The 533,461-nt window shown below is 45.8% G+C and overlaps 2 protein-coding genes, 1 non-coding gene and 1 pseudogene across 10 annotated transcripts; 3 read left to right on the top strand and 1 right to left on the bottom strand.

Annotated features, from left to right (window-relative positions):
• Nucleotides 1–79,675: 79,675 nt before the first annotated feature.
• On the top strand, nt 79,676–309,124 carry MICAL2 (microtubule associated monooxygenase, calponin and LIM domain containing 2). Of its 8 annotated transcripts, none has more exons than XM_058305719.2 (36): nt 79,676–79,877; nt 108,455–108,525; nt 131,679–132,013; nt 169,280–169,487; nt 174,032–174,148; nt 175,903–176,004; nt 178,255–178,410; nt 181,308–181,408; nt 189,634–189,891; nt 191,002–191,117; nt 191,969–192,095; nt 192,742–192,832; nt 193,909–194,056; nt 195,168–195,367; nt 195,737–195,840; nt 203,894–203,959; nt 207,093–207,242; nt 208,682–208,804; nt 209,836–210,054; nt 210,297–210,398; nt 211,634–211,759; nt 221,596–221,703; nt 222,703–222,889; nt 224,112–224,200; nt 225,369–225,471; nt 242,386–242,569; nt 245,948–246,108; nt 250,969–251,043; nt 255,538–255,689; nt 256,975–258,265; nt 280,395–280,510; nt 284,337–284,429; nt 286,739–286,832; nt 297,202–297,301; nt 301,901–301,974; nt 305,456–309,124. In XM_058305719.2, exons 3-36 carry the CDS (start codon nt 131,750–131,752, stop codon nt 305,638–305,640), a joined length of 5,790 nt encoding a protein of 1,929 aa, XP_058161702.1. In that variant the 5' UTR covers nt 79,676–79,877; nt 108,455–108,525; nt 131,679–131,749; the 3' UTR covers nt 305,641–309,124. The 8 variants fall into 8 exon arrangements, with proteins under 8 accessions (XP_058161702.1, XP_058161701.1, XP_071074311.1 ...); XM_058305718.2 differs by having other exon boundaries at nt 297,199–297,301; XM_058305717.2 differs by lacking the exon at nt 79,676–79,877 and adding an exon at nt 85,167–85,339 and having other exon boundaries at nt 297,199–297,301.
• A 10,192-nt stretch (nt 309,125–319,316) lies between these two features.
• On the top strand, nt 319,317–500,234 carry PARVA (parvin alpha). Its single transcript, XM_004452019.5, has 13 exons — nt 319,317–319,964; nt 442,617–442,706; nt 442,784–442,854; nt 446,400–446,502; nt 465,816–465,956; nt 472,188–472,303; nt 475,823–475,881; nt 478,458–478,477; nt 479,860–479,921; nt 481,294–481,362; nt 484,164–484,265; nt 484,863–484,935; nt 493,339–500,234. Exons 1-13 carry the CDS (start codon nt 319,829–319,831, stop codon nt 493,413–493,415), a joined length of 1,119 nt encoding a protein of 372 aa, XP_004452076.2. The 5' UTR covers nt 319,317–319,828; the 3' UTR covers nt 493,416–500,234.
• On the bottom strand, nt 391,040–398,662 carry LOC139439752 (ER membrane protein complex subunit 8 pseudogene; annotated as a pseudogene).
• Nucleotides 476,873–476,979, top strand: LOC111762654 (U6 spliceosomal RNA). The gene has a single exon (XR_002795718.1). It is a non-coding gene; the product is annotated as a U6 spliceosomal RNA (small nuclear RNA).
• Nucleotides 500,235–533,461: the final 33,227 nt, after the last annotated feature.

Below are 533,461 nucleotides of genomic sequence, written 5' to 3'. Positions count from 1 at the left end.
TTAAGATTTATTTTTTATTTATTTCTCTCCCCTTCCCACCCTCCCCCCCCCCCCCCCAGTTGTCTGTTCTCTGTGTCGATTTTTAAAACCACTCAGAATAGTTAGTCACGGGGAGGGTTTATCACCCATTTCCTTCTCTTTTATTCTCTCCCTTCCATCTTAAACAGACTATACTGAACATAAGTTGAAAAAAATGTCAAGTCAGAATTAGAGATAACATATCTACACAGCTGTTTCATGTCTGCTTTCTCTGCTAGAATGCAAGCCATGCGAGACTTTGCACGGTGCTTATCCCTGAAACCATCTCTGAGTCCAGCCCAGGGCCTGCAGAGTTGGCACTCAGTAAGGATTTGCTGCTGAATGCAAGATCCCTGTCCTCAAGGAATTCACAGAGCAAGGAAGCAACAGAGAGGTAAACAATGACAAGACAGTAAGGTGGAGGAAAAGGCAAAGAGAAACCAACAACTACAGGAAGAGAGGGCCATGAAATTAATAAAAGCTGGCTCTTTCCAAAACGCCCATAGAGGGTGTCTGTCCTGGTCCAAATAACTGTGGTGGGAAAGAGGAGTCATGTGATTTCAACAGCCATGACCTCCCCAAGCTTGGCTCACCAAATTATTTCGTGGATTTAAACTTGGAGACAACATTCAGCTGCTTGAGGACAAAAGCCAGCAGGGAGAGGGAGAGGGAGAGGGGGAGGGGGAGGGAGAGGGAGAGGGAGAGGAAAGGGGGAGGGGGAGGGGAAGGGGGAGGAGAAGGGGAAGAGGAAGATAGTTGCTGCTGATGCAGTGGAAAGGGAAGAGCTACTTCATTCCAAGATGTTATTCTGGTTCTTATTCTGGTTCTTGGTTCTAGTCATTCATGAGACTTTCTGGGGTCCAACTGCACCACCTACCCTTAGACTCTGTGAGATGCTTTTGTATTCTTCTCATTTATTTCCCTTTTGCTGGCTTTCTGATATTGGCCATCAAACTGCTTTAACCTAGGCATCAATCATCCCTACAAATGGCTGCCTATATTTTAATAAGGCAATTCTCTTCAAAGAACATTCAGATTAGAGGAGAATACCCCTCACTGAGTCCCAGCGAGTTAAAAACAGAGGGCCACCAAGTCCTGCAGAACAGGGAGAAGTCAGCCAGGAGCACCCTCGCTTTTGTTAGCCAACCCCTCATCCGCAGGGCCTGCCACCAATTTCATTGAGTCTTCCCAGGTCCTGCCTGTAACCTGCAATTGTTCCAAAGAAATTGGTGCCAAGCTTTTTCTGAATGGAAACACCATCTGGCTTGGAAAGAGTGTTCACGTGGATTCAGGGTTTCCATGAGTAACAGCCACTGAATATCCAAAACATATATATAATTTGCCAAGTTTCCGTGGGTGGGTGAACAAAAGAGACCCAGACGTCCATATTCCTGGCCATTGCCCTTGGAACATGGCGCAGGAGGGGTGAGCCGCAAGCCTGGCTGTCTTGCTTTTTGTTTTTAGCTAGTAGATCCTTGTGCTCTGTATATTCTTGCATATGTGTCTGAAGCAGAGAATGACTAAGGAGCAAGGGAATTTTAGTGGTCAGTGCCAAAATAGGAAAATCAAAGAATGGAGGTCATGAGGTAAGTATGGAGGAAAAATATTGATAGCGCCAAGAGGGTCTGTTTGCCCGATGTGCACAGAAGCCAATACTGAGTCATCAGGATTTAGAAAAAAGAGTTGATTGCATGGTCAGCCAGCAGGAGACTGGAGGCAAGCCTCAGATCAGTCTCCCCAAACGAAATGGGCACCAGGATTTTCTACTGTCAGGGAAGGTGGGCTTAAGAGAGTGGCTAAGGATGGGGTGAAATGACTTGGGCCAATCCAGTTTGGGAAAGGTGGGGTTAAACAGAGCATGCTCTGTTGCAATTATGCTTGGTCCTAAAATGGCATGCTCTGTGACTAGCATGTAACTTCTCACCAGAGAGCAAGCAGCCTATGAATAAACATGAAGGGGTGGGCATTTGAACAAAAGTTTCTAGAAACTTCTATAAACCAGTAAGGGAGAGACTACTCTGAAAATTGGGTTAGTAAGTGGTGCTTTCAAGACAGTTCTTAAGTGGCGGTTTCAGTCTCCTTTTTTTGGCACATTCCTCAATTTTGTGGGATTAGGGGCAACCATTGCTCTAGCTTCTTCCTGCTGATTCAGGGCACAGGTTGGGATTAAGGGATGGAGAGCCATTCTCAGGTCCTGGGCTGAGAAGGTAGCTCTGGGGTGTCTGTTTCCCCCACTTGGTCTGGTCATTCAGGCACAGGCTGGTACCCCTGTACTGTGAGAGTAGAAGAGTCCAGTTGACCACAGTCTCTGGGATACAAATTTGACAACAAGATTTAGAACTAAAAGTCGGAACATAAGAAGCATTGCTATTACTGTAGTTGGACTTAAAATGGGTAAGAGTCAAGACACCTTGACTCCTACAAGGTTTGTGCAGATGGATTATTAATCATATACAACCAGGTGGCCTGATGTAGTTTTTGCCTATTTAACTCAACCTGGCTGGAAGTATTTACCCAGGTACAATAGAAAGTGTATGCTACTGTGCCTATTCCTCCTTGTTCTGCTAAAAGAGAGTCTAAGTCTACCTGATTGCCCATGACAACATTTGCCAATAGAGCCAATAGAAACTTGAATGGCCTCAAGTGCTGTAGCCGTGGAGTTCCTCAACCACTGCAGTTAAATTGCATAAAGCTACTTCATGGTAAGCAAACACACCCCAAGGAGCTAATAGTCCAAGAGGTAATCCTAATCTAGCTATGACTATGCCTACTGCCTGTTCATGCTGGAAATGGTTATTCAAATATCCAGCGTCAAATACCCTAGAGCACACTTACCCAAACATTATTTACACATTGGAACATTCTGGCCTTCTTCAAAACCTTTAAAAGTTAAATGCTTCATTTGGTTCCCACAGATATTCAATGATTGTGGCCATGGAGACTGTTAAGTTTTCAATGATCAGAGTGAGGTTACATATAGTTAGTTTACGATAGGTAAATTTCCCCCATGGGGACATAAATCCCAAGGTAGCAAATATACAGACAAAAATTAAGCTAATGCACATTTTTGTCAGGGCTTGAAAGGCTAGGAGAAGAATAGGAGGAGTTAAAACCCAGTTATCTGTAATACCAATGTCTATACTATATTCTCTGGTTGTCCAAACCCAGAAAAATACATACCCTCGTGGGGTACAAACTTGGGTCCATTATTGAGTCCATGTAGCCATATGGCTGGGCTTTAGGGTCTAGATGTCCTTAGGATTTTTTTTTAAAGATTTATTTTTAATTTATTTCTCCCCTCCCCCCTGCCCCCAGTTGTCTGCTCTCTGTGTCTATTTGCTGTGTGACTGCTTCTATCCTTATCAGCGGCACCGGGAATCTGTGTTTCTTTTGTTGTTGTTGTTGTGTCATCTTGCTGTGTCAGCCTTCCGTATGTGTGGCACCATTCTTGGGCAGGCTGCACTTTCTTTCACGCTGGGCAGCTCTCCTTATGGGGCACACTCCTTGCGCATGGGCTCCCCTACGCAGGGACACCCTGGCGTGGCACGGCATTCCTTGCGCGCATCAGCACTGCGCATGGGCCAGCTCCACATGGGTCAAGGAGGCCCAGGGTTTGAACCATGATCTCTCATTTGGTAGGCGGACACCCCTATCCACTGGGCCAAGTCCGCTTCCCCTTAGGATTTTTAAGAGCATTGCTGCCCAAGGTCTTGCACACTGTAGCAGCCTGCAGTATCTGGTAAATACTCACATAAGAGCAACCTCCAGAATGACCTCCTGACCCCATTTGAAATCTCTTAGCCATAGAAACCCTATTTTGTTTTAACATTTCCCCATTTTGATCAAGATCTCTCTCCAAAAGCATCACTGACCAAGCTAGAGAGGCTCATCGCTGGGAGTCACATCCCACTTAGGTGGAAGGGTAGTAAGTTTAATTGCAGAGTTTGGCTTAGAGAGAGAGACCACAATTGATTAGGGGGTGACTCTTCAGGGGGTGACTCTTAGGTGTTAATTATAGTTTAGCTTAGTTTCATTGTTACAGAAATAAGTTTCAGGAGTGCAAGCTTCAGGGTCAAAGGCTTGGCTTGTCAGCATATTTCCTTTTATGAGGAGGACTCATATATTCCAGAGTTTATTTTCATAGATCTCCTTGTTCTAAGTTTGGCTGGGGGTACTTTCTTTTCCAGAAAGGAGTAGATCTTAGATCTGGACCTTCCAAATTTCCTTGTTTACAGTTTCAGTCCATTAAGAGCCCCTATCACAGGTGGGGAAGTTTAATAGTTGCATGCTTTCTGTCCCCAGTCCCAACCTTGCAAATCCTTTTTCATTTTATACCCCAAACACTCTGAAATGCACCAGGGTATTACATCAGCTTGTGCAGAATACCATGATCTTATTACCTAGTCTGTGTTCCATGTCAAATTAAGCTGAGTTATGTTGTCTAAGTAAACTGACCAGACCGGTTAAATCAGACAGTGTGCAATAAATCTCTCCTCCTTTGGTCACAGAAATTAAAGTTCTGAATTACAGGCAATATCATCCTTTACCCTGTATTTTGATTCACCTTAGTCCTAACCTGATCATCCCCATGCACATCCCCAGTTAAAGTCCGGTCCCTTTTTCAGCTTCTTTAATAATAACTGCCTGGAGCAATGCTGCTCCTTCAGCACCTCCAGAGCTGGAAAACTCCAACTCTGAGCCTCAGGGGTCACACAGACACCTGAAGTTCCAGGGAGCTACCAGCTCACACACACATGGAGCAAGGCATCCCCAGATTTAGACATAATAACCCAAACCCAGAACAAACGTTAATTGCTATAAGAGCTTACAATCAATGCTCTAATTTCCTTATTCACATTTTCCAAATGAAGCTATTTTCAGAAATAAAAGCATTTGACAATTAACATATTGAGGTCAACAATCGCAGACCACAGCAGAAGTTTTGATCTGTCTCAACTTTACACTTTTTATCAGGGTTCTGTTAATTTACAGGTAGAAGAGAATCTCTATATTAGACTCACTTCTCTTTCAAAGTCCCTCCTTGCTGAAGATGAAGCTCTGCTGTAGCTAACAGCATGTACTTTTAGAGAAGCATCAGTATAACAATGTCCCTGACAAGATTTGGTTGTTCTTGTGACATGTAACATTTTCAAAGAATAACTAAAATTATAACTAATAACATCATTCCGTTGTTTAATATCATGAAGATTAGGGTCATTCACAGTGGGAACATTGCCAAATCTCTAATAATTCTACATAATAAATATCCATATGATAACATTTTACCCACACAAATTCAACCTTCAGAAGGTTAGAAAATCCTTTTTGTTGTTGTTGTTGTTGTTTTTTCAAAGGTGTTATTTTAATGCAACCTAAGCAATTTGGGAAAGAAGGAAGAGAAAATCCTTTTTGATTTGACATTTCCCATAAAACCTGTAACATATCAAATGAATGTAACTCTGTCTGGTGCCTCCTGTTTTTTTACAAAGTGAAGAACAAATCCCCTGTGATTTTCCCAGGGCCCCTCAGAAAATATTTTTTAAAAATGTTCTTTAGGGTTGGCCTTGAGAAGACAATGTCAAAAGTCATCAGGGGGAAACGGACTTTGGCCCAGTGGTTAGGGCGTCCGTCTACCACATGGGAGGTCCGCGGTTCAAATCCCGGGCCTCCTTGACCCGTGTGGAGCTGGCCATGCGCAGCGCTGATGCGCGCAAGGAGTGCCGTGCCACGCAAGGGTGTCCCCCGCGTGGGGGAGCCCCACGCGCAAGGAGTGCGCCCGTGAGGAAAGCCGCCCAGCGTGAAAAGAAAGAGCAGCCTGCCCAGGAATGGCGCCGCCCACACTTCCCGTGCCACTGACGACAACAGAAGCGGACAAAGAAACAAGACACAGCAAATAAACACCAAGAACAGACAACCAGGGGAGGGGGGGAAATTAAATAAATAAATAAATCTTTAAAAAAAAAAAAAAAAAGTCATCAGGGTTGAATATATGTTTAAGAGGAAAGTGGGTCACTGTGAATCAACATTTGATTCCTTATTTACCCAAAGTTAGGGAAGAGATTTAGTTATTTTAAAAGTGAGCAGACCTGTTTTCTAAAAACAATAAAGGATAATAAGGCCAATATAACAATATAAGAATATTATTCTAAAAGGACAAAAGTTTTGTCTTCTAAATTCTAGACTCACCAAAATCAGTGTAGTAATCCAAGGAAACCTTATCATTTTAACAGAGAGAAAACCAAACTCTAGTTTTCGCATGAATTTACTGTTTGATATGACAGCACTTAAAAATTATGTATAAGTCTATCAACTTTTTTAGAATTAAAGTTAATAGATCACAAGGAATGTTACATTAAAAAACATAAAAAAACAAAAAATATAAGAGGTTCCCATATAACCCACTCCCCACCACATCATTTTTGTAAATTATATTTTTTTGAAGATATATACATCCCAAAAAAATGTTATATTAAAAAACATAAGGGCTTCTTGTATACCCCCTATCCCCCCACACCACTCCTCCCACACCAACAACCTTCCCCATTATTGTGGCACACTCATCACACTTGGTGAACACATTTTGGGGCACTGCTGCACCAAACAGATAATAGTTTACCCTGTAGTTCGCACTCTCCCCCCAGTACATTCAGTGGGTTATGGCAGGATATACAAAGTCCAGCATCTGACCCTGCAATATCATTAAGGATAACTCAAGATCCCAAAAATGCCCCTACATCACATCTCTTCTACCCTCTCCCTGCCCTCAGCAAGTACTGTGGCCACTTTCTCCACCTTGATGCTAAAATTTCTTCTATTACTTGTCACAATAGCTTTATAGTAGAATATCAGTAAGTCCACTCTAGTCCACATTTTATTTCTCCATTCTGTGGACCCTGGGATGGTGATGTCCCCTCCACCTCTAGATCAAGAGGGGGCTTAGATTCCACGTGGATGATGGATGCAATTCCTCTGCTTACAGTTGTAGGCATCCTTGATTCTCTGGTGTGGTGGTTGACCATCTTCACCTCCCTGTTAACCAACCTGGGTAACACCAACGAACCAGAGAGTAGGTGTCGCCACTCTGCTGAGGCTCAGGGCCCAGCTGGTACATGGACAGTCCAGAGATTCAAGTCCCCTGAGTATGCACCATCCCTACCACTAACCACAGGTTGAGTGAAAGTGACAGAAGAGGCACGTGTATAAAAGTCACATCTGATTCCAGCTCCATCACACTCAGGAGCACAAATTCCAAAGTAGGACCCTCTGACATGGCACAGAGCTCCAAATCCATCTGCCATGAATATATACCCTGTGGATCTCTGTAGCCTTCATGAGAACCAGTACCTAGGGTTGTATCTACTTAGGCTTTTTCTGGGGTCCTGCTGAAAGTCTATCAACTCTTAGCCAACACTGACTACAACAAATAAAAGTCATTTAGATTTTGTCCTGCACATTTCTGTTTTACATTTTGGGAGAACCAGTCATTTTGCTCTAGGACTAAACTATACCCCTTTTCTTTAACAAAGCACATCCTGCATACTTTAAATACCTCATACCTGCATAGCTTAAGTTACCAAAAGGATCTTTGAATCATTTTCAAACATCCTACATAAATATTCTTAAAATAAAGGTTGTCAAAATAACACTCAATTTTATTAAGCACAAATTTACTTTTTACCTCATTTTAAAGATCTAATAAAATGTAATTTTAGCTTAACTTTATTAGTTAACCTACGTAAATTTAGGGAGAACATACCCAAGTAGAACAAAATCATAGGTTTTTATTGCATTTAACACTGAGCTTAGAAGACAGTTGTTTTAGGGGATGGTTTTCAGAAGTATTGTTTTTCTTAGTTTACCATTTTATCAGTATTCCAGTGAGATATATTATGAATAATTTCCAAAGTAATTTTCTGGAGAAAAATAGGGAGGTCTGCCTTTTTATTATGACTCAGCTATGATTTAATTGCAGGCTTATACAAGCAGCCAGTGTTTTTCTATTTTTCCTCCATTTCAGGCTAAAACCCTCTTTGTTTTCATAGCATTTCAAAATTATGAACGATCAACCTCAAAAGTGTACCCGGGGATGGGAACGGATGTGGCTCAAGCAGTTGAGCTCCCACCTTCCACATGGGAGGTCCCAGGTTTGGTTCCCGGCGCCTCCTGAAAAAAACAGAAACACAATAGCAAGCAAAACAAAGGGAAAACTTGACTCAGGGAAGCCAATGAGGCTCAGTGGTTGAGTGCTGGCTTCCCACATATGAGGTCCTGGGTTCATTCCCCAGTTCCTGGTGCCTTAAAAAAACATACCAGGGGAGCAGATGTAGCTCAGGTCGAGGGGCTGAACACCTGCTTCCCATGTACGAGGTCTTGGGTTCAATCCCTGGTACCCTCTAAAAAGCAAACAAACACACAATCAAAAAAATGAACTCTTAGGGAAATGGATGTTGCTCAGTGACTGAGCAGCTGCTTCCCATGTGTGAGGTCCCAGGTTTAATCACTGGTACCTCCTAAAAAAAAAGCATAACAATTATCAGGCAATCAGAAATATACTACAATTATTTAACTTGTCTTAAGCATAATCCAGGGAAATTATTCTACAGTGTCAAGGACATTTTGTGTTACTTACTGAACCTTTTGAAATGTGGAAATTGTGTTCAATTACCCCCCTGCTACTGTGGCTACCATTGCAAAAATATTATTAGAGAAAAAATATAATACCAAATTGGGAAATTCCCTCAGAACTCCACAGTGAGGAAGATTTTTATAGGACAAATGCTATTTTGCAATATTTTCATTGTGCTTATCGCTTTCAACCCTCAGGATTAGTAGAAAGAGTTCCAAACCCAACCCATACTTCCCCCATAGCTGCCCTAACCTGCTTGGTTCATACAGCCACCATTTGAATTGTTTCTGTCACCTGAAAGGAGGGTTAATGAGGCCCGGGATTTAAGATAAATAAGATGGCCCCAATATCTCTTAGAGACCATGCGCCCCCATTTCTACTTGTTGCCAATTATCAGATCTAATTGCCTAAAGATGTGATATGGACAATAGGAGAAGCCTTTGTCACCTCCCACAGCAGCCTAAACAGTCACAGTGAAAGGCGCTTCCCTTTCTTGGAGGGCAAAGAGCATGGTGGTGGCATGGGGTGGGGGTGGGCATTGCTGTCGTTTCGGGAAGCTCCGGGAAGCCACCCTCCAATATCCAGGCTGTCCACAGCAGCCACAAGGACCAGCATCTCAAACGCTGGCTCCCAGATGGTCATAACCGTCAGGTGCAGGAGCTCCAAACAATCCCTCAAGTGTGATAGTGCACCTAGATGTTAAAAACATCTGGATTTAATTCTATGAAAACTCTTTACCTTGCAAGTTCAGTTTCTTTAAATTTTGGAACTCCAGGAATGTGTGTATGTGTATGTGTGTGTGTGGTTATTTATCTTTAAGCAATTTGTATAGAGCTCTTTTAAGAATTTTTTTATTTGTTAATTTGGTATGACCATCCAGAGGTAGGAAATATGTATATATTTTAACAATAGACAACACGAACAGAAAGCTTATAGCTTCAATTAAAAATCTTTAGTCATGAATCAGACACAAAACCACAGAAACAAAGAAATACAAACTTATTTGTTTAAACTATAATTTTGTACCTTTTCTGCAAATGCAAGGGAAGTTGGAATGTGGTGGACTAACAAAAGATCGTACAGCCAGATACCAGTAGGAGGAAGACCAGAGTGGGATGGGACCCACGAGCAGAACGTGAGCACTTCGGCAACTGACTCTCATATGCCTTGGGGCCTCTACCCAGTAATAACCTGGTTGGACTAAGGCGGGACTCAAACCCACAGTCTTAACCCAGGAACCAGAGTGGGGCTCAAACCCACCACCAGAGACCAGACAGGTTTTGTGTGAGAGCAGGCACCTTAACAAAGTTACTCACCAAGAAGATGTTTTTACCCAGAACTGTTTCATCTCTTGAAATTAAACTGTGCCGAAGGGCTAACGATGCCGATGGGCACAGGAGAGTGTCCCGGGCATCAAGCCTCTAGACTAACCGGTCTAGGTGGCCACTCAGGGTCTAGGATTAGAAAACTCCTGCCTTGGGCAGGAGTCTTTATGACCATCCCTTTGTGGTTGCCAACTGATACCACCAAGTGGGTCTGTTTGCCCAATGCACACAAAAGCCAATACTGAGTCACCAGGATTTCAGGGAAAGAGTTTATTGCATGGTTGGGCAGCAAGGAAACTGGAGGCAAGCCTCCGATGAGTTTCTCCAAACAAAATGGGCACCAGGATTTCCTTTTTTTTTTTCTTTTACTTTTTTTAAATCTTTTTTAAAAAAGATTCATAAATAACACAAAATGTTACAATAAAAAATAAGAGGTTCCCCTATACCCCATCCCCCTATACCCCCCACTCCTCCCACACTGACAACTTCTTTCATTAGTGTGGTACATTCATTGCATTTGATGAGTACATTTTGGAGGACTGCTGCACAGCATGGATTATAGTTTATGTTGTACTTTACACTCTCTCCCTGTCAGTTCAGTGGGTTATGGCAGGATGTATAATGCCCTGCATCTGTCCCTGCAATATCATTCAGGACAACTCCAAGTCCTGAAAATGCCCCAATATCACACCTCTTTTTCCCTCTCCATTGGGGAAGGTGGGCCTAAGGGAGTGGCTACGGTTGTAGTGAGGTGACATGGGCCTATTCATTTGGGAAAGGTGGCTGAGTGACATGCTCAAGGATGATGCGGGCCAGTCCAGTTTGGGAAAGGCAGGTTTAAACGGAGCATGCTTTGTTGCAATTGTGCTTGGTCCTAAAATGGAGGTCTTGTGTGCTGTGTGACTAGAACTGGTTAGAGCCAGCTTCAGAAACAGTAACCTTTCTCGAGGGCAGCAAGCCTCCTACGAATAAACATGAAGAGGTGGACGTTTGAACAAAAGTTTCTAGTAACGTCTACAAACCAGCAAGGGAGGGACTACTCTGGAAAGTGGGTTAGTAAGTGGCAGTTTCAAGGTGGCTGGTAAGTGGTGGTTTCAAAGGGATTGGTAGTAGTGGTTTCAGTATCTAGCAATGTGTTTCTAACCAATTCTCTCCACTGCTGGAGGACAGAAAGACATGTTTCGTTCTTCTCTGGAGCAGTTTTCAATGTTGGCTACCCATGACGCTTGCTAAAATGTAAGATGCTTGGGAGCCACCTTTGGTGATGCTGATTTGTAGTTATGAGGCCACAGGAAAGCTGGTTCTTCAGGCCACATTCTGGAAAGGTTCTTGTGAAAGATTCTGTCGTGATCAGGCCTCCCCAGGAAGCTCTTCTCCCATCCCATCAGCCTCTTCACCAACCTTCAGAGGAACATGGTCAGGGCTGGCAGTGCATGCCTTCCCATGGATGTGCTTGGAAGCTGCTGGAGTGGTGGAAAGAAGGCTGAACTTGGAGCTAGTTACTCCTGGATTCGAGTTCTGACTGACTCTAACTGCCAGGACCTGAATATCCTAGGTCCTAGCTTCTGTGGTTAGTGCCCAAGTCACAGGAGCTCTTAGCCCTCCCTGCTAAGAGGGAGCCACTGTACCCCAGCCCCTTCAGTAAATAATTTGGGAAGTTCCCAACGGTGTTTCTGCATCTGAGATTCAGTCCCGGTTTTCTTTCGCCTTTCCTCTTGAAGCTGGTTGCTAAGACTTCGCAGGCCTTGGCTGCTCCTACCAGCCTAGCAGGGTGCATCCTGTTAAATGAGCCAGCTACTGTCGGCTTCTGCTCCATTAAGAGCTTCTGGTCAGCAAAAAAAACAGACGACTCTACACAACACCAGGGACGAATCTTGACTGATTGTAAGTGAAAGGAGCCAGAGTCAAAAGACTGTATGAATCCATTTATATGATATTTTAGAAAAGGCAAAATGAAAGGGACTGAATATAGATCATTGGCTGCCTGAGGCTAGGGTGGAGGGGTGGGTCACAGGGAGATTTGGGGGGGTGCTGGAACTGTTCTTAATTGTGGGGGTTACATCACATTGTTGTATATTTCTCAAAACTCACAGAACTGTACACTAAAAAGAATGAATTTAATGTATGTAAATTATACCTAAATTAAAAGAAAATGTGGGAGAAAAGAGGTAAAGCAACTTGCCCAAAGTCAGAGCAAAAGATTCAAAGAGAGGTGTATTTAACTCTGAATCCAAACATTTGAGTGTGAGGCAATACGACTGCTCATAAAACCTGTCAGCTCTGAGGTGGAAGGGCGCCCTTCTCAGGAAATGCGGCTCTGTCTGTGGTCAGGTATGGCAGGCAAAGAAGCAGCAGTAGGGACATCATAGTGTGGGGGAAAGCACTGGATTAACAATCAAACGAATTGTCTTTTAGTCATGGTTTGGCTACCTTTTAGATTTGGAATCTTGGACAAGCTAATATCTCTCTCTAAAGTTTAGTTTTCTTGACTTTTAAATAATTTCTCTCTCTTTTTTTTAAAATTAACTTTACAGCATGAGCATTTTCCCATATGCTTTTTTTTTTTAAAGATTTATTTTATTTATTTCTCTCCCCTTCCCCCCAGTGTCTGCTCCCTGTGTCCATTCGCTGTGTGTTCTGCATCCACTTGCATTATCAGATGGCACTGTGAATCTGTGTCTCTTTTTGTTGTGTCATCTTGCTGCGTCAGTTCTCCATGTGTGCAGCACCACTCCTGGGTGGGCTGCGCTTTTTTCACAGGGGAGGCTCTCCTTGCAGGGTGCACTCCTTGCGTGTGGGGCACCCCTGTGCATGGGTGCCTCTATGTGGTACGGCACTCCTTGCACGCAGCAGCACTGCGCTTGGGCCAGCTTACCACACGGGTCAGGAGGCCCTGGGGATTGAATCCTGGACCCTCCATATGGTAGGTGGATGTTCTATCAGTTGAGCCACGTCCACTTCCCTAAATAATTTCTCTTATGTTAAAAGAGAGCAATAGTGAAGCGGATGTGGCCCAAGCAATTGAGCTCCTGCCACATGGGAGGTCCCTGGCTCAGTTCCCAGTGCCTCCTGAAGAAGACAGTGAGCAGGCATGACGGGCAGGCACGTTAAGATGATGCAACAAGCAACACAAGAAGAAACACATAATGAGAGATACAACAAAGCAGGGAATAGAGGTGGCTCGAGTGATTAGGCACCTCCTTTCTACATTGGAGGTTCAGGGTTCAGTTCCCAGTGCCTCTTAAAGAAACAAGGAAGATAAATAGACACAGCAAGTACAAACAATGAAGGGGTGAGGAGAAAAAATAAATCATTTAAAAAAAAGCAATGAAAACCTGCTTTAAAAAATAATTCTCTGCTAGGAGGTACTACAAATTAATGGTAAAGATCAGGGCCTCTGGAGCCAATGGGGCATTTCTTTGAATCCCAGCTCCACATTACTCACTAGCCAGGTGACTTAGAGAAGAGTCTTCACTTCTCTAAGCCCCATTCTCCTCACCTATTACAGGAAGACAGTAACTGTATGTATCTATCTAATGGGACTGTTGTGAGTCTCACAAGAAAAAGGCCCTTAAAGCATTTAGCAAAGTGCCTGGCACGTTGCACATTATCAATGAGTAGTAGCTATTATTGCATTATCATGGTCAACATCATCAGGCTTAGCCAGCAAAGCTCTTTCAACATGAGCAGAGAAACAGAGCTCCCTTTGTGTAAGCTCAGCAGGGAAGGCAGGGTAAGGGGAGTGTCCACAGCAATTCTGCTCAGATGAGGAAGGGTTATGTAGGGTCTCAGTGCAGACGGCTCTTTTTATTTCTGCAGGCAAAGCTCTTATCTGCCGCAATGCACAACACTGCCAGGATGGCTGGGTCAGGAGAAGTTCACGTAATAAGCGTGTTCTGTGCTCGGGTCACAACTCTCCTCTACTCGCAGGTCTCGTTGCTGAGGCTGTCTCACCACTTTCTTATCTCTCCCAGGGTCCCACAACCCTTTCCTGCAACATGATTTCCATCAAGCCCTGTGATGAAATGTGAACAAGATTCAAATAAAGGGACTTGTGCAAAGCCCCCTTGTTATTATAGTAAGGGAAAGCCTTCCTAGCATTGGAACAATTTGAGTAGGGACTGCTAAAATGTGTCTTCTTTTCATTCCTCTATCTATTTCATGTTCTTTCTATTCCTTCTTGATCTGAGGCACAGGATACTTGGCGTAGGAAGGTCTGTTTACTTAATATCTCTGCAAGATGATAGTCCCCGGTCAGTTGTGGGTGCTGCTTTGGAGATACACGCAGCGGAGATACCATGCTGGGCAGCACAAATCAGCATTGATAATCTTGTAAACAAGTTGTTCTCAAACTCTGGCATGCATCAGAGTCACCTGGGGTGAAGGGGGGTTGTTAAACACAGTTTTCCAGATGGCCCTAGACTTTGCAACTCTAATGAGTCCCCAGGTAATACTGTTGACACGGTCCGGCCTTCAGAACCTCTATTCTTGACTTTCCAGGAGATAGCAAGCTCCACCTGGTGACGAGAGGCACCGGCGTTGCTGGTAGCGTCCTAGTCCAAGCAAAAGAGAGATCGGAACTGTAGATAAGATCAAAAAGAAAATGGATGTGATTTTCTAGCCTTACCTTCTATTCCTGCCAGCAGTTACCCCTAAACACTGGTGATTGGGTTCAAATCATAGGACCAAAGGAGGAGGAATTGATAAAAATCTGATCAAGAAAACGGACCACCAGGTCCCAGAAACCAGTGGGATGAAGTGGGATGATGTTTAGAGAAAGCAGCTGATAGTCCAAGGACAGAGCTGAAAAAACAGTGCTGGGTCATGTCCAAGGCAAAGTGTCTTAGCTTCCTGGCTGCTAAGACAAATACCATATGGTGGGGTGGCTTAGACAATGGGAATATATTGGCTCACAGTGTTGGGGCTAGGAGAAGTCCAAAATGGAGGTGTCAGCAAGGCCATGCTTTTTAGTAAAGACGGTGGCATTCTGGAGATGGCTGCTGGCAATCCTTGGGTCCTTGGCCTGTCTGTCACATGTCGGTGCCCATGGAGATGTCCTCTCCTTTCTCTTCCAGGCTCTGGTGACTTCCAGCTTCTCTTCTTCCCTGGTGGTCTTCTCTATAAGGCCTCCAGAGACTGAATTAAAACCCATCCTGAGTCCGTTGGCCACACCTTCACCAAAAAGAACAACTTCGAAAGGTCCTGTTTACAATAGGTTCACACCCACAGGAGTGGATTAAGATTAGGAAGATGTCTTTTTCTGGGGTACATAATTCAACTTACCCCCCAAGGTGAGATCATGAACAGGAAGATAATAAAAAGCAAGCTGATTAGAAACATGTTCACCTGAGGTTGATTAGGGCAAGCAGTTCAGACCCGAATCTGTGAAGTATGTACAGGTGCCAAAAAGAAGACAATTTTTTTAGGAGGTACCAGGGATTAAACCCGGGACCTTGTATATGGGAAGCAGATACTCAACCACTGAGCTACACCCGCTTCTGAAGAGAAGCCTATCTTTATGAGCCATGGGAGGGTAGAGTGGGCTGCTGATCAGTTAAGGGGCCAGACAGGACTGAATGATTCTCTGGAAACTTAGAAGTGAGATGAGCAGAGAAATTGTGTCTTAAGACTCACAATTTAAAAGCTATGATATACTATTTTCACCTATAATATTGGCTAAAGAATGAGAGCTCTATTTATTCTCATTCATTCATTCACCACGTATTTATTAACTGCTTGCCATGTGCCAGACTCTGTTCTAGGTGCTGAAAATAGAGAGGAACAAAATAGCAAAGCCCCTGTTTTGATGGAGTTTACATTCTAATCCACTGCCCATCCCACATATACACACCCACAGAAATACATAATATTTCAGGTGGCAATCAATGCTAGGAAGAAAATAAAACAGAAAAGGGATTGAGAAGGTTAAGGAGGGTGGCTGTTTTATACGGGGTGCTCAGAAAAACTTCTCTAATAGACATTTGAGCAGACATGAAGAAAGGGAGGAATGGAATGATCCCCAAGATAAATTTTTAAGGCAAAATAAAAAAGGGAAGATATAAAACTGTGTGCAGTATACTGCCGTGCATCTATCAGCATGGATTATCTCTTATTTACTATTTACCTTTCTGTGCCCGATAAATTTGTAAAATATGCATACATTACCTATTCAAAAATGTAAATTAAATAGTTACTTTTAAAAACAGTGCTGACTGCAGAGCCAGCCCTAGGATGGAATCCCAGGTCTGCCACTCTCCCTGCCCTCTCCACCCCAGTCGATGACCCGTGTTCCTCTCAGCCGCAGGTTCCACATCTGTAATGAAATGATAATTGCACCTGCTCTCCAGAGTTGTCAAGTACATTAACAAAACTGTGTATGTGAAGGGCAGAGGGCTTTGGATATTGTGAGTGCTGAATAAATGGTTGCTATTAGCCAGATCCTTAGTAAAAAGAAAGCCAAGGGAAAGAGCAAGAAGAAACACAACTTAAACCTTGCTCCCTAAGTTTATGCATACTGTTCCACTTGTGCCCAATGCTCGTGATGGGAAAGTCCTGGATATTTAGCACGCTGCGGAGACACAGCTGTGATGTGCCCTGAGGCTGGAGAATTGGCCACAGCTGGTGTCCTGAAATAAAACCCAACTGTGACCAGATGGACATGGAATTCGTTTTAAGAAAGACTGAGACAGTCTTTCCTAAATTGCTTTAAAATCAGTATGTGGAGTGGACACAACCATTCTAAGGTCCACAGGATGGAGGAATAGAGTATGGATTAGAATGGACTTACTGATAATTTATTCATGAACTATTGTGATTAGTAATCGAAGAAAATGTGGCATTGGTGTGGAGAAAGTGACCATGGTGGCTGCTGGGGGTAGGGAGTGGGAGGAAGAGATGTGATGTGGGGGCATTTTTGGGGGTTGGAGTTGTCCTGGGTGGTGCTGCAGGGACAGTTCCCGGACATTGTATGTCCTCCCATGGCCCACTGGGTGGACTGTGGGAGAGTGTGGGCTATGGTGTGGACCATTGACCATGAGGTGCAGCGGTGCTCAGAGATGTATCCACCAACTGCAGTGAATGTCTCATGATGATGGAGAAGGTTGTTGTTATGGGGGGAGGAGTGGGGTGAGGGGGGTGGGGGATATATGGGACCTCATATTTTTTTAATGTAACATTAAAAAAAATAAAGACAAAAAAAAAAAATCAACCAGATTTTAAAGGCCTCGCCCTTCTGTGCTGCTCAGCTTGCAGAACTGGTGACGCCCGAGGGGGTGGAGCTCCACCGGCGGCCGGTGGGTAGGACCAGCTCGGTTGTGCAGGGAAAGGTTTCTGGAGGCTTCTGTCCTCTGACCAGAGGCCACGCATCTCCCTCTGCGGCCCATGACCAGCGTGAGACGCCCCAGTGGTGAGGCTCCCCCAGCTACCTGGGCTTTCGGCTTTGCTGCTCAGTTCAGTCACGCGGGAGTCACTTGAAAGAGAGTCCATCCTCCCCCTGGGCTGTGCAGGGGAATGGCCAGGATTCCCTCAGCCTTGAGCGGCTCAGATTCCTCCTGAGAGGGCTTGTTGGTGTCCTGCTGACCGCAGGCATGTCCTGCTCTTCCTCTGAGCAGAAACGCCACCCCCATTTTTACTCTCTGTTGCGGTGCGAGGTCTTTGTCCCTGTACCTCGCTGGGTCACGCCCTGGCAGCGAGCTCCTTGAGGGCAGAGTGCGTCCTCAGCACCGCAGTGTCATCCTGGGGAAGGGGCAGGAATGTCTTACTCTTTACCTATAAAGCACAGGTATACACAGAGCAGAGCACATAAACAGATGTATATCTGTGATATTGAAATTTCATGAGGGGGGAAACAGACTTGGCCCAGTGGTTAGGGCGTCCGTCTACCACATGGGAGGTCCACGGTTCAAACCCCGGGCCTCCTTGACCCGTGTGGAGCTGGCCCATGCGCAGTGCTGATGCGTGCAAGGAGTGCCCTGCCACGCAGGGGTGTCCCCTGCTTAGGGGAGCCCCATGCGCAAGAAGTGCGCCTGTAAGGAGAGCCCCCCAGCACGAAAGAAAGTGCAACCTCCCAGGAATGGAGCCACACACACAGAGAGCTGACACAACAAGGTGATGCAACAAAAGAAACACAGATTCCCGTGTCACTGACAACAACAGAAGCAGACAAAGAAGAAGACTCAGCAAATGGACAGAGAGAGCAGACAACGGGGGTTTGGGGGGAAGGGGAGAGAAATAAATAAAAATAAATATATCTTTAAAAAAAATTTCATGAGGGGATGGGGAGCGGGTGTAGCTCAGTGGTTGATTTAGTGTCTGCTTCCCATATATGAGGTCCCGGGTTCAATCCCCGGGACCTCAAAAAAAAAAAATTCATGATGGGAGCAGTAAGAAAAAAATGTCCACAGAGCTTCTTCAGAGGAGAAAAAAGACACATAACAAATTGAAGATCTCTTCCACTGTCGTCGCTCCCCTAGAACCTGCCCCTCCAGGTCCCTCTGACTGCTTTCAGTCGCTCGGCTGAGCCCCCGTCCCCTGGCTGCTGCAAGCACAGAAGGTCAGGGCGCTGGTCCTGCAGGCCTAGTGGGGTCACGTATTCACAGGGGCGGGGGGGCCACCCCAGCCTTCCACAGACTGCAGGCTCCATGGGGCCGGGACCACAGTAACCCCAGCAGCCCCTCTGGGGCCAGCCCCCCAGTCTCTTCTGTGTCCAGCCCCACAGCAGCCAGGAGAACATCTCTGACCAGAGCACCCTCATGAGGCCTCCTGTGCTCAAAAAGACAGACAATAACAAGTGTTGAGAGAGTGTTGCTGTGGGGGGAGTGGGGGGTGGGGGCGGTGGGGTTGAATGGGACCTCATATTTTTTTAATGTAATATTTAAAAAATAAAATAAAATAAAAGACACCAAAAAGACATTTTAACATTAAAAAAAAAACAAAAAAACAAGTGTTGGCGAGGATGAGGAACACTTGCCGCATTCATTCACTGCTGGTGGGAATGTAAAATGGTGCAGCGGTGTTGAAACAGGACGGCGATTCCTCAAACGGTTAACACAGAGTTACTCTTGCCCCAGCACTTCCACTCCTAGGTACATACCCAAGAGAAATGAAAACGGACATCCGTGCGAAAGCTTGGACGTGAGCGTTCCTAGCAGCATCATTTGGCTTGCCTGGCTGCTGGGCGGCTTAAACAACGAGCAATTACGAGCTCGGGGATTCAGGGCCTGGACGCATGTGGGCAAGGCCATCTCTCCCCCAGAGAAAGGAGCTTCTTGATGCCACCCTTGGGGCTCCTTGGCTTGGTCTCCGCCCCCCGTCACATGGGGCTCCCTCTCTCCTTGTGCCTACTCGTCCCCTTCTACCTACTTCCGGCTTCTGGCTCCTGCCTGTGGTTTTCTCTTGATAAGGCCTCCACGTGTTAACAGAGATGAAGACCCCTCCTGATTCAGTGGGCCGTTCCCTAACTAATAATTCTACCTTCAAAAGGTTCTATTTACAAATAAAGTCACACCCGCAGGAACAGGGATTCAGATTAAGGCCATTTCTTTGTTGGGGTATGTGATTCCATCTACCACATTCATAAGAGTCAAAAAGTGGAAACAACTCAAATGCCCATCAGGTGGTGAATGGATAAATAAAACTTAATTCAGCCTTACAATGGAATGCTACTCGGCAATAAAAATAAATGGAATACTAATATGTCTGTAAGATGAATGAACCTTGAAATTGTTATTCTAAGTAAAAGCAGCTCATCACAAAGGACCGCACTTTGTGTGATTCCATTTATATGAAGTGTCCAGGGGAGCAGCTGTAGCTCAGTGGTTGAGCACCTGCTTCCTGTGTATGAGATCCTGAGTTGGATCCCCAGTGCCTCCTAAAACTGAACAAGCAAACAAATGAAAGAAACAACTCTTGTAGGGGAGTGGTTGTAGCTCAGTGGTTAAGTGCCTGCTTCCCGTGTGTGAGGTCCAGGGTTCAAACCCAGTACCTCCTAAAAAAAGTATCCAGAATAGGCAAATTCATAGAAACAAAAAGTAGATTGGTGCTGGCCCGGGGCTGGAGGGGTTGAGGGAATGGGGAGCGATTGCTCATGGGTACTGAGTTTTTCATTTGGGTGATGAAAATGTTCTACAGCGATATTTGCGAATCTGTGAATATACTGAAAAACCATTGAACTGTAAACTTTAAATGGGTGAACGTATGACATGTGAATTATATCTCATAAAGTCATTATAAAAACACAAGAGGACTCCTGTGAAGCTGCTCTTAGCCTCTGGAAATGTAAAATGATTCTTGTTTGGACTTTAGGTCAGAACTCACCTCTTGGAGGGCCAATCCCTGGCTCTGGAGAGATTTGAAAGGCTTAATAGGAACCATTTCAGGGTGCCTGCGCTTCTGCAGGAGCTGCGCGCCTGCCTTTGAGCAGACTGGGGCCGGCCCTGGCAGCAGTGTTTGCTCTATCCGACCTTCCCTACCACGGCCTCCTGGGCCAGAGCTGGGTGCGGGTCCCGAGCCAGGCCCACCGCATGGTCTCGCTCTGGAATTTTGGGCACTGGAACCCAGGGACCCGGCTGTGTCTGGAACTATAACCTTGAACTCCGGAGCCTGAGGACCCGCATTTCACCGTGGGCTCAAAGACCCAGACCCAGAGAAAGCCAGTGCCGAGAGAGGAAGAAGGACTTCCTAGCATTGAGAGAAGCAGAGTGCAAACGCAGGGCCCCAGGCCCTGCTGCGGATCTGAATGATGCCCCAAAGCCTGGGGCTCTGTGTAGCACCCCTCCCTCCTTTTAATAAAGTCTCCCTTTTTGCTTAAACTAGTGCAGATAGGTTTATGCTATTTATAACTAAAGTCCTAGCTAATTCAGGGAGAAAATGTCTGGAGACTTCTTCTATGCACATTCCTAACTCTGCTTAACTAACAAATACAAGCTGGGATGGGGCGGGGGATGAAATGCTTCCAAAGACTTCCAAACAAGCAACTTTAGAAGTAGGGTGGGATGATAATGGCTTCCAAGTGCAATTCAAATAAAAATAATACCAAGCGATTTTAAAATAAAAACTCGAAAGTACAATAAAGTTCTGAGTCTTTCCAAAGACACCACTCCAAAGCTCTCCGAAAGCATTTTTCCTGGTTGGTTCTGTGCATGTCTGTGTGTGTCTGTGAGTGTGTGTGCTTGGTCAGCCCACTCAGTAATCCAGTCTTATACTTTTTTTTAAGGAGGTACTGGGGATCGAACCGGGTACTTCATACACGGGAAGCAGCTGCTCAACCACTGAGCTACGCCCACTCCCCGAGTAATCCAGCCTTGACCTTGAAGCCTCCCTGAACCTTCTTCCCCCTCCCTGACCTCCCAGCGTGGGTGTGCCCAGCAGTGGTGCCTCACCCGCAGGTCCAGGCAGGAGGAGCGGCAGCAGAAGGTGCCCCACGGGGCGCACAGTGCCTTCATCTCCAGGCCGGAGCGCCAGCTCTTAGGGAAGAAGCTGCAAAGCTGGGCCAGCCCTCAGAGGACCAGGCTGTAGGTGCGCTGCCCGCGAAGCGGCTCGGAGAGAGACAGCAAGGCAGAAGCCCAGCTACGCGGCCTGGAGAAACCATCTCAGAACTGGTTAAAAAAGTAAATAAAAGGCAGGTGGGCCCACCAGATGCCCAGCTCCTGGTGGCCGGCATGGCTTAGGCTTGTATGGCTTTGGGGGCAGGACTGGGTTTGGAAACTGGGAGAATGCCCAAGCCCTGCAGCTGGGGACAAGTGGCTTCTTCTTGAAGGAAGGGGCCAGGGGATGATATGGGGGAGGAGCATCGACAAAGAAGCAGAGTCTGACAGCCACCATCTCCCCGGGCACCGGGCCCCAAACCCCCTTTCCCCGCTGGTGTAGCCCCTCAGCCCCGCCCCAACCCAAGGCCTCTACTCCAAGGCTGACCTCATCATCTCCCTCCTTATCACTTCCAAAGCAGCATCCAATAGAAATATAACACGAGCTACAAATGCGAGCGACAAATGTGATTTTTAGTTTTCTGTTAGTCATATTCGATAAGAAACAAATACACAATACATCCAAAATATTACCATTTTAATATGTCATCAATATAAAAATGAAGATACTCTAGATGCTATTTTTTTTTCAGGCTAAGTCTTTGAAGTCTGGTGCATATTTTATGCTTATGACTCCTCTCAATTTGAGCTCATCCCATTTGAAGTGCTCCGCGGCCACGTGTGCCTGGGGTTTGCCGCTGTGGACAGTACAGCTCCAACCAGTTCCCAGAATGATCTCTCAACGATGCAAAACAGATCTTTTTATTTTCCCTCACTCATTTATGGGGCATTAAGAAAATTGTAAGGAGACTTGAATCTCTGGACCTCCCATGTGCCAGCTGGGCCCTGAGCCTCAGCAGAGTGGCGACTCCTACTCTCTGGTTTGTTGGTCTTACCCAGGTCAGCTAACAGGGAGGTGAAGATGGTCAGCCACCACACCAGGGAACTGAGAGTGCCTACAGCTGAAAGCAGGAGAATTGCATCCATCATCCATGTGGAATCTAAGCCCCCTCTTGATCTAGAGGTGGAGGGGACATCGCCATCCCAGGGTCCACAGAATGGAGGAATAAAATATGAATTAGAATAGACTTAGTGATATTCTACTATAAAACTATTGTGATGAGTAATAGAAGAAATTTTAGCATTGAGGTGGAGAAAGTGGCCACAGTAGTTGCTGAGGGCAGGGAGAGAGTAGAAGAGATGTGATGTGGGAGCATTTTTGGGATCTTGAGTTGTTCTTGAGTTGGGTTGGATGCTGGACTTTATATATCCTGCCTTAACCCACTGAATGTACTGGGGGAGAGTGCGAAGTACAGGGTAAACTATTATCTGTGTAATGCAGCAGTGCCCCAAAATGTGTTCACCTAGTACGATGAGTGTGCCACAATGATGAGGGAGGTTGGTGTGGGAGGAGTGGGGTGGGGGGATGGGGGATATACAGGAACCTCTTATTTTAATGTAACTTTTTTTGTGATGTATATATTTTCAAAAAATATATAATTTACAAAAATGATGTGGTGGGGGGTGGGGAGTGGGTTATATGGGAAAAAAGAAAGAAAGAAAAGAAAAAGGAATGGAATGGAATGGAATGGAATGGAATGGAATGGAATGGAATAGAATGGAATGGAATAGAATAGAATAGAATAGAATAATAGAGTAGAATAGAATAGAATAGATGGCACATAGGGCCTTCTTAGGACATTGGAATTGTTCTGAATAATCTTGCAATGACAGATATCAGTCATTTTAACTTTTGTCCAAACCTACAAAAGTGCATGATGCAAATGTAAATGATAACGTAAACCATTGACCATGGTTAGTAGCCATGCTTCAATATTTATACAACAATTGGCGACAAATATATCATTTTCACGAAAATTGTTATTAATAGGGGAATAGAGGAGAGGGGGAGGGTGTTGAATACATGGGAATCCCCTATATTTTATACATAGTTTTTCTATAACCAAAATCTTCTTTGAAGATAAAGAAAAAAAAAAAATATATATATATATAAGACACTGGGGAAGCATATGGAAGAAATCATCTCTATATATAATAAACCTTATGATGATGAAAGACAAGGAAAAAAATTGTATACCCTTTGACACACTAATTCCAATTCCAACAATCTACTCTTTGGGAATTCTCACAAAAATGTAAAAAGGGATGTGAACAAGTACATTCATTGTAACATTGATCCTTCTGGCGGGAGAGTCTGGTCTCTGGGGTCTTCATCCCAGCTCTGCCGTTTATTAGCTGCATGACCTTGAGTAATTGATTTAAGCTTTTATCCTCCATCTTCTTATCTATAAATAGGGATACTATAGAACCTACAGTGGCAGGAACTTACAAAGATTAAATGAAATAACATAAAGTGTTTCTCACAATTCCTGGTGCATGGTAGGTGTTCAATAAATATCACCATCATTATCATTACCAACAGAGAAAAAACACTACAACTGAAATGTCCAGCAGCAGTGCAGTGATTTACTAAATCACCATACCTCCAAATGGCTCAAGCTTCCTGAGGGCAGGAACCATGTTTTATTACCTATTACAGAACCTCTAGCATATGGTAAGCATTTGGGAAATATTTGAAGAATGAATAGCACAGAAAGTACTTAGAAGGAATGTATTAATATGGAAAGATTGTAGAAAATATGTATAGCATGGTCCCATTTTTTGTAGGAGAAAATGCACTATATATAAAGAGAATGTGTTAGATAATATAGCCACAGGGGAAAGATCTGGGACCTAGCAAACCATGGACGATTTTAAATGGGGAGGATACAATTTTTACTTTATTTTTATTTTTGGTTACTTTGTGTTGTGGTTATTTATGAGCTTGCCTTATCCCATCTATCTGGTGAGTTCCACTGACTCGTCTTACTTATCTCTGTTGCCCCACTTACCAGCACTTTTTCTTCGGTATATTAGGGCTTAGTAAATTGTTGCTGGATTGACTCGCTAATTGTTGCTTCTCCGAATCCCCATCTAGACTATGGAGCAGTACTTGTTCATGACCACATAGCTCTTTTCAAATGTTTTCATTTAAATTTAAGTCCAGGAATATGATATTATCAAATGTGCTATCTGATTTAGTGCAAAGCAATTCTTTGGGTAGACAACATTAACTAAATGGATGATTTGGAACAATGAAAATACCGCAGTTGTCCAGCTCTCTTTCAAGCCCACCTTTTCCCAGGGAGTTACTATTCAGGATAACAGGAGAGAAAGACAAAAAAAAAAAAAAATCCCCGTGGCTGTGAACTATTCTCTGCTCAAGACATCTGCCAAGGCGTTCTGCCCGTGAGGGTTATGGAAATGGAATTAAAATGTGCAGAATTAATATGTGCAAACATATCTATTTATGTGTACATGCCACATTCATTTATTCATTCAATGAATATTTAGAAGCCTACAATGTGCCAGTTATTTTGCCGGGCCCTGGAGATACAAAAATGAAGAAGGCAGAGTCTTGTTCTGCAGGAGCAGAGTCTTGGGCACCAATAATTATCAACCCCATAAAGCCCGGCATCAGTTTAACCCTAGACTGTGGTGTAGAACTGCCACTGGAGTCCTGAGGGCTAGTCTTTTATTTTTTTCAATCAAAAACATTTTTTTAATTTTATACGGGCACTGGGGATTGAACCTGGGACCTCGTACATACAAAGCAGGTGCTTGACCACTGAGCTACGTCTGCTCCCTCTTTTATTTTTTTTATTGTCTCTCACTGGGAGCAAGTCACGTCCCCTTTCCGTGCCCAGGTTTCTCCTTAGATATGTGGGGCATCTATTTGCCCTGCCTGCCTCTCAGGGACGTTGTGGGGATCGTTCTGGGCAATGGAGGCTGAAAGGGCCTTAGATAAGCAGAGCCAGGTAGAAACGGCGTGACTTAGCATCATTGGGCCTTGGCTGGTCGCCACAATTTTAAGAGAATCTGGACATAAATCAGAGAAAATAGAAATACTTTATTTCTTACTGGAAACACCTGCCTTTGAGGACTTAGATTTAAAATGAAAACATTTAAAAGTAGCTGAATGATCTTGGACAAGTCATCTTTCCTCTCTGGGTCTCAGTTTACTCTTCTATGAAATAAGCCCACAGGACTACATCAATGTTTTTCAAACTATACTCCCCCAAACGCTCCTCACTGTGAAGAGATTCTTCTACTCCCACCCCTGCAACCAGAGTATTTACATTATATGTTTTTGGCTTCAGTGTAAGGTTTTGTGGGCTTTTTTGTTTGTTCGTTTGTGTGTTTGGTTTATTTTTTTGGTTTGTATTTTGAATGAAAAACTCAAACCGAAACAAAAAGAAAAACAAATCCCACCACAAAATAACCCGCAAGGCCCTGCTGGCTCTGGCCTTTTGTGTTTACGCATGCGTGGATCTGAATGCTCTCGGTTTAACGTGTGAGCATTCCTCGCCTATGCGTTAGGCACCCTGAGGGCCTCTGGGCAGTGCATTCCTTTGTAGGGAGAATTGGCAGTGAGTCTGTAACCTGCTGGATTTTTATTTTTAAGTGTGCATTCAGAGGCCCATTTTTCATAGTAGAATTCCTGAGTCTGAACAATCTCTGGCAGCTGAAGGCTGAGAAAGAAATTCAACAACCAGTCCAAGGAGCAGTCTTCTTCCAAATGTTGGAATTTATTTGTTGGACGCAGAAGTGACCTGTGATGGGAGGGGGGGTGGGCAGTGGCTGGGGAGGGGGGAGGAGGTGGAGGGCTGTGGGGCAGCGCCACCTTGTGGCCAATCTCCAGAGCGCGCTCGGCTCATCCGGGAGGTAGGGGCATCCTCCCCGTGGTTGCCTCCCTGGCCCTGGGGCTCTGGTTTTGTTGGGAAAGACCCTGAGACCCGCTGAGATCGGAGCCCGCTCCCTGCCCAGCAGCAGACCCCAGTGCCTGACCCGGAGCTCCACACTGGTGAGGCCGCTCCCGGGCCGCTGTGTGGCTGTGGGGGAAGAGGGTCTGGATCCGGAAGAGGGGACGGAGCCTGAGAGGGGATGCGGACGTTTTCCAGTTGTGTCATTTGCTCCCCACATGGCTAAGGCCAAGCTTGGAAGACGGTGAGGCAGGAAGTACTTACAGGAAGTGCGGGAGGGTTCGGCTCCCTGTAAGAAACCAGGACGAGGCAGGACGAGCCCCTACCCCTCCCCTCAACCCTGCTCCTGAGGCCACTAATCCTAACCCCCAGCACTGGGCTGCCGGGAAGACTAAATGAGCTGGAGGGATTTAGCACAGCCGCAGAATCCTCAGAGCTTCCCCGGTCGTCCCCCCACTCTGGACGCTGCACTGGACCTGGCAAAACAAGGAGCCATCGCAGAACCCACAGCCGCTGCAGCACTGTCCAATAAAAACCTAACGTGAGCCACAGATGCGAAACGCTTACGCGATTTTAAATTTCCTGCTCGCCACGTTAAAGGACGTAAAAAGAAACAGATGAAATTAAATGTAATAAGGTATGTTATTAACCCAACGTATCCAAAATATTGTCATTTCCAAGTTCTTTGGTGGAAGAGACTGACTTGGCCTGGCAGAGTCGGAAAAGGCTCCCTGGTAGATGGTGTTTAAGCTGGGGAAGTGATGGGGCAGGGGTACAGGGTGGGGAGCAGCTGGAGGGGTCGCAGAGGGTGGGGCATGTCCACGGAGGTCCCAGTAGGAAGGGCGGAGGCAACTAAGGCCCTCAAGCCAAATCCAGTCTGCTGCCTCTTCCTGTACGGCTGGAACGATAAGAATGGTATCTACATTTCTAAATGACAAAAGAAGGATGCTATTACTTGACACGTGAGAATTATATGATAGTCACATTTCAGTGTCCATAAATAGAGTTTTATTGGAACACAGCCTTTCATTTATTTGCTGTCTATGGCTGCTTTTGAAGCAGAGTTGAGCAGTTGCGATAGTGACCAAATGGCCCACAAGGCTTAAAATATGTACCACCTGGCTTTTTACAGAAAAGGTTTTCTGAGCCCTGCCGTAGATCCTGATGGTTTGGGAGGCCAGTCTGAGCCCTCGCGTGCCAAGGTGGGAAGTGGGCATGAGGAGGAACCAGGGAGGTTTACAAGCAGGTGCACAGGAGGGGGTCCAGGGAAGGAGGCAGATGAGGAAGGCCTGAAGGCTTGAGGCTGGAGGCCAAAGGCAGGCCGTGAACCTGGGCCCAGAGCAGCCTTGGGAGAAGGGTGGAGCCAGTCAGAACCAAGAGGACCAGGCCGGGGTTGGACTCAGGGAGAAGGAGGAGCCCATGGTCACCGGAAAGCTACTGACAGGCTTTTTCTAGAATTCAGACCCTCAGAGCTGGAGGCCTCAAACTCACCCCCTCACTACACGGTCGAGGAAGTCAGGGGAAGTGGCTTGTTGAAGCCGCACAGCGACTCGGGGCACTGTCAGCCGGGAGCCCTGCCTCGGGCCTCCAGGGGGCTGGTGGCTGTGCCTAGAGACTTTGCTAGGGCAGGGTCAGTGGGCCCAGAGCGGGGGCAGGGCATCTCCATCCGTCCCTCGTTAGGCCTGCTGGGGCCTAGTGGAGGCTGATTAGAGCCTGATGAGGACCGCGGCCCTCGGGAGAGCTGGATTTACCTTTGCCACTAAGGCACCAATTTACTGCGTGGCTTTGTGCAAGACCCTCGCTAGTGCGGCCCTGTTTTCCTTTTCCAGGAAATGCAGGGCTGGACTGCTGACCTCTGAGGCTTCTTCCGGAAGTTTTGTGATCATAAAATGGGGTCTGACTCTGCCCTGCCCTGCCTCCCTCCATCTGTCCTTAAAAGGCTCGAAGTGCCTACCAATGGGAGAGGCTTAAATGAGTCCGTTGGTGTTTGTTGACTGGGGTCCAGCCTCCCACGCGCGGCTTTCCAATGATTACCAGAAGGCGGTCCTGTCTTGTGTCCCCAAGACTCCAGGGCTAAAGGGGCGACAACTAGAAAAGAAAGAGGCCTCTGTCCTCTTTCCTAGTACCAGGAATCTCTTGGGAAGAAGCTTGCAGTGGGCTCCTCTGACATGTGGAGTTGCCTGGCAGAAGCAGCCGGCAGAAGGCCTGACTTTGTGCCATAGAGTGTGTGAGGCTGATGTGTACATTCAAGAGACCCCTGGTGCCGTGTGCTTCTGTGGTGTCCCAACCACACTCCCACCCAACCCTCCAACTTCGAGAAGTCAAGACTCGGCCAGTTCAGGAAGCCCTGTGGATTGGCTGCAGCCACCAGAGCCTGGCTGGACCGCCCCTGGCCACACACTTCTCGCCAGGGCCACACAGCAAGTCGGTGGCGTGTCTCCCCTCCTAGGGCGGTCCCTTCCCCATCCCCTGCTACACCGAGCAACCTGAAGGCTCCATGCCCATCTGCTGCCTTTGCCGGCTGCTCCGGATCTGACATGGGCAGCCGTGGATAAAGTCACCGAATCCAGGGTTCCACTCTGGGGTCTGATGGACAGTGTCGGGGGTGTAAAGAAAAATAAGGCCCTCGGGGGACTGCACTCTGCTGCCCCTTTAGCTTTGTCTCTGCTGCTTCACCCCACTGCTGCCCCACCCATGGATCCTCTACCTTCTGGCCACCCTGGACCACATCCCTCTCCCAATGGACCAGCCTCTCTCTCCCCTCCAGGGCTTGCCCAAGCTGCTCCCTCCACCTGGAGCATCTTTTCCTTTCTCCTGCTTGTGGCTGGCTCATCTCCGGCATCAGAGGCCAGCCTCGGCATGGCTTCCTGCACCCTGCTTCCTCCAGCCACCCTGTGACCACCATGTCAAAGGATGGGGCTGGGTTCTCTCGGTATAGCCCAGCACCGATAATGTCTGAGGACTGAACCGGGTGCTGGGGGTCCCAGTCCAGGCGTGCCCAGGACTTGAGCTGCCTCCCCGCCCCTCCCAGTCCTGCCCGCTGGCCAGTCTCCCTTCCTGCATCCATCCCTGCAGGAAAGGGGGCCACCCTGTGCTGTGCCCCAGTCGGGCCTTCTTGCTTGCCCATGTGGGCGGGACCTGGCAGGCCCCTGACGGTCCTCGTGTCTTCCCTGCTCACGTGGTTCTTAGCAGGGGGCCACAAGAGAATTTGCACCCACTGGCACTCAGCAAGGTGCCCAGGAGGTGGCGCCAAAGTGCCACCAGGAAGAACGGCCTTGGGAGCCTGGGTCACACCGCCTGGGCGGCTCTGACCAGGGCGCTTGCCCTCCGACAACGACTGGCCGTGGGCTCCTGGACGGCGAAGGCCGCGAAGGGTCCATTCACCACGGCTGCCCCGAGTCCAGTGATGGCCGGGCCGCGTCAGGCTGGAGCCTCAGCCCCTGCCCAGGGACTGACACCTTAGTGCGGGGAATGGGGAGGGGCAAGGATGCCACGCAAGAGCGGCAAGGTCCTATGCACTTTCTGGGCTGGGAGTATCTTAGTCACGTTAATTTGGGCGTTCTAGGCTCAGACACTGGGGGCAGGCAGGGAACTTGGCGATCACTAAGCACTTTCTGAGGTGCTCAGATTGGACTGCAGGTTTATTGAGAGGCTGATGCTCGAACTCACAGTGTAGCCGGGCAGGGCCAGTTGCCTCTGGCAGCAAGCAGCCTCCCTCATTGTACTATGAGTGTCATTTCCTACATTTGCTAGGTGTGAGCAGGGCTAGGAAGCTTTTAGCTAGAGCTGTACCGGCTAGATGGTAGCCACAAGCCCCGTGAGACTATCTAAATTTAAATTAATTAAGATGGAATACAATTACACATTCGGTTCCCAGTTGTACTAGCCCCATTTCAGCTGCTCAAGAGCCACACATGGCTCCTGGCTACCACATTGGACAGCACAGAAAAGAATATCCCCATCATCGCAGAAAGTTCTATCGGACATCCCTGACCTAACGCCAACCCTAACCTCTCCTGGGTATTTCAGCACACTGCCTCTCGCTGCTGTGGTTGTTGCCAGGTTGTAGGGAGATGGAGTCAGACCTAGGATGAAACTCCGACTTTGCTAATTACCAGTCCTGGGACCGCTGGTCTCTTACCCATGGAATGGGGATAATATTTCCCACTGCCTATGGTTATTGGGAAGATTAAATGAGGCAAGGCATATGAATCACCTAGCCCGCCCGGCGTGCCATTGTCCAGCCTTACCTCCCACCACCTGGATTCGTCGTGCCCCGCGAGCCTGACCACTGGCCTATGCTGGATGGGCCGTTCCCCAGCTCATTCCGAGCAAGCAGAGGGCTTGATTCCTGCCTGGAAGGGGATTGCAATCTGACTGGGCAAGTGAGATAAAGGCGATGAAGCAACCTGAAAGCAAGTCTTAGGCAATAGATAGGGCAGTGTCACCAAGTGCCCTGGGCAGGATCGATAGGGGACAGCATTTCTGGGCTGGAGGTTAATCTGAGAAGGCACCCTGGAGGGGATGACAGTAGATCAGGTGTTATAGGTATAGGGCTTGCACTGGCAGAATCCATGGGAGGGAAGTGGCAGCAGGGAATGGTATTGTGGCAGAGGGAACAGTGTGAGCAAAGCAAGGTTCAGAGGTAGGTAAGAGAGGGTCTTGCACCAGCTAGTAAGGGAGAAACCGAGCAGTTTGCTGAGAACACCATGCAGATCTTGGCAGTCAGGCTGAGGAGCTTGAGTTTGATGAGGCAGGTGATCACCGACAGGTGAGGGCTTGAGCTGAGAATTAGAGTCTGGGGAAGCACGAGGCAGCACGAGGAGGAGGAGGGTCTGGGAGGGAGAACCTGCAGTCGGGGCAAGGGTCAGGGAGGAGTGCGAGCAGAGGCCTTGCTGGCTGTGTGTGTGTGTGCGCACGCATGGTGCCACTTACAGAGAGTTTTACCATACTATGGGCTCAAATAACAGGGCCCTGCCTGGTAACTAGAAACTAGACTCAAGGGGCCTGCACAACAGCCCACATTTAATTAGGAATGGGAAGGGGGGCACAGGGCGGAATTGGGGTAGAGGGAAGTGTATTTTACAGTCTATCAAGATCTGAGCCACAGCCTCATTCACTGGGGAAGACGAACCCACAGAGGCTGAGACTACAGGTAGCAGTGAGGAGAGGAGAGAAGGGGTACAGAGAGGCGTGGGCATCTGATAAGCAGGGCAGGGAGTAAACCTGTCTGGAGTGCACCCCTGTGCACACACCTGTATACACACACACAGGCACATGCATAACTCCCCCATTACACACCCGTGTGCACACACAGCCAGGGACGCTTGAGGATACATGCATGCACACACCTGTGCAAATGCAGGCACACGTGTGTGCAGGTACAAGTCCATGCACGTGTGCACGTCCACGTGTTCTCCCTCAGCCCAGCCCCTCCCTCCAGGGCCAGGCTGTGGCTGGCGCTGGGTTCACAGCCTTCGAGCCAGGAGGCATCTGTCCTGCCTGGGCCCTGGGTCCGTTTCTGGTGGCGGCTTCTCCAGACTTTGCTTGTAAACACTACTTTGGAAAGCAACTTCTCTGCTTTCAAATAAAAAGTTGGGACATGCGGTATCCGATTTCCCTGATCTGACACTGACCTAAAAAAATGTGCTGGCAGGAACAGAAAATGCAGGGCCCCGCTGTGCTGGCAGGTTCCCCTTGGCTTGGCTGGAAAGGTTAAGGTACAAGTGAGGGGCAGCGCTGCCTCCCTGCAGAGCTGGGGGGAAGCTGAGGCCAGGTTCGGGGCTTCCTCGCAGGCCTGTGTGCCCGTGACCTCAGAACGCAGGCTGGGCAGGGGAGCGGCGGGGGCCCGGGAAGTCAGGGCAGCTGGGGAGGGGCTTCTTAAGGAACAGCGCCCATGGGTGTCTCAGACAGCGAGCAGCTCCGGGATGTGCGCGGCAGGGGTGAGGCCCAGCCACGGGGATCCCCACGGTTCTCGCCAGGGAAATGGGCAGCACGACTTCAGCTGGTTTCTGTCTCTTGGAGGAAGACAAATGTCTGTGAGGCAGAGCTGCCAGGCCTGGCTCCAGGCGAAGGCTGTGGGCTCTGAGGGGTGGGGGCCAGCACTGGGCAGCAGGGTCTGAGTCAGGGGTCCAGGACTGCTGAGAACACGGATGGCTGCCGTCCCCTGGGGGGCACTGGGACCAGAGAAAGAACTCAAAGAGCAACGTTCAACCCATTGTGTCCATGGGGCCATAGAATCCCCAGAACCCCTCAGCTGAGTGGGGGGCTTATTCGGTGCCTGTTAAGCCCTGGGTGGGATCCACCCACAGACCTCAGGGTCCTCTTCTAAGGATGAAATGTGCCTAGAGAGGTCACGAGCCCAGCCTGGGCCTGGCACATAAGAAGTGCACAAGAGGTTTGAGATCATACTCACAGCCTTGGGGAGGCTATTCACTCTGTAAAATGCAGATAAGAAAATGTACCTTATGGCATGGCTGGGGATCCAGTGGGCTAAAAGATGTAAAGCACTTCACATGATGCCTGACATTCAGTCAGCTCTATAACCGTTTGCCCTGACATGCCATATTATTCTTCATGGGTTATTCATGTACCCGTTCATTTAACAAGTGTTGATTGAATGCCTGCTATGTGCCAGGCCCTGTTCTAGGCACTGGAGATACAGCCATGACCAAGAGACGATAAGCCCAGCAGGCAGAATAAAGGCCCTGAAGATGGCGCTAATCCCTGGGGCCTGTGGGCGTGTGAGGTCACACGGCAAGCGGGGTGGAGGGTTCCCCGAAGATAGCAGCTCTCCTGGACCAGCGGTGGGCCCCGTGTGATCACAGCGTCTTCGGAGTGAAAGAGGGAGGCAGCAGGGCCTGGCAGGAGCTGTGACGTGGAAGCAGGGGTCTACGTGAGGCGGTGGCTGGCCTTGAAGATGGAGGGCCCTGAGCCCAGGCTCGCAGGCAGCCTCTAGAAGCGGGAAGGGCCCGGGGTCCGACTCCCCTAGAGCCTCCAGCAGGAGCGCAGGCCTGTGGACACCCTCATTCTGGCCCAGTGAGACTTCTGACCTCTGGCACTGGACAATAATAAATTTGTGTTGTTTTCAGCCCCTCAGTTTGTGGTAATTTGTTAGAGAAGCAAAAGGAAACTAACACAAACCCTTTCCTAGGGGAACTTCGGTTCTTACAGAGGTGGATAGACAAATAGAAAATAAATGCCTGGTATATGGGAGGGCACATTTCCTTCTCCTCCCTACAGGCTAGTGGAACCCAGGCTACGAGCACAGACGGCACAGCAGGGCGCAGGGCTCAGAGGGGCTGCGTGGCGCGTCCACGAGGGTGCCCCTCCATTCCCACAGGGCTAAGTGGGGGGCTGCTCTGTCCATGCCTCAGGCTCGCACCGCTGAGGCTCCTGGGCTGGGGGGCAAGCCTTCAGGGTCTGGTCCAGGAGCAGGCGGGCCTCCTGCCCAGAGTCTGGGGCAATTAGCATGCTCCGAAGATGCCTGAGGGCGGGGAGGTGAGAAACTGTGATTTGTCAAAGTGAGTTGGAGAGTGAAAGCCGAGACCAGGTACCACATCTATGAGAGTCTCCCCAGATTTCTGTAATTACAAGCTCTTGATTAAGCATAATGAGTGCTCCCAGAATCCTCCCATTAGGAGACAGTAAAACACCACTTGGGCTTGGCTTTCATCTGCCCGGCTACTTCCCAAAGCCTTCCTCTTTCATCTCTGGGGCTTTTAATTGGCAGGTCTGAGTCTGGTGAGTTACCTCAGGAAATGACTGAGGCTGAGTTGAATTCTGCCTCCCCACCTCACCCTGCTCAATCCCTGAAGCCTCTGCCCTTTCCCTGAGCTTAGGCCTGGAGATCTTGAGGAACTCTAGCCGCACCAGCAGGCGGGGCCTGCAAGGCAGCGCAGTTCAAAGACCTTGAGCGGGTGGGGCTTTGCAACCCATGTTCAGGAATTCAGGTTGTGCACTGCTCAAGGGTATTTCATCTGACTGGGTTCATTCATGTCATAGACACACCCTGATACATAGGGGAGCACATTGGCTGGCAGAGAGATTCTGGGCTTCCAGGCAGGAGTAAGGGAGAGTCCCTCTTTGGCCTAAATTCAAGATGGCACCCAGGGCTGGGCAGTAACTCCCTGGCATACGTGTGCATCCTGTCCTGCCTGCACGCCAGCTAACCTTTATGGTCTGGCCTCCTGGTGACCCTTAAGACCTGATTCCCAGGCCCCCAAGACTCTGAACCTGGCATGACGGTCTCACTGCGGGGAGGGGGCTGGTGTGGATGGGGGAGGCTGGCACTTAGAGTGCGTGTGGGCCGTGAACGTGTCCTGTGGTGTGTGCATGCACGGAGCCCGGCTGCTGCCTATTAGGCTGAGCTATTTAGGTTATGCAATAATATACTACCTTGAACTTTCTTTATTACCCCGCGGAAGCAAAGTCTTTCCCTAATTTGTGCAAAGTTGCCGTAGGAGCCAGCTGGGCCCTGCACTGACTCACTGAGACAGCCTGGCAGTCACTATCTGTGTGCTGAGGCCTCACCCTCAGTTCCCTGGAGTAGAGTTTTGGTTCTCTTGTAGCCAGAGCTTGCTCTAGGGTCAGCCTTGACCTGGGCCTTGACCCCTATTCATCCTTACTGGCCTCTTAACCCTGGGGCTGGGCCAGGCCTGTGCCCCTACCTGGGTCCACCCTGAACTCACTGACTACCTGCAGCATGTAGCCCACCTGCCTTTCAGAGAGCCAGGGCAAAGGCAGTGTTTCTACAGCCTCAGGGTGAGTGGGGAAGTGAGTTGAGAAAACACTCTGAATCTAGGGCTAGTGATGGTGTTGGAGAAGAAATTGGAACATTCGGGAGAGCAATTTGGCAATATGGAAGCACACCCTTTGACACAGTGATCCCACTTGGGAATTTGGGCTTAAGAGAAAATCAAGGGTGTGTGCAAAGATTTTGCCAAAAAAGATGTTCATTACATCATTGTTTGTGCCAGCAACAACTGAAAATAAATCAACTGTCCATCAATAGAATAGCAAGTGACTGACTCATAAACAGTCCTCTGCTTTGCCACATAATCAGTGTTCCTAGAAATCTGTCCAAAAGGCGGATGTTTACAAGTTAGACAGATAGCTTATTTTTTAAATTAATGATAATTTTTTTTTTTAGATTTATTTTTCATTTATTTCTCTCCTCTTCCCCCCCAATCCCCCCGTTGTCTGCTCTCTGTGTCCATTTGCTGCGTGTTCTTTGTCCGCTCCTGTTGTTGTCAGCGGCACGGGAATCTGTGTTTCTTTTTGTTGCGTCATCTTGTTGTGTCAGCTCTCCCTGTGTGTGGTGCCATTCCTGGGCAGGCTGCACTTTCTTTCGCGCTGGGCGGCTCTCCTTATGGGGCGCACTCCTTGCGCATGGGGCTCCCCTACGCGGGGAACACCCCTGCATGGCAGGGCACTCCTTGCGCGCATCAGCACTGCGCATGGGCCAACTGCACACGGGTCAAGGAGGCCCAGGGTTTGAAACACAGACTTCCCATGTGGTGGGCGGACGCCCTAACCACTGGGCCAAGTCCGCTTCCCTAATGATAACTTTTAAAGTATAAGACTTGTTTCTCTTCCCTCAAAGTAAAACATTTACAAAATCACTAATTGTACCTAACCTTTCATACACAATCTTTGATAATATGTGCCTTAGTTTGGGTTTCCCCAGAAGAATCACCCGAAGCAAAAATTCGAATGCAGGTAGTTTACTTGGAAGGTGATCCCAGGATATGCTGGTGGAAAATAGGGAAATGAGAAAGGGAAGGAAAGAACGCTGGTACAGGGTGATTTGTCAAGCAAGTTACCCCTGGGGGCAATCAGAGCTTAATTCTACTGGGAACTCAGGGAAGTAGTGAGGAGCATGCCCTGCCTGAGGAGCAAGGGAGCTGGGGTACCTACTCACCAGCTCCCGTGGGCCACTGGATGCGCACGGCTCCTGAAGGAGGCACACGCTTCCCAGCACTTCCTGCCTGGCCTGCACATGCAGGCAGAGCAGACTCCAGGGGCCAGAGAAGGCCCTGAGATAGAGTTTTACGTGCTAGTCGTTGAAAGTCAGGGTGGCATGCAGGTCAACAGCACGTGCCAAGGCGATACGGTGGGGTACTGAGAGTGTTAGTTACAATTTGTCTCTAGAATTTTGTATGCTTTTCTTTAATCTTGTTCTTTTCTGTAATAATTGAACCTACAGGTAGCAGACTTAAATCCAAAGGGTATTCTTTTGAGAATGAAGATTTCCTGGCATGCACAATTCCCGTCTTTGCCACAATTTAATTATCATTAGCATCAACACTTTTTTGTTTCTGTTTTCTGCTGGATTTTATGAAATAATAAGGATGAGTTCCATTCCCCAAGTAAATGCATGAAGAATAACAGCAACAGCTGCCACTTATAAACAGGTGTTGGGGGCCATGCTTATTCATCCTTTGAGCAATGCAACAGGCTAATACTACTACTGTTATTGCTATTTTATTCTTAAAGAGGCTCAAGAAGGCTAAGTAATTGGCCAAGGGGACACAGCCCTTAGGTGGCACAGCCTGGAGTCAAGGCAGGCAGTCTAGCTCCAGGGCCCCTGCTCCTAAGCAGCCCGACAGAAAAACCTGCCACTTGTGTTTGCCTGAAACGATCTCTCCACTGACTGATGAAAGCCTGAGCGTGGCATATGGGAGGGAATTTAAGGCTGTCAGTAATGCACAGAAACATAGCTTTTCAACTGTGATATGTCAGCAACAGTGTGGCTATATCAGCAACAGCAATAGAATGGCTTGTGGCCATAGCGGGTACAAATTTTAATCTATTAACTCGAGTTGGGCGAGAAACGTTAAGTTTCACATTTTCCATGATCTGGAATGAGTTTTTCTTTTAACATACACCCCAACTAATGAAGGAACTTAATCTCGATCCATGCAGGGTCTGCACTGACCTTTCCCCTCGGTCGAGGAGGGTGTCCTCTGCCAGGCACTTGCCATCTGTTCTCGGTCACCTGTCCACACTATCACCCCATCCAGACCCCAAGTGCTCTTTGGGTCCCCCGCTTTGTAGCAGGATTACCACACCCTCTTAGCGAGCAGGAACAGCACCCTACTTGCCCTCACCCGCCGAAAGCAAAGGCCCGGCTTCCTTCTGCTTTCTGAGCGCAACCGCTGCCTCTGGGTGTAACAAGCAAGCAATGACTGCCGGCCCGTCCCCCAGCTCACCCCACACAAAAGGACTCGCCCGGGGAAGTACGCGGAGCCCAGAGCAACGCAGCTCGTATTCTACCTTCTTTATCTCTCCTCTTCTCTCATAAAGGAAGACTTTTTCTTTTCTGCTTTTGAGGATGAGAAAAATGGCCTATCTGGTATATTATCCACTGCAGATTTCTTTCTTTTCTTCACTGTTCTGGGTATTGCTGCATGATAAACCACCCAGAACTCAATGATATACAACATATATTCTATTTTGATCCAGGTTTGACAAATAAAGCATAGGACACATAGTTAAATTTGAATTTCAGATATGCAATGTATAACATAGTATAGTTATGTCCAGTGCAATATTTGGAACATACTTAAGCTAAAATTTTCAGTTTATCTGAAATTCAGATTTAACTGTCCTATAGTTTTATTTACTAAATTTAGCAACCCTATTTTGGCCCTTTTTGTTTGTCTTTAGGAGGCACCAGGAACCAAACCTGGGACCTCCCACATGGGAGGTGGGTGCTCAACTGCTTGAGCCACATCTATTCCTTATTTTGGCCCTTTTGTGGGTTGGGAATTTGGGGAGGGCTTGGCGGATCCTGAAGGCTCTGTTTCCAAGATGACTTCTTCACTCGCAGGTCTGGCACCTCGATGCTCCTTGGCCTCAAGCTCTCTTTTAGTGTGAAGTCTCATCCTTCCCAGGCAGCACAGGATTCTTATAACATGGCGGCCTCAGGGTGGTCAGATATCTTATATGGAGGCTCTAGGACCAGCTGCCAGTCTAGTAAGTCTTGAGCTTGGAAATGGTCAATGCATCACTTCCGCCTTATCCTGCTGGTCAAGCAATCACAGATTCGACAGGAAGGACACAGACCCCCACCTCTTAATGGGAGCAGTGGCAAAGAATTTGCAGCCATCTTTAATATATCACAGCCACAGAGAAGGAGTAGATTTTCTGCTACCCCAAAGCTGGAAAGTTGACTGTGAGTCTCTTGCATCATCCCGTTCCTGAGGCAAGGGCAGCAGCTCCGTCCAGCTGCCATCTGGTGGGGCGAAGTGCCCTAGAGAAAGAGGAAACTCAGAAGAGGAAGGGGACTCTGGTTACCATTTCAAAGAGTTATTCCACTATGCCACGAAAAAAATTGACATTGTAAAATAATCTATAGTGACTCAGAAAGATATTCATAAAATGCTAAATGTAAACCTCAGATCACAAAATTGTGTTTATAGTATGATGTTATTTTAAAAACACAAATGCATAAATATTGGTTAGCTGTATGCAAAAATATTAGCAGTGGTTTATCTGTGAACCATGTGATTCCAGCACCTTTTTTATGTTCTTTTTGCTTGCTTGTGTGTGTTGTTTTTTTTTAAGATTTATTTTTAATTTATTTCTCTCCCCTTGCCCCCCACCCCCAGTTGTCTGCCCTCTGTGTCCATTCACTGTGTGTTCTTCTGTGTCTGCTGGCATTCTTGTCAGCGGCACCGGGAATCTGTGTCTCGTTTCGTTGCATCATCTTGCTGGGTCAGCTCTCCATGTGTGCAGTGCCACTCCTGGGCAGGCTGCACTTTCTTCACGCTGGGCGGCTCTCCTTACAGGGCGCACTCCTTGAACATGGGGCTCCCCTATGCGGGGAACACCCCTGTGTGGCATGGCACTCCTTGCACGCATCAGCACTGTACATGGGCGAGCTCATCACACAGGTCAGGAGGCCCTGGGTTTGAACCCTGGACCTCTCATGTGGTAGATGGATGCTCTATCTGTTTAACGAAATCCATTTCCCTTTGCTATTTTATAAAGTGGATATATGTCACTTTTATTTCACAGAAAAAGAAATAATCACAAAATAAGCCAAAATGAATACACTGTCCTCGATAGTATTAACCAGTTCGTTTTTTGTACGAATTCTCTCCTGCATCTACCACGCTTTATTCATCAGTGGGATGGCAATGCACAAGCTGGACAAGGCCCCAGTGCTTGCAGAGCTTATGGCACCCAAAGCCAGGTCCCAGAGGAGGCTGTGCGGAGCCTTGTGCTGTGGAGGAGGCAGCCCCAAAGCCTTCCCAGGGCTCTGGCCCACTCCCTGCCTCCAAGCAGTCTGCCTCTTCCAATGGGTTCTTGTCCTGGGATCCCAGAGATTTCATTTCCTTCCTTAAATTTTCCTTCCAAGAGCTCAGCAGAGGGTTCCCCTCTTCGAAGCCTAGTAGCAGATCTTTCTGGCAGTGATACGTCTGGATCTCAAGCCTGGGGCTGGAAACCCCCCACTCAGTCTTGTGGTGCTTGTGCCCCTTCCCTTCTTCCTGCAGCCAACGCTTGCACCATAGGGCAGAAGCCTCTGGATAAGAGAGGGAGCGTCAGGGGCACGGCTCCAACTCTGGACGCTTGCCTGCTGGGGAGGAAGGGAGATTTGCGGTGCATCTACAGTGTGTCCACCATTCTGTTAGTTATGTTCACGGAAGTCATTGATTCCTCTCCCACCTACCCTGTATGCTGGCCAGGCTCTCCCCAGCACTGTCAGATGTTAGTGGCTTCTGTGTTCAAGTTTGGAAACTACTGCACTAAACAAGATGACCTGAGGGTCTTTGCTGCAGGATGGCTCAGTGTCTTTAATATAGTATTGTACATTGTAAAACTCAAAGGGGAGGTTATAACATGTCCTTTTCCCCAAAATTATTTCATCCCAATACCCCTTATTTCCTTGAACACTATTAACCAGTGATGTCGAAACTACTTTGGAAATGCTGGTGTAGGCAAGCTAATCGTCTCCGCTTTACAGAGGGGGAAACTGAGATTCTGCGAGGGTCAGTAGGTTGTCTCAGGTCCCACAGGGTGGGACTTCAACAGCAGAGCCAGCTTTCAAACCCCATTCTCCCTTCCCCGAAGCTTAGGCTCTCTCCATCACACCACAACTTCCATCCCGTAGACCTGGGCTTCCTGCGGCTTCTATGATTCTCATGCATCTATTTCCAAGGTCAGTGACACAGAATCCAACCCCGAAGGTGTCTTGTGGCAGGAGCCCCTTCCTCCTCTTGCATCCAGACACACCCAGTTCCTGTGTCTCTGATGGCCTGGGCCCAGGCTGGGATGAAGGGCCTCAGACAGCTGTTTCAGGTGTGCTCACTGCCATGCACGTCTCCCATGGCAGCTGCTGGTAGGCCTGCGACGTCATTTCCCTGGGTATGGCAGCCCCTCACATGGCACACTGTCAGGAGAGGAGGGAGCTTGCCATCGTTTTGCTTTCCCTAGACAAAATTTTTTTCTATTTTTAAAATTAAGATAAGCTTTAAAAAAAAAAATCAGAAAATGGAGGACAAAGAAGAAAACGGCAATTACTTGTACAGTCATTAGCAGAGTTTACTATTAATAAACATCCAGAAGGAAAAAAACCTATGTTCATATATTCATCTGGTTTACTGTATATAGAGAAAGATATACATACATCCCATTCCCAACACAAATTCAGCTGCATTTAAAAATGAACATCTTTCTATACTCTCTTTTTACTCTTGGAGAAATATGACCATAAGAATAATTTTGGATTCTACCAAGAGCATACCTTCAGATCATAAAAATTCTTTGTAAATACCACTTTTAATGGCTGCATACCATTCTATCAAGTGGGTCACCACTTATCAATTGTGCATTAATCTATTACTAGGCATTCACGTTGTTTCCAATTTTTCAGTAACTCAGGAAAAAACACCGTTATGAGCACAGTTGACAAAAGTCCTTAGTACATTTCTGATGATGCCCTTAGCATGAAATTACCAAGTCCAAGATTATGAACAAAACGCTTGTACAGCTTTTTTGAGCTATAATTTACATATCACAAAACTCACCTATTGTAAGTGTATAGTTCAATGACTTCTAGGTAGTTTATAGAGTTGTGCAACCGTCCCCACAATCCTGGTTTAGAGCATTCTCATCATCCTAAAATGTTCCCTCATGCTTGTTTGCAGTCGGTCCCCTCCCCCACCTGCCCCAGCAGCTCACTCCCCAGTCATCTATTTTCTGTTCTATAGATTTACCTTTTCTGGTCATTTCACAGAAATAAAATCATATAACATGTGCCTTGTTCGTCTCCTTCTCTCACTTAGCATAACGTTTTTGAGGTTCAGTGATGTTGTAGCATGAATCAGCTTTTCATTCCTTTTTATTGCTGAGTAGTAGTCTTTGTACAGATATACTACATTTATCTGTTCACCTTTTGATGGAAATTTGGATTGTTTCTGTTTTTACCTATTAAGAATAATGCTGCTATGACTTTTCATACATAAATTTTATGTGGACATACATTTTCATTTTTTTTGAAGATTTATTTTATTTATTCCTCTCCCCTCCAGTCCACTCACATTGTCCGCTCTCGTGTCCATTCTCTGTGTGTTCTTCTGTGTCTGCTTACATTCTCAGCGGCACCAGAAATCTATGTCTCTTTTTGTTGTGTCATTCTGCTGCGTCAGCTCTACCGTGTGTGCAGCGCCATTCCTGGGCTGGCTGTGCTTTCTTCATATCGGGTGGCTCTCCTTGCAAGGTGCACTACTTGCACGTGGGGCTCCCCTACATAGGGACATCCCTGCATGGCATGGCACTCCTTGCGCATGGCAGCACTGCACATGGGCCAGTTCACCACATGGGCCAGGAGGCCCTGGGTTCGAACCCTGGACCCTCCATATGGTAGGCAGACACTCTATCAGTTGAGCCACATCTGCTTCCTGACATGTATTTTTATTTTTCTTGGGTAGATAGCTAGGAGTAGAATTGTTGGGTCATATGTTAAATTTATGTTTAACTTTTTAAGAAGCAGACAAGCTGTGTTCCAAAGTGACTGGACTATTTTACATTCCCATGTAACTTTTCCCATTTCCATAGCAATGTAGGAAGGGTCCACTTCATTCACATCTTTGCCAACACTTGTGTTTTTGATTATATCCTTTTTTATAGGTGTGTAGTGGTATCTCTTTGTAGTTTCAATTTGTATTTCCATAATGGATAATGATGTTGAGCAGCTTTTCATGTGCTTTTTATCCATTTGTATATCATCTCTGGAAAAATAGTCAATCTTTTGCCCATTTTTCAGTTGGGTTGTTTGTTTTCTTATTATTACGTTATAAAGCTTCTCAGCATTCTGGAAACAAGTCTTTTGTCAGATATATGATTTGCAAGTATTTTCTCCCAGTCTGTGGCTTTTCTTTTCATATTCTTAACCGTATCTTTTGATGAGCAAAAGTTTTTAATTTTGATAAAGTCTAATTTCTTTTCAGATCATTCTCTTTGGTGGCTTGTCTAAGAAAGCTTTGCCTAACATAAAGTCACAATGATTTTCTCCTATGTTTTCCTCTATAAGTTTTACTGAAAATAATTTTTATTTACTTTCAATTTGAACATAATCCATGGTCATATAGAAAAATTTAGAAAGTATAAATGAACAAAAGGAGGAAAATACAGATCATTCATATTTCCACTACCCAGACACTAGCCACTATGAAAATTCTTTCACACGTGTCTCTATTGGTTAGCTATTGCTGCATAACAAATTATCCCCAAAATGTAAAAGCGTAAAAGAACAAACATTTATTATCTCATAGTTTCTGTGGATTAGGAATTTTGGAGTGTTGAGCTGGTGCCTGTGGTTCACAATCACCCAAGAGGCAGCAATCAAGGTGTTGGTTGGTGCTGCAGTCGTCTCAGTGCTTGACTCAGAGAGACTGTTTTCCAAGCTCACTCAAACCTCACTGGCTATTGACAGGAGACAATGATTCTTTGCCACATGGTCTCTCCATTGACAGCTCATAACATGGCCAACTTCCCTGAGAGCTAGCGAGCGAAAGGCGAAGAGAGGGTCCAAGACAGCCACAGTTTCTTGTAACCTGATCTTGAAAGTGATATCCGCCATTTTTGCCATATTCTATTCAAAGAAGCAAGTCACTAGGTCTAGCCCAAAGTCAAGAGGAGGGATTACAAAGCTGTGTAAAGACACCTGTGCAAGCTGGCCATAATAGGGTACTGAATGGGAATCCTGTATTTTATGCATAATTTTTCACTGAAATCACAACTTCTCTGACAAAGAAAAAAAATTGAAGTCATGATAAAAAAAAAAAAGAGTGTGAATACCAGGAGGTGGGGATCACGGGCAGCGGTTTTAGAAGACTGCCTACCACAACGTTCTTCTTGCTTTTGTTTGCTTTTGTTTTCCTGTGATTTAGAGAGTTTCTAACTGTGGAACTTTACACAGATGCGGGGGACCCTTTTCTGAAATACTGAATCAGAACCCCCAAGGGTAAGCACTGTACTTTTCTGTATATAAATCTTTTTAAAACTTCACAGGTCATTCTAAGGAAAGCCAGAATTTAGAGCCACTGGCAAATAGAAATGGATGTTTTCCCAAGTGTATCACAACTGTGCATATTGCTTGAAATATGCTTTTCCCCCTCTGATAGTCTCAAAACTGTGTTCAAGGTCCTTGGTTCACTGCCTGGGGCTGCATTTCTGTCCTGGTGCTCTTTGGACAACTGGGCCTGGCGACCCCCACCTTTCACTCTTGGGGACCGCGGAGAAGCCCCGTCTCCAGGGTGGGCGGTGGAGGCTGCCCGCCCCGGCTCTTGGCTCCAGAGCAGCTCTGAAATCAATCTGTCAGTCCGGAGGCCACTTTTAGATGCAAATCTGCTGCTGTGGGGACTTTATGAGAACAGGAATCCCTGGCTGTGAAATTGCTGGCATTTCATGATGTGAGAGAAGATTTACAAGCTCTGTGCTGCTCTGGGCTCTGAATGCCAAGCGGTTACACAATCCAGCCCGTGTGGCAGGCAGAAGGTGAGGGGGAGGCAGGTGGAAGGACGGGAAGCCATCGCCCCCATTGCAGCTGTGACCCGGGCCCCATCCACACACCCACCGGGGACTGAGGTCGTGGTAACTTCAGCCACTGTCACCTTCTGGGGAGCGTCGACCCAGACCAGAAGTCACTTGTCAGTGAAACAGCAAGACGGACTAAGTAAGGTCCTAACTCAAAACGACTCAAAAGAAAGAGATTTCAAAGGTCACCCCCTCCCCTCCCCGCCACACCCCGTGTGCCTTTAACCCCTTCCTTGCCAGAGGTCATTCTGCCTTAGCTGGACATTCATCCCTGATCATCCAATCTGAAGGCAACATCCAGGCTTGCCCTCTCCTATAACATTATTTAATTCTTTTTTTTGGCATAACCCTATTTATATTGGCTGTATTTTAAAAATTTTTATTAGTTGTTTTGTGGTTTCTCTCCCCTTCTAGAATGTAAGCTCTCTGAGAGTAGGAACCTTGCCTGTCTCTTTTGCCTCTGGCACCCAAAGCTGGTCCTCAGGAACTCTATGTTAGCAGAGTGCGTGGGTGCACGGAGGCCGGGCTGCCCGGCGCGGAGGGGGCCTCCTGACCTTACGGGCCAGCCATGCTCTGCCTCGATGGGTCTTGACTACTGGCCCTTCCCGAGGTGGCACTGCCCTCTCCCTCCTCTGCCGCCCCTGGAGGGCTACCCCAACAGGCCCCCTCGTCTCCCCCAGAGGGCCGTCCAGAGATGGGAGACCAGAGGCCACAGGCTTGCCAAGGGGAACGTGCCGTGTCTTTTGGCAATGGCTCGTGTGTCGTCGTCATCCTAGGCCCCCGCCTCGCCTCAGGAGGGTGCGGGGGGGCCACTGTCCCTCAGTAAGTTAGGAAGGTCCTTTGAGAGCCTTAGGAAGGTCTTGGCAGTGCGCAGATTTTGAGGACGCTCGCCTCTTCCCAAACGTTAGATACTTCATGCTCAGATAGTTCAGCTAGAAATTGGAGTCAGGGGACTTGACTGAGGACTGACACTCTTTTTTTTTTTTTTTAATTATTTATTTATTTATTTTTTTAAATTACATTATGAAAAATATGAGGTCCCATTCAACCCCACCGCTCCCGCCCCCCACTCCCCCCACAGCAACACTCTCTCCCATCATCATGACACATCCATTGCACCTGGTAAGTTCATCTCTGAGCATCACTGCACCCCATAGTCAATGGTCCACATCATAGCCCAGACTCTCTCACGTTCCATCCAGTGGGCCCTGGGGGGATCTATAATGTCCCGTAATTGTCCGTGAAGCACTATCCAGGACAACTCCACGTCCCGAAAACGCCTCCACATCTCATCTCTTCCTCCCGTTCCCCACACCCAGCAGCCACCATGGCTACCGTTTGAGGACTGACACTCTTAACCAGGACTCCCTCTGGCCTTTGCCTTAAAGTTCCAGTGAACAGCAGGCACGAGCAGGGGCCCTTGGTCCGGGAGGTCAAATGGCCCTCCTGAGGCCAGCTCCCTGGCCCTCCCCACGCTCCTTGGGACAGCGATGAGGGATGTGGAACTGAGGGCAGAGGGCATGGTCCGTCCTGCCCGACAGAGGAGAAGGGCCAGCCCCTCTCATTCAAGAGCAGTGCTTCTCACCTGCGGGGGCACGGGGGTTGGGACCCCTGGGGTTGCTACCACACGATGTGATGAAATCACTTGAAAATGAGTATATGATATTCTAATTATTTTCCTATTTTAAACTAAAAGTTTAACTTCGATGCAATTTTTTTTGTCTGGTGGGGAAAGAAAATGAAATATGCAAGTACTGTAGCAGGGAATTAGTTTATATAAAGGTTAAGACACTGCACCTGCAAAGCTCCCCTAAGCCTGGGGTCAGCCTCACGATGTTTGGGGCATCTGGCACATGCCGCCGGTGCTCTGGGCCCCCGGTAGTCCCCAGACCCTCAGGGTGGGCCTCAGGCCTGGACAGGTGAGTGTTTGGGTGAATGAAGCACATAAGGTTTCTGGATGTTATTTTGCAGGTGACAGGGAGGGAAGGAAAAAGATCATTTAGATCCACGGTTTGATATATACTTATTCATTCCTTCCTTCGTTCATTCACTTGCTCATACATAGCGTGGACTCTGGCACCACTGTATATCAGACCCTCACTGGTCCCTTCTCTCCCCTTTCCCCATCTAGCAGCCTGACTTCCCTTCTCAAGGCAGTTTGTGTAAGTTTTTAAATTAAACCTTCAACTATGAAAAACCAAAAGCCTAAGAAAATCCAATCAAGTGTGAATCCTCTTTCATTTTCAAGATTTTTTAAAAAATTTGGAGTCTTGTAGAAAAGCCCCCATTTCTATCCATTTCTGTTCTAAAAATTTGCCCCTGAAACATTTCTCCTTGCAAGTCTGTACACTTTAGTCTCATTCTGAAAATAATCACGGCTTGCCGCATTTTATAGTGGAGAGTTGAGGGGAGCGGGGTTTGGACAACAGCTTTATTAAGGAAAGAGCAAAATAGGTTTCATCATCAGTGAACCCTGTTTGGGCTACTGAGACTCAAATAACTGTCAATGGTATTTGGAAGAAAAAGGTGCATTACAACCGCATACAGTCACAAGACAGTGAAAAATGTGAAAGCCTGGTTGTTCGGGGGTTTCTGAGGCCCTATGTCTGCTTCCCGGGAAGAGAGAAGCCCTGATTTAGGTGCATGGCTGGCCTCGTGGGTGTGTGTGTGTGTGTGTGTGTGTGCATCCTGCCAGCAGAGCAGCTGGGTTTGGGGAATGGTCGAGAGTGGTTTTTTCCACCTGTGCATCCCCTGGCCTTGGAACTCTGAGCACTCTCTGTCCACACTGTCACTGCTCACCTGTCCACAACTGGCAGGGGCCACCCAGAGATAAAATCGAAGTTTTACTTGGAAGGTGTTTCCTACTGTTCCTACTCTCATTGCTATTTTAGAGCCCACCATCAGGGCATCACACCCTTCGCAGACATGCTCGGGGACCACTGCCCACCAGCGCATCAGCCGCAGCCAGTTTCTGAACCCCAGTTTAGGCGCATGCCTCTTGGTGCCCCAGTCTCCCGGTTTCTATCCTGAGCGGTGTGGAGTGATGGGCCCTGAGTTGCTCACAGCAGTCTTGTTGTGTAAACAATGAGAGGTTCACCGTGTTCCGAGGGCCCCCGTGCTGTCCAGAAGGTCCGTGTCCCTGGGCCTGTGAAACCTGAGGACCGAAAGGCTGACGGAGAGGGGAGCACATTGTGCCCCGCCGCCCTGGTGCCCGCAGCGAGCGCCGCCACTGCACACCGTGTACCCTGGCTCCGCGGCTCCGCGGGCACGTCGCTCGTCCCAGCCAACGCCCCTGGTAACCTTCGCGGCTCATTGTGGTCCTCAGGGCCTCATCGCCTCCCTCCCCTGGCCTCTTTCCCTCCGAGCGGAGTCGAGAGGGAAGGGATCAGAGCCCAGTCCTGGCGCCGGAGCAGCCGGAAGGCTGCGGCCTGGAGCCCCGCGAGGCAGGTGTCTGAGCTCCGGATTCCAGCCAGGGCAGTGCTGGGCTCTGCCCTCTTGGGGCCAAGAGCCGACCTCCCTAATCCCGCGGAGATTCTGGTCTCTCCCTTCTAAAATGGGGATTAAGAGCATCGACCACAGAGGGTTGTGGTTCAAACTGGATTAGATACAGTACATGTCAAGGTCTTTGTCCAGCGTCTGGCACAGACTAGGTGCTGGGGCGGGGGGCGCCCTTCCTCCCCCGCGGGGCTCGCTCCGGGCCGGCCAGAGGCTTGGCAGTGGGCAGGCTGCCCAGGCCAGCGGAGGAAGCTGTCTGCTCAAGTCCAGGGTTCCTCAGCCCTGTCCCTTCTCCTCGCCTTATCCTCGCTATTGGCAGGGCTTCCAGAACCTTCTACCTCTTCTCATGCCAAGGGAACTGACGTCCCCCCAGACCTCCCCCTCCACCCAGTGCCCTTGTGGGCCCCAGAGCCCATCTCCTATATAGCTTCACAGGTGTCAATGCCTGTGGCTGCCTGGAAGTAGCTGCTCTGGTCTCCCAGGTTTCCCCAGCCTCTTTCGGTCTTCCTGTGCACCAGTTCTGGGGGTCCCGGGCTCTGTTTGCTGACAGACAGTTGAAGGGACCTTTGGCTCTCACTCTAGATAAGCACTTGGACATCCAAGCCCGCAGCCCTGGGAGCATTCACTTAGGACCATTTGGAAAACAGGTCCTGTGTTTCTAAGATCATGGGATCACTCTGCCCATCCCTCCCCTTCCCCAACACACACACACACCCACGGGCAGATGTGCACACGCACAGCCCCCACTGCCCTGCTTCTAGGCCCATGAAATTCCCAACTCCTGTAGCTTGACAACTGGGCTCTTATCTTGTTGTTCTTGTTTGCCTGGTTTTGGTTTTACTTGACCTGCAGGTTTTTGCATAAATTGTCTTTGATCTTTTTGAAAGTAGGTGGTATATAAATAAAGCCACGTAGGAGCACTCCAGAGCATTAATTTGTGTGGCCCATTTAATTGGTTTCTGTGCTGACCTCAGAATACAGCTTTCCTGATTCTATTTATTGAAGTATTTCTTGAGATTATAACACAGTAACAATATACCTGTTACTATTTGCAGTAATTTGCTATGTTAGGACTTCCTTAATATCGCGCAACCAGTCAATACAAAATGCAGAAAATAAATTAGATGCAGAGGACTGACTGCAGCTGAACAGCATCTTCCCTGAAATTCTTGTGTGTATCAACTAACCTCAATGTTCCTACAGAATCTGTCGTAGACCAACTTTATTACCATAATAAGTAAATTTTATATTTGCTTATTAAATTGAATACAATATAAAATTATGAATTATATTTATATGAATCTTTTTAGAATACACTTCCTTTGTTGTATATTGTATCAGTCATTACAGACTAACCACTGTAACAAACAGCCCTCAAATTTCAATGTCTTAATTTCTTTCTCATTTGTGTCAAAATCCGGAGTAGGTCTGCAGGAAGATTCTGTTCTACTGCTCTTCAGGTGCCCTGGGTTCTTCTACTTATGGTTCTTCCTTCTTCTGGGTCCTCAGACTCCTCTTGCCTCAGCTCATGGATGGGAGGAGCGAGGAGTCTATATGAAGGGATTTCAAGGTCAGGCCTTTAGGTGGATTTGTCTGGGCCACCTGATGGCTGTCATTTCTGCCCACACCCCACTGACCTGAACTCAGACACATGGCCACACCTGACTGCAAGGAAGGTGTGTCCAGGAAAAGGAGAAGATGAATATTGTTGAGGAATGGCAGTTTCAGCCAAGTGTGAGCTCCATCAAAGAGCGGAGTGATGGTCCTCAAAGATGTCCACATCTAATTCCCAAAACTGTGAATGTTACCATGCATGGCAAATGGGACTTTGCAGGTGTGATTAAGTTAATAATCTTGAGATGAAGCGATTATCCTGGATTATCCAGGTGGGTCTAATGTAATTACAAGGGTCCTTGTAAGAGAAAGAGGGAGGCAGGAGTGTCAAAGAGAGACATCGGAAACTGCTACACTGCTGGATTTGAAGATGGAGGCCAAGGGATGAGCCAAGGGATGCAGGTAGCTTCTGGAAATTGCAAAAGGTAAGAAAATATATTCTTGGAACCTACAAAAGGAAGGCAGCCCAGCTGACAACGCAATTTTAGTCTAGTCAAACCCACTTCAGACATCAAAACTCCAGAACAGCAGGCTAATACATTTGTGTTTTTTTAAGCCACCATGTTTGAAATTTGTTACAGCAGCAATAGGATACTAATACAGAGTTCATTCTACTTTGTTTCCCTACCATGTGCCTGATATCTAGGAGGGTCACATAATGGTTCATATTCCACCTGGAGTTCAATTGGGAGCAAAGAGCAAACCTGTGAAACAGGAACCAAAATCAGTAAGGAAGATGGACAGTGTCCTGAAGGTGCGAGAGTCTTGTCATGGAGCCATGATAAGACTGAACTTCCAAAAAGGAGGGATCGTGGAGAGTGGTGGCCTGGAAGCAAGAATAAGAAGCATCCTTATTCCTTTCCTCCTTGCCCTCTGGGCCCAGAGTGCAGGGAATGGCTTGGTAGTGGTGGTTTCAGGGGGAGACAATCTTCTATTCTGTTGAGGAAGCTGAGGAAGCATGGAGGTGAAGAGAGGCTGAGGGGTTAGTGGTTAAGAGCTCAGGCTCTAGAGTCAGACTGCTAGGGTTCAAAGTCTGGCCCCTTCTTGTTATCTAGCTGTGCAACCCTAGGGGTTCCATTATTATTGCTGTGTAACAAACCACCCCAAAATATAGTGGTGTGAACCAACCATTTTTTGTGCTCATGCATTCTTTGAGTTGGACCAGGCATGGTGGGGATGATGTGTCTCTGTTACATGGTATCTGGGCCTCAAGAGTGACAACTCAAAGTCTGGGTGACTTAACAGCTGGGAGCTAGAATCATCCGGAAGTTGCTGCTGCCTGAGAGTTGGACTTCAGCTGGAGTCTTCAGCTGGAACACTCCCAAGCAGCCTCTCTGTGTGTCCTAGGATTCCTCACATCATGGCGGCCTCAGCACAGTTAGACTTCATACATGAAAGCTCAGGACTCGGAAGGCAAATGACCCAGCTCATAAAATAGAAGTTGTAGCATATTTTATGACTTAGCCGAAGAAGTCATGTGGCTCCACATCTGCCACATTCTATTAGTTGCAATCAATCACCAGGCCCTATCCTCCAGATTTATGGAAAGGGAATTAGTTTCCTTCTCTTGATGAGGGCATAGCAAGGTTTTAGTAGAGCATATCACACAGGAGATCTTGTTGTAACCATCATTAGAAAATATAATCTACCACATTTGGCAATTTCTTTACTTTCTCTGAGACTCAGTTTCTTCATCAGGAAGATAGTGGTACTAGTTTTAACACTCTTACTTGAGTTAATGCACCTAAAGCCCTTGGCACAGTGCCTGGCAAAAGGTAACAGTGTAAGTGCCCCTAAGAGAGCATAGTACGTCTGCTCTTGTGGTTGTAGCCACAGTGCCTTATGCAGTGCTTGGCACTGAATGAACCCAAGAGGATTGTGTCAGATTGGCAATTGTCTGTCAGTGTATTAGATAGCTGTTGCTTTGTAGCAAAACACCCCAAAATGTAGTGGCTTAAAACAACAGCCATTTTATTTGCTTGTGATGCTGTGTGTCAGCAATTCAGGCAGAGCTCATCTCTATAGAGCTTCTTCTCGTCCCACTTGAGATCATTCCTGTGACTTCTGCTATCTGGTGGCTCCACTAAAGCCAGATGATCTAAGGTGGTTTTACTTGCATTCTGGCTGTCAGGGTGTTCCTTGGTTCTCTCTGTGACCTTTCTGGCAGGCTAGCTCAGGCCCTTGTGCATCAAGTCCTAGTATACAAGTGCTTTTTAAGCCTCTGCTTGTGTTTCCTTTGCTAATTTCCCATTGGCCAAGGCAAGTCACATGGCCAAACCTAGGTTTGAGGGATGGAGGAAAAAACCCTGCCCCCAATGGGAGAAGGAGCAAAACAATATTGAAAGTGTACAGGGAAAGGAGGAATTAATGCGCCCATCTTTGTGAAAAGTCCACCACGCGCAGTAACTGAGATGTAGAATAGAGATCGGAAGGGGTTGGAGGCTCAACTAGCATGAGAAAGAGGAGGCAGAGAGAAGTGCTGAGCACACACGACAGTCAGTCCACACATGGCCCACACGTGTGTCAGTAGGAGGCTTTACTTCACCTTCTGGAAACGTATGACCTCAACAACATAAAGAGTGGCAGGGCAAGTGCCAGATTAGCTGAAATAGCAGCTCAACAAGATTGCCTGTGGTCGAGTTCTTTCCATCTGCTTGGTGCCCTCGGCAGCAAGGGCTTTGCCCTTTAAGCTCACAGTAAGATGACCGCTGTAGTTTCCAGAGTCATATCCAGGCACATGTAGAGAAAAAGAGGACTGTCACCTCCTGGGCCTCTTTCTTAGAGCAAGGAAATCTTTCTCAGAGTCTAGGCCAGCACACCTCCCTTTAGAGCTCTTTGACCAGCCAGGATTGGGCCAGCAGGATGGAATTACCGTGGTTGGCTTAGAAGACTAATCACCTGAAGTGGAATAAATGCTGGGAGCAAACCACAATGTCCCCTAGAGCTCTCAAATGGAGGGAGGGAGGGAGGGAGGGAGGGAGGGAAGGAAGGAAGGAAGGAAGGAAGGAAGGAAGGAAGGAAGGAAGGAAGGAAGGAAGGAAGGAAGGAAGGAAGGAAGGAAGGAAGGAAGGAGTATGGTCCGTGGGACCTCACATGAAGTCAAGTGCTGGCTTTGTGGTGGGGCTTAGATGGTAATTTTAGTCCTGAGACTCATTGAAGCTCTTTGGGCCCTCATGCCTGCTGTTTATGACAGATTGTTGATCTCAGCTATGATTTATCTGCAACTGCGTCTTTAGCCAGGAATGCAACCTCTCAAGGAGAACAAATGTTCTTCCTCTGGAAAACTGTGATGATGCACATGATGACATGGTTTCAAGGAATGAATGGCCGTTAAAAAGTCCAGCCTGCTTATACAGACACTCACAAGTAAACCACTCAGCACCCTCCTCATCCACAAAAACCATCATCACCATGGCAACCCCAGGACAGCAGCCAGCTACCTAGCAACACTGCCTCCTTCTCCGCCATGTGGGGCCTCTGGGAAGGTCTCTCCCCTTTGAGGCAGCTCTCTGTGGGCAGAACAATTAGATTTCACTGGGGAAGTGAGGGGGCATTCATGGAGACCTGCTTTCAAAGCTTATTGAACTAGGTTTGCTGTTTTGTTTTGTTTTTAGACATATTTAGGTCTACCCTATTTCCTATTCCCAAACATGCTGCACACTTCTTAGGAATCAGACTTAAAAGTCATCCCCACCATTGATAATAAGTAATATATAATGCTAGTAATATATAATGCTAGATGAGAGGTTGCCAGCACTTTAGAGAAGGCACTCTGAGTTGTTTACCTGTGTTCTTTTGAGGAAATGGGGGACTGGGTTGATTGAGGTTTATGAATGCCCTGGGAATGTGCAGACTTAAAAAAAAAGTCTTTTCTCATAGTCTATTAATTAAAGATTCATCCAATAGATACTTTCTAAATACATCGTTACAGCCACAGAGAGAAAACAATTAGTCATTTTTTATTGCAACTTGTTTTCCTTTGAGGACGGGTTTTTCACTAGTGGAAAGGGATGGAAGTGGAGACAGAGAAATCATTTTGCAGTCTGGGCAGTTTGAGGAGATCAGGCCAGTGCCAAAGTGGGTGTTTGGGGGCTGCTAAGTGGTAGGGAAAAGGGCACAGAAATGAAAGGAAAGGGAAGGCAGAAACCATTGTAATTCTGCCCAGAGCAGGAACACAGGAGGCCATCTGTCTTGTCCTTCCACCACATTTGCCCACGAGGCTAGAAAGGGTGATTTTTTTCTCCAGTAAGAACACCTTTGCCTAGACTTGCTCCCTCCTGCCACCACCCACCCAGATACCCAGGCTATGCGAGGCTCCTCCTTTGTTCTTTGTCCTTGTCAACAGGTCCTGACTACTCTTCCTTCTTAAGGCTACTTGAATCTTTCTCTCCCTCCCCATCTCCATGACTGATGCTTAGTTCAGATGCTCATACTCTTTTCCTCTCCCCATTCCCTCTGTCTCTAATTCATTCTCCATTCTGCCCAAATTGATCTTGCTGAACAGCTCACCTGATCCTACTATTCTCGGGCTGGACGTCTTCCCTTTGCCCCCCCAAATCCACTTCCCACCTTCCCTGTCTCGCTCTCTGCCCCTGGAGGCTGACCTCTATGGACCACAGACATGCCTTCCCCTCTGGCTTCTGGTTGTGTGCAGCCAATGGGGAGCATCAGCAGGAGGTCAGAGGAAGGAGCAGAGTGAGGCTGGAGTGTTTATGCCCTATCTCCCTCACTGTGGAGTTGCCTCAACCAAAGGCCACAGCTCCTCTCAAGTGGACTTCATGGGAGTATATGGTAAATGCTCAGAAAATATATATGATGGATGAACAAATTAGAATTTTTAAGAGCCTCCCACTCTCCTTCTATAGTCATGTCTGAGGACACAGATAACTTGATGCTTAAAGAAAAGGATTTCAGGCTAAAGTAAACTGCAGGCAGCATACAGTGTTTCCTCAGTCCTGGGAACAAGTGGCAAGGGGGAAGTAAGGCTGTAAGTACAAATCAGCACAAGGTTCTATAACCCTGATCAGAGCTTGGGAAGGAACAATGGCAGCTTTCCCATCAGGCTGTCTCTGATGATCCCTAGTGAATCACTGTTGGAAAAAATGTATAAAGAAGACATCCTTAAATGCCAGGTGTAATCTGTGGGAAAATCCTTTTCTTTGGGACAATTCTTATTAAGTAAATATTCCCCTGTTGTAAACTTCACCACAAGGGAATGCCCTGGAGAGCTGGGAGATGGGGGGCAGTGGGGGTGGGGCCAGTGCAGGCTGACCCCAGCGGTGAGGTCTCACCTGCAGCCAGGGCAGGGGCACCTGCTGGGGAGGATATCAGAGGGCCTGGAATAATTTGGGTTCCCCCTCCTTTACATGGGATTTTTAATAACATGTTAGTTTTTTTCAAAATACTGACAAAAGTAGCCCCAAATCCCACTGTTGAGATAATTTCTTTGACATTTTTAAAAAATAACTCCTGCACAGTTTACTTATACAGAACAGTATAAAATGAAAAAAGCTAAGTCCTCTTTCTTAGGATTCCTCCACTTAGGGACCCGCTAGTGAAACTTTCTTATGCATCTTTCCCAAAAGATATTTTCTCCATAGCCAGATCCAGGGTAAAAAAGGATTAGAGAGCTGCTCTGTTAGCTGTTCCACTTAAATGAGGGGGAACCCATATTATCCCAGGCCCTCTGGTCCCCAATTTCTGTTATATGAAAATATATTAAAATTTTTCATATTGAGTAAGAACATTCATTTTTACCCCTTTCTCTCCGGGAATTCCCCTCTCAGATGTCCAGAAAATAAATGGATTAATATATTTCATGAATTCTGAGACTGTGTGTGTCTGCCAATCCCCAGGTTTAAGAGCGAGGTTTGATTGGCACTAGGAGTACCTGGGATGGAACCCAATGTGTCCTGGCCCAGGGTCACTCCCTGAGTTGTCCCTTGTTACAGATCCTGCCAAAGCCCTCCTTCAGCCCCTACACTGCTAGTTTCCATTCCTGGACGAGAATCTTATCTTTCTATAGGAACTCACCTTACTCGTTAAGAACAGCTGATTCTCCAGAGTTCTTCTTGCAATGGACACCTATGTTTAATCAGTATTCAGTTCTCCCTGCCCAGCCTGGTGTCTGAATCCTGAATTTCTTTGGAAAACCATCCTTCCCCAATTCTCCACCATGTAGTGATTCATTGGGGGAGCTCTGATACCACTTCTGCTGCATGGAGCCATCAGCTTGTCACATCTTTCCTCACCCACTCCACCCCTTTCCCCAGGCACAATGGTTGACTCAGGAACATGGCTATAACCTAGTCAGAGCCCATGAGACCTGAAAGGAGTAACATAGTCTTTTTCACCGGATCCTTGGTGGTATGAGGCTGGAGGGGCTGACCCTGAAGAGAATGCCGGCAGTGCTGTAAAGCAGGGACAAGATGTGCCAGGAACTTGTAATGTCATTTGAGCTTCTGGATCAAGTTTCTCCTGAAGGCCAAACTATACTTTGTTACAGGTCAGTAAATTCTTGGTTTTATTTAAGGCTATTCAAGTTGGGCTGTCACAATATAAAAATACATAAGTGATGCTTGAGTTGGTCTCTGGGCCAAACGCGAGTCCTAATCTCTCCTCTCTAGTCGTCCCAGGCTGCCACGAGGACTATCATACCTCAGGTTCCAGACATGAAGCACCATCCTACCAACGGCCCTGTTCAATCCCCATTCCAGGAAGCCCCTCCTGACTTCCTGCTGGTGGCTAGGGTCCCTTCAACTAAGCTTCAGATGACACCTGCCCACCATGTCCTTGACCGCACTAGTCTGGGAACCAGGGTGAACTGAGCCTGAGGTAAGGGTAGTAATGGGCCCGCCTAGTGGGCGCTGCAATAGCAGAGGCTGGGATGATGAGGCAGAGCTGACCGGCCCCACAAATGAGATAAAGGAGCAAAGGCACACGCGGGCTTGGTTCCTCCACAGAAGGTCTTCCTCCTGAAGCGTCTCTGTGGGACCAGCGTTTCTGGGTCCTCTGTCTCCATAGCTGCTGCAATTGTCCAACAGAAAGGGCAAGACTCAGTGCAACTGCTTGTAAAACCCGTTTGTCATTATCTAGTAAAGATGTTCACATGCATACCCTATGGCCTTACAATTTCGCCCTTAGGTATAACACTTGGGGAAGTCTGGGCATATTTGTGCATCAGGATATGCATGCCAAGAATGCTCACTTCAGCATTGCTCATAATAGCCCAAACCTGGAAACAAATGAATGCTCATCAACAGTAGTGTGGGTAAATAAGATGGGATATTCATGCAGCTGAACACTACGTAGCCATGAAAATGTATGTACTACACTAAACACAACAACATGGATGAATCTCATGAACGTAATTGAGCAAAAGAAGCAAGACATCAGAAAAGTACACCATGATTCTATTCATGCGGAACTCAAAAACAGGCAAAATTAAACTGTTTTCTTAGGGATGCACACTTCAGTGGTAAAACTAAAAGAAAAGGAAGTGGATGCTGTAAAAGTTTAGAGGAGAGGGAAGAGAGTATGATCAGGTCAGGAGAGCCAGGGAGGTCCCTTCTGGACTGCTCACAACGTTTTTGTTTGTGACCTGAGTGCTGATTACACGGGCGTTTGCTTTAGAACTATCTATTCTAATGTATCATGCTCTACACATTTTCAGTATGTGTGTTAATCTTCCTCATCCAAAAGTGGGACGAATGAGAGAACCTCATTTTAAGAAGACCTTGAAGTAAGGGTCTCACCCTCAGGTGCTCTCTGAGGCGGATCCTGGAAGAGGGAAAACCCCTGCCCGGTCCTCGTGTCCCAGCTCTGCTCCGGGATCACCCACCCCCTGGGAGGCAGTTCTGCGGACTCCAGTGCTGCAGACGCAAGCGCATCCTTGACTAAAGCCCGACGCAGCTGTCTTGACCGTGTCTTCCTGGCTTTTGCAGCCCCAAGGATGTAATTGCGTGTGCTCTATGGGAAGACAGTCTGTGATGAATTTCCTAGGATGGAAACTGAACGGAAATAAAAACAATTGTGCCAGATGGTGGGTGTGCACCACAGCTCAGGAAAGCCCTGGGATGCTCGGGCCTGGGCTGGTGCCTGGCAGACGAGCCGCATGCCCCATTTCCTCGGCATCCTCCGCTTGGGGCGCTGGTGTGCATGCTGGCGCTCCGAGTGCGACAGGAGGGTTGCATTGAGCCCAGGCACCTTCTAGCCAACCCCGTTTCTTTTTTTTTATTATCATTTTTTTGTTCTTTTTTTTATTTTCCAACACCTTTTCTGAGCACTCAGCTTGTTCTCCATCTCCACAGCACGCAGCAGGCAGCGGGTGCTCGGTGACTGGCTGGTATGGGGTGGCCCTGCTGCTCTGAGTCATACAACCCTGAGGCTGGGACAGAGAAGGCCACTGCCCCTCAGGAGAGCCTGGATTTGGCCATCTCTTTGGTCTGCGGGAGCTGTGTCCAAGGCACGTGAGAATCCTTATTTGGAGCTCTGGGAATAGTGAGGCTACAATTTGGAAAGATCTTAGACTGTCCACGTAGGCCACTGGATGACTAGCAGATGGAGCCTCAGACTTCTTTCCAAGGATGTTGGGCGAGATTGGTGCCTGCTGAAGACCTCTGGAAATAGCTCCTATCCAAAGCATGCACTGCAGGCCCAGGGACAGCGTGAGCCAAGGCCCAGGGACAGTGTGGACAAAGACATAGGGACAGTGTGGACAAAGGCACAGGGAGAGCGTGAGTGAAGGCACAGGGACAGTGTGGACAAAGACACAGGGACAGCGTGAGCCAAGGCCCAGGGACAGTGTGGACAAAGACACAGGGACAGTGTGGACAAAGACACAGGGACAGTGTGGACAAAGACACAGGGACAGCGTGAGCGAAGGCCCAGGGACAGCATGAAGGAAGACACAGGAAGTAGGAAGGCAGGAGTGTGCGCCACGTGAGCGCAGGCCTTGTTGTTGCCCCTTCATCCTCTCCTCTCGGCCTCAGAGGTCTGCTCCCGGGGCCTGTGGCTACAGAAGCTCAGCCCAGACCGGGACCCTCCACTTGGAGGAAGCTGCTGAGTCCCTGGCACCAGCCGTGCGTGGAGAGAACCCGTCCTGGAGCAGGGAGCAGCCTAGGCAGGCCATGGGCAGCAGGAGCGAGTCAGGAGGGAGCCTCTATCACAGGCTGCAAATAGAAGCCTCAGTTTGTGGTGCAGTGAAATCACCTTATATGGCTTGGGAGGAAATTCTCTGCAAGGAACTGCATGCAACTAGGTCATCAAGTAATGGCAAAAATATGCTGCCGAATGGAGGTGCCTCTGCAGAGGTTCTGTGTCTCCAAGGGCTGAGTAAACTCCAGGAAGCCTTGAGGACTCAGGGCTTCAGGCCACGGAAGATGCTTCCACTTGGCTTCCCTGCCCAGTCTCCCGCCTCCCCTCCTCCTAACCCCCGCTGGGATCCACCGAGCCTGAGCAGCAGCCCTGAGTACCCTGGTGCTGGGACCAGGCAGGGCCCGGAGACCGCCTGAGCCACTCTCTGGTGACTAATGGAGCCCTTGAACAGGAAACAGACTGAAAAGGGTTTAGGAGGAGCTATAAATAGCCCTTGTCCCGAAAAAACCAACTGGGAAAGAAATGGAATTAACACACTGGGAGGAGAACAAGGAGATCACAGGCTCCAAGCAAGATCAGACTTCCCCTAGGGGAATGAATTTTTGCTTCCAGATGGCCATTTCATTTTAGGAGTCAGCTCCACCAGGAGTTGACCAGCCAGCCCAGCCCAGGGGGCCTGCCATACGAGGCCCTGAAGTGTCTGAGGTTCTGGGGATCAAGCTTTGTGGGGCATGTGAGGGCTGAGTGTGTGTATGTGTGTGTGTGTGTGTGTAATGGGTTCACTGAGGCTCAGGACTCAAGAAAATAGGAATGGTCTCGCTTGCTAAGGAAGTGGACAAAGCAGTAACATGTCAGAAATATTCCTTCTGGTTGCCCTGTTTTTCCGCTCTCCACCAGGCTACAGCACTCCTCTACCATCCTGAAATCACCGTGGGTGGAGGGAAGCAGGGTAGGGCACCAGCTTTGGGTTGAGCAGTGGGTTAGCAGGCTGGGGTTCGAACGTCAGCCAAGACATTTGCTAATTAACTTGGCGTGGACATTCTACTTCATTAAGACTGCTTTTCTGTGAAATAAAGAGATGGATCTAGTTCAAATCTTTTTGTACTATTTCCTCAAAGCTGCATAACATTTCTCCAAGGGGGCCCTGGTTAATGTGGGGGCCCCGAGTTCCTCATGCTCCTACACTCCCACTTCCCTTATGACAGACGCTGAGAAGCTGCCACACGACTCCAGGCTTCACAGACCCTGTGTGAAACCATAGGACTAGGGCACTTTACCAACGTGGCCACCCAAAAGCTACTCACAGCCCCTTTCCTTCCTTACCTTACTCTCCATAGAGGCTGGAAACCAAAAATAATGAAAAGTAATACTGAGCAAGGAAGATTTAACTAAAGATGTCAGTGAAAACAGAGGAGGGGATTTAGATCTCATCCCCCTTCCCAGCAAATTTCTTCCTTCCCAGCAAATTTCTTCCCCCCTTGTTTGTCTGCTTGTTGTCTACCTGCTATGTCTGTTCATTGTCTCTGCTCACTGTGTTCACTCGTCCTCTCTGGAGGCACTGGGAACCAAACCCAGGACCTCCCATGTAGGAGGCAGGTGCCAAACTGCTGGAGCCACAAACACTCCCTGTTCGTTGTATCTGCTTGTTGTGCCTGCTCATGCATCAGCTTGTTGCATTAGCTCATCTTCTTTAGGAGGCACTGGGAACCAAACCCGGGACCTCCCATGTGGGTGGCGGGTGCCCAACTGCTTGAGCCACATCTGGTCCCCAGCAAACTTCTTTATATCTTTAGATATTGTGACAAACTAATTGCAAAAACAGCCTCAATTCTCCACCCCTTCCCACCCACACCCTCTGCAATGTGACTTTGTAGCCCCTCCCACCAAGAGATGGAGTCTATCTTCCCATCCTTTGAATCTAGGCTGGCCCTGGCATCTGCTTTGGACAATATTTTGTGGCCAGTTTCCAGCCAAAGTCTTAAAAGACCGTGCGTCTTGCATTCCCTCTTGTACTCCCACTACAGCCATAAGAACAAGCCTGGGTTATCTTGTTGGGGCATCAGAGACCACATAGCACAAAGTTCTCCCAGCTGAGGCTACCCCAGACCAGCCAGCCCCCAGCCAACCCACCAGCTGACCAAAGACACGTGAGCAACCAGGCCCATGAGAAATAACAAAAAGGTGGTTGTTTTAAAACTTATATTTTGGGTTCATTTCTCTTCCAGCAGCTATTGCCGTATGAGCCCAGAGTTAGTGACTTAAAGCAGTTAATTATATTCCACTTTATCATCATCACCCGTAGTTCCGTGAACTGACTAACTGCGGCTGGGCAGGCCTCCCCCGGGGTCTCTCGTGCAATGGCAGCCAGATGCCAGCGAGGGCTGCCGTCGGAAGTTCCGGTGGGCTGGGCGTCCACGATTGCCTCTCGGTGCTGGCGCTTGACGCGCTGTCGGCTGGGAGCCCAGCTGAGGCCACTGACCAGACCATCCGCATGTGACCTCTCTGTGGGGGGTGGATTTCTCATGACACGACGACCGGGTTCCCAGGGGCAGGAGGAGGAAGTTGCCAGCTATGCCAGCCTTAACCTATCAATCAAAACAGTCAAGGGGCCCCCCGGATGCAGAGGGGTACAGAAATCGATGCCAGCTCCTGGTGGGGAGTGGCAAGGCCACGTTTCGAAGGGAGTGTCCGATGGGAGATATTGTCGTGACCACCTTGGGAAAACAAAACCTGCCGCAGTTACGCAGCATCGCAGGGAAAACCAAGGACGACAGACGCAGACTTTATCTTCTACGGTTCCTTCCCTCCTGCAGCACTGCTTTCTAGCCATCCTCTCTGGCTCCTCGCTTTACACAGAAAATGGCAAAGGCTGAGCAGCTGGAGAGGAAGGCCTGCAGGAGGTCCTTGCTCTCTGGGCTCAGCAGTAAGAGTGCAGAGACTGAATATCGATCACTACCTGCCACAGGCCAGGTACCCTTGACCCCTTTTGGCATCATTTTCCTTCCTTTCCATTTTCCTGGGCATGAGGAAATGCAATTATCTATTTTCAAAAGGTAGCTGACGCAGTCAAGTGCTTTGCTAACACCAAGTGCTACAGAGGGAAAAATCACTCTACCAGGTTCACGTGGAGATGGTCACCGTGTAACGCAGGCAGGGAGACTGACGGGGTCTGTCTACACCTGCCTCCTCAGGCCCGTCTGCAGCTCTGGAGACCCTCAGCGCTCCTGGGTCACCCAGGCCCTCGAGCCAGTGCACCCAGCCAGACCCAGCGGTGGGAGCCCCTCGAGCCAGGGGGATAGGAAGGGCTAAGATCTGCTGTCCTGATCAAGTGTTTCTGAGGAAGTCCCCTCCCGGAGCCCCCACCTGCTTTCCCCTACCCATTCTGCGTGACTGAGCTTCTGCCCCAGTTCCCACAGATTTTCCCAGGAGCGTGGGAGTCGTGAGCCCCCTTTGGCTGGGATTCTAAGGTCTCACCAGCTTTCCCCAGCTCTCCGCTGGCAGGCTGGACCTTGTTCCTGCATCCGGAGGCACTCCCTGGGGTCCTGTTTTCAAAGAGGACCCCTTGGAAGCAAGAGGCTGCTGCCCACCTTGGACAAGCATCCTTAGCAAATGCCAGACCTTTCCTGCCAGAGCTCTGCCCACCCACCCCAGAGCCCCTGCCACGTCTACAGCCGGCCGGTCAGCTCCCCTGGGATGCAGGGCCCTGCCCCTCCTGTGACGGAGTCCAGTGGTTACCACAGGAAGCTCGTGGATGCTTCCCATGCTGACTTGGTGTTTGGCTCACTTTGGCACTAACATCCTGTCTGCCCTGTTTCCTATAGGGGGCAAACTGGACTGGCTTTTAATTAAATCCACACCTCAGAGGTGGGGGGAGACCTGGCCTTATAGAACTTCCCCCTCAGCAGCCATCTGGAAAAGGAGGAGCTGTGGTGAGTCGAGAGCCGGAAAGAGGGAGGTGAGGGTAAAGTCAAAAGTCTAGAGTCGCTCCTTGCCGGCTGAGTAACGCCCTCGCAATGCACCTTAGGTCACGGGCAGCTCACCTGAGCGGCTGGCACCACGCAGCCCCTCCCTGCCGCGGTCTCCCCTTGTCACAGCTGCACCCTCTAAACACACCTACCCCTTCCCAGCCATCCCTTGAGACAGGGAGCTGATCTTGGAGCAACGTTGTGTGCAAATTAAGTAAAAAAAAGGAGAAAAATCTTTCAGAGTTCCACCCCTAGTGAGAAATGGTTTCTGTATTCTGGAGAAGTGGTTTTGTTTGTTAGTTTGTTTTAATGGGTAGCCAAATCATAGTCTTCGAGTCGTCCATCCGTGCTCTCTTTGGTCCTCAGCTAACCCCGCTGCCTGGTCCTGAGGATGCTGCAGGCTTTCTGGCCCCACATAAAGCGCTGAGCTGCCGCAGTAACTGGCCCCAGGCGCCCCCGCGAGAGGAGCCCAGCTGGAAGTCTGCCCTCTCTCTCCTCTACTCCTTCCTCCGAGAGACAAACAAGACCACCGAGGACAGGCTGCTTCCACACTCGCACCCTGGGAAAGGAGGGAGGGTTGGCTGGAATTTCAGAAAAGGAGGAAATGGCCTTGGAGCTTCTGCCACCGCCAGCCTGCCTCCCCCCTCCTCCCCGCAGCTTTCTCCTGCCTTCTCTTCTTCCTGCCACCTTTCCCTGCTCCTTTCTCCTCTCTCCCTCCTTCCCTTCCTCCTCTCTTCCTGTGACTGGAAGGAGTGGGTCCCTGGACTTTGGTTCCACAGCCCTGGGTCAACAGAATTTGGATCCCAGTTCTGTTATTGCCAGCCATGTGACCCTCATTAGGTGAGTCATGTTAGCTCCCTTGGCCTTCATTTCCTCATCTGTGAAATGGAAATTACCTGCCTCCCGCTGTGAAGAGGACAGGATGGTTTCATATCGGTTAAGCACTTAGCCCAGTGCCTACCACAGGGCAGATACTCAATGAATATTGACTGACTCTAATCTACATCAGGATATGGTAAAGACCTACTGTGCGCCGGGTGCAAAGGGTACAGAAGGGAGCAAGGCACAGATCCTTATATGGATCTCTGTAGTCATGGTTGTCACAGTAGATTGGGATGATATGTTCCAAGTCTATCTCCCACACAGAGGGGTAAGGAGCCAGAAGCCGCTCTTGCTTAAGCAGTCAGGGACCAGGTTTCCTGAATATTTAAAAACATAGATGCAATGAAGAGACACAATACGGAAACACAACAAGAAACAGAACAAGCAGGGGCAGAGTTGGCTCAAGGGATTAGATGCCTCCCTCCCACTTAGGAGGTCCCAGATTCGGTTCCCAGTGTTTCCTAAAAAGACAAGCAGACACAGAGAGCAGACAGCAAGTGCAAACAATGAGGGGTGGGGAAGAAATAAATAAAATAAATGTTCAAAAAATAAAAATTAAAAAAAAAAAAATAGAAACACAGAGTATCCTAGTGGCCAGAATGAAAACTCAAAACCAGATCCTGCAACAAAGTATTTCTCCATTCATCCTATTCAGTTAAATGCCTTGCCTATAATCTACATTTTTTTTCCAGAGGGAAGCAATCTTTAAACCTGGAGGAGAGGGTGTAGCTCAGTGGTTGAGTGCCTGCTTCCCATGTATGAGTCCCAGGTTCAATCCACCATACCTCCTAAAATATATATAAACCTGGAGGAGGTTAATGCATCTGATGTGGCCACACTTCTGTCTATGCAGGTCTGTGACATGGCTCAGAGCCACTCACTTTGGGTTGTGGCAGGGCTCCAGCAAATGCCTGTCTGCTTGAGTGGTTCTGGCTGAAAGGCACTTTGGTTTCACTTGGTGCCCCAACTCTGACTAATCTGTGGGGGCTGCCAAAAGCTCCAGGTTGAGAAGGACGCTGACAGCCTCAGGTTCAGAGGAAGAGAATACTACGATGGATTAGCAACACCTGCCATAAGTGGGCTTAGGCAGTGGTAGCATTCAGGCATTCCAGTGTGTCACCCCTGCTTAGCCATGCCTTGTCAATCAGTTTGAACAACCTGCTTTCACTTCCTTCTAACTGGGCTCTTCTCAGGCCCAGTGATGGCTCTCTTCAGATGCTCTTTACTCTACTGGTGGAGATTCCTTTGGGAATGATGCTCTGAGTTTGTTACTATATTCCACACAAATGACAATCTGAATAGATGAAGATCTTTAGTGTGTTCATAGATGTGAAGGCTCACCACCAGAGAGATGAACATTTCTCTCAATATATAAATTCATCGAAATGTTGATCAAAATATTCATAAGGATTTTCAAAGACCTTTACAAGATGATCTTAAAATTAATGTTGAAGAGGGTAACCCAAGAAAAGCTAAAATAATTTTGAAGAGGAACAAGGAGGAGAGACTTACCTTGCCAGCTACTAAGGCTCTCTAAATCAAATTCAGCATGTAATGCATTACCTTCCCCCCAGTGTGGGACATGACTCCCAGGGATGAGCCTCCCTGCTGCTGAGGGATTACTACCAATCACCAGGTGGTAATGCAACTAGAAAAAGACCTTGAATAAAAGGGGGAAATGGTAAAGACAAATGAATTTATATGGTTAAAAGACTTCAAAATGAGTCGGGATGTCATCAGAGGGGTTTCGCTTATGCACATCTCAGCAGGATCCCAGAGACAGCCAAAGTAGATACAACCCCAGGTACTGGTATTCCTGAGGGCTACAGAGACACACAGGTTCTACAGTCATGGTGGATAGCTCTGGAGTTCAGTGCCTTGCCAGTGGGCCCTACTTTGGAATTTGTGCTCCTGAGTGTGATAGAGTTGGACTCAGATGAGACCTCTCTACACATGCCTCTTCTGTCACTTTTACTGAACCTGTCGTTGGCACTGGGGTTAGTGTATGCTCAGGAGACTTGAATCTCTGGACAGTCCATGTGCCAGCTGGGCCCTGAGCCTCAGCAGAATTATACCACCTTGTCTCTGGTTCGTTGGATTTACCCAGATCAGCTGTCAGGGAGGTAAGGATGGTCAACCACCACACCAGGGAACCGAGAGCATCTACAACTGCAAGCAGGAGAATCATATCCATCAGCTATGGATCTAAGCTCTCTCTCAATTTAGAGGTGGAGTGGACATCACCATCCCAGGGTCCACAGGATGGAGGAATGAAATATAGACTAGAGTAAACTTACTGGTATTCTACTATAGAACTTTTGTGACTCTAGCAATGAAAGAAATTATGCCATTGATGTGAAATTATGCCACAGTGGCCACAGGAGTTGCTGAGGGCAGGGAGAGGGAAGAAGAGGTGTGATATGGGGGCATTTTCAGGACTTGGAGTTGTCCTGAATGAAATTACAGGGACAGATGCAGGACATTATATATCCTGCCATAACCCACTGAATGGACTGGGAGAGAGTGTAAACTACAATGTAAACTATAATCCATGTGGTGCAGCAGTGCTCCAAAATGTTTTCACCGAATGCAATGAATATGCCACAATGATGAAAGAGATTGTTGATGTAGGGGGAGTGGGGCGGGGGGAGGTGTATGGGGTATATGTGAACCTCTTATATTTTTTAATGTAACATTTTTTATGATCTATATATCTTTAAAAAAAAAAAAAAGACCTATTATAAAGCTCCTTAAAATAGGAGCTTCCTGGCAGTCAGTCAGAAGAGACAGACAGTTAAGCTATCATACCGTGATAAATGGTAAAACTGAGGTGTGTTTAAACATGATCAACCAGTAGGAGAGAGCAAGTCATTCTGCCAAGGGTAAAGCAATGAAAAATATGAAAATTTGCAAGACGTAGAGGATGGATGGGCACAGCATGAGTAAATAAAACAAGGCCTGAAAGTGCCTGTCATAGGGCTGGAGGGCAGGACCCAGATTGGACACAAGTTTTGCTAACACTAGGAAAACGCAGTATAGTTTCTGTATTGAGGCATTGTACTGAACCTTTGTAACCAAGGGTTAAGAATTATACAGATGCCTTTATATTATAAAAATAGCAAAAATTAATATTTGAAATTGCTGTAACAGGCTGCTCTTCTGATGGCCATTCTTAGCAGGTCTCACCCTTGTTCATGGTTATGCAAAACTTAGCCTCTCCCTTGTGTATACTTACCATTGTGATGGTAATTCTAGACTGGACTTACTTGTTTATGGCTAACCACTCCACTCTCCTGTTTGATATCCATCTGGAAAACCTTGTGACTGACCTCTACCCTAGACTTTCCTATCCCAGAACCTTGATCTCTGATAATGATTGTACCCACCCCACCATGTTCAACCCCTTAATGTTTATTAATGAAGGAAGCTATGTCTAGCTTCACCCCAATTATTCATTAGAATTTCTGCTGTTGGGAGAGGCTGACTTGAGATTGTACATCTCTGGTCTCCCGCGGAGAATAAATCCTCTTTTCCTTCCTAGCCTACTTTGGTGTGTCTGTCTGATCTGTGGCACCAAGCAAATGGAGTCAGCTGAGGATCACCCCCGCCCTTCTTCAGGTTCAAAAAGTTCCTTCTGGCAGGAGTGGATTGCTTAAAAACTGCAAGAAGGCAAGGAGGTTGGCCAGGAGGCAATTAAAAGTATGGAAATGAGAGATGATGGAAGCCTAAACAGCAGAAGAGTGATATTGGTTAAGTTTCCCTGCAAAACCGTAGATTAAATGAGGGTAGAAGCAAAAGATTAATCTATATATACCCCTAGAGCAGGACCCTGCAGATGGTAGGAGCTTAATAAATAAATATTGATGGAAGGGAAGCCGGCCAGCCCCTCCTTTGGCAGAGAAGATAATTGAGAGCTAGAGTGAGAGGGAGTGATGCATGCAAGGACTTGGTTAGCTGGAAGTTTACTGCCTCTCTATGAAACAGCAAAAAGCCTTGAGATGAGCCTCCCCTACCGTTCTGTTGACAAATTTATGCACATAGGTTTTGTTTTGTTTTAATATGCTTTTATTACAGAAATTGTGAATTTATAAAATATGTACACAGGTTTTTAAAGACAAAGACTCTACAGATAAAGTTCCATAACAAATCCTGTCAAAGAGATGTGTTCTTCAGAAAGAGGTGCTTTTTCTTCCCCTCAGGCAGAAAAAGAGCTCCTTTAAAATATACTGAATTCTCTGAGATGAATAATACAACACAATAAGCTTTGTTTGGCTTTGGTTCAAATAACAGGCCCTATTCAGGTGACTCTGAAAGCACCTGATTGTGTGCTGTTGGCATTGAGGGCAGGGCAGCCCAGTAATAGCGGAGAACTTTACAAGTCTTTTGTTCAGTCAAGCTGTAATTGGTTCTCCACCCCAACACAACAAACTTCCAACCACCTTGACAAAAACCACTTCTATTAACAAATTGCACACAAAGCAAAACAACCCCAGAATTGTCTCCAGGTGTGACTGCCTCTGCACTCGCCTTCCCTGCCATTCCTCTGTCGCAGGAGGCCTGGCCCCTCTAGTGCAGGCTCCTCCTCCCACCTGTTGCCCAGGCCGGTCTCCCCCCTTCCTCCATAGGATCTTGTCTGTGAAGTGTTGAAACTGCCCCTCTTGACACATGCACTTCTCTCTCTCACCTGGCTCCTTCTCTCAGCATATAAACCTGTTCCAGGCTTTCAGCCTGAAAATGAAACCACCAGAAACCCCCCTCTAATGTGCTTCTTCCCACACTGTGTGTCCCCTTGCAGTCATCTGAGATTCTAGAATGAGTTGTCTCAACCCACTGTCTCCATCACCGCACCTTCCATTATTTCTTAGCCCTCCCAGGGAGTATATACAACCTTCCTCATGGTTCACTGGTTCCATACTTGTGGAATTGCCCACTCACTAACATTTATTTGTAACTCCCAAATCAATATCAGTGACACTTTTTTGGGGGGGAACTTCAACAAATGACTTTAATCAATAGATAGAACTTCTAGACAGAAGATCAAGAAGAAAACAGAGAATTGAATAATATGATAAATGAGCTAGATCTAAGAGACCTATACAGAATATTGTATCCTCAACAGCAGGATATACATTCTTCCTTATTACATAGAGATCATTCACCAGGATAAACCACATGCTGGCTCATGAAACAAGTCTCAATAAATAAAAAAAAAATCAGTGGCACTTTTGAGGTCATTGGTGCATGTGCAAAGAACTATTAAAAATTTAAGTTGCTCCACGTGCATGGTCTCTGCTGAGGTGGAAAAAGGCAATGCTCTCAAACGATAAACAGTATTTTTTATCTTTTCACAGTATTTTTAGTGCCACACTTTTTGCGTTTTTGTGCTTTTTCTTGGTGACTTGCTGCTTCACATGGCCTCCAAGCATAGTGCTGAAGTGCTGTCTAGTGTCCCTAAGCACAAAAAGCCTATGATGTGCCTTATAAAGAAAGACATGTGCTACATAAGTGTCCTTCAGCATGAGTTACAGTGCGGCTGGATGTGAGTTCAATGTCAATGAATCAACACCTCATTAAACGAGCTCCAGTTATGATGAAACTTGCTTACATTTATGTTCAAAGTCTTTGTTTAAATGTTCTGAAGGCAATGATCCTGCTTCTAGAAGGAGTTCAATGAGAGTCTCTAAAAGGCTGATGAAACAAAAAGCTTCCTAGGGAATCTTTTATGCAAATTTAAAGAGGAAGCAAAAGATAGATGGTATCTTTAAGCAGAAGCACACATAAAACAACAAGTCTGTATTATCATTTGATGAAATGTTGTGACCAAAGGCTTGCAGGAACCTAGTCCTCCATTTCCCCTGGGCGCAGTGGTCCAGTATTTGTTAATTCATTGTTCACTGAGACTTTCTAGAACATAACTACTGTGAATAACCAGATCAACTGTACTTAATATTCATCTATGAGTGAATGAATGAAAGCAGAGGCCGACATTTACTGTTCACCATGCACCAAATTATGCTGTAACAATTTATGTGTATTAAGTGTATTAACTTATTAAGTGCTGACAATATCCCTGTGATGTAAGTGTTAGAATTATTTACATTTTATAGGTGAGGAAACAGAGGCATTCAGCAGTTGAGAACATGCCCTTGGTCTCATCAAGCCAGGATTTGGGAAAGGCATTCTGGCCCCAGAGCCTGCCCCTGCACTCTCTCATGCCTTGTACCCAGCGTTGTCCAAGATGCCTTGAAGGGAAGACATGCAAGAGGATGGCCCGGGTCTTTCCCGCTCATTCATTTGGTGGTTCGTTATTTAAAACTTACTGAGTGCTTACCACATATAAGTCAGAGGAGATAGAGATGCAAATCTGTCACCAAAATGCTGAGAGTCCAAAGCGGGGGCAGGCCAGTAATATGTTGTGAAAAAAGTTCTGGTCAGTTGATGGGCAGGAGGCTGTGGGAGCACAGAGGGAGTAGCTTATTTTGCTTCCTAAACTTTGCTCTACAGTGGAATTGCCTAAGATCTTTTAAAAATACTGATGAATACTCTTATCCCCAGGCATTATGATTTAATTGGTACTGCAAATTTTAAAAATTCCCCAGGTGATTCTAATGCAAAATTTGGAAACCACTGGTTTAAATGTTAGTAAGTAGGAAGTTTTGGCCACAAATAATAGAAAACCTAACTCAGACTATCCTAAGCAAAGAAAAGAAAAGGGGCGGGGGGAGGTGGAGAGGGGGCATAGATTGGCTTACATTAAAAAAAAGTAGATGAAGGGTATATATATCTTTGGGTATGGTTTTGTTACGGGATTTTATTTAGGTTCTTGGCTATGCTGCAGGAATGAATTTCAAGAGCACGACAGGTGAGTAAGGCCAGTAATTTATTCAGGTAGGGAGGGAAGAGAAATGGGAGACAATAACAAAGCAGGGGTCCCAGATAGAGAGGAAGGGGTTGAAAAGTGATAAAGCGGGCTGATTTACAGGCTACAATTCCCCATTATAGGTTATAAATCCCCAGGTTTATTGCCTGGCCACATGGCAGAAGAAAAATGGGGAGAGTGGAAAGTAGAGGGCAGAAACATGTCCAGAGGCAAGAGAGCAGAACACACACACGTGCTCAGCCTGTGCCTGGCTTTTAAACTGTTCATTATTCCACCCCCGTGCTAATGGCAGGGGAGGGGTTCCAGCTGTTTGCTCTTTTGCTTGATTACCCCACCCACCAATCCCCCAGTGAGGACCCAATGATAAAGGCCTTGGGGAATATCCCGGGCTTTTCCTTGCTCTCAGAAGAAGTCTTTGTTCTGGTTAACAGAATCCTGGGGGTGAGGGTCTTCCAGCAGCCGTCCTGGGGGTTACTGATGGTCACAAGGACTCTCTGCCAGGTTCCAGACCCATCTATTGAGTTCCTATTTTACTACCCTGCTTCAGTTTCATTTAGTTCTCAAGAGATTTCACCAGAATGAGGTTTTTCTCTTTCTACTGCTAGGCCTTGCTTCTCTTGTGATGGCTCCCTTGTCAGTTCAAATCTTTATGTCTTTCTTTGTTCTGATTTCTTTATAGCTCAAATACAAACCCAGAATTACACTCCACTGGCTCGTAACTTGGACATGAACCCATTACTGGGACCCAGGAAGTGGAGATGGCTGATTGGCTTGGCCCAGATCACGTGTTCTACCACAGAGGCCAAGAAGCTGAGGTAGCTCCACCTAAAAGTCCATGGTAAGGAGTGGAGAAGTTGTGGCAGTTTCTGGCATGTTCTGGGAGATTAGGTGAGAAGGTAGCCTAGGGTCAGCTACAGTAAGAGTTTAACTGTGCTTTCCAGGAAGCAGAGATATTTAAACAGGAAAATGACATGATCACTTTTGTATTTAAGAATATAACTCTGACAATTAAGGAAAAGGATATATACAAAGAAGAGGTTATTGTAGTTATCCAGAGAAGAGATAATGGGTACCTGAACTAAGACAGTGGAAATAGCAGTAGATAAGATGGAGGAGATTCAAGAGATGGACTATAATTGGCTGGATATATTATCCAGTTAGAAAAGAAGATTTAGAAAAAGGGAGGAATCATAGGTAACGCTGAAGATTCTAGCTTATGAAACTGGCTGGATCATGATACCATTATGAGATTAGAAATATAGCTCATAAACAGATTTTGGGGAAAGGGTGGAAAATTCAGTGTTAGACATGTTGGATTTGAGATGGAAGCAATGTCTAACAGGTGGTTGAATATATGAATCTGGAATTCAGGAGAGAGCTGGAAGTCATCAGTGTCTGTAGGATAGCTGACACAGGAGAAGGGAAGTGTCACCCAAGAAAAGACATAAAGGGAGAAGAACAGGGAGAAGACCACTTGCCAGCACAGGAAACTGAGGTGGAGGATCTGGAGAGATCCGGCAAGTGGTGTTTTGGAAACAAAGGAAAGAGGAAGTGGGGGTGTTTCAAGAAGGAGAGTGGTCAACTGTGTTATGTGGTATAAAGAAATTAAGGAGGGTGAAGGCCAAAAATAGAAGATGGATTTTACAACTGGGAGGGCGCTGTCATCCTAACGAGTCAAATTATGGGGTTTACAGTGAGTGACACTTGAGGAGGCAGAAAGAGAATGTATGATGGTGAGATACAGAGTTAGGCTCAAGGAGTGGTGTCAAATAATGTTTTATATGTATGTTTTGTTTTGTAGCCTCTTGGTTTTTGTTTTGTTTGTGGGTTTTTTTTTTTTTTTTCTTTCCTTTTATAGTTTGATTTATTTTGTTTGGTGAGAGTGGTGGTTTGACTATGATTACAGCTGTCAGGAAAAAACTAAGAGTGAGAGACTGAAGAGAGAAGATTGTGATTATATATACTATACTTGGTGGGTTTTACATGGATCATCTCATTTAATCCTCTTGGCAACTGCATGAAGTGGGTACTATCCCCATTTTTACCCAAGAGAAAACTGAAGTTCAGAGTGACTAATTTATCCAAAGTCACACAGCTAGATTTGAGATTCCAACCTAAGCTGATTTAAGTACAAAGTCCAAACTCTAACCATTCCCTTATACGGCCTCTTCAGTTTCAAGATTTTATAGTACAGGTACTGATAATGTGAATAGATCCATATCCACCCAGGAGTTGGTCCATACCTCTAGGTGATGACATTACCTATAATTTATATATTATTCTTTTTGATTTCTGATTTTCTGGTATTACTTTGATATTTTTTAAAAAATAAGCTTATTTTTTAATATAAGGAAGAAAAAGCTTTTAGAGATGGGACGCTTCCCTGAAGGAGATGTGACAGGCCTGTGAGAGACCACGAAAGCAGATGTGAAACTTCTCTGTGACACGGGTGTGTCTATTTGCAGATGTGGAAGGGGCCTGGACCAAGGCAATAAGGAAGGTGACCTTAGAGCAGAGACTGAAAGGGAATGGCAGACATAACTGTTTAGAGAGGAAGAGAGAGGAGCCCTTGGAGGGGCTGGCAAGCACCCCAGGAGGGATGGGGAGGTGTACCCCAGCTGGGATGAGGTGTCATGAGTGCTTCCCGGTCCTCCCTCTGCCCCTCTTCCAGGCCCCACCCCTCCTTCTCTGCCCCCAGGAAACCTGGCAGCATAGGTCTGCTTTGTTTCATGCTGTCCACAGGGGCAGCTATAGCCTTACTGGAGGAGGCTCCCCTCAGTCCTCAGGGGAAATAGAAAACCTCGAGGGCTGGCCTCTCAGGCATTCTTAGAAGGCCGCTGTGCACTCGCTCGTGCCTTCCCACTTTGTTCTGGGATCCTGTGACTCTCGGGCACAAACCCAGGGCAGCGTTCACTCAATTGCTTCTTTGATTTTCTCCCAGTTGGACTGTCAGTGATGTCGGCCAGTGGGAGGGTGCTTTGTGGTGAACCGTGTGGAGAAACAACAGTGACACTTCTTTCTGCCAGAAGTCAGATTTCTTCTCAGACCTGTCTGTACATAGAGGGGTCAGCCCTCTTCACTTAAGACATGGCCTAAACCAATTTATTTGCCTAATGAGCAAATAATGATGTCTGGTAGGCTACAATCCATACCCTCTTTTCAGTGGTTTTGCATCTTTTGGGGGATGTCATACTAATTTTTTTTACCATTTCTTTGGCATTTTAAACTTTTTTTCCCCACTAACCAAGATCTATAGTTTACGATTTGGTTTACACTTTATGCTGTACAATTTTATAGGTTTTGACAAATGTATAATGCCTTGTATCCATCATTGCAATATCATACAAAACAATTCCAGTGCCCAAAAAGTGCCCTGTGTTCCACATATTCATCCCTCCCTCTCTTCTTGGAACCCCTGGCAACCACTATCTTTACAACAATGTTACAAAGTTCTGTTATCACATTATAATAACTACAATAAATCTACTTTGGTCCATGGTTACACTCCCTCCTTATGTTTGTTCATTCCTCAATATTGAGGAATTTGCTCTGACTGCTTCAGATTGAGAGGAGGCTTAAATATGATGGGGCTGATGGAAGGAACTGTTTTGCTTGCAGCTGTAGGTACTCCTTGTTTTTTTGGGATGAGACTTGTCCATCATCATTTTGTTAGTTGTCCAGGGCAAGTCCAAAGAACTGGAAAGTAGGATTTGGCTGCAACTCTGCTGGGATTCAGGGCTCAACCAGCATATGAAAAGTCCAAAGATTTAAATCTCTGAGATATATATTTAATGGGTATAGTGATAATTGTAGGGTCAAATAAAAGAAGAATTGTGAGTAGGGACATTATAAATGAGTATAACTGTATTATATTGGGGAAATAGATTATCATATATTCCCAAATGGGGCCTGCCAAGGGGATGTTGATTTCATGAGGTTCTGTGCCTTGCCTATAGTGTCTGGATGTTCCTTGAGTCCCTCAGGAGCTCTTTTGCTTGAGGCTTCATTTACTACGGCAGTTAGTGAAATCTGCCTGAAACCTGTATAAGCAAAACCTCCAGAATGACCTCTTAACTCACTTTGAAATCTCCTAGCGGTAAAAACTCTATTTTATTTAATGTTTCCCCCTTTTGGTCAAGGTCTTTTTCCAAATGCACTGCTGGTTGATACTTGGTAATAATTCCTTGGTATCAGGGAGGCTCACCCCTGGGAGTCATATCTCATGTCTGAGAGAAAGAAGGAAGTGTATTTGCTGAGTTTGGCTTAGAGAGAGGCCACATTTGAGTAACAAGAAGGTTTTCAGGAGGTAATTTTTAGACTTTAATTATAATTAGGCCAAGTTTCATTTTTACAGGAATAAGGTTCCTGCCTGACATTTAGTAGGCCTACAATCCATCCCTCTTTTTCAGTATTTTTGCATCATTTGGGGAAAGTCCTACTAATTTTTTGCTGTCTCTTTGGCATCTTAAACTTTTCACATTAATGTATCTAAATGTCCTTCCTTTTTCTTAGAAGTAAACTCTTTGTCACACTTGCAATACTTTTATAATTAATGGGATATATGCTTGTGGTAAGTTTCAGAGTAATTAACTGGCAAGAACATAGATTCAGGAGCTAGGGTTGAATCCTGGTTCTGCCAGTTATTAGGGAATGTTATTTAACCTCCTCAACCTTTGGTTACCCCCAGTGTAAAGTGGGATTAATAATCCCAGTTTCCTATATGAACATTGTGAAGATTAATGAGGTAATGTGTGGGTGTCTGCCAATCAAAGGCCTTCAAGAAGTGGTAGCTTTTACCTACCTATTATATCAGTTAGGGTCTGCTCAGGGAAGCAGGGCCATTAACATGATATGGAATAATTAGTTATAGGAATTGGAGTTTATCCAGTGGTGGGTGCTGTGTAGAAGAAGTCTAAGAAGGCTGTTGCCTTGGTGTCTACTGATGGAACTGAAGGATTGGCAGGTAAGAAGAAAACTTGGATGTGAAGTGGGGGCTAGCTGCTCTTTGGAGGGTTTGGGAGCAGAAGTTGAAAGCTGTTTCCCTCAATCTATTGAATTACAGCACTTTGTTTCAGAATAGACTTCAGGTTTGTGTGGACAGGAGTCTGCCTAGGCTCTGGGTATGGCCTGTCCCACCATGAGGGTGAACTGGATTTATGGCATGGTTTGGTCTGTTGAGTCTGTAGGCACCAGACTTATTGTTCTTGGATTTCACAGTTGGCTTTAAGCCAAATATCAATATCAATATATTTACTTATAGCCAGTTTATTTGAGGATGATCTACATGACCCCATGTCTCTCCTTCCCTTTCTACACACCCACTCTGTGCCTCTCCTTTTGCTTTGGTTGGCGCATCCCTAGACTCACCTCCTGCCCATTGCCACAGCTCTCAGCAATCCAGCACTCACTGACAACATGCACACATTCCCAAAATTGTACCTCTGAGGGCATTACTAACTCTGGCAGTCCCAGACAGCAAATGTTATTTCTTCCCAAACTGTCTCTTGACATCATGAGTTCCTAGTGATCTCGAAAACATTGATAGACCTCATCTGTGAAAAATATTGTGTTCTGAGGCCTGTCAGGATGATATGGGCTAGAATGAGGCCCCACTGATCTTCTCACACTCCTAAGTCTCTTTGAGGTAGGTACAAATGTTTCTAATTTTTGGTTCACAAGGTCCTTCTACAAAGTCAGCTCCCAAGGTGCCTTGGGGCCAATCAGCCTTTTCCTATCATTTAGCAAGGTCACTATACTCTGTAGGGCTTTCAGGCTTCCTTTTCTTTCTGAAAGACCAAGTCCCTTGAATGGCAGCATAGGGAAGAAGTCAGTGAGAACCACACCCCCTATTTTACCTCTTCCCGGAACATGTGGACATATGGAAGAGGTTCAAGAGCATGGGCCATTTCTATTTAGAGGTCACAACAGGTGACAACTCTGTTTCCTGCCATTTCAAAGCTGTGAGAGGTACCCTGGCATCTCTATAGATAATCTCTGCCTTGAGAATTCACTTAGTTCAATTCTGGCTTTTCTTCAAGTAAATTGCTGTAATGGAAACAAAAGGAAGCCAGGTCTAACAACCCTAGGGCCATCTTGGAGCACCATCAGGTTGTGTTATGGGTTCAACTGCATTCCCAAAAAACATGTTCAAGTACTAATCCTGTGAATGAAAATTTATTTGTAAATAGGATCTTTGAAAGTGTTATTAGTTAACATGAAGCCAAACTGGGGTAAAGTGAGCTCTTATCCAACATGACTAGTATCCTTATAAGGAAAGGAAATTTGAACATATGGAGAGAAAGACAGAGCCACGTGGTGGAGGCAGAGATTGAGTTATGCCACCACAAGCCAAGGAATGCCAGGGATGGCTGGGTACCCACCAGAAGCCAGTGGAGAGGCATGGAACAGATCTTCCCCTTTAAGAGGAAGCATGGTCCTGTTGACACCTTGATTTTTGATTTTTGACTCTAGCCTCCAGACTGGAGACAATAAACTTCCATTATTTAAGCCAATTAGTCTTAGTACTTTGTTACAGCAGCCCTGGCAAACAAAGGCAGGTGGCTAACCCACAATGACAGAGACCACCAGCGATATTTCTTTCAGAGGAAGGGATGCCTGGTCCCATGGAGATCCATTGCTTCCAGTCTGAGATAAAGATATTTTTAGGGATGAATCTGGGTCTTCCTTCTCTTCCTCCCTCTAATGCTAATGTGGCCATCTGCCTCTCCCAGACAACCTCCACAAGCACATTTGCCATCCTGGAGAGTAGGACGGGGAAGAGATTGTTAATAAATACAGAAGGCTGAGCTGTTACATAAGGAGGCTGACATGCTAAGAGACAGAAAGGGGGCACTGGAGACTTGGAACCTGCCAACTCACTCTGTGATCCAAACAAGTGCCTTCCCCTCTCTGGACCTCTGTTTATTATTTATTTATTTTTTCATTTTCTGGTTTGTTTAATTTGTTAAGGGAGGTGCTTAGATAATATTTCCTTGAATGTCCACCCAACATAGCATGACCTTTTCTTTGAAGAGCTTAGATAAATGAACTCTCAGATACAATCACAGTCCATTAGGACATCCCATAGTTGCTTCCAAAAGCTTGTGTTTTGTTCAAAGGAGGAGGGATTCTTACATTTTTCTCCATTCCTCTCTGCCCTTCAACTGATGTCGGATAGTGATCAGGGAGGTGGCCAGCAAGGACAGTTTATGTGTCGTGGTGAGGGACTCTGACTGCTGACTCAAGAAGACCCAAGACTCATCTCTCTCTATGCAATTAGCCCTGATTAGCAACTAATCTGCCCTACACTGAAGGAAAAACTCACCTGTCAGCCCTCAGACCCATTTAGCCTGTGTCTTTCTTTCCTGAGCAACCTAAATTGGGGTTGGGGTAGTGAAGAGGAGATAGAGGTCATGGGAAAGCATTGATAAAAATTCATTCTTTGAGTTGCTAGAGCATCTATGCTAAGCAGTGCTATCTCTGTTAAACTTGGCTGGCCTATGGTGTTCCTGAAATAGTGATAGATTTGTTTTAATTTGAAGGGAAAACATTGTGCTACAGATAATATGATAGGAATTATATTTTTTAAAAAGTAATAAAGAATACAACTCCCATAGCACTGTGTCTTTCTGATTAATCATCTGCTCACTCTAAGGAACCATATCTAGCTCACAGTAGGGTTTGTTGAATGAACGGATGACTCATCTCCATCTCCCTCCCCAACACGGGTGCCTCAGGTCCAGGCCAGTAACAAGAGGCCTTGGGTCCACTAAAGTCAAGCTTGGGCATAGGTAACACTGTTTACTGAAGCCTCTCTCGATCTTGGGTTTCCTATATTGTGCAAATTAGGTAAGGCCAGGCCAGTCAGCTGTCTTTTCCCCAAAGGTTCCCAGATCTGAGCTCAACAGAATGTTTGGATGGGCTGGGGATGGGTCTGTCCCCAGCAGTTCCATCAGGGATGGACCTGGGCTGTCTAGCATTCCAGAGGAATGGCTGTAGTGGTTATGTGTGCAGATTCTAGAATCAGACAGATCTCGGTTCTAATCCAGACTGATAATTACTAGTCTTGTGACCCTGATAAACTGCTGTCCCTCACTAAGTCTGTTTCCACATCTGTAAAAGGAGATGATAATAAAAATACTTACCTTAGAGGGCTGTTGTCAGGACTAAACAAAAGTATGTACATAGAGAGCTCTCCATCAACTAGTATCCAAGGCAGAGTTTCATTAGAATGGAGTCAGTACTAACTGAGCCTTGCAAACCCAGCAGGGGCGACTTTTGCCAGAAAGTTTATCAGTAGGAAGTTGGACTCAGTGCTAAGAGGGCTTCCAGTTAGGACAATCCCTGGGAAAACCCAATAGGCCAGGGGGAGGATGACAGAGTAAGGAGTAGAGAAAAAATAAACTCAGGTTGGAGGGCGAGGGCTGGCCTTTTGCACTTGCCTGGAGAGGGAGCATGGAAAGGCCAACTGCCCCAGCCACCATAGTGTTCTCGCTCTGCCCAAGCCTGACTGATCTCCTCCCTGTAGGTCTCCAGGCCAACCTGGAGCTCAGATCAAAGAACGCTTATTGATACCTACTTTGGGCCTGTGAGGGGCACTTGGCCCCTGAGGTGAGACACTGTTCCTGCCCCTGGGGATCCTGGGTTCATGGTCTTCTGCTACCAGAGTAGTCTGTACAAGGTGCTGTGCAGTATTTGCAGTTTGCAAAGCTGCTTCACCTCCCTTACTGGGCCTTGCACTGTCCACAGTGTTCTTTTCTGTGAATGGTGTGGGTCTACCATTTTGGGAGAGGGGGTGGTATGGACAGATTATGCTAGCCATTTGACACCAAGAAGAGAGGCTGTTTGGGCGATCCAGCCAAGGTAATATAGGCCATCCGCACCGCTGTCCCTCTTCCCAACCGCTTATCCTAAGCACCGCCAGCCCCAGAAGAGCTACAAGCCTCTTAGCAGGGCGTTTGCTGAATCCGAGCGTGGTCAAGGAGCATAGCAAGGAGGGATGTCCTTAGGGCATACAAAGCTAGTACTGCAAGCGCTAATGTGCTCCTCAGGTCCACAGGGAACGCTGAGGACTGCCTCCCAGTGCTTAGGACCCGGAGCACAAGGCCCAGTCCTTCCCTCTCCCTTGACATCGAGACACCAGAACCGGGGTTTTCATCTCACCGCACCACCACCCTCGCTCCCATCGGGTCTCGGGTGGCAGCGCCTGACCGCTCCCGGTGCTGGGGGCTAGGCTGCAGCCCACGTGCGCCCGCAGCAGCTGCGGTGACAGTCAGCCCCGTGGGGGCGGGGCGGGGCGTGGGCGGGAGGTAGGCTCCGCGCCGCGCTACCATTGGCCACACGACCAGGGATGGGGGCGGGGCTACGCCCCCGGGCTGCCCTGTCATTGGCCGCGACGCCGATGGAGGCTGTTCCCCGCCCAGGTTGCCGCGCCGCGCACAGCTGCAGGCGCTCGCCGGGCAGAGCTTGCGCCAGGCCTCCGCGCTCGCTCCCAGCTCGCAGGCGCCGGCGGGTCCCGGCAGCTGCGCCCGCCGCCCGCTGTGGAGGCAGGCGCTGGCTCGAGGCCGGGCGGCCAGCGCGGCTCTCGGTAAGGCGGGGACGGCGCGGGACTCGAGGGAGGGAAGGAGGGCAGGCGTGGGTGGGGACCGTCCCGGCGCCGGCTGGACTCTGCGCCCTGCCCCGCGCTCGGGTGGGTCAGGTGCGGCGGGAGCATCTTCCGCCTCAAGGCCACCCCGCGGGACCCCCGGCGAGCAGGTGTCGCTGCCCGGGAGCGCGGGGCTGCCCCGGCCGGTCGCTGAGCCGGTTAACACCCACCCAGCCCTCCTCGGAAATATCCCTTACTTCGCTCCCCAGCACCCAAACCCTGTAATTCTAAGCCTAAAATATCCCCAAACGTCACCACGGAGCGGGCGCGATGCGCCAGCGGTTCCGCCTGATACCAGTGGCTAAAACCATCCCCAAACGTCGCTTTCCATGGTTTGGGCCCCGCGCCTTTCATGTCCCTTCCCTGGGCGCTTTTTGTCCCCTCCCTCCTTAATAACAGGAAGTTAAGTTGGGTCAATTGTCAGTGGCCTCGCAGGCTGCGGACTGGGGCCGGGTCCCGGGCGGGGGTCGTGACCAGAAGAGCCGCGGAGCTGTCCTTTCTGCGCTGCGCGCCCCCTCGGCAGCCCCGCGCACCCCAGGCCCGGGGGCATCCTCTCGGGCGCCCGCCCGGCTGTTCCACCGCTGACGGTGGGGAGCGGCGGGGTCTTGCCCGCGTCTCCTCTGCCGCGGTGGCAGGTGGTGGTGGCAGGTGGCGGTGGCAGGTGGGGTTAACTTTGCGGGGGTCATCCTCTCGGGCAGAGCTGGGAACGGCATTTGCTGGATGGGGAAGAGGCGTGTTGAAACCGGAGTAAACGTGGGTCTCTTTCCACATTGTTTATTCTGAAGTCTGGGTTCTTAAAGTGGAAAGAACTTTTATCTGGAAGGTGTAGGGCCCTGCGGAGCCTGAAGGCGGTGTACGTGCCCTCTGCTGTCAGTCTGACTTGTTCTCCAGAGTCTTCCGTAGTTTCTGTGAGGGATAAAGTCACTCATCTGCCCCTTTGTGGACACGTCCTGCGGGAAGAAAGCCTGAGGCAAGTGGGCCTTCTGACGTGTCCCTGCCCTGCCACCCTGGCACCTGTGCCTCTCTGTGCTGTCCCTTCCCAGGGGCAGCGGAAGCCACAGGTTTACCTCCAGTCTCCAAGGCAACCCCATCCCGTGTCCTAGAGGCTCTAATCCAGTCCTTTAGGCAGAGGAAAGACAGAATGTTAAGTACCTACTGGGTTCCCAGCTCTGCCCTCTGGCTCTGCTCTAGTGGATTTCATGGTTACTCTCCAAAAACTCTGAGAGGTGGGTGTTGCCCTCCACAGTTTAGGGATGGGGAAAGAGATGCAGGCTGAGTGCCTGAGGTCACCTAGAAAGTGAGCCAGGATTGGAACCCTGCTCTGTCAGCTCTAAGCCCAGTGCTTTCCTGCTGCCCCGTAGCTATGGAAAGTGGTGTCCTGCACTGTGGGAGGATGGCCCCAAAGTGTGCTGACTGGAGGCTCCTGGCCTCAGAGATCCTGTCCACCAGGATTTCAATGGATGCTGCTTTGGGAAAGCACTTGAGCTAACCAGGTTAGCCCGGTTGTCAACCTGCCAATCCCCTGCCCACCCTGCCCTCCAGCCAGGGGCCATGGATGGTGCTGGCCATGATGAGATGGGAAAGGACTGACTGCTCGCCCTGGGTGCTCTTTTTGGGAGGAAGCCTGACCCCTTCATTGACTTGGCCTCACCTCAGAGCCTTGGGATGGTCTAGGACTGTGTTAGCTGAAATAAGCTTTATCTTAGGACTGATTCTAGTTTTGATTTTGGTGATGAGGTACGGTGGTTATGGTTCTGGGGTGATTGAGATCCATGGTTTGAGTATTCCTTTATAAAAATTGACATCACTTTTATCCCTGCCTCCTTTCTTCAGTCTCAGGTCTCTGGCTTCCTGCTCATCCCCCTTTTCCAAGGGAAAAATCAAGGCTACCCAGATAATAACCAGTTATACTTTAGTAGAAATCAGCTTAAGGGCTAAGGCTGGTTGTGTCTGGCCGTTGGAGGCCCATTCCCTGGAGCTGCAGGGAGCAGAGCTGCAGCCAGATAATCCCTGGTTCCCTCACTGCCCCTGATTAGGCTGTGTCTTGATCCCCCTGCCACCATGTCCATATGCCCCTACCTGAGTTTGCCTCCCAGCCCCGTGCCTGCCCCCTTCACTCCCCACTGCTGAAGAGTGGAAGTCCTGCATTTGGGGGGAGGGAGGGCTGATGGGGTGGGTATAAGAACTTTGGGGCTGAGTATTGCTAATCTTAGAAGCTCTCCCAGGGCTAAGGGTCAGTTTTAAAGAGCAGGGAAAGATTAGTGTTCATCATGCTGAGGCTTTTTTAGATCCCTACATTATTAGCTCTCTAAAGAAGTAGGTGTGTTAGTCCCATTTTACAGATGTTGAAACTGAGACTTGGAAAGGTTAAAACTTGCCCCCAACACACAGTTGGTGAGTGACCCGGGTAGGATCCTGGCTCTGTCTCTATGAGTGAGGTCTGTGTTTGGTGAATTAAATGATATGGTAACTAGGAAAATCCTGTGCTGTCCTCTGAACTCAGGAGGCTTGGTGTGTGCAGCTCTCTGCTACTTACTATTTTCCACCTTATATTGTAATTAATTATGAATGTATCTTCTCACCCCATGTGAAATGACATATAAAACACTCATAAACTTCAGTTTTTACTTTCTGGTTCCTACAAGACCTACTTGCTCTTTGTTCTTTATTCTCTTAGCTTTTGATACCTATCTCCATTAAGGTATCCTTTATGACGTGTTGCAGTCCTATTAAAAATTAGTATGGACATTTTCAGACATATAAAAATAGAATAATGAGTCTCCGTATACTCATTATATCCAGCTTCAACAAAGTCATCAAGTTTAAACTAGGCTGGCTACATCTATCTCTTTTCTCCCCCTTTCCCTCCCTTCCCTTATAAAGTTCTTTGGTATCATATGTCCATATTCAGATTTCCTTTATTGTCTCAGAAACGACCTTTATAGTGGGTTTGTTAAAATTGGCATCCAAGCAAGGTCTTTAAGTTGCATTCAGTTGTTTGTCCTTTTATACTTATTTTAATCTGAAGCAGCAAACACTCTCCCTTTAAACCAGCCATTACTCTCCATTTTCAGTGCCCATCTCCCCTGCTAGAGAGCGTCCCCTTGACCCTGGAGTCAGCTTCTTGTGCAGTGCTGGATCCCCAGTGCCAGTGTCTGGGACATGGCTGTGTGCAGTTACCACCTGCCAAATGTGTTATAGTAGTCGTTCAGGAAATGTGTTCTGAATGAATGAACCCTATTGTGGGTATGTGGGACTCCTCCTGTGTGTTTAGAAAAGAGGTTAGGGGAAACAGATGTGGCTCAAATGATAGGGCTTCTGCCTACCATGTGGGAGGGCCCGGGTTTGATCCCTGGGGCCTCCTGGTGAAAAAGAAGAAGATAAAGCATGCCTGCACAGTGAGCCAGTGCCCGCATGGAAAGCCAAGTGCCTGTGTGGTGAGCCAGTGCCTGTGTACTGTGAACGCAACAAAATGATGATGCAGCAAACAGAAATGAAGGGGAGAGTCAAGGTGAAGCACAGTAGAAACCAGGAACTGAAGTGGCACAGCTGACAGGGAACCTCTCTCCACATCAGAGGTCCCCAGGATCAAATCCCAGTGAACCCAGAGGAGAAAAAGTAAGAAAGAGAAGACAAAAAGAAATAGATACAGAAGATCACACAGCGAATGGACACAGACAGCAAAAAAAAAAAAGCAGGGCAAGGGGAGGGAGAGAGGGGAAGGGGGAAAAATAAATCTTAAAAAAAAAAAAAAAGAGGTTAGAAAAAAGGATGACTTGCTCACGTGTGGAAGTTTTCTCAGCAAGTGTCAGTTTGTAAACATCCTGAAATAATAGGAGAACTATTCGCTGTGCTCACCCCCACCACTCTGGTTTGTGGTGGGGATCCCAGACAGCTGCTTTTATGCTCTGATCAGCAACTGGCCTCCCCACATCACACGTGGGGCTGACGGGGACTGAGGTCATTTTTGCCCACACTTTGAATTCTGACTTATTCAGCCACAGATATTGCCACATTATGACCCAGACACTTGGCGTCTGGCCTCTGTGGAGAACTTGGTACACCTTCTAGAGTCTTCCGTCTCTTGCCAGGCAGCGCTTCTTCCCCTGTGCCTGCCGAGATTCAGAGCCGTCTCTAACTGCCTTCCCCTGGTTGAGTTGTGGAGTCTTTCACAAATCATTATTCATCTGCAACTGGGATGGGTCACCACAGAAAATTAGCATTTTATGGGTTTTGTCTGCATTTGTTCTGAAGAGATAGTATCACCACTGGCACATTGAGACATCCTAATAAAGGAGACCAGAGCTTCTGGAGGGGAAGAAAAGATATGCTTGCTTTTCTTAACGATGCCCTTAAGACTTCGTCAAATCTCTTTAAGGGTGTTGGGCCCTTTGATAGATGTCTTTTTACTCACCTAGTAAAGAGCCCCCGGCAAACAAAACAGACCCTCAAAAGGATTTCTTTTAAAAACATAGCCTTTTCTACTAGGAAGAAATACAAAATTTTAAGTTTCTCTCTAGGTGGCAGTGCTAGAGTTGTATTTTTCCCCATCCTTTTATCTTTTATTTTTCAGTACTTTTCCGAAAGTTTGTAGAAGATATTTAACATTTGTAATGGAAAATCCAAATATTTTTTTCTCCCTAAAATAAAAAGGAGCACTTCCTTCACCTGATTTGGAGTGGGTAGACAAAATTATCTGTGTTTGGTACAGTTCTACATGTGACTAAGGCCACCGAGCAATCGGGATTTTGATATTTGGTGGATCATTATTTTAAAGAATGTAGCCCAGACCTGCTAAAGGTTAGAAAAGACAGAAAGACAGCTGGAGTTTGGGAGGAGTAAGATATAAAACCCATGTAGTTCTACTCTCTTTCCCATTCTACCGCCTCCCGTTCGTTTCTGAAGATTTCATTTTGGTATCTCCAAAATGAAACCTTTCTAATGTTAGGCCCTTGATTTGATTTTTTTAAATAAGGGGAGGTAGAGACTGATATTAGAGGAAAACAAAAATGGCACAGTGTGTTAAGACAGGCAGGGACGAAATTTCCAGACTCCAGTTGTTGGTTTTGCCCTCTGGGCAAGTGTCTCGCAGAGGAAAACCCCACTTACCTGCCTTTGTGGAACGCTCCCTTCGCCCTGTTCTGTTTTCACCCTATTCTAGAGGTAGAAAGCATGGCTGGGCCGTGCTGATAAAGCTCCTCCTCCCTAAAGCACTGATCACTGGGACTCAGAAATTCAGAGCTGGTAGGAGTGATAGGGGAGGTTTGTCGTCAGTCACAAACAAACCTCCTTTGCTGGATTTTGTAACCACCGAGTCTGAATTTCAGATGCTTTCCTCTTCTCTGGTAGCTGTTGGTGAAGTGTCCATCCTTGTGTCCCAAATGAAAGTCTTTTGTAATTACCAGGTATGGAATAATTTCTTAAATGTATTTGCTCTCCGCCTGTCTCTGCATCTAAATATTACTACAGTTCATCACAGGAAAAGCTGTTTTGTCTTAGTGGTCCCCGGCAAGGGCATGTGTCTGTGGATAGCTCTGGTTGTTTTTAGGGAAGGACTTTTAATTTATTGTGTTCTTTATTTAGACTAGTATCTCTCTCCCCTGAGGGTCAGGGTAATTTCCCTGCCTCCTCCCCTTGCCTCAAGTCTCCTCCTCCCCATGGCTGGCCAGATACCTTGCAGCACCTGCATTCCTTCCAAGATGTGGTCAGATTTCTTTTGGGGGAACCCAGAGGTAAGGGCAGTTCCAAGAAAATGGGACTGTGTTTCCTGTTGGTTTGGGGCTCAGATTTTTTTCGCTCTTTGGGTAATGGGAGATGTTCAGTGAAGATCCCTTTTCTGCTGACAGCAAGGAGTTGGATGGTGGGCCCTGGTCCCTGAGCTCGTGCAATAGCAGGTTTGTGGGACATTTGTAGACCTGAGTCCTGACTCCCCAGTCCAGAAGCCCAGCATAAGCCAGAGATGGGAGGGGGAGTCTAGAAATACTCGGTTCTGGCCTTGACACTGTTGTGTCAATATGTTTAAGATCTTCAAGCTTTGAGATGCAGAAACTACTTCCTTACTCTTGGCCACTTATTGGAGTACTGATCTTATCTAGTAAAGATTTTCAGGATCTCAGGTTTTAGCATGTGCTGGGAACCAGGATTAGGTGGTATGGAAGAGGATGAAGAAGAGCCTGGAAACAAGTCATTTGGGAAAGAGAGACTTGGACTTCATGACTGTTTAAATAGATCTGCTCCCTGAGCACAGTGGGCTCAGGGTCTGTCTGGGGCCCGGCAGAGTGACGGGTCCCACTGTTGGACAACTGGGCATCCCCGGAGGACCATAATGGAGGGCCCAGGTGGCTGCTGTAAAGTCCGGGCCTGATTGCACCACTTGTCACGTCAGCTAGGCTTTTGTACAACTTGATACAAAGGTGTTAAAAGTAGAAACTCTCTGCATGGAAGGGACGCTGGTAGCCCAATGAAAGGGAAAACAGAAGAGAGGAATAAGCAGATGGTTCAGGTAGAATCTTTCCAGACCTTTGGGGAGAGGATTCATTTGGTCTCTTTTCTTATGGAATGACACATGGGCTCCTGTGGTTGGGGTCTTGGGGATTCCATTCCAGGAATTGAGAATTCTCTGAGTGCATGGTAGGAGAGCTTCATGATTAGGCTCCCAGCCGTCTCCAGAGATATTGTAGGCATATCCTTGTGCCTTTTCTCTGCTTTGCTCCTCTTTGGACCTGCTGGGGAGCCACCAGGATATGAGGTTACAGGATCCATGGGGCTGCCCAGGCTTGGCGGTTATTTGGGTCAGATCTAACTATTTCTTCCTCTACTCTACTTTGTCCCCTCTGTCTTTTGGGAACCCCTTATGTTAGATTTGTGGGGGCAGCGAGCCTGGGTACTGAGATGAAGCCTCAAGGGCAGGTGATATAGTAGAGAAGACATGCCTGCAGACCTAGGTTTGAATCCTAGTTCCATGATTTAACAGCCACATGACCTTGGGCAAGTCGGTTAATCCCACTGAATCTCAATATTCTAGTTTAATAAAAAGGAGCTAGTAATATCTATCCCAAGGGATTGATGGCATAGAATAAAGTAGAATATTTGTGAAGCATCTTGCATAGGTAGGCACTCAAAAAATGCCAGTTTTAAGGAGTGACCTGTTTTCAGAATGAATGACAGTTGGCATGCAATGCATCCTCTGGTTGGGTTCCAGGAAATCCTCTGGGTGGATTCTGAGCTTTTATTTTCCTGAAGCAGCAGCCAGTTCTTCATTTTCTTCCAATCTGAGCTCTCTCCCCACCTCTTCCTGCTTGTGGTGAGCCCATCTTTCAACCTCCCAGCCACTCAATACCACCTCCTTCTCTGTTCCCCACCAAACTTTCTCCCCCTGTTCCCCTGGGCTCTGCCTCCCCCAGCTATCTTCCCCCTCTTCCAACCCCCCTCCCCCCCGCCCCGTGGTGAACAGACAGTGAGCAGGATTCTCTTGCAGCTTAAAGAAGGCTGTTTATGGCTGCTCTCTGAGCTGTTTATGATGTATCTCTTCAGACGCTCCTAGCAGATGTCTGTTTATTGCTGAAACCTCATCTTTATCTTCAGCATTAGAGAAGAGAGAGGCTATTTTTAACCCTCTTTAACTGGCATGGCTACACAATACAGCTTAGATTGCCTCCAAGTTTAATTCTTCATTGCTCTTGCTCTCTGCCCACTTTGAAACCTTTCAGATCCAGGCTGAGAGTCCTTATATGTCCTGATTTTAGAGCAACACTTAAATTTAGCCGGCAGTTGCAATCTCTTAAAAAGGTATGCCAGGGAAACGAAGACAACCAGCTGACAGCCTTTTTCCGGGTGGGTTAAGACAGATGGCGTGAATGAGCGTAGCTTTTCTGTACCCATAGAAACCAACACCTTCCCCCCCTCTGCCCCTTCCTTTCCACCTTGGTGGCACTCTCACATGCCGCTTGCTGATTGGCTGGGAGACCTTTAGCATTACCATTCCCTTTGGACCCAGGTGGGGCTAGAGGTCAGGAGGGAGTGGAACTGGGGTGGTTCCAAATGATACTGACCTCCCAGGAAGAAGAGGCAGAGACTGTGAGTCATAGAGTCTTGGGGTGTCAGGGTTGGAAGGGCGCTCTGAGATTATCTAATTCTCAGCCTGCCACCTTGTTTTACCTGTGGGGAAACTGAGGTACAGGGGCTTCTTGGTACTGGGCAGAGGACGGAGAGGTGCGGCCCCTTGCTTAGCATCACACAGTTGGGTCAGGGGCAACTCTCCTCCATCCACCTGTCCAGCCCTGATCCTGTTTGAGGAGTAGAGCCTCACACATGCTGCTCCTCAACCCCCCTTTCTTTTTTTTTTTTAAAGATTTATTATTTTTTTATTTAATTTCCCCCCCCCCCCCCCCGGTTGTCTGTTCTTGGTGTCTATTTGCTGCGTCTTGTTTCTTTGTCCGCTTCTGTTGTCGTCAGCGGCACGGGAAGTGTGGGCGGCGCCATTCCTGGGCAGGCTGCTCTTTCTTTTCACGCTGGGCGGCTCTCCTTACGGGGCGCACTCCTTGCGTGTGGGGCTCTCACGCGGGGGACACCCTTGCGTGGCACGGCACTCCTTGCGCGCATCAGCACTGCGCATGGCCAGCTCCACACGGGTCAAGGAGGCCCGGGGTTTGAACCGCGGACCTCCCATATGGTAGACGGACGCCCTAACTACTGGGCCAAAGTCCGTTTCCCTCTTTTTTAATTTTAAAAAATTAAAAAAAAATTTTTTTCAACCCCCCTTTCTAACAGCTCTTGGCATTTTTAAAACTTAGGATGTGTATACTTATAGCACTGATGAGATCTTTCCTTATCAAAAACACTTCCCCCAGAGCTTTGGAGCTTAAAATTCCCCCCTTGGTTTTCAGTCCTTGTCTCTAGAGGACCTTTGTTAAAAATATAGAATTTAATTGCGAAGAACAACATGTCAATAGAGATTAGTTTATTGCTGATTAGCTGTCTGCTGAGAGCTGAACCTTGAGAGAATGGGGTGTGCGATGAGTCAGCTGGGCATAGGTGGAGGAGGGAATCCAGAAAGGACTGTAAACAGGGTGCTGTGGGGAGGCCCTTGGACCGTACGGCCATGCTGGTCCCAGTGTGCCATGCCCGGGGCTCTGGGAGGCACAGACCGGAGTACAGTGTGCAGCTCACACTGGAGGCAGGTGCACTAGACAAGCCCACTGATGCCCACGCTCCGAGGCAGGAGCTGGAATGTGCTTTGGAGAGTCACACGTTGTGGGGGAACTGGGAGGACTTCCTGGGGAGGTGGTTCTCCGAGGTTGAAATGGGCCTTGGAAGACAGGATTTTCATAGGCAGAGATGAACCAAGGCAATAGGGGAGAGAGATGTGGAAAAGTGAGGGCACATTTGGGGTGCCACATGGTGGAAACCCAGGCTAGGAGAGCCGAGGAAGCCAAAGCTGAGATCAGGCTGGCTCAGAGGAGTGGAGCAGGTGGAGTAAGGTGGGGTGGGGAGGAATGGAGCAGGCAAGGGGAAGCCGCTGGAGAGGGGTGGCCAGAGCCGACCCCTGGGCAGGCAGGATGGGGTGTGGGGCTGCTGGGGTGGGGTGCTGGGAGGCCTGCCCTGCCCTCCAAGCCCTGAGATGCCAATGGGGTGGATTGGGGCAGTTAAGGTGGGGCCCAAGGAGGGCCTTAGCTCTTAGCTCCTGGCTTTTGCCCTCTGGTCTTCTGTGTGAGGGGGATCAGCGTGGGCAGCCTTTTCTTTCACTGTGAGGAAGGTACCATTTTGGAACTCCTCAGTGAGAGTCTTAGTGCCCGGGGCGCTGGTCGCCATCTGCTGGTGCCGCCGGCTGAGCCTGCCCTGGGCTGTGCGGGCTCTGCTCAGTGGAAGACAGTACCCTGTCCCCTCATCAGTGCCTGGCTGCAGAGCAGTGCACAGTCAGTTTGTGCGGGCTGTTCCCCTCCTTCAAGGTCAGTTGAGGGGGTGAGCCCCTCGGGGTGGGGAGCCAGAGATCAGGGCCTGGGCTCCTGTGGGGGAGGCAGCATAGCTGAACGGGGCAAGAAAGACCACGGGCAGGGCCCCCCTCCAAGGAAGAGCTGTGTAAGAATTGTTGATGGAGTGTTGCGGTCGTCCCGTGGGCTTGGGAGGCTCTGTCCTTTGAAATGATGCTGATTTCCCCCTTCTGGGGACCACCAGGCACCTGAAAGCCCCTTCAGGCGGGTCCCTTCCTGGATTTCTGATGCCCCAGTAGAGGGCAAGCTCAGGACCCGTGGGGCTGGGCTGGGCAGGGCTGGTGGACTTGATGGTGCTAAGCCTCTGTAAGAGGTGGGGGTGGTCGACGCTGGGCACCCCGGCTGTGGGGAGGGGTACAGGCTGAGCTCAGCTTCCTTCTGCTGCCCAGTGATAACCTGGCAGGTGGGAGCATAGTGACCTACAATTCTGACATTTGAGCAGGACTCCTGGCACCTGTTCTCTGCTGTGTATGTCTCAGAGACCCCCTTCCTATATGTGATATAATAAAACTGCTCCTGCATGCAGCAAATGGCATGAGTTCAGCGGGAGCTCTTGGTGGGTGTGGGGAAGCACTGAAATGACTTGCTTTCTTATTTCATTCCTCCTAGCCCTAGCGCTCCTAGTGTGACTAAGTTGGTCTATTGGCTGATCGTTCAATTGATTGATCATTCATTAAGCCAACTGAGTCTTCCGGTTGGCTCCCTCTATCTGTCACAGACAAACCATGGGTTTTTAGAAGCGCTGTGAAATCTTGTGCAAGCCACTTACTTACTCTGTGGCTAAGGTTTCTCTTCTGTGAAATTGGCATGGTGGCGGGGATGAGACGGTGATGTGCACAAGATACCTGTCATGGTGCCTGGCCCCAGAGCAGGCACCCAGGTGGCCTCTGCCCCTCTGTCCCACTCCTGAGTTGGCCCAGAGCCCAGATGGGGGCAGACAGTTCAGTTCCATTCCCAAAGCAGCCCCTTCCCTTCAGACATGGCTTTTGAAGAGATTGGTCCACCCAGAGGCCCTGTGCCCTGAGCAGAGATGGGAGGCCTTGCCCATCGTGGTAAGAAGCCTTCTCAGTAAGGCCATGGAACTCTGGGGCTGGAAGAGCCTTGCATTCAGCACACAGGCAGCTTGCTTTGTCCCCTGTGGCCGTCCAGCCTGGGTGTGCAGAGGGGCGGTGCCCCATTCCATCTTTGGACACTCCTCCTGTCACTTTCCTGATGGCTCCTTTTTTTTTTTTTTAAAGATTTATTTTATTTATTTCCCTCCCCTCCCACCTCGTTGTCTGCTCTGTGTCCATTCACTGTGTTCTGTGTCCGCTTGCATTATCAGGCAGCACTGGGAAAATGCATCTCTTTTTTATTGCATCATCTTGCTGTGTCAGCTCTTGGTGTATGTGGCACCACTCCTGGGCGGGCTGCACTTTTTTCACGGAGGACAGGTCTCCTTGCAGGGCACACACCTTGCACGTGGGCACCCCTGCACAGGGGCACCCCTGCATGGCATGGCACTCCTTGCACGCGGCAACATTGCACATGGGCCAGCTCACCACACAGGTCAGGAGGCCCTGGGAATTGAACCCTGGACCCTCCATATGGTAGACAGACGCTCTATCAGTTGAGCCACGTCTGCTTTCCCCTGATGGCTCCTTATAGCTCCTGGCATTTGGTCTCAGTTCTTCCTTCTTGATTCCACAGAGAACAAGTCTAATCTCTCCTCCACCAGGCAGCTGTTCAGATAATTGTTTTTGTTTTTAAATCAAAACTATGATACCATCGATTATAAGATGCACCATTATTTTAAGTACCTTCAAGAAAGAAATAATGCTGCCAGTTAAATGGTGACACTTGGTTTATCACTTAAAACTTTCATATTTACTGAACTCTTTCAGATCTTAGACATAGGTTTTTATCCCGTATCATACTTGCATGTACATAAAAAGGAAAATAAATTGGTTAAGGCATTTCTCAAACATCTTTACTTTCAGAATCCAACTCTTCTGAATCACTTTTTGATTCAGAGTTATCAATACCATGTTTTTTGTTTTTGTTTTCATTTTTTTGACACATTATAATCTGTCATTACATGACAGATTGAAAGACACAGGTGATGTCTTTTTTTTAATCTCCGTTATCTTGGGAAATTTTCCAGATGCCATTCTGTAAGTTTTGATCATTTTGTTTCCTTGATTTTACCAGAAGGTGCCAAATGGAAGGGTTTTAGTCAACAACTAGGACTCATATTCCTTCCTCAAGTGCTGCTTAACTGTTTCAGCTCCTGAAGAGTCTAGATACACCACTAGGCCACTAGCAGCCAAATTTCTACACAGGCAGGCAATGACATCTGCCTCCTGGCCCAGAGTGATCGTTAGATGTTGGAGATTATAAGGTACATTCTGTTTTTCAGATATTTTATAATTGGAAAAAGTATGCGTTTTCTAATCAATGAACGATGGTATTTAAAGACAGCCCTTTTGTTCTCTTCTGAGTCTTATCCCCTATTAACAACCCGTGATGTGGGTTCAAGCCTTTTTACCTTCCCTGCCTTTTTTTCCTAAACAATCTCCCTTTTAATTTTAAAAGCCATATACTGAGGGAAGCGTATTTGGCTCAACAGATAGCACATCCGCCTACCACATGGGACATCCAAGGTTCAAACCCAAGGCCTCCTAACCCATGTGATGAGCTGGCCCACACACAGTGGCCCACACACAGCTGATGGGCACAAGGAGTGCCGTGCCAAGCAGGGATGTCCCCCATGTAGAGGAGCCCCACGCGCAAGGTGTGTGCCCCATAAGGAGAGCCGCCCCGTATGAAAAAAGTGCAGCCTGCACAGGGTGGCACCGCACACATGGAGAACTGATGCAGCAAGATGACGCAACAAAAAGAGACACAGGTTCCTGGTGCTGCTGACAAGAATACAAGTAGACACAGAAGAACACACATCGAATGGACAGAGAAAGCAGACAGTTGGAGAGGGGTGGGGAGGGAGAGAGAAATAAAATAAAAAACAAATTAAAAACAACAACAACAAAAAGCATATACTGAGTGCAGTGCCCAGAGCCATATACCATATTCATAGTATGGTGAGATCACAACAGAAGGTAGCTATCGTCTCCCTAGTTCAGGACATCATATTCTTATTAATGCAGCCCAAGGCTGAATCAGCTTTTCTGGCAGCCACACATCACACCATGGACATTACTGCTGACCAGGTCTGTTTTTTATCATTGCTGTTGCTAAGCTGCTTCTCTCTTAAACTTGTGTGACTGGGCTTTAGCATTTAAATGTGGAGTCTCCTGTTTAGTTCCTGTCTGATTCAGAAACATCATTCCTGTTAAATATCAACTTATTAAATTCAGCCTGACTATTCTATTGAGCCCTTTCAGGATCTTATTTAAGTATGCCTTACATAACATCACCCAAGTTGCTGGCAGCATGCTTATCAGGAGAGAGCCCTGTGGCTCACTGCTAGAGACCTCCCCTTAGGTGACATCAGCTCTTTAATTGGCTTGCTTTGGAAATGGGTGTTCACACTTTCCCATGCCTACATCTCTACCCTTTTGCTTCCCTGATCTATGGCAGAATGCCTTCTTGGATATAGATATGCCACATCTATTGCTGTTCTCCATTTAGTGATCAGATATCTCATCAAAGAAAGAAAGGAACTCATCTTGACATCACTTGTTCTCAGTTCCCAGGGTCTCTAAGATTATTTTCAGGGGTTCCCAGGCTGCCCCACAAAAAGTGCAGCTGGCAGCTCAGTGATCTCATCTGCACATTTTCCCAGTGTTCTGAGAGTAATTTCCTTGAAAGTATTTAAATACCTTTTGTTGTTGTTAAAAACCAGGCTCCTCCCCATCTCAGCTCTCTTTCTCCTCTCAGCCTTAGTTCCTTTCTTGAACAGAGTGGGAGCCGAGGGCCAATTTCCTGTGGCTCCTTCATGCCTCTGGACCTCTTAGCTCAGTACGACACCCCACCCCCACCACCTCCTGCCCTCTGGGTGTATGTGCAGCCTCCACTTCCCATCCGGCCGTCTGGGACTGGCCCTGCATCACTGGGGCAGGATCTGCCTTGGTTCGCACCCTTCTTCCAGTCACGGTTCACGGACTTTGAAGCAACGGACTCTGTCAGAGGGTTCCCTATGCAACCACATGGCTTATCTTCTATGACACTTAGAGAGCAGCTGTGATGGGCCAAGTGCTAGGGGAAGGGCCATATAAACATTACCTCATGTAATTCTTATAACAAGCCTATGAGGTAGAGATTGTTAGTATCCTCATTTGCCCATGAGGAAATTGAGACGCAGAGGGATAATAAACTTGCCCAAGATCTCACAGCCACAGGGGAATTTGAACCTAGACAGCTTGGCTTTGAAGTCCAAGCTCCCAACCATTATGGTGTGCTGCTTGCTTTCTAAAGGCTCCTTTTCCATCCTCCTGTTCCTTCCGCCCCCATGTCCTCCCTCCTTCCGCTCCCCTGGCTCTTCTCCTCATCTTCTCCCCCATCCTCTCCTGCCTTCCTCAGGTTCTCCATCCTCCTTCCCCTCTCCTCTCCTTCTGCCCCCCTATTCCTCTTCCTCCTCCCCTATGCTCCCCATCCTCCCTCCAGCTCTCCTCCTTCCCCTCCTATTGCTTCCACCATCCTCTTTCTGTTCCTTTCTCCCCCATGTCCCCCTGCTCCTCTCTTTCTCCATTCCCCCTCCTTCCCTCTTCCCCCCTCCCACCTGTTCTCCATCCTCCCCTCCATTTCTCCCCCCTCCTCCTGTCCTCTCCCTCTTCCCTCAGGTGCCCCTTCGTCCTCCTCCGTCCTTATCTTTTCTCCCCCTTCCTCCTCCACTGCCAAGTTGGAATTGTGTTTCAGAGAGTCTGAGCATTTGATTGCCTCATCTCATGTCTTAGAGCCTTTCTGTTCTCCCAGACACTTGAAGTCTGTTTACTTAGAGTCTGAGGCACTCATCTCACCCTGCCCAACTTCCCCTTCTAGATCTCTCCCAAATTTCAGAGGAAATGATTGTTCTTTTCCTCCAGGGTTCCTGAGTCCTCCTGGTCACTAACCCATTTCATCATTGTCCTGGAAACTAGGTTAGTCTCAGTACCTATGGATGCTTCCTTTCTTAGTGTTTTAATTTGCTAAAAGTTGCTGGGAGCAATAAACCAGAAGTGCAACAATCCAACCCAGGCAGACCTAATGGTGGTCCAGAAACTTCAGGAATGCAGGTTTGGTCACCCCAGGCAAAGAACCAGGGCCACCTGAAGTGCTTGCTGAGGGCAAAGGGAACATGGAATGGGTAATGGAAGAAGGTAATGATAAATTCGATTCTTCCCTATCGGATCCCCTTATCAGATGACATAAGCTATATTAGTTTCATGTCATAGTATTTAAGGATGTCAAGTTTAAGAGTGTAGATTATTCAAGGACTTGCACCCTATTCTGGAGGGATTTAGTGCATTTCTCATTGTACACAGGACGGTTGGGTATTATTGAGTGAAAAAATATGTCTGTCATAGTTTTTATTTAAAGATTAAGTATGGTTTAAGGTGATGTGTATGGCTGCCAATTGACAAGGGGTGGACTGTGATGGTTAGGCTCATATATCACCTTGGCCAGGTAGTGGTGCCCAGTTGTTTGGTCAAGCAAGCACCAGCCTAATTGTACTGCGAGGACATTTCAGGGATTTAAGTCATCAGTGGCTGATTACATCTACATTCAACTGAGGAGAATGCCTTCAGCCATGAGGCAGTCTCATCTGATCTCCTCTAATCATTGGAAGGCCTTAAAAGGAAGTGATCTCAGCAGTCAGAGAAAGAATTCCCATCTTTACTTCAAACAGACAGCTACATGCTGCGGAACTGCCTGCTGAAGGGAACTCGGTTGTGTGAGACAATTTTATAAACTTATGGACCTTCGCCTGACAGTTCTGCTTCTCTAGAGAACTTTGACTGATACCATCAGTGAGGCCTGTCAGCTCCTCAGGTATGGAGCTTTTAGCTGGTGGGGCTTCCAGCACTGTCAGGTGGTTCTTCTCTCCTCACCCCTTCACCCCCCACCACCTCCCCTCACCCCAGAGCTCATCTGGGATCTGTATTAGCAATGGGACCTATTGATTTCCATGGTGAATTCACCTTCATACTTCAGTTCTCTCTTCACCCATGTGTTCTCCAGAATTTTTCCCTCTTTTTGTTTCATGGGCTTTTCACACAGACATACATCATTTTTTGTTATGAAGAGATACTCTATCTCCCTGCCTCATTCCAAGTCCATTTCCCTAAAATATGGCATAATTATTAACTGAGAAAAGCTGGATGAAGGAAAATGCATATAGTCTGCTACCATTTATGTACAGAAAAGAATATATATTTGCTTGTATATGTATAAAAATTGTCAGGAGCCAAATACGAGCAACTAATAACAGTAGCTACCTATTTCAGAGTGGGGACAACCTGGGCAGGTGGGGTGAGGAGACGGAGGGAGATCCTTTCTGTGTACTTCTGAGCTTTTGGTTTTTGAACCTGGTAAATGTATTACCAATTCAGAATAAAAAATGATAGATTGGGAATCCTGCCTTGGCCACACCTCCTGGCATGGCCCGCCTGGTCCACAGGGACCTCAGCTCCCGGGTGTGACTCAGGCCAGTCACGGCCTACTCACCTTGCAGGGTGGCTCCAACCGGCGGCTCCTCACTGAGAGTCTGGCTCAGGTCCAGCACACTAGGGTCTGCAATAAACAGGGCTTCCGCCTGCTTCCTGACTCATCGCACCAAGGCCTAGACGTCCCTTATGAGTTCACTACCACTTGCTGTCATCTCAGGGTACTTGAAGTTGGTGCTCAGTGTGGTGCTCCTGAGCCCGTAAGTGTCGCTTTTCTGGTGGGAATCACCTAAAACATATACCATGCGCCCCTCCCCCAAAACTTATACCATGTGCCTCGCCCCGGTGAGCTCCAGCATCTGAGGAAATGGAAGACCTGGAAATCTCTGGGTTTGCAGGAGGAAGTATGTACTTTCCTTTTCCAGACCTATGGTTCTTCACAAACTCTCTCTTTTCTAGTCACGCCCTGTCTGCCCAGCACAGTGGAGAGAGATTAGAATGGATCTAACACCTTTTAAACACACAAGCCCGTAACTAGATTTGTAGATAACCAAGGTCAGAGCGGGTCCTGAGGATAAAATTCTGGGCCTTGGGAGAGGCCAGTCCAGGGACCCATAATTGAGGAAGTGACCTGATTGGGAATTGTGACTTGTTTACCTTGGGTAGTTGAGAAACATTTATTAGGCGCCTACTATATACCTAGGCTCTGTGCTATGGAGATGACAAGATGGTTAAGGCGTAGCTTCTCTCCGCAAAGCATTTATAGTATACTTGAGAAAACAAGACTACGTGTGTAAAAAATTACATTAATAGAAGATTTTTTTTTGCTATCAGTTCAACCCAGACGTAGAAGGTAAATCACAAAGTAGTTCATGACTAAATTCTTTATGACAGAGACAGCAGTGGATGGGAGAATGTTTTCAGTGGGCTAGAAAGGACCTGAATGGCTTCCTGGAGGAGGAGGCATTTGAGTAGGAGCTTGAAGGGTAGGTGGAGTGCAGTTGGCTAAGTGGGAGAAAGAAGAGAGCATCTCTAGAGGGCATCAAGGCTGGGGGTGGCAAGTTTAGGGGCATGGTAAAGGGCCCAGTTTGAAGGTGAGCAGAGATGAGGCTGGAAGGGTGGGTTTAGGACAGATGCAAAGGGAATTCAGTGTGAGAGGGAGAAAAGAGGACGGGAGGAAGATTGCGAGAGAGCGTGTATTTGGATGTGTGCAAGGCAGGCATGGGAGGATGAGGGCGGGAGCCTCATAGGGAACTCTTGTAAATCCAAGAGAGGAGGGGCAAGACAGGGTTTGGCCTCCAGACGTTTACATCTAGGCTCCTCCAGCTTTTGCCTGTCCTCCAGAAATGTCCTTGGGAGAAGCAGGGAGGCCAGCAGCATGCTAGCCATTCCCCACCATTGCTCTGCTGTGTCTGCACATGTAGGTATTTATGCGCTCTTACTCTGTGCCAGACACTGTTCTGGGTGCTTGGGTTGCAGCAGGGGAAAGAGAACCCAGAGTAAAATCCTTTGCCACATGGAATTTATATTCTAATAGAGACAATGAACAAGTAATTTAAATGTATGGGAGGCCAGATGATGAGAGCTGGTATGGAGAAAACTGAAGCAGGGAAGGAGGGTGTGCTGGGTGGGGGTGGAGGGGAGAAGTTGGGGCAAGGACTGTCATTTTAAATGGCAGGGTGGTTAGGGAAGGTCTCACTGACTTACCCTGTTTCTGGGACTTGCCAGCCAGCAAGTGAAATGTCTTGGGCCATAGGGAGGGAGGCAAGGCCAGACCCTGCAGGGAAGCTGAGTCCACAGTGGCTCCCCTCTACCCTATCGGGAGCTTCAGTTCCAGTAGCAGGGAGCCTTTCAATGTTGAGCAGAGGAGTGCTGTTATAGGAAGAGCTCCCTAGTGGCCTTGTGGAGGATGAGATGTCGGGGGACTGAGGCTGAGTTCCCAGGAGGAGCTGAGCAGAGTCTAATCTACTAGATTGACTTCCTGCCCAGGTAGAGTGGGGCAAAGATGGGGAGTGAGAGCAGCAAGACCTGGTCAGGATCCATCCGTGGTTGATGCTAGCAGAAGGGGAGTCGTGGTAGAGCCAGAGTTGGGAGAGTTGACAAGCAATGCACTGAGGTTCTAAGAACTGGGGTCTTGGGGGTCGCTTAAATATCACCTCTGTGACTTTTCTTTCATTATTTCAGTACAGCATAGAGTTTAGGAAGTTGGGCTCTGGGTTTAATACTGACTAAGTGGCCTTGGGCAAGTTACTTAACCTCTCTGTGCCTCAGGCTTCTCATCTGTAAAATGGGAATAAAATAGTATCCACATTATTGGCTTGTTCTTGAGAAGAGGAAATGGGTTGCTATATATAGAATACTTAGAACAGTACCTGGCATATAGTAAATGCCCAATAAATATTAGCTTGCTTGACCATCCGTCTCAACATATATGTGCGTATGTAAGTAAAACGAAAGTGTTGCGCTCGTCCTTTCTTGTTGTCCTGAAGCTAAGTCAAATGAAGACAGTCATGATGCTTGTGAGGATGAAATGGGGTAACACATGGATGGATTTAGCTTGGTGGCAAATGCGTACGAGATGAATAGTAGTTAAAAGTACTGTTATTTCCACCGAATATTATCATGAAGAAAATGATTTTCCCGTGAAAATCCTTCATAAGTGTTCATTATTTAAGCCAGGTGCTTCACTTGACACATTATCTCCTTTCCTCTTTGCAAAAACTTTCTGAAATAAGCATTGTTAACCCCTTCCAGATGAGGAAACTGAGAATCCGAGAGGCTAAGACATCCCCAAGGTTGCACAGCCTGTAAGTGGCAGAGCCAGGGTCTGAACTCCCCCCCTCAACGCTCAACTACCTTTTAAAAATAAGAATGTGTGAATGTAGACATTGACATATAGTTCCTTAAATCATCCTCCATTAGTGGTAGGTGCCTCTAAGGAGCCTTGGGGAGTGCAGAGGTGTGGCCTGCTTCTGAGAGAGACCAGAGGCTTGGTAGCAGAGGAGTGGCCTAGGCAGGAGTCAGGAGCTGTCTCTGGGTGGGAGAGGCTGTGAGTGAGTCAGCACCTTCCCTCAGTAGTGCGGCCTGCAGGCCTTATCAGAGCCTTTCAGCCACATACGGGAGCTTGTTTGGACCTGTCTTGTTTGATTCAGCCCAGGAGGCAGCTACCTGTCCTTTCCTGGCCCTGGGAGGAGCAAAGCTGATTGGGTTCAAATCCCAGCTCCACCACTTACCAGCCATGTAATGCCAAGATAGTAGTCAGTTGTTCTGTGCCTCAGTATGCTTGTCTGTGAGCCCACTTCACAGGGTTGTTATAAGAATTAAAGGAGACGAGACATGCAAACACTTAGAACAGTGCCTGGCACATAGCAAGAAATAACTCTCAGAAGGAGTTCTTATTATGCTGCAAAGTCTCCTTGGCCTCTGAGGTCAGTAAAAAAAATGTCGCATCCTTTAAAATCTCCTTTATCACATTTTTTTGTTGTGCAATGTAGATGCGGGTGTAGCGCTCCTCTTCACTTGGCTGGGAGTGCTTAAGACCTGGAAATAGGTAGCAACCAGTGTTTTGTTTTGTTTTAAAATCCCTGGAGACTTGTGCCTGGGATTTTTGGCTTGGACGCTCAGGTTGAACGTCCCCTCAAACCTCCTCGTTATTTCCCCTTTAGCACTCTTTCTGAAGACGCTTGGGAGGAGGCCATGTGAGCAACAGACCTTTATCCAGTTCTGCTTTTGTCTTCCTGCCTCCTCCAGGACCTGTGCCTTCATAACTGAGCTCTTGGTGATGCGTTTGACCTGAGCCAACGATCAGAGTTGCTTCAACAACCTCCACTCCCTTTTTCCCTCTTCTGGGGCCAGGGTTCTGGGCTTCGTGGGGAGCAGAGGGCACTGCAGCTTCAGGCAAGAGGAAGAGTCTGAGCACACCTGTGCCCTGTGGGAACCTGCAGGAGGGGGGGGTGGCGGGAGGAATCGGGGCTTTGCCCAGGAGAGGGGCAGAGGCTTCTGGGTGGAGGAGCACTTCCTCCCTAGGGGACCGACAGGCACATGGTCCTTCCAGCTCACCAGGGACTACCCTCAGGCTCAAGGGCAGACTTTAATCAGACTTCTCCAACTCCAGAGCTGCTCATCCTCGAGCAGAAGAATCTTGGGCTTGTTGAAGGAGTACCTATGGTGTCCCAGCAGGTGTGAGGAATGTAAAGTCCAGTAAGATGGGGTCCCTGCCACAGGAGCTCTTGTCCCTGGGTTTTGCCTGCTTCTCCCTCCTGGAAACCTTTTCGGTGGCTGGGAAGTGATACTTCTTTGCCTGTGGCAGCATTTCAGATTCTTTGCATCCTGTGACTTGGGCTAGAGTTTGGACCTGGCAGGTCAGTGCAGCAGTGCACTGTGCTAGCTGGGAGCTGGCAAAAGACCACATGCTCAGAGTCGGGTTTTGAGTCTGCTGTGGAAAGGAAGGGGTCATTGTGCTTTATATTTGTGCTTTTTTTTTTTTTTTTAAGATTTTTTAATTTTTTATTTATTTCTTTCCCTTTCCCCCGGTTGTCTGCTCTCTCTGTCCATTCGCTGTGTGTTCTTCTGTGACCACTCCTATCCTTATCAGCAGCACCGGGAATATGTGTTTCTTTTTGTTGCGTCATCTTGTTGTGTCAGCTCTCCATGTGCGCGGTGCCATTCCTGGGCAGGTTGCACTTTCTTTCATGCTGGGCAGCTCTCCTTATGGGTTGCACTCCTTGTGCGTGGGGCTTCCTTACGCGGGGGACACCCCTGCGTGGCAGGGCACTCCTTGTGTGCATCAGCACTGCACATGGGCCAGCTCCACACAGGTCAAGGAGGCCCAGGGTTTGAACCACAGACCTCCCATGTGATAGGCGGATGCCCTAACCACTTCTCCTTATTCGTGCTTCTTGATACCTCTACTGATTATTGTGTGATCACAGGAGCAGATGCAGGTGCATCCCTGGGGTGTGGGTGAAAAAATCCCCAGGTAGAATTGTCCCCAGGTAAAGGCTCAGGCTGCCCTCCCCTCTCTAAGGCCAGTCTCCCCTTCTGCCTTCCTCAGGGCTGGCCAGTCTCTGCAGTTCTCTGTCATGCTTGCTCCCAGGTCTTGGCTTTGGTTCTTCCTGTCTGTAGGCTTTCCTTTTTCCTCTTTTGCCTTTCTCCAGTCCTGCTCTCTAAGGCCTAGCTGCGGCCCTGCACATTTCAGAAAGCCTTTCTAAACTCTCTCAGCCTGGACTCTTCTTCTCCATACCCCTCCTAGGTGGAGAGCAGCAGCCCCTGTTTCAGCACCTCCTCATTTCCTGAGGTTTTCCTTCACCATCTCTGCATCTTGAAGGGAAGATGTGTAGTGTGTACTGCACACCCGAAATGCACCAGGCGGGAGAGCAGAGACTAGGACTTCAGAGTTAGCCTGGCCTGGGTTTATGTTCTAGCACTGTTTCTTAGGGCTGTGCAACTTTGGGTAGGTGCTTTAATTTCTCTGAGTCTCAGTTTCCTCATCTGAAATTGAGGATATGGTACCCACTTCCTAGGGAAGTTGTAAGGGTTGGGTGGAATAAACTATGCAAAGCACTTCGCATCCAGTTCCTGGCTCATAGTAAGCGGCTCACATATGGCAGCTCTTAGTATTCTTGGGCATGTATTTTACTTAGTGCTCACCCTAGCTTTTTAAGGCAGACATTATCTTGCAAAGAGAGGAAATGAGCCTCAAAGCCCACGTGACTTACCCAAGGTCTCATGACTTTCAAGCAGTGAGGCTGGACATCGAGCCCAGGTGCTGGCTGGCTTTGAGGTAGTTCTCCGCCTTCCACCACCTCTGCGTCCCAAATCTGGGTCCCAGTTCCCCGTGCCTGGTTGTAGTCTTCATACTCCCAGCCAGGGAACTCAGTCAACGTTATTTGAACCATCTTTCCAGGCTGTTTATGGGGAACCAAGTGGGGAAAGGGTTAGGAAATGGGCATCCTTGAGCATCCCATCCCCTTTCAGATTTCTAGCTGTTCCAATTTGCACAAAGAGCCCTGCCAGCCTACTGTATACCTCTCCAACTCCAGACAGTGCTGGGCCATCTACATCTGCATGGCCAGGGGCACTGAAACCAAATCATGCCGTGAGGGAAACTCAGCCAGTTCTCTTTTATTTTAGATTTTAAACAGCAGAGAATAAAGCTCTACGAATAAAAAGAAAAGTAAGGGAAGTACCTGTGTGGATAATCCTTGCCTGACCCTGGCTGCTGGTAAACAGAGAAGAGCCCTAGCTTGGCAGGCTGTGAAGCAATGGGTGGCAGTGTGGCCTTGGACGGCTCATCAAAATCCCCACACCTGCGGGAACAGCCTGTGCCCTTCCGAGGGCTGCTCTTCTTGACATTATTGTGGTCAGGAAGATTTTCATCTCGTTCGAGATAATGGTTTAATTATCCAGCAAACGTTGGACGCTACTGCTTCCTTCTGTGGCAGAGCTTTATTTTGCACCTGCTGGTGTTGTGTCGGGATCGTCCTTGCTCACTGCTCATGGAGGTTAGGCTTGTGCAGACCTTGGCGTCGGAACCTGCGGAAGAAGGCAGCTGTGTGCGTCCGTTTATGTGTCTGCTCTGTGGCTAATACTGCAGGAGGGCTGGGAGGCCGGGAGGCCTGGAGGCCATCCATGTTTTTATTACCAGGCCAGAGTTGGTTCCTTCCTTCCTTCCTTCCTCCCTCCCTCCTTCCTTCCTTCTTTCTTTCCTTCCTTCCTTCCCTTTCTTTTTTCCTATTTCTCTAAAACTCCTTAAGAACACATCTGAAAATGGAGCTTCTTTTCCCTGAGGAAATTAGGAGAGTGTTATTAGAAGTCCTGGAGCTACAGGCATAGACCATTTTTGGTGGCCTGGGAGGTAGCAAGAAAATGAGACACAATGAAGATAATGTTGTTTGGCACAGTGTTAGGTATTGCAGTCAACCACTGAGTCAGAGTCCCTTGGGATAGGTCACTGAGTGATATTTTTGGGGGAAAATCCCCAAACACAAAATCTAAAACAGGCATGTACCCTGGTTAAATCCTACTGGTAAATGTCATCTTATTAAAACCACTCTGGAACTCTTTGAGATGAAAATGAAAAGAAAAAAAAAAAGGGAGCCCTGTTTTTACGCATGAGGAAACTAAGCCAGAAAAAGAAACTTGCCAGGAATGTGCTCAGGGATCCAAAGATGCTGATTCTCCCACCCGTGCCCTCTGGCGGGCCCTCCTCTCCGAGGGGTCGGGGTGGGGTGGACAGCGCTGAGGACTGAGTCGTAGGTGCCGGCCCAGCTGAACGCTGCCATCGCCCTCTGGGAGCCTGAGCCCAGGTGTCAGTGCAGGAGGCCTGGTTAGAATTCAGGCTGCGTGGAGGAGGCAGCACAGCGGCCCGGCCTTACCAAGTGGAGTAACCACAGCCTAGTGTTGTGACCTTGGTGAGGGAGTTACTGAAACTCTGAGCCTCAGTCCCCAGCTGGAAAATGGATTGGACGATCGTCCAGCTCCCGTGGTTTGGTCGAAGTTTAGATTAGATCACCGGGTGAGAGGATCTGACCAGCTATGCTTAGCACAGTTGTGTGCCCAAACAAGGTTGTTTCTTTTCTTTTTTCTTTCCTTCCCCTGCTCTCCCCTATTTCTTCCTCAAAAAAAAAAAATGTTGTAAGTAGTGTCCTAGTTTCTTCCTGCGCCACTTTGAAGTCAGTGACCATCAGCTCCAGTCTCCTCGTTTCCCTTCTGCCCCTTTCCTAGTGCACATGGCAGAGGGGCCGGCTCTGATGCTGGTTTCTCTGCCAGGGACCCGCAGGACTGCCCTGCTCACGTTTTGGTTTCAGCTTCTTCCTCTACCAGGGAGGGCCTGGGTCCAGGGGCTTGAGGGGCCTCCTCTCACTTAGCTTCGCCGAGGCACCTCGCCGCACGTGTTTGATTTTCCCTGGCCGCCTGGGTTTCACTGAGGGGGCCAGCTGGCTTTTCTTCCTGGGTGGGATTTAGTGATGATGAAGCAGCCATTTGTTGAGGGCCGTTGTTAGTCGGGACTCTTGGTTTCAAACCCAACTTGAACAAGCCTAAGTAAAAATGGATACGTTGGATGGATCTGGGGAAGCTCAAAGAATCAAAGAAGGTGCTGAAGGATCCAGCCCCAGGAAGGGAGTGGGGGGCCTCCAGGGTCCTGGACCAGCCTCCCTGCGCTGTGGGCCATGGCTGCGGGCAGCTCCCGGCTGAGCCCATGCAGCCCTCCAGCCACGCGGCAGACCAGTTCTTCCCTAGGATTTTCAGACTAGAACTTGGTCCCACTGGGAGCATGCACACACCCTTTGTGCCAATGAATGTGCCCAAAGAGGAAAGATACTCTGATGAACCTAGTTTGAGTTCCACGCTCAACTTTTTGATAGGGGAGTGGGAGACAAATGTAGAATCTGTTAACAGGAGAAAGGGAGAAGGATACTAGCAATATTAATCATTGAGAATGGCATTGACTCACCTTTATTGAGTGCTTACCTTGCGCTAGACACAATTCGGAGCTTTCCTGGCACAACTCATTTAATCTTCACAACCCTAAGAGAGCAGATATCATTATTATCCCCATTTTACATACCAGGAAACTGGGGCATGGAGAGGTTAAGCGGTTTGGCCAAGGTCACATAGCTAGTTAGTAGGAGAGCTAGAATTGAACCTGAGCAGAGGGCCCCAGGGACTGTGCTCTAAACCATCCCTCTAATGCAGACACGAAAACTGATGGCAACCCAAGCACTCCCTCTGATCTACACACCGGGCTAAGTCTTTCTCAGCATGAACTCATTTAATCTTCAGAACGGCCCTATGAAATACGAACTCACATTCCCCCCATTTTCAGATAGGAGACTGAGGTTTACAGAGATTATGCAACTTGCCCAGGGCCACCCTGCTATTAAAGGTCAGAGCCAGTAGGAACTGGGTTTGTCCAATTTCAGGACCTGAGTGAAGGGCAGTCCTGGCTCAGCGCCCCATGCCCTTGCCCTCTGTCCTGGGGCTGGCATATGAAGATGTCTGTGTGGTCGTTGTGCCCCAAGGCTGGGTTTGTGCTTCTGAGCTGGTATGGGTGTATCTCACACTAAATCACACCAAATCATTCCTGAAAAGCCTTTAGTGCATCTAAGCTCTGACTGTATTTAATCATTCATTCAGCAAATATTTGTTGAGTGCTAGGCCCTGTTCCAAGGGCTCAGGATGCTCGGCGGAGGTCCCTGCCTCGGTGGAGCTGGGCTTGGAGAGCACCACAGAGGAAGCTTTCTCTGAGTTCCTCTCTCCTGGGACCCTCCAGTCTCTCACATCCCTTGGCATCCACGAAGCCACTAACACACACAGGAAACCTTTCCTTTGCCACCCAAGTCAGGCCACAGGGGACCAAAGACCCTGTGCTTGGGCTAGGCATGACAGCAAAACCGAGAGGAGATATCACTTCATCATTCTGCTTGATAAAAGGGGAACACTGTGTCATTGTGTTGGGGTGAGCATGGGTGTGGCCTCAGGCCCGCTCAGCCGGCATTCCCAAGGCTGCTCCCGTCTGTGGGCAAGGGGCGTGGCTGTGCCATGCCTCAGTTTCTCAGTTTCCTCCTGTGTAAGGTGGTGAGAGTATTACCTGCCTCGCGGGGCTGCTGGGATGATTAGCTAAGTAGTTTGTGTTAAGCACTTGACACATGCCTGGTGCACAAGTCAATCGCTCCCCTCCTTGTAACAACTAACTAGTTTTGTAGATGTCTTCGGAAAGGCAGGGTCCGTGGAAAGGAGAGCTAAAAGGGATCCTTGGGGAGGAAATCACCAATTAGGCCAAGCTCCTCATCTCACAGATGAGGACTCTGAGGCCCCTTGAGGGGAAGGGCGGTGCTGGACCCGGCCTGCCTTTGTGGTCAGCTCCAGGGAGCTCTCAGTGTGCTGGGCTGTTTGTCAGACAGAAGGTTCAGGAGTTGGTGTTTGAGGGGCTGGGTCATCGTGTGCCCAGGCATCTGTGGGAATCCGACTGATGGCCTTTTGGAATGGTCTGGTCACTCCCTCCTCCATCTCACTGTGGAGCCAACCCAAGCTGAACCCCAGAAAGCCCCCATTTCCCTGCTGCTGGTCTCAGTACGATCCCAGGGTGCAGAGGGTCTCCATATCCTGAGACCCAGGGAAAACAAGAGTTTCTCAAAACCTGGGTAGACTGGAATTCTGTGCCAGGATGTCCAGCTCCCCCACCGCTGCACCGGCTGCCTTCCTTAGAGAAGCAGGATAATGGTTTGAGGCCTCCAGCCTCTGACTTCTGCCTTGAGGCAGCAGCGTGGGGCCTCCAGCTCAGGCTGACAGAATGTGGCTGAGGCAGGCCAGCCTGTTTGTCAGCTGGCACCGGCCCGTGGGGCGTGGGCTCCCTAAAGATGATGATGGGGATGATTTCAGCTTCTGCCCAAGTGGCTGCCCTCAGAGCTTGCCAGGCAGCTCCCCATGTGGGCGGGCCCAGCACAGCTGCCCTAGGTGTTGGCATCCAGGATACCTGCTTGGTGCCAAAGACCGTGAGCGCTGGGTCAGCAGGCCTGGGGTTGAATCCCACCCCGCAGTGGGACGTGGGCAAGTGCCGCTGCTCTCCAAGCCTCCATCTCCTCATGTGTGAGGACTCGCTGAGATAAAGAATGTCAAGTCTCTCACCGTGCTGGATCCACAGTCAGCACTCAGTAAACAGGAGGTTCTCTCCCATTAATGCTCTGAAAATTGCTGAGCAGAGATTCCCATCTCCCTGGCATTCTAAACGTGGCTCTTTGTGTACTTGCAACAATAAATATGCCTGTGTGTTTCCGTAGATGAGGGGACCTGCCGCCCTGGTGAGCAAAGTATGTGTTCTTCTGTGGAGTTATGGGGATTGCCTCTTTTACATCTAGTTGTCACATCTGTGTTAGTTTTTGTCCTTGTGATGCTACCTCTTAGAAATTTGGATTTTTAAGAAAATGTGAAAGAGAGTGGTTAGAAATGCTTTGTAACTCTGAGATCCATTTTCCAAACAGGTATAGAGGCATTTTCTGCAAAAGCAGTAGAATATAACTAAATAATTTGTGGTACACTGGAAGCCAAAATGATTTGTCTCGGAAACTTGGCCATGACCACTTTTTAAAAAAAAATTAATTAATTTATTTCTCTCCCCTTTCCCCCTGCCCCAGTTGTCTGTTCTCTGTGTCTATTTGCTGCATCTTCTTTGTCTGCTTCTGTTGTTGTCAGCAGCACGGGAATCTGTGTGTCTTTTTGTTGCGTCATCTTGTTTTGTCAGCTCTCCGTGTGTGCAGCACCATTCCTGGGCAGGCTGCACTTTCTTTCATGCTGGGCGGCTCTCCTTACGGGCGCACTCCTTGCGCGTGGGGCTCCCCTACGCGGGGGACACCTCTGTGTGACATAGCACTCCTTGCGCGCATCAGCACTGTGCATGGGCCAGCTCCATACGGGTCAAGGAGGCCCGGGGTTTGAACTGCGGACCTCCCATGTGGTAGACAGATGCCCTATCCACTGGGCCAAGTCCGCTTCCCATGACCACTTTTATAGTTCCCTAGTTTACTTAGCATTTTCGACCTTTCCCTTTGGAAAATATGACAAATCTCACCTTGGTGACTTGTTAAAAATTTGCTATAACATTTTACACCAATTTGATTTGCTTTCATTATTTCTTAATTGTGGCACTTTCTCTTTTGACTAAAGCAGCTAAAAAAGCATTCTTTTCAAATCCATCTTACTCTCTCAGCAAAGCCCTTGCTTGGAGACCTGATCAGCCCAGACAGTGGCAGATATTAGAGTTTACTTAGCAGTCCCCTGTGCCTTTCTTCATACGCAAAACTTGTTGGCTGTAGAGAGAAGTTATCTGTCGTTTACTCTTACTAGCTAAAGTGTCCCTACTGGGCAAAGTACACAGCACGGGACTTCTTGAAGGGAAAAAGAAGTGAGGCTGAAATGTACGGTGATGTAATTGTCGGCTCTTGTTTTACAGGAATATGGCAGCCCATGCGTGGCTTGTCCTAGAAGGCGGTGACTTCGGCCATCACGAGGCCTGAGAAGCCTGTGAGTAACTCACACTTTTATGCCGTTGAGTAGCTCAGGGGGGGCTGGTTTCAGGCTTAGAAAAGTGTAGGGGTACTCTTTCTTCAAGCCCAAGGGAACGTGGCCCCCTTAGAAGAAACCACCACTGGTGAAAGCGTTGTGCTCCCTCCGCGGCCCTCTGGCTTGGCCTGCGCCCTCCAAGGCAGCACAGCCCTCTCCCGCGCCACGAGAGGAGGGGGCGGGGACGGGCTGAGGCTGAGATTCGTTTGGGGAGGTAGAGAGCCTCCGATCCGCTGGTGGAATCTCTGCCCCCTCTTCCCCGAGCATGGCCAACAGCTCAGCTCAGCCCTCCTGACCCAGGCCCAGGCCTTGCCAGCCCAGATCTGTGCCAAGACAAGTATCCGGCCAGGTGTTTTACTGGATGGGGGACTTGAGAGCATTGCAGACCATCCGTCCAAGCTTTGAACATGAGATTTCAGTGCCCTCATTTGCTTGGGGTCCACCCCGAGGAGAACAAACCTGTTTAAGTCTTTCTGTGGATTTGGTTGGTCATTGGAGGCTTAGGGTCTGGAAGGGTTGGTGTTGGCAAAAACCAATAATGGACTTGGTTTTCCATAGACATCCTCGCGAGCTATCTTATCAGCCTTCCCACTGTTCTCCCCAGCTCTGCTCTCTGCCCGCTCTGCTCTGTCCTCTCCGGTGCTGCCAGAGAGACCTTCCTCAGATATATACCTGACCTATCTGCTGTTTGCATTCAAGGCACCCTCCAATCCCACCTCTGCCTCACTTGCCAGCCTCATTTTTGGCCTCTCTTCTCTGCCTGGCTCCAGCTCCCACAGCTCCTGGAACAAGGCACCAGACCAGAACACACTGTTCCCTCTGAGAAGCCTCCCTCGCTTCCTTAGACAAAGTTGGCGGCCCCTTCTCTGTATCCCATGGTGCTTTGTTCATGCCTCACATCACCATGGGCTGCAGTTAAGGTTTGTTCACTGGTTCTGTCTCACTGGGAGCCTCAGTGCCAAGGAGCTGTCCTCTCACCTTCCTGTCTGAGCCGCAGCCCCCTCCCAGCCAGCACCTGCTGTTTATTGGCTGAAGGAGTCTAACCCTGAGGTTTGTTTGGGGCTTTCTGGTTCACACTCCTGTGTCACATGCAGTGTCTCATGAGAGCCTGGCACCCTGGGAGGGCAGTCGTGTTATCCTCACTTACCTTACAGACGTCGAGACAGGAGTCTGAGCAGTCAGGTGACTGCCCCAGGTTGTAGGCTAATAAGGACCAAGACTCATGTCTTCTGTGTCCCAGTGTAGTTTGGTTTCTGTAATGCCCAACTTTATAATTAGAGGGGACCCAAGAGATTATTGAGCACGAAGCCCTCATTATGAGATAGGGAAATTGGCGCCTGGCCTCAAGATACTTTCTCAGGGTTACATAACTCACTGTGTCAGCGCAGAATTGGAATGCAGGAGGATCCTTGGCTTTCTGCTCCTCCTCCCTCCTCTGCCTTTCTCCTGTGTACAGCAGTTAGAGAACAATTTGGGATGAGAAATCTGCATTCGCAGAAGGGTGAAGAATTTAATAAATAAATAAAACCAGCCCTGAACCCAGGAGCTTCCCCGGGGATGTGTGAGGGGAGAGCAGGAGGGTCCCGTCCAGGGTGGAGCGTGAGTGGAGGTCCTGCCGGAAGGACAGCGGGTGGTGTGACTGGGCACTTGGAGGCTGGCCTGCTGGACACCAAGGACCCATGTGGAGATGAGGTGCTGAAGTTAAGAGGTGTCCATGTTGAGTCCTGAGCAGAAGGAAAGGAGGGTCTGAATGGACCGAGGGGTAAGCTGCTCTGGCAGTCATAACTCTTAGCAACTGGAGAGAGACCCAGGCAAGGAGGTCCTGCTGAACCAGCCTGCAAGAATCCCTCCCCTTTCCTGGAGAAACACAGAGTGCATAGTATGTCCACAGAGCTGGCTGGGCAGGCAACAGTGAATTCCATCATGGTCTGAAATGTGATCAGAGAGGGAAGTGTCTGCATTTCTGACCCATTCCTGCTGTACCCAAATGAATTTTGTTTTGTTTTGTTTCTGATTGGCCACACATCTAGTGGGTCTCTTTCCCCACTTTGAATCTTGAGTTCCTTCTGGGCATTCATTCCCTCAAGGCTTGGCACAGGGCCAGGTGGGTTCTGTACCTCGCAGCAACTCTTTTGATTTCCATTCTGCCCCTTCTTGCAGTTTTTTGGGTACACAGTCTGGAGACCCGAACTGACCACTGGGTCCATGTCCATTGGTAGATTGAAACATACAGTTTGCCCACATTACAGAGAATATGTTGTTTGCCAAATAGGTATCCTGGATTGTTTTCCAAAACATTAGCAGATTATAACTTCTTTGGGTAGGGAAAGTGTGTCATGTTATATCATTATTGTTTATACCTCACATTTACATTGCACTTTACATTTGGCAGAGATCATTTCATATTCATAATAATGCAGGTGGATTTACTTCCATTTTACAGATGAGAAATTTGATTTGATGAGTTCTAAACTGCCCAAAGTAATGTAATTGTTTAAGGGCTGAGCTAAGACTTAGCTCAGACCTCCTGTTTATAAAATTCCCTGATCTCTCTGCGCCACTAAGCTCCAACCATATGTAAATCCCTGGAGTTCCTAGGACATAAGAGGAGCTCAGTCAATATTTGTTGAATGAGTAAACTTTGGCTTTTTTTTCCCTCTACTCTTAACTATAAACGGATCCTCTGGCAGCGAAGGGAACTCTACCCTGTGAAGTATTTGCATTTCTTGCCATGATAAGAAACTGGTGAGTTCTCTTCTCACCCAGCCTCACCTCCAGGAACTGGGTCATGAACACTGAATAATTAATTCCTTAAAGCTTTTACTCAGGCTTCCTCCCCCTGACACTGAGGTGATGCGTCAAACATTGATCTTTGAAAGGTCCCCTAGCAGAGACAGAGTCTGTTGTTTGCTCTCATAAATGTTCAAATTACCCGCTTAATTGCCCATGAATTTTACCCTTGACCTAAACAGATCAGACTTCCCCTCCTACCACTCTTCACCCATCAACCTTCTAGACCCAGGAAGCAGGCCTAGTTGTGGGTTATCTTAGACACTTAGGGTTCTGCAAGGAGAGGGAGGCCTCCTTTTCCTCTGTCACTGACCTCTGAACTTACTATGATTTTGTGACCGAGGGCTGGACAAAGAACAAGGAAACAGTGTTAGCTTGGGAAGGAACACACCACGTGGGAGAGGAAGCTATCACAATACCTGCTGGGCCTGCTCTTTCCTAAGTGACACTTGGATCATGTTTCTTAGCATCTTCAGGGGACCCAGCTGGCCTCATTAGAGTAACCTAATTAGAACCTTATGGTCAACAGAGTGGGGCGGTGGTGGTGTGGAAACGTGGGTTGGACCCAAAAGACCCACGTTATTAGTATGTATGACCTTGGACAAATCACAAAACTTCGCCTGCCTTTGGATTTCTCATCAAGGAAATAAATGAGGTGTGAAGGGTCGGACAACATTTTAAGGGAGCCTCCTAGACGTCTGTGGTTGTCAGTGCTCATTCCATCAGGGAGATTAGCAACCTCTTCCCTTCCAGGCTGCCTGCCCTTCCCTGGCCTCAGCTTGCCTCTGTAAGCACTTTTCTTCTGGCCTTTGTACCTTTGCCACCACTCCTGGCTCCGCCCTGAGATATGCCAGAACACAGATAAGCACTGCCTGCTGCTGCCTCAGTCTCCTGCCAAGCAGCATGGGAGAAACACCTAGCTTTATGGAATTGGGTTGGTCTGGATAGGAGGGTGCAGGATAGCACTGGGGGAAAGGTGGTGAGAAAAATCCTAGAGTGGAAAGAAATCAACCCAGGGGTTAAAGAATATTGGGTACTGTTGAGATGCCCAAGCTCCTGATTCCCCAAGACCTGGACTCTGCTGAGAACAGTAAATATGTTCTCAAGAATATGGCCCCAAGTGTATCCCCTTCTTCTCTAGCCAGGCTTTGTGGTTCGGGGTGACCATCCACTTGGGGCTCTGGAACAATAAAGGTAGTAGCATTGGTTGAAATCTCCTCAGTGCTAAGAAATGTCTCAGACAGTCAACTAATGAAATAAAGGGGAAGGGCTAAGGAAGGTGAGTTTGCATCTAGAATATACAGTCTTAGAGTGTTAAAGCTGGAAAGAACTTGCAGATCATTTAATCCAATTCTCCCAATTTTGGGATAAACTGAGGCCCAGAGACAACGCCTTGACCAAACTGATAAAGCAAGCTGGTGGTAGAATTGAGGTGGGAGCCAGGCCTCCTGACAACCTGTCAAGAGGTTCTTCCCACCCCCCCCCCCACTCCCCAAAAAAAGAGGCTCTTTCCCCAGTGGGTCCAACCACCACACTTTCCTCTTCTCACTTTGACCTTGAGCTTGAGTGTCTGTGGACTTAAGGGCCCCACTCCTTTTACGTCACTGTTTATTGAGGCACAATAAAATGTCTTGGTGCTGCTGAGGCGTCTTCTTGTGTGCAGGCTATTTGACTTGTGTGTAGTGACTTAACACAGTTGAGTCAGTGTTACTCTGCTTTATGATGTGTCTCAGGGTGAATGATTAATTTAAGACAGGAAATAAGGGATATGATGGCCCAGCCTCTGCAGCAGTGCCCCTCGCGGGTCTGTGGTTAAGATAACACTCACATGGGCTTTGTTGCTAAGCAGGCCTTGTTCTGAGATCCTCAGCCCAGGACATGGATTGAGTGCAGCCCATGCTGCCCCTTGGTCTGGAAGAGAGCTCTTGGGGTTAGCGGCTGACAATCCTGTCCCCGCCTTGATGGCGTGTGAACCTGAGTGGCAGCTGTTGGCTTTTTCCCATGGGCTCCACTGGATACTGGGCTATGTGTTTCCTATTGAGGAAAGGGAAGGAAACGTATCCTGTGCCTCAGTCTCCTGCCAAGCAGCATGGGAGAAACGCCTAGCTTTATGGAATTGGTCTGGATAGGAGGGTGCAGGATAGCACTGGGGGAAAGGCGGTGAGAAAATGAGCATGCTTTAGCCTGCTCATTCCTCACAGCAGCCTGTGAGATGTGGCTCTGACTGTTTGTTGCCTTGAAGAGACCATCGAGGCAGAGACAGGTTAAATAACCTGCCCACCTCCCACCAGGCCCAGGGCCTAAGGCAAGCTGCCTGTCTCATGGCCTTGGGAAAGGACTGGGCCAGATGGGCCGGGCCTGGATTAGGCACCAGGCATTTATTATGAGGCTCCCCACTGCCTGCCCTGGCTGGGTTCTGGAGTGCAAAGGTGAGTAAGGCCTAGTTCCTTCACTCTCAGGAGTTGGTGGCAAGACAGATGAGTACACAGTCACAGCCACTGCTCCAGCCTTATCTAGAGAGAGCTCCAGGAACTAAAGAGGTGCTGTTGGACTTGGGTGTTGAAGGATGAATAGGAGATTGCCTAGCAGAGAAGGAGGTAGAGGGTTTTCCAGTAAAAGGTTGGATGGTATGATAGGGCTTCCATATTTGGAAGTAAGGAGGAGTTATGTGCATGTTTTCTTTTTAAGCTGAAAGTGGAGGGAGTGGCGCCCTCAGTCCAGAGATAAGCTGGAAGGGTGGTTTGAAACCAGACTGTGAAGGACTTTGTAAAACTCTTGTTACTTATGTAGGATTAGTTGAAAGAAACATTGGTAGAGACCAGCAAAGATTCTCCAGATAGGAATGCTCTGATCATCTGAAGTATCTTTCTCCACAGAAATGTGTGAGAGGCTCATTTTTAGATTATTTGTGTCCATTTTCTATGTGTTGTAGCTCATGCATCAGTGGAGGTGATTTTTGATGGAGCAAAGGAAATGGGTGGGGCTGGCCACGCTGACAGTTCATAGTTAAGATATCACAAATTCTTCTCCCCAGTAAGCTGATAGCAAATACCCTGAAGAGTTTGTGTGCAGACTATCTCTCCAGGGGCTCTTTTGCATTCCAGACAGGGCCACATAATTCTGCAGGAGCTGGGGGTGTGGGATGAGAAGGCTACTTAAAAACAAAGATAAACAAAAATATATAGCTGCGTTTAAGGATATATATATATATATATATATATATATATATATATATATTTTTTTTTTTTTTTTTTTTTGCAAGGCAAAATGTATTAAGGAAGTAGATTATTTACCAGGAAGGTGAATTCCTTGGGGCTTTATAGTCAGAAAATTTTAAATATCAGATCTTTAGGATGGCGAGAGTAATGGTGAAGAGAGCAAGCCCTCCAGGGACTGTTGCCCCTTAAGGAACTCCTTGCTGAGTTCTGCCTCTGGAAGTCAGTTTTGGAAACTGAACCTTGAGTCTGAACTGTCCCTGGTGGAGAGGAGTGGGGGAATGTAAGCTGGAAGGTGATTTTGGAGTCAAGGACTTATTGGTCTGTATCACAATCCTTCTTCTGTAACCTCTGACTTTAGCTATGTCCATTTTGGGACATTTGCTACTTATTTTAGTGAACATGTTTTTTAGAGCATAAGCCCAAGTGCCAAGAGAAGAATCCAGCATCTTCATTCAGCCCATGAACATTTATTGTATTGGGATTGTGGGAGACTGTCTTGCTAACCACCAGGGAAGAGTCACCAGGTTGGTCGGACCTTCTGTGGTCCCTCCCTGGGACTGCCGTGTGCTGGGGGTGGGAGCCAGTGAGGAACATCTTGACCCACCAAATAGTAAAGGCACTTGCTGGGTCCTGAAGGTCTTGTCACAGCCCCTCCAAGCTCATATGAACGTGACCTCTGTGTGTTACCAGGACAGTCAAGCATCCTTTCCCTCAAACCTCGGCTATCCTCCTTCTCCATGAAAGCACCTGCATTGCTCTCTGCAGCAGCCTCATCACATTGCCAACTAGGACATGTTAAAGGACTTTCAAAATACATAGCTGCATTTCATCTCAGAAGTCGGTCCAGCACTGACTATACTTTAGCAACCATTTCAACCCTATTTTATCAGAGGCCTTCTGTATGTACTATCTGGAACTTTAATTGGTTTTTACAGCTCTTTTGGGAAAATAGTTTCCAGGAGACTTGAGTTCCTCTGTGCGCTAAGGTAGCAGACATCTGTAATATCTCCTGATGGCAGCAGGGGAGACCCTGTTGGGCTGTGTACTGGTGAAGTGAAGAAATGCTTTCTTAGAGCTCTTTGACCCCATCAGTTTCTGGTCTGCTCACTCTTCCTGAGGATTGTTAAGCTGTGTTCATTTAACACATTGCCCGGCACACAGAAATCAGTATCTGCTGGCTGAATAGATGAATGAATGAATGACCAGCAATTAATCCTTCCATTTTCTATCAGCAGCAAAAAGGGAGGTGACCAGCTCTCAGATGGTGTTACCTGTGTGCCATCCTCAGTCCAGCATGCAGGCCAGAAAAGAGCCTCGGGTTCTTGGCACCAAGCAGTCACCAGGTGAAGATCTCGCTGAGGCTGCAGCCTGAGGGGAGGCCAGATGGTCTTAATACACATTCAGAAATCCCCCACCTCTCAGCTATGGGGCCTGTTTTCAGGGCTTAAGACAAATTCATTATGGTGGCAAATCCCTGGAAGCCTGGCCTGGAGAAAGTTGGGGCACAGTCCATTCTCTGGGCCACCTCTGCTTGGTTCTGCAAGAAACTCTTGATGGGCGTCCTTGCTTTGGTTAGGCTGCTCCTCTGAAGTGTCAGGGATTTTACATTTCAATCACAGGTCTTGCCTCCCCAAGTACGTTGACTTGTCGGTTGGCTTTGAACAGCCCACTAGTCTTTTCTGACTCAGGCAGGGCTCACCTGTCCGTGCAGGTGCACGTACCTGCTCATTAAGGCTGAATGCAGTTTACAGGCCTTTATTCACCAATGGAATGAAGGGTGTGGACATCTGGGCAGCTGGTTGAGTGGACAGCTTAATGGAAGGAATAGGCATACATCTACCTCTTCCCCTGCCCTGGGCACATCCACACAAAGGCCACCAGACTGCCTGATAGAGGGAGTTAATAACATTATTAATAACATTAATAACCATATAAACAACAAAGTCCAGGCAGTTGTATGCAAGGAAATTAATCTTGAAATTAAAGATCTGCAATGCAAATAAAAAAATGTTATGAGTCTTTAATGTGAACTCTGAAGGTGGCACCATGTAAGCAGTTCTATCCCTCCTGAAATAGGTTTTTACTGGTAAATGTTTATTCATTCAACACACATACTGTCTGGGGCCAGGCACCACGCTGGCACTGAAATTACAAAGATAAAAATGGGTAGACAACTCGTTAATGGATGAATTTGTTGTAAAGGGATGTAGTTAAAGAGTCGAGTGTTAAATATTGGGTGCCAACTGTATCCAGAACTAAAGTGGGCTCTCTGGGAAACAGAAGAAACAAAAGGTAGTATGCTTTTCCTTAAGAAGCTTATAAATTAGTTGTCTGGACAAGATAAATACACAAAAGATAGGAGGAGTACAAGGCTAAATAAAGTGCCATGTGGAACCCTGTATTATACCCTGTATTATAATTGTTTGTCTCCCCCACCAATCGCTCAGGAGTTGGGGAGATAGTACCTTACTCATTTGTGTCCTGAGTGCCTAGCAGGACCCTGGGCAGAAAGTAGGTTCTTAGGAAATGGAATGAATCGAACTGAATGTGGTATAACTGAGTGGTTTGCAACCTGGCTAGTCAACACAAAATCCTGGGAAGTTAAAAAATATTTTTCCCCTTGGGCCACAGGCTACAGAGATTGTATTCAGGAGTAGGCCCAGGAAGCTGTGTTTTTGGACATGTACTGGCACATCTGCTCTAGAGCTGGGTTTGGTGAGATCTAACACAGACTGCAGGTGTTAGAAGAATGCACAGAAAAGTAAGGTTGGTAAGGGACTGGGAAGTTTTTGTGCCTGAGAACTCCAGCTGATTCCTTAAGATCCAACTCTGAAACACCTCCTCTGTGAATCTTTCCTCCAAGCTGTCGGTCATTCCATCTCTCCGTCTTTGCTTCCATCTTACCAATAATTATTAGAGGAGTTTGATTCCTTGACTTGCCTGTGAAGCTTCTATGGGGGGCAGGGCCACATAGTGGGTCTTCAAACAGTACTGTGAGGCCCACTTTGCTTCAGAGGATGAGTGAGATCTGAACAGGGGTGGACAGGTGAGACGGAGACCTGATTTGGAGCCCGGAGGAGGCCAGCTCCTCCGAGGCAGCCACCAGGCAGGCGCTGATGCCTTTGGGAACTGAGTCTAGCAAGGAGGAGGCCATCTGCCGAGGGGGGAGGCCTGAGAGTCCAGCAGCGGAGTTTGGACGTGGACAGTAGGGTGTCGGGAGCCATGAGGGCTTTGTGAACGGGGGGAAGGTGGTACCTGCTGGAGGGAAGGGGGAGGAGAGAAAGGGAGACTGCTTGGGAGGCTCATGCGATTCAGGTCAGAGTGGACAAGGGCCTGAGCAGAGTTGAAGACAAAGGGCAGGCATGATTGAAGCCCCCACATGTCCTGGGTTCTGTGTGATGGTCTTGATTTCCTTTTTTCCGCAAGCAGGTGTTAACTGAGCATCTCCCACGTGCCAGGGGCAGAATTGCCAGGGTCTGGGATGTGCAGCCTCTGGTATCAGAGAGCTCACAGTTCGGTGAGGCAGGCAGACTTACAAAACAGATCAATCAGTAGTAAGTATGGGGGAAGCAGATACAGCTCAAGTGGTTGGGTGCTTGCTTCCCATGTATGAGGTCCTGGGTTCAATCCCTGGTACCTCCTATTAAAAAAAAAGGAAGTATGAAACCGAAATACAAACCTCCACAGAGTGAGGGGTGGGGCCCTGGGGCAAAGAGAGAGCAAGGAAGGCTTCAAAGAAGTCTATGCAGCTAAGAATATTGTCTGGCCAGGCATCATTGCATTGAATCCTCAAATAATCTGATAAAGTCAGGACTATTATTATCCCTTTTTTATGGATGTGGAAACTGAGGTTCAAAGAGCTTTGGTAGCTTGCCCAAGCTCACACATCGATTAAGTGATGGGTCGGGGTTTGCCTCCTGCCTGTCTGACTCCAGACTCCAAACTCATACCCACCTGCTCTGCTGCCTTTGACCTTTCAGCCAACCCTAAAAATGATGGTTTTTTGCCAAGGGCTTTCCAGACAGAGGGACCAGCTTCAGCAAAGCCGTAGGAATGGGATCAGGGGAGAGTTTGGCTTATCCAGGAGTACAGGTGGCTGGGCAAGTCCAGAGTACGAGGGCGAGGGGACACGAGGACGGGGAAGCTGGGGAGGCCGGCGTGGGGCTAGATCACGAATGTCTTTCCGTTTTGCTCCACTGAAGTGTTGGGGCTTCGCCTGAAGACCGTGAGGGAGCTGCTGAAGGATTTTAAACAGGAAGGGTACCTGACAAAGCGTGCATTTTTGATAGAAAGCTCTCTCTGGCAGCAGTTTGAGGACTAGGTTGATGGATTGGAGGGAGGTGAACCTGCAGTAGGAAAGGTGGTTCTGAGGCCCAGGTGAGGGTGGGTGGAGACATGCACCACAGTGAGGGAGGGAGGGGGCCGGGCTGCGGGGTCCTGCTGAGCGGCTCCGCAGGGTGGGGGTGCCGATGGTGCTGTCCACCAGCCTGGGACTGAGGAGGTGGGACCGGCGGGGTGGGCGGGAACTAGGTTGGTGGGAGAGAGTCAGGGGAGATTTCTAACAGGCAGGTCACCCTTCGGCCCAGGATGCAGTGGGGAGGTCTGCCTTGGAGGGAGAGTTCGGTGGGTCACCAGGGTGCACTGAAGGATGAGAGGGACTGGGCAAGTGGGAGTCGCTTGTGGGGCTCTGCTGTTCTATTGGGAGCCCAGGCTGTGAAGGGAAACAAGAAGAGTGGTTTTTGGTTTCTTGGTTTGTTTTTGTTTTTCTGGTAAAAGTAAATGTACATCTAATTGGGATTGAATTTGTACATAATTTTGGGAATTCATATTGTTAAAATTCACAACTCAGAAAAAAAACAAAAAACTTTTGTCAGGCAATGAATACTTTTTTGGGTGGGTTGGTCTGAAAACTGGGTCACAGCACAATTCTTCAGAATGAGGGGACCTTTGGAAGACAAACTCCATCAGGCGCAGCTGGGCTGTGAGCGTCTCGGGGCAGGGACAGCTCTGCGGTCCCCCTGGGCCCCCGGCGCACTACCACTCGCGCAGTGAGCATGCATCGGCAAAGAATCCTTTCCCGTGGCTTTGATGTCTCTTCCCCAGCATCCCTCTCTGTCCTTCAGACCAGTTGCTAGGATTCAAGTCCCTGAGGCTTAATTGTGGACAGTCGGGTGCTGTAGTGCCTTAGAGTCGGAGGGTCACACAGGGAGAGCCTTTATGTGCTGGGCAGAGCCTCAGTAGAAAATAAGCTTTTAGGCGTCCCACCCAAAAAGAAGGTAAGTTAAGGTATGAATGAGCCTCCTTCTTGTGAAATGCTCTGATTTGTTCCTTGGATTAGCCTGGGATGCCTTGAGCTCGAGGGGGTGGTACTTACCCCAGGGCCGTGTGCCAGGAACTTAATGAGCCCAGCACTGTGAGAGGCACCTGCGTTTAGTTTTCACAGAAACTCTATGATGCTTATGACTCGCTCAAGGGAGTGCTTGGTGACTCAGAAGTCCACGCTCTTTCCACCACAGCGCATCCGCTCCCAGGGCCTCTGGAGCGTTCATGAACCAAGGCGATAGGCTGGCTTCTCTGTCTTATTCCCCTATCTTATACCATTTGAAAATAGGGGGAAGCGGACTTGGCCCAGTGGATAGGGCGTCCGTCTACCACATAGGAAGTCCACGGTTCAAACCCCAGGCCTCCTTTTTTTTTTTTTTTTTTTTTTTAAAATAAGCTGACTGAATGACAATATATTTCCCTGCACTGTGTTAGATATTACCTCATTTATTTATTTATTTATTTTTTTAAGATTTATTTTTTTAAGATTTATTCAACCCGGGGCTTGAACCGCGGATGCCCTAACCACTGGGCCAAAGTCCGTTTCCCACCCCAGGCCTCCTTGACCCGTGTGCAGCTGGCCCATGTGCGGTGCTGTGTGCACAAGGAGTGCTGTGCCACACAGGGGTGTCCCCGCATAGGGGAGCCCCATGCGCAAGGAGTGCACCCTGTAAGGAGAGCCACCCAGCATGAAAGAAAGTGCAGCCTGCCCAGGAATGGTGCCACACATACTGAGCTGACGCAGCAAGACGTGACAAAAAAAGAAACATAGATTCCCATGCTGCTGACAACAACAGAAGTGGACATAAAGAAGAACACGCAGTGAATGGACACAGAGAACAGACAGCTGGGGTGGGGAGGGAGAGAAATAAATAAAATCTTAAAAAAAAAAAAGGAAGTAGGGCAGAGATGTATTTTTCCAGCATCAGATATGTGGCAGGTGTCGGGGTGTCTCGGCAGAAGGGCGGGCAGGCGTATTTCTGGGGATCAGGCCTTTTCAGGATATTGAGGTTCTAGTGGATGGTTAGATATAGAACAACTAAACTGGTTGTTTTGGGACTTGGCCTACAACTGTGGCGATGGTGAAAGGAAGGTTAATTTCCATGTGGTCGATCTTACTGGGAGAGAGTGCATTCTGGCTCAGGCCAAACTCGGCAAGTTCGCCACCCTCCAGTTTACCTGTTGTATTAGCTAAGGTGATGTTTCCTGGCTAAAAGATCAACCCTGAATTTTGGTGACTTCACATACAACAGGTTTATTTCTCACTCTGTAGTCTAAAACGTGCTCCTGGTCAGTAGACTCTCCTCCAAGTGGGCTTCCAGGGGATCGGACCGCTTCCTTCTTGTGTCTCTGTCCTCTCTCAGGCTGCTGTGCTGTGGGAGCATGGGAGATCACATGTGGGGTTCCCACGGGGCCATCCTAGTAGTGGCATACATCACTGCCTGGAACTTGATCACATGGGCCACAAAGCTCAAGGAAGATAAGGATGGAGCTTGACTGAGGGCCCCGGAAGAAGGAGCAGTGAGTCTGGCGATCAGACAGCCTATCTCTGCCACACCCACCAAGGCTCAAAAGTCACTTCTCAGCTGTGCTTTTATGGGGATATTACTACTACCTTTATTTCATACTGCACTGAGATTTCATTACTACAGATTCCAGCATTCTGGCATTGGATGAAGGAAAGATAAGGAAGTGTCATGAGTTAAAGTGTCTAGAACCAGGAACCATGTTCTTGCCCACGTGCAAGGCAACACTTGGCATACCTTTGGCCTCATCCATTCTTTTTTTAAATGTACTTTATTTATTTTTCCTTCCCTGCCCCTGCCCTGCTGTTTTTGCTGTCTGTGTCCATTCGTTGTGTGATCTTCTGTTTCTATTTCTCTTTTTGTCTTCTCTTCTTGTCATTCTTCTTTAGGATACATCGGGATTTGATCCTGGGGACCTCTGATGTGGAGAGAGGTTCCCTGTCAATTGTGCCACCTCAGTTCCTGGTTTCTGCTGTGCTTCACCTTGACTCTCCCCTTCATCTCGCTTTTGTTGCGTCATCATCTTGCTGCGTGACTCACTTGCATGGGTTCTCAGCTCACTGCGTGGGCACTGGCTTGCCGTGTGGGCACTGACTCACCACACAGGCACTCACGTGGGGCACTCGGCTTGCCATGTGGGCACTCGGCTTGCCATGTGGGCACTTGGCTCTCCGTGTGGGCACCCACATGGGCACTTGGCTCACCACATGGGCACTTGGCTCAACGTATGGGGCACTCGGCTCACCACGCGGGCACTGGCTCACCGTGCAGGCACGCTTTCTCTTCTTTTTCACCAGGAGGCCCCAGGGATCAAACCCCGGTTCTTCCATATGGTAGGTGGAGGCCTTATCACTTGAGCCACATCCGCTTCCCCTCATCCATTTTTTGGGGAAGGGGGGAGCAGTATGGGTATGGTGGTTAAGGAAGTGGGCTTCAAATCACAGGTTCACCACTTCTGGTCATGGGACCTTGGGCAAGTTGCTAATGTTTCTAATTCTTTGAAAAATGGGAGTTATAATAGTATCTAATAATTCCTGTGGTTTTTTATGATGATTAACAGCTTTAATACAGATAAAACATTTTTGACACATTGCTTGAGACTTCATAGATGCTCTCTAAATATCAACAGTTATTATGTTCCCAAGGATTGACCCTTCATATACTCATTTGGCATATAATATATAGAGAGGGTCTTGTGCTATGAACTGAAAGTAGGGAAGTAAAAAATTAATTTCAGGCCAGAATCATTATTTTTTTTTAGGTACCAGGGCTGGGGATTGAACCCTGGACCTTGTATGTGGGAAGCCAGTGCTCAACCACTGAGCCACATTGGCTCTTTGAGTTGGTTTTTTTGTTTTTGTTTTTGCTGTTGTTGTTTTTAGGAGGTGCTGGGGACCGAACCTGGGACCTCCCATGTGGGAAGCCGGTGCTCAACCACTTGAGCCACATCTGCTCCCCAGAATCATTCTTCTTCCACTTAAGTTCAGATACCATGGGAACACTGTGGGAGTGAGCCAGTCCATTCTGGGAAGGAGTCAAGGGTAGAGTGCCAAGAAGTATCTTGAAATAGGACAAGGAATGAATACAGTAAAGATTTGCTGGCACTTATGTGCCCTGATTAAGAAAAATAAATATAGTTTATTCATATTGTTAAATTCAAAACTCAGATAAATGATGTACTGGACTTATTGTTTTTTAAATGGGAAAAGCTCCTTTGCATTACAATCGGACTTTCCTAACATCAAAAGGATTCATAGGCAGTGTCCCTTAAATTGATTTTGGTACAGGAAAAATAGGCCAAACCATGACTTAGGGGGACAGAGTTTCGTCCAGTTGCACAGCTGTTGTTTCTGCTTATTCAAGTCTGGTGGCATGCCTGGTACTGCTGATCTGACCTGCTGTTCTCGGGGAGCTTTTAGGGAGACAGGTACTGCAGGAAAGGATGCTCCCAGCTCTCAAGGGGCAGCGGTCTGGTGGCAGCACCACCCGGAGGCCGTCAGAATCCAGGGTTCTCTCGGACTGATGCTCTGGCAGCTGAGACAGAGGCCGGTGATGTTTCCCTGAAGTGTTAAAGGAGATTTCACAGGTGACAAGTTCCAGGGTGGGGGTCGAGGGAGACACATTAGTGGTGGGGGGTCTGGACTGGGGAAGGCAGAACAGAGATTTTAAAAAAACCCGGGCAGAGCTGGACTTGCATAGGCTTCCTCAGGTCAAATGAGGTTTGGAAGGAAGAATGAGAGAAATTTTTTTTAAATGGTTAAAAATAATTTTATTGTGTGGAAAAAAACCCAGCAAGTTTCTTTAATTATCCTAATGATTTATTTTGCTGATTGCATTTTAACTCAAAACATAGTTTAGAAAATTAACTTCACCGTTATTTAGGCCACAAAACAAGCTGTCCTCTAGCCCTTGGCAGGTCCCGCTTAGTTTTGAGACAGGCTGGCCCTCTGGAAAATGGCCTTCAGCCTTCACTGTTTTCCTGGGCTGCCAGTGTGTGATGGAGAAGATTCGGGGCACGTGCAAAGTAGTCTTCCAGGGTTTTGTTGGTAAGCTGGGCTCCGGGTGTGTGTGCAGATGTGTATGGTTTTGTCGACTCCTCCCTGTAACGGGTGTCCAGGTGTTCCTCTTGGGCTGGCAGGGATGGTCCCAAAGGCCCATCGGATACTGGGTCAGAGGTATCCCTTAGACAGGAGCCTGCTGCCTGGACTTGAGGACACTGTGGTTCAGAAAGTTGAGCTGCTGGGGGGAACGCAGCCTTGAGGGCCTCATCCTCGACCTGCTGGAGTTGAAGGCTTTTTGTTAAGTTAGCACGATTTCAGGACTGCACGTGGGATGACGCTTCCTTTTCTGGAAAAATGGCACCACTAGTGTCATGAAGCCTTGCAGGGCCTTGCTGAGTCCCGGGGAGCGCTAAGGACTCTTAGGCCTGTGGGAAGGAAGACACGTGAACCCTACCCCCTGTTGCAGAGAATGAAAGTCTAGTCAGGGAAAGAAGATTCCTGGACTTGGCATATGTATGTATATAGAAGGGGCTTATGAGAGTAGTACATGCTTTTGGTAGAAAACTTGGGAAATACAGAAAAGTATGAAGCTAAAAATAACCATCATCTGAAATGCCGTCACACACACATAGCCACTGTTAACTTACAGCTTATTTCCTTTCTCTTGTACATCTCATTTTATGTAGTTGAAATCACATACACCCTGCTCTTTTTGCTCTACATTATGTCATTTCCCGCCCCAGATTAAATGTTTTTATAAACATTATTTTAAAATAACTGCCTGATACTTTGGTTACACCATAACTTATAAAACCATGCCCTGTTGTTTCTTTTTTTTTCATGCCTTGTTGTTGACACTCATAGAACCTTTGAGCCTGAAAGGACTTGAGAGATTACAGAATTTACCCCACTTAATTTACACAGGAGCTTCAGAAAAGGAAGTCCATACTATTTACAATACATTGCTCATATTGATTAGTGGCTAAGAGCTTGAATTTCAAAGTGAGATAGCTCTGGGCTCATTTCGCAGCATCTCCATTCACTAGATGAGTGTTACTGAGGAGGTTGCTTCCGTTTCCTGAGATACTTCATGGAAAGGATCTAGGACCGTGTGGAACACACAGTGAGCAGCTAAGCGGAGCTGGCTCTCAGAGCCCTGAGGAGGGCGGTGGGACTGGCAGGCCATGGGTTGAACTCAGGTCTCCTCATGCCCAGGTCAGAGTCCTGTCCACCACGAAAGCTTTGCTTCTCCTAGAAGGTCCTTTTTTTTTTAAAGATATGTCTATTTCTATTTCTTTTCCCTCCCCCTCCCCCCTCCCCATTGTCTACTCTCTGTCCATTCACTGTGTGTTCTTCTGTGTCCGCTTGTATTCTCATCAGGCGGCGCTGGAGATCTGTGTCTTTTTTTGTTGCGTCATCTTGCTGCATCAGCTCTCCGTGTATGTGGCACCACAGGCTGCGGTTTCATGCGGGGCGGTTCTCCTTGCTCAGGGGCCACTCCTTGAGCGGGGGGCACCCTTACGCGGGGGCATCCCTACATGGGCTGGCACTCCTTGCGTGCAGCAGCACTGAGCATGGGCCAGCTCACCACATGAGCCAGGAGGCCCTGGGTATCGAACTCTTGGACCTCCTATATGGTAGGCAGATGCCCTATCTGTTGAGCCATATCTGCTTCCCCCTAGGTGATCCTATAAGAGAGGCTTAGCAATACAGCCAAAGATGTGGAGCACTAGCTAGAAATTCTTGTGTATGCGTAGATATACAATAAGGAATTGCATATGGCAAATTTGTACTAGCGTTGCAGGGAATGGGCAAATTCTGGAATTGCTTTTTTTTTAAAATTTCTTTTAAGGCCCTCTCATTTTAGAAAGCAGAAACAGAAAGAGAGAAAGAAAATCACCTCCACCTCACAGACCTATTAGAAGATCACTTAGAGTACTGCAGATGAAAGAGCCTGGCGCACAGTGGCGCCGGGTGACTTCTTTCCCTCCTTCCTGGCACTGTGATTGGTCAGTCTACAGCCCTCTCCCGATTCTGGGCAGGCTGAGATGGACTCACATCCCCCAGGTCATCCTGGGGTCTGGCACTGGGAATGATTCCAAGAGGGAACGGCTGGAGATGAGGAAGTAGGAATATGTGGAGCCACCACAAAGCCAAACCAGGAGTCAGCTCACCCCTGAAAAAGGGTGGGAGGAGGACTGGGTGGGCTCCGAGAGGGGAGCGGGCAGAGAAGGCCTGCAGTGGACCCGGGAGTCTTCTCCTGTAGCTCCCTGCCAGGGCGCAGCAGTAGCCAGAGGGGATTGCCCTTCCTGGTGGGGTCTGGGGCGGCACACTAAGAGGACTCTGCACCTGTGGATCCGGCCCTACATGGAAAAGGGCTTTGACTACCTCTGGGTGATCTCAAGGGGTAGAACTAGGAACAGAGGCGAAACCTTTGGCGAGTAATCGTTGATGTCCTGGGGGAATGACTAAAGCAGAATTTGTCTCCCTGAGGCTCTCACAGTTAGAAGAGGCAAGTGTGGAATAGGTTGCCCAAGGAGGCAGGGACATCTCTATTAGAGAGACTAAGTGCAGGTGACCAAGTGCGGGCTGGGGACACCTGGCTGGAAGGAGATTGTGAGGGGGACGCGGTGGACCTTTCCGTCCTTTTCTAACCCTGGGAGTCATTCTTTTAGGTTCAAATTGGCTGCCATGTGCCCTGGTAGTTGGGAAGCCGTGTCTGCCTGGTCCAGGTGAGAGGATGGGGCTGCAGGCCCCACCTGTGGCCCAGGTGTTCCTGCCTGTAGTAGGCTCTTCGGGGACACAGCATGTGGGAGAGGCATTTCCCACTGAAGTCCTGAACTAACTCCCGCCTCTCCTCAGAAACTGAATTTAGGTAGCTCTGACTTAGAAACTTTTGTGTGCAAAGCTGGGACTTTTAGTTCTTCCTTGGTGAGACAGACTTGGGAGACTCTACATGCAAATAGCAGGGGGGCTTTGTTTTTAAATTGTGTTTACCTTGAAACCTATCTTATCTTTGAACCCTGAGGGTGGGGTAGAGAGTGGAGCTTTTCTCCTGGGTCAAAGTGCTGCTTTGATTGAAAGGTCCTACCCTGTATCCCTCCTTCCCAGCCCTCCTTAAGTATTTATAGAATGGTAATTTACCAAAGGCCTGGTCATAAGGTTTGATCCCATTTGGTAGGTAATGAGGCTTAGGGAAAGTGAAGATATGGAAGTCTTAAAATGTGAGCAAACAGGAAACTCTTGGGACTGGAGCCTTCTCTCATTTCTAGAGAGGTGGTCAGTAAATCTGGGCAAATATTGAGCTTGCCTTCAGATGCCCTGGGCTGGGCCAGTCGTTACCAGTGCTGTTGCCTGCCATCCTAGACCCTGAATTTTAATTTGTAGCAGCCAGAGCAGGGAAGGAGAATCGCTTTGTGACTCATGAAGTCACACAGATAGGAGAGCAGAAGAACCACAAATAAGGGACTCCAGCCGGCAAAAACCAAATTGCTTCAAGGCTATTCTTGGAAACTGAAGCATCATGTCTTGTTTCTTCCAGAAAATGCAGAAACCGTTCAAATTTATGGGCAGTTGGTTTTATTTATATTTCATATCAAACACCAAAAAGGCAACAGCTGGGTAGTGGTTGACAAAGAAGACTTTAGCAAATTAGTCATCAGTTTCCTGTGATTTAAAAAATACTTGACTCTCTTCTTTAGTGAAGTATTAAACCCCAGTTCTTGAGAAGAAAAAACTTGGAAGTCCAACTCACTGAGTCCTTCTAAGTTCTATATGGGCATTCTACACACATGTTTTCAGCTCATTACCAAAACATCCCATATGATAATGTCCATTGTCCCACTTTACATATGGAGAAATTGGAACTCAAGTTAAGTAACTTGTTCAAGGCTACACAGCTAGGAAATGGGTTTGAACTCAGATCTCCTGAATTAAAAGACCTTGTCCTTAGTTTGGGTTTTTGTTTGTTTGTTTATTTGACTTTTTTGACTTGTGGTAACATATATTCAACATAAAATTCCCCATTTTAACCACTTTCGCATATATAATTCAGTGGTCTTACTTACAGTCACCGTGTTGTGATACCATTACCACTATCCATTACCAAATTTTTTCCATCAACACAAATAGAAACACAGTACCCATCAAGCATTAACTCCCCATTCTCCCTCTAGTTTTTTGTTTTTTGAATTTTGGGCTGGCAGAACCAACTGAGACTTTATTTTGGAAAAGATAGAAAGGGCTTCTGGTTGGGGACATGTATATATAATTCCTTGACCTGGGAAGCTAGTAGTCATTTTGACTAAGAATTATGTTGTCTTTCCCCTTTCCTTTTGACTTGATGGCATTTGGGCCATTTAAACGGTAGTATTAAGTGCTGGATGTCATGTGGCCACCAGGTGCTAAATAAGTCCCATAGATGATCTCATTTTTTTATTGCAACCCTGTGAACTGCGTGTGATTATCCCCATTTTACAGATGAGGGAATTGAGGCTGAGCTAGATGAGATAACTTGCCTAGGGTCACACAGCTGGCAAGTGTTTGAGACCAGATTCACACGCAGGTTGGCTTGACTCTTAAGTATTCTGATATTCTTCTGCAAGGAAACCTACCCTCCATGGGTGCTGCAGTAATTTTGAAGACTTTTGACTTAAATTAGAAAGGTGATTTTAAAGGTTGAAACTAGAAGGTTTACATCCAAGGAGGCAAGTCTGAGCCTGGTACTGGTTGCTGGGGTACATGTCCAAGGCTGTGCTGAGCGGCTCCTTTCTGGCCATCTCCCCCCACTTCCCCTTATCTCACCCCAGATAACAGTTCCTGGAGCTCCCACACCCATCCGCTCCCTCAGCACCACCTCTGGCACTTTCTCCACTGGGGCCCTCAGATTAAGTTGCTCATTTTTCTTGTGGAGGAGAAGGGGAGGCAACTTGGGCTGGGAGGAGACGGGTTCTTCCAGTTTGTAAATCATTTCCTAGGAGTCAAGTTTGGCCTGGACACCTCCATGTAGTTCACCATTTTAGACAAGGAAGAGTTGGCAACACTGGAGAATTGATTTATAAAACTATTTCTCAAACTGGTGCTTTCCCCAAACACAAATCTCCCGCACATGATGGATGCAGCCCGCCTTACCCCGCCCCCTGCCTGCCTCCCAGAGCCACGTTCTGCTCCTGGTCATGCATCTCACTGTCTCAGCCACCCTGCCAGGCAGAGATTACCATCAGTTTTTAAGAAAGAAGAAACTGAGGCTTGGAGCTTCAGAGGCTTGTGTGAGGCCATATGGGCAGAAGGGGCCACGCTTGGCTTTCTTCAGACTCAGGAAACCTTGCGGTTTCCTCTGCACCACCTGCCCACTCTCAGGAAGGACTGCAGGATGCCACTCGAATTCAATCAGACTTGGATGTGCCAGACAGCTACTGCATGCTTTGGTCAATGCCGGGCACAGAAGTGATTCCAAAGACAGAGACGCAAGTGGGCCCTACTTTCTGTTTGTGCTCTCTGGGTGGCTAGGCATGCACGTGGGGGGAAGTGGAAAGACAGTAGGAGGCAGTGTTTATGTGAGCGAGGCCAAAGTGAGAGCTGTGGACATGAAAGGAGTGAGAGAGCGTCTCAGAGCATGAGTCCTTGTCTTATCCATGCCAGGCAAAGCCCAGAGCCGGCTTTCCAAGTTCGCTGAAGTCGTTGAATTGTGTGGACTGGAGGAGCCAGGTAAGCAGGACGGAGGCCTGGCTGAAGAGTGGAATTTGGCTAGGGCTGGAGCAAGGAATGTGTGCTATGCTCCCTTGGGCCCAGCGCAGTGCCAGTCTCGCTGGAAGCTCAGTGGGGGAGGGAGGAAGGTAAGGCTCCTACATGCGTTGCTGGTGCTCTTTACCCTTCAGTATTCCGGTGCCCACTGTCTGGAGAGCTTGTCTGCCTCCAACAGTCTGCTCTCCTGGGTGGTACCCAGCCAGGCATCCATACTCCTTTGGGTATGCTGTTCTTTTCCCAAATAGAAACACGCATTTTCCCTTTGCTACGCCAGTTTCTTTCTGCATCTTTTTCCGCTGCTGCCTGGGCTGCCCCTTCTCTTCCTCCCTACCTCCAGCCTCAGTGTCTCCAGTCCACCCTCTGCCGTCTGATCTTCCCAGAGTCTCACTCTGCCATTCCTCCACTGTTTCCACCACCCACTGCAGGAGACAGGTGCCTCTCCTTGGCATGGCATGGGCAGACTCTAAGATCAGACTGAGACAGCCCGATACGCCTTATCGTGAATCTTGTACACCTGGCCCATTGACTGTGCTCCCAGGCCTCAGATGTGCTGACACTTTCCAGACTCTTCCCTTTGAATGGTGTTTCCTATGACGGAATGGCTGTCCTCCAGTCTTCTAGTAACATTGAACTTGTTCCTAAAATTTTAGCTTTTTTGGTATTTCCTTGCTGTGGCCTCTCTGGATTCCTCCAGGCCCCCATGCACTTTGTCCATCTTCTGCAAACACTTGCCTGTTGTCTTGTAAGCATCTCCATTTGCCTGTCTCCTCACTAGGCTGAGCCTGGTGTATAGCAGTCATCTCCTTGTCCCCAGCCCCTAGCAAGGTGTCTGGCTCTTGGCTGGGGTATCACTAACTGTTCCTGAATGAATGAGTAAGGAATTAAAGAAGAAGAAGAAAAGCACCATTCTGTGTTATTCATTATTGTAAAGCAACCCTCAAGCCAAATGCATCCCCTGCAAATGTCTCCATCTACCCCACCTGCGGGGCTTGTGCTTGTACGTTTGAGGACCCGTTCGTGCCAGGTCTCTGTCTGCAGAAGTTCAATTTGCTATGCCATCCTGTTACAGACACCCCCAAATCCTCCTGAGAGCTGGGTCAATCCCAGCTCCTTCACATTTGTCTTGTTGCACTAGGCTTTGGATTCAGGAAAAATAGCTCTTGCTTTGGAAAATCAGTTCTAATGTATTTTTGTTCCTTTGCAACTGAAATGACTTTCCTAAGAAATGCCTGAGGTTAGAGTGGTACAGAGAGAAAGGACCATGGCCCATACCCAGGCAAGCTATTTTTGTGATGTGAATGAACACCCTTCACATTTTTCCCTCCCATTGCTCTGAGCACTTGTTCCAAACAGCTCACGGTTGGAGCTTACAAAGCCCAGACTCCTTTTGCGCACTGGGAGGGGGATGCCTGTGTGTCTCTCTGTCTTTCTGTATAGACGTCCGACTGAGGTAGGTGGTGCACTTCTGGCAGATACCAGGAATAGAGAGAAGTTTTGAGAAGGCACCATTTGTCCTGTGTAGGAGAAAGGCTTACCCTCTGGGAACTAAGGAAGAAAGACTTTCAACTTTGGCTGTCTAAAGATAGGTGGGATAGCCAGGAAACCTAGAGAGGAATGTGCTCTGGGTGTTTGTGTCTGTGCACTGATTAATGTTACTCAACCAATTTGCAGCACCAAGAACGACAGGTTTTCAGTGCTGCTAGGTCCAGTGCACTTTTCTGTTTTTCCTTGTGTTAGTGACTATTCCCAGAACCATGTAGCTGATACCATGTTCAGGTAATGCTGATATCAGCTAGAGTATAGCTTTGAGTCAGCTGTAATTCTTTTCAACTGGTGAGAGGAGTGGGGTTTTGGGTAGAAAGGGATTTCCAGGTCAGAGGGTGCAATTAGACATTTTCTACGGATGGTTTATGCTTTTAGTGTCTGAAAATAATTTTTTACTTTTGAGCCTTCGTTTTCCATTTGCTCGTATTGCCTTTTAAGCTCACCTGTGCCTCCACCTGCCTTTCCAGGTGTTTCTCCAGGTACTTCATGGTATTCTCCTCAGCCTGTCCACACCTCTGCTCAGCACAGCTCCTGAACCATGGGGGAGAATGAGGATGAGAAGCAGAGCCAGGCTGGGCAGGTTTTTGAGAACTTCGTCCAGGCTTCCACGTGCAAAGGCACGCTCCACGCCTTCAACATCCTTACGCGACACTTGGACCTAGATCCTTTGGACCACAGAAACTTTTACTCCAAGCTGAAGTCCAAGGTGACCACCTGGAAGGCCAAAGCCCTGTGGTACAAATTGGACAAGCGTGGATCCCACAAAGAGTACAAGCGAGGGAAGTCGTGTTTGAACACTAAGGTAAGGGCAGCTCCCATGTGGACAGTAGCCACCTGGTGGGGTATGCGGGTGGGCTTGCTGGGAGGTTAGGAAGCGGTTGCCATTTTGCCGCTCTTTGGTCCTTAATGGATGTGGGTGTGAGTGTTGCATTATTTTGTTCAGTGGATGGTTTCCTTTGTCTAATGCAATGACAGCTTCTCCTGGCTGGGAACTTCCATCTTGTCACAAGGGCCTCAGCAGCTGTTCTTGTGCCTTTTTCAAGGCAGAGAAAGCAAAGGCGAGGTTGAGGGAGTGAAGCAAATGCTTGACATTGTCCTACTTACACTACCATTACTACTCCCACAACTACATCTGATGACCGTTATTTAGCAACTAGTATGTGCTAGATACTTTATGTGCATGATCTCACTGAATAACTGCTCTAGCTCTTTGGGCCATTTTAGAGAGGTGGAAACTGAGAGGTTAATCGGCTTGCTCAAGATCATGTAACTAGAAGGTAACCAACCTTATTCCTGAGCATATGCCCTAAATCCCATGGAGAGGCATAATTAGAGTCATGTTCTCCTGGGAACAAATATTTTAGCCGGACCCCCTGCCTTTTCATTAATTGCCTAAGTCATCTTTGGTGCCTACTGCCGCTGCCTCCCTCTCTCTCCTCCTCCCCACACCCCTGCGTTCTCTACCTTCCCACACCTAGGATGCAGTCCTCAGCTCAGGGTCACAAGTGGAGTTAACCGTCTACAAGCTGATTCCTTCCCTATGTTGTTTGGCCATAGGCACATCATTCAACACAGGGCTGACCAACGCATCCCATCCCTGAAATCTCTGACCCTCCCACTGCCAAGTCGGGAGCCAGAAGTCAAACCTTCCCGACCAGCCCTTGGGGGCTGCCAGCCCTGGGCACTGGCCCAGGCTGTGTGTTTAGGTTAAAAGCAAGTGTTCTGTATTTAGACCTCACAGGAGGTAGCTCAGCGGAGCCTTTGGAATTCCAGTCAGTGCCAATCCCAGGACAAGAGGATTGAATTCTCCATGGCAATGGGGACTGTTGTGTTTTTGTTTTGGTGATGGGGAGCTGTTGAGTCCACCGTGGGATACAGCTGCTTTCCATTGCCCTGGGGAGACAGCTACCATGCTCTTGCAAGCCTGCGTGCACCGACTATATGGGGCGTAGGAGGAGTGTTCCATTAGGCCAAGACAGACCCATTTTTCAGCAGAGCTACCAGTCGTCCAGGCACTGCCTGGATATCACCTGCCGAGCGTCAACCTTAGGCAGAGGAAGTGGGAGTGTTAGAGGGGCAAGTGTGGCACTGGTACCCGGATGCCACTCAGCCCAGGACCTCCCTTCCTAACTTGTAGCTTACTGGACAGCTCTTCAGATTGAGAGGAAGGGGAAACATCTAGCTTTCAAAGTGTGTCCCCCTTCTCAGTAATGGTAGAGGGCGGCTTTCTTCTGAAAGCTTGATTCCAGGGTTCTGTAGAAGCCAAGCAGCCGGGCTGCATTATGTTCTCTCGTAAAGGGCTTTTGGAACTCCTGTTCTACATGAAATGCCATTACCCTGTATGCCAAACACTTTGTGGTGATCTGAAGACAGACCTTTATGGGCATCCAGTAGAGAGGGCTGGAATGGAGGGTTGATCGCCATGAAGATGTCTTTCAAAACCCACCAGCTGGTTGCCTTGCCTGTCTAGCCAACCCCCCATTTTACAAGCTTTCACTGCTTGAAATTCAAGATTTTCTATGTTTGTGGTTGACAGGTCACCACTGGCCCCTGAAATACAAGAGAAAGGAAACATCTTTAGTTAGCGCTGCTGAGTAAGAGTGGGTTTTGCCCAGGAATTTTTTTGCCTTTCTTATGAAGGGGCACTGAGATATTTTGAATGTATAGAAGCCGATCTCATAAAAACTGCTAGATTCCGAGGAGTGGAGGATGTATTTGACAATGTATTGAAAGTATGGATTCTGATGTATTAGGCCGCTGTAGCTGCACATTTCAGAAACCGAACTCAAACTAGCTTAAACAAAACAGGGACGTTATTAACTCATATAAACGGGAAGGGCCGGACACTCAGTTGTTGCCGTTCTCCCTCCTTTCAGCCAGCCCTTGGATGTATGCTCTGCATTGGCCCCATTCTTCCCTACTGCAAACAGATTTTCTCTACCTTTCCCTTCTAATTTGTGTCTTGATTGCATCATGACCCAAAAGGCTAGAATCTTTCTCTTCCAGCTTAATATTAGAAGAAAAAAATTCTCAGAGAAGGATTCTGATTGACCCACTTCTGGACCAATTTTGTGTCCAAGGGGAAGGGAATGGCTCCTGTGATTGGCAGCCCTTTGAAACACGATGTGATTGATGTGAGGGAGGACCCAGTCCCCAGGGGCATGGGTGCAGGACTGACCAGCAGCAGGACTCCTCTACAGTGACTGTTTATTTGTGTTCCTGTGACAGTATAGGGCCTCTCCATATTGGATTCATGTGTGAATGGTTAATAACCAGCTCTCAGAGGCCAGTGCTAGTCAAGAGGTTTTGCTAGTCAAGCAAAACACAGAACATGGGTCCTCCCTCTTCAGGTGGGAACAGACTGTCTTGCTCACACACCTCTTTCAGGTATGCTTTGGTGTAGTTGTTTACCCTGAGCATTAGAAAACAAGAAATGCTGGGATTAGGGTGCATCGGGCTGATCATTAATGCTAAATCGTAGACACACAGGTTGTCAGGTCCCAGGCACATGGCCAAGCTCCAGATTAGCCACAGGCAGAGCGTGAATAAATGAAATTTAGCCAGAATCCTTACTTTTGCACTGATGTGGACATGTCTCCGTACCATTTAGAGAGGATCCAGGCTTCAGCATTTAACAAGCATTAGTCAACCCTGTACCTTGTGCTAAGCATTGTGCGGCCTCCTTGAAGGCCACTGGAAGACCTGGAGGGCTGTTGACAGTGAGTCCTGTTTCCCAATATAGAGTTCTCTCTACTGCCCTCAGTGGTTACTCCATCATGGGTAACCATTGCAGACCAGAAAGCATTTGTATGTCATTGCCGTAAAAACATGTTTGCAGGAAATGACTCATGCACTCTTTTGTCATCAGCAGATGTAGGGCCAGCCTACATAACGAAGACTTTCATGTTATCTTGATATAGAGACATGTCTGTGTTTTGTTAAGTGTCCAGTAGAGTCACCCCACATCTTTGCTCTGGAGTGTGACCCTTGTCCATCTTTGTCCCTGCAATGACTCCCCCGTGGTGGGGAGCACAGCCCTGGGCTTATGGATGGGGCCCAATTTCATAAGCAAAGCTCAGGGGGGATGGGGGAGACAGAGAGGTGGGTTAAGAGTGTGGCAAGGGCTGGAAGGGGTGAAGCTGGGAACAGAAGGCTGCTATCTCTTGGCCTGGATAAGCTATCTGACATTCCAGACCTCTGAAATCACCCAGCCCCGGCCCTCAAAGTCGGCTCTGCTGTGCTGTTGGGGCATGTCAAGTACCACTTTGCCAAATATGGCTAGTTGCAGTCATAACCGATAAAACGGAGGCTGGTTTCTGGGGTGTGAAATTGTGTATTAGTTGGACAGAAAGCTTGGATGAACTCTGAATTTGTCCACTTCCCTGACAATGGATTGCTGGTATTGCCACATCAGACAAATTTTCAAGCCTGGATTACCAGCTGGTTTATGTTAGTTACTTCACTTACATCACAAGTTCAGGTGGTATATGTGGAGTTTTGTATGTGTGCATGCATTGGACAGAATACTTGAGGTTTAGGAAATTCAGTTTCTGGCAATATTAAACTGAGATGAAAAAAAAAGCCCCCTCTTTTGGCCATCTTCATAGAAAATGGTTACTCCACTATGGTTCATTTTTATAAATACACTTAAAAACAAAGACAAAGATTTATTTTTGTCTTTTTAAGAAAAAACTAATTTTCTTTAATTAAAACACATACAAACACAAAAGGAAAAAAATACCAAAAAAAAAAAAGACATACGCATACTTAAGGTAAAAAAAAAAATCCAATAGGACAAAAAGTATACCATGCAAGGAAATCTGATTTCCCCAGACCTGCGTTTCCCCTCCTTAGAGGCAACTTTGTACCATTTGCTGTGCCCTTCCTGGAAGCCCCCACAAATATGAGCCTGTGGAATGTATGTGTACATCCCCCTATTTTTTTTTAGTAGAAAAAAATTTATACACATTTGGTCTGTCCCTTGCTGTTTTCACTCAAAAATATATCTTGGAGACTATTTCGTATCAGTATGTACAGATCTTACCCTTTTGTCTTTTCATGTTTTCTTATACTTCCCCATTTTATGGCTGTATTAAAATCTATTTAATTGATTAGATCGGTTCCAGTCGACTGCCATTTTAAACAGTGCTGCAGTACACATCCTTAGACATCCTTCTTTTTACACACGTGAAAGCATATCTTTTGTGGGAGTTTCTGAGTCAAAGGGTTGGCACATTACACTAAAAAAACGATGGGCATTGTCAAATTCTCATCCCTGGAGGTTCTTCCCGTCGACACCCCACCAACCGTTCGCGGGAGCGCCAACAGGAGTCCTTTTAAAGGGCGATGCCACAGCAGGACCTTGCCCACTGCGGTTCCTGGCCTTGCCTCTGGGTCCTGGAGTCTACGCTTTCTCCGTTGGTGGTGTGAATTTAGGGAAGAGCGGTCTAACAGGAGTAGGATGGGGATTGCCCTGTCCCTATAACAACAACAATAATCACTTTATTACTATTATTATCACCTATTTGGATAGTTTGACAAAATAGTTTCATATACATAGTTTCAAGAAGTTTGCTTTATCAATGAAGGTGAATGTTCTTGAAGAGAAGGAATAGATACAAGTGTATGTTTTCCTCTTCAAAATTTCATCAAATGAGAGGTTTTAGAGCCTTGGCTCATTGAGCCTCTGGGTCATTTGTGCTGAACGAGGGCCTGTTTCTGGCCTGGCTAACTTATTCTCCTTATGACTTAGCTCAAGCAAGCATCACCTCCTCCTGGAAGTCCTCCCTGACCTCCACCCCAATCCCCTCGTCTCTTATTCCATCCTTAATCTGGGTTTGGTGCCCCCTGTGGGCCACAAGACACCCTGGTCCTACCGCTATCTGGCTGATCAGTGTCTTGTGTCAGATGCTTTGTTTGTCTCTTTCCCTTTCAACTATGAGCTGCCTGAGGGTAGGGGCCAAATCTGTTCATCCTTCCTTTTGAGCACCAAACACAGGCTTGCCACAAGGAAGCTGCTCAGGACTATGAATGCACTCTGCAGCTCAAGGGCCTTCTTTCTGGAGCCCCACTGGGCGTGAGACCGGGTATTTTCCAGGCCTTGGTAGTGGGTTTGCAGGAGCCAGTACCAGCCAAGCCCTTCCTTTCCTTATTTAAGTGCCTGTCCAGATTTGCCTCTGAGCGCTCGCCCTGTGCATCCTCGCCCCGTGCATCCTCGCCCCATGGTACAGGGTCATGGCCACGGTCTTGTCTGGGACCCGACTGGCCTCTGGCTGCTCTTGCAGTTTTCAGGGGAGACCAGGGAATTAGCCAGCTGGCTCGTGGGGCTGAAGGGCTGGGCCTCCTTTTGCTCAGATTAAAAAGAAAACCCTCTTGCAGCTCCTGGCCCACCCAGGATTGCAGAAGGCCTTAGGGAATCTCTGGCCAGAATTATCCAAATAAATACAGGCTGCTGGGCAGGGCGGAATGAAACCATGGAGCAGTTAGCACTCTCCTTCCTGGACTGGAAGGTTTATCCTGGCTTCTCTCTTTCCTACTCATCTGTTTTGCTTTTTTTTTTTCACTCTAAAAATTATCTTGGAGATTAGTATATTCCCTGGCCAGGGAAATTTTCCACTTGCTATGCATGTATCTGTCTGTATCCTACCTGACTGGGTGGAGTACCAGGTTGAGTTCAGCCTCCTGCCACAGAATGGGTCCTGGACAGTTCTTGGGCCTGACTGTCAAGTTGTACCCCCCCCACACACACAACCTGAACCAATAGGCATTGCATTCAGCTGCAAGTAACCGAAAGCCCTTTTAGAGATATAAACAAATAGAGGCTTGTTTTTAATGAGATGTCTGGAGAGAGGTGGGAGCATTGAAATATAATGTGAGCCACATATGTAATTTAAAGATTTTAGCAGTCACATAAAAAAGTATAAAAAATGGTGAAATTTATTTTAGTAATGTATTTTATTTAGCCAGATCTATCAAAAATATTATTTCAACATTAGTCAAAGAAATGTAGTCATATGAAGGAATGATTCTTGAAATAGTTTGCTTTTGTATTTTACACATGCAGCTCATCTCAATTCAGACTTGCCATGTTTCAAGTGCTCAGTTGTCACATGTGACTAGTGGCTGCTGTATTGGATAGTGCAGTTCTAGACATTTCCCTCATACCTGTCACCTTGCAGTCTCAAGATGGCTGCTGACACTCCAGCCGTCATAATCTGCTTTCAAGGCAAAAGGTAGAAGGGTCTGCTCTAGGTACATATATATTCTATCATGTACATAAAAGCATTCTCAAATGACATATTAAAATATAAGCGCCATGGGGCAGGGGTTTTTGTTTTTCCTGGCTGATTCCCTAGCACCTAGAATAATGTCTGACATATAGTAGGTATTTGTTACAGATTGAGTTCTTCAAAAGTAGATGCTGAGGGGGAAGCGGATTTGGCCCAATGGCTAGGGCGTCCGCCTACCACATGGGAGGTCCGCGGTTCAAACCCCGGGCCTCCTTGACCTGTGTGCAGCTGGCCCATGTGCAGTGCTGATGCACGCAAGGAGTGCCCTGCCACTCAGGGGTGTCCCCTGCTTAGGGGAGCCCCACGTGCAAGGAGTGCGCCCCGTAAGGAGAGCCGCCCAGCGCGAAAGAAAGTGCAGCCTGCCCAGGAATGGCGCCGCACACATGGAGAGCTGACACAACAAAATGATGCAACAAAAAGAAACACAGATTCTTGGTGCCACTGATAAGGATAGACGCGGTCACAGAAGAACACACAGCAAATGGACACAGAGAGCAGACAACTGGGGTGGGGGGGGAATAAATTTAAAAAATTAATCTTAAAAAATAAAAAGGGGGGGATCTGAAAAAAATATATTAAAAAAAAAAGTAGATGCTGAGTGTGAGTTTGGAGTTTTTTAGGGATCAACACCTGTGAAAGGATCGGGCAAAAGGAAGAAGTCAGACTGATAAAGAGCTGACAGAGCCTTAGCCAGGCTGGTGCCGAGCTCAGCAGTGAGATTGTTGGTCAGAGACCCTGTGTCAAAACAAAATGGCAAAGCCTGAATACCCACTACCTCATTGCGTTCCTGGTTGCAAGCTGTGCCCAGCAAAGAGGTGACCCAGGAGGCCTTCACATCGGAGGCTGACCCTGCAGGAGCTGACCGATGGAGGCTGTGTGCTCCCCACACGCCCTGCAGCTGGGCCTCAAATCCTTCCTGAAGGGGCATCTGGGTGCCGTAGCTCCATATCAATGACAATATTGAAAATATAATTGTGGAATGAATGCATGAGTAGAACTCCAGTGACAGTCAAATGTGTCTCATTGGCTAGCACAGTGGCACATGGGCACCTTCCCTGCAGAGCTGACTGAGATAGTGGGGGTTTCGCCAGTTTCTGCTTCAAAGGAGCAAGGGGGAAGGTAGCTACCGGCCGGCCACTGGGAGTCTGGGCATACTCTGTGCTCTTGGCCATACTGGGCTCTGGACAGCAGCACAGCAGCAGCGCTCGCTTTATTAGTTCAGACAAAGAGCATTCACTGACCCCTAGATTTTTTATTTTTAATCACAGAAATACATCTGACTACTTTGTCTTCCCTTTAGCAGATTTTAGCTCCTATATCATTTGTGCTAAATTATTTAAATAGTTTGTGTTTTGGCTATGGGATACTCTGGCGGAGTGCCGCTCCCTCCCCCACACCCCGTCTTGGGGCCCCTTCAGCTCAGCAGAACACCTGACCTTTCTATTCTTACTAAAGCAGCCTCTGGAGACAGGAGCCTTCCCCAGAAGGCACCGCCTCTGCCAGAGTTGCAGCAGTGGCTTCAGAGAAAATTCCTCAGGGGCACAGAGGGCCCTGGAAATAGCAAGGTCTCCTGATCTTTGGGGTCATCCTCAAACCCCAGTTTGGGCTTGGTGCACCACGTGGACGGGGAAGGAAGGAGCCAGGAGGCTCACACCAGGAGGTCCCTGGCAGCCCAGCCTCTTCCCTTGGGGAGGCCTGTCCCCACCTCGCCTCTCTCCTTGGAGGAACGTACCATACAGGCTGGATGGCTGTGCAGCTGCAGCCCACCTCTAAGGGAGGTGGAGGGCGCTGGGGTGGAGTTGGCATTGGCTGGCATCCTTCCTGAGCCAGCCCGACCGCAGTGAAAGGACCGCTCTCTCTCAGAAAAGAAGAGCTCCGGGTGCCTCGGGATCGTGGCCGGAAAGGCCCGTCCAAGCCCTTAGCCACAGGGAACCTGTTACAGGGCCTGACCAGACTGGGCTGTCCTCAGCCTCCCCGTGAACAAGTTTCAGGGGCTCCGGGAGTCCCCGGGGAGGGACTGGAGTCCCATGGCTTGTTTCCCAAACGCCTGCAGAGGCATGGATGGGGAAAACCCCCCTGGGAGCAGACCCGCCTCTGATCACATTTTGGCCTGTTATTCTTTGCCTGGCCTGCTGGGCGCTCCACCTACTCCTGCCCAGAATCCACGTAATTGGGGCCTTTCTACAGGAATACCACTGCCGCGTCACAGTGTGCTGCTGTCCACGAGGCACGCGGCCATCGCACCGTGCTCTTCTAGCTTAGTGCCCCCAGTTCTCCAGGTGTTCTTTCTGCCCCTCTCTAAGGCTGCCTGGTCCTTGGTGCCTCCTTTCTCTCTTCCTAAATTCACGGGGTGTCGGTGTCGGCTGGGAGGGTAGCTTTTCCCTCCTGGGGCGCTCTCGTGGCAGGCCCCCAGGTGGTATGGGGCTCCAGTGCCAGCTGGCCCAGGTGAGCATGGACAGCTCCTTTCATTCCCTCTTCCTCAGTTCCAGCCCCTGAAAGTGTGGGAATAATAATACCTAGTCCTAGGGTTGCCGTGAGGATTAGATGGGGTGATCGTCAGCCCTTAGGGTAGTGCTCGGCCCCAGACGCGTGCAGTGAGGGTTCCCCGGTGTTGCCCTGCTTCTGCGGGCGCCACCCCGCGGTGGCGCAGCCCTCCTCCCGCCTGCCCGGCCCACCCTTAGCGAGCCCCGCCCCTCCGCAGGAGGCGACCTCGAGCCAGACACTTCTGGGACCTGTTGGGCCTCCATGGGTGTCGCTGGTGGGCCGAGTGTGGCCCTGGGAATTGGTGAAGGTGGAGTCTTTGGCCCTTCCGTTCCATCTCCAGGCTTAGAGGCATTTAGGGCTCCATTTTTTCTTAATCATTTCTAGGTTTGGGAGCCAAGTTTTTACCAACGAAAATCCTCCTCCCTTTGAGTTTGGCGGACAGATAAGACTGACAAGACCCTGACCCTCTAGTCCTTCTCTTCCTTTTCAACACCATCAGTGTTCTAGAAAGCCCAGTTTCAAGTAATCGGGACTCTTTACCTCGCCTTTGAGCAGCTGATGGACAAGACAGGGTGGGAGGCCACACAGACCTCAGTAGTTACCGGATGATCTGATACGAGCTACTGTTTCTCTATGTAACATGTATTAGCATAAACATAGATGGTTATAGAAGCGTATATTTTAGGGGACTATGTCATAAATAGCATCTACGTACATTCTTTACATATTGTACATAAATCTTATTGCTCTAAATGTCCAGGCAGCTTCTTGGGAACAGAAAGCCAGCCTGCTCTAACGTCCATAGTGCCCAGAGCCTTCAGCCATGTGCAATGTGTCGCCTACAACCTGGTGCCCTCCAAGCCTCCTGCACTGCAGCACAGGTCGTGAGAGAGGGAAATACAGGGTGGCAAGCAATTGCCGCAAAGCTCGTCCGGGAGGATTCTGCAGTGGGGAATCCTTTCTTCTTAGCTGCTTTCCCAAGGGGACACTCTCTAAATCTAAAGAACACACTCAGGCAAATTCCTTTATGTCCAGATCTGCGGGAGAAGTCCAGAAGGAGTTTCATTACTACTGCCGGCCAAGAAGCTAGGTAGTATTACCGATGTTTAATAGTCAGCTGCTTGTTGCTCCTTTCTAGCTTTAAAAAAGTGATCCCTTCCATTTACTCTTATTTTTGAAACTGCCATTCCTGAGTTAAACTTCTCACATTTATTAATTCATTTGGCAATTTTTTTTTTAGTATCTATCCATGTTGGGCACTGGGGATACAGCAGTGAAGAAAACAGGTAAAAATCCCTGTCCTCTAGTTAGACTGTAACTTGAACAGTATACATTCTAGTTAGTGAGAGACAGACACTAAACAAAGGTGTGCCATCTGTGTGTGTGCATGTGTGTGGCAGGTGGTGATAAGCACCAGGGAGAAAATAAAAAAGGGTGGGGGAAAAACATGGGTGCAATGAACAGAGGCAGATTTTTTGTAGGATGTTCTGGGAAAGCTTCTCTGAGATGGTGACATTTAAGCAGAGACCTAAAGGAAGTGGGGACATATGGCTGTCAGAGGGAAGAGAATTCTAGCAAAGGGAACAACAGCAGGTGCAGAGATGCTGACAAGCAAGTGTGCTCAGTACAGTCTGGAAAAAACCAGGAGACTGATGTAGCTGGAGCAGAAGGGGTGGGTCCAGAGAAGGAGTGAGGTGCCTGGACCATGTGGGGTCGTGAGTCCATTGGGAGGACTTTGGTTTTCCCCTGGAATGAGATGCACACCCACAAGAGGCTTTGCGCACAGAGCAACATGGTCTGACTTCCTTATGGAAGGAAATGTGAAACCTTAGGGATGAAAAAGTGGGGGTGGACTAGGGTCCCTCCCATTTATGAGGATGTATCTAGGCCTGAAGAAGTTATTGCATCCTGGGCCCATGATGTCTTAGAAGAGCTTGTCCCTTCACCCTATTTACCAGTCGATTAGAGGAGGCTGAAACGAGCTTTGCTGCCCAAAGTTGGAGCAGACCTTGCCATTAGGATTTAAAGTCTTCTTGGAAGAAGAAAATCCTTTTGAATGTCCGTAGCAGTTAACACTACAGAAGTATAGCAGTAGTGTCCCACGGTAGTGTAGAAGGAGTGGATGTAATGTTCATTCAGTCTTTTATTGACTGCTGAGTGCCAGTTCCCTGTGCTAGGCAGCAGAGGAGAGGACAAAGACAGCGGACAAAGGCCCTACCCTCAGGGAGCTTTCCATCTGGTGGGGAGCAACAAAATCACACAAAGGTAACTTTATAATGGTTTTCCAAGAAGGAAATAAACAGGCGGCTGTGAGAGAGGCATCCCAGGGAGGGGAGTCAATTCTAGAGCTGACATTTAAGCTGAGATCTCTAGGTGAGAAGCAGCCAGCCACGCAAAAAGCCGACTGTTCTGAGCGGTCTGCCGTGTAAAGGCCCTGAGGCAGGAAGGCCAGTTGGAGGGAGCAGCAGGGCAGCTAAGAGGGGAGCAGTGGGTGTGAGCAAAGGAGAGGGCGGTGTGAAGTGAGGTTGAGGAGGAAGGAGTGGGCAGGAGCTAGCAGGTGCTAGCAGGGCCTTTTATGGAGGCCATTGTAAAGAGTTTAGGTTTATTCTAAGAACTCTTTTTGAATGCCAGCTCCATTGCTTTCTGTGTGACTTTGTCTCTTAGAGCCTCTGTCTCTTCATCTATGTGATGGGAATACTATTAATAGTTACTACCTCATAGGTTTGGGGTGAAGGTTGTTTAAGAAAACGCATGTAAAACATTTAAAGTGCCTGGTATGGAAAGCAGATTTGGCTAACCTGATAGAGTGTCCGCCTACCATATGGGAGGTCCAGGGTTCAAACCCAGGGCCTCTTTGACCCGTGTGGAGCTGGCCCGTGTGCAGTCTGATGCACACAAGGAGTGCCCTGCCACGCCGGGGTGACCCCACGTAGGGGACCCCCATGCGCAAGGAGTGTACCCCGTAAGGAGAGCCGCCCAGCATGAAAAAAAGCTCAGCCCACCCAGGAGTGGTTCCATACACACAGAGAGCTGATGCAGCAAGATAACACAACAAAAAGAGATACAGATTCCCGGTGCCACTGACAAGAATACAGGTAGACACAGAAGAACACACAGCGAATGGACACAGAGAGCAGACAATGGGTGGGAGGGAAAGGAGAGAAATAAAATTAAAAATTAAAAAAAATAAAAAAATAAAGCGCCTCGTAGATTAACCATTTCCTTCTCCTTCTGGAAACTATCCTTTTGGCTTTCGTGACACAACTTTTTTGATCCATTTTTTAAAAAATCATCTTCTTGCTCCTTCTCCTCTTCCTTGGTGTCCTATAAGGATTTGTATCTCAGTGACTTTTTTTTTTTTCCCCTTTGTTTATTTTCTCTTTTTTTACATTTAGAGTGGCTTCTTTTGCTTCTTCTGGACATACTTTCTCAGGGCAAATCTTAACTGCACTCAGCTGTCACCTCTGTCAAGATGGATTTCCACATTTGTGTCTCTGGCCCGTCTGTCCCTGGTGACCCCAGGTCCCACCTAGGTACCTTCTTCAGGATGCTCCTCTGATACCATCTTCTTTTCAAAACCCACTTCTCTTCCCAAGTTTCTGCAAGTCCTAACGACTCAAAACCATACAATCTCGGGGAGTGGCTGCAGCTCGGGTGGTTGAGCACCTGCTTCCCATGTACAAGGTCCTGGGATCAATCCCTGGTTCCTCTTTAAAAATAAAACAAACAAACAAAAAACCATACAGTCTTAGATTCCACCTCCTTTCTGTCACCTGCATCGGCTGTCAAGTCCTGTTGCCGCTTTCTTGACAATTTTATCATCAGTCCCCTTCTCTCCACTCCAACCGCCCCTACTTTGGTTTAGGTGCTGCTCTGTTACCCGAGTTTTCGCAGTTGCCAGTCTCTGAACTTTCTTGTGGCCTTTTATCGCCTGCAGCCCAGCTGATGACACCTGCAGAGGCACCCTTCAAAGCACCCCCTCTGATTATAATTCTCAGCTCAAATTCAGTGGCTCCCCAGTGCCTGTCGATTAAAGTTCCAGCTCCAGCCTGGGCTGCTCCCTGCCTCATCTGCCAGTCCCCTGCCTTGCCAAGCTGGATTTCCACACCTTCCTCTCACACGCTGCGGTCTAGCCACACTCCTCTCCTCGCTGTCAGTCCCTTCCCTCCCCTGCCCCTGGTCAGCATCCAGTGGCCAGTGCTTTCAGTGTCCAACCCCTTGAACAGCTCAGAGATCCTCGACCTCGGACTCGGCCGCTTCCACGTCACCTTCACCTCGGCACCCCATTCCCAGGGCCACACCTAGGAGCTTGCCACCGCCCAGAACTGCCCCGCGTAGATTCTCAGTGTGAAATGCCCTCTGCAACCACAACTCTGAGTGGCTGTCACTGTCACCCTGTCACCCCCACAGAACCTGCTACACATTCAGATTTTCATCCCCAGAGAAACTCGACTCCTCCCTTTTGGACTCATCTTTCAGCCCCCACCCCTTTGGCTTCTTTTCTTGCCCATGTCGGAGCTCGTGCTCGGTCTTGGCAGTCATTTTCAGCAGCTTTTCGATGCCCTTGCCTACAGGCTGGCCCACCTAGGAGACTGGGTCCCTAACTCTCCATGCCCTCCCTTTGAGCCTGCCTGGCCCTGTCAAATGAGGTAGTGGAGCCCGACTGGAAGATTTCATTACCAGGGTATGAGCACTTAGTGGTGCTAGACAGCCTTTAAAGGAAATCCAGTCAGTGGAGCAGATGTAGCTCAAGTGGTTGAGCTCCTGCTTCCCATGTACAAGGTCCTGGGTTCAACCCCTGGTACTTCCTAAAAATAAAAATAAAAAAGGAACATCTAGCCAGTTTGTTCTCCATCCCAATTCCCATCCCTTATGCCTCCAGCCTCTTCCCTTTATGCAGCCATCCTACTTCCCACAAAAACAGACATCTCTGTTTCTTTTCCCCTTTTTAACCAAATTCCTGGAAAAGACCGTCCCTGTGCTCCTTGCTCCCATCTCTTTGCTTCTCACTTGTTCCCCAACCCACTGTAGCCCCGGCCCCACTGGAAGTGCTCACCACAGGCCTCTGAACTGCCAAAGCCCATGATCATCATTGTGTCCTTTTCCATTTGGCCTCTTTCAGGTCACCTTCTCCAAACTCTTCTCCTGCGATGGATGCCCAGGTGTAGACTGCGGTCCGCAGTCCAGGCGATGGACGCCCAGGTGTAGACTTCAGTCTGCAATCCACACAATGGACGCCCAGGTGTAGACTGTGGTCTGCAGTCCAGGCGATGGACGCCCAGGTGTAGACTGTGGTCCACAGTCCAGGCGATGGACGCCCAGGTGTAGACTGCGGTCCACAGTCCAGGCGATGGACGCCCAGGTGTAGACTGCGGTCCACAGTCCAGGCGATGGACGCCCAGGTGTAGACTGCGGTCCACAGTCCAGGCGATGGACGCCCAGGTGTAGACTGCGGTCCTCAGTCCAGGCGATAGATGCCCAGGTGTAGACTGCGGTCCGCAGTCCAGGCGATGGACGCCCAGGTGTAGACTGCGGTCCTCAGTCCACGCGATGGACGCCCAGGTGTAGACTGCGGTCCGCAGTCCAGGCGATGGACGCCCAGGTGTAGACTGCGGTCCGCAGTCCAGGCAATGGACGCCCAGGTGTAGACTGCGGTCCGCAGTCCAGGCGATGGACACCCAGGTGTAGACTGCGGTCCGCAGTCCAGGCGATGGACGCCCAGGTGTAGACTGCGGTCCTCAGTCCATGCAATGGACGCCCAGGTGTAGACTGTGGTCCTCAGTCCAGGCGATGGACGCCCAGGTGTAGACTGCGGTCCTCAGTCCACGCGATGGATGCCCAGGTGTAGACTGCGGTCCTCAGTCCAGACGATGGATGCCCAGGTGTAGACTGCGGTCCTCAGTCCACGCGATGGACACCCAGGTGTAGACTGCGGTCCTCAGTCCAGGCGATGGACACCCAGGTGTAGACTGCGGTCCTCAGTCCACACGATGGACGCCCAGGTGTAGACTGTGGTCCGCAGTCCACGCGATGGACGCCCAGGTGTAGACTGCGGTCCTCAGTCCACGCAATGGACGCCCAGGTGTAGACTGCGGTCCGCAGTTCGTGGGGAGGGGTGACCGCGGTTGTCTGCCTGCGCAGGGACTTGTGAACCTGAGTAGCAGCGGGTCCAAACTCTTCCAGTGTTTTCAAGTTTTCTTGGCAGGAAGGTTTTCAGTAATGAGCACTGCCCTTCAACAGCAGGTGTGGGTGACGTTGATTTATGATTGCCTCTTGTGCCAGGCACCCCTCTTGTATTTTCCCCCCTCACATTTACTCTGGGGCTCTTAATCATTCAGAAGGACTTATCAGCATTAAAGTTCAACAACACATCACAAATGTATAAAGCTTTTCAGCTTACAAAGCAATTTTACACCAAGTGTCTTAGCTGACACTCCTAATAACTGTCTGAGGTAATAAGGGCTGGGAGTGTTTTTCCCATTTTATAGGTGAGAAAACTGGGGCTTAATAAAGGTTAAGGACTTGCCTAGAATTTTATGGGGTAAGTTGCAGAACGTTAAAATGCTCAAACTAGGGGCCTCAGACTGTAACGCTCAGTTGATTGACCTTGGTCTGAGGACTTCTTTGCAGACAGTGAGTCTCAGAAGTATATGAAATCCATCCTCTCTCCATCCACATCATTTCTTGAACATTTAGTGTTGGGTGGTAAGGATACAGAGAGGACTCAGACATTATTCTTACTTTTATTTTCAAAGGGAATTCTGCTTGAAATGTGGGCAGACATCATTATTTTGCATTTACAAATGTACTGTTTTAGGATTTCACATTTGAGTGTTTGCTTATTAGAGACTTTCATATGGTACCATGAGGCTGTTTTGATGGATTTAGTAGTTTGAAATTTTGGGCTAGGGATAGCATTTGCAGTTTTATATTAGCTTCAGCGTGTAATTTATTTTGTTTATGTATACAGATTCAAAATTCACACAAACAAGCTGGTAGTTTCAAATGAAATGGTTAAGAGTTCGCCTTGCAATCTCCTTCATTATAATAATCCAGAAACTTAAACATGTAATAGGTAGTAGGCAGGCAGATTCAACTCTGAAACCCAAATGTTCCGATCTGTAAAATGAAGATAATATCACCTACTTCAAAGAGTTGTAAGTAGGAAATGAGTGAGCTTAGCAGGGGCCTGCAACAATGTCGTGTTCACGAAACCGTAGGGGTCATTATTCTGCTCTGCTCTGCTCTGCATGCTTAAGGAGAGGGTCGGCAACTGCCCCCATCTCAGTGCTGGGCTAGTATTGAGATTTTTAACCTTCAGGGTCTGTGAACTTGGATGGGAAAAAAAAAATCCTTCTTTTCACTAGCCTGTAACTGAAGTTTAGCATTTCCTTCCCTTATGTATACAGGCAGTAAGCCTGCATTAGGACCTGTGACTTTCTCGCCACTAGAGGCCACAGGCATTGTCGTTTAGTCCTGCAGCTGTTGCAGGTATCTCGGTCTACGGGTACACGTGTAACGATTTGGAAAGTAATTAGACCTGCAGCTAGATCTTATTTAATGTACTTCTGGATATGCTAAGTGTGTTAAACATTTTTTTGTATGCATTTAAGGACATTATTCTGAGGAGGTGTCCATTGGCCTCATCTGGTGGCCAAAGTGGCATGGCATCAGAATGGCTGAGGACCCCAGTCTAATGGGCTAGAGCTAGCAGCTAGGGGTCAAGAGCTGCGTGGGGCCTCACGAGGCGAGGCAGTGGGTGTCCTGCAAGGAGCCTGTGTGGACCTGGTGTCAAATTTCTACTCCTTCACCTACTAGCTTTGCCACCATCAGCCAGTTATATCATTGGCTTGAGACCCAGCCTGCTTACTATTTAAAAAAAAAAAAAGCAATATGTAAAACATAACTTATTGGCTTTAGCACATAGAAAGTCCTCAAAAAAGTGAATTTGTCCTTCTGTTCCTTCCTACTCTGTCGTCTCCTCTTGTGTAAATTTAGAGGTTTCCGTAGGCGGTCCCACCCCATCTCTCGCATGGTTCCAGCCCATCTTGCCCCTCAGTAAGGCCAAGCCCTGCAGCCCGTCCTTTGAGTCAGAGCTGGTGTCTAACTGCCTCCCCGGCTTGCCACCTTCTGGTGCTGGAGCAGCCGGGAGAGTCAGGGGCTCCAGACCCCTGCGGCCCCCTCCGCTGTCCACCTTGGCTCTCCCTGCCTCACCTCCAGGCTGTGCTCCTGTGTCAGGAATGCTAAGGCCCACCTCCTGCTCCCTGGAGTGCTTGCGAGAGGACCTTTGGGGTAACATTCTAAGAGCAGTTCCCAAACCCCACGTCCGGACCAGCTGGTGGGAGTCTTGGGGAGCCCGTTCATCACTGTGCGCCAGAGCCCTGCAGTCCCACAGCTACTCACGCTGCTTCTCCATCTGTTGTTTCAAGACTTCCTACATGGAAAAAATGTAGCCTATTGTTATCTTGGGGAAAAGGTGCTAAAATGACAGAATGCTTTTTTTTTTGTTCAGGAAGTTAGGAGTAGGAGGGAAAATGGCTCAGTGCCATCATGAAACCATATCTTGACTCTGTTTTGTTTTTCTTATTTAAGCTCTGAATGAAAAGGGGGCTTTGTGTGACTGAGTACAGGATGACGTGTGTTGTGCTTTTGGTTTTTGGCTAACTGTCCTGGGCCTGGGAACCATGCTCTATTTCACCCCAGTTTCAGAGGAGATGAAACTGGTGTGCCCAGCTGCCACTGCACTCCTCATTCAAATGATTACTAGAGTCTTGGCCGAAGGGGCAAACTTTTGGGATGCAGCAGAAAGGGTCATGCATCCATCTTCTGTGCGTGCCGCTCCTGTCCCAGCCTGCACACAGCGCCTTCACTCCGTCTCGGAGCCCAGAGTCTACCCATCTGTGCTCCTCTTGGGCCTGATAGAACTAAGGTTGACAAGCATCTCTTTCTGAGACTGAGCTGAGCCAAGAAGGCTTGATGGTGTGTCTTAAATCTTTAATATCACTGCTAGGATGATGTCTAGGGACTGTCTAGGTGTGGGACCTGCCTGCCCCAGGACAGAAGAGAGGTAGGTGCATAAGGCTCCACTGCTGCCTCCAGGTTCTCACGTCTTATGCCAAGGGGTAGACGGTGGTGTGCCTAGGGGCTGTGGCTAAGAGGATGGCCCTGTGCATGTCACTTTTAGCTGTGTGACCTTGGGCATGTTACATGACCTCTCTGTGCTTCAATTTCCTCAATTATAAACATGGATTTTTATCTAACAGAATGCTAGTGAAGACTTATTAAATTAATATACATAAAGCACTTAGAAAAGTGCCCGGCACGGAGTAAAGGAGGGATCTAAATAACGGGACTCTATCTCTGAGTCCTCTCCCCATGAACTACTGCTTGTTCACATTCCCCTCGTGGTTAAGCAGGGGAGTCTGTGTCTCAGGGGAGGGAAGTCAAGCCGTGGAGGCTGCGTGCCATACCCTAACCACTGAACTAACCCGCCTGCCGGGCCTGCAGAGTTGGTAACCGGCAGCTGCTCTGCCTGCACTGTGGTCTGTCCCAGAGAGCGCCGTCTGACATTCGGGTTTGCTGATGAAACTGTCTGGGCTCTTCTGAGTGATTTCATAAATGGTTTCCAGATATGGTATTAAGCCAAGCCCACCACCGAGCCTTTCCATGTTTTTACTGACACAAGATTGAGGTCAGGGAAATGACTTGAGGAATCTATCCCTTCAGTCTGCCAGGGAGAGGGCAGCTGAAGAGGAGTTTAATGTGGTTAATAACAAACCCGTTCTGAGCCCCGCAGTCTACACCCAGCCCCCCCCCCGTTTCGAACACTCCCCAGTCAAGCCTCAGGGGTGGGCGAGTTTCTCCCCATTGTACAGATTGGCTAAAGGGACCATCGCCTCTACCTTCGTGTGCTCAGAATCTCCAGTTAGCTGGGTCTTCTACCTTAGACACTTTCGCAGCGAGGGGAGAGGAAGCAAGGCTTCATGGGGCCGAGAAAGTAAGAAATGACAGGTAGAAAAAGACTCCCCCTCCTCTTGCCAGCTGCCTCTTGTTTAAACGAGGCGTTCAGTCAAGCGCTTAGACTAAGAGCTTTCATTCAAGAAGGCATCACTGAGGCTCACGGTTGTGCTGTTCCAGGTGCTTAGGTAAAGCCGTGGGCACTCGGTAAATGTAGCTGCTAGAGTGAAAAACATCGCTATCATTTAGTGCCGGAGGGAATAGTAAGGACACCAGCCAGCTGGTTTTCTTATTATATTTATTCCACATTTTACCCATTCCAAGAGTGCTTTCCCACAGAAGACCTTCCTTGCTTGCATTCTTTCCTTCCTAGTCCAAGCAATTCGTGCTTCCTTCCAGTTCCATGACAGAATCTAGCCCTCTCCTGCTGTAGGGCTGGAGCTGGAGTCGGAGCCTCCTGACGACGCTCCGATGTGTGGCAGTGTTCCTGCGACCTTTCACAACGAGCAGGCTAAGGCTGGAGGAGACCGTGTGGGCGGAGGTGGCGGAGCCTCTGGTTCTTGGTGTCCTTTTCCCTGCAGGGCTCAGCTCTCCCTGCCTGGGATGCAGGGACAGTGTCCAAGCCCACAGACCCTAGGACCACTGGAAGCCTGGAGGAAATGTAGGTGACACCCCCATACCTGGCACGCTTCCTGTCCCTGGCACCACCCCTATCAGACACAGCCTTCATTGTGTTTGCAAAATACTGCCAAAGACTGAAATTCTCCATCTTCCTCTCTGTATACTGTATGCCTCCCAGACACATAGTAGGTGCTCAGCAAAGGAGCCACAGAACTAGAAGGCTGGCCCAGGTGCTGTGAGCAGAGGGTTGCCCCTCGGGCAGGGCGGTGGAAGTCGTCCAGCAGCTGCAGAGCCAGGCCCTCCTTTAAGACCTTTATGAGGGGAACTGGGGCTGCGCGTTTGCCGGGAACTTGTGGGAAGCAGCTGAGAGCTCTTCGTTGCTTAAGAAGTAGGTTTTGAAAAACAAACAAGACCGTGCCCACGCAGGGATGAAGCAGAGGTTAGACATAGCTTTTGGGAGCACTTTTTTTTTTGGCTTAGTGTATAATAGAATAGAAAGAACTGTGTAAGGTGGCCTTAGCCCCTTTGAAAGTAGGCCCATAAGCATGACTAGAGGACAGTGTGTTCCCTATATTGAGAATAAATTTAATAATAACAATAACAACTAGCATTTATAAAAGCTTTACAAATGTAAAGCCTTTTTCACATGCTTTGTGTGTGTGAGAATTTTATGTAATCTTCCCCCTTAAGGTTTTCATATTAGAAAAGAAAACAGATACTGCCTGTTGTGCAGTGGAAAGAACACCGGCTGGCTTTCTGTTTCTGGGCCTCAGTTTACCCATCTGCACAATAAGGATGAGGGAAACGGACTTTGGCCCAGTGGTTAGGGCGTCCGTCTACCACATGGGAGGCCCGCGGTTCAAGCCCCGGGCCTCCTTGACCCGTGTGGAGCTGGCCCATGTGCAGTGCTGATGCGCGCAAGGAGTGCCCTGCCACACAAGGGGTGTCCCCCGCATAGGGGAGCCCCACGCGCAAGGAGTGCACCCATAAGGAGAGCCGCCCAGCGCGAAGGAGGGAGCAGCCTGCCGAGGAATGGCGCCACCCACACTTCCCGTGCCGTGCCGCTGACGACAACAGAAGCGGACAAAGAAACAAGACGCAGCAAAAAGACACAGAAAACAGACAACCCGGGGAGGGGAGGGGAATTAAATAAATAAAAATAAATCTTTAAAAAAATAAATAAATAAGGATGAGCGCTTTGCTAAGGGGAGTGTGCCTCGCACAGGCTCATGGAATGCAGTGAGCAGAGGCTGTGTTGGCGCTGAGGGGGTTGGGAGGTTCAGGGGTGCCTAGGACACCAGCTGATGGGAAAGGCCCCTCTGCGGCCACCAGTCAGAGGGATGGGCATTGCCTCCTGCAGGAGCCAGGCCCGGGAGGCTCAGGCCCCCAGAGCCCTCGGCCAGCTGGGCTGTGCACTCGGGCCACTCTCTTACACTTGATTCTCAGGGTGCAGTGGCTGGGCCCAGGGCTGCCGCTGAGCTAGTGCTCATCACAGCACAGCCTCTGAGCCGTGAATTGCACTTCTCTGCAGTGAACCAGCACATGGGAGAACAGAATCTGCAGAATCCAGATTCCAGAGAGCAGTGAGGTGGACGGGCACTGCCCCTTCTTACTGCCGGATGCTAGAACGAGGGCCCCACCATGCTCTTTCCATCTGCTCTGGGCTGTCGCCTCTGCCTCTCTTCCCCTTGGGTATCTGCCACTCCTCCTTTTCCTTTTTGTTGTCTTTCTCTCTCCTCCTCATCTCATTTGTCTTTCCTGTATCTTCTTTCCTCCCTTTAATTCTATGGAACTGATTTTTTTTTTAGGAGTTACTGGGAATTGAACCTGGGACCTTGTACATGGCAAGTTGGTGCTCAACCACTGAGCCACACCTGCTCCCCATGATTTTTTTCTTTATGTTTTCCTGTATCAAACACTGAGTAGTTAAATGATTTTATATACAAGGTGTATTGGGGGTCAGGACTCTTGAGATTGTTTTACATTTTTTTTCTTTAAATAAGTGGTTATACACTTTAAATTAAAAGTGTAGCACTTTCCAGCTGTGTGGTCCTGTGTCTCCATCTGTGCAATGGAGAGAGTAATACTTCCCTCTCCCAGGGGTAGAGGAATGGGTGAACGAATCAAGTGTAGACAGCGGCGAGCCCCCGGGGCCCTTCCATGTGAATTTCCCCCGCCCATGTGCAGGCTGTGCGTCCCAGGCAAGGGCCTCCAGGTTTCTGGATCCAACTTGAGACTGATTCAGCCGCTGTGGTTTTGAAGGCGGTAACTCCGGCTGGAAAGAGCCCCTGTGTCAGCAGCTGCTGGTCGAGGAGATGGGTGTTTGCTGAGCCTGGAGGTGTTGTCTGTGTCTGCTGTGCCCCTCGGCTCTCTTTGGCTGTCATCTGACAGCTGCCTCCCTGGAAACCCTCAGCTGCTCCCCACTGCCCACAGGGGCACGTCTGCCTGCGTGGGTGGGCTTCCCAGGGCCCCTTCCTCTGGGCAACTCCTGGTTGCCCTTTACCTCTCCTTACCGGGTTCCTTTCTTTGCTCTCCTCCTCCCCACTCCATCCCCCATTGGCAGCGAGGAGCCTCCCACAACAATTGACTATCCAGCCCCAATTGCCCATTGTTCTGAGGCTGAGAAATCTGGACCTAAGGGACAGCACTGCTCCACCGTCATCTTGGGGGCAAGGCTTCTCTGTGGTCAGATAAATCCCAGCATCAGTGGCTAAGTCCTATGCAGATTTGTTTCTCCTGTAAAATCGGATGTGGACGAGGTGACCCGACCTGATTCTATCTCACAGCCACATCTCCTAGAGTTCATGGCCTCCGGGGTCACCTCGGAAGAAGAGAGGACTGGAGAGGCACACGGGCTCGTGCCTGCTCAGCCACGCAGTTCCACGGGTGACGTCCACGTAGTCACACGGAGGCGCACAGCTTCAACCCAACTGCAGAGATGATTAGGACATGTAGTAGGACCAGTGGATATTTCACAAGCATTTGCTGTCTCTGTCTCAGATCCTAAGTTCTTCCTCCTATAATTAGGTTACTTTGCTGAGGGAAATAGCATCTTTCCCTCTTCTGCTCACCTGGCCCAGGCTTGGGAATGCAGTGGGAGAATTTCTCCCCACTTCTAGGAGGCATCTGATAGATTTGTGATGGGGAATCATGAAGAAACGTCCACCCCTCTCTGGTCACCCATCCACTTCCAATCCGTTCATTTCACAAATGTTATTTCCACATATTAGCATTCAGTCTAGCCCTGAAAAAACTTGAAGTCAGGTGGAAGAACAAAATATTTTTAGTTCAATTTGAAAAGTTGTCTATCAGTGGTATCCTCAAAGTGTGGCAGAAACCTAATTCTACCTAGTGACGTCTGGGAGGGAATCAGACTGTGTCCAGAATGCTATATACACAGGCTGTATGCAAGAGTGTACATATGCCCCAGCTTACATCCTAGTTGTGGCTTAGGAAAAATATCTTTACCTCTTTTAGCCTCAATTTCCCTTTTTTAGAAATTGAAAATGCTGTGCATGCTCATTGTTAAAAAATCCTAATAATGCAGATGTATATTGAATAAAACTCCCTTGGAAGGAAAAAAGGAAGGAAAAGAGGGAGGGAGAACTCTTTGTTACAAAAGAATTCAAATTATTACATGTGGAAGAAATGAGGGAAATAGGAAATTTCCCTTATTAGTTCATTAAATACTGTTATTCTGTATATAACCTTCCAATCTTTTTACTCTGGAAACACAAACATACCACACAAATACACTCACACTCAGCTATATATACATGTATGCACATACAAAGGTCCCATGGAGTTTTTGATTGTTTTTAACAAAGATGAGCTAATTTTATACATAATGTTACACGGCCTTCCAGCCCTACCCCACTTAATAAACCATGGTCATCCTTCTGTGTTAGTACATACAGATTTACCTCATGACTTTTAATAGCTGCTAAATATGCCATGATATGATGATGTCATAATTTATGTATCCAGTCTCCTACTGTTCTTCTGCAAAAAATCCAGAAGTGTTTTTAAAGTAGTACAGAAAATTTTTGTATACCTTTCACCCAGCTTCCCTAATGTTAAAATCTTACGTAATCACAGAACAATTTCAAAACTAAGAAATGAATCATGGTACAGTAATATTAACCACATCACAGAATTTCTTTGGATTTCACCCATTTTCCATTAGTGTCCTTTTTCTGTTCTAGGATGCAATCTAGAATACTTTGTGGCCTTTAGTCATTATATCTCCGTAGTCTCCTCTAATCTGTGACAGTTCTTCAGTCTTTCCTTGTCTTCTATGAGCTTGACATTTTTTGAAGAATAGTGGTCTGCAATTTTGTATAAAGCCCCTCAGTTTGGGTTTGTGATGATTAAATAGAAGTTAGGAATTAAAGGGAAGGATGCCCATCTCATCACCTAGTATCAGGAGGTGTGGTGTCGACAGGTACTGCTGGTGATGTCAGCCTTGATCACTCACTTAATGTGTCTGCCTGGTTTCTCCACTGTGAAGTTACTATTTTTCCTTTTGTAATTACTAAACATTTTGGGGAGACACTTAGAGACTCTGCAAATACGTTGTTTCTCCTTAAACTTTCTCCCACTAATATTAGCATTCATCAGCAGATCTTGCCATAGCCTTAGTAGAAGTAGTAGAATTTTAATGACCATTTTCTATTTTCCTCATTCCTTCTACATTTATTCATTTGATTTCTTTTGTAACAAAGGGTTGTCCTTCCTTTCCTTCCTCCCTTCTTCCCTTCTTCCTTTAATTTATATCTATATGGACTCATAGGTATTTATTTGTTGCTCAAGTTTTAACTCTAGCCATTAGGTGCTTTCAGGTTAAGCGTGCCCTTCTGATATGTCCCAGTTTTTGGAGCCACTTCCCTTACTTTCTGGCAACACAAGATGCTGGGATCACCTTGCATTTTGCTAGTCCCTTTTATTGTAGTATGATGTCTAGAAATCAAAATCTAGGTGCTGAATATGCTTAGTGATGCTGTGGTTAGAACTAGGAAATATATATAGTACATATATAGTATGTATATAGTATATATATACATGCACACTAACTTGTGCTACATGCACATCTGTATATAGTTCTATATCTTTCTAGCTATATATATATATAGTTATAAAAAAATGGTCCATATCAATACCTCCAGCTCCAATTCAGCACCACAGAGATCATTCTAGCCTTCCCTCTTTTCTTATTTGTAACTAAGGTAGTGAGGAGTCTAGCTTTTGTAAAGTGCCTTATTATTTTATTTTCCCATTAGTAGTTCAGCAAAGCATAAACCATGCCCTCACCTACTTTATCAGCACCACCACTACCCCAGATTTGATCTGGGGGAGCAGTTGATTTGTTCTCCCTGGAGAGCTCAGCCCAGCAGCTGCTCCCAGGGTTACAGGGATGACACAGTAGACCCGCATCTGGAACTTGCCCTTGCTGCGGTGGACTTCCAGGAGCCAGCCCAGCGCCGCCTCCAGCCAGCAGGTGCCCCAGATGCCCAGGCATGCCTTGATCTTGGTGGAAGAAAGAATTCCCAAGCACTTCCCAGTGGCCTGAGAGGAGAGGCTTTCCAGAAATTGCGCCTAAAGATGCTCTAATGAATAAAGAAAAAGTAACGTGATCTTTGGCAGTTGCAGGCCGCTCTCGTAGAAATCCCGGGCGGGCGGCAGGGCGGGAGACGCCTCCCTACGTCTAGACACCATCATCTATTCTGAAAGCATTTTGGTTACAAGCCACTTTAGAGTGCAGGATGACCCACTTGGAAGTTATCAAGGGCGTCTCAGTGAATGTGCTCACTTCTTACGTGACACTACAAATTGAATTAAAACTATATTCCACTGGTGAGTTTGGGTGCTCTGGCCAGGGAGGGCATGTGTGAGCTGCTCAAAGGGACTCACCTTTCTCTGGTTTTCTGCAAGGCCTTGAGGCTTCTTCTTGGATAAAGCATCTCCTATGTAAACACGCTGTGTGGTTAGCCTTCTGGAGCTTGTGAGCGGCATCAGGATTTGGAGCTTTGCTATGCAGCCATCTCCTTTGGGTTGGATACTGGATATATCTCCCCAGCCCCAGAAGATGAATCAAGGTGTGATTGATCACATGGCTTTTCCCTTGGAAAATTTCAGGGTTTTCTGTCACCTTCAGCTGGTTTTGTGTCATCTAAACTCATTTCCCCTACCTGAACCTAATTATTTCTTTGGTAAAAGATGAGAAAATCCTGACCTATTGCAACTTTGATTCTTTTTCTTTCCCCCAGAATCCTGTTTTGAAGCAAATTGCTTAACAAACTTGCATGTATTAGGTAATAATATCCACTCTCCATTTTTGTAAAGTCCAAAGGCACATCACTGTCCTTCAGCACTTCTGATCAGCCATGGATAATCTGTGTTCACACTAAATTGATGTAATCCCAAGCAAAGTTAAGCAAAGGTGGTGGTGAAGAATTTAGACTCTAAAGTTGGACGGATCTGGGTTTGAAATTTAGCTCTATCTCTTACCAGGTAAGTGACTTTGAGTTGTGGGGCCTTAACTTCAGTATCCTCTCCTGAAACATGGAGATAAAATAGTTCCTAACTCATAAATCAGTTTCCTCCTCATTTAATAATATATGTAAAGCCCAAAGACAGTGCCTGACATATAGTAAATAGTAAGTAGTTATTTCAATTTGCCTCTGTCTGAGTCCTGGTTTGGGGTAGAGGTGTGACTTGATTTCATTCTTTCAGATGCTTACTGGGCACCAGCTGTGGGTCAAGAAATAGTCTGGCCTCTGGGGATCCAGCCATGAATGAGAAAGTGAAGGCCCCTGCTTGAGTGCAGTTTACACCTAAAGGGAAAGGCATACAGTAAACTAGTTAAATAAAAGAATTAGTGTAGCAATAAGCAGGAGATGAACAGGGAAATGTGATAGAGTAATGGTGTGGGTCAGGAAGGTATCTCTGAGGAATGTGATGCTTGAGCCGAGACCAACTGGAATGGTGAGAAGGAGCCACCACTGAAAGGTCTGGAGGAAACGATCTTCCAGGTAGCAGGAGTAGCCAGTGAAATCCATTAGCCATTAAGTTCCTACAAATACCTCCTTGGACCCCTAAGAGCCAGGGGTCAGTGGGAGGGAAGTATTAGGATGATCTAAGGCAGGGATTGGCAAAGAGTCTAAAATATTTATTGCCTGGCCCTTTACAGAAAAAGTCTGTTGAGCCCTGATCTAAGGTTCCTTCCAGCTCAAGCAGTCCAGCCACCTGCAAGTTCAGGGTGGACAGGGCAGCCCACTGGAGCAGGAGGAGTGCAGCAGCCCCCTGAGGGCACGGCACCTCTGGTCCTGGGTGCCCAGGCTGCAGTTGGGGCTTGTGGGTCACGTTAAGGCTGCTCTGATAAAGACATTAAGTCTGCCCCAAGGAATGCAAACCACTCCCAGTCTTTTGTTGTTGTTGTTAATATATTTTTTATTTCTTTTTAAAAGATACATAGATCACACAAAATGTTACATTAAAAAAATATAGGGGATTCCCATATGCCCCACTCCCTGCACGCCCCACTTTTCCCATATCAACAACTTTCATTCGTGTGGTGCATTCATTGCAAACGATGAACACATTTAGAGCATTGCCACACAGCTTGGATTATAGTTTACATTGTAGTTTACACTCTCTCGCACTCAATTCTGTAGGTTATGGCAGGATTTAAAATGTCCTGCATCTGTCCCTGAATTGTCATTCAGGACAACTCCAAGTCCCAGAAATTCTCCCATATTACACCTCTTTTTCTCTCTCCTTGCCTTCTCCTGAGGACTCTGGGATGGTGATGCCCACTCCACCTCTTAAATGAGAGGGGGCTTCTATCCCACATGGTTGATGGATGGAACTTTCCTGCTTGCAGTTGTAGACTTTCTTGGTTCCTTGGTATGGTGGTTGTCCATCTTCACCTTGTTAGCTGTCCTGGGTGAGTCCAATGAACTGGAGAGTAGGTATTGCAACTCTGCTGAGGCTCAGGGCCCAGCTGGCACATGGACAGCCCAGAGATTCAAGTCTCCTGGACTTACACCCACCAACCCCAGCACCAATCACAGGTTCAGAAAAAGGGACAGAAGAGGCATGTGTCGACAAGTCACATCTGAGTCCAACTCCATCATACCTGGGAGCATAAACTCCAAAGTAGGGCCCACTGGCGAGGCACCAAACTTTGAAGTACTGAGATCACAGTATCCATGTCCTCAGAATGGATGGGACCATGAGTTCTTAGAAGTCAAAATTTCTTGATATCACTTAAAGGATTCCAAATCAGGAGGAAGGGAAGGTGGGAGTGAGGAGCTGTTGTTCACTGCTGCCATTTATTGACTGCTCACCTTGTCCAGGACTAAGCTCTTCCATGAACAACTGTGTAGTTTATCGACTCTATTCCCATAACTATCCTCGTTGCTAGGAACTTCCATTATTCTACTTTTGTAGTTGAGAAAATGGAAGTTAAGTAACTTAGGTATAATAAGCTGCTGTGCTCAAAAGTCATAAGCTGACCAGTGGTCCACCTGTTTCAGACATGAATTCTTTACTTCAGCACTGAATACCCTGTTTCTCTGGTGGTGTCCAGTCCTGGGCTGATGAGTCTTCACCTGTCTGCATCCCTGAATTAAGATGTGTATAAGCTTCTATGCTGTTCATTTAGCTAGGGCCAGAGACCCTATAAAAGAGGATGAAGGAGGGCAGCATATTCCCACTGAATGCCAGTGGAGGGTCCTCGTAGCATATTCTTCCCTACATAGTCACCTCCTTGAGAAATATTCCTGGCAGGGTGGTTGACTCTGGATGTGACAGCTGGGCTAGATCCAGCCCTAGAAGGGGAGGGGTGGCCTTGTGCACCCTATGCCTTTGGTCACTGGACTCAGGTAAATATTTTTCCTTTGGTGACCTCAGAACAATAGGAACCATTGAGCAATGAGGGAAGGCCTGGCCTTTTTCATTTAGATCCCTTATCAAGCCCCATAGCTATAGTGCCTTTTCGATAAAGGCCAGCCTGGGACAAACAAGGCTGTTGTCCACTGATAGGGTCTGTTTTGCCTGTGGCCATGAGTGGTCATGGGAAACTGGTGTCAGTGGAGGATTCACAGTCACAATGAAGGAAGAGAGAGGAGAGGAAAGGAGTCAGGATGGGGTAGTGGTCAGTAACATTTTGGAGAAAGGTGGTAGAGAAGGCAGTGCGGGAGAAAGAGTCAAATGTTGGACTCACTGGAACCTGGTGTGACTCCTAGCTCTGCCTTTTATTAGCTCTGTGATCCTAGGCAAGTGTAATGTGGAGAATATGAGCTTGTGCTTTGTAGCTGGATTGCTTGGGTTCCATCCCAGTTCCTCTGCTACTGTGTGATGTGACCTTGGGCATGTCACATAGCCATTTTGTGCCTTGGTTTCCTAATCTTGTGAGGTTTGAATGAGTTGATACATGTGAAGCATTTAGGAGTGCATGATGCAGAGTTGGATCTCAATAAACATTGGCTACATTAAGTCATTTCACGACTGGTCTCGGTTTCCCAACTGTAAAGTAGGAAAAGCACTGGCATTTTCACAGTGATTCCTGTAAGGACTAAATGGGTTCATATATTTAATTGTCTGGGGCAGGTCTGGCATTTGTAAGATATGCAATAGTTGCTTCTCTTGACCTCAAATGGCCCTTGGTCCTGGCACCTGTTGAATGGAAATGCATGTCATAGGGCACATTGACAGCTGTTTGTCACTGCTCTGGCTGGGGTTCTTTGGGCTGGGAAAGTGTAGGTCAGTGGATGCTCAGCCTGTATTGGATTAAAGTTTCCATGATGTTGGCCCCTTCCTGAAGTCCCTAAGTCCTGGCAGGGAAGGGTCATCCTGCCATTGCAGTGGTTTTTCTATTGGAACCGGCCACAACCTGCTGCACTCACAGCCACTCCCTCTTTTCTATTATCATTGAGCACCTCCCCTGTGCCAGGCTGGTTGTTTGGGATGCAAAGGTGAACCAGATGTGCCTCTGCCTTTGAAGAGGTCGCACAGAGTCAGCTAGACAGACTTGAAAAGTATTTACAATTCATTGAGAGAAATGGTGCAGGGGCGGGTGGCATGGGTTCCCAGCCTGCCACCTCCCTCTCGCTGGCCGCCCACGGTGGTGTCTGTGGCCCAGTGTTTAAAAGTCAGATGCCCATGATTGAATCTTGACCCTGCCACTTAATAGCCACTGCTGCAAAATTGGAATGATGGGTTCGAGATGTGAAGGAAGGGCTCAGAACAGACCAGGCACAGCTTTAGCTCTTATTATTGTCATGCGGGGGCCCTACTTGACTGAACTTGTGGGTATTTAAAGAGTTTCCAAGTGACTGGAAAAAAAAAGAGAAAGGGTAAAAATGAGCTGTTCTATCTATTTCTGGATGCTCGATTGTTTACGTAACTTAGCTTTGCTTTTTTCCCCACTTATGGATTATAACTGGCCCTAGATGCTGTGGTGCTGAATAAACCTGGACTCAGCCCATCTCGGAGCACTCCTCCCCGTTCCTTCCGGATGTCTGCGAGATTCCCCCAAGACCCCTTTATGGTTCTTGGAAGGACCAGTGACTTCCGCTCTTCCTAAGGGAGGAAAGGCAGCCAGCTGGCCCTAGGCTCCATCCCTTGACTGGAAGCTCCTTGCTTAAAGCAGCACATACACATCAGGCACCATCTCCAGGGCCCAAGGGACAAGAATTCATAGGGTCATTTGGGAAAAAAGGCCATGGAGGCCTGGAAGAGTAAATTAGGAGTGTGGTTTAGAGCACGGGTCTGCACCACGGTCAAGTCGTTTAACCCTCCCGAGCTCCGGTTTCCTCATCTGCCACATGGTGATGACTGCCTAGTGCAGGGTTATTATAAGAAAGAGATGAGGTGCATTTCTTATAAAGTACTTCGCACATTCTTGGCACATCATACGCAGGCAATAAAAGGTAGCTCTGATTTTTATTATGGTTACTATTAATACTGCTCTGACTGTTGCTGTTCCCAAAAGGGATGCGCTGCCATCCGCAAAGGTGGGCCAGGCTCGGGCCCATCGAGTGCGGCTTGAGCGCTGAGGTGTGGCAGGGGCCACGGGCTTGCCAGCTGCTGCTTGCTGGTTCTCCTGCTGGCCCTGGCTGGGGCGGCTTTCGCAGCCTGACTGCAAGGAGCTCCTGCTGTAGGTGGGACAGTGGCGTGTCGAGCAGCACTGAGAGGCAGGAAGCAGAGCCGTGAGGATTGGTCTCATATTTTCTAAACTGAGGGTCCAAAATGAGCAGACTTATGAAGCCAAGGGGAGAATATCTGCCACCGAAACTGTCCCTGAAAAGCCAGGCCTTGTCACTGCTGGTAAGAAAGGGAGAGCACCACCTTACACTGTCAGGGAAGGTGGAGCGGGAGGGACTGTCTCCCAGAGGAGTTAGTATTATTTTTTTGGAGGGCAGGCAGGGGGAAGAGGATATCTTTTTCCATTTCCTTTCTGTAAATCTCTGAAGTTAATAAGTGGTGTGTAACTGTTACTCAGGAACAGCTGGGCGTGACTGAGGCCAGGGGAGAGGCAGAACCAGGGCAGGGCTGTCCAGGCAGATGAGACTCAGTGCCCTGCCAGGGAGGCCCGTGCAGCCCCCTCAAGAGCCCCTGCCTGGCCAGCCTCCTCCCTGACAGAGAGTTCCTCCTGGCTAGAACCCTCAGGGGCTGCATCTCTCGCGAGCCCCCCTCGGCTCTGCCCCGAGGGCTGGGCCCTGCGGCCCCCACACCGGCATATGGATGGTACCTTAGATTTGAAAACTCAGTCCTGCGATTCTGCAGTGAGCTGTTTTAACTCGTGGTGACTGCTCAGTCAGGGGCTTCCTGCCTGGGCTGAAGTGAGCAACTCTTCTCAGTGGGACTGTGGAGCCACGCCAGGAAATACGGCAGCATGTCCCTGGAACCAGAGCTCTGCCCCAGAATCAGCAGGCCGGGCGGGCTGCTGCATCCAGGGAGATGGCACCTTGCCTGGCCTCCGGTCACTTGGCTCGTGTCCAGGACAGTCAGCTCTCAGAGGCCCTGGAGAGGCTCGCGCTGACCATGCCCAAACTCCTCTTGCCGTGGCACCTGCTTGCGTGACTTCTCAGGACTTGCACTGGCTCAAGCTTCGTCCTGCCTCCCAACTTCCACCGCAGGGAGGGCACACGAAGCCCGGCCTGGACATGCGGGTGGTCATTCCATGCAGAAGCCCCGTGAACTGAGCCTGAGCTCCAGCTCCACTCACGGGACCACCACGAGCTCCCTCAGAGGAGTGAAATTGTCCTATTTCACGAGGCAGCAGACTGAGCACTTCCGTGTGTTATCTCCTTACTTCTGACCTGGCACTGAGATTAGCCGTAACTGTGGACGAGCACTATGATGTGGTGGTTGAGAGCACAGACCTTGGACCCACCCTGCTGGGTTCTAATTCAGACTCAACCATTTACTCGTTCTGTGACCTTGGGTAAGAATTGTTTGCCTCAGTTTCTTCAGCTTAAAGTGGGGATAATAAGAGTACCTTAAGAAAGGTTTTTAACATTTCTCTGCCTAGTTTTCTCCCTTATAAAGTAGGGATGTTAACACCTACTTCATAGGGTATTGTGAGAAGGAATTCAGCATAAAGTGCTTCGGACAGTGCCTGGCACGTAGAAATTGCCAGGCACGGTAGCTTTAGACACTGTAATCGCCGTCTTCAGATGAGGGACCGAGTGGGCCCGGCAGCGGCAGACCCCTCCTGCTGGCCGCCTCCGCGTGCGTGAGGGGCTCCCAGGGAAGGCGGAGGCAGAATTCAGCAGCGGAAACGAGGCCTGCAGACGGCCAGCCCTGGCTTAACCTCGTCCCCCCGCGTCTTCCTCTGGGATGGGATCCCTTTAGCATTCTTGGCTCAGCCTCAGCACTCCTGCTCCCTCGTGGGCCGGGGAGGGGGCTGCCCGGAAGATGCGGGTGTCGTCCAGAAGTGGGCAGGCTTGTGAGGCGCCTCTGGGATGCAGAGGGGTCCTGTGGGAGCTGGGACCACTGCCGCCCCTGCGCCGTCATCTTCCCCTGTCCGGCTCCTGGGTAAATAAAGAACTGGTTTTTCCATGTGGTGTTTGTCTCTCCTCTCCACCAACGTGGAGGCGCGAACACTGCGAGCTTATCTACACAAGGGATTTCCTGCTGGTGCTGGATCTGCCCCGCTCCCCATTGGGTAATAAATTTAGGTGGCCCCAGTGCACAGATACGATGACGTCCCTGATGCTGGTGGCCTTGGCAGACCCCAGCTCCCCCAGTCTGGGTGGGAATCTGCAGGCATGAACCCGGGTTGACATGAACCCAAACATCCTGGCGGTCAGGGGTGGAGAGCCACACCGGGTGGGCGGAGAGGGCGGGGAGCGCGCACTCATCCATCGGCTGTTTATCAAGATGCTGGGCGCTGAGCATTCAGCGATGCAGAGGACACCGGGTGGCTTTCGAAGAGCACGAAATCTAGCTGGTAGTTGGACGCTGAGGGTTGTAAAGTGCAGCAACTAGTTCTAGGACAGCACTGAAGACGAGCCTTTGGGAGCAAGGGGAGAAGCTTATAATTTAATCTGAAGACCCGAAGAAAGTCTCAGAGCTGAGTCTAGATGGAAACTTTTCCTTCCTTGAACATGAGGGCTCAGGAGCGACAGGCTGGATGGGCCTGGGATGATAGGGGGCTTCTTTGGGTTGTCCTAACCCTTGGTACCCACGGTCTGCTGGGCCAGCCAATGCCCAGAGCCTTTGGGCCCGCTGGGAAAGCCCTCCACTCCCTGCTTCTCCTCCCAGGGTGCAGCAGCCGTGGCATTTGGCCTCTTGTCAGAACAGAGTTCCCATGTTCATCGAAACGAGTGTGCTTAGAGGGAGCTGGCCTGGCCCCTGCCAACAAGCCCTCTCTCTGGCCTTGATAACATCTGCACCGAATTTTCTCCCTTTATGTAATTAGTCCCGTTGGTATTTTCTTTGACTTTAGATTACAGTATGACTGATGTCTCTGAAATTTCAGGCTCGAAGTAAGTGTTGGGACTCAGGATGGTGAGAAAACTGAGCTTTTTCGGATGGGATTTCAGGATTAGCCTGCAGGGTCAGAAACAGGACACCGGCTACTGTGTGCAGAAAAAATGCGCGGCAGCCCCTGACTGGTGGGACAGGGATCTCCTGCCTGGTTCTTGGCGCAGCGCTGGCCCGGGCCGGTGGATGGGAGGACGCAGGAGGACGCCCCTCCTTCCCTTCCTGACCCCTTCCCTTCCTGCCCTTCCCCACCCCACAGCCTCCCCGCCCCCTGCATCCCTGGCCCGGAGTGGCGGAGCCCTGCCAACAGGAAAAGGCGCACTAACTGCAAAGAAATGCAGCGAATCCAGACGTAACCCCCAAGCAAACCTCACAGATGCCAGAAGTTTGAGTCTTGCTTTGAAATGACCATGATTGTCTGACTCTGTCAGAGCTGGAGGAGCTGTTTGGGATGTGAGATAAGGGGGGGAGCTGGGGTTGGGGAGTGCTGGTTCTCCCCAGTCCGGCTCCAGTCAGAAAGGAAGCAGGTGGGCTTGTACACCCACTCCTTGGCATCTCTGCAGGGAGTTCTATCTCAGAGATGACTTCATTTCCCCTAATTGGGTTTCCATAAACTCTCTGGAAGGTTCCCACCAGTAAGCCACACTGGTTGTGGTGTGGGAGCTTCTGATATGCTTATTTGCACTTTCCTTTTGGGACTCTGGAAGCCTCAGATGAGTGATAGCTGGATGATGGAATATTTGCTAGGGGATGGGGAATGTGTTTTTTTAAGATAAGGTTTGATTGCAAGCGGAGGGGAGGTTTCCAGATGCCTCTGCTGTGTCAAGGAGTGAGGTGTGGTGCGGATTCTTCTTTCCTTACTGCCCGGCTAGTAGCTGCAGGTATTTCCACCCTTAGGTGAAGTCTTGCCTCAGGGAGGTGCTGCAGGGTCTGCGTGGGGAGTGGTGCGGGCCAAGTAGGGGTACCCTGCCTCTCTCAGTCAGAACCCACCATTTTCTTCGTTTTTATACAGTATTGATGCTCCTCATAAGACTGTTGGAACAGAAGGGCTTTTGCCCAGTATAATTAGCTGGGAAATTCCGTGTCTTATAGGCTGAACTTTCCTTGGTGCTTGCTCAGCTTCGCAGTGTGTCAAGGCCAGCACGGGCCTGGTACAGAATCCTGTTTTGTCCCTGGGCCCACCACGTCCCGAAGCCTGCAGGACGGGGCACGGCTGCTCTTCTCCGCCTGTGAGACTTTCGGCCTCTCGCTCCAGGCTAACGCTCGTCTCTTCTCTTTCTCCTCTTTCCCAAAGTGTCCTTCTGTCCATCCACCTTGTACTACTTTCTCTTTTTCTTTGAGTGGATTATCCCCTCTGCTGAAACGTTCTCACTTCTTTCTCTTCCTGGCAAAGGAGAAGCAGTACAGCATGGTGGGGTCTGGAGTGAGACTGTCCAGATGAATCCTGGCTCTGCCTCTTAAATCAGTGAAACCAAGGACCAATTACTTGGCCTCTTGGTGCCTCAGTTTCCCCATCTATGAAATGGGGATAATAATAGTTCCTTCCTCATAGATTTGTTGTGAGGATTTAAAAAACACACTAAACACTTAAACCAGAGTCTGGCACATAGTAATTTTTCAACAAATGTAAGCTACTATAATAATTAATAATGAAAAAAAAATGATTTTTTTTTTTAAGATTTATTTTTTTATTTATTTCTCTTCCCTTCCCTGCCCCCCCCCCCCCCCCCCAGTTGTCTGGTCTCTGTGTCCATTCACTGGGTGTTCTTCTGTGTCTTCTTTATTCTTGTCAGTGGCACCGGGAATCTGTGCCTCTTTTGTTGTGTCATCTAGCTGCATCAGCTCTCCATGTATGTGGTGCCACTCCTGGACAGGCTGTCCTTTTTTTGCACTGGGCAGCTCTCCTCACTGAGCGCACTCCTTGCACATGGGTCTGCGTGGGGCTCCCCTACATGGGGGACACCCCTGCGTGGCACAGCACTCCTTGCATGCATCAGCACTGCGCATGGGCCAGCTCACCACATGTGTCAGGAGGCCCTGGGTTTGAACCCTGGACCTCCCATGTGGTAGGTGGATGCTCTATCCATTGAGCCAAATCTACTTCCCAATAAATGATAATTTTTAAAAGACCCTCCTCATTAACGATTTTTTCAGCCTTCCAGTCAGGATTAGCTTTTCCTCCTCTGGGCTCCAAATAGAACAAACCACCTGGGGTTCTAGTTATTTATGTCACAAGTCGGAATTACCCCTGGACTAAGAGTTCCTAGAGGACAGGGCTTGGTCTCAGCAATGCGAATTATAGCATCTGCACTAGACTGTGCCAAGCTCTCTACGTGTGCTTCTTATTTTTCATACAATGTTTAAGTTAAGATATAAATCACATTCCATAACATTCACCCTTTTATAGTATAGAATACTATGTTTTTAGTGTGTTCACAAAGTTGTATAATCACTACCATTATCTAATTCCAGAACATTTTCATCACCCCAAAAAGGCAGTCTGTGCCCTGTTCCATCCTGCCCTGATTCTGGGCATTTCATTTAAATGGAATCATTCAGTGTGTGGCCTTCTTTCACTTAGCATGGTGTTTTCAAAGTTAATCTGTATATCAGTACTTCGTTCCTTTTTAGAGCTGAGTAATACTCCATTGTTTATCCCTTTCTCAATTGATGGGCAATTCCTGTTCCCCCTTTTGGGCTCTTCTGAATAATGCTGCTATGAACATTCGTGTAAAGGTTTTTGTGTGGACAAATGCTTTCATTTCTTTTGGGTGCACCTAGGAGTGGTTATCATATGATAACTAAAACTTTTGAGGAACTGCCAAACTGTTCCAGAGCTACTGCCCCATTTTACATTCCCACCAGCAATGCAGGAAAGTTCCATTTCTCCAGTCCTCACCAGTCCTCACCAGTCCTCGCTGTCGTCTGTCTTCCTGAGAGGAGCCGTCCCACTGAATGTGAAGTGGTATCTTACTGCCGTTTTGATTTTCATTTTCCTGTTGCCTAATGATGTCTAGCATCTTTTCATCTGCTTTTGGGCCATTTGTATACCTTCTCTGGAGAAATGTCTATTCAAATCTTTTGCCCATATTTTAATTGGATTATTTGTCTTTTTATTGTTGAGTGGTAAAAATCCTTTATATATTTTAGATACTAGTCCCAGACCAGATATATAATTTATAGATTTTTCCCTCCATCTGTGATTTGTCATTTCACTTTCTTAATGTCCTTTGAAGTGTCCTTTGTGACTCCAAAGTACCAGTGTTTAATTTTGATGAAGTACAACGCATATCTATTTTTTCTTTTGTTGATTGTGCTTTCAGTGCTATATCTAAGAAAACCATTGCCTAATCCAGGGTCACGAAGATGTACCGTATGCTTTTTAAAAGCAATCTTATTTGCATAACCCTCTGAGGATACAGTAGTCAACCTCTGTCACCGATAAGGAAATTAAGAGGTCAAATGCCAGAGTGGGATTTGAACCCAGATCAGTTTGACGGTGAACCTCAGGCCCGTCCGACTGTGCCCCCTCAAGTCCTTTCAGGAGGTGCACCGCAGGTGCACGGGGTGGGCGACTGGCAGGCCCTCCCGGGTGCCCAGCTCCCCCTGTGGCCTGGTTTGGAGGACGGGGCTGCTCCCAGCTGTGCCATTGACTGGGATTCGCACCCGCAGTGCTGGAGGTCACGGGTGTCTGTCACTCTGTCCCTCTCTCCCCTTCGCAGTGTCTCATCATCGGGGGAGGACCCTGTGGCCTCCGCACTGCCATTGAACTTGCCTACCTGGGGGCTAAGGTGGTCGTGGTGGAGAAGAGGGACACCTTCTCCCGGAACAACGTGCTGCACCTCTGGCCTTTCACCATCCATGACCTGCGGGGCCTGGGCGCCAAGAAGTTCTACGGGAAGTTCTGCGCCGGCTCCATCGACCACATCAGTGAGTGGAACGGATGGGAACTCGGTGCTGGTGCGGGAGTGGGGCTGCGCGGGGCGGGCCGCTTCGCTCCGCGTCAGGGAGTCCCCAGGGGAGGCTCCGCGCGTCCAGGCGGCAGATGTTCATGAAGGCCTTGCCCTGTGCCAGGCCCCGGGCTCTACCCCGCTAGCTGTGAGCACCGTGAGGCCAGGGACTGCGGCATATTTTGTTCACCAGCATATCTCCAGAGCATAAAAGAGTGTCTGGCACATTGTAGGAGCTCAGTAGGCATCTACTGAAAGAATGAAATATTGAAAACAGACAGAGGTAAGTAACACATCTGCCCTCTCAGGGAGCTTACCGTGATTTTGTCAGAAATAAATATGCTTTACTAGAGTGAGACTTCCTAGGGGAGTTCGGAGGAGGGAGCCACACAAAACCATTCAATGGGCCAGGTGCATTCAAGGGGCTCTTGTGCAAAGGAGTCTGGATAGTGGGCTGCGGGTGCTGGGAAACCACGGCAGATTTTAACAGAGAAATGGCACAATCCAGTTCATGATCCCTGGCAGAGCCTGTCCCAAAGTTTCCTTAGGCTTTAAGAGATGGCACCTCAGCCAGAAGAGGAGGGGAGGTAAAGAGTTCAGATTCCAGGTCCTGGGCCATCCCTGAGTGCTTAGGGTGGCGGGGCGAATGCCAAGGGCCCCTGCCTTGACGTTCCTCCAGCCCGGGTCTCTTGGGGTGGGATCTGTGCAAACGAGCTTTGCAAGTGACAGCGTCTCTCCTCGCAGCTCAGCAAGGAGAAGGTCTTGGGCATTTTATAGAAAAGAAGTGACCCGTGAAACTCAGGGCAATAAATACTGTGGGGTGAGTTCAAAGGTCCAAACAGATATAGGTTCAGAATCTGTGTCTTCTACTTTCTGGGTAACTTGGATCAAATTCCTTAATTTCTTCAAGTTTCAGTTTTACCTCCTATAAAACACAGTTTATGCCTGCCTCCCATTATGCCTGAGAGAATTAAACGAGCTCACATTTGTAAAGCACTTGCATTACTGGAAGCGGATGTGGCCCAAGTGATTGGGCTTCTGTCTACCATATGGGAGGCCCCAGGGCCTCCTAGTAAAGGTGTGCCCACGAGGCCAGCCAGGTGAGCGACACAGCAACATGATGATACAACAAAAGAGAGATGCAGGGGAGAGTCAAGGTGACATGCAACAGAAAACAGGAACTGAGGTGGCACGCTGACAGGTTGCCTCTCTCCCACATGGGAGACCCCCAGGATCGAATCCTGGTGGAGCCTAGAGGAGAAAAACGAGAAGAGAAGACAAAAAAGAAACAGACACAGAAGATCACATAGCAAATGGACACAGACAGCAGGAAATAAACTCAAAAAAAAAAAAAAATGGGTGGGGGTAAATTTTTAAAATAAAAATAAAATGAAGTTTAAATCACACACACACACACAAATAAAGTGCTTTGTACTACACCTGGCACATAGTAGATGTTCAGTAAATTCTTCACATCCAGTGAATGATACACAGTAAACAAGAAACAGCTGTGATCTCCAAACCTAAGAATTCAGGTCTAAGAATTCAGGTCTGCATTCTTTCAACCAGTGCCTTTCCACAGTGGTGGGAGGGAAGAGAACACTGAGAGCCATGCTCTTACGAGAATTGATGGGAAAAGGGAGGGAGCTGAGGCAGGAATGATGGAAAGAAATTTGGATCTGTTCAGAAAGATGAAGAGTCTGCTTTCAGGATGTTCTCTACCACCCACAGAAGGATATTTGTCAGTTACCATTTAGAACTGTGGCACTGCACGTACTTTCTCGTGGGGCTGCTGGGCTGGCTTCCCCGCCAGCAGCTCTTCTCTGCTGCCCATGGACGGGGCTCCCATTAAAGTTTTAGTCCTTGGAAATATCCCAGTGTGCAGATGCGCTGGCAGGGCTTTTGTACCTGGGATTGAAACCTTCAGCATAATCATTGTCAAGGGCCACTTAGTGCCTGTGAAAAGGGGGGCAGAGAGAATTTCTTGAGCACCCACTGCATGCAGGAACCAGATAGATTAGGAACTTGAAACTAAGAGGGGAAGCCAGGCCTCCCTGGAAGGACAGTTTCAGAGACCAAGGGGAGGACTGGCTCTTTTAATCCCCAGCTGACTGGCCTCCTTTCAGACCACAGTCTTCGGCCCCAGCTGCCTCTTTGACCTCAGCTTTGCTCTGAAGTTCTCCCCTTGTCCCTGGGTCAGCAGCCTCCTTCAGTTCCCACGGTGATTGCTCCAAACCTGCATCTCAGCCTCCTCATCCCTAGCAAATGATCTCCATCTGAAGCTTGGAGGAGGAAAACTCATCTGGTGACAAATCCTTGTTCTGTCCCTCTTCTCCTCTCTTCCTCCACTGTTCTCCACCCAAGGAGCCATTCTTTCCTTTTACTCCTAGATGTTGGAGGAAACACTGACTACGCCCTTTCCAATGCTCATCACTTTGGGTTCCATCCCTCTGTCCTTCCTTTTCACCTGCCCCTTCATTTAGGCTTCTTGTTCCTCACCTCACACTGCCCCTGCAGCCATCTGTTGCTATCCCATTACTTTTCTTCACTTTAAAGAATTTTTTTCTAGGGAATTGGATGTGTCTCAGGTGACTGGGCTCCCACATGGGAGGTTGTCGGTTTGGATCCCAGTGCCTGCTGAAGAAGGCAGTGAGCTGACGCAATGGGCAGGCACAGTGAGCTGGACAAGAGACACAGGAGGAAGGAGCGTAGTGGGAGACATGACAAAAGCAGGGAATGGAGGTTTCCAGTGCCTCCTAAAGAAGACAGCAAGCTGGTGCAATGGACTGACATAGCAAGATAACACAAGAGTCACAGGGAGGAAAAACAGAATGAGAGACCCAACAAGGGAGGGAACAGAGGTGGCTCAAGCAATTAGGCACCTCCCTCCCATATCAGAGGTCCCGGGTTCTGTTCCCAGTGCCTCCTAAAGAAACAAGGAAGACAAACAGACATAGCAGGTGAAAACAAGGGAGTAGAGAGAAATAAATAAATAAACTCTTTTAAAAAGAAACAAAGATGGGAAACGGACTTTGGCCCAGTGGTTAAGGCGTCCGTCTACCATATGGGAGGTCCGCGGTTCAAACCCCGGGCCTCCTTGACCCGTGTGGAGCTGGCCGTGTGGAGCTGGCCATGCGCAGCGCTGATGCGCGCAAGGAGTGCCGTGCCACGCAAGGGTGTCCCCCGCGTGGGGGAGCCCCACGCGCAAGGAGTGCGCCCCATAAGGAGAGCCGCCCAGCGTGAAAAGAAAGAGCAGCCTGCCCAGGAATGGCGCCGCCCACACTTCCCGTGCCGCTGACGACAACAGAAGTGGACAAAGAAACAAGACGCAGCAAATAGACACCAAGAACAGACAACCAGGGGAGGGGGGGAAATTAAATAAATAAATAAATCTTTAAAAAAAATAAAAATAAAAAAAAAATAAAAAGAAACAAAGAGGAGGTCTAGACTGTGTCTACACTTCCAATTCATACCTCCTTCCACTGCAGTCTGACCTCTCCCCACCCCAACCCTCTCAAGTGATTTTTCACCGAGGTCTGCAGTAGCTTCCTGCTTCAAGTCTCCTGTCCTCTTGTAGTCTTCATACTCCTTAATCTCTCTGTGGGATTTGATATTCTTTGTCTCTCCTCACTGGGCTTCTAGGACCATAGCTCAGGCCCTGTTCTTACTTCCTGATGCCCTAACCAGTAAGCTCTGCCTCATTCTGTTTGCCTGTGTTTCCTCCATGAGGATGCTTTCCAGGTCTTCTGTGCCTGGCACAGAACCTAGTACAGTGTAGATGTTTAATGAGGGTTAAATGAGCTAAGCCAACTAAGTACAGAGGAACATATAGAAAGTTTAAAACTTCTGTCTTCTGCAGAAAAATATTTGGAGACATACTCACTTGTGCTGAATGGGGGGACAGGAAGGGGGAAACAAAGTTGTACCCATTGGGAAAGTCTAGGAGAGTTGGTTGAAGGTGGAAAACCATGAGCTCAGCTTTCTGAGGAGAATTTCACATTATAGCCCCCTCCCCTCTTACTATGGGATGGCTAAGTCCTCTACATAATGAGCCATTTGGTCACTGACTACTTTTGGCCTCCTCCGTTCCCTTTGTCTACTCCTTTTGCCATCTTGATCTTGTCAAACCCAAGCCCAGCTCAGGAAGAAGGCAGGAGAAAGAGCTTCTCTTACTCCAGCAGTATCTAATGGGTACAGCATGGTCTTGGAATCAAACAGACATGGCTCCACATTCTGGTTCTATTGCTCTGCAACCTTGAGCAAATCATTTAGCCTTGTTGAGCCTCAATTTTTTGTCTATAAAATGAGAATAATAATTATCTCAAAGGGATACTCTGAGAGTTCAATGAGAAAACATGTGAAATGCTTGGCAGAGTGCCTGGCATATAATTAGAGCTCAGTAGTGATCTCTTGGTATATTGCTATGCTCAGAGATCATTGAGAAGTGATCATGAGCATTCGGCATACAGGAGGCACTCAGCTATCGCTAATGACAGTTCATCTCTCCTGCTTTCTTCCTAACAGGTATTCGTCAGCTGCAGCTCATCCTATTCAAGGTGGCCTTGATGTTGGGAGTTGAAATTCATGTGAATGTGGAGTTTGTGAAGGTTTTAGAGCCTCCTGAAGATCAAGAAAACCAAAGTACAGTATATTTTCCTTTTCTGTCCGAAGTCAGATATTGTAAAATGTAAATCACATTTGCAGCTCTAATATGTTTCTGTAAGAGTTCTTCTTCTTCTTTTTTTAATTTCTCTCCCCTTTCCCACCCTTCCCTCCCCAGTTGTCTGCTCTCTGTGTCCATTTGCTGTGTGCTCTTCTGCGTTTGCATGTATTCTTGTCAGTGGCACCTGGAATCTGTGTCGCATTTTGTTGCATCATCTTGCTGCATCAGCTCTCCATGTGTGCGGCTCCATTCCTGGGTAGGCTGCACTTTTTTTGCACTGGGCGGCTCTCCTTACGGGGCACACTCCTTGTGCATGGGGCTTCCCTATGCGGGGGACACCCCGTGTGGCAGGGCACTCCTTGCGCGCATCAGCACTGCACATGGGCCAGCGCCACACGGGTCAAGGAGGCCCGGGGTTTGAACCGCGTACCTCCCATGTGGTAGGTGAACACCCTATTCATTGGGCTCTTATTGGGAGCCTTTTTGCATAAGTCCATTGAACAATTTTTTTACCTTTTTAGCCACTGCTATCACTTCAGGTTTGCTCTTCAGTTACCAGGGAATTTCTTTTTGAGCCATTACATCTGCAATTTGGTTACCCTGTCAGTAGGCAGTACTTTGGAAAATGAAGTTTGACCAGTAAGGACAAAAGACATAGATTTGTTTGCTTCATAAAGCACATGTATTTACTTTTCAAGCTCTGTGAATGTGTGGGTACACATAGAAGGATGCACTCTTGTGTTTATGCATACAATATTTTAGAATTGAGTAAAAACAGTAAAACTTTTAGAGCAAATATGAAATAAATGCTCAAAATATTATTTGATGTATCATCTGTTTAAGCTATAATGAGATATGATTTATATACCATAAAACTCACCCTTGTAAGTATATCTTACTTAGTAATTTTTCTCTTTTTTCCTTTTTGTGTGTGTATTTGAATTATAATCTTTCACACACAACATGATCAGAGAGTTTGTTCACAAAGCTCCGGCATCTTACTCATTGTCAAAATCTTCTAGTGCCTAGGCAGCGTTTTACGTTTTCGGCCAGCTTAGTGTAACAGACCTTGCAGCTTCCTCCACAGGTTACCATTGATTTCTCCTGTACCCTGCCTAGAATAGTTGACAATTTAGGGGGAGTCTTTAGATGACTTTGGTGGTAGGACAGCATCTGGGAACTTGTGTGCTCTTAGCCTTTCCCAGACCTCTAGTGGATATTAAATCCTGATTATGGGTATCCAGCAAGATTTCACCAGAAAATGTTTTCCTAAAAAACAATGCACTGTACAACAGAACATTCTAAGCCTAATGCAGTAGAAATTCAAACTATTTTCAGTACAACCTACACATCCTTTTGGCCTTGTTTAGCAATGGGAAGGCACTAAGTAACATGGGAGGTAGGGATGAAGAGAAGGTGGTAGAATCTGTTGAGAAAAATAAGATGCATGTGAGACTGGCTTGAGAATCATTGAAGATAGACTCCCAGCCTTTATAGAAACCAGTCAAGACAGGCATGGAATCTAAGTTGCTGGTTGAATGATACTAAAGGCACAAGGACTCCAGAGCACAGTGTGAATATGGACTTCTCTAGACCTTTCCTATGGAGGCTCTGCCTGGGGGGCAGGTACCTGGTTGTATTGTCCGTTTTTTAACGACCAACATAAAGAGGTATAATCGCTCTCTCCTCCCTCCTTTCTTGGCCAACTCATCTCCTTTTTCTGTCTTGGTAGAAATTGGATGGCGGGCAGAATATCTCCCTGCAGACCACATTCTGTCGGAGTTTGAGTTTGACGTCATCATTGGCGCTGATGGCCGCAAGAACACCCTGGAAGGTGAAGACACTTCTTGAGGGTGGGGTGTGAGGGTTAGGAGGAAGGTGTGGGGGGTGTGCTGGGGAGGGCATGGGAAAGGGTGGGCCAGATGGCAAGTGCCAAAGCTGGATGGGGGCTCGTGACAGGGTATACTGTCCTGTCAACCCTGAGATCGAGTGTGCCCCAAGCTCCTGTGACTGGAGAGTTCAGAGGACAGTCTTTTAATTCTCATCTGTAAAACATGTGGCTAATAGAGCCCATTCATAGCATTGTTATGACAACTGAGAAAGGACTGGTATGTAAAACTATTAATACCTTATAAAGTGTTATGCAAATTAAAAGGAAAAAATCAACCATACATTTATTGAGTGCCTGCTCATAAATACAAAGCCACTGTGCTAAAGCACTTATTTCATCTACGATGATCATTTTTATAGTATTGATAGTATTAGTTTACTTTCAAGCATAATCCTCTAGGAGGACCCTTGCTTCTTTTCATAACTATTAAGCACAATCACTACCGGCCAATAAGCTGCTCTTGGGGTTCTAAAACTGGAGGTAGAAGTGTTTCTTGGGGTGTATCTGGTCAGGCTGAGATAGAGACCCCTTTATCAGGAGATGCCTGTAATCACTTTCACCCCAGCCTTGACATAAATAGGTACCTGTAGCAATTTGAGACCATGGCTTGTGGACTAAGTGATCCCAACTTCTGCTTTTTGAGCTTGCCCTGCTCAGGGGCTGCAGGTCCAGATGTTTGACAGGGAGGGCACATCTTCTGTGGAGAGAACACAGGTCCCTGAAATAGGACCTCAGTCTAGCCGAGGCCCTTCCCCTCTGCCATGCCACCTGTGCTGTTTTCTCACTCCCTTTCTTCTCTTCTGTTCCATCATTCACCCTAGTAAATAACCGATATCTGAAAAGACATTTTAAGCTGCCAGTCTGGATGCTGTACTGTTAGGATTTATGGACCATTTTGGTGGTTTGGTGGGACTGTAAATTTGAATATTTGAAAATCCAGGTTCCACACTCATCTTGAGTATAATCTGTGTTTTATGAATATGAAAAGAAGGGTGGAAAAGAGTAGAGCCATTTGAGCAACTTAGGACCAAATAAGTAGACCAGACCAAGGTTTCTCATCCTCGGCTACTGATACTTTAGGGCCAGATGATTCTTTGCTGTGTTGGCATTGTAGGATGTTTAGCAGCAACCCTGGCCTCTGCTCATTTGACCAGTAGCACCCCTTGCCCCATATGTGGTAACCAAAGCTGTCTCCAGGCATTGCCAAATGTTCCCAGGCAAAATTACCCCTGGTTGAGAACCACTGGCCTAGAGAATTATGGCCTTTTCTGACCGTTTTGAAAAAGGTCTAGTGAAGAACAACTTAAAGAAAAGGTTATTGAAAATAGAAACCCAAGATTTTCCATCAAAGGGATTTTTAACAAGACGTTTGGGAATCAGCATGAGGCTTATGTTTGCAGTGAATGAATGTGAGGGGAATTCCCGAAAGTGACTGAAGAAAAATGTATGATGAATGCTTAGAGTTAAGCCAAGTAAACAACAGTGTCTGGGCAGAGGGAAAATGCATTAATACAGGAATAGTCAGGTGCTAAAAAGAAAGGTAAGGGATTAGGAGGAGAGTAACTCCACTAAAATGTCACCCCTTTGCTTGTGATCCTCTGTGTAATCATCGTTGAAAAGCAATTTAGTGTAAATGATTGAAAACTGTAAAGACCCTTAGGAGTTAGAGTACTAAATTAATTGGAAATTAGAAACACATTTATTCATTGTACATTCGTTGAGTGTATACAAGTGCTTGTCACTGAGAATTGGAGATAGAAAATTTGTTGAAATCCCTGTCTGCAGCAATTCAATCTAGTAATTCCACTTTTCAAAATGCAAAAACAAAATAATTTGAACTGTGTATGTTCAAAGTGTGTGTGAGTCCTTCATGAGTATATCTAGCAACAATGCCTGAAAAACTTTAAAAGGAGCTCTGTGATAGCTTTAGCTCTTTGTTGAAGTCTAACCAGGATATTGGTCCTATAGATTTTAGAAAAAGTAAAAGTGTCTCTGACTTTATAAAGGCCATTAGGAACCTATTTCTTCCTTGGGCACAAACCTCACCACTTCTCCTTGCTCTGGTCTCTAGAGAGCCAGAATTCTGATTTTACTTGTCTGTGAGGCATCTGAGAACAGCATTCTCAGAAATCTTTTTCAGTTTTCACACCAAATCCAAAAGAAAGACCTACTTTTTCCTTTCTCCTCATGCAGGGTTCAGAAGAAAAGAATTCCGTGGGAAGTTGGCTATTGCAATCACAGCCAACTTCATAAACAGAAACAGTACAGCTGAGGCCAAGGTTGAAGAGATTAGCGGCGTGGCTTTCATCTTCAATCAGAAATTTTTTCAGGACCTTAAAGAAGAGACAGGTGGGATTTTCACCTTGTTCCAAGCCAGGACATTACCTGTGGTTTCTAAAGGGTTCAGGGGAGCATGCTGGCTTCTGGGGTCCTTTGGACTGGGGAAACTCTCTCTGATAAAGTGAAAGCAGAGATTTCTTCTTGGGATAATAAATGGGCAGGATCTTTTCAAGCACAAAAGGAATTCTTGATGGAAAATTCTGGATGTATATGAAAATAGATAAAAAATTTACTTACTCAGTAGACATTTACTGAGTGCCCATTATGAGGATTCATCATAAGATAAAAAGTCAAGGTTGACACATCCCCTCTCAAATTGTCTCCTTGCCCAAAGAGGAATACCCAGATAAACCATCCTAATGCAAGTGGTTGGATGCTGTGGCCCAGGTCAGCATGTGATTCCAGAGGAGGGATTCCTCAGAGGAGGGATACCTTGGAGGAGAAGGGAGCCAGTAGCCTGGGGGTGGTGTCTGAAGAAGCCTAGCTCCTTTTGTACAGTGTACCAGCTGCCCTTCCCATGATGGATGTGCAAGGATGTTCAAAGTGTGTAATGCTCATTGGTATCAGTTGTCATCCAGCCATAGGCCAAGTAGAAAGAAGTTATTCATCCATTCACTCAACAAATGTTTATTGAATTCCTACTATGTGCCAGTTACTCTTTGGGGGCCTGCAAGAGAAAAATGAACAAAAGAAACAAAATCCTTCTTTCCTGCAGCTTATATTCTATGGGGAAAGAGAGTCAAATAATGCATCAGGTGGTGATAAAGATGGTGGAGAAAAATAAATCAGGGTGAGGGGAAAGAGAGAGATGAAATGCCTGCTCCTACTTAAGTAAATGCCAGGCTTTTTTCTTCCTTTTTAACTAGATTTTAAACATTTAAAAATGTGTATTTCTCCTTGAAAAGGCAGTATAGCAACATTAAATAAAATCTTTAAACTAAAAATAAGTCGTCCACAATCTGACTGCCCACACAGGAATAGTGATCATTCTCATATTCTCCTTTTCAGCATCTTTCCACCTGCATACTTATTTTTTACATGGCTTTAGCTCTAATTATAGTGCCAATACTCTTTGTTATTCTGCTCTTCTCTTTCAGCATCACATAATTAACATTGTCTGTGCCCTCCATAGCCCTCCTGATGATCTGTTTTGGGAGTTATAGACTAGCTCATGAAGAGGACATACTATTACTCTTTACAGATATTGGCAAACTATGGCCAGCTGCAGGTTTTGTTATTGCCTTCAAGCTAAGCATGGTTTCATATTTTTAAATGGCAGAAGAAAGATCAAAAGAAGAAGACTGTTTTGTGACCCATGAAAATCATATGCAATACAGATTTCAAGGTTCATAGATGAAGTTTTAGTGTCACACAGCCACTACCTTGGTTTGCATGCCCAAAGCTGCTTCTGGCTTTGCCTCCACCTTCACCTTCACCTACAAGGGCAGAGAGCTGAGTAGCTGCGACAGAGACCATGCAGCTTGCAAAACCACAAATATTTACTCCCTGAGAAAAAGTTTGCTGACCCCTGTTTTAGACCTTTCAGCTATTTACTGTTATAGATAAAACTACTTCGGTTGGAACTATTTCTTTTAGACGTTTTTATAGAAATGAGATTAATTGTTGGGCCAGGGCTGTGGCTCTCATTGGCTACAGTTATCTTTTCCTCCAAAGATATGTTCCCATTGCATGATCCTCTGACTTAACCACAGTTGCATATTTATTTTAAAAATCTTAGTATTTCCTTCCACCATATTATGTCCTTTTGAATGATTTAAGAATTCTCCATCCCACCTCCTCCCCCCCAAGAAAAACCAAGAAAATGAACTTTTAAATAAATCACCAAATAAATAAATGACAACAGGACATCGAGTGTGTTTTTCCAATTGTTTCAATGAACTTCCTTTAAACTTTGCTATGGTCGTCCCAGCAGTGTCCCTCACTCAGTGACAGTGATGAGTTTCCTCTGATTCTCTTGGGGGCCCTATGCTTTGGTGGCTGTTTCCTATTTAATGGTAATAAAGAGGTTCCCAGGCTACCCAGGATGCCTCTGTGCTGACTGCTGATAAGTCAGAATGTTTCTGTTTCTTTCTCTCCCTTAAAGTAAACAAAGCCAGTGGTGCTCAGACTTGAGCAGGATTCAGAATCAAGTGGCGTGCTGGTAGGGCTGAGGGCTCTAACCCCAGCGTTTCTGATTCAATAACTCTGGGTGTGACCCCAATAATTTGTATTCCTATTAAGTCCCATGTGAAGCTGATGCTGCTGGTTGGGGTACTATGCTTTGAGAACCACTGAGCTAATCTGCTATCTCACAGTGTTGTTTTAAATGCAGAAACCTAGCCTATATACTTATTATAGTGTTCTGTGATTGGGGGAAAATGAAGGAGATATAACCCAGCCTCTAACCTGTACTGCTTTACCATTGTACCTGGGCTTCCACACACAAGCAAAGAAAGCAAAGAAATGGTAGAAACATCCTTAACATAGTCTTCAGAGAGTTCACACGGCTCCCTTCAGCTGTGGCAGCTTGGAGGGCATAGCAGATTGGACTTGGGGCCAGGCAGGCTTTGGTCAATCCCAGCTTTGTAGTTGCTTAGCCGCCACTCCCGTGGCCTTTCTGTAGCACTTAACTCAGCTCTAACTTGGAAATGTTGCTTCACAGCCCCCAAGGACTTGGTGAGCTTTAAAGGAAATAATGTCTTTGTGGGACTGTAAAAGCCAGCTTTGATGACTTGGGTAATTTCTGGCACTCAGTTTTATCTCTTCCAGACTTTCATGTCTTAAAAATTTGTCTAAGCCGAATATTTTGCAGATAAACAATGAGAACTGTAATGAGTCAGATCATAGTTTCTAATACACAGTAGAGTTCAGAAGCAGTATTGAGTTTATGAACGCTTCTTTTTCAGGGATTGATCTTGAGAACATTGTTTACTACAAAGACTCCACCCACTATTTTGTGATGACAGCTAAGAAGCAGAGCCTGCTTGACAAAGGTGTCATCGTTAACGTGAGTATCTCTTGGGCCACGATTTCCTAAATGTCCCTTTGCATCCCGAGCTGGCGGCATCAGCAGATGTGGGAGCGGTCATCATCGTGCTAAGTCCTGAGCAAGGGGAGGGGAGGGAAGGGGCACTCACTTCCTTCTCCTTGGCCATGTGCTGGTGGTTGAATAGAGGAACCTGCACCGACACACGCAGAGGTGTTTCTGCTGAGAGCTGCGTGGTGATGTGAGACTCTTACCCAGGAGCCAGTGTGAATCTTTACCGCAGCAAGATTAGCTGAGTCTTCCCCTTCTCCAAGTCTCACTCAGCCCCAACCCCTTTGGGGGAGGTCACATGTCGTTTAGAGCCAGGTGGGGGCTCCTTGAACTGGTGGGACCCAGAGATGCTTTCACTTAGGAATTTCATACTGTGATCCCTTGTTGTGATATGGGGAATAACTCACTGTTCTTGCAGTCTGGAAGACTCAAGTTACATCTTGGCTCTGCCACGTACTATCTCAGGACCACGCATAAGCCACAGAACCATTCTGAGCCTTGGTCTTCTTGTTTACAAAACAGAAAAATAGTTTCTGTCTGAAAAGATTGTTGGGAGGACTAGATGAAAAAAATATATACAAAACACCTTGCAAAAGTGCCTGGCACAGAGTGGGTTTGCAGATTTTTTCTGAAACTTCTCAGGCTTGTCTGGATGCCTGCTTGATTGTCCTCTGGCTTCCTGGACTCCAGTGACGCTGCTTTGTGCCTTTGCATCCACTTACTTCAACAGAGAGCAGGGTTGGAAGGAAGAGGCTGAGAGAGTGGTTGTCTCTGGGCTGGAAGCTTCTTCGCTTGGGTTTTCAACCCTTCCAGGGCTCGTGTTCCTGCCACTGCTGCACCTCAAGATAAGGATCATGCGGGCCGAAGTCAGCTATTCTCTGGGTGTCGGCCTGTAGCCCAAGCAGCACGGTGTCCATTCATCACTGCTTGTCAGAGAAGAATGAGTGTCTGCTCTCGCCAGCTTGTGTTGGCCTTCGCCGGGTGACATTCGTAACTCGGCCCTCCCCAGGGCCACAGGTCTTTGCTGAGAGCCTGAGGTGCCGGGCAGGGGCTGTGTACTGGGGCTGCATGAAGCTGGCTGGAACACAGCTGTGGGGGTGATTGGCTTCAACATCTGGTGCCCCCCTGCTGACCTGCTCAGTTCAGGGAGGTAGTGTCCTCTTTTGCCATCTGCTCCACAGGCATCCCTCCCCAAGGTGGGATGACTAGGCTCCTCAGTCTAGGGGTGACCGTGTCAGATGGTGGAGGATCATTCCGAGGTTCACAAGTGCTGGCACAGGGGACATCTTCACATAGGGGGCTTGGGGAGGCTTTTGTCAGCCCATCTCAGGGGGGTTAGACAGTTCCACTTGGGTTTCCACAGAAATCCTTTCATATTCCACTTGCAGAGTACTCCAGCCTCCTGGAGCTCGAGGGCTCCCTTCAGATCACCCCACGGGATTTATCCAGGCAACAGGTGGCTCATAGTGACTCAATCTCTCGTGTGTCAGGAGCCACTAAACCACTTCCAGATGTGATGATTCAGAGGATGGCTGACAGGACTCAGCATACAGTCATACAGCTAAGATTTATTACAGCAAAGGAAAGATGCATGGGGCGAAGGCTGGGGGAAGTCAGGTGCAGCCTTCCAGGGGTCTCCTCCCAGTGGAGTCAGGCGGGATGCACTTAACTTCCCCAGCAGCTAGTCAGGACAACAGGAGTGAAAGGTTGCCAAGCAGTGAAGCACGCTAGAGGCTCAGAGCCTAGAGTTTTTACTGTGGGCTAGTCACACAGGCAGCCCCTGCCTGGCATGTAGCAAAATTCCTCATTCCAAGAAGGAAAGCAGGTGTACACCTAAACCATTTTGGCACAAACAGATTAGGCACAATGAGCCCCTCTTATCACTTGATGATGGAAACCGTCTCCAGATGGCCTCCCGCCAGCTGCGGGCCAGCCTTGCAAGCAGGCCTTTCAAGGATAGCAGGTTAGGCCTGTTACGTGTCTGTTTTCTGCACACTGGGCGGTTGCTAGAGCCCCTCCACACGCTTGTCTCATGCTGTCTGCTGGGGCCCAGGTGGGCGAGAACAACTTGCTCAGATCTATTGTGACTGGAGGAAGCTGGGAGCAGATCCCAGGGCTGAGGTTGTCCACATCAAGGCCCTTTCTTCTCCTTTAGGGGACTGGGAGTACCTCTTGCTCTGTTGCTAAGAGCCTCTAATACAAGACAGGAACTCTTGTCTAGAAACTGGAGGTCATGCAGCCAGAGGCTGGACAAAGTAGAACGAGACACCATTTGGTTCAGAAGCTGTGACCTGAGCCTCCGATGACTACCCGAGCTCTGTGGCCTTTGCATGAGCCTGTGGACCTGGCCTGTCTTCCCCAGCCACTTGATGTTACAATCTTGCTCCCCTGAGGAATGGCAATTCCTCTGTTTCCCAACCCTGTCTGCTTTAGGGTCTTCTTAGAGGCCCACAGAAGAGGCTGAGTGAATGTTTGTTGTATGAATGACTGACTTCTGGGCAGAAGACTTCACTTATCTATTCCTGCTAATCTCTGGGCTTTTTTTCATGGTTACTGAAGAGAAAGTAGACTTTATCCTCAAGAAAGCATGCCTCTAGGTTCCCACCTGTGTCCATCGTTGTACCCCCACAAGGGGTACAACGCCCCTGGGTCCTGCTCTGCTAGAGCACATTAGGGCTAGGATTCCAGGACCCTCACCCTGGTGGGAGGGAGCTTGGTTTCCAGGGTGAGAGGTGGATGCAGTCAAGCGGGTCTCCCATACTGAGTCCACCCTCATTTGAAGTATGGAGCAGGCATATCCTGTCCTCTTCCCTTCCATAGGCCCTTTCCAGCTCAGCGCTGGGGTTGAGTTTTCCTCTTACTTGATCTCCCACCCTCCATTCACCACCACCCCCTTCTCTGTCTGGGATCTAGTCTCTCTTCAGTCTCCTAGCCCTGGGGAAATGGGGCCCAGATTCATTACCCTGCTCCACCTTTATTATCTTCATTTAGAATTACTTCCCTGGGTGGGCCTGCTTTCCTTTGAACCCCACTTTCTGTCTCTAGCCTTGCTTTCCCTCTCTCTCATCCCCATGATTCTGTTTTTCTGTCATCCACCCACTCCCTGGGACCCTCCAGCCCCTGAAGGACCCCCATGGCTCCTCCAGCAGTCTCAGACCCGTGGACATCATCCCCGTCCAACCTGGGAGTCTGTTTCCTCTGCCAGAGCCCTGTACCCTGAAGCTCCTGCTTGGGGCATCAGCGCCAGTCCTCCCCTCCATAGGTAGAGACTTGACATTCATCAGCCACTGGTCCACTTCAGGGCTGTTCTGGGGCATGTTCTGAAGAGGGAGCATTTTTGAGACAAGTCCGTTCACTCTTGCCCTATCTTGTCCACACCTTCAAGGATGAAAAGTGTTTGTGTGGTTGTAGGAATGGGTGAGACAGGAAACCATATAACAGGGACTCCAATCTGAATGTGATCTGAAAACAGGCCCTTGGGCCAATGCTTAGATGGACTTGTATGATACTGTTTGAATGCGGAAATACTAGAATTTCTGGAAGAAGTTATTTGAAATCATGGCTATTTAAAAAATTGAGACAGATGGTTGCTCTGGTTATAGATGAAACTGTGCCTTTTAAGGCCTATTTAAATTCTCTTGCTGGTGCCCCGGATGAGTCCAGGATATGCTTCCCCATCTGCCTCATTTTGTACCCTCATGCATTATAGGAGACAGGATTTCCTAATCACTGAGAACCTCCCCTGTGCCAGGCACAGGGTGACCAATTTCACGTAGCCTGGGGGTTCTCTTTTTTCCCAAATTCTACTCAATTTATTCATTTTTTTAAAAGATATTACATTAAAAAAATATGAGGTCCCCATTCACCCCCACCGCCCCCACCCCACCACTCCCCCCACAGTAACACTGTCCCCTATCATCATGTCACATCCATTGCATCTGGTGAGTACATCTCTGGGCATCGCTGCACCCCATGTCCCGTGTTCCACACCATAGCCCACACTTTCCCACATTCCATCCAGTGGGCCATGGGAGGACATACAACATCTGGCAATTGTCCCTGGAGCACCACCCAGGACAACTCCAAGCCCCAAGAATGCCTCCACATCTCATCTCTTCCTCCCATTCCCCGCACCCAGCAGCTACCATGGCCACTTTTTCCACATCAATGCCACATTTTCTCGATTATTAACCACAATAGTTCATGAATAGGATATCATTAAGTCCACTCTGATCCTTACTGTATTCCTCCTTCCTGTGGACCTTGGCTTGGTTGTGTCCATTCCACATCTATGTCAAGAAGGGGTTTAGATTCCACGTGAATATTGGATGCAATCCTCCTGCTTTCAGTTGTAGGCACTCTAGGCTCCATGGTGTGGTGGTTGACATTCTTCAACTCCATGTTAGCTGAGTAGAGTAATCCAATAAATCAGAGTGTAGGAGCTGAAGTCTGTTGAGGTTCAGGGCATGGCTATCATATTGTCAGTCCAGAGATTCAAATCCCCTAGATATATCTTAAGCCCCAGTACCAACTACAATTCCAGTAAAGTAGCATGAAAGGCTTGTGAAAAGAGATCCCACCTGAGTCCAGCTCCATCACACAGAAACACCAGCTCCAAAGAAGGGCCAACTGGCATGGCAGTGAACCCCATCTGCCATGACCATAGAACCTGTGGGTCTCTTTAGCCCTCAAAAGGACCAATATCTGGGGTTGTATCTACTTTATCTGTCTCTGAGACTCTGCTCAGATGTGCATAAGGGCAATCCTTCTGACAACCTCCAGACTCTTTTTTAGAAACTCATAGCCATATGAACTCATTTGTCTTTTCCATTTCCCCCTTACTTTAGGTCAAACGGCATTTTTAACTCCTGTTATTATATGTAGACAGGGATATTCTGCTGGTTTGCGTTGAACCTTTAATTTAAGGTCATTTTCTAGTTACATCATCAGCTGGTACTTGGTAGTGATCCCTCAGTGCCAGGGAGGCTCATCCCCGGCTGTCATGTCCCATGCTGGGGGGAAGGCATTGCATTTACATGCTGAGTTTGGCTTCGAGACTGGCCATGTTTGAGTAACACGGAGGCTGTCAGGAGGGAACTCCTAGGCACAGTGCTGCTCTAGGCCTTGTTCTTATTTCAGGTGTATAGGCTCACAAGCATAGTCATTAGTATCAGGGGCTCACTGTTGGACCCCATTCCTTCCTGGTCCTTACCGTTACACCTGGGGGACTGCCGCTGCTCCCCTAGGGACCACGACAGAGCCCTACCCGGCCAGGAACCCAGTACCCCCCCCCCAGGTGTTGTTTTTAATTATTTCCACTATGAGTATATCCAAACATTTCCATGCACCCTGGACACATGCCCTGTATAACTCCCTGTCAACCATATATCACCTGTCAATAACATCCCATACCAATATTCCTCCACTGCCATTGTTGAACCACTCTGTGATCCAAAACTTTCTGAAAAGTGAAGCCCAATATAATGTCAGGTTCCCTTACTAGTAAAATGGAATATAGCGATGAGTTTAAAGGTTAAATATAGAATACATATTGATTTGGAAAAATTCTACATCCTATCTTTTTCTTTTCTTTTTTCCTAATTATTGAGCTTCTCTTCACAAGAGCCTTAGATCACAGTAATTCATATATACAATATACAGTACTCCCACACATCCACCATAAAACCTTTTCCCTTCCACAGCAATATTCTTTTAACTTATTCATATCATATTTACTGAAACTGATGTACAGACTCCGAGACAATAGCTTTCAAACACGGTGACATCTGTGCTTACATTGTGGTCCATACTTAGGCTATACAGTTTTCTAAATTTTTTAGTTAGCCTATGTTTTACATTATGGTTTACATTATTAGTCTGTCGTCCCTTATATGTTTTTGGTGTAATATTACATGTTTTATATCCATCCTTGTGTACTCTTGTGAAACTCCTCTCTTGCCCCCACATTTACCTTGGTTCCATCCATTCTACATCCATTTCCCCCTCCCCTTGGGGCCCACAGCGACAGCCAATCTCCATTTCCCGAGGAGCCGCGTCCAGAGATACTTCCAACAGTGTTGAGGGCCTGACTTGCTCAACTGCCCTAATGCCCTGGGAGCCACCCTTTCTCTCGAGAGATACAGTTCCCGCTATTTGATGGCATTAGTCCTCCCCAGGATGTGGGTCCACCCCCACTCTCACTACTTGGGTCTCTACCCAGTGGTATCACCCACTCTGGCAAAATGAGCATTCAGACATTCCCCAGGAGTGCGTCCCGCGTCAGACCATCCCCTCCGAGCATCCTAAACAGGTAACCCTCCTAATTATATTTTGATACAGTTTTCTCAGCATTTTACTCTCAACCAACACCTGACAATCTCCTATGTTCGTATGGTACCCCTCCCTCCCCTCAATTTTTTGGGCAATATTACCCATCTGCCCAGCCCCAGCCCCCCTCAAACCTGCAAAGCCCCACCCAAAGGCAGCCCCTGGGCGTTCTTAAACCTTTTTGTTCCACAGGCCCCTTTGCCAGTCAGGTGAAAACATGGACCCCTTACTAAGTCTACACTATATACTGTGTATTATTTAATAATATATGACAATTGCACAAGAATAATTTTTTTTTAAATTTCAATTTGAGCTTATGGACCCCTTGTTAAGAACTCCTGAAGAAGGCAGTTTTGTTTGATCCTCATAGCACCTCTAAGAAGTAAATTTTGCTATTCCTGTTTTACAAATGAGAAAACAGAGACTCAGAAAAGTTAAATAACTTGCCCAAACCCACACAGCTAGTAAACTGTAGCGGTGGAATTTGACCCAATGCTATGACTCACCCCAGAACCTGCGTTCACTGGACATGCTATTTCTCTCTCCTACTCCTCGTATGTGTACTTCTTATATTATCTTGGGAATGATGGTCTTTGAGGTACTTAGTTTCTTTAGCCACAGGGAGAGCAGGTCGGATTCTGGATCTCTAAACTTTCCTTCTTTCTTCATGTCCTGGCAGCCTACACCTGATGGCCAGTCACCCTCCAGTTCTCTAAGTGCAGGGTTCTCTGTTCCCCAGCAGGAAAGTATGGCAATTAATACTCTGCGAGCAAAGTAAAGCCCTGAGAGGCCCAAAGCCTGTTGAGAGAAGGCGTCACTGATTTTGGAGAGAAAATTTGAGGGTTATGTCCTGCACGTATTCTTTTTGGTCTTGTTGGACCATTAAGCACAGCTTACGTGGACTACATTAGCTTAGCTAAATCCATTATAAAATCACACCTACTGACTTACTTTTTTATCTTATAATTGTATTCAAAGTTATTGCAAGAACCATCCATTTGAAATGCACTTCTGTGTTTACTGCAAAACCATTATCGTGTGCAGTATTAAACAGATTCTTAACATTCTGTTTAAATTCCTATGTGAGGCAGTTCTTTTAGAATTTCGTGCCAGGAAAAATGACCACCCCTGAGGAATTTCTATGCTTCCTTCTTTTTCTGATAAAGAGTGCCCTGTAACATATCACATTTTCCTTTTGCCTTGGATGCCAGGAAGCTCGAAGCCAAATTTGATGCTTAATCATAACTGTGTTAGCCCTCTTGACTGGCAGATTTCCTCTATATTACCTTGGTCCTGATTTACTTTTTTTTTTTTAAAGATTTATTTTTTATTTATTTCTCTCCCCTTCTTTCCACCCCCCTCAGTTGTCTGCTCTCTGTGTCCATTCACTGTGTGTTCTTCTGTGACCACTTCTATCCTTATCAGCAGCACCGGGAATCTTATGTTTCTTTTTGTTGCATCATCTTGTGTCAGCTCTCAGTGTGTGCAGTGCCATTCTTGGGCAGGCTGCACTTCCTTTTGTGCTGGGCGGCTCTCCTTATGGGGCGCACTCCTTGCGCATGGGGCTCCCCTACGCGAGGGACACCCCTGCGTGGCAGGACACTCCTTGTGCACATTAGTACTGCACATGGGCCAGCTCCACATGGGTCAAGGAGGCCCGGGGTTTGAACCACGGACCTCCCATGTGGTAGGCAGACACCCTATCCATTGGGCCAAGTCCGCTTCCCCTGATTTACTATTTTTGTTTTGACTAGCCTCACTGCATAAACCCTTTCCAAATGCTCTTGCAAAGAAGTGGGTTTGAAGGCCCACCCTGTAGAGAGACAGGGGGCATGTCCTTGATGCAGCATGTCCTTGATCTTCCCCAGGACTACACTGACACAGAGATGCTGCTGTGTGCAGAGAATGTGAACCAGGAAAACCTGCTCTCCTATGCCCGAGAAGCCGCAGACTTTGCCACCAATTACCAGCTGCCGTCGTTAGACTTTGCCATGAACCATTACGGGCAGCCTGACGTGGCCATGTTTGACTTCACCTCCATGTACGCCTCTGAGAATGCAGCTCTGGTGCGCGAGCGGCAGTCCCACCATCTGCTCGTGGCCCTCGTGGGCGACAGCTTGCTTGAGGTACCGCCTGCGATGGGAGCCGCCTCATTCCTGCTACAAGACCGAGCCCTGCATTTCTGCTCTGGCTGGCAGCGTCTGCTGCCGTGCAGCTGGGGAGGACAGGCTCAGAGGAGCTCAGCCGTTGACAGGGCTCACTCAAGTGAGAGGAGACGGTCATGCCATTTGGTAGACCTGGGCGCTTTCCCCCCCTCTGGGTTCTCCTGGGCTGACCTCTTTGTTGAAGTGCAGGATTGAGGCGGCCCTGGGCCGTCCTCGGCGCATGCCGAACCTCCCTTCTTCGTGTGGGTGGCTCTCTTTGTGGCCTTTCAACACGGAAGCCATACGGGGTACAAGAAGGTGTGCGCCCCAAAGCTCCGCAGGCCTCCACACTCAAAATCTCTCCCAGAAAATCTGCAAATGGAAGGTGGATTAAAGTGAATGTTTTTAGAAGGGATAAATTTTTATCTTGAATGGAAGGACTCATCAAAAAAATTGTGTTTATCCCAAGTTGAGAGTCGGATTTCAAACCATGGTTTGGACTATCATGGAATAGTTTAATCAGAACTTAGCTTGGTTGAATTAATCCTTGCTCACCATTGACCATAAACTGTAGCCTAGGCTCCTTAGGTCAGCTGTCAATAGCCCAGCCCTGCTTCTGCCTCAGCCTCCCTTCCCAGCTTTAGATCTCACTTCACCTGTCCCTCACCCTCTGCTATACCCTGATTAGACCTTAGACCGGCTCTTCTTCCATCAGCCTCTCTATTTTCCAGCCACCCTGCCTCTGCCCTCGTTGTTTCCAAATGCATCAGATTCCTATCAGAATCCTGCCTGTTCTTTAGAACCACCTTAAATGGTATCTCTTTTATGAAACATTCTCTCATTTCTGTCTCCCTCCCCCGAAGTGGGAATTTGCCTCCACCTCCTCTCAGCCTTAAACCATCTTTTGCTGTACCCATGTCATAGAACACTTTACGTTTGACTCTGTGTGAATCCTGTGAGTAGTGGGAGCCCTGCCTGGTCCCCTCTCTGCCCCCAGTCCCTGACCCGGGGCTGGAAAGCAGCGAGTGCTGGTGATGGGATGGTGGGCTGGGAGTCGTTAGAATCCACTGGAATTTTTTATGTCTTTTGCAGCCATTTTGGCCCATGGGCACAGGCTGTGCCCGCGGCTTCCTGGCAGCTTTTGATACGGCCTGGATGGTGAAGAGCTGGGACCAGGGAACCCCTCCCTTGGAGCTGCTGGCTGAGAGGTGAATAGGGACCTCAGGGCTCCACCTGGGGCCGTTAGGAGAGGCGTCAAGCCCACCTGGCAGGTGACTCCTGTCTGCACCTGGAGCCTCTGCCCTTCTCTGGGCTGCCTCCCCGTAAATGGCCTGACTTCATCAGCGGGGTCCCTACGGAAGTGTTCTCCCTCGTCACCTGCCTGCTTCAGTGGCTTTCTCTGGTGCCAGGACTTGAGGCCTGGATGCCAAAGAGAAATCTTCATCTGCGTCTAGCCCTAAAGCTGGAGATCCCTGGATTGCTCAGTCACCCAAGAGCTGGAAGAGGTTTACTTAAGGGAGTTTATTTAAGAGGTTTATTTAAGGAAGCTTTCCAGGGCAGCGCTACAGGCCCTGCCCTGGCTGGGGGGTGGTTTCTCGGACCTCCGAGGCCTCTTCTTTTGCTGAGTTCCAGGGCTTTCCTCCCAGAAGCCCACTGCTGGCCACAGCTGCAGTGGCTGGGGGACCTGGGACAGTCAGAGCTGCTGGGTGGAGCCAGGCCCCCTGTGCTCGGGGCGGGGAGGCCTGTGGTCACAGGGCAGGCCACAGGAGCAGCGCGGCTGAGGAGCGGTTACAGCAAAGCCCCAGCTCATCGTGCTGCCAGCCCTGCGTCCCTGGCCTCTGCCGGGCACGGAGGCCAGCGCCCCTGCCGCCGGGACGCCCGCTTCCTCTCCGTGCCTTTGACTGTGCTGCCCCAGGACCGTGACTGCTGAGCCTGGCAGGGGAAGGGTGTATGCCAGCAGGCTCAAGAGTCTCTTGAACACATGGGAATGGGGGTGGGGGGACCAGAGGCCAGAGGTGGCGAGAGCAATCCCTGACCTCTTGGCTCTGCTTGCTGCCAGGGAGAGTCTTTACCGGCTGTTACCTCAAACAACCCCAGAGAATATCAACAAGAACTTTGAGCAGTACACCTTGGACCCAGGGACTCGGTACCCAAACCTCAACTCAAACTGTGTCAGGCCCCATCAGGTAAGTCGCCCTCCAGTGCCCTGTCTGGGTCACTGGGCCCTGAGCGTGTGGGAAGGGAAGGTCATGTAGAATCTTGGTACGTTCCTGGGACTGAGGCCACCAATGCTTTAGCCCAAATGTGGGAGCAGTTCCTCTCCCCGGGTCAGTCACAAGAGTAACACAGTCAGCATTCTGTCTAGGCCACAGTAGGGAAATAGACCACGTATGAGCGTATCTGCAGGCACGTGTCTGCGGTTACGTCTGTTTATCTGCCACTGTGCAGCGTGTGCCCTGCTGAGCAGACCTCTCTCAAATAGTCTTCTTGCCAATTGTCCTCTCTCCTTCCTACCCACCGTGTCAGAGTCCAGTTTTTCTCCCTTTGACTCGGAGCTACCCAACCCCTAAACTCTTCAGGCAGTAGAACAGAGCATGGTGTGACTTTTTAAAACGAGCCAGTTATGTGTATTCACACCTCAGTTGCCCCACGTTCGGGTGCAGAGTTGAGCTCCCCTGCTCTGTCTCAGGCTGCCTTGCTGAAAACTGTCGCAGCCAGTGTTAGGATAAAAGGGTAACAGGCATTGAGTGGGGACTGCACAGAGTACAGAGGCCTCGGGACTGTGGTTTGGGGAACTGGCGGGCCGCCACGTGAGGTCTCTCTTGCTTGTAGGTGAAGCATTTGTATGTCACCACGGAACTGCTCCACTTCCCTCTCGAGAGACTGGGCTCCATCAGAAGATCTGTTGGCCTCACCAGGCGGGGTAAGCGGCTCCTGGGGGCTTCTGGGGGGAGGAGGCTGCCTGGGTGGCCACGGTGGTGCAGGCTCTGCCACTGTCACCCGTGTGACCATGGGCAGCCACGTCTCCCACTATTCTTCACTTTCCTCACCTGTAAATGTGGGTAAACACCTGCCGTGGGATGGTTGCAAGGGTTAAAGGAGTTAATCTGTGCCCTGTGCTTAGCACAGTAAATATCACTGCAGAATTATTTCATTGGGACTTGCTTTCCTTTTCCTGACGTTGCTGGTACGGGGCCCTGTCTCCCCATCTAGATAACGAGTGCTGCGTGTTTCACTCTTTTCCCGATCTCCCTGGGCTGGCGTGGGGCTGGGTGAAGAAATGGTTAAATAACTCCCCAGCATCTGGCTCAGGCTTCTCACTGCCCACTCAGCTGTCGCCCCTCTCCTGCAGGAGGCCGCTCGCCTCCTTCCTTCCCTCCACACACCACATGCCCCGCCACTACACCGCAGTAAACCTTTCACTATTACACAAGCACAGCAGGTCTTCTAGCTTTTCTGCCATTGCACAGTCCTTTCTGTTTTCCTGGAATGCTTCTTCTAGCTAATGAATTCCTAGACACTCTTCAAGGACAGCTCAAATAAACTTGCGCTGGGACGATTTCTTCGGGGAGCGACCCTCCCCTGGCAGACTCAGTGCAAACCCGCCCCTGTGCCCCCGGCACCCCGCGTCTTCTCCCTGCTTTCTTCCTGCAGTGTGCCCATGTCACTTGCCTCCGTGTCCGGCCCTCACTGGGGGAGCATGCTGTTGGTGGAGGCCACATCGCATGGCCTCTGCGTTCCTGGGCCCTAGCCCCGGGCTGGCAGAGTGGGCCCTGGGGACTCTGCTGGAGAAGCGTGAGCCTCCTGTCCTAGCAGCCTGCCCTCCTGCCATGCATGGCAGGGCACTCGGAGAAGCCCTGGCCGGGAGGGGTTGCCCAGCCCTGCTGGATGGCCACTTCTCCTGGCCCCCGTTGAGGTGGCCGTCGAGGGCATCCCCAGGGTGAGCCACCTGAGATTCCCCTCCGAGCGCTTCCCCGCCTTCGCCTCCCCTCACTGCAGAGTCAGACATCCGGCCCAGCAAGCTCCTGACCTGGTGCCAGCAGCAGACTGAGGGCTACCAGCATGTCGCCGTCACCGACCTGACCACCTCCTGGCGGAGCGGCCTGGCCCTCTGCGCCATCATCCACCGCTTCCGGCCTGAGCTCATGTGAGTCTGGCATGCAGGCTGGACCTACTGAGCCTGTGCCAGCCCCAGGAGATCCGGGAGGGCTACCAGGGCTGTTCTGCTAGATGCCCAGTCCTCAGGGTTTGGCTCAATATTTCTCTTTGAGTATTTTTAATTTGTGTTTTCTCTTAAATTTGTTCTTTTCCCTTTACACTGATTGCTCTGCCAGCAAGATGTTAGGTCTGGGTCCCTGGTGTGAGTAGCAGAAGTGACTTAGGCTCAGTGACTGCACCCCCACCCCACCCCCTTTCTCACTCACCACCCTGGAAATTTGAACGTTCATACACACCTTCGTGCTCTAGCCTCAAGAGAGGAATTATGGACAAGATCTAATTCCTGGAACCTATTTGAGAGTTTTGCAGTGGAAGAATTAGATTTGAGACCAGATCTGATTAGCTGTATGTCATTGGACCAGCTACTTATCTTAGTTTTAGTTTCTTCATCTATAAATTGAGAATAATAGCAGGGTGATTAGAAAGATTGGGTTATGTTTCTGGAAATACTTTGTGATGTCCAAAGCGAGATAGGTCTATTGGAGTTGCTTTTAAATCAGCAGCAGTATCGCCTCACCCTCATGTATAAATTCATCACAAATGCCTTGAAGGAAAACTACCAAACTGTTATCAAATGGTACCTTTAGGAAGTGGACTTGCCTAGAGCAGAGGTGGGACTCTTACTTTCTACTTTCTGGATTTATAGAGTTTGATTTTTTTTTTTACAAGAAGCTCATATTACTTTTGTAATTTAAAAAAATGTGCAAAGGAAATAAATTAAAAAATAAAGTAGCTCGTACTGTTTTCCTAAGACGTGTAAACGATTTGCTGATTGTTTCAGTCTAGGCAGCAGTGACATCATGGCCCAAGCAGGGTTTCCTCTGTCTCTGGGCAGGAGAGAGTTAGAGCCTTCTGCTGGCTGAGCTGCCCTTGGCGCAGGGCCTGGGGTTCGGACTGGCTCGCTGCTCCTTTGCCTTCCCTCCATCCCTGCAGGGCCTGGCAGACGCCACCCAGCCAGGCTCCTCATGGGCTAGGTCGGCTTAGCTCGTCACACTCTGCCTCCCCTAGCTGAACTTCTCCACTTGGTTTTGATTCTCCAGCAACTTCGACTCTCTGAATGAAGACGACGCTGTGGAGAACAACCAGCTGGCCTTCGATGTGGCTGAGCGGGAGTTTGGGATCCCCCCGGTGACCACTGGCAAAGAGATGGCGTCCACACAGGAGCCCGACAAGCTCGGCATGGTCATGTACCTCTCCAAGTTCTACGAGCTCTTCCGGGGCACTCCGCTGCGGGCCGTCGGTAAGGCCCTTTGCCCAGCTCTGCTCAGCGCCTTCTGCCATCCCCGCCCCTGTGCTGGAGGCCGGCTGCCCGTGACACGGGTGTAACCGTCCTGGCGCCGAAGGACGCCTTCCTTTGACTTTGAGGCCAAACAGGGGCAGCCCCCACCTCAGCCCCCAGACCCTGTACATGCAAGTGGGAAGTGTCACGGGGGCTGAGGGCCGCTCCCTCCGTCATGGGGAGGTCACTGACAGAGCTGCCTCAACCCCCTCCCTTTTACATCTACAGCTTGGGGAGCGGGAATTATTTCGGAGGTCACAGGGACACCCCTGGGCTCTGACATAGCAGGGTGAGGACCCAAATCTCAATTATACTTTTATTTCCTCACAGATTCTTGGGGCAAAAACTATGGAAAAACTGACCTCAGCTTCACGAACTCATCCATTTCTAATAACTATCTCAACCTCACACTTCCAAGGAAGAGGACTCCACGAGTAAGAGACAGCTGGGCTTCTCTTTTATTTCTCACCGCACACAGATGGGGCAAGGGAGAAGGAGAATTTCATGCTGGCACTCCATTGATCTGTTCATGCTGAAAAATGTCAGTGACCTGAGTTTAGTAACCGAGGGGTCTCAGAAGTGCTCCCTGGCACCACGAGGCCAGTTTCAGTGACGTAAAAGTGGCTACAGGGAGGGCATGGTAGAGAGCTAAAAGGACATGCTGGTGAGTATTTTAAAAAGTCAATCAGATTAGCTCTGCCTCTTAAGGAATGAGGAAGAGATGATTTCTCACTTTGCCAAAAGTGTAGATGAGGAACACGATAGCTGTAGGTTAGCAGCAGAAGTGAATGGAGGTTATGCTACATTTACATGTTGTATTCTGTTAATTTTTAAGATTTATTCATTTATTCATCCATTCAACAAATGTTTATTGTGCCCTAATACATGCCAACTTTGGGGCTGTAATTTTTGTTCGTTTTAGATGAGGAGGCAGATATACAGAGATGAAAAATATGTGGTTCTTGCCTTTGAGGCCCTCAGAGCTTAATAAAGAGGTTCCCAAGCTTTCTCAATTTATGGCACCCTGAGTGTCCTAGTAACTTTTTTCCCAGTGCTCCTCAAACAAAAGGAATGCCTAACAGTTCCACCTACTATGGAGTGAAGTCCAAATGACTTCATAGGACTGGTTTGCAAGGTATCTGACGGATGCCATGTGCCCCTTCAACATGCTTCCTTCACCACTAAGTAGGTCATTCTTAGGTATTGCTCAAGTATCTTAGTGATAAGCCAGGCACAAGTAATGTGAGGCTTGACCGTAGAAGTGAGCTGGGAAGGTAAGATGCCAAGACCAAAACCCAGGTCAGAACCTGGGGAACAGAAGACCGCCTTGGGCTAGCAGAGGTGGAGCAGCCAGGAGAGGTGGAGCAGCAGGGAGAGGAGGAGCAGCTCTGAGAGGTGGAGCAGCCAGGAGAGACAGAGCAGCCGGGAGAGGTGGAAAAGGAACAGCCAGAAGACAGTTTCCGGAGGAAGGTCCTGGAGACAATGTCAGGCGGCAGAGCCAAACAGGGTGAGGATTGAAAGAAAGCTACGAAATTTGGAAGTGTTCAGAGGTGTTGGGGACAGGAGGCCAAAGGCAAATTTCAAGAGGAATGAGAGGGGAATGGAAGGTAGAAGCTGTATCATCCTTGGAGTCTTGGGAGGGAGGCTCCCTAATCTGAGTTGGGGCATGAGGAGGAACCAGAAGGCTTCAGATGAGTGACAGGAGACAAGGGGGAGAACCCCAAATGTATACCTTAAAGAAACCAAAGGAGTGGGGAGTGGGGTGGTCAGTGGAAGCAGAGGAGAGGGGTCAAGGAGAACGGAGCCAGAGCCGAGCCCACTGGCTGGAGCAGGGAAGGCCGGGAGGGCTGCTGTAAGTACCCAAGCAGAGCTCACCTTCCCACTCCAGAACCGCAGGGAATTCCTCCCCTAGCGCCACAGGGGCTGCTGGTCTCTGCAAGGTTTTGAGTCTCTCTAGGTAACTAACAGTCTCTTAACCCCTGCCTTGTCTTGCAGACTCTCTGCCCCAGAGTAGGGCTGTGACGCTGGGCTCCTTTCTTTGCCTCACCTGTGTGAGCAGCAGTCACTTTTTCCTCTGAGGTCTCTCCTCCCTGGAATGTTACAGCAGCTGTTTCGCTAACCCCAGGAGCGGGATGCTTTATGCTTCTGCCACACCCTGTCTATCAGAAGGAAGGGGCAAGCAAAGTAGGGGGACAGGGGATTAGGAGGTGCGGCCTGGGAGGGAGGATGTGCAGGTCAACTGGAGCAGCTGAAATGCTGAGCTGCACCCAACTCCCTTCTCGCCCTCTACCTCCCTAGCTGCCCCAGCTTAGAGGTTCCGCAAGGGCTACAGTTTCTACCCTCTTCCCACTGAGTGGAGGCTATCTTCTGGAGACCAGCATTCAGCTTGTGCCACCCCAGCCCAGCCCCTCTTTCTTCTGAAGCTCAAGAACCCCTGCTTTGTGCTACTCTGTCCCAAGCAAGCCAATGACAGTCTTTCCAGAAGCTCCCTGGGCCAAACATTTACCATCTTTCTCCATTCATCCTGTTTCTCCCATCGCTTAGCCCACAACCAGGAACTGTGGAGGGAACTGGAGAGGATTGTTCAGACCTTTCACTCACCACTGCTGTGTTTACAGAATAACCAAATTTGAGCAGCCTGGCTGGCTCTGGCTCAGAAGGGGCATGGTCAAGTCAGGAGTCGGCAAGACCAGCCCGGCCCTGCGTGGCTGCCAGGCCTCTCCCCACTTCCTGCTGGCTCTGCCTTGAAATGCAGTGGGAGCTCATGGGCTCTGCCTGCCCAGCCTCCCCTCATTTGGAACCATGTCCAATCTTATCCAGGGTGGGTACCCCTAGAGCAGCCACTCTGCCACCCATCTTAGGAGAGGAGACCCTCGGATCTGAGCCTTCTCTCAGCCCCATATAATGTCTAAAATTTGTCATGTTCTTTGGATAGGTAGAAAGACTTGGTTATTGAAGTAAAAGTAATGCCATGGCCTGGGCATCATTTGTTCTTCTCATTCTTTTCAAACCAAGCAAACACTTGTTCGAGGGCAGGTAGGCGAGTTAGGAAGGCCACTGGGTCACACTATGTCTTGGTCTTTACCAAAATGCCTTTAGAATATTGTCCACCACTCTATTACAACACAGGGACCAAGGCCACACACACATCTTCTCCCCTTTCTATCAGGTGTCTTCTTGTTGTATCTGGATCCTTTGTTGGTTTGGCAGACCTATATTGCAATGTTCTTTGGCCATAACATTTCCTATAAGCAAAGAGCATTATGTTTACTCTCGTCTGCTTCCACAGAGACCTGATAATGTCTGCAACAAGACTGAAAAACTGCACACACACAACTGTACATAGAGGCTCCATCACACACCCACAAAATGTCAGTCCAACTAGACAAACAACCCTTGATGCCCTAGCTCATGTCCCTCTCTAGAACTGAAATGTAGGCTAGTCAGGGTTACGTGATTCTCCACTAGAACACACACACACTTAATATCCCTATACGTAGGTTCATTGGCATTCCATGCCTGGAAAAAGAAGAGCTTTGGGAACTGTAGTTTCCCCTTAAAAAGTCCTTGGCCTGCTTTTGCAGATCTACAGCTGATCCTGGTCAGCATCTAAAAGACTTGTGGCATGGACCAGTTCTTGGGGACTCCAGTGCTCTTGTCACCATGTGAATATGACACCTGAGCGTAGTACATGCTTACTTGCCTTCTACACACATAGCCTCCTATGCATGTGAGTGTACATACACACATGCACACTCACAATATCTGACATTCACAGTCCTCTGTTAGACCTGCCACACATGGGGGGCGCCTGTCTTTATGGCCACTACTGTCACTACATAGATTACGTTACATTCATACATGGCACATCTGGTCTTGGTTGGCCCCATTCTGAGCCCAGTCCTTGGAGGACAACAGAAATGTTGTCACCCATCCCTGGAAAGGCCATCCCAGAAGCCAGGTCAGTGACCCCAGGACTCTCCCTGCCCCCAGGATCTCCTCTTCCTCCACACGGGTCCATTGCACAGTAAAGTTCACAAAGCATGAATCGTGTCAATCTCTTGTCTGAGCAGCCCAGGTCCCCCTCCTTGTCCTTCTCTCCCTGACTCTCCTGCACAAATACTTTCCAAAGAGCCAGGAGGCATCATTTAAGGAAGTGCTTCCTCCAGCTAGCCATTCATTCAACAAATGTCTACTGAGCAACTGTCCTATGCTGAGTCCTCTTCTAGGTGTTAGGGACAGAGCAGTGAACAAGACAAGCAGGGAGCCTGCCCTAGCTAGCTTACATTCAGGGTTCTTAGTAAGTTTCTTTTGCTCCCCTACTTCCACTCCTCTCACAGAGCCACCCACCCAGCAGCCAAAGGTCCACACAAGGTTTCTAGTAGTGTTCCACACAGAGGTTTGAAGAAGGCTTAAGGAAGTGGAGAGCACTGGGTTGTGATGCTGCTGGCCTTGTTTGGGACACCTTGGGAAGCAGAGCCTGGTGGCTTGCAGGTCCCAGGTGAGGCTGCTCTCTCTCCTGTCCTCTGTATGACGCAGCCTGTGCTTTGGAACTGATTTACAGAGTGGCAATGAAATTCGAATCTGAGCAGACAAAGATGTAGTTAGGTCTGCTGGGGGGTATGCAAATGTTTGAGCCTCTTGGAGAGCTCCTTTGCATGTCTGCAAAATAGGGGCAGTAACCTACATCATAGCATGATTGTGAAGATGACCGAGCAAGCACGCTGCAGGGCAGAGCCCTGTGAAGGCGCTCGGGAAGAGCTGGTCCCTTCCTTTAGGAACTTCAACTAAATGAAGAAGCTAGTTTTCCGAAAAGATGAGGAAAACCTGTTTGCACTGACCACATGGTTCTGTACTGCAACCATGACCAATCCAGCACTTTATAGCACGCAGAGCACTTTCATATAGATCTCATTTGCTCCTCATATTACCTTTTGAGGAAGGCAGGGAACTTATTCTCACCCTGATTTTATAGATGGGGGAACTTGGACTTAAGAAGATGAAGTCCTATAGCTGGTACATATCAAAATCACAACTAGAATTCAGGTTTTCTAATTCTGTTACTAAAGCTAAGGCTACTAACAGCGTCTTAACACTTGTACCACTCTTTATAGTTTACGAAGTGCCTTAAGTATATGAATTCATTTAACCTTGCAGCAACTAAGGAGGTAGAGAGAATAATATCCTTTCTTCTTGGTGAGTACACTGAGGTCAGAGCAATGAGGTGATTTTCTTGAGGTCACACGTGTAGGAGGGAAAAGTGTCAGAACTCGAACTCATGACTCCTTAAGCTCTGCCATTGAAGAAGAGGGTCCATCTTGCCAGTGTCACCAGGTGCCATTCTTTTTTTTTTTTTTTAAGATTTATTTTTTATTTATTTCTCTCTCCTTCCCGACCCCCCTGTTGTCTGCTCTCTGTGTACTTTTGCTGTGTGTTCTTCTGTGTCCACTGGTAGTCTTGTCAGCGGTGCCGGGAATCTGAGTCTCTTTGTTGTGTCATCTTGCTGTGTCAGCTCTGTGTGTGTGTAGTGCCACTCCTGGAAAGGCTGCACTTTTTTCACACTGGGCGGCTCTCCTTACAGGGTGCACTCCTTGTGCTTGGGACTCCCCTACACGGGGGACACCCCTGCGTGGCACAGCACTCCTTGCACATATCAGCCCTGCGTGTGGGCCAGCTCACCACATGGGTCAGGAGGCCCTGGGTTTGACCCCTGGACCTCCCATATGATAGGTGGATGCTCTATCCACTGAGCCAAATCTGCTTCCCGAGGTGCCATTCTTATCATAACTGGCCCCCTATTCAACCAGGCTTTTGCCTGCACGAGTCAATCTCTCTTCCTATGACCCAGATCTAAATTTCTTCAGGATTAAGCTGCACCAGCTAACTAAATATAAAGTTTCTTTGCTTTGAGCTAAAATCACATGAACTCAGGCAGTGTGGGAACATGGTTATCTTGTGCAGATCAAATGATCACACTAGCAGGTAGATTTTTTCTTTTTAATGGGGAAACTAATTAGTTTAATAAATGCCCTTTGGTATATAGAATCTTTCAAATCGTGGGGGAAATGTAAGAACGTGAGTGTTCTTAGGGTGGAAGGCTGGAAAACAATAGGAAAAGAGAGGTTTTGTTATTCTCATGCTCTTTCTGAGCACTGTATTTTCTTCCTCCTTATACCCCAATTCTTTGTAAAAGCAAAATAGAGTCCAAGAAGATGGGGTTACCGAGACAATTTTGGCTCCCAAATAGAGATATGAATAAAAAGATTAGGTAGATCTCTAGGTTTGAATTTCCTCAACCTTTTTGTTTTAACCTTGTCCTCAGTTGAGAATTAGTATTTCAGTGATAAATCCATGAGGAAATGTGGAAAGCCCTTGGGTCTGTATGTTGCTAACCTGTCCATATGGACTCCATTTTTCTGTCCCATGGGTCAGGATGGATCAGAGGAGCTGAGGTTGCCGCCATCCACTTCCTTTATCCTCCACCCCCTGCCCCGAGGGATTTGGGGTCTTCTTAGGAGCTGCTGCTGGGCAGTCTGTCCCCAGGATGCTTGGGTGGGCCTTTGGCTACCATGGCTGGGTTCGACTCTATACTGGTTCTCACGGTTTGAACAAACACTGGGCTGTTGAGTGCAAAAAGAGAGTAGGGTGTGTTGCTCTTTGGGGAAAAAGCCAAGTCCTCATTTAAGGTGGAAAGAGAAAAACAACAAAAAAACCTTAAAATTATGCTTGAAGTGTTCTTGTTGGGTAGGACACGCTGTACTTTCACAGGCTCCCGTCTCTGGGCCGGGCGGCATTCCCTGGCTGGAGCTGGGGGCCCAGACGGCCTGTGCCTCTAAGGCCAATTTGCTGTTGCAAATAAAGTCATCTATTTCTCTTGGTGTTTGCCCAAGCATTTGGGCTGCAATCATTTCCATTCACAGCATAATGATTTATTAGAAGAGGAAAATGTTGAAGGGAGGGCAGGATCTGATGTTTTGTGCTGCCCGGGCAAAGGGAGGGTCAATTTTTTAAATAAATATCAATGATTAAATTGTGGCCGATCCTCTATTTTAAAAAAAAAAGGGATGGTAACCATGAGGAGGGGAGAGGGGATAAGGAAGAGTGTAAGAGCAAGTAGGTGCTCTCCACTGGACACAGATGGGGACATAGTGTGTGCCAGGAGGGCTGCACTAGTTATTGCTGCTTCAGAACAACCAAGAGGTAAAAGAATCCTGTGGTTGGCTTGGACTAGGGTGGACAAGGCTGGCTGGACTGCACACCCGGTCTGAAGTGGCAGGGGTGGCCTATAGCCCTTCCTACTGCATCAAAAAATGGGACAAAGGTTGGGATTTAATCTGGGCCTGCTATGGAGGGTCCCTCAGAAGGTGTAGGAGGCTCCCAACAGAAGAGATACACATTGTGGGGCGTGGGTCCTGAGGGAGCTAGCCATTTGCAGCAGACTCCCACTGGATGGCAGGGAGTTCTAACCCCAGGGGCAGATGGGGAGAGCCTGGGTAGGCCCTAACCCAGTGTCAGTGATGGGCTTACCCAACAGAGAGCAGGGGAAGTACTAAGGTCAGCCCCTGTCCCCATGCCAGCCCACGACATCAACCTGTGCAGTTCTACTCAGTCCCTTGGAGAGACAAGCCTGACAATAGATGTGCCCTATGGTGGTGCTTGCAGGGGTGGTGCAGAGAGCTTGGGTAGAGTCAGGTTTTTTAGGCTTAAATGTCCAAATCCAGGCAGCAGAGAGCAGGCCATGACGGGTTATCAGTAGGGCAACCATGCAATGTGATATCCAAACCAGGACACTTTTGAGAGTGAAAGGGGATGCTGTTAATAATTATATTTGGAAGGGGGGGGGGGCTCTAAATCAGAACTATCCTGGGCAAACTGGACTATATGATCACCCTAGTTATCAGGTTATAGCCAATGCTTATTTGAGACTAATCAAATGCCATTTGCTTGCTGCTGTGGGGGGAGTGACTGAACTGCTGACTTAATTTGCCATCAAACACCTGTACAGCTAACTGAGTCCTGAGCATCCCTGCAAGGTGAACCGTGTCACCTCCTTGCCGGACGGCAGTGTGGTGTTCTCCATGAGGCTGTGCACTCGTGGCATCCACAGGCCAGGGAGTGACCTTGAGCGTCATTGAACGCCTCTGAGTCCAAGGTCATATTTACGGTGGAGACAAACTCTGCCTTGTCCATGTCGCAGGGATTCTCTGCATTGGGCTGTTTCATCACTATTCTCACCCCTTCTGACAGAACCCCTGGCTCTCTAGGTAGAGTAAGGCTCCCTCCACTGTGCCTGGACATAACTCTGTGATAACATTTGTCACGGAGCAGTGGAATTTACTTCTACATCTGCCAAACAAGCTGGTAGCTGTTCGGGGGCAGGGACACATCCCAGTGCTAGCTCAGAGCCAGCCTTCTGGCCTCAGGGCTTTTAGTGGATCTGAAGCCCTTGGCAGCGCTGAGCTCACGATGCTTTCTTGGCTCTTGCAGGTGGATGGCCAAACTGAGAACGATGTGAACAAACGGAGGCGGAAAGGCTTCAGTAATTTGGATGAGGTTTGTGTGCACAGCGTTAATTTAAACAAAGGTCTATCTCCTGGCACCCCTCGGGCACAGAGCTTCCTGACCAGGGCAGAGCCTGGCCCTCCTTTCTTTCCTCTCTCCTGAACCTCTGGCACAGAGGCTTGTACCAGCATGGCTCCAGGGAAGGACAGTCGTGGGCTCTGGGCCTCACTTCACCACTTCCCAGCTATGGAACCTTAACAGTCATAACCTCCATTTCATGTTGGTAAAAAGCAGATGATTAAAAAACAACCCATGACACAAAGTTGGCAGGATTTTTAAAGATTACATTTGGTGATGGTATATAGCATGCTGAACGTACTATTTAGCACGTATGGTAATCAATATGCAATCACTAGTATTAGTAATAGTTCAGAGGCATCAGAGTTCCCACATTTCTCCCAGTCATTGTACCCTTTTCTGCTTCCTGTGCTTGTACTGTTCCAGTGCCCACAAGTGCCACCTTCTGGTAAAAGCAGAAAATTACAGGCTACTTTGTCAAAGCAGAGGACTAATCTCCCTCCTGCTACTAAAAAATTGATCAGCAGAAAAAGAGAATATCAGTTCCTGTTTCTCCAGGTAGCTCTTTAAAGAGGCCTGAGATATGCACTTTCTTCAAAAAGGACTTTCTAATTCCACAAAGACAAGCATAAATATTGTTGGTGAAGTGTAGGATGCCAGCGTTAGCCTACTGACTTATGTCGAAATTATGACATCTTTTGTAGGACTTAGAGAAGACCTTTTCTATCTTCTAGGAGGAAAGTGTTTTATTGCTGTGTATTTTTATGACACTTTTGTTCATGTGCCATAACATTCATTTGACGTGGGTCCTTGACAGGCACCCGGACCCTCTATCTCCCAGCAGGGAACAGTATAGTAGAGCAGCTACCTGCTGCTCACTCTGGGATGGCCAAAGGGAAGCACTGACCAGTGAAACCTGGAGTTCAGTTCATGGCTTAAAATGTGAACAAACTCTTATCCAATGAGTTCATGTCGGCCTTGTGCAAACCTTTTCTTCTCTGGGTGATCCTTTGAGCACCGTTGCTTCCCCCCTTCTTGGCTCTGGCCATGGTGTGAGGAAGAAGCCAGCAAAGGGAGGTGACTTAGAGGAGGAAGCAGAGGCTGGTTAGCAGCGTTTCCCAGAGACAGGGTGTTGGCTCCCCGTCTCCCGTGCTGGGCCTTGCCCCTGCCTCTTCTGGAGAAGTTTCCCTTAGGTACATCTTGTCTCAGGCGAACAGCTTCTACCTTTCACCCTTGGTTTATTCTCTTGCGACTCATACGAGGGGATGTTTGTGGTGTTTGTGTTGGTGGCAACACAGAAATCAGAGCATGGGAAGAAATCTGGTTTGAATCTGGTCCTTTGGAGACGGCGCTTCCCGAGGCAGCCGTTTTGCCTTAAAATCAACTGTAACAAAACTATGATTCTTCCTGCGTTCTTGCTACTTGAAATGTGGTCCGAGAACCAGCAGCATCAGCAGCACCCAGGAGCGTGTTAGACCTGCCGAATCAGAACCTGCTTCCGAGCCAGTGCCCGGTGGTCCGTCTGCACACTGTAGCCTGGGGAACCCTGCCCGAGGACCCCTTCCCTGGCTGTGATATTGGTGTTGTACAAAGAGCGACCTCTCCAGTAAGCCCACTCTCTGCTCGCTCAAGCCTACCCTGTTTGCAGGGTGACAGTTCACGTTTTGAAGTTGGGCAGCCTTCTGTTTGTGTTTGTCAAACACTTGAGTGTGGCTTACAGGCAAGGTCTCCCGTGGGACTGCTGCACTTGGACCTCTGTAAAAGCCAGGTGACTATTGCCTGCCTCCTCCCGTGAGTTTCTTCTAAGTGAGTGCATCTTTGCTGTCTTGAGAATACCTTTTCCTGTGAGTTTCCTTCTTTTTGGGAAAGCATACTGCCTGCTTGACAAGACAATACCATTCACATTTCTGAGGCCTGTGAGAGCAGATCCTATGGTAAGAGGACCAGTAATTTTTAAATTTTTAACAGATGAGCTCAAGAAATCTCCTATGCAATTCCATTTTATAAAACAGCATGATAAGATGATAAGATCAACATCATCGGTCTTGAGTCATGGTGGTTTCGTGTATCCTTGACAGGATGTGATGAGAAGGCCGTCTCACCTCTGTGGTATCCTTCTCCGAAATCTGTAGTTGCAGCCTCCTAATCACGAGAAAACATCAAAGGAAACCAAAATGAGGGACTTTGTACAAATTAGCTGCAGGACCCTTCCGAAGTGTTAAGTCATGAAAAATGAGTAAAGACTGAACAGCTGTCCCGATTGGAAGAGGCTAAGGACTCGTGATGCTAAATGCAGTGTGAGATCCTAGATCAGATCCTGGAACAGAAAAAGGACATTAGTGAGAAAACAGATACAACCCAAATACAGCCTGTAGTTTAGTTAGTGGTATTATGGTAATAGTAACTTCTCAGCTTTGATACAAGTACCATGATTATTCCAGATGTTAGCATTAAGGCAGCTGGGTGAAGGGTATACAGGAGCTATATATCTTTGTGACTTTTCTATAAATCTAACTTTTTTTTCAAAATAAAAAACAGAGCAGTCTTGGTTGAAGTTGGGAATAGGGAGCAGAGGCAAGAGGAGAAGGCAGCTCTGGGCCTGGGTCTCCCCTGATCTGTGTCCCTCCCCAGGCCCCACCAGATCAGCACCCCACCCCATGCCCCACCTCCACCTGTGCCTCACCTGCTTCTTCCCCCACCTCCTTGCTCCCTTCATCCCATCACTATCTCATGGCAGCCACATGATGTATTTTGAAAATGATTTGGCATATCACTTTACTTTATTATATTAAATTCTTCAATAACCTTATGAGGTGGGTAACCACTTCCATTTTGCAGATGAGGAAACTTCAGAGAAGTTAAGCAGATTGCCAAGGTCACAAGGCTGGGATGTGGAAGTCAGGATTCAAACCCTAACTGGCTCATAAGCCCATCTTTTGGAAAGACACATCCCTCTACTGGGCAGCACCTGCTACTTCAGCCTCCCTGCCTCAGACCATGCAGGGGCTCCTTCAGGAGACTAGTGCTGGGAGCTTGTTCTCAGACTCCCTCCATGATATGTGGGTTCCAGGATCCAACAAGCAATGCACTCTTTTGACCTTTGCAGCCTTCAGACTTTTCCGGTCAGAGTTTGGGCTGTGATCTGGAGCATGGCAGCATTAAGGAAGGTGGAAGTCAGAACAAAGTCAAGTTCATGGCAAACCAGCTGCTGGCCAAGTTTGAGGAGAGCACTCGGAACCCTTCACTCCTGAAGCAGGTGAGTCACATCAGATGCTCAATGGACCTGCCTTCCTGGTTACCGGACCTGCAGGCTAGTGATGATTTCAGGTATGCCAGCCAGGCCTGGCTCAGAAGGACTCAGGTTTCTTACAGATCAGGAGCAGACAAACTTTTTCCGGAAAGGGCCAGATAGCAAATATCTTGGCTTTGCAGGCCATAAGAGCTCTGTTGCAACTACTCAACTCTGTTCTCCTAGCATGAAAGCAGTCATAGAAAATACATCAAAAATGAGTGTAGCTGTGTTCCAATACAATTTTATTTACAAACAACAAACAAGCAGGAGGCCAGATTTGGCCCATTTCTACATTGGAGGAGAAATCTATTCCCTGATTTGGTTTTGGTCTGCGACCATGATGTGGTTTACAGCCAGCTTTGAGGTGGCACAGCTTGAGGGAACTCTTGAGATGCTGACTGGCTGTGAGGGTACTATCTCAGCCCATGATGAGAAGACCCACCCAAATCAGGGAAATCCGAGCCTGAGGTCTTAGCTCCATATGGACCCACAGGAACTTGGACCACCCTTCCAAGTGTTCCCTGGCCCTCCCCTCTCTCCCTGTATCCTTGGGCCAGGCTGGCATGGCTGGCACCTCTCACCCAGGTGAGTGTGAGGCTAATGCAGGCTGTGGGTGAGGCTGCAGACCAAGCTGACTTCTCCCTGGCTTGGAGATCTGTTCCCCCGGCTCAATTCGCTCCCCTAGGTTTCCTTCGGAAGGCTGCAGTCATGTTACAAAAGTCTATGAAAAGGGGATTGGTTTTTTGTTTGTTTGTTGAGAATACCTAGTCGCATGACAGAATGAGGCTCCTCTCAAGAGGAGGACAGTTTCCATTAATGAGGTCTAGTGGCGATCATAATCTTGATCCTAATGTGAAATGTTTTCTCTTGGACTACATGATCTTCCGCAGGAAGCCAAGTGACTTTATTTTAAGGGCGTCATTTTCCTGAGATCTGTGGCCCTCTGAGATTTTTCTCTATTACCCTTTCTGGCAGCTTGGCCCCTTTCAGTTCCCAAGTGTTGATAAGCATTCTACCCCATGAGGAGGACAGTAATATCCCTGTTCCCTGGTAGCAGGAAGCTTTGGCATTTCCAGGAGGAACCTCTGGCTGGGCCCGGTATGGGCTCTAACAGTTCCTGCTCAGTGTCCTGTTTCTGAGCCAAAAGCAAAGCCTCCCTGGGATTCACATGTCCAAGAAGAGGGGACTCCAGGACTTGCCGTTCACATGGACAGGGAGCCAGGGGCTCAAGTTTCCCAGCTGGGCCCAGCTTGCAGGAGCTCAGCCCTGTGTCCTCTCTGCAGTTACAAACTGTATTTCCCTGCTTCTCTTCCGCAACTCCCTCCAAGTGTCCCTCTATCTGACTCACCTTTTCCTTCATGTTTCCTATGGCTGCTTTTTCGGACTCGTCTTTCTCCTCCCAGGAGCGCCGTGTCTCGGGGATAGGTAAGCCTGTTCGGTGCTTTTCCTCTGAGCCTCCTGTTAAGTCTCGCTGCCCCGAGCCGGAGAGCCCCACACCCCACCCATCACCTCCTCTGAAAAGGCAGGTAGGGCTTCTTCCAGTGGTGTTGTTAGTGAAGCTAAGGGGGGACTGTGTCCCAGAGGGGTGGGGCTCGCTGGCTCCGCCACACCCCAGATGGGGCTGACTGTAGATTCTCTGGTCAAGCAGACATAACTTGAGGTCACCACCTTTATGAGCAAGAATCACCAAGTGTGCAGTATTTTGAAATATATGCCATCGGTCCATCCTTCAGCCAGCCAGAGGTTTTGATCAACAACTATCATGCTCCTGATGTATTTGCTTATGGAGAAATAAACTGCACCATGTGGAACATTTAGCTTTATTTGCAGACCCCTCAAATAGGCTGATTTCCAAACTCTGATGAAAAGAATGGTGATGATGGTGGAATGGGGTCAGGTGGCCTGTTGGCTACACCCCAATGATTGTGTAAAGCTGAGATGTAAAGAAGGGCTCTCCCCAGCCCCCAAACTCCTCTGATGCCCGAGTAGATGAGGACCTGCCTTGGTGGGCAGAGAGACAGCTGGCAGCCCTCAGCTGTGCTTTTGGGGGTTGGAATTTGAACAGAGTCCCTGTTATTGACCACAGTATTTAAAGACATCTAGTCAGCATTAGGGATTTTGTACTGCCTCTGGGTAGTGGAGGTTGACTGAGGTTGGTATGGATATATTGCAGTGCTTCTTACATCTATGTGCGGAAGAATCACCTGCAGAACCTTTTTTAAAAAACAGTCTCTGGTGCCCAACACAGACCAATGAAATCAGAACCTCTGGGGGTTGGGTCCAGACTTGGGTGGGATTTATTTTTACGGGTCCTGGATGATTTCAGTGCACGCCCAGGACTGAGGGCCACTGTCATCCAGTTCTTGACTCAGTGAGCCTGGTGTGGGGAGGCCAGGTGATTCTGATGCAGGTGGTGGAAAGGCAGTGCCCAAGGCTAGTTCTGACTCTTGCTTACCCTAGCACCCAGTGTGCCCTTTGTCTGTCCTGGGGATTCCCACGGTGGGGTCTATGAATGGGCTACAGTAAGGAAAGAAGCTTGATTTTCCCTCTTTCCCAGTTCCCCTTAGAGGTTGTGACTGGGCATGTGCTCAGAGAGCTAAAGCAAATTTCTGCTGGCGGCGAGTGCCCAAGCAGGCCCTGGAGAGCCAGAGCCAAGTCTGATCTGCAGTTGGGTGGGCTAGAAAGTCGCACTGCCCCACCTCCTACCTGCCAGGGAGCGCTGGCCCTTTCTGGGGTGCTGCGGCGACTGCAGCAAGTGGAGGAGCAGATTCTCCAGGTGAGAGACACTCCTTACCCTTTCTCGGCCTATGTCTGGGATGACTTCCTCTCTCCCTCTCCTTCCTCCTGCCCGCAGTGGGTTCCTTGTCTTAATGTTGCTCCCTGTCTCCTGTCTCGCCATGAGTGGGAAGACAAGCCCACCTGACTGCCTCCCGTGCCTCTCTCTTGGAAGTAACTATCATAGTCTCTGTCACTAGCTCTCCTTTTATTTTTTCTCCTTTCTCACCTTGGCTAAAGCAGAAGAGGGCTCAGAACTTGGCCAACAGGGAATTTCACAAAAAGAACATCAAGGAGAAGGCAGCTCACCTTGCCTCCATGTTTGGACACGGGGATTTCCCACAGGTAAACACATGGCTTCCAGAGCTCCCAGGAACCCATATGTTGGACATTTAGCACCAGCCCCCTCCTTTTTGTTTTTTTAGGCGGTACCAGGAATTGAACCTGGGACCCTGTACATGCAATGCAGGCACTCAACCACTGAGCTACATCCACTACACCCTCCTCCTTTTGTCATATGAGGAGCTATTCATTCCTCAAGCCACTAAAGAATTTGAGCTGGCATTTCAAAAAGGCCAATGAAGAGATTCAAAATAAGTAGATAAATCAAGACAAAGGGAAAACCATGGCAGAAATGTAAGCTCAGGTCAAAGAAAAGTTTGCTGAACAGAAATATATGCTGTTAGATCCTAAACAGTTTCTAGATAGGCACTGAACTTCCTAATGGTCAATGCAAAGAGGTATGGCTGGTCAGTGTGCAAGAATGACGTGCCTATATGGTGAAAACAAACCAGTTGCTCATGACTTTTGGGGGACAATGTCTAAAAAAATTCCCCTGTGGCCCACATCAGGGAGACATTAAATGATGTGGGCAACCACATGCCATAACCTGGGCTCTGCTCCCAAAGGCAACATCAAGTCAAGAATAGTGACTTTACCTTAGAATAGAAAGTACAGTCCCCTCCAAGCCAGTTACTTACTTAGAAACTTGCAGCAACAATGAGATTAAAGAGTTCGTGATGAGATAATGAGATCATGTGCGTGTGTAAGGGCCCCCTTGCTTACAGCAAGAACACGTTTCTTCTGCTGCTTACACTCATTCTCCTCCAGACTCGTGTCCTCTGCTGGATGGCAGAGTCATTGGCAAGGGAAGGATGCTTTACACTGAGTTCATTTTTAGTGTTGCACATGACTGCACAGTTGTCTGCAGCCAAAGAGACCCCTGCTGTGGCCATCTGCCCGGAGTAGCCTGAGATTCTCCTTTCCTAACTCGCAGCTGCTACTTCATACCAAGCTCCGGAGCATGAGCCTCAGTAATTAATGCTCGTTTCTCGGGCAGTCGTAGGCAGGAGTAGAATGGAGCTATTTTGGTGTGACAAGGGAACTGGAATAGTTGTAGCAGAATGTAGTGTAAGCAGGAGCCAGAGAATCCTGCTTGGCTCCAAAGGCAGAGGCTTCTGTTCTGTCCTATATGGCTTGTCCCCTCGACTGCGTGGGCATGTGGCTGCATCCTGGAGGTGTGCAGCACTGTGCATTTTCCCTGGGACTATAATAATTTCCTCTCTTTCTGTTCTGTGCAGAATAAACTACTCTCTAAAGGCCTGTCTCATATTCCTCCTTCGTCTTCTCCCTCTTGCCCTCCATCTCCTGATCCGGCTGCTACTTCCTCTCCATCAACTGTTGACTCTGCTTCTCCTGCCAGAAAGGTAGTTGTCCTAAATAATTGCACCCCCTGGCCCCCTGCATGTCCTGAGATGTTCTCATGCTCTGCTTGACCTGCACGGGCAAACAACTAGAGCTTGGCTTGGCAGGGATGAGATTTTGTAAGATATTTTCCATCAGTGCTGGATTCTGTTTTGTTTTTGTGTTAGAGCAAGCAACATAGCAGAACAGATAGCATACAAAAAACTTGCCAAACAGTGCTCATACAATCAGCCAGCATTAATTGGGCGACTACCCTGTGCCAATCACTGCCCCACGTGCTGGGAAAGCAAAGAGGAGGGAGGGACAGTTCCTTTACTCACAGTTTACGTGGGGAATCAGCACATTAGCGTAGAAATAGATAATATTTTTTTCCTATATGGAGTTGCCTATGTTTGATTGCTTTTTTTTTTTTAAGAAGATACTAGGGATTGAGCCTGGGGTTTGGGAAGCAGGTGTTCAACTAACGTGGACACTGAGCTACAGCCACTCCCTGTTTGACTAGTTTTGACCTAACAAAATGGCAGCATCACATAGCATTGTTTCACTAATACAATACTATGCATAATTCTGTAGGAGGTGTGCAGGGCCAGATTGTAGGAACACAAGGAGAGAAACCTGGGAAGACTTCACAGAGGAAGTGATATGGGAGCCCAGTGTCGAAGGCAATACTAGAGGATTTTGCTGGAGAAAAGTTGTAGGATAGAGTGTTTTAGAGAGGGCCAGCATGTGCAGAGGAAGGCAAGCATGACTTGCTAACGTAGAAAGACAGAATGTCTGATGTGACTTGAATTGGGGGATAAGAGATTTTCTGGGGTGTGGAGAGTGGGAGTTAAAATGAGCTTGCCCTGAGAGCTAAGGAATTTCATCTTGCCTCTGGGGTGTCAGGAGTGCCTGAATGCTGTGCCCTGTGTTTTAGGAGACTCGGGGGCAGGGGGGGGGGTGGCGCACAGAGCTGACTTGGGCAGGGAGAGGTGGTGGGGTGCTAGCTTTGGCTAAGTAGATAGCGAAATGGACCCATGAGTGTTAAAACAATGAGAGGCCCCACGGGGTTCTGGAGGCACTCTTCATGTTTTCTACTTGTCCCTTATTATGCCAAGATCAATACCAGGCTGGGGTAGGTGAGGGAAGCCTCCTGGGAAGCTCAGCCTTGAATGAGTGAGCCTAAAAGTGGACACGAAGCCCACATCCTTAGCTGGTGCTCATGAGAATAGGTTTGGAATCTCTTTCCTACCCAGACCGTGCTCTTCTGAACACACCTAGCTCTCACCCAGCCTCGATGTGCGGGGCTGCTTGTCCACACTCGCATCCCTACAGAATTGTCCCCCATGCTGTTAGGCTGCTGCAGCAACCTACTTCCTGATGCTGCTTTAGGGGAAAACTAGAGGCTCCTCTTAGTTTGTAGCTATTGATCCCCACCTAGTGGGGAGGAGGCTACAAATAGCATCTCCAAGAAAGGAGCAAGGACTCTCATCAACCCCATCCTTTCGAGGTCCCCAACTTGGGTGTGAAGAGTCCCTGGAAGGGCAGCAGAAGGGGGACGTATAAGAAATAAACACTTTCAATCTTCAACCTCCCTCAGAATAGCCATGATTGAGATACCCAGCATCTTGTTCAAGTCCAGTCAGTTCTGCCATTTGACTTTAAGTCTCCTGACCTTCCGTGGCCTCCCTTTTCTTATCAGTGAGGTGGCTCTAAGGCTGTTGTGAGCTCTAGGGGTGGGGACAGGCATTTGTGTCATCACCATCACCATGGTCTCCGGTAGGCATCACTAGTACCAAGGTTCGCCCAGCTAGTGAGAAGAGCCTTACCCTGGGGGAGACTTCCTGCTGTAGAAAAAGGCCACTGGCATACTTGGCAGAATGATGAAAGGGGCAAGGGCCCCTGGGCACAGACCAGGCAGCAGCTCCTGGTCCTGGACTGGTCAGTCAGGCCCACACCTGGCTGCTCTGGCTGGCTGGCCCTTCAAGGAGGAGCCAGGGAAGACCTTCTCTATCCCCTGCATTTCTTCTGTGCACATTCCTCAGGAAGCTCGGGGTTGGTTGTATCCCTCTTAGGATTGAGGGCAGAGCTGAGGCAAGAAAAGCCATGACGGTTCCCAAGTTCCCTGACTTGGTTTCCAGGAGGTATTAATTCCTCTATAAAGCCCAGGCACAGAAGATGTCAGGGACAGCCTGTCTAGGGACACAGAGCCTGCTGGGATCTGGTAGAGATACTTCTTATCAGGGAGCATATCACCCTGTCAAATCATCCCTTACACTCCACTGAGGCCTTGGGGCCTTCTCCACTGGACCTTTCAAGCAGCAATGCTACTCGTTAAAGCGGTGAGTGAATATTTATTCATTCATTCAACAAATATTTATTCAATGACATTTCAGTGTCAGGCTGTTCTAGGCTCTGGGGCCGTACATCAATGAACAAAGGTAAATTTCTGTCCTGATGGAGCTTGCATTCTAGTTGGAGGAAATGAAATAATGATAAATATGATAAATAAGTTATATAATATGTTAGAAGATGATACCTCTTAATGGAAAAATTAAAGCAGGTGGCAGGAGTTCAGAATGCTGGGAAAGGGTGGTCATTTTAAAAGGAGTGGGAAGGATGGCCCTTCCTGAGAAAGTGAGAATTAAGTAGGGGCAAAGTCATACTAGATCAAGAAGCAAAGGCTCCGGGAGGATACTAATACCCAGGGCTCCTGACTCCCATCCAGTGTTCTTTCCTCTGTACCACAAGGGCCTAGTATGAATGGAGGCCTTGTTGCAGGAACCATCTCAGAGGCTTGTGTCCATGCAAAGTGTCACACCCAGAGGCAAGGATGGTCGACCTCAGGTCCTCCGGCCCTGCCTCAACAGCCTAGTTCCTTCTTTCTTCCGGGTTGTGGTTGAATAATCATTCCATGTCAATTCTTGTTCTATCCCCCAAACCAGCCTTGACCATTTTTCAGCAGCCTCCTACTTACTAATTAAAGGCTGATGTGTCTTTCTCAGTGTGGCTGGAATGATCAGGGAGCTCTGAGAAAGGCCCACCCTGGGACACTGTTAGGTTAATTAACCTCCCTAGGTAAAAAAATTCAGGTTGAACTTTATGCTCAGAGGCCCGTGAGCAGATCTGACTGTGTCAGTTGAAGGCAATTAGGAATGAAGGGCTGGATGTCCAGTTTCAACTGGTCTTGGAAAGCCCCACCATCACCAAACCACCTCTACTACCACCACCATCACCACAATCACCTCCACCACCATCACCACAGTCACCTCCACCACCATCACCACAGTCACCTCCACCACCATCACCACAGTCACCTCCACCACCATCACCATCCCCACCTCCATCACAACCACCAACACCCCCGTCACCATTGCCACCCCACCACCACCATCACAACCACCACCACCACCACTACTACCACATCACAACCACCACCACCATCACAACCGCCACCGCCACCAGCACCAGCACCAAAACCACAACCACCACCAGCACTACCACCATCGCCACCAACACCATCGCCACTATCACCACCACCACCATAGGCCTTCTCTATTGATTAGCCCTGGGCTTTGCACATACAGAATCTGGCAGAGTAAGGGCCTCCTCTGAGGAGGGAACTGGATGTCCATTAAAGTTGGCAATCAGTTGATGATAAACATCTTCAATCAACTTCTGATGGGGTGGAGGGAGCTGCCTTTCCCCTGGAGAGAGTGTGGAGCCTTAGTGTTTATGCCCGAAAGATTATGGGTTGCTTTGGTTTCCTAGTGACCCGAGTTTGCTGTCTGCAGGGGAGCCAGAGGAAGAAATATGCACTTGGAAACTGACACAGTCTTTATTAACCTCCTGGCAGGCCACATATCTTTGTTTCTTCCCTAGAGCTATGCACCCCAATTCTGAGGATCCAGGGATAAACACATATTCAAAGGAACAGACCTGGCCAAACTTGTAATGAGGAGCACTTGCTACTCTCAGGGATGCAAACTTTAGTCACCAACTCCAAGAGACGAAGCCTTCAGAATACACTTGACTGCCCTCTGAGGGAAGGCCAGATTGAGATTTTGCCTTGAAATTCAAAGTGATCCTTTTGGCTTTTTGGCCTGAACAGTTGCAAGGCATCTTGGCATCTTTACATTTAGGGCCCAAACGCTTCCTGGTGTCAGTCTTTGGGATCCATGTCCAGCCTTATGTCCCTAGCACCATTTGATTCATCCATCCCATCAAACTAGTTCTCCTGTGATGTTGTCATCCTCCATCAACCATCAGTTAATTTCCTTCTTCAACAAAAGCGGCAACTGTTGATTTGCCTATAGCATGCTGCTAGCCATTTGCTAAGGATGGAGCTCTCTTGCAAGAACAAGATGGAGTCTCGAGTGTTTGCACAGCTGAGCGATAGGGTGACTGCCTCCCTTGGTGGGAAACTGAAGTTGTCCTCCTGGGTCAAAAGAGCAATGTGCATTGCCAAAGGAGCTTTCTCTACACTTGGGGGTGTTTGTTTTAAAACTGGATTTGCAGGATTTGCTCTAGAGATTTGCATATTGGAGGAAAACACTGGGTGAGTCTTAGCTGGGAAATCTGCCTTTGTTTCATCTGGTACAAGAAGCCTATGGGATAGATCTGAAGGCTGCCCCCAACCTCATTATCCTTCTCTCTGTTCCAGGGACAGAGTTAGGGAGGCTCTTTGGGGGACTTCTCTGTGCATCCCTACCAAGGAGATTTTGATTTGCAGAGTTTTGGTTTGCCTCAGGAAGGAAGGGTGCTATAGAGAAAAGGTATGGACTTGGAGTCAGACTTGAATCCAGAGCACCAGTTACTCACTGGGTGACCTCCAGCAAGTTAGTGGACTTCTCAGAGGCTTAGTTTCCTAATCATAAAATGCAGATGACAACAGCTATTCTGGAAAGTGATGACTATACTGCAATTACCTAATGTATGCAAAATGCCCTAAGAATCCAGCAAATCTCCTTTTCCCGTGGAGAATTCCTTAAGAACGCTCCTTTACCTAAAATAGATGTTGACTCTTCTCTTTCTGAAGGAAAAGGAGCCACCTTCAGTCTTCTCCTTCCATCCCAGTCCCTTAAGAACAGTTTGACCTCAGGCGAGTTAGAGCTTCCCTGATCTCAGCTGTCTATGGTGAGGGGACTTAAAAGCCCCACCTTGCAGGGCTGTGAGGTTGAAATGAACACAACCCACAGCACAGTGCCTGGCACTAGGGGACGAAGGTGGGCAGACTTGGACTCCCACTGGAAGGTCTACATCTCAGCTCTGAGAGTATGATTTTCTGGAATCCCTCAAACAAGGCAGTTTCAGTTACTTGCCTTCCCCTTCCCTTGCCCTGGGCATATAGCTAAGAACTCAGGACAACAGCCCTACCCAGAGACTCTGGCGAGGAAGGTCCTTGCCCAGGTGGGCCCAGAAGACCTCTGACTTCCGGTCAAGACCTCCCTCACTCCTCCTCCTGTTTCTGCCTGCCCTTAGCTCTGAGGCCCTGGAAGTTCTGCTCAGCCCTGTCTGACCCTGAGTGGTGCTGTCTGGTGCTCACAGCAGGCCGGATGGCCACAGGTGACCCAGCTCTGTGGAGAAGGTCAGTCTGGACACCTGCTATGCTAGCTCAAGTCCCAAGGAAAGAAAAGTTTCCATTGCTCACAAACGGCCAAGGAGCCTCTTCTTCCTCCACTCAGAGTACCTGCTCTGCAGCAGGAATGCAGACATAACGAAGATGGGGTCCCTGGCACCAGGGAGCCAAGTTGGAGTGGAGATAGGGCAGCTGGGTGCAGTGTGAGGAATGCTCCCAGTCCAGGTGGGGGCCATGGAAGCACTCTGTGCTGGGAGTGCCAGGGGTGCCTTGGGAATATTCTAGGTGGAGGTACCCCATTTTTCACAGCCTCTGGCATCACTGCCTGTAACCACAGTTGTGCCACCATGTTTGAGTCTGGGGTGGCTTAAGAGAAAGAAGACAGTGTGTACACCCTGGATGGGCCACACTGTTTTACTCTTGCCAAGCAGGGAAGCCAAGCAACCAAGGGTTTCCCAGAGGGAGGGTCACAGGTCAAGATAAGTGGATCAGAGAGGAGAAAGGAAGTCCCAGAATGTGAGAATGTGAAGCTACACAAACAGCAGTGATTTGGACTCGTTAGCTGTATGCAGAGTACCTCCTGTGGGCCAAGCTCCGAGGCATGGTCCAGGCAATTTTAGGACTCCTTTGTGCAACCCTGTGAGGTTGGTTGTGATCTGTCCATTTTACAGATGAGCTTAATCTAATGTAATGTGAGATGATGGCCAACCCAAAATATCCATCCATTTTAGCTTGGTCTCAGTAATTGGCTGAAAGATAATTAGAATTTGAGGGAAAATGTACAGGGGGAAATGCCCAAATTCTTCAAAATTATAAGAATATTGAAAGACAAAAAATTTGCAAAAGCAGTCCTACTGGACTCCAGAATGACAAATTCTTAAACATCCAGTGGGTGAGACATGATCATTTTGGTCCAAATCATTATTTTGCCCAATTCCAATTTTTGACAAATTGTTTCCAGCCAAGTTGTAAGTTTCTTCTCGAGCAGTCCTCCTAAAGGATATAGGTGGCTGGCACTCCATTGCATAAAGTCTCTTGCCCCGAGGTCAACACCAGGATGTGTTCTCTGGACCTCTGCCTTTGGAAGTTTCTCCACAGGTTGAACATCCCTCTCTTTCTCAGGATTCTAGGAGCCTGATAATGGTCATAGCCATGCTACTCAGAGTGTGGTCCACAGGCAGGCACTGGTCTATGACTCAGTGAGAACAGAAAGTGAGAGGAAGCATTAGAGACTTTGAGAGCAATTTGCCCTTGCCACGTATTCCAGTGTGTGATCAGCTCTAGTATTTCATCTTTATTTTATCTGAAAGTTTCAGACCACAATGGATTAGAAATTTAAAAAGAAAAACCTGGTCTTCACTACAGATAGTTCAAGTCCAGCCAGCAGAAGTCTAACTAGCCAGTCGTATCCTTACTCTTACAGAATCAATGAGGTGGTTCTGCTGTGAGGAAACAGATATCCTAATCCCCAGGACAACTTTGGCCTTGACACTGATCTTTGGGGTGAGCTTCTCATCACTTGAGACAAGTTCTCCATCCCTTGCTTTTCTTGGGACCTCTTATGGAAGCATCCATGGTATTCTGGGCTGGTTTCCTTCAGGCTGGGAAGAGCGTGTGGGAAACCCCCTGCTGATTTTCTGAACAGTGCATTCGTTTCATTTTTCTTTAAAAAGTCACTCTCTCAGAACGGAAATATAGTTGCTATTGGGAGAAGCGAGCGTTTTCGGCCCCTAGTAAAGGGGCGACGGCTGTGGTCTTCATCCCAGATCCCCTGGCCGGGGGCCTGGACAGTACACCCTGTGCCAGTAGAACCACTGGAGCAGCCTGCAGCTGCACAGACACGTTCTGATGATGTCCCCTGCCATGCAGCGACCTCAGGGCCCTCTGCATGCTTCAGTAATTGTTGCCTAAGTCGGGATTGCTTGCAATCTCAGTGGCACAAAGTGCTTATTAGCTAAGTGGTTAATAAGGCCTCATTAGGGAGGAGCATGTAAAGCCCCAGAACACGGTCTCAATCTCTGCTAACTCAGGGGAGGCAATAATTGCGTGTGGGCATTGCACATGGCACAGCATGCCTTTCTGAGAGAGCACCTCAGAGGACGTTCCCACACTGGGCCAGCGGGGACAGCGGCCCCAGGGACAGTACCGAGAGTGAAGCTGACCTTCTCTCTTTCCCTCCCCTCTTTATGTTGAAACAAACCAGGAAGTACTTTGTACTCTCCAGCCCCCATCTGAGGGGGCCAGTGCTGGGGCCCTCCACGAGGGGAGAAAGGGGAGGAAGGGTGGAACGTCTGGCAAACAACAGCTTATTGTCCTGAGCCAGTGCACCTGAACCTTTCTTGAAAGCAGGGGCCAAGTTTCTTAGCATTTGTAACCTCCTGAAAATGGCAGCGCCTGTGCTGGGAAACAGAGTACTAATCTATCCGAGGCTGGGCCAGCTTGGGGCAGGGAGGAATGGGGGGCGCCTGGCCTGGCAGCTGTAGCCACTGAGAAGGGACAGGCTTTGTAGTCTGTTGAGACCCCACCTGCCGGAGCCTGAGGGGGCAGCCACACCCAGGCCTGCTGAGGCCCGCAGCCACCGTCTCCACGAGTGCTGTTTCCAAAGTTGCTTTTTAGAAAGCTGCCGGGGCTTCCTTCACGAGCAGTGGCGTGAGGGTCCCCCTGGTCTTGTCATGCTCATCCACCTGCTTGGCGTCCCAGTTCCTCTTGATCCTTTTCAGTGCCTGGGCTTTGCTGGAATCTGGCCGTTGGCCTGAGATGGACACCTCTACCACAAGTTGGGGAGCTGTGGCAAGGCTGGCGCCACTTGCTTTGCTGTTGCCTGAACTTTCTGCTTCGTGGCCTCCCCAGAGCAGTCTTGGGTTTAGATGGAGCGTTATTTTGTCCACATGTGAGTTACTGTTACCTCTTGTCAAGCTCACTGTCCCTTCTGCCTAAATTGCTGCTCTCTGGCCACACCTCCCCGAAGCTGGATTTGGAGGCCGGGAGGGTCTGGAGCCTCCTTCCGTGGTGGGATCAGGAGTGTTTATTCCTGGGGTGGGTTTGCAGAGGTGGTGGGAAAGTGGGGAGTAGCTGGGCTCCCTTCGGGCTGTCAGCTCCCACCCTTCACCAGCTCCTAGACAGGTTGGTGGGGATCCAGGCATTCGTAGGTGGGCCTCGCCATGCCACCCACTGTCCATCAGACAGTTATCCCCAGGGCCCCTGCTGCTTCCATCCCTCCGGCTGTCCTCAGCCAGCCCCAGCCTGGGCGTCCCTGGGTGCTGCGACCTGGAGCCTCCTGCAGAGCTTCCCATCCTGCTCCCCTCCCGTACCAGGCACTGCTGTTTTTGCAAGGTGGTCTGTAGCCCTTGACTGGAGAGGCTCAGGTTAGACATGAGCATCCCTCCTTAGGGACTCGGGGGTGCAGAGCAGGCTGGGGCAGGCTGATTTCAGAGGAAGGAAGGGCAGAGCAAAATGAATCTGCCCCAGCCCCTGCCAAGTGCCAGGCACTTTCACGTTATCTCATTCTGTCCTTACCCCGCATCCTTGAGGCAGAAACCGTTATCCCCATTTCCCTAAATGAGAAAGCCAAAATCAAAAGTCAGGGGCTCTGTGCAAGGCTGCAGAGCGGGGCGGGGTGGCACCGGGTCCAAGCCCTTCCTCGGTCCCTGTGTGTGGCCATGCTGCTCACTCAGAAGCACCGCCCTCCGAGGACGGGGTGCTGTGGGAAGACAGCAGTGATAGTGGCTTGGAGTCTGGCAGCTCTTGGTTCCTTGCTTTTCCTCTCCTCTGCTTGGTTTCTCTGCCTCGGGTTTTGGAGAGCTGTGGTAGCACAGTACGCGATACAGACATCTTGGATAGATAGCAACACGAGTCATCCCAGCCCCTGATGAGAGAGCTGGGGTGAAGGCTGGGGGTCGGGAGGCCTGAGTATCATCCTGAGTCTTGCATTTCTTTGCTAAGGGACCTTGGTGAGGCCCCTTCCTCTCCCAGGGATTCGTTTGCCCCATTTGTAAAACGTGAGGCTCGAGCAACCCCCAGTGCGTCGCATCCCCAATGGATGGAGTTTTTCGAGTCCTCTGGTTCACCCGGGCCCACAGGGTCCCCCACATCCTTCCTTTCCTCCACCTCCAGAATGCCCGTGGCCCACACCTGACTGGTTTGGGCTCTGCTGGGCCTTCGGGTGCTGCTTGCGCGTGTTTGCGGAGGCCTGTCCCGCGGCCGGCCTGTGCGCGTTCTCCTTCCCGGTGCTAACTGGCCTCTCCCTTTCTCTCTGTCTCCTCTGCCTCTGCTCTTGGGTAGCTGACGGTAGGGAAAGTGTCCAGCGGGATAGGGGCTGCCGCTGAAGTCCTGGTCAATCTGTACATGAACGATCACAGGCCTAAGGCCCAGGCCACCTCGCCAGACCTGGTAAGGACGTGCACCCTCCACCGGTCACCCACAGACACGGGCTCCGGCCTCGCAGGAGAATGCGTGAGGACCCGGAGAAGCTACCTCGGCCCTCAAAGGCTGAGAGTGGGCTGGACAAGAGCAGAGGTTAGAGGGAGGCTGGGTTTCCTAAAAGACAAAGCTCATTCAGGTCGTTTCACAAAACAGAGCGTCTTCCCTGCTGCTCGGGGCTCTGGAGGAGTGCTCTGTCAGAGGCCAGGTGAGGCCAGTTGGAGCAGGACATCCTTGACCTTCAGGGTTGAGCATTAAGTACCAGAAAAGGCATCCCCTTCCTTCGTGTTCTCCTCCTCTCCACCTAGGCCACGGCTGCCATCCCCAGCGACTTGAGAGGACAGTTCTGTGGGTTTCCTCTTGGCACCTCCCCCTCTAATGACCCTGCCCGGACCCTTGCCCTCCCCGCTTGCATTTAGGAATTCGACGGGCAGACGGACCACCCAGGGGTCTGGAGGACACAACCTCTCCCTCTGCTGCGGTTCTCTTGAACGGTTTTGATACCACAAGGTTTCCGTGCCTAAGTTACTGCAGGGAGGTGGAGGATGCAGAAAACATTCTCCATCCGTTTCAGTGACTTTACTCTGCACCCAGGCACCTCTTAGCCCCAGGGGCAGATTTCTGGAGAGAACGTCCCCGGGTCGGGGCCGGCGTGTTGGAGCTCAGTGCCCTGTCCAGCTCACCCAGGAGCATCGCTCCCAGCCCAGAACCAGAGCAGCCTCTGGGTGGGCAGGGCCGCCCCCAGCTCGCCTGGTGTCAGTGGCCTGCCTGGGAGTAAACGTAACCGCTGCCCCTGCAGGGGTGGGGTCTGTCTTGACAGCACAGCGTCCCACCCCTGCCTCTCTGCCGCCCGAGCAGCAAGGAGGAAGCCATGGGGTCGCAGGATTCCGTCGGGATTTCTAACTGCCTGGGCCGAGGATTTGAAGCAGAGGGCGCCAGCCCTGACACCTGGCTCTCCCGACCCCTTAGGAGTCTCTGCGGAAGGCGTTGCCCCTGAGCCTGGGCGGCAGCGACACCTGTTTCTTCTGTAAGAAGCGTGTGTATGTGATGGAGCGGCTGAGCGCCGAGGGCCACTTCTTCCACCGCGAGTGCTTCCGCTGCACCGTCTGCACCGCCACCCTGCGCCTGGCCGCCTATGCCTTCGACTGCGAGGAAGGTAGGAGCAGAGCCCAGGGACGGCGCTGGCCTCAGCCTCCGCACGGTTTCCGTCTGGGTCCCCAGCACGGCTCAGAGAGCGTGACCTTGTTGGAAAAGCTGCTTCGGGAAACGGAGAGCTGCTGCGAGAGAGAGTGGCCGTCTGTGGCAGGCCAGGGTCCTGAGGGGAAGGGGTAGAAGAAGCTCCTGGCCTCTGCAGACCAGGCCCCTGTGAGCACCTACTATGTGCTGGGTGCTCTGTATGCACTTTCTTAGCCTCACGTCCTTCCTTGACCCTGCGCGACCAAGAAAATCAGGCCTGATAACTGTGTAGTGTGCTCAGCACCACAGCTGGCATGTTATAAAGGATTCATAAATGGTTTATCTTCATTTCTAAAGTATACACTATAAACATAATCATCATAGTGTCACCTTCGGGTCGTGCACTGCCTACCTAGATTATGCGTGAAGGAATGGTGCTCATTGGAATGAGTGATTATTTTCTAATTTTCAACACTTTGTATTTGCACTTTCATATATAATGAGAGGTGGTGACCGGCTTAGTGGTTACAGTCACATACCCTCAAACTAAACTGGGTTCAAATCCAGACTGTACCACTTCCCCGCCATGTAGCCTTGGGCAAGTGCTCAGTTTCCTCTTCTGTAAAGGGAGGTGATAATCGCATTTGGCCCTCAGGCCGCTGTGAGGAATAGTGCTTTTCCTACCTAAGTTCTGCATTATTGTCATTGTTACCATCACTGTTGTTGAATTGTAACAGGGAGCCAGGAAGGCTTTTCTGTTTGTGCCCGGTGGTTCTGGGTAGTAGCCAGTTAGCCGGTGTGTGCCCTGCCGGGCCTTTTCGGCCCCCCTATTGCTACCATCTGATCCCCATCTCCCTCACCCTAGGGATCCCAGGAGGGAGAGGAGCTGGGAGGGACATCGCTGTGCAGAGCTGCCCGTTTGGCAGCTGGTCTCTTGAGGACGCCTGGCCTCCGTTGGTTTGGGGGTGGCCCCACCCCGAGTCCCCTGCTGCTGCCCGCCTTTCAGGCTGCCTCACCTCAGTGCCCCTTTTTTACAGCAGGTGGCAGAAACTGTTTCCCAAGTTTGAGACCGTCCTGGGCTTATTTCCGTCATTGGCACTTTTGGATCTAGTCAGTGGCACTTGGCTCATGTCTCCTGTGGCTCTGGTTTATGGAGCAAAACCAGCGTGTGTGTCTGTGTGTGTGTGTTTCCCTCTTTACAGGCAGATTTTACTGCAAGCCTCATTTCATTCACTGCAAAAACAACAATAAGCAGCGGAAGAGACGGGCAGAATTGAAGCAACAAAGAGAGGTATGTTTTATCTCAAAAGTGCTGGTGAAACAGGGAAGACTTCTTTAAAAGAGAAGGTCTTCAAGGTCCCTCAACAGAAAGACAATTTTTCTGGCCCTGAAAGAATTGAGACTCACAGATCAAGAGAAGGCCTGTACTTCCTGGTGCAGCGTTCTTTGCCTCAGTCTGTCCAGCCACTCTCTAGGGTTTGTCCCTCCCAGAGACCAGCTCCCAGGTGAGTGGCTGTTCTGGCTTCTGGTATGAAGCCAAGAAGAGCCTTCCCACCAGGTGCTCAGCTACAAGAAAGCCGCGTGGCACCCCTGTGGCTGGGATCCACCCGATCACAGGTGCTGTCTTCAGGGATCCCTGCTTTGGGGCAGCTTATGATCGCACCCCTTTCTGCCATGTCTTAGTCAATACCCTTCTTAGCTGCTTGATTGATCAACGCGCCACCAACCAAAGCCCACAACTTAAAACTTTTTTTCTGATTGTGCAAATGATATAGGTTCAGTGAAAAGGGGGTGGGGGGTTAATAAATGAAACTATATAAAGGAGGAAGGTGAACTCACCCATAATTGCTTTACCCTGAAAAAACCATAATTAACATTTTGTAACATTTCCTTCCAGAGTTTTTCCTGTGTGAATATATTTTAACCTATTTGGAATCCTCCTATGTCAACATTTTTATATCCTTATTTATTCACTCCCAGTTTACTAGGAACATATTAAAAATTCCTTTAGAGTATAGTTTCTAATACTTGTAGAAGATTCTATTTTATGGATGGTTGATGATTTATTTAACTCATACCATATTTATTGTTGGGCCTTTGTGTTTAATATCTTTACCTTATAACTATTTTTTGCAGTGAGCATCTTTACACTCATAGCTTTATCCGTATTTTAATGATTGACTTTGGAGACATCCCCAGAGGTGGGATTGCTCGGTCATGTGCCATGTATATTTTGAAGGCCCATGAACCCAATGATCAATTTGCGCACCAGAAAATTGTCTCCATGTTCAGCATCCCCTTCAACAGAAAATGGGGGACTGAGTTCATTTTGGGGGCTGGTTGATGAACGCAGGGCCCAGCGAGTTAGACTTTGGTTGGCTCTGTGGCAGTCTGTTTTGATGGAGGGGTCTTCTCTGAGAGTCATGGACTCAGTGCCCTTATTTTGATCTCTTTCTCAGGAGGACGAGAGGTGGAAAGAGCAGGAATCGCCTCCGCAAGACGCTCCCACCGAAAGCTCCTGCGCAGCTGCAGCCATTGGCACGCCCGAAGGCAGTCCCCCAGGTATCACCACTTCCTTCTTTAGGAAGTTGCTAAGCTGGCCTCTCAGGGTGCCGAGGGACCTGCTTGATACTCCCCGAAGGCTGCGTAACTGGATGCAGGGGCTCCTGCACAACGTGGGCCTCCATATCAGGGACAATGCTTACAACTACTGCTACACCTACGAGCTCCTGAGCCTCGGGCTGCCTCTCCTCTGGGCCTTCTCTGAGGTCCTGGCATCCATGTACCAGGAGTCCGGGGCTTCCCTTGACAGCATCCGCAACTGGGTGCTCAGGTGCTTCCCAGTCAAGCTCCACTGAAGCCCCTGGCCTGCCCCCTAATGCCTTAACCGTTTCAGGGTTGAGTCGGCAATGTGTCTGTAGCTTGCTGAGGCTCTGGCGTGGAAGCCTGGCCTTCTTTAACCGATTAGCTCAAAGCCAAAGAGATTCACATTGCCCACCTCTGCCTGGCCTTGTCAGCGTGACTTCTGCTCTCGATGCTAGGACCAGGGATGACATGAAGGATGTTTTTTATAGCTTTGTACTTTTTTTATACTAAAACGAGCCATATTTCTGGGTTTACATTTCAGTCTTTAACTTTTAATAAGCCAAGGGAAAGCATTTTTCTGTGAGTGTCAATTTTTCTAAGCATGGGTTTGAAGTTTACAACTGGTATTGCAAACCCCTTCAGCACTGCAGTGAGTTGTAGCGGTCACTGCCTGCGAGCTAACGACTCAGGATTGGGCCGCCCCCTGACCAGTGCCTTTATGTTTATGTAGCCTGATGCTACTTGTCAACAGGGGTCAGTTTTTGCAACATGAAAGCATAATTATTTCAGAAGAAAAGAGTAGAAAGGCAAAATGGAAGTAAGCCTACAAAAGCTCTTGGGAGTGTGTAGTGGACTATAATCTGTTCTCTCAGAGAGAAGATGACCGCTTTGCTCCCTTGGTTTGATGTAAAATCCTAACTTCAGTTGGTTTCCATAACAAATCCCAACCAAACGATACAGAACCACAGGGTCTGAACCAGATTGCTGCAGACATACATTTTCCCTTCCCACTAATGAGTAGTGCAGGGAAAGCCCCCGGGTACTTGGCCACACGGAGCCGGGTCAAGCTGATGCAATGCTGAAGAGGAGCTCTTTTGTCGGTTGTATGTTAACCGCTGGGCTCCCTGTCAGCGCCCCAGCCCTGGCTGCTGAGCAGAAGCATCTGCCTTCTCCTGCCTGTCCTTCGTAACTGAGGATGTTTGTCAGCGCTTCAGGGTATTGCCAGGAAGCTTGGCCTGCCCAGTGAGCATGGCCTGCAGGCATCCAGGCTGCTGTCATTCGGCTGCCATGAATATTTAGCCCAAACAGTCAGCAACCGTTTTCACACCATCTTAGGAAAGGAATGTGCCCCACCTCCAGGGGGAAGCTTGCTGTGTCTTGACTGGCAGGGGAGGTTGGGAGTTGAAGCTGCTTACTGACTGATTCAAAGGAAATATGCCCTATGAAGGGTAAAAACGGGCATTGGGCCTACCTGCATTCTTCCCTCTGGGTATCTGGAAGCGTCCTGGGCTCTCCCCACCCCACGCTGCCTGGACGTGCTCAACTGCAAGGTCCAACTGAAAAACCGAGAGGCTGATAGAAAAAGGCCTTCTACGGTGCTCAGTGCACCAGAGCTGCTGGGCCCAGGAGAGCTCTTTGCCACTGTCCTCACTCGAAAGGTCCTCTAGATTAAGTAAGAATGGAGCCTGATGTAGGTAGGAGCCAGAGCTCAGGAGAGCTTTGAGATGGTTTTATAGGGTGGGAAGAAGAAAGGGGTGAGGGGTTTGTCTACCAACACTTTCCTGAAGTTCTCGGGGCACGACCTAGCCAAGCCATGGGCACCGATGCCTCTGGCCTTGTTGGGACTATTCTCAGGCTGATGGCTTGCATTGCCTTTTTGCCCAATTTTGGTTGGGATTTTGATGTTCTGCACAGTGGGAGGAGCCCTTGACTCCTTTCATGTTTCATTATGGAAAGTAAATTCTTGAGGTTATGGTGTAACAACTCATCATGGTTATTGTTATGATCGTTAGTTCAGGGTGGGCTGCTCCATGTAAAAGCTTTGTGTCATGCTCTGTGAACCCAGCCTTAGTTTATCTAATAATGTCATTTATGGCCAGGAGGAGACTGGTTTCAATTACTATGGTGAAATGGGGTGTGCCTGTCAGAAGCCTGAGATGTTTGCGTACTCTGAGACCTTGAACCTTTCTGGTGAGCAGACCAAAACCCACGGGTGGATCCTGGAGGAGTGAGCTCCTCTCAGCCTCCACAACATATTCAAGAGTGAGTACGAGGCACTTGAGTAAAATTGGGGCAGAGAGGATATCGGGGGACAGGGCGCTCTGAAGGCATTTAGAGCTCTGAGTGGCATATCTGGACGGTCGGTCTGTGCAAACTGTGTTTATCTACTCCTTTGTAAATAAGGAGCTGGTCACTACCAGAAAGGTTCATCTCTCTTTAGCAAACAGTAAATTGTTGGGAGAAGTTTCCCTTTTTCAATGTTGGCTTATTTAGAACTCACGTGCCTTCCATGTTGTCAGTCATTTTCTTTTTTCTCCCAAGCTAAGTTCTCTTTTCTGCCTTTCTCTCTCTTTCCAACCTTGCACTGCGGCCGGCAGTTCATTTCAGCCTTCCAGTGCTCCACCCACTTCTTGGCTGACACACTTCTGCTCTGAGGTGACTGGTTTTCTTGCCAATTTTCAGAGAGTGGTACTAACCCCTAACTTGCTTTCTGCACCCCAGCCCCACTCCGGTGGCCCTGGTTGCGCTGGGAGTGTCTTGCATACTAATGGACTCGTTCGGTCGCATGGGCATTAACAACACGGGGTGGTGTTCAGCTTGAAGGTCAGGTCTGGGTCCCTCTCCCTCCCAGCGGGCATCGCCCCGTGCCACGTGCATGCCCCACCTCTGCTCGGTACTGCAGGCCGGCCCGCGTGCATGCTTTCCCCGTCGCATCTCCAAAGCTACTTACCTTCTTGGGAAGGCTAACTCCGCCTGCTTGCGAGACAGTTCCATAGAGAGGGCTCTGCCACTGTTGAAGTGTGTGCTTTTGTCTAGAGGCCTCTGAAAAAGCATAGTCAAGCCAGTCTTCTTAAATTGCTTCTAATATAAAGATTATTAACATCATTGATCAAATCCATAAGGGACACTTTTGGGGGGAGATTTTTTAAAAAGCATACTGCCAGGCTTTATCAAAAACTTGACCCATGCTCTTTAGATTGAAGATGTAATTCCAATTATTCTAGCAAATCCTTTCCTTGCCCTAGCCTACACGATGGCTCCAAGGTTTTGCTGTTGCTCCTCTCGTCTCCCTTGGCTCATAAAGCCCCAGATGATATGGCAGCTCCAGCTAGAGCAAACCTTGTCACGGGTGAGGGGTGAGGGGCTCAGCCCCAGGCCTGGAGTGGCCAATTTAAATGCCACTGTGCCTCTGCTCAGAGCATCCCCTGCTGGCGCCTTTATCTGGAGCAGCAGACAATCAAAGTGCTTTTCAAGAGAAACAGCACACCGAGCCGTAGAGCTGTCGTAGACCGGCCTCGCCTGTCGCAGGCTGCGGTGGTCCCTGTCCTGCATGCAGCCCAGGGCCGTCCTCCCCTCCCGGCCTCGTCTGCTCCACCCTGCATGCTGCGTCCTTGGCTGCGTGGGTGCAGAGCCACGCCAGTAAGAAGGCCTTGCTCTTGTCTTATCTTCTGTTGCAGAGCCTCCCTCCCTTTAGAGAATGTCAACCAAAGAGTGTCGCCCCCCTCCGCCTCCTCTTTAGCTAGCCGCCCCATCTCATAGCAACACATGTTTGTGACCCTTGGTGATCATTTACAGTGACACACAATACCCTGTATTTTGCACACAGCAAACAATGTTTAGCTTTATTTATGGTATTTGATGCTGTAAATGAAAATAAATATGATTCTTTATAAAGCTCATTGTTTCCTCTCTTCTTTGCCATGGAAGCTTCTAAAACCTCCAACACAGGGATTGGTTTAGGGTCAGTCTTCCCTAAACTGCTCGTGGGACTTGGACTTGTGGTGATCTGGGACTCTCTGGGGCTATGCTGGGGCACTTTGAAAGGAAATATTACCCAGGGGTAATATTTGAAAAATGCTACCAATGCTCCTGGGCCAGGCTTTGGGGTCTCTTTCTTGAAATCTCGTTTGTCCTTTTCTGCTGTAGGTGTGGGCATGGTTGGGTGCGCATCAGTGTGCCCTCAGCTGTTGGGAACAGGCTGTCGACAGCTACTTGCACCCATTTGCCCCTGTACATCCCAGTCATGGCCCTGTAGGAGAGCTTTACCTATAACCTTTACACTCATTTAGGTTCCCGAGTAGCAAAGGTTGTACTTGAATGTGTTGTGCGGGGGAGGGCAGCTGAGTGATGGGTGAAAGGGGAGGAGGTGGGACTGGACAACTGTTCCTGGATGTCTGTGAACATGGCCCATGTGTTCTTCTGGGTGCAGAACCGTTTTAGCTCCTCAGATATTCCCCCTCTCCCCAAAGGCCAGGCCATCAGGGTCTCACGCTGTGACACCCTGCCCACAGGCGCTGTGACTCGGCCCCTCAGCACCCCAGCCCAGCTGCGCCCTGTGTTCAAGGGAAGGGTTCGCAGTCTCACCTGACCACCCAGTGCAGGGCCTGCCCTCTCCTGCTGTCTCGCCCTGCCTAGGGTGGGCTGCCGGCTGTTGCCAGGCATTTCTGACACTGGTATGAAAAGTCACCTGTGAGCCTCATAAGGGCACTTGTACCTTCAGAGGGGTGTTTTGGGGGCCCTGAGCTCTGATCCCAGCTGCTGCCTCCCTGATCTGCCTTCAGAGCTGCCTCAAACCACGACAAAATCCTCTTTCCCTTCCCAGCAAAGAAGCATGTTAGGCTCTGGAAGTCAGGACCTCGGTTACGTAACACATTCCTTTATTCCTTCAGTCATTCAGGTAACACATTCCTTTATTCCGTTAGTCATTTACCCAGTATTTGTAGCATGCCTACATGTCCTGGATTATTCAAGGTCCTGGGTCACAGCAGTAAACCAGACAAAGCTCCTGCCCCTCCCTGCATCTTACACAGTGTCTGTCTCAGTGTGGCTGTACGAGGCTGGATTTTTTTTTTCATGTGTTCATTTATGCATACACACATACATTTATTCAACTAAGATTTTTTTTTTTTTTAAAGATTTATTTTTATTTATTTAATTCCCCTCCCCTCCCCCGGTTGTCTGTTCTCTGTGTCTGTTTGCTGCGTCTTGTTTCTTTGTCCGCTTCTGTTGTCGTCAGCGGCACAGGAAGTGTGGGCGGCGCCATTCCTCGGCAGGCTGCTCCCTCCTTCGCGCTGGGCGGCTCTTCTTCTGGGTGCACTCCTTGCGCGTGGGGCTCCCCTACGCGGGGGACACCCCTGTGTGGCACGGCACTCCTTGCGCGCATCAGCACTGCGCATGGGCCAGCTCCACGCGGGTCAAGGAGGCCCGGGGCTTGAACCGCGGACCTCCCATGTGGTAGACGGACGCCCTAACCACTGGGCCAAAGTCCGTTTCCCTCAACTAAGATTTACTGACTATCTACTATGTGCTGGGGATACAGATGGGAACAAAATAGATAAATACCCCCGCTTCCGTGAAGCTTTGATTTAAATATTTTTATTTGGTTAAAGCAACAAAGTATGGCAATGGAGCACTAGCCCCAAGAGGTGCTTTGTGAATGAAGGGTTCCATAGTCACAAAGTTTGAGAAATGTTTTATACCAGTCTTGCCAGTCCCTCCCAAGCCTTGGAAATTCTCAAGGTCCAGTAACATGTTAATGTCTTCAGTAAAGAAGCTTAATTAACTTTGTTCATAGCAGCTCTCCCATACCTATTCAGAGTATTTTTTTTTCTTTTTGCATAGTACATTCTACATACATAGTATTCAGTCTAATATTCTTTAATCTAGAAACACTGGATTAAATACTTAAAATTTAAGAAGTAAAATAATAGAATTAACTAATTATTAGATCATGGGGTGATAAACTCGCTAAGCATTAAAACTTTTTTAACAGAAAAAAATACATAGGAAAAACCTGACACCACTTGGCTCTATGCATTTTTAAAAATGTATGTATAATAATTTAAATGAAAATAAATAGGCAGTCAGACTGGGGTAAAATCTACATTAAATTTGATAACAAAGAAGTTCTTGCTGTGATATTTTTAAAACGTTCATTCAGATGAGGTATTCCTAGGCACCTGGCACAATGTAGGTGGTTAGTTAATATTTGTTGGTTAAAGACCCAATGATAGGGAAGTGGACTTGGCCCAATGGAAAGGGCATCTGCCTACCACATGGGAGGTCTGCGGTTCAAACCCCAGGCCTCCTTGACCTGTGTGGAGCTGGCCCATGCGCAGCGCTGATGCGCGCAAGGAGTGCTGTGCCATGCAAGGTTGTCCCCTGCGTAGGGGAGCTCCACACGCAAGGAGTGCGCCCCGTAAGGAGAGCCGCCTAGCGTGAAAGAAAGTGCAGCCTGCCCGGGAATGGCGCCACACACACGGAGATCTGACACAAGATGACGCAACAAAAAGAAACACAGATTCCCGGTGCCGCCGATAAGGATAGAAGTGGTCACAGAAGAACACACAGAGAATGGACACAGAGAGCAAACAACTGGGGGGGTGGGGAAGAGAGGAGAGAAATAAATAAAAAATAAATCTTTAAAAAAAAACCCCAATGATAAATGGACAAAGGCTATGAATAGACAGTTCACACTCAAATTTAAAAAGTAAATACTAAAAAATGTAAGCCCTACAAAAATGTTCTTGCTTGCCTTTCAAAGGAATATGAATTAATTATGCTCTATCTACTGATTTAGTAAAGCAAAAAAGGACTAGATGTAAAAAACATTTAAACTCAGTCATTAGTATTGAGTAAAATATAAGTTAGAGCTATGTTTTTGGAAAGCAGTATGGCAACAATGATTAAAATCCATAAAAGTGTTCTGACCTCTTGGCCCAGAAATCCTGCTCCAGGGATTTATCCTATGGAAATAATCCAGCAGAAGAAAGAAATCTCTGTGCAGCTTGAATATTAAGTAGAATAAGTGGGTTACCCAGAGTGGGCTATTCTCCTTTATATGTGTGAACGCACTCACTTTTACAGCTTTTGAAAAAATTCCTTAAACACGGAACAGAACTTACTGCTTCAGGAAGCCCCAGGACAGCTGCTATTTATCTAGCTTTTTCTCCGTGCGGGCACTGGGCCAAGCACTTCGCGTGTGGAACCCCATTACCCCCTCGTGGCAACCTTGCGGTTGGTCCTGATGCTACAGAAGTTCACTGATGAGGCAGGGCTAGAGCAGCATCTTCCCCTAGAAAAGAGCAGATTCGTGTAGGATGCTGGCTAGGCGTAGGCCTCGGTGTGTGGTGTGGTGAGAGGCCCGTCTTTGGCTCCCAGCACTTTGTACTGACTAAGCGGCCCTGGGCAAGTCCCTCCTGTGAACTTGGGGTCAAGACGCCTCTGCCTTAGGGTTTTGTGAGAGTGGACTCTGTTAACGTGCCCAGCAAGGCACCTGGCACCAATGGCAGCACGTGGCAATAAGATCTTTAGCCAAGTTCTCGATAGCACTTTCCTGATTTTGTGCAGCGGGCGTGCCCTGGCGACTTCCTAGATCAGCTGGGGCTCAGAGCCCCTGACAGGACATACTCAGGTTGGGGGTGAACACCCGCTGGGTGGCACCACCTGTCTTCCCCTTGTTTTCCGATTTCCCAGTCCTTCTGCCAGCAGCCACTGGCTGCCACTGGTCAGAGCCCCAGGCCTCAGCTCTGGAACTCCTGCCCTCCAGCCTGTCAGCAGGACTTTTGCTTTGCTTTAGTGAGTGCCCGAGTCTGAGCAAAGAGGCACCTCAGGCTCTAGGTCTGTTTGCAGCTGCCCACTCGGCATCTCTGCTTGGAAATGGGAACCTCATATTTCAATGTCCAACTCTAACTCCTGATCTTCAACCTGAAACAGATTCCTCCCTTGACCTGCCCCTTCCCTGGAAATGGCGAGTCCCTCCTGTTGCTCAGCCCAAAAGCCTTGGAGTCGGTCTCGACTCCTCTTTCTCCTGGCCCCATAGCCAGCCGACCAGGAATTCAGAGTCCACCCAGCATCTGCCCATTCTCACCACCTCCTCCTGGGGTACTGCAGTGGCTCCTGTCAGGTTTCCCTGCTTCTCTTTTGCTCCCCTCATCCTACTTTCAACACAAGAGCAGAGAGCTCCTTTTCAAACTTAAGTCACGTCCTCTGCTCAAAACCCTCCAGCTCACGCAGAGTAAAAACCGAAGGCTGACAGTGGACTCAAAGCCTCTGTGGTCTGGCCTCTGTCACTCTGACCTCCTCTCCTGCCCTGGCCACTGGCTCACTCTGTCCTGGCCACATGGTCCTCTCCAAACACCAGGACACTCCACCTTGGAGCCTTTCCTCTGGCCGTTGCCTCGGTCAAGAAAGCCTCCCCATCTCCGTGCGGCTGACCCTTCCTTCTCCTCGAGTCTGTCCACGTCTGCCCCTCAGTGAATCTGCCCTGACCACCTACCAATACTGCAGCCTGCGCCTCCAGCACGGCCAGTCCCCTTTCCTACCAGCCATTTTCCCTTCAATCCTGTTATGTAATTCACCTATTTATTGTTTGCTGATTATTTATGTATGTTTCCTCCCTTGCTAGACCATAAGTTCTGAGAGGGCAGGGTCTTTGGTTTGAACATTCACATAACCCCATCAGGTAGGGCAGTGCTTGGCACCGAGCAGGCCCTCAACGTAACATCTGTAGGATGAACTCATGAATGGTTGGCCTGGCTTCTCACTGGACCTCAGACTGGGGAGCAGCCCAGCCTCTCAGGCTGGGGACCGTCTTGCAGGGTTCGGGAGATGTGTCCTGTGACCTTGGACCGGCTGTGAGAAGGGAGTTTGGAGTTTTGATTTTGCCTCCGTTTGCCTTTCCGAGGGGCGTGATCACAGTCTCTTGGCAGAGCTGGGTCTGCACAGACAGCTGCGGTGGGGGGGGGGGGCCTTCAGGTGTCTTGGGGAGTGGGCTGGGGTGGGCAGTCAAGAGCAGTGCCTGTCGGCCCCGTGGGCTCTTGAGCGATGGGCCCAGGCAGTTGGGGAGCTCTCATCCGTGCCTTGCCTCCGAGCATCCTGTGCTCTCCCGGGGTCCTGACACAGGAATCAGGTGGCAGGTGTGAGCCAAGGGGTGGGGCCGGGGGCGGGGCTGAGGTTGCTGCTGGGGCAACTTGCCCTTGACCGCCTGAGTCTAGTGGCGCCTGCACAGGCCTGACACAGAGACCAAGAGAGGCTGCCTGCCGGGCTGCGGGGGGCCAGGGAAACGGGGTCCTGTGACCCCTGACTCTTCCGCCTTGTGGGGCCAAGAACTGTCCCTCTCTCCCCCCACTCTCAAGTCACGCCAGTCCCAGCAGGTCGAGCGTGTCCCCGAGCATGTCCCCGGCTGAGGGCACTCACGTCCACCCAGGATAACATCTCCTGCCCTGAGGCAGGCTGGAAGTGCAGTGTGTGCTCAGCATGCAGTGGGGCCTGCCCAGGAGGGACGGACAGTGGATCGTGGATCCCGAGGCTGCTTCCCTCCCTGCTTCACTGGGCTCCTGTTGGGCAGCTCAGAGTTCGCCCTCACCGCCACCTGCCTCCCCCCTTTCCTTCAGAGCAACGTGGATGTAGATCTGGCTATGCCCAGAGCTGGCAAGACCTCCTCCCTATCTGTGGCAGGGAGAAGCGGGGAGGAAAGACAGTCCCAGGACCAATACCCCAAACCTGCTGCTGTTAGCAAAAGAAGAGAAATCCAGCCCTCTTGCTGCTTGGGGACCCTCAGAGCTGTAGCAGAGAAACTGGTCCCTGACGCCACCCTGTCCCTGCGGGGGAGCAGAGGGAGCTGTGCTCTGAGGCCATGTGCCAGGACGTGGCCCTGCAGTGGCTGACGTCCCAGGCAGGCCTGGCCCTACGTCCAGGGTAAGGCTCTAGAAGGAGCCGGTCAGCTCTGCAAGGGCCAAGGGGAAGGGGACAGAACCAACACGGCGCAGGCTGTGCCTCCTCTGGCTTTCATTAGGTTTAATCTCGTTGTTCTGACCCCAAGGCTGCTGCAGCGGAACGCGCCTGCCCATGTGTATACTGTGTGAACGTGCATCTGCACACGGCTCTCGCTCGGCCTGGAAGCCTGGAGAGCGCAGCAGGGAGGGCAGCCAGGCCCCAGGGTGGAGGGGCCCAGAGGCCCAGGCTAGCCACCAATTTATTTGTCCCTTGAAGCTCCCTGGAAACCAGTGTCCCCATAGAACACCATGCAGAGTCCCTCCTAGAAGCGCCCAGGATGGCAGTGGCTGTCTGGTCCCTGTGCTTTTTTCTTCAATGGGCCACATACCGCAAAGGCCCTTGGCACGGGCATAGGCAAGTCCCTCTCCAGAGCAGTTTGGACACCCCTGAAAGGTGGAGGCACTGCCTGTCTTAGGCCCTTCCCAGGGTGCTCCCCGTGCCCCTGCGGCTAGTCAGTGTCCCCTCCCTCATCACCATCCACCTTACGAGAGAGTGGGGCGCTGCTTTATGCTCAGCTTCTTGGACTCTGCCTGCTTGCTCTCAGATACGTTCCGTGCCCTTCCCCTGCTCTGCTTCATGTTACAGAGGTGTCACCCCAGAAAACAACATTTCCCAGGCTCTCTTGCAACTGGTTTCCTACTAGGCTGGACCTTGGGAAGCTCTAGTGGGACACTGGAGGGCAGGACAAAGGCAGGGCCAGGGCATTCCTCCCAGCCCTGCCCCCGGGCAGGGGCCGTGTCTCGTCGGTGGTGCCTGTCCCTGCCCAGCCTGTGGGCCCACCTCCACTGGGCACGCTCCCTAGGGAACCCATACTTCTGGCCCTGGCATCACTGGCTCTTCCTGCTGTGGCTCCTCTCTGGGTAGAGCCTCATCCCCGTTTGCTTTTCAGCTCTTCAGTTAGTTTCTTGTGCTAAATTACCTCTGTTGCACTCCCTGGCCTGGGCTCTGTTTTCCTGACTGGATCCTGACACTCTTCATTTCTCTGTCTTCCTTTCCAAATGTTTGACCCCAGGGAGAACAGTGGGCAAGGCCACAGGGGAGACCAGCTCTGGCAGTTAGGAGCTGTGTGACCTAAGTCGAGGAAAAGAACCTCCCTGAACCTCCCTTTCCTTATCTGTAAAATGGGGTTAGAAACCATGCACAGGACGAGTTGCCTTTGCTTCCCTTGGGATGAGTGGAAGGGTCTCCATGCTTTGCTAGAAAGCAGGAACAGTGACACCACAGGACCGGCGCACAGACCCTCGCCCTGACCCAGCAGAGGGGCGTGCCAGCAAGGGGCCTGGGGATTGGCTGCTGGGCGTGGTGTGAGGCCATTCGTTTCCCAGACTGTGCCTGGCTCTGCCTTCCCGTGCGTGTGCACGGCTGGGCCTCAGCGCTCGGAATGCAGGGGGCAGTGGGCCTGGCCAGGCGGCTGAGAGGAGCCCGAGCTCTCAGCGTTGAGCAGAGCAGCTGCCCGGGAGTGGTGGGCCCTTCTCCCCTGGGGGTCCCACCCTCCACCATAGGCCTGCACCCTCCCTCTGCACACAGGTGACAAGGCAAAGTCCAGGGCAAAGAACAGCCAAGCCTGGGGGGGTGGTGCAGCTGGTGCTGTGGCATCTGTAGGTGGAGACCAAAGGGGACCTGTGGCTCAGGGGACATGGCCCGGGCACCTCCCCGTTGCTCGGGGTCCCAGCACTGTGCACTCACTGGGTGGCCTGCTGTGTTACCCCTGTGGACTCCACTCTCTTCCAATAGCGTCCCTGCAGGGTCATCGGGATGCTAGAGACGATGAACATAAGCTTCAGAGCGAGGGCACCCAGAGGCGCTGGCGCGGCTTCTGCTTTTGTCTTTAGAGTTATGTCTATTGCTCCTACCAGCACCAGTACTACTAGTACGACCATTACTAGTACAAGCACGCGGACAGGAGCCCTCGGGAATGGAAAGAGGTGTCTGGACATGGAGGCTGGGGGGAGACATTTCCTCCCGGGGGAGGTGCGCACCCCAGACCCCCAGCCAGAGCCTGAAGCGGGCCATGAGGGGAGGGGGGGCATGCCCTTCTGGGCCTCCCCGATTAGGTGAGGTGGGGGCTGCACAGGCCCGGAGCAAGCACCAGCTTCTTACCCACAAAGGTGCAGCCTCTCAGACCCCCGTGCCCCTCCACTGACATTCAGCGCCCACTGGGGGAGACGCTGGCCCTGGTCCTGCTGAGCAAGGGACGACCGTCCCAGGAGCCCAGGCAGCTGGGCTGCGCCCTTGCCCTGGCCATGCTCCAGCCCTGCCGGCAAAGCCAGAACTCTGGGAGGAAAAGGGAGCAAAGCAGGACACTGGGGTGTTCCTTGCAGGTTGGGGCTGGCCCCGGGGGATGGGGGCCTCGGGTCTCATACCAGCACAGCCTGGCTCAGCCCCACCTCCTGCAGCCCCCGCGTCCTGGCCAGGCTGCCTCCACCCTTCCTCTGACTCCCGCAGTGCACCTTCAGTTTTTAGGTCTCCTCCAAGTTATCTCAACAACTTCTCCCCGGCCTCTCACCCCTCCTTGTGGATGCTCTGGTCCACCTTCCACTCTGCAACCAGAGTGATCTTTCTAGGAGGCATAGCTGACAGTGCCAGTCCACAGGGCCTAAAACCCTTCAGTGATGGCCTTGGGGTAAAACCACCCTTGAACTTGCCATTCAAGGCCCTTCTTGGTTTGATGTCAATTCAGCCATGTTCCACTGGTTCCTTTCATATGCCCTCCTTCCTCCAGCACATGGACTGCTTTGTTTCCTGTACAGATAGTCATGCTTCCCACCTTGGTGCTTTTGCTCACAGAGGTTCATCCCTGGAGTGCCACCTCTCCCTACCCTGTAGGTTGAAATCCTACTCAACCTCAATGGCCCAGTTAAAGTGGCAGCCTGAAGTGTATACTGCACGGAGGTCCATCTCCCTGCTCTTCTTCACTTCTCTACCTCCCTCTTAGATGTTCTACCTTATAATGCAGATATTTGTGAACATGCACAATTAAATTAAATCTCAAACAACCCTTAGAACAGAACAAGAAGCTAGAAGACAGGGACTGTGGCCGAGTCATCTCCAAATCTCCTGCATGGGCCTGATTCAGAGGAGAGGCACAGGTAGCACCTGTTGAATAAATGATTATTTGGGCACACATGCCTATACCCAGATACACCCCAGGTAGAGCATCTGCTCTCTGCTATAATAATTCTAGGTAACAAACCTCTTGAAGCTCAGGGACTTATAGCATCTGTTTCTCTTGCTCACAGGTCACTGTTGGACAGGCTGGCTCAGCTCCAGGCTGCTGTGGGCTGGGCTGGGCTCTGGGTGGACTGGGCTCCAGGTCTGTTCCATGGGCCCCTGGTTGGGGTCCCAGTCTAAAGGGACAGCAGTCATCTGGGACAAGCTTTTCTCAAGGCAGACTGGCAGGAGTGTTAGTGGACAAGTCAACCCGGCAAGGACACTTAAAGCCTTTGCTCACGTCTTGTCATAGCCGCTAATTTTCTGCCAGTCAAAGCAAGTCTCATGGCCACCTCTCAGGTCAGTCGTGCAGGGAAGTATCCCCACTGACTCTAGAGGGAAGGGCTGCAAGTCACGGGACAAAGCATAGCTCTGCTATGGAGAGGACGTGAAAAACTGGGTTCATATTCCTGTCCATTCTCCCAGAATAAAGGCCATGCACAGTGTCCATTTGTGGTTCTATTGTGCTCACAGACATACAGGCTGATCCCCATCCTCTGATGAAATTTGTGACAGTGGGCCCAATGTCTTAAACTCCTGGTGCTTCAGTTTTCTCAACAGCAAACTGGAGTTAATAATTTCCTCTGAGGGTTGTGTGAGATTCAACTTAATACACGTAAAACACTTAAACAATTCTCTGTATATATTGCACACTCAATAAAAGTAAGTGTTTTTATTGTTATTGTTATTATTATATCTAGCCAGGTCTTTGGTTATAACACATACTTCACAAATACCTCCCATTCCTGGTCACACCATTATAGAGGTACCCACATACGTACACAAGTATGCCCAGACAGCAGGGGGTACAAACTGGCAGTCCACTGGCTGAATCTGCCAGAGACATGTTTTTAAAACTTGAGGCATTTCACCCAACCCCAAAAAATTCTTGAAATAGTCATATCTGCCAACGCTAAGCCTAGGGCCTGCAGGGTAATAGTTGATTGAAGTTCTTGCTTTGGGAAGAAGGATGGAGAGAGAGAGAGAAGTCAGAACTGACCCTGAGGTTTCTGACTTGAAAAGATCTTGACCAAGTGGTGGTATCAACTGATATAAGAAATGCTGGGAACGGGCAGAACCTTTGGAGCCAACTGAATTCTGAATGGGCATATTAAGTCCAAGGTGCCTGGAGGGTAAAAGGAGAGATTTTCAAAACAGACACATGGATCTAAAGCGTCAGAGAGAAATCTGGGCTGGAGGTACCTTGTGCATTATCTTTACAGATGCTAAGTATAGTCAGAGCATAGGTGACTCTCTCAGCAAGAGTGCATAGGGTGAGTAGATGCTAGGGCTCAGGGGAACCACGAAGGGCCTTAAGGGCAGGCTAGAAGACTGGATAGCTGAGGTGCAACAGCCAGAGAGGCAGGGGAGAGGAAGTGTCCCTAGGAACAGCCAGGGGTCAAATGATCACCTGCTGCTGGGCAAGGGACCCAAAGGCCCTTGAATTGGACTTTGCTTGGGGCTGTTTGGGAAAGTAGTGGAGACATAGGTAGGCTCATAGGGACTGAGGAGTGAGTGATGAGAAGCAAAGAAGTGACGAAAATAAATGTAGCCAACTCTTCCAGAAGATTATCTAGGAATGATGGTAGGATTGGGCTTAAAAAGAAGAGAGGCGTCAGCATATTTGAACAGTGATGGGAAAGATCCAGTAGACAAAGAAGACACAGGAAAGAAAAAAGATAATCACCCAGTGCAGGAGGCGGGAGGCAGCCAAGTTCAGGTAAGGTCTCGGACTTAGAAAGGAGGAAGGACATCTGCATGGCTTTGGCCAGAGAAGGGATTGCCCAGCTAGTTAGAGGCCAAGATGGATTTGGGACTTGGGCTACCTGTTTTGCTCATTCATTCATTCAACAGGTATTTACTGGAGATCTACTCTTTACCAGGCACAATTCTAGTAACAAACAAAACAGACAAAAATCACTGCTTACATTATAGCCATAGGAGACAGATAAACAAAATAAATAAGAAAATTTAATCATTTATTAGAAAGCAATATGTGCTATGAATAAACATAAAGCAGGAAAGGGAATGGATAGCTCTGAGAGTGTGGGTTGCAGTTTTAAATGGGATGATCATGGAAGGCATTGAGAAGGTGACATGTAATCAAAGCCTTGGGGGCAGTGAGTGTGCAAGCCCTGCATGCAAATATTTGGGGAAAACCAGATTCTAGGTAGACGCAAGAGCTTATGGAAGGGCCCTGGGATGGGAGCATACCCAGAGCATTGGAGGAACCAGTGATGGATGAGGTGATGGGAACCAACTGAGAGAGGATGTGATGAGAAGGACATCAGGGAGAACAGGTAGGAGACTATCTCTGTAATCCAGACAAGAGATGATGGCGGCTGGGACAGGGTGGTAGCAGAGAGGGTGGTGACAGGTGACTGGGTTCCTGATGTATTTTGAAGGTAGAGCCAACAGGAATTACTGATAGCTTGGAGCAAAGTATGAAAGAAAGAGAGAAGTCAAGATAGACACTAAGGTCTTTGACTAGAGTAACTGGAAGGCTCTTGCCATTGACTGATGCAGGTTTGGGGGCAGGCAAAGGCGAAGAGTTCATTTTCCACATGTTGAGTTTGATAGGCCTGTGGGACATCCTAGTGGACATGCCAAGTAAGTGGAGGTTTATATAGGTCTAGGTTCAGGGGACATGTCCAGGCTGGAGATGCAAACTTGAGAGTCATCAGAGTCTAAGGGAATATTTAAAGCCATGAGACTAGAAGAGTTTGAGTGTAGGCAGGGGAGAGGTTCAAAGACTGAGCTCTGGAGCTCTCCAGGGTTACAAGGCAGGGAGAAAAGGTGGAATCAGTGAAGGAGACAAAGAAGGAGGCAGCCAGAGAGGAGGAGACCAGGAGGCTGTGCTGTCCTAGAAACCAAGAAAAGAGCTGTTTCTAGACAGAAATCAGTGGGGAGTCATCAGCTGCATCAGATGCAGATGGGTAGCAATGTAAGATGAGAACTGAGAATTTCCCAGTAGATTTAGCAACATGTTGGTCATTGTAATTTTTTTTTTTTAGATTTTTCTATTTATTTATTTCTCCCCACTTGCCTCCCCCTTGCCCCATTGTTTGTGCTCACTGTCTGCTCTCTGTGTCTGTTCATTGTGTTCTTTCTGTGTCTGCTCCTCTTCTTTTTAGGAGACACCAGGAACTAAACCTGGAACCTCCCATGTGGGAGGGAGGTACCCAGTCACTTGAGCCATCTCTGTTCCTTATTTGTTGTGTCTTTCATCGTGTTTCCTTGTCGAATCTCCTTTTTGTGTCATCTCGTTGCATCAGCTCTCGGCACCAGCCCATTGCATCAGCTCGCTGTCTTGCTTGTCTTCTGTAGGAGGCACTGGGAACTGAACCCAGGACCTCCCATGTGGTAGGTAGGTGCCCAACTGCTTGAGCCACATCCACTTCCCTCATTGCAATTTTGATGACAGGGCCTGGGGTGGGCCCTCCCTAGGATGAAATAGGAGGATGTGTGTGTTCATGCCTGGCCCAGAGGCGTGTGCTGTCCAGTGCTGGGGCAGCCGGTGGGCTTCAGCAATGACACAGAGAACTAGAAGCTCAGTCTTGGAGGGTCCGTGTAGCCCCAGGCCTGCCGCCCACTCCCAGCAGCCTACCCAAACCCGTGCCAGAGCAGGTGCCCTGCTGGGGCCGTCCCTTCCCACCATCTCTCTAGGTCCTATTCTCCTCTCAGCAGATGAGCCGACCTCCCCAAAGAAGCCGAAGAGTGTCCCTGAGCCGGAGTCCAGCGGTGTGGAATGTGAAGCCACCTCTCCCCTGCCCTCCGAGTGGACCTCGGTGAGGATCAGCCCTGGGGAGGACGCGCTCGGGCAGGACGTGCTCGCCGTGCGTGTCCTGGTCACCAGCGACGACAGCAGGTATGCTCAGGCTCCCGGGGGGTGCCTAGTGGGTGTCACCTGTCACAGGGAGGGGGCTCTCGGGGTCCTCCCACTATGAGAGGGTGATGCATGGTAAGAGGGAGGCTACGATGGGGAAAGGACATAGGAAGTGAAGCTCTGCTGCCTTGGATCAGTATTTACGTGTCCACGCCACCTGCGTCAGAATCCCCTGGAGTGGCTGTTAGAAATACAGACTCAGGTCTCCCCCAGACATGCTGAATTCGTTCAGGAGGTCAATCAACAGTAGGAATCAATGGCTTATTACTTACCAGGCTCTGAGGATATAGCAGTGAGGAAGACAAGACAATGCCCTTGCTCGCTCACAGGGCTGTCATTCACATGGGGTAGACAATCAGTAAACAAGTAAATAGCTAAAAAGAAAAGTATCACACATGTGCCAGGTACGAAAACAAAATAGGGGCATGTGATAGAGATTGGCTGGTCGGCCAGTTTAGATTGGATGGCCAGGAAAGGCCTCTGTAGCAGTTACATATCCCCACCATAATGCTGAGTAACAAACCATCCCAACCAGCAGTTACTGCGCTCGTGATTCTGGAGGCCATCAGTTTAATCTAAACTCAGCTAGGCAGTTCTGTTCCCTGGTGGGCTCCCTTATGTGTTTGCATGAACTTCTGGAGGATGGCTTCTTGTCAGCTGGGCTGCTGAGGGCTAGTAGACCTGAGTACTTCATCCTCTATCAGACTTACTCACATGATCCTAAGAGAAAAAGTGGAATCATGCCTGGCCTCAGTGGCTCAGAACTGGCATGCTCTTATTTCCATTGCCTTCTGTTGGTCAAAGCAAGTCATGGAATTTAAGGGGTGGGGAAGTATATGCCACCCCTTTATGCAAGGAGCCACAAAGTCTTATTGCAAAAGAGTGTGGATAAAAAGATGAATGATTGCTGGCTATTTTGCAAACAATCTACCACAGCTTCCCTGAGGAGGTGGCATTTAAGCTGAGATCCAGTGTGCAAGAAAGAGTCAGGGGAATCCAAGCAGAGAGCGGCTCGTGCAAAGGCCCTGAGCGGGAGTGCCCCGGTGGATCTAAAATAATAACTAGAAAGACAGTGTGGCTGGCACGCCGTGAGTGGATAAAGGATAAGGGTTATGCCAGGGAGTAACGCAGAAGTAAGGCTCAGATAGATAGGCTAAGGAGTTTAAATGTGATTCTTAGACATTTAGAGAATAAGTCAAGGAGTGACATCTCATTTGTGATTTTCAAACACACCTCTGGCCTTGGTGTGGAGGATGGCTGCTGTAGTACTGGGTGAGACTGAAGGCAGGGGTCGGGTTAGGAACCCATGAGTCAGGTGAGAGGCAGGGTCTTGCACCAGGGCAGGAGCACTGGAGATGGATTTGCTGATGGACTGAATGAGAGGGGCAAGGGAAAGAGAGAATTCAAGGGTGACTCCCAGATTTTGACTTGAGATACTGAATAAACGGTGCAATCATTTCTAAAGTTGTCTTCAGTTGGGGAAGATTTCAGGGAAGAAGAAAATTTGTGGAGAAAGTCAATAGTTGGGATCTGCTGGGTTTGATGGGCCCATTAGATGTCTTTGTAGAGATATCATGAAAGCAGTTGACTATGTAAGTCTAAAGTTTCTGGGATGCATGGCTGGAGATGGCAATTTGAGAGGCATGGAAAGGCTAGTAAAGTCAAGGGACCGGTGAGTTTTTTATGGAATAAGAGCATCTTCTTATAGGTAAGGAAGAGCTGGAGCCCAGGAGAAAGCTCTAGGTGCTTCAACATTCAGTGGACAAACAGAACATTCTAGCAAACACCATTGGGAAGGAGAGAGATTCAGAGGGGAGGGTTGTAAAAGCTAAAAAAAGAAGGAGGGGAGGAGATGTGGCTCAAGCAGTTGAGCACCTGCTTCCCACATGGAAGGTCCTGGGTTCGATCTCCATTGCCTTCTAAAAGCAAAAAGCAAACAAAAAGCAAACAAATGAAAAACCAACTCAGGGGAGCCGATGTGGCTCAGTGGTTGAGCACCAACTTCCCACATACGAGGTTCTGGGTTCAATCCCTGGTACCTCAAAAAAAGGGGGGGTTTCACTGTCAGAGGCTACTGAAGAGTTGAGTCAGATAAGAATAGAGATGTGGCCTTTGGATTTTACAACTGGAGGATCATTGTTAAACTTAACAAAAGTGGTCTTAATAGAGTGATGGAATGGAAGCCTAGTTAGAGTGGGTATGGGGAGAAAGTGGAGACTAGTTATAGAAGACTGGATAATGGGGCCTGGGAACATGCATCTTAAGCCCCACTTGTGATTCTGATGCACATGATCTCATGAGAACCACTGCCTTGGACTGCCCTGAGCAGTCCCCAAGATGGGAAACCAGGGCCCAGAGAGGAGAAGGCACCTACCCAAGGTCACACAGCCTTCAGAGTCTTCTAGATCTCAATTAGGCAATTACAGACTCTTTCTGCTGTAGGAGGCAGAAGTCTAACTCAGACCAGCTTACATTTTTTTAAAAAGGACATGAACTGGTTCATCTACTCAGATGTCCAAAGGTGACTCTCACTTCAGACACGTTGGTTGCTCTGTCTTGCTGCCCCTCTGCATGCTGGGCTGGCAGCAACTTACAGAGGCTGCCTCCCCGGGGGGCTCTTAGCTACTGAGGGCAGCAGCCCATCTCCATCGATTCGTATCCTTGCACCAAGGTCTCAGGGTGACCTCCAGTTGGTACTACTCACATCGCATGCCCTCTGGGACGAGGCTGTGAACAGGCATGGGTGCCCCGGCCGCCCCCCTGGGCACTCTGGGGGATAGAGGCCATGGAAGCACACAATGACCAGGCCAGTGACCGAAGGGAAAGAGGGATGCTGGAGAGAGAGAGACAGAGATTTATAGAGATGTGTACATCTCGCTGCCTCCAGGTGCTGTCCTGCCCCCCCAGGCGGGGCCAGCGCTGTCCTGTCTGATAGGACCCCTGCCCCACTTCCCTGCCCCTTGAACACCTGCCGATTATTCAGACCCAGGCCACGTATCGCTTCCCCTACACACAGTCTTGTCTGTTCCCCTCCATGCCAGGAAAAGAGGAAAGCAGCATTTAATGCCTGAAATGTTAGGGTTGTCCTTAAGAATGAGTGTATCTAACCCCAAAGACGTTAGGAGCCTGGCGCGGAGGTGGGTGAAAGCAAAAGCTCCCAGCCTTCTCCAGATAGTTGGTCATGGATTTGCCGGGCTTCCTTCCTGTGTGACGCAAGCATGCGGCAGGCGCTGGGCACAGAGGTGAACAGCACATGCATTTGCCCCAGGTCCCCTGATGCGCCAGAGGCGGTGGTGGGAGGGGGCGCAGTGTGGGGGATCCCGGGCTGCCCCTTACCGGCTGTGTCCTTTCTCCTTCCAGCTCCGAAACAGAGTCTGACTGTGGCGGTGAGACCCCCAGTGCGGAGCCCTGTGAGGCGAGACCCCGGCGGCCAGAACCCCCCACCCTGCCGCAGTCCCCCACCCGGGACTCCTCGAGGGAGGCGGTCTCTCCACAGGGCCCGGAGCAGTCCAGCGAGCAAGGTGAGCGGAGAGCCTGCCTGGGTGGGACGCAGGCTTCCCTGATCCGGGCGCAGTGGGGGGGGGGGGAGCAGAGACCCCCCACCTGAAGGCCCAGCCCTGTGGGCAGCTTTCCCTCATGGAGGCCCGTGACATCAGGTCTCATCCTCAGGGTCAGAGGCTGGGGGCTGGGACCTCGGGGGTGGGGTGGCAGTGGGGGTGAAGGCCCGGGACCCAGTGGCCCGAAGCCGGGCATCGCCTCCAGGAGACACTTTGGAACCCCAAAGGGAAGATGGCAGAGGTGTCCGGCTGGCTCTTCCTGCCCCGGGCAGGCAGAGGAGGGCCGCAGGACCCCCTTGCCCAGAGCAATGCCCACTTTTCCTCCTCTGTGTGTCTTCCTAGGGGCTCTCTGGCCTTCCCTGGCCCCTGGGGGAAGGAAAGCTTCTATTGCTGTGGGAAGACACACAGCCCGGGCAGCATAGGGAGGTCTGTGGAGCCCTTAGCGGGGGCTTGTGGCTTGTGGATGCACTGAAATTTTATGTGCATGATAATAAACGCACTTTCACTGAGTGGGTCAGGGCTTTTCACACACATGTCTCCATTTACTCCTAGGATTCTCCCGTGAGGTAAGTGGCATTAAGCCCGTTTTGCAGTTGCACAAATGGAGTGAGTTTTTCCTGCGGTCTCCCAGCTCGTAAGCCGCCCGCTAACCTCAGGTCTACCTAGAAAGAGTTGTCTCTAGCAGCACGGCTTGTTTTTGCCAAAGGGGGCCTTGGGTCAGGGGTTTTGAGTCTGTCAGCAGCGACTTGGGACCAAATCATCTGACATCTGGGGTGGGAAGAAACAGGCTAACAGACGCGTCACCATCAGGACCAAGAGACTTAGCCAGCGGCCTGGGCCGCGGGTGTGGAGCCGGAGCGCGACGTGTCCTGCACCCCCCTCTGGTGGCCAGGAGGAGACTTTACGCCTGGTCCTTGAACCTTCGCGCCCGAATGACGGTTTTGAAGGAAACCAGAGTTGAGGTTTGAAACCTCAGATAGATGTTTCTAAATCCTGGACACTCTGGTTTCGCCCTCCCATGTAAGCCTTTTAAAATGAGGCCAACTTTTAATCAGAGCACGTTTGTTAAGTACCATTTGTGGGGCTGTTTGGAAAGGCTGGTGATGGGGTTAGCACATTTGGCACATACAGAGGGCAGCCCTGGACTCTTCCAGTGGGTCTCAGCCCTGCCTCTGGTTACTGCTTGACCTCAGCACATCCCTTGCCTACCGTGAGCTGCAGCCGCCTTATCTGTAAATACTTTCCTCTCCTCCCTCCATTTCTCCTTTCTCTTTCTCCAGTTGACGAGGGTTTTGAGACATCTTACAGGAAGGACACAAGACAAAACTGTATGACTATATATTTGAAAAATAAATTTTCCACGTTAAGGTTAACCAAACTACATCAGGAGTTCTCGGCCCCAGACAGGCAGAACAGAGTCAAAGCAGCCGCTGTGGTTGAATCACAAATTGGATTCTGAGTTCTCTAGCAGCCAGAGTGAAAATGGAAACTCAGACAATTATTAATCTTATTCATGGGGAACAAATATATTAGTTTTTCACAGCAGGCAAAGATTTTTCTGATGTTTAACTCTGTGGATGTTTCCAGCCATTTCAAATAGATGGTATCAAGAGATGTATTAGATCACGTCTTAAATAATGGCTCTTCAGAAAAAGCAGTCATCATCTTCCCAAGGCTGTTTCATGGAATATCCCTTGCTGGCAGGTGAGGGCACTGTAATAAAACCTGGTTCATTGAAACCATTTCTTCCAGGGGTGGGGGGTAGGTTGAGTTGAGAGACCAAGGCAATATAGCTGAAGCAAAATCCAGTTTAATCACAAGATAAAATACAAAGTAGATAGTGTGTGGATCAATTGTATCACTTTCAAACAAACCCCTGTTGGTTTTGTTTTTATTGGTCATGGTTTAATTATCAATGGGCAGATGATATTTTAGGTTAAAGTCTCTGGTATGGGTCCAGTGCCATGTTTTGTGGTGCTGGCTATGGGTAAATCCACTTGTTACCAAGTTGTAGGGTTGATGTCATGTGGATATAATGGGGCATCATTAGCTACGACTCTCACCTGGATAAATGGCTCAAAGGTGGGCTGGGGAAGGCCAGAGAAGATAGGACATTGCTTTAAAATGATTTCTGGGACCGCCTCAGTGCATAAAAAAATAGTCTATTGCCTCCTTAAAGTTCTTTAACCTAACGCATGCCCAAGACGATGGGCTGAAATATTCCTTAAACTCTGTGCTATCGAGGCCATAGGAAATGCTCAGTAATGCTCCCTAAAACATCTAATTGAAAAATCTTTGTTTAAAAGATGAATTCCCGGGTCCCTTCTTCAGACGTGCAGATTCAGAAGGTTTGGGGCAGGTCCAGGTATTTGCATTTTATATTAACACATCCTACACTTTGATAATCTCAGAAGAGCAGTTTCCTGGAGCACCTGCCTGGATGAATTAGCTGTAAAATGTGCCCCTAAGTAAATAAATGAATTACGTAATGGATTGGGTTCTTGGACATAAACTAATTAGAGTTTGGATGGCAATCTGCCCAAAAGAGATTCTGGTTTAGCAGAATTGATATTTATCCATTTTTTTCTAGCAATAATTTGATAACAGGTCTTTGGAGCCCCTATTAGTGTGTAACAGTAAAATGGTATCTGCACTTTGACAGAATACATACTCTCTTGTTCCTTCAGCAGAAAGCCCTGCACTAAGACCTCCAAAAGTGCTGCTAGAGTGCTAAAATTAAGATAAAAAGAAGGGAATTAGCAGCTTCTTTATACCACTTATAATTACTGCATCAAGTCATTACTTCCTCCCCTATTTTTCCTATCAAGGTTAAATGTGTGCACGTGTGCTTTGAAAACACCAGTGGTGGAAAATCTCTCATGGATGCTAGCCATTTCCAGTAGGTTCCATTCCACAAAGTTAAAAGAGGAGAAGCAAGGAGAACGTCTTCTTCTTGAGGCGTTTCTCCGTGAAGTGCTAAAGAGGCTGGTCAGCAGGTTCTGGCTGAGCTCGAGGCCAGCTGGCTTCTCATGCCAAGCTTGCAGCCTGGAGAACCCCAAGCCGGTCTGTGGGGGCAGGACGTGGCCCTAAAATGTGGGGCAGGGGTTCTTAACCAGGGGGCTGTGAGCTTCAATTGAAAGTCAAAAAACATTATTTTTATGGGGACGTGCTGGTGTGGTTGTTAACATTTTTAAAATAATACACAGTTTAGTTTGGACTTAGTAAGGGCTCCGTGGACTGGAAAAGGGGTCCATGAAGCAAAAAAGGTTGAGAGCCCCTGATGTAGGGGAACGTTCAGCCAGGGGGTTCCTGTGATGGGGAGACGGGCAGACTGCACTCTGCAGCCATGCGCCCAGGCCTTCTGTACGTTGCATACAGTTGCCTGTAAATGTGTTTCCACTGGAAACAGGCCTAGAAGCGGTCACAGCGATGCATGGTCTCGAGGTTCAGCTAAAAATGAACTCCAAAGGGTTTGGGGCTCGGTGTGGGGAGGGGAGGCGGAAGGTAGAGCTCTCCGCAGCTTCCTGGCTTGAATCAGAGCAACTCCAGTTTTTATCTATTACTTAGAGAGGACATTGATATGAAACCTCAACTTTAAAGGACTGTTCTACTAAGAAAAAATACAAAAATATATGCATTATATATATATATACACACACGTATATATTATGCATATACACACACACGTGTGTGTGTGCATATGTATACTTAGTCATGACCATGGAGTTAGAATGATGGTTCATAATTTGAGGCATTTTCTGAAACAGGATACTCCCTGTCCCTAAGCAGGTTCTTAAAATTTTTTTTTTAAGATTTACTTATTTCTCCCCCATCCCCATTCCCCCCGCTCCCCCCGTTGTCAGCTCTCTGTGTCCATTTGCTGTATGTTCTTCTGTGTCTGCTTGTATTCTCTTTAGGCAGCTCCAAGAACTGATCCTGGGAGCTTCCAGAGTGGGAGAGTGGCCATTACTGTCTTGTGCCACTCAACTCCCTGTTCTGCTATGTCTTCTTTTTTTTTTTTTTTTTTTTTTTTAAAGATTTATTTTTATTTATTTAATTCCCCTCCCCTTCCCCGGTTGTCTGTTTTCTGTGTCTTTTTGCTGCGTCTTGTTTCTTTGTCCGCTTCTGTTGTCGTCAGCGGCACGGGAAGTGTGGGCGGCGCCATTCCTTGGCAGGCTGCTCCCTCCTTCGCGCTGGGCGGCTCTCCTTATGGGTGCACTCCTTGCGCGTGGGGCTCCCCTACGCGGGGGACACCCCTGTGTAGCACGGCACTCCTTGCGCACATCAGCACTGCGCATGGGCCAGCTCCACACGGGTCAAGGAGGCCCGGGGCTTGAACCGCGGACCTCCCATATGGTAGACGGACGCCCTAACCGCTGGGCCAAAGTCCGTTTCCCTGCTATGTCTTCTTATTTTCTCTCCCCTGTGTCTCTTGTTGCGTCATCTTGCTGTGCCAGCTGTCCTCATCGGCCGGCACTCCTGCGTGGGGCGGCTTTCCCATGTGGGCCAGCACTCCGCGTGGGCCAGCTCACCCTCACCAGGAGGCCCTGGGCATCAAACCCTGGGCCTCCTATATGGTAGACAGAAGCCCAATTGGTTGAGCCACAGCCGCTTCCCTTAAATAATATTTGATGAATGAAGGTTTAGAGGTATGTGATGTGGAGAGGTGGGGTCTGAGAGAAGAAGGGGGCTCCGTCAATTACGATCATTAACCTATTAACTTACTGTGAATGGACTGAAGGAGAAAGTCTCCCATTTGTCCTGTACACTTGACGGACTCTTTCTCCCCCCACCTTCCCGGCCGCCTTCTGTCTTTGGCCACAGCTCTGCAACAGGCTAACAGCGTCCAGTCTCCAACTCCAAGCAAATACCAGAACTGGAGGAGAAAACTGCAGTCACGTGAGTCAAGAGCCCTGGGAGGGTGGGAGTGGGCAGAGCCCCTGGTTAATTGCCGGGGGCCACTGTGTGCACTCCTTACAAGGTCTTCTCTGACAGGGTCTCCCGGATGTGAGGGAAGGGCGAGAAAAGAAATAGAAGGTTGGCTCATTTCCGCTTTTGACTGGAAGAAACATGTTCTGAGGGATTTCCCACTGTCCCCTCAGTCCCCCACTCTGAATCGTGGAGCCTTAGAATTCCAGTGTTTCACCTAGAACAGGCCTCAGCAGTCATCTGCTCCGAGCTCTTAGAAGCACAAATGAGGAAACTGAGGCCCCAGGGCTCTATCTGTCCTGATTCGGTACCCTGCAGTTGGCAGAGGGTGTCAGCCTAACTGCCTCATCCAACTGTGGGCAAAGCTATGAAGAAGGCTAAAACCTACCTCTTTCACCCCCCTTTTCTCTGAGCAGGCCTTGGTCACAGCATCCTGGGGGAGGAGCAGGGGCTCAGTGGGGGCCAGGCCTGCGGCGGGTGCTGAAGCGGCAGGTGTCCACTAGGGGACGCAGTGACCACACTCACAGTTGCACAGCATCCCATGGTTTTCCCACATTCTCAGCCTTGCCACAGGTAGGAGGGATTCCTTGCCTGGACCAGGAGAGAATGCAGAGCACTCCATCCTATTCTAAGTTGCTAGCCTCCACTTCCCTGGGACCCATATGTCCTCTAGAGCCCTCTCCGGTGGGAGAAGTAGACCCAGGAAAGCCTTGGACTAGGCTCGGGTTTCTACAAAGAAATGTTTTTGCATTTGAATTAGAACCCTCCTTTCCTTCCTACTGAGGAAATGCTGACTCCCAGCCAGGGCCAGAGATTCACCTTGCAGCAGCCCCTAAGTGAGAGGCCCCTCTCATCTGCCTCTCCAGCACCCACCCGGGCGCCTTGGGTCAGGCTGGACAATGGGCACCTTTGGGGCTGGACTGAGGGCTGCACATCTGAGCAAGCCGTTTTGTTTGGGGATGGGGTGGAGTGGGGTCAAGCTGACTTGAATCATGTTAAAGCCCCAGGTAGCGGAGAGCGAGAAGGAGGGAATTAACAGTTACTGAGGCCCTGGCTAGGCTTTTGCCTTATGTTCTCTCATTCTCTACTTCACTGCCACCTCCACTCCCCCCCCCCCCCCCCGCCAAGTCACTGGCCTCCTGCTTCTCTGGGCAGGTCCAGTTGGGTGCAGATTCCCTCTCAATGCTTCTGGCGGTCTTTCCTGGGTGCTACCAGTTTTGGGGGCTCAGTCCTTGCCCTCAAGAAGTTCCCAGAATTAGACTAACAGGGGCAAGTGCAGGGAGAGTGGGGGGGGGTGGTCCTCCCAGCAGGGTGGGGGATGCTCGAGGAGGTGCAAGGAGAGCGCGTGGCTAAACAGTGGCATGATCCAGGGGTGCCCCTGCGGTCCTCAGCTGTGCCTGTGGGCCCGGCAGTGCTGGGTGCTGGTTCTCAAGTATATACAAAGCTGGTTGGAGGGCAAGGCCTTGAGTTTGAATCATTTCTATGGGCCTAGTGCCTAGCATGGGTCTGACCCACAGGAGGCATCCAGTCCACCTTTGCCAATTAAATGAATGATTGCACAAACGAACGAACAAATGAACAAAGACACTGGCAGGCCGGAGTGAGTTCACACCAAAACGGAGAAACTCGTGGGTCAGGCCTGTGCAGGCTGCGGCCACTAGAGGGCACTCCAGGACTTGGAGAAGGGGTTGAGCTCCCAGCTTCCAGGAAGCCCCGCCCTGGAATCCCAGTGCTGGTGAAAATCCTGAGATGAAAGCAACCAGAGCCATCCTTTCAGTCGCCTTCCTCTTGCCCAACAGGAGACACACCCCCATGCGCATGGCTGGCACACGGGGCGTCACCTGGGTCAAGGCTGGTTCTGGTCCCAAGCCCAGGTGAGAGGGTGGAGGGCACTGGGTGACGGCTGACACCTTCCCCAGCCTGCCGGGCTGCCAGAATAACCTCTAGGATTGAAGGGAAAGGTCACCACGGCTTCCTAAGGGCCTGGAGAGCCCGGAGAAGAGTTAGCCCCTGGCCAGGGTGGGCGTGGAGGCTGCAAGGCAGGCTCTGGTCTGCTCTTCAACCCCCTGTTCTAGGGGGCCCTCAGAGCAGGCAGCATCTGACTGAGACCCCTGCAGAGGCCAGGGCAGCCTGGCAGGGCCATACAGAGCAGGATCGCAGTGGCTAGTGAGGAGCTCCTGCCCCTAGAAATCCCGGCTAGGGGTGGGGGTGCCCCCTATCTGGAATGGGTCAGGGTTCAGTGAGTCTATATTGGATACCAGTTCTGCATATGAGTGGAAAGAAAGGGGATGGGATTCCTATATAGTGAGCATTTAGCATTTACTTTGTGTCCTGCACTGCTGGCCACCGCTTCTTCATCCCCTCTGTTTCCTCAATCAATCCTCAGATGGGGAAACCGAGGGGTGAGGGAACTTGCTCAGTGTCAAGCAGCTGGTGTGAAGGAGGTGGGTCCCCAAGTTCCCCTTTACCATCCTCTGAGGGAACCCAAAGACATCACCTACCTCAGACAGTGACGTTTCCTGTCAAGCTCTGCCTCGATGTCGCCGCGTGGGGACAATTGGAGAGGGACCGCACCAGCTGGGGGGAGGCGGGGCGCTAGCGAGAGGAGGAAGGCAACGTCCAGTCCGTGACCTTGTGAGCCCCCACGGTTTTCTGTCAGACCTAGTTCCGAAGATATCCCAGGCTCTTTGTCAAAAGGCCCCCTGAAAACGCCTCGGTAGAACAGAGAGGCCGTCCATTGAGCTGAGAGGACTTTGAGGCAAGTTTCAGTTTCGTTCAAGAGGTGGCAGAGAGGAGAAGGGGGGCGGTGAGGAAGAGGAGAAGGAATTTGACAGGAGTTTGGCAAGCTGAGGACAGGAAGCAAGGCAACATCTGACCCACAGCGTTTGACTTTCTAGGCTCGGAGCATCTAACTGTGGGCTGAGACGGGTGTGTGGGTGATGGGGGAGGCAGGCAGTCGGCTCCCCGCACCAGCGCCCGGCACCAGTGGCCTTTCTCCTCAGCAGCTCCTTCCTTCCCACCCTCAGATCCGGTCCCCTGAGTTGCCTTTTTCCTCTGCAGCATTTGGGGAGCGCTTCTCTTTGGAAGCTTGCTGGCCATATGTGGTAGTCATGTTTTGGAAACCAATAATCAGGTTATCTGCCGTGTCTGCATTTGTGCCTGTGGAAAGCAGGATAGAATATTGAAAATCCGTCTGTGTGGTTTTCCTGTATAAAGAAATGGGCCTTGGTGGAACTGTTCTCGAGGTAGGGCTTGGCTTCAGCTTGGCCTGAGTGCCTGAGGAAGAGCCTCTCACCCATGGCTTTGGGGAAACTGAGACCAAAGGATTGCGTTGAGCTAAGGAGCAAACTAAACTCTGACACCCAAAAGTCTTGGAGGGAAATCTGAATGGGTCAGTTGAGTGGCCAGAAGGAGATCCAGGGATTCAAATGGGTTCTTTAGGAAGAGTGGCCCCGGGCAGTTTCTGAGGTGCATCCCGTCTGTGCGGGGATGTGAGGGAGAGCTGGCTGGGCTGGAGGTGCAGACCCTGAGAGGGCAAATCTGAAGTAGTGCTTGGCATTTTCTGGACGCATTTGAGGACAAATTATCTGAAATGGTTCAATATGGACACAAAATGCTTAAGAGTTTACATTTAAGGGTACCACACAAGAGAGTGTGTGTGTACATGTGGGGGTGGTGGAGTGAGATTGATTCTTACAGGCTACAACTGTCAGGATTCTGCTATAATTGAAATGGATTTCAGCTCCCCAGATGGAAGTAGACTCATCCTCTGGGCCTTTGCACACTCCTTCCTTGTGTTGCTCTGAGCACATACGCTGAGAATTCCTGACCCACGGGAGTTGGGCGTGGACACGGCTCCCTGGTGCTTCAAATGATTTGATACTTACTGCAACCTTCCTCCCGGGCTCTTTTAAAATCTTCAACTGATCCTGTTGTTTGAGAGCGCCTCGTACACGTGTGATCAGGAAGAGAGCATTTCATTAGCCGTGAGTGTCTGTCCTGTTGGTGTCCACAGCTAGAGGTCCTGCATCTTGGGGGCGGAGACCTCAGATGGCTTACTGACCAAGTGACTTCACACAGTGCTCTGCCGCGCTGGCGGCCTGGCCCCCAAACCACCGCGGCTTTAACAGACACTAGCTGAGAGGTAGACGTCCATACCCAAGAACCGCTCTGGGGACTCCAGGTTCCAGCTCTCAGGAACGTCCTCCCCTGGGCCTGAATGTTCTTGGCCTTTTCATCCTGGGCCCACCTGCCCCCGCAGGCTCCTACCTCTCTTACACCTCTTCCTCCAGATCCCAAGCTGTGGGCACCGGGGCCTCCTAAGCAGTCTCTGCTGGTTGCTGGTGCCGTCTTCCTCTCTTTGGCTCAGTTTATAGAATTTGGGCTTCCTTAAAGCTTCCTCTTTTTATGATAAAATCAGGTAATTACAACTCTGTAATGGAGAGTATGTCCTTTCCTTGGTAGACGTGATGCCAGTGAACAACAAAAGAACTACGTTGCCTCCAAAGGAATTGTCTCCTTCTCTTTCTACCTCCTCATTGTCTTCTCCATCTTCCCCACCATTGTCATCAGCCAGTGTTCCGAGGAATGCTTCGGATTGTTACTCCTCTCCTCAGGTAAGTTTCACTGAGGCCCTGCCCAGGTGTTGGAAAGGCGAGCTGCCCCTCCTCCGCCCACCTCCCCCCTTGACTCTGGATCCTAAGCATTTGGAGGTTGCCCCAAGGGTAAAGCCAGGGCCAGAGAGATGCTCTGTCAAGGGCCCACCCAGGCCTCCTTCACTCGTGTCTTTGTGAAGGCTCATCCTGCTCCTTCTTGGCCGCTCCTGAGGGGACGTTACCTCTCTCACTCTGCAAAGGTTAAAGGGTATGGACTCTGAGCCAGGAATGGGGTTGGACTTTGGGGTGCAGAGAGGCTAGGACATATCCTCTGCCTTTGAGGAACTTACAGAGGGCACTGAGGAACTCACAGCTGAAGGAATCCCAGTGCTCGTGAAAATCCCCAGAGATGAAAGCAACCAGAGCAGGCACCTATGTGAGGGAGCCTTTGGTAGTATCTGTAGAATCTTAGAAGCAACAGCCCCTTAAATAGAAAATGGCATCTCTGAGATATGCAGGGCTGGGCTCATTCTTGCAATATGTATTTCTCAGGCTTCTATCACCTGCCAGACCCTGGTCTAGGCTCTGAGACGTAGAGTGCATAAAACAGAAGAGGTATGTGCTCCTGTGAAGCTCGCGTCCTTGGCAGGGCATAGGGAATCCTGCCAGAGTCCAGTCAAGGCTCTCCTTTGCTGAGGACCGAGTTCCCTCAGCATGGAGATGACTAGTGTCTCAGGGGTGCGAGGTGGGAGGTGGGTTTAGAAGGGTCGTTGGACGATCACAAAGGCTGTCCTTCTGCCACCACAGCTCCAGCTCAGAAGCATGACTTTTCTTTTCTCCTACTGTAACAGTCTCAAGGAAGAACAGTCTCAAGGAACATACCTGTGGGCAGGATATGCCCTTCAATAGGGGCCATCGCCGAGCAGGCCAGGGGATCTCCTCCTCCCCTGTGTCTGGGGCAGGCCAACCCTTCCTAGCCCAGGATGCGGTCAAGGGCAGTGCCCACGGCTTTGCCTTCCCTTCTGGCTTTCTACCCACCTAGTTCAGGATTTGGAAACCCCTTTGATCAGTGATGATTCCAGGGTTCCAAGGAGATCTGAGCAGATCCCAAGGCATCCATTCAGAACACAGAGCGGTCCTTTGAAACCCTCCCAAGCAGAATTCTTTTTAAGGTTGGGGTCTGAAATCTGAAGAAGGACTTGTGAGGAAGAGAAGGGAAGAGGATGTGGACTGAGATTTGCATTCCCCATGTAAATAAATACTGGAAATGTTACCAATAGCTGTTATTTTTGCTCATCTCCTCCAGGTGAGAGCTTCCAACCACCCCTCACAGGTTTCAAGAGATCCTTCCAGTCCCTCCACCCCAATCTTTTTGAGGCGAGCCAGAGCCCAAGGAGCCTGCAAGGAAGTTTCCTTATACCTGCCCCGTCACCAGGTCCTGGACCGAGCAGAATACTGCCCGGTGAGCCCTGATGAAGAAGGCCTTCCATGCCCCGGACCACCTCGACCTGGAGAGGTGGCATCTGCTGGGGGTAAGGAGGCCGAGGCCCCTTTCGGGGATACCAGAAGCATCCACAGAGGCCCCCACGCCATTCGAGGGAAGGACAGGTGCTCACCAGGCCAAGAGCTATGGGCTGGGGCTGCAGAGGACACGGGAAGAGGAGAGGAAGGGTCAGAGCTGGAAGAGGAGAAGAAGTCAGGCTTAAAGAAGTTAGTCCTCACTCACGAGCAGAAGACCCAGTTGCTGGATTGGAATGACTCCATCCCCAAGAGCTTGCACCTGGAAGCTGGAGAGCAACCTGCTGAGAATGGTATTGGAGGCTGTGTGCTGAATCCAGTCCACCCCGCGATGCCTCCTCGGGGGGCTAGAGAGACACTGCCAGCCCAGAGAGAGGCTCAGAAGTCGGGGAGCCCAGCCCACCAGGCTCCAGGGGAGCCAAGCGTGGCTCCGCCCAAGTCCCCCCTGAGGCTCATAGCAAATGCCATCCGAAGGTCCCTCCTCCCTGGCCTTGCAGGCGGGAAGAAGCCTTGGACCAAGACAGAATCCAAGACCTTGCCCGCCAGCCAGCCGCATGCCTGCGCTCGCTCATTCAGCCTGCGGAAAACCAGTTTCAGCAAAGACTGGGGTCAGCAGGCCAGAGACATGGCTAGCAGGTCCTCGGTCTTCTTCTCCCCGGGTTCCCCTGTTGCCAGGGCTGCCCAGAACTCGGACCCTAGCCCCGCCGACCCTGCCCTGCGCACCCATACTTTGCTCAACCGGTCATCCAAGATCTTTCCTGTGCTCGCGTCCCCTCGCTGCAGCAAGATTGAAGATGTCCCCACACTCCTCGAGAAAGTGAGTTTGCAAGAGACCTTGCCAGATGCTTCTAGGGTTCCAAGGAGAAGAGTCTCACTCTTCTCTTCCCTCAGATACAAAGACAAACCTTTTGAAAGTTTTATTCAAGAACCCAGACAAAGAAATGACCTCAGGGACCTCTTCAGCAGCCCCAAAGAGAAGGTGCTGCCCACAGACAACGCCCAGCCCCTGGAGAAGATGTTGCAGCCTCTCAGTGGCACATCCCTGGGCCAGGGGCCTCCTCCTTCAGCAGCAGACCGAAGTAAGTGGCTCTTTTCCTGATAAAAGTCTACAGTTAGTGGCCAGCAGTTTGTTATCATCCTTGGATTGACAAGCAGGCATCTTGAATTCATTTTGCCTCTCATATTAAATCCTGACAAAGTAGGAAAATTTGAATTTGGGGGGGCAGAAAAGTTAAAAATTTTAAATTATGTTATAGAAAGTTTTGAAAAGAGATAAAGATAAACCAAATTCCATCACCTTTCCACTCTTCAGGTGAATATTATTTACTGAGTTGTCTATAAAATTTTCTATCTTTTTTATCAACATTATGCCAAAGGTATTGTACCAATCCCCACATAATCTACATAAACGTATCTTAATGGTTGCAGAATATTCTATCTAGTGGATGTGTTATCATTTAATGAACTATTTTCTTATTGTTTAAGTTGTAGATATATGTATATATGTTATGTATGAATATATTTATATTATATATATGGTATTATGAACATTTTTATGCATATACATTTTTCTTTCCTTTGAATTCTTTCTTTGGGATAGATTCTAAGAAATGAGATAGTAGGATTAAAGATGTGAATATGTTTAAGATTCTTAACTCACACTGACAAATTGCTTTTTAAAAGGGAGAGTGCAGATAGAGAGTACTTGGGATCTCTCTGTACTATTTCTTACAACTGCATGTGAATCTACAATTATCTCAGTAAAAATTTCTTTTATAAACAGGTCAAGGTACCAATTCATATTTCCACCCCTTATGTCTAAGAATACCTTTTTCACTATGTTGTCACCAGCACTGAGTATCGTATTTTTTTAAATGTTGCTATTAGTCAGTGGATCCTCTTTTAAGTTTGAATTTTTTGTTACTATTTGAACACTGACTATAATATTTACATCATAAAATTAATTATTAATACATCAAAGAATCAGAACAGTCGAACAATTTAGAAGCATTAATTAAAAAGTAAATTGTATCCCATTGCCCTCTCCTTGTCAGAGTTTTAGTGGGTATCCTTAGAAATCATTAAACACACAATTTCTTTCTGTTCTTGATGTTTACTTGCTTAAAAAGAACTGGGACCCTACTATACATACTGTTGAGCAACTTGTTTTTCTCTATTTTTTTTAACTTTTATTTTATTTCACTTTTATTTTGGAACTTTAGTTTTCATGAAAGAAATATTTATCTTCTTTGGTATCTTAATCAAAAATCTATGTATATTAACAAAGAATCTATTTTCAGCCAAGATCAGGATGTGCAAGGACATACTGGAGAATAACTATACCTTTCATATCATGTCATAATATTTAATGCATTATGCATTTAATAGTACAGTCATATGGCTCAAAATGAAAAGTACAAAAGGTACAACATGAAACGTTCTTTCTCCCTTCCTTGTCCCTGAGCCATGTAAGTCCTATCCCTGATGATAACCAATATTGTCAGTTTCTTATGCATTCTTCCACAACATATGCACATAAAAGTAAATTACATATTTTATTCTCACAAATGGTACCATGGTCGCATATTGTACATTTTTGTGGGTACTCTTCATTTTATTTTGGAGAGCATTCTATATAAACACATAAAGAGTTTTCTCTTTTGTTTTATAGTTGCACAGTATCCCATTGTGTAGATGTACCATTATTTATTTAGCCAGTGCCCTATGATAGACAGTGTAGGTTGTTTCCAATCTTTTGTTTTTGTAAATAGTGCTACAATGAATAGCTGAGAAGTTTGACCATTTGGCTTAAGTGTGAATATATCTATAGATTAAATTCCTAGAAGTGGAGTTGCTGGAGCAAAGGGTATATGGATTGGGAATTTTCATAGATATTGCCAAATTGCCCTCCATCAAAGTTGTGCCAGTTCACACACTCAGCAGCCAAGTGTAAAAGTGACCACACCTGTCAAATCGGTTGACTTTAAGTTAATCAAGGTGAGATTACCCTGGGTAGACCTAACCTACTCATCTTTGAGTTAATCAAGGTGAGATTATCTGGTTGAACCCTGCCTGGACTTATGATCTATAGAACTGTGAGATAATAAATGGACATTGTCTTAAGCTTGTAAATTTGTTCTAATTTTTACACAATAATAGAAAACTAAAACTAATACAAGTATGTGCTCATTTATGCTGGCTTCTCTCCCTAAACATTATGTATGGGGGATTTATCCAGGCTGCTGTGTACAGCAGTGTTTGTTCTTTTCCATTGCTATATTTTATTTCACTATATGAATGTACCACAATTTATTTCTGTGTTCTTTTGTTGGGCATTTAGGTTGTTTTCAGGTTTTAAAAACTGAATAATGCTGCTCTGAGCATTCTTGTACCTGTCTATGGTCTACATACGTACTCATTTCTTTTGGGGATATCCCGAGGAGTGGAATTGCTAGCCGTGGGTAACGTATATAGTCAGTTTTAGTAGATACTGTCAAATACTCCTCCAAAGTGGTTGTACAAATGTATACATCCTGCAGCAGGTAATGAAAGCTCCACTTGCTCTGTGTCTTCACCAATACTTGGTAATTTGAGTTTTTGGTGTTTTTAATGCTGCCATATTTATGGGTGTGTAGTAGCTTCTTGTGGTTTTGATATGCATTAAACTTTTAATGGTGTTGTACAGCTTTTCACACACTTATTTGGATATTCTCCAGTGTGAGTCTCTATTCAGATATTTTCTCCCTACTTTTTTTTGTGTTGTCTGCCGTTTCCTTATTGTTTTTTAATTTGTGTGTATTCTGAATACAAGTCTTTTGTCAGATTTATGTATTGCGAATTTCTTCTTCCACTCTTTGGCTCACTTTTTCACTCTCTTCAGGTGTTTTTTGATAAATGGAAGTCCTTATTTTAATGAAAACAAACTAAGCATTTTCTCTTATGGTGGTTGGTTTTGGTATCCTGATTATGAAATCTTTGCCTACTCTGAGGTCACAACGATATTGTTTTGTTACCTTCTAGAACTGTGATGCCCAATATAATAGTCACTATTGTATACTCCAGATATGGCTAGTGTGAATGAGGAAAACTTTATTTTATTTTGATGATTTTAATGTTAAAAGCCAAAGCAATGTATACTATTTTCTAACTAAACAAAACTTTTTCCTTTTAATTGGATTATGTTTCACTTTTATCATTAAAAATTTAACACCTGAACTAAGATGTGCAGTAAGTATATAATACACATGAGATTCTGAAGACTTAGTATGAACAATGTAAAATATCTCATTAATAATTTTTATGTTAGTTACTTGCTGAAATGGTATTTTTGAAATTTGGGGTTAAATAAAATATATTTTTAAATTTAATTTCACTAGTTTCTTTTTACTTTTTTAATGTGGCCACAAAATTTATTAATTGTATGTTTCTGTTAAACAGCATCATTATAGTAGTTTTACTTTTTTACCTCTCACAATTAAGCCTACTATCAACCTAGGATAGATTTTGTATATTCTATTTTTTCCATATTGTCTCTAATTGACTCAGCAGGATTTATTAAAAAGTACATCTTTTCCCCCTTTGATGCTTTACAGGAACACTTTTGTCATAAATTACGTAAAGTATCCATGTGGGACTGGCTTGAGATCCTCTTTTCTGTTTCCCTCTTTGAGTTGTCTGAATCACACTGTTTTCATTTCATGATTTTACAATAAATCTCCAGAGTCTGGTATTACCCTCTACTTTGATCTTCTTCTTCAAGATTGTCTTGGCTATTCTTGATCTTTTGTATTTCCTGATGAGTTGCACAATCAATTTATCAATTTCCACAAGTATTTGCTGAGCATTTGTTTGGGATTTCATGACTCAATAGATAAATGTAGGTGAGGGATTTACTGTAGAATTACAAGAATTAACATTTTTGAAATATTGAATGTTCTAATCCATAGACATGACAGCATGATATATCCCTGGATTTATTTAGGTCATCTTCAATGTCTCTCAAAGTTTGTAGAAGACTTGCACAATTTTCATTAGATTTATTCCTAGGTATTTGGTGTTTTTTGATATGGTTCTAAATGACATGGTATTTAATTGAATAATTCAGAGACATTTGATAGCTGTAGAGTATTGAGTCTTCCCATTTCTAGTCCTCTATTTAGTCAGGTTTTTAAAAGTTCCTTAAGTTATAGAGTTTTTTTTTAAAGATTTATTTATTTATTTAATTTCCCCCCTTCCCCTGGTTGTCTGTTCTTGGTGTCTTTTTGCTGCGTCTTGTTTCTTTGTCCGCTTCTGTTGTCGTCAGCGGCACGGGAAGTGTGGGCGGCGCCATTCCTGGGCAGGTTGCACTTTCTTTTCACGCTGGGCGGCTCTCCTCACGGGCGCACTCCTTGCGCATGGGGCTCCCCCACGCGGGGGACACCCTTGCGTGGCACGGCACTCCTTGCGCGCATCAGCGCTGCACATGGCCAGCTCCACACGGGTCAAGGAGGCCCGGGGTTTGAACCGCGGACCTCCCATATGGTAGACGGACGCCCTAACCACTGGGCCAAAGTCCGTTTTCCCAAGTTATAGAGTATTATTCACATAGGTATCCTGCATTTCTGGAGGTTTTATAGTGGATAGTTTGTAGTTTTTCTTGCTTTGTGAATGAATGTTTTTTTTCTTTCTACAGTTTCTAATTTGTTATTGCTAATATGTAAGAAGAGAATTTTTAAGACTTTTTTGAAGTATAATATACAAGAGAAAAATACTTTTATTTTAAGTATAGAGCTTGATGACTTTTCACAGACTGAACACACCCATGCAACAGGATCTACATCAAGAAACAAAACATTATCAGAACCTCAGAACCCCTGGGTTTCCTTCCAGTCTCTACTCCCTACCAGCTTACCAACTGCCACATGGTAACACTGATTTGTAACAACATCCTTTAGATAAATGGAATCTTTTGTATCTGGTTTATTTCATTCAACATTATACTTATGAGATTCATCACATTATTCTCTGCAGCTGTATCATTCATTCTCATTGTGGTATATATTCCATTATGAGAATATACTGTGATTCACCCATTTCTCTGTTGATTGATATTTGCATAGCAAAGAAATTGAATTGCACTACCCTACCAAACTCCTAATTTTTTTTATTGAGGTATGATTTTCATACAATTAAATTTATCGTTATTAAATAAATGTAAGTTCCATGTGTTTTTAAAAATGTATCTAATCATCGAACTGCCTCCAGAACCAAGATTTCCATTGTTCCAGAATTTCTCTTATGCCTCTTTAGAATCAATCCCCTTCCCACAACTCCAGTTCCTGGCAACCACTGATTTGTTTTCTGTCCCAATAGTGTTGCCTTTCCTAGAATGCCATGTAAGTGGAATCATGCAATATGTTGTCTTTTGTGCCTGGCTTCTTTCACTTAACATAATGCTTTTGAGATTCGATTCATGTGTTGTTGCATGTATTAGTAATTCATTCTTTTTATTGATGAGTAGTATTCCACAGTATGTATGTACCACAACTTACCTATTTACTAGTTGATAGTGAAAAAGTTGGATTCAGTTTTGGGCTTTCTTTGCGCATATATATGTTTCCATATATCTTGGCTTAATATCTAGCAGTGAGATTGCTGAATCATATGGTAAGTTCTAGTTTAACTATATAAGACATTGCCAAACTGTTTTCCAAATTAGCCTCTCCAACAGTCATATTCTAGTTGCTGCATAGTTTTAGCTAATCTCGTGCAAATATATACTAGAATAGCTTTAGCTATATATATATATATAGTATATATAATTGTCTCTCACTAAGTATATATATATAATAGTATATATAATATATAAAATATATATAAGTATATATAATAGTCTCTCACTAAGATTTTAATTTGCATTTCCCTATTGACTAATGATATTGAGCATTATTTCATGAGCTAATTTTCCATTTGTATTTTTTCTTTGATAAAGTATCTGTCCAAATCTTTTGCCCATTTTTCTGAAAGATTTAGTTATTTATTGCCCCCCATTTATTTATTTATTTATTGCCCCCCCATTTTCTCTCCTCCCACCCTGCTTCTTTTGCTGTATTGTCTTCTCTTTCTCATTTTCTCTCCTCTAGTATTCACCCAGATTTGATCCTGGAGACCTCAGAAGGGGAGAGAGGTTGCCTGTCAACTGTGCCATCCCAGTTCCTGGTTTCTGCTGTGCTTCACCTTAACTCTCCCCTTGTCTCTCTTTTGATGCATCATCATCTTGCTACAGACTCACTTGTGTGGGGCACTGGCTCACCACACAGGCACTCAGTGGGCACTGGCTTGCTGTGCGGGCACGTTTTCTCTTCTTTTTTCACTAGGAGGCCCCAGGGATTGAACCCAGGTCCTCCCATATTATAGATGGAGGTTCTGTCACTTGAGCCATATCTGCTTCCCTCTTTCGCCCATTTTAATTGGGTTGTTTTTCTTTCTTATTATTGAGTTTTAAGTGTGATAAGATAGGTGTTGGCAACAATTTTCTCCAAGTTAGTGAGTTGTCTTTTCACTTTCTTCACTATATCTTCCAAAGAGCAGAAGTTTTTAATAAAGTCTAACTAAATGATTTTTCATTTATAATTTTATTTTTATTTCAGAAATATTTCCTAATCCCAAAGTCACTAGACAGTCTCCTATGTTTTTTTCCTAGAAGCTTTATTGCTTTTACCTCTCAATTCTAATCCAATTCTACTTCTTTTTTTATATTCAGTACAAGTGTGGGTCTATATTTGTACTTTTTAATCTGTTCCACTGATCTATATGCTTATTCTTACACTGAACAACACAACCTTGATTACTGTAGCTTTAGAGTAAGTCTTGAAAACAGGTAGTAGAAACCCTACAATTTTGTTCTTCCTTTTGAAAATTATTTTGTCTATTCTCAGTCTGTTGTGTTTCCATAAATATTTTAGAATTAACTTGTCAATTTCTACCAAAAAAAGAGGTGATGGAATTTTGATTAGAATTGCTTTGAATCTATAGATCAATTTGGGGATAATTGACGCCTTGATGATATTGAATCTTTCAGTCAATGAACATGGTATATTTCTCCATTTTTGAAAGATTTTCTTAAACTTCTCTCAGGTTTTTGCTTTTTATTTTATTTTTATTTTTTGGTGTATAGCTATTACACATATTTTGTTAAGTTTATTGCTATTTTGTGTTTTTGATGCTATTATAAATAGCATTGCATTCAGTTTTCAGTTGTTTATTGCTAATGTATAGACATACAATTAATTTTTATATTGACATTGCAAAACTAAATTATTAGCTTTTTTATAGAATTATGTAGGGTTTTATACATAGATAATCACATTGTATGAGGAAAAAGACAGTTTGACTTTTTCCTTTCCAGTTTTCTTTCCTGAGACCTTCTACATAGTGCTCAATGAAAGTGGTAATAGGGGCACTATTTTCCTTTTCCCAATATTAGAGGGATTATATTTAATCTTGTAAGACAGAACTGATAAGTGATGAACTTGGGTATGGGTATTTAGCTAAAGATATTTCCAAGAAAAGTATAGAAGATGTATCCTGGTTTTTCCTTGCTGTTTATAGTAAAACTCAAGAGGAAAGATATAAATTGAGGAATGGACCATTAAGCAAAAAGAACCATGATTGGATGATTTGGAAAATTCTTAACTTACCCAGATACTGTAATGTGCCCTAGAAACGGCCACGGATGTGACTGGGCAACCATTGCTAAAATGATTTGGCATGTGTCTCATGGATCCAATCACCCATCTCCAAAGAAGCCAGGCATAGAGATGTAGTTGTTCAGGGAAGATCTGTGGAAGACCCATTTGTCTGACAGCTCATACCCCATAAATTGCATGAAAAACCAACAAGGCTTTTAAGAATTTTATGTCAGCAGAAGCAGTGGCACCCTAGATTGAAAGAGATAGGAGGAAGGAAGAATGATTCCAAATCCTAGGACCAAGAAGACTGGGCCACCTCTCTGGTGCTCAGAGAGAGTGTAGCCACTCCCCCAGTTTTAAGGAGGTTGGGACCACTGCCCCAATATTTAGAGAAGGCAGGGCCATTGTTCTGATATTTGGCAAGGGCAGGTCACCAACTCCAATGTTTGGGGGGAGGGCTGGGCAGGGGCTGCTACTTCATTGGGCCCAGAAGGCAGATCATTGGACCACAGATGATTACTCTCAGGCCTTGAAATCTAATGTAGTTCACCCTGTTAGGTTTCATACTTGCTTGGAACCTGTGAGGTTTTTTTTTCCTTCTGATTACTACCTTTTAGAATGGGAATGTCTATCCTATCCCTGCTCCATTGTTGCATTTTTTAAAAAGATTTATTTATTTATTTATTTATTTATTTCTCCCCCCTCCCCCCACCCCAGTTGTCTGTTCTCTGTGTCTATTTGCTGCGTATTCGTCTTTGTCCACTTCTGTTGTTGTCAGCAGCACGGGAATCTGTGTTTCTTTTGTTGCGTCATCTTGTTGTGTCAGCTCTCTGTGTGTGCAGCGCTATTCTTGGGCAGGCTGCATTTTCTCTTGCGCTGGGCGGCTCTCCTTCAGGGGCGCACTCCTTGCGCGTGGGCTCCCCTATGCGGGCGACACCCCTGCATGGCACGGCACTCCTTGCGCGTATCAGCACTGCGCAAAGGCCAGCTGCACACGGGTCAAGGAGGCCTCGGGTTTGAACCGCGGACCTCTCGTGGTAGACGGATGCCCTAACCACTGGGCCAAGTCTGCTTCCCTCCATTGTTGCATTTTGGAAGCAGATAAATTGTTGTATCGTTTCATAGGTCCAAAGGAAGAGAATTATGTCCCACAGTGGATCATATTGACAGTCTCATCCATACCTGTTTTAGATGACTTAGAAAATGAGATTTTTGGACTTAGTATTGGTACTGGCTGGCTTAAGACTTTAGGGGAGGTTTAGGATAGGATGAATGCATTTTACATGCAGGAAGGACATGAATTGGGGTGTACAAGGCAGAAGATAGACTTTTATGGATTGAAATTTTTTCCCAGAAATATGTTCAAGCCCTAAGCCCTGTCTGTTAAATGTGATTATATTTAGAAATAGGATCTTTGAAGATGTTGTTAGTTAAGAGACCAAACTGGATAAGGGTGGTTTCTAATCCAATATGACTGTTGTCCTTATAAAAAGAAGAAATTGGGACACAGACAAATAAAGAGTGAAGACAATATATGATGGAACAGAGATTGATTTATGCTACACACCAAAGGACACCATGGACTGCTGACAAGCCACCACCAGAACTCTACAGGTTTCAGAGGAAGTATGACCCTGCCGAAACCATGATTTGGACTTCTAACCTCCAGAACTGTGAGACAAAAAATGCCTGTTGTTTTAAGGCATTTAGTTTGTCGTACTTTGTTACAGCAGTCCTAGCGAGCTAAGGTAGTACCCTTTGTCAGGTTAAGGATGTTCTTTACTGTTCCTAGTTTGTTTTTAGTTTTTATCATGAATAATGATATATTTAATCAAATATTTTTCTATATCCATTAAAATCATATGATTTTCATCTTTAATCAATAATGTGCTGAATTATAATGATTGATTTTTTTAATGGATTTTTAAATGTTTAAACCACTCTTATGTTCCTGGAATAAACTCAACTTGGTCATAAAGTGTTGCCATTTAATATATCACTGAATTGTTTTTACTAGTTATATTTAGGATTTTTGCACTTATGTGCATGAGATATATTGGCCTTAAATTTTCCTTTCTGAAATATCCTTGTTAGATTTTTGGTATCAAACTTATGCTAGCCTTATAACACAAGTTGGGAAGTGTTCCATCTCTTTTTTGTTCCTGGCAGAATTTTTGTTTTGTTTTGTTTTGTTTTTAGATTGGTATTGTGTCTTTCTTAAACATTTCGTTACCAATAAAATTATCTACCCTAGAATTTCTTTTATGTGGTGGTTTATGTATTCAGTTCTTTAAAGATATAGAACCATTCATATTTTCTATTTCTTCTTGTGTTCATTGTGTTGTCATGTTTTCAATGGATTTGTCCATTTTATCTAAAACTTTAATGTAATAGCATATGATAGTTTATGTAATATCTTCATTTTATAGTATGTAGTATTTCTCTTCCATGATATTAGTAATTTGTGTTTTCCATCCTTTTTTCATGATTTCTTAGTAGGAGTTTGATATTATTTATGAATCCCCAAAAAAGAGAAAAATTATGTTTGTAAACTGGTCTATTCTTCTGGATGTGATACCCTTTCATTGTATTAAAATAAAGGTTTTAAGTTAAGTTGATAAAAGATTAGGGCTTTTGATTTGACCATGTCAGTAGGACGTCACTCGGATTGAGTTCCTGCCTCTTTGGTGGGCTGATATAAATGAACACTCACTCAAGAAGACACACGGAAGAGGAGAGAACTTGGTCGTTTCAGTCCTGCCATGTGACAAAAAGGAGAAGGCTTAAACAGCTAAAGTCCTGGAAAGAAAGATGAGCCCTATGCCAGCCTATAGCTGAGATCGGAAGAAGCTGGGCTCATGGAGCCTTTAGAGGACGAAGGAAGGAGAGACCAGGCAGAGATCACCTGCCATCTTGCTTCAGTACTTGGCAACAGACTTTGGTGAGAAAGCAGCCTTAACTTAGACTCTTTGGGGCCTTGTAACTTTAATCTTTTACCCTTTATAAAAGCCGATAGATTTCTGTTACTTTGCATCGGCACCCCTTTGACTGACTGCTGCAGGGGTGTGAGGGTTAGGTTAATGTGTCAATCTGGCTAGATAATGGTGCCCAGTTTGGTCAAGTAAGCCCTGGGCTAATTGTAATACAAGGGCATTTCATGGACTTTAATCATCAGTGAGTGATTGCATATATAACTGCTTACACCTACAATCAACTGAGGAGATTACCATCAACAATCAGTGATGGCCTTAAAAGAGGAAATGATTTCAGTATTCAGAGAGAGAATTCCCATCTCTACCTCAGCCAGCCAGCCTCTCCTGGGGAACTCATTGAGGACCATCATTGGTGTCCCTGGCTTGCAACCTGTCCTGTACAGTTTGGACTTGTGCATCACCACAGTCACGTGGGACAATTTTATAAAATCTCATTTATAGATATCTCTTGTCAGTTTTGTTTCCCTGGAGAACCCTGACTATTACAGGGGCTTATCAATTATATTTGTCTTTTAAAGATTCACATTTTAACTTCGTAGATTGTCTATTTCATTTCTGTTCTTATCTTTATCTTTAATGACTTTCATAATTTGCCCTTATCTTGATTATTTTCTTCTTTCTACTTTCTTTAGGTTCAATTATGTTCTTTTTCTAGCTTCTTGTGATCGATCTTACATAACAAATTTTCAATCTTGCTTTTTTCCCCTAAGTGTGCATTTAAACATTCTCTGGTTATTGTGTGTGTTCTACATATACTTATCAATTAGGTCAATTTTATTAATAGGGTTCGTTCAAATCTTCTATATCCTTTTTTTGTCTTTTGTCTGATTGTTCTATCACCTGCTGAGAGAGCCATGCTTAAAATATCTATGATTGTGGAGTTTAATATTTCTCTTTTAAATTCATTAATTTTTTTTTAAAGATTTATTTTTATTTATTTAATTCCCCCCCTCCCCCAGTTGTCTGTTCTCTGTGTCTATTTGCTGCATCTTGTTTCTTTGTCCACTTCTGTTGTCATCAGCAGCACGGGAAGTGTGGGGGGCACCATTTCTGGGCAGGCTGCACTTTCTTTCGCGCTGGACGGCTCTCCTTATGGGGCACACTCCTTGCGCGTTGGGCTCCCCTATGCGGGGACACCCCTGCGTGGCAGGGCACTCCTTGCGCATCAGCACTGCACATGGGCCAGCTCCACACGGATCAAGGAGGCCCGGGGTTTGAACCGCAGACCTCCCATGTGGTAGACGGACACCCTAACCACTGGGCCAAGTCCGTTTCCCTTGCTTTATGTATTTGGAAGCTCTGCTATTATGTTGGTATAAATTTAGAATTGCTATAGTATATGTTTGAATTGATGCTATTATTATGATAAAATATCCCTTATTTTTTTGAAATATTTGTTTCCTTAATGCCTTTGTCTGATGTTTAGTGTAGATACAACACTTTTTCCTTCTTTTTACTGTAACCTTATTATATTCTTATAGTTGAAATATCTTTCCTATAAGCAGGATATGGATATATTTTTTTAAAATTCCATTTGATAGTCTTTGTCTTTTACTTTGAATAGTCTATATACAGTTAATATAATTACTGATATATTTGAATTTAAATCTACCAACTATTTGTTTTTCATTTCTCATCTGATCTTTGTTTCTTTTTCTTCTTTCCTGCATTTTTTTGATTAATCAAGTAGTGTCTATTACATTTTCCCTTCTATTAACACATTAGTTATGCTAAATAGAGTATATAGTACACTTAATTATTATAGTTTGTTTGTTTTATTTTAGTGTTTACCTATGAGAGTACAATATTAGTCTATGAGCTAAAATGAATCTATTTTAAATTAACTCTATCTTCTCCTGGCTTTAGAAAACTTTAAACTCTGTTTACCTTTTTCCTACTTTTGTACCACAGCTGTCATGTATTTTAATTCTACATATATTTTTAACACATAGTAATTTTATTATGGTTTTAAACAGTCCATATTCATTTGGATTTACTCACACGCTTTCTATTTTGGGGGTGCTTTTAATTCTTTTTTGAGTTACTGTGATTTCAACCTGCATTAGTTTTCTTCAGCTTCAAGTACTCTCTGTGGTATTTCTTTTCATGTGTGTCTGCTGAAGAATTCTCTCAGCCTTTGTCTGAATGCATTTAAATTTTGCCTTTATTTTTGAAGGATGTTTCTTCAGGGTATTGAAGAATCTTGCAACTTGTCCATTATTATTTTCTTTCAGCACTTTAAATATGTCATACCATTGCCTGTAGCTTCCATTGTTTCTGTTGAAAAGTCAGTTGACTGTTTTTTTCAGTGAGTACTTTGCACATGTTCTGTATTTTTAGCTAACTTTAAGATTTTTTTCATTATGTTTGTTTATTTATTAAGCATTTTGTTATGAAGTTTATTTGTATTTACCCTACTTGAAGGCCACAAATTCTTGAACCTGAAGCTTGATTTATTTCATCTGTTTTGGAAACTTCTTGGCTAGTATCTCTTCAAGTGTTGCTTCTGCTTCATTCTTACTCTTCTCTCTTTCTTATAGATCACCAATGACAAAGATGACAGTCCTTTTTTTCTGTTTCTCATATGTTTCTTCAACTCTTTTCTGCATTTTCCATCTCTTTTTTTTTGTTTGTTTGAATCTGTATATCTGCTTTTGACCTATCTTCCAGTTTACTAATTTACTCATTGTTATGTCTAATCTGCTATTAAACCCATCTATTTACTTATTTAATTTCAGTTATTGATTTTTTCATTTCTGAATTTCCATTTGTTTCTTTTTATCAATTCCAATTACTATCTTTTCATCTATTTTATTGAAAATACTAATTATCATAATTTTAAGTTGCTGTCTGATAATTCTAATATCTAGATCACCTGTAAATCTCTTCTATTGTGTGATTTTTCTCTTGACTTTCAGTCATTTGTTCCTTTTTCCTGGAGTGTCTGATAATATTTTATTGAATATCAGATATTAAGCAGAAAAAAATGGTATACTCTCCTCAGAGAAACCTTCCGTCAGTGTGCAAATAACTGTTTGAGTACTGCTTCCAATTTTAGGGGGTATATTGATTGTTATTTTAATCTTAAGCCAATCTTGCATTTCTAGGATAGTTCCTACTTGGTTACAATATATTGACTCTATTATATGTTTCAGGGTTTTTGCTTATATTTTGTTAATAACATTGGCTATGTTTATAATGGATATTGGTCTTTAATTTTCTTTTGTATAATGACTTTGGTTTAGTTATCAGGGTAATGTGGGTCTTATGAATTGAGTTGGGAATGGTTTCCTTCTCTTTTTTTCTGAAAGAGTTTTCATAGGATTGATGTTATTTCTTCCTTAAATCAGTGATAGCATTCATCATTAAAGCCATATAGGCTTGGATTTTCCTTTGTCGGATAATTTTATTTACAACTCCAAATTTCTTTAATACCTATAGAACTATTTCAATTTTTTTTCTTTCATCTTCTCTCATTCTTGGAGTTAGTGCCCTTCAGGAATTTTTTCCTTTTTATCTAAGTTATTAAATTTATTGATATAAAGCTGTTTGTAATAGTTCATTTTTATTTATTTAATGTTGTAAAATCTGAATTAATGTCTCCTCTTTAATTCTGATAATGAAAATATGTGCCTGATTTCTTTGATTTTTTTAGGAATCAGTCTTGTTAGCGATTTATCGATTTTTTTAGCGATTTATCAATTTTATTGTCCAGCTTTTGGGTTTGTTGGTTTTCTGTATTGATTTTCTGTTTTCTATTTTATTATTTTTGCTTTTATCTTTATTATTTCCTACTGTTTTCTTTATTTGAATTTAATTTGCTTCCCTTTTTCTAGCTTCTTAACAGTATAAGCATGTATAAGTTATTTTAGACCTTTGTTCTGTTCTAATATAAGCATTTGAAGCTATAAATTTCCCTCAAGCACTGCTTTAGCTGCATTCAACAAATTTTGATATGTTACATTTTCTTTACACTCAATTTTCTAATTTCCTTTGAGATTTCATCTTTGACCCATGGATTATTTAGAAGTATGTTGTTTATTTGCAAATATTTGGGGATTTTCCCAGGTTTCTTTCAGTTATTGATTTCTGATTTCTAATTTAATTCCCTTGTTGTCAGTAAACATACTCCTTATTCTTTCAGTCCTTTTAAATTTATTGACATTGTTTTATAGCCCAGCATATAGTTTATCTTAGTGAATGTTCCTTGTGCTCTTGAAAAGGATGTATGTTCTGTTGTTGGTTATTGGCATGTTCTATAAATACCAGCTGGGTCCAGTTGTTGTATAGTATATAGAAGTCAGATATTATTACTAATTTTTTTTTTGTATCAGAGCTGGGTATTGAACCTGGGATCTCATATGTGGGAAGCCAGAGCTCAACCACTGAGCCATATTGCCTTCCCTATTATTGATTTTTGTTTACTTTTTTACCAATTGCTGAGAAAGGATTGTTAATACTTCCATCAATAATTATTAGGTTGTCTATTTCTCCTTTCATTTCTATCAACTGGGGCTTCATATATTTTGAAGCTCTGCAATTAAGTACAAATATGTTTTAAATTGTTTTGTCTTAACAGATTTACCCCTTTTATTGTTTATTTATGTTAATATTCCTTGTCTAAAACTGTATTTTGTTTCATATGGCCACTCTAGCTTTTTTCTGATAAGCGTGTGCATGATATAGCTCTTCTATCTTTTTACTTTTAACTTCCAACTACTCTTCAACTTTATAGTTAAAGAGGACTTTCTGTAGACAATGTATGTTAAGGTCTTGCTTTTTAAAATCAAATCTGACAATCTCTGAATTTTAACTAGAGTGTTTATACTATAGATATTTAATGAAATTATTGAGATAGCTGTTTCAGTCTACCATCATGCTATATTTTTTCCTGTTAATGCCCTCTGTATTTTTCTTCTTTCCCTTCCTTTCTGTGGATTGAGCATTTTATTTCATTTAACATCTGATATTGGCTTATTAGCTATACTTTTTTGTTCTGGTTTTCTTTTAGTGGTTCCTTTGGGATTTATGACTTGAATCATTAACCCTTTATTTTATTTTTTAAAGAAGCTTTAGATTATGTAAATGCTATATTGAAAATATAGGGGATTCCCATATACCTTACACCCTCCCCCTCTGACACTTTTCCCCATTAACAACACTTTCATTAGTGTTGTACATTTGTTACAATTGATGAACACATACTGAAGCATTGCTACTAACATATGTCTACATTATGGTTTACGTTATGGTTTACACTTTGCACTGCACAATTTTATAGGTTTTGACAAAATGTATAATGGCCTATATCTGTCATTGCAATGTCATGCAGAACAATTCCAATGTCTCAGAAATATCCCATGTTATACCTACTCAATCATTAACTTTTAATAGCCTAACCTTGAAACCATGCTATAGCACTGCAGGTATGATATTACTCTTACAACAATATATTTTGATTTCCTTCCTCTGTGCTATTTCTGTCAAATACTTTATTTCAATACATGTTAAAAACCTACAATGAGTATATTTTGCATTTAACAATTATATATATTTAAAGATTTATTTTATGTATTTGTTTTTCCCCACCCCCTTGTTATTTGTGCTTGCTGTCTGTTCTCTGTGGCCATTCACTGTGTACTCGTCTTCTTTTTAGGAGGCACCAGGAACCAAACCTGGCCCCTCCCATGAGGGTGGAAGGAGCCAATCACTTGATCCACCTCTACTCCCTGCTCGTTGTGTCTCTCATTGTGTCTCTCATTTTGTCTCTTATCTTGCCAGCCCATTGCACCAACCTGTCACATCAGCTCACTGTCTTTCTCGTCTTATTTAGGAGGCACCTGGAACTGAACCTGGGACCTCCCATGTGGTAGGTGGGTGCCCATCTGCTTGAGCCATATCTACTTCCCTAAACAATTATATTTTAAAGAAGTTAAAAACCAAGCCCAAAACATTATTTTATGTTTACCATTTCTGGAGCATTTTATTTCATCTGCTATTATATTCCTTTTGTTCTGTAAACCCACAACAAAACAAAGGTTTTTTTGTTTCATTATTTTTTTAATAGAGAAGTTATGGGTTTACAGAAAAATCATGCATCACCTACAGGGTTTCCCTATACCAACTATTATTAACACCTTGCTTTAGGGTGGTACATTTGTTACATTTGATGATAACACATTTTTGTGATTGTACTATTACTATAGTCCATGGTTTACCTTAGAGTTCACTGAGTTGTATCATCCCATGGATTTTTTAAAAATCTTTATCCTAATAACGTAAAAATTCCCCCTTTTAGTCACATTCAAATATATCATTCAGTGCTGTTAGTTACATTCACATTGTTGTGATACTATCTCTACCAACCATTACTAAAACTTTTTTCTCATCCCAAATAGAAACTCTATGCAATTTAGGCGTTAACTCCCAATTCCCTCCCCTCCCCATCCCCTGGTAACCTATATTGTATATTGTGACTCTTTGAGTTTGCTTATTCTAATTGTTTTCAAATCAGTGAGATCATGCAATATTTGTCCTTTTGTGTCTGGCTTATTTCACTCAACATGATGCCCTCAGGGTTCACCCATGTTGTCACATGTATCAGAACTTCATTCTTTTTTGTGACTGAATAATATTCCATTGTGTGTATATACCACATTTTATTTATCCATTCATCAGTTGGTGGACATTTGGGTTGCTACCATCTTTCGTCAATTGTGAATAATGTCACTATGTATTTTAGTGTTCAAATACCTGTTTGAGTTCCTGCCAGGTCATATGGTCATTTTATCTTCAACTTTCTAACAAACTGCCAAACTGTTTTCCATAGTGGCTGCATCATTTTACATTCCCACCAGCCAAAAATAAGTGTTCTATTTCTCCACATCCTCTCCAACACTTGTAATTTTCTGTTTGTTTTTTTAAAAGTAGTGTAGCAATTTGATATAGTTATGAAGCCCAAACATAGATATTGGGTTATGTTATAAATTGGTCTGTACCTGGGTGTGATTAAATTATGATTAGGGCTTTGACTGGGCCACATCAGTAGGGCATTGAATCCCCGCCCCTTGGTGGGTGGGGACTCACAGGTAAAAGGCGTGGCAAAGGACAGAGTTAGAGGTTTTTTGATGTTGAAGTTTTGATGTTGGAGTTTGATGCTGAGGCCTTAAGCTGGAGCCCCAGGAAGTAAGCACACAAAGGAGAGAGAAGCAAGTCCCAGAAGAGAGGAACCCTGAAACCTGAGAGAAGCTAGACCCAGAAGAGAGGAACCCAGGAAGCCTGAACCCTGACAGATGTTGGCAGCCATCTTGCTCCAATACGTGAAAATAGACTTTGGTGAGGGAAGTAACTTATGCTTTATGGGCTAGTATCTGTAAGCTGCTACTCTAAATAAATACTCTTTATAAATGCCAACAGACTTCCAGTATTTTGCAATAGTACCCCTTTGGCTGACTAATACAAATAGTAGCCATTTTAGTGGGTGTAAATGGTATACAGAACTTTTAAACATTTTTATATGTATTTCTGCTGGTAACAAATTATCCCAGCTTTTTTTTTTTTTTTTTTTTTTGCTGAAAAAACCTTTATCTTTCCTTCATTTTGAGGGAAATTATAAGTTGTCAGCTTTTTTTTTCTTTCAGCATTTAGCAGTTGTTCTATCGTCTCTTGGCTTATATAGGTTTTGATGAAACATCTCTGGATGTTCCTATTTTTGCTCTCTGCATGTAATGTGTCATTTGTCTTCAACTGCCTTAAAAGTCTCTCTATATCTCTGGTGTTCAAGAATTTGATTATCATGACCCTTGCTATGTTTTTCTTTGCATTTAGCTTACCTGTGGTAGGTTCCTTGAATCTGTGGGTTTGTAGTTTTCATTAAATCTAGATGATTTTCAGAGGTTAATGTTTCAACTACTTTTTCTGTTCCTGTCTCCCCATAACTCCCTCTGGAGTTTCAATCACATGTGTTTTATTTTTATTTTTTATTTTATTTTATTTATTTATTTATTTATTTCTCTCCCCTCCCCACCCCACCACCCCAATTGTCTGTTCTCTGTGTCTATTTTGCTGCGTCTTTGTCCACTTCTGTTGTTGTCAGTGGCACTGGGAATCTGTGTTTCTTATTGTTGCGTCATCTTATTGTGTCAGCTCTCCGTGTGTGCGGCACCATTCCTGGGCAGGCTGCGCTTTCTTTCTCGCTGGGCGGCTCTCCTTACGGGGCGCACTCCTTGCGCGTGGGGCTCCCCTATGTGGGGGACACCCCTGCATGGCAGGGCACTCCTTGAGTGCATTAGCACTGCACATGGGCCAGCTCCATATGGGTCAAGGAGGCCCGGGGTTTGAACCACAGACCTCCCATGTGGTAGACGGACACCCTAACCACTGGGCCAAGTGCCCCCCCTCACATGTGTTTTAGACTCCTTGATATTGTCCCATAGGTCACTCAGACTCTATTCATTTTTTCAGTCTTTTTTTTCTCTCTGTGCTTCTTTTTGGGGAGTTTCTATTTTTATTCTTTAATTTCACTTATTTTTTTCCTCTGTACTATTTAATCTGCTACTAAGCTGATCCAGTGAAATTTTCATTTTCATTTCAAATTCTGTATTTTTCATCTTTTTTAATTCATTTTGTTCTTTTTCGATGTCTTCCATTTCTGTCCTCATTATGTCCATGTTTTTCTTTTTAAATTTTCGAGCATATTTATAACAACTATTTTTAAAATCTTAGTCTGCTAATTCTACTGTGCCTGTCCTTTCTGGATCTGTTTTCACAGACTGATTTTTCTCTTCATTACAGACTCACTGGCCTGCTGACTATTGCATGTCAAACTGATGGTTTACGGGATGCTAGACTTTGCGACTATTACATTGAAGAGTGTCAATATTTTGTTTCTTCATTTGAAGAATGTTAAATAGGGAGTAAAGGATGTTTGGCAGGAGTAAAGTAACTTGAAGTACAGTTTGTTCCTATCAAGGCTTGTTTCTAAGCTTTGTTCAGGTGAATCTAAAATAGCCTTCACTTTAGGCCTAATTTATTCCTCCTAGTAAAATATAGTTCTTCCATGGTCCCTCCTAATGTCCCCAATGTTTGTTCTACCCTGTCTGCGTGGACCTTGAACACGCCCAGTCCTATAAATGTTTCAGAAATTATTTTGTCCACATGTCCCCTGTATTTACTTGCCCAACTGCATAGGGTTTCACTCTATGTAATAACTCAAGGAAACTCCTATGCTTACTTCTTTTTCTGCAGAGCTTTCTCCTCTCCAGAGCTCTGGCCCACAAATTCCATCTGCCCCAGCCTCCCCAAACTCTAACTCTCTTTTCAACTCAGTGAATCTGCTGTGCTCTGTTTCTTCCTTCTGGCACTTTGGTCTGGAAAGTGCCTGCAGGCAGAAAGCTAGGGTGATTGTAAGACTTATCTCCTTTGCATCTGTTTTTTCCTTTATCACAGTTCTACACTGCCGGTTGTCTATTGCCTGGAAACAGATGCTTCATATGTTTTGTCCAAATTTCTAGTTCTTTGTGGTGGAAGATCAATTCTAGTATCAATCACTCCAACATGAGCAGAGCGGAACAATGCTGCAAAGTTTTTAAAACTTTGCAAACAAAAAGTGAACCACAGCTCCCAGAATAGATGGTTTCATGATGGAGAGGAGACTTAGAGGCAACTATTATAACTTCTTTCTTGCCAGAAGCTTAAGAAATACATTATATTTATCGAAGCATTTTCTCTTCGATTTCAAAATGAAATTCAGTGGATATACTAGATTTATTTGTTAGATAGTTAGAAATATTGTCAACTTGAAGTTATTATACTCCCATAAAATGAAAGTTAATTGTTCAGTTGGGCTAATGCCTCTGCTTTTTGAGAGAAAACTATAGTATTTTTAGTTTGGACTGATGGTGATGATGATGACAATGATGAAAGCAACATTTTATTAAGCACCTCCAGTGTATCAGGCACTGGGCTAGTTTCATTGCATTATCTTTGCTTCTTTATTGGTCGCAACAATGCAACAACTGTAACAGTTCAACAACCCCGTAAGTTAGAAATCATCATCGCCAGAAACCTAGGGAGGTAAGGTTAGTTCCTCAAGCTCACACAAGCTAAGAAGTACAGACTCAGTGACTAAATTGTCCGGTGGTGATTTAGGTAGGAGCTGAGAAACAATCTCAGCTCACTGCTAACAACTGCCTCCTCCCATTGTTGTACTGCTCTCTAATTCTCCTTTACCTGAGCTTTCCCATCTGGCAAATTAGAGTGGAAAACAGTTAACTGCCTCTCTAGGGAGGCTATGTTATTACATAGATGTTTCACATTATTTTGCTTTGAATAAATTTGTAACCGTGCTCCAAGTTGGTTTCTCCCACTTGGGTGAATAGTTGAAAATTATGGTGAGGAAAAGGCGGGCTGGGGAGGATGTTATTCCACTTGGAATTTTCCTTCTAGCCTGCTCGCTGCCCCTCACCCCGCCCAACACCCCACCCCCAAACACACATTTCGACTCAGATATAAACTGCCACGGCAGAGTAAAGATCAGCAAATCGCCTATCGTGGAGCCCTAGTTGCTTCTGATACTCAGTATTCAGAGTGGGTTAATCCAGACATTAATCACTAACACTGCATCAGGTTGATGTAGAGGCAGATGTTCTTGCTGAGAGGAATAAAAGCCTCCTGTGGTCCCTGGAAGACCATACCACACATGGCTCCCAGCCAGTTCGAAAGAGATTCTGGTTAAAGCAGTCACTTCGCTGCCGCTGACCGTCCACCTCTCTTGTCTGAGCCTTCAGCTGTCCTGTGGGCCCCGCATTGTTGAGCCATCCCTATCTTAAACTGCTTTTCCTGGCATTTGAATCATCACTTCGATGATGTGATAATATCTGCAAGTTGGGAAAATAAAAGTGGCATTTGTTTAGCCATAATTAATGAAATATTTATGTTGCATGAGACTATGTGATAAAACCTTGGGCTTAGAGTCCTTTTGCTTCTGATTACATTTGGGATTTTTTTTCTATGACCAGACATTCTGACGCCAGCTCTTTTTACACTGAGCAGATGTCATGTAGTAAAAATGGGTGCCAGATGCTGTGAGCCGCAGAAGGGCGATTTGTTTAAGAGCTGGCTCCGACTTTTTTGCATTCAATTACTTTGCAGAGCGAACCTACACAAGCATTTAGGTAACTCAGTTAACTTCAGACATGCATTTTAATAATAGATTTCATCTCTGAATGCATTCTTAGCAACATACCATATCAAGGGTGTTTAAGGAATTGATTTCTGCATAATACCTTGTGTTTTGTTGCTGTTTTTTAAAAATACATATGAAAAGACAGCTGCAAAGCTTTTGGCAGGGACCCAGAAATGTAATTAACGTGGAAAGCCACATTTCCAGTTGCCCTTAGGTACAGCCTCCACTTGCACACAGCAGGTGCAGTGAAGGCTAGGCAGGGAGGAAGGGGATGGGGCTTAGAGGGGAGGAGGGGGAGGCAACTTTGGTTCGTGAAAGAGGGAGGAAAGCAGTTCAGTGAGTTCTTCTGTTCCCATTTCAGGCCCCAAGCACATCCCCATCCACGCGCAGGTGACCGAGGCTGCCTCCTCGGCCTCTTCCACTCCCTCCTCCTCTGCAGATGAAGAATTCGATCCCCAGCCTTCCTTGCGGTCAAAGGTAACAGCACTTGGCAAACCAAAGAGACCCTTGGCTTGAGGGGCCGTTTACCATCCAGATTTCAGTCCCAATGTGGGCTCCAGCTGCAGTGGTTTCATTAGAGGCTCATGTTTCATTGCATACGGCAGCAGCTGTTCTTTTTTTTACCTGAAATGCCCCAAGAATTATCTGGGTTTTTGGGGGGTGGTTGGGGTAGGGTTTTGTTGTTGTTTTTTTCTTTTTTTGTTGTGTTTTTGTTTTGTTTTGTTTTGCTGCGCTTGCAGAAGTTTGCTTTTCTCAGAGACTCAAATTGGGAAGGAAAAAAAGACAAGTTACTTGAAACCATTTGGTGACTGCAACTCTTAAAGTGGGTTTAATATGTGGTCCAACAAGCAAACCATTGAAAAATTACAATAAGCAGATGCATATTTCCCAAGGGAAGGCATAGCTTCATTTAAGAAGCACTAGAGGCAGATTGCATGGAAAATGTTGTGTTTATTCTAATCAGAAATATGAAATGAACCAAGCAGTTGCATCTAGTCATGGACTCTTAGGATTCTGCTGTGTAAGGGACTTGCCGTGAGCCGACTGAGGGGATGGCCATTCTCCTCTTTGCATAGTGAACATTAATATTTCTGGAGAATGCTTTAAGCAACTCTCATACACACAGGCTTCATAAAAACACACATGCAAAGCACTCTAAGTCTGTAAATGTGTCTGTAGGTCACACACATGGAGACACACATCCCACGACCTAAGCCCCCTGTCATTTTCTTTCTCCATCCGGTCTAAAGCCTTTTCAGGGAACCGAGGAGCTGAACACCAGACCTAAAATGCTTCCTGGAAGGATAGTGAAGAGGGTTTCACTAGGAAGCAGTGTTTATTTGTTGAATCAGGATCTGGAGAGGAAGGGAGAGAACTCAACTTATTTACTTAGACTCAACTTTTCTATATCTGGCATTGCGAGCTTTGGTGTCATCTCAAGTCACCCGGGGGTTCCTGCTTCCCTTGGCTCAGCCTGGAGCAAGTCAGGAGGGGTCTAGGCTGGACCCTGAGTGAGTGGGTGAGTGAGAGATGAGAGAGGGACAGAAAAAGAGAGGGGGCCATGGGGAGAGAATTAAATAGCAGGTACCTGTGTGCAGGAAAGGCTATGTATGGATTTCTCATTTCTCAGTGTTGTTGTCTGATTAGTGCAGTCCTCACGTGAATGAATTCCGTGCTGTGTTGATTTCTGAAGTTTCCTTCTTGCCCTTCCCATTTCCCTGAGTGGATGACCCTGAACTAATTCTGTATTCAAATGCGACAGAGGCCCTAGCATTAGCCAGCCATTCCCTCGTGGAAAATGAAAGTGGCCCAAACCCCTCGGAAGAGCAAGGCCATGATATCCGGGGCCCATGTTGCAAATAGCTCCTTCTCATCCCGCAGGCTCAGAGCGGAGCCAGTGGCCACCCAGGCCTCCCTGGTGGGAAGGACGGCCGGCACCTGGCTTCTGAGGCGGCCGCTCATACAGGAAGGGAAGCTGGCAGAGGGCGACTCCTTTACCATGTCCTGAGGACTCACACTGACAGAATATGGAGAGTTTCTTCTTCGCTGGTCTTCATTTAGGGGCAGACTTTGACTTTTTACTTCTACATTTCTTCCCTGCTCCCATTACAGAGCAGGGGTCTTTGGAGTGCAGACACTGCCGTGGACACAGGAAAGGCAGGACAGGCGGGATGGAAAAGTGGAAACCGGAGTCAGGCTACCTGGGCTTAAACCCTGACTCTACCACTTACTAGCTGTGTCCTCTTGGGCAAGTTATTTAACCTCTCTGAGCTTTGATTTCCTTATCTATAACATGCATGCAGTTTGAGGAACAAGTGAGATTCCACACGTGAAGTCGTTAGTTCAGTATCTGGCACATAGCACTCAATAAATGCTGGGATTTATTATGTAGGCTAGTATACCGTAAGCTCCAGAGATGTTTGTTAAATAAATAAACTGACTCTTCATACAGCTCGAGTTAGACCATCTCTGGGCAACAACTCCCATTGATTTCCCCTTCCCAAGTCCTTTTGAAAGGTCCTGGCAGCCTAATGGCAGAGATCCCCCCACCTAAGAGACCCAGAACCTCCACTCTACAGTGGGGACAGTTCATCTGGAAGTCTTCCCCTAGAAACAGGGATAAGCATGATTTCTGAGTGCCAAAATTTTCTTCCAAGGACGAGAAAAATTCTTGGAATTCTAGATTCAAGGAGAATTCTAGAAAAAAAGTTTCTCATTGAGACTAATGACTTCACTGATGATCTGAGGAGGTTCGAAAGCTGCAAAACTGGGGCTTTCTAAGCACAGTGATGGTCTCTCCATCCACATCCATGGGATGGGCGACAGAATGATAAGGATCCATCGGGGCTAACACGTAGTGCTTTCCGTGCACAGTCTCTGACCTCTGCTGTGAACCTGGACCCCTCTGGCAGTGTCTGGGGTCCAGCGTGTTAGGTCTTCATTCCCCATTAGTAACTTTCAATGGGTAAACATACAATTCAACCACAACTATTGGATGGCAGGCATCCAGGTGCTTCTGCTGACATCTCTGGCATGCTCTAGTCCTCGTGCTACTTTGTAGAGAGCTGATGTGTGTGTGCTAGGGAAGGCAAACTCATAGCCCGGTTAGAATATTTATTTTATATACTAGGGATACATGTATATGTATACATATATATATATTATACATATTATATATACCCTTACGCATGTACACACATATACATGGCGGGGGCGGGTGGGGGGGAAATAATAGATCTTAGCTTTAAAACGGCAATAATATTAACAATGTAACATTTAATTATTGATCCTACAACTCTTTCAAGAATTCTGCAAAGGGTTTGACATGCATTGTCTCATTTAATCCTTGTTTAATCCCTACAAGGTAGGCATTAATTATTCACCTTTGCTTCAAAGAGGATACAGAAGTTCAGAGAATCGAGTGACGTGCCAAAGCTCACATAGGTCAGCCAGGCACCAGTGCTCAACCATGAGTCTCTGCTGCTTTTCCTATCAGACATGAACTTTCCAATAGGTTGAACTGGACACACTACTTCTTCTTTATCTGGTTCCTAAAGCCTGGAAGTGACACAATCAAGATCTAGATATCTAATTCACATGCCTCAATTTTGGATGCTTTTTTTTTTCATAAGCCAGGCACACACAAAACATTAATGCTTTATTTACACAAATAAAGTGAAGTGGGGCAGGTACGTTCATTTGAATTCTTTAGATATATTCCTCTATTTCCAGGTTTAATTAAGCAATGTAGACCCACCCTAAGGACTATTTAAGTTAGCTAGTTTTCATGTAGTGTGTGTGTGTGTTTGTGGGCCTCGTGGTAGCACCAATGTGGAATATAATTCAAGTATTATTCCTTCCCTCAAATGAACCAAGTCAGTTCTCTATAAGCCACTCCCACCTACCTATCTACATATACCCCTGCACACACAAACACACATATACCCGTATTCCGCTACGTGCCTACTAGCCACAACTGGCTATTTAGAGTAATTAAAATTAAATAGAATTTAGAGGTCAATTTCTTATTCACACTAGCCTCATTTCAAGTGCCCAATCAGCACATATGGCTAATGGCTTCTGTATTTTAAACAGCACAGATATCCCACATTTTAGACAGTATAGAACATTTCCTTCATTGAGGTCATTTCTATTGGATGGCAGTGCTTTAGAAGCTAAGCAGTGACTAGGAACCACATAGTTGGAGAAAGCAGAAGTCTGTGAAAGCATTTTGTGCATTTCAATCCCATTTTTCTCAGACACTTTTCCTTTCTTTTTATTTTCCGTCTATTGATTTTCTTAGGAGAGGAAGACACTTAAAAGAAGATGGAAGCTGGAGAAAGCAACAAAGCAATTGGTTAAGCAAGAAGAACTGAAAAGACTTTACAAAGCTCAGGTCAGAAACCAGGTTTAGGACCCCTGGCATCTATCACCGAAAGAACTTTGTGTAACACTGGGGGAGGCGGGGTGGGAGCAGCCCGCTCTGTCTTCTCCGATGGCCCCTGCTCCATCTCTGGTGGGGCTCTGGGCCTGGAGAATCCGGGGCTAAGCCGCCCCCTCTCTCGGCAGACGTGTCCTGCAAAGAGAGGCGGGAATGCAAGCTACGCAGTGGCCTTGGGAATCATCCTGAGTGCTGCAAAGCAAGGACTTTAGTCCTCTGTGGGGATGCAAACCTTCCACCAAACTTTCTGACCATGTTTTTGCCAAACTGACAAGTACTGGGGCTCTCGCCATTCCAGGGTTAATCAGAAACACAAGTATCCAGGATTCTAATATAGATATCCTAGCCTGACTGTTTACTTCAAAAACTTCAGCCCAAGTTGATCGCACACCTCTGTCACAGGCAGGCTAAAGGATGTGGCTAGTGAGGGCGCTCTCCATCTCCCAGAGGACTGAGCACCAGTCTTGAAGAGCAGTTGGGTTTTAGGACATAAAGACTTAGAATGACTGCTCCTATCAAGCCAGTGTGTACCCCTGCATCACTGTCTCTAATTAGTCCTTTATCTGGCCGTCCAGTCCTGTAAGTTGTTTCTGACAAGAAGAAAGTCGCTTAATGCAACCTCCTTTCCCCTGCATAGGAACTGACTCAGCAGCCCCCCTTTTCACTTAGTGGCCAGGGAGAATTCCCATAAACCCACCCTTGTCCACTCTCAATTTCCTAAAACAGGTGTCCTTGAAACATGTCAACTTTCCTTTCTAAGAACAAGACAAGTCTTCATTGCAAACTCAGCCATTTCCCCTCCATGTTTTAAAACTTCAGATGATAGGTGGTGATAAAAGAATTACAGTGGCCTTTTGAGTCCTCAGGTGCTAGCACCCATAACATCCTTTATTAATCTTTGAGAATTTCTTCCTTAGTTTCTAAAGAATGACCATCACTTCACAGTACTCAGTAATAAAATAGTTTAAAATTTTCCCTTCTTTTAGCAATTCTGCACCATGACAGCAAGAGATGGCTTATAGAGATATAATTTTCTTTACAAGAGAGAAAGAAAGGAAAAGGCCATGAAATTACAAGTAATCTTGGACAGACTGCCCTTTTAGTTCAGATTTCTTGTTTGTGGCTTCATCGCCCTTAGCTGGGATAAGAAGAGCCCAGCAGCTGCTCAGGCTCGGCCCCTACTTGGGTCTCTTCCCAGGGTTGGAGGTGCTCCTGCACTCGGACTCCTGGATTCAGGGAGACTTAGAAAGATGTGGACTTAAGGAGAAAGGGTGGGAGACAGAATTGGGGAAAAGTGAAGGATGCAGCACGCGTGCATTCTGCCTGCCCAAACAGCTGGCAGCCCCCTTCATACGCGTGTTCTGCCAGGTGTGAAGTCTGTTCTGCCAAAAGACTTACACACCTCTAGGTAGCACAGTGTTGGAAAGGAGAAACAATTGATGGGGCTGGGCAAACTTTACATGGGAAAGGCTTGCCCCCCAAATTTCTTTCCTAATATACATAAGAGAGAAGCAATTAGTACAGAAAATAAACATAAATGCCAACAGTCTCGTCCCAACCCTTAATAGGTGTCTTCGGTGAATGTAAGGCTGGTGTGAGGCTGTCCCTTGATGGGTTTAAGTGGCTTTTGTCGTACCTTAGTAGCCTGCTAGTAACCCCTCTACAGTAAAAGAGCCTTGGGTATCAGCCCAGTGGGGCAAAGAAAGAGTAAGTACAATCTACAGCTGCACATAGGAGCAGGACATTTCCAGAAAGGAACACCAACCCCAGGAAGTGGCTCCAGTTCTCGTGTCCAGACCCTCTTCTTGGGAGCTGTCTGCTGGTGGGGGCCCACTCTGTGTTTCCTCCAGAGCCCTTGCCCCCCTCTGAGTAGTGGCTACAGCTCCGGTCATGAGGCCAGAACCATAGTCAAAGGCTGTGGCCTCCAAGGAAACTAGGAGCTATTAGGGATAAAAACCGTGAGGACCGCTCAGTGCCTAACAGCCTCTGCCCTGAGCACTTCCATGTCACAGGGACCGTTATGACGTCTACTCGGGGGCAGAATGGACATGCACACTGATACCTAGTTTTATATTTTTGTACTAAAGCAGGAAAACCTCAGGTCTGGTTGTTGGGGAATTTGGAGGTGATTGCTCAGTAAATGAAGGAGGTAAAATCTCAGGGGAGAGGGCTCTGTCCTCTTGGGAGTAAATGGCACGCTCGGCCCCCTCGCATGACTCTGCATGTCCCTAGTGCCCCCGTGACGTGTGATGCTGGCATTGCAGGCCATCCAGAGGCAGCTGGAGGAGGTGGAGGAGTGGCAGAAGGCATACGAGACCCAGGGCGTGAGGCTGGAGAAGGCGCTGAGAGGAGAAGCAGGTACGGGCTGAGCACGGCTTGGGTCTGAAGGCAGTGGGCTAAGAATGGCTCTGTCCATCTGGGCAAAACAATGAGACCTGCGCTGGCTGCTTCAGTCTGTGAGGCTGCCCCAAAACAGATACCGTAAAATGTGTTGGCTTTCACTATGGGAATTTCTTAGCTTGCAAGCTTGTAGTTTTGAAGCCATGAAAATGTCCAAGTCAGAGCATCATCTAGATGGTGCTTTCTTCCCCAGAACTGGCTGCCATTGATCCTGGACCCCTCTGCCACGTGGCAATGCACGTGAAAGCATCTGCTGGTCTCTCCCTTCTCTTCTGAGTTTCACTGTTTTCGGCTTCTTGCTTCTGTAGCTTTTTCTCTCTTTGTCTGAATTTTATTATCTTATAAAGACTTTAGTAAAAGGATCAAGAACCACCCTGAATGAGGTGAGTCACATCTTAAGATCTAGGAACCAAAAGATCCTACTTACGATGGGTCCACACCCTCAGAAATGGATTGACTAAAGAGCATACTTTTCTGGGGTACATACAGCTTCAAACCACTGCTCCCACTGTGGACCTGTCAACAGGAACAGTGGTGGTAAATTCACAACCACTCCAAACTGGTGGTCCGATTGGGTATCTCCAGGGACCTTGGTTGGCCGTGGGCCTTGTCACTGAGTTTTTTCCGGTCTGTCCATCCTCTCTGCAGCTAGTGTGAATGTTTTTTGTAATTCAGCAATTGAGATAAATTCAGGAGAAATAGTTGGGTGTGAAAGCAACATTGATAGTAGTTGAAAGCCCAGATTTAGAGATAAAGTCCTGCGTTTCTTCCTTTTCTAACTGTGTCACCTTGGGCTAGTCATGTTATAAAACCTTTATAAACTTTAGTTTTTTTTCATTTAAAATGGGGATAATTGTGCTGATAAAGCTGACAAAGATTAAAGAAGAAAAATATATGTATATGCTGTTTAAATTAGTACATTGACTGGCACAAAGTACAACAACACATGATAACTATTTCACTGATAGATTCAGATTCAAACAGAATTCATTTGGTGAAGACCTACTATGTGCTAGACATTAAGACACTGGTCTCAAGTGATGAGTACAACATTTCCTGCCTTTGAGAAGCTTATAGTCCAACAGGGGATGCAGACATGTAAATAAACTACAATATAGAACTGTGTTAGAAACAAGCATTAGGGTGCAATGGGAGCAAAATCAAGAGGTTCCTGACTGAATTGGGGGGCGGGGGTCAGGCTAGGTTCCTGGGTTGGGGTGATGGTGAGATGAGAACCAGAGGAGGAATGGGAGTCAGCCAGGGAATGGGGAGGAGATTGTTTCAGTTCCTACAAAAATCAAATGTAAAGGAAAGAAAAAAAAAAAAAGGGGTGGGGCGGGAGGGGGGAAAGGAATTCCTTAGAGAATAGGAGCCAGTGGTGAGGGATTTTGAAGAGAGGAGTAACTTGGGAAATGGACACGTTTTTGGAAACCCTCTAGCAGCAGTGTAGCTAGTGATTGGGAGGCCCTTAAAGTTTGTTGGGGGCAATGACTCTAGTTTTGTGATGTGATGTCTTTAGCCTTTTGTAATTTGGAAATAAAGTGTGAAAGACCAAACACTGAAAATGCACATCTTCATGTGCAATGATGTGAACAGTATGTTTGCTTGTTAAACAACATAGAGAAAGGTTAGGATTTAAATGGTTTTGCAAGCTCAGTTGTTTGAGAGCAATGACACTAGCAGGGGCAGGTCCAGACTTTGTGAGGCCTGAAGCTCCAAGTCTTGCCTGCAAAATTGCGAGGGCTGCCTCCAGAGCCTTGCCGGGGGCCACGCCAGCCAGGGCCCTGAGGTTCGGCTTTGTCAGCTCCATCCTTGATTTGTCCCTGGAGGTGAGGGAAAGGCTAGAGTCAGCCTTTACTCCGCCGTGCCTCAGTTTCCTTTGGAAAGTGGGAGTCGTAATCCTAACTGTTTCTTAGCACTGAGGTGAGGCCATGAGAAAGCCCCCTGGGCCTGGCATGCACAAGATGACCCATAAATATCGATCTTTTTTTTTTTTTTTTTTGCTAGAATACACTGTAGATTTCTTTGGAAAGAAACCCCAAACCACTCGTCAGAGATAGGCTTCATTACAAAAATGGCAGTTGTGCCTTGCTGCTTGCCATGCAAATCACTGCTTGTCTCTTCTGCTGCTGCTGGAACTTGCAGTAGAAAGAACTGTCTTGCTTGGTATTTGGTGGTATTCCCCATCAAGACGGCCCAGGCCCTGGTCTTTTCAAATGATCTGATTTCTGTGAGAGCCTTGGAAAGGAGACAGATTAATCAACACAGCTAGGTCAGGCCTCAGTTTGCCATTAATGACACAGGAAGGCAGTCAGGCGTAGTGGAAAAACTAGAGTTGTAGGCATCAGAGGGTCCTGTGTTCAAATTCCATTAGGCTACCTTTATGCTGTGTGGTCCTGGGAACATCACCTAACCTCTCTGACCCCAGATACCTTTTTCTATAGTACGGGAGAAAATAATTCCCACATTGTTTTAACAATTAGGGATATCAGTAGACAAAGTGTCGACCAAGCGTCTCCTACCTTGTAGGCACTAAGTAAATGAGATTATTTTGTAAAATGCTGTTCAGCACACACACACATATACACATCACACTTTTAAAGTATTAGCTCCCTAATCTTTACTGCTTGAAGTTTAAATTATAGAGACCCAATTTTTAAAGCTGCTTTTCTCTCTCACCTCCAAATGTAAAGAAAGGCTATTTTGAGTTACCAGCAAAAGAAACGTAGCCAGCTTCTGGTGTTTTCAAAGGTGGGCCAACCCAACCAGAAGATGGATTCCATTCATTCCCTTTATATCCTTGGTAATTTAATTCCACTGCTAAGTTTATAGGCTTTTTTTTCTCCTTGATTGTCCTTGTGTGGGTGACAGATGCAGATGAACAAGAGACTGAAAGAGTTGAGTCATGGAGAGTGGCCCCAAAGGGAACCAAGTGGAAGATTTGCAAACCAGGCATCAAAATTAATACACTCTACCTCGTAATAACATTTGTGCAATAATAATATTCCTTTTCAGCTTAATATGCTATTCAGCCCCTTTAAGAGATTGCCCTATTGCTTAATGAATGACCGATGCTTATTAGGTTAAGTTGTATTTGAGCTGGCCTGTGCTGCTCTGGTTCAAGTGATTTAATGGGAATTATTTAATAGGTATTATTAGGATAATTAGAAAATGATCACAGTAAGGCAATAATATTGAGCTATAAAGGTTGTGAATAACCAAATTTAGAGACAGGCCTGAAAACATGAGTAGTCTGCAACAGTTGTGCAAGTCTCCTCTAATAATTATATGAGCCAGCCTGAAAGGGTCTTTTGTTCCTGGGAGTTATTCATTAGGAGGGCATTGAATTAGAGGAACACGCGGGGGTGCAGGACGGAGGGCAATGATGGCTGATGAGCAAAATGAGGCTTTGATGAGCTCCTAATTGTCGTGACAACAATTCCTGCTTTCTTTTTTCCCAACACTCAGAAATAAGCTCTCCTGCCCCCAGAAAGGGCTTTCCCCCGCTTTGTTAAGTAAAGGGAAATAAAGAAAAACAAAATCCAACCCTCCACCCCCAATGACAAATAATTATGTTCTGCAGGATGTGTGTGTGTGTGTAGCATGGATGGATGCCTCTGACAAAGGGAGTGGAATTGCATAGTGCTCCTGGCTGTGCCCAGTAAAGGACCAGGAGATGCAGTAGCCTGACTGGCCCTGGTAGCCTGACAGCCGCTCACACTCTTCTTGGTCAAGGGACAATTACCTTCTTGGTTGTCATTGTGGTGATCAGAGTGCCACGCTGGGGCCGTGGGCCACCTACTTTGGCAAGAGACCACCAATTTAAATTTGGATCATCTGGTAACAGAATCTGCCTTTAATTGTGCTTTCTTTCAGTATGCACAGAGAGGTGAAATCTGATGAAAACTGAGAGCAGTTTGGAAGGAGAAAGGATTTGTCCCAGGGGAAATGGGTGGGAATTATTCCTCCCTTACAGATTTACCAACTTTGTGGATGATTTTCGCAGCTTTACATCCAGCTTCTAGCCTTATTAGGAGCCATATGGCTTCTTCTTCCCGAAGATGAAGGGGTTTACAAAGAAAGATCAGGATATATTGGGCTGCCAGCAGGTGGCACCGGAAGCACACATGATAAGAGAAATGCCAAAGAAAACCTAGCCAGGAAGAAGGAAGTAGTTTGGTTTATACCCTGTGGTTTTGTTTTTGTTTTTTGTTTGTTTGTTTTCCTTGACTGCTTCTAAGGAACGGAGGGAATAATTATTTCCTGGATAATGTAACAGTGAGGTGTCCTGGAAAGTGCACAGATATTAGAATTAGACACTTCTGAGTTTGAAGTGCTGTGAATATATGACAGTTACCTACTTCTCTGCCAAAGTTTTCTCATCTGCAAAATGGTGTTAATAATACCAACCTCATAGGGTTGGGAGGAAGTAAATGGCATAATGTTACTGTAGCACCTAAAAGGGCCTGGTGCATAGTCAGTTTTCAAAAACATTAATTCCTTCCTTTTCTTTTTATCACTATCATTATAAAACAGCTAGATAAGATAAAGGACAGAAATAAATATATTAAGCATGAAAGGGTAGATATTACAACAGACTTAGCAAAGATTCAAAAGATAATAAGAGAATGTATTAAACATTTAATTAAATCAATTTTAAAATCTAAGGGTGATTGAACAAACATCATATTAAACAAATTAAAGAAGAAAACCATATGATTTTCTAAATTAAAAAATCATTTAGGATAAAAAAAACTGTTAGCAACACAGAAAGAGAACTTTGTTAACTAGAATGATATCTTCCAAAATCCTTGGAAAACATCATAGTTGAATAGTAAAATATTAGGAAGTTTCCTTTAAAATCAATAGTAAGATAAGGATGCCTACTATTACCTCTTCTTTTCAACCTTGTACAGGAGATCCTAGTCACTGCAGTAAGACAAGGGGAGAAAAGTATAAGGTTTGGAAAAGAAGAGACAACATTTTTATTATTCCCAGATGATAGTATTGTCCATATGGAAACCCCAAAAGAATGTACAATTAAATTATTAGAAATAAGAGCCTCTATCAGAGTGGCTAAATATAAGATCAAAATAGAAAAAAAAAATTGCATTTCTATTTCTCAGCATTATGTAGCTAGAAATGGCATAACAAAAAAGATTCCATTTGCATTAGTACCGAAAGTATAATGTATCCTGGAGTAAATCTACCAAATAATGGGTACAGCCTTTATGGAACCAATTTTAATACCTTACTGAAAGCCATGAAAGGACCCAAACATATGTGAAAACTTGATATAAGCCAGCAGAAGCATTTCAGATCACTGGGAAATGAGTGATCCTGGGACAGTTGCGTATCCATACAGGAAAAAATGAAATTGGGTCCTATCTTCCACCACGCCAAAAATCAATTTCATAATAGATTAGCAACTTTAATGTAAAAAATAAAACTTGAAAACTTAAGAAGAATCTTTTCTACCTCAAGTTGCTAGTCAAAAGATACCATAAAGGAAATTAAAAGATAAGCCACTTACTGAAAATATATATGCAACAAATATAACTAAAAAAGAATTCGGATCCAAGAGTATATAAAGAATTCTTACAAATGAGAAGTAGGCAAATAACCCAATATATAGAAGCAAATGATGTATACTTTTCATACTGAATGGCCAATAGACACATGATAAAGACACTCAACCTCATTAGTTATTAGGAAAATGCAAATTAAGACTACAATGAGAAACTTTTAAACTATTAAATTATCAAAATTTACAATGTCTGACAGTACCAGGTATTGTGCAAGGATGAGGAACAAGGGATACTCCTATTCGATGTCAGTGGGAATGTAAATTGCACAACACTTTGGAAAACAAGTTGGCTTTATATTGTCAAGCCAGACATTTGCCTCAAAGCCATGGCCTCTTTCACTATACTGCATCTACAATGAGGGACAATGTCAGGTTAGTCTTCACCAGGACCCCATCTGATGGGTGACAGTGAATTGATGGAAACTGTGGAAGAAAGCCTCTCGACATTGTTGGAGTGTGGAGCATGGCAAGGCCCAGGTAGGCACAGTCTTCCTGTACCAACACTTTGGGAAGGCAGATTTCTTCAAAATCTGCACATAATCTCATGTCCAAAGGTTCCCAGAAAGTGATTTTGACTACTGATGACAGGGACAATTTAAAAAATGAATTGTCGCCTGTAAAATTGTAAATTAGTTTGATTTAGTTCAACCTGATTATTGAGTACAGCATTAATAGAAATCAATGTGGCTGGTTTGAACCAGATTTTAGAGGGATTCAAAAGAAAGATTGAAAAAGGGATATGTAATCTAGGCTAAAAATGTAGCCAAAACCTGTGATATAATGCAGCAAAAAGAATCAGAGTTTTCTGAGTAAACCAAATTAAGCCCCTAGTATCAAAATAAGTTGTAGATATGATCTCGGTTGTTGAGAACTCATGGAGAACCAAGAACCAAAAGAAAGAGCGCATTTTCCTCTTTCATATGGGAAGGAAACATGAATTCTGATTCTTGTCACAATTCTAGAAAGGATTACTAAAGAAATTGTGAGCATTTAGAAATAAATTTTGACATTATTAGGAACCACTAGTATTTACTGAGAAGCTGTGTGGGAAAAAAAATGTCGTTTTCTTTTCTGGTGTGGTTGTAAGGTTTATAGCACCAAGGGATGTCACAGACATTGTGAAGCTTGATTTCAGCACGTGATTTTTATCAAAGTCTCCTGTCACAGCCTGTGGGCTAGATAGAAAAATGTTGACTGGATAGTACCAGTTTGGTGTACTTAGTGTCTGTAGAGCAGCCTCACCCAAACACTGGGAGAGGTCCCTATTGATGGGCCAAATGCTCTGTTGTTGGTCCAGTCCCATCTGACATTTTGTTTTTCAACATCACATAAAAGTACAGAATGCCCATTCATCAGTTCTGCAGACGGCCCGAAGCTGGGGGAAATATGTCAGTTGTTTAAAATATTAGAACGATTTCCTCATGATGGACTACCAGGAACAAAATAAACAAGATGATGTTTAACAAGATACATATAAATTCTCCAATTAGGTTACAAAAAAATCAATTCTGCAAATAGAGTAGGATGGCATCAGACGTAAATGTTGTTGGGGAAAGACCAGTCAGACTTCATTTACAAGTTAGTGGGAACCACAGTGAAGACATGGATGCTAAAACAGCTTCTGCTGCCCCAGAGCCCAGAGTAAAGAGGCAAGAGGGCTTCTGCACGCTTGGCTGTTGAAATTTTGTTTGATTCTAGGTTATCTTTAAAGTAATCCTGGGAAACTGGGGGGCAAAGAGAGGCAGGTAGCTCTCTTACGGCAAAATGATACATGACCTGGAGGTGCTGAGCCTGAGAAGAGAAAATTTCAGTGGATTGTGAGATCTGTCTTCAAATATCTGTAGGTCTTTCATGTAAAATATAAAGCTACAAGGTTTCTATTTTTCTCCAGAAGGCAAAACTGGGATCACTTACTAGTGACCAACCCTACCCACTGAAAGTCAATAGAAAGCAGCTCTTAGTTGTTAGCGTGTGCAGCCATGCAATGGACTCTCTGCATGCTGGAAGCTTCCCCATCACATGGAGAATCACAGTAGACAATGGAGCAGACACTTGTCAGGGAGTAAGTGGAGGAGATTCCTGTATTGACTCAGTGGCTGAACCAGATGACCCGTGAGGGTTCCTCCAGCACATTTATTATATGACTTGGATAATGATCATTGCTGTTTTTTGAGCTTTTACTATGTGCCAGGACTGGATTAAGGGTTTTGTGTGCATAATCTCCATGCATCTTCACAACAGATGAGGAAACTGAGTCTCAAGAAGGCTGTGTTCAGTGGTTTGATCCCAAGTCCAAGTTTAAAGTCGAGCTCTTAACGTCTCCGTTATGTATGATCTACGGTTTATACACATATTCTTACATTTGGAAGTAATGTTCTGGAACATCCTGTCCCTCCCCTCTCCCTAGCGAACCCTTACTTGTCCACTCAGACCGAGGTCACCTGCTGTCCCCTCTTTGAGGCCTTCCTTACTTCCTCCGCACAAGATTAATTGCTGCCCTCTGTCTTCTCACGGCAAGGGGCATGTCATATTCTATTTGGCTGTGCGGTGGTGGTTTTCCACACTGGTCTGCAAGCTCCCAACTCCCTGAAGAGCTGCAACCAATGCTTCTTCATTCCTGTCCCCACCACCACTCACAGCACTTAGACGGTGTTGGCGCTCAGTAGGTAAATAAATGTGTTCATTCATTCATTCAAAAAACTTTAAAAACAATAACATCTTGTCTCCACCCTCCTCTCTCTCCCTTAATCCTTCCTAAGTAAAAGTCCACGTATCATTCTCCTATTCAACCACAAGTATTGTCCCTTCGTATACTACAAAATAAAGTCTACACACCTTAGTGGGACTTTCAGAGGTCTCTGTTATGGGACTGTCACATGCTCCCATGTGAGCCTTATTGCTCACCCCTCCATGCCACCTCAGCCCTTCCCCTTCTCAGCCTCTGCCATCTTCTTTCCCACCTCCTTGTCTTAGTTCATATTATTCTCTCTTCCCGCAAATGCCTTCTTTCATCCTAACCATTTCCTCTCAGAAGTATTATCCATTCTTCAACATCCCAGTTCAAACTCCACCTTCCCCAGGAAGCCCAACCTCATGCCCCAGCCAGGAAACCTGCCCCCACTCTGAATTCCCAGAGTGCTTTGGTAGCTTTGTTGTCACCATTTTCCAATGTTCTCTTTTACTCTAGCTCTTTGAGTCCATCTGATCCAAAATATTATCTGTCAATACCCTTTTTGTCAGGTGCTATACCTTATGATCTCCAAATTTCTCGTGATACATAACATTGTTCATCACTGTATCCCCCGTACCTAAAGCAGTACCTGACACATTTCTAATAAATATGTTATTGAACGAATGATTGAATGGCTTGACTGGAAGTCAAGATCTATTTGTCCTTTAACTAACTATATAATTTGGGGCACTACATATAAATCTCTTTGAGCCCCAGTTTCTTTCTCAATAAAAAGGTGCTCAAGGCAACAGGGAGAAAAAAGGAACTAATGTTCATGGAGTACTTGCTACGTGCTAGGCAATGTGCTAGGGACATTGATTTGCCTTATATGCCTATGAGAAGAAAGGAAGGAGCAGTATATGAAGCAGCAAAATCTTAGGGTAAGTCACATTTGAGTTCATGTGCTGACTCTGCTACTTACTGTGATTTAAAAGTGACTTTAATCTTGTAAGCCTCCATTTCTTCAGCTATGAAATGGTGATAATAAGAGCACCTGCTGGTGAATTTGTTGTGACAATTAAATGAAATGCTGCATATAGAACACATAGCCTATCAACAGTCACATAATCATGGCATAATAAATGGTAGCTCATTATTAAATTAACTGTGTGTCTTAATATTCAAGTTAAATAGATGAAGAAGCAGAGGCTCAGAGAGGTTAAGTAACAGACTCACGGTCACACAAATCTTTAGTCTGCATTGCTTTCCCCTCTGCCTATGGGCCCTCCAGTATCAATCCTTCTAGAATGTCCATGAGCTTTGTCATATGGCCTTTGTTCTCATCTTGGGGTGAAATATTAGGAAGCCACCTCTGTGTTGCTATTTCTCAAATATACCCAGATTTTAACATTTTAGTACTAAACATTTAGCATCTAACACTGTTTAAAATGCAGTGCCAATTTTCTCCTGGTTGTTCTTCTGTTTAGCAAAGTTCATCATCCAAATTATAAAAATACGTGTATACAACTTTCTCTCTGTGGTACTCAAAGGTATTAGCATTTTGTTCACATCATTTGGGTTTTCTTTGTGCCAAAAACCAAAATGCCAATCACCACTACTCCATGACAAATACGGTGTGAGCTTCCCTGCCTCACCTGGGTGCCCAGTTGGCATGTCATCTGTGGAAGGAAAAGGAGCAAGAAGAGAAAGTAAGCAGCCGTTGGGGTTTTCCTTGGGGAAGGATGCAGTGCATCAACATAGGGAAGGCTTTACTACGGGCAGAGAAGCAGGCGGGAGAAGGGCCGTTTTTGGCAGGGCGCATCAAGGGTTTACGCGCCTTAGAGCTGAGTATCTCGCCCTAGATGTCCAGGAGGACCTCCCCTCAGCGCACGCACAGGTGGATTTTATTTGTCATGCCCATGACCTCAAGGCATCAACAGGGCATCGGGGAGCAGCTTCCTGCCGAGCCCTTCTTGCTACAAACATGGCCCAATAAAGTGGTTCCAAAGCAGTTTGATCATGGGGGGGAATCGCCAATCTAACCCATTTGCCATTGATTTCTTAAGCAGATTCAGGCACACAGGATGAAGCACAGCTCTTGCAGGAATGGTTTAAGCTGGTTCTGGAAAAGAATAAATTAATACGATATGAGTCGGAGCTACAGATCATGTAAGTAAGGCAACACAGATAACAATGAGTCCTTAAAGCAGAGGGGCGGGGGTGGGGTGGCTCACCCTCCCAGGTTGAAGACCCAGGATTTTTTCTCCTTATGCATACAGAATGGTGATTGAGCAAATTGATATTTTACAGCTTGCATATCATGCTGGCATTAGCGCAGAGAATCTTGCAGTTCGCCTGTTCTCTCTGTGGAGTCCTATGGCTAAAATAGACTTCAGGTAATGGGTCTGGAGCTGTAGGGCATTTGGATAAGGTATTTTCAATCTGCCCCTGTCCCCCAGACCCCTGTTAAAAAAGCAGTCACACCTGGGCAATGGGGAAGGCAGTGCCTGTCCTCTGAATGTGAACCGTGGGGCGGGCTCGGGAAGATCACGTCCTTGTGGCTCTAAGAGATGCAAGGACTGAGATGTGCCTGGGTGTCCCCTCTAAACGAGGCGGTTGTAGCCCAGGTGGGAGATTGGAAAGTAGAGATGGCTCTCACCTCACTCTGAAAAAGCTGAAGGTCAATTTACAATCCGAAGGGAAACTAACATTTATCATAAACCAAGCAAATACCATGCATGGTACTGGGTGCTTTCACTTATGCTTTGAAGGGATTTAATAAGTACACCCCTTTTCTCTGCCTGGGTTCTCCCCAGGTAAGAAATAAGACAACTGACTCAATAGATGGCACTTCAAAATAGCACCTTCATTACCAAGGGCGGCTTAAGTATGGGAGCCCAAGTGGGCTTGCTGTGCTCATTTCCTAGGAAACTCACAGCAAATGACCACACCTGGCTGGTTTACAACGATGGAACCGTATGGTCTCACAGTTCTAGAGGTCGGAAGTTTGAAATCAAAGTGTCATTCTCCCTTGGAAGGCTGCGGAGGGAGGGTCCTTCCTTGCCTCCTGCAGCTCCTGGTGGCTCCAGGCGGAGTTTGGCTCGTGGCTGATGGTACCATACTCTGCCTCTGTCTTCGCGTGGCTTTCTCTGTGTGTCTACCTTCTCCTCATCTGTCTCTTTCCAGGACACCTGTCATTGGATTTAGTGCCCACCTGGGTAATCCTGGATGAGCTCATCTCAAGGCTCTTAATTACACCTGCAAAGAACCTTTCCCAAGTACGGTCACGTTCACGGGCTCTGGGGGTTAGGATATGGAGCATTCTCACTGGGGACCACCATTCCACCCACTACACTAACCAGGCCCTAGTATTACATAGACTTATCTACCTAGTCTCAAAAGGCAGTGGGTCCACTTAAGACTTTCCTCTGTAGAAGCAGGGCCATACCCTAGACCTATGGGTCTCAACCAGGGGTAGTTTTGCCCTCCCACCCCCAGGGGATATTTGGCAAGGTCTGGAGACATTTTTGGTTGTCACAGTTGGGGAAGGGTTGCTACTGGCATGCAGAGGCCAAGGAAACTCCTAAACATCCTATAGTGCACCGAACAGTACCCTGCCCTCACTCCCCAGAAAAGAATTATCCAAAATGTCTGTAGTGTGCAGATTGAGAAACCTTGGCCTAAACCTGTGGCAAGGCTCCAAGTACCTGAGAGCATGTGCTTTTTGCAGGCAGTCTGCTCCCTGGATGAGAAGAGGACTAGCGAATGAGCTCACCCAGTTGGTCTGTTCTTCCCAAATTTCCCACTCCTGGGGTGGGAGCGAGAAAAGGTGGCGGCCCGAGGTCAGAAGTTCCACTGAGCTCCAGCTCCAGGAATAGGAATGTCAAGAATGTGGAAGAAGCCTTATTCTGTAGAAATATTTTTCCTGTGTTTTAAGTTGATGACTATATTGAGACTCAGAGCAATCAAGCAATTTGTCCACATCTATCTGACTACAAAGCCCTTTTTACACAACCACACTCTCTGTACTTGGGTCAGGTCTGAATTATAAAGCTCATTTCACAAAATGTATCAGCCACCTTCTATATGCCAGACACTGTGCTGAATAAAATGGAAATAAAAATGAATAAGGCCACGGTGCTGTCCTCTAGGAACGTGTAGTTCAGGAGGAGACAGAGCTGAAACACATAGCACAATAGTAATAACACAACATGGCAGGAGCTCCGTGGGGGATGGTAAGAGGAGCAGGTGTATAGGGTCTCCCAGTGGGCATCAGGGGGACAGTGGCTGCCGCTGCTGCTGCTCAGGGACTGTAGCTGCTGTAGCTGCCCTAGTTAGTACACTGCTGGGGTGAACATTCTCCTCCAAAGGCGGTCAGATAAGAGATCTCAGGCATGTGAGCTCAACAAAGGCAGGCGGGGGGCTCTGTTAAAAGATAGGTTTAAGTTTGGAGAAAGACCTGGATGAACTAGGAGAAACGTTTTATTTATTTATTTATTTTTAAAGATTTATTTATTTATTTAATTTCCCCCCCTCCCCTGGTTGTCTGTTCTTGGTGTCTATTTGTTGCATCTTGTTTCTTTGTCTGCTTTTGTTTCTTTGTCCGCTTCTGTTGTCGTCAGCGGCACGGGAAGTGTGGGTGGCGCCATTCCTGGGCAGGCTGCACTTTCTTTTCACGCTGGGCGGCTTTCCTCACGGGCGCACTCCTTGCGCGTGGGGCTCCCCCACGCGGAGGACACCCTTGCGTGGCACGGCACTCCTTGCGCGCATCAGCACTGCGCATGGCCAGCTCCACACGGGTCAAGGAGGCCCGGGGTTTGAACCGCGGACCTCCCATATGGTAGACGGACGCCCTAACCGCTGGGCCAAAGTCCGTTTCCCATAGGAGAAACGTTTTAGATGGATGTGTCAATTCAGGTCGTTTGGGAGCAGACCCCAAGATATAATTGCAATGTGGGGGATTTATTAGAGGACATGCCTGTGAAGGAGAGAGGGAGCAGAAGTAAGAGGGAAACCTTCAGACTACAATGCCGCTCTGATAGCTGTGAAAGGAGAGGCGCAAGGAAGGAGAACTGGGCAGGAGGAGCCTCAGACCTCAGTGCAGCCAAAACCATCTCAGCCATGTTGGTGGGGAGCACCAGAGCAGGGACTGCCCACCAGAGAAGCCCCTGCTGGGCAGGAGTGGCCCAGGCTCTAGGACCTCCACTGTGGTCAGCCGTGGGCTGGGAGCAGCCAGGGAGAGCAACAGCGGCAGTCAGTAACTATGCTGGCAGAAAGTTCTCTTTTGAAGGAAGATCTGAGTGGTACCACTTCCCCGATTGCCACAGTGGGCAAAGAGAAGTTCAGTGTTGACAACGAAAGAGAATATTGGACAAGGCAGAAGTAGTAAAAATAATGACAAGAGGGTATAGCAAAGTGACCCCGACACTCACAGGAGGTAACACGTGCAGACTGTGGGTGGGAGCTGGTGGGAAAGGCTCCCACTATGTCAAGCCCAGGCATGTTTTCCGCCCTCACCCTCTTCAATGTCTCTGTGGCAATCAAGACTCTTTTTTTAGGAGGTACCAGGGATTGAACCCATGACCTCTTAGGTGGGAAGCAGGCGCTCAACAACTGAGCTACTGAGCTATATCCACTCTCCCAGTCAAGATTCTTCAGCACTCTCTTCTCTCTCAAAACTTTCCTCTCTTGGTTTCTTTAATACTGTAGTTCTTGTTTTTTATCGTCTAACCTTTTGATTGCTTCTTCCCTGGCTCCACCTCTTTTGTTTGACTTCTAACTGTGAGCATTCCCAAACTTCTATCTTCAATCCTCTTCTATCCCTATAATCCCCTTTTAAGGAGGATTTCAACTATCACCTCTGTGACATCAACAACCCTCACATCTATTTGTGGTCCTTATTTGCCCAAAATCTCTAGCGCTGCATTCTTCCACATGACTACACGGGCTAGCAAAGGAGAGCTTATACGCACTCTGTGATATAAATAGGATATACCCGAGCCCTGCAGATTTAAGAAGTTCCAAATGGACCTTCACTGAGGTCTAACTTCACTTCTTGGCTTTGCTGTTCCTATTGGAGTGAGTTTCCAGCTCTCAGGCACAACTACTCCAAAGTGTCATTGACTCTCCTTTCTGCTGCCTGTGGACAGCCACCTGTTCAACCATAGTCTGCAGTCTGACACTCCTCCCACCCAGTTCTCCTTTCTTGCCTTTCTCCTTTCCCAGGGATCAGAACAGCCTGTGGTTTGAAGATCTGAAGGTCTGAAGATCTCCACTACCTGGACTCTACCTGAACAAAATCTTCCACTCCTGTTTCCTTTTTGTTCTCTTGTCACCACAATCAGGGATTTGGGAGTTGTCGGAGGTGGCGCTTGAAGTTGTGTTATCCCTAAAAAGACAGAAGGCGTTCAGGTCATCATTGCTTCTCCCCCTGGGTCATTCCAGTCATTTATTCACTATTCTATCCATCTCCAGCCCATCCCTGAAGGGTGGCCTGGCTGGCCTCCCCAAAGCCAGCTGAGATCGCACCACAGCCTTCAACTGCTCCCCAACACTTGTTGAGTTCAGCATATTTTAGCAATCTTTCCAGGAACCTTTGGTGATCCCAGCAGCAGGAGCAACAAGTTTTTCAGTTTAGGGATATATAAGAAGACCTAATTGTTACCAGGAAGGAAGAATGAAGTAGCTACTCTCAGTGGGCTTCTTATTCAATGTTTCTAAACAAACATCTAGTATTTACAGAGTCTGAACATTTTCCTCCATAACCAGGGCCCAGGAGCTAGAATTAGAAGACCACCAAAGCAGACTGGAGCAGAAATTAAGAGAGAAAATGCTCAAGGAGGGTGAGTATGATGATCGTGTTAAAGACATTCTTCTCCAGAAAGTCAAGCAGAACGTGCAGCAAATCCCAGAATGCTCTTCCTGCCTTGCAAACAGCCTGAGAATCAGAGGAAAGTGCTAAGCCTGCTTCCTACCCACACACCCCAGCACGGCCAGTCCTCAGCTTCATGCACCTGGGCTGTAAGAACAGCATTTTGTTTCATCACCTGTACCAACATCTGGCTGGAACAAAGGCATTTATTCATTTAGTCACTCATTGACTTATCCATCCATTCATCCAACAAACATTGAGAACCTAGTGTGGGCTTGGCCCATGGTGAAGAGCAACTTCAGGGGTTTGTGGTCTCACTGGGGAGACTGCCACCCAGGCCAGGAAAGATAGTACTGTGTAATGGGGGCCACAACATGCTTTGGGAGCATGGAGGAAGGCAGGGCTCACTAGAGATGGTCATGGGAACATGTAATGCCTGCGTGGGTTGGACCAAGACAACAAACATGGGAACATGTGTGAACATGAATGAAGGAGAGTTTAAGTAAACGCGATTGACATGAGATCCAGATTTACACATTCATTGGCTCACGCAAACTAGACAAATTTGCTCTGCCTTGCATCTCTGTGTCTGTGGACCTGTGTATGGCTTTCCTACATTAGACCTAGGTCGAAAAGAACAAGTAAAATATTTTCTTTGTGCTTCATGGACATAAGAGTTGTACTAACCTTATGGGGTTGCCTGGCGCATCATAAACAATATTAATGGTATTGTCATCCTCCTCCTCATCATCATCATTATTTTTGTGTAGGTATTTTTTTTTAAGATTTATTTTTTATTTATTTCCCTCCCCTCCCCTTCCCCCCCACCCCCCCGGTTGTCTGTTCTCTGTGTCCATTCACTGTGTGTTCTTCTGTGACCGCTTCTATCCTTATCGGTGGCACCGGGAATCTGTGTGTTTCTTTTTGTTGCATCATCTTGTTGTGTCAGCTCTCTGTGTGTGTGGTGCCATTCCTGGGCAGGCTGCACTTTCTTTCGCGCTGGGCAGTTCTCCTTACAGGGTGCACTCCTTGTGCGTGGGGCTCCCCTACGCAGGGGACACCCCTGCATGGCACGGCACTCCTTGCGCGCATCAGCGCTGCGCATGGGCCAGCTGCACATGGTTCGAGGAAGCCCGGAGTTTGAACCACGGGTCTCCCGTGTGGTAGGCGGACACCCTATCCATTGGGCCAAGTCCGCTTCCCTGTGTAGGTATTTTTATCACTACTTTACAGATTAGGAAACCGAGTCTCAGAGAGCTTAAATAACGTTTGTGTTAAATGGCAGAGCTAAGATTTAGGAACAGACCACTAACTTGGAGTCTCCTGTTCTTTTCTTTACAGTAGTGATTTGCAGACTGTTTGTACATAGCAACAGCATTCCATTTCTAATGAAATATTTATAGTGCTACAATGTATAAAACAGATAAAAGTGATATACGTCACCTTGTATTTGGTGGAAGGGGCCCAGATGGGTCCATCTATGACAAGCCAAAATTGAGAAAGGAATTCTTTTATGTTATCTGTGTTGTTCATCAAATAAGGAGAGCAAAAAATGAAATATACTTAAATTAGCAAACCTAAGTATATGTTTAATATCTGATTTATACATATGATAAAATTTTTATTTGCTGTCTTGTAGGTTGGTGAAATAAATGACACCAAATAATTCATTAGCTGCCTTTGATTCTTTAAAAAAAAATTCTTACTGAGGCATGAAGTCCATGAATTTTCTCACCACTCTTAGCTGTACAAAGAAAATGTAGCTTCTTCATTTTGTCTGTACCTCAGCTCATCTTCCACATAAGTGTACTCCCATTAGTTAGCAAGAAGAAAAAGAAAAAAACAACAACTTTATTTATCCTTCTCTCATAACCTTAGTCTGATGCAATAATTTAAATAGTCCCTATAGGAAGTGCTCAGTCTCTTTGGGATAAAAATGTTCAGTCTTACAGATGGTCACCTCTTCCTTCTGCTTTTCTGTCTGAGGCAAATGCTGGGTGATGGTGTGGCAGGTTTGTTGACCTTGTGATGCTAGGTGGTCCTTGCCTAGCAGCCTCCCGTCCCTCGGACCGCCACTCTCTCCCCTGGCATTGGCAGCAAGGGTGCGTGGCTGGCTTGAGTCAAGCCACTCTCTTCCCTGGCTCCACTGGCCCCACCTCAGCACATGTGCCCTTCACCATGGCTAGACAGTCCACCAGATAGTCCCTCCTATGGTGTTCCTTCGCTCCTCACAGGGAGCCTCATGGCAGCCACTCGCCAGCTACCTTGGGGCAAGTGGTGCTTCTAGGCTCCATCCATGCCACACAGAGCATATAGGGATGTGGGGAGGCCACAGTCGGGTCTTCCCTCTTTATCCCACCTCTAATCGCTGCCACCATGTTTAAACAAGGGGCACCCTTTGGTGGCCTCTCCCAGCACTCCAAAGGAGGGGCAGGGCAGGAGTCCTTCAGCCCCCAGTGTCCTCGTCAGATGGTGGAAGACATTTCCTGCCTTTTGGGGGCTTCCAAGCCCAAGAATGGAGGGACTGAAGCACAGGGCTCTCATTCCCCTCTCTCCCTTCTTTCTCCCAAAAAACAGGAGGCAGGAGGCAATCGTGCTTCTTTTACTTCTTTCACCTTAAATTCCTTCTTCTTCCTGACCTCAGCTTCAGATAGAAGCCAGATGAGAAAGAGTAACTCCTTCTCTACGCTGAGAGCTGGTTCCCAGCCTAGTCTTTGTCTTCCTAAATGGGAGGAGCTCAAGGAATTTAGAAAGCCTCTCCCAAGGCTGTAATCTGGTTTACAAGGCTTAAATCTGGCTTTCGAAGACCATTTTGAGTGTCAGAAATTCATTACTCCCTTTTTCTTACTCTTTTCCTTCCTTTTGTAACAATTCTAACTCCCCCAGGCAATTGGATGCTCCAGGCCAACTAGGAAAAGGTCATGGACTCAAAAAGGCAAAAGCTGTCTGGAAACATTGTCCTATTGGACAGCTCACTTTGCTTCCATGTGGTCTCTACTTAAATGGCTATATATTCTCATTGACTCCAAATGAAAATATAATTCTTATGACTGAAATAGTAACCATTGATGAGGACTGTTTACTAAGAAACTTTTCTCACAGGTTTCTTTGCTGTGGCTCATATATGTTTATGGAAAACAGCCTTTTCATGGTTTGCCGGTTTCATTTTGGACTTGGGGGGAGTTGGGGGACTTGGTAGGGCTTGGCTGGTACTACTTTTTCTCACAAAAGAGTTTTCCCCTGTTGCATTTTATACATATTTTCAAGACAAAAACTGAGCCAATGGTGGCATAAAGTATCCACCTTCCTTTTTGGGCAGTTCCTTGGTGTTAGATTTATTTCCTTGTTTACCCCCATTGAAATTAAAGGTCAGAACAAGACAGGGATGCCCGTGCCAAGAGCTCTCCCAGACCAAATCTTACTTAAGGTCCAATGTTTCTGTTTTTCTTTAGAGAGCCAGAAAGATGCGAATGATCTAAATGAGGAGCAAGAAATACTCAACGAGATGATGCAAGTGATTGAGCAAAGGGACAAACTGGTCGATTCCTTAGAGGAGCAACGCATCAGAGAAAAGGCTGAGGACCAGCACCTTGAGAGCGTCATGTTCTCCAGGGACTGTCCGCTGAGCAGGACGTGAGCAGACCCCAGGCCCTCTCCCTTGTGCTCTGCTGGTTTCCTTTGTGGGATTTATCATATTAGAACATAAATTGGACACCGACGGGATGTTTTTAAAGAAATTAAGCTTCTCTCAGATGTACTACAGCGGCCCAAGATCCTTCCAGAGATTATCATGAAGAAAACACAAAGACTCTTTTGAAATTGGCAACCAACTCAGCAGGTCTCTCAGACTGGAGTGTCCTTGGCAGATGACCAGCATTGTTTTCACAGCAAGTGACACAGAGGCCTGACTTTCCTGCTACTTTCATCATTTTTCCTCTCAATGCACTGAGTTATACATCTTGAGGCTTTTGAGATGCTGCTTTTTCATGAATATATCCCTATTTGCCTTTTTTGCACAGATGACTGGTTTCCAAATGTCAGAAAGAAGCAGCAGCAGTTTAAAGATTAGGTTAATATTTAAATTGTGTTTCCAGAGAAAGGGGAGAAACCTCGAGATTACTGATTACATAAAGCAAATAACCCATATAGCAGGTGTTAATTCAATCCAGGGTGAATTTAATTCACCAGGTGTATTTATAAGCCTTAATATAATACACATAAGCAATGAGAATTTAATAGAACATTTGAGCCTTAATTTTATTTTTTAAAAAAAGAAACAAATGAGAAAAGGAAACAAAACTTTAACTTCTTACCAGCAGGTTTGCTAGTTTTACCAAATACCGTTCACTTGGAAAAGCCTTTTGTTCCTGGAGCACTCTCCTTATGACCTTTGGAACATAATGAAGAACACTTTTAGAAAAATGAATAATTTCAAAGCGCTCCTCTGTAACTGTTGGCAAAAAGGGAAACTTGCCATGTGTTGATGAAATATTGACGAAGTTGGTGCTGCTACTGAAAACGAATACACTATGGTACAAGGTGAACAACTGCTTCTCAGTGCTGGTTTTCTTAGGCCCGGCAGAGGAGAAAGGTCTCTGCCACTCTCTCCCAGGACTGCCCAGGAACTGTATGTGACAAGGACAAAACCACTTTCAACTTCAAAGTAGAGCTGAGTGCAGCAACTCCATTTACCAAATCCCAAACTGGGTCATGTTCTGGGGTGTTTCACAGTTCACATGGAAACCGAAGACGAGAAGATTTTAAATGGTGACCTGTTGTCATAATATTTTATGGTTTTCCCCAGGAATGGGATTCTTTGAAGATTCAGTCTGTTGTTGATAAGAGAGAGACTAAAGAACCCTTTGTTGTATATTTGACTTCTCTCATGTCTGCAAGTGTTTAAATGTATAATTAGACAGGGTGCTTTGCAATGGTTGGCTCAGACTCTAGACCTCACTTTCCTCAATGTAAATTTACTTGTGAAACACTTCTGTCTGAGATGCTCTCTATGCATAATATCCTGGCCACCCAACAAGCCAGAAATTAGAAGTGCAACTGGAGTTTACCTGAGTCTGCCAACAGTTTGGATGATATTTAAACACAACCTTTCCATGGTATACCAAGTTCTGAAGGTTGTCGTTTTTTCTTTTCTTCTTTTCTCCTATCTTTTTTAAAATCTTTATTGTCTTCCTTCCTTCCTTCTTCCCTCCCTGTCTCCCTTCCTTCTAGAATCAAGTCTTCTAATGCCTAAATCATATACATATATCATATACATACTGTACCATTTCTGACTATTTTATTTATTTGTATATTTGGTGGAAATTGCTAATATGATTTCCTCATAATTCTGGTTTTTCTGTTATAATTTGGAGAAGACCTATTAGGGCTCAGATATCGGTATATAAGCTATTTAATATGCAAATAACCCAGATGTTTGGGGCAGTGAGTTTTATAGTATTAAAGATTTAACATTTAAAGATAAAGTGATGAATGCACAGGAATGTTAAGCCATTTTAAGAAAGAGATATATAGCTTTGGTTTTCATTCTAGAATATTCAGAAATATTCAAGCCAAGTACTTTCTGTCAGCTATATAAAAGTGCACCATTTGATGCTTGCATACATTTAACAGATGATGCTTAAATGCATAGTGTCTGGGTTGTTATTGTGCAAAAGAATTAATTGCCACTTATTTTAATTTGTTCTATTGCCATGTAAAAGGAAGAGTCTCCCTAGAGGATCAAGAAATAAGGTGGTTCTTGGCTCCTAGTATTCTGTTAATAAATGAGAGAAGCAATTTGCTTACATTCTGTTCCACGGACTATGTTCTGTGGTTTAAGGCTCAGTCTTATCTAGCCAGGGTAAAAACCTAAACGTTGTACTTAACAGTCTCCTATTTACTAGCTTTCTGATTAACCAGTTCATAAAAACCATTTCAACCATCATTTCCAAGAAGAAACAAATATTTAGTGGCTGTCGAACTATGATTCCATTCCTTATTTGCAACAGAGACTAAGACTCTCAGAATGGAAAACACTGTACATTTTGGAGATGATTTCTTTGTATTCGATAAGAGTAGTAGTATGATGAAAACAGATGTTGCTTTGACTGCACTCACGAATGAGATCACGGCTGAACAATTTAGGACTCTTGTACAGGACATAGAGCTCCAGACTCAGGTCTTACATCACAGTCTCATGCTGCTTCTGAGTTAAACGGCTTATAATGATCAGTTCCGGCTTCTGTGTAAGTTGGACCGAGAGAACGGTTCTTAGCTTGCTCACCGAAACCGCTCATGCATAGAGCTACGTGTTTAACAAGCATTCTCTGAATGCCCATGCTTGTCTGCCGCTCTGTGCTAGGCTCTGGGATACAGAGAGAATATCAGTTCTCCAATCCATTCCCAAATAAATGCAAAGCTAAAGAACTTCTTTAATTATAGCTGTCACCCTATTCTCTTCATGTTTATCTTAAGCATAAAGACTTATACTCCCAACTACTGCAATGCTTCTTAGCCAATGAAAGTGTGTTCTGATTTCTAAAACTGTGAAAAATAATATCAGATTATGCTGTTGCATTTAAACCTTGACTTCGGCAATGTTAGGCTGTTTGGAATCAATCAATTCTGAGATGTAGCATGTTAGTTGCAACTGAGAAAGGAAGTGGCAGGTGTTTCCAGCTCTGATGAGCTGCAATGAAATTGATGTTTTCTGCATTCTGGAGGCAATGACAATTCAGCAATCTCTCTTCCCAGGAAGCAGATTTACAGGCTTTTCCTTCTGAACTGAAAATGGCAGCATGCCCCACCCAGGTGGTTGATCAGAGCTCCCTCAGCTTGTAGGGGTGGCAGGGGACAGCTGGAGGCGCCACATGAACGGAGGGAGCAGCAGTCAGTGAATGGGGTGAGCTCAAGTACAGGAGTTTATTGAAATAAGAAGGTTCACATACAGGAGAAAGTGTACTATTTCACCTACTGTTTATCTTCTAGCCTAAATGCCGAGAAGCATGTAAAAGATTAATTTGCTCCCACAATTGAGAACTATTCACGTGGATGGAAATGTGTTCAGTGTGCACTGCTATAAAATACTGAAACAAACCAAAAATAAATGGTTTTGTGTCTAAGGAATCAAAACATTTTCATGTGGGCTTGGCCTGCACCTCTGAGGGCAGCGTCCATTTCATTTCTTTCTTTTCAGTGAAAAGACCTGGGCCAAATTTGGTTTCATATTGGAGTCTGTGAATTACCCTGGGACGCTTGAGTCCCACTGGGGCACCTGGAAGGATTTACCTGGCCTGAAAATTGGATTCAAATGGGAGGAAGAGTGAAGCAACTCACCTCAGGTGTACCCTCTCAACAAAGAAAGCCATTTTCAGGGCTGGGGAAAAAGGCGGGTGGGGCTACCGCAGCCCCAGCCCAACCAGTCCCTCTGGCCTTCTCGCCTGGGGAAACCTGGTTTTGTGTTTCACTCACTCGAAAGGATTGTTCCCTTCTGCACAACACTGGCCTCTTCCTCCACCTCACACTCCTTCAGAACTGAGTTTCTTCTTTTCTTCTTAACCCCACACATGCAAATTTGTGAAATGTGACGGCACAATACAGCAGCATTGCCACCTCAGGTTGCCCGAGTGGTCAGACCCACAAGTTCCCATCATCTCCCAAGAATTCCCCCCATTATTTTGTCTACGGACAAAATAGGTTCATTTTTCCATTTGGTATCAGTGAAGAATATATGTAACTGCAGACGAGAGGGCCTGCCTCGCCAGCATCAGAACACTGGGTGAAGAGCTCCAACGAGGGGAAGACGTGTAGCTCAGCTGTTGAGTGCCTGCTCTGCATATATGAGATCTCGGCTTCAGTGCCCTATATCCCTTTTTTAAAAAAGATCTCCAAGGAGCAGCCAGCCACCTTCGATGGCACTTTGCAGGTTTTCCAGGAACCCACTCTGGGGTTCATCTACCTGTATTCAGAGCCACAGCTCTCAGCCTTCCTTCACCATTAGCTGCAACTCACCGCCCCTAAGCCTTCAGGGCACACTCCCTCTCCCAGCTCATTTCTAGAAATTAAAAAAAAAAAAAAAAAATCAAAACTACTGCCACACAGCTTCCCCGAGGAGCCCCTCTGCCCATGATCAGTGCAGCAGATGCTGCACATTCAGCTCTCCTCATGGGCCAGGTGCAGTGGTAATTGCAAGTACATCATCCCATTTAGCTCCTATAGCAAAGTACCTAAGAGAAACACGACCTCAATTTTTAAATGATAAAACTGAGACACAAAAAGGCTGCGTAACCTACCTAAGATAGTCCAGCTGCAAAGCAGCGAAACTGGCATCTGACCTGGACGTCAGTCTCCAAGCCTGGGCCCTGATCACCAGGCAGCACAGCCTCACTTGGCAGCCCACCCAGACTTGTGCCTTGTGTTTGCCTGTCCCTTCCCTCCCTTTCCTAGATCTGTTCCCATCATCACCCGTCCCTGCTCAGAGGGAATCGGGGAGTGTAAACCCTACCTGCCATTTTGAGGTTTCCTTCTATGCTACATCTATATACACTCTTAGGTGAAAATAATTGTTTAAGACAGTTGACAATTATTTTCACATTTCCCCCACCCCTTGCAAAAATCTTTCAATAAATGTGATAGCTCTGGGAGGATGCCTCTTGTTTATCTTGGGTGATCAAGTACCCCTGACACACTGACATGGACCCCCAGGGGATTTTTCTTTGCCCCAAATTGAGAAGCATGAACAACATAATCAAATCCCCAGTCCCAAGGGCAGGGAGCCAAGAACTGAGGCTGAGGAGGTGGGAGAAGAGGGAAACTGAGGGAGTGTTTTGGAGACCAGTTGAGAGTTAGGTGGCTTTTGCAGGTCCTCAGGTCAACTGTGCAGAGGTGAGGGAGGGTCCTTCGGGCAGGGGCAGGAAGGGCAGGGTAACAGATCCTGGAAAATGCCATGTGATGTATTTGGCAGTATATGCAGTATAAACAAAACCTTAGGTGCATCATTTGAAAACAAATCAATAACTCAAAAAGGAGCCAGTGAGTACAATCATTCTAAACACAGGCTGAGTTCCTCATTCAGAGCTCTAATTCTAGCTCTTCCACTGGCAACGAGCAACTCAATTGTGCCTCAATGTCTTCATCTATGAATGAGACTAATAGTCCTTTTCTCCCTCCCTTTCTCCCTGTCTCCCTCCCTTCCTCCTTCTCTCCCTCCCAGATCTATTGCAAGAGTAGGTCTGCTATGCATAGGCTCCAGTTTTATAATGAGAATGGCTAGAATATAACTTTATGTTTGGAATAGCCATGGCAAATCTCAAGATGTTTGAATTCCAACAGCAGAAAAATAGCTAGATACTTAAAATTTCAGCAGAATGAATAAATATGAGTAGTTCCTACAAGAAAAAAGGTAAACTGTAAACGAGACTAGGAGATGAGTTTCTTGGATCGTCACCCTCTGGTTTCATCTTGACAGTCTGTGTATGGATCCCTTTTGGAGCCCTCTCTCTGAACTGACCTCTGCAAACCAAATACCCAGCTTTTTGCACACCCCTTTGGCCAACAGTTCCTATATTAAGTCATTTAGTGTTTCCAGAAGAGACCACCTGGCCCTGCTGGTTTGGCTCCATCTCATTGTTAGATATGATATTTCAGACCTCCTTCCATAAAAGGAAACTCATGAAGTATGAATAGCTTTAACAACTTGCCCAGCAAAGATGGAAGCAGAGACTCTTGCTCCTCCAGGCCATACAAGTCTGGAGTTGGGATGTGGGAGGAAGGTGGGTTACAGCAGTAACAAAGAAGACCATTGCCCCCCGGATCATGCTGACTTAGAAAGGGTCAAGGGAGGGGAAACTCAAGCCCTTGGATGTAATTTCAGAGGGCTTTAACATGGACCATACACCCAATAGAGTTACTGGAACCCCAGGCCTTCTCCCTTGCCAGGCTGGGTCTGCCAGGCTCACACCAGCTCCTTTCTGTCGTCAAAAGCTTTGTCCCTGCTGCTGTTCCCGTGTGGTGTTCCCCATTCTCCTGCTAGGTGATTCAAGTAGGAGCTCCTGATCTGGGGACTTCACCTTTGCAGTTGATACTCAGATAGCATGCCAAGGTGAGAAGAACCTTCTACCAACGTTTATGGTTCATTATTAGACTCCTGAAGGGCAGGTAAACAGGTCACCTTTTATAAAGTACTTGGGACAAATTCCCCCATAGCTGGATCACAGGCTATTTGAGTGATGCTATCCTGTGTGATCCTCAAAAACATCCTCACCCTCAGTCTGCCATACCGCAAACCAAGGCCAAGGTCTCCCGACTTCCTCCCTCCCAGATGCATTCTCTGCCCACCAAGAGAAGCCCTCGCTGCTCACTGCCCCACCCCTGCCATCTGGGCCTCCATGCCCAGACAAGAGACTGCTGGAAGACATGCTCATTTGACAGCCTGGCCTTCTAAGGCCCCCGGTAGGCTAATATCCCAGAGTTTCCAAGTCCACAAGGCTTCTCACTGAAGACCCTCAGTCTAGAGGTCATTTCCTCTCTCACACATTCCTTTTCTCCCGAATGCACACCTTACTTTCAGTGATCAAAGTGGTTCCCAAGAGGCTCTAGCTGGCTTCTCTCTTCCCCCTCCCCCTCTGATGTGTTTAAAGAACCTCCAACTATTGATCGTGCTCCAGTGCCTTTGTCAACCTGTCCTCGTGCTCTATATGACAAAAGTAACAAAGAAAAAAAAAGAAAGAAAATGAGAATAATTTGAATCATAATACTACCCCAGTATTTTTTAAAATGATCTGTTTTAAAATTCATAGAGATGGGAAGTAGATTAGTGGTTACAGGACTGGGGGGAGCAGAGGGAGTTTTTGCTTTAAAAAAGTAATAAAGCAAAATAGAAAATAAACAGAATGAGAAAAGAGTTGCCTTCAATATGATAGATACAGAGTTATGCATATAATTTATGAACTCTGTCTAAATGGAGTACGTAGACTCCAATTTTCTCTCCATTTCTTGGTCGTTGTAGTTACTTTTTTACTATGCTTTAATGGTTACCCTAGAGATTCCAACATGATTTCTTGATTAATCAAAGTCTGATATAAATTACTTTTACTTCTTCCCAGACAACGGCCAGAACTTAGAGCATTTGACTCCACTTAATGACTTCCCAATTTGAAAGCTTTTGTTTTTGTTTAATTTGATATATATATATTTAAAACTCTATAAGACATTATTATTGTTATTTTATATATTTGATAATCTTTTAGATATATTTGCACATTTACCTTTTATTTGTTCTGTATTCCTTCCTCTGTCACCAAGCTATCATCTGGAATCATTTTCTTTCTGACATCTCTTTAGTATTTCCTTTTGTCCAGGCCTTTGATAAACAATTTTTCTCAGTTGTTGTTTTTTTGTTGTTGTTTTTGTTGTTTAACTGAAAATGTCTTCATTTTCTCTTTGTTTCCTAGAGTGGGGACTTTTAAACTCCCAAACCAAAGCAAGGGAGGTTTACTTGGAGTTGCCCCAGTTCGGTGGCTCTGAACTCTTGTGTGCTTCTCCTTGTGAGGTTGGCAACTTCCCTGCTCAACTTCTCAGCTTCTCAGCAGCCTCTTCTGAAATGAGCAGCTAGGGGGAAAGTGGTTGCAAGTGATCGGCTCAACTCCCTGGAGTTTCTTCACCAAGATCTTGGCCCTCTATGTTTTGTTAGCTTTCCAATGCACTGAAGCAGATGTATTTTATATTTCATCCATCTTCTCCAGCTGTTCTCAGCAGGAGGGTTGGCCTGTTTTACATAGATAGTCTAATGTTATGAGAAGCTGAATGTCCATTTCCCATCTATCTTTTCTTGGAAAGATCCTGGAAGCTGCTGTGTAACACTTTGGCCTACATTCCATTGACCAGAACTTGGTCATGTGACTGTGCCTAACTGGGAAATACGGTCTTTTTCTGAGGGACCATAATCCCAGCTAAAAAGTGGGGAATCCAGTGCTATGGAAATTAGGGAGAATGGATTCTCAGGGGTAAATATGCTATCCTTAGCTTATAGTATTAGCCCTCTCACTTACTGGTTATGCGATCTGAAGGAAATTCTTTAAACTGTCTTAAGTTTTAAACTACTTATCTATAAAATTGGAGTGGTGATATCTTCTAGGTCTCCAATGAGATAATAATAACCAACATTTATTAAGCTAAGACTTACTTTCTGCCAGGCACTGGGCTTACTAGTTTATTTACTCTAACTTGCTTAGTCCTCCCAACAACCTTATGAGGTAAGTACTCATTTTACAGATGAGAAAACAGAGGCACAGGGAGGTCACATGACTGGCACAAGATTACACAGTTATTTGGATGCAGAATGGGAAACTCAACCCATGTCTTTGACCACTACATGATCCTGAGTTGTAAATCACCAAGCCCTGACTATGGGAAGTGTTGAAGAAAGATGGCAGTATCAGATTAAAAACCATGCTGGCTGGGGCAGCACAAACTTAGCTAGAAAAGTGGTCTCCCAAGGGAAGCCCTGGGGAGGGAGTTGGCTTAGTTTGGGACATAGGGATTTTGGAGTGATATAGGCCACTCAGGGATTTGGAGAAGACCATATAGATGAAAGGGACGCTAGAGAGCATGTAGTCCCATGGCTTCATTTTGAAAAATTAATTTTTATGATAAATTCATAAATTTTTGTTGAAGTTCAATGTACATGAAGAAAATTGCTCAAATTATTAAGTGTATGCTCAATTAATTTTCACGAAGTGAATACACCCATGTAACCAGTACCCATATCAGGAAACAGAACATTACCAGTTCCAGAAGCCTCCAGTGTTCCTGCCCCACCCCCAATTTCTAGTCACTACCTTTCCCAAGACTAAACACTATCCTGACTTCTAACATCATAAATCCATTTTTTTCCCCAAAGATACTTAAATTTCACAAAATGTTACAAAAAAAGTATAAGGTATTTCCATATGCCCCACTCCCCATACCTCCCACCCTTCCCCACATTAACGACTTCTTTCATTAGTGTGGTACATTCATTGCAATTGATGAACACTTTTGGAGGATTGCCACTAAGCACGGATTATACACTGTAGTTTACCCTCTCTCCCACTCAATTCTGTAGGTTATGGCAGGATATATAATGGCCTATATCTGTCGTTGCAATGTCATCCCGGACAATTCCAAGTCCCTAAAATGCCCCCATATTACATCCCTTTTTCCCTCTCTCTGCCTTCAGGACCTCTAGTGGCCACTGTCTCCACATCAATGATATAATTTCTTCCATTGCTAGAATCCCAATAAGTCTATTGTAGAATACGAGTTAAGTCCACTCTAGTCCATATTTTATTCCCCGATCCTGAGGATTATGGAAAGGTGATGCCCACTCCACCTCTAATCATAAATCAGTTTTGCCTGTTTTTGAATTCTATATGAATGGAATGATGTAGTATGTGCTCTTTCGTGTCTACATTTTTCACTCAACATTATGTTACTTGTGGTTGCAAATTGTTCATTCTTATTGCTGTGTAATATTTCACCATGTGACTACACAATTTTTTCATCAATTCAAATGTGAATAGGCATTTGAATGGTGCTATGAACTTTCTAGTACATGTATCTGGGTGCACACATGTACTCATTTCTGATGGGTATAAACCTAGAATTGTTACTGTTGGTTATGAAGAATATGTGATGTTCAGTTTTAGTAGGTACTGCCTTGGCTTTATTTTACAGTTGGTGGAAATGAAAGCACAGAAAATGAAGAGATTTCTAAAAAGTCACCCAGCTTCTGAGCCCAGACTAGAACTTGGGTCTTGCCTCTCCCAGTTCAGTTTTTCTAGGTCTAGAGTTCAAGAATTGGCTGGTCTAGAAATTCAGCAGTCTCAACAACACACATTTATTTTATGAACTGTCCTTATAATCTAATCCTTAGGTAAGAGGAAACCAGTGACCAAGCATGAAAGGGGCAGCTGTTCAGTCAGGCTATACTTGTAAGTACCAGTTTAGATCAGAGGGGTGCAGGTTTCCCTTTGGTTCTCATCAAAGAACAGTGTGTGTGTCTCTGAGGAAGCAAGATTTAGATTCAATCTATTTCAGTGCCAGGCCTTGAGCAAGGTGCTTTTACATATAACATTACATTTAAACTTCTAAACTAAAAACAGGTCTACTAACATCCATAAGGATTATAAATGCATAATATCTAAAGAAAGTATGTAAATCCTGTAAGCAAACAGGAGCTTCTCAAATGATCTGTGGTAAAAAAAAAAACCAATCCACTGCAGACCAATTGTAAAATACAATTTTAAAAAAATAAGTTACTAGGAAAAAGCAAAAAGACATTCAAAATATAAGCTCCCAATTTTTGTTATTAGACAAAAATTGCATTGCTAAATTGATATAAAAGTTTCTGAATGCTGTCAGTTTTTATATTTATTTTCATTGCAGAACATAGTTTATGGATCGACACTGGTTTGCAACTACACTCTACAGCTTTAGTAGCACCGTTTTATCATTTACCATCTATTCTGCGTTGGCCTTTCGAAAGAGATTGATAATTAACCTTAGAAGCAGAAAGGTTTGCTTAACCTGAAACCACTCACACCCATGCAGGTTACTGTCTATATATTATCTATAGGTTACTGGTCCACTATCTTCATTCACATGACATTCTAGTCCAAAAAACTCTTGCTCAGGAAATTAAATTTGCAAATAACTATCTTTCTTTTCAAGAACATTCCCCAAAATCCCAATGAAATGGACATAAAAGGGTTAGACTTTTCAAAGATAACCTTAAAAAGACTGTTGACTCTCCAAGGCTCTTTGAAAGCCTTGCCTCATTGTGCCTACAATCCTAAAATGTTACATCATGATCCTTAGCTAATCCTTATCGAGCACCATCTGGTTGAAAGAGCTGCCTTAAACAGATGCTAAGGCCTTAAAAATATCCCTACTTTGCCCTCCCCCACTCCTAGATATTAAGAAGCCTCTGTCAAGGTACCCCTTTCCCTTACTGTGGTGCGTGATAAACTCATCTTTGCCTTATTCATAGCTTATTTTGCCGCTATTTTCTGGAGCCAGCATTTGACAATTGGGACTTTCCTTTTGTTCCTCTGTTCAGTCTTGCTCAGTGTTTTTCACACTTTAGTGTGCATAAAAATTCCTAAAGAGGGTGGCATAAGTAAATGCATGCATGGGCAGTTCAAGGGATCTCCACTGATAATTTTGATGGTGCTGTACTCATGGTTTAGCCCTGCACACAGATAGGGGCAATTGGAAAAGAATAGAGAATGATAGAATGTTAGAGCCGGAAATATCTAAGTTCCCAAACATCAGTGTGTGGAGCAGCTACATCAGAATCACCTGATATAATCCCTGTTTAAAAATACCCATCCTTTGGTCCCTCTTCAAATGAATTGAATCAGAATTTCTGGGGACGGGGACTGTGAATGTTTGTAACAACCTCCCTAGGGGATTGTGAGTCATAATCAGGTTTGAGACCCACTATTCTGGTCCAACCATTGCATTTTGTATACAAGGAAATGGAGAATCAGAAAAGCGAGTAAATTTACCCTAGATTACAAACTCTTCTGAGCTATATGGTTTCAAGATTCCCTAACAAGTGTTCCAAGGGCTGGTAATGCAGATTTTGGAGACATCCTCATATATCCAGTATGCTGAATAAGAATGATTACTGATATAGCTAAAATCAACACAATTTTATTTTGGCTTCTCATCATCACTTTAAAATTTATCAGAGTGGTGACTGGGGAGGGCAGAGGGTTGTCCTGATTTGCTACTGGGTGAAAAATGCTAGCAGACCTCATCAGTCCTCTGCTTGCTGTCAGGTAAGAGGCACCATCTAGAGTATTAATTTTCAAAAAGGTAAAATTGTGATTCTCAAGCTAATACAAAATGGACATCTACTCTGCTGAGAATCTATTGACCATTCTGTGTGCTAAGTTTTGGTTTTAGTCAGGAATTGTTTGCCAATTAGCTCGAGTAAAGGCTGATGGTTTATTAAAAGGCTTTAGGCAAAGTGTTATGAGTGCAATTAACAGCACTGAAATTTATATCTGAACATGATTAAAAGGGAAAATGTTAGATTGTATGTATGTTAACAGAATAAAAATTTTATAAAAATCCATGGAATTTACACTACAAAGTGAACCCTAAGTTAAACCATGGATTTAATAGTACAATTATAAAAATGAGCTATCATCAGTTATAACAAATGTTCTTCAACGCAAGGTGTTGGTGGTGGGGTGGTGTATGGGAAACCTTATTTTATGCATGATTTTCTTGTAAGCCCACAACTTCTCTAATAAAAAAACACAATAATCTCTGCTTAAAGAAAGGCTTTAGGCGTGTCTCCTGGGAAGGAAGCACAGCTGGCCTGTAGAGGAACTGCAAGCGGAGGCTGGGGAGAGATTCAAGGTTCAGGCAGCTACTCTCCCCAGTTTTCCATTACTGAGACCACATGGCTTCTTAAGCACCCTCCTTCATGCCATGTCTAGTTTCTCTCTGACTTTCCTTACTCATCAGCATTCACGTGGCTAAAGGAGACACCCTCAGTCTTGACTGCCCAATCGCACAGCAAAGTGCTCCCATTTCTGACAACCGTCCCTCTAACTCAGTTCAAACCCTTGATTACTGGATTGGCTGCTCTCCAGCCAAGCATTAACTCCCTTTGGATCAGGTGTTCAGCCAGGTTCAGTCAACTGTAGGTAGAGGGCAGGGGCCACAGGGAGGAAAGATAGTTGCTAAGGTGCTGTATGAGTCTAGAAGGGGGTGGGGGTGGGGAGAGTGTTCAAGGCAGACAGATGGAAGAGCACGAGTCACAAGTTATAATTTGATGGGTGTGCACAATAAAATGTGCCTTTTAACAATTTCCAGTATGATTCCTTGTGGTTCCCGGGTTCCTGACTGCTAGCCGACATGAGCCCGGCTGTCCCTCCGTTGCTTTTATTTTGGCAGGGTAGGTCTGGGGGTGTCACAAGGAGCTCATGGTTGTGCCCTCCCTGTTCACGTCTACATCAACATTTCGGATCCTGCTTTGGACAAGCCACTGCGTGGCTAGAAACAGGAGTGATCTGTAAGAAGACGACGACTCAGCCCTGCCCTCAGGAACCTCCAACTTCTCAGAGGTCTTGGACGGGATTGGGGAAAAGGAAGTTGACAAGAACTGGAAACCAAGTTATAGCAACTGGTTTAGAGCAGTAGCCGTTGTATGTGCCGTTGTGGGGGGCCCGAAGCTTATACATTTTGGTTCACTCCAATTATTTCTTTCTGGGTCTGGCTCACTCTCTTCAGTGGGCACAAGATATGAGACTAAGTACTGTACAGGCAGAAATCTAGGGGGAAAGGGAGCTGCTCACTTAGTTGCAAGCAGCTGGGGTGGAGCCACTGGGAGATGGAGAAGCAAGTTGGTTTGTTCAGTAATCTCTGAACCCTTGATTTGTGCCAGGATCTGTGTTGGGTGCAGGGCCAGGGGAAATGCGGCTTCCAGGCTCGGGCGCTCCCAGCCCGGAGGGTTACCCATACACATAACAGATAAGGTCGCCTGTCCAGCAAGAGACAGATTTGGGGCATCCTCCTTGTTCTGTCCAGCACTCGGGCGCGGGCCGGGTTGGGGGGCAAGGCCCCGCGCACAGCTCCTTCCAGAGCGGAGGGAGGCGCGAGGGAGGGAGAGAGGGAAGGGAAAGGCGAGTGCGAGCTGCCTCAAATGCTTGGAATAATTCCGCTTCCGTTTGGAAAGCCGCAGACTCAGTCCCGCCGCCGCCGCCCGCCGCGTCCGCCCAGCGCCAGCTCCGCGTCGCGACCGGCCCGCGGCTGCCCGCTCCGCCGCCATGGCCACCTCCCCGCAGAAGTCGCCCTCCGTCCCCAAGTCCCCCACTCCCAAGTCGCCCCCGTCCAGGAAGAAAGATGACTCCTTCTTGGGGAAACTCGGAGGGACTCTGGCTCGGAGGAAGAAAGCCAAGGAGGGTGAGTGCTGCAAGGCCGGCAGGCTGAAGGGGAGCCAGGCCCAAAGGGGCTGGGGAGCCCCGGGCCGGGCCGCGCGCGCGCCGCGGGTGCCCGGTGCCGTGGGGCGCGCGGGAGCGCGTGCGCGCGCCTCCCGGGGAACGCCGCGCGGGAGCGATGGGCGTCCTGCTCTGCGGCCCCTCGTGGTGGGTGGGTGACGGTCGCCGCAGCCCCACCCGCGGTCGCCGCCTTCCTGGGCCTGGCGGCGCCCAGTTCGAGCAGCCGGGGCCTGGAATCAGTAGCCGCTGCTGGGCAGGGACCCGGCGCCGCACGGCCTGAGGACCGAGGAGGTGGCGGATTTTGGAGGAGGCTTGGGGACCGTGAGACCGGGCCAGGACCCAGCCCGGAGGCGGCGTTTTTCTGTAGGCCCAGGCTCCCGCCCTCTTCGCGCCAGAAGGCTGACATTTCCCAAGTTTCTCCTGAAACTTTTCTAGGCGCCGATACTCTCACTCTTTGCCTTCATTGGCCCTTGAGATCCTGTCGTTCCTAGACCCGCTGAGTCCGGGTGCAGCCCTGGCCTTTGGATCTTTTGTCCGTCCCCAGGGGCTAACATGTCTCTATTACTGGAGCTCAGTATCAAATATTTGTTGAATGAACGAGTGAAGAGCTGGCTGCCTTTTAGCTGTACCGCAGTGCAATTATTTATCGCAATTATTTAGTTCAAGAAGAAAACCTGGGATAGACACAGACTTAGCACCGTGGCTGGTGACCCTTCTGTGAACACCCTTCCCGCATTCTTGCAAAAATCTTTTCTTTTTCCCCTGCACCAAGGTGAACTGAGGGGGTCTTCTTTTTTTTCTAGGCCAGTTTGCATGTGCAGTATTTTGTCCCATGGGCAGATTTTGTATCCTGGTTTTTGATTTGGAAAGTGCCAGTGCTCAGGAAGAATTAATGATAGAAGTGTAAATAGAAGATGCTTGGTTAAAAAATTATTTACTAGACTGCTCAGTGGTTTGAGAATTAGGATGGAGTGCCCTTTTGAAAGCTGTGGTGCTGAAATGTAAAATAAGTTTTGTGCTCTTTAGTTATCTTAAAGGATGAAAAAGAACTCCCTTGTTGAGAATTAACCAATTTGATACAAAGACTAGACTTCTACTCTCAAAATGGAAGTGGGAAGTGTAACAAACAATATGCATCCCTAAAATTGTTTCCCCCTAATTTGGTTATTTTGGTAAACCATTGTCTGAGTAGTGTACAGTTGGTGGCAAAGAATGAAGTCCCAGCTTGGAAACGCCCCTTCTGCCCTATCCTTGTACCTCTTTCCTACAGCATTCCTAACCTGGGTTCATCTAGCCCGAGACCGGCAACTTGGCATTACTAAAACTCATGACCTACCAGGAGACTTATCCCACCTTAGCCACCTCTTTAGAAAAGTTTACTTTTGATTGAGCCAAAAGTTGGTCCCTCTGTAACTACTACTATTCTGTTCTTGAGGCCAGGAGAATGAGCCTGATGGTGACTGTTTTAGTTTGCTAAAGGCTGCTGATGCAAAGTACCAGAAGGGGGTTGGCACTTAAAATAGAGATTTATTAGGGTAGATGCGTACAGTGCCAAGGCTGTGAAAATGTCCAAATCAGGGCATCATCAAGAGATGTTGTCTCACCAAGTTGCAGCTGTGGGCAATCACGTACATGGTGGTGTCATCTAAAAATGCTTTCTCTCGGAGCTCAGCTGTGAGCAATCAAGCATATGGCTCCGCTGCTCGCTGATTCCTAAGAATACCTGCTGTACAGACCATAGAATGACTGTCTCACTTATAAGAATACATTAAAACTAGGGAAGTAGATGTGGCTCAAGCGGTTGGGCACCCGTCTACCACATGGTAGGTCCCAGGTTCAGTTCCCAGTGCCTCCTAAAGAACACGAGCAAGACAGTGAGCTGACGGGATGGGCTGGTGCAGTGAGATGATGGAATGAAGAGATACAATGAGGAAATACAATGAGAGACGCAACAACCAGGGAGTGGAGGTGGTCCAAGCGATTGGGTACCTCCCTCCCTCATGGGAGGTCCCAGATTTGGTTCCTGATACCTCCTTGGAAAAAAAAAAAAAAAAGACAAGCAGATACAGAGAGCACACAATGAACAGACACAGAGAGCAGACAGCAAGTACAAATGTCAAGGGGGGAGAAATAATAAAATAAATCTTAAAAAAAAAAGACTAGTAATCACTCCTGTATTTGTATTTTGATAAGAAAAATTAAACTTAGAAAGGCAAAAGAGAATAAGGGTTAAACGCATGGTCTTTGGGACCAGACACATTGGGGTTTGATTTCTGGTCTAGCTCCTTATTTATTGTTATGACTTAAGACAAGTGACTTAACCTTTTTAAGCCTTTGTTTCTTTTTCTGTAAAATGGGAATAGAAATTTCTTCTTTATATGTGGGTTGTGAGGTTTAAATGAGATAGGGTGTGCAATATGTGTAGCATGGCGCAAGTAGTAGTAGCTGCTGCTGTGAAAGATTCTGCAAGTTCTGTAGTAGCCTAGTAGCCCATGACTGTTTACAGCCCTATTTTTGGTACTTTTAGGAATTAAGGGGGTTTTACAAGTCAGATTCTCCTGTTTCCCAAGATGTCACATTTCAACATTTTGAAATATCTGGGTCCATATTCATGAGTTATAACTAAGTGACTCATTTTTTTCCCATGGCTCTTCTCTGTGGGTTCCAAGTGTCCAATTACTCTCTATATGGCCCTTCTGTGTAGGTTCTTAGACTAATCTTTCAGATTCTACCTACCAAAGGCACGCTTTTCATCCTTTCCCCTCAGATTTGTCCTCAAGACGTGCCCTTTCCAGGAATGCCATCTCGAATTATCTCTGCTGCAGATGCCCCAAATTAGGTCCACGGCTTTGGCCATTCCTATCACTCACCCATTTATTTGAGTTATTCTCCCCCAGAATTTTGCATTTCATCCCATGCCTGAGGTGCCCAATGAGGACTTTGACTTAGTATTTTTTATAATAGTATTAGTACTTACTTCTTTGGTTCTTTTTGGCCTTCCAGGGTCCCAAACTCTCTCATTGGTTTTGTGACAGATTTATGATTTCTAGAGTAGACTGAACCCTCAGAGTTGGTTTTCAATCCTTTTGTTTTTTGTAAACCAGCTTGCATTTTCATTTCCAAAGTGCTTGGTCCAAATCTTCAGCCCTCAAATCCTCCCCCAGACCTTTGAAAACGAGCTTTTACCCAGAGTATGATGGGGACACGTTGGAGGTTTTTGCACAGAGAAACAGCATGATCTCACTTTTGTTTTAACAGAACCTCTGGCTGGTGTGTTAATTGACTGAAGGGGACAGGGTTGGAAGCAGGGAGAGGAGTTAGGAGGCTGCACCAAGGATCCAGGCGAGATGGTGGAGTCAAAATCTGGATAGATTTTGAAGATATAGTTGATATGATTTACTAAAAATTTAGATGGAAGATGAGAGAGGAGACTCAAGATGACACCAGGACTTTTGGTTTGAACAAGTGGAAAAATGAAATTGATATTAACTAAGAGGGAGAATTGTGCAGAAAGCTGGTTGGGAGAAGGGCAGGAGCTCAGTGTTTGGCCTGTTAAGTTAGAGGTGACTACTAAACTTCCCAGTGGAGAGGCTGAGTCTGCGTTTGGTTTAGGGAGTGGTCTGGGCTGAAGACAGTTCAGTGTGTAGATGTATTTAAAGCCCTGAGACTGAAGGAGATCGTCAAGAGAGGGAGTATGGAGAGAAAACAGAAGAGGTCCAGGAACTGGGACCTAGGGCTTTCCAACATGTAGAAGTCGGGAGATGAGCAGGGAGCTGAGGAGGAACCAGCGGGAGAGACTGGACTTGAGCCTCTGGTGGGATAATGGAAAACCAGGGGAGTGTGGAGGCCTGGGAACCAAGTGGAGAGTTTGATTCTGTTCCCACTCTTCATCTCCAGGTGAGAACATGAAAATCCTCCCTTGTTTCCAATACTGATCCCACTTGGGCTCTTGGAGGCATTTAATAGTCTTCGGCCTTCCCTTTTCCTTAAAAAATTTAAAACTGGGTTTTCTCTTGACCTTGTTCTCACTGCATTTATCTCCTGTGCCCCAGACTACTTTTATTTGGACCTCTTTTCAGCCTTTACTGATTCTGTTTATCCTCTTGATAGTGTTTCCTGGGGCTTCTGACCGCATCATCTTTGCTGTTTTTCTTTTCCCTGGGTTATCTCACCTACTCCCAGGGATTTGACTACACCTGTCCATTGATAATTCGTAAAGCCTTACCTTAAATCCAGATCTTTCACCTTCAGTCCAGACTCATCTCTTCCATTGTCTCCTGGATTTGTCACAGGATCCCCCAATTCAACATGGACTCAATGGGATTACTATTTGTCCCACTTGCCCAAATCTGTTTCTACTCTTCTACCATCCCACCAGCTGCTTAAAGGGGAAGTGTTTGCAGGCATCTTCTATTTCATAGGCTGGGTAGCAAATATTTTAGGCTTTGTAGGCCCTACAGTCCCTGTCACAACTATTCAACTCTGCCCTTGTAGCTTAAAAGCAGCCATTATGACTACGTAAATAAATGAATGTGTTCCAATAAAACTTCATGGATGTTAAAATGTGCATTTCACAATGTTTTTCACGTGTCACAAAATATTCTCCTTCTTTGTTCTTTTTCAGCCATTTCAAAATATAAAAACTGTTCTTAGCTCAAGGGTTGTACAAAAATAGATGGCAGGTTGGATTTGGCCCACAGGCCATAGTTTGCCAAACCTTGTTCTATTTCATCCCTCATATTTCATCATCTCTCAGGAAGTCCTGCTGATTCTACCTTCTAAATATTTACTGCTTTATTAGGTCTCATAAATCGTCTTTTGTCTTGCTTTTGATTGCTTATTTTTAAAAATATACCCTCTTTATTTTCCACCTGAAATGTTGCATTAGTTATCCAACTAGTTTTCCTTTTTTGTTCAATCCTTCATTCAGCCAGTATGTTTTTTAAGCACAAAGATAACTAACTCCCTCCCCCATACCCCACCCCAGGATAGACTTCTTAGCATGGCATTCGAGGCCTTCCCAACTTTTCCTTAGTACCCTTTTGGTCCTTTTTTCTCTCCCTTCTAAGCAGCCTCCACTTCAGGTACACCAAACCACTCTTCATTCTCCAAATGCATCAAGTTCTTTAACCTGTTTTTACCTTTATACATGCTATTTTATATGTCTGGAATAACCTTCTTTTCATTGCTACACAACAAACTCCTATTCATTTGTTAAGACCCAACTCAAATATCCCCTTCTGCATGAAGCCTTCCATAGCTCCCCCAGATAGGGGAAATGCTTCCTTCTCTGTGATCCCACAGCACCTTGTCCATATCTCTGTGGTGGCACAGGCCACTTGCATCATAGCCATCTGTAGGTGTGCATGTCACACACTATGCTGACTGCCCTCCTGCTTAGCATAGTCATTAGCATACTGATATTGGAATTTCCTCTATTTACCTTGTGAAAATACTCCAGCACTAACTGGTGTGTGCTTTTAGACAAGCCTCTTCCCCTTTCTGATGTTCTTTGCCCATTTGTAAAATCAGGGGAGTAGGCTAAGTAGCCTCTTAGGGCCGTTGCTGCTCCGCTCTGCTGTGATTTCTGAGCTCTCATTTCATCCGGCTTTCCTCAAATTCAGTTTTATTGTCTGGATGGGGTGGTCTGGGAATTGCATCATCACAAAGACGTCTTTCTTTCCTCACTAATGAAGGCACCTTTGTGTGGGAGGCGGAGATGGATACGATAAGTGGGCTCCAGCCCAAGGACACCTCCATATTAGGCCTTGGTCTCCTCGTCTCACGGAATATCTTTAATTGGTTAACAAGCAGAGTTCGTAATTACGTCTTAGCCATTAGTACTGGAGGAGAGATGAAACCCTTACAGAAACATGCATAAGCACCTAAAATCTCCACTCCCTGTCATGGATAAAATAAAACATTTGGGGAAAGTCCTACAATGATATCAATTAAAAAATCATTTTAAAAATGAATTGAAAATGTTTCTTACAATGCAGACATTCTGTCAAAGTTTCGATATGTTCTGCAGCGTGAATTAGCAGGAAATCCAAATGAGGGCTGTGCCTGGGGCCTAGAGCCCCTGGACTGGCTGTGGCCCGCCCCGTGCCTTCCGTTTTCCCTGTCAGCTCTTGCAGCGCAGGTGTTGTTTGTTCTGCTGTATTTGTATTCCCAGGTGCCTAGCATGGTGCCAGGTACCAACAGGCTCGTCAGTGTTCCTTAACTAACTCCCTGAGTCATCCGTGGGCATCTTATTCCTGCTGAGGGAGGTCCGGGTTTCTCCAAATGCTGCTCTAACTACCCTTGGGTGGCTCTTCTGGCCCCCTGGCTCCGTCCAGGCCCCAGCTTCTGGCTGGTGTGCAGGTGCTTATGTGTGTCTGTGTCTTATAAACTTGCCCCCCACCCACAGGAATCAGTTTACCCTTCATGGGAAAATGTCATCAGTCAGTCCTCTTATTTGGCAAACACGCAAAGGCCCCCAGAGCAGAGGTTTGGTTCCTAGAATCTGTGGGCGGCCAGTTGTGCAGTGGCACAGTGAGCCTGCAGGGAGGACACCCACCGGACCAGGGACCTGTTTTCTTTGTTTTCATCTGGGGAAACAGCTATGCACATTTGGAGTGCATACATGAAGAAGTACTTAGGTGAAATATCCCATTTGCAAGATTTGGGGGAGACAGGAGAAACACGCAGACCCAAAACTCTGCAAGAGAGATTCAGAATTCCTTTCATTCCCCAACAGCTGTCCCATGTCTCCTGCCCCACCCACCCCTTCCTGCTTCATTTATTCACTTTGGGCCCAAAGCTAAGGACATCTAAAAATCAAACAGGGCCACGGCTGCTGTCATTACCTTTCAACAAGGGGGTCCCATAACTACCTAGCCCCCCCTTACCAAAAAGTACTTAACCAGGAAGAGAGACAGGATCAATGCCACCCCTTCGTTGAGCTTTGCATTTGTTCATTGCAGCTCCTTAATTTTTATTCAGACCCAGGACACGTATTTGCCTAGTGTGCCTATCACTGCAGCACTCACTCAAGATCTAGCTCCATAAGGATTTAGTAGCTATTCTGTTAGCTTGGAACAGGCCAGTCCGCAAAGGCTTGGTAAACCAACTTTGTGACTAGTGTCATCATCTTCACTTCAAACCAGCTTTAAGGAAACAATAGACCATGGATGGGGTGGTAGTGAACTTTCTCTGTTTGAACAGAAATATTCTTGCATCCTGTAGCAGTTTGATATTGATGAATTCCAAAAAGAAATATTGGATTATGTTTATAAACTGGTCTTTTCCTCTGGACATATTAGTTTATATTGGATTCGTTTATTTTGTGCCAGTAGGGCATTGAGTTCCTGCCCTTGGTAGGTGGGACTTACAGATAAAAGACATGACAAAGGACAGAATTGAGGGTTCTTTTTTTTTTAAAGATTTATTTATTTATTTATTTCTCTTCCCCCCGCCCCCCACCCCGGTTGTCTGTTCTTTGTGTCTATTTGCTGCGTCTTCTTTGTCCGCTTCTGTTGTTGTCAGCAGCACGGGAATCTGTGTTTCTTTTTGTTGTGTCATCTTGCTGCGTCAGCTCTCCGTGTGTGTGGCGCCATTCTTGGGCAGGCTGCACTTTCTTTTGTGCTGGGCGGCTCTCCTTACGTGGCACACTCCTTGCACGTGGGGCTCCCCTACACAGGGGACACCCCTGCGTGGCAGGGCACTCCTTACGCGCATCAGCACTGCGCATGGGCCAGCTCCACACAGGTCAAGGAGGCCCAGGGTTTGAACCGTGGACTGAGTTGAGGGTTCTTAATGTTGTAGTTTTGATGTTGGAGTTTGAGGCTCAAGCCTTAAGCTGGAGCTCTAGGAAGTAAGCTCACAGAGGAAGGAGAAGCAAGCCCAAGAAGAAAGGAACCCTGAGCCCAAGAAGAAGCAAGCCCTGGGAAGAAAGGAACCTTGAAACCCAGAGAGAAGCAAGACCCTGGAAGGGAGGAACCCAGGAAGCCTGAACCCTCACAGATGTTGGCAGCCATCTTGCTCCAACATGAAAATAGACTTTGGTGACGGAAGTAGCTTATGCTTTATGACCTGGTATCTGTAAGCTCCTACCCCAAATAAATCCCCTTTATAAAAACCAACATATTTCTGGCATTTTGCATCAGCACCCCTTTGGTTGACTAACACACATCCTCTCTTGGGAAAAAGAAGAATAGAAAGATAAAAAGAGTCATCCAACCTTCCAGCATCTTAGGGCAATCATTAAGAGCATTTTGGTGTATTTCTTTCTATTCATTTTCTTTATTATACCTTTTTCTTTTTTATAATTGTGAATGTGTATATTATAGAGGTAAAATTCTGTATCCTGATTTTTTTCATTTACTCTTATAAGGTAAACATTTTCATGTTATTGTACATCTTATTAAACACATTTTTAATGGTACATAATATTCCATTGAGTCAATGTCCCATTGTTAATCATTTCTCCTGATCCTTTTTGTTGTTTAGAAATAGTGCTGTATAAACTTTTTTAAAAATTCAGAATAATTGGGATAGAGCCCCAGAAGTGCAGTTATGGAGTTAACAGGTTTAACATCAGTAGTTTAGAATTGATAACCCGTAAGAAATTACTGCTCTTGGGTCTGGGTGGTCTTTCTGGTAGCTTGTTTAACAGTAAAACCAACGTTGTTAGACTGAAAGTTTCCATTCACTCCTTCCTGGTAATTTAAAGGATGGAGTGGGAGGGTAATGGGTCAGAAGAGAGCAGATTTCCAACCTGGCCTTTAGCCTGTTTAAAGTAAGACTCTAGTATAGACAGGTCTTTATTTCAGAACATCCTCTTTTTTTTTTTTTTTGAGGAAAACTGAACATCTATTAGTATCAGATGGTGTGAGATAATTATTAATTTCATTAGTTAATGGTATTTTTCAGAACATCCTCTTGTAACCATTCTTGTATCCATATGTACCGTAAGTATCACCCCTCCTGTCTGCTCACCTCTGACAGAGCCCAGGCCATGGCCACGTGGGAAGTAATCGTCCCCGTGGCTCCTGTGGGAGTCACAGCTACCACGTCTGAGGTGAGACCCAGTTGCGGTTTGGTCTGGGGTCCCTCCTGTTCTTCTGGAGTCTTCTTCCTCCCCACCTTCCCAACTTCTGCGCTCTTAGACTTTCCCCCACAGGTTGGAAAGAACAGAGAAGAGAGCAAGACCGTGGGCCGCGTGCTTCGGTGGAAGTGGTTGTTGAGGACCCTGTGGGAGAGACAGTGCTTTCAGGCTGGGTCTTGAGGCCCCAGGAGGACCCCGACCCCGCCCCCAGGCTGAGGAGAGGAGGGCCAGGTATCGGGTGCCTTTAGAGTTTCAGCGGCACTGTGACGGCGTGGAGCTGATGCCTCAGGCACTTAAGTTTACTCGGAGGATGTTAGGAATCAGTAGTCAGCTGTCTCATTTCATCTCTGAAGAATGGATCTGAGTCAGTTGAAGTATGTAATTATCACACCCAGAACCCCAGGGAGTATTTCCCGGGAGTCCCTGGTGGAGGCAGAGGCTCTCCCTGGGAGTGATGTGTCAAGGGCGTTTCCTTCGTCATGGACTCGTATGCCATCCCTCCACTCATGCCCTTGTCTCTATTGAAATCCAGAGCCGCTCCCCTCGTTTGTGTTGTGGAAAATGCAGCCTGGTGCTGGGGGGCCAGGAATGATGCACTTCATGAAAATGCAGGCAGGTCTCCTGACAGCGGGGACAAGGCTGCCTGCCTGTCGCTGCTCCCTCACTGGCACAACCCCTGGTCTCAGGGCTCCCGATTACACCGAGGGGCTCTGCGGAGCAGGCTCTGTGCTTGTCTCTTTCAAGATGCATTCATTGGTGGAGTAATTAATCAGCCAGTTGCAGTATTACTTTGACCTTTCAATTAAAAACATTTTTCCTGAAGTAGTTTTTGGCCTGTTGAATGCGGCTTTGGCTGTAGGGCACGCTGGGAATCCCAGGTGGGAGGTGGGATGAGAGGAGGGCGGGAAGGGGCTCTGCAATCCAAATCGTCACCAAATTTAGACGACAGGGCAGCCCAGGTCTCTTGAGGCAGGCTCCAAGGTGGCAGGGGGCAGAGATCCTGGGCAGAGAATTCTTGGCACCTGCTGGGTGCCTGGATCCTGAACTAGGGAGGCTCCTCCAAGTTGGGTGGAACCTCCAGTTCAGGGTACTGGGGCCAGGAGCTGGCAGGACCTCGCAGGTGGGGTCATGACTCCAGCCGAGCAGTGAGGTGCTGGGCCGGGCTCCAGTCTCCAAGCGGCATCAGAACCCGCTGCCCCCACAGACTGAAGCTCGGTGGGGAGGCTAATGGATGTTCGTAAAGGAACCCTGGTTCTCATTTTGCTCCCTCTCTCTCCCGACACCCCAGGCTTAGCAAGCAGCTTGCCTTGGGAGGAGGCTTTTCCTCCCTACCGTAACGCTGAGCTCTCTATGCACGACTCCCAGCACCGGTGGGGCAGGCCTGCAGATGGCAGGTAGTTAATAATGACAGCTGGGAGAGGCAGGGGCAGCGGGAACTGACAGTTTTTGTGCTGTTTGCAAAACACAGGAGGAGGGTAACACAATTCCATTTTAAAGCAACTCTCAGGGTACAAGCAAGTCTGGAAATAGCCCTTTGCAAGGAGTAGCAGCTGCCTCTTGGCTGGGAGTTACAAGACCTCTCTTGGTGGGCTCAGCACACTCCAGCTGTCCAGCACATACCCAAGTGCGCAGAACAGAATGATCCCTCCGCCTGCATTTCCTCCGTGGCTGTCATGATGGTAAATTACCAGGCTCTCATGATGACTACGGAGAGGCAGATTGATTTGTTCCTTCTGATTGTCGCCATGCTGAACTTGGCTGGAGTGATGAGCACCCAAATTTCACACCTTGTAATGGCCCTGCCAGGGGTGGATGTTAGCACAGTTGGGACCTGACACTGCGATAAATTTGAGACATTCTGCCACTGAGCTCTAAGTTCAGAATTGCTTAAATTGGTGTTGGAGCAGGTGGGAAACAGGAGTCCAGGACCACGAATTGCATAGATAGCAATTGCCCTTCTGTTTGTCAGGCCTGAATGTCAATTTTTCAAATGATGTGACATCAGTTTATGTAATTTAGCCTCCCAGCTACCTAGACCTTTCAGGATTACTGGTTTTGGAGGTGCAATTCACTGTGTAGCTTACATTCTTGTGTGAAAAAAAAAAATCTCTGCTGTATCTCTGGTGTCAGACAGTTGTGTCTTTGCAGGGTTGGTATCAATGGTTTGTCAGTTTTCATGGGAATGTGGGCAACAATTTCATCTCCTATCTGGATATGCTGGTAACTCCCGAAACTACACTTCCAACCAAGACCTCTCCGCTGTACTCCAGGCTCATTGGCATGTGTGTCATTACATTGTCTCTCATACCCAGAGATGAACCTGGATTTTAACACAGAGCACATAGTTGTCAAAGAATTCTGATGAGGAGCGAACCTGCTCTGGCTTCTGATGGAAGCACAAGTCCAGAGCAGAGGTGGTCTGACCTGCTCAGAGAAGTAGGTGCTTGGTTTTTTGGTTTTGTTTTTAAATATAACAAGTTTATTGAGGTATAATTCACAAACCATACAACTCGCCCATTTAAACGGTGTAGTTCATCGTTTTTAGTATATTCACAGCGCTGTGCAATCAACATCACAACCAATTTTGGAACATTTTCTTCATCCCCAAAAGAAACCCCTTACCCTTTAGCAATCACTTTCCATTTCCCCCCAGTGCACCCCCATAGTCAACCACTAATCTACTTTCTGTCTCTCTGGATTTGCCAGTTTTGGACATTTGATATAGATGGAATCATACAATATACAGTCTTTTTGACTGGCTTCGTTTGCTTAGCATGTTTTCAAAGTTCATCCATGTTGTAGCATGCATCAATACTTCATTCCTTTTCAGTGCTGAGTAATATTCCATGGCATGGGTAATACCACATTTTATATATCCATTCATCCTTTCTTGGATATGTGAGTTGTTTGGGAGTGGAATTGCTGAGTCACATGGTTACCCTGTGTTTAATCATTTGAAGAGCCACCTTGGCACTGGTTTTGTAAGTTTCGCAGGACTAAGTGTGCATCTCCTCAGACCTGCGTGTGATGAGAGGTCTGGCTGCTACCCAGAAAGGTACACCCAGGGGAAGTCTACTCCTCGCGTTTTTTAACATTGACTGGGAGCACCAGAGACATGCTGCATCTTGTTGTAGATGCATTTCATGTTGCAGAATATATCCTGTATGCGAATTGCCATCTACCAAATCTTAATATACCACTGACTTTCATTTTATATTGAAAATTGTTTGGCTGGAATACAAGATTGGCCCTAAATTGTGACAAAATCATACCGGGAAAATAGCAAAGCTTGCAAGTTTGCACATGTAAGTGAAATGGGTAAATTCTTGGCTTTTCAAGTAAGAGTACTATCAACAGTGACAACAGTAACCTGAGTATACCAGGGGCAGGCACTTATGTAATGCCGGGCACTGTGGTAGCAGCTTTACACATATCGATTTATTTGATCTTTGTTACAAATAGGTATCATTAGCGTCCTTGCCCTTTTACAGATGAGGAAACTGAGGTACAGAGAGGTCACCACTCTCTGTACAAGGCTCTCTTGCCCAAGGTCAAGGCTAACTTACTAGTTAACACTAGTTCCTTTAACAGATAAACCCCAAGTTTTCAGAAGCTTAACGTATGAAAATTTTATTCCTTGCTCATAGCAGAGTGCAGTGGGATGTTCTTCATTGGAGCCTTCCGTGTGCCCCTTTCATCTTATGACTCTGCCTTCCTCCAGATTATTCAAATTTTTGTCAGTCAGTGGTTGTGAAAGAGAGCAAGAACTATGGGGGGAGGGTTTTATGGGCCAGGTCTGGACATAGTACAAATCACTGCCCACTAATCACTGGCCAAAACTCAGTTATATGGACACATCTAAGTGCAAGGGAGGCTAACAACTATGGTTTAGTCGTCTGCCTGGAGGGAAAGAAAACGTGCATTGTTTCTACCATGACTAGCAAGAGGGAGACGTGGGTTCTGAACTCAGTTTGGCTCCAGAGACTTGCTCTTACTCAGTACCGTCTACTACCTTCCTGTGAACAGAGGTCTAAGAAAAATGGAAAGGGAAGTGGACTTGGCCCAGTGGATAGGGCATCCGCCTATCATATGGGAGGTCTGCAGTTCAAACCCTGGGCCTCCTTGACCCGTGTGGAGCTGGCCCATGTGCAGTGCTGATGTGCGCAAGGAGCGCCGTGCCATGCAGGGGTGTCCCCAGCGTAGGGGAGCCCCACGCGCAAGGAGTGTGCCCCGTAAGGAGAGCCGCCCAGCGCGAAGGAGGGAGCAGCTTGCCCAGGAATGATGCCGCACACACGGAGAGCTGACACAACAAGATGACGCAACAAAAAGAAACACAAATCCCAGTGCCGCTGATAAGGATAGAAGCGGTCACAGAAGAACACACAGCGAATGGACACAGAGAGCAGACAAATAGGGGGTGGGGGGGAGGGAAGAGAAATAAATAAAAAATAAATCTTAAATAAAAAAAAGAAAAGTTGCACAGGCTTTTAGGTTTTTACACAAAGTTTTCTCCTTACCTGTAACTGTACTTGGTTCCTGTAACCGTATTTGGTTACTGTGCCTGAGAATTCTGTGGGAAGTCGTCCGTCCTTCAGAAAAGAATAACAAAAAAACCTAACATTGTTTGCTCCATGCCTGGCACTGTACTAAGCATTTTACATGTTGTAGTCCATTTAATCCTCAAAGTAACCCCATGAAATAAGGAATTACTATTATTCCCATTTTCCAGGTGAGGAAGCTGAATCCAGGAGCTTGGTTATTTGCCCAAGACCCTGCAGTTAGTAAGAAGTGTTACTGGGCTTTAAATGCCCACACACTCAACAGCTCGGGTAAGTGGAATGAGGGGATGAGGAGAAGACTAGAGAGCCAAAGCTACAGAAAGTACAATTCAAAACATAGCCTTAACCCGGTTTGTATCCTGCTTCCAGCAAACCAGTTTCTACAAGTCTTTTATGAGACAGGAAAATATGATGTTAAGGAATCACTGTTAACTTGTAGGGTATGAGAATGTAGGTATGGTTATGTTTTGGTTTTTTTTAAGTCCTTATCTTTTAAAGATGTCTCCTGAAATTTTTATGGACATGGACCTGATGAAACATCTAGGATTTGCCTCAAAAACCCAGCATAGGGTATGTAGATAGCATGATTGGCTATGTGTGGCTTGTTGTGGCAGGATGATGGAGGCGTGGTGGAGGTTTGTTGAGGTATTTTCTTGACTTTTCGGTACATTTGAAATTTTCCGTATAATAATAAAAGACGACAGTGTTAATGAATCACAAGGAAAGTAGACTCTCTGTGGCCGACCCCCATGCTAAGTGACGTGACTGGGGGAGGGGGTGGCAGAGCACAGGGCAGGGAGCCTGTTTACTGCTCACAGCCTCGCAGCCTGGAGTGTTCTGTACAGCAAGCCTTCAGGGACTCTGTTCGGGAGTCATTGGTCAGGTTTTGAATTCAGATTCTGAGATATTCCTGGAGGCAGTGCCTGGTGCCTGGAGAAATGGGCTCCTAAAGGTGAGCCCCAGAGGCTTCAAAAGGCAGAAGCAAAGCCTTCCTGGGGGAGGGAGACTGGGCCAGAGTTTGGGCTCTGGCCCATCCACATGTGCTCAGAGCAGGCTAGTTGAGCAACCCATGACAAATTCCATGCCCAAAGGCACAGCACGGCCCCAGGCCCCAGCTGCACTTTAATTAAACAGTGAAAATCCATCAAAGACTCTGCCTCCTTGGCCAGCTAGTTCTCCTGAGTCCCAGGTAAAGCTGGCTTGCCTGCTGGCCCCAGGCCAAAAGAAAGGTGGACTGCAGATCTCTGGGGGTCCGCGCCTAAAATCAACAGCCAAGGCTAGGCAGCCCGCTCCCGACCCATGCAAATTAAGCCTGGCATTTGGAGATGGTATTAAATGTCCTAAATCAATAGTCTAGAGGCAGAATCAGAACAATTAAAAACCCTGCTTTCCCCCTCAGATTGTTGGAATATGTGTAAATAGTTTTTCAATTCACTTTTAAAGCTCAGTAGGTTGAGAAAGATAGTCTGCCTGGTGATGCTCCAGGCGTGGTTTATTCCATCCTCAGCATCTTTTCCTTTTATTTTCACTCGTACTCACCGTACTCACCATATGTCAGGTACCTAGAGGCTTTCATGTATGATGTCACATTTAATCTTGGACTGTCATTTTATTGATGAGGACACTGACGCTCAGAGAGGTGAAGTGACCTGCCCAAGGTCTCGCAGCTGCTAAATGGTAGAGTGGGGATTTGAATTGGTGTTTTCAGACTAAAGTCCAGTGCTTTTCCCACTTTAACATAGCTGTCTTTTCTGAGTGGTGATTATTTTTTATTCATCAATAGTAATCATTAACAAAGAGGAATAAACAGTGTCAACAGTAACTGTTTAATCATTTACAATTTGGCTCTAAAGGTGTTGGCAATTTTCCTCGCTTCTCCATTTGTTCAACCGACTTTTGCTGAGAGGCGGCTTTGCAGGGCAGTGTCTGGCCTCTGCAACCAGCCTGCCTTGGGGGCCCGCCCTGATTCCCGTCACGCTGGCTGGGGTGCCCGGGATGAGTTCACCCACTGTCTGGGCCAGGCCTCCTCCGCTGCAAATCAGGACATTACTAACACCCGCCTCACAGGGTTGTCTTGGCGGTATAAGTTGTGGGCACTTGAAAAGTGTTTAACATAGGACGGGGCTCTCCTGCCAGGCCCTGTCCAGCCTCTGGGGAAAGAGCTGGGTCTTTGCCCTGTGGAACTTACTTCTTGTTCACAGCATGAGTAGCCAGTTGATATGATCACTTCCATTTTTATCAAACTAGCAGGGAAATTTTCATGTTTATGGTAAAAATTCAAAGAGGACAGAAATAGAAACCGACAAGTAAGGGTTCCTTTCTACTCTCCCTCACTAGGCCCTAGGATAACCTACTAGCCTGCCAGGGGTGTTGTGTTGTGCAAGCATGTGTACTTGTTTGTTTTCTACAACTGGAATACTACTGGAAAGGGGTTGAGCAGTTTGCTCTTTTCCACTTACCTATTTGTCTTAGGTATCTATCCCATTGTGGATTTACTTCATTTTTTTAAACAGCTCTATGCCTTGCATGGAGTGTCATAGATAAATATAAAAGCTTAAATGAACATTTAAGTTTTTTCTAGGGTTTTGCTCTTCCAAACAATGCTACCTTAGACATGCTCGCAAACAAATAAAAACATTCTGTGCAAATTTATCCGTGTAGTAAATTCTTAGAAGTGGAATTACTGAGTCAAAATTTGCTAGGTTTGAATTTTGCTAGATCTTACCAATTTGCTTTCCAAAAAGGAAATACTATGGAAGGTGCCTAGCCAAATTTCAAAACTCTTCCTTCTTGTTAAGAATTCATTCTTGAAGAGTTGAAACTAAACATTATCCTGATCTCTCAATTTGCTGGAAGATCTTCTCCTTAACTACAGTTTTTTAAGCTTCAAATTCTCAGGCTCCTGTCCTCAGCTGTTGGTACAGACAGGATGCTCTGGATTTCAAGATGAAATCCTATGTGTTCTTAATTCTTTCTCCACTCCCAGGCCCCCTGCTTCTAATCTCTAGGGAAAGGACTTTTCTTTCTTCAGTTTTCAGTTGATAAATATTTGGAGATTTCACACTCTTCTGGAATGGACACTGCCACAGCGGGCCCAGATTTCTCACAGGAAAAGGAAAGCCTGGGAACGTATCTCCAAGGGATGTCTAGAGCCAGTATTGCAGTCAGTGCTCCTCTGGCCTAGGACAGGCCTCTCCGCTCCCTGGAATTTTCCTCTAGGCCAGGAACCGTTGGCCCCTCCAGGGTGCTTGCTTCTCCTGCCTTCAGCTGCTTTGGCAGGAGAAGTGGGACTTGTTAACCGACTGATTTCCTTTTAGGGAGGACTTCTCCACCAACTCCCAGCCAACCAGGAGCAGAGAAAGGAGCGAGGGAGGTGATGAATGATGTGCAGGGCCGCGGGGCGGAGGGGAGCCGTGACTCACTCACGAGGCAGCATCCTCCCCTCACATTCCAAGACTGCCTCCCTCCGGGCTTAGCTCACTCCCTGCGAGCAACTGCCTGGCCTGCAGCGGAGGGAGGCCGGCCAGGCCGGCGGGAGGACCAGGTGAGGACCCTGGCTGGAAACAAGCCCTGCCATCTCCTTTCACCTTGGTCTTTTGCACAGGCTGGCGACACTGACCCCCCCTGGAGTAAGACACGAGGCGTTGCAGCTCTCAAGGGGCTCCCAGTCTAGCCTTTAGGGACCGCCCCCCTGCCCCATACCTAGTCTTATGCCTGGGATGGAGACAGACTTAATAGTTTGGCGACCCTGGGCAAGTCATTTCATTTCTCTGAACTTCAGTTTCCCCATCTACAAAATGAAGATAAAAAGACTTTAGTACCAGTCTCTAGGGTTGTTAATAATCAAGGAGCTGGGAAGCAGATTTGGCTCAACGGATAGAGCATCTGCCTACCACATGGGAGGTCCAGGGTTCAAACCCAGGGCCTCCTGACCCATGTGGTGAGCTGGCCCACATGCAGTGATGTGCGCAAGGAGGGCCCTGCCACGCAGGGGTGTCCCCTGCATAGGGGAGCCCCACGCGCAAGGAGTGCGCCCCGTAAGGTGAGCCGCCCAGCAGTGGCGCCGCACACACAGAGAGCAGACACAGCAAGATGATGCAACAAGAAAAGAGACGCAGTTTCCCCGTGCCGCTGACAAGAATATAAGCGGACACAGAAAAACACACAGCAAATGGACACAGAGAGCAGACAACTGGGAGGGGAGATAAATAAATGAAAAATAAATCTTAAAAGAAAATCATGAGCTGAGTCATGTCAACTGCCTGGCATGGTATCTGGCACACACATGAAGCATGTATTATTCCTTGTTACTACAACTACTTCTACCACTCCTCCTGACCCATTTTGCAAATAAAAAACTGGTAAACATGGTCTGAGTGTGGATATCCCCCCCACCCCCAATGCCAATTTGTAATAATAATGATAGTGAACACCACTGCAAAGCTCACTGTGCTCATGGTCCAGGCACTCGTTTAATCCTGCCAAGCCCTGTGATTACCTACGTGATAGACCCTAATACTTTCCCCATTTTAAGAGCGAATGAACAGGCACAGAGAGATTGAGCACATAACCCATAGTCACTCAGTAAATGGAGGAGTCAGGATTTAAACCCAGTTTATTGGCTTGAGAATCATTTTCCTCAGCCTTCTGTTTCCTGCCTCAGCATATAGCAATACACTTTTATCAAAAAGTTTTCCAGAGCTATAACAATCAAGACGTTTATTTTTCTTTTTTTGCTTGTATTAAAAAAGAGGTTGGCTTTTCCTATAATAGCGATCTAGCATGATAAAAAAATTGGGAAAATACAGGAAGAAGAGGATAAATATATATACCTACAGTGCTACCACCTAAACCAGTGGTCTACTTGAAAGGCGAGTGCTTTTTTGTTTCCAATCCTTTGTGAACAGAAATGTCCTACTGGGTGTGACTGCTGTGCCACTCTTGTAACCTGTAATTCTATCCTCCAGTTTGACAACACTCAAGCTGGACTATACCCTGTTCAACTAGATGATTCCACAAAGTATGCACTTGGATGTCTCAGCAAGATAAAATTGCTCTAAGTTTCTAAATGCTTTCTCTAAAATGATCTACTTATTTTGTCATGGATAGGAAGGTAACAGTTCCCAGACTGGTGCTGGTCTGTGGATCACACTCTGAGGAGCACCGACCTAGACAAGCACTGTTTAGATTTTAGCATATTTATTTCCATTATTCTTTGATGTGTTTTGCCCCCCATTTTTAGTCTGTATATTCATTGTGTTTTTTCTAACATTTTCCGTTACCATGCTCCTCTAAATCATTCTTTTTTTCTTAAAGATTTATTTATTTCTCTCCCCTTCCCGCCTTCCGCACCCCTACCTCCCCCCCCCCCCGCCCCAGTTGTCCATTCTCTGTGTCTATTTGCTGCATCTTCTTTGTCTGCTTCCGCTTCTGTTGTTGTCAGTGGCACGGGAATCTGTGTTTCTTTTTGTTGTGTCATCTTGCGGTGTCAGCTCTCCGTGTCTGTGGCGCCATCCTTGGGCAGGCTGAACTGTCTATTTCGCGCTGGGCACCTCTCCTTACGGGAGGCACTCCTTGCACATGGGGCTCCCCTACGTGGGGACACCCTGTGTGGCACAGCACTCCTTGTGCGCATCAGCACTGCACATGGGCCAGCTCCACACGGGTCAAGGAGGCCCGGGGTTTGAACCGTGGACTTCCTATGTGGTAGATGGACGCTCTAACCACTGGACCAAGTCCACTTCCCCAAATAATTCTTAAGTATAAACTTGAATGACTTCATAATATTCTCTATAGAAAATGTACCATAGATTCCCTCTATGGTGAAGCATAGATTTGCTTTAATTTTTTGGCTCTTATTTAAAAAATACTATGACAAACAGTTTTTGCATAAAGATTTTTCCATATTGAATATTATTTATATAGGCAGATTCCCTAGATTGGAATTAGTGGTTCAAACAGTCTGTGGCCTTTTAAATTTCTTGATAAATATTATTAAAGTAGTTTCTAAGAGGAATGGGCCAATACAGATGTTTAATTACATCCTTTTGGCATTTATTATTTATTTAATGTGGACCATCTTAATTGCTTTTTTTCATTTCTTTTATTACTAGTGAACATTTTCTATGTAGCCATTTTTATTTCCTCTTTTGCTTTATATTAAATTGTGGGCTAGAATAAAATTTTATTACTTTGAACAGATTTCAAACTACTTCTGATGGGAAGCCAAGTATATCCATCCAGAAAGTCTGAATATTGACGTACATTATCCCCAGTCTAGGTCCTTCCCCTTTACTTGGCTGCCAGAATTGGGGGGTACTTTTACATGACTTGATGGTATGCATCTTGAGAAAAACCGCTCCTGAATTCATACCAAACACTGGCATCGGCAATGTGGCAAGTACCTGGGACTTTTCTTGAATACTTTCACTTATTTCCTCAGCCATATCTCTCTCTTTCTTTCTCTCTCCCTCTCCCTCTCTCTCTCTCCCCCCCCCCCCCAATTATTGGGTCCATTTTATAAGCATTGCACACCAACTTGAATTAATAAATTTTTAAAAATACTGTTTGATTAGAATTTCTAGTATATTCTGTTAACTGTGGAAAAAGTTGGGAAAACATTTCAAATTTGCACTCTTCTAGGAAATTCTGGATACCTGAACACACATATTTAATCATATTCCTGTGTGCTGTCCTAGCATTGTGGGCAAAGTGAGGCCTGAGGAGCAACGTGGCAATTGGGGTTGGGGTCTGGCAATCAGCATTGATTTATATTTTCCTTAATGAAATTTGCTGAGCGTTATATTGCTCTTTAATAACATTAGGTGAAATTTCTGAATAAGATAGTGATTGCTCAGTATGCCTCTAAGGGGATCCTCTCAAATTGTCTGCTGAAGGCGAGGTGTGGTGGTGGGACATGGGTATCTTGTTGCAGTTAATTCTCCCCTTAATAAACCTCGGGTCCCTTCCCTGGGGAGGTAGATGTGTTTAGCAACTCAGAAGATCCTAATTGGAAGCTATAGTGACCTTAAAGGCAAATAATTCTAATTGGCTAAAATATGTGACTATTAAGGAATTTAGAATAAAAGTTTATGTCTAATTTTATATTTAGGAAAGCCGTTAATTAGTGTCCATCAGAAAAGTACACTGTATTCCAATAAGTTTGGGGAAAACTAGTTAAAGGGGCTTCTTTTCCTGCTATTATGGCTTAATGTACTCCCTACATTTCCAAGGCAGGGTGAAAATGAGATAGCTTTTTTGTTGATAGAATTCTGTTTTTCAAGGAGCACCCACTAGCCTCTTGCAATGAAGTGTTCTGCAGCACACAACAGAATTTGAAAATACTAGGGCCAAACCAGCTTCTGGGGCACTGATATTCATTCACACTGGCCATGAATCTTGAGAAGCTGAGGGATCATTGTACTGAAGTATAGAATCACCCGTGAAATGCGAGTGACAGTCCCTCACTTTATAAGAGTTGGTGTTTGAAATTCAGCCCCATGCCACCAACTCTTATAGTAAGGTAATAACTTTTAGGGAGCAATAGGGTTGGAAACCCTGCTCGCAGGTGAGTCCCTGGTACTAAGAATGTTTTTTTTTTCTTTTCACTAAAGTAGAACAATCAAGCAGCTCAGTATGTTAAGGCATTTTACACAGCTTAGGCTAGAAAGGCCATATTGCATAGTAGTTAAGAGTTTAGGCTCGAGTTGACTGCCAGTGGCAAATCCAGACCTGGCCACCTAATTGGCTGCGTAATCTTGGGCAGTCAGTCAACCCATGGCAGTTCTCAAGTCCTGTTCCCTAGCTGTAGGATGAGGACACTTCCCCACTCCTAGGACTGATACAGGGATTGAGTGAGTTAATACATGTAAAGCACATTGTTCATCAGTCAAGGCCCTGGCAGAGAAGAGGTGACACACTCAATGGGGCCGTTTACAGAGGTGTGGATGGGGTTGAAGGAGACCAGTTGGGGGTGGTGAGGCACCCCAGGCTGATAGCAGCAGGGAGCGGTTACCACCTTTAGTCCTTAAGGAGTGTGGGAGGGTGCACTGGCCAGAGTGGGGAGAAACCTTGTAGCTATAGGAGCAGGTCCATGACAGGAGCTGCAGCCGCTGGAAGAAAAAAACAATCATTATAAACTCGTGGCCCAGCAGTGGCCAAACCCAACCAGAAGCCATGGAAGAGAATGGCTCGGGAGGGGTGAACTATTTAGCACAAATAGTAAGACCTCAGTAAGTGTTAACTAGTGCAGGTCTATGTAGTCGATTTCCACTTTCCCTCGGTTGCAGAAAGTTCTACAGGATTGCTGTTGTTTACTATCTGTGTAAATTTGGGAAAAGTAAAAATTACTTAACTTCATTGTGCTTCCTTTAAAGAAGATACCAATTTGTACTTTTCTCATGATGTAAGATATTGAGTACATATAAGGTACATAGAACAACGCCTACCACACAGGAAGCTCTCGATAAATATGTGATAAGCTATTTCTCTTTCTCACAGTTTGCAAGAGATGCCAACGTGTCATTTTGCCGTGTTGCAGATAAAATGCATAGATGCTAAAGGAGAGGTTTATTTTCCTGCTGGGTCTGGTCTTTCATCCACAAGTTTGAGGGCTTTCTGGTATTGCGATTGAGTTGCTGAGTCTCCATTCTGGGCCTCAGTTCAGTCCTGGAAACAAGAATTCATTTTTCTGGATGGGTCTGGTAACTTTGCTGCAGTCTGCCTGCACAGCTACACTATTCCTCGCTCCTCCCTGCGCTGTGGTTAGCTCTGCCCGTTACATCCTTGGGCTCCAGCACATGCCATCAGCCCTGCCAGCACCTGTGTGTGTATTCATCATAACAAGTGGCAGGACGTGGGGCCCTGTTGCTTCCCCAGTTTTGTGCTGAGACCTTTATTTTGCAGTCACCAGAATGGGGAGCAGGTCTCCAGATAGAATCCCCTAGTGGGAGTGGGATACTGCACAACCCTCAGGGGGCCTGATTCAGAGGCTTTCACCTGATGAGAGGAGTTTGCCAACAGGAACCTGCACTCCGTGCTCTGCAGACTCCGTCTGGAGGCTGTCAGGGCCCCCCTCGCCCCCTGCCCGCCCTGTGCCAGCCAGTGCTCTCAGCATTTAGCCTGTGAGTTTGAGGGACTGTGACGGGGCAGAGCCAGACAGTAAGTGTGAGACCAATATACTTGAAATGTGTGTTCAACGCTTATGTAATGGGGATGGGGAGAAACTGGTATTTATGTTAATAAAACTAGTAAGCCTGTTTCCTTAATATTCAAAGTAAAGGAGTACATGTATTTAGTTCATGAGATTTTTCTGAAATGGGCAACTTCTTGGAAAATATAGTAAAGGAGTTTAAATTTAGCTAATCAAATTTATCACTTATTCCCACTGGACAGCACTAATGTTTTAGCTTAATTTGGCTTTAACATTTCAGCTGACCTGGACCTGCAGCCTTCAGACTCCTTGTTCCTGGCTCGTTTGGGGGTTGTGTGGCCTCTAGTTATACCTTTCAGTTTAGACATTTGGCAAAGAAGTTCATCTGAGCTAGCTTTCAGAAAGGAGCATCCCGCCCCCTCCTCCCCTGCACCGCCCCCTGCACTCTCCCAGGCACGATTTTCTTTCACTGAAGTGGGACCAATTTACACTTGACCAGTTATGGAAGAAACAGTGTGTGGAAGCCTGGGCTGACTGGTACCATATTTCCAATTTATTCTCGGGATGTTTAGCAGTTCTTATAAACTTGCACCCCAGGCAGCTGCCCAGCTGGCTCACCCGTTAATATGGCTCTTTTTTTAATAATTGGGAAATGCTTGGATAGGAGGCTTGCCAGGACCTCAGAAATATGTTCTATGTGTGACCCATTTATTCATTTGCTCAGCAAGCACTGGATATTATTCCAGCCTACCTTACCATCAAGTCTTGGGGTTGTAGGTTTTAGCAGGATATTCCAGGGTGCTTGTGCTTGGGGGGGGTGAAGGGTTCGTGATTTGGGGAGATCAGCCCATTTGCAGCAGGGTGCTGGTGCAGTAGGGCCCAGCTCCCTGGGTATGGCAAGGAGCATGTCAAGGCCCCAGGAAAGGAATCCAGTCCTACGGGGAATCAAGAGTGCCAATGGGTAAAATGGGCAGGCCAGGAGGAGGGAAGAGGAAAAACTTTGGTGCTAGGGCTCAATTCATGTCTCCACAGGGAAGCAGGACTTGAAGCTGCTCACATTGGGAGTTGCTTTCGTATCCTGTCTGCAGTTGGGTCATCCCTTCATGGGCATGGGGATTGTAGCTGGCCAGGACCCTGTGCCAATAATTGGAGGGGCGGGGCACTGGAGAAGCTGCTGAGAATGGAAAGAAAGCGCTGAATTTGGCCCCGTTTGGGGCAGTGTGGGTGGCCCTACTGGCTTCCAGCTGTGGAGCTTGAGTCATCAGGGGCCGTGGCACGGGGACTTCAGACACGTGGCAGAGTCCATAGCGCTTTGGGTCCTGGCACCTGACCCTGGCCATCTTCATCTTTCATGGATCTTAATGAGCCATTGTCTGAAGTCACAAAGGAAGGCTATGAAGGCTGGGGCACGGGCTCTGAAATATAATTGCATGGTTCTCACACAGTCCATACGGAAACAGTAATGAAAATCACTCACATTTGTCTAGTTTTTCAGTTTACAAAGGAATGAATGTGGGCTGTGTCACTTACCAGCTGTGCACCTATGGGTAAGTCACTTAAACCCTCTGGGCTTCACTTTCCTCATTTATAAAATAGGAATAATAAGGGTAGCTGCCTTGCCCATCTAAGGGGTTTTTCATTTGAAAGAGTAGACTTTTCCCTTTTTGGCAAGAGGGAAGGGGCAAGAAGGAGAAGGGGACCAAAAAAAAAGTGGGGATGGGACAGGCTTGGAGGAAGGACCAAGAGTAAAATTTTTTGCTGTTATTTTTTTTTTGAGGTACCGGGGCCAGGATTGAACCTGGGACCTCCCATGTGAGAAGCAGGGGCTCAAGCTCAGTCGCTAGAGCCATATCCACTCCCCAAGAGTAAGATTCTTGACTTGGGTAGCAGGTGGGATGGTAAAGAAGGGTGTACTCTACTCCAGGCTGCCCAAAAAAGTACAACCTACATTTTAATGGACATTGAAACTTTCTGAATTACATTTTCCCTGATTACAAAAGCAACACATGCATATAGGGAAAAATGTAGAAAAAATACTAAGTATAAAATAAACCGATCTTTTTACTATTAATATTTGGATATGTTTTCTTCTCTCTTATTGTTCATATATCTAATATTTTAATAATAAAATTAAAATCACAATATGTAGTCAGTTATGGGACCCCTGTTTTTTTCAATGTAATTTATACAGATACATATTTTGGCTTTTGCTTTTATAAAATTCGGGTCATACTGTATATGCCAATTTTGTATTTTGATTTTTTCACTTTACATTTCATGAGCAAAATTTTTCTTCAGCATTAAACATTCTATTAGAACTTGATATTTAATGACTATATTGTTTTTTCTTCAAATGGATTTACCATGAATTTTGAAATTTCCATGATGTTAAATACTTAGACTGTATCCAGTTTTTACTATGGAAACAACACTGTGATAAGCATATTGTGCATCATCATTTTATGTATTCCTTATTATTCTCTAGAATATATTCATCAATGTGGTATTACTGGGTCAAAAGATCTGAAGGCTTTAAGGGCTCTTGAAATACATTGCTAAATTTTCTCTAGGTTATTGCTACTCAATTTGCAATCCTTGGACCCACCCGTATCATCTGGAAGATAGTGGGAAATGCAGACTTTGACTTCACCCTAGACCACTGAATCAGACACTGCATTTGAACAAGGTCCTCCACATGATTTCCTTACACATTAGAGAGGCCCTGCCCAAGAAAATTTGTACCAGTTTATAGTCCTACCAAAAGGACATAGAAATACTGGTTTTACTTCATTCTCATCAAAACTGAGCACTATTTTTTTCCATCTTTGCTAATTTACCAGTCCCAAAATGATATTCTGTTGTTGTTTTAATTTTTTATTTCATAACAAGTTGATCGAATAGGGCAAATGCCATAGGGATTCAATCAAAAAAGCTTGAGTTTTTTCCCCCCACGTACGGCCTTAAAACATGCCCTGTGACATCTCGGACAGATTGCACACTTTTCTAGTCTCTTTCTGCTATAAGAACAGTCTCCTTTAGCTAATTGTAACTCACGTACAGGTATGAAGTCCTAGTCCAGTCAGAAATCAAAACTTCAGTTTCCCGTCCACTTTCATGCTCTTTCCCTTCTCCTAGCTCAGCTTGTCCCACAACTTGTACTTGCAGTTGTCCAGGTGTGGTCTTTCATTCTTTCTCTGCTGCCTCCTCCTCCTGTTTCTAGTATCTATGGCTGAGGCATGAAGGAATATGATGAGAAGGGACAAAAGTCCTCCCACACTGGTTCCATTGCAACTTTCCTGGTTGTTGCAGACCCATTGCCAATGCCCCCTATTTGGAATCTCCAAAATATATGATGCAGGGGCCTCAGTCACACATTGAAATAATGGGACTCCAAGGCTGCTGTTGCTATCAACCTTAGAAAACAGGATGACATCTGTTTAAGTTTTCCACAAATGACAACAGAGTGGACTGAGAATTTTGATGTTTAAAATGTTGTATGTCGGATCTAAGCCCCCTCTCGACTTAGAGATGGAGTGGACATCACCATCCCAGGGTCCACAGGATGGAGGAATAAAATATGGATTAGGGTGGATTGACTAGTATTCTACTATAGAACTATTGTGACTCTAGCAGTGGAAGATATTGTATCACTGATGTGGAGACAGTGGCCATGGGAGTTGTTGAGGGCAGGGAGAGGGAAGAAGAGGTGATATGATGTCCTTTTTGGGACTTGGAGTTGTCCTGAATGATATTGCAGGGACAGATGCAGGACATTATATACCCTGCTATAATCCACTGAATGGACTGGGAGAGAGTGTGATCTACAATGTAAACTATAATCCGTACTGTGTAGCAGTGCTCCAAAATGTATTCACCACATGCAATGAATGTGCCACAATGATGAAAGAGGTTGTTGATGTGGGAGGAGAGTGGGGAGGTGGGGTATGGGGTATATGCGAACCTCTTATATTTCTGAATGTAACAGTTTTTGTCATCTATGTATCTTTAAAAAGAAAAAGACACCCCCCCAAAAAAAATGGAAAAAAAGTTATATGGATGGGGAGCGGTTGTGGCTCAAGCAAATGAGCACCTGCTTCCCACATGAGAGGTCCTGGGTTTGATCCCCTGTGCCTCCTAAGAACAAAAGCAGACAACAAACAAATAAATGAAACCACCAACTTAAGGGAACCAATGTAGCTCAGTGGTTTGTGCCAGCTTCCCACATAAAAGGTTCTGGGTTCGATTCCCAGCCCTGGTACCTTTAAAAAAAGTTATATGAGGGAGCAGGTGTAACTTAGTGGTTGAGCACCTGCCTCCCATGTACAAGGTCCCGGGTTCAATCCCTGGTATATCCTTAAAAAAAGGTAAAAATGTTATATGTCTACCTCATTATTACAGTATGAAAAGACTAATTCCTTGGAAAGCTGAAACTCACCCTTTGAAAAAAAAAAAATCTGAAAGCCTCAATTCTATTTTGGATATCTTCAGGAAAAATAGTATGTATGTTTAGTTTTCAACTGCAGTCATCCTGGGTAGAACTGATACTAGGTAAAGGCCATAGAAATATAGATTGTTATTCTTTGGAATTGAAGCGTGGAGAAGATAAGCCATGAAGAGGTATTTTTCAGTGTTTCATTTAAAACATGCCTAGTGGAATAAACAATTCCTTTCAGCTAGCTTTTCAAGTTTTCTGAAATCAGGAAGTCGTAAGTCCTCACTTGGGGTTTTGAGAGAGGAGGTGATTGCTTAGAGTCCAGTTACATTTCATATTTCTCCATTTTTACCCCCTTTGGCCTCTTACACCCTCCCAGGTGTTCCCATCTGCCCAAATGATCACCGCAGAGGAAAGCACTTTCAGGGCCTGGAAATGCTGAGTTCTCCCCACATTACCTGCAGGCACAAACCCGCAGCCCTTGAAGGCCGGTAGCCGGAGAGCGGTGCTTATCCCCAGGAAAGGGAGCTTTGAACGGCAAGCGTTTTGCAACCTAGAGGCATATATAGCATCTACTCTGCCTGGTTTTCCTGCCATCTAATCCATGCTTCCTTCCACTGCTAAAATAAATCTTCCCTAAAACACAGGCCTCTCTCCTGCTCATGAACCTGCCATGAGTCCCCATATTTTAAAAGATAAGATGCAAATTTCTCAGTCCAGCTTTCCCGACCTTCAGAGTCTGTCTCTAACCTTTTTTATTTCCTTTTGTTTCCTAATACGCACCTTTGGCTACCGTCTCCCACACACTGCTGCCAATTCTAGGGTCTGTGTCTTTGCTTTTAAGTTCCCCCGCCCCTCCCTATGCCCTGATAGCTAACCCCAGCCTCTGGCTCCCCTTGTGCTCTCACGTGTCTGGGCCCTGCAGCCCTTCCTGTCATGGCAGTGAACCCTGGATCATATGCCTCCTACCGCTCTCTGCTTGTTTCATGTTTTGGATTGGTTTCTCAACTTGATTGTGAATTCCTGGTTTGCAGTGACCATGCCCTCCCCTTCCCTCATAAACCCTTTCGACCCAGCACACAGACCATACTAGGTTATCCTTGCCGACTGGTGGCCAGGAGGCCTGGGCCAGCGTCTCACTGCACTCCGCCGTGCAGAGACTGCGCGAGAGCTGGTCCAGCGGCTTCCCCACTGCACCTCCCAGCCAGACCGTGGGGTTTCTCATCGGGAGCCCAGGGGATGGCTCCTGGAGAGGCTGGGGTTTAGACTACGTTCTTTTTTGGAATCCCAGCTGACTAGCTCTATGAACTTGGCCATATCACTGAGTATTTCTGAGCCTCAGCTTCCTCATTTAGATAATTCAGACTTGTTCAATTAACAAATGTTTATTGTGTGCCTACTATGTGCTAAGCCCCATTTTAGGAGTTGGAGATAGAGTGAATTAAGATAGACTAGGCCATTGGTTTCTCACAGACCTTACATTTTAATAGGGAAGATAGGTAAGAAAAAGCAAACAAGAAAATCTCATATAGTGGAAGTTTAATGGGGAGGAGGGTGCAGAAGGGGGGAGATGGACATTTCAGATAAGTTGGCTGGGAGAGGTCCCTCTGAGGATGGGCTGTTTGAGCGAAGAGCTGAATAATACGGTGGGACTGGTTATGTGACAATCTTGGGGATAGATGTTCAGGAAAGAAGGGTCAAAAGGGGGCCTACGTGACGGAAGCATAGAGACTGGGGAGAGGCTGGTGGAGTTGCGTGCAAAGGTTCTGTTTTGTTAAAGCAGCAATAGGAAGCAAATGCAGTTTTTACACCAAACATGCTTGACTCTGGTTTAGTAAACTCCAGTTTAGTACATACATGCCTATTGCCCATGACTTGTTAAATCTCTTAGTTTACCATCTGTCAATTGGTGCTTGTACATATGAGACTGTGTAAGATAGCATCTTTGTTTGGGGGAATTGACTGCTTAGGAGACTTGTTGATATTTTCAGTAACCACTTGGGGTACCAAATTCCGTATGTGCCCGTAGGTGGTACATAGTAGGCTCACGAGGATGCCCGTGGCATAGGAGTCCTCCTTGTAATTGGTCTGGGAGGGCAGAAGAGGCTGTGGAGCTCGCGGTAAGAGATTGGGCTCTCAGCCTGCCTGCCTGCCTGCAATCCAGCTCCAGCCGCAGAGCCCTCCAGGTGCGTTACAGGGCAAGGTGGGACGTGCCCTGTGCTGACCTGGGCGCTGCTTGAAGTCCCTCCTTCTGTCCTTTCCCAGTCTTCAGGTCCATTCTCTCCGGCCCTCCCTGTGAAGCCTCTGCTGACCCAACCCGAGTCTGCGGGAGGCGCTTTCCTCTGAGAACTGACAACACTGAAGCCCCCGCAAGGACTCGGGGCCAGCCTGCGCCGTCTCTTTGGCTGCAGGCCTTTTTCTTTTACCAACTGTTGGGGGCCTGTCTGTGGAGGCAGATGGGGAGCTACTGGAGGCAGGGCCGGGCCTGCACACAGGAGGGGCCCGGCAGTGTCTGTGGTTTGATTGGTTGGAGCGGGGCTGGGTCCTAAGGGTTTTTATGCGAAGACTTTCACTTTATCCTTTTAGGGAAGTTCATCTCCCCGGTCACCTCTCCTCCGTCTTTTGGAGACAACACTTGAAAATCCCAGCAGCAGAGCCCCTGTGCCTGCACCAGCCCATCCTTCAGCTGTGGCTGCTGTTCACTACAAACCCCAGCTCGGATCTAGTTCCTCCTCAACTGGAAAACTGCTGAGGACCCCCTTCTCCCACCCGCCCCCTCTATAGCTATGGTTTCAAACTTAGAAAAGATAAATAAAATCATTAGAAACTCCTTTTTCAATGAAGTGTCACATGGAACCTCAGGATATAAATCTGAATGTCAGGAGACAGAAGAGTTTTCATTAAGCATCTGGATGCTGGCATTAAATAGATCTGGGTTTGAATCCAAGCTCTACCCCTTTTTTGTATAAGCTCAGGCAAGTTGTCTGACCTGTTCGTGCTTTACTTTCTTCATATGTAAAGTGGAGAGTCTGATAATACCTACTTCCTGCAATGGTTGTGAAGATTAAATGTGATAATGTCGGTGAAATATTAGCAGAGTGCCCAGTATAGATATTCAGTCAATATTGGCTATTCTTATTAGAGTATAAATTAATGTTCAAAGTTCTCACTTATACCATTAAATTATCATAAAGCCCACCAGTGATTATAATTTAGCTCTTGGATGAATGCTGAAATTTTTAAAAAATAGACTTTTTTAAAAGAATAGTTTTAGATTTACAGAAAAATTGTGAAGATAATGCAAAGAATCCCCATATACCCCACCCCCAATTTCCTATATTAACACCTTACATTGATACATTTGTTACAATCAATGAACCAATATTGATATGTTATTGTTAAATTCATACTTTATTCACATTTCGTTAGTTTTCATCTAATATCATTTTTCTGCTCCCACCCAGGATACCATATTACATTTAGTTGTCAGGTCTCCTTAGGCTGCCCTTGGCTCTGACAATTTCTCAGGCTTTGCTTGTTGCTGATGATCTTGACAGTTTTGAAGAGTACTGGTTAGGCATTTTGCAGGATGCCACTTGCCTGGAATTTGTCCGATGTTTTTCCCATGCTTGTTAGACAGGATTGAACATAGATATCAGAAATCAGTGGATTTAGGGGTGGCTGCTATGGCTTTCTCTTAGCCCCAGGATCCATGAAATTAGAATTAAATGTCTGTGGGAAGCCTAAAGCAGTTTGAGAAATCGCTGATGGAGATGGAGTCCTTGTTGCTTAGTGTGACCTACAAGTCTTCCTCCACCCACCCCGCCCCCTCCACCAGCCTCACCTTCCTCTCCTCCTGGCTCTGGACACCTCAGGTTCTCCACACTCCCCCTCTCTGGGCCTTTGTGCACATTGATTCTTCTGCGTGGAACGTCTTCCCTCCTTTCTCTGCTCGCTCATTTCTGTTCATCCTCTGGGCTCCCTGAGGCCCTTTCCCTAAGGGGTCTGGCACTGTCCCCAGGGTTCCCACAACATCTGGCTCATCTCTGAATTGTCCTCAGTTCACATGCCTGCCTCTTCCTCTGGTCTGGGAGCCTCTTGAGAGCAGGGACTAAGTGATAATCCTCTGTGTTCCTCATGTCAAACATGGGCTCTGGCACACAGTAGGTGCTCAAGAGATGCTAACAAATGTCTGACATTAGAACGGGTCCAATTTCTATACCAGCCTTCCTACAGCATGCTGCCTTGGTCCTAAGAGAGTGGGGTGCCCCAGGAGGTGATGGATGCCTGTGGTTAACCCTTGGATGGATCTCTTAAAGACACCTTCTCCCTGTCCCAAAAGGCTATGAGAATGTGATGTCAGTATGGAAGGGGCCACCAGGGGGCTCCAGGAAGCAGTTCACCAGCCCAGCAGGAAAGGAAGGCTCAGTAGTGGCTGCAGCCACAAGCCTTGGGTCTCGTAGAATCCACAGCACAAAGAAAGTGTGTCAAAAGAGAAGTCTGTTTTGCTGCTGATGTGCCAGGCTCTGTAGCTGTAGCGAGGACAAGATGTACCAGCCTGTTCTGCAAACATGTGTGGGCCCATGACTGTCCCTTTTCCCCAGAGGTCTCTGCCTACAGAGAACAGGACAAAAGAAATAATATTTATGGGAGGAAATGATCTCGTTATATCCATGAGCAGACCTTCACTTCACTTGGACTTCCTAATTTCCCCTTCCACTTCAGCATTAGTAGTTCCCCTTGGGTCAGAAACTGAATGGATAGTCCTAAAGCCACAATAATCACTGAGAAGTTGGAACCAAAGTATCAGGGCTTGAAAAAAAAATTATATGAAGATAGGAAAAAAGAGCTGAGTTAATATGAAATAATGTAGTTTGAACTAGAAATTGCTCTCTGGGGTCAATAACAGCCATTATTTTGTTCTTGTTGCTGTTATTATGAACAGTAATCATCACAATAGCTCTTGTGTACTGGGTGCCTACTCTGTGCCAGGATTTGAGATGGAAATGTTTGCACGTGCCAGACATTTGGCTTCGGACACACATGGGGGATAAGACCAGCGTAATCACTGCCCATTTTGCTACGAAGATATTGTCTCCGTTTCATGGATGAGGAAACTGAGGCTCTGCAACATTAAGCAATTTGTCAAGGCTGGACTTCAAATTCTGTCTGGCTTCCAGGCTTTAACTCTTTTTCCATCATCCAAACACACCCCGAAAGGGAGTAAAATAGTTGCCAATTATAAAACATGACTGTCTCTCAGGGAAAGGGAAGGGAGTATCACGTGAGCTAGAAATGTATAGGCATTAACTGTAAATCCTAAATAATGAAGCAGTTCTGGGGCCGTGAGCTGCCTAGCACTCACTCATCAAGGACAAATGAAAACAAGAGGATGGATAGCTGTTAGAATTTAATACTGTCTGTATTCAAGGAACTTTCATAGTTCACTTTAAAAGCAAAGTTAAGGTGGAACCATTAAGCTCACACATTTTAAAGGTGGCCACCTCCTTCTAATGGTTTGAATCAGCTTTCCCCTCTCTGTTCTGACTCCCCAAATAAGGTTTGCTCAGGTGAGGTGCCCACCAGGCGGGCTCCAGGAAGCTGGCCCTGGCAGCCTCCTGCCCGAAGCCCTCTTGCCAGCGTTCCTGAGGATGAGAATTCAAAACACTGGAGCCCAGAACCAAACTTGGAGAGAACCCGAGCCCTAGCTGAACGACATTCATCGTCTGTGGACAGCCTGCTTAGACGGGAGAAGGTTTATAAGGAGAGACCAAAGCAATTGCGCAAAATCAAGACCTAAGTAGGACTTTCATGCCCGGCAGTAGCCTGGGTCCCTGTGCCCAAGGCGTCCTAGAGGTGCGGAGGTCCTCAGAGCCAGGGGTGCCCACTCCCGGCCCAGGCCCGGGATTGGCGGGCAGCCGGCAGCCGGGCCTGGTGCCCTTGGCCGAGCTCAGGGACCTGCCGTGGGCCAGGACGGAGCTAGCAGTTATTTTTCTTTGTCAAACCTTTGTCAGCAACTTTATCCCGAAAGAAGTGGTTTATTGTCCCTTCAGCAGTGTTTGTGACTCCAGTAAATAAAAGATAATTGCACTCCACTTTTAAAATTAAAAAAAATGAAAGAAAAAAGCTGGAGATGCCAGGGAGGAATTATTTACGTTTCATAAGAGCCCACTTCCCTAGTCAAAGACTCAACAGACTGAATTTGCTCTGTTTCACACAGACTCCAAGGAGTTTGGTTTAAATGTTAAATTTTTATTTTTACAAGACTGAAACGCCTTCTCTTTGGCCTCAAGATAGTATTAAACAATGCTTCAAATTATTGGATATTTTAGTACCACTGGAGAAATTTAAAACTACAATTAAACTGTGAACATTAAACAATTACAAGATTAAATGAGAGAATGTATCAGAGAACATTTGAAAATGTTTTTATTGCATTGTGTTCTTTAAATTTGTTTAATGGGCAGCATGTTCTTTATAGGAGTATAATACTGTGATTTGGCAGGAGAGAAAAAGTCATTCTTGTGGCTGAAAAACAACCACCAAAATTTTTTTTTGTCCCTTAGTTTGTGCCCGGAAAGTGAGCATATATTCAAACACACTCTTACAAACATTTGGTCTTATTTCCGTAAGAAGGGAAAGAATTGTGAAAAGTAATCTTAAATACCGATTGAGATTCTTAAGTCTTTTGGATGGTGAGCCCATCTGTAGTGACGGCGTTGTGGCTGGTCCTCCATAGATGTTAGCTTACCTTTCACTAGCAGGCCCTGTGGAGGCCAGCAAAGCTTTCCTTCCTGAAGGCTTGTGGGAGAAGACAGCTTCCCATTGTGCCAAAGGAACTCATACTGCAGATTAAAGGCCGTGTTCTTTTCAGGAAGTAAAGGCTGGGTGCGTAGTGCCTGCTGGCAGGAAATGCTGGGCAGGGTGGCTTCACCCCTTGCATTCTTCCTGCAGCGGGTGATGAAGCCAGGAGCCCAGGGCAGTGGCTGCAGCCCTGAGGACCTGAGGCTCGGGGAGAGTTTACTTCTGGCACATGTGCTGCTGGCTGTACATACTCCAGAGGAAGAGGCCCCTGCTTGCTTACTTCACTCACACATACAGGTGTTGGGGTGTGGGCAACCCATGAATACCTCAACAGACAATGCAGAGCTTAGGGGAGCAAAGATAGATGAGAAACGTGAAACCAAGATTCCAGCATGGCAGAGGGCAAGAGAATTAAGTTGCCGGTGCCATGTGCTGAACTCTCTCTTAGGCCTTTTATTTCTGTAAATCATAGGAGAAAACCGAATTTTGATAATCCTACATCCAAACATACCTACCACTGTGGCCATTAAGTGGCATTGCCTTGCTTTCCCTATCCCCCCCCTACCCCAGCTGTGCTTTGATGCCAAACAGCACTCCCTGTTGTCATCAACGCTAGATTTATTTGGAGGGAAGAAGAGAGAGTTAGCCAATGAAAAACAATGGCAAATGTTTACTCTCAAGGGGAATCAACCTTACATCATCTGAACCTAGGATATTTTCTGGACTGCAATATATATTATCACAGATCTTAATTTTGAGGTATAGATGTTAGACTAATTTCATCTTGAAATATGGTGGTAGTAAAATTTAGCATTAACATGAACAATCAATAATTGGAACTTTTATTTGCTCTGATATCAAAGGTCTATCTTTCTGCTCCCACCAGCCAGGAAAAAAACAGGAGCTTTAACATTTCACTGATAATAGTAATTTTTCAGACCTATTTTATTTTTTCCCTTAAGAAAGAAGTCTTGTAGTTTATTTGTTGGTGTCTGAAAGCCATAGTTGTCCTCCACAGCTCCCTGGGTCTTTCTTTGTGAAAAGGCACAGCACCTTCTCTTAGTATGCATGTCTTACTAGGGGCAGAAGGCTTAAAAACTTAAGGGAACTGTTTATAGTTTCAGTTTTTTCCCCTTTCAACATCAAAATGCCAAGGTGAACTGGCTGCTTTGGCAAAGACGACGAAAGGAGAATGTTTGAAGGGGAATTTTCCCCCTTGGTGAAACTGATTGCCTAGCCTGTGTGACGAGCTTTAGAAAAATTTTCATCTTTAAAATAATCTTGACCATTATGAATAAATGGCTTTGTCATCCTGTAGCAGGCAGATGGAGCATGTGCTTCACATTATTAATTTGAAGGAGCAGTAGGGCTGGTTGAAGCAACTTTTAAGAAAGCAGAAGCTACAAATCCTCATCTTCCAATTCCACTGCAAAAGGCAGTGTTGAAAATGCCCAAGGTTATAAAACAGCCCCTTCTGATGGAAATGCTGTGGGACATGAGCCCTGCCAAAAACTAATGGATCATTTACAGGAAATAAGAAGTTGAAGAGGAGGATGAGTCAGTAGACTTCAAAGCTAGCCCATTTCCACAGAACTTAAATAATGAATACCAAAAAATGAAGACTTCACAGACAGCTCCTACGGATCTCTGAGCAGCTGGGACTTTCGCCCAACTCCAGCACTTTCTGCCTTGAGGAAGGGTCCTTTCTGCTTTAGGAAGGAAAGGGAGATAGGAAGGGGAAGGAAAGAGAAGGGAGGGAATGGAAAAGAAAGGGGAAGGGGAGAGGAAGACAGGGAGAGAAAATGGGAAGAAGAACAGAGAAATGGGGACAGAGGATGAGAGAGCATGAGAAGGTGGGGAGTTACGGATAATTCTGCACAAATGTATTTTGTGTGGCAAATATCCTGGTACATCTGTCATGTGGGTCTCTGTTGAGTGGATTTTTAAAGTCAAAATAAAATCATGTATCTTTTAAATGCCACTGAGTCATTTATGAGCTCATAGATGAGGGGTTTAAGGAGGGTTATTTTGGAACTGCTCATAAGGGAGAACTGTGCTTGAGAAAACCGAGGGCTGTTTCAGATTATAAGCACAGTGCAAAGGTCTCTCACTTTAAAGAAACATGTTTATCAATGAAGTAGACTGATGAGGGAGATTTATGCATGTTACAAAAAGATTTTGATCCAGCAATTCCACCTTTCAAGGTTTAGTTTTAGGAAATAATTGGACACGGGCATAAAGCCCTGGATACCTAAGAACATTGTTCACACTTGAGGAAAACATGAAATAAACTATATTTCTGAAGGAAAAGTCTGATTAAAAAATGATGGCACATTATATAATAAAATACTATAGCATTGTTAAAAATACAATGCAGTTCTATGTTATTAACACGGAATGGCTTTCACAGTATATTAATTAAAGTGTTTCAAAAAGTATGTATATATGGTTATATGTGTATATATGTGAAAAAAGTGTATATATGTTGATATTTGCATTTTAAAAGTCTGGAAATGTATACCTAAAGTGCAAATGGTGATTAATTCTGGAAGGTAGAATTCAGGATGATTTAGATTTTTCTTTGTGAATTTCCTCATTTATTTCCCATAAGCCTATGTATTACTTGCCTAATATAAACAGCTATTGTTAGGAGAGGAGGATTTTTCACTTTGAGAGAGGATTTATTTAAGCTCTTTTCCCCCACAACAAAGGCCCCAAGGAGTGAAGTTTGTGTGACTTTTCCAAATGTCGCCATCCTGTTTCTGGCTCTCCTTCTGCCCAAGGGCCCCGTGGCACCAGCCTGCCTCCTTGCTGTGGCCCGCGCCCAGTGTTCTGGGACAGCAGGCGGGTGCTCTTCTGTGGGGCAGCTCTCGGGGAGGGGGGGCTTGGCGAGGGCCGCTGGCTGAGCTGCACCCTCTGTGAGGCACCCTCTACCCTGGGTTAGGCTCCCACCACTGCCAGGTGCTGATGGGAAGTGACCACAGGCCACCCGGAGCCCGCTTGGTGTTTTTAAAGACCTGGAGTCGGGTGGAGAGGACATCATTTATTTGAAAGAAAAAATTCAAAACCCAAACTGCCATCCGTGGAAGATTCCTGCTGGCACACGCCTTGGGCCCTGAGGGGGGGACTTGGGAACTGAATTCCGGCCCCTTTCTCAGAACCTTTCCCAAGAAATCTGCATGGGCCGAGGGGCCCAGGCAGGGTCCAGAGTGCAAGTGGGGGCCCGGGCTGGCGCTGCCCACGTGGGCCCGCGTTCTCCGTGCACGGGGCCCCCGGCTCTGGCTGGGCACCTTGGGCTTCGTTCCCTCCGTTTGGGATTGAGGAGGGTGCCCCGGCCCGCGTGCCCGCCGCGGCTTCTGGATCGCGCTCCTTCATCTTCTTGGGGCTGTGTGACCTCTTGGACCAGCTTCCCGCTCTCCGCTTGTGTTCTCTTTGTTAGATCCAGCTGGTCCCATCCCTGGGGCAGAACGGGTGTGGGAGGAGGATGGAGACAGTTGGGATTCTTTAGCTGGTGGGCTGTTGGCCTGGAGCAGAGCCCGAGTCCTCAGCCCTCCCCACAGCCTCCCCCACCGCCCAGCTCATGTTTGGGACAGGAGCTCCAGCTCTGCTGGATCTGGAGCTAGCATGAAGAGTGCTCACTTCTCTCTGAGGTAACGGGGCCTCACTGGGCGGGAATGAAAGCTTTATCCTGCCACCCACTGGCTTTGTGACCTCAGGCAGGTTGCTTAACCTCTCTGAACCAGAGGTTGAGGACTAAGTGCCATACCATAGCAAAGTGGTTAGAATAGTGCCTTGCACGTAGTAATAATTATTGTTGCTGTGATAACTAATATTTATTGAACAGTATTTTGTGCCAGGCAATCTAATCAACTCTTTATGTGGAGTGATTTTCTTAATCCTCACAATGGCCTATCAGGTAAATACTAACTAATCCCATTTTACAGATGAGCTGGCCCAAGTTAGGAAGTGATTGAATTAGTGAAGTAACCAGGCTGTGGCCAGGGAGTTCCTTTGAGGTGATTTTTAAAAAAGATTTATTTATTTATTTATTTTTCTCCCCTTCCCACCCCGCCCCAGTTGTCTGTTCTCTGTGTCTATCTGCTGTGTATTCTTCTTTGTCCACTTCTGTTGTTGTCAGCAGCACGGGAATCTGCATTCCTTTTTGTTGCATCACCTTATGTCAGCTCTCCGTGTGTGCGGCACCATTCCTGGGCAGGCTGCACTTTCTTTCGTGCTGAGCGGCTCTCCTTACGGGGCGCACTCCTTGCGCGTGGGGCTCCCCTATGCGGGGACACCCCTGCGTGGCAGGGCACTCCTTGCGCGCATCAGCACTGCACATGGGCCAGCGCCACACGGGTCAAGGAGGCCCGGGGTTTGAACCACGGACCTCCCATGTGGTAGACGGACGCCCTAACCACTGGGCCAAGTCCACTTCCCTGATCTATGGTTGATGTCAGGTGAGGAAAGAAGCAAATTATACCCATTTGGTTTGGAAAGTAAGACCTGAAGACAGAGGCTGCTACTCGACATGGGGTTTGAGCTATACTGAGAGCTTCATAAAAAAGATAAGCAAGTGTAACTAAGGGAAAGCAATTTGGAATTGGAGTCCAGCTGAAAATGAGAGGAAAAAAGAGTCTGAGAAGACTGTATTACCAGACGCCATTTGAGACAGCATAGGGAAAGCGTCCTAAAGGGCTGAGAACCAGAAAGTTTAAATAAGGTAAAAAATTAGGAGAAAATGGAGAAATGATGGACCCTTGATCTAAGGGGGAAGTGGAAGGGTGCGTGAGGGAAGAAATTGTTGGGTTGAAATTTGAGCAGAGAGCGTGATAATCCTCTTGGCTGTGGAAGAGGAGGTTCTACTGACTGGAGTGAAATGGCTTTCGCAATGGTCCAGGAGAAAAAGCCTGACCGGGAGGAAGCTGCGGCTCTAATTAAGAGAGAGGGAGGGCTTTTCAGAGACTCAAGGAAATGACTGCAGAGCTAAATTCTTAGTCCCTTTCAGCCTTCCCTGTAAGGGGCTCTGGTAACAATGCATCCAGCGCGGCCAGAACAGGCAGGGAACAGAACCACGAGCACTAAAGAGCAGGCAAGAAATATCCAAAGCCCTTGCATGTCTTTTCGTTTCTGTTATTTATTTTTAAAATGTAGAAAACTGCTCCCTGGCCGAGAAAACCCTGTCCAGGGTTGCAGCTACAAACCCCTGAAAGGTGGGGGAAGTCAGAAATGTCTGCCACCAGTGAACCCCAAATAGCAGCAACCTTGCCTGAAGACAAGTCACCAAGCCAGGAGGCAGGTCCCATAGAAAAGAGCACTGTTCCAGGAGTCCAGAGGCCTGGTGCAGGCCTGGCTTTGCCGTGAAGTTACTTTACTTCCGTGGCTCCCCATACCCTTGTATAGAAATAAAGGTTACCACTAGTTGACCTTGGTTTCAAAGAGGCTGTTCTGTGGCAAGGCACTGTTCTATCAATCATCTCTAATAGTGGGGGTATGTGGTAAGGATGTACACCGACAAGAACTCTGAGAAAGCGCAACAGTCAAGCCTCAGGGTGAGCAGGGCCCACGTTAGAACTGGACCTTAAGGAGGAAGGAACTCCAAAAGTGTTCAGAACGTAAGGCAAAGGAGTGGCCTTGACTCAGAAGTTTGTGGCGTTTCAGTCTGGGGTGCTGCTAGTAAAGGGACTGCTGTTTTCCGTGGCTCTTTTCTGTTTTCTTGCTACATGGTGGCTTTCTTGCCCTCCATCGAGATCTTTTCTCGCCGCCTTTGCTTCTGCTTGCCCATTGTTGCTGGTCTCATAACTTGGCTTGTGCATCGAGGCATCTCCAGCGTCCGTCGCTCTCAAGACATTTCATCAGTAACGCCCATTGCCAACCTCCTCGGGGGGTTGGTGTTTTTTGTCAAGTACCTCAGAGAGAGAATCTGATTGCCCCCTCAGATTGGTCATCTGATCCAGTCAGCTGAGGCCAAGTTAGGGGATTACATGGTACTAAACAAGACCACTCGAGGTTTCCTTCCTCAGCTGGAGGAGCTGGTCCTCTGAAGGACATAATCGTCATTGCTAGTGGAATTTCATAGGGTCTTTGCAGTTCTGTCAGTAAGTGGACAGTATTGGTGACCAACGACTATAAAGAATAAGGGTCAAGGATTCTGTGTTTTCATTCTTCAAATCCTGTCAGCCTAACTTGCTGAATACAGACCATGTATTTCTTTGGAGTGAGGAAAAACGCTGTTACCATGAATTCAACTGATATCCACAGAGCCCCCCAATTTTTCTGAACAGACCAGGGAAACTGACTAAATGTCTTTTTCAAGGTCATATGTAAACATGGTTACTAGGGAAAGGGAGAAGCCAGGGTTTAGCTCACCAAGGGAAGAGTTCCCCGCGCCACCTCTCCGTTAGGCTAGTGAGATGAGTAAAGTGCCACCCTAATAAGCAAGGGGAGCCGGACTGGACCTCTGGGCTCATTCCGGGGGAGCCAGGGGATAGAGTGGGAGAAGGAAACACTTTGCCATTCATGTATTCTCCTCTCCAGAATGTCTCCCATCAGTATGGGGGAAAGTACATTACTTTTTGCAAACATTAAATTGTTTGTATTCACTTTATTATCCAGCAGATGTTCCAAATATTTATGCAGCTAGTTTTTGCAAACTGCATCCATTGAAGTGTTTTTTTGAGTTTCCACTGGTAAAGAAATCAGAAATATATGGATCTTGGTAGGAATGAGAACTTTACCCCTGGGACTGAAAAGATTATTTCTGGGAGACTCACCTGCTAATGTGGACCCATTAAAAATGTACTTTATAAGCATTTTGTTTGTACCCACCTGCCATTCCTTTTCAAGAGATTGATTCCAGCAGGAAAGTATGGATTTATAGGTTTTTGAAGAGCACCAAGTCAAATATCTGTGTTGAATTAGAATGGGAAACCCATGAATGAAGTGTGTCTCAAAATACATCAAGCAAGAGTGAAGAAATGTAAGTGTAAGCCCTTTGTTCTATTTGAGGATATAGACGCTATATATTTGAATGATTAAATATAGAGAAAAGGTCTAGAGTAGAGGCATAATAAAGTCAATGCATCATGAGAGCTTGACACAGACACATGGAAAATAACTATACCAAAAAGTACATGGGATGTTTCCACCTAATAATAAAGAGTAAATCACCATAAGCCCTTTGAAGAAAGGATTGGTCTGTGTGCTAAGATCCAGAGCCCAGGACTTGCTCTTAGTGGGTGATGAGCAAGATAATAATAGCTAATGTTTATTGAATACTTACTATGTCCCAGGCACTGATCTAAGCACTTTATGGATTTTAAATCACTTAATATTTTCATCAATTCTGTGTGGCAGGTGATTCTATATTCCCAGTATATAGATTTAAAAACTAAGACCTACTGAAGTGAAACAATTTGCCTTTGGTCACAATCTCCTAAGTAATGTAACAGCATCCCAGTCCAGGCAGAAGGCCCCAGAGCCTGTGCTCTTCATACCACCCACATCCCAGCAAGGATTGGAAGGAGTTAGCTGCCATTTATGTGTTGCATTTGCTCCTGTTTCCTTCAATAACCAGTCAAGCATCTGTCAGCCATCTGTTCACATCAACCTAGTATTTTTTGTTTTTGTTTTGTTTTTTCAATCCATACCAGCTCTGAGAGATGGGACTACCATAAATCGACTGATTATTATATCTTGATAGACTCAGGTGCTTGGATTACCAATGGTATGGGCACGGAGGTGGGCTGGCAAGAGGGACGACTAAAGATCTGGCCCAGCTATAAAGAGCGGCACAGAGGCGGGCGACCAAGCCGCGTGGCCAAAGGATTACAACCATCTCAACTCTAATTGCAAGTGTTTACATTATCTCCACTTAGGAAGTGCAGGTAAATACATGGTCTAGGCTTTAGGTCGGGTAGTGATGGTGGTGGCCATTAAGCCCTGAGAATGGATGTACTTCCTAGGAAGAGTGTCTGAAACAGTGACCCTTTCTCTGGAAGTTTAAATACCAGAAGAATCCAAGCATCAGATTTTCCTTTTTCATCTGCCTTTTCAAAACTCCCACCTTTGTAGTAAGTGCAGAACACTTTTGCTGAAATGGACTTCATATGACCTTAGAATGACCCCCTGAGGCATATCTCAGCTGTCCACCTAGGGACGTCGTCACTGCCAGGCCGTACTCCATGAACAGGCTGGTCACAATAGTAATGGAAAAGGGCAGTTTCACACCAAGCTTTCCTTGGCAAATGCTCTGGTTTTAGTCATTTATGTGCTTCAGTGGAAAACCACAGCTTAAATTCTTGAACTGGAATTGTGTAGATATAGTTTGTCTACTTCATTCCTAAATCCACATAAGAAAAGGCAAAACCAAAGGATGCGTTCAAAAAATATTGAGGTGATAAAATCTATTTCTGATTATGTTCTTTTGGAATGGAAATATCTAAGCTCTAGAAATATTGTCAGCTTGAAACAGGTCAGGCCAGGACCATTCTTGATTGAGTAGTTCCAGATCTATTGGTAGAACTCAGTAGACTTGTGGCTGTCTGAGCCAGTTGCCATTACTTTAACTCGACTCCTCTACATATTTGGAGGGAATTCCAGCCCAGCAAGGGCTTTGACTCATAATCTGTCATCTTCTAAATTTAATTTGAAATGTTTGGCAGTGCTCGCCCATCTAGAGTTATACTTTTTTTCTTAACTTAAAATTATTCCATAATTACTTTTCTATTCAAAGATCAATTCACATGATCACTTACAGCTTTTAATAACTTCACAGAATCCCAGTGAATTGCTACCCTGGATTTACTTAGCCCATTCCTCTGTGGTTGGACATTTAAAGTGATTCAACTTTAGTTATTATCAATAATACTGTTAGAAACTTTGTTCACATTTCTTACTTTTCTTTCTGTCTGTCTCTTGGGATATAGTCCCCCAAAATGAGTTAAGGATCAAAAGTATGGGCAGATTTATAGATCTTGTTCCATATTGTCAAACAGCCTGAAACCCTGGTGCGATTTATAGTATCCCCAGCAACTGTTGAGTATGCTTTTCCCCCAACAGTTCTGATAGTCTTTTATCATTGTATCCTGGATTGCTTTTTTTTTTTTTAAGGTTTATTTTTTATTTATTTCTCCCCTCCCCAGTTGTCTGCTCTCTGTTTATTCACTGTGTGTTCTTCTGTGACTGCTTCTATCCTTATCAGCGGCACCGGGAATCTGTGTCTCTTTTTGTTGCGTCTTCTTGTTGTGTTAGCTCTCTGTGTGTGCAGCACCTCCTGGGCAGGCTGCACTTTCTTTCACACTGGGTGGCTCTCCTTATAGGGCTTACTCCTTGTGCATGGGGCTTCCCTACACTGGGGACACCCCTGCGTGGCAGGGCACTCCTTGTGCGCATCAGCACTGTGCATGGGCCAGCTCCACATGGGTCAAGGAGGCCCGGGGTTTGAACCTCAGACCTCCCATGTGGTAGGTGGATGCCCTAACCACTGGGCCAAGTCCGCTTCCCTCTTTAGCCATTTCTTAAATGGAGTCTCATTACTGATGATAATGTAAGTTTATCTCGCAATATATGTTTTTATTACTACTTTGGATAGTAAATGTTTATCCATTATATTCTTTAAAGCTTTCTTTTAAAAAAAAAAGATTTATTTTTTATTTATTACCCCCCCACACACACCCCGTTCCATTTGCTGTGTGTTCTTCTGTGTCTTCTTATATTCTCATTAGGAGGCTGTAGGGACCGAACCTGGGACCTTCTGGAGTGGGAGAGAGGCAATTACTCTCTTGCGCCACCTCAGCTCCCAGTTCTGCTATGTCTTCTTATGTTCTCTCCTCTGTGTCTCTTGTTGCATCATCTTGCTGCGCCAGCTCTCTGTGTTGGCTGGGACTCATGCATGGGGCCATATTCCCATGCAGGCTGGCACTCCGTGTGGGCCAGCTCACCGCTTGGGCCAGCTTGCCCTCACCAGGAGGCCCTGGGCATCTAACACTGAACCTCCTATATGGTAGACAAAGCCCAATTGGTTGAGCCATATCCATTTCCCCTTTAAACTTTCTTTTGCCTCTTTGTGTTTATTTTTTATTATGCAGACTTTAAATATACTTAAAAATATTTGAATCCTTCTTCCTTAAGTCTCATTATAGTTTTTTTTTTTTAAAGATTTATTTATTTATTTATTTAATTACCCCCCTCCCCCGTTGTCTGTTCTCTGTGTCTATTTGCTGCGTCTTGTTTCTTTTGTCCGCTTCTGTTGTCGTCAGCGGCACGGGAAGTGTGTGCGGCGCCCCGCCATTCCTGGGCAGGCTGCTCTTTCTTTCGCGCTGGGCGGCTCTCCTTCCGGGGCGCACTCCTTGCGCGTGGGGCTCCCCTACGCAGGGGACACCCCTGCGTGGCAGGGCACTCCTTGCGCACATCAGCACTGTGCTTGGGCCAGCTCCACAGGGGTCAAGGAGGCCCGGGGTTTGAACCGCAGACCTCCCATGTGGTAGACGGACGCCCTAACCACTGGGCCAAGTCCGTTTCCCTCATTATAGTTTTTTAGTAGTCATGAATTTCTCTCTTTGCTATAGCGGGATAAATATGCCATCTCCCCACTCCCCCTGTTTTAAGCTGTCTGAATTTAATTAGTTCATCGACCAACTTAGGAAAATTACCGTGTTTGGTGACGTAGGGATATAATCTAGTTTTCTTCATATTGATACCAGTTTGTTCCATGAGCGTTTATTAAATGGTGATTCTTTCATTCATTGTTGTGATTCTTAGGTTTTGGGTTTTTTTTGTTATTGTTGTTATATCCTTAGGACTTATAAGTCTTGAATCCATCTCTGGAATTGCTGTTTTATTAGATTCTTTGCCCTGGCTTTGATCCAGCAAAATTCAGTTTTGATGAAGGTCACTTTATAATATGTCTTAAAATTTGATTATTATATCCTCCTCCAATATTCTTTGGTCTTATTGCTTATTTATTTTTCCTTATTAATTTCACCAGTGATTTATCACCTTCTATAGAGTATTCTAGCAGGAATTTAATTGTTATTATGGTAACCTATTTTTTGTTTTATGGAATAATGCTACTGATCTTATTTTAAATTTTCTAAATCAGGAGCAATGGATGTAGCTGCACTTGTTTAGGTCTTTCTTTTTCCCACTATAATTTTATAATTTTTATTTCACTTGATATCTAATTTATCTAGATATATAAATTCTCAAATATTTTATATTTTTCCATATTGGGAATAGCACAAATTTTCATTGCTTTTTCTAGCTTTATATAATTGCTGTGCATATGGTTGATATTCTTGTGTTTTCTATTTACACTGTTATATAATCTGCAAAAGACTGAGATACCTAGTTCTGTCTTTCCTAAATTTATTTTCTAGTTCTTTTTCATCTTGTTCTGCAGTATTTTCTACTCTTGCCTCCTAGGAGCGCTGAGAGGGGCCCCTTGGGCTTCTGCCTGTGTTTATAAAGAAGCCTTCGGAGCCGTGCTGTCCAACATGGCAGCTACTAGCCACTCGGCTATTTAGATTTAGATTTAAAATTAAAATAAAATTCAGTTCCTCAGTCACATTAACCACATTTAAGTGCTCACTAACCACATGTGACCATTTGCTATTGTACTACACAATGCAGAAATAAATATTTCCACCATTGCAGAAGGTTCCCAATGAACAGTCGTGCTTTAGAGTTTCTACATGAACAATGATGTTATAGCTGAAGTTTAAGCTTCCTATTTTAAAGTGCTCTTATAAAGAATTAACGTTGAGAGGAACGGGTGTAGTTCAGTGGTTGAGAGTGTGCTTCACATGTATGAGGTCCTGGGTTCAATACCTAGTACCTCCTTAAAAAAAAATAAGTTGAACATAATTGATGGTCCATTCACATCTACCAAGATAATTCTTAGATTTAAAATATTTTTTTGCTATATCAAAGTGTTGAAATATGTTAACAATTTTCCCACTTGGCACTAGTTCTGTCTTTGTAGTACAGTTATATGACATAGTATAGTTTGTCGTGTGAAGCAGTTCCTTTTTCTGTTTGTAGGATATTATTTTTAATTTATTAAACTATGTTCCTGAATACGATAATTCTCTCTTTTGGTGGGGAGGAGAAGTTATCCTCATTAAGCGTTTTGGATCAAGATCTTATTTACCTCCTAATATTGTGTAACACGTGATCTTTATTTTGAAACTGTTTATGTGGCTAGCCTTTGAAAATTTGAAGATATTTTCCTCAGAATGCATTAGAGGCTTCTTTTATAAGTATATAAAGAGGGAAGAACTTTTTCTAATAGTTCCTCTGATGACTTTATTTGCATTTTTAAAAATTCAATATGATTAGGCCCACAAGCATTGTTGATCACCTGTAAAAGCTGAGGCAAAGTGCTAGATGTCAAGATCAACACCATATTTGGTCATCAAAAAGGAAGAACTGTCATATCCCCCTCTTGCTGGATTCTTCACAACTGCCTTCTACCCAATTTCCCCCCATTGTACTCTCCAATATGAGTCCTGCCCCCATGCCCATCTTCTGAGTACCCTTCCCCAACTCAAGTGTTCGTTGACGTCACTGCCTCTTCCTACTAATACCATGTTCTTCTCCCTGGAATGCCCTTTACTCTTCACCTCTCACTCTCCTCGAGGACCCACCCAAATTCCGTGTCTTGGTGATTATCCCTGAGTGATTGCTCTCTGCTCTGAAATTTTAGTGTTTTCCTTGAGTGTGTCATTTATTTTGGCAAATAATCATTTATAGCCTTGTTATATTGTCTAACATGACTATGTATGCCTCATAGCTCTCAAATCCCTGCAGGCATGGGAGTGGGGAGATGTCAGCTCTGCTGTTTCTTTTGTTTAACAGAGTCTAGGATATAGTGCTACGTATGTGGCAGACCTTTTAAAAGTGCTTATTGAATAAACTAATGATTCTCACTCATTACCAAGCAAAGTCAGTAAAATCTGTGACCAAGGGCAGGTTTTATTAGTGTTAGTAAACTGGCATAACTTATTTGGAGAAAAGGCAAAAGAGTTTCCTCAAGGGACCATACTCAGCTTTGGAGTTTATTAATTTAGGCATTCGTTCAACAGATAATTTTTACGTACCTCCTACCTCCTAGGTGTGGAAGGTGCAGAGTTGAACCAAAAAGACAATGTCTCTGGTTTCATGGTATTTGCGTTCTAGTAGGGGTGACATTAAGCAAGTAAACCAACAAATAAATATATAATTACAAATTTGGCTAAGAACCATAAAGAAAAGAGAACAACATGGGCAACTAAATTTAGCCTGAATGGTTGAGCAGGACATCTCTAAGACTGGGAAGTGACATTTAAGTTAAGAGCTGAAGGATGGCTCATTAGCTAAGTAAAGGTGGGGAAATAGCAGTCCAGAGAGAGGGAATAGTGTGTGAAAAGGTCCTGGGATGTGAAAGAGCTTAGTGGGTTTGAGAAACTGACCAAAGACTAGTATGTGGCTGAAGCATGGTGAGAAGATGAGGAGTGGCATGGGGTGAGGCAGGTCCACACACAGTCCTAAGGGCTCAGATGGGGTCGTTGGTTTTAAGCAATGGTGTGACCAATCTGATATAATTAGAAGAGATTTTTCTATGCCAGTCTATGTGCCTAGTACTGCTCCAAGCAATATATGGGTATTATTTCATACTCAGTGCATCCATGTGATGAAGGTACTTTTAACATGTCCATTTTCCAGTTGAAGAAACCAGGACCTCGAGATGTTAAGTCCCTTGCCTAAGATCATGTAGCTTATTCGTAAAGGGGCCGGGATTTAACCAGGATGTCTTGAGCCTCCTGAGCTGTGTGGCCTTGCCACAAGATCACTTGGCCACACAGCTGGTATGTGGAGTTGGCCAAGTATAGAAGCAGGTAGATAAATTAGGAGGCTCTTTCAGCTTCCTAGTTGATAGGCAATGGCTTGGACTGGAAATGGCTGAATAATTGAAAAGAAGTGGATATTCTTGGGGAAGGTGGAATGGCCAAGGAGAAGGAGAAACAGAGGATGTGGGAATAAACATGTATGCTTCATTTAGACTTAATAAAAGGCTTTAAAGTGTCTTTTAAAGAATTTAGAAAAGAAAGCCATAAGCTAAAGCACAGCAGGAAAAAAGGAAATAAAAATAAAAAAGGCAAGCAAATAGGAAATAAAAAAATATAGCATGAATAATAAAACTTTTGTTTTAATTAAATATACTGTTGATACAGTAGAAACAAAACACTAAATGAGAAAGGAAATATTATTTTAAGAGATTTGTATAGAATCTTATTTATAACTCTTTGCTAATTAATATGGTTAATCAAACTGAAACAGATAACTAAAGTTGAGTGAGATACTGGAATTGGTTGACAATTTGTCATTAAATCGGATCTGTGATCTACTGCCCTGTCCTTCTCCTCCCTTCCTTCCTTCCTCCCCTGCCTGCCTTAGAGAGTGAGCAGCCCTTTTAAAGAGTGCCAAGTGCTTTCTGTGGTAAGGAGATTGGGACATTTGCAGAGTAATGGCAGAAGGTGAGCAGGAACTCGGGCAAAGGTGGAGTCTCTGACCAGGTACGTTAGGCATTGCCAGGTCCAGACAAGTCTTAGGATGCAATCCTGGCTTTTATGACTCATGTTCAGGGCACTTTGGTTTCCATTTCCATCTAAAGTCCCTTGTATGAAAGGAAGGAAGGAAAGTTAGGAGGAAGGAATGAGAGAAGAAACAGAGAATAGGTAAATAGACACTAATATTAGGCCATTCATTCATCCATCATTACTAAGCCAGGACAGAGCTGGGTCCTGAGGAGCAAGGTGACCAAGGCTGGTCCTTGCCCATCATAGTCTCCAGGTACCTTCTTTTGACACTCAGCCACGTGTTCTCAGACACAGGTGTATCTAGATGGTCGTCACCATCACCACCATCATTACTAGGCTCGTGATGAATTGAGGGCAGAAGAGTTGATATTCATCTTGGGATACCCGTGCCTGGCGTGGCGTCTGGTGCAAGATTCAGACTCAGTGAGTGCTTGGTGGTCGACTGACTGAAGGAATACATTTTTTGAGTACCTATTCCTTTAAAAGGCACAGTGAACGTTTCAGAGACTGACCTTTGTCCGAAAAAAGAGGAAACATAATTAAAAATGCTCTAAATTGAAAAGCCAATACAAGGCAACATTTGCTAAGTATCAAGTGAATAAAAACAGAAGGAGCATCAGGAATTTGAGGAAGGGGTAAATCCTGTGCACCAGGATTGGCATCACATGTATTAATCCAGAAACTGTCCAGGTCCAGAGTTTTAAAGGACGTGTTAACCCTTTAACCTTTGGTAGTGGAAATGGGAGGAATAAACTTTCTCTGAGGTGTGAGTTTGTAGGTATTCTCATTACTCTCATTCAGTGGCATGATAGTAAATGTTTAACAACCTGTTCTCCAGGAAAGAGGTGTGGATATGAATGCACATATAAATTTATTGGAAATTTTACTGATGCAAAGGATGAGTAGTTCACAATTCATAAGTAATAATGAGATACCCATTATTCTTTATTGTAAATCGCATAGAGCCAATTCTCATAGACAGTTTTTGTCCATTTTTGTTGAGCTCTTGCATCCATCGCTAACCTATGTTTGCAATTCAACCATGGTTTGACAAGTGGAATTTTGTCCCAATTCACTAACTCCCAATAAATTTATTGTCATTAAATTTGGTAAATGATCTGCTAAACTGTTTCTTACTCTTGTGCATATTATATGCGTTAATGGAAATTTAATTCCATTTAATGAATATAATGATGAATGTCACTTATTCATCAGTGATGAGCAGTTTCTTTGCTGAATCAAATAATAGTTCCCAAATACTTGAAGAGTATTTTCCTCAGTTTGTAAAGGTGTTTACAATATAATGGCTACAGACAAGACACACTTTAAGTTTAATCTGCATTATTGACATTTCTTCCATTACTTTATTAAGTCTAGATAATCAACAAAACAATAAAATCAAGCCCTGACTTGTAGTGTTTGCTGATTTCCAAGGTGTAAACCACACCATGACAAATTTTTTGATGTCCTTGAATATGGTATGGGAAGAGATGGATGATACTACACCATTATGTGGTATTTCTATCATGTAGATACAGAAAATGTGAATAACTTCAAGCAATAATAAACTAAAATAAACAAGTTTTTATTACTTATCTTTGTTTTAAAATGTAACTTATTTAATTGTAAGTTTGTATAGTTTGATTCCTAATAATGTCTGGGCTTAACAACCAGCTCACTGAATTCCTGAAATTTTAGTAATCAAGAGCTGGTAGGGGGAAGCGGATTTGGCCCAATCGATAGGGCATCTGCCTACCACATGGACGGTCTGCAGTTCAAACCCTGGGCCTCCTTGACCCGTGTGGTGAGCTGGCCCACGCACAGTGCTGATGCACGCAAGGAGTGCCCTGCCACGCAGGGGTGTCCCCCACATAGGGGAGCCCCACGCGCAAGGAGCGTGTTCCGTAAGGAGAGCCGCCCAGCGCGAAAAAAGTGCAGCCTGCCCAGGAATGGCACCGCACACAAGAAGAGCTGACACAAGATGACGAAGTAAAGAAAACAAGACACAGGTACCGGGTGCCACTGATAAGGATGGAAGCGGACACAGAAGAACACACAGTGAATGGACACAGAAAACAGACAACCGGGGAAGGAGGGTAGAGAAGGGGAGAGAAATGAAATTTTAAAATAAAAAAATAAAAAAAGCTGGTAGGGAAGTAAAATTTTGTCAAGTGTATATTGATGATACGAGAACCTCATATTTTTTAATGTGACTTTTTTTGTGTGATATATATATCTTCAGAAAATACAATTTACAAAAATGTTGGGGTATATGGGAACCTCTTATGTTTTTTATTGTAACGTTCTTTGTGATCTACTAACTTTAATTTAAAAAGTGTAAAAAAAAATTTGTAATGTGGACATTATATACCCCACATATCACAGTCATGCTAATTCTTCCCTTCAATGTTCTTTCAAATTGGAACTCTCACAGTCACTTAATTCAAGTAATATCCTAAGAAAATTAACGTGGGCAATAAATAGTCTAAGAAAAAAAAGAAAGCTGGTAGGAACTGGCTCCAAGACACCGACTGCTCTCATTCCTAATGAGGGTAGATGTCTGCACTCTGGGTTAAGAGCGCCATGCCTCTCCTCGGTCTTGGTTGTTCATGCTGCCTAAAGCAGAAAATCTCACACGCAGAGTCTCATTTCATTCCCGAATCCGATACAGAACACACTGGGGTGTTTGCCGTGGATCTTGCCTAAGCCTTATTTCCCTAATCATGGTGTTTAACGCATTCTCTAATAACTTTGCATTTCACCCTTATTTCCGTAATATCTTTCTTTAAAGAAAAAAAAAGAAGACTCGTAGGGCTGCAATAGATGATGGTTATAAACGGATCACTTGGGGAGGCTGTCAAATCACTTACCCGAAAGTGTTCTCAAAAGCTCCCTCATGCCCTCCCCTCCTAAAAGAAACCCAAACCTGCCTGACAGGTTGAAGAAGTTTGCAGCCTTCTTTTCCAGGAACCACTGCCGGAGAACAAAGAGACACAATTCCTCATATCAAGAAAACAAACTTTTATCAGCTAGGCAAACTTTTATTGAGAAATGAGACAAAAACAAGCTCTCCCTTGCTCCACCCTCAGCCTTAATTTCCTTTCTTAGGCAATATCTCTTTCACACAGATGTAGAAACACTGCCAAGTGGGAGGCAGGAATAACCTGTCTGTCCTCTTTCCCAGGGCTGACTCACGAGCAGTTCTTTTTGTCTGGTTCTGGTTGGCAAATAGCTGATCCCTGAGCCACCTGCTAATTCCCCCTCACCCTCGGCAGGCAACCTTGCCCCACCTCGGGGCCCTCCTGGGCCCTCCCACAATCCAGCCACAGGCTGTGGTGCCCGACTGCACAGTGCCCGGTGCTACTGGGTTTTAAATATTTGCACCTTCCCACCTGCCTGCCTCCCCCCAACACAGAGTCTGAGCCACGTGACACCCAGAGTACTCAGCTCTGCCTTCGGAAGGCTTTGGGACCCATCCTATTTATAATAAAGAAGAATTTAGCAGCTTAGAATCAGGTGAAGGTCTCCAGAATCCAAAAAGCATGGTTCTGATGTGTCTGCCCCTCACTTCCCATCCTTCCCTGGCCCCCCGTTGATTTAAAACCTAAGCTGTGCATGCTCTCTCGCGCATGGGCAGGCCTGCCCGTCCCGTGGCCTGGGCTTCATCATCTACTATTAGACCTTCCAGACAGTGACCTTGTGCCTGGACCGACCTTGGCATGCCTGTGTCCGAGTTCTCCTGAGGCTGATGCCACCCTGCGCCCCACTGCACTCTTTATACCTCTCCCTTGTAGCCGTCAGTGCTCCAGGCACACTGCCTCACTTACCTACGAATCGAATAAATATATTAGGATTCCATGATTGGATATTGATCACATTACAGCTCCTCCGCAGAGCCCTTTACCTCTGGAGAAAGGTGTTTGTTCCGTCTCTTTTGTGACTTTGATCAGGTGGTCACTTTTCGATTAGCATGAACTCCTCCTACTTCATTACTGCAGTTGAGTGATGGTTAAGTCACAGTTGTAACCTTTTTTTTTTCCTTTATTGCCTGTCTCTTTAAAAATATTGCTCACAGATGTGTAAGTTTATATTAGAAGTGAATTCCAATAAGAAACTTATCAATTACACAATTATTTAGCCTGGTTACTAACTCTTTTTAATATAATGTACATGTTTAGGACTGGAATGTTTTCCAGTTGTCATTTTATGAAGTAAATGTGTTTGGAGAGAAATAGAATATAAATAGATGTGAATGTCATTTAATCTAATTGAAGATGAATGCTGAATTTGGGGAATGTAGTAGAATCCAGCCGTGGTTCAGACTTGCCTTGAATGAGATTTATGATCATGGGATGTGATGCTTTGTCCCACAAGGGCTCTGCTAATGACCATTAACTCCTTGGTATTGGGAAGAGATGGATGATACTACTCCATTACGTGGTATTTCTGCCATGCAGAAACAGTAAACATGAAGCGCTTCAAGAACATAGATAATAAGAAACTAAAATAAGCTAGGAGTTTTTATTATCTTTGTATGTCCAATACCGTCTTTGTATGTCCAGAAGAGGTCAGTTGCAAGGTGGATGAGTGAAGAAGGAAGGATATTGAAGTTTATTTGGCAAGTCAAAAAAATCCAAAAAAACAAAACTTGAATTCATCTGGGCCTGTGGAATTTAAAGTAGTTTGACAAGCTAAGAGGCCACATTTTATCAAGTGTATATTATGCCAGCTGGCCTTGCCTTGGGTTTTTATGTCTTCTTTTTCTGTTTACCCCAGAGATTTTCCAGAGTGTTCTTTTTTGGAGGAAGGGGGATTACTAGTAGTTTTAGCATAGTCAGTTTCAGACAGCATTGTTGAGGCCAGGCATATCCATTATATTTGAGCTTGTTTTCAACCATAACCTCCGAAAAATGTTCCCAGAAACTGGCCACTTAAGTCTGCCCTGTGGTTACACACAAAGGAAATCGCAGCTAGAAAGGAGGGCTCTGTTATAGCTCCGATACTTGAAGATACTTCCTTGATGTAATATTGCAGGGCACCATTTAAAAAATTAAAAGGTATATTAAATTGAATTGCTTTGATGGTTTTATTCCCATAGAGGGAGCTGGGGAAAGCTAGAGTTCCTAATGACTAACTTGGAGAATAAAACATACTTGAACTTCTAGGTCAAATGCTGAATTCCTTCTGCAGGTGGAAAAGCTGCACCTTCCAAGGGAGGCCGAGTTGCATTTTTGAGATGACCTTACCCATCTGAAACTTTCCTGGAATCTCTTTATCCTCAGCTCCCCACCCAGAGGATGAAAAGCACTATCTGATTTACAGTTTTTCCATCTCTTATTTGAGTTTGCAACTTTCTCGGGTAACAGATGGCCAGAAAATGTGTAAGCCCAAATAAAAGCAAAGCATAGCCTTCACTGTTTCTTCCCTGGTGTCACTTTCTTTTTAAAATTAAAATTATGTAAATGATCCCTCAGCTTTAAGTGGGAGATTCAGAAATGAAGGAAACAACCCAGCAGCACTTGAGAGTATTTTGGTTTGGGTTGTATATAGGACTTTTTTTTTTTTCAACCTTTCAATGTTTCCTTTTAAAGGGAAAGAGGAGAAAAGGCATTTGCTAGAAGCATTTTGTGCGTTGCTCATTCACAAAGCTCGCAGTTTCACCAGGCGGCCAGCCTAGAATCAGAGAGAATATTAGGGTTGGCAGAGGCCTCAGGGGTCATCGTTTTAATTGACTGGAAGCGGGAGGAAAAGGTTCTGGAATAAAAGAGCAGCAGAGGCCCAGGCCTCTCAGCTTTGGCATCTTTCTTACCTCAAGGAGTTAAAAGTCTGGGCCTGAGTGTGAGCAACCAGATGGTGTTTAACAGTAACTTGGTTCATATTGTTTAGATTATCCTGTTGCAAGTACCGTGCCTCGTTTACCTTTTATGGAATAAAGTGTGGAAAATTGACCACAGATGTAAGTAACCAAGAATGATGGGGAAGCTGTTGTTACCAGGCCTCTCCTTTTCTCTCGAACATGCCTGATCCCGCAGATAAAAATAGAGAAATGTGAAGCAGGCAGAGAAATAGCTTGCCCTACCTCCATACCTCGGGTCGGAGCACCATTAGTGCTCTGTTCAACATTTTCATAAATCCAAGGACAGCCTCGAGACTGGTGTGCAGGCTATCCTCAAATTCTGATTTTCCAAGTGCCCTCCAGTTAAAATATCATACCACTTAAGCAGTTTTCCATCCTGTTTTGAAAGGCAGTGAGGCAAGGCTAACGCACTGCCATGGAGCAATTTTGCAGCCCTAGTCACCCTGAAGGAGGGAAGTGAGTGCCATTTTGCAGCCTGAGAGCTTGGATAAATTCTGCATTCCCATTGATTTGATTGCTATCTCAGCTGCAGGCTGCGCCGGATTAATTAGAACTAGGCCCTCATTGTTCTGAGCCTTAAGAGTTGACTACCCAGAGCAGGCCCAGGATAGAAAGGGCTTGTCCAGACAGGCACAAGCTTCTCTTTACAGCATGCCTTTTAGGATTGCAAAGGCAGAAATGTCTTTTTAAACCCACAGGGGACTACTTCTCCGACCAAAGTACTATACTAGGTTTTATGTAGTCCCTTTGTTTCCACTCACATTCTCTTCTCTTTCTTCCTCAGTTCTGTCTACTGTGCCAAGGCCACACTGACTTTTTGCCTCTCGGTTTCTTTTGGGGGCAGTTGCTGCCTTTGCCTGTGGCAGAAACACAATGGGGTGACCACCTCCTGTCTGAAGGTTTGCTGGAGGCATCACGGGCCAAAAAGATCAACGCTGTCTGGGCCCCTGGAAAATGCATGCCGTTCCTCCTGCTGGACTGAGGGGTCGCCCTCCCTCTGCGGGGCTCACGAGGAGATGCCGCACACTCCTCTCTGGTCATTCGGTTTTCTGCCTTCTCATTCCCATCCACTTCAGCTCCTCCCTGACCACCCCTTTCTCGTGCCAGCCCGGATCCTAATCCCTTCCGCCAGGCTTTCTGGTGCCAATGGGCGTCCCAGTATCTGACATCCTTAACCCGTTCCTCACAGGCTCCCTCCACCACTTTTCTCAGAATCCTGGCCCTGTGTCCAGGACTCTGCATTCTTCCCAAGCTTTCCTGGTTTTCATGCCCACTCCCAGGTCGCTGTCCTCCGAGCCCTCTTTGAAACCCGTCTTTGAAGCGGAGGTGCCTGTTGGCCCACTCCCATCTGGTAACACACCTGGAGGCTGCTTCCCACTCACTGAGGACTTTGGCACTTGATTTAAAACTTTGGTCTCTATCAAAAGCTCCTGCCTTCTTCCCTGGCAAGTTCAATAGCCTCCTGACCGATCCACGGGAGTAAGCTCCTGGACCTTCTCTGCTCAGTAGCTATCATATCCGCTCAATCACGTGCACTGGCTCCCATGGCCCATGCCTGGAATCAGGTCCACGGCTGAACACTTGTCATCTGAACTTGCCCTCTCTGACCACAGCTGTGGATGCTGGTGAGGATGATGGAAATAAGGGACAAGGTACTTTCAGCCCACAGAGGAATATTTCTTCAACCAAAGTAATGCCCTAGGTTTTATGAAGTCCCTTGTTGCCGCTAACTTTCTCCTCTCCTTCTCTCTCAGTTCTGTCCATTCCACAGCCTCTACTCTTTAATTCCCTTGAAAACTTGCTCTTCAACCTCTAGCTCCTGACCCTTTTACTCCCAGGCCCCCTGGCCCTTCCCAACCCTGCCTGGTTGCTTGTCGGTTATTTCAGTCACCCTCACCAGCATCCTCAGCTTCCTTTCTCCTCTCCCCCAACTCCTTTTGTTCTTTCACTGCTCGCACTAGGTAATCTGCAGCCTGAATCACCTTGGAAGGCGTTCAGGTCTACGAGGGAGCACTGTTGGAGAGAATCGCTTATTCTGGATAAATGACTTGGGTATCAACCCCTGGCTTCAAACATGAGCACAGTCCTTCTCAGTCAGCTCCCTTCTCTTCCCTTATCCACCCAATGACTTCAACACTCACCTATGGTGCTGCTTTCTTACCTCTCATGTCATCAGATTGCAGCGTGGCTTCTGCTCCTATTGAAATTGCTCTGGCAGAGTTTTACCTGAGACCTCCCAATGCCCAAATTGCTCTCCATTCATCTTGCTTGATCTCTCATGAACTGTCTGCTTCTTGAGGCTCTCCTCATCCTCAGCTGTGACAGGCTTTCTTATTCTCCTCTCTTGACTGCTTGCCCTCCTTTCTTTCCTGCTGACTCTTCCTTCTCTCTCTGCTTCTTAAAAATTGTTATTCTTTAAGTTCCCATCCCCTTCCCACTTCTCCTCTCTCTCTGGCCAGGATTCAGGTCCTGAGGCACTGGGGGGTGGGGGTGGGAATGTAGAGGGTTGATCATACAAACGGCTATTTCTGAAAACATCCTCCTCATTTCATTCAATGCAGATGAGAAGTGAAACATCTCAGGATGCCTCATAGTGCCTAACATCCTTTAATGGTGATATCAAGCTCCCTGTCTGTGGGTTTTGGATAAGCAGACCCTTGGAATTAGGGGAGGGTTTGAGCTGCCATCTTGGGTGTTCAAAATCTTATAGGTTCTCCATGACAATGAATGAGTGGTTCCTAAAACCTGGAGAAGAGCTATCATTTCAAAAGCTGTGCAGTAGGGGCAGTGCAGCATTTGAAGTTAAGACATTATGTTGTTTTATATTGTTTTTTAAAAGATTTATCCATTTATCTCCCCTCCCTCATCGTTTGTGGACTCTGTCTGCTCTCTGTGTCCCTTTGCTATATGCTCTTTGCATCTGCTCATCTTCACTTTAGGAGGCATCAGGAACTGAACTCAGGACCTCCCATGTGGAAGAAAGGCGTTCAATCACCTGAGCCACCTCAGCTCCCTGGTTTGTTGTGTCATTGTCCTCTTTGTGTCTCTTTTGTTGCATCATCTTTTTGCATCAGCTTGCTGCATCTGCCCACCGTGCCAGCTTGCCCTCTCCAGGAGGCACTGGGAAGCGATCCTGGGACCCCCCCCCCCCGATGTGGTAGGCGGGAGCCCAATTACTTGAGCTACATCTGCTTCCCTTGTCTTGTTTTTTAAGATTTATTTTTTATTTTTTATTTCTACCGCCCCCCCCCAACCATGTTTGTACTCACTGTCTGCTTTCTGTTCATCTTTTTTTTTTTGGAGGAACCGAGAACCAAACTGGGACCTCCCATATGGGAGAGAGGCACCCAATCACTCAAGCCACCTCTACTCCCTGCTTGTTGAGTCTCTCATTATGTTTCTTCACTGTATCCTTTCATTGTGTCATCTTGTTGTGTCAGCTCACCGTACCAGCCTATCACATCAGCTCACTGTCTTGCTCATCTTTGGGGCACTGGGAACCAAACCTGGGTGGTAGGTGAGCGCTCACTGTTTGAGCCACATGCACTTCCCAGACATTGTTTTTTGTTGTTGTTTTTATTTATTTATTTCCCCCTATCCCTTTGTTGTTTGCATTTGCTGTGTCTGTTCATCTTCCTTATTTCTTTAGGAGGTACCAGGAGCCGAACCTGGGACCTCTGATGTGGGAAGGAGGGTGCCTAATTACTTGAACCACTTCTGCTCCCTGCTTAGTTGTGTCTCTCATTATGTTTTTCCTCCCTGTTTCTTGTCAAGTTATCTTATTGCATCAGCTTGCTGTCTTCTTTAGGAGGCACGAGGAACCTCCACCTCCTGCTTTTGTTGTGTGTCCGATTATGTTTTTTTCTTCTTGTGTCTCTTGTTGTGTCAGCTTGTTCTTCTTGTGTCAGCTTGCTGCACCTACCTGTCATGCCAGCTCGCTGTTTTCTTTAGGAGGCACTGGGATCCGAACCAGGGACCTCCCATGTGGTAGACGAGCGCCCAGTCACCTGAGCCACATTGCTTCCCCCAGACATTATGTTTTGAATCCAACTTCTCTTTTGTGATCTTGAGTAACTGACTTCTCCTGCTGTAGCTCAATGTTTTGATTTGCAAAATAGATTTCTTCTGAGGATTAAGGTTAATTTATGAGCAGTGTCTAGCATATAATAGGAAGAGACTATTTGCCAGACTTGATTCCATAGAATGATTGAGCTGATAGAGTGATATTCTCTTAGGTCAGCCTATAAACCTGACAAATCTTCCAACTCACCAAAAATTACTTATTAAACCCTTCCATAGCACTAGCATCAGGGTAGAGGGAAATTAGCCGAACTAGTCACTGCTCTAACACTGGTTGAAACGATGCCAGCATGATTAGAGTCCATTCAGTAACGATTTCTCATTAAGTTGTTGTTGGGTAGCGGGAATTCTTGAGATGGAGTGATCATTGAGGGCTGGAATAGATGGGAAAAGTGGCCTGGGAGAGACTTTGGCTGCCTGGTAGAAAAATGTCACGTTAGTATAAAGCAAGTAATGTGTAGTACAGTCACAAGTCTCCTGGAAAAGCCAGTTAGGGATTAAATTTATTCCAGAGACCCCAGGGAGCCATTGAATACTTTTGAGCAAAGGAGAACATGATGAAAACTTTATTTTAGGAAGATTAATTTAGTTTCCTACTATTTCAGATATTTTTATTTGGGATGTTAAGGGCAGGGAGAACCTTCAGGAGGCTGTTACAGGAACCAGAACCTGATCTGAAGAAGGGCAGAGTCATGCTGGGAAAGAAAAGATGAAATGCAAGCTGTTCCAGAAGAAAAAAACTATTAAAGGAATTGGTAATGAATTTGATATTGGAGATGAAAGCAAGAAATGACTTAAAGGTGAATCCACAGTTTCTACCGAAGATACTATAATAATTTGACATTGCTGCAACATCTGAGCACATGATCATTGAGCTGGTATTTTGTATTTTTTCTCTAATAATTAAAAAATATGTATTTTACAAAGTATCAGCTTGCAATGATTTGGAAACTTAAAAAAAGAATCTGGTTCTTTGCTTCCAATAGCTTGTGAAATACTGTCCTAGAGGAATAAGCAAGGTATGGGAGCTCTGGGACAGAAGAGAGGTATGGGAAGGATATGCTCTCCCTTCATCTGCTAGGCAAATTCCTATGCACTCTTCAGAACTCAACTCTTGGGTCCCTCCTTCGGAGAAGTCTTCCTTTCCCTACCTCATCCCAACCTCCTGAGCCTTATCACGTTGTATGAAGTAGCCACCTGGTGGTCTCTCCGACTTGAGTATGAGCTCTGCGAGTGGAGAGCATGGCTTTTCCATCTCTCCATATTACCTTGCACACAGCTGATGTTCAATGAAGGTTTGTTCACATGAATTGAATTTAGAGAGCAGACCTGAAGGATCGATGTCAGGATGGTGATATGTGGAGATAAAGATAAAGGAGCATCGAGGCCATGCTTGGTGTCCTAAGTCTCCTTCTGGAAGAGGAGACTGACCATTCATGTGCTACAAGTAAGGTGGTGTGGGGAACATTCTAAAGCTGAAGCGTGAAGAGTAGGTCGGGCAGCCTGTCTTGGGAATGTGCTGGGGAAGCAAAGAGAGAGGAATGAAAGGGAAAGACTGGGCAGCATGTATCTGCCTCCCATTTACTTTTTGATTTTGTACTTCTGTGAAAGCACTAATGAGTTTGTTCATTGATATTCAATCATCAAATATACTTTGAACCTTGTTATTCATTAATTTATTCACTTATTCAACAAATATGTACGAAGGGCCTACTTTGTGCTCGGCTTTGTGCTAGAGAACTTTATTACATTATCCCTAAACCCCTAAACAAAGTAGATCTTTTTTTATGTTTTCATGTTTTGTTTGTTTAATGCAGGATAGTGCTGAAAGGTGGAAAAACTACAGTTTAAACAGGGCCATGGGATCAGAAAAAGTCTGAGAGCTGCTGGGACCTAGTATGGTGCCTGGCATTTATATATGAAATTGCCATCACTCAACGATTTTGAGTGGCAGTTTCATAGAGTTCAAACTAATACCCTGTAGGCACTCAAAAATAACAATCCCAGTTAGTAAGAATTGTAGTAATATTCCCCCACCTTCTAAAAATGTGACAGCTGTTAAACAGAGAGGTGAAACCTTCCTAAAGAGCAGTGTTTAACAGAGTCAAAGCACCTGTGAGGGGGGACTTGCCTCTCTCCTTCAAAAGTGAGCAAGGACAGAGGAAGGGGCAAGGACAGGGTTCAAGGAACGAGCTTTACTGGTAGTAATAAGGTAGATCTCATTGTCCCTGTTTCATGGATGGGACTCTAGGAGGTTGAGGAATTTGCCTGTTGTAACACAACTAGTTCATGGCAGAATTAGATTTTGAACCAGAACTTGAATCCTGCCTGCCTTGTACAGTGTTTGTGGTGGGGCTGCTGCTCAATAAATCTTTGTTGGATCAATTCCAGGAGAATATTGGGTCAGGACTGGAAGAAAGGTGAAGGTAGAGGTGGTACAGGGTTGGGGATTGGACCCAGAAAGGTAAGCTGCGGGAGTAAGACTGCGTTCAGGATGGAAAACAGACAGGTTTGGGTTGAGGCAGAGGAGGTGGCTACTGCTGGTCCCAGAGGCACTTTTGGAGTCCTTAACCCGATCTCAGAGCTGAGTATTCCCAATGTACTGTTCTCCCTAGAGTCAAGAGAGTGAATGGGGAATGGGCTCTTTCCTTAGCCTATGGGTCTGCTGATTCTTCTCTAAAATTACAGGACAAGGCAGATGGGAAGAGGGTCTCATTATCTTTGGAGAAAGGAGTTTTGGTACAAACATTATCACTGTTTACCAGTGAGTATCCACCACTGCATATGAATGATCCCACCACCATTTTGTTTTTTTTTAACTTTTTATTTTGAAATACTTTCAAACTTACAGATCAGCTACAAAAGTAATACAGCCCACCCCCACACACACACACCCAGAGAACTCCAACATACCCTTATCCCTGCCCGATGCCCAGATCTGCCAGTTCTAACATTTTGCCACATTTAATATATCATTCTATTGATTTGTCTATCATCTATCTATCCATCCATCAGTCTATCAATCCATTTACCTATGTGTCTGTCTATTAATCCATTTTCTGCCTACCATTCAGTGGGATTAATCACATTCACTGTGCCGTGGTACCCTCACCACCTTCTGTTAGTCAAGTTTAAAAGTTTTAACTTTTCCATCTCCCCAAACAGAAACCTTTCACCATTTTGCATTAATGCCCTATTCCACTGCCCTCCACCTGTACTCTAATTTCTGTCTCTATGAGCTTACCTATTCTCCAATATTTTATTTGTAGTTAACATGGGGCTTAAATTTAGTATCCTAAATCTGTAATGATCTCATTTGCTTTGATACCAACTTAAATAGTGTATACAAACTATATTCATATACCCCTCCACCCCTTCACCTTTATGTAATTCTTGTCACAAATGACATGTTTACATATTATGTTTAAGCCACTTATTCCTTATTGCTTTTTATGCATTTGCCTTTTAGATCCTGTAAGAAGTGAAAATGGAGCTACAAACCGAGGATACACTACTACTGCCATTTAACCCATGTCATTACCCTAACCAGAGAGCTTTATCTCTTCTATTGTCTAGCGGTCCTTACCTTTCAACTTGCAGAACTGTTTGAGCATCTCTTGTGGGACCAATCTAGTGGTGAAGAGTCCCTCAGCTTTCATTTATCTGGGAATGTGTTAATATCCCTCTCATTTTTTGAAAGATAATTTTGCCAGATATTGAATTCTTGTTTGGTAGTTTGTTTTTTGTTTTTTTATTGGCGAAGTTGTGGGCTTATGGAACAATCATGCATAAAATACAGGGTTTCCATACACCATCCTACCACCAACACCTTACATTGGTGCAGAACATTTGTTACAATGATGAATGCAATTCTTTTAATAATTGTCCTTTTTTTTTTTTAACAGTATTTACCTTTGTTACACTTGATGAAAGATTATTATAATAGTTCTATTAACTATCATCCATAGTTTGCATTAGGTATATTTTTTCTCATATACCACCCTATCATTAACACCTTGTGTTAGTGTCGTGCATTCGTTATAATTCATGAAAGAACATTCTTATACTTGTTCTAATAACTATAGTCCTTCATTAATAATAAGGTTCACTGTGTTATAAAGTCCTATGTTTTATTTTTTATTCTAGTAACATATATGACCTAAAGTTTCCCATTTTTACCACATTCACCTATATACTTCAGTGCTGTTAATTACACTCATAATAATGTGCTACCATCCATTGCCAAACCTTTACAATCAACCTAAATAGAAATTCTGTACAAATTAATCATCAGCTCCTTATTTCCTACTCCCAGTCTATCCCTTGGTAACCTATATTCTAAATTCTAACTCTATGAGTTTGCTTGTAATAGTTCATATCAGTGAGATTATTCAATATTTGTGCTTTTTTGTCTGGCTTAATTTACTCAGCATAATGTTATCCTTGTTGTCTCATGCATCAGGACTTCATTTCTTTTTACAGCTGAATAATATTCTATTGTATTTATAAACCACATTTTGTTTATCCATCACTAGTAGATGAACACAAGGGTTGCTTCCATTTTTTGGCCATTGTGAATAATACCATAGTGAACATCGGTGTACAAGTATCTGTTTGAGTCCTTGCTTTCAATTCTTCTGGGTATATACCTAGTAGTGGAGTTGCCACGTCATATAATTCTATAATTAACTTCTTAAGCAACTGCCAAACTAACTTCTACAGTGGCTGTACCATTTTACATTCCCATTAGCAATAATGAGTGTTCCTATTTCTCTACATCCTCTCCAACACTTGTAACTTTCTGGTTTTTAAAAAATAGTAGCCATTCAAGTGGGTGTGAAATGATCTCTCATTGTGGTTTTGATTTGCATTTCCCTAATAACTATGATGAGCATCTTTTCATGTGTTTTTTAGCCATTTGTATATCCTCTGGAAAAATGTATATTCAAGTTTGTTGCCCATTTTTTAATTGGGTTGTTTGTGTTTTTGTTGTCGAGTTGTAGGATTTCATTATATATTGTGGATATTAAATTCTTATCAGAAATGTGGTTTCCAAATATTTGCTCCCTTTCAGTAGGTTATCTTTTCAATTCTGTGACAAAGTCCTTTGAGGTTCAAAAGTTTTTAATTTTGAGGAGATCCCATTTATCTATTTTTTTTTTCATTGCTTGTGCTTTGGGTGTAAGTCTAAGAAACACAAGATCTTGCAGATGCTTCCCTACATTTTCTTCTAGAAGTTTTATAGTCTTGGCTTTTATATTTATGTCTTTGATCAATTTTGAGTTAATTTTTAAATAGTGTGTGAAATAGGGATTTTTTTCATTCTTTGGCATGTGAATATCCAATTCTCCCAGCACCATTTGTTGAAGACAGTATTCTTTGCCAATTGAGTGAACTTCACAGTTTTGTCAAAAATCAATTGCCTGTACATAGGACTATATAACACAGTGAACCATGTGGTGGGAGATGGGCTGTGGTTAACAGTACAATATGAGTTCTCATGAACTATAATAAATGTACGATACTATACATAGTGTTAATAATAGGGGGTGTATGGAGAAATATACCAAGTGTACGCAATGGCCATAGTTAGGGGTACTGGTCTGATCATGTTCTTTCATAATCTGTAACCAATGTTCTATAGCAATGTAAGATATTGGTGGAGCGGTGATGTACTGGAATGCTGCACATCATGTATGATTGTTTTGCAAGCTCACAACTTCTTGAATTAAAAAAAAAATAATTAAATCAATTGGCAAGACAACCAGCAAGATGGCCGCAGAGTAAGGACACTCCTAGAGTCAGCCTGCTACAGGGCAGCTAGCAAATACCCAGAGCTCTCTGGAGCTGGCTGAAGCACCTGTTTGGGTCTCCAGGAGACCAGAAGAGCATCCTGCAACATCCTTGAAGGAGTAGAAAGAGGAGACCGCCCATCTGCAGAGAAGACTCATAAGTAGAGTGCTCTATGCCCTGGAGGCCAGTGCCCATCCTCCACTGGAGGCACAAGCCGCCTCGGGAGCTGTTCTGCGGCTGGAATCGAAAGCTCCACTTCCCCAGAATGGGGGAGGAAGAGACGGCTGGGCACCAGTTTCAGCACTGATGAGTAAATTCAGTGGCCTACAGTATAATCCTGAGAACAGCTAAAGCTTGAGCTTGTCTAAGTCAGAAAGAGGCCAGGAGCTGCCATCTTAACTCCGTGTCTGGCACGAGGGGAAGCGGAGCAGACTGAAAATTCCAGTGCTGGTGGGGACCAGCTTCTTCCCATCCAGATCATACTGCAGGTCTAGCCTAGGGCCCAGTGCCACCTCCAGCAGGGAGGAAACTGCGGGGACCTGCGCCAGCCTCTCTGGGAAATTACCGGCCAAGCCTCGGAGGCCAGTGATTGTCCTACTCTGGCAGCATGATCCATCCCAGGAGCTGTTCTGTGATGGGAATTGGAGGCTCCATTTCCCAGAAGCCGGTGGAGGAGATGGTTGGGGGCCGATTTTGACTACTGAATGGGAGACTTGGCTGGCTAAGAAATAACCCTGGGAACAGGGGGGGGTGAGAACCAGCCCAAGTCAGAAAGAGGCCAGTGGCTGCCATTCTGACTCTGCCCCCAGCCCGAGGGGAAACTGGACTGACTGAAACTCTCAGTGTCGGCAGGAACCAGTTTCCTTCACGCAGACCAGCCTGCAGCTGCCTAGGCTTCAGCCCCACCTCTGGCAGGGAGGAGGCTGAGGAGCCCTGCACCAACCTATATAGGTAACTGCAGGGAACTTTGGCTGGCATAGACTAAAAATCAGAAGTCTACCAGGGCAACTGCAGTCATCTTGGAGCCACACTGCATAGATTGCTGCCCACACCTGCAGCTCCATCCCTGCTCCAGGCAGGGGAGAAAGGAATATGAAGCTTCATCTGTCTCTCTGGGCAACTACAGTCTAGTCCTACATGGCTTGGATTATTCCACATAGCTGTGATGCTGTCCCTACCCCTGGCAAAGGAGAAAGTTGGAAGAAGCTTCACTGGTCCTTGGTGCAATGAGGGCAGCTTGAGCCTCCACAGCTTACAGCACCAACCACATGCTTGGCTCCTACTGTACAACCAGCAAGGGAGAAAGGGCAGGAAGCCCTAAACTAAAGAGAAAAACTGCCCCCAGAATAAATAGTCTAGTAAGCCACATGCCAAGACACCAACAAAAAATTACAATCCACACCAAGAAACAGGAAGCTATGGCCTAGTTAAAGGAACAAGATAAGCCTCCAGATGACATAAAGGTGGTTGAGACAACTAATTCCAGATGTTCAAACAAATCTCCTTAATAAATTCAATGAGATGGCTAAAGAGATTAAGGATGTTAAGAAGACATTGGATGAGCACAAAGAAGAATTTGAAAGCATACATAGAAAAATAGCAGATCTTATGGGAATGAAAGGTACAAAAATGAAATTAAAAAAACATTGGAATCATATAAAAGCAGATTTGAGGAGGCAGAAGAAAGATTTGATGAGCTTGAAGAAATGGTCTCTGAAAGTAAGCATACAAAAGAACAGATGAAGAAAAGAATGGAAAAAAATTGAACAAGATCTCAGGGAACTAAATGACAGCAAAATACATGCAAACATATGTGTCATGGGTGTCCCAGAAGGAGAAGAGAAGGGAAAAGGGGCAGAAGGAATATTTAAAGAAATAACGTTAGAAAATTTCCCAACCCTATTGAAGGACATAGATATCCCTGTCCAAGAAGCAAAATGTACTTCCACCCAAAAAATCCAAATAGACCAGCTCCAAGACACATACTCATTAGAATGTCAAAGGCCAAAGACAAAGAGAGAATTCTGAGAGCAGCAAGAGAAAAGCAATGCATAACATATAAGGGATATCCAATAAGATTAAGTGCTGATTTCTCACCAGAAAACATGGAGGCAAGAAGACAGTGGTCTGATGTATTTAAGATACTACAAAAGAAAAACTTCCAGCCAAGAATTTTATATCCAGCAAGACTGTCTTTCAAAAATGAGGGCGAATTTAGAATAGTCACAGATAAACAGAAACTGAGAGAATTTCTAAGCAGAGACCAGAATTTCAGGAACTACGAAAGGGGGTGTTAGAGCCTGAAAAGAAAAGACAGGAGAGAGGGGCCTGGAAGAGAGTCTAGAAATGAAGATTGTATCAATAAAAATAACTAAAGGTATCAAAAGAGTGGTGAAAATAAAATATGGCAGATAAAACTCAAATAGTCAGGAATAAACTTAACCAATGATATAAAGCACTTGTATTCAGAAAACTGTAACTCAGTGTTAAAACAAATCAAAAAAGACCTAAATAACTGGAAGAACATTCCATGCTCATGGATTAGAAGACTAAATATCATTAAGATGTTAATTCTACTCAAATTGATATATAGATTTAATGCAATCCCGATAAAAATTCCACCAGCATTAAAGAAAAAATTGAAAACACCATCATTAAATTTATTTGGAAGGATAAAGAGTCCTGAATAGCCAGAAACATCATAAAAAGGAAAAGTGAACCCTCATCTCCAGACTTTAAATCATAATACCTACCTATAGTGGTAAAAACAACATGGTACTGGCCTAAAGACAGATACAACAGACCAATGGAACCAAATTTATGGTTCAGAAACAGACCTTCACAGGTATGGTCAAGTAATTTTTGACTAGCCTGTCAAGCTCACACAGCTCAGGCAGAACAATCCATTCAACAAATGGTGCTGAAAAAATTGGACATCCATAGCTGAAAGAAGGAAAGAGGACCCCTCTCTCACACCTTATCCAGAAGTTAACTCAAAATGAATCAAAAAACTAAAAATAAAAGCAAGAACCATAAAACTTCTAGAAGAAATTATTGGAAAATATCTTCAAGACCTGGTGGTAAGTGGTGGATTCTTAAAGGAGATAAGAGAAGGACTGAGTGGACTACTGATATTTAATGTATGTAGATGTTTTAATTAGCTTTACTGTAAAATTGTGGAAATGTATAGAGTGGATGGTAACACACAGTGAGTTACAGCTAGTTTATAAATGTGAATGTGGCTGAAAATGGTAGTCTAGTTATGTAAGTGCCAATTGACAGAATGCTTGAAAATCTAGGAACTGGATAGCACAGTAAACCAAGAGGTGGGTGAGAATTGTGGTTGATGGTACAGATGTAAGAGTGTCCTTTGTTGGCTAGAACAAATGTATATCCCTACTGCAGGGTGATGGGAATGTGGAGAAGCATGGGAAAAATACAGCTGGAGTGACCTATAGACTGTGGTTAGTAGTAGTAACATATCCTTGCATCTATGTAAAAGGTGTCCTGTGTTGATACTGCACCAGTATGGAAAATGTGAGCCAAGTGTACACTATGGACATGGTAACAATCAGATGATAGTACCATCTGTAGCAAATGACTCACCACATTGTGGTGTGTTGATGGAGGGGTGTTGTTTGGGAGTTCTGCACATGTGCATGATTGTTTTGTAAATTTACAACTTCTGTCATTAAAAAATATATTAAAAAAAAATAATAGGGTGGGTTGGGGGAAAAACACATCAAATGTAAGATAAAGACTATGATTAGTAGTAAGATTTTGACAGTGTTCTTTCATAGTTTGTAACAAACCTCTCATGACAATGCAAGGTGTTGGTGGAGGGTTGATGTATGGGACCCCTGTATGATGATGTGCCTGTTTGCTTTGTAAGTTCTTAACTTTTACTATACACTTATTTGTTTATATATGTTCATATATAAATAATATAAAGATAATAACAATTGAATTGGTTAGGGGCAAACTACTTTGCTTAGTAGTAATATTTTGACAATGCTCTTTAATCATTAGTTAAAAAAAGTTTAAAATCAATGCAAGTTATTGGTGGTAGGGTGATGTTATATATGTTTGTTTGATGTTATATATGTTTGTTTTGTATGTTCACAATTATACACTTATTGTTTATGTATATTTATGTATGAGTGATATAGTTCAATAAATTTTTTTTTAAAATTTTAAATCAATTGGCCATAGATGTAAGGGTCTGTTTCTCAACTTTCAATTTCATTGGTTAATATATCTATCCATCTGCCAGTAGCAGGCTGTCTTGAACACTGTAGCTTTGTAATATGTTTTAATATCAGTAAGTATGAGTCCTCCAACTTCATTTTTCTTTTTCAAGATGTTTTTGGCTATTCAGGGCCCCTTACCCTTTCAAATAAATTCAATAATAGGCTTTTGCATTTCTGCAAAGTAGTCTATTGGAATTTTGATTGGCATTGCACTGAATCTGTAAATTATTTGGGCAGAGTTGACATCTTTATGATATTTAGTCTTCCACTCCATGAACACAAAATGTCTTTCCATTTATTTAGGTCTTCTTTGATTTCCTTTAATAATGTGGTATAGCTTTCTGTGTCCAAGTCCATTGTACCCTATGTTGAATTTATTCCTAGATATTTGATTCTCTTAGTTGCCATTGTAAATGGAATTTTTTCTTGATTTCCTCCTCAGCTTGCTCATTACAAGTATATAGAAACACTACTGATTTTTGCATTTTGATCTCGGATCCCCCCACTTTGCTGAATTCATTTATTAACTCTAGTAGCGTTTTTGTAAAATTTTCAGGATTTCTATACAGAGGATCATGTCATCTGCAAATACTGAAAGTTTTACTACGTCTTTCCATTTCATATGCCTTTTATTTCTTTTTCTTGCTTAACCACTCTAGCTAGAATTTCTAGTATAATGTTGAATTACAGGGGTGGCAGTAAGCATCCTTGATTTGTTCCAAATCTTAGAGGAAAAGTTTTCAGACTTTCACCATTGAGTACAATGTTAGCTGTAGGTTTTTCAAATATGCACTTTATCATGTTGAGGAAGTTTCCTTTTATTCCTATTTTTCTAAGTGTTTTTATCAAGAAAGAGTTCTGAATTTTGTCAAATGTCTTTTATGCATCAATGGACATGATAATGTGTTTTTATCTCACAGAATAAAACCCACTTGATCATGGTGTATAATTCTTTAAATGTGCTATTGGGGTTGATTTGCAAGTATATTGTTGAGGATTTTTGCAACTCTATTGATAAGAGAAATTGGTCTGTAATTTTCTTTTCTAGTGGTATCTTTAAATGGCTTTGGTATTAGGGTGATGTTGGCTTCATAGAATAGTGTTCTCTTGTGTTCAATTTTTTGGAAGAGTCTGAGCAGGATTAGAGTTAATTCTTCTTGAAAAAAATTGGTAAAATTCACCAGCAAAGCCAATTAGTCCTGGACATTATTTATTTGGGAGGCTTTTAATTACTGATTCAACCTCTTTTCTTGTTATTGGTTTGTTGAGATCTATTTCTTCTTGAGTTAGTATCGGTAGTTTATGTGTTTCTAGGAATTTGTCCATTTCATTAGATGATCTAATTTGCTGGCATGCAGTTGAACATAGTATCCTCTTACAATACTTTTTATTTAAGGGTTTGTCAATTTTATTGATCTTTTCAAAGAACCAACTTTTTGTGGTTTTGATGTTCTCTGTTGTTTTTTTTAATCTGAATTTCAATTTTTCTCCTTTACTCTTTGTTATTTCTTTCCTACTACTTGCTTTGGGATTAGTTTGTTGTTCTTTTTCTAATTCCTCCAGGTGTGCAGTAAGTTTTTGATTTTTTATTTTACTTCTCTTTTTTTTTTTTGCTTTTTTTTAACAAATCAATGTTATTAATAATATCATTAATAAAACATAAATCCATCCAAAGTGTACAGCATTCAGTGGTATTTGTATAATCACATAATTGTGCATTCATCAGTCAGTCATTTTTAGAGCATTTTCATTATTCAATAAAAAAAAAAAAACTCATCACCTCTTAATCTTTCTCTGCTTCCCCTGCCATGCATAACTGCTATTCTGTTTCTGTCTCTCTGGTTTATTTGTTAGAATAGTCTTATATATACATTATCACCCATATTCATATTTTACATGAGGTTTCACTATGTTATACAGTCCCATGTTACATTTTTAAACTTTCCTTCTAATAATATACATAACCTTAGACTTTCCCTTTCAACCACTGTCATCCCCATATAATAACTCTTTTAGTTACAAACACTAAGATGTGCTTTCACCATTTCTATTCATTTCCAAATATTTACCAACCTTTTTTTACCTCTTCTGCACAGATTAACCCTCAGCTTTCCATTCTCTACCCTTATTCTATTTTCTGGTGACCATACTCTAATTTTTTTTTTTTCCATTTAAAACTGTTTAATAGGAACAATCTTGGACACGCAGAAATAGCTTTGATTTGGAAGATTAGAGCAACATACAACTGGGAAAGATTCCACAGAGGCAGTCAGATTGAATAGTTGGTACCTCTTCTAGAGACCCTGCATTAAAAAGGTGACCACCTTCCTTCAGGGCACATGACACTTAAAACTGTCGGCTCTCCACACAGGGTGTGAGATTCACATTTAAAAATACGTTTTCTTCTTCAGGTAGTGGAAACGCCCAGAGACCAGTCCGTAAACCCCTCCCTAACACAGGTGTAGAACAGCTTTATTGATCTCTGCGTTGGTCCTGTCGTTCCGAATGTCATCCAGGTGGTTATCGAAATCCACAAGGGTCTCATAGGCCCGGCTGTCCAGGCGCGACGCTGAGATCCACTGGGCTTCTGGCCAGTCTTCGCAGTAATCATGAGGGTCTTTGCGCCGCCATTCGTGTCCATGGTGCTCGTACACGTGGATGGGAGGTACTGGCAGTCCACTGTGAACTTAGTGTTGTCTACCATGTGAGCGCCTGTCACCGAAGCCCTCAGCAGTCCTGGAAGCCACCTTTTCAGCAACCTGGTCTGGACTGGTATTAGCTTGATAATAACCAGCAATCACATAGCTGGTTATTATCTTTGCACCATGAATCAATCGGGGTGAGGGCCACCTCCAGCATGGGGGCGAGGGCCAGGGTGCCGTGGAAGAGGGGGATACAGTCCACAAAGAGGGTGTGGTGGGCGCCCGGGCCGCCCAGACAGAGGAGCTCCTTGTGCGGCTTCTGCTTCTCGGCCACCAGGAGTCCGTTGACGGCGCAGTGTGGGTACTTGGCGCCCTGCAGCACAATCTTGCATTAGGCCTGGGTGGTCAGTTTCACCCCGGGGCATGCTGAGCCCGGGAGGGCCGCCCTGGGCGCGCGCCTAAGGCCTGGCCCCGCTGCCCGGCCGCCGCCTCAGTGGAGAAAGAAGACAAGGTGGCAGCAGGGGCTCCCTGGGGCTGCCCTTTGGCCAGGGGAACCCCCCGCAGGCCCGGCTGCACTCTGGCCTTCGGCTCCTCAGAGACCCGCTCACGCTTCCCCATATACTAATTATTAACTCAATGAGTTTACATAATATATTTAGTTCATAATAGTGCAGTCATACAGTATTTCTCCTTTTGTGTCTTGCTCGAGTGAATTTCACTCAACATAATGTCCTCCAGGTTCATCCATACTGTCATATGCTTCCGGACTTCATTCCCTCTTACTGTTGCATAATATTCCATCATGTGCATACCATAATTTGTTTATCCATTCATTGGTTGATAGACACCTGGGTTGTTTCCATCTTCTAGCAATTGTGAATAATGCCCCTATGAACATCAGTGTGCAGATGTCTGTTCATGTCACTGCTCTCAGTTCTTCTGGGCATGTACCTAGTAATGGTATTGCCAGGCCACGTGGCTAGTCTATATTCAACTTCCTTAGGAACTGTCAAACAGTTCTCCACAGGGCCTGTACCATTCTACATTCCCACTAACAGGGAATAAGCATTCCTGTCTCTCTACATCTTCTCCAACACTTAAAGAGTTTTCTGGCTTTTTAGGAGTGGCCAGTCCCTAGGTGTGAAATGATATCTCATTGTAGTTTTGATTTGCATATCCCTAATTGCTAGTTATGTTGAACATTTTTTCATGGCTTTTTTTTTTTTTTGCCATTTATATTTCTTCTTTAGACAAATGTCTATTCTAGTCTTTTGCCCATTTTTTAATTGAGTAGTTTGCTTTTTTATTGTTGAATTGTATGGTCTCTTTATATATCATGGATATTAAACTCTTATCAGATATGTGCTTGCCAAGTATTTTCTCCCATTGAGTCAGCTGTCTTTTCAACATTTTGACAAAGTCCTTTGAGGTGCAAAAGTGTTTAATATTGAGGAGGTTCCATTTATCTATTTTTTTCTTTTGTTTGATCGCACTTCAGGTATAAGATTTAAGAAACTACTGCCCACCACAGGATCTTGAAGATGTTTCCCTACATTTTCTTCTAGAAATTTTATGATTGTCGCTTTTATATTCAGGTCCTTGTTCAATATATAGTTAATTTTTGTATAAGGTGTGAGATGGAGGTCCTCTTTCTTTCTTTTGGATATGGCTGTCCAGTTCTCCCAGCACCATTTGTTGAATAGAACTTTTCTGGCCCAGCTGGGTGGGCTTGACAGCCTTGTCAGAAATCATTTGACTATAGATGTGAGGGTCGATTTCTGAGTTCTCAATTGGTTCCATTGGTCACTTTGTGTGTCTTTATGCCAGTACAATACTGTTCTTACCACAGTAGCTAAGTAATATGCTTCTTCTTTCTTCTTTTTTAATACAAGCACTTAATAAATTTCCCCGCTTTATAAATTTCCCCCTCAGGACTGCCTTTGCTACATCCCATAAGTTTTGTTATGTTTTGTTCTCATTTTTATTCTTTTCAAGATATTTACTGATTTCCCTTGCAATTTCTTCTTTGACCCGCTGATTGTTTAAGAGTATGTTATTTAACTTCCATATATCTGTTGATTTTATAGTTATCCACCTGTTACTGATTTCCAGCTTCATTCCATTCCGGTCAGAGAAGAAGCTTTGTATTCAATCTTTTAAAACCTATCGAGACTTTGTTTTGTGACCCAACATGTTGTCTGTCATGGAGAATGATCCATGTGCACTTGAGAAGAATGTGTATCTTGCTATTTGGTGGTGCAATGTTCTATTATGTCTACTAGGTCTGGTTCATTTATCATATTTTTCAAGTTCCCTGTTTCCTTCTTGATCTTCTATCTAGATATTCTACCTAATTATGATAATGGTAAATTGAAGTCTCCAACTATTATTGTAGAAGTGTCTATTCCTCCCTTCAGTTTTGCCATTGTTTGCCTCATGTATTTTGGGGCACTATGGTTAAGTATATAAATATTTATGACTGTTTTTTCCTTCTTGAGAGGTTTCCCTCATTATTAATATAGAGTGTCCTTCTTTGTCCCTTATGAAAGCTTTTGACTTAAAGTCTATTTTGTCCAATGTTAGTATACCAACCCCAAGTCTTTTTTTGGGGGGGGAGGCGGGGAGGGGTTACTATTTGCATGGAATATCTTTTTCCAACCTTACACTTTCAACCTGTTTATGTCTTTGGGTCTAAGGTGAGTCTCTTGTAAACAACATATAGTTGGATCATGCTTTTTTATCCATTCTGCCAATCTATGTCTTTTGATTGGGGAGTTTAATCCAGGAACAGTCAGTGTTTTTACTATAAAGGCAGTACTTACTTCAATTATACAGCGTTTTCTGTAGAGTTGCTCTTTTATGATTTATCTGGCAGGTCCCTTTCTCATTTCTGTTTCTGTATATTTTTAAAATACTTTCTTTATGGTTGCCATATAATCTGTGTGCCTGGTGGTGAGGACCAGGGCTTCTGTCTCTGGAGAACTCCAAGCTTTGCATGGGACCCAGTGTCCAGAGGGAAAGAGCTCTGGCTGGTCCGGTGTGGAAGTTTCCTACCTGATATTTTTCTCTTTCATAGATTCAGCATTTGCTTGGACCATCACTTCCTGTTTCTTTGTATGTTTTATCAAAAGGACCTTTTCCTTTTTGTTCAGTTCTCAGGCTTCCACTTTAGGAGGTGGCTGAGACCGTACTGAATTAACCAAAGCTGGTATTAGCTATAACATGGACATTAAGTAGATGTCTGCCTGACTCATCCTGAGCTCCCTTTTTTGGGAATAATGTCACCCAGAGGCCCAGCCAAAGGGGGAGGATAGGGAGGCCATGTTTTAGATCTTGTTTGAATCTCTGATCTCTGACCTCAGCCCAGCCCATCCTTGTCACCACCCATCATTCAACTCCGTGGTGGTTTTCCAAAGCCTATACTATGGCCCGTTATGCCCTACTTGTTTCAGCCCCATGCTACTGCACCCACTTCGTTTCCTGTTACTCTCCCTTGCTTCCTCTGCTCCAGCTCAGTTGGCCTCCTTGCTGTTAGCTGTACACAACAAGTACATTTCCATGTATTCATTTGTTATTTCCTCTTCCTGAGTGTTCCTTGTCCATATATTTGCATAGCTGGCTCCCTCACTTTACTCAAATCTTTATTCAAATAGCCTCCACTGGCCCCCAGAGAGCTGTGACCAAGTATTTAAAAATACCACTTCCTGTTTCTCTTTATCCCATTGCCCTGCTCTATTTTCCTTTCTAACTTATCACTGCTGGCCCAGCATATGTAATTGTTTGTCTTTTCTTTGTCTCCCCCCCCCCCCATTAGAATGTAAACTTCCTGGAAGCAGGACTCTCTCTTGTTCATTGCTGTATCCCCAGCACCTGAAACAATTCTTATCACATTGTATATGCTCAGTAATATTTGCTGAGTGAACAAATGGTCAGTGACCAGCTTCTCTCCCAGGAATTTGAACTAAGGATGACATTTTGGTTGGTGATAGGTGCTGGCCCTGAGGTCAGTTAGGCTTGGGGCCCACAGCCATGTTTGGTCACATTAAGATTAGGAAATTGGACAAGAGAAGCTGAGGGGAGAGAGTCCAGGTGTCCCTGGAGAGCTGGAAAGGTTTTGCTGCCTGGTGGCCTCTCTCCTTCCCAGTGGGGCCTGATTATATTTGGGTGCCTGTGCCCATGGACTTGTCTTGGTATCTGTATAAGTTTTCTTTTTTTTTTTTTTTAAGATTTTTGTTGTTGTTTATTTCTCTCCCTTTCCCCGCCCTTCCACCCAGTTGTCTGCTCTGTGTCCATTTGCTGTGTGTTCTTCTGTGTCCGCCTGTGTTCTTGTCAGCGGCACCTGGAATCTGTGTCTTGTTTTGTTGCATCATATTGCTGCGTCAGCTCTCCATGTGTGCGGTGCATTCCTGGATAGGCTGCACTTTTTTCATGCGGGGCAGCTCTCCTTACGGGGCGCAGTCCTTGTGCGTGGGGCTCCCCTATGCGGGGGACACCCCTGTGTGGCACAGCACCCCTTGTGCGCATCAGCACTGTACATGGGCCAGCTTATCACATGGGTCAGGAGGCCCAGGGTTTGAACCCTGGACCTCCCATGTGGTAGGTGGACGCCCTATCCATTGAGCCAAATCTGCTTCCCTGTATAAGTTTTCTACCACTGCATAAAAATGAGCACTGATTTAGTGGCTTAAAACAACAGCCCTTTATTACCTCACCTTTCTGTGGATCAGAAGTCCAGGCAGGCTCTGCTGGGTTCTCTGCTTAGGGTCTCACAAGGCTAAAGTTAAGGTGTTGCCCATCTTGGCTCTAATGTGGAGGCTCTGGGAAAGAACATGCTTCTAAGCTCATTCAGGTTGTTGGCAGAATTCAGTTCCTTGCAGTTGCAGGACTAAGGATACTCTTTTTTTGCTGGCTTTTGGCCAGGGAGTGCTTTTAGCTCCTAGAGACCACTCTAGGGTCTTTACCCCCCGGCCCCCTCCATCTCAGCAACCAAGAGTCTCCCCTACACTGAACGCCTCTCACTTTGAGTCTCCTCAACTTCCTTTTCTGCCCCAGGCAGGAGAAAACGCTTTGCTTTTAAAAGGCGCCTGTGATTATATTAGGCTTACCCAGACAATCTTCCTTTTGATTAACTCAAAACCAGCTAACCAGTAACTTTAGTTACATCTGCAAAATTTCTTTTGCCATGTAACCTAACATAAACAGGGCATGGCATCTCTTCATATTTACAGTCTTTGAAGTAGGGCGGGAAATCCTGAAGGGTCTTTTTAGGATTTTGCCTTAAACAGTATCTGTTTTTTTAAAAATCTCCTTTAATTAGCTACTTTGGGGTACAAAAATCTGTTGCTTGCAACTAAAGAGCGTTGAGCATAATCCGCAGAGGCCCAGCCTTGATGGGTACAGGCGAGGGCTGAAGTAATAAACTCTGTCTTCTCGCTGTCTACGGAATTGTGGTTCTTTACTTTTCCTCTGGAATACAATTCAGAATATAGAGATGTGAAAGATTAGACCATCTGCTATGCTTCATAGACCAAAAATAATGAAAATAGCCCCTTGCCTCTAAACTCTGATAGAAAACGCTTTAAAAAATGCTTTTCCTTGCTGATCTCTCTCCAAGTGAGATCATTGGTGATCTGGGGCCGTTTCCCATGACTTAATTCACAGGGAGAGGACCGCCTAGCTAAATCTCACAGAATACTTTTGGGGGTAATTGGCCGAAAACCTCCAGACTTTGTTGAAATGAGTGGTTTTGGTTTAGCCACACCATGAAGCCGAAAAGCTATAATGTATGTATATTTTAGTCGTGAGGTATTATCAAGAAATTCCATATGGAAGGGAATAGGCTATGGTTTGGTAATGAAAAGCAAATATTAAAAGAAAAATGCAAGACGTAAACTCTGTTTCCTACAGATATAAATCAGAACAACTTTTAAAGCCTTTTGCGTGACTCAGAGAGAGGTCACTGACCAAATCTGCTGAGGGAGGCAAGATGAAACAAAAACGGTTACATTTTTATGATTTTTCCCCCTGCTGCTGCAAGCGCTTTCATTTGCCCGATGTCACACAATTTTCCAGAACGCTGTAGGAAATCTGAGATACAGAATTGCTATCCAGTTCACTGCCTAGCTTCAAAAAAATTGTATAGTAGTAGTTGAGTGTCAAAAAAATAGCATGTGGTAAATTGGAGGGAATTGGGGTGGGGGGACTTTGTGGAAAATTGCTGGCAGGTTGACGGATTGTGAGATTATAATAGAATCAGAGAGACTCGGAGTTGGAAGGGGCCTCGCCCCCTGGAGCCTAGTCCAAGCCTTATTTGATGCCTGGACTAACTCCATAGCACAGGGACAGGAAGTCATCCAGCTCTCCTTGATCTTACTCTTTGAATGAGAAGAAATAAGCAGGTAGAAACTGCGATAGAAGTTAAGGAGTCCTGGTCTTTGGAGTAGTGCCTGGGGCTGCTGCTATGGGACCTAGACAAGCTTTAAAATTTTTGGAGCCTCAGTGTAAAATGGAAATCACCATACCTACTTAGCATAGTTGTTACAGAATTAAATAAGATTCTCTGTAAACCATTGAACAAATGTAAGTTATTGTATGTGTATTAGTACCATTAATAAGGCAAAAATGAAACACTAACCTAGGATGGTAAGTGATCAGTGCCTGATGACAGGCACATAGAGCCTGAGACAAGTATTGGAAATGCGGGGGAAAGTGTTGCATTTTCAAGGTCAATAAATGTACTAGTAGGAGCTTCAGAGTTACTTTGAAGAGGGAAGAGGAGCCAGCCACTGTGCAGAGCAGGCGCCTCAGGCCCAGGAGAAGGCCCACACTGCTCATGGGCACGCAGCTCGGCCTGGGGAGCTCCCTCTAGCACAGCCTCAGAGCCGCCCTTCAGAGTTATTCACTGGGCCTTCGGAGAACCAGAGGTGAAAAGGGCCTTCAGGAGGGTAGAGGGCAGAAGACTGCCACAGTCCCTAAATTAAATTAAGGCAGTCTCCAAAAGCCTTAGGGCGACTTGGGAAACTATTCAGGTGTTTCATAATGCTTGTTGACTTGACTTCTGAACGGCATCCATCACACACTGTTTCCTCTCCTGGGGAGTGACCTTTACCCTCTGCAGATGCAGGGTTCAAAGGTAGAAAACTGAGCTCTTAGATTTTGGCAATAACAGCATTGAGTGTATCTCTTCATTTCTGTATACAACAAACATTTATTGACACCTGCTTCTTGCCCAAACCTGTTCTAGACACGACCCCCTACCCCTCACCCCCACCTCTAGGATTAAGAGATACAGCCTAGCAGGATGTCAGATGGAAACACCCTGGTGCCCTGATGGAGACAGGGGTGGCACGATTTTTGGTTTCCCTCACCTATGCCCTCAGTCAACAGTGATTTAATATAATCACCACTGCTAATTCCTGTTTCTGAGACCATGCTTCTGGACTGCTTCCTCTCCTCCACCTTCAAGTCCTAGGCTGAACCCTGCTTCCTCTCCAGAGCCTTACCAAATCCTCTCACCTATGTGGCTCACTACTTGCTGGCTGTCTGTGCCCCAGTTTTGCTGTCTCGTTATCTCATTCCTGTTTGTCTCATGTCCTCTTCAGCATGGTTTTATAGTACGGAGCGTGACTCAATGAATGCTTGTTGAGCTAAAACTTTGGAATACCTGCTCCCTCGGGGAAGGTTCTTCCTGGCTTTTCTTTGTTCATGTTTTCACATAGGTTTTATGTTCTTCATGTCAGTGTTGCACCCAGGGCATATGGACTTGGCAGAAGTGGAATCTGGGTTGCTAATAGGAACATGCAGTAGGTACAAGGCAGGGCTGTGAGTAAGAGCTAGGTCAGTAGAAAGAGGAGGCACTACGAGGTGTTCCAGAGTGTGCCATAAAATTCCAGAAGAAATGGGTAACCACTAAAGATGAATGTGGGGTCCTGAAATAGTCAGCTCAGCCGATTATCACCAAGTGCTGGTGGTAACTTCACCGATTTTTACGTTTGATGACACTCAGCCCAGTGTATCTTAAAGGCATTGCATAGTCTCTGGCCTCCTGGAGACCTGGCTGCCCCTGACTGTTGCCACATAGACGAATCCTGAGCATGCTGGGACCTTAGCAGCTGACTTGGGGAAAAGAAAGCAGCTGGGACAGGGAAGTACCAAGGTTGGAAATTCGGGATTTCAAGATAGGATAAGCAGCTAGATTGCAATATCTTGTGGTCTATCCAGAAAGCAATAGTCCTGCAGTCAGTGGGGGGAGTTGAGAAGTCCTGTTCTCCAAGGAAGGGGCTGGCAAAGTTGTCAGGTAGGCTATGTTCTAGGGGAAAGCTCTACTTCTAGGAGTAAACTCACCTTTCACCACTGTGAGCAAAGAAAACCAACTTAGAGTTGGGTTCTGGGGAAAACCTGAGGCAGGCTGAATACTGGGTCCTGGCACAAAATGATGAAACACTCAGGATTGTCTGATTTGAGTATGTTTTAACAAAGGATCTATCTGCAAAGCAGTGGGCAAATGTAGGGAAAACACAAGAGATGGTGCAGTATCCTGGGGCTAGTAACCATAGGGGGCTGCTGTCAGGCTGGGATGGAAGTGGTTACTGATTTCCAGAGGTAACTGGAATGGAGTGGAGAGGTGCAGAGAGGGCCATGCAACAAATGGGGCATGTGACCTTTCATCATGGTGATCCTACAATGAAGTCAGGAAATAAATACCCCAACCTCTTTTCTTCTCTCCGATCTCTTAGCGTACTTCCCATTGATCAAACTTATACTGAAGCTAGGAAGCAAGGAAGCCCATTGCCCATTGATGTAGCTATTCCTGGGAGCAGGATGGAGAAGGTGGAGAGTAAATCTAGAGGGGCAAACACTGAGATTTTTGCAGCATGACTAATTCCTTATCCCATCGTCCCTTGGGAATGATCCTACTAACCAGGATCCTCCCTGCCTAGTACAATTTGGCTCAGGACCAGCATGAGGCTGAGCCCCAGGCTGAAAATCTCTGTTGCTTAGAGTTTATACGAATAGAGGGAAGTAGGGCCTGGAAATGTACCTTTAAAATAACAACTTGTTCCATACATACGGGGGCCATATGTACTCAATTTTCCAGGACAGACTCAATTTCAAATATTCTATCCCATTTTACCCATAAGAACACTGGCACTGTCAGATCACATGTTCCAATTTTTTATTCAGAAAACATGGTCACTATATCCCTATGCCACAACAAATGCCAGATGGTTTAAAGAGCTAACTTTTTTTAATGGTATACTTATCCCAATTGTTGAGGAAAGACAATTTTCAGACTATTGTAGCAATTGAACAAATAATCGGTGACAAGTTTGAAGGATTCATTACATTACTAATAAAGAAAAATACCTTTTATGTATGAAGAAAATCAACAACACAAAAAAGGAAAAAAGATCGGGGAAATAGTCGCAGTAAAAGTGCTGAAAATCTAACATCTAGACTCTTTGGGGGAGTTTTATATAAATGTAAAAGGGTACAATCAAGTCGTCATGGGACAGATGGTCTAAGTATATGAGCAGACAATTCACACGAGGGAAACATTCACAGTAAACACATACTAGGAAGGTAATTTAATAAATTCAAGTTAAAACAGCCATGAGTTACCACATCATATCTATTACATTATCAAAAGTAAACAAAAGCTCTAAAATCTAACATGAGCAGGGCTTCGTGGAAACAGAAAGACTCATACATTGAAGAAAGCATTATGATTTTTTTTCCTCTGAGAGAACAGTATGATGATATGTAAAAAGAATCATAAAGTCAACTCTCTACTCTGACCCAAGAATTCCAGTTTGGCAAATATATCCCTAGGGGAGATATACATACATACATGTACACACTGAATTTTCCCTACATTGAAACAACCCAAATGACCAACAGTTGTGTGATGATTTAAATATATTATAATAGGTCAGGATAAGTGAGTATTTTCATTAAAATATTATGTACATTCACTTTGTCAATATATGGAAAAATGTATTTTAAAATACAACATGAAACTCTGTGATCATGATAATTACAAATATGTGAAAGCTAGTTTTGTCCAATTATAAGGATCAAATAAAAGTCTAAATTTTGCAGTTCATTGGTTTCCTATGTTAAAAATGTATTCTGGAGGGGAGCAGATGTAGTTCAGTGGTTGAGCACCTGCTTCCCATGTACAAAGTCCTGGGTTCAATCCCAAGTGCCTCCTAAAAAAGAAAAAAAGCATATTCTGAACTTCTAGGAAGATGGCATCAGAGTTGGCTGGCAAGGCTCAACTCTCTCACAAAAACAATGGACAAAGGGCCAAAAGCTGACTGAGGGACCTACTTTGGGGGTCAGAAGACCAGAACAGTGCTACACAACTTCCAGGAGTGCGAGGGACAGAGAGATGAAGAACCCAAAACAACAAACACGAGTTACCAAACCCTAACTGCAGCCAGAAAAGACTCCCATCCCCCATTTCCAAGATACAGAGTTGGGATAAAACCCCTGACTAACTGCAGCTGACCGAGAGGGGAACAGACATCTTCCTCCTTGTCAGTTATACAAGGGAAATATGGGGTGAGTCAGGGGGCCTCTTTTCAGTGGAATGGGCCAGCATAGCCCACTTTGGATTTTACTCTGGCCAGACCAAAACTCAGGAATTCAGAGATTGAAAGAAATACCTTCACTGAAAGGTGCGTTGATGAATGCCATCTGCTAGCTGGTCTGGGAATTGCATGGAGAAAATCTGCTTTTAGATCTCTCTTAACCCAAACTCCTGAGAGAAAATCTGCACCCTACTAGTGAGTCCCTGGCCCAATTTTGATAACTTAACCTGGGCCATTTTACAGACTTGAATAAGTTGAACCAAATATCAAAGAAGAGCTGAGTGGGGGAAAAACAATAGGCAAGAGAGAGAAATTGGCCATCAGAATAAATTCACCAACATATTCAGATGCCTAGACATCAGCAAAAAATTACAAGTCAACTAGGAAATAGGAAGAGATGGCCCAGCCAAAGGAACAAACCAAATATTTTGAAGAGATACAGGATTTAAGACAATTTATTAATGATAATCCTACAACTCTCCTAAATCAATTCAAAGAGTTGAAAGAAAAAGAGACTAAAAAGATAAAGGATATTAAGAAGATACTGGGTTAGCATAAAGAACAATTTGAAAGGCTGCAAAGAAAAGTAACAGAACTTATGGGAATGAAGGACATAATGGATGAGATTAAAAATACTTTAGAGGAAGTGGATATAGCTCAAGTGGTTGAGTGCCTGCTTCCCATGTACAAGGTTCATTCCCTGGCACCTCTTAAAAACAAACAAAAACCAACTCTCTCATTGGGGAGTAGATGTGACTCAGTAGTTGAACACCTGCTTCCTATGTATGAGGTCCTAGGTTCAATCCCCAGTGTTTTCTTAAAATAAAAATACATTAGAGGCACATAAGAACAGATTTGCTTGAAGACAGAATTAGTGGTTTTGAAGACAGAACATCTAAACTGGAGAAGAAAGGAGAACAGAAAGAAAAGAGAATGGAAAAAATGGAACAGGGTCTCAGGGAATTGAATGACAATGTGAAATGCAAAAACATACACATCATCAGTGTCCCAGAAGGAGAAGAGAATGAAAAAGAGGCAGAAAGAGTATTTGAGGAAATAATATCCAAAGACTTCCAAACTCCTAGGGAAGACATGAATAACAATATCCAAGAAGGACAACACACCCCAAACAGAATAAATCCAAATAAACCTACCCCAAGACACCTACTATTCAAAAATGACAAATATCAGAGATAAAGAGAGGATTCTGAAAGCAGAAAGAGAAAAGCAAAGCATAACATATAAGAGAATCTCATTAAGATTAAGTGCCAACTTCTCATCACAAACTATGCAGACAAGAAGAAAGTGGTTTAATGTATTTAAGGAACTGAAAGAGAAAAACTGCCAGCCAAGAATTCTGTGTCCAGTGAAACCATCCTTCAGAAATGAGGGTGAGTTCAAAGTCTTCACAAACAAAAACTGATAGACTCTGTTACCAAAAGACCAGATTTACAAGTGATACTAAAGGGAGTTCTACATCCTGAAAGAAAAAAAACAGGGGCAAGGGACTTGGAGAAAAATATAGAAATGATGATTATTAGGGAGGGTAAATTAAACGATAAAAGTGCGGACAATAGAAAGATATGACAACAGAAAGCCAAAATACAAAATTAATGAAGTAAGCAATGCATTTATAGTAATAGCATTGAATGTGAATGTCTTGAACACCCCAATCAAAAGACATAGACTGATAGAATGGATTTTATAAATGAGTCATCTATATCTATCTACAAGAGACTCACCTCAGATGTAAAGCCACAACCAACTTAAAAGTGAAAGGTTGGGGGAAGCAGACTTAGCCCAGTGGTTAGGGCGTCCGTCTACCACATGGGAGGTCCGTGGTTCAAGCCCCAGGCCTCCTTGACCCGTGTGGAGCTGGCCCACGTGCAGTGCTGATGCGTGCAAGGAGTGCCCTGCCACGCAGAGGTGTCCCTGAGTAGGGGAGCCCCTCGCGCAAGGAGTGCGCCCCATAAGGAGAGCCACCCAGCACGAAAGAAAGTGCAGCCTGCAGGAATGGCGCTGCACACACGGAGAGCTGACACAAGATGACGCAACAAAAAGAAACACAGATTCCTGTGCTGCTGACAACAACAAAAGCGGACAAAGCATAACATGCAGCAAATAGACACAGAGAACAGACAACTGGGGGGGAAGGGGAGAGACATTAAAAAAAAAAAATCAAAGGGATTCTTTAAAAAAAAGTGAAAGGTTGGAAAAGATATTACTATGCAAATAGTAAACAAAAAGGAGCCAGAGTAGCAAATACTGATATCAGACAAAAGAGATTTTAAATGCAAAACTGCGATAATGGATAAAGAAGGTCATTATATTTTAATAAAGGAGTGATTAACCAAGAAGAAATAACTATACTAAATATTTGTGCATCTAACCTGAGTACCCCAAGATACACGAGGCATATACCGGCAAAACTGAAGGTAGGAAAAGGTGCCTCTACAGTAATAGTTGGAGACTTCAATACCCCACACTCAGTATTGGATAGAACATCTGGACAGAGGGTAAATAAAGCAACAGAGAGCTTTAATTGTGTGATAAATGAACTAGACCTAACAGACATTTTGCACCCCAAAACAGCAGGATATACATTCTTTTCAAGTACTCATGGACCCTTATCCAGGATAGCCCATGAGAACACAACATATCAAAACTTATGGGACACTACAAAGGCAGTATGGAGAAGGAAATTTATAGCCCTCAATGCTCACATTAAAAAAGAAGAAATAGCTAAAATTGAAGATCTAACTGCACACCTGGAGGAACTAGAAAAAGAACAGCAAACTAATCCCAAACCAAGTCAAAGGAAAGAAATGATAAACATCAGAGCAGAAATAAGTGAAATCAAGAACAAAAAAACAGGGAAGCAGACTTGGCCCAATGGATAGGGCATCCAGCTACCACATGGGAGGCCCGCGGTTCAAACCCCGGGCTTCCTTGACCCATGTGGAACTGGCCCATGCACGGTGCTGATGCGCGCAAGGAGTGCCCTGCCACGCAGGGGTGTTCCCCGTGTAGGGGAGCCCCACGCGCAAGGAGTGGGCCCTATAAGGAGAGCTGCCCAGCGCGAAAGAAAGTGCAGCCTGCCCAGGAATGGCGCTGCACACACAGAGCTGACACAACAAGATGACGCAGCAAAAGGAAACACAGATTCCTAGTGCCGCTGATAAGAATAGGAACGGTCACAGAAGAACACATAGCGAATGGACACAGAGAGCAGACAGTTGGGGGGGGGGGAGGGAAGAGAAATAAATAAAAAATAAATCTTTAAAAAAACAACAAAAACCAAAAACCTCCCCAAAATGAAAAGCCCAGGACCAGATGGCTTCACAGGTTAATTCTGCCAGTCATTCAGAGGCAATCTATACTGATCTTGCTCAAGCTCTTCCAAAAATTTAAGAGGAAAGAATGCTACTAAACTCATTCTATGAAGCCAATATCACCCTGATACCAAAACCAGTTGAAGATGCTACGAAAAAAAGAAAATTACAGACCAATATCTGTAATCAATATAGGTGCAAAAATCCTCAACAAAATACTTGCTAACAGAATCCCAAAGAATTATACACCACAATCAAGTGGGTTTTATCCCAGCTATGCAAGGGGGAGGTTCAACACAAGAAGATCAATTAGTGTAATGAACCACATTGATAAATTGAAGAAAAATCACATGATCGTCTCACGTGATCCAGAAAAGGCATTTGACAAAATACAGCACCATTTCTTTTTTTTTTTAATTATTTATTTATTTTTAAAAATTACATTAAAAAAATATGAGGTCCCATTCAACCCCACCGCCCCCACCCCCCACTCCCCCCACAGCAACACTCTCTCCCATCATCATGACACATCCATTGCACCTGGTAAGTACATCTCTGAGCATCACTGCACCCCATAGTCAATGGTCCACATCATAGCCCACACTCTCCCACGTTCCATCCAATGGGCCCTGGGGGGATCTACAATGTCCCGTAATTGTCCGTGAAGCACCACCCAGGACATCTCCACGTCCCGAAAACACCTCCACATCTCATCTCTTCCTCCCATTCCCCAAACCCAGCAGCCACCATGGCTACCCTTCCCACACCCATTCCACATTTTCTCTGTGGACATTGGATTGGTTGTGTCCATTGCACATCTATGTCAAGTGGGGGCTTAGATTCCACATGGATACTGGATGCACTCCTCCTGCTTTCAGTTGTAGACACTCTAGGCTCCATGGTGTGGATACAGCACCATTTCTTGATTAAAATAACACTCCAAAAGATAGGAATAGAAGGAAGCTTTCTCAATATGTTAAAGTGCATATATGAAAAACATAGAGGTGGCATTGTAGTCAATGATAAAAGACTGAAAGCTTTCCCACTGAGATCAGGAACAAGACAAGTGCCCACTGTCACCACTGTTGTGCAATATTGTACTAGAAGTTGTAGTTAGAGCAATTAGGCTAGATAAAGAAATAAAAAGCACCCAAATAGGAAAGGAAGAAGTAAAACTTTCACTATTCACTGATGATATGATCCTATATCTAGAAAATCCTGAAAAATCTACAACAAAGCTACTAAAACTAATAGACAAGTTCAGCAAAGTGACAGATACAAGATTAATACACACAAAAAAAATAGCATTTCTATACACTACTGATGAGTAATCTGAGGGGGAAATCAGGAAAAAATCCATTATAATAGTGGCTAAAAAAATCAATTATTTAGGAGTAAACTTAACCGAGGACATAAAGAACCTGTATTCAGAAAACTGCCAAACATGGTTAAAAGAAACTGAAGAAGACTTAAATAAGTGGAAGGATATTCTGTGTTCATAGACTGGAAGACTAAATATCATTAAGATGTGAATTCTACTCAAACTGTTTTACAGATTCCATTGCAATCCCAATAAAAATCTCAACGGCCTTCTTTACGGAAGTGGAAAAGCCAATTATAAGATTTATTTGTAAGGGTAAGGGGCTCCAAATAGTCAATTATATCTTAAAAATGAGAAACAAATTTGGAAGACTCTTACTTCCTGACTTTAAAGCATATTACTTAGCTACAGTGGTAAAAAACAGCATAGTATTGGCATAAAGATAGACAGATTGACCAATGGAGTTGAATCAAGGACTCAGAGACAGACCCTCACATCTACAGACAAGTGATTTTTGACAAGGCTGTCAAGCCCTCCCAGCTGGGCCTGTACAGTCTATTCAACAAAAGGTGCCAGGAGAACTGGATGGTCACATACAAAGAAAGAAAGAAGACCTCTATCTCTCACCTTAAAAATAAACTCAAAATGGATCAAGGACCTAAATATAAAAGCAACAGCCATAAAACTCCTAGAAGAAAATGGTAAGCATCTTGTGGTAGGCAGTAGTTTCTTAAACCTTACATCTGAAGCACAGGCAACAAAGGCAAAAAACAATAAATAGGACCGCCTCAAAATTCAACATTTTTTGCTGATTTGGGAGGAGTGGGGTAAGGGGGATGGAGGGTATGTGGGGACCTCTTATATTTTTTGAATGTAACATTTTTTTAAAATAAAGAGAAAAAAAATTTTTTTTTAATTCAGCACTTTTGCACCCCAAAGGACATTGTCAAAAGGGTGAAAAGGCAGCTGATTTGATGGGAGCAAATATTTAGCAATCATATTTCTAATAAGGGTTTACTATCCATGATCTACAAAGAGGTTATACAACTCAACAATAAAAAGACAAACTACTCGATTAAAAAATGGTGAAAACTTGAATAGACATTTGTCCAAATAAAAAATACAAATGCAAAGAAACATGAAAAACTGTTCATCATCACAAGCAATTAGGGAAATGCAGATCAAATCTACAATGAGGTATCATTTCATACCTATTAGACTGGCCACTATTAAAAAGTTGGAAAACTGTAAGTTTTGGAGAGGAGTGGAGGTATAGGAATACCTATTCACTATTGGTGGGAATGTAAAATGCTGTAGCCACTGTGGGGGACTGTTCAGCAATTCCTAAGGAGGTTAAATATAAATTTGCCATGTGACCCATCAATACCACTACTAGATGTATACCCAGAAGAACTGAGGGCATTGACCCAAACAGTAAACGCACGATGGAATATTATGCAATGGTAAGAAGAAATGAAGTCCTGAAGCATATGACAACATCAATGAACCTTTAGGACATTATGTTGAATGAATTAAGCCAGACAAAAAAGGAAAAATACTGTATGATCATGCTATTATGAGCTAAATATATTATGTAAACTCTTGGAGTTAATAATTAGAATATAGGTTACCAGAAAATAGAATGAGGGTAGAGAATGGAAAACTGAGGGTTAATCTGTGCAGATTTGATAAAAAGTTGTCTGTAAATATTTGGAAATGAATAGAAATGGTGAAAGCACAGCACAGTGTTTGTAACTAGCAGAGCTATTATATGGGGATGACTGGTTGAAAGGGAAAGTCTAAGATCATGTACTTTACTAGAAGGAAAGCTAAAAAATGTGACATGGGATTGTATAACATAGTGAAACTTCATGTGAAAGATGAATATGTGTGGCCATGCATATATAAGACTTTTTACAAAATATAAATAAACTAGAGAAACAGAACAGCAGCTATGTATGGCAGGGTAAGCATAGAGAGATTGAGAGCTGATGAGTTATTTTTGTTTTTTGTTTTTTATTATTATTTTTGGAATAAAGAAAAAACTCTAAAAAATTATAAAAGGGAAAAAAAAGGAAAAGTTCTTCGTCTTGTAGGGTTTCAGTTACCCATTAAAGCGACCTCTCTTGGTGTCCGGGAATGAACACGAGCTTCGAAGTCAGTCAGGCGGGGTGCTCAGATCCCTCCTTGCTGCCTCACTGGCTCTTTGGACCCAGCCCCTCCTCCGTAAAATGATAATGACGACGCTTATCTCTTGGTGTTAGTTAAAACTAAATAATGGTCTGGTACAAAATAAGCTTGCAGTAAGCCTCCATTCTTGCCTCTTTCCCTCACCCGACTGGGTATCTAACATATGGCTGGAGCTCAGTCTCCAGGTCAGTCCAGTTAAGGCAAGGCAGCAGTCTCATTCCCGTACCACCTTAGGGATGAACAAAACACAGGAATGGGATTTGCTCTTAGTCCTGTTGGAGTATGGTCAGTCACCTACCACAGAGGGACAGGGAGGGAGGGGTGGCACTTGGGTTAGAATCTTCCTCCGTGACGGGACTGGGCAACGAAGGCTGTGTGGGCCGACAGGGAAAGTGCGTTCTGGCCAGCTCGAGCTCGCAGCAATCTCTGACCACGTCCGGGAAGATCAACGGCAGTGAAGAAAGGCCCCTAATGAAGTATTAGGATGTCCTGATGGGCAGACTGAGCACGGCAGCAGGAGCTTGGGGAGGACAATGCTTTAATGTCCGGAAAGACAGGCAGCATCAGGAGAGTCTGGTGTTTTAGCCCCAGGCCCTGGGAAGGGGCACTTGGGCAGGACCCTGGCATGGGGCGCCAAGCAGATTACTTGGGCAAGGACTCATCAACAGGGACCAAGGCAGAAGCTCAAGGCTAAGAACTGGGCACTCTGAAGGGGTGTCTGTTTTTGGAATGAGGCCCTATTTGGGATCAGATACTATGACGGTGTTGAGTCTGAGACAGCCTTAGGTCAAGTTGGATCTGGGAAAGAGGCAGGACTGAGTTGCGGATGAGGGTCAGGTGGTCCCAGTCACGGGACGGGGATAGGATGCATCGGCTGGGAGCCAGAGTGAGCCAGACATTGTCTATCTTGAAAGCAGACTCTGTTACTGCCACCTGATTAAAGTTTGGAATCGCCTCCAATGCCAGTGGACGTTGCTCCAAAGTCTAGGGGTGACCTTGAAGTTTCCCTTTCCCTGCTCCCTTCTCTTCTTTTCTCTCTCCCGATCTTACCTAAACCAGTATGGGACATCTTGGAGCTAAAGAGGCTTTATCAGAACCTTATTGAGAGGAAGGAAGTGTATGTAAAGGAAAATTAATTCTCTCTCTCTCTCTCTCTCTCTCTCTCTATATATATATATATATGTAGTTGCTTTAGTCACCTCTTAGGTTTTAGTAGTATATTTATGGCTTTAGTTATGGCTTTTTTATTTGTTTGGAAATTTCAAGTATCAGTAAAGGAGGGCATGAGACTTTTCTGTTTGTCAAAGGGGCACATGTTTAAAATGGTCATGAAGCACCACTGGAGGCCCGCCCTGCCCTGGCTTTCTGTAGCCAGCTCCTCTCTCTGCCCGACATTGTTCCTTTTCTCTTGACCACAGCATCTAGCTCCATGTTGTCCTCCCTTCTCTGTACATTACACTTTCCAACTAGATCATTGGTTTTCTATGGGGCCGATTTTGTCCTCCAGGGGGCACCTGCCAATGTCTGAAGACATTTTTGGTTTTCACGACTGAGGAAGAGGTTCTGCTGGCGCCTGGTGGGTAGAGGCCAAGGTTGCTGCTAAATGTCTTACAAGGCACGGAACAGCCCCACAACAAAGAATCCTCTGGTGCAAAAGTCAGCAATGCTTCTGTTGAGAAACCTGTGCTAGATGGTAAGCATATCATGAGTGACATGATGTCTTAAGATCCTCCCCAGGTTCTTGCGAAAGAATCATTTAACCATGCCCTTGCTGAGGTAGTGGAACTAATCCCCACATCTCCCCCCTTTCTTTTATGAGCAGGTGGTTCTATTTGAGTAGCTGCATATATGGCGGCCAGGTATTCATAGTGGTGTGTGGTACATTGCCATAGTTGGAAGAAGCATCAGGATCCTAGAAATATAATAAGACAGAGAGAAATTAATCCTCCTATTGTTTCCCACTATTTAAAATTTAGATTGGAAAACCATGTTGAAGGGTTCAGCCATTGCAACTGTTTGGCTAAGATTTTTAGTGTGGTTTGTTGAGTTTGATTTTTTAAGTTCCATAATTGCCGCTCTAATTTTAGATGGAGAGTCTCCACTTTATCCGATATATGAGTGGAGAAGGCACTTGAAGTGTTTTTTTATTTGGTTCCAATTTTGTTGAGTGTCATTCCATTTTAAAGGAATGATACAAATGCTAGAATGCCTACAGTTAACTTCATTTATTAGTGGCCCTGCAGGAGGAACCCAGTATCCTCCTGTCCATGTTGAATCGTTTGAGGATAGTGGGGGCTCAGGATCCCACCAGGAGGTGAGAACAAATAGGGGTGGATCTGTTATATGGTCCCAATAGGTGATTAGCAGTGCAGGGCTTAAAAGACATAAGGATGAGCAATGTGTACGTTTTCCATGTTCCCACTTTAGCAGAAGCAGTAGTGACTACTGCCAAATAAGCTTTAAAAAGTATTTTCAGGCATCTTAGGGCACCTAACTCATGCCATAAGAGCTTGTGCTTGGTTGCCCAACTTTTTAAGACTCCTCCGTGTAACTGGTTCAGCTCCTTAGGTAGTCCTCAGGGGGATGTTGGTCGATTGCAGTTTGAGTGCTTCCAGGCTCAGTATTGGGTTGTGCTGCCGATTCTACCATGCCATGGTATGGTTTTACGTGCTTTGCTGGAAGCCAAAGAGGTCCTCCTGGGGAGAGAATGCATGCATACCCTCTCCTTCATGTTAGAAAACTTACTGGACCATGCTGATTACCATTAGCTTCTTGTTCATCCACCACTTTGTATAAAACTTTAGGATAACATTTTACAAGTGGTATTTGAAAATGTCGTTCTGCTGCTGTATAACCATCCTCCTTGCGATTTTAAAAATTTAAAGTGTATAAGGCTATTTGTATGACATCCTTTGGACTGGTTAGACCTAACACCCTATTCCCCCTTTTTTGTTTTGTAAACATAGTTTTAAGGAAGAGTGAGATTACTGTGTAAAAATATATATATATTTGTTAACATAATATTATTAATATAATGAAATAGGGTTAAAACTACAGTTAGATGTTTGTTATTAGGCTAGGATAGATGATTGGGTTATGCACACAGCCTTGGGAGAGCACTGCAAAATTTACTTTTGGCTTGTTCACGTATGAATGCAGGCTGAATTGACTTGCCGAAGGAGATACTAGAGAAAGCTATAGCAAGTTTTAAAATAAATTGATAGTAACATAATTGGATATTAATTTTTGTAATAAACTAACAATATTTAGGATTGTTGCACACAGCAGTGGTATTACTTTAATTTATGATAGCTTACTATTATATATCACCCTGTGGTAGTTTTTAATGTGAATTGGACAAGTATGAGTTAAAGCATCTGCCTTGCGGCAGCTTTCAGTGTAAATCAGACCAGTATGAGTTAAAGCATTTGCTTTTTGATTTTTAGGTAGAGAGCTTGTTTTTATGATATATATTATTTTTAATAATTAAAACTATGATTAATGACATTATGTTTTTATTTAATATTATGTTGGAACATTATTAAATTTTTAGGAGTTTTATATACTCTATTCATATCAATCTTTTACTCATAAAACTTTAACAGAAGGTTAAAGAATCCCTTTTAATTTTATAATACTTTTGAATATTATTCATTCAACTTAAAACATATTAAATGAACTTACTATTTTATTATTTTACTTCTTTTAAGGTAAAAGAACAAATCTTTTGCAAAAACCTAAAATAAAAGATGTTTTTCAGGATTTGACTTTGAGAAAGCATATTTGAACGTTATGTTCCCCTCAAAGTGATAAGACTTGTTTTTTTTTTTAAACAGCCAAGGACATGATATGGTTAAAGTACAAGAAGCTATTTAATATTCTGATTATTCATGAGAAAAATCCTTTATAAATTTTTATTAAAGCAGACTAGTGACTTAAGAAACTTTGAGAGAGAACAAAATTTAATTTTACCTTAGTAGACTATTTGATACTAAAGCTTTTAAAACTTAATAGATAGACCCATCAAATTTTACTTAACTTTAGCCACAAAAATTCCTTTTCCACACACCTTCTGCACTTTCTGTATTCATTCAGGTTTTGTACTAAATTTTACTCTTTCTTAATAATTTTATCTTAGGACAAAATTATTTTCTGTTTCCTTAATAATAAAAGCACATTCTATATACCCTATATATATAAGTTACCAAAATGATTTTGGAAACTGTTTCCAAGCAAATTTCTTACAACATACAATTACCATCAACATTAAACAAATACCAAATTAATGATTCAATTTGGTTATATGCAAATATAACTGTCATTTTATTTTAAATACTTAGTAGCATGCAATCCTAGAAACAGTTTTTAGAAACAAGTTGGCAGGGAGAGGCTAGATGCTAATAAGTTTTCCTGTTATGAAGTTTCTTTTTGTTATTATTATTTCAGTTTCTGTTTAATAATGACATCTTGGAATTAGCTATGTAAACACTTTAATTTAAATCATGTTTTCATGAACTTCTTATAATTATTTATAACCATATAGACTATAATTACTTTGTCTTAAGACAAATTTTACCTTCACAGAACATATTCTCTCACTGAATGCTACCACAATACTTTTTACAACTTGCCATATGCATTTAGGTTTTGTCTTGCATATTTTCATTTTGATTTTATGAAATATAGCCATTTTATTTTAGGATAAAACATACTTTTTTGAACAAACATCAAGTTTCAGTTAGCATTCTCACAAATCTTTTACTTTTTTTAATATTCATTTAAGTTTTACATTCTTCATTTTATCTTGTAAAGAAAAATAAACTATTCATTTTAATTTAAGCAAGAACTATTTTTTATGAAGATACTTGTAGCAATTTCATTAATCAAAACACAATTTTTATCATTGTAGAGATCTTATTAGCATTTATACTTATGTATTAATATATACACTTATTTTTGGCCATTTGAATAGATCTTTTTTAGGAATTTTTATTTATTTATATTACCATCCGGAGATATTAAAATATACACTGAAATTGAACAGACAAACACAAAAACAATTATAACACACCAACAAAAACAAAGTTTCCAGTTTGACTCATAATTCTAGGACTAGAGTTCCCATAATTCAAAATCTAAGGTTCCCTCTTTGGGGAAGTACGGACAAAAGGTCTGTACTGTTTGAAGCAATGTAATAATTTGTTCTTCTTTCACTTTACAATTAGCTGCTTTCAATAAAGTTGTAAAGTGTGGAGATAGATCTCCCGTTGCTCTGATAATGTACTTCCCATGTTATGCTAGCGCCTGCGGTCAGCTTACCTCTCTCAGGGCAGCTGATGTCCTGTCTGTGCAGGATGTGTCGTCCAGACCAATCTCACTGCGTGGACATGTTCCTGGGGGCCGTCCCAAAAAGTCCCCCTCAGCTAGGGGGAAAATCAGCTGTCCCACGCCAATTGCCGCGGGAATGAAAGACTCACACACCAAAATTCATATGCAGGGAGTGCCCCATCTGGTTTGTTTCTCTTGCTTATATATCATGTATTTCTTGATTCAGCCATGGGCTGTGGTTAAAGTTAAATTTCCCAAGGATGTTTTGTCTTGGAACAAGAAACCTTGTCCCTAGACTCACATCCTATCTAGCGGCAGAAAGGGCAAGAGGATGCCATTTTCAGACTTCAACTGAAAAGCGATAGCTTGCGCAGAGATAAGCAAGGACAGAGCTATTTTTACTCTGAAGCAAGAACAGATGAGCTTTAACCATGCCCTTGCCCAGGTGGGGAACTAATCCCCACACATCATAACTAGCAACGACCATCTATCAGACTCTCTGTGCCCGGCACTGTTATAGTGGCCACTTACACACTCAGTAAATCTTTTTTGTTAGAAATTATCCCATTTTACGGATGGCAAAACTAAAATATGAGAAAACCAAGATACACCCAAGGTCAAACAGCTAGTAACTGGTAAAACCAGTCACTAGTTAAAAAGAATAGTCATAGTTATAGTATAGGAATAGTTGTAGTCGTAGCAGTAGAATTTGTATTATGTTTTAATAAGCCAAGAGCTTTATGTATATTGGCACTTTATCACACCTCATAGAATAGATATTCTGTAGTACCTACTTCAGACATGCAGAAACTAAGACTGATAGGAGTGTGACGTGTATTTATGAAGTTGTGTAATTTTAAAAATTAATGTCCATCTCCCCTGTGCACTGTAATCCCCAAAAGGCAGGCACCTCATGCTCTAGCTCTCTGCAGTGGCCCCACGGTTCAGCTCAATGTCTGGCAATAGCTCACACCCAGCAAGTGATTAGGGAGAAGGGAAGGAAGTGTCAGAGTGTGCGATGCTCGTGGATGGACCAGTTGAACGCTCGCGGTGGCCTATCCCCTGTGCCACGTTTTCTTTGCCCTGGTGCTTTGCTGTGGTTCCTTCCCTCCTCTAGGTCTCAAAACTGGCCCATGGAAGGATCTGGTTCTTATTGCCATCCAGAATCCAGGCAGTGGCCAGGGCTGGTTGAGCGCTTCCACTCACTGGCCTTTCCTTCTCGTGCTCTGTCTCTGAAGCTAAAAATCATCACCATTTTAAGCCCCACATTTTCCAGGACCTTTGAAAGCCTTTTGTGGCTGAAATATTTGTTTTCCTACCCAATGAAATTTGATGACACATGAAGCTAGGTAGAAATACTTTCTTTCCTTCTGATATCTGGATTTTTTCAGAACCTAGATAATTTTATCCTATTTACATCAAACACACAGGTAACTCTAGACTTCTATATCTGTATTATTTCTGGAGAGGCATAATAGGATTATGAATGACAGTAATTGACATTACATGCTTTAATTAAATTTCCTTTTCTGTGAATCAAAACCTTTTAGTCCAGTCCTGCAGTGCTATTTCTAGATTTCTCTTTTACATACTCTAATGTGTTAGACAGCAGGTAAGGCACAGATTCATTTTTGTAAATTCTGCATCCCATAGATAAAATGAGATAATGTGTGTGAGGCCCAGCTTAATGCCAGTCTCATAATGATTATTAATCAAAAACTGTTAGATGAAGTTACCTACTCGGTGCCTTTTAGGTGCTGGCTCTTTGAGGAGCACTGAGCTTCTTTGAACATTTAGGAAAAGACCACTTTTCTCGCATGATCATGGAGAGTATAGTAATTGCATCCCAGTATTTCTTCTTCTAGGGCCCTTCGGCAATCTGTGAGGCTTAGAGTTTTACCCTTTTCCAAAAAGGAGAAGCATCCCAGACCTTCTCCAGTTCCTGCATCATCTGGAGTCTGCCCAGCCTGCTGGGGAGGACTGGAAAGGCAGCTGTCAGTTCGCGGCTCCAGCCCCTCTCCCTGCATTCGTGGCACAAAAAGTACAATGTCAAGGCACAGGCGCCTGGGCCCTGCTTGGGTCCGGTAGCCATTTCCAGGTGTCTGGCTGCTCCCGGGGCCCCTGAGCACCCTTGAGCACCTCTGCAGCACTTCCAGAGCAATCCAGGCCTTGGTCTTTGGGGTGGGACGGAGCAGAGAGTAAGCACCCCCTGCTTGATTCTGCCCGAGGCTGCCTCCTCCAAGTCCAGAGGCTTTCCCTAGGACTCACTCTTTGCAAGGCCGTCTTCTCCGCTTTGCCTCTGCCCACCCCGAGGCACGGGGTCCTGCAGGACTGACCACAGTGGTGGGCATTCCTACTGAGTCCCCCAAGATCTGGCGTCTGGGGAATCAGTCCTAATTCCCAGCAAGGTTACTCCACCCGAGTGCAGATGAACTGGTCCCAGTGCCTGAGTAACCCACCTAGCCCCGTGCAGGGCGGGACACCTCCCTGCTTCATCTGCACCGACCAGGCCTCGCCCCACCCCCTCAGCAGGGCTTTGCCTTAAACAAACCAACAAGCCCAAAGGACCACAGCGACAAATCATCAACTATAAGCACTTTTTCTTTCTTCCCTAACACAGGCCTAAGACTATAATCTTGCCCATAGAAATATGTGTGCAGACGCCTTCTATCTTCATTATCTATGAGTTTAGCCTCCCTCTTCTGTTTGGGCAGATTATCCCCACAGCAATTTAAAGAAGGGGAGAGGACACTGCATGGCCACCCTGTATCCAGGACTGCCTGGGGACATGAAGCTGTGCCCTCGACTTGCCTCTGCCTAAGGAGAAGCATAAGACCTTGATTCGATGAGTGAACTCAGGAATTTCAAATCCTCCCCGATGAGATTCATTTCTCAGCAGCCCCCAGCCCAGCCACTACCCATGCCCTGCTCCGACGGTTGTTCCGACTGGGCGTAAACACGCAGGCACTCCAGATTTCAAGTTGCCAAGAGGCGAGAGGCAGAACCCTGCTTCCTTTGCAGCAAGTCTATGAGTCTCATGTGGCATCATATTAAATTATATAGGCAGCCACTTGTTCTAAACTGATGCACTGAGCTGAGGGTTGTAGCGAGCAGGCAGCGTTCTCTTCAGGAAACTGGTTGAAAAGATCATGTAGCTTCTCAGAGCTCCAGACCACTGAAAACTGGCCCGAAAGCGGAGCGGTGTGGGACACCGCCGGGAGAGGCCAGCGGTGGGCAGAAGATACCATGACCACGGTCGAAACCCCAGACCATGGGCTGTGGGTCTCTTTGCCCTAAAGGTAGGTCACAGCCTGGAGAAAGCTGAACATGCTATAGTGGGGTTGATTCTCTGTTGGGGGTACCCTGGTAGGTTTCTGGCTCACGTCTGCTGTTTGGGCTCCTGAGGTGGGAGGTGCCCTCCACTTCTTGTGTCTGAAGATTTTTTGTTTTGTTTTGTTTTAATAATAACCTGACCTGTGCTAGTCTAGCTCTTTGGTCAGATGTAGCTATAGAGGTGTGTGTGTGTGTGTGTGTGTGCGCGCGCGCGTAAGGTGTTTAGGAGTAAGGGAGGCGGTAAGGATGAACAAAGAAATAAAGGGGTGAAGGACTTGAGAAAAAAATCTCTACCTTCTTTTACTACCTGTAGTCCTCTGTTCCTATGTATTATAAATATCAGCATGGATTCTGAAACTGCAGAAAGCAGCTTTTGGCCTTTGGGAGCTAATAGCCTGCTAAATGCTTTTCCTAAGATCTAATAGCCAGCTCTACTCCATAACTGGAGCAGAGAGGGCGTTCTAATTCCCATTAATGACAGTATTATGAAAAGGACTGATATCTTTAAGAGCTCACCATCAGTAATGCCTAATGGGCCCTTCCAATTCTCCAAAATAGTTTGCAATAAATAGATCAAAACAGGAACTGAAACGGGATTGATTGACATGCATGTAAGTTCTTGGCAAGATTTTCCACTCAGTTCCCACCCATAGGTTTTGCCTGGTTTGAAAATACACGTTTGGTTTTAAGCTAGGTGGAAATGCGTCCCTGTGGATTTTGACAGGTGAGAGGTTACATCAGTCTGGACTCCTTGATCCAGGTTCTGAAAAGACCCCAAGTAATAAAAGCGTAAAGGGTGTCCATGGGCAGCTTTCACCCATTTGGGTGCCCAAGAGATGGCCAGGGTGAGTAAGTCGTCTTGGTTCCCGGAAGATGTGTAGGGGAGTTTTGGGGTCCACAGTGCTTTCATCACAGGTTAGCAGTCCCTTCCTATGTGATGAATGTGTGAACCCCAAATTCACTCATTTTCAGCCTCTGGAAAGACATTTGTCCTGGAGGTTCCAGCGAGAACAGAAACTCAGCAAGGAAAGCAGGAGACTTTGCTGGACAGAGACTTTACAACTAACCATTTGGAAGCTTCTAAGCAGCTGGTGCTTGTCCTTGGGGTAGGGAGATGAATGGAACAGACATTCAGGAGAGGGAGTTGGGGAGAGAATCCTAGGGTGCCAGTGACAGGAGGAAAGTAGCATTTCATTGTTTTTTCACTTACATTTCTGTGAGGACCAATAGAGAGGAATATTTCCCTCAATATTTACTAGTTTTCTCTTTGTAAATTGCTACTTAATGTATTTTGTTAACTTTCCTTAGGGGCTTTAATAGATTTTAGCATGGATTTATATAATGAACTCATCCTGTATTAAGGATATTAATCTGTACTTGCCACATTAGTTGCATTTTTTTCAGAATAACATTATTCTTAGTCTGCATAGTTGCTTGCCCTGATCTGCTTCCTTATTTCAAAGCAAATCAGTGATTTACTTCGCTCCCCTCACCCAGAATCCTCTTCTTAAGCTCCACTAAAGAGAACAAAAACAAAAGATATATCTAACATACACAGAGGGAGAAAAAAATAGTGAAATATGTTCCCAATGTACCCATCACCTGTGTCGACTCATGGCCCATCTTGTGTTGCATGTCCCTTCCATCTGCCCCTTGCCTACCATGGGAAGATTATTTTGAAGTGAATCCCAGTTATATCATTTTATCTGTAAATATGTCCGTGTATATCTTTAAAGATAAGGCTTCTTATTACATGTAGAAAAATTAATAATTCCCTAACATCTTCAGTTATCAGTCTCATGATTTTGATCGTTCTTTTTTTATAACCGTTTTTGTAATCATCATCAAAATAAGGCTCAAGCATTGCAACTGATTGCTATTCACTGAGGTCTCTTTTATTCCTTGCAATATATTTTTTGAAGAAACCTGTAGATTTTGCTAATTTTATCTTTGTGGCAGCACTTAACATATTCCTCTGCCTCTCGCATTTCCCAAATATTTGGCAGATAGATCTAGGATTGATAGTGAGGTATCTTTTTTGGAGGGGAGAAAGGGGTTGCTTCTGGTTATCTCTTCCTTTTTTTAATGTTAGGAGCCCTTGAATGTCATTGATTGCCTAGATATATTAATTCATTATGGGGTTCAAAATGGTGATATTCTAATTAATTCCTTCTTCATGTATTATAAACTTTATAAAGATAAATGAGACGAGAATTCATAAAGCATTTGGTTGGCCAGAGGTCCAGTTCGATTTAGAACAGTAAGATTTAAGTTTGATTATTTCCTTTCATTTACCAGTTTTTAAAAGAAATGGATTCCCCCAGCATCTCCAAAGGTGATTAGAGAGGTGTTTTGTTTTGTAGCACTATTAATTCATGGATCTAAACATATTTGATGTGTTTCAACCTTTATTGTCCTTATGAATGCTGAAATTTTTCTGTTGTTGGCCAGCAGAAGGCTCTTTGGAATGACCCCACCTAGTAGAAATTCACAGCTTATTGGTTTCTGGTAATGAGATATTCTGGGCTTATCTTGTATATTTGCAGTCTCAGAATCAGCCATTTCTCCGGGAACCCTGATTCCTTTTAGTAGGAAACAGCATTAATATTTAGAAATTATTTCAGGTGCTGGGAATATTGAGCACCACTTTTTCCACCTCTTTCCACCTTTGGAAATTTATTCAAACCACAGTCACCACTATTGGCTCCACATCCAGCCCAGTGTAAACCCCAGCGCCATCACCCACAGCCATCGCCTCACTGCCTTCATCTTTCTTCAAGTTTCACCTTCCAGAATCCATCACACCCATATTCCTTCTCCAACCTGCCTGGGTACTTTCACTGAGCCATTTGCTCCTAAATGTTTTCCTTGATTATAAAGTGTTTCCTGGGCCTTTGCTATTCTCTGCCTCTCTCTTTCACTATCCTGTTTCTTTTTATCTTTTTGGAGCCCAAGACAGAGGACAGATAATAATTTCTTAAAGTCTCTTCCAACTTTGCTTTTTTGCTCTGTTGGGTTGCCAGAGGCAATCTTGTTCCGTTAGATGATCCCTGAGTGGCCCTTCTGTCTCTCCCAGTGTTTTATACACTTTGCTAGGCACATACAGTATTTGTGAAAGGTGGGAGAAGGATAAACATTCACTGAATGCTTACCCAGGCAGGTACTACTATGCTGGGCATTTTTATGAATTATATCATCTAAACTTTGTTATGAACCTGTGAGGTATTATGATTCCCATTTTGAGAAGAAATAAGTTAAATAAGAGGCAGGCCTAGGATTAATCCAAGATCTACCTTTCTCCAGAGCCCAGACTCTGTAATAGATGTCCCGTGGACACTTTTGCTTAGTGAATCTCTAGGGAACCTTTTTCCCAACCATTGCAAACCTGCAAAACTTTGCTCTTCTTAGGCTTCAGTGGCTCCCTATTGTTTTCAGGATTAAACTCATGCTTTGTTCTGACTCCTTGGCTTCACTCTCTAACATTCCACAGATGCATCACCCTTCAGCCAATCTTCCCCCACATGTGCTTTGTTCTCACACCACTAGCCCTGCTGTATGCAGAGCACTCTCTTCATCTAGTGAACTCCTACTTCTCCATTAAGGATCTACTGATGTAGCTGCACCTCTGGGAAACCCTTACTGATTCCCACTCCCAGATGAGTCAAGTCATATTCCTTTGCCTCCCGTGGAAGACTATGCTATCTTCTGAGATATGTCTTATTCATCTCTTTGACCCCAGGACCCAGCACGGTGCTGGGGAAGTTGCTCAGCATTGCTCTTGAATGCGTATTTAAGTGAATGAATGTGCAGTACCAGCTCTCCATGCTTGCTCACCTGGGTAAACCCTCATCTTCTCTTTTAAATAGGTTTTACAGTTTATTGCAGCCTTTGCTACTCTCTGCTTCTGTTGTGCATGTTTATTTTTGTCTATAAGTTAAATTACGCTCTGAGGCCAGAAGATGTAACTGGAATGAGGCTTCAACAAGGCATTGCCTTGCACATAGTCAAGACTGAATAATTATGCATTGAATTGAATGGAATGGAAGGTTTTGCAAAAGGAAGCTTCGGTGGAAGTGTTGGGCATGCAATCAGCAGAATGCCAGGCAGACAGTTAAAGCATCTCCAATTTACTACAATTTCTTTTAATAGGTTCTCTGTACAGATTTGCTGTCAACATGGCTTGTTGGTTTAAAAAAGTGTGTGTGTCAGGGTGGGGGGTGACATTGAAATGGCTCTTGCGTTGCACAGCCGGCAGGATTTAGCCATTTCCAGTGTAATGGTCCGTGGTTTTCCAGCTTTAGAAAAGACTTAGTCATTAATGCAGAGGAGACCTCAATTAGAAGCAAAAATGCTTCAAACCAAGTGTCCCCACCCCCCGCCGTCAAAAACAGCACACATTTGCCCTGTCTGCTGTCTCCCTCACTGCCTCTAGCTCTTCACCCTTCCTCATTCCAGCTTCACTTCTTAAAGCCCAGACCCATCAGCAATGAATGTTTTGGCTCCGTTGTAGAAGGTTGTTTATGTGGCTCTTGGATTCTCTTGAAAGGGCGAGGCTGCTCAAGGACCAGCATTGCCATCCTAGTCATTCATTCAGCAAATATGTATTACGCACTTACAGCTTGTTGGTGCCAGCAGAACAGCGGTGGCAAGGCCGCGGCCCTCTTGGAGCACTCAAGGTCATGGCAGAGGCAGGTTCTTCAGCTGTGCACACAGATATATCGTTACAGACTGGTGAGGGCGATGGAGAGAAGAGCAGAGGTGCACCCACCACTGGGTGCTGGTCTTTCCTGGCAGTGCATGGCTCTCTGTGGTCTCCCCCACCTGCTGGAGCCATGCCTGTGTCAGTCCTGCGCCCACTGCGCTTCTGGGTATGCATGGCTCCCAGGGCAAGGGTCCATTTTATCCTAAAATGGTGCTAGGCATACAGCAGGTGCTCAATCATTGGTGAAGAGTGGAGGAAGAGAATGAACACATTTACAAGCCCCCATCCCATCAGATGACAGAGTCATAGACTTCTCTCAGGTGGCATGAAGATGCACTAGTTCCAGAACGTCAGCCCTGTCTCCAGGAAGAAGGCACTGTTCTCCAGAAGGGTCATAGAGGATGAAATAACAACGAAAGCCTTTGTCAGGGGACTTGGCCAGCAGGAGCTCGGCACAGGTTAGCTCCCTTTCCCCACTCCAGAACTTCGCCCTGGATGATGGTGGTGTGCTCTGATGAAAGCAGCCTGCCCACCCCAGTGCTGGTGTCCTCTCAGCCTAGAGCCTGAGCAAGGGTCAGGCAGGACTCATCCTGACCATCTCTGAACCCCCAGCATGGGCATGTCAGAGAGTCAGACTATGGGGATGTCTGGTTTTGAATGGCACTGGCCTAGTGTCACAAGACAAAGAACAGATTCTGTAGCCCATCCATTCTTGTTTTGATTTTTCCTTTGAGGTAAATGCACATTCCCCTCCCAGATTTTCCCTGGTTACTCTCTTAAGACCCTCCTGGCCTCATATGATTTCTCTCCTGGGGAGAGGGAAGGAAAGGCCCTGGCCCCTGAAACTTGAGGTGGGTGTCGCAGATGCTTTGTGCCTCCTGGTCCACCTTTGTCTCAGCTCAGCGGTGGTCTTTAGGGATGGCCTGCAGGGTCCTTCATCTCGCTCCTCCACCTTCCTGCCCTAGCATTCTAGAGTCTGACGCCTCCTCACCCTGCACCCACCACAGCCTGGAAGTGCAGAGAAGTAACGCTGTGGGGGTACCTCCACTAATGGGGAGAGTAGTCAGAGGACACGTGCCCCAGCTCTTGAAGGTTGCCCACAGGTCACCAGCCCAGTAACTCACCCTTTATTGCCTTTTCCTCACTCTCTGTCTCTCTCCTGATCCCTTACTTTTTTCCCAAATAAACTACCCACATTTAAAGGACTCCAAACTAAGACCTTGGGAGAGAAAGGAGACATTTAACTGTGTCAGCATCTCCTAGGTATCTTTCCAGGTCAGAAGAGTCACTTAAAAATTAGTTTTCTCGTCACTGAAAGAGAGAGAGCAATATCCCATGCCTTGACCTTCACCTTGGGCTGTGCATTGAGTTTCCTGGAGGCGCCATGTCCTATGCCAGCGAGCCCTTTGCGTGAGTGCCCACTCAGCTTCAAGGATGGGTATGTGTCTGACAATTATAGGATGGATAAGAAATGCACAGTGTGTGCCTTCAGTAGAGACTGAGGAAGCCATTTAAAGTGATATTTTTGATGACATAAGAAACTGTAACATAATATACCCTGTATGTTAAATGTGTGTATTTATGTGTGTGCAAAACAGAAAAGCTTGTGAGAAACTACATGTTAACAGAGTTTATCTGTAAACAGGATTATTTTCTTCCATAGCTTTTTTTCCATTTTCAAAGTTCTCATAAATGAGCTTGTTTCCTTTTACAGTCAGAAATAAGTCAATAAGTTAGTTAAAACAAACACGTTTGCTCAGATATCACCTCCTTTTTCATGTGGCCTCACAAAGGCCGAGCCTCCATTGAGTGGCCAGCCAACCCCTGGGGCTTGGCATATGCAAGATTGCTCCCCTTTACACTAGCTGTCGGTTCTACCTGGCAATGCAGAAGTGCCCGTGTTCCCACTCCAGGCACATAAATGTAGTTTGCAAACTTGGTGTGATATGTATTTTCAGACTTTATTAGGGATACATGTTGTGTTTGGAGAATATTTTGTCTGCCTACCCTAATGAAGTAGATATGTTCATATAAAGAAAAACTGTCATATAAAACTGGAACAACATATGGTATCTTGGTAAGGGTGTGAACTCTGGAGCCAAGTGGCCTGGGTTTTCAAATTGGGTTCTAATTTCCAGCTCTGTGCCTTAGTCAAGTTATGTAACCTCTCTGCGCCTCATTTTCCTCATCTGTAAAATGGGACTCATAAGTCGCTTCTCACTTGTGTGTTGTGAAAATTAGATGAGTTAATATATGTTTAGGAAAAAAAGTGCCACATCTAAGTGCCTGGCACATAGGAAGTGGGATGTAAGTGTTTAATCTTGCACCATCATCATCATTATTATAAGAGTTTCCACCAGCTGTGCTCTTTCAGGATAAACCATTGACTGGTGTTTCAGACAAACCCAGAACTAGCCCACAAGCATTTCAGCCAGGCAGAACACATTGGTGCCCGGTTTGCTTACCACCCAATCCCAGATCTCTGTTTCCACGGAGGTCACAACTTGAGAATTGAAGTGGATAAGTAGTTGATGTGGCACTTTTTAAACAGCATTGATCCATTGCAAAAATAAATGGCTTAGGATTAATAAATAAGAGGGATGGAGGCATGAAAGTCAAAGAGCAGCAGAGAATGAGATGAGAAAAGAAAACATGTGTCAGGTGAAGCAAAAGGACGAAAGCAAGTGAGGCTGAGAGGCTGTACCGGTGCTTCATGCGCCCACATGCCACTCGCCTGGGGCCCTGCCGGCTCCAACGTGGCCTCTGCGTTTCCACCACACTCCTCTTGCTCCCTCCGCTCCGGACGAGCTCTCTGCCCTCACCACTTAGTTCGGAATTGCACAGGGGCCCTCTTCACTTGTGTTGGACTTTGTGTAGGCCTCCCTCTGTCCCACTGAAGCATCGTCCATGGCTCACGGAGTGTAATCTGGTGCCTGGCACCAGGCTGGGCTGTGAGGGCCACCAAACATAGCTGTCCCTCAGGGGCCAGCTGACCCCAGAGGGTAGGTACTTGTTCATGTTTGTATTCATAGCTCCTGGCCCATGTAGGTGCCCCCGCTGTGCTTATGAATAAATAAGTAGTGCCACTTCCACGCTGGCTGTACTTGAAGAAGTTACTTGTTGTATCCATAGTTCACATTTAAGTAGCCAGCTTACCAGATCAAGTCCTAAGCCCTTCCCAAAGCCACTGCAAGTGCTTAGGGGCCGTGGATGCACACAGATGCCCACGGATGCACAGCAGTACGGTGTTTTCCATTATAAACTCTCAGGATGGCACAGCCACATGACCTTTGGCTAAAATAAAAGCAGACCTTCAAACCAAGGAAATGCTTCTAATTCTCAATATAAAGAGAAAGCTGGACATGTGGCAAAAGACAAAGAACAGTGACGTACTGTCCCCCTGGACCCTCTGTGCCTGTCTAATTTTTAGATTTAACTCCCACGCCCTACTTGAGACCCCTAGCAATGTTTCAATTCCAATAGCTTGGGCTGCCTGAAGGCCAGCCAATGGTGCTGTGCATCTCCCCCCGTGCTCAGCGGCAATTGGAGGGCAGCTGTAGCGTGTGCTGGACTGAACCACGAATAAGTGCCCAGGGGCCATTTTTTGCTTGGCAGCCTTCCAGCTCTGCAGAGACTATAAAACTGACCAAAACAAAGACTCGGGTTGAAACTGTAAGACTTAGGACTATACATCCTCCTGCCAGCTCCCCAGCAACACCACCCTCTTAAGTTCCTTTTCTTGGCTGTTCTCCAGTGGCCGGATGTCAGACCCTGGTGACTGAGCAGCTGTGTCAAGTAGAGGAGAGTGTGGCGTGGGACTCGGACAGGCTGCTGAAGACGCCACAAGCTGGCTCCCATGTTTATCTGGAGCTGTATATTATGGCTGCTAAAACAAGTTTCCTTTTAGTTAAAAGTTAATAAAACTCCTCTTGTTTAAGGAACAGGGGGTTGGGGTTTTCCATTTTCTTTTGGCAATCCCACATAAATAAGTGAACCCACATGTTTTAGGGAAGGGTGAGTTTTCAGAACAGAACCTATCCTCTTAACCAAGAAGCTATAGGCAGGATAATGCTCCCCCCCCTCCCCCCCAAAGAAGTCCATGTATTCTCTTTAGAACCTGGGTATACATGCACTACCTTACATGGAAAAGGGCAATTAAGGTTGCAGGTAGAAATGTGGTTACAAATCACCTGACCTTAAAATGGTGAGATTACTCTAGATTTTCTGGATGGGCCCAAGGTAATCACAAAGGTCCTTACAAGTGGAAGAGGGAGGTAGAAGATGAGGCTAGAATGAAGCAAGCAGGATGGGCTCAACCAGCCATTGCTGGCTTTGAAAATGGAGGCAGGGTGCCAGGTACCAAAGAATGCAGGGTCCTGTAGAAGCTGGAAAAGGCACGGAAACAGATTTGTGCTGTTCTCATCCACCAAGTTTGTGGTCATTTGTTATAGCAATTGAAAACTAATGGTGTAACTAACGGTATAAAGACCCCCTCCAGGGACCATAGATAGATAAAATTTCCAGAGCCCTGACATAAAAAAATAATTGAAGATATTACTTGCCCTTCAATGATGGTCGTAACAATGGGACAGATTCCTCTTGGGAAACCAGAAATGACACTGCCAGGCATCCTTAAACAATAATGAAGCCCTGTCTTCTCAGCTCAGCCCTAGAAACAAACAAACACATGCACTTTCTTTCTGGAAACTTGGGTTCTCATTTGGCAATGAATGAGTACAGCTTGCAGTGCAGGCTTTGAAATGCCCTTATGCTTTGCCTCCTGTAGGAATGCTTCTATAGTGCCCAACTTACGTATAAATTATCAGTCTCCTAGGTGATGGAAGGAAGCATATGTGCCCCATAAAATCATGGATTTTTTTTTCCCCAGTGAACACTAGGTTTGTTTGAAAATAACAACAAATTCAGGTTGATTTTCTTAAAAAATAGTTTGAATTTTTATAACATTTTAGACAAAGAAAAATAGTGAAAAAAATATAGACTTCTCATATATCCTACACCTACTTTTCCCTATTATTAACATCTTATATTAGTGTGGTATATTTTTTACAAATAATGAACCAATATTGATGCATTATTTTTAACTGAAGTCCACAGTTTATTCCACTTTTCTTAATTTTACCTAATGAACCTTTTTTCTGTTCCAGCATCCCGCCCACAATGCCACATTGCATTTAATCGTCATGTCTCCTTTGTCTCCTCTTGATTATTACCATTTTTCAGACTTTCTTTGTTTTTGATGACCTTGACGGTTTTGAGGAGTACTGTTCAAGTATTTTTTAGAATGCCACTCTCTTGGAATTTGATGTTTTTCTCATGATTAGACTGTGTTATGGGTTTGAGGGAGGATTCTTCCCTATGAAATTGCTCTTTTTTTTCTTTCCCCCATACTGTACTATTTGGAACTCACTATGAGCAGACCACATTTAAGGAGTGGGGCGATCCCCCCACTTTAAGGGCAAAGTATCAACATAAATTATTTGGAATTCTGCATGAGAAATTCTTCTTCCTCCCCATTTATTAATGTGTTTAATCATTTATATCAGTATGGACTCATGGATATTTATTTTATGCTTTGAATTATGATCCAGTACTACAGAGCTCTTTGAGAGGTGGCTCTTGTGCCCCTTTGGCATACCCCCTTACTGGCACTTCAAGATGCTCCAAACTGTCTTGTGTATTTCCTGTCCTAGTTCTAGAATCAGCCATTTTTCCAAGGTACGTGGTTCCTTTTTTAGAGACTGGTATTAGAAACCAAGATCTGGGTATGAGTTGTGCTCATCGCTACTGGGGAGTCCTTTATTTTAGGCTCTCAACTGTCAAAGCAAGGGGATATATGCTTATCTATAAATATTTTATATGTAACTATTTATATCTATATTAAGCTATATATGAGTTCTTACTGATTTCTCCAACTCTAATCCATTACCATGTGGCCCATTGTAGCTTCCTCTCCTTGCTTATCTGTAAGTACCCATGAGACCCTAACTCCCACCATCCACCATCATTTACTTAATTGTTCAGATCCAGTAAACTTGTTCAGCAGTGTAAGACCTGTTAACCCATACTATTGCAGGAAATAACTTTATCAAACTGAGTATGGTGTTTATGTGCAATTCCTTTTGCCTCAGTCTTACCATCTCTGTTCACTTCCAAAAATACTTATGTCAGCACCTTTTCCCTCCATCCCTTTCAGGGGATTATTTCATTTGTAATACAGTTAGAGTCTTTTGTCCCAGTCTGGATTCCATGCTGCGATCCCTAATCTCCTAAAAAAAAAATTATAAATTAAGCATGCATTAAACTTTGCTCTTTGTGGTTTAAAGATCCATGGGTTTTGACAAATGCATTATGTCATGGATCCACCATTACAGTATCATATAGTAGTTTCACCACCTTAAACATCCCTTGTGCTCTACCTGTCCATCTCTCCCCCATCCCTGAACCCCTGACAACCACTGACTCTTTTACTCTCTGTAGCTTTGCCTTTCCAGAATGTTAAATATAGTTGAAATCACACAGTATGGAGACTTTTCGGACTCACTTCTTTGATTTAGTAATATGCATTTAAGGTTCCTCCATGTCTTTTTATGGCTAGATAGGTCATTTCTTCTTATTACTCAACAATATTCCGTTGGATGGATATACCACAGTTTATTTATCTACTTACCTATTGAAAGACATCTTTGTTGCTTCCAGCTTTGGTAAATTATAAATAAAGCTGATGTAAGTATTCATGTGCAGGTTTTTGTGTGAGCATGTATTTTCAAATCAATTGGATAAATACTGATAAATACCTAGAAACATATTTGCTGGGTTGTATGGTAAGACTGTAGTTTTGTAAGAAACTGCCAAACTGTCTTCCAAAGTGGCTATACCACCAGAAATGAATGAGTTTCTGAGACTCCACGTCCTTGCCAGTATGTGTAATTGTCAGTTGTTTTGGATTTTAACTATTCTAATAGGTGTATATAGTATCTCGTTGTCTTAATTTGCAAATCCCTAATGATAAATGATATTGAGCATCTTTTCAGATACCTATTTGCCATCTATCTTATTTGGTAACATCTATGTAGATCTTTTCCCTGTTTTTTAGTTGGATTATTTGTTTTCTTATTATTGAGTTTTAAGATTTCTTTATGCGTATTTTGGATAAATGTCTTTTATTAGATGTGTGTTTTATTTGGTATAATCACATAGTTGAGCATTTGTCACCTCATCATCAGAGCATTTTCATTATTTCAATAATAATAATAAACAAAAAGCAAACAAGAAAATTCTTCACCTCTCTATCTCTCTATGCTTCCCTTGCTGTATATAGCTGCTATTTCTGGATATTCTTATACAATTATTTATTTATTAAGCAGTTTCATTTTAGATATATTCATATGTTGTATGATGTATCCAGAGTGTATAATCAATGGCTGTTAATATAATCATTCATTGGTTGATGGACACCTTGGTTGTTTCCAGCTTCTGGCAACCATGTGTAACATATCTTTTGATTGAGTTTAATCTATTCACATTCAATAATATTAGCATAAATGCATTGTTAACTTCCACCATTTTATCTTTGATTTTAACTTGTCATATCTTATTTTCATCTGTCTTTTTACTCTTTTAGTTATCCTTTCTGCTATTCTCTCTTCTATATTCTCCTCCAAGACTCTCTCTCCTGTCTTTTTCTTTCAGGCTCTAACACTTCCTTTAATATTTACTGCAAAGGTGGATTCTTTTTTTACGAACTCTCAGTTTCTGTTTGTTTGTAAATATTGTAAAGTCACCTTCATGTTTGAAGGACAGTTTGCTGGATAAAGAATTCTCAGCTGGCAGTTTTTCTCTTTCAGTATCCTAAATGTATCATAGCACCATCTTCTCACCTCCATGGTTTCTGATGAGAAATCCACACTAAGTCTTACTGCATGTCCCTTATATGTGATGGTTTCCTTCTCCCTTGCTGTTCTTAGAATTTTCTCTTTATCTTTGACATTTGACATTTGACATTCTGAATAGTATGTGTCTTGGAGTAAGTCTATTTGGATTTATTGTGATTGGGTTACACTGTGCTCCTTGGACATGTAAGTTCATTTCTTTCATGAGAGTTGGGAAATGTTCAGCTATGACTTCTTCAAATACTCTTTCTGCCCCTTTCCCTTCTCTTCTCCTTCTGGAACTCCCATGACATATATGTTGTTTCATTTCGTGTTATCATTCAACTCCCTGAGCCTCTGCTAATATTTTTCATTCTTTTCTCTCTTCAATTTCAGCTGTTCTGTCTTCAATATCACTTATTCTTTCTTCTATCATTTGAGTCTGTTTTTTGTATACCTTTAATGTGTTTTTGATCTTACCTATCATGTGTTTCATTCCCATGAGCTCTGTTACTTTTCTGTTTAGGTTTTCAGATTCTTCTTTGTTCTCACTCAGTTTCCCCTTGATGTCCTTTATCTCTTTGGCTGTATTGTCCTTTAACTCAGTTTGATTTTGGAAATTTGTGTGCATCTTGTTGATTAGTTGTCTCAAATCCTGTATCTCTTCTGGGACTTTGATATATTACTTTTCTTGCGTAATTTCTTCCATTTTCTTAGTATGGCTTGTAATATTTTGCTGATGTCTAGGCATCTGATTCAGATGATGAGTTTACTCAGATGCTCAATTTCTCTCTTTTTTATAGGGATTTAGTGGTAGGAAGCTTTGTGTTACTGCTGTTCTTTGATTCTTGGTTCAGTCTTTTCTGGGTCTTTAGGATTGTCCCTGTTAGTTGCTCAAATCTAGGCCATGGAGCCGGTAGTGGGTTGCAGACCTCCTTCCTAGGGCCTTGGGGAAGGAGGCTTTAAAAGTAGGAAAAAGCATCTCTTATTTACTTTTTTTTTTCCACTTGATTTTTTATTGAATACATTTTCCAGCATGAATTTTCTGGAACTTCTCAAAGGGGTTTCATCCTCCTAGTAAAGACTTACCCCTCTTATTTCATATTTTCATTATTATTCCTAAAGTTTTGCACACCAAGGCTTGTGCTTGGATAAATGATAGTGAACAATGATTACAGATCTAGTATTTCAATCCTGTAGAGTTTCCTCATTTTACTTAAGGGATAAATTATAAACTAAGGCACTGCCACACTGAATACAAACAGAATTTCCCTCAAATGGGATTTCTCTGGTTTGCTTATCAGAGTGGTGAATGAGGATTCTCCACTTCCATTACATTTATATTGTGAGTATTTTCGTGGTATATCATCAGACTATATACTAACTGTCTTGCTACATAGATGAGCTTCATATAAATTCTCTCCAGGATGAATTTAGGATTAATTAGGCAGTATTGGTGATAAAGGAGCTGCACATTGATTATGAAACTAGTGCTCTTCTGCAGTAAATGACTTCTTAGGTGAGCTTAAAGGTTAACTCTATGGCTGAAGACTCTTCTATATAAATACTTAAATTGTGAGTTCTCTCATTTCATTAAATGCCAGAATATTGACTGTGACTTTCCCACATAGATGACATTCAGCATTTCTCTTCACTTTGAATACTCTCATACTATCTATATTTAGAAAAATTAGGGTTTTCCTTTATACATATTCTTACAGTTTCTCTCCAGCGTGAGTTCTCTCATATTTTCTAAAGTTAGAACACTGAATGAAGGCTTTTCCACACTGATGATATTCTAGAGTTTCTTACTTTTAATTTCTTCACATGCACTTCCTTGGTCTGCCAGCAGATGGCACTCTTTGGCAGCCCTCTCTGTTCAATGCCTGTCAGAGTGTGTTTGCTGAAACACAGATCAGATCTCTGTGATAGAGATTCCTGCCCTGAGGCTAAGAGCCTTGTAATTCAAACTTTCTCTGAGGCAGTTCTTCAACCTTTGCTGGTTGCTTCCTCCCTTTTCCTGGGTAGGAAATAATTCCACTCCCTTCTGTGTCCTCAACAACCAGTCCCAGTCAGTAGAAGGGGAGATTGAGAGGGTTGGATCTCTTTAGTTTTGAGCGGGATCCCAGGGCAAAAATGCTGTGGCCCCACCCAGCCTGGAAGGGCTTGTGGGCACAGCAGACCAAATTTGTGCGTCAAAAGCTGAGTCAGCCTTAGGCTGTGTCCCTCTCTCCCCACTTTCCTGGGAATGTTGGTGCCTGGGGCGCCCTTTGTCTGTATCCAATGACTCTAAGGCCTGAGAATTCAAAAGTGTATAGTGTGTCCATGGGGGGGGGGGGGGGGAGGCGGGGAGAGAAATAAATAAAATTTAATTTAATTTTTTAAAAAAAGAGTGTATAGTGTGAAGGAGGGTGCCAGCAATTGCAGGTACTATTTTTAACTCACAGTTTTGCTGTCACAATTCTTTTCCTTTGTCATTCTCTCTTCTGGGTGGTGTCCAGCCTTCCCCTGGTGTCTTAAACTCTAGATGAATTTTTTCTCCAGGCTTTTCTGCCTGGCCTCTAGCTACTTTTCTGGGAGAGAAAAGAGTCTTTCTAGTCCTCCATCTTCCTAAAGTCTCTTTTTTCTTAAAGTGTCTTTTGCAGAACAGAAGTTTTTAATTTTAATAAAGTACAACTTACAAATTTTCCTTGTATGGACCATGCTTTTGGTGATGTGTGAAAAAACTTATCTCCAAACCCATGGACACATAGATTTTTTCCTATGCTTTCTTCTAGAAGTTTTATCGTATTGTCTTTTATATTTTGCCCTGGGATCCATTTTGAGTTAATTTTTGTGGAAGGTATGCAGTCTTTGTCTAGATTCTTTTTTTTTTTTCCCATATGGACATTCAATTGTTTTAATACCATTGTTGAAAGGACCATGCTTTATTCACTGAATCAACTTGGCTCCTTCATCAAAGATCCATTGACCATATTTGTGTGAGTCTGTTTCTGGACTCTGTGTTCTGTTCCATTGATATACTGCTCTTTTGTTAAGACTACACTATCGGGATTACTGTAGCCCTTTCATAAGTCTGAAGTTGGGTAGTGCCAGATCTCAACTTTGTTCTTCTTCAGTATTACACAGGCTATTCTGGTTCTTTGCCTTTCCGTATAAAATTTAAGGTCAGTTTGTCAATAGCCAATCTGACTGGGATTTTGACTGGGATTGCACTGAATTGGGGAAGAAATGACATCTTGCCAATTTTCAGTGTTCCAATCCATGAACATGAAATATCGGTCATTTTATCTAGATCTTCTTTATTCCTTGCATCAGTTTCATACTTTTCTGTATATCAATTCTGTGTATATTTGGTAGATTTATACCTAAGTATTTCTCTTTTTTTAGTTCCATTAAAAATGGTATTATGTTTTTAATTTCAAATTCCAGTTGTTCATTGCTTATGTAGAGAGAAGCAGTTGACTTTTGCTTATTAACTTTGAGTCCTGTGACTTTGCTAAAATTGCTCATTAGTTCCAGAAGGTTATTCTGTTGATTCTTTGGCATTTTCTACATAGACGATAAGGTCATCTCCAAACAAACATTTTACATTTCTTCCATCCCAGTGTATATACCTTTTCTTTTCTTGTTGCTCTAGTTAGACCTTCCAGTACAGTTATGAATAGAATGGCGAGAGGGGACCTTCTCGCCTTGTTCCCAATCCTAAGGGAAAGCCTCTAGTTTCTCACCATTAAGTATGAATGACCAGTAGGCTCTTTGTAAATGTTCTTTCAGGTTAATTTTTCACATGGAAAATATTTGTTGTGACTAGCCAACCAAAAAATGTAGTTATCTTAGCTTTCAAGGACTTTTGTGGGGTTCTTGAGCCATTTAGATCTTAAGGGAGCTTTAGCAGCTCTCAAGTGGACCAGAAGTTAATCACAGGAGTCCTGCATGGGAGTCCAGCTGAAGATCTAGGGCAGCCTAAAGTCTCCCTGGAGCTCACTTGCACCAAAGAAGAAAGAGGTTCCTGGCTATTCTGTCATTCTCCCTGGGCATGCTTTCCACAGCGACAGATTCAGGGAGCTTGGTTCAGGGAGGGCTGGGCAGCAGATCACTCAAGGGCCTCCACACTCTGGACCCCACCTACTTACCCACCACCCTTCCGTCCCCCATTTCCCCTCTGTGCCACCTCCCTGGCCCCCACACATTCTCTGTAATCGGATGTAATCACCGCTGTTTGAACATCTGCCCTGTGTCTCCACACCTTGTTGCGTTTACACAAGGTGTGCCTTCTGTGGATCGCCTTTGTTGGATGAAAATTTATATTTTTCAAGGTCCAGCTCAAATGTTCCTTGGTCTGGGAATCCTTCCCAGTCTTCCCCATCCAGTAGCTCTGTTCTGCCTGTGTTCCCACAGCCCTCTCATTACACACCTCTCACCCCTGGGTGCGGTGTACTGCACATTTTAGTTATGTGTCTGCCTCTCCCACCACCTGTGAGCACATTGAGAGAGGCCCTACCAAATCCCCAAACCTGCATGCCCCGTGCCCGGTGTCGGGCTTGCCTCAGAAAAGGTGCCCAGGCATGTTATTGGTTGCAGTGGTTTTTAAAGTTCATTCTTTAAGTCTTCATTCCATGCTAGAATTTAAGATTTATCCTTCTTCGATACTCTGCAAAATGCCAACTGAAGTTGCTTATTACCTGGAAGATGTCTTATCTCTATTTATTGGTACTGCATCTCCCTGCTCTGTGTTCTTGAGCTCTTTACGCTCATCTGTGCTGTGCCACTATCTATGGTGATAGGGAGAGTTTTGTACGCTTGTAACTTTTGAGCCGAGAGAAATTCTTAGCTGATTCTTCCCTTTAAAAAGTCTCCCCCAGCATTATAGCTTATAGCATTATAGTTTTTATGATATTCCTGATTCCACTGTGCAGATTCCCTCCTCTGTGCAGAAATGCAGTGTTTCGCAGACTGTGCATTTCATGACCATTATTAGGCAGACTTTATTTTGTATTTGTCTGTCTCCCAATGCTGGGTTCCTGGGCCCCTTGTAGATTTTTCTTATCAACCCAAATGTGCTGTGCAGTGGCAGCTCCAGGTTTTGTCTGCCCAAAGGGCCAGAGGGCAGTGCACTGAAGGGCCTCTTGTTTTAAGGTTGGTGATCTGACAGTCTCCTGTGTGAACTCCATGAGAATCTGCTGCGTTCACGTCTTTCCCTAGTGACCAGAGAAGCTTGGCACAAAGTAAGTGCTAAATGAGGAGCAGAGAAATTAAAACAAATTCTGAAAAGCTGAAATTTGCAAATTCCAAGAAGCTGAAAATACCACAAGCAAAAGCTACAAACGTATGACTTCTAATACTTTCTATTTTGTGTGATTTTCATCAGAAAAAGAAAAGGCTGTATGGAGTGTTTATACTTGTATATGCTGCATTATCAAATATATGCCCGCTAGGAGAGAACTTCTGGTGTGACCAAGGGTTTAAGAAGGGACTCTGAATCTTCCTGTCACAAAGGCAAGCATTTTCACCAGAGTTTTTCAGATGAAGAAACCGGCTCAGAGAGATTGACTTGCCTAAGGTCACACGGCTGGCGTGGAGCAGAGCCCTCCTGTGTAGTGGCGATGTTTGCTGTCCCTCCTGAGCCCAACGTCCTTCTTCCGTCCTGGGAGAGCCAGGTGGTGTTGGCGCCCTCCCGAGGACGGGTTGTGCTTGGACTAAGGCAGCTGTGTTGCTCTTGTTTCCATGGTCCCTGATTAATTGAGGGGTGGCCTTGTTCTGGCCAGTGAGGTATGAGTGGAGCATCTGGAAAGGGTACTTTCAAGTCTTCAGAGAGGCACACAAGAGAGAAACAGGCCTTATTTTATGAGATGTTGTGTCTTCTTGTGGTGTCTGAACCTGTGGGAGGCATCCAGGAATCACAAAGGAGTTAGTGTAAGGAGAACACGATATGCCGAGGAGAGCAGTGCAGACGTGTAACGAAGCTGGGCTTCTAGACTACAGGGGACCAGATGCTGGGGCGGGGGAGAGGTGGTGGGAAACCGGGGCAGATATTGCTTAACGGGCAGAGTTCCTGCTTGGGATAATGAAAAAGTTTCCATCATGGATCGTGGTGATGGTAGCACAACATCGTGAATGCAAATAATACCACTGAAAAGTGCACTTGAAAGTTGTTAAAGTGAGAAGTTTTGAGTTGTATATATGTTACCACAAGTAAAATTTTAAAAAGAAAAAAAATCCCCAAACAGTTATCCCCTATGCCTGGTGCACGGCCTGCCGCAGAGCAGGCACCCAGTCATATTTCTTGGTTGATGAATGAAATTGCTGGCCTTGCATAAAAGGGCCCCCTTTTTTTTCCCTTAACTTTTAGAAACCTCTGTCCATTCTTCTCTGTATTTACTTGTTCCCTGCACTGGTGTTCTTCAAACCCCTGGACATAGTCTGGTGTTTAAGAGATACCTGCAGCCATTCTGTTTTTCAGGGAAATAAAGAGAGGAAAATTACCATTTATTGCAGATGTATTCTGTTCATCTATCAACTTCATAATTGAGGTTGTAGCTGTAAGCCCCAGAAAAATCCCACTTAAGTGGCTTAAACAATAAAGAAATTTATTACATCTCTTTATAACAAGACACATAGCTAGGGCATCCCCAAGGGTGGTGGTTCAGTGGTATCAACAAGAACTCCCTCTTTCTCTCTTTCTTCTCTGCCACGCTCAGCGTGTTAAATTCTTCCTTTGGCTAACTCACCTCATGGCTACAAAATAGCTATAGCAACTCCAGGCATCGCATCCTGATCCAGTGATTAGAAGGAGAAAAATTCCTTTTCTTCTTGGATCTCTCTTTAAAATGGAGGAAAACCATTCCTAAAAGCACCTAGAAATTTCCTCCCACAGCTCATTGACAGAATTTTATTATATGACAATGTTTGAGCCTACCACTGCAAAGGGAAGTGAAATCCTCATGATTAGCTTAGCCCAATCTGAATCTCACCCTGAGGCAAATGAAGGAGGGGTGGAAAGGAACAAAGTTAGGTTTCTTTCAGCAGGGAAAAAGAGTAAAAGAAATACTGGGGAGGAAACTTGCAGTCAGTCACATCTTTGTTTTCTAGAGAATTGTTTTATACAGAATTTTAGGGAGGTTAAGTCACGTACAGAAGGCCCCACAGCTGATAAAAATAGAACTACGATTCAAATGCAGCTCTTTCACAGCTCTAAAGCCGGTCCCTCCGCGTGCTTTCTGCTGTGCTGCGGGACCCAGAGTCAGAGTGCATTTCCCAGAAGAGCAGAAGCCCGGGTTCTCATGGAGAGGGCTTCAGGAGTCGAGGCAATCGCCCTGCTTGCCCAGCCCGACCTTCGGCCGGGCATTTAATCTGCATTAAGTGATGAGTGATGGCACTGCGCGACACCGGGGCTGCTCGTTCAGACCTCGTTTTAGATGTTAGAGGAGGTCCGAGGGAGAAACGTCATATTTATATTCCATACCGAGAAAATGCAATGGCAGCTCTTTCTCTCGGAGAGCATAGGGGTTGGCGGGGCCTCTGCGGGTCTTGCTGAGCTGTAATAGAAACGAAGCCTCCAGAGCGGGCGGCTGTTTTGGGGAAGTGGCGGCTCTCGTGCCCCAGGGGGCGGGGCCAGCCCGCGCGGGCCGTTTGCATATTCCCTTTTACAAACAGTTGGCCCCGAGTCAGCAGTTAATGGAATGGGAACGGTGCTCCCGGACCAAATCATTTCCTGAAAAAAACATGTCCAATTGCGAACATATCTCATCCTTTCTTCTTGGGTTTGTTATGTCTCTGTGAGTGAATTAAAGCGGCTGGGCCGAGGGGAGTGTTTCTGACTGGGGAGTTTTTCATCTGAAGGCACTTAACAATGACCAACATGTAAAAAGAGAGCCCATGCACACTCACCTTTAGGAGTCCTGGCTGCAGATACTGCATTTCTGGTCACACTTGCGTGATACGTAAGCAGCTTTATATTCACAGACTGGCTCTGCCTCTATAATAGTCTTTTTTTTTTTTTTTTTTTTTTTAAGATTTAGTTATTTATTTATTTCTCTCCCTCTCCCCCCCCCCCCCCCCCAGTTGTCTGTTCTCTGTGTCTATTTGCTGCGTCTTCTTTGTCTGCTTCTGTTCTTGTCAGAGGCATGGGAATTTATGTTTCTTTTTGTTGTGTCAGCTCTCTCTGTGTGCGGCGCCCTTCCTGGGCAGGCTGCACTTTCTTTTCACGCTGGGCAGCTCTCCTTACGGGGCACACTCCTTGTGCGTGGGGCTCTCCTATGCGGGGGGCACCCCTGCGTGGCAGGGCACTCCTTGCGTGCATCAGCACTGCGCATGGCCAGCTCCACACGGGTCGAGGAGGCCCGGGATTTGAACCGCGGACCTCCCATGTGGTAGACGGACGCCCTAAACACTGGGCCAAGGCCACCGCCATCTATAATAGTCATGAGGCAGATGCATCCTTCTTGGGATTGCAAGCATGTCAACTGGTAATGCCCCAGCAACGTGCACGCGTCCATGCACACACACGTCCATGCATGCACACTTGCAGATTGGGCCAAAACGAACATTTTTTTTTCTCAGAAGGCAAAGTGGAGTCCTTCCTTAAATACCATGTACTGCTTTAGCTAATTCTGCCTCATCTCCTGGCCTGTGTCATTGAAGGGCGGTCTTAACCGTTTTGATTATTCACTTTTCAACAAGTATTTCTTGAGTACTATGCATGAGGCATTGTTTTAAGTAATAATATTGATGATAGAGTACGTTTATGTAACTCTTACCAGGTGCCAGGCACTCTTCAAGTGCTTTAAGACGTTAACTCTTCAATCCTCTCAACACCCAGTGCGGTAAGTATTATTTCACCCCGTCCATACTGCACTTGAGGAGCTGAGGCACGAGAGCTGAGTGACCTTGCCCACTGCGCGCGAGCCAGCGGTGGAGCGCGAATCTGGAGGAGTCCAGGCAGCCCCGCCCCCAGCCACTGCACCCCAGCCTCCTTAGGAGTCTAATAGTGAACACGAGACTAAGTTCCAGCACTGAACAGTTTGCATTCTCAGAGGGGAAGATAGATAACAGACATGTTCATGATGAGTGCTATAAAGAAAATAAACATGAGCAGGAGGCAGGAGCCTAATCATAGTAAAGAGTTGGGCTTTTTTTCTGCCTTACAGTGGGAAGCTACAGAAGAGTTTAAAGCAGGACAATTGTATGATCCGATTTACATTTTTAAGAGGCCATTCTAGCCTCCATACGGGAAGATTGGAGGCAGAGAAAGAACCAGAAAACGCAGGGGAGCAGATGTAGCTCAATGGTTGAGCACCTGCTTCCCATGCATGAGGTCCTGGGTTCAGTCCCTAGGACTGTAGCCAGGTTTTTCTCTTGGTTCTTGACTGAGCAACAAGAAACGAATTTTGGGAAGCGGACTTGGCCCAATGAATAGGGCGTCCGCCTACCACTTGACCCATGTGGAGCTGGCCCACGCGCGGTGCTGATGCATGCAAGGAGTGCCGTGCCATGCAGGGGTGTCCCCCACGTAGGGGAGCCCCATGCGCAAGGAGTGCACCCCATAAGGAGAGCCGCCCAGTGCGAAAGAAAGTGCAGCCTGCCCAGGAAGGGCGCTGCACACACAGAGAGCTGACACAGCAAGATGACGCAGCAAAAAGAAACACAGATTCCCGTGCCGCTGATAAGTGTAGAAGCGGTCACAGAAGAACACACAGCGAATGGACAGAGGGCAGACAACTGGGCGGGGGGGGAGATAAATAAATAAAAATCTTTTTAAAAAAAGAAACAAATTTCGAGAGCAAGCCGGGTTAATTAGGCCAGCAATTTGTTAAGGCAGGGAGGGATAAGAAATGGGAGAAAATAATAGATGATGGGTCCCAGGTAGAGAGGAAGGGGCTGAGGAGTGGTGAAGAGGGCCGATTTTCAGACTACAGTTCCCCACCACGTGTTACAGATGCCCAGATTTTACTTGTGTGCTCATCACGCAGGACAGGGAACAGTGAGAGCAGGGTTCAGCAGGCAGGAACAGGCACGGGGCAGGGACAGGGACAGGGGCAAGCACAGGGACAGGCGCAGGGCTAGTTTACTTTCCCGCTTGCCTTTTAAACCATTAATTGTTCTGCCCCTTTACTAGCGACAGGGGAGGAGTCCCAGCTGTTTGTGGCTTTGATTGATTACCCCACCCCTCAGTGCCCCAGCAGCCCAGTGATTAGGTCCCTGGAGAATGTGGGGGCTTCTCCTGGCTTCCGAGGAAATTCGTTCTCAGGGGGAGCTCTGTGAGGGTCTTCCAGCAGCGTCCTGGGTGCACTGATGTCCACGTGCTAATGGTGGTGGTTTTTCTGACAGGTTCCAGATCCGTCTGTTGACTCCCTGTTTTACTAGGGAAAAGCTAAAACAAAAAGCTAAAAACATTCAAAGCAATAAGCCAGTGAGAAGGCGGTTCTGGTGGTCCAGGTAAAAGACATTGGTGGCTTGAACCAGGGTCATACGAGTGGAGATGGTGGGAAAAGGGCTTGTGTTGGAGGGGGAGCCCACAAAACTTGCCGATCTGCTCGATGTGACGAGTGAGGGAAAGGGAGAAATGAAGGGTGCGTCCTCGGGTTTGGGCTTGAACCATTTTGTATCTGGTGGTGCCAGCTACGGAAGAGGCCACAAGTGGGAGGAAGAGGTTTGGTTTTTGTCTGGTGAGGGGGTGAGTGTGTTGAAAATCAAGAGTTCTGTTTTGGAGGTGTAAATCTGAGATGTCTGTTAACAGACAGAGGAGATGACATGGAGCAAGCATGTACATTCAGAAGCCTGGAGCTCGGGGAGGAGCCTGTGCTAGAGATTTAAAAATGGACACGCTCATCATTTAGGTATATAGGATCGGCAGGGACAGTGCTGTCCAGTAGGACTTTCCTTGTTGATGGAAACATTCTGCATCGGCACTAACTACGTGTGGCCATTGAGCTCTTAAAATGTAGCTGGTGCAACTGAGGAACTGGATTTTTTGTTGTTATTTATTTTTAATTCATTTAAATGTAAAGAGCCTCCTGTGGCTGACGGCTCCCATATTGGACAGTGCAGATCTAAAGGGAGAATGCAGAGAAAGGAGAGAAGCACCTCTAGGAGTTTCCTCACTAGCCAGAAAGCCCAGCCTTGCATCCACATTTAAGTATGACGTTCCTTCCACTGCCCACTGTATGCACATTTGTTAAGTCATAAAAACGTTGTCTCTTTGTGAAAAAAACAGCTGGAAAAGAAAGCAAACTGCTCGTTCTAGGAGGGACATAAGAAGAAATTAAACGTCCTAAGGAAGCAATTGTTCTTAGCCAGAAAACAAACACAGTCCTGAATTTATAGATTCATTTAGGCTTGAAAGGGATCACCTATTTTTCAGGTATATTTTATGAGGGGAATTATATGGAATGGTGCGGGTCTGTGAATTGGATGTCCCGTATGAACACAAGGGCCCACTGGGGAGGGACTGAAACCAGCCTCACAATGTAAGTTGTGTCTTTCTGGGGTAGAATGTCTTTCTTTCTTTGTCAGGCAGTCTCCTGCCCTGTCCAACCGCAACTATCACCAAGTTTGCTAATGTGAAAGAACACTCAGTAAGTGGCTGCCTTGGATTTAAGAGTTCCTGCAAGCATATGCTGGCAATTGGTGGGGCCAGAGTCAATAAAAAAAATGAAATGGAAAGATGGGACATTGCTTTTATTAAGGTTGATTGCAGCTGCCGTATTAGCTCATTAAGAACCTTTTGGTTAGCAAAGCCTTCAGAAAAAAAATGGCCTTTCTCTGCTTAATTGGCAAAAAGTAATTATGCAAACTGGAACTGAACAGAGGTATGAGGATTTAAGTCCCTGCTTTTAGGAGGGGTAATCCAAGGTCAGCACTCACCAAGTTTCCATCACAAGATTGTTTTTTTAAGCTGAGGCGCCATGTGGGGCCTGAGCGAGGAGAGGAAAGCAGGCTGTAAGTCTTTAACGGTCATGGGCCTCGGTTCATTTTTCTTGAGGAAGGTAGAATTGTAGATTTCTAGGATTTCTAGAAAACTGTAAAAGAACTTACTGGTCATCCAGTCCAGCTCTTCCTTTCCAGCTACACTGGCCTAGAGGGGCGTGGTGACGGGCCCGTGTCCCCGCACGTTAGCGCGGAGACGCGGGACCAGAGCAGGGCAGAGGCCGCCCTGGGACCTCCGTGAGCACGGCCAGGGTGGTGACGGAAGGAGGGAGGTAACCAGAAAAACATCTCAGGGAAGCCCAATAAGGAGAGAAGGCAGGAGGGTTGAAACGAAGGTGGGGATGGCTGGCAGGATAGCCTTAACCTGGTGACCTCGTCCATCTGGTCAACCGACGGCCGCTGGGTGCCCAGCAGTGCCAGGCAGCGAGCCGTGGAGGAGGGAGAGCGGGGGCAAACGGCAGAGGCGAAGAGCCAGCGCCACCTCGCTCCCGACTGTTCCGAGATGGTTTCTGAGAGGAGGCCAATTTCTGTGCCGCCCAGTCCTCCCCATTTCTCCAAAGAAAGCGTGTGAGGTGCCATTTGGAAGAGGTGAGAAGAAGGCGACGATTAGGTCCTTTTAGCAAGCAGAGGCCGGGAATTGACTGCAGGTGTCCTGAGAGCTGGAATCCACGTAGGGGTTTTTTTCTCAATATCAGTATGGTGGCAGAGAACTAACCCTCCTGTGTCAGGAGACTGACACGTGACTCGGCTCTTCCTTCTCTCTCCAGTCTCCGAGCTTCAGGAGGAAGGCATGAACGCCATCAACCTGCCCCTCAGTCCCATCCCCTTCGAGCTGGACCCTGAGGACACCATGCTGGGTGAGAGTGGCTCGCGCCTTTCGGGGTAACCAGCCTTCAAGGGTAACCAGCCCACTGAATTCCTTTTCTTTTTAAAGAGGAGAATGAAGTCCGGACGATGGTCGATCCAAATTCACGCAGTGACCCCAAACTTCAAGAACTGATGAAGGTAAGAAGTGACGTGGAGGGGCTTTGGGTGCCTCCCAGACAGACCGCAAGCTGCGCACGCACCAGGAGAGCCGCGGCGGCCCCTGCCCCCAGCAGCCCGTGGTCGAGCCACTGTACAAGTGGGCCTGTCAGATGCGCAAGGAGTGGCCCCGATACCTGCTGGAGCGGGCAGTACAAATAAGCTCCCGTTTCTCAGGGCTTTACAGTTCACGTCAAAGTCCTAGCACTGCTTTTCTCAAGGTTCCTCAAAAGAACCCTGTGACATAGGAGTTAGTGTCTTCCCCATTTACAGATGGAGAAACTGAGTCTCGGCAAAGTCTTGTGGCTTGTTGAGGCCATAGCTGAGTGGAGGAGATAGAATCCAAACCACAGCAGATAAGGTGAAGGGAAACATCTGGCACAGTGGCTGGCATGTGCTCACCCCTTGAAAAATGTGTGTTCCTTCCCCCTTCGATGTCCTTACCCTGTGTTCTTCCTCTTCGAGTTCTCCAAGCCGTGCTTAAAGTAAAAGGGCGCTGTTGCTCGAGTGAGTCACCCAAACTGCAAATCTGAGTATATCACTTTCCTGCTCAAAACCTGTCTGGAGTTTCTCATCCAGTGCAGGCGGAAGCCCACACTCCTGGGTGTGGCATGTGGGGCCTCCAAGCTCTCGCTCCCCCTTCAACCTCGAACAGTCCCCTGCCTGGCCTCGCGGGGACAGCAGGCCTGCTCGCGGGGGCTCCCCACGCATGCCCTACGTGCCTCGAACCCTCCCCTCCATACTCCCGCTTACGCAGTCCTAGCACGCACCTTCCTTCTCTTCCTCTGAAAGTCAGAGCAGGGCCACTTTCTCCAAGAAGCCGTCCCTAAGTTCTGGCGCCAGAGCTCAGCACCTCTGCATGCTGCCGCGGCCCTGTGTGGAACTCTGTCTTTCTGGTGATCGCGTGAGGTTGTACCTTGCCCATGCGCTTAGCCTCCTTCCCTAGATGGCCGCTCTCTGGGGGTTAGAAACTATTTTTTTTCATTGTTTTCTCTTCAGGGTCCAGCACAGGGTGTGACCTCTAGCAGGTATTTAATAAATGCTGGATGGGCGGGTGGTACCAGGATGGATGGGTGGATGGATGGATGGATGGATGATGGATGGATGGGAGGGAGGGAGGAAGGGAGGATGGGTTTGAGGGCAGGAGGACGGGAGGAAGGGAAGGTGGGTGGGTAGGTGGATGGGAAGGAAGCTCAGAAGCAACCAGGGCATTCAGAAGCGGACCAGGAGTATCACTGCTGGGGCTGAGACCTTCTTCAGTGGAGAGAACCCAGGAGAGAGCTGGGCGCGGAAGGGAATCTTCTCAGAGACGTGTGCAAGTACCTTCTGTCTGTTCCCGGCCTGAACCGTCACCTTACCCCAGAGTCCAAGGAACTCTGGAAGAAGCCAGAAAGGAGTAGGCCAGGGCTGGGGGCAGGGCGCCACCCTCGTGTCCCCGAGGCATGAGCCTGAGCGCACAGGTGGGCTGGGTGTGAACGTGGGGAGTCGGCCCCTCACAGATGCAGGCTGAGCTGCACCCCTGGAAGGCTCCCCCGCCCAGGAAGACCCTGCGCCCTTGCCTGGCTCTGCAGGGAGCAGATGGAAGAGCTGGGCGCTGAGGCTCTGCCTGCCATGTGCTCCCGAGGGCGCGGGCCTGCGCGGGCACGCGTGTAGGGGAGGGCCTGCCCCCTGCAAGTTCCCGCCCTGTGCACGCCCCTCAGCCTCCGGGCGGCCTCTAGCCCTGCTTGCTGGGGAGGCTTCCAAGGAGGTCCGACGCTGTCAGAACCGGCGTGATGTGGTCTTTGCTCTCCCAGAGCCAGGCCTGCCCCGGCCCGTTTTGAGGGGGTCGGCGATAGGAGATGCATGCCGCCACCTGTGTGCGGGACACCTGCACAGCGCCCGATGAAGTGAGGGTGCCCTCCTGGCTTCCAGGTTCCAGGCCTAGGCTGTTGTGACCCCTTGAAAGTCTGGTCAACTCCGAGTTTCTTTAAGACTCTCCTCAAATACAGCCCTTCCAGGAAGCCTTCCCTCATTTCGCCTCCTTCTGCCCTCTCCCTGCCTGGGTGGCACCCCTCCTCTCCTCACGTAATACTCCCTCCCCCTAGGATTTGAGTCCTTTATTAGGATGTAATCTTCCGGTTACCTGGGCTGCTCCCCTGCAAGCCTCTCACCTACAGAGCCTGAGGCTCATGGCACTGGACACAAGGCTGAGCCTGACACCGTGGGTGCTCATTAATTGCATCCTCTTGCCTTGGAACTGCGGAACAAGGTGCTGTGAAGCCCCCAGGCTCCAGCCTCAGCCCACCCAGCGAAGGAAAGCCAGCCCTGTTTCTGCCTGAGTTATAAAAGCAGTGGACCTAGGCTAAGTGACAGAGGCCAAACACAAAAGATTAAGTACCACATGATTTCATTGATAAGAAACTGTAGAGAAGGCAAAACTGTTAGTGGCTTAGGGCCTGTGGTCAGGGGAGCAGATCAAGTACAAAGGGGCCCAAGGAAGCTTTGTGGGGTGAGGGAACTGTTCTGTGTCTTGCTTGTTGTGGTGATTACACTACTGTGTACAATGATCAAAATTTATCATACAGTACACTTAAAGTTGGTTGATTTTATTGTGTGTAAATAATGCCTTAATGAACAAAAAAGAAAGGCAATGTGTTTAACCTGTGCAAGCTTTGGTTTCCTCACCTGACAATGGAGGTGACACCTGCTTCTCAGGGGTGGTGTGTGCGTTAATAGATGAGCTAGAATGTGTAATGCCTCAGCTCAGTGGCTGATGCACAATAGGCTCTCGGAGGAAGACAGCTAAGAAGGAGATGAGAGATTACACTGGGCCCCATTGAGAGCAGCTTGGTGCAACAAGGAGAACATGTACTTTATTTAGAGTGAGAAGAACCTGGGTCAATTCCCATCTCTGCCCACGGTTTGGTCCTTAACTTTGGGTAAATCTGTTGACTTATGCACTTAAGTTCCCCTCCTAAACATAAAGATGGCAGTAACCACTTTGCAAATCACTGGAAGGTTCAAATGATTTCATGAAAGGTTGCTTTATTCATTAATGATAATCAATGATTTATTTAGTGTTCAGCACTTGTAATCCTTTCCCAGCACCTGATGAGGAAGGTACGTTCATCCTCAGTTTTTGGAGGTGGGAAATCAGAGGCTCAGAGCAGATCAAGAGCTTGTCCTGGGTCATATAACCAGTCAGTAGGTAAAGCTGGGCTTTTAGCCCCAGTTTATATAACCCCAGAGCCCACACCCCTGCCTGTACAAAGCCACACCACCAAAACTGTGTGAATGTTGCCTGGAATTAGGGTAGAATATATTAGCAGGGACAGTGGGGCCAGTAGCACTAGAAGGGCGTGCACCTAAAAATTAACAGGCTTTGGGGCTCATGCTCACAGCTACCTGTCTACATACTGGGTCATGTGGCTAATTCTGCAGCTTTTAAAATCTGAAGGTCATTTAGATTTTATTTGTCCCATATAAGAAAGCTGGTCTGTGTGAAAATACCCCATGACTCTTCTCTTATTCCTTCACTGTCTTTGTAGGTATTAATTGACTGGATTAATGATGTGTTGGTTGGAGAAAGAATCATTGTGAAAGACCTGGCCGAAGACTTGTATGATGGACAAGTGCTACAGAAGCTTTTTGGTAGGACAGTTGAATATTGCCATGGATGTCTTTTATCTGCAGGTGGATGATCCATTACTCCTAGTTAAAAGTTGTTCTCAGTTCACAGCTGTTTGCCTGGAAATAGATAACAGATTAGTGGAGGCTTTAGATATCTTTTTGGAATCTATTTTACATGAATAATTGCGCAAGGGGTCTTGAAGAGTAGATGGGGCTGCCCCAGCAATCGAGACCCACTGTATATCTGGAAAACACGTGTGTGTGGGTGCATGGATGTGTTTGTCAACCTCGGTGATCTCAGACCTATCTATGTGTGTGTATGTTCCTCCGTGATCTGTAGACCTCTATGTAGATATGTGTGTGAAAGTGTATGTATACATGTATTAGCATATGTTATACACACACATACACACACCTCTTTATTATAAGATTTTCCTTGTTTGCAACTGTTTAAATAAATCTCTGTGGGATTCTCAAGAGTAGGAACCATGTCTTATTTGTCCAGGTTTATCCAGCACTAGCATGTTGCTGAGCTCTTAATCAATATATATTGAGTAAAAATGAATGACTAATATAAAATCTAGTAATATCTAGGAAGCTAACCTGATTTGGAACTCAAACATCAGTATTGATGAGCGCAAATATAAAGGCTTGCAAACTCAAGTGAACATGGAGAGAAAATGAAAGCTTCTGTGGCACATTTAGATGTGGAGGAGCCATGAGACTTGAGCATTTTTCCCAGTGATTTCTAGTAAGAATCTAAAATGGTGTCAAAAGTTCTATGTGGGGCTTTCAAGGTAAGGGTAGAATGTGACCGTGGAGTAATCTTGCTTCTGGGAACGGTTACGAAACTATCCATTATGACGGAGGTCAATGTCACATCTGTGGAGCTCCATGTCAGGCATCACGTACAATTAGATTAAATTATGTTGCTGATAGCATCATTGGATTGCTTATTAAGGGCACCATGTAATAAAGTGAGCAGAAGTTCACCCACCTGGCTCTTATCAGTGCACATTCCCCAAATGTAAAGCTTAATTGAGTGTCATCAGGAGAGTCCACGCTCAAATGTCTACTTTAATTGTTTGTTAACAATATTCTTCCAAAATTAATATTGTTAATTTCTCATCACGTAGTATATCATTTTAAATTTTACACTTTTCAAATGAAACTTTCCACAGAATATTTTTTCAATAGTGCATTCATACTCAGCGTGTAGGAAAAATACTTTCCATTTAAAACCCTGATACCAGCTCAAGAGAATTAGCACTTCTAGGGAGAATCTGAATGTACTAAAAGCAAAATGCATTTTTCTTGCTTTCAGCAAAAAAAAAACCCACAAAACACTCCTATAAGCACTCATTTGCTGTATTCCTGCTCTGAAGATGCAGGTACAATGTTCCTCAGTCTCGTCACTTTACTTATTTATTTATTACTTTAACCATCTATGTACATTCCTTTTGTAGAGTTGTAAGTCTAGAAATTGTTTTGTTTTTGTTTTACTGTTTGAATACTATTTAATATCCGGCTTTAACATTGCTGGATTTGCTACCTTTCATTACTTGTGCAGTGTTAAAAGTAATCTACATTCTTGTTTAATATATTGGGTATGTATCAAAAGCAGCTTTGAGTAATGGTAGCTGTTTGTGCTGAATTACTACATTAAGATCTTGTACTATGTAACTGTAACTTTTATTTTTGTTCTTCAGTAATTTAATATGTTCACTTACCAAAACGTGAACTTTCAGGATGCACTAAAATTTTGTTTTAACAGTGGCTCAAAACATACATTTCAGAAGGTACTTTTGTAATAATTTGCAAGAAACTGTTCTTTTATCTTACAATTGTTTAAGCCTGTGATCTTTTCCTCTTCCAACTATGAATTCCCCAATAAATTTAAGAGATGCCTGGTAAAAATAACAACAACAACAAAAAAAAACCCAGTTGGATTAAATTATTTCAGACACATTGAAAAAAGGTGCTGCCTCATTTGTAAACTTAAGTTTAGACTCTGAGAGTCTAAGGCTGAACATAAACATTCAAAACTTACAGGCAGAATACCCAGATGGAGAGAACCAGTTTGCAGTTACAGATATGTGCCAGGGGCTTCAGGGAGGAGTCATTCTGAAGATAGAGTTTTGCATGACCCCTGTGACCTTGAGCTCCCCTCTGGCTACTTTTCTGTCTTCTTTCCTTCCCAGACAATTTCTCAACAGAGTGTCTGGCTCTCACTATAGCTCCCTTCCACCAGTAGTCACCCCCTTCTGCAGGACAGGCTGGCTGCCACCTCCATCTTTCCCTCCACTTGTTCTGTCAAGATCACCAGTGCCAGTTCGGGCTTCCTCTTACAGTGTGGCATTTGACGCTAACGTCCCTCTCATCCCCTTCCCCGGCCCGGGGGTTCATGCGAGCTCATGTTCTCCTGGACCCTCTTCTACCATTGACGCCTCCTTCTCAGGTGTTCTTCCCTTACCGTGGGGTTCTCAGTCTTCGGGCCTTGACACTCTTCTCCCTGCTTCCATACCTCCTCCTGGATCATTTTCTTCCAGTCCGCCAGTCTCACCCATCACCTGTTCATTAATCACTTGCCGATCTCTCTCTGGGAACAGCTTTCTCTTTGAAGCTTTAAGGGTATCTTTCAGCTTCCAAGCATCCCCACCTGATGTCCCACGGGCACCTTGTAACCAATATACCTTCCAGGGACAGGGAGGCTAGGGATTTATTCCCCTGTGATCGAGGGTTGTCTTTATGGGAATTGAAAACCTCCGGGGGATGCCAGAGAAGCCCTCCAGCAGAGAAGGAGAGGGCTGTGGAGCCCGAGATGGGAGCCGTCGAGTGCTGGGAGCTGGGTGCAGCTGCAGGTAAACGCAGCTAGGCCAGGGGCTCCAGGTGGGACAACAGCCTCTGGAGGCCAGAGAGTACAATGGCCTTGGCCTTAGTTGCTGTTCCTCCCCACACTGGCTGTTTGTATTGTTGGTGCTACTAGCAGGGAAAATCAGATGCTGCCCGCTCTGCCCTCTCTCTTCATGATGCTCACCTCCATCCTCTCATGGGAACCGATCCAGCCCTTTCCATACTTCACAGCAAAAGCTTCCCAGCCCCTCGAATGAGGAGGGAGTTCCTAACTACCCCATTCCATACTCATTCCCTCTCCCTGGATTAACCACTTCTTAGGGGGATTGATAGAAACAAGACCCCTCCTTTCTCCGAGGGTGTACTCACAGTGTCCCATGGCACCAACAAGAAAGTCACGGAATAGTCCAAAGTTGAGATACATTTCAAACATTTCAGTTATGTGGGTGTGTCCGTAGTTACCTTGTTATATTTGTATCCCCAGCACTTACACAGTAGATTGGAGAGAGAGGCAGGAGATAAGCGACTCCATGGAAATGCCTTCTCAAAATAATTAGTCATTTCATCTGAACATGAGCTGCTGCCTGTTTCTTACTGAGACTTCCTGACTCGAGGTGGTTATCTGAGTTTCCTTATGGTATATGTTTTATGTGACTGATCCTTCTCTTTGAATATGCATGTACTGGTAACAGAAAAGGCCTGTTCTGAGGGATGAGAGTCATAAGGTATCGGCTTCTTCCTTCTGGTTTTCACAACAGCAGTGTCCCTTGGGCGTAAAGTTCCACAGGAGGTTGTGTGTGTGTGTGTGTGTGTGTGTGTGCATGTTTGTGAGTGTGTTTTACTGATAGACCCCAAAACATGCACCATACACTGACCTTAAGATATTCATTTACTATTCATTAAACAGTAACTGTTTGGTTTGCTGTATGCCAACATTGAGTTTGGAGATATAAGTAAATATGTCACAGTCCCTGCCTTCAGGAACTAACAGCCTTTAATACAAAGTGTTGTGGGTATCAGGTAGGAGGATGGGAAAGTGCGGCAGTTTTGTATTGTTTATGAATTCCAAAAATAGATACTGAATTGTGTTTGTAAACTGGTCTCTTCCTATGGGCCTATTAGATTGTGTTAGATTCAGAGGTTTAATTTTTCTTTATTAAATCAAGATTAGGGCTTTCATTTGACCATGTCATTAGGGCAACTCAGTTTGAGTCACCCCATCCCATCCCCCCTCCCCCCTGGTGGGCTATATAAACAGATGCTCAATCAAAGGCAGGGAAGTAAATATATGGAGAGTTTAATTTTGGAGCCTGGAGCCTGGGAGAGAGAGCTGAGCCATTCACTGGATAGTTTGCAGCTGAAGAGACCTGAACAGCTGAGAAAGCCAGGAAAGAAATGAGCCTGAGAGAGAGAGATGAGCTTTATGCTAGCCTACAGCTGAGATCAGAAGAAGCTGGGGCCATGGAGCTTTAGAAGGAAAAGGAAGGCTGAACCCTCACAGAGACTGGTAGCCATCTTGCTCTAACATGTGGCAACGGACTTTGGTGAGGGCAGTAACTTTCTCTTCATGTGACTGTAAGCTTCTACCCTAAATAAATACCCTTTGTGAAAGCCAACATATTTCTGGTATTTTGCATCAGCAGCCCTTTGGCTGACTAGTACAGAAAGGCTTCATGCAAGAGGGAACATTCGAATGGAGCCTGAAGGAAGGAACAGAATTCCAGTCAGATGAGAAAGGGGAAGAACATTCTTGACAGCAGGAAGTGCACAAAAAAGAGTCACTGGGAAACCCCTGTTGATTTCAGTGTAAGTGGAGAAAAAGTATGATAGAGACAAGGAAGGAGTGGGTAGCTGGTAATCAAGACTGGATGAGTAGGATGTGTACCTAAAAAAGAAGAGGCTTCTAATACCATTCTCTGATAAAAGGAATCAGGGTTTCTTGGAGAAATGACTGATTCTAAGACTGAGGCAGATGCTCCTGAAGCATCTTGTAATGCCAAAAGGTGAGGAAGTGCTAAAGAAAAAAAAAAAAGATGAAGTAGCACATCAAAAGTGACCAGAGCTGACCTGAAAGAGCTCCCAGTGGACAAAGCTGGAACTATTTAAGCATAAAACAAAACAAAACAAAAAGAATAATGATAGTATTGGATTATAAACTATAGTATAAAGTAAATAGCCTTAAGTCCATTCTGATATAAGTGAATGAATAAATGAATGAATGAATGAATGGAGAAGGAACAATTCTTCCTTACAGAAGAATTTCAAATAATTTAAATTTCTACCCCTTGAGTGGGCTACACTTAGTGATTTAGTTCTAATGAGTAGGGTATGGAAAGGGGAGGAAGGGTGGCAAGTAACTTTACAGTAGAGGAGTCTGGAAGACATGATTTTGGCCAGGTGATAACATCACCAGTGAAAAATCAGGATGATAGTATATACCCTTGATGTGATGTAATGAAAAAGGCACTTCATTTCTGTAATCTTCCTCCCCAAAACCCATAACCCCTGTCTAACCATAAGAAAAACATCAGACAACCTCAAATTAAGGGATATTCTATAAAATATTTAACCAGTACTCCTCAAAACTGTCAAGGTCATGAAGTATAAGGAAAGTCTGAGAAACTCATGGGAAATGCTAAGGGATATAATAACTAAATGTAAAATGGTGTCTTGGACAGTTTCCTAGAACAGAAAAAGGTGATTAGGGAAAAAATAGTGAAATAAAGCGTGAAGTTTAGTTAATGGTAATAGGTCAATGTTGGTTCATTAGGTGTGATAAATGTACCATAGTAATTTGCAATATTAACCATAGGTGAAACCAGGTGTATATATATATAAGGGAGTTGTCTGTACTATCTTTGCAACCTTTATATAAATATGAAACTAGTCTAAAATAAAAAGCTTTTTCAAAGAAAGAAAGAAGGTAAGGACCACATAATAGAGGGCCTTAAACTAAGAATTTTTAGACTATATTTTTGGGCAGTTAGGTGACTTTAGAAAGATAAATGGGGAGCCATTGGAAGCTTCTTTGGAGGCAGTGAGGAAGCTCTAGCAAAGCATTTCCTTGTGAGATAATGATGGTGTGAAACTGGAGGAGTAGCAGTATGGATGGGGAAAATTCTCAATCTACTGAGGTAGGGAATGAACAGCCAAAGTAAACTCTAAGTGGTGGATGCTGAATGAAGGTGACTTCATGAACCCAAGGAAGAGAAGCATCTTGAAAAGTTTGATCATAATTGGTTTTAATGGTCACTTCCCTATACCCAAAAGTACTTAGGCTAATGTAGCAGGTATGCTAAAATTGGAAGAGAAATGAAGAGAAAGACAGGACATCATAGTTCCAATCTTGGTTCAGCCACTCTCTCAGAGGTTCCTAATACTTTTTTGTTCTCTGGACCCCTTTGCCAGTCAGGTGAAAACCATGGACCCCTTACTAAGTGCACACTATACTGTGTGTTATTTAATAAATATATCCCACCTGTACCAACATATGCCCACAAAAATAATGTTTTTTTTTAAATTTCAATTCAAGCTCATGGACCCCAAGTTAAGAACTCCTGCACTAAATCACTTCTCTGCAGCTAAGATCACTCTTCCCTGTAAAACCAGGCAGACGGCCTGTGAAACTTCTATGACTGGCTTGTCCAATACAATAGCCACTAGCCTCATGTAGCTATTAAAAGTAATTAAAATGAAAACGTTCTTGGTCATACTAGCTACATTTCAAGTGCTCATAGCCACATGTGTCTAATGATTACCATGTTGGGCAGTGCATAATTCCATCATAGCGGAAAGTTCTATGGGACAGTACTACTCTAAGGTTTTCCTGGTATATTGGACATTGATTCTAGGATTGTCATCAATAATATAAACTACTGTTTAAACTGGAAGAGGCATGTTCTCATCTCTGAAAAATTCAAAAGCTGTATTAAATATTTTTATCATTATTCTTTTGTTTAAAAGTAGTAGAGAAGCTCTCTAAAATGTTTCAGTAAGTAAAAGAAGAAAAATACAGTACAGAACCATGCATATTGTTTGCCACTGTGTTCGTGTTGTGTGTTAGTGGATATATATAGTGCTTGTGAATATATAGAATATCTCTGGTAATATTCACAATAAACTGTCTCTATAGAATGGGGCTAGGTAACTTAGGGCTGAAATGGAGGTAGACTTAATTTTCATAGTTTAAATTTTTTCCATATTGTATATTATCAGTCTTATTAAAAAGTAGTTGAATGCATATGTAATTTTGAGAGCAAACAAAAATTAATCTATCAGTAGATGTCAAATAACATTTAATACAATTCAACAGCCATCCCTAGTAAACAAAAATAGGAAGAAAAGGAAACTACCAAACTATGATAAGGAACATTAAACATAATCAAATAGTGTCCATAAAATTGAAGAGGAGGGAAGTCTTTCTCATTCATTCTATGAGGCCAGCATCACCCTAATATCAAAGCCACATAGAGATATCATAAGAAAAGAAAATTATAGACCAATATCCCTTATGAATATAGTTGCCAAAATCCTCAACAAAATATTATACTAGCAAACCATATCCAACCACACATCAAAAGGATTATACACCATGATCAAGTGGGATTTATCCCAGAATATAAGGGTGATTCAACATAAGAAAATCAATCAGTGTAATACAACATATTAATAGAACAAAAGAAAAACACCACATGATCATCTCAGTTGACACAGAAAAAGTATTTGACAAAATCCCATACACTTTTTTGATAAAGCACTCAGAAAACTAGGAATAAAAGATAACTTGCTCAATGTGATAAAGGGCACATATAAAAACCCCACAGCTAACACCATATTTAATGGTGAAAGACTGAAAGCTTTCCCCCTAAGATCAAGAACAAGACAAAAATGCCTAGCATCACCATTGCTATTCAGTAATTGAACTGAAATTGCTCATCAGAGAAATTAGGCAAGAAAAAGACATAAAAGGCATCCAAATTGGAAAGGAAGAAATAAAACTACCCCTACTTGCAGATGGCATCCTATGTATAGAAAGTCCAGAAGAATCTAAGAAAGCTACTAATAGATTAATTTAGCAAAGTGGCAGGGTACAAGATCAAAAATATAAAAATCAGTGGTGTTTCTATATACTAACAAGGAACAATCTGAAAAGGAAATCAACATAAAAATTCCACTTACAATAGCAACTAAATAATTAAAATGTCTACGAATAAATTTTACCAAGGATGTAAAGGGCTTGTACACAGAAAACTACAAAGCATTACTGAAAGAAATTTAAAAAGACCTAAATAAATGTAAATATATCCCCTGCTTGTGGATTGAAGACTTACATTGTTAAAATTCTTAAACTTTACACCAGAAGCATGAGCAATAAAATTTAAAAAATACATAAATTGGACTTCATCAAAATTTTAAACTTTTGCATATTAAAGCACATTATCAAGAAATTGAAAAGACAATCAATGAAATGAGAGAAAATATTTGGAAACAATATATCTGATAAGAATTTAATATCCAGAATATATACAGAAATCCCAGAACACAACAACAAAAAGACAACCCAATTTTAAAATGGGCAAAGACTTCGTTAGCCTTTCTCCAAAGGAAATATGCTAATGGCCAATAAGCACATGAAAATGTGCTCAACATAATTAGCCATTAGGAAAATGTGAATCAATCACAATGAGATACCGCCTTACACTCACTATGGCTATTATTAAAACAATGGAAAACAACAAGTGTTAACAAAGATGTGGAGAACTAGAAACCCTCATATGTTGCTTGTAGAAATACGAAATGGTACAGCCACTGTGGGAAACAGTTTGGCAGTTCCTCAAAAAGTTAAACATAGGGATACCATAAGACCCAGCAATCCACTTCTAGGCATATATCCAAAAGAACTGAAAGCACAAACTTGGACAGATATTTGTACAACAGTGTTTATAGCAGTGTTGTTCATGATGGCCAAAAAGTGGGAGCAACCCAAATGTGCATCAGCAGATGAATGGATAAACAAAATGTGATATATATGTGCAATGAACTATTACTCAGTTTTAAAAAGGAATGAAATTTTGATACATGATACTACATAGATGACCCTTAAAGATATTACGTTGAGTGAAATAAGTCAGACATAAAAGGACAGATATTGCATGATTCCACTTATATAAAATAGCTAGAAATTGCAAACTCATTGAAATAGAAAGTAAAATACGGATTACCAGGTGTGGGATGGAGGCAGAATGGGAACTTGATGCATAAATGGATGTAGAGTTTTTCTTTTGAGTGATAGGAAAGTTCTGGTAATGAACGGTGGTGACAGTAGCTCAGCATTGTGAATGTGATTAACCTCCCCGAATTGTATGCTTGGAAGTGGTTTAAATGGGAAAGTTTATGAAAACTAATGGTGAACTTATTAAATAGTGAAATATTAAAAATGTAGTATTAAAATCAGGAACAACTCAGAGATGACGGCTTTCACTACCATTATAAGTGTTTTCAGTTTCTAATTAATGTAATAAAATAGAAAAATTAATTTCCATTTTTTGTATTATAGCTGACTTGATGTCCAGACAAGTCCTCTTGGCACAACACACCTAAAAATTCCAGATAAATCTTTAAAGCATATTTTAATATTGCATAGCTAAGCGCCTGTAAAAGGGAAAGAAATACTTCTAATGTCTGAAACAAAAAAGTATAAATCCAGAGGAATAAGTTTTAATTCCTAATGATATATAGCCTAGGTTATACATATGGAGTAAAAGACTGAGTGGAGTTTGAGCAGGAAAGGGGGTTGGTTCAGTGACTACACTGAAGGGTAACACTTCCAGTAGACAAACTAGAAAATCTTGTCCCACGGGGAAAGGCAATAGGGATAATTTAGATAGAGTATCAGCCTTGAATGTAAGTGGAACTGAAAAAAGAAAAAGTCTCTCCCTAACAATTCCTTATCAAAAGCCTGTACTCACAGAGATTTAGGGCTAGGATTAAGATATGGCTTTAAATGTCCCAAGCTGAAAATGTATTCAAAAGTGTTCCCCGTTTGATAGTATCCCCAAGGCAGAAGCAAACATATGTCTTATCTAGAGGAATGAATGAACTTTAAGCCCTTGGCCACAATGATCTGCCAGAGATCAAGTTCCAAGGAAAATGAATTCAAAATCAGAAATTCCCAAACACAGGAAGCAAGCCACAATGAGCAAGAGTTAACAGAAACAATAAACTGTAGAATCAGTCACATAAAAGCCATAGATATTAGGAACTGATCAGTTACAGAATATAAAACAAATATTTTAATATATTCAAATAAAAAAACTTAAGGACTTTTGGAAGGATAGCAAAGGAACCAAAAACTATCAAAACTGGACAGGTAAGGAAATGGTTGTGGCTCAACCAATTGGTCTCCCATTTACCACATAGGAGGTCCAGGGTTTGATGCCCAGGGCCACCCTGGTGAGGGCAAGCTGGCCCACGTGGAGTGCTGGCCCATGCAGAAATGTCACCACACACAGTAGTGCCACCTTGTGTGGGAATGTCATCCCACACAGGAGTGCCAGCTGACGTGGAGAGCTGGTGCAGCAAGATGACAAAACAAGAGACACAGAGGAGAGAAAATAAGATGTAGCAGAACAGGGAGCTGAGATGATGCAAAAGAATAACTGCCTCTCTCCCACTCTGGATGGTCCCAGGATTGGTTCCTGGAGCCACCTAATGAGAATACAGACAGACACAGAAGAACACACAGCGAATGCAACTGAGAGCAGACATTGGTGAGGGTGGAGGGTGGGGAAAGAATAAATAAAAATAAATCTTAAAAGAAAAAAAATCCTGGACAGGTAGATGTAATAAAGGGTCAAATAGAACTTCTAGAAATGAAAAAAAAATTATAATTATGAAATTAGGAAACTCAATGGATTTAGACATAGCTGAAGAAGAAATTAGTGGACTAGAAGATGGCACTGAAGAAATTACCCAGACTATAGTTTAGAGAGACAGTAGGGTGGAAAATAAGAAAAAGACTTGAAGAAAAAAGAGATTATTTTAATAGGATACAACATATGGCTAATTGGAATTCTAGAATGAAAAAAAGAAAGAGAATAGAGTATAGGAGATATTCAAAGACATAATAAGTGACAATTTTCTACAATTAATGAAAGGCATGAAGCATCAGGTTCAGGCAGCTCAGTATAACCCAAACAGTATGAATAAAAAGAAATCTACACATAGACACATCATAGTGAAACCTAAGAACACTGAAAACAAAGAAGGATTAAAAGCTGAGAGAAAAGATAGGTTAGCTATAAAGGAATGACAGAGTCTAAAGATATTGAAATATCATCTCCAAAGTGCTAAGGAAAAAATGATCAACTTTTGAGTATATACCCAACAAAGCTATGTTTTAAAAAATGAGGGGAAAATGAAAACATTTTCAACAAACATGAACTGAGAGCTTACTCAGTTCATTGGTGTATTACTACAAATACACCTTCACTAAAGGAATTAGTAAAGGATGTACTTTAAAAAGAAGGAAAATCAATCCAAAAGAAATTCCTGAAATGCAAAGAATGGTGAGCAAAATAACAATGATAAGTAGATTGAAGCAATAATTGAATGAATATAAAACAATTGTGATAATACCTAACTTGCTAGTTAAAAATGTTAATATAGAGTAAGAATTACAGACAACCATAACACTTAAGTCAGGAAATGTGTGGATGGAGTCAAAGTGTGCTCAGGTCCTTATATTGTCCAGGATGTGGTTAAAGATGTTGATTACCTTAAGACTTGAATTTTCTAGGATAGCAAATGAAATAATAGAAATAATGTGTATAACTTCCATTTTAATAAAGGGAACCTGGTGAATGAAATGAGAAAGAATAAAAACCTTAATACAAAAAAAGGCAATGATGCAAGGAGAAAAAATAATCAGAAAAGTGGAATAGATAGAAAGTTCAAAATAAGTTGGTAGCGGAAGTGGATTTGGCTCAACTGATAGAGTGTCTGCCTGCCACATGGGAGGTCCAGGGTTCAAAGCTAGGGCCTCCTGACCTATGTCGTGAGTTGGCCCACGTGCAGCGCTGATGTGTGCAAGGAGTTCCATGCCACACAGGGGTGTCCCCCACATAGGGGAGCCCCATGTGGAAGGAGTGCGGCCTGTAAGGATGGCCGCCCTGCGCAAAAAAGTGCAGCCTGCCCAGGAGTGGTGCCACACACACACAGAGCTGACACAGCAAGATGACGCAACAAAAAGAAACACAGATTCCTGATGCTGCTGACAAGAATACAAGCGGACACAGAACACACAGTGAATGGACACAGCAGAGAAATAAATAAAAAAATAATAACTCTTTGAAAAAAAATAAGTTGGTAGAAATAAATCTAAGTATATTGATAAACCAAATCAATGTAAACTGACAATGTAAAAAGAGAAAGATTGTCAGAACAGATTACAAAACAAAATGTTGCTATATGCTATTTACATTCTATACTGCATATTGATAATCTATTCAGATTACTAGGAAAATATAGAAATTTTAAGCTTATATGCAGATGAGTGCATCAAATATATAAAAATAAAACATGAAGATCAGAATCAAAAAAAAAATTAACACATCCACCATCATGGTGATGGAATTTTAACACAATTTTCCCAATGATATATTCAGAAAAAAATTATATAGATAAAGAAAATATGGACGATACAATTACACAAGCTTTAACTAATAGATGTATAGAGGGTGCTTTTTCGCAATCCAGAACTGGACTAATCTCATTCTTTTTAACTGCTCATGGAGCACTTACAAAATTTAATATGTCCATAAATTAAAGCTTAACAAATTATCATAAGCAACAAACTCTCTGACCATAAGTAAGAAAAAAATTAAGCCTCCCCATATATTTGGAAAACTTAAAAATATTTTGAAAAATAACTCAGGAATCAGTCAAATTGGAATGAGTGTTTACATGTTTTTTTAAATGATTTTTTAAATGATGGTTACATTCATACAGTATGATATTATAGCAGATGTGTTAGTTAGAACATTTTTCTTCCACTACTTAGAGTAATTTAATTTATTCTGCCCTGACTTTATAGTTCAGAAACTCTTTGAATACTGTTTCATTTTTTTTTTAAAATAATCTCCCCAAAAGCATATTTCCAAAAGCTAACTTCAATACAACTGAGAGATTCAGAAAACAGTCCACCTGAAAAAATTTTCTAAGTAACATTCTATTTCAAAACCATTCCTAATACTTTATAACAAGTTAAACTAATGATGAACAATTTGCAGAACTTTGGAAACATGAAAGAAACAATTTCATGGAAGAATAAAATTTCCACAATAGAAAATGATAGAGCTAGCTGAGATTGGCCTAATAAAGAACAAAAGAGGACAACTAAGAGTCTTGAAAAAGAAATAATCTTTAAACCCTTGGCAAACTGAGCAAAAGTACTCTAACTATAGGAAATTTTTGAAAGTGTCTCTTAAATTTTGCAGGTTGAGTACCTTAAAAATAATGTAGGGTATAGGAATAGAAGAGTTCTCAAGTTAGTCTTTTATTTTAAAAGTCACAACATTGAAATGAGTGATGTAAGCATGTAACAGAGAGATAACAGTGTTCTATCTTAATTGCATACCTAGAGAACACTAAAGACTAATAATAATAATAGAATAATAATAGAACTAATAAGGGGATTTGGTAAGATGACTACATTCAAGAAGAGAATTTGTAAGACAATAGCTTTTCTTTTTACCAGCCATAATCAGTTAGTAATGTACATACATATATACACATGCAGACAAGGATGTTTAATGCAACATCACAAATGGGGGAGCGGGGGAGGAAAGTGGAATATAACCTGACTGAACATCTATATGGAAATGGTTGGATAAATAAGTCCTATAGTATGTTATCAGATTTACAAATTCACTGCATTCCCAGTCAAAATTATTCCAACAGCCTCCTTGCAAAAGTGGAAAAGCCAATTATCAAATTTAGGTGGAAGTGCAAGGGTCCCTGAAAAGTCAAAACCACCTTGAAAAAAGAAGAGTGCACTTGGAGGACTCACATTTCCTGATTTCAAAACTTATGACAAACTATAGTAAACAAAATAGCATGGTGGTAACACACGGACAAACACACCATGGAATCAAATTTAGAATTCAGAAATAAACCCTCATATCTATGGCCAATTGATTTTTGACAAGGATGCTGTCTTAGTCAGCTAAAGGGGCGCTGATGCAAAATACCAGAAATTGGTTGGTTTTTATAAAGGGTATTTATTTGGGTAGGAACTTACAGATATCAGGCCAGAAAGCATAAGTTACTTCCCTCACCAAAGTCTATTTTCATGTGTTGGAGCAAGATGGCTGCCAATGTCTGTGAGGGTTCAGGCTTCCTGGGCTCCACTGGGCTCAGCTCCTCTGTTTTCTCCACAAGGTCAGCTGTAGACTATTAGGCTCACTAGGCTTTGCCTCTCTCCACAAGGCCAGCTGTAGACTATCAGGTGAACAGCTCTGTCTCTCTCCCTGGGGCTCCAGCTTCAGCATCAAACTCCACCATCAAAACTCCAACATTAAAATCCTCAACTCTGTCCTTTGCCATGCCTGTTATCTGACAGTCCCCACCCACCAAGGGGCAGGTATTCAATGCCCTACTGACACAAGAGGTTTACTTGATTACTCTCATATGCCCAGAGGAAAAGACCAATTTACAAACATAATTCAATATTTCTTTTTGGAATTCATCAATAGTATCAAACTGCTACAGATGCCAAGTCCACTCAATGGGGGAAAGAGTAGTCTCTTTAGCAAATGATACTGGGAAAACAGAATATCCACATGCAAAAGAATGAAGGTGGACCCTACCTCACATCATTCACAAAAATTAACTCAAAATGGATCAAAGACCTAAATATGAATACCAAAACTGTAGAACTCCTAGAAGAAAACATAGGGAAACATCTTCAGGAACTTATGTTCAGCAGTGGTTTCTTTGACTTTGTTTTAGTCTGCAAAAGCTGCCAAAAGCAATATACCAGAAATGGATTGGCTTTTATAATGGGAGTTTATCAGCTTGCAAGCTTACAATTCTGAGACTAAGAAAAGTGTCCAAATCAAGGTATCAGCAGTCAGGGCTCTCTAAAGACTGACTGCCAATTATCCTGGATTCTCTGTCAAATGGGAAGGTACATGGCAGTGTGTCTCTTCTCCTGCATGTCTCATTGCTTTTAGCTTCCTGGTTTCCATGGCTTCCTCTCTCAGCTTCTGTGGGTTTCTCTCTGTGCTCCTATGTCTGTATTCATCCCATTGACAAAGAACTACAACAAGATCCACCCTGGGTCATGCCCTACTAAGTAACCTAATCGAAAGAAGGTCCCACAAATAGGGTTATACCCATAGGCATGGATTAGCCCTAAGAATGATTTTCTTGGGTCTATAAAAGCCTCAAATTACCACAGACTTTACACCAAAAGCATGAGCACCAGAAAATAAAATAGATAAATGAGACCTCATCAAAATTAAAACCATTTCCCATGAAACTATTTGGAATCTGCATATCTGATGATTTTAATAGCCAGATATAAAAAGAAATCCTACATGTCAACAACAAAAAGACAACCCAATTTACAAATAGGAAAAATACTTGAATACACATTTTGCCAAAGAAGATATGCAAATGGTCAATAAGCACGTGAAAAGATGTTCAACATCATTAGCCTTTTAGGAAAGTACAAATCAAAATCACAATGAGATACCATTTTACACCTATTAGAATGGCTACTGTTTAAAAAAAACAAAAACAAATGACAGAAAAACCAAGCATTGGAGAGGACGTAGAGAAATAGGAACACTCAGTCCTTGTTGGTGAGAATGTAAAATGGTGCTACAGCTGATGTGGAAGACACCTTGGCTGTTCCTCGGAAAGCTAAGTATAGAATTACATATGAGCCAGCAATCCCACTTCTAGATATATACACAAAAGCAAAGCAGAGACTCAAACAGATATTAGGACCCTTATGTTCATAGCCACATGACTCACAGTTGCCAAAAGGTGGAAGCAGCCCAAGTGTCCAACAGACGAATGGATAAACAAAAGGTGATATATACATGCAATGGAATATTATTCATCTATGAAAAGGAATGAAGTTTTTTTTGTTTTTTTTTAAAGATTTATTTATTTAATCTCCCCCCCTCCCCTGGTTGTCTGTTCTTGGTATCTATTTGCTGCGTCTTGTTTCTTTGTCCGCTTCTGTTGTCGTCAGCGGCACGGGAAGTGTGGGCGGCACCATTCCTGGGCAGGCTGCTCTTTCTTTTCACGCTGGGCGGCTTTCCTCACGGGCGCACTCCTTGCGCGTGGGGCTCCCCCACGCGGGGGACACCCTTGCGTGGCACGGCACTCCTTGCACGCATCAGCACTGCGCATGGCCAGCTCCACACGGGTCAAGGAGGCCCAGGGTTTGAACCGCGGACCTCCCATATGGTAGACGGACGCCCTAACCACTGGGCCAAAGTCCGTTTCCCAGGAATGAAGTTTTGATACCTAACCTTGAAGACATCGTGTGAGTGAAGTAACCCACTTTTCCAAAAGGAAAAGCATTGTATGTTCTCACTGATATGAAATAAATAGAATAAGTAAATTTATAGAGTCACAAACTAGAATAGAGGCTATCGGGCTGAGGTGAGGGTAGGGAATGGAGATTTAATGCTTCATTGGTACAGTGTTTCTGTTTGGAGTAAAGGAGAGGAAAGTTATGGTAGTGAATGGTGGTGATGATAGCACATCATTGTGGAAATAACTAACACCACAGGATTATATATCTGAATGTGGTTAAAAGGGAGATATTTTAGGTTATATATATGTTACTAAAATAAAAATTAAAGGAAGCATAGTTGTAAACACATTGAACCATAATTTAAACTATAGACTATAGTTAATAGTATAATTATATTTTTTCACCAATTGTAATAAAACTGCCACACTAATGGAAAATGTTAATAATAGGGAAAATTGGGTGAAGGGGTTTTATGCAAATCTGTACTTTCTATGTGATTTTTCTGTAAACGTACAACTTCTCCAATTAAAAAAAGCCAGTATCAGGAAAATGATACCATTTTAATTTTACAGGGTGGGGGTGGGGTATTCCTTATTTGTATGTATATGTATATATATGTGTGTATGTATATACACAATTTGTGTATGTATCTGTGTATGTATGTCTTATGAGAGAGGAGAAGGGCATAAAATGAAGAGATATGGCTATAACTGTTGATAAGGATCACTTTAAGATATATTCTTTACTCAGTTTCAATTTAATGCCAATATCAATGCCTAAATAAACTCTCCAGCAACAAAAATGAAAAAACAGGAAGATAAAGCAAAAGTGTAATGACTAAAATAGATAAAAATAAAGCAGAATAAATTTTTTAAAAATTAGTAATGCAAAACCCTTCTCCTAAATAAGCAGTTCCAGATGCTAACACAAAAACAAAAACAGAAACAAAAACACAGGTTTTAAAAAATTATTATTTAGAGAAGAATGCAGTACAATTTTAGTATCATAAATTAGTTAACTATATTGGTAGACACAGAAAAATAATGAGTGCTGTAGTAAATAATGCATAAAATTCAATTTTTTAAGAAATAGAATGGACTAGACACTATGTGCAAGAAAAATGTGTTGACATAGAAAAAAAAACTCAGAAACCTAAATTATACACTCTAAGAAGTCCGACCCTAACAGAAGGTTATAAACATGAAAATTCTTAGACGGTGATATAATGCAAATAAGAGCCTGTAATGCTGCCACTCCCACCCCACCTGCCCACCCCACTCCCAGGCAGTCATCATCAATCTGCCCTAGCAGTCTTTTTCTCTGAGCCAAGATAAGACTTCAAGATTTTCTTAATCTTGTACTTGGGGTAGCCTGTATCAGATGCTCTTGTAATATAAAATGAACATCTTGCAATGTAAGATGAACATAACTTGCCATTCCTTTGGGGGAGAAGATCTGAGATAAGAATTCAGCCTAAAAATGGAAAAGGCATGCAGGGCCCCTTCAAGGTTTATCATTCAAGAGAAAGATATTTAGATATGTTTGTTGAATTCCAAACTTTAGAAATAAATAATGATGACTGCAAGCACCTGAGGAAAAGAAAAAGATAAAATTCCAAGCCATCACAGATAAGAGTAGCTTAAGATCATCCTACCATGTTACTGAAAAGAATTCACAAATCCATAGGACTTGCAGAAATTTCCCAATGGGCAACCTCATTTTCAGAGAATTATTCTAGGAGCATTTGACTTGGATAAGCTAGAACTTCTTAAAAATAAAATAAGTAATAGGGGAAATAGTGAAGTTTTTGTTTGTACAGAAGGCCTTAAAAATGAGGAGAAAAGACATTTTATATGTTTTCAAGTGTCAGTTCTATCAATCTTGAATGAGTTGTGAATAGGGGATTGGGTGAATCCAATAGTGTATTTCACGATAGGGAGACCTAAATGGTTTAGTTCTTTTTAATATTTAGAAATACAAATTGGAGCGGGTATAGCTCAAGTGGTTGATCATCTGCTTCCCATATATAAGATCCCAGATTCAATTCCCAGTACCTTCTGAAAAAAAAAAAAAGAAATACAAATTCAGGCTAATAAAATGGACTATATTTTGCCTTTGTTTTAGGTATTAAGGGGTTACATCACTATATCCAAGAACATTTGATTTTAAAACATACCATTAAGTACCACTAAGAAAGAGAAGAAAAAAAAAATACCTTTAATTAAACTATTACTCAATGCTTTCTAATTGCTTAGAATTTTTATTTTATACCTCGAAAATGCTCTTTAGACTTCCTGAGACATGGAAGGGAACATCCAGTGAAAAGCTATGACCAAGTTCACGTGCATGAGGCAGTGGTAACTATATCCCATTCACCACCTGGCTGACAGCAATTGTAAGATGCTATGGCTTTGAAGACACAACCCAATTTCAGGAGTGCTAAAATGTGCAAAATATGTGCGTTACAATTGATGAACTGTGACACTTTACATTACTTTCTAGGCAGGTTTAAAGGGAAAAGTGCTTAAAACAGATACATATGATTTGATGACACATACTGTATTAAAGGAATGGACAAAATGCCTTGGATAAGGACATGACTGGCTCCGCCTAGGAGAAGCAGGGAAGGTTTCCCCATGGGGCCCCAGAGACCTCCTTGAAGATGGCAGATCTGAAAAGGAGGGGGGAAAAAAAAAAACACAACAAAATGTTGAAAAAGAGTTCAAATATGACAGACAAGGCTGGGGTCTTTAATTTGGGACTACCGGACATGCTCACAAGGCTTCCACAGTCTCGCTGCTACAACCTCCCCGTCAGATGAGGGGAGAGCAGGCTCCGTCACAGTGGGTGCCCTGTAGGTGTTGGGTGAGTGAGGGCTGTCCATGGCGGGAGATAACAGCTGTTCTTTTTCCCCTTGTTACTCCAGAGAAACTTGAGTGTGAGAAACTGAATGTGGCTGAAGTAACCCAGTCAGAGATTGCTCAGAAGCAAAAACTGCAAACTGTCCTGGAGAAGATTAACGAAACCCTGAAACTTGCTCCCAGGAACATCAAGTGGAATGTGGACTGTGAGTTTTACAAGAGAGAAATGTGACTGTCAAAATACCCCTGTGGGTGGTCTAGGGAGGTTAATGTCAACTGAAAGAAAGCTAGAGGATAACCTAGGGATGCTATAACATAGTGCTTTCTGAGGCGGATATTGATTGTGGTTGACAGTACAGATACAAGAATGTTTCTCTATTATAAGGTGTTAAGAATATGGAGATACATGGGATGGGAAAATGCAGCTAATATAACGGATAGACTATAGCTGACAGTAATGTTGTAATATTTTACAATAATGGCTAAGGGGATACTATATCAATGCAAACGGTCTATAATAGGAGGCGGGTGTAAGGGGGTATGGGATTTTTCCATTTGAAGTAATGAAAACATTCTGAAATGGACTGAGCTGGTGACAGCACAACTCTGGGATGAAACTGAGAGCCACTGAGTGTACCCTTTGCATAGATTGTACAAGGCAGGGGACTCTATAACACAGTGAACCCTGTGGTGAAAGATGAACTATGGTAAACAAATATAAGAATGTTCCCTCATGAACTCTAACAAATATACAATACAAATATATGGTGTTAAAAGGATAGTGTGTGGGGAAAATACACAAATATAAGCTATGGACTACAGATAGCAGTAAAAAAAAAAAAAAAAAAGATTCCCCTGCGCGTCTACCTTACTATTAACCCCTAAGAAGCCGTCCTGTAGGCTGGCCAGCCCTGGGGGGTGCAAACCCATTTATCATTTGATAAGAAAGAGAACTTGCCACACCCTGGGGAAAATGTCAAGATCCAGTGTCTCTTTTTCATCAAAGGATGTTTATAGAAACTTCCTGTGTGCTGGGGAGGGGAAGAAAACCAATAACCACTGAGCCTCTTCTGTGTCTCTGTGTCCGACATCAGCCTTTTGAGCAGGCTGGTGCCTGCAGCTTGTCGAGGCTCTGGGGAGCCAAGGTCCCCAGTCATGCAGCTAAGAAGCAGTGGCGTGAAGACTCGCTCTGTCTGTTCCAAAACCCACTCCCTGCCTCTCGCCACTTCATTCTCCAGAAGAAGCAAAGATATGGCTGAGAGTTTAGGCACTGGGACAAGACTTTAAAATTCTGGGTTTCATAGCTACGATAGCTCAAGAATCTCAGAAGGGACAAAACATTCGTTTCTCTGCTGTCTTGAAGAAACTGGGTGTCTACTATGGACTTAAGGAGCCCATATCAGAACCAACAAGAAAATTTGAAATGAACCCCCGCGCCCTGCCGAATCCCCTTCCCCCAGTGGGGGAAAAAATGCCTTTGAAAAGAAATAGGAATCTTCACGTCTAAACTCAGAGACCCAGTTGCTGACGGCAGGTTTCTAACATCTGCCACGGGCCTGAAGGCCAAGTACCTGGTGCAGCGTAATTGCTCCTTTGCCTGCAGTGTGCCGAGCTGCCTGGTGGCGCACTGAGCGGGCCATTCCTTGCTGAGCATAGGGGGGCACCCGAGGTGGCAGGAGGCTGGAGACGCAGTCCTGGGGTGCTGCTCTGTGTCCCTGTGTCCTTGGGGGTGCTAATGGTGTTCAGCGGGGGAGGAAACAGAGCGCTTGATCACGTGGTTTGGGAATCGAGGCGCACTGAAAGAAGCAATAGTCTTGTAAGTGTTAGAGAAGCTGTCTAATGAAGAACCCCACTCCGTTTTGTTAGGTCTCATTTCCCACTCCTTTTCCCACCCGCCTCCAACACCTTTTAACATAACGACGGGACACAATTTGGGAAAAGCTGAGAGAAAAGAACAGACTTTTTTAAAGCCACGTCAGGAACATTGTCTTCAGTGGCCTTGAGTAATTTGTTTGGTTAATTTGTATTTTACTTTCTTATAGGGAAATGGATATGATTAAAATAATCATTCAAAATACTACTCTAATATAGTTATTTTCATTTTTTGCTATTACTGTCCACAAAAATGCATATTTTTGTTTGGGGAGTCATATACACAATTGTGTTTTGTTATTTTCTCTTAATGTTTTATCATACATGTTTTCTATATTCCCATGTGGTCTTCATAATTATGATTTTTGATAGCTACTTCTATTTCATGAGGTGGATATCCCATAGTTAAACCTAGATTGATATTGACCTTTTGGGGTTTTTTTCTAATATTGCTAATATCAGATAGTGCCAAGTCAAATGTCTTAATTTGTTTTCCTTTTTGCATGTCTTGAATTATTCTCCTCAGATAAATTTCCAGAAAAGAGATGAATTACTCAGTCAGAGGGAGTAATTATCTTCATAGCTAGCTCCCTGCAATGCCTTGGGGCCTTGGGAAGGGCCGGACCTGCTTGCAAGTGGCAGTGGTTTGTTCCATAAGGAACAAGGCAGGCACAAATCCTCAGGGGAAATCTCCGTCTCCTTCTCACTCTTGTCTTCCCTGGCTGAATCTGGGAATATTGTGTCATCTTTCTGCTCAGGTTAAGAGGGGCCAGGGTCCTTGATCAAGGGCTTTAGGGTGTTCTTTCCTTTCTTCTTTTTATTTACAAAAGCAATTTTCATTATTGAAAGTTTAGAAAATGCAGTTAAATATTAATGCCTCACACGTTTTTGGTGCTTACCAGGTGCCAAACATTTTACATATTTTAAATCTTGAATCTTCACCCAACCATCTAAGGTAAGAATTTTATTATCCCCATTTAAGAAATAAGGAAATTGAGGCATAGAAAGGTTAAACAACTTAGAATATAAGCTTCTGGAGGGCAGGGGTTTTTGTCTCTTCACTGCTATATCCCCAGCACCTAGAAGAGTGACTGGCACAATAATAGTTGCTACAGGAGTGTCATGGTCCAAGGTCACACACATGGTGAGTGGTGGAGCCAGGAATCAGACCCCGAGAGTCCAGCTTCAGTCTGAGCACTATTACCTCTCCCACCCCAGAAGCCGCCCACCCACAGAGAGACACTGTGAGCAGTGCGCTAAGTTCCCACAAGTCTCGTGCATGTGTGTGTGAAAAAACACATCTATACTAAACATAAAATGTATTAACAGATACGTATGTAAATATTTTACAGATATTTATATGTAATATGTATTTTTTCAAAGCTGGAAGATATATATCTTTACAAATCATTTAATATTCTATATGTTACTTCTAATACTATGTAGCATGGTATTATGTGAAATTGTCATAATTTATTTAACAGTTGATGAGTTTCAGAGTGCTTCCAATTTTTTCACTGACCTGATGAGATCTCTCTGCTCATAGCCATAGCCATAATTATTTCTTTAAGATAAATACCTGGAAATGATATTTTAGGGCTAAGGGGTATGTGCATTTTTCAGGTCATAACATATATATTACAAAAAAATGACACCAATTTATACTTCCACCACAGGACGTGTTTGGGAAACTGCTTCTAATTTTTCAGCCCTAGAGTAACACACTTGGCGCAGCCGCTGCTCTTCCCATTTATGCAGTGAAGTCTTGGCCCTTGCTCTTTATCTGCCCATGTCCTTCCTGACCCCAGGGCAGACACATGGTGGCATTAGATTCTGCTGAGCATCAGGACAGACAAATCCCGGGAATGTGTGGAGAGGCAGCAATGAAGAGGGTGCCCAAATATGCAAAGGTGGTTTAAAATTTTTTTTTTTTTAAAGATTTATTTTTATTTATTTAATTCCCCTCCCCTCCCCCGGTTGTCTGTTTTCTGTGTCTTTTTGCTGCGTCTTGTTTCTTTGTCCGCTTCTGTTGTCGTCAGCGGCACGGGAAGTGTGGGCGGCGCCATTCCTCGGCAGGCTGCTCTCTCCTTCACGCTGGGCGGCTCTCCTTATGGGTGCACTCCTTGCGCGTGGGGCTCCCCTACGCGGGGGACACCCCTGTGTAGCACGGCACTCCTTGCGCGCATCAGCCAGCTCCACACGGGTCAAGGAGGCCCGGGGCTTGAACCGCGGGCCTCCCATGTGGTAGACGGACGCCCTAACCACTGGGCCAAAATCCGTTTCCCTTAAAATTTTAATTGAAAAAAGGATGTATCTTTATTCTAAAGAAAATTTTTGAAACAGGAAAAAATTGAAACTTTCTGCTCTAGCATACCTTTTTTCATTTTTCAAAAAATATTCATCAGTTTTTACCTAAGTGTTTAGTGGAAGAAAGGGTTTAAGTATCTCTGCTTAATAAAAAATGTTTGGGAACCACCAGCCTAAAACCATCTTATTAGACTTAATTTTTCCAGGTTTCTTTAAATGACTATATTTTACACAATAATTAACATCCTGAATGTAGTGTGTATGTGTGTGTGTGTCGCCGTGGAGGATGGAACACTCAGCGAAAGGGTGTATGACCTGTGTGGTACCTACGATGCAGCTCTGTGACAGTCAAGGTGATGGTCATTGTCATCAGGTAGAACAATCTGTTTGATCACCCTTTTCCAGCATTATGTTTTGTCATTAAAAGGAGGAGGAGAGGATGGAGGTGGCTCAAGCAGTTGAGTGCCTGCCTCCCATATAGGAGGTCCTGGGTTCAGTTTCCTGTGCCTCCTGAAAAAACAAAAACAAACAACAAGCTAAACAAATGATAAAACCAACCAGGGATGCCACTGTGGCTCAGTGCTTGAGCACCGGCTTCCCACATATGAGGTCCCAGGTTTAATTCCCAGCCCTGTGTACCTCAAAAAAAAAAATGGGGAGCAAGTGTTCTTAACCTCTTGACCCCCTCAGTGGCTGGACTGGTAGTAGTATGTTAGTTCTGAACGGAGGAGCAAATGCAAATTTTGCCTTTGTCTGACAGTGACCACACCATGTCAACAGGTCACTCCCATGCCAGGAGCCTTTTTTGAGACTAACTGTAGGTAGAACTTGGTTGACAGTGCCTGAAAGTCCAAAACTGAAAACTACATTCTTCTGGAAGGCTAGTGCTAGGAACAGTTCATCTGTGATTTGGAGGTGGTGTTGAGCTGCTATTTATAGCCAGTAGAAAAGCTTCTTTGAAGCAGTGATGATAACAAGAAACTCTGATGAGCTCCCAAGGAATGTCTGAATCATTCCCTTTTCTTGGTGATTTTGCAGAGCTGCTAGCAGACTTATCAATCCCAGGGCAGACAGACTGATTCTCTAATCGGGAACCCAGTGCATGTAAAGTATACCCAACAGGCATTTTTTGATCTTTCCATAAATGTTCCTTGTAATACGGAGCCAGGAGGGCTGATAGAATGGTGAAGGCAGGTAAAGTATCTGGTGAATCTCCCCTTTTATGAGAAAGGAAGGGAAGGAAGACAACATGTTTCAATGGCCTAGGTGCCAAGCACTTTCAAATAAGTTATATTAATAATAAAAAGTATCAAACACTCCTGGGCACCTGCTATAAGCCAGGAACTTTGCCTACTTTATCACCACAGATTTTTCCAACTTATACTTCTGCATAGGAACCATTATCCCCACTTGTGAAGAGGAGCAAATTGAGCTCAGAAGCCTTAAGTAGCTTACCCAAGGTTGGGTAGTCAGAAATGGCACAGTTGTGAAGTCAGAACTCAAGCTCCAATCTGCTCACCACACTGCCTATGTACTCCCCATTGCATCACAATGTTTTTCTCCTCCCAACTACTGAGAGAACTACAGCCCAGTGGGGCCCAGCCTTCCTTGGTATGAATGTCTTCATGTTCAGCGCATGGCTCAGCCACTATGGAAGCCAGCTGGGTCATGAACATCCCCTCCCAGCTGTCCCCAAGAGATATCATCTACACTGACCAAACATGGTGCCCGGGAAAGCAACAAAGCCCTTTAGATGTCTCACGCTCCTTTAGGGATCTTAGAGCTCTGAACAAAGGAAAGGACTCCGTGTTCCTGACCCAGTGTCCATTTATTGAGGGCCTGCTTTGTGTGAGTAATGGTGGTAATCCAAAGAGTTCATAATCTGCTGGAAGGGGTAGGGTTTGCATAACAGATATGTTCATGGTCAGTAAATTGGAGTGATTATGGACATGGAGTAGAAGGGGGCTAATCTGAGCTCAGAATTTGGCAATCATCAGGGTCCCAATGGAAACTTTAGATTTGAGTGATAGAGGTACTACATCGTAAATCCAACAATATGTTCCAAGGAGGACCCTCATGGAATCTGGCCAAGAACTGAGGGGCCCAGTGGGACATCCATGATGGCCAAGGTTGTGCCTTGAACCTTGGGGGTGGGATAAAAGGGGCATTGGGGGTGGGACTGCTACATTTTGAATATTTGCTAACATTGCCTAGAACCCAGAAGAAGAGTCTCTAATTTTTAAAATCTTTTATTGTAGCTGTTCATGCCAAGAGCTTGGTGGCCATCTTACATCTCCTGGTTGCTCTGTCCCAGTATTTCCGGGCACCAATCCGACTCCCAGACCATGTTTCCATCCAAGTGGTTGTGGTCCAGGTAAGATGGATACCACTACAAATACCTGCCATGTTAAGGAGTTGTAGCTGCTGACTCACTGTGAAAGCTGAGGCATGTTAGATAGGTAGTTAGAAGAACACATGAATGAATGCTGACTGTCCATCGGCTGTGGGCATACTGGGAGGCAGGTGAGAGAGTTATCTGATGCATATGGGTTTATCCCTGATAGTGTGCAAAGTGTGGAAGGGTGTGTGCTTGTGTATAGGATATGCTGTGTAGGGCATGTGACTATGGTTTGCATGTTTGTGTCAGGGGGATGTTTGTGTTTTATGTGTTTGAGAATGTGTGTGGTATATATGTTTGTGAGGTCTGTGCAATGGGGTCAGGAGGAAAGATGTGTCCTGTGTGTGTGTGTGTGTGTGTGCATTTGTGTTTAAGAGTACGAAGGGTGACCTGCAAGCCATCAAAAATCATCATCCTTTTTGTTAAATAATTGATGCATGGGTATTGGAGGAAACAGATACCCGTGCAGGTGAGAGTGTGTGTGTGTGCATGTATCTAAGATTCAAACTGGCCGTGTCTGTATTGAGCGAGCTGCTGCTTTTCTCCCACCCAGAGAAGCACAGCTGAGACATCAAGTCATCTTTTCCAGATTGTTGGATGGAATTTCCATTCACATATGGCTGTGTAATTTCCACAATGAGGGTGTGCTCTTCTCAGTGACTCTCTCATTCTGCTCCTAACCCCATTAAACACTCAAATTCAATTTCATTTTCCAACTTTATGCCCACTTAGCAAAAGGTCATCATTTTGTTTATTTGCTCCTGTTCTTTTCCAAATAAACATGCAACAAGGGAGAACTCCCCACAGAAGCAGCTCCCTGGACATCCAGAGTACCCAAGGTTGTGGAATAGAAAAGTGTATGGCAGCTCTGTCGTCTCTTTGTGATTTCTCTTTAAAATGCCTTGAGGGATGTAAGCATTGCCGGACCAGGCCAGACCAGTTTCCAGGGCAAAAGGACTTTGAGCTGAGCTTTAAGGGATCAGCTGTTAATGGGAGGAAAGAAGTAGCTAATGGTGGCCATGACTGATTGTTCCTCAATCAATTTGTAGTAGGACCCTAATCAAAAACATTTCTCCCACATCTTCTGGGTGCTTAACTCTGCTGAGAATCAAGGAGGGGGGAAATAAGATTATTACACTTTTGCCCTGCCTGCCAAGAGACAAGACTACATATTAGAAGCAGAGAGGGCTATCAAAAGCTCATAGTCCATGCAGGTGTGTGGTTCAGACACTAAGCACAGCTGACTGAAAAGTACTAATTGTCATTATTTCCTGAGCATTTCACCTGCATCCAACATGCTGCTAAGCATTTTATGTATGCTATGGATACGTGGCCAACCCGACACATCATTGCCCAAGCATCTTCCTAGTGAATCCAGACCATCTTTATTGTGTTATTTTACCAATCAATAATGTGTGAATCCATTTTATTATATTTTTTAAAAATACGATTGAAGGTTCGAGCAGGACAGAGTGGGCTCCTATTTTGAAATGGTGGTCATTACAAGCACACATCTCATGCCTTATTTTGAGCTCAATTATAGGCCATCAGAAGGCTGTTATTGGTTTAATTTCTCCTGTAGGCAGTTTTGTTAGCATGAGCGAGAAAAGAGGACACATTACGTAAAATGGCATCAATGCCTGTTAGGCTTTATGGGTTGTTTTGCTTTTTCAGGTTAAACAGGTGCAGAAGCAGGACTTAGAGAATTGGTCATGAGTCACTGACTGAGAAAACTCTTTAGAGAAGAAACAGTGGATCCAGGTGGATCAGGGTACTGTGTGAGGGGTGAATGAACCCAGATTTCTTCTCCATTCCATATAAAAGCAGTTCCTTCTGCATGAAGTTCAAGATTGAGGCTTTATGTCTGTGAATGGCCTCACAAGACAAGGACACAGATTCCATTAGCCCCACGTGAAATCTTTATATATGCTGAAAAAATCCTGACTTATCCTCACTTGATCCCTTTACATTATCTCTTTATTATTTTTTTATGCTCTCTTTTTTTTCCTTTGGTAGGCCATTTTTCTTCATCTAGTCCAGGTATACTCTTGGTCTTTTTCTGGCTTTACCTTTCCTTCTGCAAAAGTATTTTGCAAAGGCACTAGTTTCTGTGGATATGGGAATGGGAAGGAAAGTTTGAGAAGGGGGCTAAAGAAAGGTTTCAACTGAGCCACCAACTCTCAGAAGCTCCTCCTTGACACTTGTGTCAGCCTTTATGGAGGGTGGATTCACGCTGACAACTGCTTATCACCCTCACTCCTTCCTGCAGGTGGCTGGTGCGTAGTTCAAAACCCTTCATTGGCTCCTTATGCCCACAATGAGATTTAAACTGTCCCAAGCACTCCTCCCTGACTAATGTCAGCTACCCTCCAGACTCTTCATTCCTCCAGACACTCAGTTCCCACCAAACAGCCTCCTGAACACCTTTGTGTCATCCTGATGCTACGTTGTTTTCTGGGGCCCTTCATCCTACCTGGAATGGCCTCTCCTTTGTGTCCAGCCAAATCCCATCTGTCCTTTATGTTCCAGCTCAAGGAGTCCTTCCTCTTGGAAGGTTTCCCTGACCACCCAAGCAAAAGTGTTTGCTCCTTTCTTCCCTTATTCAGCACCTCCTCTCTGCACAGGATGACCATATAATTTATTATCCAAGACTCTTTTGAGTGAAAGGGGGTCCTTTTGATAATTAAGCTGGGAGAACAGGCAGTGCCTGCCTCATCTCCCCTGTTTTAGTCCGAGTTCCTTAAGTCCAGAAACCAAGTCTGCCATGCTGTAGTATTTATTCTAATTTCTTCACAGGGTCTTGCACATAGAAGGCACTGATTAATTAAATAAAGGGGAAAGAAGAGGATTAGAGGGGAGGGGGATGAATGGACAATGGGTGGACAGATGGATGGACAGATGAATGGAAAGACAGAGGGATGAGGCTCCACATGGAGGTACTTAACCTTTTCTCAAAAGAGAAGCTAGCTACTGGAGGGCCGTACCACTTACTTAAGAGCTCCCATGTTTATCTGTTTAAAAAAAAAGAAAGAAAAAGAAAACTCTGCCTCTGCCTGAATTTTCCAAATTGGCCTCAGTTCCCACCCCAACTCCTCAGTTAAATGTGTTTCTCTCAGCTTCCCTCCGTGGCCCCAGCTGGAGGGCAGACACACCCTGGCCTTCATTTTCATTTGGTTTACTGTGGATTACTCCAGGAGGCAAACAGTTTGCTTCTTCCAGCAGAATGTCTTCCAATAAAGAAAGAAAAGTTCACTGTCCAAGAAACAGCCTACTTGTTTGGACTAAGCGCTAATTGTACTTAACGTACAAATGGTACAGTCCAGTCTCAGGAAATCAGGGGCCTCTTTTCATTTTTAGCATTATCTTGTCTCATGAATTCATTTCTTATACACCAGGAACTTTCTCAATATCAGGAATGTTAATTAGTTTTTTTGTATTTTTCTAAAGCATGTTTTTCTGTTCTCCTCCCAATCCCTCTCCCCACCCCCATTTCAGAAACGAGAAGGAATCCTCCAGTCTCGGCAAATCCAAGAGGAAATAACTGGTAACACAGAGTATGTCAACACCATTGTTGCCAGCGATTCAGTAATGGAACACAGATGTTTCTCCGAAATTCATCCATTTGCTGATATTTAGTTTTCATTTATTGGGATTGCAGGAGGGATTAGACTTCAGCCAATGATTATAGTTTAGCCTTTTCCATGCATTCAAAACATGCCTCTCAATGCTTAAGGTACAAACTTGGGTGGGGAAGTGGGGAGAGGGAATTAGCAGTGATTGAAAAATTCTAATTTTGTGGCACTCCAGGAAAAAGTATGCCCAAAAAAGCCAACCAGCATGAAATCGTGATGCCATAAACATGGGGTTGAATTTAAATTGTTAACCTTCAAAAGGACGTTTTTCTTCCTTTTCTGAATCTGATTTATTTGGTCATGTGCCATGACCCAGAAAGCCCCTCTCACCCTAGAGGGTTGGGTTTTTTTTTTTTTTCCTTCTTTTTCATTTACTTTAAGAAATTGCAGTATCAGAACACGCAAAAGATTTGCCATAGGGAATGGGAGTTTTGTTCTTAAGCAGAAAGATCAGGTTGACTTTTGTGGGGTTTGAGATCTTTGTGCTGGCCTGAGCCTGGGTCACATGCAAAGCCGGATTAAGTTAGTTTTCAGCATCCCCTATTCCCTCAACTTTTCTCTATGTTCCTTTTGAACAAAAGCAGCATAGTGGAAAGAGCAGGGACCTCTGAGCTAGCCCACCTTGGTTAAATTCCAGCCTCTGTCACTTGTTTACCGGTGGGTCCCTTACATTCTCGACCTCAGTTTCATCGTCTCCTACGTGGTAGTATTTTCCTAACTTGATAAGAGGTGATGAAGATTCGAAGTGGTAACAGGTGTTCCTTCTTTTCACCTGCCCTTTACTGCTGTATTTCTTGGACAGCTGACCCACATGTCCCGAGCCTCGTCCAGACTCTAGGAAACTCCCTCCAACTCCCCAGTAATGCTGCCTGTCTGGACCATGCTGTGAACTATGCCTTAAAAATGGTTTTGGGTACTCGCTTCGACAGCACATATACTAAAATTGAAATGATACAGAGAAGATTAGCATGGCCCCTGCGCAAAGATGACACGCAAATTCATGAAGTGTTCCATATTTTGGAGAAAAAAAATGACCATGGGTGTGTGCGGAGTTGTGGAGTGGCCTTTCCCAACATTCCCAATTGGGAGACCCCATCGGGCTGGTGAAGCCACATGCTCCCGGGTCTTGGCAGCCGTGGGGCCAGCTGATGTACAGGCCACACTGGTTCTTGGCCTTGGTTCTGGGAGGGGTAGGGGGGAAGCTGCCCTGAGTCAGGCCTGCCTGCTGGGAAAGGAGAATTCCCATTGGCCTGCTCCACCACACTCCGTAGCCCCCCACCCACCCCTTAGTGGGCCAGGCTGTGCCCACCATTTCACCTTGTAGAAAAGAGGAAGACAAACCTGAGAGGAGCATGGCTTGTGGGACACTCTTGAATCAGGGAGTGTAAAGTTGCAGATTCCCGAGCAATCTCCCAGCTGCATGTTATGGTTTCTGCTGTTCCCTGCCATCTCTGCCACAAAGGCATAAACGTGGGTACTCCTAACTGTGACAACACAGGGCAGTTTGTGACGCGCTTTCGTATCTCACTGAGGTTCACCATAAACATCGAGGCAATGATTACCCTCTCTAAAGCCCCACTGCCCAAAGGTGATGGAGGAGGCTGTGTCCTTGCTCTATCCAACAGTTAAACCCAAGTGCACATGTTCTTTCCAATACACCACACCCAAGTGATCATTTGGTGGGAGATAGTTGTACAGTTAGAATAAACCAATATAATAAGAATCATAATAACCAAAAATGTATTGAGAAAAGAATGTATTTAGCATTTACTATGTGCTAGGCACTTTGTGAAAGTCTTTCTATATATTAAAACATGTAGTGCTCACAACATCCCATTGAAGTTATTATCCTCATTTTAGAGAAAAGAGATCTGCATCCCAGAGAAGTTATGTAATTTGCCCAAAGTCACACTACCAGTGAATGGCTCAGTAGGACTTAGACCTAGTGGTCCAAATCTAATGCTTATGCTCTTAACACTTTGCTGTGTGATTCCCCAGTCCTGTCCTCTTCAACAAAGTCTATCCTGGGTCAGTAGCAGGCGCAGCTTGGTGGGCATGCTAGGGTGAAAGAGAGACAAAGCTGACCTCGCCAAGCAGATGCCCACAGCAGCTCTGCTCCTCAAATTTGGTCAGGACTCTTGAGCCCCTTAGTCCAATACTGTTTCTCAAGGGATTCTTAAATCCCTTCTGTGATTTAAAGGAAGAGAAGAAATAGTCCTTTAAGCATCATTACACCAAGGTTTTGCACTAATACAGTATATCTGTGCAGCATAGGGTGATCACGTGGTAAAGGGTCAATAATGGGAGACTCTTGCTGAATAAAATGCTGAAGGAAAGAGGCTTTTTGAGTTCTTCAACCAAGAGAAGGCTGAGAGCAAGCTGGTGCCAGGCAGACAGGGTGGGATGGGCTGCCAGCAGTGTCGGAACGTCCTCTCAGAGGGCTGGGCTGTCATAAGGGACAGAAGAGTCACGCTGTTTTCTTTCTCCTTTTCCTGCAGGGCTCTTTCTGGAAGGCATGGTAAGTTGCATGAGATTGTAGCCGGTGGCTACAATGGGGCTCTGGTTAATTCTGCGGCAGCTGTTCAGAGGCTGCTGGGAAGAACAGGCCCTCAGCTGGCTGCCTGGACATGTGTCTGCAGCCGCCTGGTGTCAGGGCTGGTTGGGCAGGGAGGGACAGCCTACTGGTGGGAGGAGGAAAACCACATCCACCCATTCCGCTTGGACGCAAGCATTGGCTTTGGGCTTCTGGAAGGGTCCTGGGCATTTGCAGGGCAGTTTTGCTCTAAACATTTTGTGGGAATAAAGGAAGAGGCTTGAGGACTGTCCCCTCCCCACTCTGTCCTGCCCTTGTGGAGGTGTGTCTTTCCTCTCCCTGCATTACAGCTCCTTTGGCTCCCATTTCCCAGAGTACTTTGTGTTTGGCTATAAAGTCTGTGAATGTCAGAGGTCAAGGTCACCTTTCTGGCTGTCTCAGAGCTACCCATCAGTGCCAGAGTAGGAAAAGGCAGGCCTCTGGGGTCATGGGCTCTTCCAGCCTCTCCCTGCCCACCCCACCCCCATTCTTCTTGGAGACTCATCTCTCATTTCCTGTCTCAAATCCCCTCCACTCTTTCACCTCTCAATTCAGAGGGCGTGGAGGCTGTAAAAAGAAAAATCCCTGCAGGGGGTGCTTTTGGTGTTTTCTAGGATCCAGATGTTTACAATAGCAAGTAGTTTAAAATATTTCAGTCATGCTAATAACAACCTCTATCAGTAGAGCACTGCAGAGTTTCCAGAGCACATTCACATATATTCTCCCCTTCACTCTCATGACAACCCAGGGGAGGTCCATTTTTCAAATAACATTTTATAGAAGAGGAAACCGAGACTCAAAGAGGAAAAGCAACCTACAGCATTCAGGAGGAAGAGCTCATATTCTGGGCCTCCCTGATGCCCAGTCTTCTTACCTAAGCACTCCATCACGTCTGCCTTGGACACCTTGTCTTTGGAAATTAAGAGATGAAATTATTTGATATTTGGATGGCATTCTATCCTCGAAGAAACGCTTTTAAGCCTTGACTAAATCATGATATAATGAAATATAAATAGTGAAGAGAAGCAGCCAATCTCAGGTCAAGCTGGTAGAGCCTGTTCCTGCCCCCGCGCACCCCCATGGAGGGTTACCATGCTGTAGCAGCATGGGCAGGTGCACACACGCATACACTAAGAGGCCCCCTGGGTAGAATCACCTACCAAATCCCAAACCCGGGTTCCAGAGTCCCAAGCACAGCCTCATATCCCAAGAATTCCCATCTGGAGCTGACCATGTGACCTTCAGAGGCTCACAGACCGAGGCCTGGGGTGCCTGTCCTGCCCGCAGTCAGCTCATGCTGCTTCACATTATGTTTTCCTCTTTTTCAGAACGTGATGCCTTTGACACCTTGTTCGACCACGCACCAGACAAACTCAACGTCGTGAAAAAGGTGGGAAAGAGGTGCCTGGGAGGAGGGCAGGGAATAGAGATACAGCAAAACATGATAAACCAGCCTTGCAACCTGCAGGCTTCTTGCAGAAACTGGCCTAACGGTTAGCTAAACCTCTGCAGACGCAGGGCTTTTCTCCCTGGATGTCCATTGTATTAGTCAGACAAAAGGGTGCTGATGGAAACTGTCAGAAATTGGTTGGTTTTTATACAGGGTATTTATTTGGGATCGAAGCTTACAGTTACCAGGCCATAAAGCATAAGTTACTTCTATCGCCAAAGTCTTTTGCCACATGTTGGAGCAAGACAGCTGCCAACATCTGCCAGAGTTCAGGGTTCAGGCTTCCTGGGTTCCTCTCTTCCCGGGGTTCATATCTCTCCTGGTTCAGCATCCCTGTTTTCTCCACAAGGTCAGCTGTAGTCTATGAGGCTCTCCTGGCTTTGCCTTGCTCTACAAGGCCAGCTGTAGACTACTAGACGAATGTCTCATTTCTTCCTGGTGCCTTCTCTCTTTCCTCACAACCAAGCTCCTCTGTGTGCTTACTTCCCGGGGCTCTAGCTCAAGACTCCAGCATCAAAGCTCCAACTCTGTCCTTTGCCATGTCTTTTATCTGTGAGTCCCCACCCACCAAGGGGCAGGGACTCAGCACCCTATTGGCGTGGCCCAATCAAAGCCCTAATTATAATATAATCACATTCAGGTACAGACCAGTTTACAAACATAATCCAACATCTCTTTTTGGAATTCATGAACCGTATCAAGCTGCTCCATCCATGTTGCCTGTTTTTTCCCTCACTGGATACCTTACCTAGTCCCTTTCTTCTCCTGGCGGCCTGACAGCTTCTCTCAAGGGTTTGGAGCTGCACGACTCTATCCTCCCACCTGCCATGAACACCCAGCCTCTCCGCCTCCTCCCACAGTTTCCCTCTGCATCTCTGGGCACAGGTGCCTGCATGGAAGGAGGGACCCAGTGGGGTAATTTCTTCTTTGCTGCCTTCCTAATTTCTCTGAGGCCAGTCCCAATCCTGGGCTCAGATGCTGCCCCTGCCATTCTGGCCCTCAGGACTTGCCTGTGAGGTGCTGCTCCTTTCACACCCTGACTGGCGATTTCGCCGCACATTGACCGGGTCTGCAAAGCCTGGGCCGGCCCAGCCCATCCCTGCTGAGCTCGCGGGCCCTTGGCAGGAAGAGCCTCGCGGCTGCTCCTCCTCTCCCAGCTCTGCGCGGCGGCCCGGGCTGCAGGCCCTTTGCTGGCCCTTGTCCTGTGTTTTCACACTGGCCCATGGCCTCACCGTGGGGCCACAGGCACGGCCGCTGCTCCGGCACTGACAAGAGGCTCCATCTCAGTGCCCGGCTTGTGCTTCTCTTTCAGACACTCATCACTTTCGTGAACAAGCACCTGAACAAACTGAACCTGGAGGTCACGGAACTGGAAACCCAGGTGGGAGACCGCCCGAGCCCCGGGGGGACAGAGCCCAGCTTAGACCCCGCTGGCGAGGGGCCCACCCTCCCCAGCAGGGAGGGCTTCCCACGCTGACCCAGGGAGCGGGGGCCGCAGCTGCGCTTCGGAGGGCAGAACTGCATGCAATTTTCTGGGAGTTTTTTGTAACTTTTTCTTTAGAAAAGTTACAAGAACATCGCCATGAACACCCATGTACTTTTCACCTGTAAACACCAGTTGTTAACATTGGGCCACGTGGGATTTTTTTTTAATTCCTCTCAACCCTGAAATACAGTAGCATACATCTCTTAAGAACAAGTGCATCCTCTTAGATAACCACAGTACAGTTTACAAATTCAAGTAATTTGGCATTGATACATTAATCTATTTAGATTGAACCATATGAAATGTCTGATACTGGACTGCTTTTCACCGATAAAAATGGCTATTTCATCTGGCTCAAAGAAACACTATATTCAAATTTTCCAGGTGTCCCAGTACTTTCACATGCAGCAATTAATTATCATGTCTCTATAGTCCATTTATTATAGCATTTCTTTGCATAATATTGACATTTTTTAAGAGACCAGGCCAATTGGTTTCTAGATAGTCCCTCAAGTTTCCCACGTGGTTATGCCCCAGATGATGCCATCTTCATAGTAAGACATGCCCCTCTTTCCTCACCTTAGGAGGTGCTTTTGTCCACTAGTCCTGTTAGTGGTGATGTTAACTTCGATCCTTTGGCTCTGGTGGCGTCCACCAGATTTCCCCACTGTAAAGTGCTTTTGACTTCTTTAAAATTAATAAAATTCTTCGGGTGATACTTTGAGACCATTAATTTATTCTGTCCCCCACTGTCAATTCTTAGTGCATTTTTAAAAGTGTTGATTTTTTTCCGGACACATGAATGCCTCCCATTACTTTTTAAGGCACTTCCTGAGTGTGTCTCTGAGCTCTTAACCACATGTACGTGGATTCTGTGGAATGAGCTTCATGTACTCTTTTGGGAAACAGGAAGCACTCAGGAGAAGTGATGATTCCTCGAGGGAACAAGAGGGAGCTCTGGAACTTTCCCTCCATTTCCATGGGACAGGGAGCGCTAAGAAAGGGAGCCCCTGTTGAGTACTTGTGAGGTCTGTCTGAGGCTTCCCCCCCCCCCCCCCCCCCCCCCCCCCGCTGCTCCCACCACGGGGCCAGAACCGGCAGTTGGCAGGGGAGGGAGGAGGGATGGTCTAGGTTGAGCTGTGAGTAACCCTTACCCTAAAACAAGGCTCTCCCCTGAGGTGATAAATTGGATTCTTTTATTCCCAACCTGTTCCATTTACAGCCCTGTTGCGTAGCTTTTGGTTTTTGACAGGTGCTGGGGTTTGCTTTCCTCTTGTCCACACAGGGGCAGCCCGAGCTGAAGCACGCTCAGGCCCACCCGCCCGAGTTGAAGGCCTGCTGGGTGGAAGGCAAGGGGGAGCTGCTCTGAGCCCCCCGCAGATCAGGCCCCTGCTCAGGACCTTCTGGCAGGAGGTGAAGGCCAGTCACCCGGCAAAGCTCTCCAAGCAGACTCGGCCCAGCACACACTTGGACATTTCAGTCTATTCTTTTTTTAAGCTTCCTTAGATGGTTCCAAGAAATTTGGCCTCTTGTGAACAGTGGCAGCTATTGTTTGTACTCATAAGCATTTGGTGGCCCAGAGTCCCTTGAAAGAAAATTTCTAAAATCTCAGATATCGATCCAGCCTCTGCGCCTTTATGCAGACCCTCTTCCACACTGATTTCTAGCACACGCTCACGTCACCTTCCCCCACGCACACCTGCCGCCCTCTGCACCTAGCCAGGAGTCACTGGTCAGCCTATTGGACCAGGTTCTCCAACCCGGCTGGACTCTACTGCCTGGACGGCAGGAGCTGGGCTCTTAAGCCTCTTGCCGTGGCCTCGGAACATAGCTCTGCTTTGCTGGCAAGAGCCAGTAAGGTGTGTCCTGATTGCTTTGTTGTTTTCCTAGATAGTAACTGCAATAGCTGATGTTTATTAAGGGCTGCCAAGCAGTATTCTAGGCCCTTTACATAGATTCGCTGTTTTAGCCCATGTGATAGTTTTACCCAAATCACAGATGAGAAAAGTGAGGCACAGAGAAGTTAGGGAACTTTCCCAAGTCACACAGCTAGTAAATAGTGGAGCTAGGATTTGAACCCAGGAGACTGGTTCTGGAGCCCACGTTCAGAACAGTGACACTATACTCGAGCAATAACAAAGAAAGGAGAAGGCCAGGCCTTTGTGACCCTAGAGTTATTTCCCTGTTCAAAAGCAAAAGTCACCCCACTAGCCTCATGCCACTCACCTTGGACATCACCTTTCCCTCCTCTACCCACCCTAGCTAACTCCTGCTATCCCTTGGGGATCCATTCAGGCAATACCTCCTCCAGAAGCCTTCCCTGGCCCTTTGTCAGTCTCACTCAGGTCCATGTGCCTCCCTCCATGAGAGCAGTTGCTCTATTGCCTCCACATCAGTCTCACCACTGGGCTGTGAGTTCCTTAAAGGTGAGGGCACACCCGACCCCATCTCCGTGGTCCCAGTGCTCCAGGTCAGAGCTGGTGTACAGACACTGCTCAGTAACTGCTGGAAGCCACGGAGATCAGGACCACGGGCTTGTGGCTCCCAAGTGGGGCAGGCCTGCTGCAGAGCAGACCGCCTGCCTCAGGCCACTGCGCCTTAACCCCTGCCGGCAGCCTGCCTGGGGAAGGAGCCCCTAGGGCATGACAGATGGGAGGCTCAGGGCCCAGTGCCTTCACCTGCCTCTCTCCCTACAGTTTGCAGATGGGGTGTACCTGGTGCTGCTCATGGGGCTCCTGGAGGGCTACTTTGTGCCTCTGCACAGCTTCTTCCTGACCCCGGACAGCTTTGAACAGAAGGTAAGGGGAGAGAGTGTCAAGGGTGGCCCCAAGTGCACATTCCCTGACTCACCCGCCCAGGCCTACAGTGGGGCTCTCCAGAGGGGGCAGCTCCCCTCTGGCCCAGCATGTGCAGTGCCTGGAGGTGGGGGCCCATTCTGATGAGCAGCTGAGCTGGAAAGGGGCCTTCTGCAGACCACATGCAGCCTGGCCAGCTTTTCCCTTGCCCTGCAGCCCCGGCTGTGCACTCCCACAGCCTACTCACCAGACAAAAGATAGTTGGTCCAAATCATAAACCTTTCTCTGCCTCTCGACAATGCCTGGTAGTCTGTTCCTTCCTTGTGTGAGCATTGACATCCCCACACGTAGCACCCTGACAGATGACACAAATACGGTAGGACAGGAAGAGGATTTTGAGTTTCGGAAGTGCTTCTGCAGCAGTGGGCTGGGGCCCGGACATTCCACATTTCAGTAGCCACAAATCAGGGCCTTCAAATCAGGGCCTCCTCCTAGCTGGGCCTCTGCCTCTCTGACTGCAGCCCTGAGTTCCTTCGCCTCCCAGGAGCCAATCCCAAGGGAAGGGGACACAGCAATAGACCCACTGACTTCTCCTTCCAGGTCCTGAACGTCTCCTTTGCCTTTGAGCTCATGCAGGATGGAGGATTGGAAAAACCAAAACCGCGGCCAGAAGGTACCTTGATTTTTTCTGGGTTTGTGGCAAGTGGGTGAGATCATCTTGAACCTGAGTGCTCAAGGCCCAGGAAAAGGCTCATGGTTTGCGGCAGTGACAAGACTTTCATCCTGAAACCTTTTTGCCATTTGCAAGGTAGGATAGCAGCTTCCCGGTTCTAGGCCCCCTTTGTGAGCTGGTCAGCACAGCTGTGGGAAGAAAAAGAATCTGAGCTCCCGCATGTCGTATCAGCAGGACCAGGGCCCAAGCAGGTATTGAACAACAGGCAATGGTGCTGCTGCAGGAACTGCCCTGTGCCCAGTTTTCCAGGCTCTTTTGTCCCTGTTCAGGGGGCTGACCTGCCAGAGAGCTATCTGTGATGCAGACATTTCTGCGCAGAGTGTAAACTTCTCCTGTCCTGATTGAGTTTCACTGGCTCCAATTGCAAGAGGATGAGCTTCATTTGTCAGGAATGGGTTGCAAATGTAAGACTGAAAAAAATGCAAAGGGAGCAAAATGGCCCAGCAGCTCTCTTGAGCGCGTGCTCGCAGTGCACATATTGGTGAGCGTAGGAGGCACATTTCTCTTGGTAGTCTCTTCGTACGGACGTTTATTTTCTGCCACTTACTGAAGTACTCCATTTTGCCAGCACCAGTAGGTCAGTGCTGTGTTGCAGATCATTATCTGTTTATGTCAAATTGGAACCCTGAGAATGCTGTTAACAGGCCCTTTGCTTGCACTCGCCCAGCTGTTTAAAGGACAGTGAAAACATAGGAATTGCATGCTTTCTGACCCCATTGCTGCTTCTCCACTGAGCTTCCCCCGCAAACGTCCACATAGAGGGAGTCATTCACTGACTGTCTAAGGGGCCTGAGTCCCTTAGGATTGTGATATGCCAAGAGGGGTAAGACGGTCGTGACCTCAAAGCACTTTCAGCCGGCCAGGGAAGAGAAAAGCTGTACCCAGTCACCAAAGTGGAGCAGCAGATGTGGTAACTGCACGAAAGGGGTGGTGCTGAGCGGCCATGAGCATGAAGGAGGCGAGGGCACTTCAGTGAGGGGAGGTTTGACGGTGTTGACACAGTGAGACTAAACCCTAAGGATCGGGTCGGGCTCTGGTGTATGGGTATTAGGATGGAGGCGTGGGCATCCCAGACAGGTTGGCTGCGTAAGCAGATGTCCCACCTGGGAAATGGGGAGAAGGAGCCCAGCTTGTGATTCAGGAGAGCACGTGGATAAGCCCATGACAGCCCTGGGTCCACCCTGCCCACCAGCTCTGTGGCCTTGGGCAACTCTCTTACCCGCTTGAGCCTATTTTTTTATGCCTATAAAATAGAATGTCTAGCGACATGCACCTATAGAATTAAATCAACTGATGTCTTGTGCACAGCCCTGATAACTAATAATAAATATAAACAGTTACTACTTGGCTGGAACATTAATTGTATGAATCCCCTAATGGGAGATGAGGCTGAAGCAAGCTGGTGTGAGGTCCTAGAGGGATGCGGTGCGAGAGTGGAGAGGTTGGACCTTATTCTGTAAGAAATGGGAGTCCTGAGAGGTTCTTGAGTTGGTAAGTATGTGATCAGAGCGCTGTTCCAGAAAGATCATTAGGAAGGTGGAATGAAGAATGAATGTTTACATGTGGGGAGCAGCGGCAGGCATGGGAACTCAAGAGGTAAAACAGGCTTTGGCAGTGTTGGAAACAATATTAACACCCAGGCATTGATCAGGTAGAACTGGAGTACAGAGGAAAGGCGAGGGCTGTGGTCAAATAAACGGAATTCCCCCACTTAAGGAGGACAGCTGAAATGCCATGAGAGGCTGAACCAACAGGAGGGCGTCTTGTGGTAGTGCCTTTATTTGGGAAGGTGGAGTTGAAAGCAGGAAAATGAGAGGCATGAAGTGGGATGCCAGCCATCCCAAGAGATGGATTGTGAAGAAATTTGTGAAGTCCCAGTCTCGTGACTCCTTCCAGGCTCATGACTCCTTTGATTACTATCAGCTGTGGTGGAAAATACCTCATTCTCATTTACGGTCACCTTGTTCTAAGCCCCTGGTCATTTCGGGGCAGGGGAGAAGGGGGGCTCCAGCAAGATGGCATCCCCCTAGGGACTCTCTCTGGCTGAGGCCACTCGTCAGCCTAATGCCGTCAGAATTCTGAGCAGCCTGACCTTCTTGGTAGGAGAGACGTGCTAGGAGAGTCTGGCCAACGTTTCTGCCTCCATTTCCTTCAGCTGTTTGCTGTCAAACTTCCTGGTTACATATTGGAAATACTTCTTCTGATACTTTAGCTTTCAGACATTTCTTTCCCTCAGGACAGGCAATTTTCCCAATATCAACCAATCTATCAGGAAATTTGAACATGTAGGTGACATTTCTTATGCAGATATTGAACTGCTTAATATGAAACTTCTTGACCAATGTGAATGGAAAAACACATCTGTTTTATTTGCTGTTATACTGGGCATCATGCCCATGCTGAAAATTTCCAGTGCACAAAGGGGAATTGAAATTGTACTTTGTGAGATGTGTATCTCAGCACTCCCTCTAGTTTCTATGCTTCTACCTGGAAAGTGAAATTCAGTAGTAAATGCTGCAATGTTTACAAAAGGCGCCAATGTGGGCAATTCTCTGAGTGTGTTTCAAAATCAGATTGGCTATGGAGGAAGCATTTTTATGGTAAATGTTTTAAGATCAGGAAGAAGCGTTCTCTGCTGTACTGCTTGGCACTTAAAACTGTTGTACCTTGAAATCCCCTGGAAGGCTTTGGGTTTGCATCTCAGATGACCCTTGCTGCCCAGGCCTTACAACCTTCTAGCACCTCAAGGGGTGTAAGCCAAGTGTTAGCATCAAGTTCATGGACAATGGAGCGGTTGATATATTAGCATGAAGCCGGTGGCTATTTAGGTAGGGCATCATACCACATGTCTTAAAATACACATGCCTACCCTGTTAGCACCATTCAAGAGGGACTCATCATCAAATTTGGTTGACACCAGTAGGGACTTGGAAGGAATCTAGTACCAGGTAAGAACGAAAGTCAGTGGCTGACAGAATATCTAAAATGTAAAGAGTCGAAGAGGTGGGGCCTGACAACTGCAGGCCATCCTGAAAAACCAGGCAAGTGATGGCAGCTTAGTTCCAGGTGATCAGGTCATTTGGGAAGAACTTGGTCAGTGGCCGGTGAAGTGGGAAATGGTACAACTCTCCTTCCCGTTCCCTTAGGAGACAATGTACAGAGCCAGGCACTGGCAAGTGTTAAACTCCAAAAATACCAAGTATTTAGCCAGGATGTGGAGCAACTGCTGGTGTATGTATATAACCATTTTGGAAAAGAGTTTGTCCTTATCTAATGTAGTTGAAGATTGATATTCTGTCTGTATGGTAGATAGAATTATGCCCCCAAAATATGTCCACATCCTAATCCCCAGAACCTGTGAATATGTTCCCTTCTGTGACAAAGGAAATTGACAGATGTGCTTAAGCTAAGGATCTTGTTTGGGGGAGATTATCCTGGATTGTTCAGTTGGACCCAATGTAATCAGAAGAGCCCTTACAGCTGAAAAGAGGGAGGCGGGAGAGTCAGCATGTCCGAGTGGCAGAGCACAAGAAAGTCCGTCTCTCACTACTGGCTGTGCAGATGGAAGGGGCCATGAGCAAGGAATAGGAGCAGCCTCTAGAAGCTAGAGAAAGCAAAAGCAGATTTTCCCCTAGAGCCTCCAGAAGTGAATGCACCCCTGCCAGCACCTTGACTGCAGCCCAGTCAGACCCATTGCAGATTCTTTTACCTCCAGAACTCTAAGATTATAGATCTGTGTTGTTTTTAGCCACCAAGTTTGTGGTCATTTGTTCCAGCCCAGTAAGAAATGAATACACCCTACGACCCAGCTATTCCACTCATAGGTATCATATCTATATACCAAGAGTCAGAAACAAGAATATCCACGATTGTCTGAATATGAATGTATATTCCCAGGAGGATGGCTAAAGAAATAGTAGCATATTCATAGAACAAGTTATTACACAACAATGGCAATAGAAAAGAATAAACTGAGAAATCAGGGGAGGAACTTCTAGTTATTATAGCATGAAGAGGTCAGTGATTATTCTCTGCAAAATAAAATGCACTATTTATCTCTCTACAAAGTATATAGACTACAGGTTACCAGGGACTGGGGTGGAGGCAAAAACTGGGAAATGCTTAATTAGTACAGAGTTTCTGTTTAGGGTGATGGAAAAGTTTTGATAATGGATGGTGTGATGGTAGCACAACATTGTGAATGTAATCAACACCACTGAATTATTTGAATGTGATTAAAAGGGAAAATTTTAGGTTGTATATATATTATTAGAATATTTTTTTAATAAGCCATAGGACTGTACAATACAAAGAGTGAACCCTAATATAAACTATGGACTAAATAGCATAATTATAACAACATTGTTTCATCAATTGTAACAAAGCTACCACACTATTGCACAGTGTTAATAATAGGAAAACTGGGGTGGAGGAGGAATACAGGAACTCTCTATTTTCTGCATAGTTCCTCTATAAACCTACAACTTCTCTAGTAAAAATGAATTTTAAAATTACTATAAAACTGGGCAAAATTATCAAACACAGCCATTTCAGAGCACTGAAAATCTACGAAAGGCAGACTACAAATTGAGAAGCATTTTATTCTTGAAGAACTACAGAACTGAGGTGAATAATCATAGTTATACCTCAATAAAACAATGAATTATACCTCAATAAAACTAACAAAAATGAACAGAGGAATGCAACAACATGGATGAGTCCTATAAATGTAATTTTTAATTAGAAAGCGAATCACAAAAGAATACACATAGTATGATTCTGTTCATGTAAAGTGTATAAACAGGCAAAACTGCTGTTTAAGGGTGCATATGTTGACATTAGAACTATAAAGACAATCAGGGAGATAATTATTATCACCATCACAAGAGTGGTTATTTTGGGGTTGAGAGAGGGTTGTGATCTGGAATGTAGGGGTGCCGCTTCTAGGGCTATTTCTTACCTGGTTGGTGGTTACATGGGGGTTCTTATTAGAAGCCTTTAAAACTGATAAATATATATGTTGCATGGGCCGCCACCAGAGAGACCCATCTCTAAAGCATGGAGCCTGTCCCAGTGGGGAGAAGGGGGCGGATGGGGAAATGAGGCAGAGACGGAGCATGAGCTATAGCAGGGCTGACACAGGACAGACACCTTGGGGCCAGGCGCACCCCAGTAGCAGGCCTGTCACAGCTGGACTAGGTGTTCTCCCACTTTGGTGGAGGGACTCAGGGACCCAGGGAGGGAGATTGAGGTGTCACAAGTGGGTCCATGGAGGGCATGCCATCCTGGGACATTAGCCTTTGTGAAAAGACTGGTTTTCTGCTGCAAAGAGTGTCCCCTCCTTCCTTGGACTGCTGCATCCTTTAGAGAACCATTAACTCATTTAGACGGGAGCAGTCATTAATGCCACTGGGTGAGGGGAACAAACAGGGAGGCCTTCCCCCCTGGCCAGAGACTGTTGCTTTGGTCTGATTTGTCTCTTCCTTGGCCCCAGCCAGCCGACATCCTCTGCTCTGATTGCCTCTAACCAGGAGCCGCTCAGCCCAGCCTGTTTCCGGAGAGGGGCCTGGGCCAGCACACACAGACGAAAGTGCGGTACTGAGTTGCTAATCGCACAGTTTATTGGGCCAGGGATTTAAAGAGGCTCTGTTTGTATAGCATGGAGTTGCAGTTCATTCCCAGGAATCCACAGCCCCTCTCCTCTAAGATAACTCATTCTCCCGCCTGGGTGGCCATGGGCTTTCTCGATAAAAACAGCTGATAAGCAGCAACTCTGCCTGAAGTCTCCCTCTTCACGGGGCCCAACTGGAGATGGTCTGTAGGAAGAAGCAGCTCAGACTTCCCAAGGAGCAGGGCCTAATCATGGGAACGGCATCCCCTGGAGTTGTGCAATGCACAGTTTGCCCAGTCATCATGACAACCCTGCTAATGAGCAAAGAGAGAAAGCAAGAAGGAAGCTACCTTTTGGGAGGGCTCTTTGTATGTTCTAGGTATTTTTCATAAAAAAATGTTGCCCTGTTTTTCTGAGAAAAGTAATTTAGAGAAGTTAACTGACATTACCAGGGTCACATGGCTGTACTGGAGAAGAGCTTCAAGCCTTAGTTAAAATGGTCAGTTTGAAATGTTCTCCCATATTGGACATTTCCTTTCTCTAGCAACCTCCGCACTCACCCATTTTTAGAAAGGGAAATAAATCATCCTGCTTCCATCCACATCTGTCCTTTGTCAGGTCCCCAAATTCCGCCTTTGCAACCCATGCCCATTGCCTCCACTTCTCTGCTCTTTCTTTCTCGCTTTTCATCCCTACCTGCTCCTGGCCTTGCTCCACGCCACCTACTGGGGCATGTCCCACAGGACCTCTTTTCAGTCTTGAACCTCCTCATACTGTTGGGGGCATGTGACCCTCCTGGCCACCTCCTCTTTCTGGAATTCTCCTCCTCGGCTCCCAGGACACTTGGACCATTCATTCATTGGTGTATTGATATCTTTTGAGGGTCTGTACATGCAGGTGCTGGGCTGGGTCCTGGAGTAAAGCAGGGCAGGCTCTTCTGCTCAAGGACGGTACAGGAGGTTGGGGCAGACGTTAATCAAACAAGCATGCAAACAGCTAATGTCAAGCTGGAGCGAGTGCTATGAAGGAAGAGCCTGGGGGCTTTGAGAATATGAAAGAGGGTACCCTCCCTCCCCCGGGCTGCGTGTCCGGAGCTTCTCCTGGAGCCAGTGCTTTGAGCTGGACTCGCAGTCAGCCATATGGGAAGAGTAAAGGTCACACCAGCGTGTGCAAAAGCCGAGAGGTGGGAGCAGCCCAGCCCTTAGGGGAGCAGTGGGAGAAAGCCAGATGACCGGGGACATAGTGCAAGAAGGGGGGTGTGGCGGGAAATACGTCTGGCTATTCCTTGTAAAGCCATGATTTAGAAGTTTGGGCCTTATTTTAAGTGAAATGTATAAGTCAAATGTTTTAAGCAGTCGGTGACATCATCACCATCGTATCTGGTCCAGAGCCCATATATGATCATGCAAGTTGTGAGCTACACAACTCTGAGGGGACACCATTTAAGTTGTGGTCAGTGGGTCTGCCACCCGGGAAGTGTGATTGGTGTGCCCTGGAATATTACAGTGCACATCCTGCACAACTGTCCCTTGAGGGCTAATAGTCTGGCTGTGGTGGGTAGAATGGATTAGAGAGGGCAAGAGGCTTTGAGGAGCCCATTTTAGAGACTGTTGCAGTGGCCGCAGTGCCACCTTACCTTCCTCTTTGTGAGTTCCCTTGGCGAGCTCCCTTATGTCCCTCTCTCCTTTTCCTGGGGTAACTTGCTAATCTTTAACTCAGGTTGAATTTAAGCAGCACTTAACCCTGGGCAGTCAGGGGAGGACAGGAATCAGCCAGAGGGCATGGGACTCTACCTGGAAGAGGGCAAGTCAAGGTGAAACTCCTGACCCGGCATGAGCACGGCAAAGTGGCGTGGCTCAGCCACTGGCCAGTGTCCCAGGAGGGTCACAGACCAGAGGAGCAAGCGGGGCAGGACAGGGTGGGGAGGCAGAGAGGGAAGTGGTGATGTCCAGGCCTCTGGGGTCGTCCCGGGAATCCCTGGTCTATCAGCAAGAGAGCGTGGAGCCCGGCCTGAGCCCAGCCGTGGAAGAGCGTGGTTGGTCTGCGTCAGGAACGAGGCCTGCGGGGAGCAGGCAAGAGGAGCCGGAGTTGGGGGAGCCCTGAGGAGGTACCCCAGCTCAAGACCCTCGGCATGTGGCCCAGTCAGCGCTCATCTCCTCCATGCTGGGGCATCGGGGTGCAGCCGCCTTGGCTGTTGCGAGAGTCCAAAGCTAAGAACCCGGAGGCACAGGCCAGTCTGCTGGAGCCGCTCACCTCCCGCTCAGCCCAGGCTTGGGTCTTGCGGGAACCCCGTTCCTACTGACCAGAGCATTGCTGGGGTCCTGTGATCTCCTCCACCTTTGAATCCAAAAGCCCCTGTTATCTCTTCTTCTGTCATACTCTTATCCCCTTTATACAAATGAGAAAACCAAGGCTCAGCGAGATGAAGGTGTTTGCCCACAGCCACGTGTGGCAGGTCAGGGAATAAACCCGGGGCTGTCTGGCTTCAGAGCCGGATCTCTTTCCTTTATTTGGTGCCCCCTCCTCAGAATTCTTGCTGCCCTCGCTGCCCTCCTTCAACACCTCTTTGCCCCAGGAACGATGCTCTTCTCTCCTTGCAGGATGGGGAACACAGAATGATGTCCTCTGGGTCCAGGGGGCCCACCCAGGGCCATGCTGGGTGCACAGGGGTGGGTGGTGTATGGAACGGGACAGAGATGCAGAGCAATTTGTGTCTTTTGATTTCTACTCAGACATCGTCAACTGTGACCTGAAATCCACACTGCGAGTGCTGTACAACCTCTTCACCAAGTACCGGAATGTGGAATAAGGGACCACCCTGGGATCCCCACTGCCCGGAAGTCCTTGTTTGGGCAGACTGGACCATCCTCCGAACCACTTTACCCCGCATTTTCCTGTCTCCTGCTCTGTGCTCTCCTGCAAGTCCAGCTACAACCCAGATACTAGGAATTGAAATTAGGAAAGAAAGGGTCAGTAACCCAGTGGACTGGTCCAGACCTCCCAGGGCCTGGGGACTGACCTCACAAGGACCTGCAAATGTGGTCCCTATCCTGGTGCCAGGTCCAGGTTTCCCTCAGTGTGATGTGGGAGCCAGCTTAGGCAAGCGAGATTCCAGAAGATGAAAATAAAGATAATAGTTACCCTTCTGGGGCTGTAGCCCATGCCAGGCATGGCACTAAGTGCTCTGATGTATTCAAGCTGATTTTGTCTTCCTGACTCCCATTGAAGTAGATGTTATAATCCCCTTTTACAGATGAGGAAACTGAGGCTCAGTGAGGCTAAAGGACTTCCAGAAGCTGGGATTTGTTTTTCCTCATTGAACAACATACTTGTTAATAACTAGCCTTGTTCTAAACGTGTGTGTGTATGTGTGTGTGTGATTCCTTAAAGACGAAACAAGCCCACTGACCTCACTGCTAGGACAGGCCTTAGTGATCCACACTGAAATTGGCAAATCGAATTTAGCCAATTAATAGTATGTGTGTGGCAGGAGTCATGTCCCTCAAATCTTTTGTGTAAATGAAAATAACTCTTAATTCCTTTAGATTTCTAATAACCCCATACTCTGGTTTCAGGGTGACATTTGGGAAGGATTCTGTTTAGAATTAATGGAGTGGCACATTTTGCAGCCTTTCTGCTTGATTGCATGTAATGGAAATGCCCTATATTTTCCTGCAGAATAAGTACTCAATTCATTATCGTTAGGCAAATGTACAATATATTCAGGCACCGCAGAGAGCTGGGCGCAGGCCCATGTGAGCATCACCGGGGAAGTAGGGCTCTTCACCAGGGACCCTTGAACTTTAAAGAAAGAAACTCCTTTTTTGCCTTCTAATTGATCATTTAGACCATTTCTGGCTAAGTCTGCCCACATGCAATTACCAGCTAATTCAAGCAAGGAAAAATGTAAGTCATTTAGACCAAAGCCAAGCAGTTTCCTTGTGTGGGTTACTTGAGGGCTTGTGGTAACTTGTATCCCCTCTACATGCACCCATCTTTGAAGTATAGTGAAATACAGTGCTCTAGCTATCCCAGGCTGCTACGTCCCGTAAGAGGAGGAAAGGAGATGAAGGGGAAATTCTTGCACACTTAACATATGGAAGAACCTTCAGAGAGAGGGGGCTTGTGGTACTTAACACTTACACCCTTAGTAATTAATAACTTGTGCTGAGAGTCCATCTTCATTATTCATTTCCATAAATGAAACAGAGAGACTCTGGCTATAAGCGCTGCCCAGTCTGTTTTTCTCCAGAGACCCAGGCCTGCCTGGTCATTACTTTAGGCTCATTGTACAAAGCCCATTCTCAGTGTGCATTTGAGAAATTCCTTTCGATCTGTATCTACAGGTTAGCCCTCCCATAGTATCCTAAATATTCCTTTCAGCCTTATCGTCATCACTTACTACTATCTAGAGTATCTCAGAAGCCGTAACAGTTAGATGCTCCACATATTTCTTTGGAGGTTTTCTCTGTGACTTGTTCCCATGAAGAGCACTGACGATATAAAGGAAATGTTCTCTCTCGTGTCGGTCTATGTAGTTCTTTTTCACATATTACATCTTACACTAGGAAACACTCAAATAGCGTATTATTTCTGTTTACTCTCTTTTAAATTCCTGGTAGCAAATCAAGATGAATAATTGCTTTGTCTCCTTGAGCAATCCTAAAATGGTATGAAATAAGAGGAATGTGTTCATTTAAACATGCTTTGCTATAAGAATTACGCCTCTTTTTTTCTTCCTTACATCAAAGTTGTAAATGGACCAGTGCCCTTATTCAGAGCACTCTTTTTATATTTTACATGCACACAGTAAGAAAGCACAATGAAACACTTTGGGAGTTTTTTAATAACAGGGCTAGCTGATCAGAAAATTTTGTTTAGGGCCCAAATCCAGAATGCCAAGGCCTGGGCCTAGATTTATTACCCAGTTGTCTCATTTAGAATTTTCCTTTAGATTCTGGAATCTGCTAGTTAATAAACGCCTTATGTTTTTGAAGGGGACAAAAGGCATCAGAACAATAAACCAAATCCTCATCTCTAAAAAAAAAACAAGAAATCAAGACAAGGATCAAGTCTGTAGGCTCACTGGGTACTTTTCTTTTCCTTTTCTTCTCTTTTTAAAATATAAATGCATTGATCTTTTATTAAATAATGCATACAGGGTCCAAAATTCAAAAAGCGTGAATGAGTAAAAATTCTAAGCCTTCCTCCTTCCTCTCTTCCCAGCAACGAATATTTCTCCCCAGAGGCAATGGTTTTGATGATTTTCTTATGTAGACTTCCAGAGATACTCCAGACATATATAGCATGACTATACACTTAAAATCTTTGGTTTTTTTTTTTTTTTTAAACATAAATAGCATATCATACATATTTTCATGCACATTGCTTTTTTCCATTGTTATATCTTGGAGATTGTTTTACACTGGGTATAAAAAAATCCTTTCATGTTTGAAAATGAGAATCTGAGCATTTTATAAATCCAGATGCACATCTCCTGTCTGCTTGAACTAGGAAATGAAGAAGGAAAGCCCTCCCAGAAGGAAGTAATGCTGCCTCAATAGTGAACTCAAACGTAGAGGCAGAGACCTAATGGGGGTGGGGGGAGGCGGAAGGAAGGCAGGGGTGTATTATTGGAAATGTTCCCGTGTGCCCTGAACTGAATTTTTTAAAAAACATGTCTTCCCTTTTATTATGCTGAATTGTGTGCAGTTTGATTAAGCTTTCATTTTGACATATTATTAAGGCTACTAAATTGTAACGTCCTAAGAAAGTATTAATGGTTACTAAATACCCTATAGAATTATGCTATGAAGTCTGGCCGGCCATGCAGTGCTATATACTGTATTTAAAAGGCTGCTATTTCACATATGCATGCACAGAGTTGATATTTCCAAAACCTGGGAGAAGGATTCTTTCTTATCGGCACATCATCAATGTCACTTTGAATTAGTTGCAGTCTTCAGCTGCTATTGGTACTTTTTAATTAGAAATTGCTGTTAGCTTAGCTTTAGCATTATCAGGTTATTTTGCTGTGGATTGCTTGGTTAACCCTATAGAGTATACTGAAGCTTATTTTCCAATAACTAGACTCTAAAATATGTATACATTATGGTTCAAATATGAATTATCCATATGCCAACACTAAAATAAATGTATACATAACCCACTCCCCCCAAATTAGCTCTAATTTATTTTTCCACTGGAAAATGAGACTAGGTAGAGTCAGTAGGTCAAGGGCTGATCAAAGATAATTTGAGATCCACTGCCTTTAATATAGCCCCACCTCAGGAACCCCGCCTGGATAATACATCCTAAATATGCAGGAGGGCTATGTCCTGAAACCATCACTAAATCCAAGACTGCATGTACTTTCCCACATAAGGTTCACTTAGGCCTATTGGGAAATTCAAGAGAATTCCTGTATATTCCCAAAACAAAGCAGATTGAGTTGAGATGCAAATTCTGAGTAGGAGGGGGCTTGCTCATCACTAAGGGACACACCAGCTTCCCAATACTCACAGATTCAGGTATCAGCAAAAGAGAAGTTAGGATGAGTGATGGACCTTCTGATGTAAGTCTGAAAATGACTTACATTTTCCTTTTGCAGGTTGCTCATTGTTGCAACTGCAAAAGTTGTATCGGCAAACTCCAGGTTTCTACTGTTTTCAAACCTTTCTTTTCTGTTTAAACTATAATAAGCCCAGGGAAGGACCAAAATTTGCCCCCCCCCCCCCCCGCGGCTCTGCCACAGCGGTGTTTGCATATGTGAATATGTGCACGTGTGGCCACATGTTTATGAAGCAGAAACAGCAACCTTGAGGGTGTTGAGTGCAGGATGAGCAGCTTCCAAACCATGTGTGTCGACCTTGAGACTGTCAGGCTTCCCAGGGAGCCACTAGTGGGACATCTGCAAGATGGCAACAGATGCCAGGTTGGAAAGAAAAAAAAGGCACGTCCAAATGAGTTTGGGAAATATGAAGCTAAAGAAAATTAGCTTTCTTAGGCTTTGTTTTTGGTTTTTGGTTTTGGTTTTTGTTTTTCAATTGGACTATCCTAAGTGCCTATTATGAATCTCTAAGGGGAGCCAGAGTGCGGCACGTTCCACGCTTGTTTGACCATGAGACGTATTTGCCTACTGAGAAATTGACAGGACTTGTGCTCTGTGGACCTCATCCATTCGCTTAGCCTTTTACCAGATATTCCACAGGTGTGTGTTGAGTGCCCACAGTGTGTTCGCTGCTGAGGAGCTTATGGTCTAATGTACGACACATGAAAAACAATCACGACTCATTTTTACTTGCAAATTAAGATTTCTGCTATGGAGAAGTACAACAGAAAGCTATCAGAGTTCTAATTCGATTTTGAAGTCAAGAGAGGTCTCTGTCAACGTAATTTTTTAAAGTAACACCTGAATCATCTAGAAACTCAAAACCACACAGGTAAGGAAAAGACTTGATTCCCACAAGGAGCTGGAAGAAAGCCAGGATGACTTGCGTACAGAGTGAGAGAGGAGAGAGAGCCCCAAGTCAGAGGATTGTGAATTTAAGCTAAGAATGGTGGGAAGCAAATTACATTTTTAAAAGGCTACTGTATGGGAAAACTTGGGGGAAAGCAATGTCGACCACTTGAAGTTGAGGCTCCCCTTCCCGTCTCATTCCAAGGTCAAGCCTGGAGACAAAGGAGATCAAGTGCCTGCCCCCCTCCTGGCTGCTCTCCAGCCGCTCTGGAGGCCTTCCGTCTGCTAGGCGAGGGCAGTGCCTGCTGGGAGTCCTACCACTCCCCCTGCCCTGAGCCTTCTGAAAGAGCAGGAGCTCCTAGGCAATCCCCATCCTCTCCATGCTTTCCTCCTCTGAAAAGAACTAACGAAACCAGACTGGAGAAAGCTGCATATGAGAAATAAAGGAAAGGAGAGGACGATCAAGCCTTCTTCTGGGTTGAATTGTGTCCTAACCCCCATCCCATGAAGGGACCCTGTTTGGAAATAGGGTCTTGGAAGATGTGATTCGTTTAGATGAGGCCAAACTGGATTAGTGTGGACCTTATTCCAATTTGACTTGTGCCCTGAAAAAAGAGGAGAGGAGGCTGCAGACAGACACGGAAAAAGGTCATGTAAAGATGGAGGAGGCAGAGGGAGGCATTGACGCGTCAAGGAATGCCAAGGATTGACAGGTAAACACCAGCAGGTAGGAGATCTCCCCTACGGCTTGTGGGGAGCGTGGCCCTGCCTTGATTTCAGCCTTCCAGTCTCCAGAGCTGCAATACGTTTCTGTTGTTTAGGCCACCTAGTTTGTTATGGCAGCACCAGGAAACAAAGGCCATAAGGCTGGTTCTGTGGAAAACAGCTTCCAGAATCTCTCACCACCCAGGACTCCTGCGGTTTCATCCCCGTGTGGATTCCATGGGGGAGGGGAGGTGCTGTCATCCAGCCTGGGCGCAAGGCAAGATAGACTTCCTGGAGATGAACTGTAATTGTTATAATGCCTACTACGTTGACAGAATGCCTACCAAGATTGGGAGAAGGGCACTTGGGCATCTGAGTTGATGTCTTGAGTCTTGGCAAACACTTTTCAGAGGAGTCATAAAATACCAGAAACATCCTTGGAAACCCCCACTTGGAAGGTCCTTGGCAGGAAACCAGCCCAGTGGCTTCCTGCTCCAGAACGATGCTTCTCTCCTTAACAGGCTCCCATGGCCTGAGCCATCTGTATTCTGCATTCTTGCCTCAACTCTTCTGGACCTTCTGCACACATGGGCACGGGTTTTTAAAAGGGCATTTAGGAAATCCTGAGACGCCCCAATGATGAAGATAAATGATGTTTTATCCGTGAAATGGACTTTTCATTTCTTTTTATCGATTTTCATGTTTTCACATCTTCAGATCCGATTTGTTAGCCTGGGGTGGCATTCCAAGACACACAAACGCCGTTATGGCAACCACTTTAAAGAGTGCCATGTTTTATTGAGGTGGACAGGACAATAGATATTTAATCTGTTACACGTTTGCCCTGTGTGGGAGCCAGGGTTGGGCCTGTAATACTGTCTGGCTGTTGTATGTCTTCCTGGAAACCCTGACACTGCCCTCACCACCTCCCACACCTACCCACCCCCGCCCCGGAAATGCAGAGCCTGCCCTTGGCGAACGTTTGTCGTTGTTTCTGAAAAGCTGCCTCTGGAAGCCTTTTCCCACTCAGACTTCAGAGGTTACCACGTCTTTCCTTGTCTGCAGTGATACTGGAGAATATAAACTCTCACTGAACCGGGGACATTCGACTTTAAATAATGAACAGTATGATGGTGACCAGTGAGCATGCCCTGTGCCAGGTGACCAGTGGCCACGGACTTCACTCCCTTGTGAGCTCTCTGGGCGATGTGGGGCACCTGGGGATTGTCTGCATTCTCTGTGGCACGTCTGAGCCTGTACTTTCTACGTCATTGGTTCTCCCAGATAATTTCCATAACATCCTTCTCTCCTGCATTGTGATTGCGTGTTGTCCAGACCCATGACCAATGCTCTCACTGCCTGTCAGAGACGAAGCTCACCATCTACAGTCAAATTGCTTTTGTTTATTAAAATTCACCTGTCCGCACATCTTCACCTACAGATTAAACCCCTTTCTGATCTCCATGACTTCAGTGTGATTTGTCACCGACATTCAGAACTTGCTTTCTTGTTCTGCTCATGATGATTCCGATCCTCAAGGGAGGTGTTCCCACACACGGCAGCAGGGCCCTCCCCTGGTACAGAGGAAGTGGGAATCCAAACATGGTGGGATGAGAGGAACTCCACCGGCGGGCCGTCGTGCGCCCCCCGCGCCTTTGTCGCCCCCCACCCCCCGCTACGCGTGGGGACCGGTCCGGTGCTGAGAGCCCCTCCTCCCGGGAAATGGGGTGGGGCCGGAAACGGGACGCCCCCTGGCCGGGCACGCACCGCATGTTGGTGGGGAGCCTAGTGCTCAACCACTCGTCGACGACCTGCTTCTGGGTCCAGGTTTGGCACCTAGCAGGGCAGGTCCCCCGCTGCCATCTATTCAAAGTCAGCCCTGGACACAAGGATTTGTAAAATGACCAAAAAGAAACCGCCAAAAAAAAAAAAAAGAACTCTAGTCAACGATCTGGGCCTGGTCCCGCCTGCCCATGATGAGAATTCAGCGAGTCAGGGAAGAGTTGAAGGAATGCTGTTCAGTGTTCAGCACCATTCAGTGCACAAAATGGGATCCGAAAGTGCAGGGTCCCTCTCCGAAGAGTTCTTCCATCGTGAGGGGGGCCCAAGTCCAGCTCATCTGAAATAATTCAGTGACACGGTGAGATAGCACCCGGTATCTTGAAGGACTCCTCGTTTGATTGTCCCAGAAAATAGCCCAGCCCGGGCTATCCTGTAATCACCCATCCAAGATCAGCAGTTTCGTGAGCCGGGCAGACTTGCTGCTACAGAAACCACCCAAACCGCCCTCAAGCCAAATACAGAAGGGAGGCATTTTTCTAACTTCTGGCTTGTTGATGGTTGCTGAGAAATCACTGTCCTTACTCACAGCTTCTAAAGATCCAACAGGGTCCCACAGTCCCGCCTGGTCTCCACTGGGAGCTCTTATGCCTCTACCTGCACACGCAAAGCTTCCGTGCGTCTCTAAACCCGCTCTGGTCACCCCCACTGTTAGGCTCCTTTACTCGTTCCCCAGCAAGGACTTGTGGGAAAATCCCAGCAGGGACATGCACCACCTGCTATTTCGTCATCCTCCAACCACTGCTGGGTACTCCCTCCTTTCTGAGATTCCTCTCTCATCTCTGACGATTGCCTTGGTCTCCCCAAACACCACTTCCCTGCCTTCTCCCCACCCCCAAACGTCCTCACCTCTTCTTGACCAGGAAAATCAAATCTGTTTGCTCCATGTTCTTTTTGCAGCGTCTCAACATCTCAAGCCTTCTTGCTGCCTCTCTTCACCTGCTCCTGCCTCAGGGAAAAAGGGTCCCTCAATTCCAAGGCTGCGCCTTCCTCCACTTGCCTCTCCCGGGGCCAGCTCCCGTGTCCCCCTGCGAAATCAAACTCCCTCCCCCTCCAGTATCTTGCTTTTCACTCCAGACATGCGCAGATTTCTAGGTTGAAGAAAAAAATATAAAACAAAAAACTCCTGCTTGAGCCTATTCCCACTGCAGTTCCATCTTCATTTCATTTTCTCTTTGAGACAAACTGCTGAAAGTGTATAGATCCATGCTGATTCCATTTCCTCCCTCTCTCCTTTCCTTTCTGAACCCCTGAAATCGGACTCCAGTTTTCCTGGAGCTGAGATTTCTCTCTCAGAGGTAAGCACCAACCCCAGGGGCAGGTCCTGGCCCCATTTCCCTCCCTCTTGGAAGCACTGGCCTTGCTGCCAGCCCCCTCCTCCCAGGGCCTCCGCTGAGCATGTGTCAGAGTCACTGCGTCCTTCTGTTTCTCCTCCCCATCTCTGGATGCTGCTGTTTGCTCTTAGGTGGGATCTTTTTTTCTACCCCAGGCCCCAAATGTGAATGCTCCCAGGGAGTGTCTTCCAAACTTCTCTCCCTACAGCGCTCCCCGGCTCCCATGACTTCCCGCGCTCCCTCCAGCTCCAACATCTCACCCAGATCCTGCTGGACATTTCTAGTTTCACAGCCTCTCCTCTTGGTTGGCCTAGCTCAAGTCTCACTTGGTACACCCCAAACTGAATTTTTACTCTCCTCCATGCCTGCTTCTTCAGGCATCCTTTGTCCCTTTCAGAGGTGCCACCTGTTCCCAGACACCCTCATTCTCATGCTCTCAAGGAAGTCCTGAATTTCGTCCTCCCTCCCATTGTGCTTCCGCTTCAACACATCCAGTCAGGTCTATCGATTGTTCCTTCACAACGCGTTGATCCCCTTCCCTCCTGGTCCCCACTGTGCCTCTAATTCAGGCTCCCTCCTCTCCTGCCGAGATGTTGCAGTGGTCTCCTAACCTGTTTCTCTTGGGGCTGTCCTGCCTGCCTGGGTTCCCGGCTTAGTCTTCTGGAAGCACAGCTCAGATCATCTCACACCCCTCTAAAACAATGCTAATAGTTGCACTTATCGAGCTCTTAAACAGTATGCACTTTATACAAATAATCTCATTTAATCCTCTCAACAATGCTCTGAGGTAGGAATCATGACCATCCCCATTTTACAGATGGATAAATGAAGGCTTAGTAAGCTGTAGCTTGCAGGCCTCATAAGGGGCAGAGCTGGCCTTTAAGCCCAGCCAGCCTGGCTCCAGACGTCATATTTTAAGTACACTCAGTACTTCTTACTCAGAACCCTCAGAGGCTCCCAGTGGCCAAAGACCAGAATCCAGACTCCTATGCCTGCTCAAGGCCTCCAGAACCTAGTTTTAACCTCTCTGACCAACCCCTAACCCTTTGCACCCAGATAGACCCTTCTGTTTGCTGAAGAACTTTTGTTTCCTACCAACAGCTGTTTTCCTTTGCCTTGTTTTTCAATGGAACACCTGAAAGAACCAGGCTTTAAAATGATAAAGTAGTCCTTCATTCATTCAATACATACTTAAATGTCTGAGGTTGCAGGTACTGTGCTTGGCCTGGGAGAATATCACAGAGAACAAAATGCTCTCTGACATGCTCTCTCAGATGTGCTCTCTGCCCCATGTGCCTATGCTGCAGGCACTTCCAAGCCCTCCTACTTTTCTCTTACACCCAATTCAGAATCCACATGGATCTAAGTTCCATCTCCTCCCAATCTACTATCTGTCATGAACATCTCCAAACTCAGTCCCCACCAGGAACTTGCAAACTCCCTGGCTCTGATCAGACTTCCTCTGGTTGTGCCATGTATAACCTGTGCCCAGCCAAAACTAACGAGTGGCAGGAGGAACGAATGAGCCCTCCTGGGAAAGATAAGGTTCAGGCCCATTGTCTAAGAGGCCATGATTCTGTAATGATCTCCAGTGGTAACCAAAAGCTTTAGACAAACTCCTGTTGGACTACGACCATGGCTAGGTACTGTGTTGGTCTTACAGACATCAGAGCAACCTATAATTTACAAATTGCTGCCTTAATTTACAGAAGAGAAAACAGAGGTTCAGAGAGGGCCACCAGTTTGCCCAAGGTTGCTCAGTGGGTAAGTGGCAGAGATGAAACTCAAACCCGGTTCTTTTTAACTCTGGAGGCTTCATTCTCTCCACTCTTCCCTGCTGCCATGTTTGCTTAATCCTGGCTATCCCAGGCCATGCAGGCTGGAGACAGGTATCAAAAGCAGTTTTAATGGAGTTTGATTCCAACTATGGATCAGTATTCCTTTTAGCCTTATTACTGTGTTTCCTCTTGACTGTTTGTCTGTTTGCTTATCTGGCAGAGGGAAAGTGGTAGGGCTTCCCTTAACTGGCTACAGGACACACGGAAATTGAGTGAAGGAAGGTTTGATAAAATTCTGACGGTGTTCCTTCATGGGTATGCTCTTTGTTCTCTCCTGCCAAATTTACCTGAGTTACATTATGAGTTGGGGTGCCCTGGAAGGGGATGCTCATATGAATGCCTGAAGAGGAGGTGGCCTGGCTGTCATTCCCTGGAATAAGGATTTTAGGGGTCTGTCCTGCTGGGCAGAAAGCAAGAGGCAGCCTGAGCACAAGACACCTGGCTGGAGGGGAGGCAACGCACCTGGTCTGGGCTGCTGTGGCTGAAGCCATTGACCTAGCTGACACTGTGAGCCCAGGGAAGGCATCCAGGTCGCCAAGGTGAAGGAAACACAGCATGGACCCCATTCAGGCAAGTGTACAGAGAGGGAGGGCAAGGGCTCCAGCAGGTCGATCTGAGCCACAGGCAAAACCAAGGCCTGAGAGCATTTAAGGAGAGGGACAGCTTCAGAAAGGGGGCCAGCCAGCATTACGTGAGGACCTTTGGAGCCCCACTGGGGAATTAGAGTGGAGGATAGGGGTGAGGCCAGAGCTTAGGCCTGCAGGCTGGACCACAGAGCCAGGGAAGAGGGCGCGGCCCCCCAGCGGTGCACAGGTGCTCTAGCCAGTCGCGGGGTCTTTTTTTTTTAAAGATTTATTTTTATTTATTTCTCTCCCCTTCTCCCCTCACCCCCCCCCCAGTTGTCTGCTCTCTGTGTCCATTCTCTGCGTGTTCTTCTGTGTCAGTTTCTATTCTTGTCAGTGGCACAGGGAATCTGTGTCTCTTTTTGTTGCGTCATCTTGCTGTGTCAGCTCTCTATGTGTGCAGCCGCCACTCCTGGGCAGGCTGCACTTTCTTTCACGCTGGGCGGCTCTCCTTACAGGGCGCACTCCTTGTGCGTGGGGCTCCCCTACGCGGGGGACACCCCTGCGTGGCACGGCACTCCTTGCATGCATCAGCACTGCACATGGGCCAGCACCACACAGGTCAGGAGGCCCGGGGTTTGAACCCTGGACCTCCCATGTGGTAGGTGGATGCTCTATCCATTGAGCCGAGTCCACTTTCCTCAGACTTGGGGTCTTGAATGTCAGAATTTTTCCAGGGCTGCTGAGCTACTATCTGCCCTTGCCCCTCCCTTGGCCAGGGGATAGGCTCCTGAGCCTGCAGCTGGGAGCATCGAAGAACACAGCACACTGCGGAACAGAAGAAAGCAAGGGTGACACTGCCCTGACTCATAGTCTAGGCCCAGCCCAGAGCACACAGTGTCATTGGGACGACCTGTGCCCACGCACAGATGGACTTCATTGGAAGTCTCTCCTTCCTCCCTAATGTCTCAGGTTTGCTCACATTGGCCTCTAAATAAATGCTGTTGGAAAACTTAGAGATGCTGCATCAATGCATATTTACAACAACTCTAGAAGATCATATTTCAAAATGGATTTTCAGGGAAAAAAGAAAGCAAGCCACACACAGCAACCATCTCCTTCTCTTAGATTTCCCAGTATGTCAGGGAATCAAGTTACTCATTGTAACTTGTCACTCCTGGTAAATGGACCCAAGAGGGTACAAGCACGCTTTCTAGAACCCCTGAACCTTTCTATTCAGAGGCAAAGGACCTGAGTGCAAGCACTGGAACTTACTAGCTGCGTGATATTGGGCAAGCCACTTAACTCCTCTGGTGCTCTTTCTTTGTGGGTAGTGAGGGTATGAGGGGCCTTTGTCCCGCTTTTGAGCGCTGGGTTTGGTTCTGCTTGGCTGGCTCAGGTGTCTCCTCCCCACCTCACCCTCTATAGGCTTTCCCCCTGAAGCTGTGCTCTGACGAGGGGTCATAACCATTCCAGACCAAGGAAGACTATGGTATAGCAACAAGACTGGGACTAGGAATGTTCTGTGAACCCAAAGGCTCCTTGGCAGATGTGGGTTCCTGTTGCTATTGTTATTCCTACAAGCAGTGTTGGCAAATAGCAGCCTGCCTACTGTACTACTCGCACATCTATGGAAGGCATTGCTAATCAACCCAACACAATTCCTTCCTCCCGAGGCCTCATGCTGACTAGTGATGTCTGCAGTGGGATGGGAGGGAGGCAGGAAAATGGCAAGGATAGTTATTTACCACGGTCATGCTGCACAGATTTTATAGCTTGGGATACCAATGTGAGGCTCCACTTAGTGCCTCAGTGCTAATAACCGGCCCTGTTGGAATCAGATGCCTACTCCTGGGCCAGTTACCCAGTACCGGGGCTACAGGGAGGAGGTAGAATCTATAAGGGCATTGTAGCTGCCATTCAAACCACATATTGAGAGAGAAGAAGGAAACATCTCTTGAAAGAGGCCTGTTGTTTGGTCTGGTGAAATGATGGCCCTCCTCTAGAAAAGCCACTGCTCCATGCTCTGGTGATGGTACCAAGCCCATGACAGAGACAAGCAAACTACCCCGGGAGGTTAAGTGGCATGGCCAAGACCACCCTACAGAGAGGGGCAGCCTGATCCCGCTTCCAGGCTGCTCACTCGGGGCAGCCAGGCTGGCTTCCCAACCCCCAGGCATCAGCCAGCCAGCCTCAGGGAGGCCACAGGCCCTGCTGCCAGAGGGCGGCCCTGAAAAGGGAGAGCCCGCGGCCCTTGTGAGAGCTGAGGAACAACCACAGTGAAATCCAGAAGGCTCTTCAGAGAAGCCTGCAGTTTGAGAACAATCCCGCTAGGTCATAAATGCTTCAAATTCCTCAGCTTTTGCCTCCAGTCATTCTGGCAGTCCTGGGCGGTGAGGGAGGATTCACAGACAGACACTCCTGCACCCAGACTTGGGAAGCCGGCAAACCTCTCCTCACTGCAAGTCTGGAGGCGGGAAGGCCTGGTGCCGCAGATGCTGCGTTGCCTGCCCGGAGCCCCCTTAGGACAAAAGCGCTCGATTCCCCAGCTGCCAAGAGCAAGGGCAGGCACCGGTCGGCGCGGCCTCCGGCTCTGAGCAGAGCCTTCTGCCAAAGGGAGCTGCAGCCCGAGCCTACACCCACTTCCCTTTCCCCGGGACCCAATGACTGGTCAATGGAATGCCCCTGCTTCCCTGCAGGGCTGTTCCCGTGTCCCCTGCTGAGGCCGTGCCTGACACCCCATCCCAATTCAGCTGCTCTCTCCGCCCACTCCTGCGGCTGCCCTCCCTCACCCGTGTGCTCCTGTGGTCCTTCCCGAGTAAACCTTCTGCAGCCTCAGAGCCTGCCTCCCAGGAGCCTGACCTGCGACAGTCAGCCAAGAAGAGGGAAGAAAATCCTGGGCTCTAGATGCTCAGAGCCCTTAGAAATCATCTAATCCAGTCCCACACCATGTCACAGGAAGACACGGCGTGTCCTCGGTCACATAGCTGTCAGTAACAAAGCTGGAACCAGACGGCTTGCCTTCCGTTTTTATGGGATGGTATTAAAATAGCGGACATTTTAAAATGCCTACTCTGTATATAAGCATTTCCCCTAATCTTTACAACCACCCAAAGAAGTAAGTGTGATTAGGTTCATTTTTAGAGATTAGAAAACAGGCTCCAAGAAGTTGGGAGTTGCCCAAGGTTGCAGAGCTTGGAAGTAGTGGAAGCAGTAATTCAGGGTTGTCTGACTCCCAAGCTCCAATTCTCTGCACTACACCACATTGCCTCTGGCTATTTGGGGAAAGGGGGCCTAAGGATTGTTTCTGACACTTACCAGACCCAGCCACCCCTCCCTCCCCCAGAGACGCCCTCTGGGGCGGCAGGCCCCCAGGCCTCAGCAGGCCCCACAAGTGGAGCCACTCCTTTTGCAGAACAGACAAGTTCCCAGGCCAGCATTCCAACCCAGGAGTACCAGAGGTTGTAGAGACAGGAAGCCCGAATGCCTGCCACTCCCCAGCGATGTCCCCAAAGGTGACCGAAATGTGTCACAGGCCTGCTATGTACCCTGGCCTGGATCAGGCCTGTGGTGACTCAAGGCATGGAACACAGAGGACGCAGCAGAACCTTCCAGGATGGCGTCCAGTGGAAGAGACAGGAGTACAGCGTGCTCACCAGGTACCAGGCGGGAGAGAGGGAAGGGGTTTGCGTCCGCATGGACAAGCAAGGGGAATGCGCAGAAAACGTGGCGGCCCCTCGTGAGCACCTGCCCCCTTGACTCTGCGCACCTCAGGTGGAGGGGCGTCTGTCCGCAAGCTCAGCCTCCCTCAGTCCCTGAGCCCCCAGGTGCACCCCCAGTGCCCAGGAACATGAGACCTCAGGAGTTGTTTCTGCTCAAGCCCGGTGGCCTGAGAGGCTGAGGAGCTGAGCGGCAGCCTGAGTTTCTGCCTCAGTTTCCTTGCCTGCCACTCTCGTTTTCCAAAGGAATCGTTGCCCCGTCGTGAATGAACCCTGCTTGGCTGACGGCGTGCCCAGCCCTTGGCTCCTCCTCTCCCAGGGTTGGGGGTGGAGGGTGCCAGTGTCTGTGCCTGAAAATCTGGCCAGCGGTTGTGGTTCTCCTCAGAGGAGTAGTTTCCTGAACTCTGCTGCTGCCACCCAGCTGATGTGGTGGAGGTCAGGAGCCCGTCCAAGGGGGTCATGGAAGGGGGAAGGGGAAAGGAGTGCCATAAGGCTCCTGAAGCCCGGCAGGCTCAGGATAGGGTGCCCATGGGAGGAGAAACTCCTATGCGCAGATATGGTAGTCAATATTCAAAATGGGGGAAACGGACTTTGGCCCAGTGGTTAGGGCGTCCGTCTACCACATGGGAGGTCCGCGGTTCAAACCCCGGGCCTCCTTGACCCGTGTGGAGCTGGCCATGCGCAGCACTGATGCGCGCAAGGAGTGCCCTGCCACGCAAGGGTGTCCCCCGCGTGGGGGAGCCCCACGCGCAAGGAGTGCGCCCGTGAGGAGAGCCACCCAGCGTGAAAGGAAAGAGCAGCCTGCCCAGGAATGGCGCCGCCCACACTTCCCGTGCCGCTGATGACAACAGAAGCGGACAAAGAAACAAGACGCAGCAAATAGACACCAAGAACAGACAACCAGGGGAGGGGGGGGAATTAAATAAATAAATAAAATCTTTTAAAAAAAAAAATTCAAAATGGGGCTGGAGCGGGGGAAAAGGGCCACTTGCCCAGCTAGTGACCAGGGGCGCAGGTGAGGGGTCCAGTCCCCAGGAGGCCGGCAGAGCCAATGCTTCAGGGAAGTTTAGGGCTGAGCCCCAAGCCACGGAGGGCCCCAAGGGCTAGGCTTGGACACCTAGGCTGAAGCACTGAACCAAAGCTCATTCAGCTGTGAGAGCCCAGAGGCGCCTCCAGTCAGCGCAGAAAACAAGAAACCTGAGCCCAGGGCTGTGCATGCATTCAGTCACGTAGGCCTGAGAAGATCCAAGAATGATTGGTCCTAAAAATACATCCAGGATGGCAGTGCCCCAGGCATGTGAGCAAGAGACAAGTTGTGTATGAGAGAAAAGTTGTAAAGATGCTTAGTCTTGAGTAGGATCTGGGGCAGAATGATAAAAGATAAAGGCAGGGAAGCGGACCTGGGTCAACTAGTAGAGCATCCGCCTACCACATGGGAGGTCCAGAGTTCAAACCCAGGGCCTCCTGGCCCACGTGGTGAGCTGGCCCGCGCACAGTGCTGCCGCACACAAGAAGTGCTGTACCACGCAGGGGAGTCCCGCGTAGGGGAGCCCCACATGCAAGGAGCGCACCCCGCATTGAGCCGCCCCATGCGAGAAAAGCGCAGCCTGCCCAGGAGTGGCACCGCACACACAGAGAGCTGACACAGAAGATGACGCTACAAAAATAGACACAGATTCCCGTTGCTGCCGAGAAGGCAAGCAGACACAGAATACACAGCAAATGGACATGCCGGGGGGGGGGGGGGGGGGGTGGAGCGGAGGGGAGGGAGAGAAATAAAACAAATCTTTAAAAAAAGAAAAAGATAAAGGCAAAAGTGTCTGGTCTGCAGTTTCAGAGGGGAGGCGGGTGGGAATGAAAAGGTGGAGTCCAGGGCATTTTTAGGGCAGTAAAACTATTCTGCATGAGACTGAATTGGTGGATACATGGCATTATGCTTGGTCAAAACCTGTACAACTAGTGAGGCATGTGGGAATCCCCTATAATTTTTTATGTAACATTTTATGTAATCTATGTATCTTTTAAAAATAAATAAAAATACATTTTTTTAAAAAAGCATAGAACTATATACACAAAGAGCGAGCCCCTAATGTAAACCATGGACTTTAGTTACATAAAATGTATCGATATTGGTTTATTAGTCGAAACAGAGGTACCACTCTAAAAATAATAGTAAAAACTGTACAGGAGGGTATATGATAATTCTAAACTTTCTGTGCAATTTTTCTTTAAACCTAAAATGCTCTAAAAATAAATTTTATTCCTTTTTTAAAAGTACCTGGGCTGGAGAGCGGGGCTGGCCCCAGGTAGCACTGTCAGGTCCATCGTCAGACAAGGAGTCCTGAGGTCAAGTTCAAGAACGAGCGCTGCCCTCAGTTGCTGAGTGAACTTGGACAAGTCACGCTCTAAGTCAAGTCCCTGCTGGAAACAGATGGATCACTCAGAAGGGGTGGGAAAGCGTTAACAAGTAAGACTGTTAGAGAAAATTTACCAGAAGGGCCGTTTTCGAAGTTAGGGTCAGGGTTAAGGGCAGCAACAAGGGGTAATAAAGTCCTGAGGAGTAGCAGCAACTGTTAGCACCCCAGGGGCAGGAAGGGAGGGCTGTTACTGGAACCCCAAATCTCCGACCCTAAGGGAGAGTCACCAGGTTGGAGCTGTGGCTTTAGGTGGAGCAGCCCACTCGCTGCCCACCTGAGGCCAGCAGGGGAGGAGCAGGGGATTAAGTACCCCCTCTTTCTCCTGCAGTCTCCCAATCGCCAACTGGTGCCTGCCAGTGGGAAGTCAGAAGCCAAAGAGTCCAGCAGTTGCTCTTGGGGCACAGAAAGGTGAAGGAAGTTTGAAAATGGGTCTGGAGGAGCAAGCAGAGTATCTAGAGCCTCCTCTTTGAAAAGACTTCCTCTTCCAAAAAAGGGCAGAAATGACTTTTCTGTCCTGCTTACCTGCAAGGGCGTTGTGCTTGAAGGACAGGAAGTTCAAGCTCCAGGGAAGGGGAAATGGGTGACTTTCAAAGTCCCTTTCAGGCCTCAAAATCTAGGATTCTCTGTAAATAACATCACTGGAAAGAAAGGCCGAACGTGGCTCCTTGAACTGAAGAGAGAAGTCTGGGGAAGCTCACTTGACCCAGTCTGGAGACATAGCAGAGTTCAAGTTTGAGTTTGAGTTTAAGTAACTGCCATCAAAGCAGCTCTAACTTGGAACGGGATTCCTTCGGAGTCAGTGGGATACATTGAAAAGGCATGGCTAAAAGACCCAGGTTCACATCCTGGCTTTGCTCCTTATTAGCTAAGTGACACTAGGGAAGCCACTAAATCCTTCTGAAACGTAATATCCTGACATGCAAAAATGGAAATAAACCCCCACGGGCTTGTTATAAGAATTACATACAATGAGACCAGGAATCGCAATGCCTAGTGTACAATGGGTACTCATTAAATATGAGTTCTTTACCTTCCTTTCTTGGAGACACAGGACATGGAAGAAAATGGCACAGACATACTATAAAGGGGTGAAAATAAAAGCAAAAAGGCAAGTGAGTTTGCATGTCTCAGGAAATGGACTGCCTACAGAACCAGTATTGCTGAAGGAGGGTGGGGCAAGTCTGCGTTTTAGAGTGGTTGAGATGGACAAGTTCATGTTGCATGTATGTTTCCACAATTTAAAAGAGAGCAAGAGACTAAAGAGACAACCAATAAATGCAGTGCATGATCCTGGATTCTATCTAGTAATGGAGGAGAAAATGCCCAAAAGGACATTATTGAGACACATGAAAAAAATTGGAATATAGACTGTGAGCTTTATTTTTATTTTATTTTATTTTTTTAAAAGATTTATTTATTTATTTCTCTCCCTTTCCCCCCCACTCTGGTTGTCTGTTCTGTGTCTATTTGCTGCATCTTCTTTGTCCGCTTATGTTGTTGTCAGCTGCATGGGAATCTGTGTCTCTTTTTGTTGAGTCATCTTGCTGTGTCAGCTCTCCATGTGTGCAGCACCATTCCTGGGCAGGCTGCACTTTCTTTCGTGCTGGGCGGCTCTCCTTACGGGGCGCACTAATTGCGGGTGGGGCTCCCCTATGCGGGGACACCCCTGCGTGGCAGGGCACTCCTTGCACGCATCAGCACTGCGCGTGGCCAGCTGCACACGGGTCAAGGAGGCCCAGGGTTTGAACCGCGGACCTCCCATGTGGTAGACGGACGCCCTAACCACTGGGCCAAGTCCGCCGCCTAGACTGTGAGCTTTATATCAAAATAAATTTTCTGAGCTTAATAACTGTACTTAAGGTGGTTACATAAATGAATATCCTTATTCTTAGGAAAACTACATGGAAATAGTAAGTGTTCAAGGAACATGATATAATGTATACAACCTATTCTCGAATGTTTAGAAAATATACAAATAGATTGATGATAGAGAGAGATGGTAGATTGATAGGTAGACAGACAATGGATAGATTGATAGAATGATACGGGCAAACGTGGCAAAACGTTAAAAGTTGATGGATCTGGGTATCTGGGTGGGGGGGTGCTGGATTTTCTATATGGTTTTTATGTTATTTTTGCAACTGTCTTATAAATGTAAAATTATTTCAAAATAAAAAGGTTGTTAAAAAAGAAAGAAGAACCTCAGAAATGCTTGACAAGTAACATGAAACTATAGCGTGACCTGATGTGAATGTCCCAAGATGACTCAGCTGTGGGACAGAACAGGGCTCTATGTTCCAAGGCACGCACCCACCCAAATCCCAGGTGCCTGTGGCAGCTGTTTCATCGGTCTCAGAGAACTCATACACCTTCAAAGAGCATCCAATGGCTTCCAGAGGCCCTGGCAACTGGGATGGGCAAGAAGGATCAAACCTCAAGGCAGTGCTCTCCTCTGGTGAGAGGCCAGCTCCTCATTGGATGAGAGAGGTAATTTGGGTACTGAGGAAAGAGCTCTAGATGCAGAGTCAGCAGCTCTGGATTCAATTCCAGCTCTGCCACGTGTTGCAAATTCTTGAGTCTCCTTCTCTCATCTGTAGATTGGGGGTGATGATAATTCCCACTTCACAGAGTTTCCATAAAGACTGAGAAAAGGCACAGAACGTGGAAAGGTGAAAGCCAAATGGAAAGCAAGTGATCAAGCAGTAATGGTAATGCTACATGCTCCTTGCCACCGCCCAATGCTGCTCAGAATGTGTGTTGGTGGTGCTCAGTGAAGAAGCCACACTAGAGGAAAAACTCTTTCCATCCAATGCAGAAGAAGAGCTAACCATTCTCATCCCTGGGGCAGGAAAGCATATGTGATTGGAATTGAGAACACTGACACCCAAGACCCAAAACTCTGAGTACTAGGGTCGTGGAGAGGGAGAGGGAAGTCATCTGGGGATTTGAGGTAGCCAGGGGGGCAGACTGCTTAGAAAGAAGCCACCTCCATGGTAACTAACTCACCAAGGCTGTACTTGGAGCAAGCTCTGCAGATGCTGAGAATTCCCTGCAGATCCATGAAACCCAAATGAGATCCAAGGCTGTATCTCCAGAAAGGAAAGGAATCCTGCATGATCCAGGACAGAGATCACTCTATCCCCATGTAACTCTCAGTGCATCCCCTTGCCCCCAGTGATGTACTAGAACGCAATGGAAACTGGGTAAGATTCTCATTCCAGAGCATTGGATCAGTCATTCCCAGGAAATCTTTCTGTCATCCTTACAAGAAATCTTTGGGTCTTGTTGATGAAGAGAACCAACTTGGTAAACCCTAACTATAAGCTTAAAGATCCTGGTTCCCAGAGTAGGCCAAGCAAAAAGCTGCCCTGCATTCTAGTCTTTGAAAATTGACCTCTTAGGCAGACTTGCTCCCCTCTGGGACGTCAGCTTCAGCATTACCATTCCTGGTACCCTGTCGGCACTCAGTAGATGGCCATACTGTCACACCTCCATGGGGTGCACTGCCATCCAGGTCCATGAACAGTGACACTTTCTGCCTAATATTTACTCCCAACTCATTGGAGAAAGACTCCTCCTGGGAGGAGCCTAGACCCAATGTGCAAGAGTGCCAAATCCCCAGGGTCCAGCTGCATCTTAAAGGAGAGGCGACCAAGCACCTTGAGACCCAGGATCTCCAAAACTGAGTGGTGGGGTTGAGGGAAGGGGAGGTGGTGCCTTGCTCTGCCTGGGAGCACCTCGCCTGGAGCCAGCCCTCCCCATGCCCCGTCTCTCCCAGTTCACTTGCCTGGGCCTGGATTACAAGGGTGGCTTCTCTTGCAGTCACTGAGCATCTACTGCTCCAGACCCAGTGCTGGACTCTGGGGATAAGAAAAAGCCTAAGACATGGGCTGTGCCTCATGATGGCTGTTAAGGGAACCATAACTAAGTCTGTGCAGGAATGGAAGACACAGAGCAGGGAAAGGTTTGAAAGAAGTACAAGAGCGGGGTAGTGAAGGGCCTGGAATTGCAAAGCTAAGGGACTTATCCCAAAAGAGGGATGGAAGGGCCCAACCTTCTCCCAGAGCCCACAGTGCCCCTGATCAGCAGCATGCCCACCACCAGGGCAGTGCCAAGGGGAGTCAGCACAACTTCTTGGAACCAAAGAGTCCAGTTGCCGGGCTGGCTTGTCTTGTTGTCTTGCTCACGTTACCCCAGAGTCTCCTTCTTGGTCTTTCCATCATGGCAAAGGGATTTGGGTGGCCTCATTGGACCCACACATGTTGGAAGGTAATACAGATGTTTGTGCCTTGGCCTTGAGGACAGGCAGATTGGGTTCTAATCCCACCTTTCCTTTGTCTGACCGTGAACAGGTCACTATCGCTCTCCAAGCTGGGTTCCATCTCTGTAAAATGGCATTGCTGGTTGCTGTGAGGGTACAATGAGATAATGGGCATCAAAGCAGCTAAAGTGCAGTCTGAGAACCCAGACAGAGCTCAATTAATGCTCACTGAACGTGAACTTGACTAGCAGTTCTGGCTGGAGTCTCTGCAGTGGGAAGTCCAACCAGGCCCAGCCCAGCAGGAGAAGATGACCTAACTGGGAGATTTCTAGGGATCACCAGCCTTCTGACATCCCCAACCCCCTGATGGCCCTGGAGAGGGTGGGGCTGGGGCTTCACGCCAAGCTCCGGCTTTCTGGGACTATTAATAGTTCATGGCAGGAGCCTGCAGGTCACTGTCCAAGGGACCCCGTGGCCTTTGCCCTCTGCTCTAGGCTACACTGCTCTTTAGAACCACCTAGAAAGAGTTGTGTTATTTGGGAAAGGAAAGCCAGGGATGGCGGGGTGGTGGGAAGGAGGCATGGAATCATTCCCAAATTGTTTGTACCCCACTAAATGTCTAAACGTTCAGCACTCTGTTTCCAGCACTAGGTGATGGGACAAGACAAATAAAAATCTTACTTCTCTGCTCTTCACTTAGATACATGGGCTTTCCTTCAAAGTAATTGTCTGCAAATGGGAGTTTGCACTTGTAAAGCACTTACACATTTTCTCATTTAATCCTTATCCTGAGGTAAAAGCTACTTTTTTGTAACAATAAACTTTATTTTTAGAGAAGTTTTAGATTTACATTTACACAAAAATTACACCAAAAGTATAGAGAATTTCCATATAACCCCACACACCCATACACATTTTCCCCTATAATTAACATCTTTGATTAGTATGGTACATTTGTTACAATTGATGAATCGATATTAAAGCATTGCTAGTAACCAAAGCCTATAGTTTACATTACAGTTTGCACTTCGTGTTGTGTAGTTCCATAGACTTTGATAAATGCATAATGTCATCGCAGTACCATACAGTAGAATCTCACTGCCCCAAATATGCCCTGCGTTCCACCCATTCATCCCTCTCCCTCCCTCCTGAACCCCTGGAAACCACTATCTTCATATCAATATTACAGGTTCTTTCATTAACACAGGATAATAACCACGAAAACAGTAAATCTGCTTTGGTCCATGGTTACCCGCCCCCCCCCCCACCGTGATTGTTCATTCCTCAGTCTCGAGAGATTAGGTATGATGTCTGCTCTGACTGCTTCAGGCTGAGAGAGGACACAGTATTATGGAAGGAATTATTTTGCTTGGACTTGCAGATGCTCCTTGTTTTTTGGGATGGGACTTGCCCACTCTCATCGCTCTGTTAGTTGTCCAGGGCAAGCCTGAAGAACTGGAGTGTAGGAATTGGCTGCTACTCTGCTGGTGTTCAGGGCTCAACCGGTATATGAACAATCCAAGGATTTAAGTCTCTGAAAGATAAATTAACATATATTGAGAATTATAGGTACAAATAAAGGGCATAGAAGAATCATGACTAGGGGAACTATAAATGAGTATAACTATGTTTTATTGAGGAAATAGATTGTCATATATTCCCAAATAGGGCCTGCCAAAGGGGTGTTGATTTCATGAGCTGTGTGCTTGCCTCTGGTATACAGAAGTCATAAGGGCTACTCTTATCCCCATTCTGCAGATCAGAAAACTGAGGCTGTGAAAGTTAGTATGATTTGGCCAGAATTGTAGGCCTGAAAGTGGAAGAGCAGAATTAGCCTCAGGATCTCTCATTCCAAGTTCTGCATTCCTTCCAGTGCCCCCCACTGCTTCCCATTTTCCCACTCCCTAAGGAGCTCCCTCCAATGGCTTTTCAGAATAGCACAGGCATTAGACAGGCTTGAGTTTGTTTCTGGACCTCCATAGCCCAGAACAGAGAACTCAGGATTTGAAAGGATCTGTTTTCCCACAAGGAAGGAATCCTTTCGCAATATTCCTGCAGATGACTGTCCTGTTTCCCAGAAGAGGGAGGCAGGGGAACAAACACGGACAACCCCATAAAGGAATATATCATTTTGGTTGCCTTTACTTATAAAAAGCAGAAGTCCTCACTTAACTGGCCTAAGTCATAAAGAAAATTCATTTATGTCATAAGAATTCCAGGGCTATTTAATTTAGAGATTCAATGATGCCATCAGGGGCTCAGGTTTTTTTCCAGCTTTCAGCTCAGCCATCCTCAGGGGGACAGTGTAGTTCCCCACATGGTCTCAAGATGGCTGCCTCCATTCCAGCCATCACAGGCAGCCCCAACAATATACTGTGTCTCCTTCTTCCTTTCCTCCTTCTCTTCCTCCTTTTTCTTCTTCTTCAAAGCAAATAAACCTTTCTTAAAAGCCTTAAGTAGACTCTCTTCATGTCTTCTTGGTTAGAATGGAGCCTCATGCCCACTTCTAAACCAATCATGGACAAAAAACAGCCTATGTTCACATTAAGTCCCCCCAGACAAAAAAAAAATTATTTTTCAAAATTGAAATATCTCCCCTACCACCACCACCACCAGGAGCCTACTGCCATAGAGAACCCACAGCAGCCAGGGAAGGGAGTATGGAATGCTTCTCTATTTTTTCAATACTGAGTTTTCACTTTCACTAGTAAGTCATTTCTGAAATCCAGCATTTCCACCATTTTGAATGTTAGACCTTTGGTGCCTCAAGGATTTTTGAACTGCTTCAGGGTAATCAGAGGGACATAGCCTAAGATGCCACAGATGAAAACGAAAGATATATGCTGACCAACTTGCCCAAAATTGTAATTCTGGACATGTCATGTGGCCCCAGATCTCACTGGCTCCACTATGAACCCATGCTCCTCTTCCTTGTCCCCACAGGCTGCCCAGTGTTGCTATGATGTACTCAGCCCAAGTCTATCTCCATCTCTGGGTTGAGAATGCTTTATGCCCAAAAAGCCGATCTGTTCCCATCTTCTTAGAAGCCTAGACTCTGGGGGGTAGGCAGTAAGCCTTCCATCTGGCCCAGGAAGTCTATTTTAAAGGAGTTTTGTTTTTTTTTTTTAAAGATTTATTTATTTATTTATTTATTTATTTCTCTCCCCTTCCCCCTCTCCCCCCACCCCAGTTGTCTGTTCTCTGTGTCTATTTGCTGAGTCTTCTTTGTCTGCTTCTGTTGTCAGTGGCACGGGAATCTGTGTTTCTTTCTGTTGCATCATCTTGCTGTGTCAGCTCTCCGTGTGGGCGCCATTCCTGGGCAGGCTGCACTTTCTTTCACGCTGGGTGGCTCTCCTTACAGGGCGCACTCCTTGTGTGTAGGGCTCCCCTACGTGGGTGACACCCCTGTGTGGCAGGGCACTCCCTGCGCGCATCAGCACTGCGCATGGGCCAGCTCCACACGGGTCAGGGAGGCCCGGGGTTTGAACCGCGGACCTCCCATGTGGTAGACGGATGCCCTAACCACTGGGCCAAGTCCACCGCCCTAAAGGGGTTATAAGAAATTTTTAAAATATCCCTCCTTAAACCTCAGTGACTCGTACTGCAGGTTCTCTCTGTGCCCGAGGTCACAGTGTCTGGAGTTGTGAACCCCTTAGAGCACCTAAAACTTCTGTGCTGAATGGACTCAGAAAGCTTTCTCCTCTCCCTTAGGGAAAAAGGGCCACGGACAACTTTTTTGAAATATCTCAGTCTCTAGATATTTGCTGAAATTCTTCCACATAAATAAGTAATTTTTGGAAATTTGGTGAATAACTTCCCTCTGAGCTGCCTTCGGCATGCCTGAGGTACTAAATAAATGTTTGGGTTAAGGACTCAAGTCTGGCGCAGGCAGAGGGCGGGGCAGCCTCCCAAGACCTGTGAGGTCCCCAGAGGTTGGTTTGGGACGAACATGAGCCTTCCCCCTCTCAGTTTTTTCCACATCTTCTGCCTATCTCTACCTTCTTCCACCTGAGCCTCAGTTTCCTCCCGTTTGTTCACCTTCATTTTCCTCATCCCAGCCTCATTTCCCTAGACTCTAAATAGGGCATCCTTTGCTTATAGTCAGTGCTGTAGCTTTGCGAGAACCACCAAGGGCCTGAGATTCAGGCTGGATCTGGGTTCAAATCCAGATACTTCTGTTTACCAGTTGTGAACCCTAAGAGACTCGACCTTGCTCAACTCTTTTCTCCTCTGTAAAGGAGGGGTAATACTTCCTATCACGTGGTGCTATGGGCAGAGTAAATGAGATAAATCTGTGTAGCGGCCTGGTTCAAAACCTGGCATACCGCTGGATACGCAATACATGTTAGCTGGCGGGACAGTTCTAACTGGTCATACCACATAAACCACCTGAACAGACACACTAGGTGCTCACTCTAAGTTTCTTGAATTGACCTGAAATGAACATTTTCCAGCCTTCTGGGCTATCCTGAAAGGGTTTCTTCCATCACCCCCACCCAGTTTAAAAAAAAAAATCAGACTCTTAGAAGTTGAGGCGCGACTAGAGAGAGGGCAGTGAAGTAAGCTGGAAGCTAGAAGGCCAGATTGCCTTTGGCTCAGTGCAGATTGGAGGGAAACCTGGAATTACTGCGATTTCATCACAGCAGCTGGTCCCAGCAAAACCTGCCAGAAGTGCTGAGAGGCCAGATCTGGATAGCAGTGATAGCTGGGGCCTGCTGAGGAGCAAGGAGAAACTATTTATCTGACATTTTTTCAACCCCAACCAAATTTTCTTTGGCTCAAGATGCAGTTGGGACCGGTTTTCATTTGCATGCAGCTCATTTGAGGCCCGAAGCTGCTGACGGTGGAGACTTCTTAGAAAGACTTCCATTCCTCGGCCTCATTTCCACACGTGTCTTCCTCATGATTCAGAAGTAATTATTCATCCGGGAAGGCTAATCCCCAGGTCTTATTTGTGCTTGGAGCGTGCCAGACGCGCACGTGTAAGTTCCCCGGGTCCCGTCCCGCACAGGGCCTGTGCAGGCACCGGCAAGGCTGGCACCAGGGACGTCTGCCCTCCTTCCCGACTGCACCCACCATCCCCCACGAAGCACGTCGTCATACATGTCACTCTCTCAAGCTGCGGCAGCTAATGAGAGTCCAAATCTTAACAACTGCTTCTAGAGAGGCTGTCTGGAATCTCAGCATCCTTGATTTTTTGTGCCAACAAAGAAAAATTTGTCCGTTTGTTAAACGTGTTGGAGGAGTTTCAAGACTGTCTGTACCAATATGCCACCGTTTTAAAAGTCACATCATTACGGAGACTCCGCACTTTTCAAGTAGGTAGCATTTGGGGTGTCTAGTAATAGAACAGTGGGATGTTTGTTTGTTTTTGAGAAAACAACCCAGAATGTAGTCAATCAGATCTGCACTATCTGCTCCCAAGTTACTTCCTTATTCCAATGATATTGTCAGGAGACCGTTGAGTGTCTTTAGTGCATTAGTCTTCTTTCACTGGCAGTAGACAGGCTAAGCCCAAGGATGGTCTTTGCTTCATTGCTGTCGTAGCAAAAGATTAGAAACAATTTAAATGTTTCTTCAGTAGGGGAATGACTAAATTAGTTGTGATACATACAGTCAATGGACTACCGCGTAATTATTTTAAAAGAATAAGGTAGTTTTACAAGTGTTGCTATGGACCGATCTCCAGGAAATAGAATTGAATTCTGGAATTACACAAGATCTGGCCATATTGGGTGTCTCGGGGGAGGAGGACTAGCGGCAGAGGGATAAGGGAGGGAAGAAGATTTAGTTTTCATCATTTACTTTTTTCTGTCTTTTGAATTTTGTGCTCCAGTGTGTATTGCATATACATACAATAATAAAACAGCTTTTCAAAAAGTGCATTCAGAGTTTAGTCTGAAAAAGATGGTTGAGCTAGCCATATAGTCATATAATTCAAACAATTACAATCATAAGAGCTCTCATTTACTGAGCAATTACTCTGTATCAGCCTGTGTGTTAAGGATACCACATATTTCATCTTAATTTCCCCTCAAAGCAATCTTATGAAGCAGACTTGATCTCCATTTTAGAAACAAGGACACTGTGACTCAAAGAGTTTAGGAAAGTTCCTTGAGGTTACACAACTCGCACAAGGCTAAACTGGGATTCAAACCCAGGTCAGGCTAACTTCTTCCACTGACCCCGTCCTCCTCTGGTGACTGCATCGTCCTCATCACTGTATCCCCGGGGCCCAGCAGAGTGCTTGGCACACGAGAGGTGCCCCATACGCACTGAGTGAATGACAAACAGAAAGCCAAACAATGGGAGCAAGACTCAAGCCAGTAATTCCCTAAAAGGAATTTTACACATGTTTGAGCATTTCAGAATTGCAGGGTAACATCCCACTGAGATTACTTGGAAGGCAACAACCTTAATTTGGATGACTATGTTCTGGTGTGTTTGCTAAAAAAAAAAAAAAAAAATTGCCACATTGTTTTTTTGTCACACCTCACAAAGCCTCCTTACTTCAAAATGCTTCTCCGATGGAAGATGATTTCATAACAAGGAGAACCAGAGAATGTGGTTTTCATTAGGCTACCTTTAAAAATAGCTGTTTCTCAGATGGGATCATATGACTAAATAAATATTTCTCTTTTGTTCTACCTTCTGTTTTTCTTCATGGGTTTTGGAAAAATCCAACAAGGTTGCCTATTCCTTTCAGGGTGAATTTGGAACCCAAACAGTTAAGCAACCAGCCAATTTGGCTGCCTTGCTGCCTCCAGCCAAGGAGATGAATGGAATGTTCATAAGGTCGCTTGGCAGGCGGCCACATTCCTATGGGAACGTTACAGCAGTGAGAGCTCTGGGACATTAAGAAGCAAATGTGTGGGAGTTGTGGGGCAAACTGCAAATGAGTCAACGTTCCAGAGAAACGCATGAAGACTTTGGCCCAAGGATGCTCTGTGGAGCACCTACTGTGTCTCTGCCCTTACTTAAATTGATGATAGAGACAAGCATCTGCACTGCCCTGCTCTCTCCTGCAGCTGCCCCAACTTCCAGAATTACAGCATATGTGAGTTCATTAAAAGAACCTCATTGAGGAGTTCACCTTGTTCAGCTTTATACTTTTATACTTTTTCCTCTTTCCCTCATAGTCAAGACTTTAGAAGAACTTTGCCCAGCCAACTTCCTTTTACCTTCCCCACCCCAGCCGCCTTCTCTGTCCTTCCCCCATGAAAGAAAACTCAAACCCGATGGCATTTTCATTTTCCTCAGTTACTTCCCTAGTGTCGTTCAATCACACGCCAGGGACCAAGGGACTTCCACTTGAATTCTGCATTAAAAATCTCCCCAGCTTTCAGAAACGGCTACATCTAATCTACGTTGGTGGTAAAAGTTGGATTTTCCATTTGGAATCAGAAACTGTGATTCTTCACATTTCCACCCCCCGAGCAGCCCATCGTTTTTTTGTCACCACACTAAAAACGAAGCTTGAGCCTGGAGTTGTCCAACCAGAGATCTCTGTGTCTACTGCCCACATCTCTTGGGCCAGTCATACTAAGAAAAGCTGTCCGCCCTGAGGAGGGAGCCCTGTGTTCTGATTTACCTTCCCACTAGGTGGCAATGGTACATGGGAGTTGTCAGCACTTTGGCTAAGAAAAAAACTGTTTTACCCAAGGTTTTGAGCACCATTAGTCAGGATGGGGAGGGCGTGGAGCACTTAGAGATATGGAGTTTATTTTTCTCAATTTCAGCTCATTCCCAGTGTTTGCAAAAAGATGCTTTTCCATTCCATGTCCAAAGGCTAGACCAGCCAATTTGTGAGTATACAGTCAGTTAGGCTTTGTTAGTGAAACCCTGCCTAATTAATGCCCCTGAAGGCAAAACTAGTAGACTCTCCCAGACAAGCACACCAGGCTGAAAAATGTATAAGAAGAAATCACTTGGGGGCAAAACAACAGCTTCCTATGGAGGGAGATGGCATCCTGATTTTGTTTGGTTCCCCCACAGGGAACCAAAAGCCTAGAAGCCTGAAAAGAATAAGGAAAGAAGATGGCATGGAGTGACATGTAGTCATCTGTCCAGCCCATAATCCACTTCCTGAGAAGCTGCATTCCTTTGGCCACAAAAGTCCAGCAATATCTGTACATATGTACCCAGCTCACCCCTGGCCACAGCTGATTGATCATAAATGGGCATAGGACCTGCCTCTGGGTTCTGCAATACCCTTTCATTCTCATAGTAAATTCTCTTTTGCGTGTGCATTTGTGATTAAGCTAATACGATGGGTTTCTGTTACTTATAACCCAAAGAACATCAGCTATGGCAGAAACAAAAGGAAGGTCCACATCAAGATCAGAGCCTAAAGAGTTCAGGCAACATTTGTAAAGCAAAGTTGTCTACCTGGGCATTAGACAACCTATTCTGGAGCATGCCCCTTCACAACCCTGAATGGTTTGTTGTTGCTTTCTTACACAAAGTGAGTCATATATACACATACAACACAAATGTGCCCATATACATACATACATATACGTACACATACATTTTCTCTTAGGAAAATTTCAGTCAACAGAGAATCAGCACAGAAAGTCTTTTATTACCTGAAATAAACCTTCCTAATGCTATCTTTTATCAAGTTTGAGATGCCATCAACTGAAAATGCATCCCAATGTCAGAAGCACAAAGTATGTAATGAGGGACAGTAGTTTGGTGGGTATCCTTCCAAATACTTTTCATGCTTTATGCATATCTGTAAGGTTTTTGTTCGGTTGTTAGTTGTTTTGTGTTTTTTAATCATTAATAGATTCATTCTAAGCACATTGTTCTGCAACTGCCTTCTTTACAACATTTCTTGTAACATTTCCTTTTCAGTAAGATTTTCTCCTTTCTACCACTGTGTTCCCAACCCCTAGAATAGTACTGGCACATAGTAGGGAATTTTAAAAAGAAGGAGGGTCAATTAATGAATGACCAGCCTCCCTCTTTCATTTAAGGCCTGCATAGTGCCCGGTAACCTTTCTTCATTAATAAACATTTTGGCTGTATGCCCCCCTTTTTATTAATCTTTATAAATGAGACTGCAGTGAACATCCTAGTTCTGCTGTGTTCATACAAAAGAATAGTTATTATTGGGTGCTCACTGTGTAGCTGCTGTAAATCTAAGTATTTTACCTTATAAGTAGTAACTTATTTAATCTTCACCATAGCCACCTGAGGTTGGTGCTATTATTAGCCCCTTTTTTCAGGTGATTAATCTGACACAAAGAGATTAAATGACTTGCCCAAGGCAAGCAGAGGATAAGTAAAAGAGCAAGGACTTAGAACCCAGTCAGCCTTGCTCCAAAGGCTCATAACACAGCGCTCCTTTGTTTGGATGCCTAGCTGAAGTTGGAGTAATAGTGGAGGGAAAGCACATTTCACTCCAAACATGCATCATTTTAATTCACTCTATCGGTGTTTGAGAGTACCTACTGCCCAATACCCTTGCCAATAATGGATGTGTATTCATTTCATGGGTGAAAAACAATATTTCATTGTTTATTTAATTTGTGTTTGCTGGTTTATGGGAACATTGAGCATCATTGAGCATCTTCCCATTGATTGTTGGTCATGTGTATCTTTCTTATGAATAGCCTGATCATTTGCCCTGCCCATTTTTCCATTGGATTGTTTGCCTTTTAATGATTGATTTTTAGGAACACTGAAAGTTATTATAAATGTAACAAATACTTTCAGCTAGGCTCTTTCTTTAATCTGATGTATTTTTGTCATTCAAAAATACACATTTTGATTTTACATTTTGATATAATCAAATTCATCTGCTTTTTCCTTACATATGGCTTCTGGATTTTATGCTTAGGAAAGCCTTCTCTACCCACAATAATAAAATATTCTATTTTTCCTTCTAATATTTTATTTTTATGTTTAACTCTAGTCCATCTGGAGCTTATTTTGGTATGTAATTTGGGCTCTAACTTTTTAAATAGAGACCCAATGTTCCCATCATTACTCTTTGATGTGCTATGTTTATTGTATATTAAATTTCCATAAATACAAGGGTCTATTTCTAGACTTTCTACTATGTTTCATTTTCCAAATCAGCTTTTCTTGTGCCATTACGTGTAAGTAAAGCACCTAGGCCCAGTAGGCCTGTAATTAGTGTCAGTTATCTCCCTTTTCTCTTTTTATCCCTCCTATATATGCTCTTCCCTTCCAAAGTTTCAAGCCATTGAAACATGCCTATATTGTTTTTTTAAACAGTTTAAAATCTCTCATCCTAAATTCTAGGGTACACGTCTCACTACTCCCATCCCTAATGAAATGAGATGATACGGTCACTTTCTTTATATCTTCATCCCATTCCTATTAAATCAGGCAAAATTCCTTATTGGTTAGAAAAAGAATCAGACTGAATTTCTTCAGGTCCCTTGCTGGAGTTTCTGGAGATGACATCATCTACAAAGCTGCTTGTCTGCCATTCTGCAGCTAGCCAAATTGGAGGTTTGGGGAAGAGGTCCAATGGCTTTATGTGGCATCTGTGTCCCTCCTGTTGGGTGAGCCAAGAAAGCACATTGAATGTCTCCCCATGGCCACATGACTTGCCACAGAATCCCACAGGTGTGCTCACCTGCCTCGGGCATGTGGATTCTCACTCAAGTGACCCACAATTCCGCTCTGCCCTTTCTCATCAGGCTGGTCTTTGAGTAAAACCCATCAGGCTCCTCTGTCACTATAATCAAGTCCAGTTCCATTCTCCACAGTGTCCGTGACACCACGGCACCCTTCTCAAGTAATGAATAATAATCTCAGATTGGCTCTGCAAGTAACTCACTTTCTACACATTGATGTTTTAGTATCTGATGGCATAGTACTGGATCCAGCCCCTGTCCCAGCTCTTTCTCCGTTGCACAGTGCAGCATGGCCCCTGAAGTGAGTCAGTCTACTGTGTCTGAATCCTGATCCCACCACTTACCAACTGTGCAGCCTCAAGTCTCTGTGCCTCAGTTTCCTTATTTAAAAAAAAAGACAGTGATGGGAATATGCAGGATTGCTGTGAGACTAAATGAATAAATAATCATAAAGTATACAGAACTAACACATGATAAAGCACTATTTGCTAAAATAAATTAAAATGATCCATCAGGGGATTGTGGCTGAAAGGGGTAGTCTAAGGATGTAAATGTCAGTTGAAGGAAAGCTAGAGAGTAATTAAGGGACTGAATAACATAGTGAACCTAGAAGTGGATGAGAATTACAGTTAATAGTATAAATACAAGAATATTCTATGAATCAGAACAAATGTACATCCCTATTACAGGGTGATAAGACTACAGAGATGCATAGGAAAAATACAATTAATGTAACCAATGGACTATGGTTAACAACAATATTGGAATATTCTTACATCAATGTCAAAAGAAATACTGTGTTAATAAAAAGAGGGCATGGAAAAAATATATACCAAATGTATGCTATAGACCATAATTAATGGTAATAGTGTGGTGATGTTATCTCATAATCTGTAACAAATGTTCCACGATAATGTAATGTGTTGGTGGACTGGTGTTGTATGGGAATTTTGCACATTCGCATGATTGTTTTGAAAATTCACTACTTCTCTAATAAAAATATATATGTATTTTTTAAAAAGATCCATCATGCCTTTCTTACATTTTTATTAATCTTCCCATAGCATCCCTTCTCCCTCCTTAAATATTCAAGTGAAAATATTCCTTAAGTATATCAACTAGACTCAGAACATGTTTTCCCCATCCTCTGTAGATACTCCATAGATTTATATGAGATTGACAATCTCATAGAAATAATAGTAGTAGACATAATAATAATAATAATAAAGAAATTTGCAAGGTCTATATAAAAAAACTTTTAAACTCTCCTATACGGCACAAATGAAGAATTATCTGAGCCAAATTCAAACAAGCCAAATTCATGGGTAGGAAAATTCAATATAATAAAGATACCAATTATTCCTGAGTTCATTTGTAAATTAACACAGTGAAAATACCAGTAATTGCTTTCAGAACTCGGCAAAGTGATTCTAAAGTTAATATGGAAAACTAAAGCAAAAATATCCAGGAAACTCTGAAAAAAGAAGAGAAATGAGGAGAGAACTAAACTTACCAATTTAAAAATTTCCCTTTTAAGCTTCAGTAATTAAAACACTATGATCTTGGTACATGAATTCAGACTGGACCAATGGGACAGATTAATAGGCCTGTATTATAGATAAAGACATCATCTCAAATCAGTGGAGAAAGATGGACAATTCAGGTGGTGCTGGGCCAGCTAGAGAGCCATCTTGAAAAAACATATGGTTGGCTCCATTTCTCACTTACATACTGGTATAAATTCCAAATGGATCAAAGCCTGAAATGTAAAATAAGATAATCATAAAGTAAAAAGAAAAATATAGGAGAATTTTTATAACCTTGGAATGAGGAAGACCATTCCAATTAAAATATAAAATCTAAGCGCCACAAAGATTGTTAAAGTTGACTACATTAAAAAAAACAAAACTTCTTCAAGGCAAAAAAATCACTATAACTAAAGTTAAATTTAACTTATCAGATAATCAAAATAATGAAAGACAAATGACAAATCAGGAAAATATTTGCAATTCATATGTGAGCAGAGGGATAATCTCCCTAAAATATAAAAGGTTTGGACAGAGACAAGGAAAAGAACAAAATACCAACAGAAAAACTGAGCAACAGATAAAAAAAGTTCACTGAAGAGAACATGCATAAACAGCTCATTAAAAATATGAGAAGATGCTCATTTATAACAAGAGGAATGCAAATTAAAACTGTACTTAGACATTACTTCTCACCCATCAGACTGGCAAAAATCCAAAAGATTTGGAATGGTGCGGTGCTGCTGCTGTGAGGAAACATGTCTTTCATACATTGCTATTAGGGTTTTTAATTGGTACAACCCCTATGGAGGACAAAGTGGCAATAATTGTCAAAATCAAAACAATAAAACCTTTGATTTGGAAATTCACCCTTAGGAATTTATCCTATACTTGAGCACACTCAAAATACACAGTGTTATTCATTACAGTGTTGTTTGCAATAGCAAAAAAATATCAGAATGTTTATCAATAGCATAAGGATTAAATAAATTATGACTACTAATACCATGGAAAACTGTGTAGCTGTAAAAACACATGAAAACTCTTTATGAATTAACAGGAAAAGATCACCAAGATATATTGTTAAGTGGAAAAGCAAGATGAAAAGAAATGTTTATAATATTATTATCCCTAGTGTAAAAAATGGAGAAAAAAGAAAAATTGTGTGCACTGGCTTGCATATGCATTAAAAATTCAATGAAAGGATTATTAAGAAACTAATAACAGTGGTCACCTGTTATGAGAACTGAGCAAATATAAAACTGAGGTGGGAGGGAGTTCATTTGGAATTTCTGATGTTTGACCTTTGGGAGTGTATTACATATTCAAAATATCAAATAGAAAATTCTATTTTAAAATGATGACTGGATAAATTTTATTGTAAATGAAGGCATAATATCCTTATATCAACAAGAAAACAGAAAGGCAATTAGAAACTCCAGGAAGTTAAAAAAATCCACTTAACTTTGATGCTTGGGGCAATATTATTCAGGACTTATCCCATCTATTCTCTGTGTCCTTGATTCTTTTTTTTTAGTTTATTTCTCTCCCTGTCCTTGATTCTTAAACAGTCAAGTCAGGTCAGTGAGTGCCAATTTAAATTCAGTCCAGCCTATTACACCCTTGATAAAACTAAGATCAACAACACACAAAGGAGAGATACCATAACTGAAAAAAATCAGTTTGGTCCAGCCAGCTTGTCTTTCTATAAAGTTTCTAAACTAATTATTAACATTAAAAGTAGGGAGCAGGGAAGCAGACTTGGCCCAATGGATAGGGTGTCGGTCTACCACATGGGAGGTCCGTGGTTCAAACCCCGGGCCTCCTTGACCCGTGTGGAGCTGGCCCATGCGCAGTGCTGATGCGCACAAGGAGTGCCCTGCCACGCAAGGGTGTCCCCCGCGTAGGGGAGCCCCACGAGCAAGGAGTGCGCCCCATAAGGAGAGCCGCCCAGGGTGAAAGAAAGTGCAGCCTGCCCAGGAATGGTGCCACACACAGGGAGAGCTGACACAGCAAGATGACGCAACAAAAACAAACGCAGATTCCCGGTACTGCTGATAAGGATAGAAGCGGTCACAGAAGAACACACAGCAAATGGACACAGAGAGCAGACAACTGAGGGGGAAGGGGAGAGAAATAAAAAAAAAAAATTTTAATTTTTTTTAAAAACTAGGGAGCAGATGTGGCTCAAGCAGTTGAGTGCCCACCTTCCACATGGGAGGTCCCAGGTTTGGTTCCCGGTGCCTCCTGAAAAAAAACAAAAACAAACAACAAGCAAAACAAATGAAAAAACCAACTCAGGGAAGCTGATGTGGCTCAGCAGTTGAGCCCTGGCTTCCCCCATACAAGATCCCTGGATCAATCCCCAGCCTCTAGTACCTCAAAAAAAAAAAAAACAACCTTATTAAAAAAATTAAAACTAAACCCAACTATTGAAAATAATAACTTCCTTTGAAACTCCCACACTTCTCCACCTGACATATAATAACCTAGAAACCCAATTCACATTGGTCATTCTACCAACCCCACCAGGCTCTAGGAAGACTAGGGTGATTCAAAAAGTCAATGAAACAGATAAGTACTTTATAAATAGTTCCCTGGCCAAGACCAACATTGTTTAGCTTCTCGTTTCAGACAGACTGTGAAGTTATGTAGCAGAGAGTTCCATCTCATTTTCTCTAGACTTCCCTGGAGTTCCAGAGTCTCCAACTGACCCAGACAGCCTCTGAGAGTTTCATATGTCCAGTGGAAGCCATAGTTTATGGATGAATGTATGAGATTATGGCATTTCATCATAGAATTGACATAGGAGCAGGGTACAGCAAACTAAAGTTCATGGGCCAAATCTGGTCCTCTGCCTGTTTTTGTAAATAAAATTTAATTGGTATGCAGCTGCACCCATTCATTTGTGTATCATTTATGGTTGCTTTTGTGCTACAACAGCAAATTTGAGTAATTATTATTATTTACTATCTGGATCTTTGCAAAAGAAAGTTTACTGAAGCCTGCTGAAGAGAGTCCAGGCCTGGCACCCATCTGATTCCCACTGACAAAATCAGACAGACATGATAGCAGGTGTAATCTGAATCATCACTGCTAAAAATCCCACTTTGGCTTTAGCTGAATAGCATATCCTTCCTACAAAAACAAACAAAAAGAATAAGATGAGAAACAAGATATTCAAAGAAGCTAGAATAATCTTACTCTCACTCTTGTTTCTTACAAGAATCCAACATGTTCTACTATCTGAGGGAGGCAGTCTGGTAATGGAGAGAGGTCAAGGGCTTCCCATTGAAGTCAACTCTCTAACCTTTGGGTGTGTGGAGCCCTGATTGAGTCATGTAATTGCCCTGGGCTCCAGTTCCCTCTCTGGAGCAAGAGAATACTATTACCTACCTCTTAGGGATTATCAGTGGGTGACTCAGGTAAAAGGCTCTGCACATAATCAGCCCTCAATAAATGGTGATCATTAGTTTTACTGCACTTCTCATCTATCTGAACCCCACTTTCTTGGCTTTTTTTCATCCTCCTGGTCCCATTATCCAACCACCATTTCCTTTAATTACTGACAATATCTTTATTAATACTCTTTCTCCTATCTGAATTTATGTACTTATTTTTTTAACTTCAAATTATGCAAGGTTAGAAGCCTCAGTAAATTTTCACTAACTAATTACCAGAAAGAAAACATGTAATTAGCTAGAGGAATATATATACTTTTAAGTTAACGTCATAAGAAATAAAGAGAAATTCCTGGGTCCTAGAAATAAAGAGGAATCTGAACAGCAAGTATGGGAACAAACTCTGTGAAAACCCTAGAGGAAGGGAAGACATGCTAGTCTCTAATCCAGGGATCTGGGTTTCAACACCCACATGAGGACAAGAGTCCCAAGTAAGGCTGCGGGTTGGAACTGAGATGTCTACATATGGCTTGGCATCTTCTAGGAAGAAAATAAAACCGTCCGTCAACACACAAGGATTATAAGAAAATTTGTCAGTCTTTTCTTAGGTTCTGGACTGGAAAAAGAAAAAGTCTCTCTTGACAATTCAAAAATGTGGGCTTGCACCATACTTAGGTTTGGATTTTGAATGCATATACTCTATGTGATCTGAGGGCATCCAAAATGTCCAGTATGAGAAAAAAGTAATTGTTTCATATATTTTTAAAGCTCTTATTCAATGGGCTTTTATCTATGTGAATACTGTGCAGCTGAGGTGTTATCATAATCTGGTAGAAGGAAACACAAAAGTTCCCTGGAGGAACATACCCTCAACTCAGGCTGCACAGAACTTCAACAGGAAAAAAAAAAAAGCAATGAAGATGAGCTCTTAAAAAAATAAAAATGTTAAATATTTGACAAAATAATCCAGCTTGAGTGAAAGGCAGTATGTGCTATATAGAACACAATTTAATCACCAAGAATCTTAGATTAACAGTCTGAATCCATAAAATCGGTACATCCACCATGGCCAAGATGGAGTAACATGATTGAATTTAGCCTTGCATCCAAAACAACTTTTAAAAGTGAAAAAAATATGTGAACTAATGGTTGCAGATATTGACAGAGACATCTGAGAGGGAGGAAATGTGGAAAGTCATGAGCCTTATGATTGGCCGGGCTAACTACTGGGAGGAGTTTCTAAGCCACAGCACAAGGAGAGAGAATCCAGGCAGAGGGTAGCAGTCTCCTTCAGTTGAGGAGAGAGAGCTGGAGTCTGGAGAAGCTTAGGTGGCTAGAATTCACAGGGAAGAGCACCAGAGAGGATAGGGACACTAACAGAGAGCACCTCAGAGATCCCACTTTAGTCCAGCTAAGTACAGATCAGAGCTTGTGTGTGAGGAAGATACACAAGGTTAGGGAAAGAACCAACCGAAAGGAGCAGAGGGAACAATTCCCAAAGCTCACAGAGGGGGGAAACGGACTTTGGCCCAGTGGTTAGGGCGTCCGTCTACCATGTGGGAGGTCCGCGGTTCAAACCCCGGGCCTCCTTGACCCGTGTGGAGCTGGCCATGCGCAGTGCTGATGCGCGCAAGGAGGGCCTCCTTGACCCGTGTGGAGCTGGCCATGCGCAGTGCTGATGCGCGCAAGGAGTGCCGTGCCACGCAAGGGTGTCCCCCGTGTGGGGGAGCCCCACGCGCAAGGAGTGCGCCCGTGAGGAAAGCCGCCCAGCGTGAAAAGAAAGAGCAGCCTGCCCAGGAATGGCGCCGCCCGCACTTCCCGTGCCGCTGACGACAACAGAAGCAGACAAAGAAACAAGACGCAGCAAATAGACACCAAGAACAGACAACCAGGGGAGGGGGGGAAATTAAATAAATAAATAAATCTTTAAAAAAAAAAAGCTCACAGAAGACCAGGAATGGTTCATGTTCTCACCAGCCATCTTGGAAACTTTTGTAACTCAAGGGCATTGAGTAGAATATGGATGTTACCTCATTAGTGATATCCAGATTTAGGACAAAGAATGTTACTAGGGGTAAAGAAGGACAATGAATAATAATAAAGGGGTCAGTTCATCAAGAGGAAATAACTAGCCTTGCACTGAGGAGACACAGCTGAGAATCTGGGGATATCAAATGTCACTTGTAGGACATTTGTAGGACAGAGTACCAGAGAATAGAGAGTAGCACAGCGAGAGAACCCCAGGAATATGCAGAGGGTTCCCTTGAGTATTCAGCTGAATATGATAAGCACATGTGCACGAGGAAATTACCTAAGGCAGTAGAAAGAACCACCCAAAAGATTTAGAGATAACAGTACCCAATACTCACACAGAGCTTGAAGTAGTTTCTGTACCCATCAGCTAGACTGGAAAACCTCATGATTCCCAGGGTATGGGTAGAGGACACAAAGGGTCTTATCTCAGTAGTGGGTAATAATTAGACCTCTACTGAGCACTGCTCCAGCATTGCCAAATCAGTCTTACAAGCAAAACCTAAAAGGATCAAACTATTTCCAAGTAACTTAACTACGTCCCAGAACAAATGGCAAGAACATTTTATAGGAACACTAAACTAAACAGCATCCAACAAGGAAAAATTCACAACATCTGACATCTAATCAAAATTTCCCAAATACAAAAAAGGAGGAAAATACAACCATAATGAGAATGAAAGAAAAAGAAAAAAAAAACCTAATCAATTGAACCAAACCAGAAGTGACACAAATAATAAAATTAGCAATGGTCATTAAACAGCTATCATAACTGCCCTCTGCATGTTACAAAAGTTAAGCAGAGATATGGATGATACAAAAAAAAAAGACCCAAATAAAACCAGAGAACTACAAGATATGAGATGGAAAGTAAACTGATTGGATTTAAAGGAAATTAGATCTTGCAGAAGAAAAGATTAGTGAACCCAAAGCTGTAACAATAAAAACTATCCCCCAAAAGAAACACAGAAAGAAAAGATAATTAATAAATAATAATAAGCATAGCATCAATAAGCTGTAGAAAGACTTTATGTGGTCAAACATACTTGCAATGTCCTAAAGGAAAGGAAAAATGAGAAGCACAGAAAAATTCGAAGAAATAATGACCATTTTTTTCCCAAATTTGATAAAGTCGTAATCCACAGA

This window comes from Dasypus novemcinctus, chromosome 10, assembly GCF_030445035.2.
Source record: "Dasypus novemcinctus isolate mDasNov1 chromosome 10, mDasNov1.1.hap2, whole genome shotgun sequence".
In the NCBI taxonomy this organism is placed as follows: domain Eukaryota; kingdom Metazoa; phylum Chordata; class Mammalia; order Cingulata; family Dasypodidae; genus Dasypus; species Dasypus novemcinctus.
This window is presented reverse-complemented; position numbering and strand designations above follow the sequence as displayed.

Coding starts and splice junctions, on each gene's coding strand:
- MICAL2 (XM_058305718.2), top strand. CDS start 131,750: ATGGGGGAGAATGAGGATGAGAAGCAGAGCCAGGCTGGGCAGGTTTTT. Junction 132,014..169,279: donor AGTCGTGTTTGAACACTAAG/GTAAGGGCAGCT, acceptor TCCCCTTCGCAG/TGTCTCATCATCGGGGGAGG. Junction 191,118..191,968: donor TTGGAGCTGCTGGCTGAGAG/GTGAATAGGGAC, acceptor GCTTGCTGCCAG/GGAGAGTCTTTACCGGCTGT.
- PARVA (XM_004452019.5), top strand. CDS start 319,829: ATGGCCACCTCCCCGCAGAAGTCGCCCTCCGTCCCCAAGTCCCCCACT. Junction 442,855..446,399: donor AACTTCAAGAACTGATGAAG/GTAAGAAGTGAC, acceptor CTGTCTTTGTAG/GTATTAATTGACTGGATTAA. Junction 484,266..484,862: donor CGGACAGCTTTGAACAGAAG/GTAAGGGGAGAG, acceptor TTCTCCTTCCAG/GTCCTGAACGTCTCCTTTGC.